The 458908-nt window shown below is 42.2% G+C and overlaps 7 protein-coding genes across 13 annotated transcripts; 3 read left to right on the top strand and 4 right to left on the bottom strand.

Annotated features, from left to right (window-relative positions):
* Positions 1-61569: 61569 nt before the first annotated feature.
* Positions 61570-90562, top strand: TNR (tenascin R). Of its 2 annotated transcripts, none has more exons than XM_074152662.1 (21): positions 61570-62065; positions 64852-65328; positions 65786-66049; positions 66857-66972; positions 69506-69656; positions 72338-72607; positions 74407-74592; positions 77398-77487; positions 77600-77863; positions 78520-78786; positions 78894-79013; positions 79551-79694; positions 80319-80438; positions 80993-81130; positions 81739-81869; positions 82848-82980; positions 86036-86187; positions 87162-87258; positions 88070-88231; positions 89840-90003; positions 90443-90562. In XM_074152662.1, the coding sequence occupies exons 1-21, from the start codon at positions 61570-61572 to the stop codon at positions 90560-90562; spliced, it is 4062 nt and encodes a 1353-aa protein (XP_074008763.1). The 2 variants fall into 2 exon arrangements, with proteins under 2 accessions (XP_074008763.1, XP_074008762.1); XM_074152661.1 differs by having other exon boundaries at positions 80987-81130.
* Positions 90563-110502: 19940 nt separating this feature from the next.
* On the top strand, positions 110503-110835 carry KIAA0040 (KIAA0040 ortholog). The gene has a single exon (XM_074152489.1). It carries the CDS (start codon positions 110503-110505, stop codon positions 110833-110835), a length of 333 nt encoding a protein of 110 aa, XP_074008590.1.
* Positions 110836-117280: 6445 nt separating this feature from the next.
* On the bottom strand, positions 117281-140515 carry TNN (tenascin N). The gene is made up of 16 exons (XM_074152081.1): positions 140104-140515; positions 138708-139085; positions 135931-136194; positions 134862-135047; positions 134239-134328; positions 131937-132200; positions 128715-128978; positions 127476-127739; positions 125776-126039; positions 123032-123162; positions 122370-122502; positions 121381-121532; positions 120266-120362; positions 119416-119583; positions 118406-118569; positions 117281-117828 (listed from the first exon to the last, which is right to left on the bottom strand). The coding sequence occupies exons 1-16, from the start codon at positions 140513-140515 to the stop codon at positions 117682-117684; spliced, it is 3378 nt and encodes a 1125-aa protein (XP_074008182.1). The 3' UTR covers positions 117281-117681.
* An 8947-nt stretch (positions 140516-149462) lies between these two features.
* Positions 149463-158097, top strand: MRPS14 (mitochondrial ribosomal protein S14). 2 transcript variants are annotated; one of them, XM_074151439.1, is made up of 5 exons: positions 149463-149512; positions 149936-150094; positions 152619-152683; positions 155095-155193; positions 155872-158097. In XM_074151439.1, the coding sequence occupies exons 1-4, from the start codon at positions 149468-149470 to the stop codon at positions 155159-155161; spliced, it is 336 nt and encodes a 111-aa protein (XP_074007540.1). In that variant the 5' UTR covers positions 149463-149467; the 3' UTR covers positions 155162-155193; positions 155872-158097. The 2 variants fall into 2 exon arrangements, with proteins under 2 accessions (XP_074007540.1, XP_074007539.1); XM_074151438.1 differs by lacking the exons at positions 155095-155193; positions 155872-158097 and having other exon boundaries at positions 152619-153122.
* On the bottom strand, positions 153129-160665 carry CACYBP (calcyclin binding protein). The gene is made up of 6 exons (XM_074151437.1): positions 160552-160665; positions 159767-159959; positions 158996-159092; positions 158310-158409; positions 156924-157018; positions 153129-154655 (listed from the first exon to the last, which is right to left on the bottom strand). The coding sequence occupies exons 1-6, from the start codon at positions 160570-160572 to the stop codon at positions 154496-154498; spliced, it is 666 nt and encodes a 221-aa protein (XP_074007538.1). The 5' UTR covers positions 160573-160665; the 3' UTR covers positions 153129-154495.
* Positions 160666-167140: 6475 nt separating this feature from the next.
* RABGAP1L (RAB GTPase activating protein 1 like) lies at positions 167141-424513 on the bottom strand. Of its 5 annotated transcripts, XM_074152246.1 has the most exons (25): positions 402678-402812; positions 400424-400616; positions 398495-398705; positions 397465-397639; positions 396508-396668; positions 395570-395680; positions 391239-391305; positions 389721-389823; positions 387179-387345; positions 382343-382490; positions 367565-367658; positions 362739-362889; positions 281073-281186; positions 271133-271207; positions 267547-267672; positions 266024-266167; positions 252556-252597; positions 231715-231843; positions 183018-183110; positions 175577-175687; positions 173021-173125; positions 171721-171804; positions 171148-171219; positions 169558-169755; positions 167141-169206 (listed from the first exon to the last, which is right to left on the bottom strand). In XM_074152246.1, exons 1-25 carry the CDS (start codon positions 402810-402812, stop codon positions 169051-169053), a joined length of 3165 nt encoding a protein of 1054 aa, XP_074008347.1. In that variant the 3' UTR covers positions 167141-169050. The 5 variants fall into 5 exon arrangements, with proteins under 5 accessions (XP_074008347.1, XP_074008350.1, XP_074008351.1 ...); XM_074152248.1 differs by lacking the exons at positions 167141-169206; positions 169558-169755; positions 171148-171219; ... (1 more) ...; positions 173021-173125; positions 175577-175687 and adding exons at positions 179615-182739; positions 424280-424513 and having other exon boundaries at positions 402678-402845; XM_074152249.1 differs by lacking the exons at positions 252556-252597; positions 266024-266167; positions 267547-267672; ... (12 more) ...; positions 400424-400616; positions 402678-402812 and adding an exon at positions 240145-240312.
* Positions 335416-336501, bottom strand: GPR52 (G protein-coupled receptor 52). Its single transcript, XM_074152510.1, has one exon. The coding sequence runs from the start codon at positions 336499-336501 to the stop codon at positions 335416-335418; it is 1086 nt and encodes a 361-aa protein (XP_074008611.1).
* Positions 424514-458908: the final 34395 nt, after the last annotated feature.

The raw sequence follows: 458908 nt of genomic DNA, 5'->3' as shown, positions 1-458908 counted from the left end.
CCCCAGAACAGTTTTGCCTCCAACATTCATGTCCCTGCAAGAGGTGTTGGGTGAGTCAGATTTTTCTTTGAGAAAGCAAATTTAAAACCCTGCCTGGCCAGCCAGCCTCTTTAATTAATTTTAAAGCATTTAATAGAAGAGTAGGAGGAACATGCCTCAGTACTAAAAAGAAGTTCAGTGCTGGAGGGAATCAAAAATGATGGTCAAGGGGAAATTTAAATTAATATCAGTATGTCAGGGCTCTTCAGCAGTGAGTGTGTATGGCTGCTAATGCCAGCATTCAACTCGAGCACTGGAGCTTTATTTATTTAGGGTAATTTTGTTTAACTATGGAAGGTCATAATGACAGCAGCAGATAATTGGAAAGGCAAATCTAACTCCTTCCTTGCTCAAAAGTCCTCTTTCCTTTCTCACTGCTTTTTGGAGGCCAGAAATACCCAGTGAGGACCTGTGCAGCCGTCCGAGGGCAAAGTAGAGAGTTCACTGCGACATTTGCCATGAAGAAATCATCTCATGTGTCAGCAGCACCCATGGGTGCAGGCAGCTGTGCTGATCCTGGCATCCAGCAGAGGTAATTGCATTCTGCCTCCTGTCAGTCCCCAGTGCTGCACACAAAAACTTTTACTTGAGGCCAACCTCACAAGATCCTCCTCACTTGCTCTCTGAGAGGGGTTTGCTTTCCTCTCAGCATTGCAGAGCCCTCGTGCTGTGCTCAGTCATGGGTATAGGGCTATTACGGAGCTTCTGTAGGAGCACAGGTACCGTCACCTCCTTTAAATGTTGAGGAGCCAAGGGGTTTGGCTAGTGGGAAGGTGGGTTTAAGACCATGGGAAGCCGTGAACTGTAGCAAGATTTTATCAGATAAGGACCAGAGCCTACATCTTCTGCCTTTCAGGAAAGCACTAGTAGCCCTACTTCCCACATAGTTTGCTTTAGTTTTGCTTTCAGAGTGAGCTGCAAATGGGTTCTTGAAGTGAAGGTCTCCTCATCCTTATCTCTGTTCAACAACAAAGCAGTATTTGGGTATTCTGGTCTTTAACATCTTCATAAGGGAATTAAAACATTTGGTTGGGTTAAAACAAGAACTTCTTCCTCTGCTCCACATCTTAATGAGCCATTTGAGTTGAGTAGGTTTTGCCAACAAGCTGTTTTAAATCTTTCCATCTTAACTTTCATACCTTAAATCTGGGCCTGGCTGATGGTTGGCCATCGTTACTCAGCAGGGGCAGGACAAGAATTCATCCCGTAACATGAAGCAGCACAAAAAATTCTTGGGAGAGGGAAAAAGCGATCTTTTTGACATCTCTTAGAAATAAATGATGAGAAAAAAAATAATAAGTATGAACCCTTTCTTGGCTGATCTGCAGTGCAAAGGGAGAAGGTGGTTCCAGGTCTTCCCAGGACCACAGCTTCTTACAGGGCTCCATGAACCTTTCAGGTGAGGGAGGGCTCCATGCACCCATCATAACCTCTTTTAATCTGCCTGGAATAGCAAGTGTGTGCAACATGCCTGTTACAGCCAGTGGTGGGAAACAGCTCATTGGGGAGTGGGAAGGAAGAACATCTCATCTGTGATAGTTGCTTGCCCAAAGCCTCTTATCCATGCACCGACCAAGGCAGAGGGGCAGGTTAATTTTTTCCTTTCCCACTTTTGCCTTCTCTTAAAAGTATTGCTGCCTCCGCAGTCCGTTGAGGCAGATGTATTAACCTTGATGCTCTTGTGTGACTCCCAAAATACGGTGGTGGGGACCAGTGGGACTGGCTTTTACCTGGAGACTTGCATGAGTAGCAGAGGGGTATGAGCTCTGTATCTTTAACCCTGTCATCCTCCACAAAATCCCTCCAGTGGCTCTGCCTCTCTGAGGGCTGGGGAGCATGCTGTCACTTAGTCTCTTAAAATCCTTTCAGGCAGCCAAGGAAAATAATTTGGAGACTTTCAGAGAAAAAAAAAACGTAAAGGCCATCCTTAGGAGGCATGAGTAATAGCATGTGACAGCTGAAACCAAGCCAGCAGCACGAGCTCGGCGTGAATCCCAAACCAGCGAGTGCCGATGCGCCCTTCCAGCCTGCCTTCCCATCGCTTCTCTCCGCACCAGGAGCCTTCCCGGGAAGGTGAGCAGCCCCAGGAGCTTATAATTCTGAACTTAAATGTGTTCATTTAAAGGTTACGTTGTCGTAACCCCATCAACATCATGAGCCTCCAGGAGGGGACTGACCAACACTGTGGTGCTGCAGGGAGCCACAAGCACAGTGTTGGGCTCTGATGGACTGAGCCCTGGAGGTGCAAAGGCACTGGACCATCCCATCTGTTCCCTTCTCCAGATCCTGTGGTGAGGATGGTGACCACCAGAGGATGAGCAACTGGTGTGCCCCCATCCCACCACCCAACCCTACACCTGTGAGATGTGTGGGGTTAAGTAGGGAAACCACTCAGCATCTCTGATTTGTCCTCAGGGGCCTTATTTAAACAACAAGTTTGTCTTGATTACAGTGCTTAATCAGACTTGTCAAAATCCCCATAAAACCACATAGGTGTTTAAGAAGGAAAATACACTCCTCTCATCCTCCTAAAGCTGAGCAGGAGCTGGTCTGAAGCCACCAGCCCAGCTGCTCCTGTCCTATTGCCCATGTCCCAAGTCAGAGGCAGCACCTCCAAGGACAAGCCCTCACTCCCCTAGCCCAGTGCCAGGGCTTAGCTACCTATAAAATAGAGAGAGTTATTTTATATAGAGTTTTTTATTGTATATATATTTTTTAATTGTTATTAAAACATTAAGAGCCAGCGGCTCTTCCCTGGTCCTGTGGTGACCGACAAACATCCTGAAGCTGGCATTGATCTGTGGAGTGCAGAGCAACCCGTGACTTAATGTGGTTGGGGGGTGCAGAGGGGAAGCAAAGTGGGGCTGACCCCTCAAAGTCATCAGAGCATCACGCTCCAACTGGCGCCAGACAGGCACCCGAGCTGGGGCGAAATGGGCCAAAGCCCAGCAGACCGCAATGGTGCTGCCCCAGGCACGGCCTTGGCAAGGGTGAGCGGTGGGCTGGGGGCTGCACATCCTGGGGGAGGGACATGGGGCAGCCCTATCCAGGGCTGAGGGGAAGGTATGGCTGCATCCCAACCCCCTCTCCTGCTCCACAGCTCTGCTCGAAGGAGGAGAGCTAATTTCAAAGCTCTTTAAATGTGATATGATGGGTTTACATTGCTGGCAAAGGGCAGTAGGACTGGAAAGAGCTGGGAGTGCTGCATCTATTTTATGAAATGTTAAGGAGCAGCTTATGTCTGGATGTTAGTGGAGAAGACATCCCTGTATGTCCCAGCTCACTCAAAACAAGGAGGAGGAGGAGAAGGCAGCACTGATTACAACCTGTCGTCGCCCCCCCCCCTTTTTTCTCCTGTTCAGTTTTTTCCCGTAGGAGATTAATGGGAACTCTTTGTCTCTTAACATGACTGTACCTTATGAATTCTCTGTCTCACCCTCATCCTTTAAATTATCCACATAATAAAATATGTATTCAGTGATTTCAGGTCATAATTTGATCTGCTTAGGGAAGAAAAGGAATGATGGAGAAGGATTGCCGGCATGTTCCTCTCTCCTCCATTTATCTTTATTTATCATCTTTTTTTCCTAGCAACCTGTGTGCAACCAAGTGATGGAAATGCTGGTACCTATGTGCTGGTTCCCTGCTGTCCCCTCCAGCTTGGCAGGACCAGGTGAGCTGCCCTGGCTGCCCACAGCCCCAGTCTGTTCACAAAGGTGATGTTCAGAGTGGTCAAAGGCCTGAGCCATCCCAGTAATTCCTGCCTTGCCCTTGCTACCTCTGAGCTCAGTTTTACCCAGCTGTAAAATGGGTGTGAATTTACCTCCAGGCAAATCCCAGGTATGCGGTGGTTCCTGCAGGAAAGCGGCTCTGCACAGGTAAGCTGGAGGGGCACATGAAGCACCTGAGATGTGCCAGACCTGCTGGCAAGGGTGGGATGGCACAGCCTTATCCCAAGGCAGACACATGGGGTTAAAGAGCCTTCCTTAGTCTTGTCTATGGGGCAGCCATAGACAGCACTGGAGCTGCTGGAGTTTCATTTTAATACCGTATTTTAAGTCTGAATGTGGGTTTTAATTCCTTCATTACGCTCCTGTGGCATGTAAAAGCCTTGCATGTGGCAATAGCAGTGCTAAAGGGGCGTTTTGCATTTTAAAAAGCCCTAGGAACCTGTAAGGCCTAATGTTGCTGGGGGATGCTGCAATTCCCACCACGAAGCTCCCTCTGCCCCCCGGGGCTGGGAGGAGGAAGGAGAGGGAGCCCAGCACCATGCAGCCAGCAAGGAGAATTCCCCAGCACTGTGTGGCCAGGCAGAGCCTGCCCACCCCCTTCAAGGCACCAGCCTCCCGCGGGAGTAGTAAGGAGACCATTTGGGGAGATTTTTGGCCTCTTCTGCATGGAGGGAAGGAGACTGTCCCCGCTTGGCTGCACTGCCCCAGCCATCATGCCGAGAGCCCATTACAATTGTTTGCAATAAAAATCAGGGTTTAAAATCCTTGCGTTTAGCACAGCCCTTGGACTGATGTCCCCCAGGTGCCTGTTTTCCCCGTGGCTGTTTACAGAGCTATTTGTCTGTCTGTGAGCCTGCAAAGCCTCTCCTTACAGGGATGCAAAGCCATGGGTTTCAGCAGCACTGGCTGGTGGGTCGGTGTGGCTGCCTGGGGAGGTGGGGGATTTGGGGGAGGGTTTCCAGAAAGGGGGATTTGGTGCCTTCTCCTCTGAGGCCCCCCGACCCCTCACAGATGCTCTGAGCCCCTGGAGGCTGTTTGGCTCTTGCCTCTGCTTTTAAGGACTATTTATTCCAGTGATGGAGATGCTCTCTGCGTGACCAGCGCTGCTGACAGATGAGAAAGCAAGGGCTTGTCGTGGCAACGATACTTTAATGATGATGAAGTGTTAGCATCAGCATCGCTTACCCCAGACAGGTGGAGAGAGGGAGAAAAACCAAATCGGTGGCACCCGCCTGGGGAGTGGAGCTAGCTGTCCCAGGGAATTCTGAGCAGCTAAGGGTGGCTTTGCTGCTGCACCTTCTGCTGTGAGCTGGGGGCACGGAGGGGGAGGAAAGAAGTGAAGGCAATGCCCTAAAGCACCCAGTGTGATTTGCAAACCTGGGAACCGTCATGCTTTGCCAGGAAAGAGAGCAGATAGGCTTAAATAAACCCTCTTTTTGCCCCCCACTGTGGGGAGCAAGGGGAGATTTCCAGCTTGCTTTGCATGGAAGAATTTCAGCACACCAAAGAGGTTGGGTTGTGTTTTGCCAGCAGAGGAGATGCTCAGACTCTGCCTGCCCTAATTTCCCTGCTGCTGCCTGCAACCTGCCTGCCGGGCAGGCTGGTGTCCCCGTCCCAGTGACCATGGGTGCCACTAGTTGCTTTCCAAGTTTGTAGTGTGTTTTGAACACTGCAGGGTGACAGCACCGTGGCAAATCCCCCTGCCATTGGGGTAATGTGCTGCCCCATCGCGCTGCCAGCCCAGCTCAGGTGCAAAGCCTCCCGCTGGGGTCCGAGCTCCAAGAGGGGCCCTCGGAGGAGCCCTTGCAGGGTGGCACCTCTCCCCTGGCTCACCCTATGGCACATGGGTCCAGGAACAGGCATCTCAAACAGGATGGAGAGGTATTTGGGGCTGGGTCTGAGCACAGGTCAGCAGCAAAACAACTCATCTACCTGTAGATGAGTGTGAAATGAAGAATGTGGCTTCTTCTGTAGCAGCACCACCTCCATCGGTGATGCTTTACTGTCTTTAGGGGCTGTTGAATGCACTGAGATGCAGCTCATGCTGGGGAAGATCAGGGAAATTACTGCCAGCAGCGCCCTGAAATCACAAGATGGGGCACGGCTTCGCAGCCTTTTCTCCCCAGCAACAGTGATCAAACTCGGAGCTTCCCTGTGGGCAACCATCTCTTCTGAGGCTCTCCCAGGGATGCTTGCCCAGTGGAGGGCATGGGGATGGAGAACATGGTGAGCCAGGAGGTGTCCCGTCCTTGGGACTTTCACAACAGGCAACAGATCTCCATGCTCTCAGCAGTGAACTGTGTCTTTGCTTAAAGTGTGAAATGAAAAAATCCATTTGGTTTCTCATGTGCTGCTGGTGATCTCTAAGCACAGATTTATCGGATGTTTTCCGAAAGCTGTCCTCTCTTTATAAGCATTGTATATATAGCCATCTCAGCTGCCACTCACCAGTTGCAGTAGTTGGACTTCACAGCAAGGTCAAAAGCAGAGACACCCCTGTGGGCACACGGGTTGTAGCTGCCAGCACATTTCCCACCCAAGCTAGCCTGCATTTCCCACTCCTGGAGCATCTCAAGGTGTTTCTCCTCTCCCTCAGAAACACAAAATCCTAGAATAAGGGAGTTCTTTGTGGCAAGTTGGGGACAGACTTTCCTTGCCCATCACCAGGAGGACTGAGGTCTTGGTGCTATGGACCAATGAAACACCTAGGCTGCCTTGCCAGAAGGCTCACATCTATTTTGCAGTGCTGTTTTCTGACTCCGCCACCATTCTCCATGCCCCTTCCAGTGCTCACCTTCATTCAGCTGTTGCATGATAGCAGATAATTTGGGGGCTTTGATTGTAGGGTATTAGACAGATTTAAAGATTTGGGTTTATTGCTTTCACAATTACAGTCAAACCTTTTTAATATCGCTCCTGGTTTATAGTAGGCTCCCTCTTACTACCCATGGCCCTGCAGCCCCGTGTGTGCTGCAAGTTCCTGGGGAAGAAGCTCAGGGTGCCGATAGTCCCCTGGGGCCCTGAGCATCCCTCTGGTGCTCTAAGCATCCACCCCAGGGCTCTGAGCATCCTCTCTGTGGCCCCGGGCATCCCCCCTCATGGCCTCAGGCAGACCCCTCATGACTCCAAACATCCCCCAATGGCCCTGAGCAGACCCCCCAGGGCCCTAAGCATTCCCACATGGCCCTGAACATCCCCCCAGGATCTGAAGCATCCTCCCACATCCATGAGCATCCTCCTGGGGTCCTAAGCATCCCCAGCCAAGGGTCTCACTGGAGCTGCAGCGCCCAGGGTGCTCTCCTACCCAGGAAAAGCACTGCAGGCTGGAGACCTCTCCAGGGTTATTCAGCCTTCCTGGGGTCTGCACAGGAAAGGCAGCGCCTGCCCTCAGCTGTAATTGAAGTAGATGGAATCAGGATGGATCAACGTCTAATTCCTCGCCTGGGTGAATGGGGACATATGTTTAATTTTCTGGTAATTCAGGCTGGGAGCCCCGGCTTGTTCCTCTGCGCACACGTAAGGATCACTGCTGCCAAGAGGTGGTTTTGCTTCATACACATAGGTTCTGAGTAAGAGCTTCTCCCCAGGGCTGCCATCCCCAACATCAGTGATGGAAGAAGAAACAAAAGCCATTTCCCAAACTTATTCTGCAAGGGCAGAGTTCCCATCACCCCACACATCCAGGGGAAATTGTAGGAATGCTCAAAGCCCAGGGATGCAGGTGGGCAATAGTGATTTGAGAGCTGTGCTGGGAGAGGAGCAGCAGGAGGAGAGGGATGGAAACAGCAGCAGCTCGCTGCTGGGTATCTCCCCAGACATGACTGTTTGCTAGAGGGTTCTTTTCCCTAATGCACCATATTATTGCAGAGATGGAAAACCCCAGGGTGTCCAGCTGCAGCTCAATTCCTGCTGGCATCAGCAAGGCAGGCTCAGGAAGCGTGCGGGTGCCCAGGCTACATTGGTGGTTATGGCCCAGAGCCCTCAAGAGCTGGAAACAGCATGGGGAAAACTGAGGTGGGGGGAAGAGATCTGAAATTATCTCCCCAAAGACTTCTTCTAAATTAAGATCTCTAGTTTTTCCTAGAGTGTTCCCCAAGGACCTCTTCAGACCATCCATGCTTTGTGCATGCCCCATGCTCTCCCCTCCAGATGTGTACCTTGGAAAACTTCTTGTGTTGGCTGCAAAACAAGCGAGTTTCCCATTTCAGGGGTGTATTTTGCTCTGACGAGCAAGAAACTTTGTGTGTTGCTCCTCAGCTTCACCACAGGTTCCATTAATGATCCTCTTAGGCAGGTGGTGACAGCTTTGGACACTGCTTTCTCCTTGCACCTTCACTACCACAGGAATTAAACTGTGCCAGTTTAATACCCAGCCACCCTGTCCCAAGGAGCTTGGGTAAGAAATCTCTCCTTCATGCATGGTCATGGTCAAAACGCCATGACTTTTGGGGATGTTGCCCTTGACTTTGACTTGCAAGCTTGTCATCATGGCTGGAAGGTGAAGGAGAGCAGTGACCTCTTCTCCACCTGTGATTTTAGCATCCAAGACAGAACCCAGCCAGATCCTTTTGCCCACCACAACAAAGAGCGTGGGTGGAGAAAGCCAGGAGGGATGCATCAGCTCTTTCAATCTATTGCTTGGGTGTTTTTTTCCATCAGTGTTGTCCAAGGAATGTAATTTTTCTCTTGCTGGTACATCTATAAAAACAAAGAGGGAGTCTTCTTGAAGCTGAAATACCTCATTTCCAACTCAGGCTTTTGCACTACAGTTGTGAAGGTTGCATGCTACCTCCCTGGTGGCACCCGTTGCGTGTAGGTCAACCAGGTTTAGTAAGCTCTGGTGTCTGAGGCCATCAAAAATCACTGCTTACTCCCTCGGAGCTCTGTGTTTCACTACATGTAGGATGTCTGTGTGCGTAGGTGTAGGTATATGACTCCCTATACGTCTAATGGGCACTTATCTACAGAGCTGAAGCATCTCATCATTATTAATGGGCTTTGCATCTCTCAATGAGCTTCCATTTTACAGAGGTAGGAGGTAGATTAGGCAATTTACCCAAAGCAACATGGGGAAATTGGGAAGTGAAATATCTCCGGAGTCACGGATACTTTTAGGGCCACCTCATGATCGTGACTAAGGGAGGTCTGGTTTAACTCCTCAGGATGGGAGTCTCTTAGCTAATGGGGCAGCTTGCTAGGAAAATGTTTCAGCCACCTGTGGAAACTGTGTCTAAAGTTGTATGCAGAACTAGACTGAATTGCTCTTTTCAACTTCAGTTCACCAGCTCAGCTGGAAAAAAAAAAACCTCTACCATCAACAATGCTACTTGTCGTTGAGCAAAAAAGCTTTTGCAGGCTTATTACTTTGAATATTCAGGTATGTTCCAATGTTAAAAAGAATTAGAGCGCTCTGAATATGTTAAAATATAACGTTACAGCCTCTTTGGCATCTTTCCCTCATTATTTTGGCTGAGGGATGGTAATTGGGTGAATTTGTCGAGAATTCACAAATGGCTTCAATGGCTCTCAACCTGTAAAGAGAGAATTTGATTGAAAATTTCTCCTGTCTGTATTTGAGGCAGCGAACACTGGGGACTGAGACTTCTTTCTCATGTTCTTGGTGAGGCTGGTCTCTGGCTGTCCAGGAGCAGTAGAGAGTGCTGAACTCAGGTCTTTTTAACCAAGTTGAGTAAGGATGGGTGTAAAAATACCTACTGCCAGCTTGACCATTTATCTTTCCACTTCCCCAAGGTCTGACAGCTGGTTGGAGGCAACATATAATGCCAGTGTGGCTCTCTTTCTCCATCCTGCTTGGAAAGGGAGCTGGGTGTGACCCTCAAAGAGGGACAAGAATGTGGAGGGTCCTCAGCCCCCATGTTGGGGCTGAGGCTGCTGCCCTCTCCTCCCCAAGCAGCTCCGTTCCCCAGTCCAGACAGTGATGTGTGATTTGATACCCCAACCTCCCAGCTGGGTAGGAAATCTCCCCCAGGCTGGTGACTGTTCATTAACCTTCAGAGGGGGTGCAAGACCCAAACTTTGTTGTCCGGGGTTATAGAATCATAGAATGGTTTGGGTTGGAAGGGGCCTTTAAAGGTCACATAGTCTAACCTTCCCCTCTGCAACAAGCAGGGACATCTTCAACTAGATCAGGTTGCTCAGAGCCCCGTCCAGTCTCACCTTGAATGTTTCCAGGGATGGGGCACCTACCACCTCTCTGGGCGATCTGTTCCAGCGTTTCACCAGCCTCATCACAAAAAATTTCTTCCTTATACCTAGCCTAAATCTATCTTCCTTTAGTTTAAAACCAGTACTCCTTGTCCTATCGCTGCAGGCTCTGCTAAACAGTATCTCCCCTTTTTTCTTACAAGCCCCCTTTAAGTACCGTTAAGTCCGCAATGAGGTCTCCCCGGAGCCTTCTCTTCTCCAGGCTGAACAACCTCAACTCTCTCAGCCTGTCCTCATAGCAGAGGTGTTACAGCCCTTTGGTCATTTTTGTGGCCAGGCTGGTTTGTACTCACAGCCCAGTAACGCTGAGGCCAAACTCAGTTGGCTCTCACTTTGTTTTGCATCCCATTTTGAAGCGTGGCCCTTTTCCCCTCCTTCTTTTCCAGTCGCTTCGCTCCTGCAGGAGGCGACACTCGGCGGCGGGAGGTGCGTGGCCGTGGCGGGGGCGCAGGGGGGGGCTCCGCGGGGCAGCCCGGGGGCGGCGGGGCCGGCCGGGGTGGGGGGGCGGTGGGAGGCGATGCGGCGGTGCCGCGTGGGTTTGCGGGTGGGATTTTCCTCCCGCCTCTGCCCACTAGGTGGCTGCGCGCTGGGAGAGCCCGGAGCGGGGAGCGGAGGGAGAAGAGGGGAGAGCAAGGAAGAGAAAAAAAAAAAACAAAAAAAAAAAAAAACAAAAAAAACACCACCAAGCTGCTGAAATTTAAGCAGGGGAGGGAGCGGCAGCGAAGCAGTCCGGGGGTCGCTCCTCTCCGCCGCAGCAGCCAGCGGGGCTGCCGGCGCCAGGCAGGGCTCCAGGCCGAGCCCGGGGACCCCGCCGGAGCGGGGCCGCCCCACTTTCCTCCCGGCGGCGGCAGGAGGCGCCGGCCCGGCCCGGCCCGGCCCGGTGAGTGTCCTCAGCACCGCGGACAGCTCCGCTTTTCCGCGCTCCGCGGGCGGCCGCGCTCCGGGCTCCGCGATTCCGGGCTCCGCGCTCCGCTGCTCCGGGTTCCGCGGGTGGCCGCGCTCCGCTGCTCCGCGCACTCCAGCTCCGCGGGCGGCCGCGCCCCGGCCCCCGGCTGTCTGTACTCTGTGTGTGTGTGTGTGTGTGTGTGTGTGTCCCTCTCCACCGCCGCGGCCGGGCAGCGAGGCGCGGAGTTGGGCGCGGAGGGAGGCGGCGGTGAGAAGGGACCCGCGGTTCCCCCGCCGCGGTGCGGCGTCTCTCTGGCCCGGCCACGGGGAAGTGTGTGGGGGAAGTGGGGGGGGGGGTGGTTGATTTTTTTTATGGGTGGGAGGTGGGGAGGGCAAAGGCTGCCTGTACTTTCTACAAGTTCCTTTTGTTGCTGGAATCAGGTTAAAGAAATTTGGCTCTTGGCACCTGCGTCATATGGAGAGAGGAGACAGTTCAGGGAGGGGAGGAGGTTTCTTGCTGCATACTCGCAGGCAGTGCCGGGGGTGGTGGGGGTTGTGTGTGTTAATTCACACCTTCTCCCCATCAAGCCCATGCTTCTTATCTCCTTCTCACCCTGTTCTCTCCCTCCTCCTCCCCACGGCTCCCCTCTGCTAAGGGCTGAGCACAGCCGGCTTCCCCGCAGGGCCGTACCGGCAGCCGCTGGGGAAGCAGCATCCCTAACTCCAGGCGGGGTGGAAACAACCCTGCGCAGCCTTTCCTCCTACACACGGCTGCCGTCTGCCCGTAGATGCTGCTGACGGACACGAAGACCACCCAGGCCCTCTGCTGAGCCTTAACCCCAGCTTTCTGCTTCAATTCACCAAAGTTTGAATGTGATTTTTGCCTCCTCTCCTGCCTGCTCAGGAATACCTTGCGGGCAGTGACGGTGCCTTGCTCCAGCAAAGCCGACCCCTTGGGCTGCCCTGGAAGGGGCCATCTGAGAGCTTTGGGCTGAAAGATGCTCCCTGAGCCTTTGCTGAGCTGCAACTTGTAAAGCCAGGGAGCAGAGTGCGTGTTTGGTGAGGTTACTGTGAAGTGGAGGGGTGGCTGAGCATCTGGAGGAAGGGGCGGCAAGGGTGTTTCCGAGGAGCACGTTAATTAGGCGTGCTTCATTAGCAGTTACCTGTTACGGCTTCTGGCAGAATCCATCTATCTGGAGAGGAGGAGGAGGAGGCTGAGCCCAGTGGGGGTGCTGCTTCCTGGAGAGGCAGGAGGTTTGCCAAGGTGCTGCAGAGCCCGGGGAGAAGAATCCCTGTATCCTGCTCTCCTGGCTGGAATCAGAGAGCACCTTAGCACTGTAAGCTCTCCTCTCTGTGTTGGCTGAGACTAGACATCCCTTCCTGCAGTGGCATTGGGGTCTTAAGGAAGGGTCAGATTTGGGGGTTGCTTTTTGCCGGCTGTATCCGTATCCCTGTGTCTTTCCCCCTATTGCACCCCCATGGGACTTGTGTCTGCAGGCAGGGAAACTGCGGTGCGGGGAACAGAGGGGAGGAGGAGGCCAGGCAGGCAGGCAGAGGGGTCAGAGGAGGGTTTTCCTGCACCTTTGGTAGAGCATGTGCCTGGCTGTTTATTTGACTCTCACATCCATGCTTGCAGTGGTGGGGTGTGAACAGGCAGAGGTGGGATGCCAGACAGGCAGGCTTGGTAGGAGAGAGGGAACACAGGAGGGCAGGTCTCCCCCAGGGTAGGGTACCTGGGCAGCAAGAGGTGGTGACTCCTCCTGGGCTGGGGTTTTTACTGGGGCCGTGGGGCAGATTCAGGCCCCAGGGTGTTATAGATCCATATGTAGATCCATACTGCCAAGACTGGAAGATACAGTGCCAGCTGCCAAGGGCTCATCATACTGGTGCTTGGGGGGAGAGGGGGGGGGATTTGGCTGCAAACCCTAGCAAACCAAGGCTGAGGAGGTCTGTTAACCAAGGCTGAGGAGAAGGTCTGTTTTGGGCAGAGGGGTTTCCTCTGAGCTCAGCTCCCGGTGAGTAGAGGTGGCTCTGCAGGCAGGGACAGGCTGTGCTCTGTTGTGTTTGGGGGGCTGCTTGTGAGGTACCAGGGGGTGGAGACCTCCCTGTCTGCCCTGCTCCCCAAACCCACTCAGAGGGGCTCAGCAGGTGCCTTTGAACATCACCAGGGGGAGGACAGAAAGCTGTGGGATGGTTTGTCACTGCAGGGCAGCAGCCACGGGGCAGGACACAGATATCTTGCTGTTCCTGATGCTCCAGGCTACCCAATCCCCCCTATAGCAGCTCAAGGACCACATTAGGAGGCAGAAATAAATCCTAGGGGAGCCCTTCCCTGACACAGCCACAGCTCTGGCTGCCAACAGCTTCATCGGCAGCTTGGAGGGGGCAGGGATGGGCACCCAAACTTTCTGGGCTGGCATGGGCTGGGGACTGCAGCTCCTGCCCCCAGTGCAGGGTCTCTATGGGGCTCACAGCCCTCTCCCTGCTCCCGTTCATCTTGCTGGAGTGCGTAGCGAATGCAATAAACGCGGAGAAAAATGCTAATTAGCGAGTACAAGCATGCAGGGTGTAAAGTAGATGTTTAACCATATTATATAAACAAACATAAAGGAGCCATAAATTAGGTGGGGAAGAAGTCGATCCATTGATGGAACTGCCCAGGCAGAAGAGATAAAGGCAGCGCACGGCGGCCGAGGGACAGGGACACAACGCAACCATTGCCTGTAATCCTCTCTCCTTTTAATTGTGCCTATAATGAGAAACAAAATGTCAATGTCATTGGATGCTGCTTCTCCTGTAGGATGGTCCCAGCCAAGGGACAGTGTCCTACAGCCAGGCCAGAATTAAAATCCTAGTGAGGGCAAAGCCTCTCAGATCTTCCCAGCTCTGGTGAACTTGTCTCTAACCACGGCCAGTTTGCTGGCTGGAGCTACTGGTGGCTACTAAATTTGATAGTGTTAAGTGCTTGAAGCTCAAGGTCTCTATGAGACATAGAGACATCTCCCCTGACCCGCATCATTGCTCTCTGCCAGGTGTCACCCTCGCTGTGCAAGAAATAAAATAAGGACATAAGAAGGGATAGGGACAGGAAATTAAAAAATAAAACAGAAAATATGGGGCGGGTTCAGCAGGTGCTGTTTGTCCATTCACTGTTCTGGAAGGGATTTTCCCCTCTGCCACTCTCCCAAGCCAGGTCAAGGCTTCCTTATTGATATGCCTGAAATAAATCCAGGGGTGCACAGCACGATTTTATCTGACCTTTAGTTAAAGATTGTCCCCATTGGCTGCCTCCGTTCCTGCAGCCCTTGAGGGGAGCAACTTCAGTTGGGTTTCATGGGGATTGAAAGGGCCTCTCTGCTCCATCCCTCCCCGCTATTTCCTCGCCGAAGGAGGGGGTCAGAGCGTGGGTGCTGGGGCAGCAGCATCCATACAGTAATTAATTGATGATGGCATTCCCTGAAATAGCCCCAAAGTTTGGAGTAGCTGGACTTCTCCAGCGTAGGGACAGGCAGCTGGAGCTGGCAGCTGGCTCAGTGCTGCCCATTGAGACATCGCATCCCCACCTGCTTCTTAGCCTCTGGACCTGCTCGGGGAGATTTCCAACTGAATGAATATGCAGAGGAAAATCCTTCCTCAAGAAAATCTTGTCAACAAACCTCCCACCCACAGCCTGCTGCAGGGTGCTGTGAGCCCCTCTCCTCTGCACCTTCCCAGTCCCCTCCAGCTTGTCATCCTCATCTTGGAGCTTGATTTTGTTTTCCCTTTATAATTACCCATCGCAATCTCTCCCGGCAGCTCCTTGATGAGGCCCAGGTAATTGTTTGGTTCCTTTTTTTCCCCCTCTCTGTTTTCCTTGAGGCTTTGCAATGTCAAAGCCTTGTATTTCCATAGACCGGCACGTTTCTCCCTGGCAAAGCATCCACAGGGCAGAGGGTGAGAAACGGGGAGCTGAAAAGCTCGAGCAGGCACTGGCAAGGTGCAGGCAGCTGCCTTGCTTGTGTCTCCCAGCTTCAACCAGCTGCCTTCAGTAAAACATGATGCTTTTAATAAACTGGCATGGTGAGCTCATCCTGCCAGCATGTAAGCATCCAGGTCAGCAGGGGTTGAAAAAACACAGGGTAGGTGGAGGTGTCACGGCTGCGGGTTGTCACATATCCTGTCTCTCCCTCCCTGTGCTGGGGACCCTCACTGGTGGCAATTCGATACCCCATGGCCAGTTGCTGCTAGATTTGCTTTTGGGGTGGGACACTAAATTCTCCCCCCGTGCTTCCTGGGGTGGCTGGTGGTAGGAAGGGGTCCGGGTCCTCCCCAAAATCCTCAGGAAAAGGACAGCAGAAGTAGTACGGGCTTGCAGAGGTCCTTGTCTCTAGGAGATCTGGTGAGCAGAGATCTTCATCATTTTTCTTCTAAATGCTCTTAGATTTTGGGGGCAGCATGTCTCAGAACAAGCTAAGACCAATCCCAGCTACCACCTCCCTGCAACTCTCTTGGCTTTTTTGCTAAGGAAGGGCATTTTGGCAGGCATTTCTGCTCCCTGTCTCTTTTCCCAGAGTGAGCAGAGCCTCAGCACTTATCAACCATGAGAGGATGATGTTTGAAGTCTCCTGCTGTTATGGTAATTATTCAGGGGTGTTTAATTGGTATCTGCGTGGCTGGTGCATCTGGGATGCTGATGACCCAACTCGCTTCCCTTGGCCTTGACTGAAGCTCCTTCTCCTTTTTGGGGAGACCTCAAGATCTCCTTCCTCTCCACTCACAAGAGGCACCATGGCAGGGGAAGAAGTTATTTCAGCTTTCTGTCCTTCATGCCCACGGCAACTACCTCCTCTTCCTCTCACTCGTTCAGGGAGAAAACCCTCCTTGGGATAGTGTGGGGCTGGGGGTTGTGGATGGGGCTGGAGAGGTGCCTGGGGAGCGGAGAAGCTCCAGTGGGTGCTGGCTCTCCCTCTGAAGGAGGAAGGAGAACAGCCTTAACTCTGGCCACCCAGCACCACCCTCTTTTTTCAGAGCCCCCCATCATGGGATGCGAGGCAATGTCCCAGGGGAAAGCTGATCTGTTTGCATTAGCTGGAGCACACGGCAGCCCAGCGTAATTACTCTTCCTTGGCCCGGCTGCCTGGGATTTGAAAATTGATTGCTGAGTCGATACCAATGTGTTTGGACCATGCCGAGCTGCCTGTGGCGGGAAGCAGGGGGACGGCTGGCCCCTCCAACAGCCGGCATGGGGAAAGGCTGGGCTTCGGCTTTCCGAGCTCATTGCTATCAGGGGAGGTGACCTCTGAGCCCTGCCTGCACCGAGCCCTGCCTGCACTGCGCTGGAGCGGGGCTGTGGGTGCAGGATGGGTGAGCCAGCAGGAGGAGCAGAGCACGGCCTGAGTCATGCAGCTCCTCATGGTCCCCACCCTTGGGGGTCAAGCCCCACCATTGCAGTCCTATAGCATTACCTCCAACAGGGAAATGCTTCCCAGCAAAGCTCTTGAGCTGTTCCCTGCTGGTTTCCTTCGTTACAGCTGAAATCACATTAGTCAGCAGAAATTGCTGAAAACGTGGATTCCTAAAGTGCATTTTTTTATTTTCCTTACTTTTTTTGGTGGATGAGCCTTCTAATCTCCATAGGGTTTTGCAGCCTCTCCCTGCTGAGTGCCGTGGCCAGGAATAGGTCCCATTGATGGAGTACATCCGTACCCCTGCTAAATAGCATGGGGAAACAGGAGCAGGGAGCCACACCGGAGGCGATTTTGGCTGCTAGCGGCCAAGCTGGCACCGCAGACGGCTCAGCATCCCCATGGCCAGTAATTAAAACATGGATTGATTTGGTTCGATCTGGTTGTTGTCCCCTGGGGGGGGCAAAGGGGCTCCCCTAGGGGACATGCTGGCACTAATGGGACCTGACGTTTCTCATGGGGGATCGGTAAACTGCGTGGCCCTGCCTGCAGCTGCAGCACAGGGTTCGGCCCCTCCTCGCATGATGCTCACATGCGTGTGTTTTTAGAAAGGATGCTTATACTTGCACGGAGACTTAAAAGAAAATCCCTCTGCAAAGCACCAGCATTAAACTTATCTTTAATTACACAGTTAATTTATTATGTAGCACTAGTAACAAAGTAAACTGGGCAAACGTCTCTGAGATAGCACTCTGAGAATTGCCTCATTTAGTAAATAATTTTTAACTTAAGTAATTATTTCCTGAAAGAGGGACGATGCGGGAGCACCCCAGGGAACTCTTCACTCCCAGCCGCAGGAGGGATGAACCCTCCGTGTAATTCTTCACTAATTACTCGATGCCATCATCACCTTCTCCCCACATCCGGCTGATGTGCACCCACTGGCGCCCCGTGCACCCCGGGACAGCTGACAGGGCCCCAGTGGGTGCTTTGGGTGCTGCCCACGGGTGCTGCTGGCCCTAGGCTGGCAGCATCCCCAGGTAGAGGTTGGTTGGTTTTCCTTTGGGTTGCTTTTTTTTTCCTCCCCAATTTTAACCTGTCTGCTTGTCATTTTGCTAAAGTGGCATCTCATTTTGTTAGTCTTGCATAATGAAGTCTAATTGCAGTGGGACATTGATTAACATGCGGGGCACTTTCCTGCTGGGTGGATGGCAGTGGGCAACGGCTGAGCTGGAGGCGGGCGATGTTACCAGCATACCTGGTACCTGGCACGCGTGGCACTGCCTCCTGCATCATAAGGTCCTCCAGCTGACCTGTTTTCGATAGGAAACACAGTTTATATAGAGCTACTTCATTTCTGTTTTCCTCCCTCATCTTCCTCTCCAGCTCATCCTTCACTTCCCCCTCCTCCCTGGCTCTGTCCCCGTCCCCATCTCTCTTCAGCTTCACTCGCTCACTCTTCCCTGCTCAGGCCTTTTGTTTCCCCTGGGGCTTCATTTAAAAGCGCTATTGATGCCGTTAGGCGCTAATATGAAGAGAGCCTCTCTCCGGCTGCCCGCCGCAGATGGGGACCTCGGCTCAATCCACGTCCTGTTCTCAGCTGGGGAATAACAATGAACTCCGGCGCTGCGGAGAGACGGAGAAAGAGCAGCTCTGTGCTCTAGGAGACAGCCCTGTCCCCGGGGCCAAAATAACTCCACTTGTTTTATTTATCAACTCTGGGGGGACGGGGATTGAGTGGCATACAGATGTTACCACAGCTGGCTTTGCTGGCCTGATGTGCCTGGGACCGACCCCACAGCAGGGTCCTGTGCAGAGGGGGATGCCCTGGGGTGTCCAGGTCTCGGCATCCCATCCAGAGCTGGAAAAGCAGCTGGAGGGTGTTTTATAATAAAAAGCAAGATTTGGGCTATGGGCATCCCTGGAGGGAAAGATGGATGTTGCCAACTGAGCCCCAAGCAGCCTTCAGCTGCCAGCATCTGACCTGTCACAAATTTCCACCCTGCCCTGGGCTGGTACCCCAGTGATGCTCACACAGAGCCTGAGACAGCTCAGCATTTACCCAAGGGCTCTGATGCTTGGAAGGGGGAAAGAAAATGGGGAAGAAAAGTCCTTCTTCATCGTTTATGCAAGCACACAAAATTAAATGAAGGGCGATAGCAGCTGAGCTTATTTTTCCCCATCCCCAGCTTCCTCCCCGCTGTTACTCCCTGCACACATGCAGGCTCCCTCCCTCTCGCTCCTCTCTTCCTGTGCTCCCACAAGTGAATTGGATTAGTCACCTTCTTAATTAACTGTGCCGGTGTGAGCTCTATTAGGTATTAAATGTTTGTCACAATCCAATTAAAAAAATCCATCCCAGCAGGGCAGGGGTTCGGAGGCACTTGGCGTTTGTAGCCCTCGCACCAGGGGCTCAGAGGCATGAAGCCATGTGGGACTGGGGGGGGCCTGGTGGAGCGTAACCCCATCTCAATTCCTTGATACTCCAGGGGTTTTTTTTGCCTTTGGGAAAGATCATCCTTGCCCTCTCAGCAAGGGGTAGATGCAAAGCTGGTGCTCTAAGGAGAGGCAAGGATGTCCCTACAGCACCTCCAGAACACCTCCTGAGCCAATGTGTGTTGAAACTCAGGATAGAGCTGGGTGAAAAATCCATGATGGAACTGTGGTACATGGTGGGCTCTGATGGGCAGCAGGGTGCCTGGCAGCATCGGTAAGGCTAAGCCAGGGTAAACAGCTTTTGGGGAGAATTTAAGAGCTGTGTTGTTAATGTGCAGTCTGGATGCTCTTGAGAGGGAGATGGCATCAGCATCTTCAGCATCAAAGGCAGCTTTCGTTTTGAATGAACGCCCACACCGGGAATGAATGAGGTTTAGCTTCTGCTTTAAAACCAGCCCAGCTCCTGAGAACGGGCATGGCACATCCTCCTGCAGCCCACTACATGGTCCAGCCAGTCCAGCTCCCTCTCTGGGACATGTGCCCCATAGGAGATATCCCAAGCTCTCCACCTCATCAGATATCCTTGTCACTGCTCATGTCTTTTAGCTTTTTCTCCGTCTTTTAGACCATTTCTGATCCGTAACAAACTTTCACCTCTCGTCTTAGTTCCCTTAATAGCCTCTGCAGAAGGACTTTATTAAAGCCTGGTGGAAAACTCTGAATTCATTACAGCTTCTTATGCTCTGCCACACAGCGCTTTGCTGGCTCCTTTGGGTCAGGGCTCTGGCAGTTTATAAGGACCATACAAAGCACGTGGGCTGGTTTCTTTCTAGCCCAAATTATTATTTATCATTTTTATGTATTTATTAATTATTTATCATTAATTATTTATTGTTGTAATTTAATTTGTTTTGTCCCCACACCAAATGGTGAGGCTCACTGGGCTGGGATGCTTCCCAGCATTGTCCTGTGTGTGTTTTGCTGTAGAGGAGGTGAACCACTCACCAGACAGGTGAGCGAAGCATCATTTTGCACCGTAGGTTACACGCCAGTTGGCATTTTTAGTCTAAAAAAAAAAAACACAAAAAATCACCTCTTGAGTGAACCCTGCAGGTACCCGAGGCGGGGGGAGGTCTTGGTGGGTACCCACAACCACACACCTCACCCATGAGGTCCCACAGCAGTTGGTGCGATCTGGGAGGGGAGACCCTGATGGGAAGCATCTCATTGGCAGCAGAGGCAGAAAGCTTAATCCCTTTAAATTTCTCTTTATCGATTGTGGCGTTACAGCTAAATCACTCGCTGTAGCGATGCATGAGCTTCCCCATCACAAGTGCATTAGCTGCCTGTGGGACTCCAGCCGTTTCACGGTGCCGCACAGTGGTGCCTCGCCTGCTGTCCCCGTCTGTGGGGCTCAGTGGAGGAGCTCTGGCAGTGCCCGAGCATCCCTGATTTAAACATTAAATGGGAACACTTGGGCAAGCCCAGGCAAGAGGAGTGGTATGCGATGGCTTGTGTGCATGGACATGGGTGCAGGTGCTGATGCTCTGGGGTGCTTGCCTGGGGAAGCAGCTGGAGGTGGTTAGTCACACATGGATGCAGCATGGAAGGGGTCAGCCCTTTGGACCTTGCTGTCAGTCTCCCAGTTGGATTTATAGGTGCATTATATCATATATCTACTTCAGGTGTCATATCTTACATCCCATGCCTGCAGGAGGGGGTCCCCCCTTGCCTCCCCTCTAAGGGGGTCCCCAAAACATATGCTCCTCACCAGGATGGAGGGCTAGGGGCAGGCTAAGAGGGATCTTGAGGTATTATCGATCCCTAGAGCAAAGAATATGCTGCTCTGGAGGATTTTTCTTTCCAGCAATCAATGGAAATGTGTTTATCAGGTAACTGTGTTTGACCTGGACAAGTGTTTTACTGATGTAAACAAAGCTGGCAAGAGGGACAGGGGGAGGAGAGATAAGGAGGGTTGCGAGAAGAGAGACAGCCACAGAAAGGACCAGGAGGGAGGAGAGGAGATGAAAGGGGCAGAAATAAGGAGGGATCCTGACCTTCCTTGCCCAAGCTGCCAGAGAGCAGAAATGAGGGTACGCACCCACCCCAAGCTTTGCACAGGCCCCCGTCAGTGGTGGGCAGGGGCTGACAGGGACCAGCAGGCAGGAGGACATCACTGCCAGCCCCAGTGGGATATCTCCGGTCCAGGTAACTCCTCTGGCAGCATAAAGCAACTGGTTTCCTTAAATTAGAGGGAGTGCAGGCAGGGGAAGGAGCGAGGAGGGCAGGTTTCCATGGAAATGGGAGCTGGCAGGAGAGATGGTGAAGGCAGAACCAGCAGCCGTGAGCCTTGGCAGGGGTGATGCTCTGCCTGCCTGCCCCTCACTGCCTGAGGGAGGGCTTCTTCCTGTAGTTTTAGGATATTAACTGGAGCAAAAATTAATCTCTTTGTGATGAATATGTGCTTATGCCTGATGCTTTGATAATGGGTCTTTTTTTCTTCCTCTGCAGCATCATTTATGCTAGAAGATCCTCAGGAAAGACAAGAAGCAAATGCCCAGCCTTGAAATGTTGGGTTGGGAAGTGAGAGTAGGCAGTGGGTTTGGAAAAAAGAGCAGTTTCAAATGTCAGGGGAATTTGTGTGATGAGGATGTGGTTAGCGGAGGGCGGCTGGGCCAGCAGGTTAATGTGCCTACCCTTTGCAGAATGAACCGGGGGACATTTAATGACTGTAAATAGCGAGGACTCGGGTTTTACATCTGGCCTTAAAAATACCTGTTAAATCCCAGGTGAATTCTCACTCAGCCATATTTCGCCTCAGTCCGTATTTTGGCTCCTTGGTAGGACTAGCGCTGTCTTTCGGTCCTGCCTTTGCACATCCCCTCCGGGTCCCAGCATAACCAGAGGAGAAATCCTCATATGGGATCCCATGAAGCTAATGGGAGAGGAAGATCCAGCCAGGAAAACTGGATTTCTTACAGCACTGAGGTGTTGTGCGTGTGGGTCCTGTGTAAGTAGCAGGATGAGCATCACTTGGGAGCTGGGGAAGGCATCTAACTCCCTTCAGCCAGGAGTGAACCTCTTCTCCTCTGCCCCAGGCTGGGTAAAGCAGAGCGGAGATGGGGCTGATCACACCACTGAGAAGAATAAGGCTTTATCTGGAGTTTAGATACAGCTGGAAGAGGGGACGTGTGTGCCATCACTGCATCCCACACATATACATGCCCATGGCAGACTTGCTCATACCTGGGTCCTGTGCAGCCCGGCTGGGCACAGGGGAAGTTTAGGAGCCTGTTCAGCAGCCCATGGGTTATGATCCTTGCTTGTGAAAGCCCCATCCCAGCACTGGCAAAATGGTCTTCTCCCAAATTCAGCAGGATTTGAGGCAGGGTGGTGATGCCCCTACCATGTGCTGTCAGAGCCCACTCTGCAGAGCAATGCTCTCTTACCACAGTGCTGGTCCTTACCACCTTCCTCCCAGTGCTGATTTAAAGACTGTCGCGACGGAGGGAAGACAGGGCCACTCAATATGAGTGATCAGCAAGCTTCGTTTATTGATTCACACAGTGCCCTTTTATGTTCTAACATAATTAGCTCATACATATTACAAAAGTTAAGCTCATGATTGGTTAGTTCTTAGAAAGATCAACTCCACCCTTGGTTCCTTCTTTACAGTTACTTTCATCCTCTTTTCCCATGCCTGAGCAGCTGCAACCTCTCTGTTATCTTACAACAATTATAGTCAAGGACGAGGTGTCTTTACCAGCCCAGTAGTTACGGGGGCTGAATCCGATGTTTCTCAAGCTTTTGCTCGGCCAGCTGGATCATGTCTACGTGACCCTTCTCAGCTAGCCATTCTCCCACAATTCCCCCGTTTTTATTTTGAATGACATAGGCTTGGTTAAACATCCGTAACACAAGGGTTTTCATACAAGACAACACACAACTCACACAAAGCAATGCTATTAGTACAATGATTAAGACTAGCAATCCCGTCTGTAAAAGGTTTCTCAGCCATCCGGACAGACCCAACCAGTCTCCAAGAGCACCCCTATAAGGCACGTAGTAAATGGGGAGCGGGGTGTTGCTAGGCTTGCACAAAAGCTGGTCGTGTTGAGTGACCGAGCTAAAGTTATCCACACATTTTCTCGTGGGTCAAACATCTCGCTATATGGGATGGCTCTTATGCTTACAACTAAGGCAACTACTATAAAGCTTTCTATACCTAAATTAACCATTTTCTCTGTTTCAACTTCTAAGCAAATAGCATGCACATAATACCTAGGGGTTACAGACCCCACAGACTGTACAATTAATTTCTGTCTTTGCGACCTCGTGGTTCACACTCAGGCGCAGCGGTCTCAGTCCGTTGGTTTACGGTGATTAGTCGGGTCACCTTCAGCGGCGACTTCAGGGTGGTCGATGGCGGGCCTTACCCAACGGCTGGGAACCCAGATGGTACCTTGTCCCCTATGGTCCATCGTAAAAGGGGTGATTTGCGAGCAAGGGTCAATCCTCCTACTCCCGCGACCGTGGCATTGCTCGCGTAGGTCGGCCATTGAGCCGGCCACTTATGCGTGCTGATTATGGAAATGTCAGCACCAGTGTCTAGAAGAGCAACAAGTGATATAGTTAGGTTGGCGTATTGCACAGCAACCGGGCGTTGTGGCCTTTGGCGCAAGCCGACAGTTAGTAAGGCCATTTGTCCTGTAGATCCAAAGGCTCCTTGCCCTCGTGGCTGCTCTTGCAGCGGTGGAAGGGCTCCCGCAAGATGTGGTAGGGGAATTAATTGCGCCACCTTGGTGCCTTTAGCGATGAAGAGCGGTGGAAATAACGTGTGGGCCATGATCTGGATCTCACCGTGGTAATCTTTATCAATCAGTCCCACCAACACATTAAGTCCCAGCATGGTGGCCGATGAACGGCCTATAAGTAGTGCTCCGACAGCTTGTCCATTGATACAGATTGGTCCCTGTGTGCCGGTAGCAATGCTGACAGGCTTTGAGTCCAACAGGGTACAATCTACTGCTGTTGCCAGGTCCAAGCCGAGGCTTCCGCTTGTGGCTGGTCTGAGCTGAAGGGATTGAGTGCTGCTGGATATGCAGCCGCTTTTTGTGTCGGCGCGGGGCGGCTCTTCCCGCTGAATCGTCCGTTTCCCGGTTTGGAAGCGCGACATGCAGTCTCATTGTGGTTGTCCGACCGGCAGTTTCTGCACCATACTGAGCCGGCGTCGCAGTTCCGTCTGATGTGTCCAGCAGCGCCGCAACGGTAGCATCGTGGGCGAGATGATTCACTAGCATTTAATCGTTGAACGGAGGCTTGCAAAGGAGCAAGGGCTGCAAGAACTTGACTCTGCGTAGCCTGCGCGTGTTCCTTTAAACTATTCCCTAGTTCCTTTACTGCCTCAACTAACATTGCCTGTGGCCCTACCGGTACCTGAGCCATCCTTTCTAGTCCTTCCTCGATAGTCCATGTCCCTGGCAATGTAGCCAAGATGTTGCGTGTGGCCGGATTACTATTTTGTATAGCACACTGCTTTAGTATAGTGCCTCTGAGATAATCGGGCACCCCGGCCGCCTGTATGGCGTCTGCTACTCGATCTATAAATAGGCCAAATGGTTCCTCCCTTCCCTGCTTAATACCCATATATGAAGGCACACCTCCAGGTTCCTTAAGACGATCAAAAGCCTGTCTTGCCAATGTCATTGATTCTTTTACTTTATCCGGTCCCATAAGTGCCTGTGCTTCTGGCCGCAGATACAGTCCCACCCCCAATAGCTCATCAAGGGTGACTCCGTGTAACGGATCTCCCGGTTGCCTTACTGTGGCAACTGATTGCTGACAAGCAGCTTGCCAATGCGCATTAAACAACAGCTGCTGGTGTTGTGTCAAAATCAACTTCATAATACTACGTACATCCCCCGGGAGTAATATATTGGTGCCCCAGATAAAGTCTAGCATTTGCCTTGTGGGCTCTCCTTTGATCCCTGAGTCACTCACCGTGGATCGCAACTGAGTTAATAACTTCCAATCTAGGTTCTGAATTGTGGCAGTTATTCGCCCTTGGTCATTTAGCTGGTAAGTTACCGGGAACGCCTCATGTACAATGCTCGAGGCAAATTCTCTATCTCCGGAGGCCATCGCCTCCTCTGCAATTTGCTGCCACATCCTCTGTCTTTCTGTGATAATACTCTGCCCCTCCGTGGAAGGATTATGGCTCATTCCTTTCCCTGCATAACTTTCTTCTGACTTCTCTCCTTTTTCTGTTTCCATCGGGGGGGCCGATGGGTCCTCACTATCTCCAGGTGACTCGGGAGGAGATGGAACAAAGACCGAGTGCTCCCACGTTCCCGCTACCCCTTCAGGGACGACTATAGTGCGAACCGAGGGAGGCAACGGGCAACCCGAGGGAGGGGGACCTGGCTTTTGTTGCGAGGCAGTTGCACCCGTCCCAGTTAATCCCCCTAACCTTTCAGACGCAGCAGCAGCAGCTCTCTGCTCTGCTTTATGCATCACCAGAGCGTTCATAACTGCACGCCAAGGCTTCATCAGTTTCTTGGCTAACTTCTCATCATTTATTACTTCATCAAATATTTTATCCCCATATCTCCGCCACTCCTCTTCCTCAAAAACTGTATCGGGATTGGCAAAGAATCCTCTAGCTGCCCCATAAGCTAATAACTCTGGTAATTCCTTTTTACAATGTAAACCTTCTATGCTCCGCTTTTCTAAAAAGCATTTGAGCAGATCATACGCCGCTTGTCTATTCATACCTTCGTCAGCGCGCTGTTGCAGCCTTCCAGACTTCGGCGGCGCGTAGCCGGCAGGACACTCTCTATAGGTGCTCCAGGGCGCGGGGACCTTTTCCTTTAATCCCTTTCGCTCTCGGGCGCGGGGACCTTTTCCTTTAATCCCTTTCGCTCTCGGGCGCGGGGACCTTTTCCTTTAATCCCTTTCGCCTCCTGCGCTGCTTACAGGACCAGCACTGAGACTCCGTTGACCGTGGCTCGCAGGTTCAGCCCTCTGTAGGGTCCCTGTTCGGGCGCCATTTGTCGCGACGGAGGGAAGACAGGGCCACTCAATATGAGTGATCAGCAAGCTTCGTTTATTGATTCACACAGTGCCCTTTTATGTTCTAACATAATTAGCTCATACATATTACAAAAGTTAAGCTCATGATTGGTTAGTTCTTAGAAAGATCAACTCCACCCTTGGTTCCTTCTTTACAGTTACTTTCATCCTCTTTTCCCATGCCTGAGCAGCTGCAACCTCTCTGTTATCTTACAACAATTATAGTCAAGGACGAGGTGTCTTTACCAGCCCAGTAGTTACGGGGGCTGAATCCGATGTTTCTCAAGCTTTTGCTCGGCCAGCTGGATCATGTCTACGTGACCCTTCTCAGCTAGCCATTCTCCCACAAAAGACATCTAGCCCTGTGCAGACCCCCAAGTGCCACCACCCCAGAGAAGGGTCCAACCCACACCACCAGTGGGACAGGCAGAGGGACCCCCCTGAACCATGCCTAGATAGTGCCAGCACAGACATCTGTCTGCTCCTCCGGCATATGGCAACCTGGCCACTGACAGCTTTTCAATAAGCCACTGCCTGACATGAGGCCACTGAGCAAAGCAGGTTGGCACCAGTGGCTTTTATTTCCACTCCTCCGAGGAGTTTGGGTTCCACTGTGCCTGGTGCAGACAGATGTCTCGTCACTTTGGGGCACGTGGTCCACCTCACTCACCCATGGGACAATCCTCCATCAGCTGCGACAAGGTGGGAGGGACCTCAAACTGCCTCCTGGAGGCAGAGGGAGCTGAGGTGGGTGGCAGATCCCTCTGCCCGTGTCTGAGATGCCTGCTCCTCCTGCCTGTCCCTGCTGGGAGGACGCACACAAGGGACCTGCAGGAGCCAGCTTGGATGATGTTGCTGAGATGCACTCCAGTGTGGCCTCTCCTACTCCTAAAATAAGTGTATTTGGAGAATGCCACTGTGGAAAACAGTGGGAATCATCAGTTACCTGGCCAATGCCAACGCTCAGAGACCTATTGAACAGGACACCAAGGAAATTAGAACACATCTAAGTCTTTGGGATATAACCAATGCTTAGCTGGAGATGTTTTCTTCAAACTTATTTTTACTCATGAGTATGTTTTCCACTTGAACATCCACACCTCACTACCCAAATTGGGGGAAATCTTGGCTTTGCTTCTAAGGAACAGCACTGGCTGCAGGATGTGGCCACACCAATGTGCTGACAGCATCCCACCTGCGGCCATAGATCACCCTCCTAGAGGCAAACTGCTTCCCTGACCCCAGGCAATTAGTATTTGCCTTGCGCCCCAATGCACTGGGGGCTTTTATCCCCTCTAAGCTTTTATCCTCTCTTGTTATCCCTTTCGGTGTCTAATCTTCCCTTGAATCCCACTAAGCCGCTGACGTGGCTGTGCCCAAACCCTGACAGCCATCCAGGGATAACTCCTGCATCTGAGGGTGGGATGCTTCAGGATGCTCTGGACCAAAATCAGAGCAGACTCAGGAGGGACCACTGGGTATCCTCATCAGGCTAAAAATTAAATTGGAGAGAAGTATTAGCGTGTGTGTGTGTGTGTTTTCTTCCCAAGTCCTGCAGACAACTACAGAAATAGATTTCCCACTGCTTGATCTTGATAAAAGCATTCACTCCAAATAAGATCAGAGGCACAAATGCAGTTAACTGCTGGCTCAGGCTCTGCTCCCGATTTGTGGGGATCCCTAGGGCTCGGTGGGTGATGGTGCATGGGACACCCCAATTACATGGCCAGTGCTGAGTTGTCCCTAGCGAGGGAGCTTTTTGCCTTCCTGCATCACCTCCAGGGCTTTGCAGAAGGCAAAGCTCTCAGCTCTTTGCTCTCCCCAGGAGCTGCAGCTGCTCCAGCCCTGGGCTCAGCCTGGCAGAGGTGCTGCAAACTCATGACACCTGTGGGTATCACCAGCCCTTCCCTGATCATCATCTCCAGGGAACAGGAGCTGCATCCCTTCTCCTCCCGTCCTTTTTTTCCTCACTGTCACTTGGAAAAAAATGTTTAAATGCACAGAAAGGGTGGGGGGTGGGAGGAAAATTCCTTCCATTTATGCCCTGGTATATTTGGTATGAAAAATTGCACTTGGGACAAGCCCAGAGCCAGATCTCCAGCTCCTGGCCTCCAGTGGGAGCTGGTTGCAGTAAATAGCTCCTGCTCACATCAGGAAAAGCTTTAACTGCTAGGATGAAGGCAGCCTGGCAGCTGCCCGCATTCTCCCATGCCATGCTCAGTCCCCAGGGTGGCCACGATGCTACCCTGTGGTGTCCCAAGCCCATGGATGCAAGTGCCTCCCCACCACATCACAGGCCAGGAGCGTTAATCGCCCCTCATTACTTTGTAACTACCCAGTAATTATGATATTCTCATTCTCCCGCCTGCCTCCCTGCACCCCGCAGCTTCATCCCAGTTAGGGGCACCTCTTGATTATCCCTAATGTTGGTGTTGCAGCTGAATGCAAAAATCCCAATTTCCCTGTAATTTGCACTGCAGCAGAGCAGCCAGAGTCAAAAGCCACCCTGACTTTTGACTGTGGCACTCGTTACTCACTAATTATCGTCTAGGCTTACCTGGATGATGGAGGAAAGGGGAGATGTCCCTTGAGATGGCCATGGGGAACCTCAGGGGACACAGAGCTGTGCTGGTCCCATCCTGTACTGAGCATGCAGGTGGGCAAAAGGCAGCATTTGCAGGAGAACAGCAGGGAAGCACACTGGTGTGGCTGAGACCTTCCAAACTCATTCCACCCCACGAGGGCTTCCTGCTTATGGGGGTGCACAATGCATGTCAGAGCCCCCACCCCCCAGCCAGGAGAGGGTTTATCCAGGGCAGTTGCGTGGGTTTCTCCGGTTGCTGTAGCAAATGGGAAGGCAAAGTGCCAAAGAGAAGAATTTCGTATTTTAGTCTATTTAGGGAATTCCTTATTTTGTTTATTACTCATCCTGCTTAGGGAAACTGAGACACGGGCACCGAGTCAGCGGCTTCGGCTGCAGGGATGTGTCACCATCCGAAGGCAAGGTGGGGATGGGCCGCATCCTGCCCTCCCCTGCCCAGGAGTGGGAGTCTGTGCACGGACTGCTCCCTCATCCCCATCCTGCCAGGAACCAGGTTCCCATCAGTCATTGCTCTGCGATACAGGATTTGGAGAGACATCCCCAAGGTGACTGCAGGGACGCTGCCTGAGCTGAGAGGGCAGTGGCACTCCTGATCTGATCACAAGGACCAGTGCATCCCTTTGCAGAGTGGGAATTGTTTGGTATTGCTTCCCGGGCAGCAAGGTCTTGAGTGGTCCTTCTATACCTCGCTGGTGGAAGGCAGGATTACTGCTAGGCACAGAGGGTTGGCAGGGATGCTGAAATTAATGGAGTTTGGGAAGGAGGTAGCTTGGGTCAGACGTTTTTTGAGCCTTTTTAACAGCAAAAAATAAATGGCAAAGTCTATCAAAAGTGCCCATAATGCTCTGCTTAGCCGAGCATCCTTGGGTCACTGGTGGTCCTACTGGGCAAGAGATCCCTCCACAGGGGATGGATCTGACTGGGGCCTGAAGAGGAGGGAAGAAGCAGAGGGGAGGGGGAAATCCCCAGCAATGACTATTGGGAGGAGGAATCAGCAGAGGTGAATGGCCAATCCAACTGTTGAACTCCCCAAAAAGGAGCCTGCCAGGGGATCTGGATGCTCCCCCTCCCAAAAACTCTTCCAGGGCTGCAAACAGCTCCAGTGCACCAGGGATGTAGGTGATGCCCGTGGGGCCGCTTCAGCTTTTTATTGCCACCTTAATGGCAGAAAGGAAAGAGCCAAGGGATTTTTATACTTTAAAAAAGGCTTTTTTTGAAGTTTGAGGTGTGCTGTTCCTAGCATGGTGACTTGGTTGGGAGCACAGAGTTCAGGATAGGGCAGTGGGGAGAAAACAAACCCCAAAAAATTTCCCTTATTTGACCCCAACGGTGGGAGAGGTTTGGGTTTGCTCAGCACAGGTGCAGGTTTTTGGCTGAGTCGGCAGCACGTGGCTGGCAGAAGGCCAGTCCCCGAAGCAGCAGCTTGGGGTTTTAGCCTTTCCCTGGGGTGAGCGCAGCCAGCGTCAGCGCTTAAAAAATATGACGCAACGGAGGCGTGAATCAGCAAGAGGAAAATTACCACCCTCTGGTGAGGGAGAGGAGGTGGAAAAATTACAGGCAGGGCTGTGCTGGACTCTGTGAGGTAACTTGGTGGAATACAGAGTGATGATGTGGGAATAGGGAGTCCAAGGAAAGGCATGGAGCTGTGGTGCCGGAGCAGCAAGTGGGGTGGAGCAACGGGGCAATGTATTGAGGACATTCAACTGATGGTCCTCCTGGCTTGAACTTTGGCTGCTGGGAAGCTTGGGAAAGCCGACCCGGGTACCAATCTCACGGAATCACTGAAATGTGAGCTTTCTCCCCAAACTACTGTCCTCTGTGGGGTGGCCAGGTCCCAAGCGTCCCGGGGTGAAGGGATGCAGGAGCTTGGGTACCCCTGCCTGTATTCACCAGCTGCAAATTTCTTGATGCCCATGTGCAGGGCAAAGCCTAACCCCCAAAATGGGGCAAAAAGTGTGTCAGGGAGGGGAAGCATCCCTGCAGTGGGATGTTGAGCTCCTGCACCTCATGCTCCTGTGTTGAAGGCTCTTCCTCCACCATGCTTTGTTGTGTGGAGGAGGTAGAGCTGAGGATGGCTAAGGAGAGAGGGCACAGATACGGGGCCATATTAGCTCGCCAGTAATGCGCCCGAGATGAGCTGCAATAAAGAGGATTGATGCGTGGATTAAAGAGACAGAGGAAACAGAGGCAAAGGTTAAGAAAATAAATAGGTAAAGCTCTAACCAGGAGTGCAATGTAGAGGCTGGGCAGGAGAGACAATGATTAAAGCAGGGACTGAGTGGCTGGAGGGCTAGATAAACATGCAAAGGATGGGGGAATTGAGAAAAAAGCACGGTGGATAAATAAGCAGCAAGATGAGAGCAGTACCAGAGAGCTGGGGGTTAGGGACAGCTGGGAGCATGGGGCAGGGGGACAGGGATGTGGTAACCACTGCGCTGGGGCGCTTGGCATCTCCAGAGGGGAAAGAAATACAATCCAAACCCAGCATCTCCCAAATGCAGCTCGCCTCAATTCCTCTGCCAAGCACCAAGTTACTTTATATGGCTTCCTATTTTCCCAGCTATCTGCTCAGACATTAACTTTATGGCCCGAGTCGAAAGAGCTATTTGAAACAAAGTGAGTGGCACCTCAGTGCTAATTCCCGGCAGCAACCAGGCACCGTAATCCAGCACCACGCTGCCTTCCTGTGACCCTTAATGAGCCTCTGACTCGGCTGCACTATTAATTGCATCACCTTGCACCCCAAAAGGATGCTGCAAAATATATAGGCTTACACGCATAGCACGCACACTGCTCCTATTAACACTCATAATGGGTCTTTCTGCTGTTTTAGGGTGCCAGTGTTTTGGGGAAGATGCAGGGATGCCCCAGTGTTGGAAAGCTGGAGAGGGGCAGAGGAAAAAGCGGAAAATCTTGCCCATACATGTAGGCATTTTTGACAGCTATACATCTTGTGGAGGAACAAGCCTCCCCTTAAGAGGATTAAATGCTCTTTTCATGGCATGGTTCTAAAAAAGAGCTGGGGTGGAGAAAAAGCCTGCCCTGGTGATGCTTCGCTCTCTGCTGCAGCCATCGGGTCCCTGTGTATCCAATGGGGTTGGATGCTGATGGGGACAAGGGACAGTCATCTTTTCCTGGAGACTGGAGGCAGCAAGCATGCTTGCACCCTGGGGCACCCCCCCAGCAATCATGCTCTCCTCATCGTTGGAGACAAGTTTTTACAACTGCTAGGACAGAGAGTAGTTTTTACAACAGTTTTTACAACTTCTGGAACTGCTGAGTTGCAGTTTTGGTGTCTCAAAATAGGCTGTCGTTAAACTGTCAGGATGGCAGGTCCCTTTGATTGTCAATTATTCTTCTTTATTATATCAAAGACACTCAGCAAAGGCCAAAAAAATAAAATAATCTCGGTGATTTACTCCTCTTTGTAATTAGAGTTAGTAATTAGACTCTCCTTTATAATATGGTGAGTTTGTGTCCAAGAAGTGCTGGCAACACGGATTTTTCAGTAGCCCTACCTCAAGATCCGAAACATTCATGTCAGGGGAACCATAGGGACATTGCAGCAGTGCCACCAATATGGCTTCAGTGGAGGATGGATCCCCCAGCCCCACAGATTTTGGGACCTTTCTCCTTCATTGCGCCAGCTCCAGACAACCATCTGTGTCTGGGACACCTCTTGTTCAATCCCAAGATGGGGAGATCCTCAGACCACCTCGGCTGATGAGACCCAACGGTTGCTACGCAATTATTGGGAAAATAATTGAGAAAATAGAAACAACTGAAAAATAAGTAGCATGAGAAGGAATATTTGAGGCCTTTCCATTAGTTGGAGGGTTTCCTCAGGAGCTCGCTCCGACGGGGAAGGAGAGTGCCTGTGCAGAGTACCAAATACAGGGTTTCCCCCCTGTTTCCCTCTCCTCAGTGCTCACCAGTGATGCTTCAGTGATGTTTTCTCTGGAAACACACTAGGATGGCGTTTCCTGCATGAAAGAGAGCATCTCCCATTGGCTTTCAATGCTCAAGCATGCTCCCATTGGGTTGGATTTATCCAGTTCCAGTTCCAGATCTGTGACTTCGCACTTTTCTTCCAGGTCTGCTGGTCTTCCTAAAAATAAAACAAAAATAAGAGAGATGTTAAAAAGTCACTTTTTCTGATTCCAGCCCTTCAAAAAAGGGGTCTGTTCAAGAGGCGAAGGACTGAGTAGCTCATTTGGGTTATTAATTAATCCATATCAGCATTCTCTTTATCCCTTATGACCCTTACACCTCGTCCTGCTGCCTCTCCATGGGGTGACTGTGGTCAAATCCCCTCATTCCATCCCATTCCATCACAGGTCCCCATCACCTGCTTCATCCTCAGGCTGGGGTGACTTAGGGCTGCGTTTGCTCTTGGGTCTTATAGAGTTTATTATTATTTTTATTTTGGCCTTGAATTGGAAAGGAGAGATGACGTTTTGGGAATTGTTTTCCGTTTGGTTTAATTCATTTTTAATCAGCTGACGGTAATGATTTGATACAGACAATTTTCCCCAACTGAGGTTAATCAGGACAGAGCAAGCCTTTCACTTGGCGTTATTTAGAGAGGCATTTTATAGAAATACTGTTAGAGAGGTTATTTAACCATGTATTTGTTTTCATTGTGTACACAGCTCTTTCATGGGCTTCCTGGCATTTAATGCTGAGAGATTTTATTTATTTTTGTCGTTTAGATGGAATTCAGGCCTGCCAAAGTGCCTGGGATGTATGGCCCTGGAGGCTGCAGTAATCTGTTCAGACCATCTGGGCTCCAGCTCCTGAAGCAGGCCCGGGGAGGGCTGGAAAGCTTTAACAGGTCCCATCCCCATCAGCCTGAAAGCTGGAATTTTTTGGAGATACAGTGAGGAAGAGATATCCCAATGGGGATGTGCCGGCTTCTGTCGGTCCCTGCAATGCAACACTGCTCCCAGTGCAGCATCTCCCCGGCGTGAGGAAGGTCTAGAACCTGAGGGGCTGAATTTTGCTCTGGTGGGTTGGTGATGGGTTGGGGGCAAAATTAGACCAGGAGATGGTACCAACCCCATGAAACTTGAAATTTAAACCGCGATACAGCTGAATGGTCCAGCAGCCAAGCTCCAGAGCAAAGCTTTCCAGCCGGCAGGGAGCAGCAAGCATCCATGCTGCCTTGAAAAACACCCTCCCTGGGGCAGCAGGGAGCAAACCCAAGCCCTAGATAGCAGCTGAGCTCTTGCAAATATTAATTTACTCCTACAGGTAGGGTTGTACATGGGTATTCCTAGGCCAGGCACACATAGAAACCTGCTTGCCAGCAAAGCCCCCGGGGCCAATGCTTTGCAAGGAAACACCAGTGCTATCCGCAGTGGTTCTTGACCTGTCAGAGATGCTCAGGGACCACAGAGTCCCCCGGCGCGGGCGGTGCCTGCATGGGACTACGCTCGCTTTTGTTTTTGTCTTGTTGCAATGAGTAAAGCATCTGTCTGGAGATGGTAAATTATCCCCTCAGCTGGTGTATAGCTAATGTAATTAAGCTGCATTTAAAGACTCCCCAAGGTGCTCCCTTCTCAGCCCGGCGGTTTGCAGCACGCGTGCTCCTAACTGCAGCTTGCCCAGCTCAGCGCATCCCTCTTGGGGGACTGGCATCCCCAGCTGCTGTTTCCATTTGCAACTGGTTTGCAATGGGAAGGGGCAGGGGGGAAAAAAGCCGTTCTGCCCTGTCCAGGTCCCAGCCAGGGGATGATGGATTATTTGCAGTCCACAGTTGTCCATGCATAGTGGAAATTGCCCGCCGTTACAGGATGTGGGCTGTCAAGCAGCAGGATCTCTGTGGAAAATGGGGCCACCCCAGTTCAACCCCAGAATTATTTACTGACCTCACTAAAAATTTCCAGCACCTCAAAGTTTGAAAAAACCTCAACACCCTACTGCCTATCATAATTCTGCATTTTACAGCAGGGAAAGCTATGTTTCCTTTTAATTTATAAAAACTCCCAGATATTCTGGCTCCAGCTGTTCAGTGAGCAGCCTGGGCATACAAAACCACTAGCAAGGGCTTACTGGGGGTGTTATTTTAATCCCAAAGATGTTTGCCACCACACTGCCCACTTTCTGCCAGCTCCTTGCTTTTATTTAGTAAAAAAAAACAAGGTATATGTTCAAGCTGGCAGCAGGTTGTGAGAGCAAGGCAGCTCTCTGGCCGCTTGCTCGGGGAATCCCAGTTTATCCTTTTTAAGAGGCAACCTATGGCTATAGATTAAAACCAAAAGTCAGGAGAGCCAGTCTCTGTCCTGGTACTGCTTTAAAAATATCTGTCTGTACCTTCCCAATTCTTCAGTCAAGTCCTTCCTCTTGACCCCAAAAGAGCTTAAACTGTCCTACCACCCTCTGTTATATTCAGCCTTCCCCACTTGATCGCTGGGGTGTGAGCAGAACATCGCTGGGTCCTTAAGTGCTCTCCCAAAATCGCCATGGGAAAGGCAGGCCAAGCAAAAGTGCCAGCTGTCTCCATACCCCTCAGGGAAGGCACTGCCCCGTGGTTTGCACCAAGCTCAGCTCCATCATGTACCTTTACAAGCAGAGAAGCAAAGAAATAATGGGAGTAAGACGCTAACTGCTTTGCCTCCCTTTCTCTAGTCTGCTTTAACCAAGCCAGATTTAGGAAAATCTCCCCCAAAGTCTGCAGCGTGGCCTTGGGGGCTGTTATCTGCCCTGTGTGCAGCATGGCTGGATAGTAGGTCACTCCCCCTTCGTTAGCTTTTAATCAGCTTTCCCCTCCCAGTGCTCCTCAGTGGCATCTCAGGGGGGTTGCAGTAGCACAGGGTCACCCCCGTCACCCCTTTACTTCTTTATATCTTTTATTATTCCCTCTGAGCAGTATTCCCTCTTAGCATTGCTAAACCAAACAGAGCACAAAATCTGATAAGCGCAAGGTAGCATTTTTTTTCCCCCTGCGGGATACATTATTTACAAAGCTTATCGATTGTGGGAAATAACCCAGGGGCATTCAAACATGAGCTACATCCTCTCTTACACCAGAGATGTTAATTACCTGCAAGCTGTTACCAGCTCATCCGCTGCCAAGCATCGCCTGCAGACTGATACGGTTTAGGGACGCGAGAAAATATCGCTCACGAGCGGCTGCATCGCACCCCTTTCCAGCAGCCTCCTGGTGCTGCTGGGAACGGGCATCGCTCTCACTTTAAACCCCATGTGCTGCGTCAGTCATCCAAATTTACCTGCCTTAGCTCCCAGCCGTCGCTCCCACTCTGCCTTTCCCTGCCGCTGTAAAGAGCTCTTTAGTACCTTCTTTAGTATTTCCCTGCCTTGACAGTTCTTATAGGAAGTCATGAAGTCACCTCTCAATCTTTGTGATAAACTGAGCAGGCTGAGCTCTCTAAATCTGGCAGTTTCCCCATCCTTGGGGAGTTTTGCAACTCTCTCTGTAACTGCTCCAATCGGTCAATGTCCTCTCGAGGAGGGTGGGCACAAGAGCCACCAGCACAGCACTTGTCCTCGGCTGCATCAGTGCTATATACGGGATGAAATGGTACCCTACTCCTCCATGGCACCCTAAATGAGACCCTGCTCCTCTGTGGTACCTTAAATGATGCCCTACTCCTCCCTATGTCCATCAAGGCTCTCCCTGTCCTTTTATCACCACGTTGCTGCCCCAGGGATGGAAGAGCCCATCTCAGCACCAGTTTTAGACGCACACTTTGTATCTTTAGTCCATGATATTTCAGGTACAGAGGAAGGACTGTGATTAGCTGATAAGACGTGGTCTACGATGCCCTGAGCATGCTGGATGAGCCAGGCGGGTTCCTTCAGGAACCACTCTGTACTCTGTATCGCTCCCACCAGATCGGGAGGGATGCAACACTGCCGGACCCCAATAACCACAGAATGTGGGGTACAGCGCTGGTGCAAACCACCCTGTGCTGGCCGAGAGGCTTTCTCCCTCCCTTTTTGTGCTGATGAAAGAGCTGCCAAACACCACTCCTGAGTTTCTCAGGGTGGTTTCTGGAAGATGAAGGTGTTTGGGGGGGAGTACAGACAGGTCTGGCAGCACAGCTGAAACCGTAACACAGCAGACAAGGGGAGAGCAATAGCAACGGGATACGGATCTTAGGGCTGGACCACGAGAATTTATGAAAGTCAGTACCTTTGCAACAAAACCAGTTCTTCCACTAATATCACACAGTTATTATTTTTAAAAGAACAAATGGTCCATAGAGCTGTTGTCTAGGAAAATCAGAGAGGGTCAGAGATGCTGCTCCATGCAGACAGGAGGAGAAGAGGCACCACTGGCTGGAGGAGTTGGTCGTGCCCATCAGGGAAGCTGCAACAGAGATGAGGTGAGCGATAACAGAAAGATAACATCAGTAATTAGGGCTGCAACAGAGAGTAAATGCTGGAATTGCAATAGAGGACAGCAATGGGGTGAAGGTACCTGCTCAGGGTTGGTTGGTGCAGATCAGCATACTATCACTGACCTGAATCTCAGCTCACACCCCGGTACCCATCCCAACTCCTCTCTTCAGGGAGAGGAGAATGGCCAATAAAGGAAGCAATAACAGCACAAGACTATAAAACCATAATGAAAAATAATTAAAACATGACTATTGGTATGGGGATAATTATGAATGCAGGGAAGGTGGCGGTAACTGCGCTAGATGATGAAGGCAATGAGTAGCACCAAGCGAGAAGGGCATGCTGCTGGTGATGGGACTGATGGAGACGGGACTGATGGAGACACTGACTTGTCTGGATGGAGACGCAGATCTCAAAATTGTAATGGGAATAATTATGACTGTAATGGGGTGGTAATAAAGATAATGGAATAGTAATTGAGGAGGGGATGGCTGTAAAGGAGGAGGTGCAGATAACAGCCGTATAAAGGAGATGATAAGAAAGATAATGGATGGTAATGGAGTTGTTGTTAAAGGTAATGGAGATATAATGAGGTGACAACTGCGGCAGGTACAAGGGATGGTTGGTCGAACGAGGACTATGATGCAGAGAGGACTCTATTTCTAATTCGTCGTGACAGGCAGTGCTGGAGGTGACCATGAGGCTAATAATAACTGAAGGGGTCAATCGTTAAGACAAATGCAGCCACACGATGAGCACAGCAGGACTACAGTCCCTGGAGATACAAGGTGGAGGTGCAGATCCCAGGAAGGAGAGACGCTGTGCTGCAGCACAAGATACAAGGCAGAGGAGACTATAAAAAGCACCGTGACAAATGACCTGTGCAAGTCCTGTGAGGTTTGCTTTAGGGCAGGGCTGCCCTTCAGGGTCTTGAACCCAGGAGACAGGGATGGGGCAGGGGAAAGCAGCTAGTGCTGGCCACATGTCCCCAGTCACGGCAGTCCATGGGCAGGCATGACGGTGGTGGGGACCAGCTGATGACCGTGGGGGAAATTAGCAACGGCAAGGTTAGTCCTTGCATCATTGGAAGAGACACAAGTGAGCAAACCAGCTTGCAGTGATATAGGCAGTACTGTAGGGGGACAATTCAGACCGCAATTGATGGCATCATGCACCGAGGTGCTCCTTTTCATTCCTCTGCAATGCATCTGCTCTTCACCTCCCCTTGAAGCTCAGCCCAAGGTCCCCAATACTTCCTTGCAGAGCAGGTCACCCTCCCACAGCTGCTTACCACACAACGCCAGCCAAGCCCTTTCCCGCCTGCCACTGCTCCCCTACCCACAAGCCCAGTTATCCTGTCAGACGAGAAGATTAAATTGGTTTCACGTGACTTGTTCTGAACACACTGGTGTCGGTTGTTACTTTCTGACCTCATTATCCTCCGGGTTCTTACAAATTCATTGCTTAATAACTACTCCTTACATCACTCCCTGTTTTGAAGCCTCTAACTCCTGGGGTTGCCCCGCTGCAGCTCTCAGTCTGCCCTGGGTTCCTGCAGCTCTTGGAGAAACCCTGAACACTCCCAAGGCTGGGTTAGCTCTGGAAGTATGCCCAGGGGGGATTTCGGCAGGCCCTGCCAACACAAGCACACCTGACTGATCTAAATACCCTGGAAGGTCTTCTCCCCACTGTCCAAGTTGGGCTCCTGCCCAGTATAATCATCCTGTCCTAACTGGCTGGGTGCGAGGGAAGGCTGAAGCAAAGCCCATGCTGAATCCCTCACCTTTCCTCTTCCATTGAAGCAACGTGCTCGGGCTTTCCTCAGCTCTCCTCCTCCTTCCTACATGTTTACAAAAGGGTTTTTTGCAGTTTTTAACTGGACAGCCCACTGGAGCTCATTCTGCACCTGCGCATCTCCAGTTTCATATCTATCTGCACAGCTGCTGCTCTGTTCTCCCCATCGCTGGGTCTCTGGCCTCAGTTCCCCTTTTCTGCAGCTCTTCTTTGGGTCTGAGGTCCATCGGGTCTCTGCACCGCCTTCCTCTTGTTCTTCTGCATTGGGATGGGTTGTTGTAGTGCTCCTAACATAGTTGCTTTAGGTAATTGGCAGCTTTCCTGCACTCCTTATCCCTTGGATTATCTTCCCTGGAGATGTTACCTACTGGTTCCCTGAGTATTTTGCAGCCCATTATCCTTACTCTGCTATTCTCACTCCATTTGTCTTGGCACTGTGGTCTCCACTATTTTGTCACTTGTTTCCTGAAATTACCCTTCTACTTTTTTCAGCCAGTTCTGCTCTATTAGCCCAAATCAAGGCCTAAATAGCAGCTGCTCCAGTAGCTTTTGCATCATTGGAAATGAGAAGCTGCACTTAACAGACCCAGAGAACCGAATGGCCTGTCCTGCTGTATCACTCTCCCAAGAGATGTCGTCATGCTTTGAGATGCTGTCACCACCGCTTTGTACCATGTGGAGGTAGCCTGGGTTTGAAGAGCCCCTCGCATCCACTCACCTTCTTCTCATAACTCACATGAGGTCTGTCCCACCACAGTTTCACTCTTCTTAAGTCACCCATGTCAAAGTAGCCTGTTTCCAGCCTCTTAACCTTCAGGACAAGCATACACAGTTCTTGGTGCACTCCTTTTCTTCATTGCCAGCTTGGTCTTCCCCAGGAAGCCACGCTGGGTTCGATTTATCCCTCCAAGTCCCTGTAATTCTACTTAAGCCCTAGACTGAGCAAGGTACTAAGATCATCAGCCTTTTTATTTGCCATGCTCAGCCACGGGCGTACAGACACATTCACTCTGTTATTTGCTTTCTCATCCCTTTTCTGATCTTACTGCCTACTTTTTTCCCGCCATTTGTTGGCGTTTCTTCTGTTTCTGCTGATATGTGGCACCTCCTCACTTTGATGGAAAGCTGGCATGACCAAGTGCCTTTCCTTATTAAGGAGATCCCAACCTTGAGGGCTCCCCATGCATGTCAAGGGCCTCTGGTTCTGCCAATCCCCAACTCAATGGCAGATAAGGGCATTTCTCAATTCCTCACCCAAAAGCCACCAAGATGATGAGCCTGCCTCTACCAGCCACCTCAGCTCATTTTACCCAGAGATTCCTGGAACCTTTGCAATTCTGCCCCTGCTTCCAGGAGACAGGTTTTAATGGGTTTAAAGTACCATCTGCACATGCCTGAGAAGAAGGGGAGAAGTGTCCCTCAAATGCTCAAGCACCTGTGAAATAAATAGAAAAACCAAACAACAACAAAAATATTAAGAATAAATAAAAAAAAAAAATGGAAAAAGAAGAATGCAAGAGATTGCACTAGCCTCAGAGATAACCTAGGAACATTTTTTATCACCAAAAGTCTATTTTCAGTCACAGATGGGACTTTTTCTTCTTAATCGCTTTCCCGACAGAAAACCATGAAGTCACAATAACCTAACCCACCAAAGGAAAAAGCAATTGAAAGCCCTTTCTCTCCTGGCCAGTCGCCAAACCAAACTCTGCTAGTTATAAGGGGTATAGGGGGGAAATACACTACAACAGGTCTCCCAGAGGGAAAAAAGAGAATGAGGGCAAAGAATAGGAGGGGAAATTGGAAGAAAAACTTGGCCCGACTTCAGGATGAACTTGTGCACAGCACCTTTAATGACTAACCAGCAGTGGCTGCCCGGGGAAGTTGGTAGAAAAACCTCCCCTTTTTGTCATCACCAGAGTCTCCAGCCCTGATAAATAACAAGTTGGAAAATATGTGAGCACTGTCATGTAATAGAAATCGAGGCAGGCACTAGAGCCTTGAAGATAAACTGTAATAGCTGGCTTTCGCATACCATTGCTTGGGAGGTTTGTTCTGGGAAGTTGTCCCTCATCTCCAGTATAGGGCTATCCAGGAAGCTCAGGAGGAGTTTGCATGAGGATTTCAGGGGCTTCAGATATTTGCTGGTCATTTTGAAACAGAGCTGCTTACAGTTGCCTGCTGTAGGAGGAAAACCTGAAAAAAAGCCAGAGCAGAAGAAAAAAAATGCAAAACCCACGCTAGTGCATGGGAAGACACCAGTGACACAGAGCTGGAAAGGATCAATGCCTTGTCCACCAGTCTTAATATAAAGCATTTAAGCCATTTGGAGCCTGCTTTCCCACAGAGCTCTCTGCTCAGACAGTCTTTAAATGCTGCAACGATATTATCCACGCTGAGAAATGCCTGGGGTTGAGGTCTCCCCCCAGCCCAGGCCCCCACGTTTGTGGATGAGTGGCTGTGATTTCCTTTGGGGATGGCAGGATAGAGGCAAAGAACAAAAGTAAAGGCTGAGGGAATAAAAAAAAAGGACTTCCCTTCTTAGTTAAGGGAAACCCCATGCAGTAAGAGCTGAACTCTCCTTTTGCTCTGTGCCACCTGCTTTTCAGTAAGTTCCCAATCTGGTGTCTTCAGAGTCCCTGGGCAGCAGCCAAAGCCCCTCCAGGCTCCATGGTAACCCAGGTGACTTTGGCCAGGGGGACAAATTTGAGTGCTGGGGCAAGCGCTATAGCAAGGCTTGGTGCTAGGGTGAAAGATGATGCTCCAGGACCCAGAGGCACCAGGGTTTCCGCAGCAATGGGACCCAGCTCCTGTTGCTAATGGCATCATCTACGTCCTTGTACCTCATCACAGGGACACATCCTGCTACCATCGAGGGATTAATCAGCCTTGAAATATGGTGGGAGGGTAAAAAACCGGTAATAGGCATGTGGTGATCCCCCAAGGAGCTGGCTACAGCCACAGCTGCCTGTCTCGAGCTTATACAGATTACACTAGCATGGAAAGGAACAGCAAAGAATAATAAAAATACTTTTAAAAGAAAATATAAGACCAACTTTTTCGGGCATTGTGTGCTTTCTTTGATCATGCCCTGTGCCCAGCAAGCAGTCTTAGCTCATGTAAGCCACCCACCCAGACGAGCAGCCCTGCTGCCAAAGGGGAAAGCCCACACACGCACCACGTGCCCTACGACATCTCTGCCCAGGCTTTTGAGGGTATCAGCATCTGGGCATAACCTCAGGACGTTTCTGAAATAGCTGGAGAGAGAAGTAAACAAAAAGGGAGATCAAAATCCCCATTATGCAAGAGAAGAAATGGTGTTATTTCAGCTATTGTAGATGCCCAACTGTCATTGTATGTGGCTCAAGCTCCCTGAGAAACCGTACCCTGTGGGAAAATCCTACAGGATGCAATAGCAATGCAGCTAATGGAGTTAACTTGAAACCTGCAGGATTTAATAGTTCAGGATACTCTTTCTAATAGTGGTTTTAACGGTGGTTGTTTTGTATGGCAGTGAGAATTATTTTTGCCTTTTCATAGAGCATGATCCACAAAAACCTGTAAGAGAGACATTTTTTATTAATCTCTGTATTGCTTTCAAGGGGGTAAAACCCTCAGGAAATGTAACACAATTTATGTTTCCCCAGAGTCATACTTTCTCTTTAATTCTTATTTTAAGTATTGCAAGGATTTGAGAGCTGGACTCTCCACTCCTGGCGTCCATGATCGTTTAGTTTGGAATTAAATTCAGATATGTCACAGCCAAGGAGTGGGAGCTCACAGATCTTGCCGGGACCCAACTTTGGGCTGAATCCAAACGTGCAGGTTCCAGTCCACGGTTTGCCAGACAAACTAACAGAGAGGGGTTTCATGGCTATTGCTGTGGTGTCCAAGTAGTGAGATCCTGAGTGGGTGTTTTAATATAAAAAGTCATGAGCAGTTGGCAAAATTGGGAGTCAAACCAGCTCCTATGGGAACGGGTTGCTGCAAGCCCTAATGTTCCTTTCCCCTCACCTTCAGGGATGATGGCATCAGTGGCAATGTCACCTCCCTGCCAATTTGTTGCTAATGCAGAAATTAAAGATTTGGTCTTTTGACCTGGAGGAGGTACGTCGACAACAGTAGAGTTTCCATAATGGGCATTGCTTAGTCTGCCTGTGCATGCATGTGTGTGTTCATTCCTCCCTCAGAACATAAGTTTTCAACTTCATTTATATGTCTGAAATGTTGAAGTTTGGTTTCTTGTGAACTGTTAGGCCATTCAGAGATACGGGATCTGCCTAGGAGAGCTGGGGTGAAGTGCTTGGAGGAGGAAGAGGAGAAAGGAGGCTCCTCTGATCCAAAGGAGGAATCCTGCAGAGATGGGGCTGCCTTGTCCAGGTTCTGCAGCATCACAGGTCCCCTCATGGGGGGTGGCATGGTGGCAGATGGGAGGAGGGAGGGAGGGATACAACACTTGGCTGTCACATTTGACACCTCTCACTTCAAACTACTCAGTCAGATTAGAACTGACTGAGCACACACACACCCCCCTCCAAGGGATGTTCCTTTGCAGCCTCCTCTCTTAGGAACATAAAACAGATGTCACAGCGAGGTCCTGGGGACCTCCCACCGTCCCACCAGCACCATGACCATCCTGCAGCACCAAGCACCCTGCCCACAGCTGGTATGAGCAGCGTAGAGACACCACAGAAGCTGGTTTTGGTGCAGTCAAGACATGCTTGCTGCCCTTGGCCACTTCTGCCTTCAGGGAACATGATTTTCCCCACCTGAATGGTGCAGAGCACCAGCAAGACACAGGGGTTGCATAGCACCCATCGCTGCCAGGAGGTACCCTACATGCAGCTGGGGGAAGAAGTTGTCTTCTCCAAACACTGCTTTTGAGCCTAGGACCATGACATCATCTCCCACAGCAGACTGGAACACCAGGACAGCACAGCCTTGGATTCATGAGCTGTTTCTCCTGGGCATAAGCCCAGTCTGAGTCAGTCTCTTCAGGCAAGCAGCAGGGTTGGGTCTAAAAATAAAACTAGAAAGAAAAAAAAAAAAACCATATAAGAATATTCTTATCCCAACCATGTCCCAGAGCCTCCTGGAGGATGCAGCTATCTCTTCTCCCCTCAATCCCAAAATCCAGAGGTTGGGAATGCAGCTCTGGATTGAACATGCTGGGCGTGCAGCATCAGCTGCTTCCCACAGCAGACCAGGAGCTTCCCGTGATGCTGTCTCTTTCCCTCATTTTTAGGGGGAAAAAGAAATTAAGCAAAGGAAGCATCCAAAAGAGCATGCTAAGTCCCAGGTAACTGGTGCACAGGGCTGTGACTGCCATGCTGTAAATCCTCACCCACATCGCTTGCTGCCTTCTTCACAGTCTCAGCCATGCTCTCTGGAGCAGTATATTTGGGTAATTTAATCCTCCCCTGGCAAGCTCAGCTCATGGGCAGCATCTGGCTCTGTGCAAAGGTCACTCTGCTTACTTAGCATCAGCCCTCCAGCCAGGTTTGGCAGCAGGACACCGAGACCCACCAAAACCCAGCTTTGCAGCAGTTTCTGCTCCTCCTGCTTAGTCAGTGTAAGGTTACCTGGAAAACAAGTTATCCTGAAACATTGCTTGAGAGATTTCCTTAAAAATAAACATTCAGGTTTGTGGAACATTTTCCAACTACAACCATATGAAGTTAACTTCAGACAGGTCTGCAAGCTGATCTGATATGCCCCAGTTTGTCTTTGCCAAACAGCACATTACTCCTGCAGCCAGACGCAGACCAAAGCCAGGAGCTGGAGCAGCGCCCACGAGATGCTCCGCTGCCCTCTACACAGCTCGCAAGCCTGCTGCTCACAAGCTCAGACTTGCTCCCTCACTGTCTTACCTTGTCCTGGGTCCCATTTTATCTGTGGATTTTGTAATATCAGATGGTCTCTTCCAGCAGCCACAGTACTGCCTCCCAGCCCCAGAAAGCAGAGACTTCCACAACCAATACACTTTTATGGGTATTTAGGATTTGATTTAAGCTCCTGCTGTCACAGCAAATAGAAAAAATATTTTTCAACATGCCAAGGAAGGCTGACATGAAATGCAGGCAAGCTTCCATCACCTATCCAAAAAAAAAACCACACCCATGCTAACAAGAACATAACTACAGATGTGAAGCAGACAGCCAGAGGTGAGCGAGCACAGTGGAGCCACCAGATAAGTGTCAGATGAACAGATGCCATCAGCATCCGCACTCTTTACTTAACTACTTCAAGCTTCCCAATCTAACAGAGACACTTCTTTTTAAACCCAGCTCAAGATGAACTTGCACTTTCTTACGATGGAAAGTGCCCAGGGAGACCATGAGTGGGTCTTCTGCAGGACAGGTGGACCCACTCCAGGTGCACACATGGTGATGGTCCAATGTTGAAGCATTTCCAGAGTCGGGTAACAAGTCATCATCTCTCCCATATCTCGTGAGCCTGCACGTGTCTCACACAGCCATAAATCAATTTCCAGGCTTTTTCAGAATTGGATTCATAACACTGAAGCCTCAGGTTGTGCTTACTCGAGTGCTCAACAGGAATCCAAATGTCGCTGAAGTGCTTTTAGAAAAATATTACTTAAGCTCCTCAGAAAGGCGGGTACTTCAGTGGGGGCTCTATCAGGTTTATAATCACGCAGCAGAAGCATTATCCCATGGTTTAAGTGTAGCAGAAAATGCAAAACATGACATTCAGCAAGGGAAAACAGTCTGTTGAGTTGCTGATGTGGTTTTAAGTTAATCCAGGGAGAGGAAGCATTGCAGGTCTTCAGGGGCAGGGAGGGAGAGGGAGGGCACGACAGTTCCCTATCTGGCAGCTTCTCCCCATCCCCATCCAGACGCACTTCGTCCAGCTGGAATGAGACCCCTCTTCCAGCACTAGCAGCCACTCTCACCACTCCCTAGGTCAATCATCCAGGCAAAGCACCCAGAAGAAGCCTGAGGGCACATGGATTATGTTTGCCTAATTTGCTCAGAGTGGAGGTTTCCAAAGTCTCCAGTAATCCCAACTGGGGACAGCCCTGCTGCACTGGGATCAGGGCAGCAGCAGGCACAGAGCACCAATTGAGTAGCCACTGCCTGTAGGACACCCATTGTCACCATCCCCACAGTTGCGCCACATCCCGAGATGCTTTTCAGAGGTGCTCCCACCCCAGCTGGCTCCCACCTTCACTGTCTGGCCAGCTCTTATGGGAGGAGTTTACACTCAAACCCAGCAAACACATAACAGAGAAGCTTTATCTAAAAATAAATAAAATAAAAAGCCTCAGAAGGCCATTATAAAAAGCTTATACCCACTGAATGACCTCAGCTGCAGTTGTGCCAGCTCAGGACTGTGCACTCTAGTGACTTTGGAAATCACTGATTCACCTGATAATTCTCAAAACCAGAACAAATTGATATTTTTTTTAATAAAAATGTAAATGTTTTGCCTCCTGGCTCTGGCAAACAAAGAGCATCTTACTGCATTCAGCTGTTCCTCTAAATTTTATTTATATCATGTCAAAGTCAGTATGCTCCAAAGCACCCCTGTTTAGTTGGACAGAAAGACTCTCGAGTCACCCAAGAAGTACAGAAAAGCCCGCAATAGGCACTGGCATGTTCAGAGCTGTGGAAGCAGCACAGAGGAGATATAAAAGCAGCTCTGAGAAACAGAGCATCAGGCAGGCACACAATGAAGTCCTTATGTGAACCAAGCCCCCCTCAAAACAACCAGTGGGAAACATGGGGTGGGAGATGGGTGAAGTGACAAGACCTTCCCACCCTATCTTCTCCCATCCTGTGCTTGACAGCCAGCTCTGAGGAGCGTAAGATTGGATGGTTTTCTTAAATGTCATCCTTCTCAGGGCGTGAAGACTTAAAGAAGATCCTTGAATCCCCTCCAAACACATGTCTTTCCTTAAGAATAACTGCTATACCCTTTTAGCATCCCGACTTTGCATAAGAGTCCACCACACATCAAAAAATGGAGTATATATGTGTATCTTTATATTTATCTATACATATGTAAGCGTTATATATTTTTATATATATAATCGTGAGAGATACAGAAGACAACACAGGACATAGCATTGTAGAGGAGGTGCAGCAGAAACCCAGCACAACAAACACAGCTGAACGCCAGAGCACAGGACACAGCAGATGGATGGGCTTCCTCCTCCAAGGCTCCCAGCAAGGCTGCGGTCACACTTCTTAGAGGCCATCAGATGGCAGACCAGCAGCATACTAATATATACACTGGAACAAGACAGAAGCAGCACTACGGGGTCCTCTGGCATTTCTTCTGCGCAATACCAAAAGCCAGCACTCCCCTAGTTACCCCACCAAACTTGAGATGTTCCCTTGGAAGCCCAGTCCTTACAAGAAAAAATTAACTCCTCCTTTCTTCTCCCTCTTACCCACATCTCCTATCTGTCCAGAGCATCACCAACCACAGACACTCGTTATCCTCCAAAAACCACAAAACCCCCCAGCGCCTACCTTTACCATAGATGCTCTACTCCTGACCTGATCTCAGTTGACACAAACAAGCACAGAAATCCGTAGATCAGCCAGCTTAATTACTTATGGCTGGTACCACCCCTTGCAATTAGCCATCTCACCTGTGAGACCTGCAGCAGCTCTAAAAAGGAGAAGCACAGGGTGAAGAAGATGGAATTTCAAAGTAACTGTTAGTAGTGATGCTTGACATGTCTTTAGTTTCTCTGGACCAGCCAGGGCAGGCGTGTATCTAGCACGCTAGATCTCCTGCAAGTAAATGTAATCATATATAAGAATGTTTATAATGACCTGCAATCAGAAAACCTTCCATCAGCGCATCTTGTGGCACTGTACAAGCAGTAACGAGTGAAAGCCCCTCTACGAGGCACACTGAGTTTCATGGCCAGGACACCATAAACACCAGCCGTGCCCTGGCTTTAGAGTGTCCATCTATTTGGGCAGAGCACTCCTGCAGGAGAGGGTCTGAGATGAGTATGGGCAGTCCTGGCTTGCTGCCTGGGCTCAGCCGCATGGTTTTGGCCTCGATGACTCCGTCTAGGGAAGCAATTCATGACAAAATCCCAGGACCTGACAGCAGAGCTTATCATGTCCATGTGCTGCGTGAAAAGCAACATATTTTTTTCCCAAAGCCCTACAAAACCAAATATTAGACAAAAATACATGTGAAGCTGCTATTGATCTTCCAGCCAAGCTTTGCATTAAAAGAACATTCTTTGCCACTCACTTCACTTATTAAAAAAAAAAAAAAAAAAAAAGATTAGGTATCAGAAACACCACAGCTCAGTTTTATCTCCTAAAGACCAGCCAAACTCCATGTTAGAGGTGGGCAAGGCCAGACAGGATACGAAGAGAACCCACCCAAATTTCAGACCAGATTGTAAAACTGATATTTTTCTGTAGTTTCGGCAGCAGCGTCATCTCTGTTAACCACCCAGCTAAACACATCTGAGGGGTCTGTTACAAGGCTTTCTGTTTTCCTTTCTCACATGCACTTTAGTAGAGTATTTTGGACTTTATCGAAGAAAAGTGTTCCATAGATAATCTCACTGGAGTAAGAGGACTTTGGGTTATTAAATATCTATCTAGAGTGGAAAATTAGATTGGCACCTCTGCACAGAAGTGAATTTCCACCAGCTTGTGGTACTATTCATTAGGCTGTCATCTCAGCATTTCATAGGGAGATAGCCCTATATTATTGCCATTTTTCAAACGGTTTAAGCAGCAGTGGCAGCAGCAAGAAGTATCCATGGAGAAAGAGCACAGCCAAGGTCAGGGTGGGAGTTAAATGCCTGACTGCTGTTGTCCACCCTACCCACTCAGGCACAACAAACAAATTAAATCCCCAAAGAGTCGATTGGAATTAAAATAAAGCATTCCAGAATTGAAATAGCTGTACCAGAGTATAAGCCTGCCTGAAAGCCCCACAGTGACCTCCTCCAGAAGGATCACCTATCCCACTGCAAAATCCAACTGGAGACATCGAACATGTGCGCAAGGGTTGGAATGCTACATTGTCATCATCACCCTCTCAAGGAGGACCACTCTGAAATGTCAGTGGGTCTGTCCCTTGCAGCGAAGAACCACCCAAGGCTGTTCCCAGGTGGGATCCTGCTTTGCCAGTTAAGTCAAACAGAGTTTCTTCTGCCATTTCCCACCCATTTTCCCACGCAGAACTTCTCGCACAAATCTCCCAGAGACTTCAGCCCCAGAGTCTTTCTCCTGCTGCAACACTTTGAACTCCAGCAGAACCATGGAGGGCCAACCAGTCCTATCATGATGCATCTCAAGCCTTCCCAGCTGGTGGCCTCACCAGCAGTTTTCCAGAGAGTCCCAGCTTCCAGACCTGGCAAAACAGCCCCATCTTCTGCAGTGCCATCCTCCCTGCCCCGCTTAGCAGTCACAGCTTAGTGTTACAGATAGCAGAGGCACCATAATGCCTGATGCTTCTGATTTTAAAGGGAAAATTGCAATTGTATAGCCCTCATTGCATGGCCCATTACAGGCTGGTGGTGGGTGGGAGAAGCCAGGGAGTGACCAGGTGCAGCTACATACCAAAACATCTCTCTGAGCACAATCTTATTCGCTCTATTTAAGGTGTGTGAGAAGCAGTACCTGTCCGTCTCAATTACCGGCTTGAATTTGCCTAACTTGACAGGGCCGTCCTGCTCCCAGCAGGCATCAAGGGGCATTTGCTCTTCACCTTCTGCAGGAATAGGATGCAGCCAATAATCCCTCACTTCCAAATTGCTGCACTCCAACTCCGCAAATATTTTTGGCTGTTTCCCATCTTCCCACAGTGCTGTAATTGCTGCCCAAGTGATCTTATTTCTTAGTTCAGCAAGCCCTACTTGGATGGCCACAGTCAGTTTGTTATTTATCATTATTTATCCATCAGTTTGATCAAAAGTGAAGGAGGGCAGAAAAGGCAGGCAAGAAAGTGTGTTTCGACTGACTGTGGTTAATTTTGGTTTAGAAATTATAAGAGTCTTGGACATACAAAGTGCTGAGCCAGTCTTCTGGGACACTGGGGACCGTGGGATTCAACCCAAAGATTAATTTTGACCCGTTCATGAAAGGGGTTATGTCACATCACTGTCTGTCACAGGACTGAAGGGCTCTCCTTCATCCTGAGTCTTGCATCTCCATGCAGCCCTTCAGCATAAAAAAATGGCCTTAAAATTGATTTTAAGCACTTGCTTGTGAACTGTCTAACCCCAACACTTACAATACTAGTGGGAGAACTAAAGTGAGCAAACCCAAGCTCTAGCTTAAAAAGCATCACAAAGTGGTGGCTTGCTTCCAAGCTTCCATGCCCTGCACCAGCTCCAGGCTCAATGAAATTACGTTACGCATTTATATCCACTCCTTAATGAGGTACTTACCTATTATAGGGCAGTAAAAACCCAACCTGACTCAGATCTTCAGCTGGTGCAAGCCCATGCTGACTACAGTTATCTTCCCTTCCCAAGGATCTTGTTTCTCCCTGCAATAAAAACACTGGGGCTATTTTCAGTTCTTACACAGAGGTGTAAAACGAGAAGAGATCACCTTCATTAATATGGTAGCCCAAGTCTTCCTCCGAAGTCCAAGAGAAGCTAATCTGTTTTTAACCAAATCACTCCAGCATTCCAAGCCTGCCATAAAAAAATTATTAAAGAGCATTATCTCTGGTTTGCCTTGATTAAAGCCATTTTATATACCTCCAGTGGCACTGGGGGGTCTGTGCAGGCACCCAGCCAGCTCCTCAGCCCCAGACATGTCCATGGCAGCTGGCCCACCAGGAAGGTATAAACTAAGGGAATCTGGGATTTTGACTGTAGCGTGACTTATTGTAGAGGAAACCATCCTAAAAGCCCAGGCTAGCTCTATCCTACCCCTGTGAGCCCCTCTTGCTACCTGGGGCCAGCAAGGTTCTTGCAAGTTAGGAGAGCCCTGAGCCAACCTATCCCCTCTCCCCTTCTTCGGGAGGCCAAGGCTGAGCCCCTGAAACATTAAAGGATCTGGAGCCTCAGCTTGTTCTTTGGGAAGGTGCATGTTTTTTCTTATTTGTTGTGAAAGCAGTTTTTAAGGGCATCAGGGCAGAGAGATGGGGGGGGGGAATTTCTTCCCCTTTTTTTTGGCTTCCTAAAGAGACCTACTTTCAGCCCCTGTTTTCCCACGTCCATGTCTTCAGATGTCAGAAGAGGAAGCATGAGGGCCAAACCCACCAGTTCGCTTGCCCCACTGCAATGGCTGTTAAGGTCAAAGGAACAGCAAATTGGGAGGGTAGGTGGTGTGACTGCCTCACTTCGCGCTGTTGTAACAGCAGCATGGGATTGCTCCCAACACTGTGCAGGGATAACCTGGGGTGATTTAGCTGGTCAACTCAGAGGTCTCATCTTTTCTGTGGGAGCCCACCCATAGGCAATGCCATGTGCTCCTTGGAAAGCATGCTTGAAACCAAAAATGAGATTTTAGAGGAGCACACCACCTTCCTTTTCCAGGAGAAGAAGGAGGGAGGTGGTCCTTGGGTGGGGAAGCCGTATCTCCAGCATCAGGCTGGGCTGGGTCTGACAGGCAGGTCAGGGTGCAGCATCCTGGTATTGCGGCAGCCGGTACCCACCTGCCCACCCAGGGCTATACGTCTCCTCTTGGCTGTATGTGGCATGCCTTAACCTGAGGAGATTTCCGAAATGCTGTGCCCTCAGTGCATCTCTTTCCTTGTGCAGCACCTGGAAACGCCACCTCCTCTCTGTACACACGTGCACGGCTCGTCAGAAGTGAGAAAAGCCCCAGATTAACCTATCTGACACAACAGAGCCTGTCACTGCCTACCCTGCCTTCCCCACCACGCGAGCGAGTGCACATCATCCCATTCACCACCTGGAAGGAGAATATGTCCAGGATGTGTCAAACCCAGCCCGGCTGCCTGGGTCAGAAAAAAGCAGTTATTACTGCAAACTCTATATACATTATTTATCAAATGAAGTCTCTGCAGCAGGTCTACAATTCATTTCTCTGCTCCAGCTTGCTCACGCTCTCTTTGGCTGTCTTTTTGAAGGGAGATGATAGAAAACTTTTGCAGGCTCTTTGCAGTCTCTGCCACAAGGCTGTCCCCTCCCAAGTAGACCCTGCAGGTCCCCAAAATGGACCCGAGACAAGCTTTGCTCAAAAAAAACCACCCTGTAGCAGGAGCTAGGTCCACCACGGCAGCTTTGCTCGAGCCCCAAATCTATTGCACAAGTGTCTGCTGCTGCTCTGAATATTCAGGGGAAATTACAATGGGAAGGCGAGTAGAAAATATCAATTATTGGAGGGTTCACTGCACGATCCCTGCTGCTACCTGCTAGGTTGCATATGTGTGTAAATCAGCCGTATCACACAGTTTAGCTTGAGCAATATATTAAAAAAAAGGAGAAAAAGTGAGAATTTTCCAGTACTGGGGTTATAATGCAGGTGGGGGAAAGCCACAGCGTGCACGACCTCACGATCACATCAGCTCTGCTTCATCTCAACACTGTAAAAATACACGTGGGGGGAAAACAAATGCAAAACCGCACCAGATGAGCACTTCTTTTCCATTCCCCTGACTTCAGGTCAGGGTGTGTATGACTAGGCAAACCAAAAAGCAAGTTAAAAAAAAAGTGCTCATTTGAATCCCACAGGTGGGTTTGCTTTTATGGAAAGCAAACTGAATTCCTGGGTGCCCCTGCTCAGGGTTCACAGGGAAAAAATGCTGCAATTCCCTAATTATGGCTAAAAAACCCCAATAGCAGGGATTTTCCTCTTCTGGTCCACACTGCTGTTACCCATTTCACAGTTGTGCTGGCATCAAGTGGTGATTATATGGGGTGGTGGAGGTCATGGCGCATCCAATTTCTTCAACGTGACTTTAGACTTTATCGTACCCTCCTTCATCTTCATCAAGACATACACTCGATCCATGCCAGGGGTAATGGGTGGCACCATTTTGGCAACAGAGCAACCCAAGCTGGGTCGTTTGCATCCACTTTAGCTAAGCCCAGAGAAGGTCTGGGTTGACTTGTAGACTATAATGCAACATGACAGCCAAGCATCAGCTACAAGAGCACAAGGACTTGCAGCTGGCACCCAAGCTGTGTGCTGGGAGCAAACGAGGGGGAAAAAAACTCATGCCTGTGGCCAAGAGTGATCCAAATCCCACCAGTTATGGACTGTGGATTCAGAGTGTAATTGAAGTGGGATGAATGTGAAGTGGAGGCTTTCACACTTGGTTTTCTCCATGCTGGAGGATAAGCGGGTACCCCACCACTCAGTCCTACCTTACCCTGACAACCGCAAGTCTCTGCCTGTGCATAGACAGACAGAAAGAGGGATGCCACCAAGGGGGCAGTGGGAAGGTATGGCAAAGCCATGGCTGTTGGAGAGGGAGATGGGAGTTTTGATTGTCCTGGGTGGCAGGACCTCTGCAGTGCTGTGCATGTGGGATCCACACCATGCTTATGTTCAGCTGGGTCATATGTTACCCTCCAAAATTAATTAACAGTGCCCCTGCTGAAGATAAAACTGAAATCATATTTATTTTTGCACTTACATTCCAGTTGCCATGTAATTAAGTACTACCACATAATTAAAGAGGATTTAGAGGGTGTTTACGCCCTGCAATGCTCCGTAATTATGGCTAATTCCTCCTTTACGGCTTCCGAGCACCTCCGGCAGAGCTCTGGGAGCCAGCAGGGCAGGCACTGGAGCTGTTATGGGGCTCAGAAACACAGCACATGGCTTTAGCACTGAAGGGTGGCCTCATCCCAAAATTTTTCTTTAGAAATACAGTCTCTCCCCACACTCGGGGCAGGAGCGCTGCCCCCAGGAACATTGTTATGGGCAAATAGCAAGGCAGGGGAGAGCAGCGGGAGCCATCCCAGCCTCTGCCTCCAGGCTCCCCCTGGTAAAACTGCTTTAATGCCCAGAGACGCTGCATAAGAATAAAATAAAACATAAGAATAAAATAAAACGTACAGGCCCGGTGCAGGGGGATTATTTCTTAACTGACCGTGAATAAATATATAGTATGAAGCGCTGGATGTGATGCACTTTCACGGGCAGGGAGTCCCGAGGGATGGGTCTGCCCCAGCAGCAAGGCAACAAGAGGCCATCTCCAACAGACATCAAATCGTAGTGCTTGAAGGGCCATGCTACCACATACTCACCTGTCACAATACAAATCACACGTCCAGGCCACTGCCCAAGTCCACTGCTAACAGATTCATTGCAAAATTTGGTGTCCACCTTGGCTTTCATTGCAAAATTAGGTGCCCACCTTTGCAAGCGGGTCACACAGGTGAATTTTGCACCAAGCAAGTGTTTTTTGCGGCATGTGGTTGAGCACAGTGGCTTTGAAGGGGGAGCTGAAAACATACCTGCTGCTGCCTGTAGATATATATAAATGAAGGCAGTCAAGACCACAATTTGCTCAGCAAAATGCTAGGATGTGCTTGGATTAGAGCTGGCACCCTTGCAAAAATGAGACTTACCCCAGCAACTCTCCAGTTTTTGCAGGGGAACAGGCAGGAGGCAGCAGTCAAATGAGGTGACGTGAAGTCAGACACACCGGATCCGGGCTTTACCTGGTAAGGGGAAAATGAAAGGAAATTCCCCTCGAAACCTTTGTGCTAAGCCACTGCCTGCTTTTCTGTGGGAGCTTATAGAGGCTATTGATATATGCTGTGGCAACTCAATAAAAGAATACGTAATGAAAGCAAGATATAACGTACCCTGCAATCACAGAGGTGTGCATGAATTATTAAGCCAGCAGAATTTACAGTCAGTTGGGGGAACTATAGATTTCTTCCTCCACGTATAGTTAGGGAACACTGGTAAAAGCATCCAAGTATTTCATCCTTAAATATGCAATTAGTCAGCGGGGCAAAAATCATTCCCTCTCCGAGGGCTGCTTGGTGGTGGAGTGAAATGTCTGAGTCAGGTTTCTCCAGCACGATGCAGGTATCAATGTTGGTCCTCTGCTCCAGCCCCATGAGTCCTCAGGGTCTGGTCTTTGACTAACCGGCCTCAGGCTGAAGCCCAGCAATACAGGGGATGTGATGCTTCGCTCCTCTAAGCTTTCCACGTCCTTTAACTCCCCCAAAAGCCTGCAGCAGGTTATGTTTAGAGGGGACATAAAGACTGCAATTAGGCAGAGGGTGCAGAAGGTGATCAGGGAGAGGACACGTTTGCTTGCACATAGCAAGGACCTTCATTCTGCCATGATGCCTAGGGAACTAATGAAATGAAAACCTTTTTAAACAGACAAATTGCACATCATTAGGTCAGTAACAATTGGGAGCCAGTGCCCTTCGCCCTCCTGGAAAACTGCCGGAGGGAATCAGGTCTGCAGGACACACTGCATCTCTACACCTGCTCATGAGGGTCCTACAGGTGCAAATCATCCTCATGACGCCAAAGTTTCAGCAGTTTCAGGCTGCCAAGAAGCTGACCTAATTTTTTCCACTAATTCTCAGTTAGCAGCTGATGTAACACAGGGGCTTTCTGGTGAGATGGGCAAATCACAAGAGTTTCTCACCAGATCGTGAAGCAAAGCATAAAGCAAGGCATGCTCCTTCCATACACACGTCCTCACCTGCCATGGCTGGAGGACTGTGGAACCCAGCAGCAATTTCAATGCAGAGCCAATAAGCGATGCTGATGCACGGGAGCAATGGGTTGCTCTAAACCAGCAAGTTCTGCAGCCTCTCTTGAGAGGTCTAAAAAAAACCTTGATCGGGCTTCAGAGCTTTCAGTCCATCTAATTTTCCCAGCTATGTGGTCATCTTGGAGCGGAAAGCATATGGCTGGGAAGCTGACCAGGGACTCCATGGAGCTCGATTTCCTTCCCTACAAGCCCAGCGAGTGGGAGGAAAGCTTGCATGGGCAACATCTCTCTGTAACATGGAGCAGGCATCATCTGTACTGGCGCTTGGGTATCTCCAGGGTGGTTTTGGGAGCCTTGAAAACCATCCAGTGGGTTTGTTGGGTTTTTTTGTTTATGGAAAACCTCCAACACACTTTTCAACATAAAAGCCCAAATAATACACTTGAAGGCTTCCTGCCTGCTTCATGCACCACGATGCACTGGGCTCGCTCCCACCATTAACAGCAGCCAGGAGCAAATCCATCGTGGCGGTCCGGCTCCTGCCAGCTGAGCTCCGGCAGGGAACACATCACAGCTCCAATCAGCCAGCTCCGACACAGCTCGGGGACCGCTGGGTGTTAGCTAATATCTGCCTGCTCCTGCCACGCCAAGGAAGCAGGCAGCAAATTCTGTTTCTTGATGGTTTGTTGGTCAGCATTAAGGTTGTGTCCCAGTCCAAACTCCAATTAAATCTCATTATTCCGGTTTGCCATCTGCACCAAAAAGCAGGGCTTGTGGTTTACCTGGTGTTCAGGAAAACAGAATGCAATAAATGCATATAAATGTGTATATATATTCACCTGCATATCTATGAGCTCTGGGTAGATTAAAGCGTTTCTCAACCAGAACAAAACATTCACTTCATTTTCACATCTTTAGCAATTTTAAAAACGTTTTAATACACAGTATCTAGCTGGAGAAACAAATACTATAATTCTTCAAGCATCTTTCCAGGCAGCATCGGTGGGTTGTTTTTTTTTAACCAAAGCAATTCACCAAAACTGGCATGAAAATAGAAATATTGTTGGACTATCCAAATATTAAATTTTCTCCAGCAAAATGCTGGAGATAAAACTGCTGGCATCATCCCCGCTGCGCAGATTTGTTGTCCCTGTGCACAGTTTGCATTTGCTATGTTCGTATTGCTAAGCGATAAAAAAGGGGGTGCGGATGCTGCTGGGGGACATGGCACTGCATTTCTGGGTGATGCTGCCCCCACAAAAACTGCTGCCACACTATCAATGACTTTCTCGGCACAGCTGCTCCAAGTATCACCACACACAGATTCCCTTTTGCATCCCCAGCACCATTTGCTCACACAAATACAGACCGTCAGCAAAATGTAAAAATAGCCCAAAATATATAATTAGGGTGGATGCACTGTGGATTTAATAGGGTTTTTCTATTTCTTCCTTTGCTGTCCCACAAGACACCAGCCCTGGATGGAGAGAGGCCATTCAGCAGGGAAAGAGAGTGCTTTGCTGTGGTATATGTTCAGCAAAAGCCCTCAAATATTTTTCCCAGTTTTATATTGTGTGGTTTTTTTATTGAGCACCACACATAAATTGCAGCAGATTGATTCTTTCACAGCTCCCCGAAGTTGAAATGCTTTGGAGCTGAGAGCTCAGTGCCTGCCAAACTTCATAATTAACTTTAATAACTCTTTAATTTGAACTTTCATTCAAACATCCATGTTTCTGAGGGACCATAAGGGGGAAAAAAAAAAAACCACACAAAACAAAATAAAAAACAAAAACCATCAAAAAAAACCCCAAACAAAACAAAGCAAACCAAGGGAAACCAGCTCTGGTTTTTGAAGCACAGGGAAAGCTGCTTCTCGACGAGCATGACTCCCACCCACCATCTATGAGCAGCTGGCGGGGGGAGGGGGGGCGCGGAAATAACATGGTATCAAAAATAAATCATCAGTCCCAAACTTGTGCTGTGCCAGAGGCAACTGGAGCTCAAACCCCTCATCATGGGTGAGAGCGGAAAGAGAGGCATTGCCCCAGCCTGGTGGAAAGTGAAGAAGACAGTGCCATCAGTTGCCAGGAAAGCACTGGGCTCAAAGCTGCCTTTGCTGCCCCAGCCAGGAAGTTTTCCAAGGCCACCTCTGCGGACAGAGGGACTGAAGCCACTGACAACACCGCCAGCTTGCAGTTTTAACAGAACTTGGTGGCAAAGAAGGAGAAAGAAAAAAAAAAAAAAAAAAAACGACTTAAAAGCGATCCAGATAAATTTGCTCTAGTGCAACTAATTTTACGCGTGAAACGACCACAGAAATTTGGTTCCTTTTCCTCATACAGGGAGAAGGGAAAAAAAATATAATCCTGGATCTGTTCACTCCGTCAATGGTTTCTAATGATTCTCTCGCTGCCCATGGGCAGTGTTAGTGGTCGCGAGGGCAGAAGGACAAGGAACCCGAAGGAGGAACATTAATGCAACTTCTCTTTCCAGGTCAACAAGCCTCAAGCTGTCAGACCCTTCGTGCAGTCCTGGAGCACTGCCAGCCAAATCCCCACATTAACCTACCTTGGCTGAGCTTATGGTGCTGGGGTCCTCCAGGGAAAAGCAAATCATTGAAAGGAGGAGCAGAACACAAGGAAGGACTAGATAGGGAAGGGAGTCGACAGACCCTGGGAACACATCCGCAAATTTGGCAAGGCTTTGAGAGGTGACAGCCTAAGCCTCCAGGCAGAAGTCAGGATTAATAGGAATTTATGTCTCAGATGGTCTGCTGAGGATTGGAGGACACCAAGAAGCATCCTCCTGCCCTGCAGGACCCTGGGGACAGCCTGAACCAACTTTTCACTGTTTTACAGCAAAGAGGTGGCATTAAGCCCGACCCAGCACCCAGATGAGGCAGGAATACTTTTTCTTATTTTTTTTTGCTTCCATGATCCTGTTTATAATAAGAATTAAAAAAAAAAAAGAGAAAGCTCCCCTAGCATCATGCCATGGGGATGCCACCACCTCTGCAGCATCACCCACTGCCCAAGGCCACCACATTGAGCAGAGCTGGAGGGGGATGCTGTGACTTGCCGCTCAGAAACGAGAGCTAGGCAGCATCCTGCCAGCATCCCCTGTGATGAATATACCGATAAAGAGATTCAGATCAATGAGCCTGGTGGTTTCTACCAGCAAACAAATGGCTTTGGGTCTATGGGTTAGAGAGTCGTTAACTACCCAACCCACTCGTTGTCATTAGCAAGCAGTCTCTGCCGTGCATCTGCTCGCCTCTCTTTATCCACTGACCCATCTCCTGCTCCCTTGTCCCTGCATCCACCTGGAGCCCTTCTCCCCCCATCCCTCATAAACAGGCTCTGGCATCTCTGCTGAGCCAGGCTGGATCTGAAAAGCAGGGAGGGGAGGATTTCATCTCCCCATGTCTAAGCTGCTCCTCTAATCCTGCAAGGAGACTTGCCTTGAAGCTCTGGCCCAGCTCGGCACAGCTGGCTCACAGCCACAATTACTTCCACTGTGAGCATACACAAAAAAAAAAAAGCTGAGCAAGAGGCCAAGGAGCAGGTAATTAGCCTCGAACACCAATGAGTCAATCAAAGGCAGCCAGCACTAATTAGTCCCTGTACCTCCCCCCCCATCATGGCTGCCCCATTACACAGGGACAAGAAGTCTCTGCATGGGTCAGACAGGGCCAACCAGGAGTTGCTGGAGAGCCCAGAAGGCAGAGGAGGATTTGGGGGGGGTTCAGGATCTGAGAGTACAGCCCCAGATCACCACTTAAAGAGCATCAATCCCACCACCTTGGTCCCGCCCATTGTCACCTCTGGTGCCCTCCTTTCCCTCTTCTCCAGGCATTGGTCAGAGCCACCACAGAAGCTAAGGGGAATGAGGAGGCCACCCCATTGCGGAGTTATTTCCATTTTTCTTGCTTTTCCCAAAACCAGGGGAAAAAAGAGAGAGCCTACCAAAGGAGTCGCAGGTGCTTGCTCATGAGAAGCAGGCATTAAGCAGGGAACTGAAAAGAAAAGTGCAGCAGAAACATTGCAGCAATATGGGATAATAACCCTGCGAACGCTGTGAGGCAGCTGAATAGTGATATTTTCTGGAGTAGCATGGTATTGTAGGAGAGAAACAAGTAAACAAATATTTTCATTCAGCAGCAGAGGAAGGGGGGAGGCACAGCCATTCCTCAGGGAGCTGGAGAGGAGCTCCAGAGTAGAATAGTCATTAGAAGTAAGGGAGGGCAATTCCTCAAGATTATGGCATTGGCAGATACCAGCAAAGTCAGATTCCATGAGCAGCCCTGAGTGCAGCTCAGCTGTGGATCGCAGCCAAGCATTGCACCACTATCCTCTCCCACCTCCTAAAAACCAAGCTGCCAAGGTATCACACCCACCCTGCCAGGTAAGCTCCCATTGCTTGGAGAAGACACCAGGTGGGTAGGTTGGATGCATCCACCAAAAGCCATCAGAGTATCTTCCCCACCTCGTGTTCACCATGGCCAGCATTCCCTATGGTGGACCAGTTGTGAAACCTCAAGCCCACACCCTACAGGGTCTGCACTAAACGCAGCTTGGGAGATTCAGCTTTAAGCAGCTTGTTGGAAACACTCAACATCCTACTTTTTCTCACCTCCATTTCCTAGTTATAGGAACCAGTATGAGAGCTACTGCAACAGGCAGCTGAGTCAGTCTAGGTTGATCTCCTTTTGCCACCAAATGTCCCAGAAGAAGGAGCACGTTGTAGGTGGCAAATGTGGCAATTTGCTCCTCTCCATGTAGTGGCCCTTCAAGGCAGGTCCCATCCAAGGGTGTCACCCCAGCACTTGGGGGTTTAAGTCCTCAAGGTTTAAAGTCCTTCTGAACCCATATAGTCCCATGTACTAGTTCATAGTCTTCAAACCTGTATGAATGGCTAAGACCTCTAAGAGTCTGAATACAAAGTTATTAATGGTACTAAATACAGAGTTATCAAAGTTAATTATGGATTAAGGTTGGAGACTGCAAGAGCTATATCCTGGCTTTAAATAAAACCCCATGACTTCTTGGATGTCATGAGAGAGAGGATGTCAGAGAGGATGTCTTCAGCTCTTCGTATCTTTTTACCAGCCCCGTAAAGAGCCTGTTGACCAGATTTAATGTGCCTGCTGCATCTTTTGCACTGCTGGTGCAGAAAGAACACAAAGCAAGCACATCTCCAGTGTTCATCAGTCCAGGTCCTACAAACTCAACACGGGTAGGGAGCCGCAAACACAGCAATTTACATTCCCTCCTATTTGCTGCAAGAAATTCAATCAGATGTTTCAAGGTATTAGCTGGAAATGTTAATTATAAATAATTGTATTTAATTAGCTGTTCTGACACTGAAGCAGTGCCAGGGCTCAGCTGAGAGCCTTTGACCACAGCACAACGAGCTCTCCAAGCAGCCACATGCCAACAATCCCACCTGGGCTGCACGTAAACTACCTCCTGCAAAGAAAACACAAGCCATATCTTTGGGTGCAATGACATTGCAGACACAGCCTCCCCTGCCCATTAGCCATATCCTCTGATGGACCAGGCTGCGATTCCTCATGGCAAACCAGTTGGCATTAAGTATTGGTCAGCACACAACAGTCCCGGCAAGAGTAACCGTGATTTTAGGCTGGAGATAAACGTAGTTCTCAGAGGCTGGATTACCGCCCAGGGGTTCGCGATCGATACGGGAACAAGAAGTTGTGTTGTTCCAAATCAAGGCAAGGTTAACCCATAATACAGAGCGTGGGCGGGGGGTGAAGCCACTTTAACGGGAGGGATTCGTCTGCTCAGAGCATCGACCTGAACACGCTGGAGCCTGCATGGTGTAATTTAACGGTGTTTAACAATGAGGCTGCCGTTCCTATAGCTACTGGAGGAAGCTTAGCAACCCCGGGTGCAGCTCCTGGGGCACGGGAGACAACCAAAGGAGAGCTAAGGGATGTGTTATTGTCACCCATGTGTTAACCCTTTGAACCCTACCTGCCGTACTGATATGACACTGAAAGTAGATCCCATACAGGGTGTTTCTCCTGAAAACATGTATTTGGTGGTTTGTTAGTACCAGATTAACTGTTTCCTTTTAAAAAAAAAAATAGTAACAGCAACAAGTATCTGCCTCTTTCACTGTTCAAGGGCTATGGCAGGGTCTCCATACCAACCATGGGCTCCGCTCGGGGCTGATTTGGGCTCCACCAAAGTCAGCAAGACTGTGCGTGGGTCAAATCAGCCCCACTTCTCTTTGGATGACTTTGCCCAGCAGGACTTGCCTCTCTAAGCTGAGCACAGTTTCAGGGCTAACACCAACCATGATCTTTTCCTTCTGTGTCCTCAGGTCCTCCCCGCGTGGCTGACCAACACTGGCTTAGGAGGCTCTTCCCTCTTCCAAGAAAATGGGGACTGACAGTGAAAACCCAGTCCTGAGGAATGTGCTCATCAGCTTCAACTTGCTTCTGCTGGGCGCCGTCCTCAAGCCTTTTGAGTGCCGGCTGGAGGTGACAACAGAGCCGGCCAAGAGGGCAGCAGTGGATGTGGAGGGTGGCCTTGCCAACTGCAGCCCACCCATCAAAGAGCAGCCCATGGTCTTCCACCACATCTACAACATCAACATCCCCCTGGACAGCTGCTGCTCATCCATGTTCAAGTCTTCGGCCGAGGAGGTGAGTTCAGAAGACGACCGGCTGGCGGAGTACGCAGAGCAGACCTCTGACAGCGAGAGCCAGGTCACCTTCACCCACAGGATAAACTTGCCCAAGCAGGCCTGCAAGTGCTCCACCTCCCTCCCGTCCCTGCAGGAGCTGCTGAGCAGGATTGAGATGCTGGAGAGGGAGGTCTCCATACTCCGGGACCAATGCAACTCCAATTGCTGCCAAGAAAATGCAGCCACAGGTAGTAATGCCATCCTGTTAGCTCTTGCTGGGGACTGAGGGCTTGATCAAAAGGCAGGAGAAATAAATCCAAAATCAGTGATGCCACTCAGAGTGGCAACAGAGGAACACCTGTGTTCACCCGTAGTGTTGCTGTGGCTTTAGGGAAAAGTCTGGCTTTGGTTCTCCCAGGCAGGACAACTGCTGGAAGGGATTTGGTCACTTAAGCCCCCATGTCCCGCTCACTGTAGAAATCCTGTAATGGCCAGAGCTAAAGCCCTGTGACAGATAAAAATACCACTTGTAAGGGGTGAGCAAGGTGATGTCCCAACCCTGCACTCCATGCAGTGCTGTTAGAGCTCTGCCACTGCATGTGGGACTGGGAAGAGGGACATAGCTGCTGCTCTCATAAGCTGTCCCTGGGCTGAAGGCAGCACCACAGGAGCCAGCAATAAACCCCTTCGTTTTCTCTGTAGGAGTGAATGTGTATGAAAAGCTGAGTTTAAAAGAAAAAGAATAAAAAATACAGGGAATAACTTCCATTGCCGTGAAAGATGCAAACAAAACCTATAACAAAGGCACAAAACCATCAACAGGATACTTCATCTGAATAGCAATAAGTGCAGTTTGTGAAGCTTTCTGAGAGCCCTCATTAGGGTTACCCCATCAAAGACGGCCCCTCATTTCACTGTGGCCATTCCTCAGAACCAGGGAAGCAGCATTAAGTTGAAATGAGATGGATTAAGAAAGGTTTGGGCTAGAGGCTGCAATTCAACAGCACAGGAGCTAGTACACTGGTGGTTTTCCTTATGCCTTGGGGAGGTTGGGAAGAGGTCCTGTCCCAAAGGGCATTTGTTCCTTGCGCAGCCTAGGCCATCTCAGGGCTCTGACACACCAGGGCTCCTGATGGAGAAAAGCCACCAGACAAGGACAGCTGTGCAGGGCATCTTTCCATGGGAAAACTGCTTTTCAGGCCAAGAACAGCAGAGAGGAAGAAAAATTAAAAGCAACCCTTTTGCCCCCAGTTCCTGCTGCCTTTTTTAAAGTTTTGCCACTATTAGTGTGATTTTTCCAGTGGTACCCCAACTCCTCTATATTGAGGACACATTAAAATGAAACGGGAGTGACCCACACTCAGGTCAACAGAGTTGGGCCAAGAGTCTGTAGGCTGGGGAGGGAGAAACCGGGATGGCACACACAGCAGGGTGACCCGGGCTGACACCTCCCACGCAGCCAGGGGTAATCAGTGTTTTCCAGCTGTGGGCTTAGCCTGCATCTCCCCAAGATGCGACAGTCATCAGCTGCATTAAAAAAAGACAAAATAGAAAACACCCACATGTGCCACTAGTTAGTGCAAAGCAAGGGTTAAAATCACGTAGGAAATGCAATGGGAAAAACCTGTTTTAAGTGAATTAATTTGAAACTCTGATGGGCCTATTTGGGTTACTTGCAACATATGCAGACGGTCCCATTAAACATTCATCGCTCAGTGGAGTCTCCACTCTGATCGCAGATGCACGCTGAGCTAAAACTGGAGTAATTTAATTTATTTTTACTGGAGTTGCTTTCAATTCACTGCACTGCAAAGGAGATCAGGATCCCTACCTGATCTCCTTTGCCCGAGGCATTTCCCCAAGGAAAGCCGCTCTCTTCTAGCATACTTACAAGCATCCTCTCTCCTCTTTTGATAACTTAACTACAGGCTGTAAGATCTGAAGAGAGCCTGATTGCCATTCCCAGTATTCACACTTTAGATGGGAAACATCCTGCAAAGTAATCCAAATGAGTCTGTCTGGTACAGCATGTAACTGAATCCCTTTTACACGAGCATCTGCCGCACCCACCTTGGGAAGAGCTGCTCAGATAGTTCATCTGGGATGGAAAGCTTAGTTCACAGCATTGTGGTCTTCATGGCACAGAGTCTTCCCAAGGGTCTGAGGAAGCAAGGAAAGGGGTTCTTCTCTTCATTGGTTCATATGAGGAAGAAAAGCAGTAAAAATTAGCAAGGAAAAATTAGCCTGGCTGTGATAAACCCTTAGCTGGATCAATCGGTCCTTGTTGAAGGGCAAAAGAGGGGAGTATTGGCCATGTCAAAGTAATTGCTGCCTTCGCCGTCATGCATCCCTTCTCACCCCAGTATGTTGTGCAAGACTGCCAGGTAAAGGGAGAACGTTGGAGGTGGTGGCCATGGCAGCATGTGCTTTCCCCACTTTCCCACTACCCCACCACCCAAATACTTTGTGCAAAGCCAATGGCTCTGTCTTAATCAGGCTCACCAGGACAGGAATGAAGATTATGTCTTTGGTCTGGTAGGAGAGACAGCAAGCAGACCAGGTTCCCTCACCTGTAAAAAAGAACAGTGGGTGGAGAGGAGACCCCAGGAGCCTGCTAATTCATGGCTGGTGCAGATGGCTTGGCTAGGGGAAGCTTTTTTCCAGTAAGAGGTCTAGGGAGGTTCCCATCAACTGAGCCCTGAGCTGAAGAGTAACCAAAGGGAGTGCTTGTACCCCAAGAAAGCTGATGGCACCCATAGCCATGGAAGCTAGCACTCACGAGAGGACAGACAAACTCCTGGGGACTCACCCAAGCCACACCATGAGTCTGTATCACCAATTCTGCCCCTGCCAGCTCTAAGCTCACCAGCTGCCCAAAGCTGGGCATGGTCAGCCTGAGGGAGGACCATCCCCTACTTGCCCCACATCTTGCCCCAATTCCCCACAACCCATCAATGGGTTGACCCAGGGCCAACGCTGCCCTTTTCCACCTCCCACCCAGTGGGGCTCTGACCCTCATCCCACATCCTTGCAGGGCAGCTGGATTACACCCCGCAGTGCAGCGGCCACGGGAACTTCAGCATGGAGTCGTGCAGCTGCGTGTGCATGGAGGGCTGGGCGGGCAGCAACTGCTCCGAGCCCCGCTGCCCTCGGGGCTGCTCCAGCCGCGGTGTCTGCCTGGAGGGCCAGTGCATCTGCGACAACGACTACGGGGGCGAGGACTGCTCCCAGCTCCGCTGCCCTGCTGGCTGCGGCTCCCGTGGGCTCTGCGTGGATGGCGAATGCGTCTGCGAGGAGGGTTTCGCCGGGGAGGATTGTTCCCAGCTGCGGTGTCCCCGCGACTGCTCGGGGAAGGGCTACTGTGCCAATGGCACGTGCATCTGCCAGGAGGGCTACGCCGGGGAGGACTGCGGGTGGCTGCACTGCCCCAACGCCTGCAGTGGCCGCGGGGTCTGCCAGGATGGTCTCTGCATCTGCGAGGACGGCTACGAAGGGCAGGACTGCTCAGCAGGTAGCAGGGGCATGCATGGGGAGAGACAGACCCTAATGTATGAATAAGGACTTCAAGGCACCCAGAGCCCTGTACAAGTACCAGAAAGCCTGTGAGAAACCCATACCTGGCAGAGCATGTCACATAGTACCTGCTCATGCCCTGCAATTTGACTGCCTCCCTGTTGTCCCTGTCCTAAGAGGCACCACGGGCAAAAGTTTGGGAGGCGAGCAAAAAGCCAGTGAGGTTTGTCCCCGACATTGGTAGTAAACCCTTGGAGCAACAGAAGCTGCAATCAGGTTCTCCTGAGCCTTTGTCTTGCTATAGCATTTAATGTAACCACAGACAGCACATAGCTCCCAGCCCAAAGCCCATACACAAGTCCCACCAGGAGACCCACACACCCTTCCCCCTGGCCAGGCAGGAGGATAAGCCACGCACCCCCTGACACTCTCCTTACCTCTGCCCTTCCCATCAGTGGCTCCTCCTGAAAACCTGCGAGTGACGGGGATCAGCGACAGCTCCATCGAGCTGACATGGGACAGCCCCGGGGCAGCCACCGAGTATGTCGTCTCGTACCAGCCAGCGGGGCCAGGAGGCACCCAGCTCCAGCAGCGGGTGCCTGGGGACTGGAGCAGCATCACCATCACAGAGCTGGAGCCAGGTGTTGCTTACAACATCAGCATCTACGCAGTCATCAGCGATGTCTTGAGCATCCCTGTTACCTCCAAGGTGATGACCAGTAAGTATCCTATTGCACTTGTCGCTTGGTACCCATATAACCAGAGGTGAAGCTCGAGCTGGCTCACATTTTCCATAAAAACCTTCTAGCAGCAGTTGAGCCTTCAAAAAAAAAAAAAAATATTTGGGATATTTTTATCCCCATTTATAGCTGTATGGGAATATAGGAAAGGGAAATGTGCCCACCCTCTGCAGAAAGACTCAGTATGGATGAAAACCCAAATGACTAAAAATCAAAGAAACTTTCAGTGTTTGGGTCAAGAATATGGCCCAAAATATTACACTTTTTCCCTCATAGGAAATATTGTGATATATCACAGAAGTCACAGGTTCTCCTCTCATTCCTGGATGGGTTTCCCCTGATGAATCTCCATGACATGGGTGATAGCACAGCAAGAGGGTATGATGCTGTGCATCAAGACATAGGTAGTCCTGTCCATGACCATGATGCACAGAGGAAAATGGGAGTATCAAGCTGTAATGGCAACATCCAGAAAGGAACCTTGGAAACTAAAGACACAGAGGACAGGACGGAAATGTAAACTATCCAGACACCCCTTTTGCAACCCCCTCAACTCACTCTGTTTGCATGGTAATGCAGTGGGATGCTTCAGCATCCAGCAGCCCAGGCATTTTCCTCTTCTTCCTCCAACCTGCCCAGAGTGGGGACAAAGGAACTCTGCTGACAGCTACCAAAAGGTTCCCCATTTTTGCTGCCCAGATAAAAAATAGCCACAGGGAGCAGCGTGGGGGCAGCAGCACCCACATACCCATCCTGCTCTGCTCATCACTCCCTGCTCCCTTCCAGACCTCGCCACGCCACAGGGGCTGAAGTTCAAGACAATCACAGAGACGACAGCAGAGGTGCAGTGGGAGCCCTTCTCCTTCCCCTTCGACGGCTGGGAGATCAGCTTTATCCCCAAGGTACCGCTGCCGCATGCATGGCATCATGGGGTACACCCGGTCACCCTAAAAAACACTGAGCAAGGAGGTCCCAAATTAGCTTCCTATCACCCTCAAAAAAAAAAACCCAAACAACCTCTGTTTGCAATTTATGTGCTTCACATCATACAACCCCAAACACCTCAACCTGCATTTCCCCAGTAGTCTTTGGTGTCAAGGCATACATGTTCTCAAAGGAATTTCCCCATAAAATCAAGAGACGAGCATATAAATAAATAAACCTTCCCGCCTCGCCGCCTCTTGCTGTCACCTCCTCTTTTTCTCTTCCATCTCTTTTGTTGCGACCCTTCCTCCTTCTCTTCTTCCTCACCGCTGCTCTCTGCACACTAAGCTACCCCAAGCAGCCTGGGTTGAACCGGGCAGCCACCAGCCCTCAGACAACAACCTTCAGCATCCCCAAGTCACATGCACAGCTAATTCCTGCCACAGAATTTTAATCGCAATGATGAACAGGTAGAATTTGTGCCAGAAAAGATGAAAGGATGAAAATGTTGCCCTAAATATCGCATATTTTCTATGCGCAGCAACAAAAATTGTACATCAAGTATTTAATCTATATTCATAATTTCTACACCATTTAGCCACAAGTATAGCTTCAATTGTATATGGAGCCTCTTTACAAGAACATTTAAGCCCCAGCAGTAAAAGAAATGCTGATTAAGGGCTCAATTATGCCATTTTCACTTGTACAAAACCCTCGCTGGAGTCGAAGGCAGCTCTGGGCAGTGAGGAACTGCAGAACTTGGACCCAATATTTTAAATGCTCTTAACTGTAAAGTATCATTATACAGCATAAAGCAAGGGCCCAATTGCTTTAAATAACTCATTCCCTCATTTCCAAAAAAGGCTGGAAGGATCTGGGTGCAATTCTGGGTACATCCACATGCAAATTGTGTCAGAAGTTGAAGTTCAGGTACCACAGGTATAAAGCCAAGGGCAATTTTCATTAACCATTGAGATAAAAATCAAAATGATAAGATGTCAGGGAAGAGCTTTCAGTCTAGTAGCAAAAACCCAGCTATCTTTCAAACATTTCACTGTCGCTCAGCAATTAAGCTCAACAGCATCCCCCTGAAACAGATAAATGGGGATATATCCATTTTAAGGTGAGGAATTGCTGGGATAGAAGCAAATGTCTCCCCACAGGGTCATCATCTCAAGCCATCGCATAAATACAAACTGTTGGTGCACCTTTCCATTTTTAAGCTTACAACTTAAAACCATACAGAAACATTTCAGGATTTAAAGGAAGAGATAAAGCGCCAAAGGATGGCTGGTTTTGGCTGCTAGTTTTGCAGGGTTGGCAAGGGATAGCTTGCCAGGCTTTGAAGTTATCACATCCATCAGTCAAGTGCACGGTCCTGTGTTGTAAAGACACAGTTGTGCTCCTGCCCATCGGCTTCCAAAATCAGACTCTCTCGAGTCTCCATCACCAGCTTTTCTCATAAAATAAGGCAGAGGGTGCTGTCTCCTTCACTGCCTGGAAGCTATGCTTGCTTAGGCAAACGCTAAACCATTGCCACACCCCAAATAAAGCCAAAACCTAGTCCCAGAGGCTAAAAAAACCCCAAAGTTCTAGCAGCAGCATGACAAATAACCTCTACGAGCAAAGTTGAACTCACTCTGTCTTCCTGGAAACTGGGCAAGAGGATGCTAGTTTGGTCCTCGGTCTCCCCACCAGGATGCTTGCACTTTTCCCACAGAGCAATCCTTCTTCTGTGGTCCCCCCCCACAATGCTCTCACCCCCAAAAGCCAGGTCAGGGGGTATTGCCCATCTGCTGCATGCACTGGGGACTGGGTAGGGGAAAAGTGAAGCAAAGACAGATTTAGGAAAGAAAATTAGGAAAGGTAAGCTGGCAATTTATGGCTACAATGGAAGATTTCCTGTTTAATGAGAAAAGAGATGAATATGAATTGAGGGCTATGTGCAAAGATTTGTTTAGCGTGTTATTAGTGAAGACAGCGGCAAGAAAAGATCCTTTGTCCAAACACTGGCAGGAAAGGTGACATTTGCATTTGCTTAAAGCCTTACAGTTTTTCAGAGCAAAACCACAAAGTATAATGAGTTTAATAAAGATACCTAAAAAGCAGGGGATGGCAAAATAAAGACCTTACACTTTCATACCTATATATGAACAACAGAAGGCTCCTGGCACATGAAAAGCACAGAAAAGAAGTCTAGCCCAGGCTTTGGTTTTATCATCTTTTCTGGAGAGCAGCAGACACACAGATGACAAAATACAGAAGTTGGTGGTGGGGAAGAAGGGATGGGGAGGACTTCTCAGCCCCACAAGGTGGGTGCTCCACACTTGGTGGGCGACTCCACCCTGGGTTTCTGCACCTCCACAGTGGGACATGCCTAGGTGAGCAGTTTGGGGGTGCAGGCCTGGGTGTGGAAGGATGCAATGTGGGGATCATCTCCTCTCCATGCATCAGTCCCCCCAAAACACCTTTTTTTGTTGGTTTTTAATGATTATTTCTGCTCCCTGGCAGAATAACGAGGGTGGTGTGATTGCCCAGCTCCCCAGCACCGTCACCACCTTCAACCAGACGGGGCTGAAGCCAGGGGAAGAGTACACCGTCACCGTGGTGGCCCTGAAGGAACAAGCCAGGAGCCCTCCCGCCTCCGACAGCGTTTCAACCCGTGAGTGAGCCTGACCCCTGGCAGCACGGCAGGGCTTGGTCCCCAAAATAAGGTCCCATCAGTGAGAGCAGCCCGGCACTGTATGGGCAGGGATAAAACTAGCACCACCCAGCTACCCCAGCTACAGATGCAGCACAGCAACAGCTTCTTCATGTGGTATTTTGTCCCTCTCTCTCCCGAACTGCTGCAAGCACAGAAACCAAGGTTTGGGAATGCAGGGGTAGGTCCACTTTTATTATTATATAGCTGGATAAATTCCTCTTTCTACTAATCTCACATTTCAGAGGCCCCCAACAAACATCTCTATAAATGTATTGCCAACTCATATATAACAGATTAAAACTCCCACTTGGTTTTGTGCCACTAAATACCCTCTACTCCCACCAATTCAGGCAAATCAGGCAGCGGGGCAGGGAGCCAGGAGCAACGGCACATCACCTCCTAACCAATTTATTTGGCCGGCCACTAGTCCATCCTGTAGGCTAGAGGAAATTCAGCAAGTGTGAAAGAACTGGGTCTTTTCCTCACTGAAGGAGAAGTGGCGATGGGCAGAGCTCACTGGGGAGCAGAGGCTCTCCATACCAGATCTGTTGCAGTCTGCCTTGGCAGCCAGGCAGATGTCTACCTCCATCCAAGCTGTTGCAAACGGAAACAGTATTTAAACAGCTGCCGGAGGGTTATAACGAGGTGATGCTCTCTCCAGGCTGCTAATTTGAGGCAAGAGTGAGAGTGAAGGGAGGCTCCCTCCCTCACTAGCATCTTGCTGCAGGTCTGAGTTTCCTTGCACAGTCCTCTCCTCCCGCTTTGCCTCCACGCTCAGCTCGACATGGCTTAACAGAGACATCTCCTGGTCAAGACCAAATCTTCCTTTACCTAGGAAGTCAGCAAAAAACAGAGAGAACCTGGTACTTACAGCTCAGTGGTTGACATTCGCAGGGGAGCGCAAACAGAGTGGTGGGGTCCCAGCTCTCTGCTCCATGAAGGCATCCCTGTGCTGGCACGTCTGTCTTCCTCTGCACCACCCCTGTAGCTTTGCCCCCATAATCCTCATGCCCCCATCAACCCCTGTTCTGCCTCAATACTTTGTGCCGATGTCGAGCAGCAAAGGCATGGGTTCATGCTGCACAGCTAAGGAGAACTTGATGTTGCCCAGCATCACCTGGATGACTGGACAACATAAGGTAGTTGGAGATTCAGGGTTTGGATAAGGACAACCTGGTCCTAGCCAAGCTGGACACCCAGCTTCTACCTAAACACCCTGCTTCCCAGCTGTCCTCCCTTCTCTGTTGCTGTTTGGCCCCCAGACCTCACCCCACTGCTCCCAGTTCCCCCAAGTCTTTTTCTAATCCTCTCTGGTCCTTCCCACCCCTGCCCACACGCATGTCCCCAAGAACTTCCTACCCTGGGGCGCAGCTTTCAGCACATCCTTATTATATAGTGTCATTTTCTAATATATACAGTATATTAGATGTACTTGCATGCAGTATAGCTTGAATTACAGAACCAGCATGGGGTGTTTCACCCACCTTATGATCATGTAAGTGATAAAATGGGCTGCCCAGCAAGCTCCATGCATCAATGCTGCCATAGCACAGGAGCAATGGCCAGGCTTGGCACATCCATCTATCCATGCAGCAACTGAACTCGAAGCATCCATCACTGAGGCTTGAACCCATGATTTCCAGAGGTTGAGTGCTGAGGGATGCAGAGGAGATCAGGGCCCAATTCTCTGCAAAAGAAAGCAGAAATGTACAAAATTGTCTCCTAGTAGACCCCTGGTATGAATTTAACTAAAGCCCCTTTATCTGAGGGGGTTTGGTGGACACCCACTGTAGACCCACACCCAGCTAGTTATGAAGACTCTTGAGAGCAGTTGCATTTTCTCCTCTCCCCCCACCGTTAAGACGTCAACAGCTTTAAAAGCTGATCCCTCAACAACAAACCAGGAGCTGGCACCAAAGCAGGAACATTTCTAGAGACGTTCCTCAGTTCTCAATGCTTGGATTAGTCCTTGGCCCCATGTTATTTAACACATTGTCAACGCCTTTCAAAAGACATAATATCATTGCTGATAAATTTTGCCAGTGATAGAAAGGCTCAGAAAAGAGTAAATTGAATGGAAGGAGATCATCGATAAAAGCAGTTTGAATGGCTCACAGAGTTGGGCACAAAGGAAAACTGGATGGTTTCCAATGCATCATGAAGTACGAGCAGCTATCTAGGAGCAAGGAAAGTGGACCACAATTAGATGTAGAAGGATTTATCCTGGGAGATGCCACCTGAAGAAGCCAGGGAGGAACTGGTGCCAATAACCAGCTCAAGAAAAGGGCATGAGTTGCATTATAGCTGTAATGGGCATCAATGGGAGAGCTGTTGGGTTCTGCTCTGCTATCCACAGCTTGGGAGAGACATTGGTGAAGTGGAGAGGGTTCAGAAAAGAGATGGGAGATTGGGACAAGGGACTGGGAACCCAACAGGATCAAACCCCCTGTGAGTACCCTGGGGCAGAGGATCATATCTCTTGCCCACAGAATCTCTCTGCCTTGTCCCCACCTGCTAATTTGGGCCACTCCGAAGGTTGGGTTGAAGAATCCCTGAAGCTTGATGTCCCCACAGCTGCCACCTTTCCCCATCCAACTCTCCCAAAATAACAGGTGCTTGTTTCCCCCCCTCCTCCGCAGTCATTGATGGCCCGACACAGATCCTGGTGCGGGACGTCTCCGACACAGTGGCCTTCGTGGAGTGGACGCCGCCACGTGCCAAGGTGGATGCCATCCTGCTGAAGTATGGGCTGGCGGATGGGGAAGGGGGGAAGACCACCTTCCGCCTGCAGCCCCCCCTCAGCCAGTACTCCCTGCAGGCCCTTCGCCCCGGCGCCCGCTACCACCTCGCTGTCAGTGCCCTCCGGGGTGCCAACGAGAGCCAGCCAGCCCTCACCCAGTTCACCACAGGTAGCTAGTTGGCTCTGCTGGGAGAACTGGCATGAATTTTTAAGCCTCCAGCAAGCATGGGGACATGGCTTGCTGCAATCTGCAGATGGGCTGTCCTGCAATGAGCATGGGGGTTTACAGATCCAGGGCCAAATCAAGGGGGTTTTTTTTGCATCTGGGATTTAGTGGTCCCGGTTTTCCCCTGGCACAAGTGAGCTGGAGTTTAATCTGGTCTACAGGGAGGAAGTGGCACGATGAGAACGTGATGCTTAAGATGCAGGTCTGAATGAAGATGCCTGAATGCAGGTGTCTCGCATCCTGTCATGGTCCTTGTGCAAAGCAAGGCAGAGCAAATGATTCAGATCACCCTAAAACACACATGCAGAGCTCACACCACCCTCTGAACCCCCCTCCACCAGTGCCTACATTTCACTTTAGTCCCTAAACCTCCAGTGCTCCGTGCCTCTTGCAGATGCTCACATGGTCCCCAGGGAACCCCAGGTGACCCCAGACACCAATGACCAGGCAGATGACTCAAAAACCCACATTCAGATGACAACCCCTGAGCAAACCCCACCTTGGCCACATCCTGCTGCAGCATCAAGGCTGAACCTGCTGCTGCCTGTGACACATGTCCCCACCACCTTCAACACCCATTCAGACCCACAGCTTAGCTTGAGCCCACGACTAAAACTTTAAAACCCCAGCAGTTTACACCCTTAATAGCACCCATAATTCAACATGCAATTCTCAAAAGCACCAAAGCAGCAAGCACAGGTCTGAATTTAAGATGATGCTCGCTCCCATTCAGCGTGAAGAGCCAAGGCAGATGCATTGCCCGAGGAATCAGCAGTCAAGCAGCTGAAAGCAGCCCAGTCAGAAATGTGGTTATCTTACTTTATATCTTCTCTGAATACCCTAACTGGTCGGTAAAACTTTAATTAATGTTAAGCCTGCAGATAGCTAACAGGTTTAATTTACTGTGCCATAAAGGAGGAGGTAGAGCGCGTATTTCAGTGCTGGTTTATGGTATATGAATTACTTGTCATGTACGTTACTGGTGGATACTAGGCTCCTATTACAATAACTGCAGTGTGTGAATTGTGTGTGTATATATCTCTATAGATATATATTTCAGATGAGATGTTCACCCCGACTGATTTGCTGCGCTGGCCTTCCTTGCTTTATTTCTAAAAGGCAACATAAAAAATCCCCCTCTAAACTCAGATCCATCAAGGAGCGGTAATTACCCCCCGTCTGCTGGTGCCCAGCCCCTGCCCAGCACCCACCCATCACTCACAGGAGAGGTTTATTGTGCAAATCAGAGCATATTTGGTGCACAGCCCCAGCAGCACTAATAAACAAACCTTTTGGGCAATGTCTAAGCATGAATGAGCCTGTAAAGATGCTCAAGGTTCTTCTAAGAGCAGTTCAGGCCAATGCGTGACTGCTACAGAGCCCTTTTTCTTTTATGCATGCTGCCTCAGTTTCCCTTACTGTAATATAAGGGGAAAATGCTTTTCTTTTTCAAATAACATGCAATTAGCTCCTGAAGCAACTTACGGAGGGATGCTGTGAATGCCCCAGCACTTGCATCAGTCTCATGGGTGGCATCTCCAGGTCTGTGCTGAGCAGGAGGTGAGAGCAGATGTCCCAGGTCCTGCTACGGGGATGTGCCCCAGGGAGGAGGGTCCGCATGCGGGACCTCACAGACATCACACCCGGGTACCCCTCCACTGCTGTTTAGGCATGCCAAGGCTACAGGGTGGATTCCCAGTGGCCGGTGGTGAGGCAGAGCCTCTCTTCCTTGTGTCACGCAGAGATTGATGCCCCCAAGAACCTACGGGTGGGCTCACGGACACCTGCCAGCCTCGAGCTCGCCTGGGACAACAGTGAGGCCGAGGCGCACAGCTACAGGGTGGTCTACAGCACCCTGGCAGGAGAGCACTACCACGAAGTCCTGGTGCCACGGGACACTGGTCCCACCACCCGGGCCACTCTTGCAGGTATGTGTGCAAACAAGTGGGGTGATGGAGATGCCAAATCAGCACCAATGCTCAGTTACCCTCATGCTGGCACATATTTGAGGCTGTTTTGGAGTTTACTAGTTACCAGAGAGAAGGGTATCCTCGGGATGAAGATCATTTTCCCCACTGTGGGTCTGGATTTGGGCACTGCTTATCCACGAGCTGAGCAATGCACCTCCTAATGATGCAGCTCCAGCAAGGGTCTCTCCAGGTCACAAATAGAGCTGGCAAAGAGCAAAGTGAGAAATGGGGAGAGGAAGGCTTTTTAGGCTGATCTAGAGGACAATATTGTTTCGCCGTTCTTATTTTCCTTGCTGGGAAAGAGCTGCAGATGCCAATGCCGTGTAGGCAGCAATGGGGGATCCAGGCTCCCCTAGTTCATTGCCTTTTCCCAAACTGGGCACAAAGCAGACGTGAATCCAGGGATCCTATTTTTGAGCAAGTCCCTCAAGTTGTACGTTATTCAGGCTAGTAAAGGGGCTGCCACCAGGGGCTACAAACACCACCCACCTCCCACTACCAGAAAAGTCCCAAACACCCTTTGCAGCAACACCACAAAGCACCATATGAGATCTGGTTTCCTTTTTTTCAACTACAACCACTTGTCTGACAGATTTGTGGCTCCGGTGGCATTTTTTTGAGCAAAGAAGAGACTTACCTACACACATACAAAAAAGATCACTCATTCAGCTTGAAGCTCTTCAGGACAGGCAGGGCACCAGGTTCTTCCACACTGACTGTCTTTGACCTCCTGGGACCTTCCCAGCCCAAAGAGAGCTCAAGCATCTCTGCTGTATGGATCTACAGGAATAAGTTCAGTGGGAAATTTGAATGTGAAGTTACAGGCAAAGTGGCACCAAGTCATGAGAAAGGTTGGAGGGCAGGAAAACAATTAGAGCAGTTAGCTTGAAAAATGTGGTATGCAGAAAAAAGAAATGTGAGGGATAGTTTCTGTTGCATTCATGATGAGGGTGCACATAGAGAAGCGGGATGAGATGGAGCAGGACAGCAAGGGATTGGGGACCTGGTGCTGGTCCCCTGCTAGCTTTCCTCTAGGCATTTACTGCCTTTCTAGGCATTAAAAATGGGCCAAATCCTCCTCCCTGGGGCAGAAGTGCAATACTACCCCAGTGACCTAAACTGCAACGACACCCATGGCACAGCCCAAGCTTGCCTCTGAGGAAGAGACAGCATGAAGTGTCTCTTTTCTCTCAGTAAAAATTAAAAAAGCTGCCAAGTCTCTACCTGGCAGCACCAGTGTATCCTGGCTCCTGCCAGGCTCAGGCAGAGCTACAAGAAACACCCGAGCGCAAGCTCCAGAGATAGAGGCTTAAGTCGATAGTAGTGAGCAATTTTTATATAGTGCCTCCATCATCACTTAAGTGCATTGCTTCTAGCTCCCAGGGTACTATGTAATAAACAAACAAATTAAAAAAAAAAAAATTATAGCAGAAAATAACCCAAAACATTCTGCTGGCAAAAAAAACCCCAAAAAAGTGCCAGGATAGCCATAGTGTGGATGGCACATGAGCTTCTCCCATAGCTCTGTTACATATATGGTACCGCTGTTGTCCAAGGTCTTGTTGCACATGGTGCAAAGCCCATGGGTTTCCAGCCACCCAGAACCTGGTGGGATCCACAGTGTGAATGCAACCAGTGATTCCTTCAGCTACCTTCATCTGCCTGCAGGAAAAGCAGTGAGGAATGCCGCTGAGCAGAGCTTATCAAAGATTTAAGCTTACAAATACAGCAAGCCTTGCCTTGCCCCATATGTATCTCTTCAAAATCAGCATTTGTACAGAAACATCCATAACTTTGCTCTACCCAAAAGAGCTGGGAGAGAAAAGACATTGTTTTATATGCTGCTGCTCATTTCTTCCTTCTCCTTCCCCTTTTCCCCAGGCTCTTCTCCTCCTTTCCAGGATGCTTCTGACACTTATTGGGCAGGGGTAAAGGGGGGTCCATCTCCCCCCTGGCACCAAGACTGCACCTTAGCAAGAGGAGAGGAGCAGGGGATGGGGGTTTCCCTCCCTTCTGGCCTCTTGGGGAAGGTTTTGGTGGCTTCAGGGGATGCTGCCCCTGGGCAAGGCAGGGTGAGGCCAGGCTGGAGGATTTATGGCTTTCTCTAACCTTGTGGGAAAGATCATGAAGCTCCAGGAGGAGGGGAATAAAGCAGCCAAGCAGAAGTGACAGGCAGAGGCAGGAGATGTCTCATGGAGATAAAACCATGATCAGCAGTAGGTGTGCGGGAAAGAAGACGGATGAGCTGGATTCCCGTGTCCCTTAAGAGAGGCACCGCAGGATACATCCATCCCAAGGAGCGGCGCTTGATTTGGCTCCCAGAAAGACTGCGCCTTTCCTAATTAATGTGCATTTCATTTACTCTGCATAATTTATTTCTCTTCGAGACACCAGCTCTGTGACAATATTTGATGTTAAATCACTTTGGAAACAAATATAGCTACTTTATCGTTCCCATCTCAGCTCACACACATGCAAATTCTGTCTCGATGCCAGCAATTACAGCAGACCTCAGCAACAACTTAAAAATTGCTTGTTTCTGAGCTAGAATAATCCAAATTCCCTGTCCAAAGTCATCCATGGGGCTTTATAAAAAAAAATATCAGCTCTTCTCTAACGCACGGAGGAACCACTGACCTGCAGGAGGGCTGCTCACCCCAGGGATGTTCAGGAGGGCCGTGGGAGCTGGGAGGGTCACACCCTGAGGCCACCCAGCCAGGCACCGCTCTCACGCTCCTTCGTGTCCTTTGCACCCTGTGGCAGATCTGGTGCCAGGGACAGAGTACGGCATTGGGATTTCAGCCGTGATGGACAGCCAGCAGAGTGTGCCAGCAACCATGAATGCCAGGACTGGTAAGTTTGGCCCCATTGCATGCTCCAAGCACGGCCAGTTTATATGGCTCAGACATCCCCATGGGACAGTCTGTGCATGGGGACAAAAGTCTGCACCAACCCTCTCCCACAGAGCTTGACAGCCCCCGGGACCTCCTGGTTACAGCCTCGACAGAGACGTCCATCTCGCTGACCTGGACCAAAGCCACAGGTCCCATTGACCACTACCGCATCACCTTTACCCCTGCCTCGGGGATGGCCTCCGAAGTGACGGTACCCTGGGACAAGTCACAGCTCACCTTGTCAGAGCTGGAGCCTGGGACAGAGTACACTATCTCCATCATTGCCGAGAGGGGACGCCAGCAGAGCCTGGAGGCCACCGTGGATGCCTTCACAGGTAGAGAAAGACAAGTTGAGATGGGGCCAAGGGCACAGACCACTGCCCCTCAATGGCACCTCTGCCAGCCCACCATGTCCCCGGTGCCAAAACTCTTGAGGCAGTGATGGAGATGACAGCTGGGCGCAATCCATCCATGTGGGAGGAGGTCTATAGACCTCAGAAGGAGGATGGCCCTACCAGCATGGGGATCCCATTTCCTGGCCAGCAGCACTCAACACACTTGCTTGGCTGGAGGCTCCCGTAAGGAAGAGGCAGGGTTGGGGGAACAGCCAGCTCATACTGTCCTCTGTGGTCAGGGTGGTCTATGTGCCCATAAGAGGGAAAAACAAAGCCTTAAGAGACCTCCCAAGCACCTCTGAGTGAAAATCATGCAGTCAGGAAGCCTAAACAGCACATACCGTCTGTAGTGGGACAGTCTCATCACCCACCATATGGGTCTGGGATTGAGTATGTTTGCAGGCAGAGGTAAGAAAAGCATCATTTTTTTCCTCCCAGTTCTGCCTCTCAATCCCAGCACAGCTGCAGATCAATGGAGAGCCCAGAGCTGCAGCTTTGCCACTTCTGTTGGGTATTTCCCATAAAAGCACTGGGAACAACACAGAGGCCAGGATCTGCAGGTGATGAGGGTTACATCTCCCTTCTCTGTCTTGCAGGGGTTCGGCCCATCACACAGCTCCACTTCTCCCAGCTGACATCCTCCAGCGTGAACATCACGTGGAGTGATCCATCCCCACCAGCAGACCGCCTCATCCTCACCTACAGCCCCCGGGATGAGGAAGAGGCACAGCAGCTCACGCTTGATGGCACCTGCAGGCATGCCAGCCTGACAGGCTTGCAGCCATCCACTGAGTACCTGGTGTCGCTGGTGGCCGTGCATGGCACCATCAGCTCTGAGCCTGTTGTGGGCTCCATCACGACAGGTACCATGGGATGTCCCTTCCAGGCATGGGATCCTGCCAGGAGCGCGAGTCGGGGACGGGGAGCAGACCTGCCTCCCACCGCTTTGCTTTCTGCTCTATCTTACCAGGGATCGATGCGCCAAAGGACCTCAGGGTGGGCAATGTCACCCAGGAGTCCATGATCATCTACTGGAGTCCTCCCATCACCACCTTTGACCACTATAGAATATCCTACCGCGCTGCTGAAGGTAATGGGTCAGACGTCTCTTGCTCATGCCCTGAACTCGCAGCTGCCAACCCTCTCTCCACCTGCGGGCATGAGCAAGTCACCAGGTTATTCTCTCCCTAGGCAGCATCCCATGCCTCAGGAGAAGTCACCAATAGCTGAGATGGACAAGAGGCTGTAGGGATGGAGGACGTGGTGACAAGGATGGGCAAGGGCCACTGTAGCCAAGGGCCAGCTCAGCACAGAGGGGCACAGGGAGTCACCCCTGCAGCGTGCCCTCCCCAGTGATGGTTAATTTAGGACCTGATCCTGAAATCCCATCTCCCTCACCTGCCTCTCCCCGGTTCATCTCCCTTAGCCCCAGTTTCACCTATGACTCTGAAAAGGTCGAGCCAGCAGAGTGATGGGCACACAGGTGTGAACCCACAGGCATAAAACCCAGTTACCCCCAGTATCAGCTCTGGAGAGGGCTTGTGACTTTGCCCCCCTCCTAAGCATCTCCTGTACCACAGGGACAGGGCCAACTGTGATGCCAAAGCTCTTGACTCTGTCCCTGCAGGGAGGACAGACAGCACCGCCATCGCCAGCGATGCCACTGAGTATGCCCTCCGCCGCCTGCAGCCTGCCACCAAGTACGATATCGGGGTGAAGAGCGTGCGGGGCCGGGAGGAGAGCGAGGTGGCCTCCATCACTGTGTACACAGGTGGGAAGGAGCTCTTGGTGGGCAGGTGGCCACCAAACAGTGCTAGACCTTACTTGCACTAGCAATCAGGCAGCTGAGAGAAAGCTGAACCTCACACCAGCCTGATGCAATCTTGAGATGATGAGCAAGGCTCACAAAGGCCCAGTGTGGACTTTTAAAGTATGTCTAAGCAAAGCTTTTCCTGTATATGCATGGGTAGTCATGGCAGGGAGTGATAAATCTGTGTACTGGGCATGGGGAAGCCAGAGCTATGATGTTGGGCAACCATAACAACCTTTCCTGAAGGGAGTACAGACTTCCAGAAATAATCCCTGGGGAAGCCTCGACACAAACAGCATCTGTTGCGAGAATGAAACTCTCTGCTATCCCCAGACTTGTCAAAACCTAAAAAACCCCTAACATTCCAGGCTGTGCATCAGAAAAACGGTGGAAGAGCAGCCCAAGTAGCAAAGTAGCACAACCAATGACATCTCTGCTCTCCAGCTAGGGCAGCAATAACTCTTCTGCAGGCACATGTTCCTGGGCAGCAAGGCAGGAACACAAGCAATGGGTCAGAAGAAGCCCTTCCACTTCATAGCCCAGTCTCTTAATGCCTCTGACTCTCCAAATCTGTTCCCCATGCAGCCATGGATGCCCCCTTGGGAGTCACAGCCACCAACATCACTCCCACAGAGGCGCTGCTGCAGTGGAACCCACCACTCTCAGAGGTGGAGAGCTACATCCTCGTCCTCACCCGCCACACAGGTAAACCAAAACCCTGAGCCCCTCTGCCATGAGCTTTGCTAGGGTTCCACCATTCAGCTCACCTCCACCTCTCCCTATCCAAAATCCCAGTGCTCAGCAGGTACCCTCCACGCAGGAAGTATGGAAGGAACCCTTGCTTTGGAAGGGCAGCAGCTGGCAGGTGGCAGGGCTGTACCCTGTCCCAGACTCCAGCTCCTCTCGCACAGGTCCCATGGCAGTGCCCCTCACCAAGCACAGCAGTCCGCACAGTAGGGGACTGCGATCCTCCTGATTTACTAACTAGCCCACCAGGCCAGGGCCAAACAAGTACCCATCCCACAAAAACTCAATGTGCGGCAAATTCCATGAAACCCACTACTGCATGGAAAGAAAGCATCAGGCAAATATGGGTACTGTGGCTTTCAGACCAAACAACATCACAACAGCTCAGCTAATAGCTGATGGTGCTTCAGCAGTATAAGTTCTTTTGATCATGAGGTCATATCCATAGACATGTTTTGGAGAACCACCTTGAGTATCTACCCTAAGTCATCTCTTTTGGCTTACAGCTACAGGAGAAACAATTCTTGTAGATGGAGTCAACCAGGAGTACCAGCTGACCAACCTCCTTCCCAGTACCACCTACACAGTCTCTATGTATGCCACCAATGGGCCTATCACCAGCCAAACCATCAGCACCAACTTTACGACGCGTACGTACAATCACCTCCCCCACTGCCTGTTGCACGCCCTTAGCCATACATCCACCCCAGGAAAAGCAGCCAGCAAGGCTGAGTCAAAGCTCTTTTCACATACATGTGGGTGTAGAAGTTGCCATGTGCCAAAAGGACACATAAATACCAGTGTTCAGCACAACACAAGAACAGAGGTTTAATCACAACAAGCATAAACCATCATTTTCACTTTTTCAACATCCACCCACCCCTTTCTTTGATTTCACCTGGATGTGGTTTCCAAAGACGACCCTTGACCAGGTCTTTTTCTTACCCAAGGCCACAGCCCAGAAGAGCACAACAACCCATTTTGCTTACAGGAAGCTGGACAGACCCCATAGCACATGCATTTCAGGAGCTGCTACCCTTCAGAAAGCATGCAGGCAGAGGAAGACTTTTAGAGGGTTTGCAGAGCTCTGTTCAAGGCTGGGGTTGGGTAATGAGGTCTGGAAATTGAGGGCAAGGATGGACTTTAGGCTGTAGCTCAAGGTTGCAAAGTTGAATCCCAGTGCACCGAGTTGGGAAGCGGGCTGGGGCAGTGGTCTGTGAGAACTTCTGCTTCATTGAGTCCCTATCCACCCTTGCAGTTTTGGATCCTCCAACAAATCTGACAGCCAGTGAAGTCACTCGACGGAGCGCCCTGCTCTCCTGGGTGCCTCCCCTGGGAGAGATCGAGAACTACGTAATGACCTACAGATCTACCGATGGCAGCCGGAAGGTGAGCAAGTCCTCACAGAGAAAGAGGCTCATTAAGTCAAGGAATAGCATGGCTGTGGAGAAATGAGCAGGAGAAACACAACAAAGCAAAAAAACCAACAATGCTCACTAGGTCAGGGGGACACCAGAAGGGCAGAAGCTACTTTCTGCGTAAGTCATATTTTAAATAAACAATTGGAAAAATCAGGAAAAGATTGCGTAGGGAAAAATCTTTATGCACACCTGCAGGTCTGGGCACAGAGGGCATGCCTGGAAATTTTGGAAGAACAGGGGAAATTCACAACTTGTGAAACACAAGCAAGTTAAGGCAGGAGAAAATTACCCCATGAAGAGACTCTAAAAATGCCACTTGCCCTTCTTGCAAAAAGGAAGATAGGTACAGACGGCTAATTAAGCCCACAGTACAATATATTTGATCATTTAATCAGTGTGTCCATATCTGCCTGTCTGGAAGAGCTGCTACAAGTGCTATCAGAAATACGTCACAGCAAATAGTCTTGTTTCCTTTGCCGGTGTGACTGTCTTGCAGCGATCAGAGGATAATAGCTTTGCAGGAGGAGTTCAATATACTGGGATGTAGCATTGGCTAATGACCAGAAAAATTAACATGACAGGAATTGACGGAGTCAAAACTGGTTGATAACCAGGTTTGGCCAGCTCTACTCCTTGCAATGCTTGGGCAATCTATCATGGTCTGTATCAAGGACACACAGATCCCAACAGAGTCGGTAAAAAGAGCACACAGACTGCAAACATTTAAATTTCCTGTGTCCAAACCAGCTAGCTTTCTCCCACCTGAACCATCCCAAAATGCTGAATACATTCATTGGCCTCACCTTGACGTAACACTGCTCAGCAAGGTACCAAGGGCTGCAGTAGTCTGTGGCTTCCCTTCCCTCCTCACTTGCTCTTTAGGCTCCCCATCGCTTTTCTTATCTGTTGCTCTTGGTGTCTACCTCCTTCTGGGACCCATGTACAGGAGCTGATTGTGGATGCCGAGGACACGTGGATCCGCCTGGAGGGCCTTTCTGAGACCACAGAGTACACTGTGCGCCTGCAAGCTGCCCAAAACACCATGCGGAGTGGCTTCATTTCCACCACCTTCACCACAGGTGAGGACTCACAACATGTCTGCTAAGCCAGGGGGAGCTTGGCCCACATATGCTGGTAGACATGGACTGCTTTTATTGACTTTCACTCCTCAGGCAGCATTTCACCATTATCCACAGAGAGGTACACTCATTTCCATGACCCACCGCGCTCCTCTGCTACAAAAAGTTAAAGGCTGAAGGACCTATAATACAAACACAAGGTCCAGCCCAGGGCAAGGGGATTTGAGCTTCAAACCAGGAACTATCTACCCTTTGCCTTGCCCTTGTCCCTCCTCAAATGTATTAACAGAGGAAAAAAACCACAAAAATCAACAACATGTTATGAACAGATAACGCTTTTGCAGTGAGCAGGGAGAGACCCAGTTGGCGTCTCCGTGCTGTAGACGTGGTCCAATCTCTCACAAATATCATAGAATCATAGAGTACTCTGGGTTACAAGGGACCTTTAAAGGTCATCTAGTCCAACCCTCCTGCAATGAGCAAGGACATCTTCAACTAGATCAGGTTGCTCAGAGCCCTGTCCAATCTGACCTTGAACATTTCCAGGGATGAGGCATCCTTGGAAATAACAAGCAGGTACATCTCCACCACCATCAGTGGAATCACAGACAGTAGTACCAGCACGTCCGCAGGACTGTGGTCCCATTGATTTTATCTAATTGTATTATTCCTCCCTCCTCTAATTCTAGAGAAGTCATGATCCACTAAGGCAACAAGAACAGTTTCCTTTCCAAATCAAACGGTGGGATCCACAGCCACCATAACCCTCACAGACAGAATACTTATGCTTGCAAGAATGAAGTTTGCATGAAAATGTCACCGTTTCCCCCACGCTTTGCAGCCATTCGCATTAGAAACAGTGCAAAGAATATAGTCCCTCACCGTCTTTGAAAAGCCTTGATAGGCCAGGGCACTTGACAGAGTACATTTTGTTCAGGGCTGAATCCAATTACATTTCTCCTGGGCTTCAAAAGCACCGAGAAGCCTGAAGATGAGGTGCGCTGAAATTCCTCCCATCTGCGCTGCCAGTTCGATTAGGAGAGTTTTTCTTTGAATCTGCTGTGGATACACTTCCCCATCCTGGTTACATGTGCAGGTCCCTCCACCTGCTTTTAAGAGATAATAGAAACTATTTATGTCAACAAAAAAAAAAAAAAAAAAAAAAGAAAAGACTCTTCTCTAATGCATCTATGGATCAGACTTTCCTGTTATTCTCGCCTCTTATGCGGGCACATAAAGCCAGTGCAATTCAGGCAGGTGATGGGAAAATGCATGTAATTTTTGAGGCTGTTCAGGAGTCAGGGAAAAAACTGCATGGGGCTGGCTTCTCAGCTGGGATAAAGAAGCAGAAACCCACTCAACGTCAGGCAAGGAGAGCACCATTTCCATTAGACACAAATGTCAGACCTCAGCAGTGTTAGACACCATTGTCAGCTGATACAGCATCCAAACACAAGTTTAATTTGCTTTTAAGATTAAGATAACCATCAGCAAGAAACCAGTTTCTCCCCACTTTCCTCATATATTGATGAGACAGAAGCACCCAGGAACCAACACCAAGGCAAGGCAATCCATGGGCATCATCCCTCAGCGAAGAATTAGGGTCTGGGAGTCAATTCGCGCTGGCAGCGTATCGGGGCACATTGCAGAGAACAAGGGCTTGTCTTTAAGGAAAAAAAAAAAACCAAAAAAAAACCAAAAAAAAAAAACCAAAAAAAAAAAGAAAAAAACAAACACCAGGCTTAATTTAAATTGTTTTGCTTTCTTCTGCTCACGGTACACATCCCAGGGTTCTGCGATTCCCTCTGACATATTAATAGCTCAGCCTCTTTGTTTCATGTTTGCATAAGGTTCTCGGGGAATTGTATACAGATGGGACAAAAGGAAGAAACAGATACAGTATTCATAATTTATAGTAGTTTGAAATGTCTTTCAAGGTCTCCTTGGCTTTTAAAGATATGAATATAAATTAAGAAACAAGTAATCTCCGCAGAACTCAGGGGAGCCTGAAGTGGTTGTTTTTGAAGCAGTTTTCATTGTTGGGTACTATAAAATGCAAACACTGTCTCACCAGACCTTGTGCTACAGACCACGGAGACAGGAAAAAATAGGGGATCTTCAACATTTGGAGTAAGCAACGACCACTGAGTCTTCAGGTCACAAGGTTGGGGGTTATACACCCAAATGGGAAATTATGGACAAGGGGTCTGTACCCTGGTCCTGCGGGGTATCACACAGTTGTGATGGGCACGCACAGCACATCCTTCACACCTTCTCAATACATAACCAAGACATCCTTGGAAGCCCCATCCACATTGTCAGCTCTGCACTCATTTACCCCATCATTCATACACACCAACAACAAAGAAAAAGATGTATTTCCCCCTTTTGTATTAAATGAGAAAAAAAAATGAATCCAGATTTGAGATCCAAATACTGCCGAGATCTCGTTGTTAAGACTTTCTTAAACTCTGACCTCCAAATGAGATTTTTCTTCATTAGAGGACACCTGAAGCACAGCCACACGGCCCATGCTTCCCATCTCTAGCACCTTGCACAGCCTTATTCCTGCTCAGTTTGCAAGTGATAATCAGCCCGGTATAAGTCCCCCATCATTTCCAAGGGCATGGATCAGGAGAATCTCCCTGGAATCAGTAAAGTCATAAAACTTATTTGGAGTTGGCAATCCTGAGAGGAGAACAGGTTTCGGTATTTTCACAGCTGCCTAAATATGCCTGTGACAGCTTAAATCCCAGGGTTCCAAACACAGTGCAGAAAGACGGTGCAAGAAGTGACATCCCTCATCATTCACAGTGATGTTACCATGCACCTTTCCAACATAAGTTGTATAGGAGATTAATTAATATATGCACACTTTTTTTTTTTTCCATTAAATCCTCTGATGTTGTTGGCAGATGTAAAGTCCCACTGCCTTGCAGAATAACTCAGGTCGCAGAAGCCAAGTTAGACTCTTCCTGGACTGAAAACAGCAGGACCTGAAGCATGTGGAAAGGGTGTCCCTCTGCTTAAACTTTGCTTTTTTTAAATTTTGCAGGTGGTCGTGTCTTTGCTAACCCTCAGGACTGCGCCCAGCACCTGATGAACGGAGACACACTGAGTGGTGTCTATACCATCTCCATCAACGGGGACCTCAGCCAGCGAGTGCAGGTGTACTGTGACATGACCACCGATGGAGGCGGCTGGATTGTGAGTAGCCATGCAGTTGTCCTATGCATTGTCCCCATCGTAAAGTAACCCAGCCTCATCCTACCAGGAAAGCCAAGCACCACGCTGCATGGGAACGACAGCAGGCTTAATACTGCACGCTTCATTTCCCACGCCATAGGGAATGGCCCACGCTCCAGTAATAATAGTTACACTTAGAGAAATGCCCTTTGATTTATTTGACATGTTTGCAGTGCTTCTGGAGAGCAAAATCTGAGAGTGAAGCTGATTTATTGTTCTAGAAATGAAATTAATGGCCAATAGCTTTCATGGGGAATGATTCACACTGCCTGCAGTAGGAGGGGGCCAGGCATCACCCCGATTGAGTCTGCACAGGATCATTTTAGAATCAAATGCCCGTTTGGCTTTTGAATTGCACAAACACTGCTTGTCTTGACATAGATGGATTGGCAGCTTAAGTAAATAATGCTCTGGTGCTTTGATTTTATTCGTGTCAAATGCTTACTAACACGCATAACACAAAACACTGCTAGATGCATAGTCAAAACAAAAAAAAACCAACAAAAAAAAGGACTTCCTCAAATGCTGATTTCTAGCATGGATGTTATTTTAGACAGGAAGCTTCCCTCCATCTCACTCTGCTTCAGAGCATCTGCTTAGATATCACAGAAAGATCAAGCCAAAAGCAGAATCACATGCTAGAAAACCAGAGACACCATGCGTTGGATAGAGCAGAAAGCTTGAAGGCTGATTCCTTCCTATTATAACATTGATTTGCCTTGGCCATCATCTAACATCTCTTCACTTACTCCATCTGCACATTAATTAATTGCATGACTGCAATTAACACTAACTGGATTGGCATTGCAATTTTCTCCCCTGAAAAGTGCAATGGAAAGACAAAGCATTGTCTTTATTTTGTGTATCCAAAGCCTTGCGAAGCCATCCCTCATCTCCTTCACACCAATTTTCCACCTGGTCTTCCTTCACCGTAGGTCTTCCAGAGGCGGCAGAATGGGCTGACTGATTTCTTCCGGAAATGGGCAGATTACCGGATTGGCTTCGGAAACTTGGAAGATGAGTTTTGGCTGGGTAAGAACTTCATCAGTTGTCTTTCATTGATGCATCAAACCCAAGCTTCCCGTGCACTATGCTGCTCGCCCATGCCAGCTGTTTGCTCCTGGCCTTTCACCCCACTCCTCTATGCTCTCCCTCGGACGGTTTTCCTTCCGTTCATTCCCTGCCCCTCACATTAGAAAGCCACTCATGGGCACACCACATAAGAGCACATTGCGAAGAACAGCAGCTCCCTCATTTGCTCCTCCTAGAAGAGAAGGGGGTACGCTGGGAGTTTTCAGGGACCAAAACCAATCATCCTTCTTTGGATGACTACAGGTTGCATTGGTGGCATCTATGGCGCATGGACCTCACCCAGCCTTGGCCAGTAGGCCAGTTGCCCAAAGAAAGTAGGAAAGGGGTGAGTGGGAGACCCAGCATGGCTCTGAACTGGAGTGCGCTCCCCCAAAACCTGAACATGAGGCAAGGCTGGCCCTGCAGCACAAACACACTCTGGCTTGTACGGGCGCTTAACAACAACATGAGAAACACCAGGGCTCCACAGCTGAACACACCCCAGCTTCAGTAGCATGGAAAAAGCTGAACCTTGGCCTTGAATCTACCTCTTATAGCCACAGGGAGATGAAGCTTGAGTGGGGACAGAGAGCTCAGACCCCCCCAGTTCCAGAAGAGACAAAGACTTAACCAGAAGTGCTGCTGCTCTCCGGTTCCTCTCCTCACTCTCATTTCCCACAGCCATTTTATTTGCCTAGAGCTTTTTTTGTTTGCTCACAGAGCGGATCCAGGCACCGGGTCTCACCGGATGTCTCGTTGCTTGCCTCACCAGGCTTGGACAACATCCACAAGATTACGTCCCAAGGGCGCTACGAGTTGCGAATAGACATGAGGGACGGACAGGAAGCAGCGTACGCCTATTATGACAAGTTCTCCATTGGTGACTCCCGGAGCTTGTACAAGCTGCGAATCGGGGACTATAACGGCACTTCAGGTACAACCTCAGTGCTAGCGAGTAGTAGAGAAATCCTGGGACTGGTGGTTCTGAAACCGTGAAGGAAATCCCAACATCACTGCTTACTTTTTTGGAGCAGTAAGACACAAACCCTTAGCCCTTTCTGCTTTCCCACAGTCCATCATGTAAACCAGGCTGATAAATCCCACTAAGAACAAAGGGAATTTTCCACTGGGGATTAGATATTTAATATCAGAGGCATTGCTGTTCAAATAAGCAGGTCAATCGTCAGAGGTGTCATCTCACTTGGCAATAACCACAGCTCGCTATTGATGCCGTGCTGGAGGCTGTATTTATCATCCTCCCACAGCAATGGAAAAATCTGAAATCCTGTGCACTGTTTCCTCACGCAGAGGCCAAACACAGTCCAGTTTTGCAAGGACACTGTCACACCTGCTTGCTCAGCTGACGCAGCATGGCTAGGCTTTGTCCACCAGAAAACAGTGGGCGATGGGAGACAGAGGGAGGACACGGGGGTCTCTTCCCCAAGAAGGGAGAGAAGAGTACAGCTGTAGCCCCTTTAGCTGGGATGCTCAGTGCAAGCCTCCACGATCCATACAAAACTTCACCACTAGGTACTTAGTGAGGAATTCCACACCATATCTAAGATGCAGGAACTTTCCTGTACAATATCTGGTAGTTGCCACTGGAAGAGAAGCAACAGGGATCTTGGTTGTGTGTAACACACCACTTGCTCTGACCTTACGTCCCAGGGCACGAGGCGCACAGCCTACTGCCAAAAATGCCAATATCAGTGCTGCAGACATGACTGCCTCCCCTTCCCCATGCAAGTTCTTCTCATCTGAACAAGGAGCCTCTGCTCCACCTTGAGCAGAGGGAGCTAAGACTCACCAAATGGTTCATTGCTGAGAGGTTTTCCGGCAAGCCTCTCAGTGGCTGGACTGCACACAGCTAGCACGGGCCCACTTCGTATTTTCTTAGGGACCACCAAGGGGCATATTAAGAATGTCTCCTGTAAGTCCATCCCTCAGTTGTAATAATGACCATATTTCTTCAGGCTCTTCTTTCACCCAGAAGCAACTCTCTTGTTCCTTAGTAAGGAGAGGAGATGAGGTTAGTGGGTTTGGTGGAATAAGACATCACATACCTTCCAAAAGCTTCTTCCCCCTATCCAAAGGGAGAAAAGGCAGCCAAGCATCCTGGTTCAAGAGATGAATGCTTGGCCTCGTCTTGGAGAAAAAGTTCCCTTTGGCTAACTAGGAAGGAAGGAGGCTGAAAGCATCCTGAAGTTACGTAGCAGATCCAGGCTTCAGGAAATCAGGGATGCCCAAATTTAGGATTTAATTAATTTCTGAAACACTGAAATTCAGATACAAAACCATATAGCATTTTATCTGCCAAACACAAGCAGCTGCTAAGATTTGCTATGGTCTGTACTCATCCTAAACCAACAGCAGAGGACCTCAGATGAACTAATTGTGACCAATCCCAGTTAACATTCCCAGACCTTCAGCTGCTTGAGCTCTTGATCGACAGGCTACCACATATAGCAGAATATCCTAATTTCCTTGTGAAAAGACCAGATGGTTCAGGCTCAGTCACCCCTAATGGCACCTCTTTCCGCAGGGGACTCCCTCACCTATCACCAGGGCCGCCCCTTCTCCACCAAGGACAGGGACAATGATGTTGCTGTGACCAACTGCGCCATGTCTTATAAAGGGGCCTGGTGGTATAAGAACTGCCACCGCACCAACCTCAATGGCAAGTACGGAGAGTCCCGGCACAGTCAGGTAAGGGCAGCACTGGGCTGAAAGCTTTAAGCATTTCTTCTAGCAGTGCAACCAAGCATGACAGCAAGCCCAAGCTAGGGCTGGGGCGGCATGGCTGGTGCACCAGGTCAGAAGCACTGCTGGGGTGACGCAACACAAGCTGGAGCAAAGTGAACCACCTTCAAGCCATTTGGGGTGGTACCTCATGCTGTCTGCCATAGTCATTCACTGTGGCACCTTATTAAGTTACATTTAAAAATTACATACATAAAATTTGATCAGGAGCCTTTGAGCAGTGGGAAAAACACATCAAGCCAGAGAAGCAGAGTTTCTTTCTCCTACTGTAGCAAGTTCTTCCTTCTGACATCTCTATGGTGGTCAACCTTTTTGCCTTCCTCTCCCACTCTAGTTTTGTGTTAGGGTCTTTCTTTACCCTGTGCTTTTCTCTCCCTTCTCCCAGGGGATTAACTGGTACCACTGGAAAGGCCACGAGTTCTCCATCCCCTTCGTAGAAATGAAGATGCGACCTTACAACCACCGTAATATCTCTGGGAGGAAGCGACGGTCCCTACAGCTCTGAGCCAGCTGAATCCCCTCCCATCTTCCGCCACCTGACCTTTTCTGTCATTTGTTTGTATTTTATAATATGAAAAGGGAAAAAAAAAAAATTACTACTCGTCTGAGATAGCAACCTGCCCCTCACGAGTGCTGGAGGGAACCATGGCACAATGAAAGGCCATGGGAAAGGAAAGACCTCATTGCTTTGCATCTGTCCCAGAGAAATACCAAATTTCCAGTCTCCCTACCCCAATACTCTTGCCCTTAACATGAGAAGAAAGAGAGAGAAAGAGATAGACAGATTTTTTGATATTTTTTTAAAATACTTACAAATCCCCAGCAAACCCTGTTAGAAATGTTTGTCACAAGGCTCGTGGCAGAAACCTTCCCCACAGGGACCTTGGTGCAGCCATTTCCACGCAGTCATGGCCAGGGACACCTGTCCTCTCCCTGTCTCCCTGTCCACTCCTGTCAGGGAGGTCTCAAGCTTCATACCATCCTGTAGACACCAACTCTTTCAGCAGGCAGAGCAGTTTCTCCTTCTGGCCAAGGGCACACAGCCTGGTCATCCCTCCCCTACATGCAGGCACCATACACATGGAGACAAAGTGAGGATGAGCAAACCCAAGGCTCATCCCACCTCCAGTTTTCACAGATGACACCAGGAGGGCTTGGTGAATATCTGCATATGTAGGCAAGCTCTAGATAACCCACAACTCACGTGTTAGCACCACCAAATGAGCTACCACAAAACCACAGCTCAGCCTGAAGCTGACAGCTGGCAGAGTTTCGGTGTTCTTGTTCAGAAACCTCCACGCACATGGGAAAGGATGAAGACGCAAAAGAGGGAAGACAAGTGCAGGCTGAGAAATGCCCCCTCTCTTCCTTGTCCTACACCATCCCTCTTCATTGTCATCACAAGAGGGATTCAAATCTCAGTGCCTTGGTATCACCATCTCTCTAATGGAAATTAAACTGTTTCCCCTCCTGGAGGAAGGCTTAGTCCACCCAGATTTTGGAACACTTCAAGAATCTTGGAAGAATAGATGAGTTTGCTCTTCCCATCCTTAACTTCTCCTATCTTAAGGAGGATGAACCCTTCAGATAGCTCTGGCTGAGCTCTGTTGTCGTTGACATCACCTCCACGTAGCGTAAACAGCCACCACGCTGGAGTCACTCCTTTTCTGAGGGCTGTGATCAATGCTGGGCATTGTCACTGGCCTGGTCTCAGAGAAGACACTTGTTCTCATATCCAAGGACAATGCAGCTCATCGCTGGGTTCGCAGCCAAGGGAGCATTACAAATGCTAAACACTGCTTTTTGATTTTATCACACTGAAGCAGCTTTGTCTCTAGAAACATCTTCCAGATGGCAACATAAAGCATTCTTTGCAGTAGCTTATCATTCAGGCCAGTGTCTCTTTCTCTCATGCTCCTGGATTTTCTGACGTTACTCACAACGGCTGCAGAGCTGAAGAAGGGCATTAAGCAGGAAGTGCAGCCTCCTTGTCTATACCACGTACTGGCACACGAAATCATAGCTAACCCCAAGGTCAGGAATAGATATAGGGTCCAGCTCTTCAAGCTTACAAGTTACAGTCTGTCCTGGAGGAAGCAACATCTCATATGTAGATGAGGCATCTCTTCTTACCTCCCATCAGCATCAAGCCAGGCAACAAGTCAACCGGTTGAGGAACAGGTCAGTCAGAGAGGCTGCAGATGATGGGATCTCTTGTAGGACATGGCCAGCGTCACTGATGGCAGCATGTCACACCTCCTGAGCAGCCTGCCCTGTTTTAGGTCCCAAATGCCAACAAGAAGCAGCAGATAGAACTGATTAAAATCTAAGAAGCTTCCTAGTAGACCAGCAGAGTAATATTTTTCCCAACATCACCAAGAGTTTATAGGTAAGAAGTGTCCGAACAAAAGCAGTACAGTGCAGCAGTTGTAACTAGGAACAATGATTGGCAGTGGATGGCATTCATCACCTGTCTCGGATGCTGTGGTTTGCTTATCTACCCAGGTGAAAGGAAGTGGAAAAACAGGACCTCATCATTTGCAATCAAGTGGAAGGCAAGAAACCTCTCTTTTCAAAAGTATGAGTCAATCAGAAAATCAAAACATGCCAAGCTTTTCAAGCAGGTTCAAAAGAGGATCCTCAAAAAGGCTGATTATTCTCTAAATAGATTTACTGACGTATATCTCTCCCTCCCTGCTCATGTCTGTCATCCTTTTTAAGTCCTGTAACCAGGATGAAAGGCCCCACTTGACACAACTCCATCATCAAGCCTGAAGGACGCCCTTGGAGATAATATCAGACCTTGCAGTGCCATTATATACCAATTCTAGTCCCTGATCTCACACATGGTACCAGGGTGTTGCCTTCCCATTATCTTGGTGAAATGCAGGTGCTAAAATCTTTCAAAGGAAAGACTTCTACACATCATGGTTTTCTCCTGGTGATAACCTAACTCAAGCCAAGGCAAACAATCAGCAGCGACAACCCAGTCATTTGGGCCATTGACCCTTGTTCACATTGTCCATATATAGATGAAATTTTCCAGAAATTTATTTTTCATCATTGCCTGATGATTTTCTTTGGACAAAGTTCCTGCCAGTGGTTTCAAGCAAATTTGTACTCAATATCAGTGCTACAAAAGAGCCAGGTGATTACGTGTCTCTTTATCCTCCATCACTGGTTGAGCAAACCCTTTTTCTGAATTCGTTCTCTAAGCAGAGCAAGTTTGTCCCTGTCTCCTATCAGTGTAGCACTGAGACTGACAGAAGTCTTGGCAACTGGCCTGAAATTCTGAGAAACCCAGCCTGGATCCTGCGCAGTGCTTATCTCAAGAGACTTTGGCTCCAGCACATGAACCATCGCTGGGTTCTGGTGGCTCCTCTGCCATTCAGCTCGTGCGGCTCAGGCTTGCCCCAGGCCCCCAAAGTAACATGAAGCTGTACCCAAACCACACTATCCACTGCAAGATGCCAACTCCCATAACATGAAGCAGGGAGAAACACATCAAGTCCTTCATCCAGCAGAGCACCGCACACACCCAGGACCTCTGCAGACCTTCAAAGCCACCTCTTGTTTTTAACTCCTGGAAGGAAACACCAAGGGACTTTCTTATCTCTTGCCCAATTTCTATTTCCCTCTGTTCCCGTTCCTGTCAGACCTCCAAGCCCACCTTTCCACCACAGACTGCACTAAAATGTAACCAAAGGAGAAAAAAAAAAAAAAAAGGCCTGAAAGGAAAAGCTGCTTTTAGTAAAGTGATCCTCAAGACAGCATTTATAAGTTAGTAATTTTGGGAAAGAAAGAGGCCAGGCCTTCCCCAAAGGTAGCTGGATTTTGGCAGAAGGATGCTGGAAGAGTGCCAGAGCCACACAAAGGTTGGGAAGAAGCCTTTGCTTCTACTGCTTATCTTTGCATTAATTTACCATGAGCATCTCAAAGCCTAGTACCAGCCTAAATGCCCTCTTGCCCTAATCTCTTACGTCCTTCCCAAAGTGATGCTTACCCCAGGTGAAGCATCAGGGTGCGAAAAGTACAGCTCAGCCACCTTTGTCCCCAGTGGCACGGCAGGTGAGGGCTCGGGCAGTGATGTCCCCAAGCTGGGGTCGCCCTGTGCCTGCAACAGGCTTAAAGTGACCTGCTGAAAAAGAGCAGGAGCCAAAATACCCACACGGTGCCAGTACACGCCCTTCATCCAGGTCCAGAGACGCCCTCATGGTATGTGCCCACCATTACACTCTGGGGAGATCACGCACTCCCTACCCTGTGCCCCCAAGCAATGCCCACAAGCTTTGACCTTACCAGACACTGCCAACAAAGAGCTCTCACCTCAAAAAAACCTTTAATTCATGCTTACACCCACTAACAAAGGGCTCTTTCCCGGGGCCAAGCAAGAAGTCCATCCCTGTTTCTGCCAACCAAGCACCTCAGGATGGCAATCAAACCCAACTGAGCCCCTTGGGGACCACCAGTACCTTCCAGGGTCACCTTCCCTCTTCCTTAAACCTGATGGTGCCCAGACGGTGGTGGCAGCTTCTTGCCCCTTCCAAGGGGGAGGTTTGGGGTAAGGGAGAGGGAAAGTCTCTTTCCTGGGGAGATGCTGATGCCCAGACCCATCTCGGTACCCAGCCTGCAGCTCTCCAAGTGTCAATGGTTTCTCAGAAGGATGGTAACAAACAAGCAGCCCCCTGTGTACAGGTGTTACCCTGGAATTGTGTTTATTACTTTAAAGACATTGAAAACCATAAATAAGAAGGGAGAATGGAGACAACAAAATCCCTTGGACAGGTTCTGATGAACTCAAACACAAACCAACGCAACCAAATGAGGGGGAAGATAAAAGCAAATAAATGCATAAATAAAATAAATAATATAAATAAATAATATATTAAACAACCCTCCCCACCCTGTAATGAAAACGTAGCTCAGAGAATGGGATCGACGCTTGTTAACCATTGTTAACTAGTATTTTTAGTCCTGACCGCTCTTAGGCTATGTATAGTTCCTTTTTTTAATGCATTTTCTATACATTAATAAAAGATACGGAAGGATTGAGCCGTGTGCCTGTCCAGAAGTGGGGTGGGAGCGGGGTCCTGGTGCATACAAGCCTGGGAGCATCACATCCCTGACCTCATGCCAAGTGAGGACATAACGTCCCCTGTCCCTAATCCTTGTTTATCCCATGGAAGAAAAAGCATGGAGGGCTCATCGGCAGGGATTCACGTGCTCTCACCCTCTTGCAAGGTCATGCCTTGCCCCACTGGAGCTCAGGTAATTTTGCATCCAAAGCAGTTGGCCACGGAGGTTTGGTTTTTCACTCCGTGGTTTCCAGCTGAGCTGCAAGGTGTCACGTAGCCAAGACAGCCACCCTGGCGAGCCCAGAAGAAGCTGGAAGGCAGCACATTCCCTATTTGCAAAGCACACCAAGAAACACGAACTGGGGGGAACAGAGCACCTGAGAGATAAAGGACATCCAGTGGGATAAAAAAAAAAATAGAGAGGGAGGAAATTTGGGGGGGGCGCTCCACCATTAGTGCAAGCTGTGGTGCCATCTCCATCCTTGGAGGTGTTCAAGACCAGGCTGGAGAAAGTCCTAAGCAACCTGGTCCACCCCCTGAGCTGCTTTGGCCAGCAGGTTGGACCAGAGGCTCCTGCAGTCCCCGCTGCTCAAGTTATCCCGTTAAAATAAATAACAATAAAGTGACTACAAAGTCAGGTTGGCCAGCAGGGTCCTTCAACTCTGGGAAGGCAGGGAGCTGCGCGTTGGCCTCAGTCCAACACAATATGTTTTGTTAATGAATGTAGCTGCTCCCATGAGCTAGAGAGGCCCTCAGCTCTGCAGTTTGCAGCCAGAGAAAGGAAAGCCATGGTGTAAATGCTTGGGAGCAGAGTGAAACAGCCCCGAAGCCTTCAGTTAAGGCCGTTCTCCCGATTTGAACGGCAATCTGTTCCCAGCATGAAGGAAACCCCACTGAAAACCTAATTGCAAGGCTATTTCCAGCAGAACATGCTCCCAGTTGGGGGGTGAGGAGGGGTGGGGGTGAGGGGTGGAAACAAAAAAACAACCAAACCAAAAAAAACCCACCCAACATTGATTTAGGGAGAATCTCCAGGACAAGTAGGGATTTCAGAGGATTTTTAAAGTCTCCTCTCATTTCACATGCAGACTTTATTTAGACCTCCTCATCTTAACTTTTCATGTTTGACACGTAGCCAGGCAGGATGAGAAAGCCCGAAAGAAGCTTTTCTGCCAAACTGCTTCAATATTTTCTAAATTTAATTTCAGAGAGACAAAACAGGGGAATTTGCTTTGCGGCAGCTTCTCAACTTCTCTTTCTTGCTCCGATTTGAGAGAAAAAAAAAAAGGAAGTTGTGAGCACGGGGATCCCCCGCCTTGGCCACTGCCATCAGCACAGCAAAAAGCCAAGCCTGAAGCCTGACAGACTCAAATGCCTGGATGAAATTACCATTTTCATGTCTGAAGGGAGTAAATGCCATGGAAAACCCTTCAGGCAAGCCTCAGGGTCTCCCCTGGGCATGGAGGACCTGAGAGATGGAGATGGGTTTGGGATGGGGAGCAAGGGTTGCCTGCACTAGTGTTTTGCATCCCAGTCTTGCGCAGCTTGGCCAATTAGTTGGTCCAATGCAGTGGCTTTCATTTATGGTCCCTTAAAGAAGGGCAGTGCCCTCCACTCTACCCTCCATTCAGCACATCTGGGGCCAAGTGGGGCCCCCAGGACCTCTGTTCCCTACAGAGCACCCCAAAAAAAACTCACTGAAGGAAACACGGACTCTCCAGTGCACTAACCAGATGCACGAGGTGGGCACGCACCACTCGGAGGTTGGTACCCAGAGAAGGCAGGAGCATGTAGAGCCAGAGCATCACTCCGGACCATAACCCATCTCCCAAAATCAGAGCCATGGCCCAGCTCCATGCTTCATACAGGATGAGAAGGGGGTGAGGGCTGGCACAAGCCCTTTCCTAAACTTTCCACACTTTCATTTAAGCCCAGGGAGATGTTTTGCCCCACCATACCAACCCCTGAGGAGCTTCTGCCCAGTCACCCATCACAGGCACCCGCTACCCTCATCACACAGTCCCCCTCTGCCCTTGCACAGCTCAAAGCCATCTGTATACTCTAGACAGTCCCACAGTATCACACATGATGATATCTCATGTTTCCAGCCTCTCCAAGGAGCACACCTCCGCAGGCAGCCCAGGCTTTGTGCAGGCATCACCTGCAGGCAGCATGGCCATACCGTGGGCAGCCATGCTCTTCTTTGGGCACTTTCAGCTGCCACAGAGCATCCCACCACCAGCTCCCCCCATCTGCACTTTGTACAGAGATATTTCATCACAGCCCTCTTACCAAAGTCCCCTTCTTGCATGAGCGATGCTCAGGAACTTTGTTCCACCAGCAAACATCAGGAGGGTGTACAAAGGTCCTCAGCAAGGGTGTTGGACTCTTTCCCAAACCTGGAGCTTGGGCAATGCATTCTCAGCAACACACCCTGCAATCTCAGCCCAAAAAAACACAAGGGAAATGCTTTCCCAGGAGCAAGCAGCACAACAGGAGGAGGTGTAATGCCTGAGAGCAGGGCTGGAGCAGGTCGATGAAGGGGCATCCTCATCCTGTGAATTCACAGCTGCTTTATGCCTTGCGGGATGTGATTTTTATAGCACCATCTTTAACATTCTTGGATTTTAATTCCCCCTCGTAAGCCTGGATGTGCTCATCATCCCTTTAAAACCCTCATTGCCATTTTTATATTTTCAACTCCTGTGGCTACAAGCTCTAAAGCTTAATTATGTAGAGTGTAAAAAAAAAAATATTATCTCTTTTAATCAAATCTAAATGCAGGGCTTTTAAATTTCATTGATTTGTCTCCTCTCCCTGGGATGAAGAGTGCTCTGAATAGAAGCCTTCCCTGCGCTACAGCCACAGCCTCAACATGCAGTGATCTTTCTGCTTCCAACCTGCTTATACAGTTTTCAAAAAAAAAAAAAAAAAAAAAAAAAAAAAAAAAAAAAGCCATATTCTATGCATTGTATTCAAGGCTCCTAGCCGTGACTGCAGACTTCCTTATAGCGGCATTTCTTTCCCTTGCAGTACTTTGGATTGCTTTCTGCTGGCAGTAGGGATGCTAGAGGCGTGCAGCCTTCCCATAGCATGCAACATGCAATGTATAAACACACTTATTCCCAGCAGCGTGGCTAATCCTCTCGCTCCCACCCAGGTTATCTCCCCGGTGGTACTCCTCTGCAGGCACCAGGGCCTGGTTCGGCTGCCAGACAAGCGGAGCGGAGCACACCGGGATGCTGGTGGGAACACAAGCCGCCTCTGTTCACCAAAACACTCCCTTGTCCCCACACCGTCCCTTGCATTTGGTGACATCGCCACAAAAAGAGGAGTTTGAAGGAAGCAACTCTGCAAACGTTTATGAGAAAAATCCTCTCCAAAAGCGAGAGAAGGAGGGGATGAAGTGGGAAGCCCTCCCTCTAAGGATTTCAGGAGAAGGCTTTGAAAATGGGCAGCCGGAAGAGGAGCAGCAAGGGGACAGGGCAGGAGGAACAGCATCGGCAGCCAGCGTCCCCCTTAACGCTTCTCAGCATGACGCTCCGCACGATGCTCCTCTGTATCATGGTCAAAAGCCAGTGCTTGACATAGACCTCTATCTAGCCTAGTTAAATCATATCCATGTGTCCTTTTTACAGGAGAAAATTATGTATTTTTTAAAAAAATTGATTGGGCTGAAATGTAACCCCCCTCAAACATTCTTGCTCAGAGCAGGTGTCATTTGTAAAAATATGCTATCAGCTTGCTTGCCCGAGACACAAATCTTCCTCCCTCCCTCTCAGACTCTTACCTCTGCTGTTTCTTAATCACCTGTTATAATAGTTTGAAACTCTAACCCAAAGTCCTCATTAATCTCCACCTAGCAGAAATACATCCACAAACCTTGTTCCCCCAGAGAGCTGATTTCCCCTGCTCCTGACCCTCCTCCCCATGCCACGTCCCCTGTTGTACTCGAGTCATGCCGAAAGCAGCCGGCATCCGCCCGCTCGTCGTCTCGTATCAGTTCCTCACTCGCCACCCAAGGCCACCTCTCCCCCCTGGCCGAGGGTGACTTTGCCCCTCCAAATAAAGGAACCTGCTCTCCCTTGTAGGGGGCAGAAAGAAGCAAAACACCCCCAGGAGAAACGTGTTTTTCCTCTTTCACCCACCACGATTTGCATTTCGCTCTCAGTTCCCTTCCGGGCGGTGGGTGAGGCCCCACCGAGCCACCCTGCCCAAGTCCCAGCACCCAGCTGCATCCTCCCCACCAACCACCATTAGCAAATGAGATGAGGAGGAGGAAGACTTTGAACTGTGAAGAGCAAGGGTCAAATAGTCCCCATCCCCAGGCAGGAGCTAAGCCCCAAGGGCAGCACAAAACACCCCAGCACAAGGGCACACCTTGGCCAACAACTCCTGTGCCGCTAACCAAAATCCTCAGGTGGTCCTGATCCAAGGCACATCAGCTCACTAGAGATCTCCAGGAACAGCTTCGCCCATGGAAGTGGTTTATGGAACAGAAGGGATAATAAAAACATTTTAAAAAATAAAATAAAATTTGGCAGCTGCATATTATTAAAGAAATGGGATTGGATCTCCCTGCCTGCCTCAGCTGGGCTCTAGGGAAAGCTGGCACCGAGGGACGGCCACTGATTGCTCCTCAGCATCACAGGGCTGAGCTGAAGGAAGGAAAGTGCTGGAGGCGACAGGCAGCACAACTGGTTTTTCACCTAAAAAGCAACCTTAGCAGATCAGATCTAACACCAATCCGGCATGGGAAACCCCCCTGGAAGCAGCCGCTTCCTACTACTGGGGGCACACCCTGGTCCTTGGGGGCACTGGGGCTATGCTCAAGCATCACTCACTCCTCTGCCTTTGGTTCACACCTTCCACAAATCCAGCCAGCAAAATGCTGCCAGTGACCCCATTGCCATGCCAAGGGAATTTCACTGAATTTTTAGAGTTGGAAGGGACCATAAAGATCATCTAGTCCAACTCCCCTGCCGAAGCAGGATTGCCCAGAGCATGTCAGAAAGAAGCAGTCTCGTTAACCAACAGGCTTTCATCCCCTGACCTTTCACATAACTAATCCTTGAGCTGTTCCTAAGTGGGAAGGCATCACGTCACACTGCTGGGACATGCCCAGCCCAGCACTTTCCCCACCTCCTGGCACGTCTCCTCTCTCCCTCACCCACCGCCAGCACTGCCCGTAGGATTTCCTCAGGAAGGAGTTCCTGAAGGCTCACACACACAAAACAATGATCAGCTCTAAACCAACAAAAAAAGCCCTACTGCTTTCCTCCCCAACCCTGCAGCACACACCCGAAACACATCCCAAGCAGAGACACGCACCCTCCCTCCTTCCCGCCCTCCCCACAAGTCCCCGTACCCCATCTTTGCTCAACACGAGCACCAAACAGGACTTGAGTGTGCACCCAAGGACCCCACCTTACTTCCCACCCCAGCCCTTTTATCCCCCTAAGCACCAGGGAAGGATGCTCCAGCAGACCCAGACCCCCGTCAGCAAGCCCAGCTGCACCCAGAGCCTCCCATGGGATGGGTGGGGAAGAGGCATACCCAAAAAAACTCACCAGTTTTGGGGCATTTCCCCTAACAGCAGTTTTTCTCCCATCACTACTAACATAGCACTGAGCCTCAGGCGCTTAAGAGTGGACCCAAACCAGTGCATCAGCACCAAAATAGGACCCAGGTGGACTGGGGCACCTGAGCCCAACCCACCCCCAGGGCTCCCCTCATCCCAGAGGGGACAGGGCCAGGCAGGCCCAAAACGAGGGAAATAAGGGCATGAAGCAGCTGCCATGGAGCCTGCCAGCCCCAAAACCACCAGCTCAGTGTTCATCCTCCACCTCCACAAGAGTCACCATCCCATCCCACTCCTGCCTCCCTGTTCTCCACCAAAGCCAGAAAGCCTACTGCTGCTGTTAAAGTAAATAGCAAGGGCTGCTATTTTTATCCAGCCCATGACCGGGCATGCTTTATTTTTGGTGTTTAAACTGCAGGCTTTTTTGTGGGAGGGGGAGAGGGAGGGGAAAGTCAGAAACATGGGGGAAAAAATGAGAGGAATGTTTCTCTGGGAGCAGAGTTTTCCATTGCTTACTTTAAGCCAGGCCAGCATCTGCAAACAGAAATCACAACCAGAGAGCAGAGCAAGCAGCCAAGGAGAAAGGTGTGCTCACATCTGCAGTCACTTCACATCTCCTCCCATCCCACCATGCCAAGCAAAACTCAAATATATCAGTCCTGGGTACCAGCTGGGTGTTATCAAGGCTGGAGTGAAGTTCCCAGCTGCGTAATGGGGCAAACTAGTAAATAAATCAGCTGAACCAAATGAAACAAGGGGGCAACAAGAGGGTGTTTTTATTTTCGGTGTAAAATTAGTAGTGTTTTCCAAATAAAATTAGGTGTTGAGAGGACCTTAGAGGAAATGGAAGTTATCGGGGGGGGAGGGGGAGGGCTTTTCAGCATGGGAAAGGCTTTGATCTTGCAGTGAAATACGGAGTTTAGGAGGGAGGGATGGAAAACGGGCTAGAGGAAGGATTTGATTTCCAGCTGGTCCCAGGCCTGGGCTCAGACCAACATCCCACAATGTGACAGGAGCTTGTCTTGTCCAGGCTTAATCAGTTCCTCAGCTTGAGGGGCACCAGTAAGCAGAGAGAGGCACAATCTGGAGCAGCAATGATTCATCGGCGGCTGAGTCATGGCTTCCTCTCACCCATTAAAGTTTCTCAAAAACAAAGCATAATCCCTTGGAGCCCAGATACGGTGGATGACAAACAAAACTAGGAGGTGGCAGATTCAAACTCCCCCTAAAATGTACTTTTTTCCACGCAGCATGTGAAGAAGCTGTGGAACTCCTCGCTGCAGGAGACATCTGCAGGTTTAGGCATCAAATGGCTTTTATATTTTTTCAAAGCATCTCCTGTGGACCACTTATGGGGAATAGGATGCCAGGCTAGACAGGGCTGTGGTGTGACTGATTATATTTGTATATTCTTGTGTTAATGCTAAGTTTCTTTAAGTCCATTTAATGCCTCCCAACTTGATTTAACGGTATTGCTACACTCAATGGCATCAAGACTCTCCTTTACAGGTAGCAGCATCACAAGAGGTTTAAATGCTGAGGTCAGTGTTATCGGTGCTACCAGCTCTGCCTCTTCCTAACAATGCTTCCGCTTGAAGCCAAGTGGGTGCCGAAGCACTGTGCTCGGAGGGGCCCCCAAAAAGCCAGGGAAGGTGCACAGACCGGCAGCTCCTCCCTCGGTGAGGGCTCTGCCAAACCAAATTAGCGACAAGAAAGAGCCGAGCCCCAGCAGGGCTGTTTGCCCAGGGAACAAAGCAAACCTCCCAGCCACCGCGGCGGCAGCGCTCCCAGGGACGGGCAAGGCTTTCATCCCCCTTAACCCTGGGGATGGGAACCCCCGAGCCTGATGCCTACAGCCATGCTCCCCCTTGGAGACCTCTAGTAAGTATTTCCAGGCGATCCTATTAGGGTGGTTTCAAAAGTGATGTTACACCTTCCGGTGCTGTGGAGTGGTTGGGTATCCCCCAGGTGACTGCCAGCACCCAGGTGGCTTCTTCTGAGTGCCCCGGGAAGGGTGTTTCCATAGGGGAATTTGGTACCTGCAGGCAAGGGAACTGCTACAGCCCAACGACGGAGGGGAGAGCTGGGATGTAGTGAGATGGGATGGGGTAATCTGGGGTGTAGTGAGCCATGAACATGGTGCAAAGCCCAGAGATCTCCATCCTGCAGCATAAAACCAAGGAAAAATCTCCTGGCATTAACAAGCATGAAATCTATAGGTAAAAAGTGTTTGGTACTTCCTGCAGCTCATAAACACCTTGCCAAAGGCTACTAGGAGGCACTTAGCACAAGCTGTATCCTGCAACATGTATTTCTTGGGGTCTCTCACCCTTCCAGCCCCAACGCTAGCATGAAGGCAGCAGGAGAGAGGGCCACAGAGGCAGACAGGGCTGGCAGGCAGCTTGCCTTCATGCCTCCACCCCTCCTCTCTGCCCCTCTTTCCTCGTATTCCCACTGCGGCTTTGCTCCTGGCACTGCCGGGGCACGGCACCAGGAGCACAGGGGCTGTTTTCCAGCAGCCTCGAAGGGTCAGGCAGCCCCGGCTGGGCCAGCTGGACAAGTTAGCACCAGGGCCAAAGTGGAAAAGCAAAGCCACCGGCTCTGGAGCATGAAGGCAGGCAAGCACAAAGGTTTTGCAATCCGAAAGGATTCAAGCTGGCCAGAAAAATTCCAGCAAAACATTTTTTCTAGTCACAACTTGCCCGGCTGTCAACATCGCAACACTGCACAGAGATCGCTCAGCCCTGGACTAGAAAGCAACCGGGATCCAGTAATTCCTGGATATGCCTCATATGGCAATAAAACAAGAAGTAAGACAGAGAGAAAACAGCAAGTGAAAGCTGGGGGTGGCCATCCAAATTGAACTGAAATCAAATTTTGAAAATATTAAAACCCTGCACAACCTTCAGTGCCTTCCTCAGGTCGAAACATCATTTATTATCTCCATGGGGACATAGCACCCACAATGCTGGTGGGTGCTGCCCGTGGAGGAGAGCAGCCCCGGGGCATCCCCTCCTGTGGGGATGCTCCGTCACCTCCTGCACCGGCTGCAGCATCCCCTTTTCAGGGACAGAGCGTGGGCATCAGGGCAGGGCGGTGGTGACAGGGTGAAGGGTGGCAGTCCTGGCGCTGCGGTTCAGGCGATGGAGGGCTTCTCCCAACCGCAGCAGCAGCAGCAGCAGCATCGCCGCCCCTGCAAACTCCAAAAAAAGTTTCTGGGGAAATCTCTGTTGCGCCGGAGCCCGGGCCTCCCTCCCGGCGAGAGAAACACTTCGTTCTCTCCTTCTTCCCAGCACTTTTTGGCATATTTCAGGCCTGGTTTGGTAGCCCCCCCCCTCCTCCCTGCGCCTCTTTCCTAGACTAAACAACTCCAACTTCTCCAGCCCTTCCCGAGTGCTCGGAGCCGGCAGCGCCCACGGACCCTGCGGCCGGCGAAGCACCGGGGTCCCCCCTTTATATCCTACCCACCCCCCCCTCCCGCCCCGCACAGTTTTGGGGTTGTGTAAGGGGAAGGGGGGGGGGCTGAAACACGGTGCCGGGGCTCCTCGGGGCGCCGCAGGTGGGGCAGGGAGGGCGGCGGGGCCGGGCCGGGCCGGGCCGGGGGCGGAGGCAGGCGAGGCGGGACGGGGCGTCCCATTTCCTCCGGCCGCCGGGAGCCTCCGCCGGGGCGGGCGGGAAGGACGAGAAGGACGAGCCGAGGGGCCGCGGAGGTAGGTAGATGGGTCGGTGGAGCTGAGGGGGGTGGTCCCCGGGAGAAGGGTCCCGGGGGGAGCCGCTCCCCGCAGCCGCCGGGCATCGGCCAGCCGGGTTGGGCTTCCCTGGGCGTTATCCTTGGCTTTGTGTTATCCAAACCCAGGGGTTTTCCCCCCCTTGTATTTGTTTTAAGGCCACATCATCTGCTTCCCGTACCCCTCCGGGTGGGCAGCCGCCCGTCCGCGGCGGGGTGGGTTTTGGGCAGGGACGGTGGGCACAGCCTGCGGGGCAGATGCTGGCAGAGCCGGGTGGGGACAGTGGGACTTGAGAAACGGTGACGAAGAGCAACCAGCTCTCAGGGGGACATTTGTCAGAAGAAGGCCTGCCTGGCACCAGGGGGTTTGGGTCGCAAAAGCTAGAGGTAAGGCTGCGCCAGCGATTCTTGCTGTTACTTCTCCCCTGGAGAACCGCAGGGCTGGCCCAGGTGGATCTGCAGCCCCCCCTGAGCTTCCCGTAACCAAAAATGCCTGCGATCCGCCCCAGGGAGGGCCGTGGGTGGGCTGGGGGGGGGGGGAGGCTGCCACCCATCCCCGAGGGGGGGAGGCAGCGTTGCCTGTGCCGTGCCCCACAGGGGAGACCGAGGTGGCCCAGAGGAGCCCGCGGTGCTGTCAGGGGTGACAGCGGTGCTTTTCTAAAAGCAAAACTGGTATTTTTTGTTCATGGGTTGAAGCCATCCCGGGGCCGATGGCAGCTGCGCCTGTGCAGACGGCGGTCGCAGAGCGGGCTCCAGGCAGCAGCTTGCAAAAATAGTTTCACTTTAACCCTGTTATCCAACGTTCATATCAGTAGTTTTCCAAATCGCTCCCTTTAGGGGATGAAAGCGTCTACGTGCGGCTTCTGGCTGGAAGGTTTGATGGCAGCGGGAATAAGATGAAGCTTTGGTTGGTTTTGTTTGCTGGGTGGTGGCTTTTGGTGTTTGTTTTTTAACGTTTGAGGAAGGTCTCGGGAGCCTGCTGTGAGTTCTGAGAGACCGGCGGCAAAACTCTTGATTATTCACCATTTCCAAAACAGTAACGTGCAATTCCAGCTGAGGAAACTGCTCAACCCCCGTGTCAGGTTTCATCCAGTTTTCCTACAAGTCTGCAGGTGCAAGTGGGAAAATAGATGTCACTCGTGTGTGAGTGTGTGTGTGTAGCTGTGTCTCTGCCAGCTCTATCGGAGAGTTCGCAGGCTCTGAGGGCAAAGTCAGCCTCTCCCAGCCTGACCCACAGCTATCGCTGCCAGCGGGAAGGGAGTATAAAGCTGATATAAAGCCAATACCAGAAGGAAATGGTCAAGATTAATACTGTGATTCCCGCTTTGCACCGCTTAGCATCAGTTGCCTGAGGTGAGGGCTCAACAGAAGTGAGGTCCCATCCGCATTAGGGAAACGGGGGTGGCTGCAGGTCAGACGCTTTCGTGTCATCTCTGCAAGTCCTGAGTTGCAGCTGGACACCGACTGTGGGGGACTTCAAAGAACCTAAAAAGTACTCAGGGCCAAACCCCACAGGCTGTAGGTCGGTTGTCCTCCAGAGCTGCCCCTGCTCTCAACATGGATGCAGGGGGAAGAAGCACCTTAGGGCAGCCCTGCTCCTGCCAGAGCCAGGCTGCGTGTCAGCCAAGAGGAGCGGGGTTGAGCTTTGTTAGGCTGGAGGAAACTTCACACAGACATAAGAGCCTGTTGAGGGTTGAGCCTAAAGGATTTAACTTGCAAAATCAGGTCCTAAAACATCTCCAGCTCTCTCCCCTTTGCCACGGTGACCCTGCATTGGCAGTTTCCAGCCCTTTGCCCCCTGTTTCCAGCCAACTGCAACTTTTCTGCAAACTGTACCTCCATCCCCAGCCACTGTGGTTGCTCTGCAGTGCACAGGATGTGGGCAAGCCAGCATTGCCAAGGCAACCCCTCTGTTTTGATTTCCCCACGCTCAGGCTGGCAAGCCTTTACCCCTCCAGCTCAGCCAGGCAAGCCGTGCACGCCGATGGTGTGTGGTGCCATCCCATGCTGGCCCTCAAAAGGAGCTTGTTTTCCACCCACGGCCACCCATAAACTTGGGAGGAGTGGCAGATGCTCCCCACCCTTGAAAAAACCAGCTCCTTCAGAGCCAACATGGATTAAAGAACCTCATGTTGGACGCCCAATTTCCATTAAGTTACACAAGCTACGCAAACCCAACCGAGCAGAGCTGCCCTACATCCCTGGCCGCAGGATTTCCTGAGCAAAGTTACCATGTCGGCTTTCCCCTGACTCGCTGCCAGCACTGGCTACCCAAAACCAAAGAGCTCATTTAGCAGGGTGTTTAGCATCCCCCCACCCCGAGACACTGCCCTGTCTCCCAGTGCCTCCCTGGCCCCATTTTTTGGTCCCATACCTTGACCCAAAGAAACAGCCGACCTCCCAGATGCAGCTCCACATGCATTGGGCACCCAGTTCACGCCCATGGTGGACCCCAGGACAGCTCTCCCCGTTCATCCCCTCTCTAAGGGGAGATGTTGCTGTTGCACCAAGTAATTGAGCAGCAGCACGGATTTTTCCTAAACGCAGCTCCTTGTTGCTCACACAGGCTTTCAGCCGGCGATGGGTGGCCTTGGGTAACCCCTCTGCCCTTGGAGTTGCTGCTTAAAAGGCACCACTTCTACTTTCCCCTCCCCCCCTCCTTTTTTTTTTTTTTTTTTATTAAACTGAAGAACCCCTTTATTTGGCGCACAGACATTCCTTCATCTACCAAACAAAAGGCGATGCACGCACCAGAAAGAAAAGGCATTTGAAAATCAGCTGCATAGCCATGTGAAAGGTGGCCCTAGGATTTCAGTGCTGCTTGCTCAGGGTGGTGGCAGGTACCTCTGCCCTTCCCCTTACAAGGGATGCTCGGCCACATCCCTGCTGCTCCGGGCTTGTCCAGGGCGGCCACATGTCCCCAGCTGGGCACTTCCCAGGAATAAGAGGCAAAGGCCTCTGCAGTGCATTCAGCTCCGGTTTAAAGTGGAAACATTTCAAAGGGCTCTGCCTTTTCTTTTTTTTTTTTTCCTCTGCAAACAATTAATTACAAGTTTAAAAGGAAGTTCCAGCCCTCCTACCCTCTGCAGAAGTCTAGAGGCAATAAATATAAAGCAGCTCAGCACAGGAATAAAATTGTACATCCTGTTTTGTCTGAAATTAAGGCGGTTGTTGTTTTGGGATTGGTGTTTTTTTTTTTTTTTTTTTACTTTTTTGGAGTGAAGTGTATCACAGGCGTCCAGTGTTCCTGCCTGGATAATGAGCTGCTAGGATATTTATGGATAAATGGCAAACCTGCTTCACACAGATGATTCAGGCTGAGGAAAAGCCGCTCTCTTTATTTGTGTTGCAGCTTATTACAGCTGTCCTAAAAAAAGGCCTGAGTGAGGATGAAGGTCAGGACCGGGAACAGTTTTGGAGAAGTGGTTTTCAACTCTTCCCCCCATACCCTTTGCTTCTAGTGCCTGTGGGCAGCAGATAGCAGAGACAAGCACCCAGAGAGCCCTTGCTTATCTCCCCTGTGAACAAAAGCAGATCTCTGACACTCACTGCTGGCTCCAGGCAGGGAGTAGGAAGGGGATGGATGGGATTTCAGCTTCCGAGTCTGCCTTGGTAGCCCGTGATTTCTCAGGTGGGGACAGCAGTGATATCGGTGTCCTCTGCCGGGTCGGTGAATGAGGCAATGCAGGGAGTGGCCCGTTTCCCAAGGCTGGGAAACTGCTCAGCAACGGAGATGGGGTGGAAAAGGCTCTCCTGCCTCTTGTAGCACCATCCCTCCCTCCTGGGTGCAGGCCTAGCATCCCCACCATCCGCCTTGTCTACCTCCAACAAAAACCCACCATATTTTTCATTTTTTAATTTCCCTTCAAGCAAGCAGAAACTGGAAGATGCAGCAGGCTGGACAAAAATCCAGATGAAATTTTAGCTGCAAAAGCTTTCGTTTAGCCAAAGCCCAAACCACTTCCCAGAACGCTGTGTTTTATTTGGTAAATCTCAAATGAGAGTTTTTTAGAAAGGCACCCACAGAAATTCATGTGTCCCTTTTCATCACATTTCCCGTGCGTGTTGTCAGAAGAGAAACCACCAGCTAATTGTGGCCAGCTCAGCTACGTTCTCGTGCAGATCGAAACAATAAATTCGCAGCGGTCAGTCTGTTTCTGCGGGGGGCGGGAGGATAAATCCTTCTCTTTTCATAGGATCCGAGTGCTTATGAAGTCTCAGATTGAAACCTCAGCATCGACACTGAAGGATTCGGCTCTTGGGATCCCAGCAATCGGGTGTGAAAGCCAGCGGCCGGGGGTGGCTGATGAAACAAGACCCCGTAACAGCATTGTAGGTGCCAGGACAGCGCTTCCGAAAGCAGGTTTTCCCTTGGGAGTCACTTTTTTGGGGGCTGCCTGCCAGCTCCCGCCTCAGCAGCAACACAACGGCTATGGTTAGGGTTGGGTGGGACTCGTGGTTTCTTTTTTGGGTGAGGCGGACAGCTTTGCTGTTCGTTAGGAGGTAGGCTGTCATTGCAAAGCGAGGGGGGAGACGCGCAGTGGCATCCCAGCTGGGTGAGCTGGAGCATCCCAAAATGTTTGGTACAAGGGAGCATCCTTGTAGCAGTTGCCACAACAGCAATAAATGCGATTCAAAGCAAGGAATGGTAGCGCTCCAGACATGGAGGCTTTAACCAAAACCAGCCTGGGTCCCCCTTCCCTCTCCTCCCTAGAGATGCCTGGGCTCTGCGAGAGCTGCTACAGGGAGAGCCAAGGAGTTGGTGGTCACAGGGGACAAGTGGAGCAACCCCTCCGGGACACCTTTGGAGTTCAGGCTGTACCTCTTTACTTTGCATTACATGAAAGTGTTGGTTTTTCTTTTACTGTGCCTCAGTTTCCCCTCCTGTGCCCATGGGGATTTCGGCATTCACTCAAGAGGTTGTGGGGCTTGAATCCCAAAGGCTGGCAAAGAGTAAAATACCGAGCAGGGGTGAAACATGGTATTAGAGCCTGATATTGTTCCTGCCGGCTCTTCATCTGCACAGCCCATAACTTAGTGACCCCAGTGTTGAACCAAAAACTGCAAACTCATGGCACAAAGCCCCCTGCCCTACTCAAAACCCTGGGAGCTTTGCCTGGCCCCAGGAGAGCAGCTCCCTGCCCCTGCAGGAGGGTTTCCCCAGGAACCCTGCCTGCCACTCAGCAGCACCTCTCCCTCCCCGAGGGAGAGGAAAACCTTACGTCAGGCCGCAGAAATGCTCCTCAGCCCTACCCAACCCTTGGAGCAATTCCCAGGTGAGGCACAGCGGAGGCTCCTCCGTCCCCAGCCAGCCCTTGTCTTCCCCCACCGCTGCCTTTGCGGCCAGCCCTTTGTGGCCATGGGTGCCTGACCACAGCCTGCAAGTCCCACTGACCATAGTCCCCATCAAAAATCCAGGTGGTTTAACTGTGCCCCCCCACCCCAAACCTCCCGGCTGTTCCCTGGGTGCCAGAGTGACAGGACTGGACCCCAGCACAGTGCCTGGGACAGGCACAGACCATGAGAAATGGTCTGTCCAAACCAGACACCCCATCCCAGGGTGGATCAGGGGTAAGGAGAGACTTGTGATGTTTACTCCTGGCAGCAGTACCACTCTCTGCAGTGGTCCCTTGCCTGGACCAGGCAAGTCCCTTCCTAGACAGGAAGTGAGGGTTGAGGTGTATGTCCAGGGGGACAGGATTTGTGCTCGGCTGTATGCCAAGGCAAGTAGCGATGCCCAAAGCCCTCCTCACCCATCCCCACTGCTAAGAATGAGCCCCAGGAGAGCTTTGGAGGCTGTGTTTCTCAGATGGGGACACCCAAAGGGATGTGGCTGCAGCATGGCCTAGCCCCCATGACCCTAGACCCCTCCAAGGCAGCAGACCTCTCACCCTTTTGAGGCTTTGCTGAGGGAGCAGGCATGTGATCCATGTTGTTTCCCATCTCTGCAGGCACCATCCAACGACGCTTGTGGAGCCCACTAGCAGCTTACAGGAGCTGAACATATCCCAAGGGGCCTTCAAGCAGAGGGAGCAGGACAGGCAGCCTGCCCAGGAGCCAACATGGAGCAGAGGATCAGCTCTTTCTTTAATTCCATCTTGGAGCTCATCCGTACCAAGCATGAGGAAGGTGTCTTCAACACTGTCTGCCTGGCCGTGCTGATGGGTCTGCCCTTTGTCGTCCTCATTGCGTTCGTTTTTATCTGCTGCCACTGCTGCTTCTGCAGCCGGAGGGGAGAAAGTAGGAAGAAAGGTGGCACCAGCAGCAATGGGCAGCTGCATGCCGAGAGGAACAAGAAGAAAAAGAAGAAGAAGAAGAAGGATGAAGAGGACCTGTGGATCTCAGCTCAGCCCAAGCTGCTCTTGCTGGACAAGAGACCCTCCTTGCCCATCTAGCAGACAGGAGGGCATTCAGGCCCTCCCCTCTGAGATGCCACCAGTCCTTTCAGCTGTGCACTACAGGAGGTGAGGAGATGCCAAGGCTGCTGCCACTTTATGGTGCCTTTCAAAAGACGTTGAGCCCAGCAGCTAACTAGCACATTGAAGGGCCAGCAGCGAGCAAGGCAGTTGGGCACAGGTTTATGCAAGCCCCTTCTCCCCCACCACAACAGTGTGCCCAAGGGCAGAAACCCCTGCAAAGGACAGGCATGCACACGGACACGTGCCCTGCCATCAGGCCGTACATACCTCCCACCACGAGCACATCGCCCACGCACCAAGCTGGCACACAGTGACTGGGCATGAGGCTCTCCTTCTCATGGACAAAGGTGCGCAGAACCACGTGCATGCAAAGACCGAGCCACTGGCACGCTCCCCCTGCACAAACGTAGATGGCTGCATGCAATGCAAGCACAGGCACACCTCGTTTGCTTGTCCTGCCACAGAGATGGCACAACTTGACTGTCTAGGCTCCATCCAAAGCCAGCTCATGTTGAAGATGCAAAGAAAGCCAAGCACAGAGTTACCCCACAGCTCAAAGATGTGCCATCTTCCTGGCCACCAAACCAAAGGCAACTGAGAGCATCTGAAGACAGATGGCCTCAGCCTAACCTTAGAGACCTCAAGACACCATCTTAAAGCAGCAAAGCAGAAGAACGCATTGCCACCCAGGCCAGAGGCAGGGAGGAGGCTGCAAGACTGGCCCTTTTGCACCAGCACTTAAAAAAAATCTTCCTTGAAAGACTGTTTTCTATAGACTTGCCTTTAGAGAGCCCACCGCGCTACTGCAAGAGCGGAAACACAAGCTGAGGCTGTGTAAAGGCTTAGCTATGGGCATTAGAGTTATTTATTGAATGACTACTAAAAAAGAGCAGGACCAAAGGCCCCTCTGTCGCGGGGCTAGGCACCCCAAAGCGGTATTGAAGCAGCAGACACACTTTCCCAACACACTTGGCCGTCCCTTCTCCATGCAGCCCTTGTGCAGATGCAGACCCATGAACACACGCTGCCACCAGCTGATGCCACGCAGGCAGCTCTGTAGGCCACACAGAGGTCTTCTGTATGGCTGTCAAGCCAGCTGGCTCTGGGATTTGGAATGTGCTGTAGGAGCAGAGGGCATTCAAGTTCATGCCCACAGTCGTCCCATACCCAGGGATGCATCATACAGCTGGACCCTGCATCCCTCTCCGTCCTCATCTCACGGACATGCAGTGGCTCGGCTGGACACAGCAGCTAATGAGACCACACACAGCTCTCACCCCTACTCTGGGTTTGACCCTCTGCTCCCCCCACATGTGCATGCCCAGCCTACCTCCTGAGGAGCTGGGGGTCTCCTCTGCCCCCCACTCTCTGCCTTCTCCAGCTTGTTCTGCCAGCGAGGGATGCACACGTGTGATAAGAAGCCCTGCCACATCTGGGTTTTTCCCTGTGACTGTACACTGGATGTTTTCCTCCCGCTTTCTTCCACTTCTTAAGCTGCTGGAGCAGTCTGGAGCTGCCAGCCAGAGCCAGACATCTTGGGGACAAGCAGCCAAACCCACGGAGCTGCTGGACACAACCGCTTCCAACCCAGGCGAGGGCAATGCTGCCTTCCCCCAGCATCCAGAGCACACACCAGCAGGGGGCAAAGCCACCAATTAGAAGCAGCTGCTTGTGCCACCCGGTCCCAGTGCAGCCTGTTTTGTCTGACTCGGACAGGGTGGTGATGTTCGCATCACATCACGGGTTTTGGCTGCATGCGGCTGTGCTGGTAACAGCCAGGAGGCCACGCTCCTCCTCAGACAGCCCTTTAAATTGACCCCATATGTGCCTTATTTTCCAGCTTGCTTTGTTAGCATTGAAATAAGCGTCCCTTCTCCTCCAAAACAGGAAGCAACATATAATGCTATAAAAAATTAGGATTTGCCACACCTAATCCTAGGGAGAAACATGCTGGAATAGCTCTGGGCTCTGTCCCAACCCCCCGCAGTCCAGCCAGGACCCTGGAGAACCAGTGCTACACTTGCATTATTCCTTCTTCCTTCCCTCCTTTCTCCTACCCAGGTACTTTTCCCAGCCCTCCTGCCTCTGCGCTCACCAGGTGGGCAAAGCAGCCTCCTCCTGCGAGCAGGAAAGCTGCCCACACAGGTGTTCTTGCTGTGATCCAGGGGCACCAGCAGCCTCAGAGGAAGGGCGGTGCTGCCTGGAGGAATGAAAAAAAAAAAAAAAAAAATCAGAGCGAAGGGAAACACCGTGGGAGGCCAGAGGCTTACCTGAACAAGCAGGGGCACGGACGCAGCCAGCTCTGGCAGAGTGCAGCCTACCTGGTGTGGAGCTGCCAGGCTTTGCATGGCTGGCTCCCAGCAAGAAAGTCCTTTTCCAGAAGGATTAGTGAGTAACGTTTCAGGTGAGAGCAATCAATTCCTACAAGAACCAGAGAACTGTCAAGAAAATGTCTGTGTTGTGTCACACACGACATCTCCAATCCAGGCTTTTGGGAGTTCAGAGCCAGGTCTGAATTTCAAGACCTCCCCAAAATCATCATTCAAACCACTCCAGGCTAGGCAGGGAAGGACCAGGATACAACCCTGCCCTGATCCATCTAACCAGTGGATGGCCTGATCCTCTGCACCCTGTAAAGCACAGGGGGCCGACATGCTCAGGGACAGCTGTTTGGGCCAAACTGTGCACTGAATCAGCTGTTTCTTGAGACAAAAGTGAAAAAAGCACCCGTCTGAAGCGCACCAGGACATCACCCATCGGCTGGGCAGCAGCAACCCTGCAGCACCCACACTAACAAAGTGGCAGGAGATGCATGGTACAGAAACTCCACTGCATGGGTCCCCACTCTTGCCCACCTCTGCACTGCCTCCCCACAACTGCATTTCGGTATCAACCTTTTATTTTCATAACCAGACCATACAACAGGGAGAAAAAAGAATAATATTCTTTGCAAGTTTTTTAACCAAAAATAAATGACTCTCAAACTGCAAACAAATGCTGCGTCTGTAGCTCTCAGTCATGTGTTTGTTTTCCTGGGGAAATCTTTCTTGTATCTGTGTCCTGGCCCTAGATAAGACACAGGGAATGCTCAGCAGGCAGAGGCTGTGCGTCTCTGCCTGCAGCCAGCTGTGCAGCTTGGAGAGACATTTTCTTAAAGAAACAGCTTAGCTTAATCAAGTTTAATGGCCTCACCTTGTGAGTGAACGCAGTCAGGCTCCTCTCCCCAAAGGCAAAAAGTAGCGCGAAGAAGAAAAGTAGTGGGAAGAAGAAAAGTAGCGCTTATGCACTGTGGGAGGTGGGCTGCAGAGGGTTTTTTTTCCTTGCAGAGGAACTAGTTAACCACAGTTGGTTTTGATCAGATAAGTATTTCATGGTGTCTGCGGCTTCTCGCAGCTGGCTGCGTTGGGCACGTCACAGGACCAGGCGCACACCTCTGCTGGGCAGAGCCTTTCCAAATCATGCACCACTGAGCTCTCCCTCTACGAGGACAGAAATGAATCTGCCTCTCACCCGGATGATGCACTGAGCTGGGCCTTGCCCACAGAGCTGAGGCTCTGGAGGACACTGGTGGCAAGAAGCGTGCAGGACCGCAGCAACAAGCGGCTAGAAATGGCAGAGAGACGCTTTTGGGGGAAAGGAATGAGCAGCGTGTAAGTTGCTTCTCTCCAGACAGCAGCTCTTGCCTGGCCCTCAATACGGTGTGCATTCTTGGCTAGCGTGGGCTGCAGAGGAGGTTCCTGGGTCTTAGGTTAGAAACAGACAGGGATTGAAGTCCAATTGAGCACCCTGGAGCAGTCCAAGGGTCAAGGAGGAACAAAAGTCACCCCCCCAGGTCCCTGGAGCCCTACTAGGAGGGGAAAATGGGATTGTCACTGACTATTCCTCTATTTATTCAGCCAACAAAGCCTAGAGCAGTGACCAGAAGTAACGTAACTGCTCAGTACAGTAGGACTCTCCTGCCTTCTGTGCAAATTACACCATTCAGAGTACAACATCTTTGGGCAGAGGCACACCTTCTCCCTTCTCCTCCTGGGACAGCGGGGAGGTGGTTGAAGAATCCATTTCACTGGGGGCTCCCACAGCAGCAGTGGCCCTGCTGCACCCCAGATAGGTCGTGGCTCCTGGGGCCCAGCAAGACAGTCCCCATCAACAGAGTGATGCCACAGCAGAGAGGATCCTTCTGGAATTCAAATTCTGCCCCTGGGCATGTTGCAAACCTCACTGGCTATAAAATTTAAGTAATCTCAGGGCAAGGCAGAGGTTTTGAGAAACTGGTTTGGCCATTTATGGCATCACCATTACAGGGCTGGGTATCACAGCAAAACAAGGGTGGTAAGGGGATGTGAAATTTTTATGGGACTACCCCAACCAGCCTGAGCCTTGAAACCAGAACTGCCAGTTCCTGAAGGCAAACAAACTGCATTATCTGAGCAGTCCCTGCTTCTAAAGCTGTAGCACAGACTCTGGTTAACCCCAAAAAGGTATTTCCACAGAGGCCACCTGGATACAGGGAAGTTTCTTCTAGTCTAGCATGAAGAGATGATGCCATCCTGTGGCTGTTCAGAAATACTGACTTACCACAATGGCTTTCCAGCTGCTGACACTTTTACTGTCCTTCCTCATGAAAGAGAGGCCCATAATTAGGAGGGTCAAGTCAATTGTCCTCAGAAACTGTAAATAAGGTGTCTTATTTGCCTTTACCTCTGAAATACAAAGTTCAAAGCTTAAGAGAATATTCCCTGTTCTCAGGTAAGATCAGCTTTTAGAAAGGGATCGTGTTTTGTTTCCACACAGGAAAAAAGCTGCTGGGCAGAATGACACCTGCTGTTTTTTAGAGCATACACTTACTTTTAGAGTGGCTGTGTGTGGACTCGGTGATCTCAGAGGTTCTTTCCAACTATGATGATTCTGTGATTCTGAGGCTAGTCCTCTGGTCCCCCTCCGTCACCTTCCTCATGTCTACATTGTGCCTTTCAACTGAACAACCTGTCCTCGCCTACAGATAAGCGGGCAGTGGGGAGAAATCACCACAGTAAAGAACCCTCATCATTTTCCTGTGTCCTTCTCTCATGCTCTTAGCGCAGAGCCTGCAAAACACTTGAAGTATCATTTTCTTTTCCCCTTCTCCCTCCATTACTCTCCTCCTTCCCCCATACCGCAGCTTGGATATCCTAACGCAGCCCAGATGAGTCTCTGCCTGCCCATCCACACAAGAGGCACAGCCTTAAAAGTACTATGAAGAATTTAGCACTCATCTTTGAGAGACAACCATCTAGCTAGCTCCCCCCATCCAGGTCCTAGCAGCCACAGACTGGTTAATTGCTTTGCAGTATTAAGTCATGAAGAAATCACATAGTCCCCATCCCTGTTTTGGAGCAGACTCCAAAGGCCTAATTTTCACAGCCCCAGTTGGGGCCTAGGTATCTCTGTAAAGAAGGATTAGTTTAAATGGGGAAAAAAAGAATTCTGCCACCCAAAGCAAAGATGACAGAAATATTTTAAGACCTCCTTTATTTGCAATTTTATTGCTTTGCCAAAGTCTGGGAAGGATTCTTTAAAATGTATTACTCAACTTAGCATTGGGATAAAAAAGGCCATTAAGACATAGGACAATCATGTTCCAATCTGCTCAGACAAGGAAGCCTTTGAGCAAGCATAATTTGGTGAGCTCATACTTCTTCCCCGGCTGTAGCTGGTGGTCCAGAATTTTAATATCTGCTCAGGGAAAGAAAACAAAACTCACCTTTATGGCTGTGAGGAAAAAAGCAGCCAAATGTGAAACCATTCACTGGCTCCCCCCTGAATCTGCAGACAGTTTGAAAGAGAAGCGTGATGGAGAGCGTGCAGGATCGGTTTAACTCAGAGATATTAATTTTAGAGGCGGATGACAAGCATTATAATTTCAGCATCACTACCTACCACACTGCGAATGAAAAAGCAGGAGGTGACAGATGGGACAGTCACATACAGATTTTTGTTCATGGTCTTAAGTGGCCTCTTAGGGAAGCAGTATGCAGAGACAGGCTTGGGATGGTGAGCAAAGCTTGGAAGAGTATAGCCCTTACACTCGCCCTGTCCTGGGCCTCACCCAGGAGTGTGAATATTAATTCACTGCATGTCTCCTCAGGCCTTTCTTTGGGCTGGGAGACAAGAAGAGACAAGCCAAACATAGAGCAAATCACCTGGAGAGATGCAACACTGGAGGCTGAAGAACCTAGACTACAGACCTCACCTGGGTTAATGAACCTTGCCAGCAGCCGGACAACATTTCCTAAAACCCAGCTCTTTGAATGGAGGAAGAGTAGGGAATGTGCCCCAAATTATGGGGGGAAAGGCTGAAGAGGACCGCAGACCAAGACAGGGAGAGAGGATGGTCTCAGGAAAGCTCTCTCTGATGTCAATCAAGAGATATTATCTTTCAGTGGGATCAAATTTATTTTTTTTTAAGTCTGAAGTGGATGGCACCAGAAAGGGACAGGATTCAGAAGTCAGCAGCCTGGGTTTTGAGAAACAACATCATGTGTTAAGACTTGTTTTATGTAAAGTTCATAGAAGTTGCATACATTGGATCGAGCAGGTCCTTGTCATGTTTAGTCAACCAGGGGAGCTACCAGTTGAATGCTCTCCACAAGCCCCCTCCCGGTCTCTGACAGATCACCCATCAGGAGCTCCAAACGCTGGAAGCAGGCTAGCAGGTTGCAAATCCAGTGGTCTCTCTGTGTATGTTGGTCAGCGATTGTCTCCAATGTATTGGAGAAAGCTGTCTGAATCTAACTTTGTTAAGAAATACCGAATCTTTGGGTACTCTGCACAGAGTTTGATTTAAGCCCTGATCTTCTTACTCTTCCCTGACAGAGACCTCTTCTTCCTCCCCAGAATTGGCTCATTACTGGAAGACTGAGGACGGATCTTCATCTCGGTAAAAGGGATGGAGAATTCATGGCCTTTCCATGGCTCCCAGTTCACCCCCTGGGAAAAGACCAAGGAATTTTTTTTATTAAAGCACCCACACTAGGTGTTGGGAGTCTACTGCTGCCCCCCTCCAATACACAGAGATGCTATTGTTCACCAGATTTTGACTGTAATTATAATCAGTCTTCCTGACACTCCTAATATAAATCAAATCTCTACCCAGTTTGGAACACAATAGGACTGAGCCATCTTCAAGCCCAAAGTAAGCCTGTGCAATGAGATGCACACCAAGACATGCACTGAAGGTCCAGGTATAGGCTACATGAGACAGTGAGCCAGCATCCCAGCATGGCTCCTAGTGAGTGTTCTCTTATGTGTTCCCCTCAGAAATCAAGACAGCTCCACCTCAAGTATCTCTGACCACAAGAATCAGGGGGCCATGAGCTCAAGTCCTCTGGATCCAAGGAGGACAGAGTAAGAGCTCTAAGTTTCCTTATGGATCATTTTCTTTTCAAATTAAATGAGTTAGGATAGCCTGGGCAATCTCTCCTGCTCCAAGGAGAGACATTTCCCCCATGTGTATTCTCAAGGCTGGCGAGAAGAGCTGACCACCAGACAGAGCTCTGCCACTCACCTCACTGTGCTTGCTCTCCCCGTATTTCCCATTGAGGTTGGCCAAGTGGCAGTTCTTGTACCACCATGCACCATGGTGTGTCAGAGCACAGTTGCTGAGAGCCACATCATTGTCTCTGTCCCATGTTGTGAACTTCCAGCCATTGTGGTAGGTCATTGCATCCCCTAAGGGAAGAAATGAAAGACAAGAATAGGAATAAGAGACCACAGTTGCTCAACCTACGGGCTTATACACCCTTCAGGCAGAACAGAGCAGGCTTGTCAGGGGAAAAGCAACAGCACAGAATGGGTCTGGACAATAATTTCTAAAAGGCTGCTGTTAGAGGGCATGTCCAAGGCTGGATCCCCCCAGTTGAAGGTCTAATGGCAAGAGGATAAGTGGAAGACTATGGACACAACGGCAGTGGTAAGGATTTGAGCCAACTCCCACACTGAGCAAAAGCTGCGTTCTTTGCACTTTCCAGCTGGGGAGCCCCAGAAGTTGCTCCCCCATCAGCACGTTGCCTCATGGAAATGCTTCGCAGTCTGCCTTTTCAGCTGATGTTTCACTGAGTTAGAGAGCCCTCTCTTCACCATGAAAAAGCAACTTTCTCCTGTCTTCAGCAGGAGACAGGCCTACGGGCTCACTCTCTTCAGTCTTCCCATTCTCTCCTCAAAGAGAACTACATCTGATCTAATCTGACATAATCATAAAATCATAGAATGGTTTGGGTTGGAAGGGACCTTAAAGATCATCTAATTCCAATCCCCCTACCATGGGCAGGGACACCTTCCATTAGACCAGGTTACTCAACACCCCTTCCAACCTGGCCTTGAACAGCTCCAGGGATGGGGTATCCTCAGCTTCCCTGGGCAACGTGTTCCAGTGCTTCACCACCTTCACAGTAAAGAATTTCTTCCTAATATCTAATGAGCCCCCATGCTACTGGCAAAAAAAAAAAAAATACACAGGTCCCAGCATTTGCTTCCCTGTGCAAAGCAGAGACAGCACAAGTATAAGGCACTCCTCACCAGCATTGCCTCTGTAATTCCCCACCGACAGCTTGTATCTGTCCTTGCCTGAGGCAACCTGGAAGAAGTCATAGACAGCATAGACGGATTCACTGGCTGTCCACAAATCCACCCGGAGCTCATAGCGGATGGGGCTGCTGCTTGTGAGATTGTGCAGCTTGTCAAGGCCTAGAACAAAAAAGAATTACTCTTAAAAGGGAAAAGTCTGTTCACCTTTGCAGTCCTAGACTCTCACCCTGCGACTATTTTGGTTAAATGAGCTATTTCCTGCCTCCCTCCTTCCCTGTTTGATGCTGTTGTGACATTTGCCAATTTTATTCTGTCTTATCTCATTTTCTGGCAAGAGACAGCAGTATCAGAAAAAACAAACAGCCTAAACCAGTGCAAGACTGGCTGTAGTGCAACTTTATTTTTCCCAGAACATTTAAAGACTCTTGCTCCAAAGACATTGACCTATTTAGTGCTGGACTCTCTGATCTACTCAGAGTTCTCTAACAGAACAAGACAGATAAAAATGACCTAACACACCAAGTTTTGTGTAGTATCCTGGACTTTGCATTTTCATAAATGCAATTTATTTCTTTTTCCTCTCATAGGAACACACAAGCCTGAAATAAACTGAAATAAGCAGACTTTGGCTTGCTCTGAGACTAGTCCAAAGCCCAAACATGCCAGTGGAAAGACTTAGCACGCCTTTAGAGATGCATCAGTGCTTCACCAGCACTTCTAGGGAAGACAAAAATGCTGACAGTTCTAGACTGCAGGCTCGGGGAGTTGGATATCTCAGCACTCCTGTGCTTCTGCAAAGCTGATCTTCAGCTCTTTACTTGGTCACACCCTTGTACTGTACCAAGCCAGAATTCCCCAGTGGGATCTCCAAAGCCTTCCACGTAATTTTTCCAGCGTTTGTAGAAGTCTAACTCGCCAGTGCTCCGCCTCTGAAACACCTGCAAAGCAAAAATTGCTGTGTGAGAGCTCATGACAGGCTGAGGAGTGACAGGGAAGATGGGGGTGAGAAACGCTCATCCTGATTCAAATGCAGACAAAAAGGGGAAGCATTCAACTCTAGCTGATGTTATGCTGCACCTGAGCAGGGTACACACGGGAATCCATTTCCATTTTCTGACTGCAGTGAATACTTACTTAGCTGTACAAATTTCACAGTTTAGTTTCCACAAATGCCTATGGACAGCACAAATCTAAGCATGATATAAACACTTAAACATAACAAGCTTAGGGACAAGATCCACAGGGACATGTGGATTTCTAAACTTCACTAAATTCAGAGGGACTTAGGCAGTAACATGCAGCAATTTATTTCAGTGAATAAAGTCACTTATCACTGAAAATTAAAGGTAAAAAGGGAATAAAGATATTTTTATTTGGTCGTTTAGGGAGGCAGCTATCAGAGAACCTCCGACTCACTCTTTTACGTTCATACGCATTCCTCACCTCAAAGCGTTTGTGCTTCTGCCTCCAGATTCCCTTGAGCCATTCAACAACTACTGTGTGGTCAGGGTCCAGGTGCATGCTCACAGCACTAGCATTTAAAATACTAACAGGCATCAGCTGAACTGCATTAACTGTCCATACATGCAACCTTATACTGTGGTCAGGATGAGATAATATAGCTTAGTTAACTCATTATTAAAGGCAGTTAAGCTAAGCTATACTACCTCATCTTAAGAAAGGGCTGAAGGCACCCTCTTATACATCAGCAATAATATAATCCTCTGTGGCATTCATGACCAAACAATGAAAAAGCCTTTGAGCCTCCCACAGCATTCCTACTGACAGTCTCAGGGGGTACATCAGCATCCACCACCCTTCCTAAAACATGCCCCTCCATCAAGGCAGGAGCTGAAACACAGTAGTGCAGTGGAGCAAAGACCAGTACCAGTACTGGGTCCACTTGATTACATTCATAAAAAAAACCCAAACAGTAAGGAGCAGAGAATCACTCACTATCCACCCGCCTCCATCAGTGGTCATGTCACAGTACACCTGCATCGGCCTGCTGCTATCCCCGTTCAGGTAAATGGTGTAAATGCCACTGGAGGTGTTTCCATTCTGCTGCGTCTGGCTGCAGTCCGCGGGATACGGGTAGAGGAAGCTAACTGTGAGAACAGAGGCGGCAAAAAACTTCACATCAGCAAAGCAGGCCATAGAGCTGGAGGAAGCATTTCACACCCTTAACAATCTCCTAACTATGGTACTGGAAGAAAAGTAAAGAAACCTGCTGTGCACTCACGCAGTGAGTTGCACGAGCAAGTTGCTGCCGGCAGCCTTCCCCACTGCCTGGGAGATGGCACATGGACAGGGTCCCCAGAAGCTGCAAGAGATGCAGCCCTGGGTTGCAGTGAGAGCAGGAAGTGGAGCCCTTTTTTGTGAAAGTGGGAGTGCCAGTAAACAGGGACTTTAATTTCTCTGCATTTCACAATTTGTCCACAACTGGCAATCCCTGTGGGCACTGGCACAGTACAAGAGGCTCCCACAGCAAGTTTTTGTTTGATTTGCTGCCATTCTGGTATACATTTCCTGACCTCTGAAAACAACCTGGGCAGCAAAGCAATCCCACAACAGTACTTAAACAGCTGTGCCTTACCATTACTAGGATGGTGCAGAAAGATCTCTAGCGTATCATCATCTCTCCTGCCCACTGGCAGCTCACCAGGAGGCTTTCTCCCGCGCTTGGATAGCAAGGTTTGCCAAGCAGCACTGACCAGTGTGGGCAATATCCATTCACACTATCCTGTTGTGTTTCCAAGCCTCCAGATGGTGTGGCTTAGAATGGACTCCCAGCCAGGAGACACATCATTGACTCACTAGATGGTTTGCTTATGATCACATAGTTTCCCAGTGCATCTGTAGCACAACTCTACCTCTGACCTCTACCATAAAGCACAACAGCTGCAGAGCACAAGGAAAGTGCAACAACCAAGGCCAACTCCTACCTGTTGAGAAGGTATTGCCTGTCTTTCTGCTCTGACGATCTCCCTTATGGGCCATCACAAAGATAGTATACCTCACTCCTTGTTCCAGTCCTTCCAGCACAAACCGTTGTTCACTAGGACTCAGCTGTAATTCCTGCCAAATAAAACACATCAAAGATCAATCCAATTCTGAATATTATTTAGCTTTTCTTGACCACAGTGCCTCATACTCCATATGTATTTAAGGGCTTTTCTTGTAGAGTTCAGACAGGCACATTCACTGTATATCCTTGAAACATGGAGTCCATCTCCTCAGAGGGAAGATTTGGCGCAAGGTCTCAAGATACACTGTTAGGACACTGAGGATACTCTATCCTAGTGAGTGCTGCCCTTCCAGGTAATATCAAGTTAGAAAAAGAAAAGTGAAGAAGCAAACGTGTTCTCTGCACATGGTAGTCTGTTGGGAAGAGGTTTTCCACTTTCACAAAGCTCCTCCATAGCTTCTACTCACAACAGTAGCACATCTCCTTCCTTAAGCTCTCCCTCCCTGGGCAGTGGATAGCATAAATTCCCCCTCAAAATTGTTTTTCTGTGAACCATATACCCACAAGATCCAACTGGCAGAACCCAAAATCATAGGGGTGATTTCAGTGGGGTCTGCGAGGCTGAGGAATTAGCTGTACCTTGCTCATGCCATCTTGACCCTGGTAGGTCAGAGTGTAGCCATCAATGTGTGCTGCAGGAGGGGTCCAGGTAACCACACCAGTAGAATGAGTCACATCTGATATACGGAGGTTCTTGGGAGGATCAATCTCTATTGAAAAAGAAAAGAAAAGTCAAGTCCCATTGCACAAACGAAAGATAGCAACTGCAGTGCAGGGCTCGGGCTGAGCTTTCAATGCCTGATCCTGTTAATTGGGAACTTCTGAAGTGACCCAGTGACCTTCACAGTTAGCAAGAAGCAGTGGAAGCCTAGAGCAAACATGGCAAGGTCTGCTACAGATGTGGTTTAGAATGTTTTGTGAGCCCTGCAATTGGCTCAACTGTACAGGGTAGAGGAGGTCCTGACACGACTCCCTGAGAAGCTTCCATCAGGCTCATCTCTGATGAGCATTCACAGACAGATCAGGTTTGACTCTATGTCCTAACCCTGGAGCATGGCCCATGTGTGGTCTGCTGAGAGCCCCTACCCCTCGTTTCCCTACTGCAGATGAAGAATGACTTTGCAGGCTTTATTGTTGTCATGTTTCAGCCTTCTTTAATAAATGCAGGAATACAAAGAAGCCCACAGCTTTATGGTTTAGACTGTGCTGTATGTGGGACACCAGCTCCTTCACTGACATCAAAGGCTAAGCCAGACTTCCTGTGCAGTCAAGACTGCCCAAGTTCAGCATGAGGAGAAGAACAGAATTATTTTTAAGCAATGCCAGTTCACAGCAGTTGTCAAAAAGCATCTGTCTTATGAGATACCCACAGCAGGGCTGCAGTACTTTCCTCAGGATAAAAGCAATTTCCAAAGCTTAGTTGGAAGTAACAAAAATCAAGAAGCCTCTCCCTAATTCTCATCCTGTGCTTGCTATATTCAGGTGTTTGGGGAACATCTTAAGGAAGACAATTTAAGGAGTAAGTTTGTCTGGCTTTCCAAGTTTTATAAAGAAGGATCTTGGTGAGTGGTACTAGCCTTCAGGGAATAATGCTCCAACCCTGAAGTACACCTGAGTTTACAGCAAACTATAACTGAATAATTCACTTAACTCCCCACTTTTCCATAGACCTCCCTAGGGGACTACGGCCATGTCATTTAACTTGTCCATTGATTCAGTTCTTCTCCATATAAACCAGGCAACAACACTTCCTGGACCTTGAAGAGTGCTATGAGGATAATCACAACAGTAATTATAATGCATCAGTGAAATATTACAGTTGTGAAAAGGCCACAGAAGATGACAAAGCCAAGCTATGTCTGTCTTAGATAATGAGAAGAGTGGAGCAGAGTGGTTTCTCCCAGGAAACACTGCTCTCGTGTATAAGGTTACCACTTAAAACAGATACAAAGGCAGAAAAGAATCAAAACACTGAATACAAGAACAACAGGGATAGCAACACCAGTGTTCACAGAGCATGTTGTTTAAAACACTGGCTATTCATTATAAAATTGTAGACCACCTATCACTAGGCTCCAAGTTAAGCGTTAGTTCATTATCTAATGAACTCATGCTTCGTTTGGAGACCACTAAACAATTGCCTTAAGAAAAACACCACAGCAATCTTCTCAAGCGTGGCTCATTACATGTATACCTCCCGCTGGACAGAAGAGGGAGCCAAAAGGTACCAAATCCATAACGAGAAGCAAGGGATGGGAAGAGCAGCCTTAGAGACTCCTACAGTTTCACAGCACTGCTTTTGAAGACCAGTCAGCGGTTTCCTTGGGTGCAGGAGACCACCAGAGAAAAGCTCCCTGCCACAGCCATTTTAAATGCTAGGGAATAATCACCTTGAGTAAGAAAATGTATTTTTCTCCCCCTCAGAAGTTGCATTATTTTTGCAGAGGTGCCATTACTCTTGGAAATATAATGCAAAAAAAAAAAAAAACCCACAAAACAACCACCTCATGGGTTTTTTTGTGCAGATGTTTCAGGAATATCCCTACTAATGCTAAATGCATTCCCTCTCACAGCAGTTTCCCTTCATGTAAAATCTCCAGGTGTCTCCACTTTCATTCCAGTTCAAAAAAACCCCAACATTTCAATTTGCTGAAAGTTTCCATGCATTTCCAATTCCACACAGGTTCAGTCTTTTGGCTTCAAGAGATCTCCATTTGTCTCCGTCAGCTGCCCTCGACCTCAAAGCACTGGGGAACTGCTTGGCGTCTTGCCCTAAATCCAAGCTTCAGTGTTTCTATCTCACACCAGCATGATTCGTAAACTAAGAAAAGGACATTAGCAAGGCCAATGGATATGGACCGACCCTGAAATGTTCCCAGTACACCGTAATCCTTATGGCTGACTGAACAGGACAGATTTAAGCCTGCTTGGCAGCCTCCTAGGACCAGTCTAAGGTCACAAGTCAAAGGGCAGGCCATTATTTTTAACTGTCCCCAATTCTAAAATGGTTTAACTATGGCTGTTAAACCTCTATTATTGGTAAACTTGATAGCAGTACACGAAGCACCGCTTGCTTTTGATTACAGACTAGTGAAATAAGCTGGGTACCATCCATTGCCATTACTCCTATATTACGCCATCTGTGTCTTCTTTAACAGTAGTCTCTATTATGGTAGCCTATACTCACACACTTGAATCTCCAGAACGGGTTTACTACTGTAGATCTTCATTACCCTCTAATACGAAGAAAGATGATTAAATGTAAAATAACAAAGGATTAGGGTCCTTCTACCCAGTTTCACTTCCCTCCTGCCCACAATTACCTGTCAGCAGGTCAATGCTCACTCTCTTGCTCTCCTTGCTTCCCAGCTCTGCCCAGAGATGGATGGTGTATTTCATGCCTGGTTTCAGTCCTGTCAGTGTGGTAACGCTCCTGTCTTTCCACACTTCTACTTCCTTGGTGTCCCCATCAGCAGAAGTGTAGCTCACCATATACCTGTCTATGGGAGCTTGGACACTATCCCAGGAGATGGTGGCTGTGTCCTCTGTCACTTGGTCAGTTACCAGATTCTTTGGGCTGTCCACTCCTAAAAAATAAAGTGCAAAGTAGAAAGCATGGGTAACTAAAAGACACATGTGTTCCCCTTAAAACTTTTGCTCTCTTAAGCCCCATGATCCTACCCTCAGGAAGCTAAGATTGACATGGACTAACTCATCTGTAGCTTTTTCTGGGTCTCAGTGGCTAATCACCACGTTTGCTATTGACAATACAGAACTGGAGTAAGACAAGGTAAGGCACTGAGGCACAGCCATCTTCATACAGAGGCCTCAGGAGTAAATTATCAAGCAGAGATTCAGGGAAGAGTGATTGTGCAGAAGAAGGTCCAACTGAAATTTAATGTTCATAAGAATTTAGGTCTGACAGCCTCAAGAGAGATCCATTATCCAGTTATTTGGGAGTGTGCACAGCCCTGGAGTCCTCGTCGACACTGGGTACACTGAGGCAGAGAAGAAGATGTGAGAGACTGAGGCAGCACCAACACTCTGCTCCCCTTTATTCACCTCCCCGACAAATACCTCTTTTTGACTTCTGAAGTGCCAGCAAGGCATAACACTTCTCTACAGCACAACTGAGGGAAGAAGGCCTTAGCAAAAGGGGTGGCCAAAGGTGAACATAATCATAGCTAATTCCATCCTTCCATAGCTGCAAAATCCCAACCCAAGATTTTCACAGGTCACCCATGGGAGTGTTTGTGCTTGCCCTCTTGCTCTGCTTGCTTCCTTTCCCTGCCCACACACAGATGATGTACAGCACATCTGCCTTCAAACTAATCAGGTCAGCAAGACCTGTATCCTACCCCACCTCTCCCTCATTCCCAGGAAATGCTAGCAGTGTCCTCTGCCAAACAGTCAGTCTTTAGTCTAACTAAGCAAGCAGCTTCAGTAAGCAAAAGCCTTGATTATACAAAGGAAATTACTTATAGTTAAGAGACTTTATCAGGTTCAAACCATCTTCTACCCTGTCGTGTTTTGGGAGAAGATTATTAACATAGGGATGTTTCCTTTTAAGTCTTGATTCATTGATAAATACCATTCTTATCAGCAACACTAGTTGAACCATCCAAAGTCTAGGCAGGATTCAACAGCAGTAGTGTCTACTGTGGGGCAGAGCTCAGCCACACCGGCAAAGCTTAGCATACCTGAAGACCAAAAAGAGCAGGAAAAGCTGATAAGTGAGGACCACAGTGCTTTAGCAGTGCTGTGAAGCTCACATTGGGCTGATAGTTTCTGAACTAACAGAGCAGGTAATAATTCCTAAAAGTTCTCTAGACTTGGCACCGACTCTATCTGAAGCTTGAAGGTGCCTGGAGCATGGATGTCCCCTCATCATAGGTGACCACAAGACAAACCAGTGTCTAGTATATGCTCTGCAAGAGGCCAGAAAAAAAAAAAAACAGGACAGAAATTGAGATCACCTCCACAACATAGTGCAACATAGAACCACAAAGATTCTCTGGAATACCTGTCACTGCCTCAGTGCTGATCTTCTTGCTCTGCTGGGCTCCCTTCTCTGCCCAGAGAAAGATGACATATTCAATGCCAGGCTTCAGTCCTGTCAGAGTCGTGGTAGTCTCATTCCTTCCCACTTCCATCTCCTCTGTGTCACCATCAACAGAAGTGTAGTTCACTATGTATCTATCTATGAGGGCCTGGACCCTGTCCCAGGAGATGGTGGCCGTGTCCTCTGTCACTTGGTCAGTCACCAGGTGAGCTGGGCTGTCAATTTCTGCAGAGACAGTTAAAAGTGAAGAACACAGACTGTCATAGTCAGGCTGAACTGTGACACTCTTTCCCCTCAAGGGCTTTGCTAGTTTCTTCCATTTTCAAGTCCTATTTCTGATTACACACTGATTGGACCCACAAAGCTGGTAGGTATCAAGGTCTGAAGTGATTTGACTGGGGTCTTTAATCCTTTAATTCATACAGAAGCATTCTGAGGGAACAGCACAGCCAGTCCTGACCTGGACAGAATAGAACCCTTGCAAAGCACGATATTGTTACTTTCTCTTTTTCTCACGGTCACAAGCCTCTAAAGCTCGCATAGATGTTATCTGTCCAGAAAGTGAGAGAACAATCAAAGATTTTTTTGTTAAGATACCAGGATGACCTGGGTACACATTTACTCATCTTCCTTCAGCAAGTCCCTGACCTAAAGCATGGGTCTTGTTAACGCTTGCAACAGCTTGCAATCGATTCAGACATTCAGCTTTACAGTGTTGTTACAAACCAGCACAGGACTGGCCATACAGGGGAAAGTAAGTCCTGGTAAGAACAACTGAGGAACAAGGATTAATCATCCCATTGCAAGAAAAAGCATCCTGCATGCTGTTAATCTCTCTGCACTTCAATTTCTTCATCTGCAAAAAGGAAGTGAGCCTTTCCCTATTCCACAATGAAGGACAAACAAACTAACCAACCAGAATAAAACAAGACTATACAAATACATGAGACACTGCTTCAAAGGCTTCATTTTCCCTAATCCCTATTAATAATTACAACACAGCCCATTTGTAGTACATACAGGTAATTAGAGTCTCTCTGTGATGAGCTGAATAAGTTTCACAGCAAGGTGCACTAACTTGAAGACTTGATGTCTTAAGCCTGAATCTCCCTCTGCCATGAAACTGCCTTGGGATGGACTTATTCAGTGTTAAGGCAAAGCTGGGCTGTAACTTATACTCTTAACCTATCGCCCTCTTACCTGTCACAGCCTCAGTGCTCGCCCTCTTGCTCTGTTGTTCTCCCTTTTCTGCCCAGATGTAAATGGTATACTCCATGCCTGGCTTCAGTCCTGCCAAGGTGGTGACATTCTTGTCTTTGTCCACTTCTCTCTCCTCTGTGTCGCTGTTAGCCGAGGCGTAGCTCACTCTGTATCTGTCTATTGAAGCCTGGACTTTGTTCCAGGAAACAGTAATTGTATCCTCTGTCACTTGGTCAGTCAACAGCTGAGTTGGGCTGTCAATTTCTGTAAGTAAAAGTCATAATGATCAGAAGTTTTAGTATATGGTAATCACAATGGTCTAAAAGACACAGACAACAAGATTTTATAAGGCAGAGGTAGTATGTTTTATTAGACTGTCAAATATATTTGGAAAAACAGATGAGCTTTGGGAAATGATTCTATGCACAAAGACCTAAAAAGGGCTTGGTTGTCCAAAAGCTTGCTTGTTTTAATTCTCCAGTTCAAACCAGTAAGCCTAATAGAAATTTCATCATTAGCTACAAACCATATTTTGATCATGCAGTATAAATAACTGACACTTAAGCGAGTCCCATTGGATATCATCATTTGTGGCCCCAAATCATTTTATACTGTTGGATACAGTGCAAGAGGGATAAAACAAGGGGGCTAACTGCCTGCAAATCCTACCATTCTTGATGCATTGTTATACACACTTATATGTCAGTGCCAGGGTGGCCAAGTCCTCTGCCCCTGCGCTGGGTGAGCTGGACTGTTGATTTCTGCAGGAACAGTTAGAAGCGAAGAACATGAGTTGTCCCGGTGAAGCTACACTCACTCCTTCCCCTCAAGAGTCCAGCCAATTTCTTCCACTTCTCATCTTTTATTTCTTATCAAGGATGGGCCTGAACTACAAAGCTGGGAGGTACCCAGTTCCGAGGTACTTCAGCTGGGGTCTAGGTCTCCTCCTCACAGCTGCAACAGCAGGGCTCTTTGTTGGCAACAAAAGCACAGCCGACCCTGCGCAGGCAGAAAGGAAAGCCCGTGCAGAATATGGGCGTTACTTTCTCTTGCTTTCTGAAGACCACAACCTCTTGTCCGGGGTGCTCTGGGAATTAACCCAAAAATAAAATTGCCTGCTCAGGATCTCTGTCTGAAATGCAGCTCTCTTGGGACAAGATTGTTTCATACTAAAGCAAAACTTCCTACTTGTCACAGCTGTGATGTCTGCTGGGCTCCCCTCTCTGCTCAAAGGCAGGTGACATACTTTTTGCTTGGCTTCAGTCCTGTCAGAGCAGTGACGCTCTTGTCCTTCCCCCACCTCCATGTTCTTTGTGTCCCCATCAGTCATGTTGTATGTCACCAAGTACCTGTCTATCAGAGGCCAGACCCTATCTCAGGAGCCTGTGACTGTGTCATCTGTCAGCCATCTGGCCACCATGTGGACACTACACTGGCAATTTCTTAAGAGAAGGTTTGAGGGTGAAGAACCAGGCAATGACAGCGAGAACTACTTTCACATTCTCCAACAGAAAAAAAGCCACTTTCAATCTCCTCCCATTACCACAATCCTTCCCTTGCCCTTTTCAGGGACAAAAACATGACGCTAGACTTCACAATCCTTAAGTCATTATCACAAAGCAGCCTGCAGGAATGTGGCCCTTCAAGGACAGCCCAACAGCCCATGACCTATACAGAGAGCATGGTTTTTTGTGTTGGGTTTGTTGGTTGTTTTTTTTCCACTGAACTGCTAAAGACAACTCAGCAGCCTGAGTAATGAAGGACTTGCAGATGCCTCCCGAATTATTGGAACAGCATTTCTTATTCTAGCTTATTCTGCTAAAGGCTCTAAACTCCATGGCACAAATGCAGAGCCATCTGACGGCTACACTGTAATTTACCACACACCAGCTTAGCTGCACTATGATTTACCGCACATTCGCTATGGTAAAAGTTGTGATTTTCCACCTGTGTGTGCTAATCTCACCTCTTTTGTGAGATGGAAATACATTAATTCTAATGTTAATGAAATATGCTGAGGCTCCTTTGAGTCACCCTAGAGCGGTGCAGACTGGGAACGTGTATTTGAATAATCACAGCTCAGCTACTTAGCAGTATAAGATTCTCACCTGTGGCAAGAAAAATCAAGTGAATTATTTTCTTGAGTGATATGAAAATCAAATGATATGAAAATCAAGCTTGTTCTTTAGCTATAATTGCATTGCAGCTGGCTATGGGCTGTGCCTGTATGCATTTGCAGTCCATTTAACTCCTGAACTCCCAGGGTGGTCCAGGAGCTCCCCAGCAAGTCACCCGTATCAGCAAGAACATGGGCTGGCTTGAGACAATGGAACAACTTAAAAGTAAGTGTTTGACTGATCTTCATGATTAAGCATTTCACTGATCCTTACCAATCCCCTCTGGGTGGGAACTTAAGACAGTTCTACAAATTCCCTGAGGCAGCTCCTGTTGTGTCTAGTCTGATTTATATGCTTAAATGTGTTGGTTAACATCCTGAAGTGGAGCATCCCAAATGCTCCTCTACGTAATTTCTGCTGCAGAAGTACAGATTGCACATAGATAAGACATTTGTAAATCAGCGCAGAAACTGCTCCTATACACAGAGCCACACTGGACCATGGCTGGCTGGATTATAAAAACTGAGCAAAACAGTAGTTCAAGGCATTTCCCAATCTGGCTGCAGACCCTGCTGCAAGCACGCTTCCAGTGGAAATTCCTGGCCACCAAAGGACAGCGACCAAATGTTCTGTTCAGAGACTTGATTCTCCACATGATCCTTACTTTATGATCCCACAATCCCAATAAATTTGTTTTACCTTTTTAACAAACTCTCTGTGCAAAATGTGTATGAGCTCCCTGTCCTGTTGGGAAAGGCCACAACAGTCAACCAAAGAAAAGCTTGGAGGTTGTTTATGGCATTTTAAAGACAAGGCATGAATTACACATGCCAGTTATGATGCTTCAGTTTTGAGACTGTTTCACTGTTCTCTGCATCAACAGTAACTGGTGCCTTGCCATAAGGCCTGTCCACAACAGGACTCAAAACAAAGAGCCTTGAAGCTGAGCTGGAGACCTGTTCAGACGCACTAGTAAGAATGACAGGAATTTTTTGCCTCACTAAAAACCGGTGCAAAGCAGGAGAAGCTTTACAAAAATAAATAAAATTAAATTTATGGAGTTTGAAACTCAAACTCAGCTCCCTCTGCTGCTGCTAAAACTTACCTGTCACAGCTCTGGTGCTTGCCTTCTTGCTCCGCTGGGGTCCCTTCTCTGCCCATATGTGGATGATATATTCCATGCCTGGCTTCAGATCCAGTAAGGTGACGATGTCATTTTCACTTCCCACCTCTATTTCCTTGGTGTCTCCATCAGCTGAGGCGTATCTCACCATGTACCTGTCTATGGGAGCCTCAACTTTATTCCATGAGACAGTGGCTGTGTCCTCTGTCACTTGGTCAGTTGCCACATTGGTTGGGCTATCAACTCCTGAGAGAACATTTCAAAGTGCAGGATTAGGAAATTCCAGCTGAATTAAACCACTGCGATACCTGTCACCACACACACACACACATTTCTTTCATTTTTGCCTTGCTGCTTTGGCCAGCTAAAACACAGAGTCACCCAGGTTCCCTCTACAGCCCCTCAAGAAAGGCATGCATCCAGGAGAAACAAGCATAGTCAGACTGGGGAGAAAGCAGGACTGTTCTACCATTTATTTGAAACTTTTCACTATTTTTTGCAGGAAGAGCTTGCAGGCCACCTGCCTCACCTTCCATGGCTACCGACTTGAGCGTTACCTTCTTGCTTGCCCTCCTCACAGCACCAAGTATGGGCCCCATCCTTTCTCTGCCTCCAGTCAGCCATTTGTTGCTCCTCCTTTTCTGCCTGTCCTGCAGACCTGTCTCTCAGACTCCCCCAAGGCTTCTGCTATTTTAGGCGATGAATCAGAGTTTAGTGGTAGCAATAGCTGCTATTTGTCTTAGTCAAAGCTCCTAAATTCCAGGGGTTACATACAAATATGAGCAGGATGACTCATTGTGGATTTGTTTTTCCTTTCTAAGAAGTTTTGCATCCCCCAAGTCTGTGAGGAACAGCTTGAAAACACAAGCTAAGGGCGTTCCAAATAATCAGTCTATGCGAGGAAGAAAAGCAGCCTTGCAATGGCAGTGCAGAGGTTATAGGTTTTGTTGGTTTAAAGCAATTTTCTTTTAATAGAATAATTTACAAGACAACCCCAGGAATACCAGGCCCGATTTGGAATTTTTCAGTCTTTGGACACAGCACGCCTACCCTTTTGTAAAGGGAGCTGGATTTCAGAGTTTGCAGAATCTTACAGGTAGAATGAGAGTTCAAAATTCTTGAAGGTCTTATTTTCAATATAATACTTCATATATTCTGCCATGTTTTTGAAGATCTTGAAGCATCAATGAACCAACAGGGTTTCCATATCTGCTTTAACATTCAGGTCTGGAATGCAAGCTGCCAGTTACAGGAAAAATAGCACTAAAGTAACAGTAGCATCTGCCAGGCCTTCTGAGCTGTGCTGGGCACACAATCAGAGCAGAAGACAGCTTAAAGATGCTTTTGTGCCCTCCCCATGCTGGAGATGACTATGACTGGGTCTCTGTTACAAGACAAAGCAGTCCAAAGCTTCAGCCTCTAAGGGCCAGCAAGTAGATGAAGGCTCTTCAGTCCCTTCACATGTAAGAGGTGAAGACTCAAGCTACCACAGAAATGCCAGGATTGTGCCACTGTGGAGCCCGCTGGACAAGCACAACTTCATCTCCATGGGGGGCAGGTGTATCAGACCACACTGGGACTATATCCCGCAGTGGAAATGCAGGCCTGGCAACACTCTGCTGATCTGCTCCTCAGTCCAACTGTTGTGCTCAGTCTGGTGAACAGAAAAATAATGCTGGAACCTGGCAATATAGGAAGGAAGAAGAACTTGTCCGCTTCTTTATTGCTTCTGGGCTTAGAGACCAAACAAAGCAGTAGCAGCTAATAGCTGTGAGGCAGCGAGTGGCAGCTGCCCAGAGAAACTACAAGGAAGGGCCATACCCAGAGAGCAAATCATATGTGCTAGGTTTAAGTGAGGTTATCCTGTCAATGATCGAGTTAGGGAAGTCAAAAACTGGCAAACTTTGAGTTACTGCTGGACCTGGCTCTGAGCTCGTTTGAGGGTTGTTATTCCATACAGAGGGCAGCTTACTACACTTACCCTGTGTCTGGCTGGAGCTGTTAGTCAAGCTAGGGGTGAAGTTACTGTAGGTTTAAAACCAAAGCAAGAGACTCAGCTAGGGCTAGGTTTAGTGTTTAATAGATGATGTAGACAAGCTTAAACAAGATATAAACAGACCTGGTTGCAGGTCATGCATGAAGAAGCAGCCAACTGTACACTTTTCGTGCTGTGATCTTGACAGATCTGTCTCCGAATGCTGTAGAAACGTCACTATCATAAAAAAAAAAAAAAACCAAAAAAAAACCAACCCAAACAAACCAAAAAAAACCTCTTTCCACGTACCAGTCCTACCACTCACTGAGGATGGTTTCCCCTCTGTATTGTCTTTCACAGGTATGACGGTGACCTCGTACTCTGTGCCAGGTTTCAGGCCTACAAAAAGTAAAAGGAAGCATTATAAACAATTAAGAAAGACAGTAATTTTTCTTAAATAAATCTGTTTTGTTCAGTCTACCCAGTTCTTGGTTTGTAGCAGAGAAGAACTTAAAGTTTAGATTTCTATCTAACTTCCTTTTGTCTTGGGAATGCCTCGCTAGCACTTTTGGTCCAGGCTTGCCATTAGGGCATACATTGACATAGACAGAAAGCGAGGATTTCCTTAACATGAGTGTTACCAGCTCTGAAATAGAATATACTTTATTCCTAACAAGGACAGAATTAAAGCTGAATGAATATACCTTGAAACTTGCTATCCACAGAGCACAGAAGCTTTGTCCTTGTGGAGACACTTATTATTATGGGATAGGAGAATGCCAATTGATCTCACCTTGTCTTACAGCAGGCACAAGCTGAAGGAGCACTAGCCACTCACACACAAGAGAAGAATTGTCTCTGGACTATGGTCTGACAATCAGTCACTCCTGCCAGTTGTTCCTGCCCTGTTTGGAATACCCACAAGTACTCACCGGTCATGATGTGTCTGCTCTTAGGGTCATTGCTTTTGGGCACCATGACCTGCTTCTCATCCATATCCACCAGGGACCTGAACTTCAGCTTGTAATAATCCACATCTGTTGATGGGTTCTCCCACTCCACTTCCAGGGAGTGCTCCATTTCCTCCATCATCCAGATGGCATTGAGTGCAGGCAGGACTGGGAAGGACAGCAGAGGGCCATGAGGAAGCAGGATGAGCACCAAAAGATGAATATAAGATAGGAAGTTGCTAAACAGCTCCCCTCCCTCCCCAGTTGCCTGCTGTGAGACCTGAGTTGCTTTCCTGAAGCCAAACTGTTAAACAAATACAGCACAATCATTATTTCAACAGGCTTAGTTTTATGCATGGTAACGCTCCAACTCAAGAGGTTTTTGGCTCTTAGCTCCCACCTGTTGTGCTAGAAGTAAGAAAAATGTCAAATAACCAAACTTTCCACCGCTTTTGCCAAGTGCAAGCAAACGGCATACCACCAGCTGCTAATAAACTAGCATTTCAGATCTGGAGAGAGAAAGAATGTGTCAAATATGCAGTCTTTGCATACCCAGCCTCCTAACCCCAGTAACACCAGGCTCATCCAGTCCTGGGAAGAGACTATGAAGAAAACTTGCTGTTGCAAGCATGTTTGGCAAATTAGTACCTAGGAATGACATCCCGCCTACTTTAATGTCCTTTCTGCATCCAGTTGAACAGTGTGTTATTAACAACATGCTGGCCTTATCTTATATGCTTCCATTCCTGCTTCTTGCAGTAGGCAACGTTATGGATTCCCTGGAATTCAGGAGTGTCAATGCAAGCAGGATTTGGACAAGATAAAGGGAGAAATAGGAAATTTGCAATATGTTCAGCCCCAACAATATGTATCTGTAAATAGATTCTCCAGAGAGAAAAATGGCAAAACTGACTGGGAGGAGAAAGTGCTCTCCCAAGCTCAGACAGGATGTTACAAACCTGCAAAGCCAAACAATTTGCTCCACTTGTTTGAATTTAACTTTAAGGATCTACAACTTCTGACTGGAAAGAAAAAGACTGCCTGCTCCTACCTGTACTTGCTTCTAGGTACTTGGGCTCACTGGCAAAGCCCTTCTTCACATGACGAAGCATGACATTATATGCAGTGCCAGGGTGGAGACCCACAATCTCATAGCTGAACTGCTCTTCAGGCACATGGACTTGTTTCACCAGTGTCTCATACCCTACTGGGTAATAGCTAAGGAGGTAATTATCTACATCAATTATTTGATCCCAGCTGACAGCCAGAGAGTTCTCTGTGGAGTTCAGTAGCTGCAGGTTCTGAGGAGCAAGCACTAGATGAGAAAAAAAGAAAAACATTGCAATGAGGATGATGTCTTAGCATTTGGTCCAGGGCTCACATGGCCATGCAGGAAATTTTTTCAAACTTATTTTGACTACAGAGATAATACAGAACTGGAACTCCCAGTCTGTGGTTATCTTGGATTTATCCATTTCTTTCTGCCCAACAGCATATCATTAAAAACAAATGAACATTTCAGTCAGTAACAAATACAATAATTTCCTGGACTCTTCTTTCCAACTTCTAAACCCACGCTGGCATGAGGAAAACTATCTCATAAAGCTGTCCCTTCTGATGCCTCCAGGAAGAGAAAGAAAAGGCAAAACCTTCTTTTTGTATCACTCAGTTATTTCAAAACATCAACTGGTCCCCAGAAGCGGGGAACATAGCTTCTCCATGGCAGAGGTAAAAAACTGAGCTTTTATGCTGATAGAAACTTACACTTGGTGCTTGCAGGAGATCTGGGCAAATCTGTGGCACATATTAAATTTCACGACACCAACAGTGCCTTAACCTTTTTGCCTCAAGACAGACAGATAATCATCAGTGTCTGGAAGCAGGCCTTGAAAGCAGTCCTGTAGAACATTTGTCAGAAAGTTTACCTAATTTTAATTACAAGCAAGCACATCATAAACTGATCAAACCTTTCAGAAGCCATATTTCATTAGCAGGCACTAACCAATAGCAAAACATACATAGGAAGTACCTGTAAAAAGGCACGCATCAGCAAGACTAGGTCAGACAACATCATGAGATTCTTCTCACTTGAAAGGCAGAATTCATTCCCTTAATTCACAGCTCTCACCGAGTTCCACCCTCAATTTGTGCATGCCATTGCTTTTGATGAAAACTTTGTACAAAATGTGAGAACATTCATCCTCCCTCTCCTTGTGATACAGAAGCTGGATTTGAATAACCCAGCTTTGCAATAAAATACTCAAGAACCTAAATACATATAGTGTAGTTTATCCCTTGTCTAAGCATAGTTCAGAAGAGGATGGTATCTGCCTCTCTGAAAAGCAGAGATGTGGCATAAGAAACTAATATCATCTGCTTAGGACAATGCCTAGGACAGCTCGTGTTTCCAAGCAAGAGGTTTTGAAGAGGGGTTGTTGCAAAGGCGGTGACTCTCTAACCCATGGAGATCTATTTTTAGAAGTTTTCTTGCTCTGTCCTGAGATATACCAGAGGCATCTTCTCCAGACAACATGATGAACGCAAGCACTTCAGAACTGGACAAAAACCAATCTGGTCAGAGCAGGGGGAAGAGGCCCTGTGAAGGTGTGAGGGGGAAGGAGGCGCTGCTTGGACTTGGTAACCCTTGAAAACCACCTCCCGTTGCTCCCTGACGGCAGAAGACCTCCTAGCCTGAAGTGAGCACAGACAGAGCACTAATTGGTGAGGTGAATTAGGAGGATGGGTGGTTGTGGGCTGTTCCAGAGTCCATCTTGCATTCTGCTCTGTCATCAATCTTTCTCCATCAGGCACTTTCTCATCCAGAAGCCAGCTGAGGTCCTAATGGCCAAAGCAAGCAGGAAATGAGCCGCACAATTATAGATCCAGCGCTGGGCTGAGAGCTCACATGGAGGCCTGTTGGGAACCCTGGCTCCCCTGGGAACAGCAAAAAGTCCCTCTTTGTTTTCCTTTCCAATTTCCTAATTACAGCACCAACACACAGACTTCCTGGTTAAACTAATATTGTGCTGAGATACCAAACAACTGTTTTTGTGGATACCCATGTTTTAAACTGTTGGTTTATTCATCTTCAAATATCCCACAGTGCTATTTTGGAATGCCAGTAAACAAAGTCCAGAAAAAGCACAGGCAGATACCTGCTGTTCAATGTGTCCTTATCCTCTAGTTTGAAACTTCACAAGGAATTGCAAGCCATTAATTATACTCTTGCATGCTGGACAGTAACATCTAGATGTTCAGACGTTCCTGTTACCTTGGCAATATACACCAAAATATGTAATTTCATGATCTGAGACACATAAAAACCATAGTAATAATAATAAATAAACAAAAACAGTGCTCAGTGTAAACCTCCCAGAATGCAGAAATCTAAAGCAAATTAGAACAGAAAAGGCAATTTCAGAGCTATGGGAGAGGAGTGCTTGGCTACAGACGCTGAGACAGGAACCATTTGCCTTTGGACCACTGCAAGCTTCCATTCTTCTGCATTATTGGCCCCCCTCCCTTCTGTGTGTACTGGTGGGGAAGGTTTTGGCTGTCTGGGTTGTCTTCTCCTTCAGCTGCTACACATAGGCTTGTGCTAGTGCTACCATTAACTGATTCCACCTTTCCTCAATTTAGAAACATTTTCCAGGCAATTCTTGAAAACAAGGACCAGTCAGCAATCCTTAGCACAACAGGAACTCAGAGAGGAACGTGGTAACCCCAGGCCTGGCTTACCTATGGGATTAACCAAATGTTTATGGGAGGTAGAGAGGGAAACTCAGAATGAAGGAAAGAAGGGAGAAATAACTCACAGGCATGTCTTACCCTGGGAGCAGTCGAGTCCAAAGAAGCCTTCATGGCAGTAGCACTCTCCTGTGTCACAGAACCCATTGCCACTGCAGTCCCCAGGACATCGTTTCTCGCTGCAGTCCTCTCCAATGAACTCCTTGTAGCACTGGCAGACCCCTTTAGCTGTGTCACAGATCCCATTGCCACTGCAGTTCTCAGGGCAGAGCTGCTGGCTGCAGTCCTCACCAAAGTAAGGCTCATCACAGATACACTTCTGACCATCGCAGCGCCCATGGCCACTGCACTGGCCAGGGCAGGCGGGGCGGGAGCAGTCGCTGCCCTCCCAGCCCTCGTCACACTTACAGCTGCAGGTCTCAAAGAGGAAAGTCCCATGGCCACTGCAATGGGACACACCTGGACAGAGCAGCAGCAGGATGCACAACAGCAAGTGTAACACACAGATGAGAGAAAATAAATTAAAAAAAAAAAAAAAGAAAGAAAAATTAGGAACATAGCAATAGACAGGTAGTACAAAACCGTGTTCAAGGTCATTAAAGGGAAAGCACAAATATTGCTGGAAAATATGGACTGAAAAAGACCTGAAGACGTCACTTTGTCCATCTGTCCCAGGTCCAAGAAGGGACCAGCTCTACCCTTGCTTTTCCCAACACATTTGTCCATTGTCAGCAGGAATACAGATTCCACAACTGCCCCAGAGAGTCAATGTGACAGGTTTTCACAGCCTCTAACCTGAATCTTCCTGGCTGTAATTTAAGCCCACCATTTGTCACCACAGGTATTATAAAAATGGAGAGCACATTATTCTCATCTGGTATACATCCTTTTTTTTTTTCATGTAAGCAAAGACTTCGCACTTATTCCTGTCACCATTCCCCTAACAACATCAGTTTGTTAAACCTTCTCTTAGAAACCATGCGGTATAAAACTCTGATCACAGGCAGAGCTAGCGGCCACCACAAAACATCATCACCAGAAACTCTGCTCTTCTTTGAGTCAGTTATCAACAAGGAAATAAAAAGACAAATTCTCAACAACTGCAAAATTCTAGAGACAAAAATAAGAAAGGAAGAGACAGCAACAAGAAGCGTCTCCCTCATCTCCCACTCTCCCCTCCCCCAGAAATTCCACCATTGAATCCTTCCACCTATGTGAAACTTGGGAACTGTTCCCTTCCACTTCTAGGACGTGCTTGGTGAGATTTCCCCTGCGCTGGTTCCAGAAATGGTATGTACTACCGCATTTTGGGACCTTCACATCATAGAAACCAGAGCACCACCCCATCTGTAGGACTCAATCCATTTCACTTGTGAAGAACCCCCATAACCTTGACAAACGGATTCCAGTCCCCAAATCTCTGCAGTAAATAAGCTGTATCTGGGAAGTAAGAGCAGATACTGCAATTGTTACTTACCTTGGCTTCCCCCACAGCACTTTTGAGGGCTACAAACTTCTCTCAGCTCTGCCACTTCTTTCTCAAGCTTCTCCATCCTTTCAAGCAGATCCTTAAAGTGGGCCAAAGTTTCACAGTCCCCTTTGGGTGCGTGCACATGGATGTTGTGTCTAAAGATTATATTCTGCTCTTCATTTTCCTCGGCCTCCCCAGGATCTAGCTGCACCCCACTGTTGTCTTCATGCTGTAATGGATCTGCTTCCACCTTAATCTGAGAGGATGTGGGCAGGTCAATCTTGTAGGAGTGGCTGAAGGATATTCTTTGACCATTGCTGGTGCAGTTGTGAGATGTAGGTTGTTGAATGGCAGATGTCCAGAAAGCACAGCACAGCAATACTCCCATTGGGAAAGCAAGCCAACTCTGGAAATCCATCTGGTAGGCTTTCAGAGGCAGCACTGACTCTTCAAACAGCACAGCTGCTTTCAAGAAGAGGAAGAACGTAAGTAGTGTGATTGTAAAGCTGGTTTTCATGCTTTTCTAAAATACAAATTTTGTTTTGCCCTGATTCAATACTAGGTTGGTCAGTACCTGGAAAAGAGTCACCCTAGATGAGTTAGATACAAAAGAGCTTCTAGACTGCCAGGCTAGGAGCTATAAATTTGCAACGTTCAAGTGAAACTTAGTATCACAGTCCATTGCAATTTTTAATTATGCCATAGCACTTCTCATTCCCCTGCAGTTACAACAGACATCATATCAGCCTCCCGGCTGTGATCTGGATTACCATCACCTTTTTGGCCATGGTTTTTGCATTGTTTTCAGCTAGAAGCTTGGTAACTGTGCTCATGCTGTGTGCATGAAAATTTCAGAGAGCTGACATTGATCTTTCAGTACAAGACATTTGGGAGATAGTTTTGCTCACTTTACGTGCATCATGGCAGGAGATATCTTTCCCAGGACAGCTGCATTCCAGGCATGGGCAGAAATATCTTCAGGAAGGTGTTGAAGGTGATGCCAAGATTCAGTTTCTACAGGGACTGTAAGTGCACCATGCTTTCTCAAGGAGGGAGATCAGCTAAGAGAAGTGGACCACAGAACCTGACCAAGTGTCAGCCCCAGCCTTAGAATCCCCGTCTCTTCCTCTGCCCACTGGAGAGGAGGGGAACTGAGTTTCTGTGGAGCTGAGGACATCTGCTCTGTCAAGGTGGGACTGAGATCCTCACCTGCTTCACATGTGGTGTTAATTACATCTCACAAAACCCTCACCTTGAGTACAACTGTCCTGACAGAGAGCTGAACCAGCTGTCTTCAGCTTCAGGGTCTTGTGTTGATGATTTCTCGATTTAGTCCACCACTTCAAAAAGGCCCTTTAGATTTAAATTATGAGGTTTTAGCCATGGGACTCAAATGATACATAAAATTAAACCCATCTGTTACTTCTAATATAGCACATAGCATACACTATTGTCTGGATTGGAGAGAATTAAAACATTTCCTCTGTTTGAAACTAACGTGTTGGCATTTTGTGTGCCTGAACACTGGCTTCACTTGAGGGATTTCAAGTTTATTTTGCTTTGACTCAATTATCTGATTTGTTATCTCAGCATTGGCAAGGTTCATTTAGAAGCTACTAGAGCAAATCTGTTAACAAATGGTGTGAGAGAATGCGTTGTAAACCCGTTTTCCTGTACTTTTATTTCAAAAATATTCCTTCTTTCCTACCCTGCATACATAAATAGGAAGAGCTTGTTTTCAGGCTGATTAAATCTCAGAACTAAGACTTTAAAATAAAGAAATAAAATATTACTGTTTATCTGCACTGATTGACATTAGAGGTCAAACCTGAAGTCCAAACATTTAGTTTAAAGTCTTCAGGTAAAGTCTTTAACAGAAACAAAACTGTTTGCTGTAAAAGATTTGTGCTGTCAACCAAGCAAGAATTTTGGACTTAAGAAATTAACACCTCATAAACAAGAATAACAAGAAGGAAGAAACTGAACACACACAGGTGGAAGGATAAAATGTAAAGTTAGATAGAAACCTAAATTTATCAGTTGGCTTATTCAATGTTACATACTGAATTTTGGCATTAACAGTAGACGTCAATCTGTACAGGAGGTGATAGATACTTGGTTAAATACTTAAAATTTCATACTGCAAATACAAAATGCCACCATATGTGACTTACTAAGCAGTCATGTTATTCATTGCACAAGCAGAAGAAAAAACATTATTTAAGTGCTAAATTAGGTAATGTGATAACTAGAAACCATTTGGCCAATATGTATCCATAGTAACAACACATCTGAACCCAGATAGTAGTGCTGCCTCAGATAATATTCCTTGACATAACAGAGGACTCCACTCTAAAGAATCATACTAAGTGTTCGGCTCCTCTACTATTCCCATTATAATCACATTTCTGAATGTCATACAGTCTTGAGTTATGATGAAAATTTACTGCTTCTGTGACACATCTCTATATCTGCCTTCTCGTGTCTCCCAAAACTCTGGAAAAATCCCTAACGTTAGATTCATGCCATACCGTCGGCAGCACAGCTAAAGGAAGGTGTCTTTCATGCTCAGAAACATGAGGCTTTGGTTGCTAAATAACAAAACCAAACCACACCACCATTGGAAATATGTATTATACATGCTTATACCTATGACAGGCCACTCTAGTGCTAGCTCATCTCTCTTCAAGGAAAATCATCACTGACATCAACCAAAATAGGGTAGGGATTTCAAGACTCAGTCTACAATTCTTTTATCTTATACAAATTAAATACAGTAAGGGAGTTACCTCTATTGCTCGTTCCCAAACAGTAATTTGGGTTGGTTTTTCTATCCATTCAGCACTTACCTATATTATTTATCTTACAGCAAGAAAAAGGAAGGGGGAAAAGTGTGTTGCTCTGCTGAGGCAGGGCTTCTTCCCTCTTTCTCTCTCCTGAGGCTTTGCAGATACCTGTTTGTGACCAAAGATGGAGCTTTTTCACCATGACCCAGCTGCTACTCCGTTTCCCAAGACTCCCCTCCCTCTAAGGACCACAGAAACTAACTACAACTTTCCGTTACAGTGGCTGTGCAGCCTTCTGAAACAGAGTCGTAAGAGATGGCTTTGAAGCTCTGAGCAAATTTAATGTCTAAATTCTACAGATTTTCACCATAGTCCACTGCAGGAAACCCCAAAAGCTTCATTTTGAGGGGTTCACTTCCAATCCCTGGGAAATGAGGACCCCAAACTACTACCACCACCCCCACCTCAACCACACACACTCACAAAAAATCCCTTCTCTCAGCACCAAGTGCTTAATAGCATTCCGTTGTAACATGATGTCATTACTAATTAGGGCTTCATGAGAACCACAAATTGATCTCAGATTATTTTCCTGGGCCTGGCGATCATTCAGGAGAAAAAAACCTGAACATAAGCATTTCTGTCAAGCGTAATGAAAGAGGAGGACAGCTTTTTTGGCCTCCTCATCATGTAATCAAGAGATTTTCCCCTGCTGCTAAAAAGAGTGGGTTTAACCGACTCTTCGTGGAGAGTATCACATCATTACATACGGCTGGCATTAATAGCAGATTAGGGAAATGACTAATTTAGGAAAGAATGGGTAACTGTCAGATCTGCTAGGCACGGAATATTCTCCTAAGAAAAGGGATGGAAGAAGCCCCGCTCACATCTTTTCAGTCTTAACAGAGTAAAGCACAGGATGATCAAAGCTGGAGACAACCTACAGTATTCATGTGAAAGACTCCAACGATCTAACTCTGTAAGTCTTTTTCCACCCTACAGGTCAGTGCTTGAAGCTCTGGTGTATAGGTCATTGCAGTATTATCTTCTGTTAGCACCCAGTGAGCCTTAGGAAATGCATAACTGGAAGCTGTTTCCATCTAGGCAAGAGCCGATAAAGACATGGATGTAGATACTTAGCAAGATGCCACCCAGGCAACGTGGAGATGGGACTGAAGAGAGAAAGGAGGACTTATAGTTACAGGAAAAAGGAAATGCAGGTCTAGGACAGCTCCAGGGTTGGGAAAAAAAAAAAAAAAAAAAAAAAAAAAAGGAAGAGAGAGAATTATAAGATCAAAGACTGAGAAATGAGGCAGAGTAGAATATGTACATATCCAGGTATTATTATACAAGTATTATACAACACCACACTAGAAGTTGAAGAAAAATAGCCAGAAAAGAAAATGCAGTGAATAGAGCCACAGGCTGAGACTTGAGCTTTCTAAGTACCAAAGGAAAAGTAGCTAGGGCTAGAACATCAACCACCAAGTTGTACCACAGTACAAGAGACATGAGAGTTGGCAGCTACCTAACTGCCAAGTTAGAAAATTGGCACGTTTAACCATTTTAAAGCCAGAGGAGGTTTCTCAAGGAACACAAGAGGAGTAACAAATATTAGAAGACATATCAGAAAGTCATTAGCAAGTTCACAGAAGTGCTGCTGATATCCAAACAACCATCACTTACTTGAATAACTCTCAAGAAGAGCAGCAACAGATCTGACCAACACTAGGAAGGTAGCATGTAGGGTCAAGAGAAACAAGCATTACCAGTGGCAGATATTTATGATGCCCTCAAATGGATATTGACTGTAGAATGCCATTCTGTTTAAAGCACGGACATGACAATGTGGGAGCAGTGGAGTGTGTAGCAACAGCCTGCAGAGAGAAACAAATGCACCTGCAGAGGCACAGGGCAAAATTGTGTTCTTAGATGTAAGAAGTTGTAGCAGCACATAAACTGGCTCATCTCTAAGTAAGTGGGAATAGAGTTGCACTCCTTTGGTCTTGCAACACTTCTAGCAATAAAGAATGACATAAGTCAGTAACACCAAAGAACAGAACTCATTCATAGGGGCTACTGTTTTTTGTTGGCAGCCTGACAAAAACGAAGGGATGGTCAAAATATGAACAAGCAGCCTAGACCATTTTCCTTCTGCTTTATTTATTTTTCTCAGTGAAGCATTCGGCTGAGACAAGCTACTAATTTTACAGACTTTCCATAAATGTAATTTAGCTTAACCAATTGGATTATTTGTCTTTATTTTCCATAGTGAAACTATTCTGCTGTTCCAAACCTCACCTGCTTTAGAAAGCTTTGCATCAGATTTTCTTTTCTTTTCTCTGGCACTGGTGGCATGTAAAATACATCTGAGGGCTTCCAAAGGAATCACTAAATCCAGCTGCTGTAATAAGCTTGCCAGTGTTCTGCTTTCAATATTATGCAATCTTTAACCATTAATTTAGCAAGATTGTTTCTTCTGCAAGTATCTACCTTTTTTTACCTCCAGACTGAATGAACCTTACCTAACACTACAGAAGTTTGAGATGACTTGAAATAATGGATAGAAAAACAGAATTATAAGCAGCCAGGTAGATATTGTGCTTCTAGATTCATCCTTACATTTACCTTTTCTTTCATGCAAATTCTTCTGCAATGTCTGATAAGCAAACTGCATTAACTGTTCGTATGTGAATGAGAGATTGCTTCAGAAATCCTACATACACATCAGAAAGTGCAGAGAGCCTTAATGGTATTTGCACATTTGCTAGTTAGTATAAATACGCATTTTGTAACAAATCATCTAGCTCCTTTCCGTGAAATCATTAGCTTCCAGTTTCAGTCGGTCAGTCTGAAGCAAATCTTTGCCCTGTTGCCTGCACCGCTCAAAAATTTTGTAACTTCTGCATTTGATCCATTTTACTTATCAAATGAATGACATTTTTGTTATAAATAACATAATCAATAAAGTACTTTTATTGTGGAAATAGTGATACACTGCATTTTATGTGGTAAAGAACTTCTACCGGCTTCCACCACTGAGTCTGTGAAAAGGCGCACTAGAAAGCGTAGGAAAAGCTTTTGGATGAGAAAACATTGAAAAATTACTAAGAGCGTTTGTTGCAGTTATAAGATGTAAGTATGATCAAATTCCAGCATGATCTCATGACAAAAGGGCTTTTAAAACAACTACTGTCACACAGAAATCAGAGTGTAAAATGGAAATTACTAGGAAAATCATGCTAAAGTCATTCCCTTTTAGTTAAACCCTAGCTTCATTAAAGCCAAAGGCAAACCTCCCATTTACTTTAGCAGATACATGGTTTCATATGGTTGGAGGAGACAACCTGGGAAATCTTAAGCCCTTCAAAATGGAGTGACATTAAATACTACTATACATTTTGCAATAATAATACATGCCTATAATAGAGGATTATTGATGTTTGTGCAAGGCTTTCAAAGCCTTGGAGGGCATCTGCTATAGGAAGTCATGAGAAAAAACGGCTGGGTTTTCCATTCAGAACACACAATAGGAATCTCAAAGGAAATAAAAATACTTTCCTCTTACCTTTCAAGTGCTTTCAGTTGTCTGGTTCAGAGCCCTTCCGATACAGCCACCATTTGGCAAAGGTAATTTGAGCAAGCTGAAAGGTCACCAAATCCTCTCCTCTTCCCAGTCCAGCTGCAAACCAGCACCAGTGTCTGCAGTGAATTTAAGTCCCCATGGAACAGATGAAAGGAACCAATGGAGGCCTTGGGGTGTTTCCCTCCCACAAACCATCTAAGGAGTACGCTGGGTTTGGGAGCAATTTCTCCACTCAGTATCAGTCTTGCACACCAGCAGAAAGAACCATTGTCTATTCGTTTTATCTTCCACTTCTAGTCAGAAGCCAGAAAGTCTTCCCAGCCCCATAAATCCAGCGGCAAACATCTCAGAATTATCACTAGGACCCACATATTGGCAAGCACATTTGAAGTATTAATGATGTGAGATGTGAAATTCAGGTGGAGTAACACAGAAGGTAAAAATAAAACACCTTTTAAAACCAGCAGCATTTAAACACAACACTACACTTATCCAGTATAATACTTAAAAAAAAACCCTTAAGAACTTAAAAGAAAGCAAATTGTATGTTGTAGGCATTGCTAAGGAACCCACAAGATTACTTTAACCATGTGCATTATTGAGCCCAGATTTTTAGCTAATAAACTGTCTCAGACTGTGACCAGTTGGTTTGCTTTACCACAACCAGAAGCTGTGCTGAGGGAACTGAAGACGGCAGCAGCCTAAGGGCTATCAACACGCTTCATTAGCCCTTGCCAATCTCAGTTGCTGCAACAGGGTAATGAAGTCAAATACAGCACGCTTCCCGCACTGAACACTGCAAACACCACTAACTCGCACGGGGGCTCCACACTTTCTCACTTAGTTTTTGTTTTTAAAGCTGTAAGCACCAAACACTCTGTCCTGGGCAACCCTGTTACAGAAAGGGAAAGATAATGCTGTAAGGCAACAGGCACGGTCCCACTTCCACAGCTAAGAAAGTGCTGATTGCACAGGTGATGCTATTGAGCAAGGGAGGGATTATATCCTGGCTGAAGAAATAGTTCTCCTTCCCATGTTCACTAGTTCCGCACTCATCTGGGCCACCTAACAAACACAGAGAGGCCAAAGGGAAGTGAAACAAAATATTGAAGAAATGAATGCATGCTCCAACATCCAAATCCCCTTTGATCACATCCGGCTCCCTACTTTATTTGCTTTGCTGGTGTTCTACAGATTGCTTTTGTCAGATGGAAAGCTGCAAAAATAGCAAGTTCTGGACAACAACACCAGGGAACAAACCTTAAAATTCTCTCCCTGCAAACACCTGAAACCTACTTCCAAGCCAGTCATGCATCAACATACCACATCACTGGGAAGAGAAGTGGCAAACAGCCTGAGTTTGGAAGACTGGCTACTCACAGCATGGTTACAGACCACAGGCTTTTGCAGGCTCAGCCCTTTCTGCTGCTGCAGTTTCCCTTCATAGACAGACCCTCACACAAGTTTAAGAGCAGCCTTATGGCTTCTCAGAGTGTGAAGGGAGCACAGAGAGATAGGAAACGAGGCTAGTGACAAGCATCTCACAAGATGGCTCACAAGACCCATCTAAAGCAAGGAGAAGTGAAAATAGCTATCCTTCAAATGCCATTTTAATGCTCTGTGTAACACCTGGGTTCACAAGGCAGCCAAAAACTGAACAGGTTGTGGAGAATTAATCACTTAACTAGCAACAAAAATGGTCTCTTTCCACCAATGACCATCACCTGCACCATTGGCCTAGGTGGGTAGCTTACTGTGGAAGCTGTTGCTGCTGACTGCAGAGTAGATAATCAAATTTGACTGCATTAGTCTGCCAATCTGGCCACTTCTTCCAGGTTACACCTAAGTCAGGACTGATGTAATGTATCTAAGGCATCTAAGTAAAACACCTGGCACACAGAAAACAAGCAGCATGACAAACTGAGAGAATTGAGCTTTTTGCATGACTTTTTGGATGTTGCTAACTGATATGAATGGAAAATTTAATCAAAATTATTAATTCAACATCAAAACCTTACTGGATGTTCTCCCTGAAATCAGGACATAGGCAGTGTTTAAAATAAGCCTAAGTGAAGTACCAGTTGGTAGAACAGGACCGTTTCTCTCACAAAACAGGGCAGCTAAGAACAGCAGAGGCAGAATTTCCCATATAATTTTCACTTTTCAGGGTTATGCTTATTCAATTTTGTCTCTAAAATGTGGTAACTGACCCAAAAATCAGAGTTGAAAAAAAAAAAAAAGCACAACACTTGTACAAACTTAGGAATAGCCCTAGGTGATAACTTTCCCAGGGAAATCGTGGATGCCCCATCCCTGGAGCTGTTCAAGGCCAGCCTGGATGGGGCTTTGAGCAACCTGGTCTAGTGGAGGTGTCCCTGCCCATGGCAGGGGGGTTGGAACTCGATGATCTTTAAAGTCCCTTCCAACCCAAACCATTCTATGATTCTAAATACGCAAGCAGACAAAGAAACTCTTAAGAAACAAAACTAAAGGCACATTTAGGAAAGCAACTGGCAGATAATCTAATGCACAGAGACAGGCAGACAGGACAAAGCTGCTCGTCTGGAGAGGGACCCCGCAATGCGGCGTGGTGTCTCTGCATCACATTTTCCTGGTGGGACTCTTTCCCCTGTCGTTTTCACAGACTTTCCTCTCTAACCTGGGATCCTTTCGGTCCACCCAAATTCGGGTCCTGAGGTTTCTGTGGGAGACGCCAGCTCCCTCTAATGACGGAGGTGCCGGCTCGGCTGACATCAGCACTGGGACATACAGCACAGCTCTCTAAAGTGGTTTGGGTTCTTTTTTTTTTTTTTTCTTTCCAGCCGCAAAGGCACTGGAAATACAGTTCCACTGCGAAAAGGATGGATGCAGAGGGTGAAGAGCTGCCCGGCCGGGCGGAAACCCACCGAGGCCGCTCCCAGCCCCACCATGTCCGCCCCCCTCGCCCCCAGCAGCCGGCCCAGGCGCATGCGCGGACCGGCCCCTGCGCACCGAGAAGATGGCGGCCTTCGTGCTGGCGTGGACGCTGCGGGCCGCTCGGCAGGTCAGCCGGCTCCTTCCCTCCCCTCATCCCTTTTGGGGCCGTATCCCGCCCGGCCGAGGCGCCGGGGAGCGGGTAGGGCCCGGCTGGGGGGGCTGCGGGGCTTGTCAGACCGCTGGGGGAGGCGGCGGAGGCGGCCTCAGCCCCGGGTCAGCCCAAACCTGAGCCCCGGGGTTCCCGCCGCCGGCGACGGGCGTGGGTGTCACCGTCGCGTCGGGTTGTTCGTGTCTCCCGTGTGGTAAATCCCTCGCTGGCTTCCGTGAACCCAGCTGGACAGCACGCCACGTTCCTTGGGCAGGAGCAGCACGGCAAGGAAGCCATTGGAAAAAGTCTGACAAAGACAGGTTTATGGGAATAATTCACACTTGAACTGGGCAACTGTACCTGCAACAGGCGGGCATCATAAACTTCGTTTTTCTTAATTAGGTGCTCCCCTCAGCATGCACGAGGCAAGTGCGGAGCTACTACGTGGACTGGAGGATGCTGCGGGACGTCAAGAGACGGAAGCTGGCATACGAGTACGCGGACGAGAGGCTGCGGATCAACGCCATCCGCAAGAACACCATCCTCCCCAAGGAGCTGCAGGTACCGGGCACGGGCCTGCCCGTGGCTCCCGCTACGGGCCCTGGGCCACAGCCACCGCTGTACGGACCCCAGCAGCCCTGCGGGGTCACGGACGCTTGGGTTTCTTCAACGAGCACAGAATCACAACACAACGCATAGTTATTGCTGGTGTCTTCAGGGCCTCTGCCTTGTGGGGGTGTTTAGAGCAACACCAGCGGTGTGTTCGCCTGACTAGAGGTTGTGTGTGTTGGGTTGTGGGGTTTTTGCCCCCCCCTTTTTTTTTTTAAACCAGTGCTTCTCACCTAAGCAGTATCTGTAACACTACGTATGATGAAGTCTCATTATTTCCCTCACAGCTGTCACTAACATACATTCAAGAAAGCTCTTTTCCTTATATTCCTATAGTATGGCATATTATATGGTTATGTTTATAGATTTCTATGTAAGCTTTAGATTCTTTGCTCTTACATTTATTTAAAAACCGGGAAGTCTCATCCAGCTAAACCCACCACTTTGTTTAATTAGAAATACTTAATTTTACTTCTTGCATGAGCTACAAGCATAAAAACTGCATCAGATCTGGGTGTTAGATACGTTTTTTTGAACTGTGCGTATTCGCTGCCCTGCTCTCAGCCTTCCTTACTAAGCATTAAAAATATTTGCACCTATCAGGAATATTCTTACAGCATTCCCATACGTATTCAATCTGACCATGCCTAGTTGCGGGGAGATCCTTTCATCCTTAAACATTTTGGGAGAGAAAATGTATGAATCTGCTTTTATGTATTGACTTCACCATTCTCTTGGCAAGTCTAGTCTCTGTTGGATGTCCTTACACAGGGGAAAAAAAAAAAAATGGATTGCAACTGGCTCTGCTTTTGGTATTCCTTAGCTGCTTTTATCACCTTTTGAAGCCACAAAGCATTGCAGCAGTTAGACTGAAGAAGAAGATTCCCAGAAAATAACTGTTTCCTCCCCTACAAAATTTTATTTGGGCTCCAAAATTAAAGTCTTAAAAATTAAGCTAAATGTTTTCTCTGAAAGTATAGGCTGCTTTCTGAATAAAACTCGTAGGAATTAAATAAGCCAAAACAATACTGCAAGTGTTTGGCTGTACTAGATGGTGTATGTATGAATACAGCTATATACACAGATTCGATGCACAACTGGACAAAACCAGTAACAGAAATATGTTCTGAAGACAGGAAGTCCTACTGACCTTGCTGTTACTGAAGTTGAAAGTCACATTACTGCTGTCTTGATGCCATCATCCTTTGAAGGGGAACATCCCTTCAGAAGTTACACAGCTGCTTTTCAGCACTCACACAACATAATGGGAGTTGTACTTGAACATCAGACCTTACTTTTACCTCCAATTGTGACTTCCTACCATGAGTGAACACAGGATTCATTGAGCCCTTCTGTCCTTCAGAAAATAGCATATTAAGAACGCTGCAGTCAGGGATGCTTACCTGGCCTCGAGCGACTTCTTTGAGGCTGCATTTCCCTGCTGAGCTCACTTGTTCTTCTGAAATGGCATTTGCTGCTACCTGGTGCTTCCTGACAACTGCTGAGCTCTCTTGTTGTACGTAGAAAGACCGTTCTTAAGACTTCTCATTAGAACAGAGACACTTTGACTCATCCTCCTCTGGCTGCAACTCCTTCAAAGTACACTTACATGTACTCACATCAAAGCATGTTATCTGGGAAGGCAGTTAATAAGGAACATATGTTTAAGTTCAGCTCATCTTAAAGGACTGGCCCACCCTGCAACAACGAGAAAGCCAAGTGGATTTCGACTAACTGTAATTACTGGCTTGAGGTTGCTCAGTCTGTAATAAGATTAAATGTTGGGTCTCTTAAAGGACAAGCCCACCCCGCAACATGGACAGTGACAAGCAGATTTTTACTCACTGCAATTACTGGCACGAGTTGTTTAGTCTGCATAATAAGGTTAAATTTGGGATCTCTGCCTGGGGAAGGCTCCATGGAGACCTTGTAACAGCCTTCCAGTACCTGAAGGGGGCAAGGAACTCTTTATCAGGGAGTGTAGCGATAGGATGACAGGTAATGGCTTTAAACTGAAAGAGGGGAGATTTAGATTAGATATTAGGAAGAAATTCTTTACTGTGGGGGTGGTGAGAACAGATTGCCCAGAGAAACTGTGGATGCCCCATCCCTGGGGGTGTTCAAGGCCAGGCTGGATGGGGTTTTGAGTAACCTGGTCAAGTGGGAGGTGTCTCTGCCCATGGCAGGGGGGTTGGAACTAGATGATCTTTAAGGTCCTTTCCAACTCTAATCATTCTATGATTTTGTGATCTTCATGTGGATTGTTTTACAGTCACTGTTAGGGTGCCCAGAAAGAAAGGGTCAAGTGAGGAAGACAGGGGCAAGTTCCCTATCAAATAGCAAAGCATACTTACGAGATGGTAGGGGAGCTTGCGGTGGTGCCTACACTACAGCTACATTTTGAGGTCTGGCAATAAGCCCCCCTCAAAGTCCTGGGGAGCACAGATAAACTCTATGGTGTGGTCTTCTGTTTTAGGAAGTGGCTGATAAAGAGATTGCTGCCTTGCCCCGGGACAGCTGCCCTGTGAGGATCCGGAATAGGTGTGTTCTGACATCCCGCCCTCGGGGGGTGAAGCGGCGTTGGAGGCTCAGCAGAATTGTTTTCCGCCATTTCGCTGACCACGCTCAGATGTCTGGGATCCAGAGGGCTATGTGGTAGATTACCACATGGATATACATTTGGGCAGAAAACACAGAACAGGCTCAGTTTGTGTGTCCCAGTAATTAAAGCAAGACCTTCCAGCAAGGACTCCAGAATCAATATCAAACTAATAAGGGAAAGTTTGAGAAGCCACGCCGATTCATTAAACTCACTTCCTGGATTGCAGTTGGTATCAGCTGACAAGCAGCAGCATAACTGCATTAAGCTGGTCTGTATGAGGGACAGTTTTACTTCGAGGAAAAAAAGTCACTACCTGATTGTTGCAGAGCTAAGCTGAGGTTTGTGATACGGGCAACATCAGAAATAAAGACATACAGCAAAAGGCTCGTTTAAGCAGTTTTTTTTTCACCATAGGGTAAGTTCACCATGGTAATTTGGGTAAAAGCATAAATGAAATTGCACAACAGGGCAAAGTAGTAGTCTGCCATGAACAAGGATGAGCACGAACTGGAAGTAAAACATGGCCTCAAGTTTAGATACTCTTGCTATGCAAACTTAATATACATCTATTAACAAGCAGAGAAAGTGGATAAAGGACCTATTAGAAACTACAGTGTGCTAGTATTTATCACCTGCTTGTAGTACAGCGCGCGGTCCAATGCGTAAAGAACAAGGTAGCAAGTAAGTCCTAGCTAATCCAGACCATAATAGGAGAGTAATGGCTTCCTTAATTCCTAAGGTAACATCAAACGAATCTGTCCTTGGGAGATACATGAGAAGGAAGCAGGAAGGAAAGAATAACAACAAGCCTGCTGCCAAGCTCACATTTGCTCTGTACTCTTCTTCAAAGCAGGGCAATAAAGGGGAAATGGCCACTCTGTCCCCCTCCCTGGCAGTGGGGCGGAGAGGCTGCAGTAAACAGGCCAACTAAAATGGTACTACCACCAGATGGAAGGCGCACAGCCCGCAAAGTGACAGCAACCCTCAGTTGAGTCAAATTTTGGACTATAAGCTATCTCAGTATACTTTTTGCTCTCTTACCTTAAAACCCTTGAAAGTTGAAGGAGAAAGCAGAGCTTGCCTCTTTTCCTCACTCCCTGTCCAGCATCAGCAGCTCACTTCCTGCCACTGATGCCACCTCAAAGACACCCTCAAGGTCTAGCATAGGCACCAAGGAGCTGTTTTCATTTTCAAAATTCAAAGAGGTTAAACAGCCAGTAATTAATTTCTGAAAGTAACCATTACATTTTAATACCACAGAGTTAACACCATATTATTTCTGCTCAGCTATCAAGTGCTTGAGATAGTGGTTCTACTTTCTGCAGCATTTCTCCCTTTGTGACATGCTTTACAGTTCAACATACTTTCCCACATTGAATCAAAAAAACCCACTCCTCATGTAGTAAGCATGGCGTTAGCCCCAACAACCAGATGGGTACAGCTGTCACTTGCAACAGAGAGGCCTTCACCCATCCTAGTTCAGGATTTCTTTTCTTTTTCACAACACTCTCCGCTCATCTGAGATGCTTTTTCAAGGAGGGGTAAGGATATACCTATGCTCCACTCTTCAGGAAATGGTGAGCCACTTGACTGAAGGAAATGCTTTGTAAGCTATTTTAATTAAATATTTTCTCCAACCTGAAATGGAAAATGACTGTCTTTGCTTGGAAGAAGGTTGTGTAAACAATGATCTTTGCAGCACAGCATGTCTCACATGGAAGATCAGTATTAAGGCGGCCCTAAGAGTACTTTCAAATATCCATCGGTATGTCCCCTTTGGATTGCTTTTCTCTGCTTTCAACCCAGGCCTTGTTGATGGTCCGCTTCATTTCATCATCCCCTTCTGCATACATCTTTTTTAAAAGGTTCATAAGCCCTTCACTAGGATCTGAGGTGTCATAGGCAGCCTTCCTGCAAGACAGATGCATATGAGAAGATCAAGTATATCCAACAATTCTGTGCAAAAAAACCATAAACACTAATATTTGTTTGTAACTGAGGATTTTGCTTTGGCAATGTCTTCAGATTCTGACAGTCTTCAGTCACGCCTCAGGTTCCAAGTAGGGAGAATCCTAAAGAGTACACCTAAACTTAACTGCAAGTTGAGTAGTATACCTACAGCTGTCCCACTAAGAATGATGGGAAGCATTTTGCAGAAACATGACCCTTGAAGCACCACCCAAAATTAATTGTAGGAAACAGGAGTGGAATATAACAGACACAGAAAGTGGTAATATCTGTCTATGCCATCATGTGAAAAGTGAATAAAAATAGAAAAATAACCACATTGAGCTATTTAAAGTGGCCACATTCGCAACCCAAAAGGCATTTTCTGCTTCTCATTTTTCAGATTATCTCCAGAGATGAACCAACTTCTTCTTAACACCTTGCGTTTCAAAGCAATTTTCTCAATTTAAGAAGGCAACTGACAAATGGTGCCACCCACATGGTAAGCACATTACCAGACTACACATAATGTCCTCTCTATCCTGTGTTCTCAAATCCTCTAGGTACTTACTAGTGCAGCTGCAGGCTTTCTGAAAAACATGCAGATCAAAATACATCAGCAGAGGGAGCAAGTTCCCCTAGCGTGGGGCTAACCAGCTGTCTCACAGACCCCAGCACAAGGTTTATTTCTGAAGTGACTCGTTTTGTCATACTGTAAATCCTCAACACTTGCAATAAGTTGCAATACTATATTGTGACAGGCTGGGCAGCCTGTGGGACTGCTCTGCGCAAGATACAGCTTTAACAAAATGACCCTGTCCTGCCAGCAACGTGCATTAATAGTTGAGTTGCCTTCTCTTAGTCTCCAGGAATGCCCTTTGAGAGTGGAAGGTACTTTTCTGGAATGGTTAGCAAGGACTAACCAGTTTTAGCAAATCATCCCATCAACACTCACAGAATAAATAGTTGTTGGTGGGCATAATTTTCTCAAAAGTGAGTGTTTCCATGCTTCAAGGTGGGCATATACATTCTCTTCTGGAAAACAACATATATATGTACTCTTAAAATAACAAAATTATTATGTAATATTATATATTTTATGTAATATTAGAAATATTATATATACATAATATATATTATGTAATATATATTTTTAATATCTAATTTCTCTTGTTCCCAGGTGCTTCTTGCTGTAATTTACCACCCTTATATATCCAGTGCCTAAGCTGCTTGTAGGATTGCTGCCAAGTACTGGAAGTGATACAAATGACCTTGAGACCTCTTTTGCCAAAAGGACAGTGGGATCAGAGGGATGGAGCACCTCTCCTACGAAGACAGGCTGAGAGAGCTGGGGTTGTTCAGCCTGGAGAAGAGAAGGCTCCGGGGAGACCTCATAGCAGCCTTCCAATATCTGAAGGGAGCCTACAGGAGAGCCGGAGGGGGACTCTTCGTCAGGAAATGTAGTGACAGGACAAGGGGTAATGGTTTTAAATTGGAAGAGGGGAGATTTAGATTAGATATTAGGAAGAAATTCTTTACTCTGAGGGTGGTGAAGCACTGGAACAGGTTGCCCAGGGAAGTTGTGGATGCCCCATCCCTGGAGGTGTTCAAGGCCAGCCTGGATGGGGCTTTGAGCAACCTGGTCTGGTGGGAGGTGTCCCTGCCCATGGCAGGGGGCTTGGAACTTGATGATCTTTAAGGTCCCTTCCAACTCTAACCATTCTACGATTTTTGTGCAGGCAATTCACACACAGTTAACAAAACAGTAATTGTTTCAACCAGCATAGCTGTAGGGAATATATATGTATTTCTAAATAAAATACACTTAACCTAAAAAAAAAACCCTCAACCTCACTAGAGCAGTTTTTGCAATGAGTGCAGCCATCAAAATATAAATGAATCTTTAATTGGTTGATTACCTTTAGCACTCTCACTGCAGGTCTTGCCTATCCTATTTCCTATGATGCAGCCTTCATCATTAGCAGTGAAATGGTAGAAGAGTGGCAAACAGCTACTCAAAGACTATCTCCTCCACTGCCAGTCCTACTAGCACCAAAAAAAATTTCCCAACCTACTGTTTCTCCAACATCTTAAGGGCTTGTTCCCCACAACAGCGATTCTCATAGCCTGACTGCGCAGTCAGTACAGTACAGATCTGCTCTCCTGGCAGGCCTCAAGCAATTGGGAGAACAAGAAATGGAAAATGACATGGAGGTTTGAAGAGATACTTACTCTTTCTCTTTGCTTTCTTTTTCTACTTGAGTGAGACACTCCCATTTTTCCTCCCGCTTCTTCCTACACATCACAAGGACCATGTCTGTCTTTATCTGTATGGTGAACAGCAAGACATGAAATTAGAATGCTTCATCAGGGGATGCTACTCACAGCCACAATGAGTAAGGTTAGATTAGAACATAAATCTCTTTCTATACTCACAAATTCCTGAAACCTTTATCTCAGCTATTGATTATTATGTAGCATAAAGAAATTACAGTATGTACTCATCTTCAGGGTACGGAGTATTAACCTCATTGTGGACAATTTAAATGGTGTGATTAATATAACAGTAGTACCGTACTGTAATACCAATACAGAAGAGGATACAGTGCTGCAGAAACACCATTCAGTGATTCTCAGGATGCTAGAAGTACCCAGGACTGTGGGGTAAAGGGTGGCTATATTTACTAGACTTCTCCAAGAACACCATGTTCAGGCAGAGGCTCTCCCAATTTATTTCTCCAAGGATAAGAAGCTAGCTTTAGGGCATTGCTTAATCTTGCAATAAGTTTGCAAGTTCCAAGCAAATACTGTTTAATTGCAACCCTGACCTAAATTTCACAAAGAACTCCTGCGTGTCACAGCAGAGGAGTCTGCTGGAGCTTTAGCTTAGCAAGTACGTGACCACTGCTTGCTTTTACGCCATGTTAAAATCACCAGAGCATCACCCTCATTTATTTCAGTTCTTTTAATTTTACACTGTCCCAGTTTTAGGGCAATTTCTATTGAACCATCATTTCTTCACGTTTGATGTCACTAAGTGCAGCACACAACGGCACAGAATGCACACAAGGTACCTGACATCCCTGAGCCCGGAAAGGTGCTCCAAATAGCACAGTAAGGATACTATCACCAGTCCCAGTCATCAGCAGTAAAACGTTACTAGTGTTCAATTCCGGAGCAACACACCCTTACAAAGGCAGAGCGGGTTTCAGACTTTGCTTTGGTATTAAGTCTATTTAAGCTTCCCAAGATTTCGGGCTGCTGACAAGTCTCTTAGACCTCAAAATTGCAAAGAATTTCTTAGAGGTATTTAAAAGCACAAGGATGTGAATGGATGCTTAGTGGAATATTCTGCTTAATTATTTCTGAAATTCCATTGGAGAGCTATTAAAAAAGTAAAATATCCAGATGTGATCTTTTGAAATAGGAGCCCATGGATTCCAGAGAATAATTCCACAGTTGTGACAATTACGGAAGAATCACATTCACAGTGAAGAGACTTTACAGACAGAAGGGAGGGACTGAAGGTTAGCGCTGGGTCTCTTGAACTAGAATCAGGGAATGAGCATGGTACTTTGTGAGGGACCTAAATATCTCTCACAGCTGAGGTGCACTGACCTTTTTAGAGCTGCCTTCCACAGAGATGGGTTTCAGGAGGTTGTTGAAGGTCATGGTGTAGTTCTTCCCATTCAGATTCTTCACTAGCAGATCAAACGACCTAGAACCAGAAGTGGGGGAAGAAGGGCACAAATATTCCAATCATTGTAAGACTACTGTGCCTTGCCGCCAAAAACAGTGTCTGAAAGCCCTTTAGCAGGCATATTTCTTTGGAAAGCATGTCAACAGGTTTAAATTACTTTCTTCCCAGGGTTTTAAAATCTTCAGTTGGAATTAATACTGAAGACTTAAAAGGACCTGTCCAGACCTCACAACAAACCAAGATCTTTAGGGTTCTTTCCACCTCATTGATGTGCTACAACCTTGGAAAGGCAGATTTACTTAACGTACACTCCACCTCTGTCACCATCAAAAAACAGGGCTAACACTAAATATCCTGTCAAGCATGATGAGGTGCAACAAGCACTTATAAAATGAAAATACCCTGATATCCTCTGAGAAGAGTTATACTTAAGAGTATGTGCTAAGCGGTACTAAAAGCTAATATCGCTCAAATTTAAAAAAAGAAAAAAGGAGTGCAGGGGGGAAGGGCTGATCCAGAACAGAGCTCAACACAACCCATTCCTGCAAACAGTGTTCTTCAACCATGCTCTCCCGTATGGCCTGGTGCAACAGGGTGAACTCACCTCTCTGTGAAATTCACTTGCACATTCTCAGCTGGAAGCTTCTGGACTCCATTTAAAGAGATGTAAATCTTAATAAACTTATCTGACTGATCCCAACCTACAAGTGAAAAGAGAGATTAAGCTTTCCTCTATAAATTTCATACATTCCATTCCAACTCCCCCTGCAAAGTTCCCTAGCAATGACTAGGATCTCTGCCTTACAGAAACAATCTTCAGAGGGATAAGGGAGAGACATGAATTATTCAGGAATAACTTGAGAGCAAAAGGAGGTTTTCACGTATTGCCCTATTCCCTAATTCCTGCAGATTCTGAGAAAAACCACGTATCAGCTCAGGTAAAAGGGCAGCAAGTCTGTGCAGAGGGAGTCAGAGGTAGCTGTCTGCTTTTGCTGCAGTTTCCTTGACCCATTTTTTCCCCTGCTCCCTGCATGACAAGGATCTTGAGCAATTCCCTCTCCTTTCACCTACATGGCGAGCAGAGAAGCCAAAGCTCACTCTTTCGTTCCTGCTAAGCACTCAGCAATGGAAAAATACTAGTTGGTACACCAGGGATCATTAATGCATTACACAAACAGAATTAATACACACTGTGGTTGGGACGGTACAGTGAGTGTGTAGTAGCTTTTAAAGCAGTCTCCAGCGTGAAATAAAAGAAGAATAAAAGAAGGCTTCTCTATAATGTCAAGTGGCAACTGTAACTCGCACTAATGCCACCCTGCCTTCTCTTCAGAGAGATGCCTTAGTTCAATAAGTATTCAGAAAAGTATCCTACCATAATTGTTTATTTTCACTGTGTACCCTCCCAGTGATGACTTTTCTTCCTCTGCCACATCTTTTGGCTTCGGTGGAGGCTGATTCTTGATCTCTAGCTCTAGCTTGTGTTTCTCTGTCATCAGGACATCACGAAGTCTCTTCCTCGTGGCTTTTGTGAGCAATTCTTTAACCTCTTCCAAATCTTTCTGTAACTGGTTTAAAAATAAAAGACAGCACGCATATACATTAGATATGGTTTCCTTTACTCAAGGTTTGCACCTGAGCTCTTCCACCTATAGCACTTTCAATTTCCCACATGTAGCAGCTGCAGATTTATTATGTCAGTAGTTTCCTTTCCCTGTACACCCCGTTAGCCATGAAGCAATCCGATCCTCTCCGCCTGACCAACAGTATTTTCGCTTCTCGACCAGCACGTATGTCAAGGTTTAAGCTTTCATCAGTTAAAAGACACGGGAAAACCGATAAAATTTAGGCACTTAGAACAGCTCCTCAACAGACCCTGGATTACGCTAAAAGCGCACAGCACCGCCTCAGGGACAGACACCCACAGCGCTCAGCAAACGCTCAGGCTGAAGGCTCCGGCTGCCACCCGGGAACGCGAGCTGTCCGACCCCACGCCTCCTAACCACGGCCAGGCCACTGCCCCTCGCACGGCCCGGTCCGGCCCGGCTCCGGCCGCGCCTCCCCCGGCCCGGGCCCGCGGCCTCCGCCGGCGCGGAGCGGAGCGTGGCTCGTCCCCGGTTCCAGTCAGAACTCCCAAAGGCCGCCCGCGCGCCCGCTCACCTCCTCGCGCGCTGTAGCCATGTCGCGTGCGGCTCCCCCCCCCGCCCCCGGCGTCAGCGGCTCCCGCGGCCCCTCTGGAACCTTCCGGCCTCTCGCCACGCCTACACACCGCGCGAGGACGCGCGCTGCGGAAGTGACGCGATACCGGCGATGCCGCAGCCACCGCCTCCCGGCGCCCGCCGCGAGCCTCGCCCATTCCGCTGGGCGAACGGAAGAGCTGGTCTCGTCCTTGCCCTCTCGCCCCGTCGCCCGCCGGCGTTGCCATGGCGACACGCAGCCAGCAGCCGCCTTGCCAGGCCGAGGGGCGGGGCCAAGGACCTTCCCGCCTCCGCCGCGGGCCTGAGGGGCGCGGCGCGCGACCTGGCGGCCGTTAGCGAGCTGTTAACTGCAGCCCTGAGGGAGCCGGGGCTCGGCCCGCCCGTGCTGGGTCCGGGGTGCGGCGCCTGAGGCGGTGACTGACAGGAACCCCGACCGGGCGGGTTTTCTCCCGCTGTCGACGGTGTCTGGCAGCCCGCCTGGAGCCGGCGGCCGAGGCGAAGGGCGGTGGCGGGGCCCGGGCGGGTCTCCTGTGTGACCGCGATCGTCACTCTTTGAGAGAAGAGTTCTAAACGGCCTTCCTGCCTACTGCAGCCTCGGTTGTAGTTGCCCACGAAAAAAAGTATAGTGAGGGGTTTCTCGGCACCGTTCCTGTCGTTGTACTGAACAACATCAAAAAAAGGTTCTATATCCCTGGCTGCCATTCGGGCATTAAAATTTCCCCGAGGGAAAAAAAAAAAATGGCAATGGCAATCCTTCTGAAAGCAAGTAAGTGGAAAAGTCAGGGTTTGCCTCCAGAGGGCTTTTATGAACAATGGAACCCAAGGCAGGATAGAGCCCTTCAGCGTTTAAAAAACAGGTTTCTCTAAAAGATGTTGGCAGTTATTAACATTTATTAGCATTTATTCCAAATTGAGGAATGCCAGCTCGTGCTGATTTATGTGCTTTTTTTTCTTCTCTCCTAAAGTGAACATTTGGGAATCAATCTGTAAAGAGGGTGGGTTTTGCAGAGGTGTGGAGGGAAGAATAGATCAGCTGAAGGTAACATTCATAGAAAATCTGAAGCCAAAGATTTATGTTCAGGTTTGCATTCCACAAAGCAGTTTTAACAGATATTGTACTGAAGTGTTTGTTATAATCCTCTGGCACGGTGCTTCAAGATCTGCAGTTGAGAAAGGGTCAGGAAATATCTGCATAACTAAATCTGTGGTTGTGTTTCATTTTCATAGGACTGAACTTCAGCTGGTCCATCTTCAGCAATAGCATTTGAAGCCAGGCTGATTTTATCTGGAAAATACAATACGGTCAACTGGAATTTGCTTCTGTGCCCTGGTTATTTAGTTTGTTAAGGGCGCTTGCGTATTTAGGAACTGTTTCCTTATGATCGCTCTGTTGAGCAGCCACTGAGACAAGAAAAAACTAACTGTTTTTTCTTTAGCTACTAGTCTGAGTTTCTCCACTCCTAGTTGTGGTCCTGTATTAGGAAGTGCTCATAGTTTTAGTATTTAAATTGGTGTTGCTTTATAATTTAATTTCTGGCTGGAGGAGAAAACACTAATATATACATGCATTTGTAAGTGAGCCTGTAGTTTTTTCTTTCTCTTGAGGTTTTTTTTTTAAACCTAGTGTTTATTTTGTTTCCTTCAATCATCAGGAGCACTTCGGAGCCCATGGCACTTCCACTTAAGTGGCAGCTTCCACGTGGAAGGGTTGCCATTCTTGTAGTGTATAAACACACAGAGCTCTCCTTTGCGTAAACCTGCAGTAGCATCTGGATGTTGCGCCCTCCGCTGGCTGGGAACAGAAAAGAGCCTGACAAAGCCAAGTTTTTTTCTTCTGCACATTGTCACAGGGAGTCAAGTGGCAGGCCACCTCTCGGAGGTAGAAGAATCAAAACAGTTCCTGCATCAGGAGGGCAAAAAGGAGGTAGGTTAGGATTAGTAGGAGTACTGAAACACGGCTGCAAGATCCCGGTCTAGTCTGACAGACAAAATGCAGTGCAGCATGATCTTCAGCGCTCACTGGCTCTGGGGACAGGGAAAAAAGCATCTGAGAAGCTTTGAAAGAATGAGGCATCTTTATCTAGCACGTAGTAGCCATTTCTTCTGTCTGCAGGCATTGGTAGCAACTGATGACAGTCTTTGGATAGTGATGTGGAGGTAAATCAATACAAAATGTTATGTCTGTTAAACTAACTGGTTGGAAGTATTTAATCTTCAGCTTTTCTACCTCTGTGCCTTCGTATCTTCCCCTGAAGTGCTGTGTGCTTTTGCAGTTATCTGGGAACAATGGCTGTTGTTCTCAATAAAAAATAAATCCTAGAGCAATTGCTCACACAGAAAAAAAGGGTTTACAGAGCATTTGAATACTTTTGACTGCTGTAAATCCTGCTTTGTCTGGTTCTTGCTGTCTTGCACAGTGCCTGTCACGCTCCTCCGGAACAGGTTACCCCTTGTGAACAAGTACCTTATCCTAACAAATGGGTTGGAATTAGCTACGTAGCATGTGCACGTTTGGGACAGCTAGTCTGCTGGGTCACTGCATCCTAGTGCAATAGCGCTGCTTGAAGATAACAATCTGGAGTGAATTGTTATCAGAAAACCTGGTACAGCAGCTGTTTATTATTGCAAACGGATTTAAGCTGTTTCTTAAGTGAATGGCTTGTGAAAATAAGCACCTTATTCCCATTTTGTTTGCATTTCCATTTATTTTACAAGGCATCATTCACACAATGATAACAAGGTACTGATCCAAACAATTCTGTAACAATTAAAAAAGTAAACATTTGTTGTGACCATGTACATTGAATTGCACTTTTAATAACAAGCATTACACTTATATTTCCATGTTATACTTTATATAATACATGGATTTGTTACACAAGAACTGGCAGTACTGAATTGTTCTCAGTTAAAAGTCTGATATCGCTATGATGCTCTTCTTTCCTAACTCTTTAGGAAAGTCTATTTTACGAACTTCGGACACACCCAGATAGCTAACACAACTCCAAACCTGGAAAACTCCATTGTAATAGAGTCAGAGCTTTGAAGCTGCTCTCTGTTTTCAACGTGCTGAAGTAAATCCACCTAGAATTGCAGACTTAGGGATCTAGATCCAGATCATGCTTGATTAGATTGTTTTCTGCATTCACATGCCATCTTTTCCCAGTTCAGAGAAGCCAGAGAATCTTCTTCCATGTGAAAGCACCAACAGTTCCCAAAGCTGGAGAGAGCTCCTCACCCAGCTTTTGAAGGTGGTGTCAGTAGCAGTGCAAGACCAGGGATTACTGGAAGGAGAGATTTGGGATGTGGAGAAAAATCCGAGAACATCTGCTCTTGGTTGCATTGGTATTACCATCCATGTATTATATAAAATACAAAAATAAGAGAAACTGAAAGGAAATTAGTACAGCCCAGGATTCTGGTGGTATCAAATCACAAATGAAAGTTACGATACCAAATCCTTTTGATGTATTTATCCCCTTGTGATTCAGTTTCCTATATATTATTCTATATATCAGATATAGTTTTCCAAAGATACATATATATTCCTTTACAGGTTAAATAAAAGCAAGTCCCACCGAATAAGAAAATAAGAGGAAGTAATGTCCTAATTCTCTACCCATATCTTTTTTTCTTTTTCAGGTAAAAATAGCATGAAATACATTCAGTAGCAAAGCAGTTGGAATCCAGGGGAAATGGAGAGCCCTGTATTCCTGGAGGATTAACCTCTATATGTTAAGTCACAATCCTGAAATAAATTACATAGACTTCTGACTTGGGAAAGATAGGATCTTGATCAATGCTGAGTATTATTTACCCAGCTGCAAATTCTTTGAATTTCCTGAAATCCATCTATGGATGAGCCCAGTTGTGAAGGCTGCTGACATGTATACCTAACCTAACTTGAAAGGTCCAGACTCGAGTGCTTCATTGTGTCACCCCTTAGTCTTATTACTTGGAAGAAGAGACACCTCCGAGTAGGATATTAGTGTAATAGATGGAAAAACAATTTAGTTCAAGCCTTTGCATTTGAAAGAACAATGTGATGCCTGGCGCTGTGTATACTCACAGCGTTACACGTCTTGTGCAGCCAGCTGTTTGCACAACGGCCCACAGGGGCATGCTTGTCAGCCAGAACAGGCCATCTCGATCCGGAGAGAAAAATCTCTCCCTGATCTTCACATTCCAACAGTAACATGTACTAAGGTTTTCTCTCTAGCAGTTGGAAGAAAACCAGCATTGTAAGATAAGAGAGTTTCTGTTTTCAGTGCCAAAGGTATTTAGGCTTATTAGATTATGCAGAAGTATGCCAATTATCCCTGAGTCTAACAGTAAATCAAAATAAGAGGTATAGTTCTCCCACACATACAAGTAGTTTCATGGATTTCACTGCAACTACTTAATAGAAGGAAGGGAACAGCCCTACCTTTATCCTGTGGAGAAAGCATGACTTATGTAGCTTCCAAGTTTTGATGCTTCAGTGCCAGTAAATTCAGATTTTTATTTACTCCTAAATTGCCATATTCAGCCAGTGAGTGACATCATGATTCTCAAGTCAATGGGATACTTCATGCTTTGTCAAGGGGCTGAATTCTTGCTGTTCTTGACTTTCTTTTTATCTTCCTCTCCCCTTGTAAATGGCTGGTTGTATTTTGCGTTGGTTTTAACACAATGGCACAAATGAAAGCATCTATCGTAGAAGAAATTTCAAGGGCCAACCAAGAGAAGTTCTTTAAAATGTCTAACAAGGAAAAAAAATTGCTTACCTATGTAAGCGATTTAACTTAGCTGTAACAAATTATATACTAATTAGTGAGCAAGACAGGGATGTTTGTCAGCTGGCAGTACTGATTACATGGCTGGCTACCTTTCCTGAGACTGGTTTTACCAAACGTTAATGCATATGGACCTCGGGGATTTTGCAGTTTCTTGGATTAACACCACACATGATATTCTCTATTTTATTGTTTTTATTTCTCTCTGGGCACATTTAGAATTTGTTAAACTAAGTGAAATAAGTCCTATTACTTTAGAATATTAAGTTTGATTCACAAAGAGAATACAAGACTAGTTCACAGAGGTACTATGTAACTAAATCAGCCTTGCTTCATTTATCCTGTAAAGTGTTACAGTCAAAGTAAAACCAACTTATTTTTAAAGTGAAAAAAGTACTTTTCTTTTTTCTTCCATATTCGGCATCTCAGGAACAGATTAGAATCCAACAAGATAAAACAGTTGTACTAAAAATATTCTTTGGAGGTTTGTCCCTAATCAAAGTAAAGGCTTTATTTCAGAACTGTGCATTCTCAATAAAATTAAAAAATAAGATTTAGTTCCACATACATATTTATAAAACTCAAATTACTTTTAATGTAAGTTTGATGTGGACATATAGTTTAATACTGACTCAAGAAAAAATTACTAATCACTCCAGAGTTAGGAGCTACGTTAGCTGTTCCAGTGCCACATGAAAACAATAGTTTCAGTGAGACTTTGATGATGTTTCCTGCTGAAAAGCTAAACAAAGAGCAAGCTATCCCTGACAGATCAGTCGGTCTGGGATATGTGTGCATGTAGCTATGTCACACACTGCTGAAAGGGCCAATTAAAACCCAGATGATGTTTTTTTTCTCACAGGAAGCCAAGTTTCCCAATAGCATGTACAGTCAGCAGGTAGAACTTCAGCTTGCCTGGTTTAATCCTGCAGTCTTGCTCCTTTCCTTGTTTCTGAATATAACTGCTTATTCATCAAGATAATGCTATTTTCTTATTCTTTCAGTAATTTTGAAAGGACACAGTTTCCATGTAAATATGACTCTTCCAAATGCCACTGCTACAAACGCTACCTTGGATCTACAGATAGAAGGTGAAAATTGTTTACTACCTTTATGTTATTGCCAAGAGTGATAATGCAGCCATTGCCTTGAAACCTTTCTTTTACTGATGTAAGTCAGCTTCCATCCTACAAGGTTTTGAAATCATCATGGCTAACAGGTAGCAAAAATGTTTTTGTCACAGAAATTCAATTTCCAAAGTCAGAGAGCTGCTACACTGAGAAAGAGGATGTTGTGTCAAAGCCAGTTCCATGAAACGTGGTGAGCTTGTTTAACAGTTCTTTTTTGATGAACTGCAGAAGTCCCACTCCCGTGATCCACGTGCACTCATTGGGCCTTTTGAGATGATTTAACTCATAACTTGGCAAAAGACCAATCGGGGTGGGGGCGGGGGGGAAATCCACCCACACCTTTTTTTATTTTATTTTTAATCATCTCCAGTAAGTGCTCTAACAAGGATGGGGACATGACTGTACAACAGGGTGCTGGAGGGGTGAGTTCTTTGAGCAGCAGTGAGTTGTCACGTTAACTCAGCTGCTCAGGGAATCAGTCTTAACTATATTTTTAATTATTATTACTGCATTTTTCCAATCAAGGTTTTAAATCCACTTCTAAGTATGATTTAAGATAAATGAGAAATTTGGACACTTGTCAAACAATCCATATCACTCATCAGCACAGTGCTCTCAAACGTGACAATCAAATGTACGCTTAAATGTCAGTTCAAATGTATTACGCAGTTTATTTGAAGTGAGAAGCAGTACTGGTGAATGACTAATGCTAGGTTCAGACAGTCAAGAGAATGGAAATATTTATGCAAATATTAGCAAGGAAGTGACCAGGGGAAAAGATCTTTGTTAACATTTGCAAAAGAAATTACTTCTGCTTTTTCTCCTCTTTTTTCTCATTGTATTAACATTTCCAGATAATCACTGTTCTTACAGGTACATTTTAAAATATTAACATTTTTAGACTCTTTAAAGTTAGAAGAGAGAATTTTGTTGCAGGATAGTTGTGTCAGGATAGTGATTATATTTTGATCTCTACTTCAAACAGCTGACTGCCTTTCAGAATCGTTTCTTTGGCACAGGTAGCATTCAATTTTTACTACCCTGTTTAAAATAATTCACAATTATGCTTGACAACAAAGCACAAGGATGGGTATCATTAAATTTTATTGTACAAAACTGACAAGGTATGGCATTCCTTAGAATTAAAAAAAAATAATAATCAAAACATAACTAATGTCCCTGGAACAATTTTGTAAATGGAACAATTAATACACAACCTTTAGTCCAGCAATGATATTTATCTGCAAGACCATCTTTAGACATGACAGGTACAATTAAAAAAATATTCCATCAGTTCAAGCAATAGTTTAATTTTGCATGAAATAAGTATTTCTATAAATACTTTATGTTCAATCAAAACAAATGCTTTTGAATATTCTTACCTTAAGAGATATAAAACAACCAGACAAGTTTGGGAATCATCAGAGAAGTCTACCCCAGGGGAAAGTCTAGGTTTTATATTCCACTTGAAAATGTTTGTTTTTATAAAAATAAGTAATACCAACGTGGCATTTCCTAACCAAATACTTCTAGCAAACAGATCTTGCTTCTGTGATGTTAATATTCATCAGTGCTGCACAAGCCTTTGGGTTTTTTTATTTGATACCTCATTTCTGTGTCAAATTCAGAATTTGAATATAGACCCAGGGAAAGGTTTTCATTAATTTTATTCATAAAACCCACCCTTTATTGCACAGGATTCACAAAAGGTCAACTCTGTGCAAGGTCTTCACTCAGCTTCTCAGAAATAACATCAAATAGAAGTTGAGATTTTCCCTTTATCCCAGTGGGAGAAATCATTTCTTGGAATTCTTAGTACAAACATGAAGTAAAAAAGGGAACTCGATAGCTTGATGGTAAATTCCAGTTCAGGTGTAAATAGCCTTTAAACAACAGTGCTACAAAGAACTGCACTACTTGCATTTCTGAAGAAAAAACAATCAAAACTAAGAAAATATCAGGGAAGCTCATAAACGATTGTGCCAAGACAGCACAAGACTATCTTTGCTATGGCCTAAGCTTTACAAAAAGTGCTTCTCTGCAGGACACAGTCACTGCGATAAACTTCTGAGATGGTCCCAGGGCGTAAGTTATCCTACACACACACACTAGTACTTATTAGACTGTGCTTTCTATGGGGAGATTAGGGTTCAGTACTTTACATTTTCCATTCTTTCTCTTCCTCCAGAAGAAGAAAAAACCTTCTATGCAAGATAAAAATAATTTTGAATAATTAGTCATGTATTAAAGACCTAGTTTTGAAGTATTTATTTAACATCTAGTCATATAAAATAAAGTGTAAAAGTATGAAGGTATCAGAAACGTGGCTTTCAGCAAGGCAGTTTGGGAAGTAAGAATTCAACAGAAAACAGGAATTATTTTTTTTCCCCCCTTTGGAAAGGGTCACATCAGAATGAATGAAAAACACCGAAGAATTTCACTTCAAGCCTGCACTCCTGCCTTTTGTCCTTTCCCCAAGAGGAGAGACCACTGGAAGAATCCTCCAGGGTTTCAGTTGTGTTGATCTTTGTGCTCTTGTATCGGGTCTGGCTGGAACTATGTGCTGCCCTCTTTGGGTGGCAGGGGCGGCTGAGGCTGCTGCGGTGGCTGAGTGCCTGTGGCCGTTTTGATAGAGTTCAGGGTTTTGCTAAACCAAGAGTTTTTGGCAGCTTGGATTTCATTCATAAGGGCTCCTCTCTGGTGCTCCAGCTCCTAAGAAAGCAGAATAGTCAGAATTGATCAAAACCCAATTAATTAACAAAAAAGCATCCTCAAACTCAGTCTCTGCAATCCAGAGCTTTCCTTGCAACCTCCCAGGCACTGGGGAGACAAGAGAGGTTGAAATTGCGGAAACACCAGAAGATATTTAAATATACAAATTAAAACCTTTTTTCTTTTTTTTCAAGACAAAAAATCGTTCTGGAAGTTCACAGCTATACAGTGGTACTGTATAGCTTGGTATATGCTTGTTTTTGGAACGATTTTTTACATGATTCAGAATTATTTTGAACTGAGCTCAGTGACGTTAAGGAGACTGCGCTGCTGCACTGGGGTAACACGTACCTGAATTTTGCACTTGGCTTCCACAAGCTGCAGTTTGGTCTGTGCAAGTTCCAGCTCCATCTCTCTCAGCTGCTTCTTCAGTGCATCCTTCTCATCATCTGTTTCTATGCCTTTATTCTCCGTGCTTACAGCAGGCAGCTTCAGTGCCCCCTCCTTACTGAAAATCTCACTGCAGTGTTTGCAGGCCATCACTTTACCCTGAAATACCCAGAAAGCTCATTTTAATCCAAGTAACAGGAGTTGCTCTGCCTCCTAGAAGAGCCATTTTTCTGTTAGATTGCCTTTCTGTCAGTAGTGCTCCCATTATCTAGTACTGTAGTTTTCATATTTGACATGAAAAGAATTTGAGAAGTTCACTAACAACTTCCAGGGTAATTAACCAGTATAAAATTTCCTAAAATTTACTTAGCAATCCTGTATAAGCACAGAGAGACTTTGCTCCTAGATTAGAATTACTCAAGCCTTCTTGCTACCAAGGCTTTGTAATATTTTGCAGTATTTATGCCAGCACAATTCAGAAGAGTAAATTACACTCTAGGGACTTTTCATCTTCCATATAAGCACTTGACCAACTTAATACAGATTTTTGTATTTTAAAGAATGTCAGGCAGCTTTTCCATATTTCCGGAAGTAAGCGAGCAGCCTGTGCCCCCTGCAGGGGCCAGTGCTGTCCTGTTGGTGCTTGTTTAGCATCGTAGGGGTTGTCCCTTTTTGCCAGCAATGTCTGACACACAACTGTAAGGTTCTCGTGCTACCTGGAGAGGTGAACCAGTTACTCATGGCTGAAGATGTAGCAGAGCTGGCCTGGCTCGCACAAATGAAAACGGGATATTGAGCTATTTCACCAGATTATAGGAACATCAATCCTAGAATTTTGGTGGGGTTTTTTTTTTTATCAAGAACACAAAAAAGTCACTAAAAAGCAACAAATCAGGTTCAGCTTGAGTACTAAAGAAACAACTAGAAGCTATAGCAGAGGGAAAACAATTCTGCCTAGTCAGTAGTGACAAAGCAGAGGGATGGAATTATTACCTGATCAGGAAATGTCTACCTCTAGTGCAGATGTTCCTGATTAAGGCAGTTTAGAGCAGGGACAGGAACTACTATGGAAATTCTGGGGATGGCCCAAGCTCTGCCAACTCTGCTTAAATTACAGAAACCCAAATAGAGATGTTGTCCAATTCAGCCAATTCTGACCCCTCCGCTTTGCACACTGGAGAAGCAACACATTTTCTCTTCTAGAGAGCATTTTATTATTTTTTTTCCCATTTAATTAAAACATTTAAGTAAATACTGCCTCTCTACATTTTTTGCCAAAAGTATACATTTCAACAGGAAAAAGAAAAGCCAAGTACTAGATGCACTTCAGTTTGACAGTTCCATCCTGTCTGGTACAAGATAAAGAACCTTGAAGGGAAATAAAACCTTTCATTGTTTACATCTGATGACAAATGCACATGAGGCTATCAGTGCAGCTGGGTGGACACCGCTGTTGTTACACTGAACTTCAATTCACTTTTTGTTCTGTATCCCTGGCATCTAGCAGTACTTGGATTAGAAACATCCCATATGTAGAGGCATTATTCTCACCTTCACAACTTCCAGTTCATCTTTACTGGCCGCTTGTTGTTTTTCCAGCCTGGTACTCAGCTGGGAACAAATCTGGAGCAAAGAAAGCAGTCTGTTAGCTAAATTTCACTATACTAAAATATGACCTTTTTAACAATTATTTTTGTTAGAGCCAACATTTCTTAAATTCTGCCTCACTCAGGTATATGCATTTCCCTCCCTTAACAAATCCACTGCTGCTGATAATGAGACTGAAAAAAAAATGGTTATATTCAATACAGAACCTGAACATGGAGACCAGAACATTTTATGGATTAATAGGTTTATAACGTTTATGCTGCATTAGGTCACACAGCAAAGAAGCATTCACCCTACAGTACTAAAAATTAGATGAAAGACAGGTTATTCCCGATTCCCTTAATTTAGAGACTATTTGGAAAACCACAAAAAGATTTATGACAAATTACGATGCTTGCTCTCTGAAAGACCAAAACATAGTGTATTTATATAAAGGATGAGACCTGCAACTCTGAAAATTCAGCTCGCAGAACACGTTGAAAGAAGAACTATGAGAAAGCGTCTCTAGAGCAGTACCTGTTTATACTCTGCAATAATGGCTGTAGTTTTCTTGATCTCAGATTCTGCCTTCTCTAGCTGCTTCCTGAAGACTTCCTTCAGCTAGGAATTCAAGGAGAGAAGTTGACAGTACACTGAAAGAAGTTCTCAAAATGCGTCATCAGATTGTTCTCTCGAAGTCTTGCTGTGTTTACAACAGTTCTACAGCTTCTTCTTACGCAATTGCAGTTCTTCAGACAGATGTCTGATTTACTCAGTATACAAATACTTATTATATTCAGTTATAACCAAAAAGTCTATACGGTGATACAGTGTAGCCCTGCTTAGAGAATTCTCCTGTAGCGTATTTATCTTCCTCTGCACTAAATGGTGGTACCAGTGTGGTCCACAGAACACGAAACAAGAGCATTACTATTAAGTAGGTGTTACTGATTTGGTTTTTCTGCACACGGTCCCACCAGGTATGGGCAGACAGGTTATTTGTTTGTTTGGAGATGGAACAGGGAGAAGAATCTCTCAGCACCATCACTCTCATCTCTGTAACAGGAGAAGAAAAGTCTCTTTTGGTCTGTGGTGCTGCATGAAAATACAGCTAACTCATTCCTTCACCGTTCAGAACCACTACATTTTGAGAGCCCTTTCAGTAGGAAAAAGGCCTTGTTTAAAGCGAACACAGAACTTGGCAACCTCCATTTTAGAGAGACACAAAGAATTACCATTTGATTGTTGTAGTCACAGCTGTCGAATGGCAAAAATAAAAATCAGGGTATCACTTTTGAAACATACTTTCGTGTGTGTCAGTTTTCAGCACGTTAGATACGTAGGATTAGAAAACTAAGACTAAATGTTTGCAAAGAAATATGAGGTCAGGTCTAGTCAGCAAAATTCTCCCAACCTTCAACTCTCTTCTGCTGTTGGTTCTAGCTTCAGACAGGAATATTCACAGCTTTATTTCAGTGAACCAGCAGCTGAATCCAGAATGGCCTCTTAGAAGGCAACAACTATTCGAGCTCCTTGTTTAGATAATTGCAAGAGTTCTGATCACGTCTCTTAGTTGTGATTGCTCACCACCAGTGAAAATGATTATTACAATACTGGGAAGAGGAAAAGGTATGGGAAACTTAACATTCAGAGCTCAAGGAAGACACTAAACCCCATACTTTTAAAGAAAAAAAATTACCCTGGCACTATAAATTTTTAATTGTGACTGCATTTTGACAACAAAATCCTTTCCACAATTGCAACACATTGATGCTTTTCTGCATGTCCTTTTGCTTGCATTTACTTGCTAAATGGGAAAAGTTGGAGAACGCCTTACCTGAGCAGTTTCCTCTTCCTGCTTCCGTTTCTCTTCTTCAGTCTCCACTAGCTTCTGTTTGGTCAGGAGAAGTTCCTTGTTCAAAACATCGGCTTTGTCTTCAGCCTAGAATTAGAAATGCTGCTGTAAATCAGATGTTATCTGTGCCAATACAAACATATTGGCACATACATCTCAGAACTATTGCAGGTTCAGGTTCTAGCATTGCCTTTTCCTGCCCTCCGACGGCTCACCTAACCTATTTTTAATATGAAATTCCCTATTTAAGTAGCTGTTTTCTAAGTCATTTCCACTGTGTTTCAACAACTGTGCAAAAGGACCCGTTTGCCACAGGTTTACCTATGCCCAGATGGCAAGTAAGCATAGATACTATGTCCTAATCAAACAATGATGTATAGAATACTTTTGTTGGGAACAATATTAATCTAAACGCAGGCAGCATGATTTAGCTCCTGTGTAACTTCAGATAACATTCCATTTTTTTATCTGTAAGAGGGGAAACCAGATATTGTAGAAAACATTAGGTGCCTGCACTGTACCGCCTTACGAATTGTCTGGGGGAAGACAAGTATAAAAGAGACAAACAGGACCACCCGATAAAACAGTTGTTTAGCAGTGCAAACCAGTATTACCTGGAGAAACTTGAAACTGTGTGTGTACTGGAGAATATGAACCTTCTCCTCTCATTGAAGGGCCAAGCTTATGGTGGAACGTACTGGGAACACTTTGTTTTTGCGAGCGCTATCCTCACCAATCGCCAGGAGAGAAATGTATTTCCCAGTGTCTGGCTATATTCTGTTGACCTCCCCAACTGGGAGATACACACTGCATCACACCACTCCTTTTGTTCAGTAACCAGGTGCCAGAACAGGCAAGGGTTGGAGTCAAGTAATACTTAGTTTGCTGAAAATACCAGAGGGAAAATGGCATTGTAAATAATGAATAACAGTACAGAACTTGTCTCCGACTTGCAGTTCATTTTTCTACCACTACTGGCAGAAAAATTAGATTAGCTTATCTATCTGCCACACTGGTAACTATTAATGAGGGTGTTAGTGGGATTGTGGGTAGCAGAAGCAGCTCTACCAGGGCCACGACTGAAGAGATGAATTGGGAGCTGCTGCATTGCTTAGTGTGTATGTGGCTGTATGGGAGAAAGGAAAACAAGCAGTGAAAGAATGGAAAATAAGATTGACATCTTGGAACAAAAGAACTTGGGGATGACAGGGACGTTTTTGATGAAAGTCCTGTTTAAGATACACTTTGAAGGAATTACAAATCTTTGTTCCTTTTATGTGCTCACGCCAGGTTCTCCAAGCAGCTGCGGTGGTGTACGGTATCACCCCTCCTTGCAGATGAGGAGTGCAGTAGCACAAAGCTTTTCTTTCAGTGCCAGTGTAGTGAGGCGGGGTGCGGGAAAACTTCATGGAGCCACTCCCATCTACAGAAAGACAGCTACAATGCAGCAGAGCGAGGAATAGGACTGGCAAAGGTATGTGCTCAGCAGCCTTGTCATGATACTCGAGAAAAAACAAGGGTGGGCAGCAGCAGACATAAAGCTACTTTATGTACAGCTATTCCTGGGGAAGACAGAGCGCCTCAACACATTGCTTTTGGCCTTCACATGAGACTGCCCACTCCATCATGCAAAGTGCATCTCTGCCTGCGTTTGCTCACCAAGACAGCTCCAATTTTTAGAACCACATGGACCCAAATCAGCAGAGCCTAACTGTCAAGGATCTGCCTAGACAGAAAGACAAATTGCACAACTGTGGTGAATGATGTTTACGATTCTGCAGTTAGATATAGCAAGCCAAGTAACTACGGGAAATCAAATTGAGAGGCCCTTGCAGGAAAAGATTTTACATTTACATAAAAGGCACTACAGCCCTCACTGAGCAAGGGACTAATCACGAGGTGTGGTGGAGTATGGCCCTCATGTATTCAGTACCTTAAGAATAGCTGTTAAAACACTCCAGAAAGAGGAGGGCTGGGTATGGAGTTCTCTGACAGTCATCTCTGAGGTAAAGGGCTCTGAATGCTGCTGCCCTCCACATTCCAGACTGCACAGGAAACAAAAAGTTATCAAAGGACACCGAGGAGCCTTTCTAATTTTTGGTGCCGTGCCACTTGGTTATCTCTGAATTTTGTTGGCTGTACTTAAACTGCTGTGAAAAACATGTCCACAAAAGGTGGTAGACATTCTGCAAGGCAACTTTCCTTGAAATTAGTCTTTTAAGGAGTATGTGATATCTTTTTCAAGTAAATGTTCATTCTTTGTTATCTGCCTGAAGGTTATGGCTTACATTTTCTGAAACAATCCACAACAGAGGAGGAGTGGTCAGTGTTGTTAAGACACCACTGTGAATGGCTACAGTTGCATGCATGTGGAAACCCGGCTTTCTGACTGGGACTAGAAGTGAGGTTGTCAGGAAAATAAAGGCACAAATAATTATACTTTTAATGTTGTGTTCATGCTTTCCCTTGAGCACAAAGCAGGGGTCCTAAAATTGGTGTTGCCAAGGCTGAGCTGGGACCTATCTCTGTTAGCATTACCTGGTCCAGGTCATTCCGTAAGGCAATTTTGCTTGTTACAAGCTCGTGGGCAAGGTCATCGTTCTCCTGCTCCAGCCGCATGCTTGCTTCTTGGAGCCTGCGATTTTCCCTCTGCACAAAGAAAGGAACAACCAGAAAAGGAAGTTAATCCTTATCAATATTTAAGAGCAATAAGTGAGTATATTGTGTGTGTAAAACACCAAGAAGGCAAGAGTGCACATTAAGACAGGACTGCTGCTCTGGGAAACAACAGTGAATTAAGCCAGCAGTGCAAATGCAGCGATTCCACTTACATCCCAATGGTTATGTTTGTGTCAGGTGACACGGCGATTGTAGGGTTTCTCTGTCAAAAGTAAACACAGTCCCCTCCACAAAAGCACTTGGTTTCTGCTTGCTCATCATCAAAAGAAATTAGGCAGATAAAATCCCACCCAGTAGCAGTGAACAAGGACCAATTAAGAGATACTCATAATAATGTTTCCAATCCAGAGCAGAAAGCTGTCCTGCTCCATTTTACAAAATTTTGTCCACAGGAATCCATAAAAATAGTCCATTTTGTAGATGACACAGTGCCAACTTCCTATCTTCTGTGGGACCAGTAAAGAAGAGTGTTTAGCATGGAATTCCCTACAGCTCATATAACGTGTATCGCCATTTAAGAACTTTCTCTGTAACTTGCACCAGTGACAACAGTGCACGTTTTACAGGATACCTGCTGAGAAAAAGTGCCAGATGGAGAAGGAACCTCACTCCCTGAGCACAGGCCCAGAACCTGCTCAGTGGCCAACACGAAATGCCGAACTTCAGGACTGCAGGCCCTGGTCCTCACTGCACTGCACTCCCTACCCACTCCACACAGGCAGAAACGACTACAAAGAGCGCTAACTAGAGACGGTAAATACACTGGAGAAGAACGAACAGTAGCAATTCATGTTTTTGAAAAATCAGTTTCAGTGATTGTTCTTCTAAGGCTGAGAAACAAAATCATATTCAAAAGATGTCCACGTCAAATACCATCTTCATCTTCAGAAGAACACAGCCAGGTGGGACAGACTGAGGTGCCCTCCTCTAACGGATTATAAGAGAGTAAAAAATATGCTGGCCTTCAGATACACAATGATGTGCATCTTTCATACCAAAGGAGACTGCAAAGGGAATCTGTGCGCTATGGAAACTCAAGGAAAAATATCAAGTTCATATTGAAACTCATAGGTTGAGGAACAATAACCTACATGCTGAGATTTCAAAAAAGATCTGTGCTCACTTGAAAGGTAAGTTATGTTCTCCAAGAAAAACAGTGAAAGTGAATAAATATCAACACTTAAGACAGTAAAAAATTTCTAAGAGTTGTTCAGGGAACACCTTCCAACAAAATGTGGTTTCTTTGCATAAGCGCATTATTCACCTGGCTTCACTTCCTCCTGCTCACCAGCTACGCTCAGATATTTTTTTCTTACCAAACTCGCCACCATGAAACTGCAATTTTCATTTCTGTCGCAAGAAGATTTTGCATGCTTGTCTTAAACAAAAAAAGACAACTACAGCTCTAAGAGGATGCTAAAAAAGGTCTCTTCTGTGTGGGAGCTTCCTCTGTGGCAGGAAGCAGAACCTCTGCAAATACTCTCTCCTTAATGTGACCCCATTGTGCAACAAGAGTATGCACTGCCCTGTACAGGAAAGTAAGTTTGTTTCCTTTCAAAAAAAAAATTGTACTTTTAATAACTTGTTTTGTTACAGAAACCGTAAGAAAGATACTTTTGTTTTAACACAGTTAACCACTGCTAAAAGATGCGTAACTTTGGACATCTTTTTTATTTTAATTGCAGTGTAATTTGTTCGGGACAAGGCATTTTTAAAAGTGAAATTCTTCTGTAAGGATAATATAAACTTTAAGGTGTAAAACCATATTGCAGTCTTTAATAATAATCATTATCATTTTTAAAGGCTCTAATGTGTCTTTATTTCTGTATTTTTTCAGACCATCTTGGAAATGTTGATTTCTATAGACACAGCTCTGCCAGCGAGCAGTTGTCAGAAAGCGACTTGAGTTCACCTAAAAACTGGGACCAGATCAGAAGGGTATCGCTGCCAGGTACTGCAGCACCAATACCTTTTCAGAGGGATGTTGCTTAGAGGGAGAAATCAGCAAATTCTTAAGACTTGCACATAATAACCCAGAAAGAAGTTTGCTTTAGCATTTTTGCTATGCTTTTGCCAAAAGCTTCAGTGTCTGCAAAGCAAGCCGCACAACGTGAAGTTCGAAGTTCCTGCTTTGCATTCGCAGACAAGTGGGTAAGCAAGCTATGTGGTTGGAAATGCGCTATCCTCCTCTTAAACTAGAATTTACATGACACGTTTTTAGTAAGTTAAAGATCTCTTACCTTGGGCATCCAGTCAATAGCTAAGAGATGTTTTTATCTCGTTCACCATACTTTTAATTTCCAGCTGAAAGTCTCTTAAAGGGCCACCTTTACTCTTCCTCCACACAGGGCAGTATGCGCGATTAGATGGTTTGTCTTTTCCAGCTCCTCCCCCCAGATCTAGCAGTGAAAAACTGCCTCCTTCCTCAGGAAGAAACTCTTAATCTGCTTAAGTCTAAATAAAACCTAACATTACACAGTAAAGACAAAAATAGAAAATAGCTCTTTTCGTATGTAGCAAACTATTTCCAGTGGCTCTGAAATATTTACAGGGTTTTATAAAGTACCATTCACAATGGCATGAAGTTCAACAGATGGAGCTGGTTCGTTACAGCAGGACTCGCATCACAGACAGCATTTTGTAACCTGGCATAAGCCAACTTGTCAGACCTGCTAGTTGTCCCTGGTGTAAACAGACAGCTTCCTGCCTTTTCTCTACACACCACTAACAATTTACTGACTACGAAAATGATCTCCTTCACTTCAGCATCGCTCAGTTTCTACACTCAGGAAAACAAGAGATTCCTCCTTCTGAAATTCCTCATTCCTGTTACAAAAGGCAGCTGGTGAACCCTGGTTAGCTTTTAAAAGGAGGATACTGCATTTCCAAGAGGGACAAACACCACTGATACATACAAACACAAATAAACTTACCTCCTGTAAAGTCACAGACCAAATACTGCTTTCAACCATTGGTGTAAAGACAGTGAAAACAGGATATAAAATAATTTTTAATACCAAAAAGACAGCCAAAAAAAAGAAAGTTGCTGATTCTTCAGTGGGTTTTTAGTTCTGAGTTTTAAAGAGGATATACTCCAGCTTCCATCACACACTGGACGGAAAGAAGAAGGCAAATTTGAAAGCAGTACACAAGCCTCAGGAAGACTGAAAGGCTGAACTCCACCCTCTGCTCCCTTCCGGCCAGCCCCAAGGAGCAATTCCTGACAAGATCAGTGGCGATGATGCATCCTCTCTGTGCTGCTACTCAAGTGGGGTGTAACGAGTCACAAACCTTGTTAGGCAATTCAGTGTCACATTTTCTGATGAGCGAACACCCAAGCCCCAGATCTTTAGGCATGAACAGAACCTCAGTGGTGGTAAAATGCACTTTTTTAGATGTGGGCAAACCGAAGTCTTCGTAAGCCCATTGGAAAGGACTCTTGATTGTGGAGGAGGTCTGAAGGAAAACCCTGTGAACCTCCATCTAGAAACCTAAAAGGCTTTTACAGCAAACTATCCAGGAAAACCTCTCATGGGAAGCAACACGGAGGCTCCTGGAGGTGTTTTCTGTTTGTTGACTCTGAAGAAGCACTCCCAGAAGTGCCCCAGCACACTTTTTCTAAAAACCACAAACAAACAACGATCCACATCAAGAGTTATCTTACGTTTTTCCTCATGACAGTTACCATGACTCTGAATAAAAATTACTAGTGTATTAATTTTTGCTTCCTCTTCAAACACCCAAATGACTATTATGTCCAAATTACACATTTATTCAGACAGACAGCAACTTCTCCGTTGCACAGCAAGGTCTACAGAGAAAAAGGCATTTCTACTCTCAGAACAGAATTTTGTGCATAAGCAGGGTCTGCTTGAAAAACTCCAGCCCTCCTTTTATGGTTACATCCTCTTTATTTTAAATCAAAAAATCCCAAGCCCAACTCTGTCAGTTTCTCATCAAGTCAACAAAAACGCTGTTACATGAGATGTTCTCAAACACAGAAAAAACCCATAATAGATAGAAAAATATCAATCTCAACTATATTGCTATTTTTTTCTGAATGTGTAACTCACTTTTATTCCTGGCTTCTATAGGCAATTTGTAATTTATTTTAACCAAAAGTCATGAAATTCTGTGACAAACAGCAATTTAGAATATAGTTGCTTTTGCACCTTTTAAAAATCTATCCGACAAAAATGTGAGTGATAATTTGTTATAAGCAATAGAAAATAAAGTGAAAGGCTGTCCATAAAAAAATTACACTTTTCCTAAATAATACTTGTAAACACAGAAGGAAACAAACACCAAAAATAATGGCACTTTTTAATACTGCTCTTTTGTCAAATCACAGTCAACATGTAAAATACAAGCTGGGCAGGAAGGTCTGTGGCACATAACACAGCTTATTGTAGCACGTGAATTTAACCTGTCAAGAAAATGCAACTGGTTAACGCAGCCTATGGAGAGTTTGGGGTCAGTGGGACTGGGGGAGCCTATGTCCCTGCCTGGATGTACCCACCTGCCCTCAGGCAGGAAGCATCTCTTCCCTGGCATTTCACAGGGGGCTGTTCAGCCCTACCATTCCCATGCTCGGGAACACCTCTGGGACCTGAGTGGTGGGAAGGAGTGGAAGAAGCATGCCGTGCTCTCACACTGCTCTGCTTTGGTCCTGGTCTCCCCGGACGCCTGGCTGAAAGTCAGACCCACATGTAAGAGCTGTGTCAGCTCCCATGAGTTCCTTCTGCACCGCCGACAGTGTAGCGGGGATGGACCAGGAGGAGGAGATGGCAGTTGAGATGGCAGTTGAGCACGGGCCCCACTGCCGTTGAGGTGGCTGCTCCCATCCCAGCGCTGTGCACAGCCCATCTCCTACTCTCTCAACAGTCCATCATGCTGTTTCCACTAGGGACCAGGTTACAGGGAGGTGTCTTACTCAAGACATCCTTCTTGTTGGCAATTCAGAAGTGCCAACGTCTCTGTGGTCCTGACAAATCTCTACTGGCAATAAAAACTGTAACACGCTGCAAACAACAAAAACTCTATCAACCATAACTAAAAATTATCAACAGACTGAAAGCCTGTTTCCTTCTTGACCTGTAAGAGGAATATGCTGCAGGGATCTCCACTCCAGTGATCCCATTCATGAAACATCCCCTTCCTGGGCAGTAAACCAAAAACTCGTTTTGCTCTGGGAAGAGGAACTGTAGAAGTTACAATGATGTCAGCCTTCAGGGCACAGCCACACAGAGAGCACAGGAGGCCAGAGGGAGCTAACAGCAGCGCTGCACTCAGAGGCAATACTGGCTTTTCAGCAGCGTAGACTCAGTCCTTTCCCAAACCAAGCCTGGCTGGGCAAAGTCTAGCCCTGATGCTGCCAAACTGAAATGCATTTCTAAACACACAGGCTGCAAAGTGATCACTTAAGGGACAAGAAAAGTTGGCTCTCCATTTTCTGCCTGCAAGGATCCACACAGCCTGTGTTTCTTGCTGCTCTTAAAATGTAGATTCCTACCAACCTCAGCTTGACACATAAATAAAATCAAAGAAAAAGACAAGGAACAGAGAGCACTTACAACCATTTCTCCATGACACTCATCAGCTTAAGAATGCGTCTGAACTTTGAACTTAATGTGCAACTAACCAGTTACAGGGGCTCTCTCTAATCACAGCATCACTAAGAGGATCAGACCCAATCCAGCTTAATTAAAAAAAGAAAATCACACAGCGAGTTTCAAAAGTGCAAGCCAAAACCCCAGGCTGTGCTCTTGACTGTGACAGTGACTCACATACACAGTGGCCAAACAGTCACCTTCTATATCCTCATTTGCAGCTTGGGGATAATGTTCTTCACCGTCCAGAGCCCAAGATTAACTTGTTAATATGCTTCCACAGAGGTTTAACGAAGCCTTATTTGTTTTCTAAGTATTATTTAAATTCCACAGTACTGAACCACTGGAAAAATACCTAGTCAGCAGAAGTTGTGTTTTTTTCTAAATAGGTCATACTCACTTGGCTCTTGGCTGTTACAGCAATCCCATTTCTTACAAAGAATAAAATCTACACACTTTGACATCAAAAGAACTACACTCAAAACATAGTTTTTTCACAGGTAAATACTTAAAAAAAGGTCAGTTTTACTTTCTCTGTACCTGTAACTTTATCTTGTCACATTTATGAATTATGGCATAGTCTTTCACTACAGATTTTCACACTGTGGTTTTCTGAACATGGTGTGCTTTCCTTACGTTCACAGATGACGTAAACCTGTTGCACCCTGTGTGATCATTTACTACTCCACACTCCTTGTAGACTCCGTACCAACTGCAATGTCACTTAACATATTAAGGCACAATAAAGAACAGCAGGAAAACAGTACAGGCATATATAAGCAATGACAGTTCCCAGCTAACCTGGGCAATGGGCAGTAAAGTGCTTCATCTCTGGCAGCTTCACCTAAAGAAAACTGAATTTTTCAAAGCAGGGTAAGCAATAAATGGATCCTGAGCACTAATTGAAGTATATGCCTAGAGGCAGAGCCTCCATCACCCAAAAATCGATGGCAACAGAATGTAGCTGTGACAATAAAAGGAAATACATTGGAAAGATAAGCAATGCTGATCCAAAATTAAAGAACTATTCTTTTTTGGTGAACTAGCAAGCCATCATATTAATAACTGAACTTTTCTCTGCCGCTTTAAAGCAGGATATTTATTACTATTACTTCTATTGCAGTAGTACCTTGGGACCCCAGGAGAGCTCTGGCTCCCACTGTACTAGACATTATATTAACAAAAAATTACTAACGCTTGGTATAAACAGAGATGAATAGCAAGGATCATATCAGTCAAGGAAGAGTTCATCTTCCAAAAGTCTCTGTGGATGCCACTGCACACAGCTTGTGCTAGAACAATGTGTATTTTCTCCTTTTGTGTCTGTAGCTGAGAATCACCCTTTGTTTCTGCGTCTCATGAAGATCTCCCGTAAAAGTGCAACAGCAGGAGAGTTACCTACAAACATATAAACTGAAAGAAGAAAAATATTATATGTGGCTACTTGCAGATGTCTGGAGAGTTATAAATTGTGATTGAAATATTCCTGGAAAAACACTATGTCCAAGTGTTCAAAGTGCTTGTTCAAGTAAGGGGATAAACTTCGCCTGCCACTTAAATTCCCTAAGATCCACAACGGCATATCCCAGAGAGGTGAGCGTAGTACACGCGCTCTGCTTAACTGCTGGAACTGCCTCACTCCCCACGGGATTCAGCCAATGAAACAGGTTCCCACAGAGCATGTCCCGTACCTTGTATCTGTCCATAGGATCTTCCTGCTGCAGCTGACTCTCTCGCATTGTTTGGTACTCTCTCTCATATTTCTTCAGCTTCTTTGTTGGCACCTGTGGAACACATTTGGAAAACATGCATTTAAAGATTAAAGAAACACCGGAAAGGCTGTCTGAAAGCTCTCCTTGCAAACAGGAAGCCAAGGAAGTGCTGGAAAGCTGCTGATGATGATTAAAGTCACTCCCCGTCGCCCCCCCCTTCCCTACTCAGCAAGCCATGTCAAACACTAACCAATACACTTCACATCCACAGAAATCTTTCTGTGCCTACTATTGTTAATTATTCAAATATTTAAAGGAAAACAAGAGTGAAGTAGAGACACTTTAGTAAGACTAACAACAAGAAAAAAAAAGCATGAACAACAGGAGTGAGAGGACAGGGAAGAGGAAAATAAGCTTTGATAGGTATAATTCAACAAAACAATACCTTAGCGAGAAAACTGTTAAAAGTAAGATTAGAAGAAAGGAGCGTGCATGCAAAAGGACTCGACAATTCCCCAGGAGAGATCAGAGTAGTGTTTTTTACTGCTGAAAGAGTATTAGTATCTAAATTACAGATTGTGACCAATGCCCTCATGAAGTTTGGCATCAGACTCCTCCGAGGCAAAGGTGGAGACGCTGCAGTGCTCGCTTCCAGCCACAGCAGGGAAACAGTGAGGCGACTTCATAGAAATCACAAGCAAATTCGGTAAACAACCACGCAGAAAGGTCAAGTCCCAGACCCCTTGATTTCTGGGAAACCACAGCTTCAACTTAAAACAAGGTACACAAAGAACACTTGTGTTTTTTTAAAAAAGGTATGGAGATCTTCTGCTTTAGTTTCACCTTTTAATTGGGTACACTGTGCTATATAAGCAATCCCATCTTTCTCTGGAGACCTTTGATAGCATTACCCTGTTTCCAACATACAACAACAAGAAGCCGGCCCTGCTAAGTGTTGGATCATCTCCTGGCAGCCAGAGAGATCCCTAACATGATGTACCATCATGACTTGTAAGCATACGCTTTTCCTGGATCTGTTATATATACAGTCTGTTCCTCTTGCCTATATTGATCATGTCTCTCTGACTCCTGGTGTGAGGACATGCCACTGTCACCTTGCCTTAGGGCAAAACATTACTGCCACTGATCAGAGACAGGAGTTTACATGTAGTTTTGGTGCTGTTTATCCCTTTATTAGTTTTCAGCCTAATACCTCCTTCCTCTACAATACAGGAAGGGACCAAGCAAGTTCTCAGTGTCATTGCAGAAGCCTCTGGGAGGTACAGGTAGAAAAAGTGAAACCCATGTGAAGTCCACAGGGAGCACTAATAAAGCAGCACTAGTGCCCACAATTACTGATGAAATCTTAAACACAACGCAACCAGCAGAAAATAAAGATGAGGGAGACGTTGCAGCACTGTATAGCAAAAAGGTGCAATATAAGTGTAACTTAGAAGATGATCTGTTCAACCAAAGATTTTCCTAATTCTTGATGCTTTTCATTAAAGTCTTTGAAGTCCACATAAGGATTAAGTCTTAATACACAGAGAGACAGACAAGCCTCCCATTCACGCAGTTGCACAAATACTTCAGTAAGAATCCCATCGTCTGAAGGAACAGGAGATGTAAGATAGATTTTTTTTTGGTGTGTGTAAATAGGGAGAAAAGAGTGGAAAGCGAAGGTAAAAATTGCACAATCAAAATCCTTTCTCCCCCCAGCAGTTCCCCCATGCACAGGGGAGCCCCCCACATTTATGTGAGAGGTGCCGTACGCACCCCAGCCCAGAGCTGGGTGTCGGGGGCTGCCTCCGCTGACCACTGCAGCGACCCACCAATGGCTTCACCTTTGCAGCTGCCTGGAGCAGCAGCATCATCTTCCCTTTAACCACAAGATTTTCTTAAATTACTTGTGAATGAAAATTGTAGTTCTCTCTATAATCCAGAAGACACAGGCAAAATACAGCATAAAGGTAATGATGTGAGTAAGTAACTCTTACCGAGAGAGGAAGTGGGATATAAAGCACTGTTGTGACCTAAATGCCTCTGCTGAGCGCTGTGCCACAGCTGTCCATGTGGGTCTGCTGAGCCTGTGCATGAAGAGATGACTGCTGCCTTCTTGGTAACACAGCCTCACATGCAGCAGCAGCTCTCCTTGCTCATTTTTTAAATGTTAATTTTTTAAGCTGCCTGAGAGGAGCCTTATTTCTCTGGTTTCACCTTGCATTCTCTATTGAGATGAAGCAGAATTTAACTTGCACAGAGTCTACATGACACTTATCACCTACCTCAACAACACCAGAAACTAGTGTGAACACCTCACATCAAAAAACCTTATGAGAGCAGGGAAGAACAAGAGTCAGCTGCTTCATTAAACTCTGCTCTCCATCATCTTCACAGTTCCTCTTTCTACTCGCTGACAATTAAACATTTCTTAATGCCTGGTAACTCTTCTCACCAACTATTCTCACCTGTATGTTCTCCTTTGTGTTCTTCAATTTTAATTTACAGCTGTGAGTAGGACCACACATAGGTCCTCTGTGGCTGCATGAGGGATAAGGCCCTGCTTTCACCACTACAAGAGCTCCCCATGAACGCTGCGGCCGTGGCCTGGGGTAAGGGACATGCCTGGTCTGTGCTCCAGCAAGCAAACAGTGTGACAGCACTTTTTTACCAACGTTAACAGTAAGTAATACCTGAAACAGGGATCAAATCACAGAAGGTGTAAGCATCAGGGTGTAAGGGAGTACCTCATGGCACAGAAAATGGCTTCTGTGCTTGCTGAAAGAAAATTGTGACTTATGCATGTTATTATCTATTTATGCTACAACTTTTAATTGCAAAGTACATAAATTCAGTGAAAGTCTATCTTAAGGGTTGGGCAGGGAGGGGGGAATTCCTATTAGAAAACCAGTCCACACTAATCCACTTATCCCATAAAATATAAACTTGAGCAGGTGCTTAATAACTTTGGCAGGGACTATGCTTCACTGTTATTGTCTATTCAGCCACATTACTCAAAGGAGTTTGATAATTTATTACAGCACTTTCTTCTGGGTATACACTAATAAACGAAAAAAAAAAAAATTTAAAAGCCCATTTCCATATTCCCCAATTTAATTCCCTGAAACAGTTTGTGAATTCAACAAGGGACTTCTCTGTAAGCCCTTTCATAAGTAAGTGCATAGTACTAGCTATGCTTCAGTCTTCATGGATTGCTCTTGAACAAAGTGTGCTCATAAATTTTCTGTAAAAGCTTCTGCAATATTGATTTCTTCTTTCTTTAGCACCATGGGGTATATTGGCTAGAACTGATGGTTATCAAATTTAGGAGACTCATATGGTTTATAAACATTGCTCATCTGTTTATCTTGGTATCTTATCTCCTTGACTCATTTTATTTTATTGTGTTCAAGCATAAAATCATGTCACAACTGGTCGCACGTTGGGAAAAAGCCATGCGGAGCATCTTAATAAAACATCCACACAGAAGAAATGAACAAGCAAAACCTCTTTCTGAAAAAAACCAGCAGACTGGTGCACTGAACGCTTGAAGGACTCGCTACAGTAATGTGATACGTGGCAGGTGAGAAACAAAAACACTTTGTTTTTACCTGCTCCCCTGTTCAGACAGTGCTGGAAAGATCCGCTTCACCTTCTCTGGCAATCCTGCGCACTGGCAGCATGCCGAGCATCGGCATCCACACTGCTCCAGGAGACCTTTCCCTCATTCTGCAATTTCTTTAGCTGTTTACAGACAGTTCAGCCTGACCTTGCTGGACTAATAAATCACACATCTATGACTCCTTCCTCCAAAATGTTTTATTGCTCTAATGAAGCACGAGCACTCAGAGGAGGTAGTTATCATTATGTTCATTTGACAGCCAAGGAAATGGAAGGAGAGATGTAAAATGATTTCCTGAACATATTGAAGACAGCCAGAGGCTGATCCAGACAGAAAAATCCTATTACCTTATTTCTAATTTCCAGCACTGCCACAGTGCTAGACTGAGCAGTCTCACTTTCCCAGATTCCCACTTCTTTTCTCTATCTAGCACTGCATAAACACTCCAAAAATATATTGTCTCATCACACTAAGAATGTAACCAATATTCTGTGATCTCTGCACTCTTAATTTTTCCTCTCTAGTTCTCAGCTCAGTGTGGAAGGGAAAAACAAAAAGAAAACAAAAAACAACAACAAAAAAAACCCCAAACAAACAAACAAACAAAAAAAAAAAAGAAAAAAGCCAATTAACAAAATGTGCAATACTTTCCCATTTTTGAAGCAGGTGACTTACTTTCTGTTTCACTGGCGATGGATTTGCTTGGTATTTCAAGATTGAGGCAGGGGACTCGCATCCCTCCACAGACAGGGTTACACTGTGTGCTGATGACTGATGCGGGAGACCCCGAGCTTGCTTTGGGCAAGCACCGATAGCAATCACAGACACTGGCTGCAGCCCAGCTTCCCTTTTATCCACCCATCCATCATGCACGTCTCGGGCTGCAATCCCCATGGTAAGACCAGACTCTTCCCAGTGCTGCAAAGCAGGACCATTTCCAAGCACAGGTGACGCCTGGGAGCCCGGCTCAGCCCTTGCACACAGCCAGGAGTACCGGCTGCAAGAGGCTCTCACAAACCACTGCTGCGTGTGCCCCTCTTGAGGAGATCTGAGTTACGCTTGTGTGTATTTGATTTTCTTCACATTATGATTTAAAACAATATTAAAAACAAGTTAATTTCAAAATGACACTTGGTTCTGCAAAGCTTGTCATGTGAAGGCTGTAAACTTTGAACAGAACCTCAGACAGCAGATTAGCAACAACAAATTTCAGATCACAAGCATTGTTAGTTCACTCTCAAAGTTGTTGTATCAATTTGTTCTAGTTAATACTTCATATTTAAAAGAACTAAATCAGGTTTCAAGGAAGGATAATATAGCTCTATTTAAACTCTCTACTAGGCAAAATTGAGGCTTTAACAAAACAAAAACATACAAAGAAACTAACTCAGTGCTCTACTGGTGTGTGCAGCCACCGCTATGGGTAACTGTATCATCCTTTTCTTAAAATGCAGATGCCAAAAGGCACAAAGAAGTATCTTGCAATGTCTTTCACTGGGAGTAGGATTCAGAAGTAGATACGAAATTCAGTTTTCTTTTGGGAGGATGCAGTGATGAAAAAGAAAGAACAAACCCCACAGCAACATGTTGACACAACAGACTTGTCTCTTGGATTAGACTTTAAAGGAGGTGAGTGGGATTTCATATTTAGATATTATGGAATACAATCTGAACAACTGTATCTCCAATGAGATGCCACAAGCATGAAATCTGAGAGGAAAAAGGGCAAATTAAAATTTCTCACAAAACTCTGTTTGTGCTGCGTAGTCTGTAGAGAAGAAAATCTGCAGCATTCATTTGCAGAAAAAATGTAGGGATTAAAATCAGCTGCTACCTAAAGAAAATTCACAAACTGCAACACAGCTTGAAGAATTCCCATTTCTCCCTTTATCACCGTGTAGTGAAGGGCTCGCTGATAACAAGCTGTTTCACCGCAGGTTGGAAATCAAGTGGAACAGCCCTCATCAGTGATTCACCCAGCTACAGCATCCCATTCAGGACCCAGACATCCCCCACTCTAAAACACACCACCAATCTCATTAAACATTGTCTAACCCCTGGGGTTGGGGCAACACGATCAAAAAAGTTTTTGTGAAGCAGCCTCTCAGACATAATCTGATTCCAGCATTATCCTCATCGCAGCCTGGCTTTGGGCAAGCTTGCAGCACAAAGCCTGTGGTGCTTGGGCTGACTGCCCACTTCTCATTGCAGGGGATAAAGGTGGGTCCACGGTGCTGTTATTCCGCTCGAGCTCGCGTGTTGCATGCAGCACAATAAAAGCACCCAATATTGGTCAGATGCTGTTTTACCATCTACGCCGGCAGGAAGGAGATGTTCCCTGAAACTCCTTGGAAACGTACATTGTGTTGGAGAGATCGTCTGCTTAACGGATGCCCATCTGAACGCCTGCTGCAGAACAGCATCTCTCTCTACCTCATGTTTCAAAAAAAGAACCGACAGAAATGCTCTTTTTATATCAGGAAAGCAGCTTGCTCCACACCAGCACACTTAAGTATCCCTTCCTTGCAGGGGGAGGGTTTTCTTCCTTCTGCAAGTCACCTCCTTGCCAGCTTTGTAGGTGTAAGACCTCCTGAAGACAGTCTTCAGGATAACACAGATCTAATTTGAAAGCTGGCTGGAGGCAAAGGAAACCAGCTTTGCCATGAGCTTTTATTTTTATTTAATTCTTCCACATCCATTCATTATCAAAATATCTCAATTGCAACTGAGACACCCACAGGACTTTATAGAAAGATGGGAAAGGCAGGTTGCAAAATTTACAGAGTACCTGCACAATTTGCTGTGATTCAAAATGGCAGTGGCCCCAGCCAGTGATGCCGGATGATTTCTAACACCTTTTGTCAGATTTTAATCTCTCCAATGTATTTCCATTCATCTAAACCTGCTGAACCTGGCATAACACATTATTCTTCCATAGCCCTGCTGTTTTAGAGATCCGCTTAGTTAGGCTCAGTTAGCAATACAGTTAACCAAGTTAAAAAGAGTAAGCTCAGACTGAGAGATAGTCAATAAGCCTCATTGTACAGCAATCCAGTGGCAACCCAGGAAAAGAGAACGAAATTCAGATTCCCTGAACTGTAGCTCTAAACACTGGCGTATACTTTTGCACTTACCACAGTGTTTGTGTTTGAGAAGCACATATATTGACTGCAGGGGAATCTGCATTTTTCAAAAAAGCGCTCAAGGAAAGCACGTTCTGCCTTGTGTCAGAGATTCTTCAAAACACATCTCCACATCACCAAATTGGTTCTCAGCATTCAAAAATTCATTTTCACTTTGAGATATGGAGGGCTTATTGCCCACTTCAACTCTATTTGTTTTAGTGAAAAAGAGACACCCTGAGTGGCTTAAAAGCAGTGCTTGGAAATGGCTGATTATTTTATATATTCGCAGCTGATGTCTAGCAGCTCACCCAGACAAAAAGTGCTTCCTCTTGCGTACAGATAAGGGCTTTAGCATTGAGATGCACGCCGTGAAAGGAAACAGCTATATCCACTTTGTCACCAAGCACCTATTATGCATTTAAATTGGCTGTGGTCAACAGGAATGCCGTGGTTAAGGATACCAATATTTGAAACATTCTAGATGGAAAATATCTGGGTACAGGTCATTTTTATTATCTGGCATAACTTAAAGAATGTCTGAACAATGAGATCTCTGCTGCAACAGACTATATAGGCTAAATTAAACTAGCTATATATCCTGAGGACACAGATTAGGATCAGATAACTGGGGGAACGGACACTGACCAGCCATCTGGGACAAGGCCCTGCTCTGTAAAACACAGTTATTATAAAGAGCAGCAGTTTTTCCATTGCAGAATTTATTCTTTGGTTTGTACCTTATAGCATAACAGTTCCAAGTGACTTTGTGTGCCTTACATACACACACCTTTTGATACACAGCATGTGGTGCTACAGGTTTTATACACATCCTCGGTGACTATGGAAAATCAGACCCTCAGCTCTCTCCCATTTTGAGGTACATCATTCATTCTGATTTAGATCTGCCCACAACAACTTTAGAGCTTAGGTTGTAATTCTTGGCACATCACAGCAACAGAAGAGAAGGGCAAGCAGAAAGACAAGTGAAGCCTTCACCACTAACCCTGAGAGAAGAGAATCAGAAATTCAGGAAAAAGTCCCCAGTGATTTTCTTGCATCACTCAGCAAAGAAACAACCTGTTCCCAACTACACAAAGTAGCTAAGCTGTGTTAGGGTTCTCTTTCCAACCTTGTTTATACGATGCTGACACTAACACAGACCTATCTCACTACCATGCATAAGGGAAAATTGCCAGCACAAGGCTTGCAACTGCCCAGTAACCAGTTTCAAAATATTGTATTATCAAGGTTGTAAAACCTGTCCCACTGAACATATTTAGTCCACAGATTCCACAGCTTTTGGCTAATAAACCCCTGGCTGAATACATCTGAAACCTGCCACAAGACTGGTGAAACCAGTTGCCTGTCCTGACTCTGCTGAGTTACCAAGCCACGTCTTGTCTCCTGTCACACTCCGTGCCCAGCACAAGATGAAAAAAAAATTATACTTCCTGAGAAGGAGGATGGATGCTAGATCACAGCTCTCAATCACATACTCAGGTAAGCCATATTCACCAGTAAAGAACCTCACAGTATTCTTTGAACACACATTCTATATGTCAATATTATTCATGATCAATTCTTTGTAGCAGTATGAAGAAAACTGTAATGCTGTCAAGCTTTAAATTTGTAAGTCTGTTTAAATTCACAGTCAGGCTTCTCTGATGTGTGGTGAGGTGCTTGATGCTAAAACACTTTTCATTACTTTTACAAATATTTCAAACCCACAAGTTACTAAGAGCAATTACTTTTTAGTGTGTTACTCCACTAGCAGAAAATAGATACCTTTTCTATATTAAAGCTGAACCACTATACACTTAGATTCAGGACTCTACGATCACTTCTGCTATGTGAAATAGTTTTATCTATATTTCAGCAACTAACGCAACTTTTACCACACCATCTCAAAAGTCTTGCCTTTTTTCTGCTTGCCCAGCTCCATAAACACTACTGCTAAAACTCTAAAATAAAAAATATGTTCTTTAATGCCACACATTAAATAATCAGCATTTTGAAAATACAAGTGGGACAGTGTCCAACTTCCAAGAAATAAGAAACGCTCACTGAAGCATTTTACTGCAATAACTAATCCTGGCCCTGCTCTGTTATCTCTGTAATCCTTCATCTGCTGAGGTTTTCTCAAGAACTTTAAATAAGGCTTCAGGTTTTGCCATATTTGCACCTTTCAGCCTCTGTGGTACCTGCAAAAACGCCTTGACATGGAGCTGGCAGGTACCCGGAGGAAGGGCAGGCCCAGAGAGTTTAAAAGTGCTAGTCAGCCATTAATGCAGTGCATGTCAGCAGCTGCTGGAGAGCATCCCCAGGGACAGGAACGCACAGCAGCACTGCACATCAGCCCCAAGAGATACAAAGCAAATGTACCAATTCACAAACCTGTAAATACAAGGCTGCTTTTTGGTTTTTAAACCTTCTGCTGTTTCACTGCCCCAGCTCTGGTTCCACCACCACCACTAGCACTACCAGCTGAGTTTGCCACTTCACCTGTACAGAGACTTGGACTCATCCATTATGTCCAGCTGAGACCCTGTCAGGCTAATCAATTATCAATGAACTCAAAACCTTCTACTTTATGATCTAGCAGGGAAAACCCCAAGAGCATCTCAAGCACTGACAAAAGCAAGAAGTTTGCATCAGGCAGGAGGGGCTGAAGGCAGAAGATGCCAACTTTAGGTGGAAAACCAAGCTGCTCCTGACACTGAAAGGCGCACCCTACAAGAGAAAGGGCTCCAACAAAGGGAAAAAAAACACTTTTTGCAGGAAAGGAAGCTAGTTAATATTAGCAGCAATATCTAGCTCCCACTATTTTCACCCTCTGGTACCAACAGCTGCAAAGAAGCACCAAACCCAATTTTCTTTCCAAGCTCTGTCCCATTCCTCTTGCCATGGAAAGGAGGAGATCCTCAGTTTTGAGACAACAGAATTCAGTGTGCCTGACCTGCTACGGAAGTTCAGCCTGAGTCTGGGCATTCTCGGTGTGCTTTTTCTTCCTTACGCACTTAGCTTCTGCCATCTTCAAGGTACAGGACAAACGCACACCACGATTTCTTAACTTTTACTTTGGTGACTCTACCTTGTAGCAAAACCACAACACTTTGTATCTACACTGAGCTTTGTCTTGGCATAACTAAGATGCTACTCTGAAACCAAACCATCTGGATTTTCCTTAGCGCAAAGGACAAGCCTACAGCTTTAAAACATCAGCGACCAGCGTAACCAACACTCCAGTCAATGTATTTATTTTTTCTTCCAAGTTCATGTTGACAGAACTAGAAGGAAGCAATAAAGTGTGCATATTGAATGGTGCATGAAAGCACAAATCAAACAAGACAAAACACACTGAAATACGTTTTCCAACTTGGGCAGTGTATTTATGCCAAATTCTTCTCAGAACTGAGTTTAGAAAGAGTGAAAATTGTTGTAGACAATGAAGACAGAATATTTTTAACTAACACACTCACCTACACAAACTTTCTATTCCATCTTCTAGTAATTAAGAAATGAGGCTTCTATAAAGAGATTAACTGCCTTTTCATCTAGTCTTAGCACTCCTTTCAAGGTTGATGAACGTACTGATCATGGAGACACTGACAAAACACTGATAAATACGTGTACTTTGCATTTGCTATGATTACATGGAAAGCTTTTGGGTTTTTATGTAGCCCTCCTAAGGTGTAATGTATTACATTAACAGCAATCTACAAGATACGACAAGTGAGGTAAGAAAGCTGAAGGCTTAGAATTTAGGAGCTTCAAGTCTTTCATTTTCACTTCACTTTCTCATCTTACTACGATGACTACTGAATTTAACAGACTTGAGGTTGCTGTAGCAATCTTACCTCACCTGTGCGGAGAGAAATAAGTTAAATCCTATTTTATTCTAATATAACCATTTCTGCATTTAAACATTGAAATACGGTCTTACGAAATAACTCATCAACTGCTCTTCTTTAATTGCAAAGGTTCATGCTGACACCCAACACATTCAAGGTCATTAAAACTAAAGATCTAATGAACCAATAATGACTAGAAACTTATTTCAAATGGGTTTGAACTGACAGAAACAGAAGCAGAGTCTCTCGAGTGCCCAGAAAAACTTGCATAAATTTTCCTGGAATTCTTTTTAAGAAGAAAATGAGGAAGCTCCAGAATACTGAAATGTCCTGCTTTTGAATGCTTAATCTCAAAGATTCTGTTCTTATTTGTAAAATGTCTATTTGCATTAATAATTACAGCTTGAAAATAATTACAATTCAGACGAGTCATAATTGTCCAGAAAACAGCTCTGCTCTGTTGGAAACCAGGCTTCTCATGCAGAGCAGAAGTACTGACAGAACTGGCAGATGAGATCTCTGGTCCACTGATGTTCATTTTTAGTAAATCCTCGAACACAGTGGAGATTCACTTAGACCAGAAAAAAATCCTGAATTACCAATATTTAAGAGCCAAAAATCAAACCACCTGGATGATTTTGGTTGGTTTGCTGAAACCCAGAAACCCACACAAAAACTCTGCAGAGCTGGTAAGGATCCAGCCAATAACTAGCGTAGGAATGTAAGTGGTTCCACACCAACATAATTTTAAAAATGTAGGTCTCATTTTATTCTTTATCTACAGGTTTGATTGATAAAAGTAACTTCACAGTTGTAATATTCTTCTCTAGCACTGGATTCGCTACCACGATAGATTTATTTAAAAAAAAAAAAAAAACAAACCACACAACAAAATCCCAGAAGAGTATCCAATAGCCATAAAGCATGAATTAAAAAGCTTAGGAAATGGGTCAAAAAGCCACTGTCAAAGGGAATCATTATTCAATGACATTTTTCATTTGGGGTTAATGACATCCTAAAGGGTGTCTCCTGGGACTCATAAAGGATCCAGCACTATCAAACATTACATCAGTGGACTGGAAGTGAAAAATACAGTCCCATGAATAAAATTTTCAGATGACGCATGGATAGAAAGAGTGATAAAGAACAAGGACCAGAAAATTGCACGGATATATCTCAATTCCCGGAAACAGCTTACTCAAATGCAACACATCACTGTACTGACCAAATGTATGCGGGGCTTAACTGCAGCATGGACCAGTAGGCCTCCAGCTGGGGTTGAATCCCATGAAGAGATGGGATCAGTCCCAAGAAAGCACTGTTTGGACTTTTGCAAAAGTTTGGAAACTTTTCTGCTCTCTGGAAAGAACAGGGGCTGGGGGAATGGGAGGCACGTGCTGTGAAAGCAGCCTGCCATTGGCTGGGCAAGCCCTAGCTCTTCCTCCACAGCCCTCTCCCTCCCGCCTCACTGCCTGATGGCAAGCTGACCAAAAGAATCCTTCAAAAATATGCTAATTTAATTTTTTAAAAAATTTTTAATTGTAACACTACCATTCATAACACAGCCCCACAAGTAGCTGCACTGGCACCGTTCAGGAGGCCATGCGTTGTGATGTGGGACCGGGAACAAACTGGTGTAGAGAGAAGGGCAGGAAATAACAGACCACCTTTGCAGCGTTACTGTTGTCAGAGTCAGGCTGCGGCAGAAAGTCTAATGGGAGCCCCAGGATGCACAGGCACAGGAAAAAGCAAGATGACTAAGGAAGTTTTAACCCTGGATCATCACTGAAACCAATACTGGAATACCGCATCTAAGTCCTGGGAGATTCAGTTGGGGAAAAAAAAAAGAGGAGGATGCGGAGCAGAGCCACTGAACTGTTTTGTGCAGGGTGTAAATGCCTCGCAGCAGGAGGTTTAAGAGCTCAAGCTCCTCAGTTTGTACAAGAGACCACAGACAGCCGAGTTGGTCACAGCATGTAAGTACCTTCACAGGGATAAAATAAGTAATGGTACAGAAGGCTGTACTCTGTCACAAAAGTGTATGCCAGATCCAAGAGGGGAAGCTGAAACCAGAATGAATCTAAATGAGAAGTCAGAAACATTTTTAACAGCAAGAGATGAACAGATTACCAGAGAAAATGATACCTTTCCCACCTCCTGTTACACTCAAATGAGAGCTGGATGCTTTTCCAGAAGAGCATTTAATAGGGTTTTTAATTTTCAAAAAATGCTACTGGAATGAAGTTGGATGAGAGAGATGAAGCTTAAATAATTAAAAGATGAAGATCTGCCTAGCCTTAACCTCTGTGAATCAGTGGGCAGGATGAACCACCTCTCTCATTTCCATGCAGTTGAACCTCGATGCCAAACACGGGCTACACAGTGACACAATCAGATGCAGATTGCACCAAAGAGGGTTTAACAGAAACGGGAAAACCATTAGACTGATGTGCGCTGATGCAATATCAAAGACCAGGGTTGGGTGCAACCCAGCAGCAGCTGACGGCTTGTCAGGACAGAGTTCACTCCCGTGTCCTCCCCGCCTGCCATAGGCCGTGACTGTCATCTGCCCTGATACCAAAGGCTGCGGCTTCACCTCTGACAGTTTCTACCCTGCATTAATAACATAAACCAGCAAAAATGTACTGCACATTGAAGGTTTAAGACAGCAGAAAACAAACGGGATGCAATATAAAAATAAATAGCCCAAGGTATTTTAGTACCAATTATTCATTTTCATATTTAATAACAAAGGAGTGATGAAGGTCATATAAGCCTGAGTAAAAATAAAATTATATGCCAGCTACACATTACCATAATATAAAACATACGATTCTTGACCATTTACAAGTTCCACATTTAGGGCTAGATTTGTGTATGTTAAAGAAGCACCCTGTGAGTTTTGTCAGACAAGCATCTGCTCCGTTATCGAGTCTGGTTTTTGTAGCAGGAGGGACCAGGATCTTACTCATCGCAGGTAAACGACCTCCTCTCTGGCCTACAGGGATCTGTGTATGACAGCGGATGTACGGTTGTTTCACACTGCAGAAGCTGTGCCCATTTTCCTAAATATGCTGGAACTTCAAGACTTTAAAACATGGGAAATCCAAGGAAGGAAAAGATTTTATTTTAATGTGTTTAGCTTTAACATCCAAAGGTGCCAACCAAGTCTTAATGAGAAAAAAATTTCAGCGAAAATAATATTCATATACATTATATGCACTCTGAAATCTAAAATAAGTTAGTAAGAAAACTAGAGTCTGATATGATGATCTATTTAATTAGCTTTATATGAGCAGTTTCCTTCACTAACTTCAAATCTTGATGAATTTCAGGGAAAGAAAATAACATTGTGGGGCTGACTCCTTAAAACAGAATAAGAAGATAGAATTTTTATAAACAAAAACGAAACTGGAAAGATGACAGGTATGAGTGGAACACACAAAATAGTTAATAATCAAAACAGTTAAAAGAGTGGCTGGGTCCTGGAATCACAAAAGACAAGGGACTTGAGCAATCAAGGGAAAGGAAAGACAAGAACTATTAGAGCTTTTGTTTTTCTGGATCACCTGTTTAACAAATAGAATTTGTTACTTTATTTATTATACACATATATAAGAAAATTTTTGCTGCTCCAAGAGGGAGGGATCCTGCTCTTCTATTGGGAAGGGAAAGGTGCAGCTGAGGATTATATCTGTTGGGAAGAGCTAGTTCTCATAAGAGCAGCCACCCAAACTCCCTTATTCCTCTTTTGGCAGTAGCAACAGCAGCAGCGTGCCAGCGGTAATGCCACCCAGGAAAAGATGGTCTTCAGAAGCTCAAATGCTGCCACCTCCTCACTGCAAGACTCTACCTACATGAGGCAGAATTAGAGACTCATAGAAAAAGTTAGGTTGGAAGTGCTCTCCAGTGGGCATATAGACCAACCTCCTGCTCAGGTAGGTAGAGCTTCAAAGTCAGAGCATGCTGCTCATGAAGGTCTCTCCAAGGATGGAGACGCCAGGGCCTCCCTGGGCAGAACAGCCTTCTTTCCCTTATGCTGAGCCACGGTTTGCTTTGCTGTAAATCGTGACCATTTCTTATTGTCCTGTTACTGCATGTTTCCGAGAAGAGCTTGGCTCTGTCCTCTCTAGGACATTCTTTTAGGTGGCAGGAGAGTGCAGTTAGATCCCTCCTGCACTTTCTCTTCTACCGGTTAAGCTGCCTCATGCACAGCTAAGCCTTCATCACTGCTGGGGCACGCTCCTCACTCATGTTGTCAGCCACCATGACTTCCAGCACTCTTGTTGCATTGATGCTATCCAGACTATCGGTCCCCAGTCTGCACAGATGATGGAGTTACTCCCCCCAAGGAGGAACCCAGAGTTCTGCATTAGCCTTTTCTGAACCTCAGGTGGTTCCTTTCAACTCACCCCTGCTGAGGTTCCTCTGAACAGCACACCTGCCTTCCTGCGTGTCCACCACACACCCTCAAGCTTTTATGACTCAAAACCCCAAGTTTTTTCCATCTGAGAAGCAGGGTGCATCCTGAAGATGTTAAACAGTATCATCCCTCAAAAACAATGTTTAGCCAACTGCCAGTTAGACTTCAACCTACTGACCACTATGACCTGTGCTCCTGCCAGGCCAGTCAGCTTTTTTACCCCCTTTGCAGTTCACCCATTCGCTTTGAACCTCCTCAGTTTGGCTTTAGTGGGAAATTGAGAGCCTAGAAATCATCATGGCAGAGTCTGCTGGTGTGTAACCACGAATTACTTCTATGAAATGGCTGATATTTCCCTGAACAGAGCGCTAAACACAGCAAGGCAGGCAGGCAAATGAAAATACAATGAAGCTTTCCAGAAGAATGTCCCTCAACTTTGAATTAAGAGGATTATACCACTTAGTATACCATTTTTATAACCCCTTGAGGTCCAAGTTTTCTGCAGATAAGTTCAGAATTGAAATTTCTTAGAGTAAAGCTACTCAATTCTTGCACGAACTACACACAAGTCCATTTTTACAGGCTGCTTTGCCTGTCTGTGTGAAGTAGTTCCAGAATAACTTGAAATCTCGAAAGCAAGACCACACAAGAAAACAACCGTGTGTCATGGTCACACTGCAATATGACTAATTTTATTATAATATATGTTGGAGGATTGCTATCGTACAGTGTTGCTTTGGAGCACATTTAACAAAAACCTACCTCAGATCATCTACATCTTGGTTAACTGCCTGGTGTTTATGTGCAACAAAGCAAGGCTACAAAACTACTGCTACGCTTTCCACTGAAAACATTCTTGTTTTCCACGGACTGATGTTCCCATTGATGGGACCTGGAGAATAGCAGGTAATTCTGGTTATCCTCATGAAGTTCATTACGTGCGTGGCACTGGACATGTCAGAAGGTTACGCAGGGCTGGCATTAAGCACAAGCCACCCACAAGAGCTATTGTCTGGGTCTGGTTTGGTTTCGGTATTAACCCTTTGCCATCTCACACTGTAACACGTGGCTCTCCCCTCTGTGCAAGAGAGACTCCTGTGCGCCCTGACCTATTGCACAACCCAAACGAACTATAACGAGTTACTAGTTGCAAGAGTTTTGGTACGACAACAATACCATCCTGGCATCCAAACTGTGGAACAGGATGAAAGCCTTTAAAGAACCTTTTTTTTTTTTTTTTTCTTACATTTGTCTCTTCAACCAGAGCAGCATACTAGGAACTCCTTTAAAAATAAATGAAACCTGGATTTTGCAAACAAACAGATGAATCCCAGATTGCAAAAATACCCGTGCTATTAACATGAACTCTCAGAACAAACAAAAACTCTGCAAATTCTTTCTGCAGAGTATTACTTTATGTACAGTACATACCTTTGTGCAATCTGGTAAAATGACCAGGACAGAGTCAACAGTATTTGCCCCAACTTATCCCAATTGGCAGCTTGTCCCATGATTAAACACAGCAGCAGAGAACCGAAAGAAACTTTCTGAGTCATCAGGTCTTGTCCCTTAGCAGTGCAGGCTCCCACACACTGTCTAATCCTATCATAATCCCAACGAGCTTCATCTTAAACGTCCTCAGGTTGTTCGCACCATTATTTGCTTAGTTAATATACTTCAAAACCATTTAAAAGAGTAGTTAAGTATTTCCTATGTAAACCCTACAAAAAACATATTTCTTAAATTATTTACTAGTACATAATGCACTGAAACATGTTAACACTCTGATTAAGGACAGAAAAGAGTTGATAAGAACATGTGCTTACACTAAAGACAATCATTCAGATCTTAAAAATAATAGTAACAATGATACTGTTCCCTCCCATGGTTGTTCCACAGATACTTATGTTCCACATAAGTATCTCTGTTTACTAGGAGACAAGTAGTTAATTCATAGAGATTTTTTTTTTTAAAAAAGAAGCTATTTCATCATATTTTCAGAGTGGCAAAAATCAGGTGGGGCTGTAAGGTGGTGGTCTTAACACCAGTTACTCTCTCCTCCAGTCACTCGCGGTTGATCTGAAGGAATCTAGAGATCCATAACACAATGTCCGTTACTTTTCCTCCGAAGCTATACAAAACTTAGGAGGCCATCACCGAGCCCATTTAAGCAGCACTTTTCAAAGACTTAAATTACAGGGCAAGCCATCCATGAAATGTTTTCTTACCACAAGGGTTTTAATTTAAACAGCTGCAGTACTGGCTCTGGAACATGCAAGCAGTTCAGGACAGGAAGCATCCAGGAAACCCCACTCTCATCATCATTTGCTCTGAGAAACTCATCAGAAGGGCCTCTCTGAGCCCCCCGGCAGGTACCTTCTCCATGGCACCTGGCTCCTGTTAGTCCTATTGCAACACAGGCACCTGTCTGAAGGAAAGATACTACACTGGGCTCCCAGTCAAAATAACAAATGCTTCCATAGCAATCAGCTAAGGCAAAAAAAAAGAGAAAAGATTGTGGCTGGACTGTGAATTAAGGTATGCTATGTATTTAAAAATATCCAGCATTGATTAAGTATGCAACTCCTAATATGCTGGTTAAGTTAAAGCCTACTTGGAGCCCAGTTTCCAACCAGATCATATTAAAGCGTACAGTTTTGTGTATACTGGACTCCCAGATTTATTAGCTAAACATTCTAAAAGACATATTTCCAATAATGGAAAAGAGATAATAGAAAAAGGCATGGTAATAAAAGAGATTGGGCAGAACTCTGGTTTAGATCCGGAGGTCTATAGGAGATGCGAGAGGAGTTCATGCACCCGAGATTTCCTGAGCATGGACAGGCAGAAAAACCCAAGCAGGAAATATGTATAGAGAGGTTTTACACAAGGCAGCAACAAAGCAAATTTTCCCTCTTCTGAGACCACTTCCCTTTGTCACAGCTTAATGACCTGCCTGGATACAAACATATATACAGACCAAAATCTGCAAACACAAATGCTTAATTGGGTTGCTAAATAATTAGCCTGACTTGTATTTAGACTGAAATTTTAACTGTATCTGCTCAACGCATATACACACATTTTTATTTTCAAAGACTTCTTTTGACTGCTCCTAGATGCAGTGGCTCACACATGGGCTCATCTGTAGAATTTGAGACCGAAGATGAATTCTGGCACCAGACTTCAGAGTCAAAACTAGTGCCTTCAAGTTCCCTACAAGTGCTGGGATCTCCATGAGGGAGGAAGATGCCCACACTGTACGTGTTGTTTACATAAAGATAGACGCTACTTATGAAAAAAGGAGGTGGATGTTTAACTAAAAAGTTTTTACAGATATTTATATATTTATACAGATATTTATTTCATAAGAACATATAAAAGTGTTAAATCATCATTCCCATGCAAGGGACAGACTCTCTCAGATTTACACAGTGATGACAATGACCTACATCCCAGACCCTGGGTGTACATTGAGCATCTGACCCAAATCTTTAACTGACATGCTAAAACACATCACTGTGTTTAAATCATTTAGTCCTGATTCCACGGTTAGATAAGTTCAGTCATTTGCCAGTGAAATGATTATTTCAATTATTTCAAAAATATTATTTTAACTATTATATTACTGAGCAAATCACCTTCTTCTAGATTTAGTAGCCCAGAAAGATATTGTTTTAATAATCTTATCTCTACTGAAGTAAAAGGTTATTTTAATCTTGTTGATGCACCAAAGCAAATTTCTGAAAAAGTAATAAAAAGAGAAAGTAAATAATAGATAGCTTTCAGCAGAAGGAAAGAGTATAACCTAAGCATTATTGGCAAAGGAGCAAGAGTAACACCTACCACAGATTTGGGTTTGCTGACTGCCACCAGATTGGCCAGAAAGTCTTCATCGTACAGCTGGCTAAAAACATGGGCATCATAAGCCACCATTATGGAGATTTCTTCCATCATTTTGCCGGCAATCTGCCGTTAGCGTTAGTTGACAATCCAAGGCTGAACCTTGGCTCAGTTCTGTGTCAGCTGCACACACCCACCTGAAGAGGCTAATGAGGAAGGAGTGTCACGAGAGAAAATATGACCCAGCAAATCAGCTCCCGTATGGGTTTTCCTCTGGAGGGTGCCTTTTATTGCCAGGGGAAGCACATATGAAACACCTGCTCACATTCCCATCACTCAACTTGCAAAAGGCATTTGCTGAAGTTTGGCAAACGCTGGGGAAGTAGCTTTAATTGCAGTATGAAGCTGAAGATGGAAAAGCAGTAGCCAAACCAGATGAGCGTTAAGCAAGAAAAGATGCGTCAGTGCTTGACAGCAGGATTGGAATCGCTTCTGTTCTTCTCAAACTTTGTAGCAATTGTTTATTCTTTATATCCAGTTTTCTCCCACGGAAAGCTGATATTCTTGTTAGCAGAGCCTCACCTTCCAATGAATTGCCTCTTTTGCCTTATTTGTAAATTCACAAAGACTGGTGTACTGGTGTCACAACAATTTATTTCAGACATTCCTTGAAATTTTCCACAAGTTTCAAATCTGTCCTTTAGACTCTTGAAAAACACTCACTATCTCTTTTACGCAGATCCAAATTGCATCTTGTCCCATGTAGATGCCTTATGATTTCAGCAGGAAGATGACGGCATCAAGTCACAGCCTTCCAAAAAGAGTCCTTCAGTTACCTATTTGTAACACAGGGTAAAACAGTCATGCAGTGAAGGCTGTTAGCTCTTCCTTGAATAAACTCGCACCTCCACAAGTGAAATAAAACCAATTTATGTAATTGAAAGTTTCCACAGGAGAAGGTTTTTAACCTGAATCTGGAACTGGTTTGCTTTTAATCAAGAAGTGACGTGGTATCTCTTGTCTGAGTCCTAAATAGCGTTGCTGCCTTCTAAATTGCTCCTGACTTTCCAATTCATTTACTGTAACATCTATCCAACACAGAAAAAAACAGCACAAGGAAAAAATTCTGAAAAAAACACATTAATATTCTTAAAACTAAAATCTAGAAAATAGTAAGTGATTTGAAGAAACAAACAAAATGTCCTAAAAAGAAGCTCCTTTCAGGAGTCAGGCAAGATAAAACTCCTAACCAAATCAGCACTTCTGCTTAGACTCATCCACTACATTTTTATCTTCTCTGGAAGCCTTTTGTTCTTCCTGGTGAAACATCAAACCTGCTCAAAAAAGGGAAATCATTTCAGCTGTCTCCAAAAAGAGTATGTGCTGGATGCTGCAAATCTGGTAGAAATTTCCAGTTCAGGTTGCTGGTAGCATGTGTTTGCACTCTCGCTTTCCAGAATAAACAGGGTCAGACCCACCTTGCTTTTCTCTTTTTCCTGTGCTCCTGGAGTATCTTTATCAAAGATTACTCAGGTATCTAAATAGCACCAGGTGCTATTTGCATTTGAATAGGAAACTTGATCAACAGCTGTAGCGTACAGGATTAAAAACCCGTCTCTTTCACTTAAATAGGGGGGGAAATTACATGTTATTGCTAGGAAACAGAGAGAGTTCTAATAGGCTTATGGCAAACAAAAAATGCAGCACTTGAGGTTAAATCCCTGAGACTAAAGCAGATTCTGATCATGCTTAACCCTTGCAGGAGGAAGAAAGGTATTTTTCCCTTGAAATGCACCTATAGTGCATTTTAAAAAAAATTTCTTCGAAGGCTTGGAAATTTCTTCCGATTAATTCCCACGGCAGAGATACTTTAGATTCCGATCCTGAAGATATATCCAGCTCACGAGATTGCTCTCCCTGTCACCCATACAAAAACCATACCTGCTATGCTAAATTCTGCTCACTGTTTTCCGACGCGCTTTAAGTGACCGCTTCCTCTTCGCTTTCATTGCCTTGTGGGGTGGGTTTTTTTTCCTTGCAGCAAAAGTTGAAAGGGTAGGGCTAAGAGTGGCTCCTCCTTGGCTGCCTCCGAGGTGTGCTGACAAAGGCACCTGTTGTAAGAGGTAAAGAAAAGTCCCTTCCCACAACCCCTCCCGCCGCCCTGGCACCCGCTCGGAGGCTCCCAACAGGGACTGACATTACATCGGAACAGTCATGTAGGCGCAGGGGAGAGAGCAGGCGGTGTAACAACAAACATTCCCATGTTAATGAGAGACCAATTTAATTCTGCAATAAGGGCAGGAGGTGGAGAATGCAAATTATCAGACGTACTCTGCAGCTGCAGCGACTCGAATCCCTCCCCTGATTTAGCCAACAGGCATTTCTATTTATAAGGAATTATGGACCAGAACCTATATTCCCTTTTTTTTTTCCACATCTTAAACAGAGAGGGTACGATGATTTAACAGCACTAAACCTACACGTTACTATTGTATTATTGGCCAAATAATTCTTCTCATATCTGTTCTTAACAGAGTGCTTGCAATTTTGGCATGTTCTAACTAGCAATCGTAACAACTGATTTTTGATGTTAGCTAATGCATATCTTGACTTTAAAAAGGATGTTTTTCAGCTGTTGTTTCAAGCTAATGGAGCTGAGCTGCCCACAAACCCCTAAGAACCTGCATTTTACATCTGTGTTAACAGTCTGTGCTACACTGAATCAACACACAAAATTACAAGTATCAAGCTAGTTAAAATAAATCTTTTGAATTAAACTGACTGAAGCAAATATGTCCCCCAGACACAGGTGGTGGCACGGTCACACCAGAGGAACTGGAAAGGAAAAGGCAAGCAGAGAGATGCCCTTGACCACCTCCTCAGGCCACACTACACACTCCTCCCAGCACTTCGATACAGAGCCTTCCCCTCAGCCAGGGTTTCTGAGCACTGAAGTGATGAATAATCTATCAAAAGACAATAAAAACCACATAGTGCAGCTTCATATTTCTTTAGATCGAACAGCGCTTCTCTGTATAGCACCACGTCTACCTTGCAGCAGCCTTCCTCAAGGAACAGGAACGCAGTCCCCTCCATGACATAGGTTTGAAAGCATACCTCCAAAGCAGGAATTTTTGGAGAAGCGGTTCAACCAAGCAGACAGTATGACAGAAGAAAGCCAGCAGAAGGACAGGAGAGCCACGGAAAACTGTTAACTAATTAAGGTAAGTAGCCCTAATTACAGTTGTTGGGATTTATATGCTGCTGGATAATAGAGATGAATGGAAAATTCCTGAATTGAGCAAACCAGCTAGCTTAGCAAAGCAAAATCCTGCTCACTCCCAAGATAAATTCGCTCTCACTCCACCCCCAGGAATGTCTTGCTGCTATCTGCCAGGGATAGGATCTTCTGATAGACGGGAAAGCGTTACGTATGTGAGGTATGTGCAGCTTCTTGCTAAGCGCTCCCTTCCTGCCACCGAGTTTCTGACACATAAAAGCATTTTCTGCGATTTGCTTTTCATGTATTAATGAATCTGGAAAGATCACAGCAGTCTTCAGATAAGGAAACATGAAACTCCTTTCAGAGCACTTGGAATGGCATTTGGCAGCCTTCAAGATAAGTTTACAGGATTTTTTCCCCCCAAATGGGAAGGAATAACGGTAGTATCACACTCTTTTCACAATTCCATTATCCATTAATGACCTGTAAGAACTGTTTCAAACACAACCAGGAAGTGAAAAACACTTGGTTAAGAGTCGACCGTCGTGAATCCCAAGGCACAGTTACATTCTCTCCTCACCCACAAAGAACAGCAGATAGCCCAGATCCTCCGTCCACACACTCAGTCACCTGCAGTGCCACCTAAAGCCCCTGCAGACATCCTCGCTGCCCTCGGGAAGCCGCCCTGCTGTGCCGAACCCTCAGCCAAGCCAAACGTCCGTGCTGGAGTGAAAGGCAGGGAACGGCAGCCTATCCTTCTCACAGGGGGTTATCCCCGTGAAGTAAGCAGCAAAGCATTTACTGCTGTGCTGGTGCAGCTTTCGAGAAGGCTGTGATTTTCTTCATAACTCTGTTCCAGTTTCACAGATCAGAAGGTAAATACCTTTAGACATGTTTCTGGATTCCAAGTGAGCGCTGAACGCTAAGCCGTTCCTCACAGGAGTGCCCCACACCATTCAATAAAAACAGTTGCCAGGCTCAGGCTGATCTATAGTTTGGCAATTGCTTCTCCAAGTTTTATTTTTGTTATTTAAAATGTCAAATAACATGGCCTTTTTTACCCCCCCCCCCAAAGCAGTGGGTGTATGCACCTGTGTTTCTCCTAAAATAACCCTCCAAATGTGTGGAAAAATCTGGGCTTGATGTGCTTTAGCATATGTACTTACATGGGTAAATCCTCCCAATTTGCAGCTACACCACATTCTCCTGATTTGAAAGCAGGCAAGATTGTAAACTCATTTTCGCAGATTAAAGCCAGCAAAGCCATCCCGCTGGAGAGAGCCAATGTTTCTCTCCCAGGGGTGGCAGAGGTCAGCGTGGCTGGAATTGCTGAGGCAGAGGCGTTCCTGACAAACCGGTGACGCTGGCGTGTGCCCCCACTCCATGTAAATGTGTAGCCCACCGTAGGGAAAAAGCTGAGGACTTCTGAGTCTTCTTTTTATATTGCCAGCTCTGCCTCTTGAATTATTTACTGTCAGCACAAATAATGGAGGAGGGCAGAACTATTGCCCTGGTCTCCTTTAGTCTTACGGGAAAGCACTAACAGCAAAGTCACTGTAAAAGCAGGAGGAACCTTTACAAATTTATTCAGTGCTTTGTTATGGATTAAAACGAACGTAGCAGAAAATACTCAAACGTCCCTCTCCCATCCTTCCCAGCCTCCCCAAATCAGCTGTATTCCACACAAAAAGCTAATCCCGCTCCCATGCAACAGTTGCTGCATTAGGAGTTTCTTCCACAAAGTTCCTAGATGATCTTTACAGCTTGTGAGAAGTACAACTATTTATTAGCCTCATCTCTAAGACTACAGAGGGTGGAAGAGCAGGCCAGCCGATAGATCCCCAACCTGTTGGAGGTCACTCCCTGTATTTTTAAAAGTATATTCTCAATTAGTTCTGCTCTGTGTATTCATTCTGTGTCTCAAAGAGAAGGTTAATGCCTGCAATTTTAAAGGGTTTGGGTGAAGTTTGCACTTCATTTCAGGTTTTACATTAACTTGAAACTACAGCTAAACAAGGGCATGAAGCTGCCTAAAACGAATCCGCCCATTTGGATTTCTAAAAACTATACAAACCTGAAAAAGATTAAACAGCAGCATAGCTGGTGTGCCAGCCTACAGGTACATACTCATTATTATTCAGCTCAGTCCCTGCCAGATTATGTTGCAGCCTTTTAAATTAACTCATGACTCGCTTTTGATTTTTAATTAATTGAATTTCACATTTTTAATTTTGGTTTTCATATTTCTTTTCCGTACCACCTCTTTCACTTTCTAAAGGCACTAGAAGTTACTTCCTCTCTTCAGGTAAATTTCCTTCTGGTGTCAACTGTCTGGCAGAAATATCTCACTTCGTGAACTCCTTCTTGTCTGCTGAGAATCTGCCTTAGAGCTGGGATGACTTTTTGCTTGTTTGTCTTCTTCCAGAGGTGAGGGAAGCCCAGGGCTCTGACCGGTCCCAGCTGGCCCCACAAAGAGCTGCGGTGTGACGGGTGATGGAGGCAGGCGGGCAGAGGAACAAGGAAAGACCCAGACACCCACGAGCCAGCGTTGCTACCAAGTAAAAGGAATATTGAATCTTATTGCAAGATTTTGAAAATCCTAGCCTTTGGCTGTTGAAAAAATAGATTTAACATCATATTCAGGACATACATTGTACGTAGATCCCAATATAATCGACTGAGGTTTAAAACAGAGCTGAGCTTATTTCTTCCTTACCCATCCTTTTCTTCTAGCAAAACAGAGGATTTTCCTTCCTATTTGCAAAGGCAAGGAGTGGTAGCAGTGAGCTCCATGACGCCTGAATGGCTGCTCCAGCCTAATCCACTCTGAGTGGGGCCACGTTAGTTTGCACCACAGACTTCCCTATAGAAACTGCTCAGAAGGAAATGGCAGAAATTCCTAAACTGATTTAGAGCATCATTTCCTGAAGAGCAGCAGGCTTCTGCCACTTGCTTGGTGTTTCACCCCTTCTCTTTGGGGAACCAGTTTTTATCTCCTCCCAGTTGAGTGACAGCAGATGCCCATCAACAGCTCAACACCACAAATGAGGGAGGTGACAGCAGCTCAAGAGCAGGGCCACGGACCAGGGACCTTCCTACATCTGCCCCAGGGCTACAGCCAGTCTCTCCTGAATCTATGCCCTCAGAGACAAATCAATACAAACAGGTCCCTCCAGCTGCCGAAGGGACAAACACTACCAATCAGTTTGCCACTGTAAATGTCTCTGATATATATTCCCTGGGGCTATTAATACAACGACTGAATAGCGTTTGTATGGCATTTAGACCATGCAAATGCCATTGAGAGCGAAGTTCCATAATAAACTGATCCTAACCCAACACTACCTGTGAAATTTATTTTAAATTTGTTGCGTTTATCACTTCAACTGGTATTTAAAAGAAGAAAAAAAATGGTGTCAAGCATATTTTTCAATAAAATTAGCATAGAAGTTGTAGTAAGAGTGCTTTGCACTTACAATTATTTCTATGGATTTCTGGCCTGATTTCAGTAAAGCTTGATCCAGGGATTTCACCCAAATAGCCCACAAGCTAATGCAAGCGGAGCCAAATATTATCAAGAAAAAGCTTCATCAGAGGAACAGAGTTAGTTCAGGCTTCATACAAACAATAATCATACAGCAAGTATATATCTCTATTGCTCCCTTCACCCATGGCCTACTGGCTTTTCATTTAGACCATATGATCAGCAAACAAAAGATACTAATTAACATCAAGCAGCACATTAAATAGTGGTATCTGTCACATGAAAAGACTCAAACTGGGTCCCAGGACTTGGGGCTTCTCATTCTAAACCCACACCTGTCTTTCTTTCTCAAGGTAGACACATCTCTCCATATTTATCTTTCCCTCCCCAAAGAGGGATTGACAGTCCTTATCTACCTCCCAGAGAAATATTAGTAACGGTAAAATTAATGAAAAACACAAAACTGTAAGTAGTATTATTATTGTTTTTGTTGTTATGATGATGATGTCTGCCAAGTTTTCTGCATAGCGGATGAACTAGCCATGCTGCATGGAGAAGTCAGACCCTGCAGGAGAGCGCAAGGACATGTTTACCTGGATGACCTGTCTGAAGTGCCCTATATCACATCAGATTTTAGTTATCTTTACTGACGGTCACTTTGCACCCGACTTTTAGCCTGGGCTAAGAAAAAAAGCAGAAAGAACAAAAGGCTGGAGAGCCAGGCGCCAGAAGAAGTTCTTGTAGTTAGAGAAAGAAAAAGGCAGGACCGCAGCACATGGTCTGTCCATGAAAATCACTGGAGCTGGCCAGGCACAAACCCTCCATAATGTACCCTGCTCTGCAACGATTAGGCAGAGGCTGCTGCGCCGGTACCCCTGGAGCACCACGGCAGAGCCCCAGAAAGGTCTGTGACAATGTTTTCCACGTGGAACCCCTGACAGAGGCCTAATGGAAGGGCGAGACATTTCTATGTGTAAATAGCACAACCGTAATGGCATATTCCCAAAACAAAAAAAAAAATCTGCAGTGTGATTGCTCAGAAGATGAGATAAAGAGTAATTAAGACTGAAATGATGTGGGTGAGCAGGAAATGGCACACAGCATCAGCTAAACTGGACTAAACCAGACAGACTAGTCCAAGTATCTCGGCGGTTGAGGTACAGAAGTCAGACAGCGTGATTGTGAGACACAGTCTAGACTGAGGCAGGCTTGAAGACTCTGAAATGAGATTATTTCATGCATTATACATTAAAAGTACAAACTACTGATGCTTTCCAGGAGAGCAGCATGTCCCACAATGCTGCAGTTAAAAATGAAAGCATTAACTTGGAGGTCAAAGGACTGAACGTAGCCAAAAAAGCCCAGAAAACAGCAGTTGCTAGTATATATTTATACCAAAGATGAGTAACAGGGATCTGATACAGAAAGCATTTGACATGAGATCCATTTGCTGGGAAAGATGGAAGGCAGCCAAGTCTCAGCGCTCCTCTGGAAAAATTTCCCTGAAATTTGTACAGGTCAGCTCCAGAGAAGAAAGCAGCTCAGGACCATGCAAGCTGATCAGCCGTGTAAGACTACCAGCAGCATCCACTAATCTAAGCTTTACATTATCCTTTGCCACTAAATCCCTACTCATTATCACACAGTACGGTGAAAGGGAAATTCTCAGAAGACGATTTGGGAGACCAACTATTTCAGTGCTTAACTGTGCTGATCTAGTTTCCTCCTGTGAAAATCTGCATCTACGTTTAATGCTTCAATATACCACAATGAGAAAAGCTTCTGTATTTATGTATGATTTAAAAATTAACCTGTCTTGATTTGACTGCCAATAAGCTTATTTTAAGAGCTGAAATGGTATGTATGGAGGGGGAGAGAAGGCAGGTTCTGACATAAGTTATCGAAGAGCTTTCTACGTGATATGAGCTATTTCTTCAGACATCAGAGAACTGAGATATTTCTATGTACTCTTCTACCCTCCTCATTTCTCTTATTCCAAGTTTGTCTTTTATTTTTATTTTTATTTTAAAATCTGGACTACAGGTCTTTTACTACTGCTACTATTGTATCTGTGCAACTAAAAGAAATGAGACACTCTCTCTCTCCCCCCCCCCCAAATAATCAGGAATTGGTCCAGCTTAGCACAGATGTCCACAGGGCAAGAGAACATTTTCTCCTTGTTTCCATGTGTTCAGGCTGGGCACAATGTACTGCTCAAGCTGAGGTCAGTATTTCTGCCGTGCTCCCTTGGAAGCTCCCTCCCTCCTTCCCAGTGTTCCTCTTGACTCCCCCTCAACATCCAAATAAAGGGCTATTTTCAGAGAGAAAATTGAGCCATAACTTCTAATCTGTTCTTGATTTTTAACATGCTTTTTATATAGAGGAAGTAGCTTAAGCAAAATTCCTTCTGCCAGGAATGCAAGGGAAGTGCCTGGATTGATTTGAAGAAAAAAAATCCCACAACAGCAAACAAACAAAAATGGAGGATACAATAAAATTTAGGATGATTTTCAAAAAAAGATTTAAAAAAGAGATTTCTACCATAAAATTTTCAATATATTTCCAAATAATATTTTTATATATGCTTAAGCAAAACAGGAAAAGTGTGCTAAAAAATGGGAAAGTCAGGTATATAACCATGAAAAAATAAGAAGTACCATTATTTTGCTTCTCTCAGTTTTGATGTTGGTTATGAATGATAAGGCAGCAGTTTCAGCCTACCATCCACTGGTATTCAGAAAGGATATCATCTATCAAATTTCAGCCCTCTATTTACAGTTCAAATTAATAGGGGGAAAATGAGCATCGGCATTTGTTCACTCATTTGGTGACTGCAAGAATAAACCCTAAGGGTTTGTTCTTCTGCCTACAACAATAGTGAACCGCGACATTTAATCTGATGGTATAAACATGATGCTGATCTGAAAACAAAGGAAAATAAACCAATTTATAATAAACTAATAACTAATATGAGAAAGAAAAGCTATAAGAAAAGCTATATTGCTGTCTCCATATGGATATTACATGTAATTGAAATCCAAGTGACCTATGTAATGGTTTGAAAGACGTCCCTCCCTGACGCGTTTGTGGGAGAATAACTCAGTTTCTAATTACTGTTTAAAACTAGTTGCTCTTTAAAAGAGGTGAAGGATTTGATCACCTTTCTCAGCCGTATAATGGCTGTCTCTTAGAATGCCACACCATTTTTTTTCTTCTCTAGATATGTTTCACCACAGAATTCACAGTAACCTGGAGAACTAAATATGGACTTAGCAACAATCCTGGGCTCCCCCCAGTTTTAAGGAGAGTGAAATGAATGAGTCACACCGGTAGTTCTTGTAATGCAGCGTATCGCTGACGTTGCACGGTATTGACATTGCTGAGATGGACAGTACCTCTATTGAGCCGTCTCGGGGAAAAAATAAAAACCAAAGGATAGTTTCCTTAACACTACTCAGGACTGCGAAATCGAGAAAGCCCAGAAATATCCAAGTCAGATTTTTCTTCTCTCTCATAATGGAGCATAACAGCAGCAGGGAAAAAAGCGTACTGTGAGCTAAAGATGGAGCTCCCTAACTTGGCCATCTGTTATCAGTACTACACTGCAAAACATTCAGGTTATTTTGTTGGGCAATACTGTATCTTTATTTTCACTTATTTTTTAAATTTTTCTATCAGGAATTACAAACTGTCCTCCCTTTATCAGTTTTGTTTGCATTCTTGTGCTCTTCTTGGATCTTTCAGAGTTATGGGACTTCAAGGTGGCTTGAAGCTGGCTGGGCGCAGCGAACCACTAAGATAGGGCAAGAGGCAGCAGTACAAACACGTGGGTGGACGTAGCCACAGGGCAGCTATGTCTCCTGTAATGTCCTTAGCAGCTCAGATATACTTTATCCTTTCTCAGCATTGCAGCCCACCCTACATTTTGCCAGACCTTTGAAAGATCAAGACCGAAAGCCAAGTACTTCAGGTGGGAAGAGCCATGACAAGAAGCGCAGACAACCCCGCCAACCCCAGCCACTTGCCTGCTTTTGGGTGTACTTCAAGGTGTTAATCATCATCTTCTGCTCCCTAAAACACCTGACATCTGCCCATAGGAAAGATCCTTTTCTTTAGAGTACCAGGTTAGAAGGGACCTTCAAGGATCATCTGGTCCAAGCTTTCTTGGCAAAACGCATGGTCTAGACAGGATGGCCCAGCTCCCTGTCCAGCTGAATCTTCGGTTAATGAAGTTATGATCTGTTGACTCAACCTTTTTAAATGCACCTGAAACAACTTCTCAGGGCCATAAAAGTTCTCCCAGGGCATTTCAGCTGGTTATAAGCCTCCTCTGTTTTGTTCACAACTCAGCTCAGAGAATACCTGAGACGATAACTTAAATATTTGCCCAAGCACCTAGCAGGTTTCTGAGCTCCATGTGAAGCACCAAAATGTACACGCTAACACAAATAGCACAGCTTGGCTTGTGAAATCTCAACCATATTAAAAAAAAAAACACATGGAGCCGCAGGTCCGCAAACGTTTCACACTCAGCACTCCTCTGGATTACATAAAAAGTGGACATCGCAGTGACAGATGTGTATTAAAGGACAAAAAAGACCAAGAGTTCATTTTGAAAAATTCAGAATACAGCATGAGCACGCCAAAACCACTCTCAAAAGTATTTTACTTTTCTAAATGGGTAATTGAATGCTTAAAGCAAATAAGGGGAAAATTCAATTTGGACTTAAAGCATCACCTTCCTCATCTCGCTTTGATGTAAAATTTACATTCGGCCTTACGCACAACCTCTGTTCTGCAGGACGGCACGTACAAAAGCAAGCGCTCACGTGCTTCTCTTTGTTCTTCTCCAGAGAGGGCCAGGTAATGGATGGATCATCAAAGCAGAAAAATTATTTTTCTACCAAAAAGAAGTCTATGATGAAAACTACAAGAGAGAGACAAAGAAGCTGTCAGTCAGTAGCAGCCAAAGGCAGCAAGGAGAGGACCAAAAGGCAACAGCTGTCAAAGAAGTACAGTTTGGAGACTCAGCTCAGGAATATTGTGTCTGCTTGCTGAAACAAAAAGGAAAAAAAATACAAAAGGAAAAAGGGGGAAAAACCAGTTTGGTACTTGTTTGTTCCAAATAAATCTCTACAGGGTTCATCCTTCCCTTTCTCAAGCTACAGTATTGTGCTGGAGTCAAGGAGCAAAGTACTGGAGCTTGTGAGAGCATCTGAATTATTTCTGAAGCCTTTATGGATGAGCACGGCAATTCTTTCATCAAAGCTATCACTGCAGTCTAGCGCTGATGCTGACGTGACCAACGCTACCACAACAAACCCAGCCAGGCTCTGTTACAGTATAAACACTTAGTGCTTTCCTGGTTGTGAAAAGTGATTTAAATCAGATTTTTTGCCTGGCAAGGAGGTTCTCTGGGCGACAGGCTGTAACAGTGCTCACAAACCACTTCCACTTTCCCCCCTCCTTGGGAGCACGTCTAGAACAAATGGCAGGGTAGCAGCTTCATTACTTGTCTGCTATCCACGTGCAGCCACCACACATGCTCTGCCAGTTTATCTATACACCAGATACTCCACCAGCAACCTGCGCCTCTTAACTAAACCAATTTAAGGCAAATCTGTGCCCTGGCGGGGATCCCAACCCCACCCCACAAAAATGCAGTTGTTCCTGTAGAACCGCCTCTACGGCAGGGCTTTTCCCAGCATTGCTGGGCAGGTGAAGGATAACCGACTTTTCACTCTTTGCAGATCTAGTTAGGCTACAAGAAGCCTGGAACACAGGCACAGCTGAAGTTAAAGCAGCCAGAAATAAAGTAAGCAGAAAAATGGCTTAAAGCCATCTTTGTTCTGACCCTGTTTTTGCCTTCCATCAAGGGCTGTTGGGACCAAACGGATTCCCAGCTGCTCTCTCACACTGAGGACAGGAGTCCACAGCCAGCTACGCCTTTAAAATACACTTTCGGTGCACTCCTTGATGCCACTCCAGCTCGACAAATATCATGAGGAGTTTGCTCAGCTGAGGAACAGGAACACAAGCGAAAATAGGGTAGGGGATGATGTTGCAGAGAAGACAAACAGATATGCAAGTAAAGGCACCCTGCTGAAACTCGGAGGCTTACGGCTCTGCTTCCATGTTATGGAAGAAATCTATCTATCTAAATAAATAAATGAGATGTATAAGTAAATAAATACGAATAAGGGTTGGCTGCAGGAAAGCAGCTAGACTGTGGCCCCTTTCAGTATTTTGGAGGTTGCTTAGCAACAGGCTGGCTGCTGCAGGGCTAAACTGGCATGAAATTAGCAGCTTTTCAGCAAAAGACAAATCGAATGCAAAACTGGGGAGGTGGCCTTTGAGTGGCAGCAAGGGGAAAAGCATTAACGGGTGAATCTGATATGGTGGGCATCTTTTAGGGGCATTATCCTGAGTGTGGGAGATCTTTAATTAATGTGGCCAAGGGGCTTTGTCCTGCCTGGGTACTGACAAATTCCAAAGCACGGCTGGTGAGTTAATAATTCAATCTTGGTTAAAATTATGTCTGTTACAGTCACTTCACAGGTTACCTACTTATTAACGATCTTTAATAGCTCAAACCCAACCATATCAGACTACCCTTGCTATATTGGTGCCTACAGTGACTATACACTTTTTTTCAGTTGCAGAGTTATCTAATATATTTCCCCATGATTTCAGGTCTAGGTTATCTTAACGCCATCTCTGCATTTGCTTATGGAATTCGGTCCCTATGCATCCCTCAATTAACTGAATCTCAATAGCAAAGATCCACTTGTTCTGGCCAAATAATTCCTCTAAATCATATTGCTTCTCTAGCCTTCTGGAACAACCCCGCACGGACACAGAGAATCATTCTATAGACAGCAGCTATTAGAGGGAACAGAGTAATGAGAACAGCAAGAACAACATGTGTACACTTTTCATGGAAGACTTAAACGGGAGTTTTGAATGAAAGATCTTTCTGGGTCACTTAACCTCGGGCCAGGTTGCACCAGTTAATTGTTTTTCACTGTTAAAGGGGCAGGAAGCTGGTCCCAAGCAGCAAGACACAACCAGGGACCCGTATGGCACACGATCCATGGGAAGGTGGTGTCAGAAGGTGGTCACTCAGGTCAGGAAAGATGCTAAGTGGCTTGTCCAGGCATTAAACTGAAAGAGGAAAGGGAAAGCACAGCAGCCCTTTCCCCTGCTTTTTACACACACGCAGAGCAGCGATAACTTATTTTACTCCTTATTTACAGAGTAACTTCTATTTGTGTGACACTTCAGAAATAGAGTGAGACCTATCTGGGGGCCTATGTGTGAACCCTATTTGCTTGGAGCAGGGACATCTCACCTGCATTTCATCCCCCTTAGTGACCCAACGCAGCACTTAATCACTCCTGTGAATGGGGCAGAACGTGTACAAGCCATAACCTGTTCCACAGGCAGTAAATTATGTATTGTACAAAAGGTTGGCAGTTTACAATCCTTATAATTTTGGGAATGATTTCTGGGTCCCTGGGGGCTGCACACAGAGATACCTTTGATGATGTTTTGTTTTCCTGTTTGTTGGGAGTTGAAAAGAAAGCAGCTGAGACTCACTGATGTGACAAACACTTAGGCAAGATGCCCTCCATTTCCTTAACGAGCCTATTAACTGAATCTATCAAAGGCATAACTGCGAGTCTCAGAGGAAAGAAATACAGAGAGGTAACCGACTGTCCTGAGATATTCCTGGTACATGTACACGAGACAACAACCTCTAAGCCACAACAGTTAATTGAGAACAATGTGACACTTTTCCTTTTTGCACGGCCAGAGTTAGTTGTGCCTGAGCTTACAGCTTCACCGTCTGCTTCAGCTTCCCCTCCTCCGAACAGGAGATGATAAAATCCTATTTCATCGAGTTACCGTTGACACATTCATCTCTGGGGTATTTGGAGAGTCAAGCGCCTGGTGAAACTGTTAGTGCTCCCTGAACTTGAGCAAAATCACAGAATCACATGGGGTTGGAAGGGACCTCTGGAGATCATCTAGTCTGACACCCCTGCCAAAGCAGGTCCACCTAGAGCAGGTTGCACAGGAACGTGTCCAGGTGGGTTTTGAATGTCTCCAGAGAAGGAGACTCCACCACCCGCCCTGGGCAGCACGTTCCAGGGCCCTGCCACCCTCACAGGAAAGAAGTTCCTCCTCAGGGTTAGGTGGAACTTCTTATATTCAAGTTTGTGCCCATTTCCTCTTGTCCTATCCCTGGGCACCACTGAAAAAAAGACCAGCCACGTCCTCTTGACACCCACCCTTTAAGTATTTATAGGCATTGATCAGATCCCCCCTCAGTCTTCTCTTCTCTAGACTAAAAAGGCCCAAGTCCCTCAGCCTTTCCTCATCAGAGAGATGCTCCAGGCCCCTCATCATCTTTGCAGCCCTCTGCTGTACCCTCTCCAGCACTCTCCCAAATGAGTGACTGAAGGGAGATAGTCTTGTTTTACGTCACAAGAACCAAAGACTGTACCAAAACCCAAAAGGAATTTTATTCTCCACTTTCCTAAGTGAGTCCTTGCATGGGTGCATCCCAAGATTTAATCTCCCCAAGGAGATTAAAAACTACTGCTATATTAATGCAAAGACACAGTTACCAAGCATACAGCAACTGGCCCACATCAGTCTCCCCAAAAAAGGATTTTTTTTAAAGGGTTAACTATGACCCAATACCGCACGTTTTCCAGTGCTTAGCCCCGTTTTATGGGGAAGTGGTATTGCTGGTATTGCTTACAGTGGCAGTAGCTGTGTGCATCGCCTGCTGAAGCTGGCTCACAGGTACACGCCAGGCTAAGGTACAGCCGGGCTGCAGGCTCCCTCGCCCTGCTACTGCAGGTACCAGCAACAGGCCAGAAAGAGAAGTTACAGCAGGGGGGAGCACAAAAGTGCTTCCCTTCCTTGGCAGGACGGACAGATGGGGCAGCTGCTCGGCTGAAACACCAACAGAGCACAGAAGTAAAACCAGGGGAGAACGTAAGTACTGGAAATTAGCAGGGAGAAGAGATTTAATAAGTGAAGGTGCAGACAAATCTGAATCTTGCATTCTGATCATCTGTTAGAAGTGGAACAGAAGGAGGAGGAGGAAGAGTAAATAGCATCAACAATGCTTAGGAGCCGGAAAGAGATGTATTAAAACAAATGCTTATTTCTCTCAAAATATCACTCTCTGTCAACTGTCATGGCTTCCAGACTTTCAGAATTGAATTATCTTGTAATTACTTCCTATTTGGACAAGGTCACAAAAATAAAAGCTCAGTAGCTTCCTACATTATGGTCTACTGTATGTTCTTTACACTCCTATAGCAGCCAAGCCTCCTTTTCTGATGTCAACAAATTTGCCTTCAGAATAAAATGCTGGTTTAGGTCCATTAGCGTAGCGTAAGGCACACTTAAAAGTTAAAAGCCGTCATTACTGATCTTTCCGAGAAGCCTTCCAGAGCACAGACGTCTTCATCCTCTTGCTAATCCTTGCAATTCACTCGATATCACAAAAGCCACAAAAAGGAAACAAATACAAAACCCAGATGCATGTATCCTTGCTCTACACATGCCCTCATCGCTGAGTCAGGATGTGTGAGATCCCTCACAGCAGGGACTCAAAAACTTTTCTCAGTTTTTTCCACCTCTCCCCTTGCCCCCAAATTCCTGTGACAGTCCATAAGCTTGTATAACATTCCTGTACGATGGATCAAAGGTTGAAAATCCTCAAGCCATATAGGTAAACAGTTCCCTTGTTTAAACAGGCAGCCTGTAAACACTGCTTGTGACAAAGTCCTTCTACAAGACATTCCCGATACTGACATTTTGTGGTTGTTACAAAAAAGAAAAATGGAAGGAAAATAAAGAGGGACTCTTTGCTGTTCCCAGGGGAGCCAGGGTTCCCAACAGGCCTCCATGTCAGCTCTCAGACCAGCTCCGGATCTATAATCATGCGGCTCGTTTCCTGCTTGCTTTGGCCATTAGGGCCTCAGCTGGCTTCTGGATAAGAAGATGCCTGATGGAGAGAGATTGATGACAGAGCAGAATGCAAGATGGACTCTGGAACAGCCCACAACCACCCATCCTTCTAATTCACCTCACCAATTAGTGCTCTGTCTGTGCTTGCTCCAGGCCAGGAGGTCTTCTGCTGTCAGAGAGCAAGAGGAGGCGGTTTTCAAAGGCAACCAAGTCCAGGCAGTCACACCTTGACCTCTGGCACTGACCAGATTGGTTTTTGTCCAGTTCTGAAGTGCTTGTGTTTGTCACGTTGTCTGGAGAAGATGCCTCTGGTGCATCTCAGGGCACCAAAAAACTGGTTGTAAAAATAGATCTCCCTGGGCTAGAGAGTCAGTGCCTTTGCAAGAACCCCTCTTCAAAACCTCCTGCACAGAAACACAAACTCTCCCAAGCACGATGCTGCTTTCTTACCCCATGTTTTTCCTCCTCTGAAAGGAACACACCCTCCTTCATGCTGTGCTTAAAAAGTGAAAAAGCAAATTAGGCACTCTTAGAGGAAGTTCATTACAACACAAACCTAAATTTCCCTTTGTATTACAAGATAAACAAGGGCCAAATTTGCCTCTGAGCTTCCTGCTGCTATTAAAAGCAATGGCATTTGTGTCCGTACAGGCCTATGTGAGGACAAGGGTCCAGACAAACAGCTGCAATGAAGAAAACTGCGTGCTGGGATCTGTATTCTGCAGGCACCAAACTGCAGCTCCTTTCAGTGCGGGAGCCCCCTGTCATTTCTACCTCACGCAGAAAGAAATAGCACTTACTGTTTTCAGGACTATGTAAAATTTGGAAGTAATGCAGCGGTGACAAGGTGAGGAAACTTTTTTTCTCTCATTTCTGACAGGTCGGGTAGATTGCAAAGTCATCAAAACTAACAGCCTGACAATAAATTTTTCATATTTCATTGACAGTGGGTAAAGAAAAGAGCCCAAAGTGGGGAAACCAGTTAATCAGAAGGTGCAGGCATTACTGGATAGAACATCTTGCAATAGGCTACCTTCGGGGAGAGCGGGAGTGCGTGAGCAAGCAGAACAAAGTATTCTCATTAGGCAGTTAGGAATCAAAGCCCTGATCCGTTTCCAATTTCTTCCACTGCTCTTGACTAGCTGAAGTATAATCAATATTCCCCGGTGTGTAAAGACGGAGCATCCCAGGTGGCACAATCAGGTGGCTTACTCAGCCTGCCATGAAATTGTTCCTCATGAGGACGTACGATAAGGTCATTGATCTTGCGCTCTAAGCTACGGGTTAACAAAAGGATTTCTGAGATTAAAAAAGAGCTGTTCAGACGATCACTTGACTCTGCTAAGAACTTTAACCAGTTTCATTTTTTCTTCTCGGAGGTCAAGGCCTTAACCTCTGAGCCTCTCCAAGCTATGTCAACCACAGCATATTTATATTAGCGAAAGTACACCTGCATTTGTTATTTAGGAGAGGAGTGACGAGGACCCCATCCAGGTGGGTGCAATGTGCAGACGCAGTTGGGCTGGAGGTCTGCTGAAGAGTTTGCAGCTCTGTTGTCACAGTAACTGGGTGACTCACTCTGAGGTGCCATCTTTGGGCGTGAGCCGTGCACACACACTGAATTTGTGCCTATAATTCCAGATTTAAGAGATTATTTATTATGCTGATTAATTACTCGGAGATGAGATTTTCTGTTTTTTCATGGCTTTTGACTGACTTCACTTGCAGAATCCAATTTTCGTTAAGAATTATTGTCAAGGAAATTGCATTAATTAAGCAAAGGAAGTTGAAAGACTAGTAAACAGATACGGTAACATAATGAGGACTCGCTCTTCATCTGCTCTTTGAACAACTGAATAGAAAAATGAGGCACATGGTCAAGGCTTCCCAGGGAACAGACCCACAATAATGCTTTTTAACTTTTTCCTATCCTTTAAATTTTTGTTGCAGAGATATGGAATGCAGGGAAATGAGAGCAAAGAGGAGAAGGAACATGTCATCCCCCCATGGCTTCCACAACTCATCAGTAGAACTGTATGGCTGTAGGTGCACATCTGAAACAGCAACGAGTGTAACAGTAATGAACTCCTGCAGACAGAGGCCGGCTGATGTGGCAGTAGGTTGACACCTCTCTGCCCAGGTGTTCACAGCATTGCATGAAAAATAATTGTTTACAGAGGAATTATTTCAGACTTAGGGTATATGAAACAGCCAAACACCATAACGCTATTTAAAAATTTCTGAAAGAGTAAACCGGCACATTGTCATTCTTAAACAAAATTAAACACCTCCACAAATGAAGATAAATATACTAGGACATTTCTAAATAGCACTTTAACTGGATTCTCCAAAGCCTCTGGCGTATAGCTCTTCACCTCCCTTTACCAGCCTGCTGTAATTTATTTATGCTCAAACACAAGCAAATTAAACAACACAAACAATTTAACCCTACGTTTACTACACTACTTACTCTCCACAAGAGAAACAAGGCTATTATGCAGTAAAAATAAAAGCCATTAACTGCAGGAAACCAGAGACTCCTGATCAAAGCAATAAGGAGATCCTAAAAATGGGAATATTTCCCTTATGAAGTACCCAGCTAAACTTCTACTTTAGTAACTACATATTGCTTAAATAACGGTCAAGTAACCACTCACTGAACTGTAACTTCAAACAGTATCAATAACGGCAAAAATAATGCCTGGGGTTTGTAATGCAAAGTTATTAATAGGGACTTCAGATCTAAAAGCTACTGTCACTGCAGAGCTCTGCATTTATAAAATGCATACGGCCATCTTTCTATACTTAGTTTTGTTTGTTTGCATATTTTCAAAGCAGAGAAATTCAACTGCAGGTGCCTGAGAAATCAAACACCAGCAAAAACGCATATAAAGACACTGTCCCTGATGTCTTCTCCTTGTTTTTGCAGAAGCTCTGGGGGGAAAAAAAGGGAACATTGTTAACCTTTGCCTTTCCCTGCCCGACTCACTCCCATTAGTTTTAAAAGTTTAGCTTCAGGTCTCGGTATAGCGTGGTGCTTCAGAATTTATCACCTCATTTCATTTGTCAAAAAACAACTGAAATGAAACAAATGTCTGGTCCCAACTATTCTCTGTTCTACACTGAGAATGAATCACTGGTTTTTCCCCTAAGCCACTGCATACGATTGCCATTGGCTCCAGATTACCTGAGCTTTCTGTAACAGTCATGACTTGTTTCCGATAACTTAAGTTTTTAATTCTGTAACATCTGCAGAAATAAAACAACCACAGCATTTCTGAGAAAAACACGTATCAGAAAGGCTGATCAAACATGACACAAGGCAGGCTGAAATTTATTGCCCAAATTCAATCTCTTACAAATGCATGTATTCTAAGATTTCTAGGCTTAGAAATAAAAGATAATTCTCCTTGTGTGCACTGAACTCCCAGTAGACAACAGAGCTTCTTCCTCCACTGTTCACAGGGGAAAATACAAAGTTTCATTCGTCACAGGAATTGAGTTCTAAAAAAATAAAGACATAATATACTTTAGGGTCCAGCAGTTTAAAAACAAGTTGCCACACGCTCAAAGACTTAGGCTAGCAAGGGTTACAGCATCGTGGTCCCAGGGTCTTTTTTATGTGAAGAAATAGATTTCCTCTGAATTACCACTATGCTACTTACTGCTGAGATGCTACCTCTTTCCTCATATCTGGCTGCTTGAAAGAGGTCCAAGAGAAGCATAGATGAATTTTCACCTCCAGGGAGATTTCTCCTTCTTAAGCCTGAACAGTTTTGTTGATGCTGAAGACAAAATCAAGGAACGCTTCTTGGCCAACCTAAATACAGGGCTCAGAGCTTATTTCTAGGCATTTCTGCACCTATATTTTTACCTACATTTCTTTCTCCATGAAATGTGAAAGCCTCTGGTTTTGTTCTTTTTAATTATGGTCATAAGTGCTGACCCTGGTATACATTTTTTCTTCCTCTACAGCCTCTTTTGCATCACAGAAGTGTCTTCAAAACAGCTATTATCTCACTGTGAGAAGTGGTACTGCAAACCTGCCAGGCACCACCATCACAGTCTTTCTCCATATTCAAAAACTCACGGCATCCCTCAGAAAAATCAATTACAAGTTACTGGGCTTGTTTCCTTCAAAGGAAGAGAGAGTTTAGACTTTCCCTTCTAAGGAACAACTAAGATGACTACTATGCTGACAACAGTAACTCTGTATACTCTGCTACCGCTTGACATACAGAACACTGGAGGTAGAAAACTTTATATACAACATTTCAATGTGTCACCTTAGAAGAGGGTTAGTGAATCCTCCAGCCAAGCTGCATCTAAGGTTCAAATGTGTCCAATTCAGCTTGGGAAAAATTTTCATTTCCTCTTACTCACAGAGCTGAGTTATTTCAGAGAAATCCTGGCAAAGATGGCAGAAGACAGAACTGTCAAACACTGCAACTTCCTGCGACCTTCATCTCCACTATTTTCAGAATTGAGGATGGAAAGGAGCTGTTATTCATTCGGAAGGAAAGAGCCAAATTGAAAAAGCTTAAGCCAAAAGACCTTCTGAGTACACTTTCCTTCTGTGGTTCTGAAAGGGAAAACATCTATCATCCTGGAAAGCCGTGACTCCTCAACAAAATTGAGAATATTTCCCCTCTGTGGCCTGTTGGACCATGGTTTCAGACATCCCCCTCACCTGACTGAATTAAACTGCTAATACTTTGGACAACTTTCTTCATGATATACACTGCGATACAATTGCTGGGGATACACACGGTGAATGTTTCTATACACTTTCCCACCTCAAACTTTTATAGATCCTTAAAGATCCTTACCTTCAACACTATTCTTGTTGCTGCCATTACTCACAGAAGCACAACCACACATGCCAACAAACGACTGCTACATGGACACAAAAATATTTGTACTCAGGTTGCAAAGCTACTGGTTAAAATGTGATTATATTTCATTATTAATAATACAATCATATTCCTTCCCTGTTAATAAACTAACGATATACCTGATTTCACTTACAATGGTGACTCAGTGCAAATGAAAAAAAAAATAAACAAAACCAAAAACCAAACCAACTGAAAAGTTTTACTAATGTTTAAACACCATGAAAATATAACCTCAGTACCAGACAACGGGTCTACTCACTAGAAAGCCGGATATGCAGAGTTCAAATAAGTAAGTACTTCCTAGCCGAAACTGCTTTTTTAAAATGCATGACACCGTCTACGATGTTAAGACTTTTTTCCCAAGATGACAATAACATTAAATGTCCCATTTCCCTGTAGGCACTTTAATCTGATCCTCAGGTGCCAGTTCATTGTGCCGTACCATACCACAAAGCCAAGCGAAAGAAGGAAGCTGAAGCTGAAAACAGAACAGGCAGTAAAAAACATGACCCTCCTTACGACGACAACAGGATCCTGCACTTCGGAGATAACCGTGCAGACATGGTAAGTGGAATCGATCATTGGCTTTTGAAAAGAAATTGCATACAGGCACAGCAGGGTTTTCTATAGATCTAAACCCAATTCTTTTCAATTTGGTTTGGCCTTTTCTTGAGAAGTTGATAAATGAGCAATTTTTTTCCTGTCATTTATATTGGAAGATTAATTAGATACATCACTGGCAGAACTAAAGGAATAAAAAGCTTTTGCAGTTTCATGCCCTTTCCGCAGTTATCTCCTTTGCTTTTCTGCTGCATTTGTGTTGTTTTACTACCTCTCACAATAGCAGAAAACCCCGAGTATCTAGATATATACACATATATGTATATAAACACAGGACAGAGAGAATGCACTGGAAAAGGAGAGATCAAGTGAGCTATTTTTACTTCTTTGCATTGAAAAATCACATAAATCAATATATAATTCCCTGTTAAACCATGCCTGCAGAAAATTGCTTCCAGACAAAACACCAACAGAGGTGTGAATAAATTAATTCACCCACATCACTAAGGTGTGAGCTTCAAAACACTGATGTGAATTCAAAAGATTTAGATAGCACCATTACTAAAGTAAATCTGTTTTAAAACTACACAAAGAACAATTTTGAAATGAGAAAAAAGTTTAGCACAGGTCCTGCCACCTTAGCCTTTTCTTTACGATTCTGCTAGTAAAGCTGTTCTCCATGAGCCAAACAAGGATCCCAGTGCAAGTCACAACTGTGGGTGTGCCCAGGAGCTATCAATAACCTTGTCAGTACAGTGACAAGTGACAAAAATGTGTGTGTTGGCTTTGCATTGAACATGGTACACTTTTTCAAGGCCATTTTCCTAAGGTGCTCGGCACAGCAACCCTGTAACACTGCTGGGTCTGCTGAGGAGCGTTATCTCAGAGGGCTGCGCTGCCATCCAGCGTGACCTGGACAGGCTGGAGAGCTGGGCAGAGAAGAATCTAATGAGGTTTTATTAGATTCCTGCACCTGGGCAGGAAGAACCCCAGGCACCAATATAGGTTAGGGGTGGATCTTCTGGAAAGCACTACTGAGGAGAAGGATCTGGGAGTCCTGGTGGATAGCAAACTTTCCATGAGCCAGCAATGTGCCCTTGTCGCCAAGAGGGCCAATGGGATCCTGGGCTGCGTAGGGAAGAGTGTGGCCAGTAGGTTGAGGGAGGTCATTCTCCCCCTCTACTCTGCACTGGTGAGGCCACAACTGGAATACTGTGTCCAGTTCTGGGCTCCCCAGTTCAAGAGAGACAGGGAACTACTGGAGAGAGTCCAACGTAGGGGAACTAAGATGATTAAGGGATTGGAACATCTCCCTGATGAGGAAAGGCTCAAAGAGCTGGGGCTCTTTAGCCTGGAGAAGAGAAGGCTGAGGGGAGACCTTATCTATGTTTACAAGTACCTAAAGGGTGGGTTGAAGGATGATGGAGCTGGACTCTTTTCAGTGGTTTCCAGTGATAGGACAAGGGGCAACGGGCACAAGCTGGAACATAGGAAGTTCCATTTAAATACGAGACAACATTAATGTACAATAGGCTCTTTCTTCATTCTTTCATTTATCAAAATGGGTTTCCAGAGACAGAAAAACCTCTGAAATCCCTCATAAAGAGATAAAAAGTGGGAAAAAAGTCCCCCCCTCAAAAGCATGAGTACAAAAACCATTGGTAATTGTCCTCCAAAGTAGGAAATTAGGCTAATTCCTTATTCTAGAGACATTACATTCAGCCTGCTCTGGTCAGGTAGAAAATTATCATTCCCAAACCCATTTTCGCAACCGAAATTGTTACTGAGTACTCCAGGAGAAACATGCCCCCCTCTCTGTAAAAGCCACCGCAAAATGAAAGGTCTGGTCATTATAAATTAGAAAACTAAGAGGAAACAAAGGAGAACAATCCCCCATTCATTAACTCTAAATTCTCATCTTTTATTACATTTCTTTAACCCTTAAAATAGCATCTGAAACCCTACTCAGAATTTATGTCTTTCTTTCTCTGTTTGACTGTTTCTGAGCAGGGAAATGGAGGTGCAAGATTGGGCTCTATCTGCCCTGAGAGTCTCAGCAGATGCCTTCATAGATGCATATGACAAAACCAAAGGGAAGTTTCTCCAGCCGTATTATTTCAAAATATGAATTAGTTCAAAATATTCCTAAACCATGGAATACTACCCAACCATCACTTTCACTTGCTGGAAAATACTGCTATTATTTCTAATTCCACTGCGTTTGTTCAGAGTGATTTCCTTACTGGTAAATGACTGAAATTCAGACCTGGTGAGTAATCAACATGGATAGTCCTTAACTGAATGTGACATTCTTTACCACATTTTACATACAATTTTCAATAAACAGGAGCTTTTTTCTTCATATTTGCTGAGATGTTCTTAAGAGAGAGATTGACGCTAATTCTTTTTGTTTTAAAAACAGGAAGATAAAACTATTTCCAGTGCGGCACCTTCAAAATTCAAGGTTAGGTCCCGAAGTCATGAGTTAAACTTAAGAAGTTGTGCAATTATGAAGAAAAAACACCAAGTATTTTTTCATTTGCCTTCTCTAGCACAACGTCAGCTAGAGCTCAAGAAAGGAGAGGTGCACTATTATTATTACATTAAATTTCTGCTTTGTTTTGCAGCAATGTGGGAACAAAATAAAAAGAAACTCTGGAAAAGACATAGGCAGACTATGAAACCTGGCCATACCATAATTCCTTTTTCACATTTTTATGCCTCAGTAATTAGTTTGGAAGCCTAAAGAAAACACTCCCTGGCACTTACTGTGTGATACTTACTCTAAAAACATCTGGTGTTTAGTCTACAAATACTAATACAGGAGTGAGAAGACACACAGTGCCTCATTCACACAGCAGAAAAAAAAACATGCTTAAGGGTCTTGTTTGGGTTTTTGAACAGAACACGTTTTGCTGCATTCAACAAGACAGACAACTACTCTTCATATAGCTTCTGCATTCCCTGGGACCTCTTCTAGTGATGATTATCAAGACTTGTCCTGGTTTCACCTGGGAAAGAGTTAATTTTCTTTCTAGTGATTGCTGTGAAAGGAATGTCAATAATACCTATTGGGTCTAGTTGTTGCTAAGTGATATTTACACTATTCAAGGACTTTTTTCAGCTTCCCATAGAAGAATAGAGAGAATGATGGAATAGTCAATGAAATATTCCATACCATAGATGTCACACTCAGTACATAAATGGGGAATAGCCGGGCGAGGGTGAGAATCTGTGATCACTACTTGGGGACAGTGCCAGTTCACCAGGTGGTGAGAGAGTGACCTGTGCCATTATCGTTGTTATTATTATTATTGTTATTTTTCCTTTTCTGTTACTGTTTCTATTAAACTGTCTTTATCTCAGCCCACAATATTTTTTTCTTCCCTTTCCCTCCTTTTTTCCCTCTTCTCCCCCTGTTTCTTGAGGGGGCAAAAAGAGAGGGTGGAGTGGGTGTGTTAGTGAGCGGCTGCATGGTTCTAGTTGCTGGCTGGAGTTAAACCACAACAATACTATAATTTCCTATTTGAGCATGTCAACTCCTGCAATTATTAGCTCCTGTTTGTAAAGAAATATGAATATCTAATTATAAAATCACAGAATAGTTGAGGTTGGAAGGGACCTTTGGAGAACATATTGTCTAAACTACCCTCTTAACTATAGCAGGTTGCTCAGAGCCAGTTGCATTTGAGTATCTCCACAGATGGTGATTCCAAAACCTCCTTGGGCAACCTGTTCCTGTGTCTCATCATCCCTGAAATAAATAAATAAATAGCTTTTAAACATAAATTATTTTATTTCATTTCGTGCCCATTGCCTCTTGTCTTTTCACTGGACACCACTGAGAAAAGCCTGGCTCCCTATTCTTTAGTCCCTTCCACCACGTATTTACATACATTGATAAGATCCCCCTGAGCCTTCTCTGCTCCAGGCTGAACAGCCCCAGCTCGCTCAGCCTTTCTTCACAGGAGAGATGCTCCAGCCCCTTCATCTTCACGGCCCTTTGCTAGACTCTCACCATTGCGGCTATATCTCTCTTGTCCTGGAGAGACCAGGCCTGGACACAGTACTCCAGATGTGTCCCACCAGCACTGAGTAGAGGTCAAGGATGACTTCCTTGACCTGTCGGAAACACTCCTCCCAGTGCAGCCCAGGATACCACTGGTTGTCTTTGCAGAAAGGGCTCACTGGTGGCTCGTGTTCAACTTGGTGTCCCCCAGGACTCCCAGATCCTTTTCTGCCAAGCTGACTGCTAGCCAACTGGCCCCAGCAGGTACTGGTATACGCAGTTGTTCCTCCCAGGACCTTGCACTTCCCTTTGTTGAACTTCGCAAGATTCCTGCCGGCCCATTTCTCCAGCTTGTCAAGGTCCCTCTGGATGGCAGCATACCCATCCGGTCTATCAGCACCTTTTCCCAGCTTTGTGTCATCTGCCAACTTGCTGAAGGTGCTCCTGATCCATCATTCCGGTCATTAACGAAGAGGCTAAACAGTATTAGTCACAATATCAACCTCTGAGGTACAACACTAATGACTGGCCTCCAACTGAACATCCTGCTGCTGATCACAACCACTTGAACCTAGCAATTCAGCCAGATTTCAGTCCACCTCACTGTCCCCTAATCTAGTCCATACTTCATCCCTTTGTCTATAAGGGTGTTATGGGAGGCATTGTCTATACTTGTTATATATATATTGTACATACTTGTCTATACTTGCTGTACTCAAGATAAACAATATCCTCAGCTCTCACCGCATCCACCAAAGCAGTCATTTCATCCTAGAAGACTATCAGGTTGGTTAAGCATGATTTACCCTTCACAAAACCATACTGTTTACTCCCAATCACGTTCTTCATTATGAGCTGATTCTCTTTTCTGCCTATCAAATAGTTAATGTGCCATCTCCAGTCAGAGGTTATGTTCCTGTGATTCAGATTTGGCTCTCTAAGGACGTTCTAGCCGGCAAAAGTGAGAAAAGTTGATTCAAATAAATAGAAACTGCAAATGTGAAGTCAGTTCAACCCTTGTGTGTTTTAATTGAACGTGGGACATGGAGTTAACAGAGTCAAGGCATCGCATAATCACCGAGTAGGGATGCATAACAGCAATACTATGATCAGTATGAAAGAAGTATGAATGGAAGTGTCTGCACCCAAAAGCACCAGAAGAAATGATACAGAGAACGTTATGAGAATGGCATGCATTGATACGCAAGGACTCGAGTGACAGCAGTCAAACTGGCAAATGATGAGAAATGTATTGCTACACCTGGACCAGAAGACCACCACTCTGGTGAGGCCATACTAGAGATGACTAGCCAGTCGGAGACCCACAGCAAAGCTACAACATGTCACCTCTGCCAACAGGAAACCAGGCTGGAAGCCGCATACCCGCCCACAATGAGGAAACAGAGACAAAGGATAGCAATGACAGGCTGAAGCAAGCAAGCTTCTGAGGAAGAGATCACACCATGAGAACTGTTTGACTCCTAAAGAGTACAAAAACTTTGTCTAGAAGCCAGTTTATTGTCATCAATCAAGAGGAACCCAAGAGACATAGTGCAGACTTCATAGACACTGTCCCTCATTCTCATCACACACAAGTGACCCTGGCACACAGACGCCTTGGTGTTGGTGAGCATGCAGCTATCAGTATGAGTGGCATCTATGACAGGAGGACAAGCGAGTGAAAACAGATTAATTTGAAATAAGTATCACCCTCCCCTCCAATAAGATCCTGAACTTAATATGAGGAAATGCAGTGCTTGAGGTCTGTCACATTTTCACTGTTTTAAACAGACCACCTTAGGTCCAGAGTTTTCCCTATTTAGATTAACTTTCCCGACTAAGCCATTAATCCTGACAACAACCTTAACCAAAAGGCTCTGAGATTCAGAACACTCCTCTCCATGGGCTGAGTTGTTCCTAGCTTAACTATCAAAAGATGGTTCAGAGGACAGTTTAGAGCCCCTCCTATGTCTTATATCTGAATGAAGGAATGAGTTCACAGAAGCCAACTACGCTCCTTACAAGGGTGGAGCGTTACTAATACAGCAGAAGGTAACTTAGATCTACTTTTCCCCATCCCTGATAACCCCAGGTCTCAGCCCTGAAGTCTCCCTCTGTTCCAATAATTCCTACTAGTCCTCGTGTACTTCTGTAACACGCAGGAGAGCGCCTTGACTCCGTGTCTGCTGTTCTCATCTGTGCTTTTCTCTTAAGGGCCAGAACACAGAATGTGGGAAATCCTGCAAAGGCAGTGGATTCACTGAACCCTTACTATGCATTGAACATCTGCCTCAAACGCATTTCAAAATACTTTCCCACTAAAACACATCATATACATACATACCCAATACAAATTAAAAAAATAACGAAAAATTTCATGTAACACACAATGTATTGCAAAAGGAAATGAGAAAAGTAAGCCCAAGAAAATCAGTAACTATTTCTTCCAAAAAGTACCATGAGGACTTCTATTTTAACCTCCCATCAGAAAAATATACACTGAGTAAACAACATAATTCTACTGTACTTGGTCAGTCCTTAAATGACTCATTTTCAAGAACTGAGCAAAGGACTAAATACTAAGCATCGGACTATAGTCTTTTACTCCCAAATACTGTCTTTCAGCAGCAGAGTTGAAATCCAAATCCAATTTTAATAAAACCTTTGCACAGATCTTTTTTTCTGGCTGGAACAAACATTACTGTGGCAAGTCCCACTCTTGCACAAGACCAGAGTTTTACCGAGTATGGAAAAAGCCCTAGCTTAATAAACCATTTCATTAAGCAGCACAAAAGGAAATGAATAAATATAATGAGAGAGGTAAAAAAAGGTAGGATGTCAGAGGAGCTTTCTTTCTGATGGGATGTTGGGCCACACCAAACACACATTTCCCATCAGCACTCCCACTCCAAGAAATAACAAAAGCACTTTTTTTCAAGATCAAATGTTAAGCCCATCCATAGCTATACATATTCCAACAAAAAAATCCCAGAAAAAATAGCAGATCTTTCAAATGACAGCTTTATGAACCTCTGTGGCTATTTTTAACAGAAGATTTCCATCCTCAAAAATGTAAGGCTCCTCTAATTTGCCATCATGTATTACAATCCTAATACTTGTGCTCCAGACGCTCAAAGAAGCCTACCTTCTGACAGCACGGTCTTGGATAGGGTAGAATGTAAAAAGATATTCTGTCATGGTAAGCTTGATATACAAACAAAACTAAGTTTCTACCCCGATACAATTGTATGGTACAGCAGTATTCTGCAAAGAAATAGCTTCTGGGCAAAATAAGTAATATCTGACCTTTGGTTGCATGATTAACATACATTTGATTCATTGGTTTACTGTAACCATTGTTTATTAATGAATTAGCGAGTTCTGATAATTCCAGTTTTTGATCATGCACCAGTATTTTAATTATTAGCTTGTACCTAAGCAGACAAAGAGGGAAAAGGTTAGCGTTTTACTTTCTTTAAATATAAAAAGTGTGTGTGCATGTATAAATATACAAACGTATATAAAAAGCAATAAATTAATGATTTCATTACTTCACTTTCCACATGCTACTGCCATTCTTAATGTTACACCTTACTTTTTCTGTAAAAACCCCAGGTGAATGAGAAGAAATTAAGACCATCCCTTACCTTAATGTTGCAAGCTTGTTCCATCAGTCTTCTGGCGTTCTCTTCAGCTCTGTACCTCTTGGGCAACTGAACCCTGAAGAATTTCAAAGCTCCTTCAAAATCAGCTTGTAGAAGGTCCTCTTTTGAGGTCTGCAATTCAACACAGGGATCTACTGTAAACACTGAGAACATGCAGTCGTGCTCTTTTACTGGGTTTGTCATTTACTGAATGTATTCCAAACGACCAATATTCACATTAGCTCAGAAACATCCTCCTTGCAATCAGCTCTCTAACCACTATCTCATCAAACAAAACAGAGGCTAAAGCATATCCAAGGAATCTCAGGCAGAGCAGCACAATCAGAGGACTGTAACACATTAATGTATTTTATCCTTCTATACCTGCAGGGTAAGAAAGGCATTCTGGCTCAGCCTGTCAAGATGTCACTCAGTGAGGAGAAAAACAAAAACCAAGCAAACAACAAAAACCTAGGAGAATTTATAATATTTTCTAGAGAGCTTATGCATTAGACCATTGCTCATTCTCATAATGCTGCCCTAAAAAGACAATGTATATATAGATATATATGGTTATAGACATGAACAGCAGAAGCAGAAATGCATATGACTCATAAGAGGCATCAGCAAGTCAATGTGCAGAAGTCTGTGACACAATTTTTCAAAGACCGCTGTGCCAGAAAATGTTTTACATGCTTATTTCTGCATCTCTCATAATGCTGTACCTCTCAGTGTGGTATCAAGCCGAACGGGTCAGAGAATGTTAAACAGTCAACATTCATCCTGTTCCGCCACTGACAGAGTAATATGATTCACAGGGACAAATGTATTCATCTTCAGATTTACCAAGAACTACACCAAGAGATTTCGCAGATATGAAATACCAAGCTTGGGATCGCTCCTGTAAAAGGTTCACAGAAACTGAATGTCACAGAATCACAGAATCACATGGGGTTGGAAGGGACCTCTGGAGATCATCTAGTCTGACACCCCTGCCAAAGCAGGTCCACCCAGAGCAGGTTGCACAGGAACGTGTCCAGGCGGGTTTTGAATGTCTCCAGAGAAGGAGACTCCACCACCCGCCCTGGGCAGCACATTCCAGGGCCCTGCCACCCTCACAGGAAAGAAGTTCCTCCTCATGGTTAGGTGGAACTTCTTATATTCAAGTTTGTGCCCATTTCCTCTTGTCCTATCCCTGGGCACCACTGAAAAAAAGACCAGCCACGTCCTCTTGACACCCACCCTTTAAGTATTTATAAGCATGGATCAGATCCCCCCTCAGCCTTCTGTTTTCTAGACTAAGAAGGCCCAAGTCCCTCAGCCTTTCCTCATAAGGGAGATGCTCCAGGCCCCTAATGAAGTTTGTAGCCCCTGCTGTACCCTCTCCAGCAGTTAAGTCCAGACAAGACATTTAGGATGTCATCTCAAAAATGCGAATTTCAAGATCTTTAACCCAGAAAGAGTAAACAAAAATGTGTCAATGTACAGATTAGTACCATGGAGACCAGTGCGGTGTATCACACTATTACTACAAATACCTCAGGAGCAGCACAGGTACCTTTGGTTAAGGTTAATTGCTGAACTAATTGCTCAAGTACCACCTCCAGCATTTTCACGTGTTGATCCTCTGCTTGCTCATGAGTGACACCGTTTGTCTTTCTTTGCCTTGTTATACACAATAGGTATATTACGTACACATAGTTTCAAAGTTTGATTCTTAACTGTATTGTCATCTGCTCAAAACCCTTCGCTGTCTCCTATTTCAGACTACTTTTTTTCCAGGAAACACACTTGAGCCAAACACCAGAGATCTGGCTCTACACTGAGAGAACTGGCAGAAACTGTGCAGCCTTTGACATACAAGACGTGAAGCTTGATGGTATTATTATTTCTCTTGGGTGTTAAATTTGTTTTAAAGAAATAAAAATAAATGTAATTACCACTACAATGCAGAGAAAATTTTACTTTTATTTACAAATCCTCCTTACGCAACCTACAAACTAGCATCACCAGCTCATTTACATGAAAAAAAATTACGTGTGCTATATAAAAGCCCTTCTTAGAAGTCCAAAAATTTTGTTTCCCACAGCAAACTGAAGTTCAGCATGGCGCTGTGGATACATAACAGTGATACTCAAACCTAGCTCAACATATCCCACATTTCTGCCAAAAATGCTAGAGCTGCCTACCCAGAGAGTCTACCAAAAATAGCAATTTATCCAAACTTTTGTTTGGTGGGGGAATGAAGAAGGGTTTTTAAAGGGATTTTAAATTATGATTACCAAACTTGGAACTACCAAACAAGCAACAGAAGTTAAGGGGGTATTTTCATGGTTATCCAGTATCTCTGATAGCGGAGAGGATGCGGTGACATCAGAGGCGTGCCACCCAAACACTGATAAAAATCCCTGCTCCGTGCCCAATCTTTCACTTTGGAAAGGGGAATAGCAATATGCACTTTGATTTCCTCAATCAAGAGCCTACAAGGACAAAAACTACACTGTACATGTTTACCTATAAGCCTATGTATTTTTGGAGGTTAGTATACTGTATACCATAATGGGCATTCTATTAGTTTTTGCCACATTAATCACAAGGAAAGAGTGAGAAAACTCCAAATACAACTAGAGTAGCTTCGGCAGATCTGTTTCCTCATGACTGCAGCATTTTTAAGGTAGACAACCCTCTGTCATCAAAATCTCTAGAGTTCCCTCAACATCTATTTGATCCTCCCTTCATTCACAGCCAAGGAAGCTGCTGGGTCATCACTGCAGGGACACGAGAAAAGCTGCCTTCAGGATGCTGATGAGAAATGCTCAGCTTTACAAACTATCACATCTGATTCCGTCCACAAAAATTTGGCAGGAGGACTATTTGGCTGAGACTCAATCAGACAAGACCGATGTAGTGTTGACAGAAAGCTGGTGCAGTTGGGTATCTAATGAATCTGACCAACTCCTGAATGCAGCTATGGCCAAAGCATCCATTTCCTCCTTCTAATGTCGTATTTCTCCTGGATGAGTTTTACTGAGGTTATATATGCTTTAGCCACACTTGAGACTAGATGGCCATTTCAAATCCACATGGGCTCTATTGAAGGTAACCTGGAAGTTGTAGAGCCTGGTAGGAGCAGCCTGTCACACAGCATCACTGCCAAAACCCACACTGGCAACCAAGCTGCTTCTGGGCAAAGTTCAGCAGGGTAATGTTGATCGAAAAGCAGTAAATGGTTTGAAAACCAGCTTACTTGAAAGCAATTTCTCTCCTTTCCTCTCAGCGATGTTGACAGCTGTGATAACTATACAATTCAAATAGATTTCCCCATTCCATTGCAAATTTGCCTTCTTTGGAGACAAGCTCTCCTGCATTTCCAGTCCCCTACTCCTCTTCCTCATGCCGTGGCAGCCTCTCCCATCCTCCCAAACCCAATGCCAAACACAACTCTGACCCCGGGCGTAAAGGCTTGGCACCAGCCAATCTGTAAAACCCATCTTGCTGCCGTTCTTGGTTTTACACAGCAGTGCCGAAAGACGGGGCAACCTCCAAGACAGGCTGACTGGTATGTGCTTCCAACAGAGTAGGAGGGTGTTTTCAATTAAGACTTCTGGGCAGTTGCTCCCAGCATAAAACAAACACCAAACACACTTTTTGCCAAAATTTAAACATTTTATTAGGAGCTGAGCTACCCCAATTTGAAGCATGTGTTGTTCTTAGAGGTCCTGACTAGACTTTTTTTTCTTAATTTTGTATTGAATTGTATTTTTTGTAATTAATAATTTAATAATAATCTGTAATTTAATTGGATATTTTGTAATTAATTGTATTTAAATTTTTTTTAAAATTAACCTAATGCATTGAGAGTTTTGGAAATTTTTTTTAGCAATCAGAGGAGAAAAAAAACCTAAAAAAAGGTGATAATCAACAATGAAATTACCCTGCCAAACAGATGTAAACAGAAAAGCAGATGCACCTACCTTCATAGCACTTCATTTAAAAATAAATAAAATAAATAAAATAAATAAAAATAAATACCAAAAAAAAGAGGCAAATACTTTAGAAAAACAGCAATTGCATGTAAAACATTTAAAGTCAGATTTAACTCTCCTAGGCTTCTGCTTGAATCACTGTTATAATACTATTTTAACAGCCCCCAAACAAATCACTCTCATAAAATTGTAACTATTGACAATTTTGAAGGTCTCAACACTGAAAAACCCATAAGAACCCATGACAAGCCCGTAAGAATAATGGTGGCTCATGGAAATAACTCATGTGACAGAGTTTGCTGAACTAAGATTATAATTATGAAAAATTATAAACCATCACGTTGTATAGTTTGATATAATGCGTGGTAGAGCCTGAACTGCTCAGGTTCCTTCTACTTTGCTGAATATTTTAATTTCATTAAAATAATTTGTTGATCAAAAAATCAGCTTCACATTAAAAATCACAAGAAATCAAAGCATCATTTTGAAAGCAACGATAACTTGTTTGTGTACTTTGTGTATTTTCTGCAAACTAACCTCTTCAGGTACGGATTAAAAATGGGAAGCAACACAAAACCAGCGTGTGTGTATATATATATACAGTACAAAAAAGTTTAAAAATAGCAATGTTAGCATCCTAAGATTCACATTTCATGACATTTTGTGATTTTAATCAATAAATCATAAAGACATTTCAGGAACCTGTTTGACAGACAGAGATTTGTAAATTCACTGGTTCATGTCACTCGGCTTGTGGAACTCATGAACAACTTATTTCACTACGCCATCTGCAATTTTAATGAACCAATAATTAAAGTTTGGCAGGTACACTGCATTTTTGTGCACCCAGGGAGCTCAGGGCATTTTTTATTATTGTAGATGTAACTTTCAAATAATCATATTTTAGGTTAAAATATATTTTTTAAACCATTCAAAAGAAGAAATTGACTAAGAACTCATAACATTAACTTTAAAAGTCTCAGCTTGCCTTTTAGGGTTTGGCTAAATATGCCCTCAAATGTCCTTTCCCTATTGCTTTAGTATTTCAATATATTCATAAAATCATCTTCCATGGATTAGTTGAAACTAAGGGAAAGCCCTTTCCTAGAAGTACTAAGGAAGCTTTCAAATCTAAAGGTAAAGTTCTGGAAAACTGCAAATGTTAAAAACATAGGAATGGAATTTGAGAGACTTAAGTGATGTTAATTTTCATTATTTTTTTTTTAAATAGTTAATGTTACTACTTTCACCAAGATATTTAGGAAAATGTGACTAAGATAAAGGACAAAGCCTTGTCTTTAATTGAATTTCTCTGTCTTCAGTTATTAATTCTGCAGTCTTATTTATTACTGACTAGATCAACTAAAACTCCTATTCCCACTTGGGAACTAATACAGCAGAAGAAATTTTAGATCAACCATACTACACTTCCTTAATTTAATTCTTCTTCCTTCATACAAACAGATAAAAATTACTAATTTCCATAGAATTCTATGTATACATCATACATATTTAGAATTTCTACAGAATGTCAGTGAGCACAAATCGCCTATTTTACACCTTAATGAATATGTGTCAGGAACAAGACCATGTTAAAGGCTGAAAAGAATCTGGCCACGCTGTACCCCACTGCTTAATTTGCTATTGGTAAATTCAAAATGTTCACAAATATCCTTGCACTAATTTTTCAGAACATAAGATTTAATCTATAACACACAGAGATATGGTTTTAAGTTCTTTTAAGAAGATATGCAACGTAAAAATCAAGATATATGAGGTATTTTTTCTAACCTAACAGCTCCTCTTCCACTGGTAGCACCAAGACTGCGGAGCTGCACGTTGCATGACTGTGCACTGTGCTGCCCTTAAACACAAACCACAGACCTGACCTGTTCAATGACTCCTAGAGGATGAAGTTGACCTTCTGTGCTGCCAAAGAGCACGAGGGTGGGTAAAACTCGGGATCCAGGCCTGGGAAAGTTTGATGGGTAAAGCTACGCTGCTACAGTTACACTGGCACACACTTCTAGCACAGTACATCAAGACTCCTTTTACTGGCATCGCTTATGTCCATTTCCTTACTGTGAAAGCTATACTGGCAAAATCATTTTTTCCTAAATAAAATCTGTGCTCTCTGTAAAACACTGTTTGGTACAAAGGTATTATGGAAAAAAAAGAAAAAAAGCTTTGGTTTTGTGCGCAATGAGCTGGCATCCATAAATATGGCGATAATCTTGTGTACACCCAGTAGTATCCCTCTATCCAAAATGTCACCACCGTGTTTACATAGAGCTCCAGACTTACACAGCTAATGTTCGTTCTGCCACATAAAATACTGATGAATATGGATCAGCAGCAAACACAAAATCTACTAGCTTCATCCACCCATAGTCATCCCAAAGGAGATAAACCCACACAGAATTAGTGCTGTTTCACTTGCTCGTCATCACGGTTAGCTCATGCAGTGAGTAGGTGATTTGAATTTTTCTAAAGCTGGCATAAAGGTTATAGATTGTATTTCTCACACACCACTACAATAGCATATATTCTGCCTGTCCTAGGCATTTATTCCCAAAACAACAGCAGAGGGAGAAACTTATGCAAGCAAAAAAGAATATAGTTCTTAATATTATGAAACACCGAGGTTTTGAAGTATCTTCAGTTCTGCTTAAAGTACAAATTCTTGTCCCCAGAGATTTCTAATTTTTTAAAAAAATCAGAAACATAGTCTCTCTGGCTCTATGGAAGGGGTATATGTCAAAAGGGATATATGTCAGAAGAGGTATATTTAGCTAATAAAATCTGACAGGAAATCACATTGACTCCACAAGTCAAGACTGTCTAATAAGACAAGCATTATTTATATTGTTTTACCTTTCCCCCCTCTATATTTTTCTTTTTTAATAAAGAATATTACGTCATTCAGCAAAGCTAAGTTCCCTGGGTGGTGAAGTACACTAAATTTCTTCGTATTCTCCATCTGGAGGGCCAGATACAAAGCTTGATTAAGTCAAGTGAAAAAGAGCTTAGTGGTTTTGTCTCTGCTTTCCTTAGAGCTCATCACAAAACATCTCAGAATGATTTGGCAGTCCTTGCCCGAGAGACAATCAGCACTGAGGCAGCAGGATGGGCTGGATGAGGGTTGAGGTACACTTGGAGTTAAACTGGCAAAATGCTTACACATACAACAGATTTAACCATGCATTATTAGTCCCTGTGACAGGCAGTATATCCAATTCTACAAGTGACTGTAGGTATCCAGAATCATCTGCACTTTACTAGCAACCAGAGAGTTTGTGGTTTTTTTTTTATTTTTATCTAACATCTCACAGCACAGGGACACCCTGGTTCAACTACCCACTGCATTTTTACACTGAATATTTACACTGAATAACTTATAATACACAGACCACAATAATTTATGTAAGTGTGCTGCAGAACACGGAGATAGGTTTCAGTAGCACAACAAAAATGCTAGACAGGTCACCGTATATAACCACAATACAGGAGTGCAGGGGTTATAGAAATAAAGGAAAGGCACCATTCCATTAGAAAACAGGATGGGATCAGTAAAGAACTGTCTTCACGTGCATCACATAAAAATGACATCTTGGTGTTCAACACCATCGACCAAGTGTACTTCTGAGCTGCAGCCAGGTTTAATTACAATACCCCAGAGCAGACTCAGCTAGAACTAGGTACTGACTGCTGGATTGGTCACTATTTTGTGGTTTGGAGTCTGCTTTGTACTCTGCTAGAAACGACAAAAGCGTACTTCTCTGTACCGTAACATGCCACACCAATTTCAGGCATCACATACAGACATCATTTGCTATGACAGATAAAAACACCTTTAACAATTTATTTCCCAGATAATTCTACACACATATTTTAAACTTTTTTACGTAGTGTCAACTGCCTTTTCAAAAACAAACACAGGAACAGCAGAAAACCAAAATACATCAACATACCTTGAATTTTTATGAACGCTTAAAACTAACCTTTGATGTCACAAGTATAAAATTTGAAATGATGAGCATTAATGCACTTTCCATCAGTATCTAGAAGTAGACTGGGCATGCTGCTTATTTGGAATCATTACAGGACTGAGAACAAAAGCATCCGTGGCTTTAGGAAGATTTATTTGTTTGTTTTTGGTTTTTTTTTTTTTTTTTTTACAATGCAGCCCTGGTTGTGAACCGGTCAAGTCAGTTAAGGAGTGGCACCAATCCCCATTCGCAGGACTAGCGTCCAGCCCTTCCAAGCTAACATGAAAAAGAAGGACTCAGTGCTTAGGAGATGGATTATGAGAAGCCGAGAGGAAAAAAATAAGAGACCTCTCACATCTCCATCCAGTGTCAAGAATCCTGGGGAGGGGGGAGAGACGGGATTGGGAGGGAAGATGGCAAATTCGCAATGAATTAATTTCAAGAAAATGTGATCTCACCGCAAGCAGCCGAGGCACAAATAGGCGATGCCCCATTCCCAGAAGTTCCAGCACTCGACATGCATACTCATTCACCAGCTTGCTTCTCTCGTCATGCATGTCCTGGGACTTTTTGACAGGTGGTGTGAGCTTGGCAGCTGGGGTTTTGCAAGGTACCCCTTCTTCCATGAGCAGTAAGTAGTAAGTATCCAGAGTGAGAACAGTAATTTCAAAAAGTGCAAGGTTAGGAGAGCCAGCCTCAGATCTCTGAAACGGGCTCAGATGGCTGCCTACAGCAACGCCCGGTGGTCGCTCAGAAAGAGAAAAGCATCTTTGCTAAGAATCAAGGAAAAATATGATCCGCTGTGCTGGCTCAGCCAGAGTCCAAAGTAGATTTGAAAAACAAACCAAAGAAAACATGGATCTAAAAATGTACCTATAGAGCAGGAAAATGGCAGAAAACGAGCGCAGGAAAGCTCGGACAGGAGAAAAGCAACGGAGAGCTTTCAGGGCTCAGTGTCTGCGGATGTGTGTGCCAGCAGCAGCAATAAGAGCAATAAAGCCAGGGCAGTTCTGAAGCTGCAAAGAGAAAAGGATGAGCTCATTGCAATCTCTGATTCGTGACAAGCGTGTGGCGGCTGCCGCTGCTGCCTCTCGCTGTGCATCAGTAATGAAGGGGTAGGCAAGGAGGGGGCTGGGAGGAGGAGGGGGTGAATGAGCATGCAGAGAGCGTCTCGGGGGAGAATGCCGTAATAAGAAGCCAATAGTGAGCGGCTGGACAGCTGAGCTCCCCTCCCCGTCTACCTTAAATCAATTCAGCTGTGAGGGGTTTTGCTGTCGAATCCCAGGCTTACAGTGTCTGAACTGCATCTTCTAACATTTGATGGGAAAACGGCCTGCCCGCTGATATAACGAATTGTGCTCGATCTGCTTCCGAATAATGCAACCCGGAGATGGGGCAGGTAGGGCAGGAGACCCTCATCCCTCCTGGATGACGAATGGGAGAGGGGCAAGGACATGGTGATGGACTGCTGGTGAGGAGAGAGCAGCAGGCAGCTCCTGAGAAGCTGAGAAGCCATAGCCCATCTTTGCACAGCTTGTGCAGGACTGAATTAAATAATTTAAATAACGATAATTTCCAGCACTGTGTTCTCAGGAGGCATTTCTAAATCTGGCGACGATGGGGCAGAGAAGGAATGATGTCAGTACAGGCATCTGAATTGATTCTAGAAATTAACCGCACATTTGTAAGGAAAATGCTATGATGTCACACCTTAAATTGCCTCGCATCACCCCTATGCAGGGAACAGGCAGGTGCCTCTGCCATCTGGTTACGGACAGCCTGGCAGGTATTACTTCATTTCATAGGTCTGGATTCTAGAAAGCATGTTTTTATGCTGCTTCATTTTTGCATTGCCTAATTATAAAACAGGCTACGTAGCAGAACAATACACACTTCCGATCAGAGCAGACAGTAACATTCCATACGTATCGAACATATAGAAAGGCGGTAATTTAAAATATTGTGAGGAACTCTACGGATCTAGAACACATTAATTGCAAACACTTCTGCAAGTGCACATTTGAGCTCTAAACATAATTTAACATGTCCAGAAAAAACCATCAAAAGTATTTAGTTAAAATACCAAAGCCAAGTAAAAATCCGTAGCGTGGGGTCACTGAATTGAAATAATAAACATGTTCATGAGTAGTTAAAATATGAAACTAATTTTAATTTACTGTGAACAAGCCTAGATAAGTACTACTAAAAGAGAAAACTGGAAAAATAAATCAATTGCATTCAGTCTGCTATAACACCCATAATGGGTGGACTCCTTCCAAATACAAGTAAATTTTCTTGAATTAGATTTACTTTTTTTTAAAAGGACATTATTACCAAAAAATAGCCCCATCCACACAGAGATCACCTTGGCTCACAGTGACACATGAAGCAGGTAGGAAAATGGTTAAAGCAGAAACAGCAGAAGTCACAGGTCAAAGATGGTAGATGATGACGAGGATTCAACGCTTTATCCTCTGATGATATGGGATTTAAATAATCTAAAGCGCCTGAAAATTTTGTGCAGTATTGAATAAGCTGTTTAATACAGGTGGTCTTCTGCAAGCTGATTTAAGTATCTCAGGTTGTCAAACACTATTTTGCAGATGAAAATCTTTGGTGTGGACTAGTCAACAGAGCAGGGTTCTAAAGAGGTGGAGGCTACAGCATTTTTGCCTAGAATGAGATTAGGGGTATTTACTGAAATCCTTTTCAAGAGAAGCTATGCACGACTCTTAAGAAAAGGGAAACCATAACCAACGCACATTTCATTCCAGTTTATAATAAAGACTGTGACTGGACCTCTCCTATAGTTTCCCAACTCCCCCCTTAGCATGCAGTTTCAGAGATTCTGGTTTATTATCTAGTTTGTTATTATGTGTATAGGCAAACACCACAACGCCAATTAATTATCCATCACAGGTTAAACTATCAGTTTACCAGAACGTATATTTGCAGGGTGAAAGGGTTCAAAAGAAAGAAACTAGCTTTTCTTACTTTTTTTCTGAATTTTTAAAGTGTTTCCACCTAATTTAAACACACACCGGTAAGCATGATATTCCACAAACATTAGGTTCTACCTTCAACATGCAAATGAAAACATTGCTCAAAACATTAAAAAGGAAGAAATAAGAACACTGTACTGTGTGTACTGGGAAGCAAGCTACAGAACTCTCTAGAAGCATAGAGGTGAATGGGCAGAGTCACTGGTGATTTGTGGGTGAAACAGGCAAGAGGACAGACAATTCAGAGCACCATCCATGTAAAAAGCCTTGAATTATTTCTTGCATAAATCATATTTTAATAAGCTAATAGCTAACTCTCACCCTTATAGAAATTCAGGTTTGGTTCATTTTGGGTAAGGTCTGGGCTTATGAAAAATGGAATGAAGTGATTATTAAATAAAGTCTTTAATTCTAGAAAGTTATAATAGGATCTCACAGTTAGAGGCTAAACCCAGATGAATTCAGGTTAGAAATAAGGTGCAAATTTTTAGGAATGAGGAAAATTAACTACAGGATTAGCTTCCCGAGAGATGTGGTCTACTACCATCATTACAATTTGTACATCAGGTCTGGATTTCTTGTTTAAAAAGAGGTCTCTAAGATGCAAAAAATGCCAACGCTTGACAAAAGCCCCCTTAATTATCAGCTCCATGTTTTTCAGGAACTCCTTTCATATAGCGTAACGGTGAACTTGAGACTTTTTACATTCCCTACCATTCTTAAATATGTCTACATCCTTATTGAACACTAAATACTATTTTTAGCCCTGTCTGACCAGGAATTGTGATTTTTCCTCCCTGTAACTTCACTACTCTTAACTGTGCCATTAGATTACTGCCCTGCATTCTTCAGAAGGGCCTGAAGTCAACTTAAAAATAAAAATGGCCCAAAAGGCAGTAACTTGCACACTAACTAGAATGTCTTCAGGTAAACACGTGTTACTCGTGGTTTGATTTACATGTCGTAGACTATCTGATCTTTAAGTACAGTTAAATTCTGTTTCTGGCATTCCCATCCATGAAATGTCTTTTTGCTCACGTGGTACTGTTGCAGTAAAGATCTGCTCAGATCTGAGCACCAGTGAACTCAGAAGCAGCTAATGGCAAAATATTAGCTTAGCAAATAAAATCGTACAGAATATGACTTGAAATTATCCGTTTTCTGAATTCTCTAGCAAGATACCAAGGATCTTAATGGGGATTCCTTCATAAATCTCCGAACTTTAAAATACACCAAATTAGAAGAACATATGGAACGGTATAGAACATAAATGAGTGCACAAAGCCTGAACGTAAATGTGTTAGTTTTAGGAGTTCGTACTGGTTTAGCTCCCAGATAACAGTGTTCTCACTTGCATGTTTAACAAGGCATGACAACTCGCTGTAAAAACTGGCAACCTGCCCAACTGGTGTAATTTTAAAATTACGACCCTACGTGAGCACTACAGATTTCTCTCTCCCTCTCTGCATCCCCTGACTGCCCACACTCTCCCTGCACGAGCAGCCCAGGCTTCGGTGTCCTCCCTCTGCCACGGTCTTCCCTGCAAAAGCACCACTTGTCTCGTCTCCTATCCTGCGCTTTGCGTTGACAAGAATATCAAATTTTTACGATAATGGGGCACGTACTGAAAGGTCAGTACTGAGATAAACTAAACATTTTCATAATTGCTATATCAATTGCTAACTGATCAATGCTGATGTATGACAGTGTCTCTCTAAAAAAAAAAAAAAAGGAATTGGATTGCATTTAACATTTTAGTGTCAAAAATTACTGGCTTTGAAAAGCTAAATGGACTCTAAAACTGTAACAAAAGGGAAAGTTCTCTTTCAAGTTTATTCCTATAAAAGGATAACACAAATTCTGCACCAGAACAGCTCTGAAAATCCATATGAATTACATCATGCCCACAATAAGAGCTTCACCTCTTACCTTATCAGAAATTACTTTGTCCTTTCTGTTCTTTAGGTCTAATCACAACTGTGTAATCTGGATTTAGTGAAGTTTATATCTTTATCATTATTAAAGAGAACATGATAAAACAATTTATTTTCACAGTAGATTCCATCAGAGCTCTGTGCTGGGGTTGTGCTGGTTGACCTACTCTTAAATGGCTTGGAAAAGAGGGCGAATCATGAGGTGACCGTGTTTGCAAATGCTACTAAATTATTCAGGCTTTTAAAGACAAGGGCTTACAGTAAAGAATTGCAGAAGGACTGTAAGAGACTGAATGACTGGGCAAAAGTACAGTAAATGAAAGTCAATGTAGAGAAATGTAAATTGATGCATATGGGGAACAATATTAATTTTACATATACATGATAGACTTTGAGTGGACAATTGCTGCTCAGGAATGAATCTTGGAGTCACTGTGGGCAGTTCTATGAAAATACCAGCTCAGTGCACTGCAGAGGTCAACAAAATAAATCAAATGGTAGGAATCAATAGGAAAGGAATAGAGACCTAAACAGAGAATGTCATTATTCTACAGTGTAACTCCATGATGTGTTTTCATCTTTGCTATTATGCATTACTCTGGTCCCTCCAACAGAGCCAGAAAAGTATGCAGAGAGGGAATAAGGTTCATCAGAGTCTTTCAAACGAGGAAACAAAAAATAGGCTAAGATTATAAAGCCTGGAAAACTGATGGGGAATATGATAGACCTATAAAATCATGAGTGGCATGGAGAAAATGAAGAGGCACCAATGGTCCAAAATGCCTTCCAACACAGGAATGAGGAACCTCACACGAAACTCACACGTGACAGTTTGAAAGCAAACAAAATGATAATTAAGCTGAGAAAATCTCTGTGGGTACTAGTTTACATGTGTTCAAAAAGTCACAGGACAAACCCACGGAATAAGACTCCGTATGGAGTTATCAAACACGAGACTACTTCTTTTTCAGAGAGTCCCTGAGACATAAATTGCGGGAGGAAAAAAGGAGTATTATTGCCCTGTTCCTGCAGTCTTTCCTGTGTGTCCACTGTTGGCAACAAGATACTGGGGTAGGCAGTCTTACAAGTCTGATCTGGAATGACTGTTCTCATGTTTTCATGTTTTATTTACTTCAATTACATTCTTAAGAAAAAATTTCCTACAGTATCACAAGACTTGCTAGGTACATGAGCCATACGCAGGATATTGGGGAAAAAAAAATAACATATGTATGTATCTCAGAACTCTATGTAGTCCTGAAAACACCACTTCCAGTTTCCAACAACTAGAAATTATTCTCCCAGTATAACGGGGAAGTGCCATTAATACATAAATCAGGGTTCAGTGCTGCTAAAGAAATGCAGTCCAACAAATTTCATGCTTTCTCTGCTTTCAGTCTTAAAAAGAGAATGCCTCTTCTCCCTCAAAGTTAAAAATTTATGGTGAACATTCGCCTAATAGAAATTGAACTGATTTTAGGTGTGAGAAGGAGATCAAATGGGCTAAGAAACTAACGGAACAGGATGGATTTTTAACACACAAATAAAGGTGAACATTTAAAAATAGAAAACTGATTATATTGGGGCTAGAAAATCAAAAGCCTGGAAGCTGACTGATTCTGGACATTTTCAGGTGCAGATTTCTCTTTCTAAAGATATAACTCCAACAAGTCATGAAGTACGGTCTTTTGTGGTAGGAGGAATGGGTTTGGGGGATGGGAGCTCTGGAACCCCAGCAAAACCTACAGTTTAAGGACCTCCTTGATTTAGGAACTAGAAATATAAAAGCAGTGATCTGAGAGCCTCTTAAAAAGCAAACTCCTTGTCCTGTGCCTAATGGAGAAGACCTTGAAAAGAGAACAGATGGTTCTGATCTCTAGCATCAAAGAGTTAGGATCCACTTCTGTACCAGAAGCTTCAGCGCTGATCCTGGGATCGGCTACATAAAGAAGCTATAAAAAAAATTGGTATAAAAGGCAACATCTATTTTGTCTTAGATTCTAAGGTGGACACTTCTTTTTTTACCTTGAAAAGAATTTTTTGAGGATTGAATGCACTTACAGAGTGGACTAAGCTGGATCAGCTAGAATCAAAACCAGTTTAGGTTGGAAAGGAACCTGTAAGTCACTTCATCCAGCCTCCGGCTTAAAGCAGTGCTAATTTTAAAATCAGTCCAGGCTCCTCAAGTCACTGCAAATGAGAAATAAGAGTGATGGTATGCAGAGAGAATGAAATAGCTGTTTTATGTCTTGGAGACGTGGCCTAAGCTCCACTGCCTACACATTCAGAGCACTTTTCCTATGACACCTCTAAAAAAGTCACAATAATTGTCACAATTTCATCACCAACTGAAAGACAATTCACATTTTTTAACTATCTGTATTGACAATATGCAAGTTTTACCTAAAATAAGCACTTTTTCAGTCTTCATTGGCATCCTCGGATGTTTAGCTAGTAAGATTATACAAAATATCAGTATCTTATTTCAGTAGGACATGGAAGAATTCCATTGTTCAACTTAACTATTCCTCTTATACTCCTTGTTTTCATCTGAGTGATAAAACTCATTTCATTACTTGCTGTTATGACTTGAACTTTTTGGCTTATTCCTTGTTTGTTTTCTTAAAAGACTTCACTACTTTTTAAACACTAATGCCCTGGGCTAGATAGTGGTAAGTGATAATTTCAGAATCAGGTGATAAAAGAAGTATATTATCACTTTTATATAAAAAGAAGATATTAAGAGATGTCACAGTGGCCACTTCGATTTACACTGCAAGCCACACAGCTCCCTGGAGAATCAGGTGTAACTTACCCATGAAGAGCAGGATTGAAGGTGCACAAAAATGGATGACTACTCTGGCTATCTTTGGGTATGTCCACTTTTCATGAGCATAAACTTTTGAGCTCTGCCTTTAACACAGAACAAAATTTCAAATCTGATTTTAAAGTTCCGGGTTGACACAAGTGATAATTCAGGGGATAAATGACGGACAAAATCTGAGATAGGTTAGGTCAGAAGTTTATCTAAAGAAGACAACATCTTGAAAGTGAAAAAGGAAAACCTACAATTCAGTATATGTTCATTAAGAAGGGAAATGTAAATGTAGACAGAAGTACAGCATCATTTTATTCAAAATTTGTGCTTTTACACAAATCCACATCTAAGGTGGTGAAACAGTATTTGTGGAACTCTCTGGTTAGTCATGAATACTATTTCATACAAATGTAAGAGAATAATACAATCCTCATGGTTATCAGATAAAGCAGATTTTTTTGAAATAAAGAAATACAACATTAACACGGAAAACATAGTGTGACCTCTCTCCAACATCCAGTCATTCATCTCTAAAAATATTAACACAGAATTGAGATGATGCAGAAGATAACTACTAGAGTCCAAGAGCACTAAGAATATTGGTTTCTTTAGCAAACGATATGAATGATATCTATAAATACTTCAAAGTGAAAAACACCAGTGTGAGTGTCACTGGAAGGGGACTACTTAAGATAAAGGACAATGCCTATATAAAAGTAGAGGACTGTAAAATGATCAGTGATAAATTTAAACCGGAACAAGGGAAATGGCCTTCCACCAGCACTACTGCTGCTGTTGCTAGTTTATGAAATGGATGCCACGTCACATAACGGCATAATACAGCAGCGAAACATTGCTTTGGCCCAGGAGGTCCTTTTCAGTCCAGAGACAGAATGACATAAAGATAACAAATAACCCTCCTTATCCAAGGTAATTTTGACACTTTTTTTTTTTTTTTTTTAAAATCTAGGGACCCTCTCTATCAACTACTTGAATTAATAGCATCATCTGCTGTCCCTGCCATTGTACCCGATATTCTTCTTCCTATAATCTGTTGGGCACGGACTGACACAAACAGCATTGAGACTGAAAGGTGGAAAGAGAAATAACCAAGAAATACAACTGTCTTGTTTGTGTAATACACAGTTATCACTTGATAACAAGCAGTGAGGAGGAGTGGAAGAACTCATAACCACTGTCTGAAATGCTGCTCGCATTCGCTTGAGTTCAAGGAATGATACATAAGAGTACTGGTTTTAAGATAATATATACTGAAGTGCATGTCTATAAGGTAATAATGCATTGGCTGTAACAAATACACAAGCAGTAACAAATATATTATTGTATCTTGCTATTTTCTACCCATTTCAGTTTGAATACTGTACACCTTCCTGATCAAAACCAGGGCTTTCCTCCGGCATTAAGCAACACATTTTTAATGGTCACCCAGACAACAACAACAACTGAAGTGTTGACGTTAAGTGCTGTTATGAATCACACTCCATGAGTAGACGAATTGTCAAAAACAGAGTTTGAATGTGGACCTGTTTTAAAACCCTGCGGTTCATTCCTGCATTTCCAGTTAACCTGTACTCTTCCCTGCCCTTTCAGTAGTTAGCAACTTAATCCAGAGCCTGATTTCTCCACAATCATATATTTAATACTTGCCTCATTTTGCTAATTCCAAAATAAAGCATGCATTTAGCTGGTTTTGCTAAGGTAGCAAGATCAGAAACAGAAGATTAAGGAAATAATTACTGAAATATCCAAATATGAAACAACATTTATTGCTAGTTTGGTTTTTTTCTATTTCACATATGTGAAGATTTTCATGTTTACTTTATAATTTCCAACAAAAAAATGAACTAGTTGATGACAAAAGGGGATCTGACAGTATGCTGGTACTGGAATGGTACATTTTCCTCTGTCATTCTCAATTAATGGTCTTAACTGAGATTTTTTAAATTAAAACACTGATGATGTTTGTTGAGTTGTTTTAAACCACAGTTTTCTACACTGCCTTTTTCAACACTGCGGTCGTTTCACACCCCAGGGCTTCACTATGTTTCCTGATGCTCAGAAAATGAAAGGAGAGGGATTTGATTTTCTATCAGATCAGCTTACTAAATGTTAACTCAGGTGCAGTCTCTACATGACATAACTAAATGATTAATGTCAAACTGTAAAATACTGCCACCAGCTGGAGAGCCTGACAGATGAACATACTGTGGAGTATACAAAAAGCAGTGACAGGCATTAGAAAGCACAACATTTGGATGCTACAGAAAAAAAGACTGCTTTTCCTTCGACAAGAAATCAGATTAATGCCCTATTACAAATCATGGCTCTATAGCTAAAGAGCTTTAATCCTCTAGCTGTTCGTTGCTACAATCATACTCAGAATGTGGGAGATGGAAAGGGAAAGGATTATTCCCCTCATGTCTTAAATACATGTTTATTTTCCAAGGATTACTGCATTAGGATGTCTTGGGTAATTGGTCACAGAAGTAGTACTGTCATTTCAAAACTAACAAGCATTCACCTAGAATACTAGCAGCTGGTTCTAACACTGAGAAACTGCATGAGGAAAAGGGACTTCAAGATAAAAGCTATTCTGTTGCTATTTAACGAGGGATCATGAGGCACACAGTTCACAAAGTGAGGAAAACGGCATTTACAAGTAAGACTCAGGTATTCCACTGATGAAGGACTCCCTCATCCAAATTAAAAATAATCCAAAAGATTGTGGATGAGAGAATAATCACTCTGTTTTAACAAGGAACAAATCCTTAGGAGTTATTTTCATTCGCTTCACAATCGGAGAGAAACAAGACCTTAGAAACACACAGTTTTTTAAGTGGTTGGTCTGCAGCATGCACATTCGGTTTCTGTAACTTAAAAGGACCGGTGCGCTAAACCACATTGTTCCTAATGATTAGGAAAGATTATGAACACGTCTTAACAGGAAAAAAAATACTTCAGGTCTGAGAGTACAAAATTATTTTCTTGCCTAACAGAACAGCAATTCCTGATGAAAGCAAATCATATGTTAATCCAGTTGTGTATAATCACCAGCTCCATCTTGGTACTTTAATGAACTGTGCTCTTACATGAGTGTTTCTAACTTAGAATCTTATCTTATTTACCTGTATTTTCTTGGTACTTGTTTTTGGCTGCAATATAGAAATACTCTCTCAGGATAACACCTCCCTTACCATTTAGAGTCTATTACTGCCAGAACAGGCAGATACAGCATATTGCATATATATATCAGCTCTTTAAACTCTTAAACTTAGAAAATGGTTATAACAAGACTGACAAAATACTTTCTTGAATTTTCCTCTTCTGGTACAGCCAAAGAGAAATGTTCAATCGGATAAGCTGCATGTCGTGGAATATATATAAAATGAAAAGACTGAGCACTTTCTGTTAAAAGAAATTGGCTTAATCAATCAACACACACACAAAATCCTTACTTGCAGTATGACATCCATGAGTTAAGGATTTTAGTCCTTTCCAACCCTTATCGTATTTTCTAAACAGTTGTTCTACTGCTAACCTCAGTTCAACTGTTCCCATTAGCAGCAGGAAACCTAAGGAAAACAGACTTCTGGGTGTAAACCCATGGTCTCAAAGCCATCCTTCATAACCAAAATGACCTTCTTTCCTGAAAACCTTGCCAGCCATTTTCAGCTCAGTGCAAGTACTCCTTTCTTCTCCTTCAGTTTAAGATCCATAAGCTGGTGTCTCTACCTCTTTCCAGAACCAATTCCTACTACTATGGCAGCAAACCTGTTGGGTGTTGTTGGATGCTTGCTTTCACTTCTTTACTATCTATCATGCCATAACCTACTAGATTTCCCTTTATCCATACTGACCTTAAAAACCAGAAAATTAACAAGCCCCCATAGTCGCAAATAAAACATGAAACAGGAAGAAAAGAGCACACGCTTCCCTTCCCCTTTTTTACAAATTCAGATTTGTGTAGGAGCACTTTCCTAGAAATGTGCATTAAATACATTTCCTGTTTATAGGTGACTTCATTTAATACATTTCTAGTCCTGTAGAAAGTCACACCACCATTTGACACAATAACTGCGTTAGTGTAAAACACAAGTTCTTTTGGACATTTTCTTACTTTCATGGTCATACGGTCTCATACCTACACTGCAGTACTTCACCGAAGTTACCCTACCTCAAGTGAAAATATATGTGTTTTGAAATTTCCAATTGCTCTGTTCACAGCAGCAGCAGCATATATATGTTCCCGGTGTGGAGCACTTTTGCTGTAGGATTTTGTGCTGCAGAAGTCGAATCTCTGAGAATTACTCCTCACTGAGTAACTCGACTAGTAGCTGTTTGCCTTTTCTGGGTAAATGATAAGGAGAACACACTGGAGGACTAGTAGCAGCCAAATGATACTTGTCTGTGTCCACATTACAGGGTTGTTGTATTAGGAATGACAGGCTGTTCTATCCTAAGCTTTTAGCCTAAAGTATTTGATGGGAATATTATTTGAATTCAAAGGTGGCATTTCAAATTCCGTATTGCATGCCGGTATGCGGACTGGATTTGAACTAGAGCCAACTTGTGAAGGTCAATGTAAGTTAACTTTGAACTATCTCACTGGCATCAAAAGGGCCAATGCTTTACCTAAAGGTTTAGTTGTTCATTTGTTTCTTTAGGCAAATTCTGTGTCAAAGTCACAGACAGAAGTCTTCCATTCCTCTCTTAACATTACAAATATATTTGATACCAAATAATTTAATATGTTCTTGAATATTTATATGAAAGAACATGGCCACAAAATAAATACACTCTGAAATGAATCAGAATTGTTTTCTTAACAGTAATTACATGAGACATTTAAATCCTTAGACTGCACTCCTTGTTCTGGGAACTTTATGACATGATTAAGTTTAATAAAAACAGATCTACCGTAAGTACAATTTTGAAGACAGCTCTACCCAAATGGATGATATTTCTCCTCTGTTGCCTCCTCCAGAAGTCCCACTATTATTGTCCCTTTAGTCATGGTATCTTAAGATAGAAAATATTCCATACAGTTTAATAAAATAAAAAAAAAAAAAAACCACATTCTAATCGATTACTTACCTTTAGGAGAGCCAAGGCTACGTGGAAGATTATGTTCATACCCTGAAAAAAAGAAGAAAAAGACTTCAATGAGTCCCAGCATACAAATCTCTCTTCCCTGCTACATATCACTATGTAGCATCATAACTAGATGCTGCAAATCTCTAGGGAACGCCACTTCAAAGTTGATCATTAAAGCCCAAGGCACAGTTTCCAAACTCCCAGCTGGGGAAGATGACAGCTCTTTGGAGCTTTTGGAACTCACTGTTCAATTCGTCAGGTGCTACGGATGTGACAGGATACCCCTCCATCATTTCAGTACCTGTCAACGCTGGTTTTCATAAACAGTGTCTGCACTGTTTAGAATATTATAACAAGCAGGGCATAAAGAAAATGTGATAAATATTCTAGTTGATAGGATTTTTGCCAACTAACTGAGCTTAGCTATGATTAATCACGTACAATCTTTTGTGCTCCAACTGTAAAAAGACTAAAATAAAGCAAAAAAGATCCTACAAGAACACAACAAACCTTTTTTCTGCTATTACCCAAAAGTCAAAACTATTTCAAAGGTAAGGATACTGATGTCTGCATCAAATAGTTGCTTTCTGGTTTGCAAAAGCTGGAAATACAAGTATACAGAAACATACTCAGTGAAAAATATAATGACAATATCCAATTATTTAAAAATCAAAGAAAGTAAAAACTATGCCACTGACTCCAGAGGTGTGAAAAAGGCTACACTTTCACTTATATTGTATATAAAAATAAGAAATATCACTCCTCCACTGTTGTTCAACATCTTTTTGTTTTGACAATGAAGACCTTTAGATTTTCGCAAGGGGCCGGGGAACACTTACCCTGAATGAGGCTCCTTCGGAGCAGCCTAACTGAAACCACTCTTGGAGTCCTGCTTGGAAAACTATCCAGGGGCTACTCAGGCCAGAAGACAAGGCAACAGCCTCACTGGCAGCGCACACATTGCCTCTGCTGTTGGAAGAGACTCTCCTGTCTGTAGCCTATGTATCTTGATTTAATATTTAAGATTATAAATAGCTTTGTGTTCATCCACATGAAAAATACCACATGCACTTCTCGTCTGCACTTTGTGTTCAGACTTTTCCTAGATTATATTTTACAAATCTTCTTGCCTGCTTGTTAATGGCATAATAAATCTTTTCTTATAATGTCTTTCAGAGCCGGTATCTAAAAATGTCTCAACAGACTTGCACACAAGTAATACTGTTACTGCAATACATACTGTTATGGGATAACAACAGGACTTCTTACAAGGGAACCTCCTCCAAGAAATATCTGCTTCTGCAACTGAGTATTTTTCCGAGCCTCTCCCTGAAAGACTGAGACCATATTTCTGTGAAAATCAGCTTTTATGAAAATCTGCAGAGACTTTTCAGAGGCATTCTTGGAAAGAAATTCTATTTTTTTTATATGGCTATTATAGTGCCTTGAAGGGATTTTACCATTAATGAGTCTTGAAAATGCTACGACATTAGATGTAATGAATATTGCAACACTCCACAAATTACTTCGCGACTCGATACGTAATCATTATGGCAACAAACTAATTTTCCACTAGAGGTCACAATTGCAGCAGGACTGAACCTTGCTTCATTGATAGGAAACCCTTCTTCCACATGGGATAACAAATATTTTAAATACAATGAAAGTTATTTTGCTTTTTATACTTTAATTTAATAGAAAAAATGTCTGGCTGTGAATTTCAGTTACGACACTGGTAATACTAGAGCACCAGCAGCAGTAAATTAAGTTCATAGTACTCTCAGTTTTATTCCAAGTATAAATCTGAAGGCAGCAATTCATTCCACACAGTCATGACATTAACGACTTTTATTTCCTAACAGAGAGGATTTGGGATGAACATACACGCTAAAAATGAGAGAGAACTACAAGCCATCACAAACATTGTGTTTTCTTTTTAACTAACTGGTTGACTATTAAATGCAACTGTGGGATTACTGAGCAATTAATATCCTCTGTATTTTCTGGCACTACCACAAAATCCCAAAAGAAAACTAAACCAGTTTTCATTTTTTTTCTAAATACTTTTTTTCTGACTTGCCTGAAACTCACATTGTTCCTGAATTCAAATTAATCAAACTCCCTCCTGATACTCCTCGTACATGATCACTCTTCACATGGATAGCAAACACAGTAGAAATAGGTCTCCTCCTGCCTTGAGGATCCCCAGCTCTTCTTCTAGCTCCACCAGGCAAGGGGCAGCTCAGAGACTCCCTAATGTTACATAAGATCACCTGCTCAACATGCAAGCACCCTAAAATCAGAATACCAAAAGTACTTAAAACCTTCGTTTACAGCTGTCTGAGCGGCACTCCATGATTAGTAACAGAAAACAGCCTGCACCTTCTTTTCCTCAAAGGGAGAGAGAGGTAACTCCAAAACCAAGGCAATATTTTAGACCTGAGGCATCAATTGCTGCAGTTTCCTGCTGACCAGCTTGGGCTTTCTGAACTTGAAGGACTAATATACCCCTTTACAGCTGAGTGAATTGGAGGTGGCATCTGGCAATCTACAGTAAGGCTTCTACTCACGTTTGGATTTACAGCCAGATGCTTCAGATTTCAAATGCAGTGCCTTACCCACGCCTTTTAACAACACATTTTATAACCACTGATCTACATACTTGAGTTATTTTCTCTAATGCGTGCAAGACTATTCTGACATAGCCAAGTTTAATGATTATGAAAAAGGAGGCTCAGCTCATTTTTCCACAATCTCTTATTTAAAATCCTACTTCATTTACCACACACTGATTTATAAGATATAGCTTAAACTTCTCCATCTATTTTAGAAGAAGGACCAAAAATACCCATGTGCACCAGACATATAAATCATTGCTAGTGCTATCCCTCCAGCAATTTTATAACGGAAACATGAAAGTACCTACAAATCATCCACAGGGGAAAAGAGAAGGAAGCCCATGTTAAATAAGCTTTGGATAATTACTTTTTAAAACCAAAGGTCATATGTTTAACTAGGCACTTGGAAATAAATGCTTTAATATCATGCAGATCTCATGTTAATATTAAAAGAAATTGCAAACATGAAAGTTGTCCATAATCACCTAAACACTCGCTTGTTTAACATACAACAGTCAAAACTAAAAACACACACTATTACTAAACAAGAACTGTTATAGGAGCACTAGAACGATTAGGGGCTTATCATCGTGTCATATTACTTCTCGATTATGTGGCCATTCTCTTGTTTCTCAACCTGAGAGGCTTTGCTGGGAGCAGGTAAATGAAGGAGTGTGCAGCCTGCGCAACTTGCAGATGTTAAGCCCACAGGCGAAGATCCCAGAAATGAGGCAAGTGGATATCCTCTTCCAAGGAACTTTTACCTAGGCTTTTACAGAAGGCCAGCAGTTTCTATGAGAGCCTGTCTTAGAGGCTTATCTGCCTAGTTAAGCATCTGAACAGTATCTTCTTTTTTCCGACATGTTATTTAAGAACCCTCTTAAACTTGTGTAGAGGCCTAGAGCATTTTAACAGATCTCATTAAGCTCAAGAGTTTTGGAGAAGGAGCAAGATCATCTCAAACCAGACAACTCTTGACTATTCCGCAGTCAAGATGGTAAGATAAAGGTCCAGAAAGGGAAACTTTTAGAGTTTTAAAGTTTAGAGTAGAGGAGCAGGAGCCTCCTTATGGCTCCTACTGACTGCCACGTTGACCATTCTCTGCTTTACAAAGACTTCCATAGGGCAGCAGTTACTCAAAAAGAAGAGCATAGTTTTGTAGAAGAATTTTTCATACCTACTGAGATGATAGTGCTGGGATGAACACTCACCATCCAGTAGGCCACCATTTAACTCATTAAGATTGTGCTCCATAGAAGCATTTGCTTATTTGAATTAGATGGCAAAAGACTGTAGTTTCCAACAGAGATCGTAGCTAACATTCTCATGGGCAAAATAAGGAAACTGTATCTCGTAAGACTGAACCGTAAAAATTAAACACTTCAACTGCAAATGATACATGTGCACTGAAATTAAGGTTGGCTTAAAATCAGTGGAAATCGTGTTATGTTAACTCTCTTCTAGTGAAAGATTTTCACAGTTCCTTAAAAGCATCCAAAGTTCCTTAAACCCCCTGAAGCCAAGATTCCTTCTGCAGACAGAAGAAATCTTTGAGGTGTCCTCTGCACTTTGAAACAAGACGATTTACAAAAACGGCCTGAAAAGAAGATTGGAAACAAAGAACAACAGAAGATGGTAAAATGATTTTGTAGGACTCACTTTGTATTCAATGAGATCTCTGAGACAGAAAGGATGCTCGTGGCTTCCTCTAGAAGTCAGGAGGTATATCTACCCATTTGACCCAACAAATCCACCCAGAGACCAGAAAAAAGGGAGTTAAGGGGGCAGAAAACTAACACATGCTACTGGCAAAGCTCAACAGCCAAACATGGAGCTCACAGAAGAGTTAAGCCAAACAATTTAATCATGTAGTATGTGGACAACATTTGCATAGGGGACAACTTTGGAATTTATCTCCTGTTTTAAAGCTTCTCTTCAATGACAGAAGCCTTGGGAGAAAGTAGGTTATATTAAATACTAGTATCTCTCCCTCTCCAACCCAGATCATCTGACAAGACCTTCCTCTGGTTACACGGCAATACCCTCTGTATCGTTTTCACAAACAAAAGGAAGTGAATATCTCAAAAAATATACAGAAAATTCATTTAATATTATTGTCCTTATCTGTGGTTTTGTTCCTAGGTACGTATGACATATAGGAGGAAACAGTGAAGATACTGATACAATATTCTCTGAAGTTCAGCACCAGGTAAAGAAGATATATGTGAAAGTCAACTGAGCACCTCCTTAAGGTCGGAGAAGGCTCAAGGTTCACACGACATGTCAATAAGGACAAGCAGTTAACCCGTTCCAGCTATCTAATAATTGAATTTTCCTTTTTTTTAAGAGAGATTAGCTATTCAACTGAAGTTAATTTGACACTGTTTCGTAATTCAAAAGTGTTTCATAATTATGTGTTTGATTGCACACTCTTTCAAAGGAGCTAGAGAGGGTAATTGGGGTTACAAACTCCTAAGGAGAATTAAAATTCTATCTATGTTTTGGATTGCTTCCAGCAAAACATTTGTTTGGCAACTCTGATATGTTGAAAGCACACAATAAACTTTAGGAATGTCACAAATGTATTTATTTTGCTGACAACATAATATGATGTGAAGCTCAAATTTCTCTTTGTAAGTAGTGAAGACTTGGAGCACACTCCATGGGGTTATGTATGTTAATTAACATCTTTTACTCCAATGTAGTTTGTATAGCTTGTACATTTATTGTAGTTCAATGATAAGACAACTAAGGAAAAGAAAGGTTAACTCATTCAAATAAGGCACAACATAAAATAGCAAGCTTTGTATAAGCAACGGGTACAGCTTTCTTACTCAACAGTTATATTGGAAAGAAAAGAAAAATAAAATACAAATTGTAGAGAGATCTTACTGCTTACGTATGAGGTATAGTCAACTTCTTAGACTGGGCTTCCCCCAGTGACTCTATATACATTGCCTACAATAACAACAGGAAATGCTGTAACACAAGAAAGAAGAGAAGAAAATACGGAAATCTCCATCCTGATACTCTGATGCTGTGAATAATACACAAACCCAATTAAAATCAGTTGACTGAATTATTAGATAAGCAGGTACCAGGGAGATGGTAAAAATAGCACCATGGGATTCTGTACTTATTGTGCCACTTCTCTGCGTTTTGCAGCATGAAAAGGAACACAGTAAACACTACCACACAACCATGAATCTGTATTAGTATGATTTCACATGAAATTTTGTTTGGTTGGTTGCTTTTAACAGAAATGAGTGGGATTCAGGAATGTTGGTGAATATTTACATGCTTTGGGTGATTTTCATATAATTTGTTGCTGAGATGTTGCTATGGCTGATTGAAGGTAGAGTGCTGTGAGATTAGCACGTTTTCCTCTCCAGCTTCTGTAACTCTTCTCAAAGAATAAAAATTACAGCCATAGAATTTTAAGTCATTTCCATGTATGAAATTGCTCCCTGACATCTGGTATTTCCATGGTGTCATGTTCCTAATTCACAGGCAGCTGATTATGGGCTGGCAGCATGCTTTCTCCATTTGCTTGACCAAGTCACATACTAACATTACTTTTCTGGTTTTCAGAGGTTTAAATTACAAAGGTTTTAGACATTCCTTTCCCTCTTTCCAAATGTGACTAATATGAGGACAAAGAAGGGGGCCTGAATCCACACTAGACACCAACGGCCTTCTCACATCCATACAATGAAGACAGAAGAAGAGGCCTCTGTAGATAAGATAGGTCCTCCAGCACTCACACAGAAACAGGGAATGGCTGTCAAAAATGCTCAGAGGAGCAGTGATCTGCCAGATCCCAACCTTCTTGAGAGGAGATGAGATGAGGGGTCCAGAACATCTCTTGACAGAGAGACTTATCTCCTTCCCCCTCTACACGTGGTCACGTAACACAAAGAAAAATGCATGCCCATGTTGAATCAATGTCCTGCTTCCCTGCACTCTATCTGATCTCCTTCCCAGTCTTCTCCCTTTCACTGCCACAACAGAGCCCTGGCCCTTGCCTCTCGGCACCTTGACATTCATTATCGCTTCCCAACAATCAATTGAATGTTAAGTTCACATTTTGATTTTATGTACTTAGAAAATTCAGTACAGCCTCAGATTCCAACCACGAAGAACTGGAAAGTGTTTTGGCAGAGGCAGACTGCACCACCCTCTTTTTTTAAAAACAGTCTCCAAATTAGCTTAGCTTCCTGGATTTGTTCATGGAATATCATTCTCCCATTTGTGATACTTCAGTTATTTCTGAAGCATTTTTGAGGACTGCCAAGACTGCACAGAATATGCTGCTATTCAAATACAGCAGATGGCACTGGTGTTAAGTAAGCATTATGGAAATTTACTGTATTCCTAGAAAAATCAACCAAGTGAACATCAACTAGTAAGTGGCTAAAATATTTCAGTCGCAATGGGGAAAGTAATTCAGAGACATACTGTGACACCGTATTAGATGTCTCTTCCTTCTAAGGCACAAACTAGGTGATTCAAATAGGTCCCTCATCTTCAGTAACTTTTCACCCGTATCTTAGAATATTTTCCAAAACAGAAGTAGTCTCAACATTTTAGGACCACATCATTTATCAACATCACCAAAAAGGTACCTTCTATTCACATAAGTTATCTTGAATTGCAGATTGTTGTGAGACTGTTTTTCCTTTGCTCATGCTGAGTATTTATCACCAGCCCTGTTATTTTTGGGATAAACAAGCTGCAGCTATGAATGGAAGATACATAAATTATGGATGCTCACAGGAACAGCTGGACAACATAGTGTAAAGGGTTATGCTAAAATCTGTGGCTCTCCAAGAACCTCTTATATGTACTGTATTAAAATACTCTTCTCACCAGTCCAAGCTTGAATTCTCATAACTTCTGTATAGCTTTAGAAGTGAACAGAACTTTTTGTGTCCCCCTGTACCTGTGGCTATACAGAACACTGTATTACATACCTCAAATATTTCTGCTGTTAATGAAATTTTATATCAAAACACCTAAAACATCTTGCGACTTTCAATTTGAAAATAAATTAAAATGCTTTAGCATTATAATTTGAATGTTTTAAACAGATGTATACAAAAACTTTTAAAAGTTCCTCATCCATAAGACACACAATTAAATACTACATCCCTTTTCCTTTCTTTTTCCTTTAATTTCTCTTCTAGGACTGAAAAAACCCATAGTAGAATACAGCTCTAGTCATCAGACACATTACACTAAAATCACTTTTAGCGTGGATTTAAATAACTCATCTAAATACATAAAAGCAAAACATCTGGGGCCAGAAAACCTGAGATAACTCCATTGCAGACCTCAAGTTTTCGCAACAAAAAAGATTATAATGGCTGACATGTCAACAGCTGCTTGAATGTAGCAAACCAGCATTACCATTGGATGTGTATGTTCAAATTCTAGTCTTCCATCTGCAGTCTGAGAGACAACCTATTCTCTTTCTTCTTAAATTAATTAAAAGCTAGTTGTAGTAGTCTCGGAAAGAAATTCTTTCTAGTCTCTACATGAAAGAGCAGTGGCTGATAAAGACTTCAGAAAGGAGACGTAGCTCTCTAGCAGGCATAACGCAAAGAGCAATGGACAGGAGAAAAGGCACAGTCAAAATGCCAAAGTCTAACCACCTATATTCATAAGAAGGAAAACAAACACACACATCCCCCAGCCTTTTCCAACTCACACATACGACGCTGACTTTACTTTTCTAAATAGTACTGAAATAATGCAGTCAGTTTCAGCACAGATTTATACGTACTTAGAATTTAAGCCTAGCTTTTAATATGCTGTTACTAAAAGAGATTTTGTTTCTAGCAAGCCCTGTCTGCTGTTTTGTAAGATTTATTAAAACATTCATAACTGGAAGGGTTAACAAATGAAGATAACGCGTCAACAACAGGTAATTCCAAAAAGTTCAATTTTTCTTCCCCTATAGATCTACAGAAGATAAACAACTGTACACAATATTTTATTTAACTCACATTCCACGAGTGCAGATTTACAGAGGAAGTGGGCTTGTTCCTGACTCAGTTCCTGAGGAAGTTTAATAAATTAAAATGTTAATCTGTTCTTTCTCAACTCCGTTGAAGGCATCACAGAAGTATCTGACAGCGACAGATAAAAAATAGCAGGCTATTATGGTATCTACTACTCAGTATTAACACGCAGAGACGACTGGTCTTATCGTCTGAGTGATACCATACGGCGTAGTGTTTCCTGGCACATCCATTCTTCAGCAAGACATGCGTAAGACAGAAATCAAACCTGCAGTGCCAATAGTTATAATTCTTCTAAGATTTTCATTATTTCATTATGAAGCAGCATTCCCAGGAAGCACATCTACACAACATGGTGCCACTTTTTTCTATCACTAGGTGCTCATTTACCAGCACCAAGTCACTCATGTTTCGAAAGATGTTTAAGACCACCCATTCGCCTCCATTATCACAGATAGAATCTCAAAACTGATTGTAAAAGTTGTTTTATACAAAGTTCTGAATGCAATAGTTGATAAATAACGACCAAAGAATGATGGTATCTGGCTTTCAGTTGCCACTTTCACCATGCGGCTGTGTGGTCCTATGAAAGGTATTTTACTTCTCCGTTATTAGCTACATTAGAAAACATTAAATTATTTCATACTCAGAATTGATAGATAACCAGTTGCATCCCTTTCTATTCAGTCTTGATCACAGAACGGCAGCTTAGTAGTCAAACTATTAATTTTTGTAACAATACTATGTAATTACTGACACTAAAATATAGAAATATCTGTACCAGCCCAGAAAAGGAAGCATGTAGTAGGGTTTTTTATATACTCCTTAAAAGGAGAGAAGCACAATCCTTAAGAATTTTATATGCCCAAGAACTGCACACAAAAATAGCTAGACTGACTTAAAAAGGAGGTTACCAATAGTGTCTCAAAACCCTAGGTTAATAATGGAATCACAGCTTTAGCTTTGAACCTCCTTTAGTTTTGGAAGTACTGTATATATCACAACCACTTAAAGTCTTTTCTATTTTAAGCAGAAAAATTCATGAAAAATTACAAAATGCTTATAAATTTTCTGCCAACTGGATTGGTTTTTTTTCTCTTCTAAGTGCCTAATTAAGGTCACCTATTTATTCCTTTTAAAACTCATATTTTAATTCTAAATTGTAAATTTTGAAACACAAAATGAAACTAAATGTCAACACCCGGGTGCAGTCGTTGCATTACGGACAGCTCTATCTGAGCGACATGCGCTTTACCTAAATGAGTCGCTATTTCTGAGCATGACTTTAAATAAATAATTTAAAATAGAACAAAACCAGAAAGCAAAACAGAGCCAGCTCACAAAGTGTTCAATAGCATAATGTCATATTGATAGATAAGACTGACAAGTCCAAATACTACTCTGAATTTCATCAACAAAGTTGTTCTTCAATGCAAACAGAAATAGCAAAAGAAGAGACAAATGAAGCAGCGGAAACAAGCAGCTAAAAGGAATATTACAGAAAGATCTTCAGCTGATGCTGACATGTTAAAATTTATCTACGTAGCCAGGCTCAAAACCATGCAGTTTGCTGTAAATACCTGAAAGCTTTCAACTGTTTTGTGTTTTTATTACAGGCAGGCAAAGTATTAAGCCTTATAATATGTACCACAGCACTGCAATAATAATATGTACCTGCCTGCAAGCCCAAAATTTTCTTCAAGCTTCTCATTTACGAAATACAAAGAATTCAAATACATTTCATTTCTAGGTGAGGATGGGTGATGGATTCTCTCCTACAGTTACTGAGGCAATATTCTAAGGCTACTAGAAATTTGGGTAATTTCAGTGTTGAATCACATCCTCAACAGCCTGAAGACAGCTTAAAAATAAAAAAGGTCAGAGGAAGACAACAGGAAAAGAGAAACACATAGAGGCCACAGCGAGTCCCAAATTCATATAAATTTAAATAAAATAGTTCTCTCTATCAAGTCATCTCTAATGTGAGAATGATGAAAAGACCTCAGCTGTAAAGGCACATACTTTGATGGGATTTTTTAAATGTCTCAATAAAACTTAATTCCCACCATAAATTTAATTCATTTTTCATAGGCTTTCACATCCCTGCATATGGTCCTGCCCAGAAGGTCCACTCCCCAGCTTGAGCACTACTATTCCACCAGGCATGCAAGGGAAGGAAACGTGCTTCCCTGGCTAGCTGTTAAACTACAGGATTTCCAACAGGTATTTTTCCTCTCTCGACTGAGAATTAAAGAATATCTATAAGGACCAATTTCACTCTCCCAGTCACAGTCAAAAACTAAAAAGACAAATCCCATCTAAAAAACTCTTGGTTGACACAAATTTTTCTTCCATAATTCAAATATTTTCATGGGGACCAGCGAAGCTCCCTTGGAATGACTAGTTGGCAGCACCCATTCAGCAATGGTTTTAACTGTTTTTCTTCTCCTAATATTTTTCTTTCAAAAAAGAGTTGCATAGGATGTAAACATTTTGTCAACCACAGACAGGACAGGGACGTGGAGAAAGCACAGTCAGGAAGGAAGTTGGAGGCTATTTAAAATTCATCTGTATCTATGACAAATTAATGAGAAGGCTGGAAGCTTGTTTTTAAAAACACAAGACAGTTCACTTCAAAGGCTTCTTGATATTTTGAGGAATTTTTTTTGCAGAAGAATATGTTCCACTGTTAGCAGCTGCAACTGCTTTTTCTCCTTCCAGTTGCTGGAATTACAGGTATGCTGTTTGTTCAGAGATAAAGTAAAGAACAATTTAATGCAGACAAAATTTTTTTTTGACTGCTCCGTTACACCTTCTGGAGGCTGACTGGACAGACAGCTTCACAATATGGTTTCAGTCTTCCATTAAGGAATAGTTTCTTTCTTATTCTGTCTATGGCCATCTGCCTTCAGATTTTATTTTCTATGATGAGGGCCAACAAGATTTTTATTTTAATATGATTTTAATCTACGCTCCTTCCCACAAATTCTTAGAAGTGCCTGTTACTTAGGTTTGGTTGAGTCATGAATCTTAGGAGCAGTTTTCTGATAGTTTTCACTGTTGCCTCAGTATGCTGTCTACATGCTGCCCCACTGTTTCTCAAGATGTCTGTATATATCTTCTCACTTGAAATAAATTTTCTTACAATTTCTAGTTTATTTTTAGCTGCTGTAAAAGAGGCTCCTTTAGCTTTACGCAATTACCCTCCACAAATGCTAACAAGTTTCCCTTTCTCTAGCAGAATCCAGTGTTGCGCGGTCTCATTTTCTCCTTGTATTCTTTCACCTTCTTTCCCAGAGTAATTCCTTCAGACACGCTGAGATAAACACTGCCAGATGTGAGATGAATGCAAATGTTAAGAGTTGTTTCTTTCTTCATTCTAAATATTCAATCTATATTACTCATGACTTAAAGACTTCTTCAGCATATTTTATCATCAAGCTTAATATAATACAAAGCGCAGGAGCTTCAGACAATGTATCTATGCTGCTATCACAATAATCACCACTATGAAATGACGTTCTGTACTTCTTGACAAACAATCTCCTAAAATGGTCGTTTCTGTGTGCAGCTCCACATCAAGATCAGAATGAAGTGACAAAACAGAACTGATAAGGAATGATCAAATCCACACCGGAAGCTCATTCTGAAAATTGCCTCGCTAACAGTTCAAAAGTAATCAAGGGATTGTCAACTGCATGACCAAAGAAGAGGGCCAAGACCAGAAAAAACAGCAACCTTTCTGCTTTTTCTATTTGCTTACTTAAAATAATCAAGACACTGTGAAAGAAATAGAGCTCAGGTATTTATACGGAAATCTGAAATCACTTCACCATTACCACCTTTCACACTCCCTTGGATACCTGGCTGTATTAATCTACCTCTTTTTTGATAACTGAGCACTAATATGTAGAAGAAGTGATGCTCTTAAGGAAAAAAAATATTGATTTATGAGTGGTGGACAATATTTGTTTAACAATGAATGCTATCAAGGTATGTACAGCAAGCCTGAAAATTCACAAGTAAAACACTCCATAATAAAGATTAACAGAATGAACCAGACTCAACAGTGTTTCATACTCATGATGCCCTTTGCATTTAAAATTCTCAATTTTTTTTATTTTTATTTTTTTTTTATGCTGGTGACCCATTTAAATCAAAGAGAAAATCAGTGGCACGTTCAAAAACAGGTTTAATTCCACAGGTGCCCTGACTTCCCAGTGACAAAAGGAAACACTAGTATTTTACAAAAATAAACATTCCAGACTATCGACCTGTTCTGTCTGGTTTTTTTTAAAGGAGGTGCAGATATATCTACAATACAGAAACATACCATTTTGTATCTGGAGTAATGTGTTCCTTAGTTGGAATAGTAGGGTAAAAAACAAAAGGAAAAGAGCTTCATTCAATTGTGCTGTTTGGCAGTTCTCACTATTTATTTAATATCAGGCTGTCTTTGGGCAATCTGAATCAGACAATTTGGAGAGCTTTCCCTCTAAAACCCTGCCAGACTATTACTACTAGGTATCTTCAATAAATTAGAATTCCTAACTTTGAATAAATTATTTAACAAATTAAATGAAGAACAGATGTGTGCATCAGATATTCTTAATTAGATCCCTTAGCAAAAAATGAGGCAATCCACAATTCTAATTTTAAAACCAAACCAGCATTTTACTGAACATCTTCTCTTCAATATAACCACGGTTTCTACATAATTTAGTTAGATGTATTTTGAAATTAAACAGTAAATGATTCCAACGAAATGAAACACAAAAAGAAGAAACATTCGTGGACGAATGGCTTTCTGATTCAAGGTTTTTTTACCTCACAAAGTAGTAAGTCAATGATGTGGAAGACCATGCAGAGTGGAAACTTGGCAGTAAAAAGAGTGAGGAACCACTGGGATGCATACATATGAGCTTCCAAGTTGAGGTCTGAGAAATGGCTATACAAGTCTGGTAACTGCTCCTAGAGTCAAGGAAAAAATAAATGCTTCAGTATTACTCATTAATCCCAGTTCTTCATCTACACTGCCAGTAAGTACCAGGTTGCTAAACACTGAAAAACACAACAAAATGAAATCCTGGCTTCTTTTGAGTGATGGAAATATGTTTCTCCATAAATTTCAGTGTCCATGGTTACAGCTTTTAGTAAAATATCCACTGTGGCTTCTATCACAGTGGTCTCAAATAATGTACTGAGATTATACTGAGAAATTATAAAATCTTCAACAGTTGAAAGTCAGAGCAGTTGTGAAATCTGTGTCTTGCATACTGTATATTTTTAAGTTATTCCTTTGCTGTGTCTTGCTATAAATGATTCTGCTACAAAACCCAATGGATACTAGAACAAGGATATCCCCTTGCAGAGCATGAAAGCAACAAAGTGCACAACAGACGATTTCTCTAACCAGGAGCATATATAAGCAACACAAAATAAGCACTGATAATTCTACTGTATGCTGATGATGTATTCCTATTCAGTTAATCAAGTAAAAATCTTTGTTAACATATGTAAATATTGAGAAGACCATATGCTGAAGTTAAGTATCAAATTCATTAGTATGCAATTCTACTCCATCTAGTAGAAAACACACACAATTTGACATCTGATAAAAAAGATCATTAAATTAACTGTGATCTGTTTTGTTTGGTTTTAATATATTTCTCAGAGGTATATACGGTCATCTATGGTAACTGACTCCAGCAACTAGCTTTCACTACGCTAACAGAGGCACAGGTCAAGGCTTAATGGACTGCTAGTAATTCCTCATTAGTCAGAACAAATATGTTCAAAACTTGTTTATTTATGTTAAATTGCTCTGTGAAATAATTCCATCTGAAAAAAAAAGAGCAATGTACTGAAAACACAGTAAAATCTACAACATGACCTACACTCAATTCGTATTTCATAAGCATCAGGTTGTCCTGATTTGCCTGACCTCTTAACCACCAACATAATTCATAGAAAGTAGGACACTGATGGTGGCAGTCCAAAAGACATTTTGGTCTTAATAGAATAGAGATCCTCTCTCTAAGCAACATCACGACATAGGGAAGCGCGAGAGAGCAAGGAAACAGAGAGAGGAAAAAAACCCCAGATATCTACTCTGCTTGGATACAAAGATTAGCAGCAAGATTGGTATATGAAAGACAAAAGAAATTAGAAAAAAATCTGACTCACAATGTTTGGACCCAGATATTGAACTTCCCTGCCTTGGGTCTACCCCACCTCTAAAAGGAGAGGGTTTTTATTGTCCAGTAGTTTATGGAAGCAAAGCATTAATCTCTTCTTCATGCCAATGTTTCCATTTATGAAAGTAGAAGAATTTGTTACCCTGGCCCCACCTGCATTAACTTCTCCAGCTGGAAAAATTTGCAATGGAGATCTTCAAAGTTATTTCTGTAGAGTTCCCTCAAGCCATAGTCATACATTATTTTCACAAATACACAGAACGCCTGCTCCTCCGGCATCTGTTTGGAAAAATACACAAACATAATTTTAAAAACTGAGCTAAGGCTGGAAATGCATTATACAAATACACACACTTAAATATCTTATGCATGATGAATTCAAAACCAGAGATATATTAAAATTTTCAGCAAAGCACTCTGAATGTAGAATTAAGCAACTAAAATCTCAAGGGGACTATTCTCCTTAATGAGCACCTTGATTTGGCTCTGTAAGACCTTCTTTGAAGAAAATGTGGGATGACATCATAGGTTCATGTAAGTATACATCCCTACAGCAGCACAACTGTCATCAGTATTCTTTCTACCAAACAGATATGAGAACAACCAGTACACAACTCGCAGCTACAAAACAACAATTTTTTAAAAGAAAAAAAGAGAGCAACTTGGTTAAAAGGGAAAAAATCAGGAGAACTAAGGTATAACCAACCCTTAGTAAGAATAATGCTTATCTACTTTCATCCAAACCCCAGAACATCAAACTCTCTGAAGTCAGGTTTCCCATGATGAATAAGGAAATAACAAATTTTGCCTTCAGAACCTACTTGTGAGCTCAGGAGGGCTGATCCCATCTATGAACATCATGGCTTTTACAGAAGCCCTATCTCCATAATCTCTCTTTCATTTTGACCAAGATTTCTCATCCAACAGAGTTTTAGAAGGCTGTACTAAAGGATAAGCTGTGTGAGCCACTCTACAGCTACATTTTTTGGCTTGAGTCCACTGAACATCAAATTTGTGGGAAGCCCTGTGTCATCAAACCTCCACGGATAAGACACATATCCCCCCTCTCCCATGCCTTCAGGTATCACAATAATAAGAAAGGCAAAAGCGGAGTCACCGCAGACCCTGAATCAGGTTTTCAATCACATTTAAAAACAACCTTTCTTTTGCAGGCACCTGATTGTAACAAATGAAAACAATTATTGAGTATCAAGAATGACAACTCTTGACCTTTTAGTATATTCACTCATTCAGCCTCTTGCCAACCCCTTATCAAATATCAGCAATAGATAAAAGCTCAGTATTTTCTTCAAAGAGAATTTTAGTCTCTTGGTATTTACCTCCAGGTTTTCATCTTTTATGGTTCTGCCTATGATTGTGGCCTGTCTCCAGGGCCATGGGCAGACACTTTCATTTTCAGACAGCACATATGAAAGTAACTAGTTAGCATAAAGAACTGCCAGATCAGCTGCTAGCTACCTGTCCAGGCTAGATCTGCCTGGGACAACCTCTTAGGAATCTCAAAGCTCTTTATCACAATTTTATCTGGATGGAATGATCCCCACTGACAGTGGATAAAAGCTGCAGACAAAGGAAAGGGAAAAAATAATTTCACCCTGACCAAAAGCCTTGAATCTGCTCTATAGTAAGATGAACGCAAATTTCTTTTTTTTTTTTTTTTTTTCTTCAAGGTAACAATTATTTCTAATAAAATGACAGATGCTCATGCACAAGCACACCTACCTTGCATGCTCAGACACACGTGCATTGACAATCGTTCCTCCTCCAAGACAGGGAGAGGGAACAGAGGTGAATAATAGGCTAAAGTCATTTACAGGCAGAGGCCACTAAGTCCTCGCTCTCAGTGGATGGAAGTTCCCCAGTATTACCAACCCCAAGAATTCAAAATCATAAAAATCAAGTTTTCATTTTTGTATTTATTTTAAACAAACTATCTTTTTGGTGCTTCCGTTCTGATTTTTAGCACTTAGATATTTGCCCTGTTCTGTCTTTTCTTTGGAATCACAAAAGCCAGAAATTTACCATTTTTTAAAATTTTAGTTTTTCACAGAGCAATGCCTCTGAGAAGTAGACAACAAGAAAAAAAAAGTCAAATACTGCGAGACTTACAGTAAAATGATTAGAGTTGGCAACACCGTCCCCCCATGATTAGGAGTTACCTGCTCACCTTTGATGGGAATTTCACCAAAGCAGCAAAATCACAAAAAGCCAGGATGGAGGTTCAGGCTACTCAACCATCCCTGAAATGTATCTACACTGAAGATAAAGGATATCCTGTCCCAGAAAAAAGGGAAAGGAAGGGGTCTGGAAATCCATGCACAGATAGAAGAGTTAGAGAGGTTCTTACAAGCATCCACAGCATACAGATTGGTTGGAGAATTTGAGAAAAACAAGAGCTTGAGGACATCCTGGGAAGCTCCCAACTTACATGAGCTCATTGAGACTGCTTCCCTTCCCCCCTTTCTTTGATTATTTCAGTTTAATATCCTATTATGAGAGCAAATGTTATAAAGGGCACATTAAAATGAGGGTAATTGCCATTTAGTATTCCCTGTGTACAGTGCAATTTCTTCTAACTCCAAAAACATTAGAAACAGAGGTGGTTCTCTATAGTAATGACAGCACACAACCGAGAGGAGCTGAAGTATTAATCAAATGTTAAGAATGTGACACCCACTCATTTCTAAACAACTCTGGTATTGAAAATGGCTTATTATTCAGTGGAACTTAAAAGTCCTTCTTTGGGTAAAAAGTTAATTGCAAAATAACTGTTAGATAAGATAATATGTGGGATTGCAATAGTGTGACTAATTCAGGTTTATCCTTAAAGAATCTAAAGCTTCTCTCTAACACCGTCACTGTGTATCATTCTCCTTAAGTCCTCAAGGTGTCACAGATCTCACTAGGAATTACAACTTGAAATAATCTGAATTTGAGTTCTAGATGCTTTAGGAGGTGTATGTGTAACATATATATCACCAACAGCTGACTCAAAATCACAATCTGAAATGTATTTCAACCATGATTAATAAATTATTAATTAAGCCTGACAGAAAAAGCAGGCAAGAGCCTGAGTTGTCATTAGGGTTTTGGGTGGCTCATTCAGATATTCTTTACGATATCCACACTACTTGAATCTGCTGCTTTTCCACTGATACATCAAAGTTAAAGCATCTTGCAAATATAAAAGTTGTTTATTTATCTATCTTTATACATACACACGTGTATATATAGGAAGCAACAGATCAAAGTTTGTATAGTTTTTGGTTACAGGCTAAAACGTCAAGGTTAAAATTCAGCTTTCACTCAAAAGATATTATAAAATGTCCCTAGGAGAAAAAGTCTCACTGAAAATTAATGAGATTGCTTGCTCGGGTTAGCTACTCTGAGAATATCTACCAAAATTAAATTCCCCATAAACACAAAGGGAGTTCACCTACACGACAACTAAATTAAAAGAAAAGATTAACATGTAACAACTCAGTTTCAGGTTTTGACATGGAAGTACTTGACAATTTAACGGATTTCTCCAAGATAAAGGAGATCTGCATTCATAAAAATAGAAACCATTAGTCACTATTTGCCAAAACGTAACAAGAGGAAAATGAATACAGACAAATAAACAACAGTAAATATCTGTCAAATAGCATGTTACAGTACTGATTTTAAAGCTGCTTTGGTTTCAAATATCAAAGCTTTCATTTTGCAATTAACTCACATGAAGAAGAAGCACAGCTGCAAGGAAAGACTGTCCCTGGCAATAGCCAATGTCTTCATCATAGACGGAGTATGCCTAGAAAAAAACAAAAGTCAACATATATTTAAAATGCATGTGGGCATTATCAAAATGTATTATAATCACTGAGCTATGCAGAATAAGTAATACTACGCAGGCTAAAATAATAAAGGGAGCGAAACTGTAACCATTCTTGCATAGGCTTTCAGGGCACTTAAGAAAACATCTACAGGTCACCCTCCATTTTCCATAGGTGCCATATTTGTAAATTTTTATTTTTCAAACAGCATGAAAAGAGTTGGATGCAATTTCCTTCTTCTAAATCAAGGACAATTCTGCTGAGGTCAGTAATGTTGTAATTTTAATGACATAACTAATATGATATGAAGACCAGGTTAGTTTGTGTAGTGTGGAAAGTGCTTGTTTGTTTTTGGAAAAACAAGTCTGACATCATACAAGTATAGGACCTACGGCTGATTGTTGGAAAACCACCGAGAACCACTCTAGCCTGAAAATTTCATCAGAAACAGTTCTTCCATGTCCTTATTATGCTGAAGAATGAACAAGACTCATTTTCCTATGGTATGACTGACATACTATATTTTTTTTTCACTCTTAAAAAAACAAAACAAAAATAACCAACCTTTCCTTCCCTCTTACTTTCCCGAGAGAAGACGCCAGATACTGTTTTTAAAGAGATGCCAGAAGATGTTAAGAATTTGAGGAAACTTGAGAAAGTATAAGCAGCACCAGGACTGACATCGGAGAGAGACACATCCTGAGAGAATATGCAAGGTACTAAGGTTACAGCCAGGGAAAACAAAAGCGCAAGGTCAGAGCTACGGGGAGGAACAAGTCACATGAATCAGAAGATCCACTTTGCTCCCACACCACTTCCAAGACTGTTTACAGATGAGAACGTTTTGAACTGGAACACTCTGCTTATCTTCTTCTTTTTAAGTCTTGAAGGAAATCAAGATTGCAAGTTCACAGGCACGAAGCACAGAGAGACTGCAAATAAACAATGTCAGGTATGCTGGGGAAACCAAGCCCATGGGGATCTACTGTGCAATATTTCAAAGGTGACTCAAAAGGTGAGAACTGTGACTCAAAAAGAGACGTGACTCTCTTCCGGCCAACAGTATTAACATAATTGCAAATAGTTTCTGCCAGAAATGTTGAAATCGAGGCCAAAATATATTTAAAGTCTTTAAACCCCCTTTCCTTTCTCATTCCGATGAGCAAAGCCTAAGAAAGAAATATTTACAAGGAATTCTGCAATGATTCTATAAGAGATTTCTGTAAGGAATATAGCCTGAGTATTCCTTTAAAGGTCACTGTTTATAATCAAGTCATCCATACATTTCCTAATACGTTTGTAGCTTTGTGAAAAACTGAATTTACAGCTCTTTACCATTTGTCTATATTATTTGTCATTCTTTTGAAGTATGTTAGATGGGATTAGTTAGAATCCGAGTGAAAATAATCCCAATCCATTGCTCAGTTTCAGTGGTCAAGCAAATACAAGACTAGTCATATAAATTATTGGGAAAAAAAAAATTAATGAGCCATTACAATCTGCTTAGTAGCTTAAACCAGCTCTACCCACAAAATCAACTCCAGAAGTGTACAACAGCAGACAAAAAACTTCGAACTGGAAAAAAAGGAAAAAGCTAATTTAAAATTACTCTTTAGCTACTAAGTACTGAATTAAGAGAAATTACTTTCGACACTCAAATTAATATTGCATATGACTAATGAGAATCATCTACTGGTTAATCATCATCATCATCTTTATCTATTTGTTCCCAAAATCCATCAGTTTATAGATGCCTAATACTTATTTCTGTAGCATTCTTAAAAGAAGTATTATTTCTGCTTTTGAAAGGCCAACTCTACTTAGAAACAAATATGCAGAATTACAAATTACAAATCTGATCTGTGATTTCTTCGTATTATAGTAAAACACTTCTATTTTCCTATAAAAAACTCCAGGATGAAAAATTAATAGTGAATTATTAACGCATGGGTGTATTCTCCGTTGTAAAAAGCCTTATTAGCACAATAGCTAATAATTTGCTGAAAACAACAATAAATTAATTCAAACAAGTTTTAAAATAACTATTGAGAAATCAACACACTTGAGCAAATAAACTGCCTTCAAAACTGACATAGATTAAAAAGTTAAGAAATTTTCCAGAAATAAAAAAATACTCCATTTGAGATTGTGAAAGAAGTTAAAATTATGGCAAAAGAGGGAAAATGGGGAGGGTGCAAAAAAAAGCCTCACTCTGCATATTGAACATAAAAATATGAAGGAAGGCCAAGAAATGTTCTCATAATCAACTTCCTAAACACATTAAAACCATCAATAAATCCATTTCAAACACATCCAGAGCAGGAAGGCAAAGCCTCTACTTGGAAAATACATGATCAAGGTAGAAAAGTTTAAGTACAACTACAGCAGAAAATCCTCATGAACTTTCCTTGTGTCTGTTTTATTACAGAAGAATCACAGGGGTTGTCATCCTGCTGGAACCATTTCTAAGAGGGGATGTGTTGAAGGATCTGTCTCCAACTGAGTATCAGAAGAGATGCTAAATTAAAAGGAATAAAAATAATAAAAATTTATTAAGAACAGACAGTATTCGCTCAAAACCTTGGGTGGGGTTGGAGGGGTGGGAATCACTAAACTGGTAAACCATTAATTCGCTTACTAAATTTTGTAAAATTTGTAAAATTTATTTTAAAAATCTGTAAAAAGAGGTGATACGTAGAACTAAAAATCAATGAGTACTGGACAATTTGGTCTAAAAAAAATATTTCAAATTACTTAGTAGACACAGATATACATAGTATATAAGAGAGAAAAATGTCTGAGGGCCCCATTAAAAGAACATCACCATTAACAAATCTTTGAAGCAACTAACAACTAGGAAGAAAATATTAACTGCTTCATCTGTTTGCTTTTTGAAATTAATTTCCACTAGGTCCATCACCAAAACCAGATCTTCACAAGCAGCTGTTATTAGATACATAGATACTAACTTCAGTTTGGCTTGAGAATTAGATCAAACCGAGAAAGATTCTGCTGTTAAGTCAAAGCATCATAATCCTGGCAACTAAAGATTTATTTTTTAATGAAGTCTCTAAATCTACATGATTTCATTGTATTTGCCCAAAGCAAAGAGATTTTTGAAGCTTTATGCATGTTACATTTCCAAATACACTTTTTTAGTTTTAAGTAACCTATGGGACTTGATATTACTGAAATATAATGTAATTAACCAAAACAGCCTCAAAAATAAGGGTGCTGCCTACAGATATCACCACAATATCATATTATTAAGAAAAGATCTAAGATTAATTATTTAAGAGTTATGCTTTTAAGGGACTGAGGAGCATTAACTTTGTCTTTCCACATGAAATACGAAAACAAAGCAAAATCCCAAAATCCCTATTGCCATTGCAGTCACTGTAACTTTGTAATTTCAAGAGAATGGGATTTTTCCCCATGACAACCTTCAACAATTTTGCAGTCTTTCAAGTTATTATTTTCTTAAGCTCTTGGGGAACCTCCAATCACAATTCTCCAGTTAACTGAGATTTTAAATATTCTCCGTCTCATAAATGGGACTTAATGAAGATTCTGCCTTGAAGCCTACTTTCATTCATTTTAACTAAATGAAGATCTCACCTAGAGAATTAAAACATCTTTTTAATAGTTATCTGTCTTCTGAAGAGAAGAACTACTGTGCAGTTATAAGTACAACATCATTAGAAAGTGAATACTTTGGAAGCAACAGAGTCTCCTCAAATAAAGTTGATGACAGAGAACCACCTGCTTCCTGGGAAAGTGAATGAAGAGTCTAAAGATGGACAGAAATTCTCCTCTAAAATAATTACTGCAGGAAAATCTCCTGAGATCAGGATCTTCTGCAGATATAAAAATTCCAAGTAGCACTTGAAAGATGAATGGAAAGGTTGCTGATTTGAATTTAAAACCTCAGATTTGAGATTTCTGCTACTACTATGTGTAAGTCCCGACAGTTTCTAAAAAGCAGGAGTAGGGAGTATACGTCTCAAATTCCAGAATGAAATGGTTTTCATCATTTTGCATCATCATAAGCATGAAAATGCCTGCTTATATTTGCCAAAGGTTCAAATGTGCTTAAAGCAACAAGATGTGAAAAACTAATTAGCAAATAATGAGCTTACAATCACATTGCCAACTTGCCTTTACAGAGTAACTCACTGACATTAGAAACGAAGCATTACAATTATATTAGAAACTAAAAAGAGCTCATAAATAGTATTTCTTTCATGTCTGCCTCATACAAAGGTCTTACATTTGCCAGAGCTTTCATTCCTCTCCCTGCCTGCCCCCCTACACTTCAGAGCAGTGCAGAGGGAAAGGCATGAGCAGAGGCTCTACAGATCTCCATCTCTCGTCCGCAGTAACGGTATCTCTCTTGTCAGTAATAATGTCTCCTGGCACAGGCAACGCTCACTTCTCCCAACAAGCGACAGGCACACACTGGCACAATGCTTGTTGACAGCTATAAGAGAGATCCAGCATCTGTGCCCCAGGAAAAAGGAAAACGTTACAGGAATTGAATGCAACTTTTTGGGGGGAGAATTACAAGCTTGATCTGCTCTCGTTACTTTGTGTCGCTAACAAAATGATAAGAGACTATGCAGGGAATCTACTCAATATTTGATACAGGCACAGCTCTGTGCTGAAGTCTGTTTTAGTAGAGTTAAAAGACTTACATGGTGTCTGAAAAACAGACTGTCTCAAGAAAACATCTATACTTTGATGCAGACTTCTCAGGCAACAAGGTATTTTATGACACACTTGGTCGATGAATAATTTTAGTGATAGTAAAATTTAAAACCCTGTATCTAAATTTATTATAAGGCTAACAGTCTGAAAGTAACAATACTCCTGTGACTGCAGCATTTAGGATGTATCATATTATACAAGGAATCTCTGTGTTAACTGAAAACTGTATTTTTAGAAATTAGTTACTCATTTATTGAGTATCAGGGAGAGGCACATGTGTGTTATACAATATGCCTCCCCCAGAGCTATAAGGGCTGAGAGAATGAAGAAATCTTCACATTTATTCAGGCAGGCCTCTGAGCATACTGAAGACTTCACTCTCTTTCTAGCATTCAAGATTCAAAATCCTGACCTTTTCACTAGTACAGTCTCAGCAGAAACCCCATATGCAAGAGCAGTACTACTGCTTCCTTGCTGAGCACAGATGCACAGAGAAGGAACCTTATTAATATGCAAATGGGAGAAGATAAGATAACATTAAAAATCCTTTGCATGAAACAAGACAACAATATTTACTAAAATTACTCTTCAACCCAGGAGCAAAGAAAATAAACAACTAAAAATAGATGAAAAACAATTCTTAACTGATTCTGTTTATGCTCCTATGTTTACTCTAAAATTGGCAAATAGACTCCTATAGGAAAGAAAAAGATCTGCTCACTGACAAATAATTAAACCAAAGTGGACACATACTGAAACTTCCCATTTGTACATCTGAGGAGATACTAAGGATTCAAAGGTGTGGAAGAATATGCGGATGCTGAGAAGAGGTGATCATCTGAAAAAAGATGATGCAATGAAATGGAAATGAAAATGTGAAAAAAGGTTGAAAGTTAGACAATCAGTTTATAGGACAGCACTAAGGAGCAGTTCTGCCATGCTGAAGGATGAGCAGAAGAATAACCCATCATTCGCAGCTTATCGCAGTATAGAAGCTACTGGTCACAGAAGAGCAACTCAAAGACATTTTCACATTTCAATTATACAGCAAAGAAAGCCAAAAAACCCCATATTGGAGCCCATTCAGTATTAGCTTTGATAGGAAAACAGTTTATTATTCCTTCTACTAATGTGGGTACCAACAAACAGACAGACGTTGGAACGATGACTAAAACGGAGTGTTTTGTTTCACAGTAAACCAGCTATAACTGATCCTGCGCGTAAAACATTCAGGCGATTATGACTGAGATTAGGAAAAAATTACAAATTTGATCAACCAAGGATATAAGTGTTAAATAAATAAATATGTCATGATACAAATGATACATATCCTTCCGTAATGCCCTTGTTTACAGCAAAATACTAACATCAACTTAGAATCTCTGAAAAGCAATACAACCATTTTCAGAAAAACAGGGAAACGTTGTGTCTATTTTTCCAGTGTGTCCTGTAAGAACACTCACTGAGCTAACCTGATTGATTTCCCCACAACATACTACCTTTCTCCTATTAAAGTCACAGTGGTTGGTTGTCGAATAGGAGTTACTTTAATCAAAAAAATTAGAGAAAACACATCTCACGTTAAATTCTGCACTGCATACGCTCCAAACAGTTGAGAGGACTATTTCTGCCAAGTGCTTTGATTCCCTGGAGCATTGAGCTGTTAACTACATATGCACGCATGGAAGTAGGTCGAGAGTACTATTCTGTTATGCATTGTAACGCAGAGAATGAGCTTTTTAAATACAGCTAGAATTCACATGGTATTTAAACAGAAAGAGTGCAAGAAACAGAACTATCTTCCCAAAGATGTTTGCTCTGTGCAAATCTAGCTTATGCAGTGTCCCCCAAGTGAAATCTCCAATCTAGAATCTGAAACTCTTTCATTCCTTATTACCATTGTCAGCCTTAAGGTTTATTTTTAGATACTTTGCCACATAGATGTTCTGCAACCAAAAAAGTTTCCATCTTTCCTGATTTCCTACTGTTCTGAAGAAGAGATTAAGAGAGAGAACTAAAACTGACAGACCCGTTAAAATGAGGCAGAGAGCTTTTAATGGTTTTCCTTTTTATCTGACAGCTCAGATCATCTCTCATTTCAGTGGGGCATGAAGAAAATGCTCGTCAGCTTTCTACCCTCAAACTTGAGGACAGACCTTTTCTAGCCTTATTCAATAATCCCATTCTTCAAATATCTTGCTTTCATATTAGAAGAAGGGCATGAGTGCACAGCACCTCTGATAAAAGTTATTCTAGTAATATAAAACAGCCATGATAGTACTCTCAACACTGATTTTTATTTTTTTTTAACTTATGGAATGACAAGTTTAAAACCAAATTAGTTAGATTTTAACAGTTTTTCTCTAAAACTCACCACATCAATCATAAACTCAAGGTCCAGTTAGACCCGGCCATAGACAGGTCATTTGAAGAACAGAGCCACAGCCACTTAAGAAAACAGTGCAAGGATGAAGAAAAAGGAGCTGCCTAAAAATCCACACAGCAGTTGGATCTAATCTTCATACTGGCAAGTAGGTATAAACTGTCAAGAATAAAATCAGTAAACTTATGAATAATTCAATGTTAAAGATTGGATATGGCTGTTCTTCCAGGAAGCAATGCTTCCCAAATCCTTCTTTGAACCAATGAGCACATAAAAGAATAAAGCAGTCAACAGAGTCTAGCAGGATTTTTAGAAAGCCTTCAACAAGACCCCTTCCCAATGGCTTTTTAGGGAACTAAGCTGCCATAGAAGGTCCTCTTATGCACTCAAATAATTGATTAAAGGACAGAAAGCAAAAGGCAGGAATAAACAGTCAGTTCTCACCTACAGAATGAGGGTGAGGTCACTCACACCACCTTACAGCAAGACGTGCTAGGGCTGATGCTGTTGAACATATTCACAAATCATATAGAACACATAAAAATAGCATAGTAAGAAAGGCTGCTGATGAGACAAAGCTGTTTGAAGCAGTAAATTAAAAGCTGACTGCAAAGATGCTACGCAGAATGTGTTCGTATCAAGAGAAAGTGGCAAAGTGGCAGAGGTCATTCAACTGCAGATAAATAGAAAATGCTTCAAGGGACAAGCAGTCCTCAACTTGATGTACACACCAACAGGCCTCTGATCTAGATACTTCAAGAAACCTGAGGAATGAGAGGAGCAATATCTGCAGCAACCACCTCTGCAGAAGCAGTAGAGGCCCTGAGAGCATAGAAGGCTCCCAGCTTTGGAAGACAAGTGGAATTCTCCACTTGTACTACAGAAAACCTGGGAAGGTCTGAAATCTCTGTCTGTGAAGCTGCCTGCTGGGCAGCTAATTCCTCTAAGTCACTTCCACTTCAGACAGATTCATTCCTTTATCTTCTCTTTACTAAACAAAATAGACTGAGATACTCATTCATGAGAAAGAGTTTTTCTTTCCCAAATCCTTTCATCATCCTCACAGAACTTCTACAGGTTCTTTCCAGTGCAGAAGTAGTCACCTTTAATTCTGGACACAGTAAGCAAAAGCAGCTGCAGCAGCTGTAAAATACTGAGTTACTCAAGTCAATCTATTCCTACACAAGATTCATCTGTCTATACATCCTTTAACACCTCATTATTTACCACTCCATTTTTCTCTGTGTCATCAAGATATATTTATCAGAAGTGATTTTTCTGTTTTCTTTTAGGTGACTAATCAGAGTACATCGAACAAGTGATCTTTGTGACGCCTTGTTTGAAATACACTTATTCAGTGCTGATGTTTAGTAACCTGCCAGCTAGCCAGTTTTTAATTCTTTAATGTGTACCTTGTTCATGTTCTAACTTATCCAGCAATTACACTTTTTTTTTTTTGCATTACAAACTACACGATCTACAGAATTTTGATAAAATCACCTTCACCAATGAAACCTGTATTTCCTTTTTTTTTTGGTATTAGCTTGTCAAGATCTATTTTCAGTAAACTCATAGGCTTTCATTATAACATACTTCTCACATTTAATTCTTGATAAGCTGAATGCTACTCCATCATTTTTCACTTCACTGATATCAAACTGACAAGTCCATAATTACCTGCATTGTCCTAGTTATTCTTTTCAAAGATTGGCACAGGAACTGTTTTCTTATAGCCCTCCAAGATTCATGAGAAATCTATGTAATTGGTTCAAAGTTCTCTCTGCTCCTTCATTTTTAATTTTTTTTTTTTAATTGAACTTCAATATATGTAACCTGAACAGCTATATTTAACAGTTGTCCAAATTATTGTTTGAATAGGATTCTGTATCACCACAGAATTTATCCAGAGAACAGGAATACGTATCATTATAACCCGAAGGCAGGACACTCTTTTCTGCTTGTTATGACAACTCCATCATTTCTGTCTATTAATGAACTGGAGGTGGAAACAGAGTAACAAGGAAAAGGAAGGGAAGTGGAAATGGCTATGTCTAAGGCAATCATTCATTCAACATGTAGAAAAAAATGTAAAATGAAAACTGTCTTCCAGAAACACAATAAAATGTGCAACTGACAGCCAGAGAACTGTCTATCTACCTGCAATATTCTACCTTCTGGATCTCCCCTGAGCAACCAGTCTGTCTGTACAAGCTGTAGAAATCTGTTCATTTAGTACATCAACTTTCCCATGTGCAAATTGGAAAAAAATAGATTATTCTTTGATCATACACAATCTGAGAGCTATGAGTGAAACACTATATACACAAATTGCTTGTGGAAAGGTAAGTTAACATTCTCTAAGTAATGATCTAGAGACATTCTTGCTAAACCTCATAGCAGAGCTTGCTCTGAAGGTTTCTCTTCCTCTGCAAACCTCTCTACCAGCAGAGCAAAAAAAGTTCTATTACATCACACGTCTACTGAAGCAGATCTCTGATATCCAACTGCCCATTAGCAAAGCTAGCTTGACCCTTGCTCTTCTCATATGCATCTCAGGAGATACAAAATGCGAGGTTATAAAAAGTACTTCAGGATATTCAGCACTGCAGAAACACTACACTCTCCACATGCAATCTAAATAAAGCTTTAAAATCTTATTGATTAGTGACTTGGATCAGAACAGGGTTAGTAGGGCAAAATACAGTCACAGCAAAATATGGAACACACTTTAAAATTCAGAGTACTGACTGTACCTTACAGATTTTGTATAGAGATTCCTGACCGTCTCCTTCTGTATCTTTGAAATAATCATGTGCTGGAAATGTACGATGAATATCTCGTGTAATGACACTCTCTTGAGCAGAATCCTGTGAAAAAGAGATAAAAATCCCAAAGTATTAGCCTGGTAACAGTTTAATTAAACGTAACAGAATATAAAACTCTATGTGCAGTTAACATGGACCCATTAGATAACTGCTTTACTGACTCATCCCCTAAATATGCTTTGAGAAGAAACTGAAAATCCTCTAGTCTCATATGCAGTAATAATTTGACAGTTTAACAAGAGCAACGTGGCATGTTTTCTGTCCTTCAGGCTTGCAGTTCAACTTTAAAACTCACAGGAAATGACTAGTTATTTAATTGTAGGTGCATTTTTACCACTGAACGTATGCTTACTGCATTCCTCCGGGAGTAAAGAAAAAAAAAAAAAGAAAATTAGACTGTCTCTCTCTTGCAAGCTCAGAGGTATTAATTTAATATGTGTATCAATTTACCATAAAACCTGTGCTAATTACAAATTAGAACTATTACTTAAAAATGTTCCAAGTTTACCATTGAGTGGTCTTTAAAAGAACAAAAACAGAAGTACCTGAAAATGTTATACTTTCAGACAAATCCCATACCTTTGCCTGCTACCATCTCCAATTCAATTACATTTTTACAACTAGGGATGAGTTCAGGTGCCAAAACCTTGTTGTCCAATGCCATTTTAGAAGACCAAAGATAATCCTGCCTGGTGAAGCAGCTGCTACCACAGAAGGATAAAAGTCTGCTGTAAGTGCTGCATCATCTCTGTAAGATCCATGTGGATAATCTGTATATCCAAAGACAGCTAAAATGACACCAAATGCCCACGTTTAGGCAACTGAGTTGTTCCCTAGACATACCCAGCTCTGTAGATAAAGAAGCAATTGCTTACGATGCTGCATTTCTATAAAAAGATGGAAATCATTGCAATCAGACCTGAAAAATATGTGTATGAGCTGGAATGTCAGAGCTGGAACTACAACAGCTAATCAACTATCTTTGGGTTCCACTTGCCCTCAGTGAGAGATAATACCTTTAAGTCGGTAAGTATCAAATGGTGCTTTTCTTTATTACCTTTGTAACCCCCTACAGGAGAAACCAACAGAATCCTTACCTCCAACTTAGATCCTTATAAATATTTTTACCTTGAAAACAAAATACCTGTGTTATAGAAAAACTTCTAAACCCTCAGATTGCAGTTTGTAATCCAGGACTCTCCATTAAAAAGCTTCTTTGTGCTTGCTGGAGTCAGCAACCAGGTAATCTCCCAAATTTAGGATGTCTCCTAACCCCATAAAGGCTCTATGGTGAGCCTATACCATACCATAATGCAGCTGCCTGTGAGGGCTTAGCTAGAAGACCACAGCAATTCCCAACTATGGTTTCCTTTTGGACCCATCCATGACTAATACACATAAAGACATCACCCTGGGCTCTATCAGACTACCTCAGAGATGGAAAGTTCCTGTCACTTCAGTGGCAGGTAAGAAAACAGCTATAGACGCAAGCAGCATAAACGTCACTTTAAATTTAAATGCTTTCGAACAGCACTCAGTTAAGTAAAAAACCAAGATTGTGGTGTTTATTTCTTTAATCTAATTTTCTTCTGTTCTCGTCTGTCTTCTCATTCCCTTTGATTCTCTCAATACTCCATGTTAAACTATGGCTTCATCTTGCCCCACCATCCCTCTCCGCACTTAGCCCAATCTTCCAGTTTTTTGCACATAGAAGTCTTACCCCACCTTCTCTCTCAAATCTCTCCCTGAAGTTCTCCGAATCTTTGCCATCATCAATTTATTCACTTATGATGTCCTAATTTTCTGTGATCTCAACTGTTGCTTTCCCTTTGCTTGACAATAACATCTTTAGTACAAGACAGTAACATGATCTGTATTTTGTAAAATGCCAGGCATATTGTTATGTGCTAAGAAAAGGAAAGCTTACAAAAAGAGGTGATGTTTTTATTATGCTAACCGGTACTGCTGGAGAAAATAAACACGCTTTTGTGTGTTCACCAGGTTACCATCATGTTTTTCAGGATATGTAAGCATTATGCAACCATTAGCGATCGAAAGTAACCACACAGTCTAAATCACATGCAATAAAACACAGAATAATAATAAAAATTTAATAATAAGCAGTTCTCTAATTAGACTGCTTTAATGAGTATTTTCATTTACATGGCTTTCCAACACAAGAGAGGCTAAATAATTGCAGTCTTCCTCCCAGATTGATCTGATGATTTCGTTACATTGTGAGGAAATGCCTTAAACAAGATCTACCAGTACAGCACAGTTACCAAGTCCATCATACAAATCTGTTACGTTAATTCTTCAGCACAAATTTGAAAAGATCCAGGCATTTAAAAGACAGTTATGGGAAGGTCACCACATCCAGAACATACATCGCTTTTCTGTCAAGCAGGGAGATTGTGTTTGACTTTCCTCTATTTCTGTCTTTTCTTGAACTGAGAGGCCAACATAGAGCACATAGAAGTCAACAAGATAGATGTCTCCGGTAGGACCAAAAATATTTGTCTAAAGACCCAAACGCAAATTCACTTTTACCGAGTTAAAAGGAGCCTGAAGCAGAGTCTTCATTCAGCATTATTAACAACAGACGCTTCTAAAAAACTAGAGGAAAACAATTAAATTGACCCAAAATAAAATTTAAACTGAAAGACAGGATAATTAACTCCTTCTCAAAAGACAACATCCATCTGAAATAGAATAAACCCATAATCTAAGAGAAGCAAGAAATGAGACTAGAGTGAAGATCAGTGTAGAATTACTTCTTAAAATATATTGAAAACATTTTGGTAAGTTTCTATCTTTTTTCCAGATAGAATTTGTTGATAGCACTGTTCTCGGGAGCACCAAAGCAGATGAGTTTACGGTTATCCTAATTCACATTTTCAGAGGATTTTTATTCTTCTGAAAGTCATGATTAGTTAATTTCTTATGAAAAAAAGCTGAGGTGAGATGGCTATCAAAGCACTCAGTTTTAATGATCTTTCTTGATTCTAATAATCATTTCTGCGCTGCCAACTCAGAGAAACAATATTCTACTGAGGAAAGGAATTATCTTCACATGTCAACTACATGACAGCTGACATCCTACTGAACAAGCTCTCTACTTTGAGTCGTCTCACTTTTAAAACAGCTAAACTTCTGCAACTGTGAAGCAACTCTACTGGATACTGACTCCTTGACACTGCTGCCATTTTAAACTATTAGGACACTGCTGAATGTGGACATTTGATGCCAGAAGGCAGACTGACACAGAAATACAGAAGAGAACTGAAAACTGTTTATATTAAATCAATGTTAAAAGAAAATCAAGGGTACATAGGCACTCAAAATTAAGAAACATAGGGCAACCTCTATGCATGTACATCAGGAATCATTTTTTAATTAAGAACATTTCACAGACTCTCCAAAAAGAACCTCTGCTCATTTGTCGGCCCGAGTGTACCCACTCTGGTGATGAATTACGTATGGTCAGGGAGTAGAAGAGATGCCTGTAGGTAGATCCTTGCTTCCTTTGTCACAGGAATTGGAGGATAAGTACGGTATGAGTCAGAAAAAATGTAATAAAGAAAAATCTCTTGGGTCATAACATCTCAGTGCTGTGCTAAGACTCAGATCCTTTCCCCAACTTCTGCTCAAAAGTTTTTACATGAAACCAGACACATCACTTATGCAAAAAATTCCAAGAGTGGTCACCTGAGTTCTCCTTACTATACAGCTGCCTCTATTACAGCTGTTGACTCAATACGGAGAAATGCGAAATTATTTACAGTTGCAATTAAAGAAATTCAAGAGTTTTCTGTGAATATTAAAAAAAAAAAAAAAAAAAAGCGGGTCACAGGTGCCTCAAACCCAGCTTTCAAATTGAGCAGTACTTCTGACCTCAATCTCCTTGTGCTCTATTTCCCTGGTTAATAATAATTCCCCATCTCAGTGGGGTGTTATGAAAATCAATTAACATCTGAAGCACTGAAATACTGTAGTGATAGAGTCCTACAGAAATGCCAAAGAGGAAAATAATAACTTCATCCTCAAATCCTGTTCTGAATGGTATACAGTAAGGCACAAGGTTACACAATGAAAAATAATAAAGGGGAAGAGAACAAAAAACAACAACAACAAAAAAAGCTCTGCTCATTAGATACGTACTATTCCTTCTGTACACAAGAAGGCAGAGATCCTGGGAAGAAGACAAACAAAAACCACAGAACGATGTGTGATCAAGAATATATCATTATGCATACGAGTAGGCAATTTTCATACTGTACTTCTTGACTTCCAAAAGCGTATCTCTAATCATATTTAAACTCCTTCAAGTTTGGTTTTATCACATACATTTACATGCGAAAAAAATATGATTTGTATGTGCCGGAGACTCAGTACAAGTTCACCTGACTGGACCGATCTAAAAGGTCTGCATCTCTGGTGAGGTTCAAACAGCTGATTTTGCATGAAGTTGTCCTGTCCATGCTTCATCTGCTCACTAGCTAAAAATAGCCAGAATCCAAAGTACCAAGAAAAGTTAGAAAAGAAGAAAAAAATTGAAATGGGCTTTCAACATCTAAAATTACCATGCTCTGGAAACCTAGTGTGTCATGCTCCTTCAGGATTAGATACTTAAATTTTTCTACATGCTGTATGGAAAGCAAAAACTCCCTGGCTGCCACAGGTGTTTGACACTCTTGTTTAGCCGGAGATGTATGATGTGGAAACACACCAGCTACTGAGAGAGCAGGAGTCAGAGGTAGCCTCAATAAATCCATGCCTCTGAAAAGCTGTAAATTTAAATATTGACTTGCCAAGTGCACATTATTACATCGTTTCAGCATCCTGAACCAATCAGTATTTGGGGAGGTGGGGGGAAATAATCAATATTTCTTCCTTTTAAAAATACTGAATAAAAGATACTTGGCTTATACTCACTTCTTCTGTAGCATTTTTCTAATACATACCTTGTAGTTCAGCTCTTTTCTAAAAATAGGTTTTCTTTCAATCATCATCAGCTTTTATTCAGCTGAGAGCATATAAAACTCAGAGTCCTAATTAACAGAGATACAGAAACTGAGAAAAAGCTGGAGATGATTCTTGAGAGACTTTTTTTTTTTTCTTAATGGTTATATATCAAGATATTTAAAGTGAACATAATATTTAGGTTAGTTCAGTAAACACACTGGTCAACTGAACTTTGCAAATTCTGGCTCACTATCAGCTGTATTTATTGCTGCTTGGGCAAAACTAGAAAAAAACCTGCAAAAGCAGGAAAAAACCAACAGTCCTATTGGACATGGGGCCAAATCAATAGTTCAAATGTGTGCAGTCCTGGGCTTCTGGCAGGTCAAGCCTGGATCTAAATTTAGTGTCCAAGTCTCTCATCAGCATAATATTTTGGATTACTAACATAGCTCTGCCCAAGAAAGCAGATATCTTCTTTTATCAAATTATCTCCCATTCTTCTCAAGCTGTGTTTGTCAAGGTAGTGGGCAGCTGCTCATGCCTCAAGATTTTGAGAATTCCCAGGACTGGATCCTCAAAAGAGCATCTACAACATGCCCCTTTTTAGACTAGGAACACACAATTACCAATCACTTCTAAATACCCAATTCTCTAATTGTTAAAAAGCTTATGGGCAGGGACCCTAATCCTTTTAGATACAGTGCCAGTGGGATTGGACTGGTCATTAGCTCAGCATGAATTTATTCTATTATTTATATGATCATCCATGAGTGCCACGGAAATGGCGAACGATGCTCATTTTGAAAGGCTGTCACTGTCTTTCTTTCAACACTTAAGTCAATCTTAAAACTTCTTGGGAGCAGAAGATGATCTGATGAGGACACACCGACCAACTGCTCAGCATGAGGTTTTTAATCCTCCCAGAAGCTGGTGCTGGTATTTTTCAGCTACGAGATGCTGGACAAGGTAGAATTAGACCACAGAGAATGACAACTCCAAGATTCTTAAAGGCTGCACAGAAGAAAAAAGGCAGTACTAAAGATACCTATGTAAATATTATTCTGTATGTTGCTATAAAAAAAGAAAGTTATATTGTAGAAGTCACAGAGGTAAGGCAGAAACAGCTCAGATCTTAACAGGGTTGAGCCATCAATCAGCAACAGACTGGTTGACATTTTTCTTTAACAAATCACAGCAAAACTATATCAGACACAAAACAATCAATTCCGTATACACTCTCTTGTTCTGAAAAACAAAGAATATCCATGACCTTTGTGTTTTGTTTTCCTCCTCCCTCTCCTATTCTGTACACCCTCCCTCCCTTGGATGCTACTGATACATAATTTATTCTCCTTACTCTGCCATATCCTTTCTGAAATATATTGTCAAAAGGAAAATGCTGTTTGTGCTGCCGGGCAAGAGATCAACTTTTGAATGCACCAGGCTCAATTCTTTGCCACTGGCATGGTACGCTGCGAATTCAGAGTTACTCTGAAACACTTATCTTGAAAGCTCCCTGATCTCCCACAAGAGAGAAGGCGCTCTGTACACTAGCAGATGGAGTTTGAGGGTTTTTTCCCATATGATGTATAGCTGGCATGAAGAGAGACATACATCTGTTTGTAGATATCACAGTACTTCAATTTCCATTTTATTATGTTTGGGGCTTTATTTGGGTCACATGATCTTTAGCAGATATGATATCCAGCATTCTTTTGTTAAAGCCTGGAGAGAATTTTTTAAATACTGAAGGAAGGACATTGAGTTGCTGGAGTATCTCTAGAGGAGAGCCACCAAGCTGGTGAGGGGTCTAGAGAACAAGTCATATGAGGAGAGGCTGAGGGAACTGGGCATGTTTAGTTTGTAGAAGAGGAGGCTGAGGGCAGACCTCATTGCCCTCTACAAATACCTGAAAGGAGGTTGTAGAGAGGTGGGTGTTGGCCTCTTCTCCCAAGTGAATAATGACAGGACCAGAGGAAATGGTCTGAAGTTGCGGCAGGGGAGGTTTAGATTAGATATCAGGAAGAATTACTTTACTGAGAGAGTGGTCAAGCACTGGAACAGCCTGCCCAGGGAGGTGGTGGAGTCGCCGTCCCTGGAGGTACTTAAGGAACGTGTAGACATGGCACTTCAGGGCATGCTCTAATGCCCGAGACTGTTGGTTTGCATCTGTTTGTGGGTGGGTGTGGTGTGGGGTTGTGGGTGCTTGTTCTGGTTTGGTTTTGGTGTTGTGTGGTTTTTTGGGTTTTGTTTTTTTTTGTTTTGTTTTGGGTTTGTTTTTTTTTTTGTTGGTTGGACTCAATGATCTCAAAGGTCCCTTCCAACCAAGAAGATTCTGTGATTCTGTGATTTTGTCTTAAGTTTGCTCTTGTTTTTGATAGCTATTATTTAGGAGGGTTGGCCTCTCCAGAGACGAAGATATATCAGACCAAGTAAAAGGCACGTTATCCAGTTTACTCATCATCATTTCACGTTTTTTTCTCTGAAATGTGTATAGGCACTATCTTGTTAACAAACAAGTAAAAAGTTAACCCACAGAGTTATCCATGTAGCAAGTTAATTTTGTCCAAGTTCCTTCTGGTTTCCTAATTTTTAGATCAGGCTTCTGATTATGTCTCCACTTTAGAGACACAACTGCATTTGTAAAGGTTGGAAAAAACGTTCTTGTGATTAATCTCTGATTTGAAATTCAAATATTTCTGAATACCACCAACTCATTGGGTAATTTGCAGAAGCAACTGAAAAGTTATGGCCTGCTTCTAACAAACAAAAAATGGAAGAGGTGGCATATTTGAATCCTTGACTCCTATTTATTTACCTTAATTGATGGTGCTACAAATGTTACTTCAATTTTAAACAAATGCCTAGAAATCTTCACTACAAGCATAAAAAAGAAAAATAGTTACTGCTTAAAAAGAATTTCAAAAAGCAAACTTTTCTAAATCCTAGGTCTTAGAAGTTTCCTGCAGCGTGACTGACCAAGTAGACATCTGTCTAGTCACTGTTTCTTTCAACATATTTTTACAAATTCTGAAAAGAAAACTACTTTTGGCAAACAAAAGATGACATGATCAATGTAACTGGTCCATTTAAGATTGTAAAGAAAGTTTTGCTTTCCAGAGCTGCTTGACTCTTCCTTTACAAGCCGAGTGACTCCAGGTCCAAGAAAGAATTCTAACTAAAATTCATAGCTACATAGGGCCTCCTAGCACACCTAACCTTTAGCATCTGTATTGCTCGCTGCCAGCAAAATGTTAATAAAAAGAGAAAATGAAGGAAGTTTATCTGATTCAGTGATGCTGATTTTTAACAAGGAGGAAATGCCTTGCCGCACTATGTAGATAAAGATTTGCCAATACATTGACTTTAAAAAGCTTCTTAATCTTGTAGTTGTTGAAGTGCGTAGACTATTTCTTCAAAACGGAAACGTCTGTCCCCATTTTCTTAAACAATGGAGTTATTCCAATAATCCAGACAGAGACACTTCAGCAAGACCTATGGTCAGCTCTACTGTTTACAGTAAGTAAAAAAACACCAACTCGGCTACCTCCCAGAGCCACTCCCTGACAACAGCTATGTAATTCAAGCAAACATTTGATATCCTGGATGTTTTCATTTTAATACTTGCTGTGACAACACCACCTTGACATTTTCTTTACTGCAAAGGCACTCTGTTATTTGGAAGTATGTACTTTTTTTTTTTATCACTCATCTTCCACAGCTATTAAGATCAACAAGCCCATTATAGACTAATCTTCTCTATTCTTTATATAAGAAATCCAACATCTGGTGATTTTGTTGACTTGACAGCCCTTTGTATCACTCAGCATTGACATGAGACTATAAAACCAAAGGCTCTCGTTCTTTTGGAGCATATACAATCAAAATCACTTTTTGACAAGAGCTTAAAGCCTTTACTCCAGCCTCAGGAAACAGCTCATTGAAGAAGATGAAGGCTAGCCAGACAGCTAGGGAAAAGGTCAGAAATACAAGCACATGGTTTACATGCCTGCTTCTGTCAGAACCCGATTCAGTTGTGGATATACTGAATAGCGTACATAATTTCTGAGCATCAAGTCCTTCATTGGTAAATCTAGAGTGATAATATTCACAAATAAGCAATTAATGTGTGTCAAGCACTTTTATACCTAAGAAAGAAGTAATTATGGAGATGCCACAACATTGTACTAAAAGGAAAAGGCTAGTATATCATTGCCCATAATGTTTTATTCTATTTTGTTGCTGGTTTTTAAATAAATTTACGAAATAAAGTCCTATTCATCTACAATTTGGACAAAACTCGACGTATATTTCCTCACTGGATCCTTCTGAGTGTATGAGACACTGAAGACAGCTGCTGAAACTGCAGTCATCTAGGTCTCTGCTGAGCAACCACCACTGCCACTACAGGTGGCACGCGCTGCGAATGCAGCTCTGAAATTTGCTGCAAGATGAACTGTAGGCATAAACAATTTAGAGATGCTGATATGGTGAGATTACAGAGCTCCCTTAACACTCCTCAAACCTCTTAGTTACAAGGAGAGGAAATGAAGCACAAAGGGACTTTTCACCTCCTAACGGTACTACATATAGCTAAAAGTAGGTTTAAGCAGATGCTGCCTGGGCTCATAATGAGTTGTCAATATCTGAGCATATTACTGTAAGTTTTTAATACAATTTAAAATGAACTAATGAGGAAAAATACTGGAAGGAGCAGAATCACAAATGTTTGAGGTGGGAAGGGACCTCTGGAAGTCATCTGGTCCAATCTGCCTGTTCAAGCAGGGCTACTTAGAGCTGAGTGCCTAGGACCATGTCCAGGCAGCTTCTGAATGCCATTACCATGAAGACTCCACAACCTCCTTGGTCAACCTGTGCCAGTACTTGCCTACCCTCACAGTAAAAAGAAGTTTCTTTCTATGTTCAGATGGAGCCTCCTCTGTGGCTGTTGCCTCTGCTTCTCTCACTGGACGTCACTGAGAAATGCCTAGCTCTGTTTCTTTACAGTGTCCCTTCAAGTATTTATACATATTGATAAGACTCCCCTGAGCTTTCTCCGCTTCAGACTGAAGAGTCCCAGCTCTCAGCCTTTCCTCATATGAGAGATGCTCCAGTCGCTTCACCTTCTCATTGGCCCTTTGCTGGACCTCTTTAGTATGTCCGTGTCTCTCTCATACTGGGAAGCCCAGAACTAGACCCAGTACTCCAGGTGTGGCCTCATCAGTGCTAAGCAGAGGGGATGGATCCCCTCCCCCAATCTGCTGGCAACCCTCCTCCTAATGCAGGAGGATGATACTATTGGCCTTCTATGCAGCAAGGGCCCAAGGCTGTCTCATGTTCCACTTGGTGTCCTCCAGGCCCCCAGGTCCTTTTCTGCAAAGCTACATTCCAGCCAGTCAGTTTTTAGGCTTCTAGATACCAGCATGTTAAGTAGCTCATTCTAAATGTGTGTCCCATTCTCAAGCAAAACCAGCATCTCAGGCTAGAGAGACTCCTGAATTCTGCATAAGCCCTGAGGTCCTCTTCTTCCCAGCTGAGACGCATCAGTGTAACTGCTGCATATGACAAAGGAAGGGCCAAGCTACAGAGCTCTGCGTGTAATTGGGGCCTATGGGGCTGTGTGTGAATCATCAAAAGAAGCTCAGTTTTTGCCTTGTATACTGATCTAGTTTATTCCTATTGTTTGAAAACTGAAATTCATTTTAGATTAAGTGCCTCCTAAAATTTGGATCGATACAGTACTGACATTAGAAAGTATTTATCTGGTCATATACTGGTCATAACAAAGACCAGACAGCATAAAGACAGCACACTGCACAAAAATATTCCTACCTTTGAAATGTTACCAGTTTTCTATATACTACTTTTTAGTGTACCTGAAAATTTCTCAAGCACTTTCTATAGGCACTGTATAGGAATAATCAGTTTTCGGGGAATCTTCAGCTGTTCAATCTCCTTGCAAGAAACCAAGGGAGCGTATGTCCACCTCTTATTTAATGATTAACTTCAGTTACTCTATTTATTCTGATTATGATGGGGAGGTTATCTGAGTTTACAGATAATACTGTTACTTCACAATGATCTCTTACTGAATCCCTTCATTTTCAGAAGTAATACACAAACAAAATTTCTGTCAATGTCTATGCATACACTCTCTGTGACAAAACAAAAGTGAATCCGTTTGTATTCTAAGTAAACCAACACTGTTCCTCTTGGCACCTCTGACATTTATGCTAATGAGCAATACAAATAGGAAAATCTATGATCTCCCACCCTATAAGAAACAAGGAATAACCATGAGACACATGAAAACAGCTACTTTCATGTGTCTGGAATGTGTACGATAATTGCATCTTTATCATAAGATGCAATTAACTCAGTTCAGCATGAAACCTCAGGCATGAAAGAATAAAACAAGGTTATAATGATAAAATGAAAACAAACCAGAGAGATGTTAATCCCTTCATATAAAAGATATTACTGTAAAAGTACCATGAGACAGCACTTCTTTTCACTCTACAGAAGCACCTTCTACACATTTGCAGTCATAACATGGATTGCTTATATTACTCAGTTATGTTAAGGTCTACATTAAAAGCCAGCAACCACATAACATTTAAGTAAAGCTAAACTGGTGAAGTTTGAACACCACTGGCCCCAAGAAAAACACCACAGCTGGACTGAAGTCAAGTGTATTTTCTTACAACACTTTCCAAGGGTCACCATCGATTAAACACAATTTTATGATGTGGAGGGTTTGTTTACCATGCTACTAGATCATTACATTTAACACAAAGAACATCACTTCTCCATTTTTTAAATAAGGTTGCTTTCAAAGACAGTTAATTCTCACACAAGTTCTACTGAAAAGTCTGTCAAAACCCAAAACACACATACAAAAAACCCAGAAAATTAAATTTACTAAGTAACTTCCTTGTCACCATATCCTTTTCACCTCCAAGAACATCTAAAAAGATATTGGCAGAAGAAGTAGCAAAACGGGCATCCTGTAATCAGGTATGACAGAAAACTGGAAAGACGCGAGAGGTACCTCCCACAGGGCTCAGCAGGTCTGGCTGAAAAGGAAGTTACTTGAGGCCTCTGAGGCCTTCTCAAAACTGCCAACAAAAATGACTCCTCATAAATCAAGACAGATAAAGTTAAGCTGCTATCTGCAAAGGCATCCCCCAGAGATGTGCAACTGCGAGCACTTTTTCGCTCTATAATAAAGGATAACATATTGAGACAAGGTTGCAGCGAAGGGGCAACCTTGATGTAGCTTCTCCTCCTCTGTTTTTTACCTCTTGGCTTTCCAGACAAAATACTTCTCATGAAATTTTGTTACTTCATTATATGTTGTTATGGTTTGAGAAAACCCATAACAATCTATTGTCGTTAGACAATTATTCTATCACCCGATGACCCCTCCCCACCCGGAAAGGGGAATCGGGGAACACAAATAAACACAAGGGTTGAAATATAAATAGATTTAAAAGACTAAGACTAAATAATTAACAATAATACTAAAGAACCAGTATTAATCCTGGCACTGATAAAAGATATACAGGAATTATACTAAGCCAATTCTCTCAGCAGAAGCTGTGCGCTCCCAGCAGGGACAGCAAATGGCGGACACTGGGAGTGCAATGGCTTCAGGAGGAAGGGAAGGCCTCAGGGCTCCGGCACCGGGGCAAGGAGTTGTCTGGACCCGCCGCCATCAAGGGAGAGAGAGAGCTACGCAGCAAACTTTTCTAATTTATACTGAATGTGATGTTCATAGTATGAAATAATCCTGTTGGCCAGCCTGGGTCAAATGCCCAGGCCTTGCTCCTCCTTGTCCCTGCACCTGGCAAGGCTCGAAAACACTAACCTTGAATCCCACAGAGCCTGGCTGGCTATAAAGCAAATATTTTCACAAATTCAGACACTAGAGTCTTCTAAAAGTGCAATTTTCTCCAGCATTAGAAGAAAACTTAGTCCTGTGTCTCTCAACCCAGGACATAAGTGTATTTACCTGAGATGAAGAAGAGGCTCCAACCTGTGGTTAAATGACATCAAGTACTTTATAAATGCGATTACAACCAGCTGGTGAACAGCAGAACGGGAAAAAAGTTCTGTCAGCCCCTCACTGTGCAAAAGAGTCAACGGACAATGAGCAGCAAGCAGGGACTGAAATACAGGACAGAGAAAAATCCAAAGCAGGAGAGAGAGAAGCAGAATTAAACAGAAGGGATAGAAATGAAGATAAGAAGAGGCGGTGAAATGAAGAGGACCAAGAAAAAATAAAACAAGATAACGGATGGGAGACAACAGAGAAGTACCAGATAGATTACATTTAGTTCTCAATGACTCATAAAAGGAAGCTATAAATCAAATCTCTTATCTTCATTTAAATAGATGAAAATCGGTTTGAAAGAAAATTCAAATTAGTTTTATACTATGCAGGCTATGGAACTTTTTTAAATGTAGCTATAAGATAGGTGAAAAGGGTATTTTCCTTTTTGAGAATTATAAACATATCCTAGACTTAAAATAATCCTACTGTTTCAAGAATTTTTGAACTCCTATAATATACAGCTGATGTAGATGTAAATTTAAACTTCTTAAAGTTGCTTATCTACTTTGGACTTATTTAAGTGGTTATTGGCTTTTTCGGATACTACTGCTCACTTCTTGTACTTAATTATCACAGCTAGAAAGCACGACAAGAAAATATTGCACGCACTGCAATACTGTCTGTAATCTGGATACTTACAGGTATTACTGAAAAGAATACAGATAAATGCTCAGTCTTGTTTCCATTACTCTTTCCAACAAGCGTTACTGTATCCTGTATTATACTTCACCATCGTGTTTCTTAACAGACAGTTTCAGATCTCATTTGATTATAACGTGCAACTCCTTATCTATTTGACTTCTGCTCACTTACGCTTAACCTACGGTGTTGTAATAGTGTACTTGTCACTTTTACCACTGTGTATAATTGGCAACTTGCAAACTGAAGGAAAGATTAATCCAAAGAGCTACCTGAAAGTGTGTAAATGTGTACCAGAGAATACTGCAAATAATGATACCTTCTTACTACTTCTGAATCTACATTTCTATAACATCACACGTTCATTTATACATCCATTTCCATCCATTTATGAGTAGCATCCATATTTCCATATATGTAATATTTATGGGCTGCATACTGTTTATATTTCTTCTATTTTCAGAGGGTGTTCTTAGGAGCCTTTAGGAATCTATGGGTTTACAGACAAATAGCCTATATTACTTCAGATCATTTGGCTCATAAAAATGAGATCCGTCCAAGTTTTAAAGCGTTCAACATGCGAAGTTCAATCTAGAAGGTAAAAAGCAATTTATTACGCTCTTTTTTCATAAATTGGTATTTACTACTGTTTTACAACTAAATGCCAGGTAGGTTTATAAGAATGTGTATATCATCACTTTCAAGGACCATATAGCATGGTCAAAGGATTAAATAAATCCTGAAGAACATCCCATGCTTCTCAAATACATTATTTTCCCAACAGCAAGGTAAGGACTAAACTATAAGCACAAATTGTTTTACAAAAGTTATTCTTATTGCTGATAAATATAAATAAGTTAATGTCAAAAAAGAAGTACCAGCAAACAGGACAGCTGATACCTTTTCCTTAAAATATTATATGCATCTACATTTAGACACAAACAACCCTACTTATGAAATTTGTGAATATGGTCTCTTCTCACATAGATTATGGCAGAGTGGCTAAACCTTACTTCGGAAGTGCCTTCACTTCAGGTCGGGCAAAACCTGCAGAGCAGTTCAGTGGAGGACAAAATCTTTCCTTAGTCAAGGAAAGTCTCATATTTAGTCAAGTCTTAGTCAAGTCTCATATTTAATACTGGCTTACTAAAGACTGCATGTGCTGCTGGCAGTTGGTGAAACTTTAGTTCATGTATAAGAAACAGTGGGAAAAAATCAGAAAAAAAACCCCAAACAACTGTAATAAGCCATCATAAGAACTGTAACACAACTATGGCACTACATTATGGTAATAAAATCTGATCTTTGGAGCGGAAGGATGATAAAGCTGCACAACCCATTCTGAATGGCATCTCATTTTACCGCCTCACACAGGTATCTAATGCTTTTGGTGGTAAAAAGGGCATTTGGACAATGCCCGTAATAATATGTTTTAACTTTTGGTCAACCCTGAAGTATTCAGGCAGTTGGACTAGATGATTGTTGTAGATCCAACAGAACTACTCTATTCCATTCTATTCTAAAACTTCAAAGATAGGACCCTCACCTCCACTTACCCCTCCGATCTTACAATTCCTGCCTAATATCTTTAGTACAGCACAGAGCCTTCCAAATCACAGAAAACTATTTGAGGGCGCATAGCCTGTACAAGCTCAGAGCACAGTCAGAAGGACATTTCTACCAGCTTAAGGACCAGCTTAGTGGAACACAAACACACCCCCATGTAGAAAAAAGAAAACAGCACATTTCTTTTGGGACATGCTGACAAGCACAGGGCAGCATTATGGTGAACATTCTCAATGTGGATTTTGGCATAGTAAAACTCCCCAAACTGCTTTGTAACTACGATGCAAAAGGCAGGTGTACCTGATCTAGCAATCCATTTAAATGACTTTATTCTTACAAAAACCAGACTAATTATCTTAACACACTAAACAAACGTTCATCAGGGCATTAGCAATATTGAGTCTTACCAGCACTTTCACCTTCTCAAGATCAAGACAGAAAACTAAATTTGCTGTTCAGAAAACTGGGTTACAGGCTCTCAAGGAGAGATTAAGCAGAGGGAAAAGATTAACATCCCACTATATAAATGTCTGTCAAGATAGAATACAAAAGATGGAAAACATGGAAAATATATAAAACCAGATATGATTCTAAACAGAATATGGTCCAAAGTTTTCCATTAAGTACCCGCAGCTTTTCCTGCAAAGAATCAGTAAGTGTAAACACAGATTGCTATTTATAGGCAAAACAAAAATGTGTGTCCAGCAAACACCTGGAGTCTCTCACTCTTCGATTCTGCTTAGTACTTTTCTACGTGACAGCTACCATTTTCCCTAGTTTTCTCTTAATCAGAAAATATTTTATCTCCAAAGACTGCAAAAGTATTTGACTTGAAATGTAATTTCTTGCAAAGCTATCAGAAAAGTATGGTAACCTATTAATAATGAAAACTTAAATAAACAAATTACAATATATGTCTCAGAGTAAGGTAGGGAGCTATTCATTTAACAGATAACGCTAGTTTTATAATCAAAAAAGCTTTTATCTAACTTTTTTTAACCCCATTAAATCTCTCTGCACATTGTTGGTCTTAGGAACACGCAGTGCGACAGTGGCTCAATCAGCAGTTAACAACATTAAAGTTCACAGCCTGCTATTTTTAGTTCAGCCTTGCTTTGTGTCATAGGAAAAAAGAGAAAATATAGATGTTCAGCCTGAAGACAGATTTTAAAATTATCTCTACAGTTTTCCTGCAGCTAAATTTGCTATTTCAAAGCAAGCAGTAGAAAAAATGATCTAAAAGTTCTGCCCAGTCTGAGAAGCAGTGTCAGTCACAAACAAAACAAAAAAAAGCGAAAACTAAATTATACGAGAATTTAAAAAACAAATAAACAAACAAACAAAAAACCCCCACAAAACCACAACACGTGTGGGGAAGGTACGGTTCCAGTTTTAAAACTCTAGGGATCTATCCAACCTAATATATCATGATTGCAATTTTTAAGTTACCTTATGTTACTTTGAATACTCTACTGTTTAAAGAGCTCATCACAAATCAGAAGTGGCGGGGAGAAAAAGAAAGGGCACGCCATACATTTAGTAGTCCTGATTTCAGCCTCAAAGACAATTCAAAGCCAGAAGAGGTCAGGTGGTGTTTCCACCTTTCCTCTGACAACATACGCAAAAATTGCAGGTTCATGATGACCAGGACGACATCTTAACTCAGCGTATTTCCCAGCTGAGCTTATGATTATCCTGCCTCCATGAAGCACATTTCAGGTTGGACTACAAAGAAGAAAAAAACAACCCATCATGATACAGCCATGAATAAAAACTTTATTTTAATAAGAAAAGGATTGCAATCTGATAGCACTGGTTGTCCCAAATTCTCAGGCCCATCATATAATTAATCAATCCACTTTTTAGACTGTAATTATATTCATGAGAAAATATTACTCTTTGCAGTGAAAATAAGTCAATCATAATTTAAAAAGTAAAAAAGGTACGTTATCAAAATAAAGTATTTCCTTTCCAGACTATTTGTTGAACTAGGTTTTTTTACTTCTGAGCATAAAATTTCCTGTAATTCTTCCTGATCTACCCTCTCTTGCTTGTATGTCCTTTAACATATAAAACCAAAATACTAATATATAAAATAGTAACTTAGAAGAAGTATTTGTCGTTCCATTTGCAAATCACACAATTGCCTATCATTCTTAGTCATCCTAGATATGTCATGTATTCTAGCTTCATAGAAAAAATATACATAATGCATAAAACTTCAAACAAAATAGCTTTTGCTTTGGATTGTTTTTCCCAGTGCACCATTCCAAGAAAGCAATATAATACACTACAAAAGGGCAATACATTAAATTTGCAGAGGGGTCTTTTATTTGTCTTTGAAATTATTCATTATGAACAAATGCTCCAAGAGCAGAGCTCATCAATAATTGACAGAATAATAGGAGGAACCTTGCAAGAGAGAAATAAACTCTACTGGGAAACCTCTGAAGAAAAATAAGGAAGAAAATGCTCACAGACTACACTGGTTTGGGTTAAGGTAACATTCCCACTCATCACTGACACTGTGATTATCCCCAGGTGAAGCAGTAAACCAGGCTCAGTCTTTTGGGTTGGTAGAGGTCTCTGTCTTCATGAAATAATACAAAACTGATAACTGACACAAGAATGTTACATTCAAAGCACACTCAACACACACTTTAAATACAGACTGAAGTGCGTTATTCCCATCGCAGGAACAAAGTAAATGCATTTTCCAAAGGTATTTTTCACACTTATTTCCTAGTGGATTACCTAGAAACGCATCAATGATGTCACAGAGGTTTTTTTTGAGAAGACAAGCATGTATTTCTGGATCTTTGGGGAAGGGAGGGAAATACAAAAAACAAACCCTGAAGTACTTAACAGTTAATTTGTAGACCAATAATTCTTTATGCTTCGTTAGGCTTACTACTTATTTTACAGCTGGCTCCCAGAGAGAGAAGGAGAGAATCTTTTTACAAACAGACAGGCAACAATTACAGCTTGAGCACTGTGAACACATGAGGCTGCAATGGCAGTTATCACCCATCAGCTCAAAGAGAAAGGGAGAAAGGCAAGTAAGGGATTTATTCCAGCTAGCCAAAAAAATTAAAAAAGGAATAGCATTCTTTGAATCCAGGAATTGTCCAGAACTCACATTTTAAGAAGTTTTTAGAAGCTTAGTGTTCTCTCTAGAGAACACTAAAGGGATGACTGAAGTCACTTAAGATACTGTCTGGGGGTTCTGTTGTTACTTTTTGTCAGCAAAACTACTGAATTTTTTCAAGACCTCAAGGGGTGTGTGCAACATGAATGATGAAAAGTAATCTTTTCACTGATAATGATATAATTGCCATTACAGAAAAATGCGCATCTCCAACCTGCATAGCCATTCACAAAGATTAGGGTCAACAACTTGTAGGAGCATGTTTTATACTTCAGAACTAATTTTGTGAGGCCAAGTGATGGCAGCTTAACCTTAGAAAGAAATCATAATCCTATCTGAAATTAAGGGGATCAAACATACTGAGCATCACTTCAAGTCAAAGGGCAAGTTAACCTCTGCCTCAATTAGCCACCCACTTCTACAATACTGTATCACATTATTACAGCACACAGTAATCACACTGTACATGGCTTCAGGCTGCCACAGCCTTGTGTTGCTCCTCCCTTTGGCTATGCATCCCCACACACTCCCTTAAGCCAGTACCAGCACTTATCTGATCATACGCTGAACTAATCTAGGCCACAGCTACCCCAGAGGAAAATATATCATTAATTTCCATCCAGGTCAGCTCCCTGATGTCTCTTCCTGGCTGCTCACACAAGCTGCGGTGGCAGTGGAAAAGCAGAGGAAGTAGGAATGGTCAGACGGGGCAGGCGAGGGGTCAGGGCTGCAGCCGCCCCAATTTAGATCAGCTTAAGCTATCAAGGAACTCTACCCATCAGCTTTTCAAAAAGCAGCAGTTCCGTGCCACATAATAATTCATGTAGGACGAACTTTAAAGTACCTTTGCAATTGAAAGTACAGGAAAGAACACTTAGCACAGAAGCTGCTTCCCAAAATGAGAGCTCAGGCAGGACCTGGCAGGATTCATCAGTAGGTTTGACACAAAATCTCCCAGGTTACCCGTGTACTTGTTACATTCACTCCTATCACTTAAAAAAACAAAGAAAAAATAATTCCATCTTATGAAGTTAAGAAGCACAGTACAGTCATCTGTAAACAATGAAGAGATCAGGTTTGCCTGACTCTAGGCAGCTGATTACATCTATTAACAGTCGGTAAATGAGTTCTACGTGCCTCCTACCTTCACCCAGTGCTCGCCGTAACAACTCTTCTTTCACTCGTCAGCTCTCTACCCAAGCAAGTTGTCTGTATCTCTAGCAATCAACACTGTTTTATTTTCTTCCTTTAAATAGTTTTAGAAGTATTTCAATATTATCTCAGACGACGGTATTTTTAATGTATTTCTAAGCATAGAATAACACACTGCGATATTTCTTAGTTTTGAAAATGCATTGAAACCAACACGCTTGAAGCTTTAAAAAAAAAAAAAAATAAAAAAAAAAAATGTACATGGTAGCCAGTCAGGCACACGAGAACAGAACTTGGCCCAAAGACTCCACTGCCAGGTAACTGAAGCCAGAAATAAAAAGCTCAGCTACAAAGAGATGGAACCCAGCCAAGTTAATTTTGTTCGAAACCACACAAAATAAGAGGGCAATACACCGTGAGAGAACTGGATTTCAAATCTCTCATCTTTTCTGTGAAAGATGTACAATACTGACAGCACAGATGGCACCGACTCAGTCCTAATCAAAACTAATGAAGTTGAACTTGATACACAACCCTTTAATGAGCAGAATGTATTTTTGTTTTCCCATCCATTTGAAAGCTATCGCACAGCAATGAAATCATTAAGCCACACATTAAATGCACGATGTATCATAATAAAGGTAGTATTTTGTGAACACCTGAGAAAGTCAGTAGCAAATGATGATATATATATAAATGACTTGTAGGTGGCTTTCTTGTCCCAATATAATGTTTAATTGGTATCACATACTATTAATCTTTAAATCTTGTTCAGTTTTGTTATTTTTAAAAGGAACTTTACAAGGCACGCTTAAAAAAGTAATAAATTCCACTCATTAGCATTTAAATTTGAATATTGTACATACCCAGCAAAAATCATGGTAATGAGTTAGATGACATTTCACTTTACTAGCAGCTACAGCATTAAAAATCTTCATCCTTGAGGGTCAGAGAGAAATGAGGAAAACACGTGGAATAACTAAACAGACTTACCACGTCTAAATCACTGTGTCAGTGCTGCACTCAATTCAAAACTAAAAAGCCTATATTTTTACTGTGTTGCCTTTAATTCTTTTTAAAATAAAAATATAAAATACTTCATAACAAACAATATTAACTACTCACAAGAAGACAGAATTAGTGCACGGCTTACAGTCAAAAAAAAAAAAAAATCAATAACAAAACCATACAACAGACTGTAATTGTGAAATCAGATGAAATAAGAAAATTCACCTCCAGCACAGATTACGTACAGTGCATTATGCCTCCATTTCGAGTTATCGACAGCACTGTGTCTCCAACTCTATGTTATTCTATGAAAAGATGGCTGGTCCTGCACGGTGCACTGAGGGGAGAAGAGGGAGTCTCTGTCACACGCTGCACTGGCACAGCAGCCCAGGGGCCGGGCTGAGCACCTGCCAAACCACTTGGCACAAAACAAAAAAATCAACGGTAACTGGAAGGTAAGAGAAACGTGCTTGGATAATACAAAACTCCAAATAATCTCTGTTTATTCTTCCTTTTCACTGATTCCTATCAGCCTGAAGCCTGGGTTTTCAGGACTGCATACATCTGATTGCACAAGTTCCACCGCTTTGGTATAAAATATCATTTACAGTTTTTGATACAAATGCCATCAAAACCAAAATCACCCACACATATCTAGCTTAAACACTGAAAAAAACCGAATGTTTCATCTGATCTGATTTTAAAAAAAAACACCAAACTAAAAAAAAACCCCAAACTTCACAATGTAAACAGTAAAATTAGTAATTTTAAAAACCCCTGCCCCACGGAATTCCTTTTGCGCAAAAATGCAAGAGTGAGAAACACAGTACAAAAGACACCGCTAATACAATAAAAACATCCCTGTTAGCATTTTTATTAATTATTGTCATAAACATACATTGTGCCTTGCAATTAAAATGCTGTGTGCCTGAGTTGCCATGACAGCACAACTTCCACAGAACAATAAATTCTTTCAGCTCAGCCACGACCGGAGCTATAAAGCTGCGAGGAAGGCTGGATTTGGAAGGTTTACGGGGCGACCGGTGGAGATAGGGCAGAAATCGGGGGGGGGGGGGGGGCGGAAAGAAATAGCTTCCGCTGTTTAGAAAATACAGAAATCGATACTAAGCGAGACTTTCGCATTTCCAGGGCGGCTTCTGAGGAATGAAAATTCCGACTTCCCACCCCGAAATTGTCTCTTCGGTCCCCCTAATTGCTGAAAACAAACCTGATAGACTATTTCAGCAGTGCTCACCTCGGGCAGCTTGGCCGAAGCTATAAATAGTATAAATAGTGGCTGCTGCCATCTGCCATTCTATTCCTGTGCCGGCGGCGCTGCTGGCGCGGGGCTGGCACTGGGCTGCCCAGCAATCACACTGCACGGCAGAGATAATGAGGTGAGGAACAAAAATGGTACCGCTGTAATTAACTGCTGGTGTGGTATTCATTACTAAAAAGAGATCGGCTGAATGCTAAGAGAACCTTAAAAAGTATAATTAATAATATTGCGTACGGTTCTGCAGGCACTTTTCTTACTGTAGCGTTCAGACACGGTTCCTCATGATGACACCATTCTTGCTTTCAGTTTCACAGAAATTAGTAATAGATAAAAATAAACCTCAAATATCAACTGCAGTAGCCAAAAATAATCCCTTTGGGGAGCCAATTCAAACTTTCTGAATGAGTCAGCATCAAGAATCCGGAGCGAGTTAAGAGACCCCCCCAGACCCACAGTTCTGCCTCCACCATCACCAGAGCGGTGCACAGACACTGGGGACAGACCCCCTTAGTGCTGTTTCAAGAGCGAAGAATGACAAGAAAGCATCTTTTCACTTCCAAAGCAATCCAGATGGCTCCGATTTTCAGAAGCAAACCATCGTACTGTCAGCGTGTCTGTAGTTTAACATCCGTCGTGCAACACCCAACACATGGAAGGATGTGACCCCCTGTGAGCGCACGTGACCACCACGCGGCCAATAAACACCTGATTTCACCACAAAATAGATTGCAATGAAGTTGACTACAAAATTACTGCCTGGCACTGCCAAATAATGTTGCTAATTTGGGAAAAAGACAGGATATTTGATTTTTTTTCTCCCCTGATTAAATACTTTGGGGCTGGACTCTGCTTCCACTGTGGTCAGAAAGAGAACTGCTACTGATTTAGCAGTGCTATGGCTTCAGTGTTCCAAGACAAAAGCTACCTCTACATACAGATTTTGTCATCACTATTCAGAAGTTATATAAAATTCAGCAATGTTTCTCTTATATTTATAAATCTACGCTTCTAGACTTATATATATAAATCTACACTTCTAGAGCTGTTATCAATAGATTGAGCAAACACATTTTGCTTATTCTTTTTAAAAAAAAAAACAACAGTACAGTTTGGAGTACATTTGTTACATCCCACATATTAGGTCCCCCAATACTCTTAATGCTTTCAAAACAGATCTCTCCTTTCCCTGCTCGTTCACGTATACACCCTATACAGTGCAGGTCAAGGGAAGCAGAACTTCTTCTGTACCCGGCACTTGTGATACCGCATGTCCTCTGACAAGCCCCTCACTACAAGCAACGTATCAACAAAGTGGAGAGAGTGCAGCGGAGGTCCACCAAGACAGCTCGAGGGCTGAAGCACGTGACATGAGGAAAGGCCAGGGCTGCCTGGCTTAACGGGATAAAGAGAAGGCTAAAGTGCAAGCTAATTGGAGTCTACCGAGAGGGGGGTTACAGGGAAGATGGAGGCAGACGCCTACATTTTTCTATGATTCTCTATGTTCTATACTTATAAAATCTCCAAGTCATTTAAGCCAAGAATTTTTTCCCCACGGTTAGGACATAGACTGTTCATATTGGTACGCTGGTATTTCCTTTAATACAGGAATTTTTATTTTTCTATCATTTTTGTACAAAAAATGGTTTGACATAAACCGTAACTGCCTAAAGCCTTTTCATTTAGGAAAAAATAACATAAAGTGCTAACTTTGTTTTCTTTACTGTATCAAGATCTTTGAAGAGTTGAGTAATTTTATAGCCTGTACATAAATGTCTCCAGCATCGCCCAAAACTACTTTTTAAGTGTTCCGCCATCAAATTAAGCAAAATTGTTCCTAATATTTTCCTAAAAAATCGTGCTAATTGCATCATTCTGTGATAAGGCATGATAAGCTCAATTTAGCCTGCAGTCTTCCAGCTTTTTGGAATCTCTCTAGTTCTAAAGAAAACACATATTTACACTGTGTATAAAATCTAACAGATGCAGAGTGATATCAGAGTGATACCGGGAAGTGGTGCTTCAGACCTCTCTATGCAGGGACTTCAGTGCCAGGTAAGCTACAGGGAATTGCCTGCTCAGTCCTGGTTACTCTAACAGCATTGCTGCTCATCTTCATGAAAGAGACGTAAGAATAATGAAAGCTTACTTACCTCTAACTATTTTTCTTTGAGATGTGTTCTACACACATACGTTCATGCTGTGCATTGATGGGACACCAGGAAGGCAGTGCACCAGCACAACATGTCACCCAGAGCAGATTCAGAAACGCCCCTTGGAGGTCTGTAAGACTTTGCTAGATGAAGCTGTAGCTGCCTTGATTTAGTGGTTGTGACAGTTCTGCTCCAAGAGAAAGGCTTGACTGGGTGACCTCTAGACATCCCTTCCCCATGTCTGGCTGGTGCCTTCTGGATGGACCCTTCAGACATGCAGTGTAGCTTGTCCTGTCTCTGCTTCTATTTAGGACCTCTGCTATAAGGATTAAGGTTCTCCAAGAAGACTCGGAGAAGGGAAGAAGAAAATGGTAAACAAAGATCCCACTCAGAAATCAGGCTCTTAACTTTGGTTGCAAGTTGCCTGCTGTGGTGAGAATTTGTCACAGCTCAGCTGCCTGGTTCAGAAGGATGGCACCTGGTGATCGGGTTTTTTTTTTTTTTTTTCCCTGACAGCAGCCAGGATCTTCCAAAGCTTTTGCACTTCCATCGCGTGAGCATACACAAAGCCTGCCTCCACGCAACGGAGCTTAGTTTGCGAGTAGAGTGAGGCACCTAGCAAGTAGCAGTCACTTCAGTATCTACAGAGCAAGTCAGTAGGAGGAGATAGCAAATTTTCACATTCACTTTTTACAAGGTAATCTTTCTGACAAGGTAATCTCTAATGTACTTTAACCCACGTTAACTTGCACACTCTTGACACTTTAAATATCCACTTTTCCTTCACATGGGAATTCGCCTCAGCAGCGGAGCCAGTGAAAACAGGAGCATTCATTCCCTCTTTCTAGGCAGCTAGCAGAATTCTAGTTTCTTCTAAGTGACTCCATCAATGATTTTGTTTCAATTATGTGTTCAGACTGCCAAATTGGATAAAACGCATCCTTTGTAAAACTTTCATCTCATCCCTGAAAAGATAAATTCACCTGTCTGAATAAGCAAAAAAAGCACAGAAGAGGTTTCTTCTAAGCACAGAGAAATACCAATCCATGGAAAACTCGAGATATAATCAACGTAGCTTAAAAAATTATTATGAGTACAGAAATATACAGTCAAATTCCAGCAATTTTAGAGTCCTTTGACTGAAATAGAATCACAGAGTTGTTGAGGTTGGAAGGGACCTCTGGAGATCGTCTAGTTCAACCCCCTGCTCACATAAGGGGCAGCTACAGCAGGTTGCTCAGGACCACATTCAGTCAGTGTTTGAGTACCTCCAGGGATGGAGACTCAGCAGCCTCTGTAGGCAGTCTGTTCCAGTGTTTCACAACGCTCACAGTAAAAACGTTTTTCTTATTATTAAACAGAATAGCCTGAATTTCAATTTGAGCCCGCTGTCCTGTCACTGGATAACACTGTGTCTGCCTCTGTCTTCCATAACCCTCTCGGCTACCAGGTATCCACTTTGTATGGATAAAGTTCCCCCCGAGCCTTCTCTTCTCCAGGCTAAATAATCCCAGGTCTCAACCTCTCCTTGGATGATGGATGCTCCAAGCCCTTAATCATGTTCATGACCCTGTGCTGGACTCACTTCAACATGCCCATGTTTCTCTTGTCCTGGGAAGCCAGCACGGGATGCTGTGCCTCACCAGGGCTGAGCAGAGGGGAAAGATCACCTCCCTTGACCGGCCAGCAGTATTCCGCCTTTGCACCAAGGAGGATGTATCTGCTTACAGAACCACTTGCAGACCTTCATGGCAACAGCTGGTTACCAACGCTTTCACAAAAAAATATCCATCCAGCGAGCTATGGTAACCAGCATCACATTCCTTTTCTATTTATTTGCCACCAATATTAAAACTATATACATGAGCGTTTAATAAAGGGTCATTTTTTATTAACATGTCATTCTGCCTGGATGGTGCTTCTTCCAAAAAAGCAAAGTGGCTATGAAAGGTTAAAATATATCAAGCTCACGAACCAATACCTTCTGAAAGAGTGTATTTCTTTATTAATGTATATATTTAGAGGAGACTGGCAACATTTTTTTCCATTTCTGCAGCGGACAAGAAATTTCCATCACAGTGAGGTTTCTAGGCCAGAAACCAGTGTTTTGATTGTAAAACATTAAGCATGAAGCACTACAGGAGAGCAGCAGAACAAAAGGCTTTTATCATTACTCTTCATGCTTTAATTACCTTTATCAAATACCATCTGAGACCAGCTATTTTTAAACCCCTCCACTGATTCTGTAATTATATTAACACACAGAGATTTTAGTCTTCCCTATGTATACAGCTCTATCCTAAATAAAACTTAATACATTTGTGTAGAAAGTATGGTAGGATATTTACACACCAATTAATCTGAAACCAGCAACTTCCAGACAATTCTGGGTTGAAGTTGTCGGTTAAACACAAACAAATTCTATAAAAGGGAAACAGAAGTGATAGACTGAAATGATTTAGCTCCACAAAACACTTCAGTAGCAGAGGCAAGTGGTCATTAAAAGATTCACTTTTATGCGGTAGAAATACAATTTGTTATAATTTAAATCCAAATTGACATGGTGTAATTTATTATTACTTATGCAGTATCATTTTTTATGCATCCATTGGGCAAATGAAAACCAAAATGTCCGTTTCTTTTTTATGTATCATACTTTCAGTCACTTGCATGGCAGAGTTAATATCTGTCACTAAAAACTGTAACAGTTGCCAAAAAGAACTATTATTAAATACTTTTATTGGATTATAATTATTAATACTAAAAACTTTCACTTCTACTTATCATCCATTTCTTAAGTAGGTTTCTTTACCTTAGCTAAGTCTAAATTCTGAGTTTGACAGAAGACAAGCCTTTCTAGAGGCCTTAGATAAAAGGTGTCCAGCATTGAAACCATCCTCATCTCTGAAATGTTGAAATTTAGAATAAAAAAGCCACACACACACCCCCCACCTCCCCGCAAAAAAAGCAGGATAGACAGGCAAACTGTATGTATGGAAACTGAGAAAAGGCAGGAGAACAGTTCACTGAAAAGAAGGAAAAAGTTGCCCAGCGACACCCGTAAGGAGATGCAGCCCAGCAAGACCTGACAGATCAATTACATCAAACACTTCAAAAATTAAAGCTGAGTAACTAGGCATACAGGGGAAAAAAAAAATAAGTAAACTGTCATGGGACTAAGACTCACAAGCAGCACTCTGAATTGGAACTGGAGTCAAAAAATTTCCTAACAAAAATTTCCTTTTCTGGAAAGGTCTTAAATGACACGGCTTGAGAGTCACATTCAGGCTGGCTTTTCTGCCCAAACAAACCTTAATTTTTTTTAATACGCAATGGCAGACCATACCAGGAGAGGCAGAGCACACCCATCTCACATCTGCTGTTTACCTCAAAGCTGGGACCTTGAGACATGAGAAACATCTATTTAAATCCTTCTTAAACGAAGGACAAAATTTAATCCAATTCTTCCATATCCTCCCCTGCGAGCATTCAAAGGGAGCTCTCTATAAGCTCTTTCTCAAACATTCAAAGAAAGAAGACTATCAGCACAAGAGGGGTCAAATGATTGACAAAGCAGGGAGCTCTCCTCCAACAGAGGGGAAAAAAAAAAAAAAAAATCAATATATGAAAACCTATTTGTAATAAATCAAAATCTTGGTAGAGAGTCTATTAACACAAGTTTAAAAGGTGAGGAATAGAAAGGAGGAGCAAAGATCCCAAAACATAAAAAATTCATGCTGTTTGATTTAAAAGGCTTTTCTCTTTTACACATTTTGAGCTGGATCAATAAATGCTTTTTAGGAATATTCTTAGTATTGTGTAACTTGCACATGTGCGTTAACTCAAAATATAATGCAGCTCTCCATTGTTCTGGAAAGCTAAAGGAGTGCTAAGTATAGCTCAAATCCTGACAATATTTTTAAAAATACCTAATTTGTTCATTCTGTGTTCTTCTGCTTTGATAATTATTTCTTTTCATCTCTCCCTGACTCACACACTGAGGCGACCAAAGGAGAATGAACAAATAGAGGTGGGAGGAGAGTTGAGAAGTGGCATGGACTTGAAAAGCTTTGAATGCCTTCAATCATCTGGAAAATCACAAGTACCAACCTTTTAACTTCTTTAATTAAAGACCCATGATACGTAGTACTGAGCAGCTTTTAGTAATTCACTACTAGGTTCAATTACATTTTAAAGGCTTTTCCTCATTTTTATGCCACTTTCCGTTTCTAGCACAATATGTAAACAACTGCACTTTAAATTTCATACTAGAAAACAGCACCTGACGCTGTTGTGAAGGACAAGAGAAAACTGAAGGGGAGGCACTAGAGGGGAGCCAGAGCTCTGCCATTCCTCAGCCATGCTGGCTTGAGACACTACTACTTAGCTGCTGATGGAAACTACACCTTGATTTCATGGGAGAAAGAAACGACAAAAAAAAGCGACGCTGAAACTTTTAACCAGAAGAGAGTAGAAGTCGCATTTTACCCACAGTGAAGCGTGATGCACCAGCGGCACTGCATCCTTCTTCTACACCGCTGCTAGGGCTACCAATTCTCCTTCCACAAAAGGATTTTGAAAATACTGCGGCATTCGTAAGGAAATTATTCACCTTGAATACATCTTTGAAGGCAGCACCAGAAAACATCAGACTTCCTATTTTTGTTTATACTTTAGAAATTAAGTCTTAAATAAAAAACAAAAATAAGTGCATAGAGCATTTTAAAATATTGCTAGAATGATATAAACCCAGGACAGATACACAGTCTCAAAAATGGGGAAAAAGAATCTGCATGATCGTGTCCACCATATTAAGATTTTAATTGATACTGATTTACAAATCTGTGGTAAGTAAGATTTTAAGTTCTTGCTTCGAATATCTTCTTACTCTCAATTTTCCATCTAATTTTGGCAGCTATTGTCAGCAGGTATTTTAGAAGTACAGTACATATTCCTCAAAAGGGAGATTACACATCACCACTCGCTGTGCCATATTCCATGCAAACCCACAAAGAATTGTATTAGATAATTGGTCACATTTCAAGAATAAGAACCTGATTTTGTATGCACTAAAAATTGTTCAGCACTCCCTACAATTAAAAGACAATGGCATGTACAATATGCTGAATTTCAACCCTAAATTTAGATAAATATAAATCAGTATCTCCAAATCCGACACAGAAAGTCTTAAAGAAATTATATTCATCAAACATACAAATACCAATTTATTTTTAAGAGAAAGAAGTACAATCCAAATTGCAAAAAACAAAAATGCATTTTAAATCAAGCTGAAATGCATGAAAATAACATCATGTAGACAGAACGCAAGGCTGTAAAATATGGAGCTTGCAGGCTCCTTTTCTTCAAGGTTCTTTTTCTTCAAGGAAAAAGAGCAGTAATTATACCACTGCTCGGGCCCAGGAGATGGGAATCAGGACAAAGAGAATGCATTTGAAAGTAATCTATGTCAGACCTGTTAATACCACAACATACATCTCTTTGACATTAACAGAGACCAACAGACACAAACAAAGTGCAGACAGTAGATAATCTGTTTATATTTCTACTCTGCTTTTTAGTTAAGAATGGATTTTGTGAAATGAAAGGGTTTACTGAAAGCTATATGCAAAGTTCTTCTGCTATTTTTCACTAATTATTTAAGAATTGTTGCAAATAAAGAGACAAAAATAGTGACTGATTATTTCTCCTGAACAAGACAGCATCCCTGTTGCTATGAGCAAGGTCCTCCATCACTGTTTAATCCTGTTTATTCTATGCAGATGTGTTTAAGAAAAATCAAATAACTATTCATTTTTAATTCCAATAACACAAATTTTATCAAGGCCTTATAAATAAAAGCGTTCTTAAATGCTCAGACCTTGTGGATTCCAATTCCTGTTTTTTAATAATACAATCATATCCAGAATTGATTTAGCATGTAGATATAGCAAAACAACATGTTCAGAGTCAGTTTGTACCTACTGAAATGGGTATGTAAATAAATTTAACTTTTTTTCCCCCCCAGTATTTTTCAGCAGTGAGAATGCTTCTAAATCCTGCAAATAAAAAAAAACCCACCACATTTCCATCTAAATATTTAACAGCAGAAACAGCAAATTACACCATCCAAAGGACTGTGGACATGAAATTGGAACTAGTAAATCCTACCAAAACAGACTTTTCCCCCTCCCACTGAAGACAGGGCAGGTAAGTGGGTTGAATTAATTTTTCACAACAGTGAAGAGAAGGATAAAGTTATCTTTAGAAGAGCAAAGACAGAAAACCAAGATTAGTTTTTAACCTTAAATCTCACCTGAAACCTTCCCCTTCTCCCTCCCACCCCCTTTCTTTTTTTTTAACTGGTGTGATTGCCTGGAGGTTTATAAACTTTAAGTTTCAAGAGTCTCTACCAATACTTCCTCTCAGCAAATACACATCTAAGAAAATCTAAACCCCAAATATAGGAATAGGATTAACGCAAGAGCCTGTGCTGGTAAGGAACCTGCACAAAGTAAATTAATTACCTTTATTAGTACCTGTACAGGTAAGTGCAGTACGATATATATACTCAACCGGCAGAGTTTAAGTATGCAATGTCTCGTACAGATGTAACTCAATTTATCTTTCACAGAAAATCACAGAATGGTAGGGGTTTGAAGGGATCTTCGGAGATCATCTAGTCCAACCCCCTACCAAACCAGATTCACCTAGAGCAGGCTGGACAGGACTGCATCCAGGCAGGTTTTGAGTATTATCTCCAGAGAAGGAGACTCCACACCCTCTCTGGGCAGCCTGTTCCAGTGCTCTGCCACCCTCAAAGTAAAGAAGTTTTTCCTCATGTTGAGATGGAGTTTCCTCTGTTCCAGTTTGTGCACGTTGCCGCTTGATAGAGCAAATGGTTAGGACTAAACGTAAATATCTAAATTTGAATGGCAACACTACAGCCCATGTTGGGTACTGTAACTGAGCAGGTTAATGGCCAATAAAGTATCAGCCTACATTTAGAAAACTGAAAAAACTATCTGAAATTTTCCTGAACAAACTACTCAATCACATTAGTCATTATTTAAAGCTGGGGGATTTTTGCATATACTTCTGCAAAGGGTCAAAATATCCCTTACATTAAACAGTAACCAAAGGAAAACCTTTTTGTAATTTACTATAAAATGTGATAACATCATTTGCCTGTTTCTATGCAACTACTGAAAAACACTCAATTTTAGGGAGCACATTACTCAAAACACACTTGTTTTTCTTGTCTACTGAGCAGGCTCACTGAAATCTCCTCCTTTTCATAGAATCATAGAATGGTTCGGGTTGGAAGAGACCTTAAAGATCATCGAGTTCCAAGCCCCCTGCCATGGGCAGGGACACATCCCACGAGACCAGGTTGCTCAAAGTCCCATCCAGCCTGGCCTTGAACACCTCCAGGGATGGGCCACAACTTCCCTGGGCAACCTGTTCCAGTGCTTCACCACCCTCACAGTAAAGAATCTCTTCCCAATATCTGATCTAAACCTCCCCTCTTTCAGTTTAAAACCGGTATCCCTTGTCCTAACACTCCACTCCCCATCTTTCTTACAAAAACTTACAAAGAGTCCCTCTCCATCTCCCCTGTAGGTAGGTACTAGAAGGCTGCTATAAGGTCTCCTTGGAGCCTTCTCCAGGATAAACAACCCCAACTCTCTCAGCCTGTCTTCATAGGAGAGGTGCTCCAGCCTCTCTGATCATCTTCATGACCCTCCTCTGGACTTGCTCCAACAGGTCCAATGTCCTTCTTATGCTGGGAACCTGAGAGCTGGACACACTACTCCCGGTGGGGTCTCACCAGAGCGGAGTAGAGAGGCAGAGTCACCTCCCTCACCCTGCTGGCCACACTTCTTTAGATGCAGCCCAGGATGTGGTTGGCTTTCTGGGCTGCAAGCACGTTACTCGCTCATGCTGAGCTTCTCATCCACCAACACCCCCAAGTCCTTCTCCTCAGGGCTGCTCTCAACCCACTCTCCGCCCAACCTGTATTTGTGCTTACAATTGCCCTGACCCATGTGCTGGACCTTGCACTTGGCCTGGTTGAACTTCATGAGGTTTGCACAGCCCCACCTCTCCAGCCTGCCTAGGTCCCTCGGGATGGCATCCCTGCCCTCCAGCGTGTCGACCTCATCACACAGCTTGGTGCCATCAGCAAACTTACTGAGGATGCCCTCAATCCCACTGTCCATGTCACCAACAAAGATGTTAAACAGCACATTTTGTTTGCAAATCCTCTATGTCGGTAATAAGAGAACTCTGACATCAGTAAATACTATCTAGATCCCATCTTATTCACATTACTAACACACATACAACATCAAGTGCACAAAACTTAAGAAAAAAACACCACCAGAATTTGCCATATAAGCAACCCCTCGTTCATTCCTCCATCACACCATTCCTAGTTCAGTACAAAGAACTAATTCCTGCTCACTAAGCGACTAATTCAAAAGTTTCCTGTCCTCATTGTTCCATATGAAAATAACACTGCGAAATACTAGTCCCCTCTGAGTAACGCAAACTCACTTCAAACTGAGCCGTGCCCCTTGGCAGGGCAGACAGGATGCTGCGGAGGGTGGCTGCAAGGGCAAGAAGGAAGGTCAGAAGAGGCAGGGACAAGGAAGGGAGCACTGTTCTTCCCAAAGCTGTTGGAAACAGCCCAGCAATGGGTTTTCTGTCTCAGGGTACCTGGCTCCATGTGAGTAGCACGACTCCAACTGAAGCTCTGACTCATACATCCCTGGTTTAGTGTCAGTATTCTCACCACCGTCAGATTGAGAAGTGTTCTAAATCATTGTTACTCTTGGTTTTTACTTTTAGGGTTTGATTTTAACACAAAATATGATTACTTTGCTAAGAGAAAATACTGATTTTCCATGCATCCATCACAAAATATTTTTCTAGCTTCTTAGCATGATAGGAAACCAAAACTATAAAAAGATTCATATATTATAGAATAAGATTGGGGAACAACTTCATGAACATAATAAGAAAAAAATTTAACATAAATGGGAAATACGATGATAATTATTAAGATACATGCAACAGTTGTAACATTTAATTTAAATTGTGTAAGTGTATATATATAATGTGTTAGACACTAAAGGAATCTGTACAACATAAAAATTAAAAAGCAAGCTATATTAGCATTTCAATCCTAAGAAGAGAATGACTGACTATAATTAAGACAAATGACTACACTACATACCCATTTAGCATACAGAACATTATACATTGTCACTGAATTTGGAACATTTTATGCTAAAACCTTTCTTAAAGCAGACAGGTGTCATTTCCACTTAACTGTCGCTATATCTCTTTGCAATAAGTACATGCATTAAATATGACCAATGTTAACTAAATTTTTTTTTTTTTTTTTAGACAGTGGCATTCAGAAGTAGTTAATTTCTCTAATTTGCTTTTTACCTACTAGCACCTACACTGTTGAAAATTACAGAGCCAGAGAACCACTGCTGCCACACAGTACACTGGCAACGGAGATGGTTTATAACAAGAAATGAAGACAACAGACATTTCAGAGGCTACTGACACTCTTACAGTGTAAATTGTAAACCATTTCTGAGAAAAATGGAAGTTACTTTAAACAATTACTAAAGTCAGAAAATTAAGTAAGAAAAATTGAAATTGACAAATTTTATTTTCCTGCACCCCCTTAAGAAAAATAACTCTATACTAAATTTAAATATTTCAATATGAAAACTACTCAGCATACTTCAAAATAAAGGAACATTCTCTGGTTTCACCAAGCACACAGCCTCTCTTTCCCTTGGGCTTCTTAATAGTAAACTGCTAGTATCGCAAGTGACACCAACTCTGCAAGCTTTTCTTTGTATTTTCTTGGCCAAACTAAACAATCTTCTCAGATAAAGGACAGCCATTTATAGCCATCATCATCCTCGTCAAACCCACTCTCTCCACAGCAGTGGCCAGGGACGCACTGGAGCAGAGCACCCTGCACAGCTCAGCAGTCTCCATCATTTGCTGTCCTGGTAAAAACGGACAAGTATGTGACAAGCATGGCACAGGAGGCAAGATCAACCGAACGATCTCACCGCCTCCTTCAGACTTGCAGTCTGTCAAATATTTCCCCTTAGTAGAATGACAAAACGAGGCTTTGGCAACACAAGGAACTCTCAGACGATTCAGGCTGTGCCTGTGCCTTCTCTTTTGCCTTCAGTCCTCTGCTTTTTTAAAACTGCGAATGAAGTGAATAATATCACCTATATTTCCGTTCTGTACGCTGTAAACCATTGCACCCAAAGTTAAGAAAGTCATGTCCAGAGAGCAAGAAACCCTTCACATACTGCTTCAGACAACAGCAGTCTATTACACGCTCTACTTCTGATATATTTATTATCCATTCTCTTTTATTTTCTCAAGTATTATGTTGTTGTATCAGTTGAGCAGGCTTTGCAAACTTTGCCTACCTACTGAAAACATGTTCTGTTTCAATAACTTTAATACCTCTGACTAAACGATAGCACCGATACCATTCATATAGCATCTTGTCATTAAAAGTGTTCAAAGTGCATTGTTTCTGTTTTAAATCTGTTTTTAAAAGCTTCATCACCATTCTGCGACCCCTTCTTTATCTTGTCATTTCTCCAGTATTTGTTGCAACAAATAACAAGGCCTGCTTTCAGTACCCAATTACAGGAACAATGTTATCCTGTAACTGCATAAGACAGCTTTTCATTAAACTTGCGCTCACCAATACATCACTATTAGCGATGCATTAAAACGTATTTTTAATCTCATTTCTTATGGAAATGAATCTTCCCCAACTACTCCCTGGGTTCCAGCTTTCCCTCATTTGTATATCCTTTCAGTATCCACGGTGAGGGGCAGCAGGAGGGGATTTTCATTGATATATAAAGGAAAGGCACTTGACACTTTTAATTGTTACCCACTTTATTATTTGTAGGTGAACTGTATGTGACCACTAGGTCAGAAACAGAAAATAAATTACTTCAAAACTAGTATTTTCACTAAATTGAGTTCTTCCTTGCCTCTACAAATCTATACTGCCCAGCAGCAACCGCAAAGGCATTAATTTGTTGTATCTGTGAATAACTAGCCGGTCACTTAAGAAAAAACACCTTCATGTTTCTTAAAGGCTAGAACACTACATTGCGGAGGGGTGGGAGGCAGTCCTGAGGGCTTGAGTAAGGGAAGATTGGGAGACTGATGTCCTTCACAAAAATCTCTCTTCACTTCTTTTAAATTTTGGCCAAAACATTCTTCTTTTTTTTTTTTTTTATATTTAGGTAACTCTGAACAAGTTGTTACTCAGATCGATTTCTTCTATGTTGTCCACTTTGAAAAAAAGGATTTTTTTTAGAATCACAGAATCATCTAGGTTAGAAAGGACCTTTCAGAGCATCAAGTCCACCCATCAACCTAACACTGTCAAAACCACCACTAAACCATGTCCCTCAGCATCATCTCTACCTGTCTTTTAAATACCTCCAGGGACGATGACTCAACCACTTCCCTGGGCAGCCTGTTCCAATGCTTGATAACCTTTTCGGTGAAGAAATTTTTCCTAATATCCAATCTAAACCTACCCTGGTGCAACTTGAGGCCAGTTTCTAACATCCAAATTAGTTACTCACAAAGAGAACATCTCAATCGCTTCCACAAAGACGACTACAATTGCACTTGCTCACCTGTCCTAAGATTTGCACTTTTTTTTTACTTTCAGGGTTGGCTGTGTTTCATCATTATTAAAACAAATGCATTCTGATGACATCAAGCATCCTTTTGGGGAGGGCAGAGGGGCTGAAACCTTTGCTTCTACACAGACATAGAGGACAGTAAGAGGCATGTGATAACCAACTGTAATCAGCATCATCTGCAAAACGAAGAGCCTGAGGAACATCACTATAGTACTTACAGAGACATATTTATTTTCTTAGCTGCCTATTTTGAATAAAGCATAATGACTTACAGTACAAACACCAGCACTTCAAAACAGTATATTTATTTACACATCCCCAACCACACTGTCCATAAATATACCATCAGTACAATTTATCACTCATACAACCTTCCCATAAATAATGCTACAACAATCCTACAATCTAGTGCTTTAAGACTCCACACATAGTCGCATACACGTATTAGAATTATCCCGCTATTTTATTCAGGCTTTAGAAAGCCAAATATAGTGGAGAACCATTATTTCCTATGCATGGGGTTTTCTGTGCTAACAGCCTAGACTCTTACTAGAATTTTAACACTTTATGCATGTGCTTGAGTACTATTCATATCCACATAGGAATACCATAAGCATGAATAACTAACTGTACTTGGAAGCACAGAAAGCATGGTAAGGTTGGTATTAAAAAGTTGTTAATTTTTCACTGTACAATATTTCTTATATAATAGCAATAGAATTAAACTTGGTACAAACAGTGTATACAGTTTCCTCTGCAAAAGGATACAGCATCCATCAGATTTTAGAATACTGGCTGTAGCAGAAGTAACTGCTAAACACTTTTCTACTTCACACAAAAATTAGAGGCACGTGCTGAAGAGTGCGGACTCTCTGGGGTAAAGTTTTCTAAAACAGTACACCACTCCTCTTGATTCTTCGAATTATTTTTAACAGACAAACTTGCCACTAATGTCAGTAATAAGATTTTTCTAACTTTTCTTTGTAAGGCATATTTGGTTTTGATTTCTAGAAAACACAATCTCAGCAGAAGCAGAACTTTTTTTCACACTTTAACAAGGAAAATTTCTACACTCTCGAAACTGTCCTGTCTAGCTGTCCTAAGAAGCACACTTACAGCTTTCCTGAAAAAGCCTTCACTAAGCTCTCAGTTCCAGCTCCATAAGGGCTAGGACAATACTAATAGCAATATAGCAATAGCAATTCTGGCAGAGCCTTGCTTTACCTAGTGTCCATGAAAGGAGGCACACAACTCAGAGTTCACGTACAAGTTTTGAAAATGGGTAGCTGGTGGGGACAATTATAAGAACTGCAGTTGTAAACTTGACTTTCTCAAATGCATCATTCACCTCAACAAAATCACATCACTAGCCCACTAAAGACATTAATTTATTCCTTAGACAACGGATGTTGCTCATCACTCTGGTGCAATTTTGCCTCACACCAAGAACTACTGGGGGCAAACCAGCAAGGCATTGCCAAACAACTGTTTCAGTTGTCACTTTTCTAATCCTATTTTACAGTTATTAATGCTCAAATCAAGATAGCACATACAAATGTAACAGTGCCAACTTTTAAGAAACCTCTTACTTATAACTATTTTGTTACACAAACTGTGGAGAAGGAATGGATGTTGTCTATTTCTTGGCGCTAATAAGAAGTTAAAAAAAAATCTCTACTGGAGAGTGGAAAGAGAGAGAAAAAAAAACGCTGTTGGTTCCAGCAGAGCAAAAATGTGATTTATTCTTACCCGCCTGCTACCACCTAGCAATATTTTAAAACAACCTCATATATTAGACGAGGAACAGCGTAAGTCACCCATCCCGGATACTGGACAAAAAATGTGACTTTTGAGTTTAAGAAAGCAGCCCACTTCAAAAATAAATTTCACTAAAATGTAGCCCAGCAAGATCAAGCTCTCCAGTAAGCATGCACTGGATGCTACCCACTGTGAAAGCAATGGAAAACACAAATTGAAGCAAGTCATTGTTTCATTTGATTTCATTTTTCCATATGCTGTCCAACCTCACCCCTAAGTCATTTATCCAGTTAAAATATCCCTTTTGGAATACAACTCTGAATCTTTGAAATATGTTTTCATCAACAAAAACTTATTTGGTTTTCAACTGTTCTCTATTAATTTTTCATGCCCTGGAGATTTCCAGTTCCCTCTTCAAACTGAAAAAAATCATGTAAAATGTACTATTTTACATCAATATCATAACTCTAACCCACATTCAGAAAGGTTGCTTAACTTTTCTGCTCCCTCCTGATCACAACCAAATTGTAAACAAGCACCAGCTATGAAAGGCAAGGTCATAGTACGCGTGAGCTGCTGCCCCCATCAGTCAGGGGGACTGGATTTGAAAAAGTATTCAGAACGTCCCCTCTTGCTCTTCTTCTCCAGTCACATGGCTTCCATTCACGATGCTCTCGGGACAACACAGAGCACCACTTGTTAGAAAAGACTGAAAGCACTTGACTGCAACTACATGGAAAAAGGAGGAGACTTGACAAAATACGTGGAATTAAAAACATATAAACAAATGAAAAATAGAACAAATGGAAACAATCCATTATGTTGATTAATGGATTATTTTAATAGTCTTTACATCAGTAACTTTCAATTTCAGGAAGGCAACTCAACAATCAGAAATAAAGAAGATCTACACTAAATATCCGTAATCCCTAACCTGGCTAAAAAAAACAATCACCATGTAAAATGAGTTAGAAGAAAATTATCACAGTTCAAATCTCAGTATTTTTATAGATTATCTGTGGAGATTATTATTTGTTTTAGTATTAAAGCCACAGTTGTTGAGTTACTTGACTGGGATTCTGGAACTTTCACGTCTACTTAGTAGCCTCACAGGAGTATTTAGGAACTTTAAGTCCCTGGGGTTTCTAAGTGCTGTTCTGTTTCTTTCTGTTATGCTTTTAAAAAAGATCACAATATGCAAAGCTCTAAAAGCTATGCGATATAATTTTTGCCTCAAAAAGTCCTATCTATCTTTGATTATTTATTGCCTCTCTAATAGCCATTTGAGAATGACCTTTAAATTTTAAGATCTTACCCTGTGGGTATCTACCATATAATGCTGAGGTCAGGAAGACGGAACAGACGCAAAGAAACCCTGACTGATTTGTGGCTGGGTGGGAGCCTGAGAGTTTCCATTCAGAACACCATGGCTCCCTCTAACATCTTCTTGAAGCAGGTACAACCTTTTAAACTTAAAGAACTCAAGTAGAGACCTGAATTAGTTTTGGACATGGTATGTTAGAAACAGAGAGAACTAAGGTTATCGATCAGCCAGGAAAAGGAAACCTCAGAGAGACCAAGATAAACAAGGACAATCAAAATTAGTCAGAACCCATCTGATCAGCTCTTGGTTATATCTTCATAACTTGGGGGTTTGGTTTTGTTTTAAACAGAATATATTACAGGGTAGAGAATTTACCTCTAGGATTGAAATAATGTTATCTGAAGTTTAGGTAATATAAACAGAACATAAATTTGGAGACTGAGAATGAACCGGAACAGATCAAATTCGGACATTCATGTATTTCTTGACATAAAAAAATGATGTGCAACCACGAGAAAAAGTAGCTGTTTAAAACCATCCCAAAAAAAAGAACAGAAAAATGGTTCTTGCTTTTCTACCTAATCTTCCACTTCACAGGTCTAAGAAAATGACTTTTTACAAGAAAAAAAATAAATCAAAACGATAGAAATCAAAACTAGCAAAGGTAAGCATGGCTAAGCTGCTTCTCTTTTCTTTCACGTTCAGTCTTACTGAGAGAAATAAATTAACTAATCAGAAGTGTAAAAAAACATTGCTCCAGAAACCAATATTTGACAACACCACAAGAAGAAATATCCTCAAAAATAAGGCATAGGGTTTCAGGCAAAACATTCTTAAAACACTTAAAACTTACACCTTTCCAAAAGTTCCCACACTGACTGGAGGAAACTAATGCTTTGTGGTATCACACACATTAAAAAATCATTATGTCATTGAACGCATCACCGTTGATGAAAGGCTTTGTTTGGTTATGTTTTGTTCTGTTTGCTTCAAGGTTTCTGTAACATTTACTGGATTAGTTCCAAGTCCAATCTGGAGTTCATCCCATACACCCAGATGGTATCTCTGCATGTGACAGGGTGGGGAGGAAGGACGTCCTCCTTCAACCTCAGCTCAGGAGCAAGCAGCTCAGATTTTATATAAATCCTAAGAACAACCCTACACAGAATACTTCTTCCAAACAAACAAAATAAATTGCAGCAGCATTGCAGTGCCTTCAGGTCAATTCTCTGACAGGAATAGAGCATTAAAGGCCTATTTACAATCGCACATCATAGCACCAAAACATGTTTGGACTATAACGCGTCGTTTCTGCCTTGCTGGTATGAAACTTAGTGTATGTGCTCAAGCACTTGAGCATTCTCTGAGGGAATGTAACTCATAAGCATACGGAGCCTAAAAAAGTCATGACTTCAGGCATTAATTTTGTGAATTCTGGATGAGTTTCAGATTTGAAATCTTTAAAACCAGCACTGCAGAATGTCAAAAAGACCTCAGAATGGATTCATGCCTTTTCCTATACATAATTATATCTCCTGTGAACTACCAAACAATGAAATGAGGGTGAATTGAAAGTTGCCCATTTTACAGCTTATAACTATACATTTGATCAAGATCCAGATCTTTAAAATCAAGAGACCAAAATAAAAACAGAAAGAAAAAAAAAAAAATCTTTTCTATTCACTGTTGAAAGGGAGATTACAATCAAGCTTGTTATCAAAACTTCTGATCCATTATCAGAAGCAAAAAACTGGGTCTAAATTTAATGTTAGAGTTACATTTCTCTAAGTGTTAACACTAAAGTAATTATAAATGTCTCTTTTTATTAGGGTTCAGAGCCAAGATTTTGCTATCAGTCTTCTGAATCACTTCTATGAGGTTGCAAGAGTTACCAAGACAGGATACCAACCCACTGGCGCAAAATACTAAATTCACATTCTAAATCTAATTGTAAATTCATAGAGCTCCAAGAACAATGAAATCTAAATATAACACAATGTATGCTAATATTGCCCTAATTTTGAAAGAAAATGATTAATAAGAAAGCAGGTCAACTCAAACGCAGCTAGAGATGCTGTTGCAAAGAACCAGAAAGAACTGAAGAGACCGAACTGAGATAAATCCGTTTGTCCAGTTATAACAGCACAAGACATAACCTGAACTTGATTTATCTGCACGAGATTATTTTGTTGTGGACAATAAAGGCAGCCTGAATAATAAACTGAACTGTGAACAACAGCCTTCTGTTAAGCAGAAAGCTTCTACAGGACTTCTTGTAGCCATAGTCAAGGAACGATGTTAATTATCTAACAGAAGTTCTGTGCCACAGTAAACAGCTACAGAGCTTTTTTTTTTTTTTTTTTAAGTCTTGCATAAATAGAAAAATGTGTTTTTCATTAAAAAAAACCCAAACGCTAACAACAAAAGCACACATTCCCTACAGCATTTGAGATTTCAATTCTAATTTTGAACATTCAAATATTCCACCAGGCAAACTGGACAGTAACAGATGACAGCAACAAAACAAAACAAAAGATTTAATCTTGATTCAATCTCAATCTTTAACCTAGTCATAGCATATCTTAATGCCTTTTATGTTCATATGGTCAGATTTCACTTTAAGGAAAAATGGCCAATATCCTGTTAAATTAAAAAAATAAGAGCAAACGGGGAATGAAGGGCAGTGCTCAACAAAGAAATTATAACAAAATTTAGGCAAAATCTTTGGAGTTCAGATATAGAAATTCTAAAATAATATCGCACAGTTATATTTTTTTAAACCATCATGTGTTCACCATAACAATCTATAATTAAAGTTTTTTAATAATGTGAAATAATATAGCATAATTTTGTTACAACTAGCATTTTCACATACATGTAAAAATAATATTGTTTTTAAATCCTGCCAGTCAATTTGCTTATTTGGAAAATAGACTGAAAATGCAGCAAACTGGAGCTAAGCATTCTCTCCCTTTTCTCTTTCATGTTATATGCTTTTCAGCAGTATTTCTTAATAGAGAAATGTGATTTTTTTGAACATATGTTAACATATTGTCTTCAGTTCAGCACACAAACACAGATGCACACTTGCTTCATGTGAGACTTCTGTCCTCATTAGTAATGCTTCTGCTGCATTCCCTTCTACTGTAATGGAGATACTCATGAGTCATGTTGAGTACTTGCCGAAAAATCAGAAGTTTAGGGCTTTCCATATCACTGCTAGGCTGCATAATGAAAACCGAGCCATACTGCCTTAAAATTCCAAGGTTCCCCCAAAGCCAATGGGAATTCTGCTTGCAGCAGTGATGAAGGGTTGGACCAAGATGTATATAATTAATAATACTAATGAGCTATAACATTTAAAAGCTGCAAAAACCTTTTTTTGATTAAAAAATCGCGAAGTTCTTTGACTGCTATACTGCAAACGTTGTTAGAAGGCATGTTAGAAATGCCTGCTAGTGCCCACACCTTCATTTTTCAACACTTTAAATTACCCATAACAAGAATGTTTCCAATAAGATAACAGAAAAAAAAACCAAACTAGCAGTATAAACTAAATATCCACCTGAAATTTCAAAATTTTCTGTAGAAGCACACTTTATTTTCAAATAATAATTACTTTATAAGGAAGAAAAACAAAAATAACCATGATCTTGCTGTTTTATGCAAGTTCACTTAAATACCACTATATGAAAATGAACAAGACATACTCAGTGTTGAAAATAATTTAAACACTGACATTCAAAGCTATAATTTTGCCTGACATTTTCCCATCTTTTCCACATCTGGAATCCATGAACAAGAGGAAGAGGGGTAACGGTTTTAAAATGAAAGAGGGGAGATTTAAGTCAGATATGGGGAAGAAATTCTTTCCTGTGAGGGTGGTGAGGCACTGGAACAGGTTGCCCAGGGAAGCTGTGGCTGCCCCATCCCTGGAGGTGTTCAAGGCCAGGCTGGATGGGGCTTTGAGCAACTGGTCTAGTGGGAGGTGCCTCTGCCCATGGTAGGGGGGTTAGAACTTGATGATCTTTAAGGTCTCTTCCAACCCAAACTGTTCTATGACTATGATTCTATGACTCAAGCTAGTCTGAAGATGCAGTAGTGCACGGAACTGCAACACAGGAAAACAAATTTGAGCACAGAGAATCTACTGCATGATTTAGCCGTTTAAATACAAGGCACAAGCACCTAGGAAAGAAAGGACCAGAATGCACCTTAAAAATCATGTTTTATTCACAGAACATTACTAGTGATACTTGTTTTAAAAGAGAAAATGTTATTAGGGGCAAACCAGGGTTATCTGATCTAATTGCGAAATGAAAGGAGGAGGACATAACAGCTTTCCTCTATATAAAAAAAACCTAATGAGAATATATAGTTGTGGAGATACATTGACAGCCAGAGCAAACTACATGCTGTTTCCAACTCTATAAATACATCAGCTGCAGTTACACGGAGATCTAGTTTGAATTCTGATTTTACTTCTCCGTGGATAACGCATTATTTCAGAAAACAGATGACGCTGCTGCTGAGTAGTGGAGCAACGTGGCCATACTCAGTCCTCATCATGGCTCATTAAGATATTGCCTTGTTCACTACGGGACTTTGCTGTTAGCTTCACTGTTAACCTTGGGGATTGCAGAAATACTTGAGAAAATACCAATTAGTTGTTGGGAACTGCTAACAAACTACATGTCATCAGCCACAATATGCTGTCAGGAAAGTTTTCTCAAGGATTTATTCCCTCCTTGAATACAACATTGCAGCCTTTGCACTTTTAGTGACCTCCGTATCGCTTTTCTTATCTGTATGATACCGCCCATTTTCTAATGGCATCGTAAAGTAGAAGACTTGCTAGACTTCTGCTGAACCAGCTTGGGAGAGGTATCCGACAGCCACGTGTAACGCAGACATCACTATTTTTAAAAATCATAGTATTTAGATGGGGCTAAGAAGTGCTTTTAGCTGTAGTCTAAAATAATAGCTTGGCTCCTAACTACCTATAGTTATTGAAAAGAGAGTTTATCCCCTAATACTTGGTATCAGAACTAGCAATATGGTCCCCTTCACCACTGCTTTGCTGATACCCTTCCAGAAGGTTTTTTGCTTCAGCAGCATGAAAAGGTGAGGACATTGATCACACTGACACTTCTACTCTCACAGCCACCTTACACACACACACAAAGACACACAACCACAGATGTTCATTTTTCACTCGCAATTTTATTCAGAAAAAACAGCCGAAGTAAATTGTGCATTCTTTTCCTGACAGACCAAATATGAAAAGAAATACCCAGAGTTAGTATATGAAAAGTAATGAAGACATAACAACGCAACAGAGCAGGAAGGTAAGAGCAGAGGCTTTAGGTCGGCCCTTAGTTCCTCCAGCATCAATACTGTCTGCAACAGCAACTAGTACCAGACGCCTAAGGACAAGGATAGGACAAACCTACTGTGACAATTCCCCTGTCATAGTCTCCCAGCCTCTGGTAATCTGCGGCATATGGACTCCCAAGCCAGAAGCATGATGACAGCATTTAACACACTATTCCTCTTTGAATTTCTCTGAATTTTGAACCCATGTCAGCTTTGGACATCCAGAGTGTCTTTTGTCAATGTATTCCACAATTCACTATATATAGTTTGTTTTCATAGTGCCACCTTGATTTTAACATTTTTACACTAGAAAATAAGCAATGAGTAATTATATTCGGCTCATTCATGACCTCACAGACCTCTCATACTGCCCTGTATATTAATCCTTTCTTTTCTAGGTAAGAAAATCCTAGAGACTTTAATTCTCCCTTAGTGGAGTTCCTTTATCATTCCTCAGAACTCCTTCCAAATGTGCTACCATGGACCAGTTACACTCAGTGTTCAACATCCAAGCACACTATGGAGATGGTAGCGATGATTTCTAATAGTTTTCTTTATTATTTTTATAATTACTAATAAGTCAATACTTTTTGGTAAGCCATGGCTCATTAAACTACCATTTCCATAGGTTACTTCTAGTAACCCAAAATCCTCTTCCTGATAGGAAACAGATACAATTAATATTGTTATTGTATGAAAACTGAGTTGCTTTTCTTCAGAATCAATATTTACTCTTAATCTCTTGAATTTCATCTGCCACTTGAAATCCAAATCTTTCCCCAAACATATTATCAAAAGGTATTCCTCACATACATCACATTTCAAATCTTTTTACCAATGTAAAAAAAAATTCTCTTGCTATAAATTTATTTTTAAACAAAATCAATACCATTATTACAAGAGCACTTTGCTATGATTTTTATTTTTAAAATACAGGCATTATAATTCATAAATTAAGATGATCACGGAAGCACAATTGTATCAACGACCAACCATCACAGACGTACTTTTCCCCCCAAGAAGCTTCTCAAACTAGGATAAACCAGAAGAAAGGAGCTACAGATGCACAGGGACAACATGGACAAAACTTCCAGCTGCACTTAAGCAATAACCCTCATATACTGCCATCAGAATCAAAGGAAATGCAACAGAGAGATAAAGTATCTCCATAAATCCCATCAAAAATGCTGATTCACCACCAAAACAAAGTTTCTTTAGTTAGCAACATTTACAAATAAAATCAGTGGCAAATAACATTTCAGCCCAAAAGAAGAGGCTGGAGAACTTGTCATCTGTTGATGAGGCTTGTTGCCAAGACATCTGAAATCTAGTGAACAAAGTACAGCAAAACACAGCAATATCTTCCTTTAGATACAATGAAATGCAGCCTAAATAGATTTAAGACTAGACATAGTTCCCTTCAAGGACATGATCTTTCTAATATTCTCATAAAGGCTTTTACATGAGTCAAGTGAAGAACACATCTATGTAACAGCAAAATTGAATTTAAAATTCAAATCTAAAATGGAACTCTAAAAAAAACCCCAAAAAACAAACAAACAAAAAAAACCCACAAAAACAAAACCAAACCAAAAGCCAGAGATTAAGTAAAGCACAGCCAGAAAAGGAAAATAATTAATTGGTTGTGAGTTCCCAAGCACACAGAAATACGGTCTCTGAAAGTCCCAAGTTAAAAAAATTTAAAAAAATCTTTAAAATAATTTAATTATGATAGCATGTATTTATGCTCATGCTTATTAGATTTCTTGCTTTTCTATATGTCATCTTCATAAACCAACATGAGGTACTGCCTGGACAATATTAAGTAGCCAATATTACAGTGCAAGTAGTTTTGGGTAAAGGTCTTTCATTTATAGCCTGTGTTTGCTGTTTTGGCTTTGGTAATTTTAGTATACACTTAGCACTTAAACAACTCTAGCCACAAAGTGGTCCCCAAAGCCCTTGAAATGAAGAAAAAACTGTCACTGAAACCTTGACATTACATCACTCTTTAAAACCCTTATGTAAGTATAGTTGCATTAAAATTCGTTATAAAAATTGTAGTGTCCAAAATCTACCCGATTGTAATAAAATTCACTTATGAAGATCCTGTTAACCTATTGAGGGCAGAGATGAAAAACAGACTAATCTGTTCATGACCTGACAACAATTCATTACTCATAGTAAACGGAGCTCTCTTTTTTCATGACAACAAAATTTCCTTACCATTAAAAACCCTAATAAATAAAGCTCTGCAAAAACCCTGTTGAGGAAGTTTAAGGCATTACTGCCTTCAGCTGTCTATCCCACCCCTTCTGTGGAATCATAGAATCATAGAATGGTTAGAGTTGGAAGGGACCTTAAATATCATCAAGTTCCAAGCCCCCTGCCATGGGCAGGGACACCTCCACCAGACCAGGTTGCTCAAAGCCCCATCCAGTCTGGCCTTGAACACCTCCAGGGATGGGGCAGCCACAACTTCCCTGGGCAACCTGTTCCAGTGTCTCACCACTCTCACGGTGAAGAATTTCTTCCCCATATCTGATCTAAATCTCCCCTCTTTCAGTTTAAAACCATTACCCCTCGTCCTATCACTACATTCCCTTATAAAGAGTTCCTCCCCACCTCTCCTGTAGGACCCCCTTTAGGTATTGGAAGGCTGCTATAAGGTCTCCCCGGAGCCTTCTCTTCTCCAGGCTGAACAACCCCAACTCTCTCAGCCTGTCTTCATAGGAGAGGTGCTCCAACCCCTCTGATCATCTTCGTGGCCCTCTGCTGAACCCATTCCAACTGGTCCATATCCTATGTTGGGGACTCCAAAGCTGGACACAGTACTCCAGGTGGGGTCTCACCAGAGCGGAACGGAGCAGTAGAATCACATCACTCGCCCTGGAATCTTCCTCCTACTCAGAAAATTAACTCCACGTAGTACGAGTATAAGCAGAGGACATGCATAGGCTTCAGCCATGCTAGCGTTCTCTGCCATACAGCCCTACCCACTGCCAAAAATGGGTTTGCGCTAAGCTGCCAGACTGACCTGAAAGAACCACGGGAAGAGGAGGCAAGGCGAGGCGCAGGCATGTTTCATTCTGCTGCCGGAACGGTACCAATTCAAACCACCACCGGTTTAGTCAGCGAACATGAATCAGAGGTTTAAATGGCACGCCATACCAAGAGGCCTACACGAATCTTAGCAGGAAACAGGGAAGTATCCCTATTCCAAAATGACACAAGTGTTTTGTATTTGATGGTCCTCATTTACACACAGTAGTGAACACAGAGGTAGAGCAACACAGTGGCATTAAGGTACTGAAATAAATAAAGGTCACTCGCTCTCTGTGCTTGGCCCCGCAAGGCCACAACCTCACCCGGGCTCATCTGATGTAATAATTTCATGCAACAGATGAGGAGCAGTCCCTCTGAGGAACAGTCAGCTCTTCTGCCTCAATACACGGTTCCTGTATCTGTTTCCCCACAATAAAACAGCTAATGTGAACCCGTATGCTATAATCACTTAATAAACACCAAAAACCCGCGGGTTCAGCAAGTGTCTTTCCTAGGTCAGAATAAATTTGCCTGATCATGGAAAATGTCATTTGTCCATTGACAATTCTAAAATTAGATGTCGCACAAGAAGAATTTTTAAATAATACATGCGCAAGCATCAATAACACTGGAGATACAATACAAGGATTAGAAACCCTCACCTGGTACAGGTATTTGAAGACTTTCCTGACTAAAGCGTATGAAATTCAAAGCAGTGTATGTTCCACAACTAATATACTTTGTTCTCTTCTGGGGACACTCTATTATACTTTGCCAAAACACTATCATATTCTTCACTTAAATATCTCATAAAATTGACTTCTTCCATTATGAAAAGAATTTGCTCTTATTCAAATCATTTAAAGAAAAAGGGGAAAAAAAAAAAAAAAGACAGCAAACATTATTTCATTTAAGGAAAACGAAGAAACAAAAAGCAATGCTGTCAAGACACAGAAATGCCCTGGCATGATTAACGCTGACATCTCTGAGTTTCCCCTTCTCAAAACCTTTGTGTCTTGTCACTTCTTCTAATACTTCTGGTTGCAAAATTTAGACTGAGAGCTTTGAAAGCAAGGATGAACACCGCATACAAAAAGTGAAACTCTTTTCCCTGGTCATCACTGCACTTAAAAAAGTTTCATTTTGATCTGAATCACCTTTTCTTCGTTCAGAGTCACACAGTGATTAAAACGAAAAGCCTTCAGCTCTGCTGTAACGTTCTTCTCAAGAGGGTTAAGTTTGGCAGCAGTCGGCATAAGACTGTGATAAAATCCCGAAGATCTCCAGGCACTTCTACTGCCTGAAATTGCTTTTCCTAGCCTCCTGTCAGTGCAGCTGAAAGCACTAAGGTTTCTTTATGTTCATCCTACCTTTCACAGTACTTGAACAATGGAAAAGTCCACGGAAATTATGGATGTAAAAGTGAGCGGTTTTTAGTATTTTCTGGAGGCTGTGCTGGGGCACAGAGCCATTAACAGCTGCTTCTCCATGCACATACTGTTCCTTTAGCACTTAAAGCTCATGAAGCTCAGAGGATTTTCCTAATATCAGATCGAAAAAGGAGTCATTTCATTTAAGAATAACTAGAAAAATCTGTGAGTAGGAAGCTACTCAAATATCCTTCTAAATTGCTTTCACCCCACAAAACTACAGTAATGGCACAGACATTTCTTAACAATTAAAAATGCTTAATGACTGCAGAGATCTATGTATAAATTCAGTACCTACTTTAAAAAAAATTAAACATGTCTATGTTAAATTGGGGAGGGGGAAATCAGATTTTACTTGAACTTTGTATTTAGTTTAGCAAAATCATGCAATCTTTGGAAAATACTGTCTTTAAGCAATGTTCCAGGTAACGCTGCAAGTGACAGGAAAACACTACCTCAGTGATGCTTCCATTTCTGGAAAGGCCTAAAAATTAATCAGCATCTTGTTAACAAAGGAAGGTTTGGTTTTGCCATTCAAATGACATTCGTAAAATATTTTAATCAAGAAAACCCCAATAAAATAAATCTAATTCAGTTCTTTAGTAGAATGATGCACCGCTCCATCCATAAAACACCCTCAAGAAAGACAGATGTTACGGGGCAAGGATGAAGGAAAAGGCTTAAACTTATCCTTTCGGTGACAGGGACAATAAAACTGAAAGATCTGCAAATGAACTGATCCTGGAGGATGGCTGGGGAGGCCACTGCCACCTTCATTGACATTCTTCCCCCACAGCAATGTTGGCCTCCTGAACATCCGGCACTGCTCCTTGGCAAAGTCAGCTCCAGGACCATCGTGTTGCTAGGCACGCTGCAACTGAGTTTAGGAGCTGTTAAAGGGGCATTCCCTCCACAAGCAGCGGCCTGGATCAAGAGATATAGATCCTCAGCAGTGAAGCAGCAGCATTAAAAAAAACAAAACAAAAACAAACAAAAAAAAAAAAAAAAAAAAACACAAACCCAAAACCCACAAACCAAACCCCGATACATGAATTTGCTTGGCTACAACTGTTATACGGAAAGATGAAATAGTTTCACGTTGAGAACCAACTGTGAAAAAACTGTATTAAATCTGATGCATTTCCCATCAAATCGATATCCTGTTGCAACAACTATTTTTTGTTTATAGTGAAACTTAATTCATCATACGGAAGATGAAACAGCTAATGAAACAGTTAATCATTACATCGATACACTTTTCTCAACAGCCGATACCTAATATTGACCAGTAAGTTATTTTACCAAAAAAAAAGACGTTACTAGTTTTGCTGAGTGTAAAGAGTGTGATTATGGATATTCAGTTATCAGACACTAATGAATTAAAAATATTATAAAAACAATATAAATGCTTTTTTTACAAAGGTCTTCATAAACTGTATCTCTGAAAGGTGGCTCAGCAAAACAAAACACTCCAATCTTTTCAGCAGAGGAAGCACAAAGATTCTGCACAAAAATAAACCTAGCATGATACCTCATGTTTTACCAAGTACAACTACAACATGGATTCTTAAGCAGAAATAGGGAAAAAAAAAAAATCTTACAATAAAACAATAAATAAACTTTTACAAGACAGCATTGTGTTTCTCATTACCACAGTTTTTCTTTCCTTCCTTTCAAAGGATAGCATTTTAAGGAGAAATTCACTTAGCCATTCCAGAAAATAAGGAAAGGGATACAATTTGTTGAAGAAAATATTCTTTTTCTGGTAGCCCTTTTGCTGCCATTACACAGGGTTTATTTTTTACTTTTCCTCAGGCTGAAGACATCAGGTTCCAAAAATGGTAAGGCAATTGACCTTGACATAGCCCCTGTTACGCTACAAGCATAAGTATTCAAGAGAAATGTAATGGCACAACATAATCTACCTCCACAAAGAGCTTTATGTATATATGTTTGTTTTGCTTACCTTTTAGACATATCTCTTAATTTTAATTTTATTTTTCATTCAATATTTTACATATGTTTTCTTCTCATGACTACTGTTTTTTTATTTACTTTTTTTTTTTTTTTAAAGGAAGCTAAAGTTTTAGCAACTCTCTCAATGTATCTGTATAACGAGAGATTTCATTTTTACCTATATTATCAACTCCGATTTTATAAGGTCAACTTCTTTGGTCAGTGTCTAATCATCTATTTACCAGGCTTTTCATGAGTGGTAAAGATCTTTAGGCAAATGAAAGCGGGATATGTATTTCAGATGCCAGCTTTAAAAATCTCATTCTTTAATCAGATTTTCATACAAGAACACGAGACTTATATAATGACAGAATGAAAATCAAAAGTGACAGACTGGGTGAGTGGAATTCCTATTGGACTTCTTTTGTTCATCAAAACGTCCAGCCTTATAATTTTGGAAGAGAATTTAGCACCAGCTGGAATCCTCAGACAGCATTAGTAAAACAGTAACAAACCTCCCTCAAATAAAATTTTAAATCATGAGTTCAGAATGCACTTTCAGAAAATGAAACAAATTTGCTAAATTTAAAAATTCACGTGCCTGACCATCACGTCAAACCCTGTCATCATGGAAACAGCACAAAGAAACACAGAATTTAACTCTGCTGAAGATGTTTAATTTTACAGATTCAGAAGACTCAGGTTTAGAGAGTGAAGTGTGTCTTTACAGCAACTGAAATTCAGGGTCCAGATAAGCAAATTGGCGTTCTTGCTCCAATAACATTAAGCCAACGTTTAAGAAACAACCCCCCCCCAAAAAAGGGCAAAGAACTTAGGAACCTACAATTTGTTTGCAGGGTACTGGATTTCTACCATATTCTCTCCCTCCAAGGACAGCCTGAGGAAAAAGGAAATCTTCAGTCCCAGCTGACAACTCCACGAGCACAACACAACGGTAGAGAGAAAAGTATTGCTAACTCTGCCCTTTAGGGCAAGGAGCCGGTGGGCTGGTGAGTAAACCTTGTGCCGCAGCCTCTGAAGTGAAGCTCCCTTTCTGACCTACCATTCGCTGGCAATAAAGCTTCAAGTTGCTGCACACCAGCTCCGTTCGGTGAGGTTATAAAAGCAGGGTTCAACTAAGGCACTACCGATACACAAATGAGTTAGGCTTGTGTATTTCTAGATATTTGTGGTTCCAGGACCACGCTAACAATACATCTACTGCCTCCAGGCTGCGTTGCTTGATTTTAATAAAAGGTTAGTTTGACTTCAAGCATTTTCTAGAACTTTTCTTGAATTTCAGGAGGTCCCATAGAAACTTATTACCAGGAATGCCAGTGAAAAAACAAAAGCAGTAAGCGGCCAGCTCTGGAGTGCAGATATAAAACTACTTTATTGGTATGAAACCAGCCCCATGAGCTGTGAGAAATGAGATATTTCATTGTTCCTTGTCTAATTCTAGCACGCTGAGGACCTACTAAGCAGGAAACAATGACAAAATAATGACAAAACGAAACGAATCCAAGTGTGTTTGTAAGAAGAGATGGGGTTACACAACCTTATAGAGCAGCAGTCAGCCAAAAAGAGCCTTCCGAAATAAACAGCAACTTTTCAAAAGAAGGCAGCAGACACATTCCTGTAGACACAGAGCGTTATGAGATACATGCAAAGAATACTACTCATTTTTCCATAATATCTATCAGGGCTAATTGCCAGCAACAGCTCAGCTTCGCTAGAGGAACGTTTCAAGTCATATTTCAATCTGCTTTACAGATTGTGCAATGCTAGAAACCAGTATATAAACGTTTAAGACAGCAAATAAGCAGCTTTTGAGGTCCGCGTTTTAAATCATTCACTCTTGAGTCCTAACCCAAAAAAAAAAAACTTTCACAGAGAACAGAACGTAACATCAGGGAACTAAAGCCAAGGCTGGTTTTGATATACATAATACTACTTTATTCCATTGTTTCAACTTTCTTACAGGTTTAAAAAAATGTACAGGGGTTCAGAACCACCTCAAAAGAACAAAGAATACATAATTAAGGGAGATCTAGAGTCAAACCACAAGTGTGCAAGCGTGGTTAGCTTCCATTACAAAAAGTAATAGGCACGATCTTTACATATGCATTTTGGTGAAAGAAGGAATAATAGTGCAGTGTTAAAAGGCACCAATAATCAATAATTGGGCCTTTTTTAAAAGCCAATAACCATCTAAGAAAATTACATTTGGTTCAAAATAATAATTTAAATATTGTATTGACTGGCATGCATCTGAACCCCTGGCAATTTATTACACAAACCTAATGTGCGCCCTTGCAAAATAAAAAAGATTTCATCAGTGGACCTGAAAATCAGTTCAGTACAAAAGGAAATACTGAAGCTCTTTGCCTGTATTTAATACTAAACTGTCTTGTTCACCTCCTCCAAGAACACTTGTCTAACAAACAGCTATTCAACAACTGCACAGAAGTATTTCTCTTAAAGCAAGTGTAATTTTTTTAATCCTGTAGCACTGACCTATTCCATGTGCTATGAAAACATTAGGCACAGACCACAATTTACATTTTCTCTAAAAAAAATACAGTATGTGCAAGCTAGGTTCACAGAACGGATTGACAGCTACAACAATAAGCTATTTAGACTTTCCAGAGAAAAGGGTTAGTTAGTTTTAATTTTCTAAGCAGTGATGCACACTGCTGTGTGCAATTATCATATTTGTGTTAGGATTATCTGTGTAGCCAATAAAGGTAAAGCTTTAGTACACCCTAAAGGACACTACATCGATAGTGTGTGCTAATTTAACAGGATCAAGAGAATGAAAGATTGAAGAAGTCATTGTACATGGGCGGCTGCAGTCAGCCAGCCAGGAAGAGCTATTGTTTTTCTGCAGGAAGAATGGTTTGAAACTCAGTTTACCTCGTAGGTGCCCTCAAACTAAACCACTTGGACACGATGGGATCTGGGGATGCACAGTATGGGGAGGGGGGAGAAAAGAAAAAAAAAAGGGGGGGGGAAATGCGAGGGAGAGCTTCTCTGACAGTTGTACCAAAATGTGCCATTTTATCCAAAAGCGTCATGCCCAGTGTAGGTTTTATGATTGCGGACTGTTTGTACAACTGAAAATTGTACAAGATGTGTGCAGAGATAGAGCTGATTATTAATCTGCAATATCTACTATAGTCCTCAGGTACATAATTTACGGATAGCCACTTACTGTGTTGTTGATTGTTTCCTCTTAAATATATTTAAATTCAGAAGGCTACAGTATATTCTGACACAAAGATAGTAAGACAACTTTTCTACAAGGGGGAAAATGTACGGTAGTAACTAACTAATGTATTTTATGAGGAACCTCCTCTGACGTGGTAGTTATTTCATGCCCTTTGGAAGATTTTTAGTTCTGACTTTCTTCATCGTCTCCGTCGAATTGCTCTCCTCACAATTTCATAAGAGCTATATTCAAGTTCAGCGACCCCTCTTACAGCAGCCTTTTCCTTTATCCACAATTACTTTTAAACTCACTCTGACATCATAGCAAACTATTCAAGTAAACATTTCTCTTCTGGCAAGCTTCCAGATACAAGCAAGTATTACCAAAACTCCACATTTGATTACATGCGCCAGTTTTCTTTAAATGGAGCAGGAATTTGCCCGTTTTCTTGGTTTAGGGTCCCGTACATCCCTGTCTTTTAAACACATACAAGATGAACATATTGTCTCTGACAGTCTCCGCAGTCCCAGCCTGAAAACGCTGTTGGAGAGGCTATATATCACACAGTTGCAGAAACTATTGCTTATAGCAAGCCATGTCGTTAAGAAGGAAAGTGCTGGGTTTTCCAACACCCTAGAGCTCTCCAGCAGAAAGTATATGATATAAGGGAGCCACAGCATGTAGAACACACTGGTTATCCGAAACAAAACCATGGCATAGCGGCGATCGGGGCTGTGCCCAGTCTCCCCAGCAGCATCCACTTCATGGCTAGGAAATCGAGCTCTCCGATCATTTATCTCTTTGGTGTGCTGCCGGCAAATTTTAAAGATGTGGAAATACGTGAAACATATGACAAAGGCAGCAGGAGCGTATAGTAAGCACACGATAAAGCCAGTAAAATAGGCATTAGTTAGCCAAGAGGTAGCACACCATTCAAAAATATCTCCATGGTAACCAGGTTTCCCCCAACCAAAAAAGGAAGGCAAGAAGATCAGACAAGAGTATATCCAGATCAAAATGATGCAGATTCTCAAGCGACAAGGTGTGACCAGTTGATTATAGGAGAGAGGCTTTGTTATAGCGAGATAGCGATCCACACTGATGCAAGCAAGACATGCCATAGATACGCTTTTGAGCACAGAGATGATATATCCAAAAACTTGACAAGTCAAGGACTCGTGGACACCTGTCGAGTAGTGGAGCAGTGACAAAGTAGGAACCAAGCAGCTAACTCCAACAAAAAGATCAGCATAGGCCATGGTCTGAATAAAATAGCTGGTGGTATAATGATGCAGAAGTGGAGCACAGTGAAAAACAAATATCACAGTTAAGTTACCCGCAATAATTAAAAATGTTAGCAACACAATAACAACTGTCTCAAGGATACAGATGTCAACTGCATTGTAGTGACCAAATCCAAGAGGGCAGGAGAGATGCTCAGATCTGTTCATAACACTACTGCTCATATTCAGAGTCCTCCATTCAATCCATCGGGACTGGTTCATGTTTTGTGATTAGGGAACACTGCAATCTGAGCCTTAGCGAGCAGATGACCTGCTTAACAGCAGCTAAACTCTGCTTCAGCGTCTCACGATCTCTCTTTGTAGACACTGCCAGTGCTTACATTTGAGAGGATTATAGTCCCATAGCTGTTGATGCCTCCTCAGCATCAGTGCATCACCTCTGGCACACCTTAGCTTTAAGGAAAGAAAGAAATAAAGAAAGAAAAAGAAAAGAGAAAAAAAAAAAAAAGCCAGAAAGAGAAAGGCCACTGATCAGCTCCTCCAGTGCTCTTGACCAATCTTTAACAAACACAAGGCACTTCTAAAACAAACAGGTACTGTGAAATACGGAAATAAAAACTGACAAAAGAAAGACACATTCCTTTTGCAGGGAAGGAGGGGAGGAATCTCTGACTGCTTATTTTCCTGAGAAAGTCATTTACTTTGGAATATAATGGGTTGAGGAAGGGAAGGAGGAACCTCAGTACAGCTCAGGTTTCCTGGACCAGCAGTTATGGGAGACAATCTTTTTAACGTCTCAATTTAAATCACAGACTGACTGGAGAGTAAAGGAAAAAGTTCATCATCTAATGCTGTCTTTTCTGGCTCCATTCAGGAGATGGTACTCCATCTTATCCATGCTATCCATTGGAAAGGTAAGGAAAACATTTTTGTCAAGGTTAATTCCAATAGACTCACCACTGTTTGGGTATGAATAATGAATTTTATTTGGAGGGTGTCAGGCGGGGGACAAGGCAGATTTGTCCTCTGACTCCCAAGAAAGAAAACATACATCTCACATACAATGAGGAAGATCGTGTCTATTCATTTAAAAATGAAAATAATTTAAGAATAGAATTTGGAGACTTATGTCAATATTCACAATTCCTTCAAACAGTTATAGTCCATTACAATTATTAATGCCAGAAGCATAATTCAGGGTCCCCACAGACAAAATAAATTCTCTTGAATTTAATTTCAGCAAAGGTAATTTAAAATAATCATCTTTGGAAACTCTGCCATATCTGCTACAGTGGATCAGTACACAGGAGTTCATAGGTATATCCCTGATATTGCTCACCTCTGTAGCAACACCTGAATCATTTCACAAACCCCCATACAACGAGAACAGAAACTTCCATCTGCATTCTGCTGTGAAGCTAATGAAATGCTGATTTGACTAGAAAAGCTGCCATTGTTTACTACTCCATCATTCTGTTATTCAGCTTCATCTTCTACGTAGTCTTAGGGCTTCTATATTTATTAGACGATCAGCATAATAAATAGTTGCTTTAAAAAAAAAAATGTTCTTCTAATTGCAGGACATTACCTTATTCATTTTATTTGCAGTTATGGAGAAAGCAAACGTTAAAAGAAAGCTTCTTCTGTGTTCGGTTTTAAGTAAATGCTTGATTAGTTCAGGAATCATTAGGCAGGTAATTAATTGTATACAATCATGTTTTTTGAAAGGCCCCTAAAATGTTAAAACCATCTTTAGTCCTAGAGTTCCTGAGACTAGAAGGCTGGCAGTGAAAATTAATGAATCCACACAAAACGATCTCCAAGGTCATTCAGATATTACGCTGGCATTTGCTTTAAGTCTCTTTAAAAGTACTAGAATCGCTCTGATGTTTCTGATAGTCCTTTCTGTGTCTTCAGGAAGAATTTCAGATACTAGAAAAGAGAAATTCTCAATTCTGTTGCAGCAGTTTGAGAGAAAGCATTCTTTTTGGAGTTAATTTCCTGTCATGCATCGCCACGCTGTACAGAAAGTCCTTTTGATTTTATAACATCCCAGAATATTTCCGGCTATTCATTCCCTTCGTCTACAAGCAACAGAGCCCGTATAAAATTACTACTTTCTCTAATTCTTCGTTAAAGCAATATAGCAATCTCTCACCTACACGCATCCTTATCAGCCGCTATGATGAACTGCTTGACAGGGGAGTCCTAGTTACTGTGGTGCGGCTAGAGCTTCTGTCGCTATTTCTCTCCTTCCCCCTTGAAATTATTGCTTGCACCTGAGTCCGCTCCTCCTCCTCCTCCTTCTCCTCCTCCTCCTCCTCCCCAGCCGATGCAGACGAGCCGGGCGCTGGAAAGGTGACTGGCTCCCCCGCCCCCCCCTCTCCGGCGCGCAGCCAATGGCCGGGCCGCGCCGCTGTCACTAGGTAACGGCGGCCGGGCCGGGCCGGGCCGGCGGCGCCCCCCGCAGCGCGACGGGGGAACCGAACGGCACCGAACGGCTGCTCCGGCGGGGAAGGGCTGCGGGTACGGCCAGGAGCGGGTCCGTACCCCGCAGCCCCCCGCGTTAACCTCGGTACGGGAGGGAGACGGCTCCGGAGTCAAAGCAGCCGGGGCGGTGGGAGTCTTGAAGTCTTGGCGACCCGCTCCTTCGAACTGGGGACCCGAGTGGGTGGCAAAGCCCACTGAACGCCAAAGGAACGATGTCCGAAGTCCACAGGACACGCAGCCCGCCCCCCTCCTCCCCCCAAATAATTTAATCGAACGTTTAAATCGTGTCCACCCAACTACGTTGGGTGGACACGATTTAAACGTTCGATTAAATTATATAGGTTGTATAGTTGTGTAGGTTATCCAACTGAAAAGGTTTATTAAGCCTTATTCTCAGATCACTAACTTCACGTGCATCTCTCCTTTTAGGAAGCTAAACATTTACAATGTATACCTGCCACGGTTTGACACAAATTTTGTCCTGCTTAAAAGACAAAATTACTGTCCCTTAAAAGTTCATTGTTTTCATACGTAAGGCAGATTTATTTTAAAACTCATTATTTTCATACTTAAGGCAGGTTTATTTTACTACTCATCTGCAACTGGTTTCAATACTGTACCAATTTCTAATTGCTCCAACTGATCGCAAACATCGGTTTTAATACTTGTGAGTAACACCTTATTTTCCAAAGCACAGACTTTTAAACCCAATTATCTGATCTCTCTATTCGTGCAAATGGATGCTGTTATTCCCTGATTAAGGACTCAGGACTTTTGTTTACTTTGTGCTTCCTAAAAATAAAACCAGTAACAGAAGTACAATCATCAAAGTTATCCTACATAGACACTCCATACGTCCTTAGACACAGAGAGAAAAAGCAAATTTAGATACCAAAATACCAACCAAGAAAGGCTTATTTCGGGCTACAGATCAGTAAAATACATGTGTCAAGAACGGTATCCGAGGCTTTAACAAACTAAGTCATTAGAAACTATAGCAATTTAAATTCTTCTAGTTCCAAGGCAAACCACAGGCAAAATTTTAATAAGCTGCTCCTGGGTTAACATCTTGTATTTCGAGTATAGCCTGGAGCAAATATCTAAGGCTGAATGACAAGTCTGTGGAAACGTGAAGCAGCATAAAATGCAGAAGTGTGAGAGTGTTTTGCCATAATGGCATGTGATAATTCCAAAATCTTCCATCGAAGGATTTAAGAAAATATTAAAATCACTCCAATATCTCAGAACTGTAAGTGTCTGCAACAACAGATTACAGCTTTAAGCCACAGCTCTCCATACCACGGGCGGAACAATAGGAAGCAATTTTTATTCCTCCTCTTCCCACTCCTCCTATGGGGGAGGAGGAAGAGAATAAACAACGGTGTGCACAGGCATGGCAGCAACCAGTACTTCTCCTTCCCCTCCCTGGGCCTGCTCGTGGTGGGCACTAGAGACACAAAGGGCCAAAACATCTTAAAATGTACATTAGAACGTCTCAAAGACAGAAGGGCACGTTAGAGACGCAAAGGCAAAGCCTAAAACTAAGTGGACCACAGAAACGACATGCTCAGTTGCATCCTGCTCGATACAAGATTTGAATATTGGTATCTGCTAAAGCTTCCAAATGTTACGGTCACCACCGAGTCACCTTGCTCACAGGTCAGATCCAGCTGCTGTACAAACCTGCAGCGCCTATTACTCTGTGCTCAGAGCACCGAACTCTGATAACAAGCACTTGTGTCAGCCAAACGTTTCAGGGTCTCGCGCAAGAAATCCGCCTGCTGCTAAGCGGGTAAGAAAGAGGTAACAGAAAAATCAATGGCAACCTCTGCTGGTTGGTTTTCAATGCAGGTAAAATGCTTCCCTTCCATGAATTATAATTAAAGGGACAAAGTGATACAAAAGTAAGGAAGTTTGATTTCTTTGTGGAAATATGAGCAGGCTGCAAATATGCTGCAAGCTGCCAATGGCTTTATCACCTCGGCTACTCCCGCAGCCCGCCTCCCAGAGGCATTTCCTAATAAGAAATGCAAACTGCAACAGACTGACTGCACTAACTGGTACTGTATTTCATGGAAATTTGGAGGCAAGTTAAAATTAAAGCAGAAATGAGCTAGTCCTGACAAAAACTATGCAATTACAGACAGAATTTTACAAGATGTGGCAATACCGAAATGTTATATCAGAGACAGCACACTAAAAAGCTATATGGAAAAAGTTTTCTATCTGTAGATTAGAGTCACAGTAGTGACTCTAGCACAGTTTTAAATACAACTTGCTTTGGGATTTTTTTTTTTTTAATTTGCATATAAAGAAAAGGAAGTGAGAAAGAGAAAACAGTTATGCTGGAACAATTAATGGCTGTCACCAAGGCAGTATTTTACATGGTGCATAAATTCCATAGTTGGTTATGTCCAGCAGAAGGACTAAGCACTCTTTCCAGCTGAATAGAAGGAGCAACTCCACACCTTCTTTATGAATTACATCAGCTAGAAACAACAGAACTACCACCCAAAACAGAAGACTCACACCATCTGATCCTGCTGAAAACAGAGGAGATGTGGTAGGAGGTCGAGTTTGGTGTATGAAAAGAAAGCCTTTGGAAGCAGTGGTGATGCGTGTGACCCTGGAAGGAAGTGAGATAAAGCTTCTCAGGCAGAAAAAAAATCCATACAGAGGTAGATCTAGAAGCTCCAAGCATGGAAACAATCTATTACTCATTTCTGTTCATAAAGGAATAGGAGTATTTGTTTGCTAAATCCTTTTCTTGTAAGGCAACAGGACTGATAGAAGTAATTCCTGCAATGCAGAAAGCAGCATCTCAGTTGCACCACTCATTACTAGTTTGAAGTCTTTCAGGACTCTCCATGTTAAAATACTGGATGGTCAGCTGCATTAAACGGGTAACAATAATTTCTGTAAAAATCTTTTAAAAAGACATTGATTAGAGCAGGGAGATGCAGCTGAGAGCGTGGGAGAAGGAACATCATAGTTATTTACTTAGATGCGGCCCTGAATGACAATGTTGATATACATACCAGCTCCTTATTTTCCACCCAAGTCCCTTTTTTTTTTTTTTTTGAAAGTATTATTTTCTTTTATCCGCTTTTTCCTTAGCTTATAGAACAACAGTGTTTCCTCAGTTTGCTCTATATTTATCTTAACTACCTCTGGCATTTGCTTGTTCACCACATCCTATGGACACTCTGGTTTTGTTTTTAATGCCTCCAGAAAAATTCTGTTCTATAGAGCTTGCAGCTTAAAGAGTGAGAGGAGGAAGAAAAATTAGTAGTTGCCTTAAAAATGGTGTGTGTGTATGTGGTTGTTTTTTTTTTTTACATCAGACTAGTGTTTGAAGTTGTTCTCTGAATTCATATTGGTGCTATATATAAGCAGAAATCAGTTTAATTTGTTATTTGGAATGTAAAGTCTCTTCCCAAAACCCATCCACTACAGCTCTCTATTTAAAAACTGCCATGGAGAGCTCTAGCTTACACAGAATACACAGAAATATTCACCTGAGTGAATGAGATAATATCAGATATATAATGCATATAATATGAGATATGAGGGGTGTGTGTGTATATATATACGTATAACTTATTTTTTATCAAAATAATCTTAGGCTTTTTAAACACTTTATGTTGGAAGGCACCTCTGGATATCATCTGGTGCAATGCCCTGCTCAAAGCAAGGCCAACTTCAAAGTCAGGTCCAAGGTCAAATTTAAGTCAGGTTGCACTTGGTCCTATATCCAGCTGAGCTGTGAACATCTCCAAGCATGGAGTTTTCACAGCTTGCCTGGGCCCCTGTTCCAATATTTGACCACTCCCACCGTGACTGCCAGTATCTGCTCTGAATTTTTGTTGTTGCAGTTTGTCCTGATCATCACCAAGACTAAACACACTTGGGCCAGTGGTTAAAGCCCCAAAGTGTTAGTTCTCAAGCAAACTACAGCATCTTGTACAAAGTTTAAACCCATGAAATATCTCATCACCTGATAGTCTCTCATTTATCAGTTTTGCTATCACAGACCAGTTTCCTTTCCTTCTCTCTCCCACCCCATGATGATAAAGAATGCCATAAATCATTTAACAATGCTATGGCCCTCATACTCCAGTGACTGCAAAAAAGATCAACTGACACAAGTTGCACAGCTACGTTTTTGAAATGCAGATGCTCTTTGTGGAGCACTTACCTCATTGCCACAGGAAAAAAATAATCCCCAAAGCCTATATAAGCCTTTCCCACATTAAAGGGGAAACTGAATTTGATGGCAGCAACAGAGTAGACTCTATAAGGTGGGGAAGAAGGAAGGGGCCGGTATAATGTGGAATAATGGGTGGGGGGAGTTCAGGTAACAGGCTGGAAGGGGACAGTAGCTTTCTAAAAGGTCAAGGTATGTGAAGGACGTGGAAGGGAGCTAACAATTCCTTTTCATTTTACTATTACTCCAGCAGGCTCTGCTTCAGCCTGCTCCTCTGCTGGACTCACAGCCCCAGTCCTTTTCCAACACTGTTTCTAATGAGGCAAATATTAGGCAGAATCATGTAAGTGTTAGGTAATTAGGATGCTGTGACACAGAAAAGAAATTGGCAAAAATATATCTTTTTCTGTGTTGTGGTGGATCAGTAGGGAAAAATGGGCACTCACATTTGCAGGTTTATTGTGCCATCCTTTCATACTGTTATTGCCTCAAACACTTCTAAACATGGAAACTTTTAAATTAGCCACTAACATTATTCATGTATTTAATAATTATTAAGCAACTTTTTGGCGTAAATTGCTACAATTTCCCTTTAAACATTACTACTGTGATCTCATGGATTAGATGGTTACTTTTCTGAATTTTACATTAAATAACATTCTTCTTCAGGAGGAGCTTCCCTCAAGATTATATTGATGCTCCTATGACAAATGGAATTCACTTTACAAGCTCAATTTGGAACACAAAATACCACCAAACTTCTGTGTCTCAGATTAACGGAAATAAAACATTGCAATAAACTATCTATCAATTTACTGTATTTACTTCGGGGAAATGCTGTGAAGTTTAATGAATGGTGATAATTTGCATTTTTCAGGAATTAAACATAGCATTTGCTTTAAACAAACAGCACATAAAAACAGGATGCTATTTACTAGCTGACCACATAGGGTAATAAAAGCTCCAAAATGAATTAAAATGGACAATGGAAAAAACAAGAAAACAAGATGGTATGAAAAGCAAAAAATTAAGATACCTGCCCTCAGACAGTTTCATGTGTCTGCCACTAAAACAAATCCACCTGCCCTTAAACTAGCAGTAATTAAAAAAAGAAAAAAAAGAGTATACTGGCAAAAGAATCCAGGCTTACTACCTACCACCGTTCCAGGCATCCCGATGGAGGGCCCTGTTATTTGCATTGCTTTTCCTTTTGCTCCTGCTTTTGACTGCGTGACTAACGTTTAGTTAGTGGTTTGTGACAGCGTACTGACAGACTAAAAGAACGCGCATTTCATTCAGAATTGTCCCTCTGCACTTCAAGTACTATAACAAACCATGTCCTATCCGTGCAGCTGCCCTAACACAAAACACAGCCTCTATGCATGGAAGTACATGAGAGTGAACGGAAATGAACTAGCTATTAATTACACTGCTGTCAAGAGACAAATCAAATTTTCACCTGTTAAATTGCAGGACAAAAGATAGCAATTAAGAGAACTGTAAATGAAGAAATACTGAAATGTAGAGAATAGTCTGAACAGTGCAGGTAGTATTACCCTTCCTTTTCCTGCAGGAATAATTTCTCATATTTTAAAATAATACTTAGAAGATCCTTTTAATATTGCATTCATTTAAACTTTTTAGAGGCATGTTTTGACATAGTTGTGTTTTTCCTAATAATTTTGTCTACGTCAAGCCAGGAATTACGTTCCGTAGCTACTGGTATTCTAAAAGCATATCACAACTGGGCAACCAGAAAGTATATGTTCATAAGGATTCCCACTGGCTTGGCAGAAGAATAAGCTCAGTCTGTATTATTAGTAACTCCATTTTAGCAGAGCTAGAATAAAAGATTTTAAGGCTATCAAAAAAAAAATAATCCCAAAGACTATGATCACCTACTTTGTTTTTTTCACATACTGCAAGCCAAAGAGTTCTCTTAAACTACAGCATGACCTTTTAAAAGGCAACAAATTTTGATTTAATGAGTTCAAATGATGAATATTTTATTGTAGCCTTGACTCAGAAGCCAAGTTCTAAGGCCTGTGCAAAAGCAACCACTAAGACAGAGACACAAGGATCAAAATTGTACACGCCTGTCAGTCTTTCAAAATCACAAGTTTGGATGCAGCAAAGAATAAAGTTGTAGTACACACAAATGTGACTTTCACTCTTCATTGCCTTTTAAAAACAAATGAACAAGAACAGGTGCACCCGGTATTATTGCTTTAAGTTCTCCCAAGAGCACAATTTCTATTTCATCCTCAAACTATTCCTCAGAACTCAAAGCCAAGGCCACACATTCATATGCCATAGTGTGATCAACACTGCATGCGCTTCCTTCTCCATCTCAATACCATACTTCGGCACGGCACAACAGCAACCCTGTATGACAAAAACCTCCCCACCGTAACGTTTGGCAACTTACTTTTAATTTGTGCTGAAAGCTACAACACAGAGAACATTCCCGTGTGTAATTTTTCTTCTCAAAAATAGTTTAAAACCCCTTCAGAATCATCCACTTCACTCCAATTGTCTTTTCTAAAAATTGTTAACTGGCAGCTAACATTATGTGACAAATTCACAGACACGTGTCAGAAACAGATTCAAATCCACTTTTCATGGACGCGGCGTAGGGTAAATGGTCACGGTACCTTCTCCCAGAGCAACTCGTCTAATCTAGATGGGCTGGCTGGAAGCACGTGCTTAGTCACATGGACAATTTACGTTTTGATTTGCGTACATAATTGGCACATTCCACCCTAAACTTTTCCTTTAATAGATTTTTAAAAATAGTGCTTCCTTCAAGGAGAGAAGAGGTGGCCCAGAAAAACACTGAACAACTGGGATCATTCAGGAGAAAAAGTCATAGCTTTGAATGTCGGTGTAGGCAAAAATCATTGAAGAACTAAAGATTCACTATTTGAATTAGTGCAAGATCTACTGAGGAGCACATGGTACTGACCCCAAATCTGGACTAGCAAATCCAATTCCACTGTTTCTTGAGAACAATAAAGCTGAAAACAATCAAAGTAAATTGTCAATTTTAGAAGACTATCTTTAAACAAAGTGTTACTCAGTATTACTATTCCACCACTTTTGCGAAGAAATGGAAAAGAGGAACATGGGAAGGATATAGCATGAAAACTATTTATAAATTGAAGCGTGGCACAATTTCTTTTTATGGATTTTAAGCTCAGCTTCATTTAGACCAAATTTTCCTCCCAGCTGGAACTGCTGAAGAGGTATCACTTGTATTCTTTTACAGCATGGAGTCTGTATCAGCACACACTTGCATCAGTAACCATATATGAGAAAGAATCAGGAATAGCTTTCTACCACGAGGAGTCTAGAGGGAAAATTTGCAAATGGTAGCAGTTGAATTAGACTCCTGGGTAACTCAAGAGACATGGAACCCAGCAATGATAGATATGTTTGGAAAATGCCGCTGAAACCAAGACTTATTTTTTTTCCAGAGTTAAAAATTAGCTAATTAAAATTTAGAAAATCATCTCACCTCTCCTGTTTCAAGATTAATAACATCTAAATACATTCAACTTCCAATAACTAGCAAATTTTGTCTTAGTTTGATTGTATTAGATAATGAGGACATTTATATTTATAGATAGAAATTGGCACATGTAAAATGTTATGAACTGAGAAATTAATATTTTTTTAAAAAAAGAAATACCAAACCTGACATAATTTGCCATCTATAAGAAAGAAAAAATGAAATTAAACATATACTTTATCAGTACTAAAAATAAGTTACATATAAAGACAGCATTTTTGAGAGAAAATATGAGTCCTTTTGGAAAGGACACTATCGGGGAATATAGAAGTCAAGTCTGTAGGTTAAATCCAACTTCTTTCACCAATATTAAATTCACACATAAACCTTTCCCTCTTCTCAAAACTATAGTTGGAAGCTAAATGTCAATTCTCTTTATTCATATATTTTTAGGATATATGACATATAACTTCCCAAAATTCAAATCAACACACTGAACTAAATACTGGCCTCTAAATAACTAACAATATGCCTGGGAAGAGCCATACAGGAATAAATGGAAGCACTGGGTCCTACCTGCTATGTTTGTGTAGGATGCTAGTGGCCATCATTTTTTTATGGCCACTAGAATTAACTTGCCTTCAAAAGACACGCAGCATGTTTTCTGAACACCCTTCTTCCCAGCATGTCTGTAATGGCTGCTGCAGGAACAAACTGAGCATAATTTGTTCTCATACTTTTAATGAAAGATGAGATAAAGAATAACATGACAGAAATGGAGTTACTTGCTGCAAAACTTAAATAGTAATCTTTAAAGCAATCTTACAGTAAAGAACAAGAAAACAACCAAACAGAATTTTTCTTTATGCTTTCAACAGCATAAAGAAAAATGCTTCCCGTTATCAGTAGCAGTTGCCTATATCTTATTTATAACCATTCCATATAATGAAATAAAGATATTGGAAATGACTCTAACAGTTATGGTTTTCTAATATATTAACTACAACACAAAAATGAAATCCCAACAGCAATTTTCTACAAAGGCTTTATATAGTGACTTGCATTAATTTTTCTGCATAAGTTATGAAAATACTCAGTAGTCAAAAAATTGCCATAGAAATGGAATAAGGTTAGATTTAAAAAACTAAAAAAAAATAAATTTCAGCTTAAGTTCTAACCAAAGTGCTCACAGGGGAAAAGCTTTGCTACATTTCCTTTCCCCCCAAAAGAAGGTTCTTTATAAAACAAAGCAAAAATGTGAGGAAAAAATGGTTACATTCAAAAAGCTATATTTTATTGTTATGGCAACTGATGTGCTAAAAATAAAGAAATAAAGTTGTTATGGCAACTAGAATTTTAAAGGCAGTCAAAAGTAGAATAATCAAACATTCTGCTGGCTTAAAATATAACGTCTATGACTCAATTTTCAGCAAGAGCTTCAGAGACACGTAGTGGTTGGGTTTTTTTGGATTCTGCTTTGGAGATCACAATTAGTACAAGTTTCAGAGAACTCTACAGAGTACAAAAGAGGAAATCAAGGTGAACAGAAAATTAGTCATTTGAAGTTCTCATGGTCAGTACGAAGAAACACACACTTTATGCCATTTAATTAATGTCCTGGCAACCTTACCTAGATCCATAAAATGTATCAGCTTATTCTTAAAATAAACAGCAATAGGACAGTATTTATGTCATCACAATGATAGAAAGGCGCTACATAATCTAAAATCATTAAGTAACTTTTAGTTAAGTACTGAAAAGTTAGGGAGTACCAAAATTCACTTGCCTGAAGCAGCAGAGTTCTGCCCCTTCATATGTATGGAATCAAAGACAACTATAATTACAAGATCATAACATATTTAAATTTCTGACACATGCTCGATTGTCATTACAGGGCTCCTAGCTACACAAGCTCTTCCAGATCTTAGAGAACTCACTGTCTCCCATCCAACACTTGTCGCATTGTCAAAATTGCTACTTTTATTAAAAAATTAACAGAACTGTACACTCTGAAATGTTCCAAAGCCCATACTCAGATAAGCCTTAATTAATATAAAGTGATGTGTTCAACAGATACATCAGAGAATTATGACTAGAAACAGTAGCTTATACTGGAAATATTTGCACTGGAACCATGTACGTAGCATGTGCTAGGATCCCAGTTGTAAGCTAATATTGTAACACAGTTATGTGCCTTGTGTTTTGTCTTCACTGCAGTTAATCAAGGTTTCTACCAGTGTTACTCCTAATTCTTTTCTGACCCATACAAAAAGTCTCTCAGCCCAGTCCATGAGAGCTTTCAGCATGCAGGAGTAGCATGGCCAAGAATACAAAGTCAGGTTTGTCCTTCACTTGTGCTAAAGGGAAAAGAATCAGATTAACTCCTTATTGCAGCACAAAAATCAAGAGATGAACACTGGAAATTCAAACAACACACAAGGGAGTGCAGCAAGGATAACACAGACAAATTTAAGCATATTTCTGTAGTTTTGCTTCCCTGGCCTCAATATTAATCCTTGAGGCTAGATACACAGTTAACTCATTCCATCTTAAGCATCACCTGAAGCCACAGGTATTTCAGAGATATAAATAATAATAATAATAATAATGTAGTGAAATACATTAACTAATCAATCTGTGGCAAAGTCAACAGCTTTCACAAAGGAAACTCCATGTACACAGTCACTATACATAACTTTTCATCAGTCAGGATAAATCTTAGACATATGAATATCAGGGCTTAAAATCAAAGTTTTACAAGTTTTCCATCTAATGCTTAGCCTAAAGGAGCTAGATGCATATTTTCAAGGTTTGTTGCTGACTCAACCAGCTACTGAAGACAAAAGACATGGTGTTCTGAGCTTTCTATGAAATCAGTTTCCTCATTGTATAATATTCTAAACTTAATCAAGTGCATGGTTGCCTGAAATGTAAGTCTTTGAGTTCCAAGAAAACGCGCAGTAGTCTAAATATCACTCCACTTAAGTGACAGCTCTGTAAATCCATTGTTTGCATTCAGCATCCGGGGTCCCATTTCTTTTTATATCAGGTATAACCATTCTGCACTGATAATATATATATGTATAAAAGCATCCCAAAAGAATATTTATACTAACATTTTCAGGCACATTTTTATCCCTAACATACGTTTCTGTATTTTCCATTCTCCATAAAAGAAGAATTTAAGAGCAAGCATTTTTATAGAAAGGCAAAGGAAATCCTGGAAGGTGTGACAACAAAGACCAAAAGTGCTTTCTGAAATTACATATACAAATTCACTAAAGAAAGGTGGCATCATTCCAAAAGGTACCCCTAATTCCTTTGCCAAATAGGCAATAAGAAGCATAGTTAATTAGACTGCAATGTGACATTAATGCTGCTAAGACTATTTGAAGGGTAGCTACAAAATGGCCCTCACCTGCCCCTTCTTGCCCTGCCCCAGCTAGTGACACCACAGCTACACAGCAAATCAATCTCATTCCTGTAACAGAGAAATGGGGGGAAAGAAGCTTTCTAAATAAAAATGTAGAAATTACTGTGATGTACCAGCCTTGCAATCGCTAGACAGAGTGTACAGAAGAGACAGAACACGCAGCAAAAGAAATGTCTTCTGGCAAGCACACAGCCTGGATGAGGCACAGCCTGAAACTGCACCCCCTGTATACGACAATTTAGTTTTAGATTCAGGTTGCATATTCTATTATCTAGTCAAAAAAGACTGTATTTTGAAACTGGATTGCTTTTGAGACAAACCAGCCACATGAAGATGGCTTTGTCATATGCAGCATATGATTAAAAAAAGTGAAGCTCCGTATCATCAATATTCAGTTGTCAGTTCAAAAAACAACTGATGAAAATTCACACAGAAAAAATTCTTAGCTGCCAAAATATTTGGGTATGTCCCCAGAAACACACATAAAAGATTATTAGAAAGACTATATGCACTAGCAGACTGCAATTGATCTCCTTTTGGTTAGTTTACCTCAGCAGCTGCAAATCTGCTTGCTGATAGGGGAAATTACTCTTAATTGGTATGAGCATACTCATCACTACAAAGGGAAAAAAAAAATGTTTTAACAGATCAGGCTGTAATGAAGATCTATATGTCTCTCATCTCTTCTGAAGTGATTACTGTAAAATGTAATACTAGCTCAGTCCCTTAGAAGAATATCCTAAAGAACATATGAATAATGCTGTCGGTTTGTGGTTTTATCATAAAGAAGTCATATATATATTAAGGTAGAAAATGGTATCAGAATTCACCCCTATATTAAATTCCAGTTTGAATTTAAGTGATGTATTCACCACTCATATGTGCTTTAATTTCTCTACACATGCAGCTCAAGCCTGTCTGGTTTCTGTCACTATTTCAATTGCTGTGAATTGCCAACTGCTAGGGTAAAAGATGCTTTCATAAAATGATGACCACCAGTACTGATGTTAATAAGGACATTTTAAGAGACTTTCAACACCATCAGTGATTCTCTGGAGAAATAAAAAAAAGCTAGATATAAAGCATACTTGATTCTTAGTGTTTCTCTCTAAGCATTTAGAGCTCTCTGTTTAATTCTTACAGCATCAAATATTAAGATATTGAAACCAGCAATTAATAGTCAGGGAAATGTGGTTTGCTCTCTTAAATAAATGTATTGAAGATTTTTGAAACATTAACTTTCATAAAAGAGTCACAGGAAATATCGCTTATTTTAAAGACTGACTTTGCATCTTTTTCTGTGTAAGCAAGTACAGCACCCCAGGTTGGGCTTTTAGAGAAAGCAGCTCCTGATGGGCTGAAACAACCTTTCAAAAAATAAAAATCACGCAACACAGAATCTACACGGAAGTTGCCCCCTGCTTTAGCCCTGACAGAAACCATTCCAAATACAAACTACAGCTAGTAATTCAGATTATCAAAAGACATAGTAATTTTTCGATAGAGTCACTGCATTTGCATATGCAAGCCACGTGCACATGCCAATGTGGCAGTTCAGCAACCCAGTGACACACAAATGGCCTTCTTATTTCAAGATCAGACTGAGGCTGGTCTGAAATTCTCTTGCAGAATAACATTACTCGTTATTTACACGTGCAATAGCAGAAATCTGTTAGCCTTACAAACAGGACATTTAAAAATCCAATTACTCTGATTTTCAGTGCGGTCTTCTGATTTCCAGTATGTAGGTATTATATGGATAACATCAGCTAATTCCTCTCATTTTAACTGCTCCATTATGGTAACATAAAAAAAACCCTATGTTTTGTCTCTTCCTCTCATCTTCAACAGCTCCAGCCCTTGAGTAATGCAGCCTCCTGAATGCCAGTTATGCAACCTTTGTTTGAAAGCAGGGGATGGTTAGGAAGAAGTAAGTTAAATGAAAGAGTATTACGAAGAGAAGCTTGATTGTTTAAAAAAAAAAAGACTAAAGAAATAATAATTACGCTCTCAGGAATTGCAGCTCTCTTGCAATGTTAATACATACATAACAATTTGCTTCATCTAAGCTATGCCCCACGATGTAACAGATAGATGCATGCACACAGAATGAATATGCATTGCATAATGACAACACACGCTGCAGACAACTTCAGAAATGATCCAATTTTACCCAGTGGTGTAGAACACCATTGTTTAAAATGCCTTCTTACTATGGCTGTTGTTTCAGCATCAGCATCATTACTGCTACAGGAAAACTGAAGACCTATTAACAAACCAATATTCAAATTACACTAGGATACCTATTAATATTTCATCTAGGAAAGAGTATCATGGATTTTTAAAATGAGCTTCGAGGTGCCAAGCATTTGCCAGAACTACCAGTTATTACCGCACACTCCACTGTAAAGCAATAGCGAGACACTGAGACATCCCTGCTCCACCCTACCCAAGAAAACACTTTTATCTGCATCAATGTATATATATCCGCTGTCTATGAGATGTATCAATTTTAATATCAATTGTTCCAGTAACCATCATTTAAACCTATTCAGGCCGTAATACTGATATTACCCAAAGTTTTATCATTCCGTTTGAAATGATGGGCAGCTATGTTCCCCTGTATTTGTAGATAATGGATTATAAATTCACACAGACAAAACAGAATGCAGTCTCCAAGAGGGAAAACGTAAATCTCATTTGCACTCCACCCATCAGAACACGTGTCAATTCATGTGACTTTCAGAGCCAGCAGGACACACAGGGACCCAAGAGCCAGAAATTGTGAGTGTCATTTCAGTGCTGTCATAACTAGCTATGTATGGAAAAGAAATCCAGGAAAATTCTTAATGTGGCAGAACTTTTTATAATTTTATGCAGGCCCTGAAAAAAATATTATTAGCGTCATTTTCCACTTCAAATATTATACCTAAAAGTTAAAATTAAGATGACATAAAAATAAAAATTACTAATGGATGCTACTTCTTTCTTTCCCTGACAAGAGCTGTCATTAAATTGAAGAATTTCTTTGAAGATGAAGAGCGAGTACAAGATTTTCCCTTTTGTGCACACAAAATTGAAAGATTTTCTCCAGGTGAGCTCTAAATGAATCAAAACTTGGCAAATTAAATTCACTTTAGGGACACTTTATTCCTCAGTTTGTAAAAGTAATATTAACATTTACTATGAAACTAGGTACTCCGGTATATTCATAATAAACTAAACCTTTTATCTGAATTTAAATGAAGCTATTTAAAAATTAAACTTCTGTCAACTTCTGGTCTACAGAGGCAATATTTTTTCACTAATTTCTAATAAGGTATTTTCAGTTCATATATACTTTATTATTCCACAGTATGCAGTTCTAAAATAATTCAAACTAGTGGAAGACTGCCAATACTAACAGCTCAACTTACACCAAAAATGAGGCAACCTATCAATCCAACCAGCATATAATCTGATTTTTCTCTGCAAACACATTACATTATAAAAATATCAAGAATCTACTTGCCATTAAATGAATGATCTCAGTTTAAGAGAAGAGTTTAGTAGCCATCCCATCCTTAGCCTTTCAGAAAAGGGGGAGAAAAGTAAAACTTAAGAAACTGCCTATAGATACTGAATTTAAAAGAAACATGAAACTCGAGAAGTTGCACATACATCTCGAAGCGATCAGTTTAATATCTAAGGATCTCATTCAAAAAGCAATAAAACAGGTATTAGTTATCTCTCTTTTTAGTGAACTGAAAATAATCACAATTTTTTTATAATGATAATTGATCCTTATATACTAGGATCTTTTATAATTGATAAGCATATAGCTATGCCATTTTTGATAACTAATCTCTCTAGAAGTTAAAGGAGATGATTCCTACTTAGTAGGGAGAAGAAATAAAGATGCAAATAGAAAACTAGAACAACAAATATATAATAGATCAACGTTTTCAAAACACTTCAACTTTTACTTCTGGGAAATTTGTTTCTAATATTTGTAATCACAAACCAGGCAAGGTACCATCTTCTAAGATTTCAGGATGCTTTCTTGCAAGAGGGGGGACCTCTATCATTTGCAGCAGGCTATTTGCTACAAGCACGTGTCAAAAGAAAAGATGGTAGCCATACCGGTTTTGGCTGTAGTCCTGGACAGCAGTCTATTTAGGAATATGACAGTGCTTCACTTCATAAACACATTTTTGAAAAACTGCTGCAAGAAGAAACCCACAGGTTACGTGCTACTCTTGATGCTCTCGCATCATTTGCGACCAGTCTGCTTAACCGACACAGCTCTGATGAAATGGGTCACTCCCCACCGCACTGGGCAGAGAACATACAAGTTACTCCTCGCTACGCAGATGCATAAACTCCCCCATTTTCAATTAGGACAAACAGATGAAGCATTCTGAACACAAATATTTGCTACAAAAATACTCTAATGTTTCACTCCATTAACCAACCTGCTGTGGCAGCTGGTGAACAGTCATCTTTTTAATTAGACACCCTTACTGATTAATTAGTCTCAGAACACTGAGCAGTGGAACCCTGCACGATGCCATTGGGACAAAAAAAAAAAATTGCTCTTCCCAGTGCTAACAATATCCTTTGGTATTGCTGCAAATAACAAGCTTGATTAATTTTCTACTCAAATTAAAATAGCCTTCCTATGTAAGTAATTCTCTCAAGCCAGAGCTAAACTGTTCGCTTCTCGGCCTTTTGGCTAAGATCATGTGTAGTGTAGTGTAGTAACTGTTTCAACCCAACAGTTTCACACAAATAAATAAATAAACCAACCAACCACAAACAAGGCATCAAGGTGCCAGTTTCAAAGTTAAATGCATTTAATCCTATTTGCATAGACACAGTGGCCCATTTGTAATCTCCACTTTCCATTTCCAACTATGTGAGCAAGCTAGCAATAAAAATTAAAAAGCCAAGTAAATATCAAGTATGAAGCAAAGATACAAATACTTTTTCTTGTTTCAAGAGTTTTGGTAATTCCCAAGTGTAAAAAGTAAATACATTTCTACATTAGATTTACATCACAGTTGATCTTTACTTCAGTCCTTTGAGATGAGTTTGCAGATACATGCACTAAGGAAAATAGATGATTAAAGTTAATTCAATACATGGAAGACTGTACTTAAGCAGATGATGAAACTTCAACAATGATACTTGCTATTTTTAGCCATCCTATTTCTAACTTTTCATTTTAGACAAAAGACCACTATTACACCTTTTGGAGAAGGGATGATACAGACATCCATCTGTAGGACTTCTCATAGTCCTAACACTATGAAAAAGTTTCTGTTCTCAGAAAGCGCTTATAATAATGAAATACAGCTGTTAAAGAATTTCAAAGATTTTTCTCTACTGTAGCTCTTCCTTTTCTATAGAGGTTTGTAACAGAAGTGTTAAGATTGATCTGACGACCAGCCAGTTTGAGAACCACAGCAAAGCTACAGCACGTCACCTCTACCAAAGCAGGCTGGAAGGCACAAAACCACCCGCAACAAGGAAAGAGACACAGGGCAGCAACACCATCTAAGATTAAGACTTACACGAGTCGAAGCCAGCAAGCTTCTAAGGGAAAAGACCACACCATGAGAATTGTTTGGCTAATAAAAAGTACCATCAGCTTGTCAAAAAGCCAGTTTGTTGGCACTAACCAAGAGAAAGCCAAGAAGTGTAGGGATGACTTTATAGCCAGCATCCTTTGTCCTCCATATCACACACAATGGATCCTGGCCAAGGCAGCTGAACACATGCACCGCAGGGCTTGTGACTACATGGATATGAGAAAATTAATGTGAAATGTGTAATTCCATCAGTGTATGTTGACTGCTTCCATTTGCCATCAATTACTGTTCTTTTCAGCAAACAAGTGCTAAAGTTTAATTTAGTATCTGGGCCTGGAAAACTGCTTAACCTGAGAGGTAGCCAGAAATCTGAAAACTTAACTTTCATTTTTTTCTTTTTGCTTTATAATAAAAGGATTTGTCTTGTAGGAATCAGAAATAATAGAAGTGTTTCAAACAGAACAGATGAACTACATCTATTAGCTCCATATTGATTAGATTTCCTTTGCTTCCGTCTTCTGCAGCAATGGAATGTACTTTCATATAACTGGTCCTTACTGCATGAGAATTATACCTCTATGTGATTAGTGCCAATTTCAAACTATTATATTACCTAGGTAAATTGTTTTTTATGATATGGCAATGTTTAATCGCCAAATCAACGCCTCTAATATTTGCTTCAGACTTTGGATTTTCTTAGGATTTTCACTCTTCTGTTAAGTGGCTTGAAACATTATTGGCCCAGATGCAAAACACCATTACACAATCAGCAGAAAAAGCTATTTTTTGGCCAACTCTTCTGAAGTCTGACCCTTTAATTAGTTATTAACTCTGTTCTGGGCACATGCTCGTATTACCAAAGGAAATTATGACAATAAAAAAATAATCTTATTTTTGGTTCTCATGTAAGTCATTTGGAAAGACAGCCATTCAGTCTTTCTTCACGACCTTCAACTCAAAGTCATCAGCCATTTCAAAAATGGGCTTTCACACTCATGCAAACTTTCATTGTTTTTGAGTAACATAATACTATCCACATCTACTTTATCTGAAACCAGGTTTCTTTTCCTGATTGTACTTTAAAAAAAAAAATAATAAATCTAAAACAAGTTTTGTTTTCTTAAACCAGAGCAGCAGCACCATTTAAAAGTAGTTTTCATATGCTGTTAGATGAACTTTATACACACAGTTCATTTCTTAATGGAAATCAGATTGTAAACTGAAAGTTTTTAACACAGAAATGATACATTTAACAATCATAAATCCTACCTTAAAATGGTCCATCCAAAAGTTTTCATAGATTCATAGATTCATAGATTGGTCCAGGCCGGAAGGGACCTCCAAAGGTCATCTAGTCCGACCTCCCCGCAGTCAGCAGGGACACCTCCTACTAGACCAGGTTGCCCAGGGCCTCGCCATTTCAAACTACAGAATGTGAATGACAGCCTTCTTTTTCTGCTTTCACTATTTTACTTATGCAATTACATACAACCCTGACAGGTATTATTTTCTAAACTTAGGAAAAAGGGCTTCAGGGTAGGTAATTTCAACAGTAATCAATGACAACACTACAAAACAGGCACCCAGTCCATAACACTGAAAAGGATGGGAAGAAGTCTTGCCCTACAAATTCAGCAGCAAGAACACATACAAGAATGAAACCACCTCAAACACAAAAGCAGAAGGTTAATAATAGGCGGTATAAGATGTAATGAATAAAACCTCCATCCCAATTCAGATGCAACAAGTCTTTTACAGTAAGCTTCCGTATGTCTGCCATCAAGCGACAGGAGATTTCTAATGATTTACACAGTGACAGTGCCTGACGCCTCTTCTGAAAGGGACAGTGTGGATTAAGGGCAGCAGAGTGGGGCAAAGCGGAGTGTAACTATTGCTGAAGACAATTACCAGGCTTGGCTTGCCACCGGTCAGTTTATCTGAGCTCAAAATGTATCTCGTCATGGGAAAAAATCATCCGAGCCCCTTGAGAAGAACCAGTGAAGCTGAACATGAAATAATGTCAAGTAGTCAGGAGAAAAAAACTCTATCAATGAAGTGACCCTAGCTTATGCATGGTTTTCTACTTATCTTCTTTTAACAAATGGATCTGACACTTTTACAGAAGCTCTATATACACATATAACAGTATTGCCCTTTAATTATCATCACACAAGCAGATTTTTTTCACTCTGATTTCCATTTGCACTTTCCTTAAAAATATGTAAATATATAAAAATATGTACTTATCTCTGCTGGTGCATCTTTTATTTTCCCCTTTCTTTACTGTGTCACGTGCAGCAGGGTCAAAAGCCTACGGCACACATGCCAGAAAGGTAACTAAGGCAGATTTTAATTGTCATACAGTACAGATTTACATATATGTCAGAAATGAAGCAGTTGCCAAATCACAACTCCTACTCTCTAAAATTGTATGCAAGACCTACTATTGTGCTCCAGTCAAAATTTCTGAGAGGCTCATGGTAATCACCAAGCTGGAACTCAGCAGGAGACGTGAGATACAGCAAGATAGTGCTTGTCAGGAAGAAAGGATTTGTGAGAGCAGAAGTATTTCTTTCTCCCTTCCCTCGTGGAACGCCGAACTCAGCTAGAGATGGGAAACGTATCAGTGTGTGAACGCTCGGATACAGGCAAGGAAACACAGTTCACTAGATTGGTTCACAACAGTTCACAACTGGTTGGTTGGATGAGGGGAGGGCAGCAGATGTCATCTACCTTGGCTTCAGCAAGGCTTTTGACAGTCTCCCATAGCATCCTCATTGGGAAACTAAGGAAGTGTGGGCTGGATGAGGGGACAGTGAGGTGGATTGAGAACTGGCTGTGTGACAGGACCCAAAGGGTAATGATTAATGGAGCAGGTTCAAGCTGGAGGCCTGTAACCAGTGGTGTCCCCCAGGGGTCAATACTTGGTCCAGTCCTGTTCAACATATTCATCAGCGACCTGGACGAGGGGACCGAGTGTATCCTCAGCAAGTTTGCTGATGATACTAAACTGGGAGGGGTGGCTGACACCCCGGAGGGCCATCCAGCGAGACCTGGACAGGCTGGAGAGTTGGGCAAGGAAGAACCTCATGAGGTTCAACAGGGAAGAGTGTAGGGTCCTGCACCTGGGGAAGAAGAATGTTAGGCACCAATGCAGGTTAGATGTGGACCTGCTGGAGTCAAGTTCTGAAGAGAAAGATCTGGGGGTCCTGGTAGACAGCAAAATGACAATGAGCAAGCAGTGTGCTCTTGTGGCCAGGAAGGCCAATGGAATCCTGGGCTGCATAGGGAAGAGTGTGGCTAGTAGGTCAAGGGAAGTCATTCTCCCCCTCTACTCTGCACTGGTGAGGCCACAACTGGAATACTGCGTCCAGTTCTGGGCTCCCCAATTCAAGAGGGACAGGGAACTACTGGAGAGAGTCCAGCGAAGGGCAACGAGGATGATTCAAGGATTGGAGCATCTCCCTTATGAAGAAAGGCTGAGAGAGCTGGGACTCTTTAGCCTGGAGAAGAGAAGGCTGAGGGGAGACCTTATCAATGCTTATAAGTATCTGGAGGGTGGGTTGAAGGAGGAGGGAGCCAGACTCTTTTCAGTGGTTGCCAGTGAGAGGACGAGGGGCAACAGGCACAAGCTGGAACATAGGAGGTTCCACTCAAATATGAGAAGAAACTTCTTTACGGTGAGGGTGTCAAAGCCCTGGAACAGGCTGCCCAGGGAGGTTGTGGAGTCCCCTTCTTTGGAGATTTTCAAGACCCGCCTGGATGCAGTCCTGCGTAACATGCTCTGGGCAATCCTGCTTCGGCAGGGGAGTTGGACTAGATGATCTTTATGGTCCCTTCCAACTCTAAAAAATTCAGTGAAATTCAGTGAAATTCAGATCACTCTTGACAGCCTGTTGACCTCCAGTGTGGAGGACTAGAAGACATGCGTTTTGGAGAAAATAAGTACGGCATTGATTTTTCTAAATAAGACAGATTTTATTGTGCTTTCTGTGCTGAACTGAAACCCTAAAACAAGCCTCAAATTACTCTCTCCTACAGAACACATTGAACAAAACACTCCTCTAAGAAATACTGCGGTAGATTTCAGAGCTCTGAATAATATAGTATAAAGATGGATATATATCTAGAATAACATGCATACCAGATCTGTTAAGTGACGTGCATGATAGTTGGCCAATCTAGAATACTATTTCTGCACCAACTGCATGCGACTGGAGCAGAACAACAAATGTGCCTGTATCAAGGTCTCTAAAGTACATGTGAATATTGAGAGTCTGCTATCATTCAGTTCTTCACAAGGAACACGTTTTTGATGTGCCAACAATTCTTGTCCTCCACGAGTGAGCACAGTTTCACCAAGAGTTAACCAGCAACACTGTAGTAAAGTTCCAATTTTTACCAGATTTCTCCCGCGTAAGAGGTAGTCATATATTAGCTATCGTACGTTCAATACTAATAATTCCAGCAATCAGGTTCATCTTTTCAGCTATGATAGTAAAATGACAGTTTTCAAGATTTCTTCCTCAAGTTAACCCTCTGAAATTTTCTTTAGGAAAAAATTTGATTATGAGAACTGAAGTAATCAAAATGCTTTTAAAGTCAAGGCTCATTCAAGAAAACTGACTGCTAAGCACTCACAAACACTACTCTATAGTACACAGTTCAGCCTGGTTGTTTTGATCACTGGACAAAACACCAACTGCATCTATATAAACTTACTTTCTTACAAATCCCTGGATGTAGAGATTTTTCTAGTGATTGCCAGATACCCTCTTTCTCACTGAGGTACTGCAACTGGGAATTTAGTCAAACGGTGCAGGTAAGGCTGGATGGCCAGAAAGGGGAAAGGGCTGGGGTGTTGGGAGAGCAGGCTCTTTTGAAAGAGCTGTTACCATGAGCTAGGAGATAGAGCAGCATGGTGCCATGAAAGGTTCGAGGGAACTAGGCAGTAACGGGGAGCTGTTTGATGTCTACCATGTATGAGGAGGTAAATAGGTAGTTTGCAGATGTGAATACCACCTCCTACTTCTTGAATCTCAGCACACTTTATTCTCAGGACTGCAAGTGCAGAATACTGCCACCTCTAACCACCTAGGAACGTCTTACAGAAATACACTCAGGAATGCACAGACTCACAGAATGTACTACTAAAGTGGTCAATACACCAACAAAAATATCCAGCTTCCAGAAGTAAGCCTAAACAAGAGAGAAACGTTAAGCAGAATGACCAAAATAGGAGGAGACAATGAATCTGTGTAAATGTATGCATAAACTGAAAGAATCAAGATGAAAGCTATTTGATGGGAAGAATAAATAATAATGGAAAAAATAATGTATGTGTTGTTGGTATATTGGGATGGTAGCATACAAACCATAGAGAAAAAATAAATCAGTTCTGCTGAACAATCATTAGTACCCAAATAACTCTGAAGTTTAACATGCATATTATTATTGATCACATAAGATAACAGTACAGCAAAGATTTTAGTAGGATTCAAAGAATAATAAATACATGCCTCTCACTCTCTCCAAAATAGCTTAATTCACATTACCAACACACCAAAATGAATCTGAGAGAAGTTCTGTTCACAGACATAAATATCAAATAATAATTCATTAAAAAAAAAAAAAATCAGCTGACAAGTTTTTCTGGAGCATCCAATATTAACTATTCCTAAAAACAGGCTTGAGCTTTGGTTTGGCAGATTCTTTCCTGTTCATTTCTTTTCATGAATCCTTTCATGCGATGTATGCCAAATGATGTTAGCACCAGCAGTTATATACAGTCAGACTATAGAAAAAAATTTGTGATTTCAGATAAAAGTTATTTACTTCAGAAAAAAAACCCTGAGTTTGAATAAATACTTTAGTTCCGAGTAGGATTTAATTTTCTAATCCATAACAGTATAATATTTCATATTAAATACTGTATGCAATATCATCTTCCAAAATATACATCACTGAAATATTTCTATCATGAAAAGGACAAGTGTAGAAAGGTATTTTTAAGGCATGAGGCCCTAGCGTCAAGCTAAGGCTTGCATTTTAGAAGTTTTCCACTCCCTCCTCCGCTGTGAAACAAACATCTTCCCCACTTTTGGAAAGCAAGAGCAAAATAACGGAGGTGGTTTTGATGCAACATACAGCTGACAGATGTCCTGTGAATGGTTTCTGAGGAAAATATAGCCCAACTACAACGTCAAAAAGAAAAATTTACACTACCAAAACATCCTTCTTTATTGGTAAAGGAAAAAGAAGTCATGAAGACAGCTTTCACTCTGGGTACGCTTTTAAACTTTACAAATATAGCAGGTAGTTCAAATTAAGAGGATAAGTATCAAAAAGATAGGGCATTATGAAAGGAAACTTTTACTAACAACGTCTACCCTAGAACTTTTGTATGGACAGATGATTCATTCCTGAGATAACAAATCCAACACTTTCTGTGAGCAACATATAACATTATCTTAATCCATTTCTGCTGTTATGATCATTTTTGAGACAACAAAAACAGCAGCAACATTTCTGCTGGTTTTCCTCAGAGTGCATAGCTACCCTGCAGTGGCAAGAATTTTACAACCCCAAACGGTGAGTTTACTTCCTGATACTGCACAGGGGTTTTGCTACTACTACACAGTGATTCTCAGTCTTTCAATCACAGCTACAGCACTCTGGAACATCCATGCAGACAACTTCTTACAATATTTCCTGACTGTACTGGTGGCATTAGGATACAGAAGAGATTCTCAAAAGGATTCTCCTCTCAAATTGCCCATACAGCAAGGAGACTGGTTTCCTGGTAGGTAAAAATGTGGGTTTTTAAAATTCTTTTTTAAAATAAACAACAAAACAAGAAATACCCAACTTGTTGAGGTTGGTTGGGTTTGTTTTGGTTTTAAACTAAAAAATAGAAAATTAAGGCATACAGAGAACAGAAACTGTTGAAAAAACAAAGCAATGAACTTGAGTTTATAAAAAAAGAAAAAAACAACAAACACCTGAAACAACAAGCTGATGTGCTTATTATCATCACAGCAAGTGAATAGAAAGCTAAATGTCAAGCATTACTACAGATATAGGTCAGCAATTTCTATTGTTAATGCCATTCAGCAGGTACCCATGGCAGGAGGTAAAGTCACCTAATCACAATTTCAGTTGCTTAAAACACATCAAACTGTTTCACTCCTTTGCTACTTTTCCACAGAAAAAAAAAAAACAAAACCATACCTGCTGCTCAGCGGAATTCATTTTGACCAAAAGAAAAAGAAAATAATCACTTACCATAGTGATGAGAACTCTATATTTATCCAGCATTGCCTGGCTGTCATGGCATCCTGCCAGCAACTGCCAAACCTCTGCCCTTAGTGCTTCTGGAACACCTCTTTTCACCAGGGTAGATAATCCATTTGGCCTCACAACAAGATTATTGTGCCTGAGAAACAGACAATCATTTGCCCATTATACTTCAACTACGGGAGTAGAAATCAAGATAAAACATATAAAAAGTTTTTAAACTTTCTGTTATTCTGAAAAGTAGAGTCAGCAACTGGCAACATAAACTTTTCTTCCACTTGTTATGCTAATTAGTAATTGTCAGATAGAAAACAAAAATTCTGCAAGGATTTACAGTAAGACCCACTTGCAAAATGTAGCGATATACAAATTCTCTAGGTGTAGAGAACTTAATGAAAATTTAAAAAATAAAGAGTTGCAGAAATTGAACTAAACTGGCTAATTTGAATTGAAAGAGAAACCTATGCCATCTGTGCAGACAATTCAATTTAAATATTTGTTCAACATTTATGTTAGCTTAAGTTAAGAAAAGGAAATTAAAAATAACCTAAACTGTATAGAGAAATAAATTTTGGAAAACAAATCTAAGTTAGTCTTAAGAGTACTAACATGAAGGTTGAAGTTCCAGTTTTACACTTCATGCCAAGACCATGTTGCAAGCCCCACAAAGCAGTGACGCTTATATATACTCTGGTAAAATTCCACCATTCCAAATAAATCTGCCTATTAGTTTGAGCTGGTGTTTTACTATCTGTTTGTACACAGACCAAGAAATGTAGGAAGACAACTGCAGGATGACTTTTCTTATTTTCCAACACTGCGTAATTAATCCTACAAAAGTTAGTATATAGAACTATGAAAAGGCCGTATTCAGAGAGATTGAATAAAGAAGATGTGTTTTTTCAAAAATAATCCAGTCACCGAGTCCATATATTTAGGATAAAATCACTGCACATGCACAATGTTGCAGAGCTTTCAGTCACAGATGTTTAAAAATCCTTTTTGAGATAATAGTGTTTACTGATCTAGATTAAACCTCGCTTTGACTCATTATGGCAATTTTCATAGCAATGCAGCAGGAAGATTGCGTGAATTGACTCTTTATTCTTTCTAATGTAGGAAGTGCTTTGCTCTGTTATTGTTTTGACCAGTTATGTTTTTCAACTCCGCTGGTAAGAGAATAGTGAGAGTGGCAGTTCAGCCCAAATGTTAGCAAGCTGTGATTAAATTAAATAACCTGCAATTTGACCCCCAATTTTAAGTAAATGTTTAAAGTACTCATTTTTTGAAACAGGTCATTAAGATGTGAACAGTTTACCACTACTGTTTACATTTAAAAGGCGCTCTAAAAAAAGATTTCTTTTTCCTATACTTGAGGATGATATACCCATCTTTCCAAATGACTTGAGAATGAAAAAGTAGAGTGTGACTATATAATGCCCTATTTCTTTTAAACACAATAATTATTTTAAATACTAAAATATTTTAAATATTTTAAATAGGTAGTGAAATACAAGTAATTTCAAACTTTGTAATTCATTAGTCAAATTAAAACCCAACTAGTCCCTTTTCTCTTTTTCCGTACTTTTTACAGAGTCACATTTTACTAATGGTCTTGTGATGGGAAAAAGTTAGAAAGAAAAATCAATATTCACAGAAATATTAAAAGGACTAGACAGTGGTTAAGTGGTTACAAAATTATGAGATGTACATTCAGGAATAAATAAAATACATCAGAAACTTAAAGCACAAGTTGTGTGAAAATGAAGCATTCATAGCATACTTCAAATCAGGTTAGTTTGATTATTACAAAACAATACAAACAGCTTATGGCAATGACTAACAGAGATGCACATTCCATGCTCTAATGCCATCTTTACTACTGAACATATTCGCAGTTGAGAATTAAGCATGCCACAGTACACCAGATTTTACTGGGTGTGTCACACATTTAGACAGTTTTATGGTACAGGTAATACTTTAGCAAGTGTAGTATACTTTAATACTAAAGTAATACTTTAGTCCATGCAGTAAAGCATAACTCTGTAACTTTAACAGAAGTTCTCAGTTTCATTTGGGAAACAGCTTGATCATTAATAATCCTTGCTCTGTATTCTACAATAATGAACAAACACACAATTTTCCCTCCTTTGTGTAGAGGCCCGGGCACCTTGCATTCCTAGACACTTTCTGACACCTGCTTGGCCAGACTATAACAGAAACAAGCATAAAATAAAAGTATGTCCTATTCTAGTCTTATCCTTTAGCATGGGGGAAAAAAATGGGTCATTCATGGATGCTGGCATCTTTAATTTGTTACAAAGTGCTGTAATTCTCCTGCACAAAATTCAAAGACATAATTTTAAAACATCGAAGAGCGAGGATATATAACAGCAATGCATAGATGGCCCAACTTGACAAATATTTCTGATCAAAGACTGATGTTGACCATTACTACTTTTTCTTTTTAAAAAAAAAACCAAACAACACATCAGAAATAGTTAAATACTCAGCTAAACTAGCTCAGCTCGCAAGAACAACTTTAATGCTGAGGATGCAGTAAACAGTAAAATAAATTAAAATATATTAATTACTTTCCAACTGTTTACTGTGTGGTTTTGGTAAATTATCCTATTCTTATTCCTGTTTGTATGTTTGAAGGAGACTCTTGGAGCAATGTTTCTGCTGAGTCAGTCCGTTAGGTTACAGTGACATTTTAATGAAATGACAAGAAGCAATTAAAGTGCAAGAAATTTTTCATCTGAAGGACAAATCAGCACACCAGTTCTCCAAGTGGAAATGTTAATTTTTGTTTACTTAATTTTTTTACAAGTGCACAGATATTCCACTAGCATATGCTGCAGTTTTCGAATCACTAGAAGGTTTTATTTCAATCTATTTTTAGTTTTCAATTTGTTAACATTTTTCATCTGTTCCTCTTTCCAAGTTTTGCTCTTAAAATGTAACAAAACACTATTCAAGAAATCAAGTATTTTATACACTTTATCTCAAAAGGTAATATTGCTTGAGACACTCCTAAAGAAAATGTTTGCTACTGCTAGTCTTCTAGCTGGTTGGGATCTCCCATTTCTCATCCCATTTTTAACTCATTTTAACTGAAGTGTTTTAACTACTAAATGATTGTCTGAGTTAAGTTTATAAGCTATGTGAGGACTTCAAAACAGTTTACTCCAAAAGTCTTAAATGCTTTTTGTCTCATTGAATAGGATACTTGAGTAACTTGTAGAACTAGCTGGTTATGTGAAACTTAAAAGAATGAGCTGTGGGCAGTTCTTTACTTCAGCAGGCTGGACAGGAGCCTAGGTATTTCTCAATGGCAAAAGTTAAAACTAAAAGCACCAATTGATAGATGAATTTAAAAAAAAATGTTAAAAAATTAGCATCTTCCAATGCAAATGCAATGCAGATTGAAACAAACCTGCCACACAGTTCTTTAAGGACTCAAGATGGCCTGCCTCATTGGCCTTGGGGTGCCAGATATAAAATTGCAAACAATTTATTAACACTCTCTTGGTATGTCCTTTAGAACAGGCTTTGGAAAGTTCTAAACAGCTCCAGAGCGCATCTGTTTACGGCCTTTTCAAGTGAGAAAAACCACTCATCTATAGGGATCAACTGACTTCCACACTTTTCCTCAGTATTTTCTTAATCATTCACAGGGTCCATAGTCACCATATTTGTACAATCATTCCATTAAAGATTTGTGATCTTTCATTAAGGCCAGAAGCTTCGATGACAAAATAGTTAAAAACAAGCAGGAGGGAAGGGTTCTGCAAGGAAGGGTCCCATTAAGCTCAATAAAATCTTGTGATGTCTCCTTTAGTAACCTCTGCATGAGATCTCCATTAAAGATCAGGTCAGGAGCAAAAGGCTGTGGTTCTCCAAAGCTACGAAGTAGCCAAGTAAAGGAGAGAATTGCCCAAATAGATCCTTAAAATGCTTTTCAGCTCTCTTTTTGGAGTTAGGAAAAGGAACCTTTGCCAATTCCAGATTAAGGGCCTCTGATTATTGTTGTCTCGGGCAGCAGGAGCTATTACTTACAAAGGGAAAAGCAAATAAGTGGTTCTGGCATTTGCTAATAGTATAAGGTCTCTCAGAGGCAGCAAATACACAGACTTTTTCCTCTCTTGGCAAAGTATATGCTGCTACTGAAGTACTTAATTAAACCACAGAAATAACACTGTTGAGAACACACTCTAGGCTTACAAATACTCTTCATTTTACTCTCCAACAGAAACAGTTTCAGTGAGGATAACAGTCTTTCTAGAATTCCTTTTCAAGTGCTTACATACAGCACATTAAAAAAAAGGGGAAAAAAAAGAGAGCTTCTAAACCAATCAATTAAATGTACATCAGCTAGCACAAATGGCTTTGATAGGACAGACTGGAGTTGCTCTGTCTTTTCTAAGTGCACTAAGAGGCACTGAGTTTCATAAAACCTTAACATCCAGCCCCAAGGACCAAAGGTGGCCAGAAAGTTGTGCATCTGAAGAGTGACACGTGCAGTGTGAGCATACATGGACATATTCTCAAACACTGAACAAAATAAGACTTTGTCAGACGCTGTGGAGACACGTCAAATAACTGCAAGTTAAAATAAAGAGGATTTACCAGCCCCTTTTAAACTAGGTTTAAAAAAAAAAACAAACCAACACACTTCAATGTGGCTTGCATTTTAGTTTTTAAACCGTGTAAGCTAGAGAATTTAAAACGTCCTGCTCAAGAGCATATAGTCTCATAAAACAAAGAAAAGGTTACTATTTAAAATCTAAATTTAAGAAATGAAGCATTACCATCTGCCCAGTAATTCTCCCCAGGAATACAAAATCTTCTCAGGACAATCCTTTGACACATCACCAGTGCCACTGGAGAGTTCATTATCACTCTCTGCAAAAAAAAAAAAAAAAAAAAAAAAAGAGAGAGAGAAAAAAAAGAAAAGAAAAAAGAAAAAAAAAAAGACAAACAAGAAAACAAAAGCATGCACAGATTTACCAAAGAGAACAGACATTAGAGATGCATACATATAGGTCTCAGACAAATTCTTCTCACATACCAGTTTTAAAACTGCAAAAAGGCATAGAAAGTGTTAGTGGAACCGTAAAGAAATTTTAGCAGACTTGACAAAACAGGTGCATTAATAAAGTTTCCATAAAGTTTAAGAAAACAAGACTAGGCAATAATTCACAGCTCTTTTACAGGAAAAGGGGCTGGGACCTAGAAAAGCATTATGTGAGAAACTACCCATTTAATGAAATTTCACAATGCAGTATTATCTAAAAGTCGCATCCACTCCAGACTTCACACAAGAGAACTCTCTTTTAAAACACAGTAGATAACACTACTTCATTACACTGCATCCCTTACATGCCATTCTGCTCTCGTGTGGTACTCTGATCTCAAGAATCATACTCAGAGCCATAAAATAATTCGGTTTTTTTATGAAACGAGGTCATGGATGAGCAGTAGAAACACCACTATGACATTAGAAGTCATATTGCATGAAACAGAAAAGAATGCTTCAAAAGGAAAAGAAACCTTGTAACTATTAAAAATAAATCACTTATGGAGGGTATATGTCATTACACGACTAATACACAAAACCAGAAGGGATGATGTGAGCCAGAGATGCTGTGCTCAAATAACCATCCAACCCAAGTAACCATTCAATTTACAAGTGTCTTACGGGTCTTTGCAGCTGTCCACAGTAAGTTGGTAAGTCTAACTCTTTAGAGTAGCTCCTCACGTGAACGTGGTTTTGCAGTTATTTGGACTTCTACAAGTTTTATCTGAATAAAATACTGCTAAAAATTAAACACGAGTACAATTTCAACACCACCAAACACTGACAGGGCTCCAGTTTCTCAGCATCTTTCCTACAAAACACCACAACGGCCCCATTATCCTCAGAGGCCTCTGAAGCTATGGACAGTTTAGATGTTAGAGGGTCTCCAAGGTCGCTCCTTTCTATGAGCTGGACCGTCTCAAGAAGCTAAAATAAAACAAAAAAGGAGGACTAAAGCTACATCTGCTCCCAAAATCCTTTCGATCCCTTAGATATTCTCTTCAACACAGCTAAATCACATCCAGTTGCTGACCTAGCGTCTTTAGTTCCTCAGGTACATTAAACACTTCACCTCCAATTTTATGTACACAACAGTAGTAGTTAAGCTAGAGGAGGATCTTCAATACTTGTACAATTATCCTCTTAAGTCTTCATCCTTGTCATTCTCACTTCAATTATACGTTCCTAATTTATAGTCTCAGCAATTGTCAAATACAAGTCATCACTAAAAATATCATCAGTGCTTGAATTTGACAATGAACTGAGGACAAAGACAGCATATACTGTATTTCAAGGACAACTAACAGCAAAAATGTTGTCCTAAGAGAGAAGCGTATCAGAAATCTCTTTGTACTTCAAATTGAACATTAGATTAGAGAAACCCTTTAGCTTGGAACTTGTTTGTACAGCTTTACAGGCCCCAAAGTATAAGACCAACCTGCATTTAAATACTTCCTCTCAGAATTTAAAAAAAAAAAACAAAAAAAAAAAAAAAAAAAAAAACAAAAAACAAAACACCCTGAAAGAAAACCAAACCCACCCACACTCATCTCATCATACATCTACAGGAAACATGGTTTTAAGGTTTCCCAATCTTGTGCATGCATTCACTAGATCTAAAGATGGAAATATGAAGATCCAAAAACCCCAAATGTATCATTTTAACTAAAATTTGATATCAGTATAAAAAGTTTCATAGTAACCAAAGAAACCCATTAACTTCCAGTGGAAGAAGTCTATTTGAAGAATCAACTTTCCTTTCATTTTAAAACTACCAAAAATGTTGTAAAGGCAAATCTCCCAGCTTACCACCTAGACTTTGTAATATTTTTTAAAAAGTTAAAGCAATTAAACGCATTCTTTAAATTCTCTCCTCTCCCGATTTGCCTAACTGGATTCAAAGAGATCAATTACAAATGCAGCCCTTATGCTTCCCATGGAAACAAGGAAAAAAACATTTGAGGAAACCTTCTCGAGTACATTGGCCATTCAGAGACACGAGGTACATGTTAATGATAGTGGCACATATTAAGAATCTCAAGAAACCTGGCTTACACCAGAAGTTTATTGTAAACCACAATTTCAGAGAGGTTTCACACATTCTACGTTAAAGGAAGACAATTTGGCACAAAATTCTGAAAGGAGAGATTTGAATTACTTTGGAGAGACTGAAGAACTACAGTGCATCTCTATAAGAGCTACTGCTGAAAATATACACAAACAAATCTTGCAGTCTGGAACAAAATCTGATTAATAAAATCCCCAACTGGTCCAAAACGTTTAAAAGTGAAGCTACACTGAATACTTTCAGGAAAAAAGCACACCAGTTGTTACCTGATCCAAACCTGAGCTTGGATGCCAAGGAATCCTAAACATCAGACAAAAGAAACAAACCCCTTTCTTTTCTCACTACACTGGTATTCTATGCAAAATTCTTCAAAGTTCTTAAGGAGATCAGTGTTACATAGCATACATATTCCAGCAAGATATATCACAAAGCTACAGTGCTTCATCCCTGAAAATTGTTTCATCTGGAAGGCTTAACACTATTTTGAATGTATTATTCAGTTATATGTCAGAAAATCACAGGCCTTAATTAGAAATGCCATATGCTCCCTTTCAAAAGATGCTAACGTCAAACTTCAAAATAGAAAAGGGCAAAGGATAGAGAATAAACAGCTTTAAAAATCTCTACTTTGTTTCCACTCTAAAGACTATTTACATATTCTAACCTGTGCAAGCACTTAGGTATAAATTAAGGAGAAAAAAAAAAAAAGGCTTTGGGAGGGATATTCAACTGTAGATGTTCTTCTCTGAGGTGTACTTGTATTCATTTTTCTCCACATTCCATAGCATCTATAAACCAGCAGCATTAACCAGAGCATGATTTTTATCCACCCTTATTCTGCTGGGAATGCCACAGTTCCCTTCCTCTAAATGCATTCTATACTTCTCCCTTGCTCCTTTATTTGCCCCTGACCTCTCAGAGCCACTCAACTGGACAATAAAGCTTATGCCTCATCACAATGAGAGAAGGATAAGAGATGTCTCAAGGGAGCAAACCTGAGGGGCTGGGTTGTAAACGTGCGTACACACAAATAGCCCGTAAGAATACTGAGAGAATACAGTAAGTCTCAGGATTTTTGGTTGGTTGGTTTACATTGCAATGAAATTCACAAAATTCACCTCCCCCCCCAAAAAAAACACTTTGTGGATGCCTCATGAACCAGTTCTCTAAATTCAGAGTCTCTGTTTAAATCAAGCCTGAAGGATCGCACTTCCACAGTGAGCATCGCTCTGCATGACATCAGCATAGAATCACAGAATTCCTTGGGCTGGAAGAGACCTCTGGAGATCATCTAGTCCAACCTCCTACTCCAAGCAGCTCCAGCTAGATCAGGTCACTCAGGGACCTGAGCGGGAGGGTAGTCTTGCACACCTTCAAGAAAGGAGATTGTCGAATCTCTCCAGACAACCTGTTCCACTACTTAACAATGCCCATGGCTTACAAACAAACAAACCCACTAAAAACATCCTTTTTATCTAAACACAATTTCCAAGGTTCCAAAGTGTGTTTGCTGCCTCTCAACCTGTTGTTACGCACCTCTGAGAGGAGTCTGGCTCCATCTCCAAGTCCTCTGATATAATAGCAGTTGTAGAGAGCAGTAAGATTCTCCTCTGCGTTTTCTTCTCCAGCCTGAATCAAACCTAGGTCCCTTAACCCCTCATTGTACATCATGTGCTACTGCCATCTCACCAGCTCAGTGGCCTCCACCGGACTTGCTCCAGCGTGTCAATGTCTGCCTTGTATTGGAGAGTCCAAAACTGGACACCTCCAGTACTCCAAACACAGTCTCACAGACGCTGAAGAGAAGGGATGGATCACTTCCCAGCACCTGCTGCTTGGACTCCTGCTAATAGAGCCCAGGGTGTGCTTGGCCTTCTTTGCTGTGAGGGTACGCTGCTGACTCAGTTTCAACTTTGCCTGCATTCAACAACGTCTTCAGGTACTTTTCCACAAAAGTTGCTTTTTATCTGGTTAGTGTCCAGGCTGTCTTGTCACACGGGGTTATTCTGTTGCTGATACAGGATTTTGCACTTGCCTTTGTTGAACTTCATGAGGTTCCTGCCAGTGCCTTCCTCCAGCTTGTCCAGGTCCCTTTGAGTAGGAGTCCTGCCCTGCACCATTATTCACCACTCCCCCCAATTTGCTGTTGTCCACAAACCTCCTGAGGATGCACTCAGTTCCATCACACAGATGATTAATAAAGACATTAGCACTGATCCCAATACTGATCCCTGAAAGATACCACTACTTACTCGCTGCCAGATGGACTTTGCACCATTGCTTGATTCTTTCATCCCAGCAGCCCAGCCAACCTTCCAATCACATTATTTTTCACTTATCCAGTCCCTATGTCATTGATTTAATGATAAGGACACTATGGGACAGAGTGTTGGAGTCCTTGCTAAAATCAAGGTGTACAGCATCCACTGTCCATCCCTTGTCAACAGCACTGGTCACCTTGTCACAGAAAGTAATGAGGTTATTCACAATTACTTGCCCTTCATAAATCCATGTTGGCTTTTCCAATGGCCTTGTTTGTCCTTCACGTGCTTAGAAACTACTTTTGGGAGTATTTGCTCCGTAACCAGTCCCATGGACTGAGGTTAGACTGACCTGGAACTTCCTTCTGGCCCAATGACATTTGCTTTTCTTCTTTTGGACATTTTCCATTTGCATGAGATTAATATGGAAGTGTGTACCGGTATCACTCAGGCTGGGGGAGAATCTCGGGATGGTAAGATTTGGCATATAGTCTGTTTTTGTTAGTATACCTATAGACAAACATAAACATGTATAAAAAGTGGACTCCCAAAAATCTGTAGGGACACACAAGAACAAACTAAAAAAAGAATCTAACTAAAAAGAAGATTGGCAGCCTATTGGATATACATAATTTTGTGCTTGCTCCATTTAGAAACACTCATTACTTCAATTATTTATTATTTGAGCAGACTCTTCCGAATAGGGCACAGAGAGTTGTATTTTAAGTGGTCCAGCACTAACATTTATTATGTAACAATACTCTATTGACTAGGTTCAATTACAACTCCCCCCCCCTCCCCCGTCCCTTAAAAAAAAACAGACTGCAACTTGCAGAAGTATCACTGTTGGTACAAAAGTCCTCTTGGCACTTTAGTAGCACCTTTAGCAAAATAAACTATGGTTTATTATTCTTGGTAACCAATAATTTGGAAAATGCTCCCGAAGTGGCCCATCTTCCACATAGCAGAGGCACCTGTTTGCATTTAGTTTGCATAATAGCCCAAAAGACTGTTTTTAGTGGAAAATAAATAAACTTTCAGAATTACAACAATTTCCTTGATATGAAATGGCAACAAGGTTGTTTTGGGTTGGGCAACACACATTTGGGGTTCTTGTTTGGTTTTTATAATAAGCTATTTGTAACTGATGAAGTACCACAGAAGACCACCCTATGCAGCAAAATGGCTGTACACATGAAAGGCTTTGACTATCTCTCACGATAGCAAGAGTGATTAAGACGAGCCTTATGAGACAGCTCCACTAGGTTATCCAAGGTCTTACTTTTTAACTTGACTAAAGAGAACACAGGTCTTGATCATATAGTTCCCTGCAGATATTCGTCTAACCCAACGCTGCAAACCTCCAGTTACCTCCCTAAGCAGTTCACTCCAAGGACTTCATTACTCTTACTCTATGAACTATACCTCTGCTTTCAAACCTAATTCTTTCTACCTGCAATTTATGCCAATTACCTTTTTCTCCTAAACAATTTCAGCACATCTCACTTCCAAAAAAAAAAAATCTTTTTTTTTTTTTCTCAAAGGACACGTTCTCCAGACTTCCACTTGTTTCCGATATTTTCCTCCTGTATTTTTTTCTTAATGAGAGGTGTTCAAACAAAATACTGAGGCAGCAAGTTCAAAACAGAAGAATTATGCACACGGTAACTTTTTATTAGATGCAAATACCCCACAGAAAAAAAACATACACACAGAAACACAAAATCTTGGCCTCTTCTTCCCCCTCAGTTATTTTGGTAGTGCAAGGCTTTTGAGCCCACAAGCACGGAACATGGAGCGCCCTTAGAGGGTAACTCTAGTATTCACAGCAGCTCTGACAATTTGTGGAAAGACTGTAACAAAATACTGTGAGAAACCAACTCAGAAAAAAGTCAAATAGCACAGATGTTCCTCTCTGATCAGGTGCTTAACAGACTCTTTCGAACAAAAGTAATCAGCTGCGTTTATTGGTATTTTCCATTTTGGGCTTGAGGAAATAGATTCTGTTTAAGAACTCTTACGTCAACAACAACTGTGGTATTAAATACACTTGAATGTTTTTAATCTTCCTGTTTTTACAGTGAAAGAGCATTTTGGTTTTTTGTTTGGGGCTGGTTGGTTGGGTTTTTTTTGAATGGGCTTTTTTTTGCACCTTTCTTCAAAAGTTTTCCTTTACACAATACTCCCCTTATCCACATTTAACACTGATTATATAGGTACAGAGCTACTTTTCCAATAGATTTGGCTCCCTTTAAAGAAATCGACTAGATCGCTTGAAATATGACAATGCCTTAGAAGTCAAACTCATTTGTCAGTTAACAAAAAAAGGCAGAAAACTATACTGTCGTTTCAGAGAGTTCAAGCATAAAAGTAAATAAGTGAAGTACATCCTAAAATGAGTAGAAACGCACGAATATAGCAGATAAAAATCAACAGGTGGGATTTGAGTACTGATGTGAAGAAGAAAAAAGGATTTTTAATGAGTTTTAATTGAGAAGCTGTTACAAATGAAATAAAAGAGTAGGTGGAACAGAAAAATAATATAGTTGGAGCAGCCTGAAGGAGAAGGAAATCAGGTCATGAAGATAGGTGGGAACAGAATTTGAATACTTCAAAAATCAGAAGTTTGATTTTTATGTAGGAGAAGAACAAAAATGAAGGGGGAGCTGAAGTTGGCAGCATATTATCAGGGCAACAAGATATAGACGTTACTGACATGGAATCATTCCATACGTACTAGATAAAAGAAGATCGTGAGAAAGGCCGCAAAAAAAGCAAGTTTCCATTTATAAGGTAACAGGAAATTATAGAGCATGAACTACAGTTTTGCCAAGAAAGACAAGTGTGAAAAAAAGTTTAAGTCATAAAATTCATTCTAATATTAAATAAGGTAGATTTTCAGAAAGGTCCAACTTTTCGGTGCATTACAAAACATTTTGATGAAGACAAAAAGATTTCAAAATGCCTTCCAAATGATATATTTATGAAATTACAATCCTCAGTATATTTTCTAATTTAGAGGGAAGAGCAATAATCAGGAGCAGAAAAATATGGATTTATGAATATGAACAAAGAAGACTTGCAGTGAATTCTCCTCACAAGAGCCTTCTGTTTATATATAAGTTACATAATTAACTTGAAGAAAAATCAATTTGGCAGCTACTGAAGTACGTATAAAGAGAGTAAAAAAAAAAAAAAAAGATACCTGAACTCTTCACTAAAAGCCGGTAATAGAAAAAAATAGTATTTTTATTCTTATTCTTTTTTATGAATTATAAGATACACATTTTTCACTTAGAATCATTCAAGCAAAACCTAATGCTGTCAAATCTCAAAATTTTGATTACCTTGCAAACTTAATTAACTTCTCTATGTAACCAAAAATCTGGATCCCAAGAAAACCCTACATTTGATAAAACACTGAAAGAAGGTGGAAAATAATGGGATCGGATGATACCTGTCTTCCAGCCACTGCACACAATAATGGTTTTCACAGGTTATACAGAAGTTTGTGCAAAATCTCTCAAGGGAACCACACTTCTACTTTTAAGCAATCCTGTTGGTTGTGTGAACTGGCTAGCTAAGCCGACTTCTTTTTTTTCAATCAAAATTTCTGCATCTAAAAACATAACTTAGTTCTGTGCCATATAGTTTCTACTCAGGCCCTGCATTACTGTTATATTAAACAAGAATCATTTAAAAACAACAGCAGACCACAAAAACACGCCTTAACTGTTGCATCCAAATCTGAGTGTAGAAACATGTGCAAAGAGATGAGTCTACCCTCATGTACTGAACATACCAGTGTGCCACCGTGACATATCTAAATTTGATGTACAACTACCTAAAGCTGAATAAAACAGTGGAGAAAAACTATGACTTCAGTAGTTTTGCTCCCACACAGATGACAAAGCCAACTAAATGCTGCACAGTGGAGGTATTCTTGTAAATACAAACATCTTCCACATGTACTCTGCTGTTTGAAAGCTGACAGCTTTGAGAACACGCAAGAAAAATCAAATTTGTGATGCTGTCACAATTCTAAGGCAATGCAATTCTTTACTCCATATTAGTAATTTACAAATTTGTAGATTAGTATCTACTGCCATATTTGATAATATCAAATGCAAAACAAAAAATCAACATTATAAACACATAAAAATTATATATTGCCTAGCATTTACTTAAAGTGCCAAGGCAGTATTCAAAGCACTTTGAATATAAAATACTTAACAAAATAGTAGAGAGCTAATGACAAAAACTAAAAATACAAGAATCTCACTCTGAGGTTAATTATTAGTAAAAAGTAGGGGGGAACTGTTTGTTGAGAAAAGTCTTTTTCATCATCTTTATATAAAGGTGGTTAAATAAGGTATTCTTTAAAGTGATATGCAAAATCATACGGGCATAGTAGTGGCAGCTTGAGGCCACACAAAACCATGGCACTTATAACTGAAACCTGAGAAGATCCTCTAGCAATAGGAAGATCTCAATCTTAATAAGCCAAGAGGATTGCAAATCCTTTTTAAAATTACTTTCAAACTACCATACTGTTTATAGGCAGACAAGGAAGATAACCACTACCAAAATAAACCATCCGAAACATTCAAAATAATCTGCAATTGCTTCCAGACAAGATGCAAACAACAATTTATGCTAATTTATTACTGAAAAATGACTATTTTGCACCACAATCTGAAGTGATTTTATGTAAGCTAGAAAAAAAGGACTGAAATCAAAGAAACAGATTTCACCTATGTATCCAAGGAACTGAAAACTCCCTGAATTTGAAATAATTTTTTCCTATCATTCTGCAAGAATAAACCCAAGTTGTCAATGGATTTCCCTGGAGTATCAGGCCAGAATTATGGAACTGTATTTTGCCTTGAACTTCACAAAGTCAGCATGAGCTACAGATTTTATCAAAGAAAGAATCCCCACCTACAGTGTGTTCCCAGATGCAGCTTGCAGGAGTGTCTTGTGGATGCTGGAGAGGAAGAGGGGAATATAACAGCTCAGAGTAAGTTGCACTCATTTCTTGAGGGCCCAGCCTGCAAACCCAGCTTACACCTGAACTCCAACAGCAATCTGGGTTACAGGACAGGAAAGAACCTGAGCCCCAGGAGTCAGGTGGCCTTCCCTCTACTTCCATCTCCCTATTAACCTGCAACACAAACAACCTTAAAATTCTCCAGTTTTCCATTTCTTTTACAAGTCTGCAATTCCATTAAATACTTCTGTAACCCACAGAAGTGCTTCAAATTCAAAACATTTCAAATACTTGCCCTTTAACAGAAAGGCCATACTTGCATGAAAAAATTTAAATACAACTGTAACTATTAACAAGAACTGCCACTATTCAGGGCACATTGAAAAAAAATACAGCCATCTACACTCGGGTGGGTTTTTTATATACTAAGGAAGGGTTCATATTCTTTCTGGAAGCACAATAATAGCTGCAGAAGTCAACTGAGTGCATTTTTAATAACAAAAGTTAACTTGTAAGGCATGAAAATAATCCAATGCAAAAGAATGGATAGTGGAGTCCATAAAATGACATCAGGCTCATCAAGAATATTTTCATTTTGAAGCTATAGAACAGCATTCTTCGGAAGTACTTGTATTTTAAAACTCATCTCTTATGGAACTACAGCAAAGGGTTCTTGTCTGAAGATAGCCACTAGCCAAATGACCTCATGAATTTAGGATTTACAAAGTTTTAGTTAATTTTTATGGAGATAGCTGAAAGGCTCCAATACGGATTTAATTGATCTTGTTTAGGACTCACCAGCATTACTCTGTGTTGCATTAATATAACAAACAGTTGCTATGAATTACATAAAGCTATTTTTAATTTCGATAAAAATGCAGAGTTGACTATTTCCACACTATTAATGTCACTCTTCTCATTCACACAACTATCCTCATTGTAAACTTCTATTTTATCACAAAATACTCTCAATAGCTCTATTGACTCTTAAAACACCACCTCCTCTAATCCTTTGCTTTTTGAATCCTGACAACAGCCTCCACCCACCCACAACATTTGACAGTGTATCCTAATTTAGTTTGGCTGATCATTTCCGATCAGTTAGTATTGCCCACTCCTTATCTACTCTGCGCACCATCTTTTTGTGCTGTGCAATACATCACACTCAGATTTCTTTGAAGCTTTCAGGGTCCTCTATCCTTTCATTTCTATCTTCATTGTCAAATTTCACCATCTCCACACTGAATTTCCACACCTCTTCCCTTAATTTTCCTATTGTATAATACCTCTTTTTGTTCTGAGAGTTAAGACAGCTAGAGAGAACACAGAGAGAAAGTTCTACTCTCTGAAGTTTGTTATTTCTTCTCTTTTGCTGCCCTTTCTTACTTGTACAGCTTCCTACTTGTATATAATTTCTTCTTATTAAAGGCCAATAACTAAACACCAAAGACATTTCAAATAGGATTCTTCTTGGTTTAAGTGCACTGTTCATGGATCAGTATCCACTATGCTGTCAACTGCATTCCTGCTTAGTTCTCAGCTGTCAGAAAAGTAATATATAAACTATCAAGAAAACCATTGCTGCGGTAAATAAAAAACCCAAACAGAACTGCATTCCTGGAATTTATCTGAGAGTGCTTTAGAGGCAATCTAAAACTCATGCTCAGAAACTTCATTTTGAAGACTTGGTAGGCATGTTATCTTTTACCTATCATGAATTACCTGTTTCAGGATGCCTGCGAAACATGCCATATTTACTCGGCATGCAATTTATGGATTGGAACAAGAGCTAGTAACCAGACACTTGGTACCGCATAAAACTTCAGGAAAAAAAAGATCTTCCAAGTCAGTCACAATCAGTTTAAAGACTATTTTCTGTTTTTAAACAGAATTGCTCCCACTTACAGTGATCCTCAATCTTCTAACATTATTCTGATTCAAGAAGAAACTCAAATGGAGTTATCTAGAATTCTCCTGAAATGTTATATTATAGTTAAGGAAAAAAAAAAAATTAAAATATTAGAGCAAAAGGAAGGCCATCATTTCATGTATATAGTCTGAGCAAGAACTGCTGCTAAAAGAAGCCAACGTATTCTTCCCCTTCTCCTTTGTTACTTGTTTCTAGGACTACATTCTCCTTGCGAATGCTTCTGCTGGAAAGCAATTTTCTCCAATCTTTAGGTTTACACATGCAGCCAGCCACTTCATCCTGCCACACAAATGACACTACAATAAAAATGCTCTGTGCAGCTTTGTCTTTTTAAATAATGCAATATACAAACCACCACTTCCGTACACGTTCTCACTTATTCTTAATGCTCCAAAAAGGAAAAAGATTAGTTCAAACAATTGTGCTCTTCACCTTGTTACAAGGTTCTACTCAAAATTAAATATTAACAGTGTACTTTTCTGCTTATTGAAAAAAATAGATACTTAAATTGGTTTTATTTAAAACCTTTCCAGAAAGAGTAAGAATTTCCTCATTATGCATTTGACTCTCTTAAAATTATATTCTGAATTTAATAGAAAATTTCTTATCAAGCAGTATACATTCTAGGTTTTGACAAGAAATCATTAATATTAATTATATTTTAAAAATTATTATTGCCAAAGCAAGGAACCTTAGATGACTGGGTTGCCAGAAATATCTATTATAATATTAATAATTTAAAAAAAAGTGAGGTTGATCTGAAAGATCTCTAAGTAGCTATTGCCCAATCTTTGCAAAGATCTTAATATTTTTATATAGCTGTTCAGATGAAAAATAAAGCTAAAATGGGAAAAGAATATTAAAAGCTATGAATGTTATTTAGGGAATATATGATCTCAATTTTCTATATGCAGTTGCTGCGCATTTGAAAGAGACTATGCCTAACACTAGTACAGTAATTATTTTAAATCATTATTGGGGAGGGGGGGAATCATATTTGGCCTTTCATTAAAACAAAAAGAATGAAAATATTGAAAAAAAAATGCCTTTTTCTTATGAACATCTTTATTCATATACTCATGACATAAGACATCCCACTGAGCTGTGTGTATGCACACACACACACAGAGTACATAGAAATCAGGTAAACTGCAAATGAGGCATGCATTCTTACGGCATTATACAAATAAAACTGCAATGTGTAGTGCTTCTGAAGTAAATTAGGTAATATTCTCTGGGCATGTAGGATATATATGAGGATATAGCAAAAAAACCCACAAACCAACAACAGATAATAATCCTCAATATCTGTAATAGGAACACCAGCCTCTGACCTATGAAATAATAAAGTCCTTATAATGCACACCTGCCCTAGTCAGGTTGCAAGCAGAAAAAAACCCAACTATATGGCCAGGTAGCTACCATCCTTAATATTAAAAGAAAAAGCCTTCTTCCAAGGCTAAGACAAGACATTGTAAACTCAAGGGTTTTTTTTTTTCCATCATCATAATTAGTACCCTGAAAAGAAAAAGAAAGAAAAAGAATGAAGAGATTTATTTAGAACAACTGCAAATGACTCATTTAACCTGCATATCCACTAGGATAGATAACTTCTAGGCAGACAACTCTAAATGCAGTTTCCATGAGAACAGAGTCGCATCATGATATTTTTAATGTCTTCTCTTAGGAAGTAATCTACATTTAAAATATGGAAACTAGCATTAGGAAGCTAAACCAAAGTTTAACTTGGGTTCATACCCCAGTGGAACACTTTTACTCTATAAAAAAATAAAGCCATTCTATAATAGCACCAAGAGGATGATACCCACATTATTACTAATTGTGCTACATTCATCAAATTCTGGAACAGTACTTTACTCTTCCCAGTAAGAAGCGTATTAAAAAAAAAGTATTCAAGTAATTACTTAAACTCTATCCTATCAAACAAACTCCAGAAAACATTTTGACTATACAACTCAAACATCCAGCAAGGGAAAGAACACCCGCAGATGTTCAACTACACTACACTGAACCACAAGACCCAAAGGTCAAATCTGAAATAATTCTTGCTATGAACAGTCAAGCAACCACAAGTACCAATTAAATATAAAAGCTACTTTAGAGAAAATAATATTTTTACAATTCAGAAGTGGTACTTGATACAAAATAGGGAATAACAGTGATAGTCAATGGCCATCCCACTCCCTCCAGGAATCAGTAGAGGGTTTTCAATTCACCAAAGAGCACTTGGCCATGGGCTTTGTAAGCCTGGTGTCACCTGGGATACGTGGGCCTTTTTGTTTGTAACTGGAACAGAGTAACCATACCCATCTGCTCCTGACTCTGTTAATCAGAGGGTTCCGCTTTGCATTGCATAAACTAATATCCAGCTACTTACCTATAAGTAAGAATCAAGAAGGAATTTTTCTGCTGTAGTAAGTGAGACTTTTTATAGTATTGTCAGAACAGTGCCAGTAATCTGAAGAATAACTTCGTAAAATTATCACAAGTTCTAGTAGGTCAGATATCCAGATCAAAAATGGCACATAGAAAGCCTATTCTGAATGCTGTGGGCTAACCCTCAGAGACAAAGGGAGGACAGTAGGCCAAGGGCCTTCAAAAAACCAACCAACCAAACAGAAAACTAACAAAAAAAACCACCAGTGGGAAAGACACTGAGGTGCTGTAAGGGGGCAGGCAAATACACTTGGTTCATGAACAGCAGCAATCCCCAACGTGATCCCCAAGTGAACCAGCAGATATTTTGGTAAGCCCTAGTTATAAACGAGGGGAAAGGAATCACATGCTAAGCAGACAGTTTGGGGATGGGGGAATTCCCTGTATGAGTCCATTTGGGTTTTGGGGTTTTTTTTGCTTTCCTTTACAAATAAGCATTTAAAGCCCATTTCAGTGCTGTCCTTCAGCAGCACATTCAAGGCCAATGGCTTCTGATGAGAAGAAAATCCATCTAGAAAAGGTTTTCTATCTTGTAAGCTGAGCACAAGCACATCAGGAATACATTTTGAAGCACACAGAAACACGGACATGCGCTTTCTGCTGCTGCTACTGGAAGAACTCCAAATAATGGGTTGGTAAAAAGCCCATTACTAAAGAACTGCTGCTAGCAGAAAATCACGTGTGATAGTTTTGTCCAAAACCGTTGTATTTCTAATAGACACAAATAGGAAGAATTAAATGAGTACATTGACAGCAGAAATCTAATAGTACTGAGGGAACTGTAAGTGCTCATTTATTCTTACCTTCTTCTGCCTCATCCTCTTGGGATGATGACATAGGCCCTCCTCCACTTGTCGGGCTGACCAGTTCTTCCTCTCTTGCAGATTCTCTTTGTAGACTGACAACTTCATAAATTGCATCCCCAGCACTTGTGTGACTTTTCCCTTCAGACTAAAACAAAATATGGGTATGTCTTAGGTCCCCACTGTTGACAAATACAGTTCTAATAGTATGCCAAAACCAACCCCAAACACACAAACAAATCTCATATGAAGGCTAAACAACAGTTTGGGCAAGACCCCCTCAGATTTCTTTGCAATGGCACACGCAGACTGGCAGTAATCGACAGCTCTATTTAAGTTTTATAGGTAGAAACTATAAATAAAAGTGCATTGTTTCCAAAGTTGCCTCTTAACCATTTTAAGTATTGTTCAGAACAATGATAAAAAAATCTTTCCAATTTAAATAGCTAAATGAGATGAGGTCAAAGACAAAACACAGCAAAAGAGAAGAGGAGAGAACAAACAGGAAAAATACTGGAGTAACTGACATCACAGAAATCGAATGGGAGGGGTGTAATGGTAAGAGTTTTTAGTAGATGAAGACAAGACTAAAGAAGAAACAAAACCTCATGCTTTTGGAAAGCCGTAAATTATTAAAAGCTCCTTGTATTGTTTTACTCATTAGAAAAACAGAAAAAGTCATCTTCTTTCCAGTGAGTGTAATATACTCCTTTCAATGGGGAAATATGTCTGCCTGTGCACACGTGTACAAATCATGAATATCTGCAACCGAAGTTAAATTAACTTGGATATTTGAGTGTGGTATCTGTAACTATATATATTTGAGGTCAGAATATTTTCAGCGGAAATAATTTTGTTCTGTAAAAGCAGTTTTTCTTCCAAATCTATCTCTTTAGGAATTTGATAACTTTCAAGGCAAACTACCTCAAAGGTTGGGGGGCAGGGGGAAGTTGTTTGGTTTCTTTTTACTTCAAGTTTGAAAAGTTCAGAGTTTAATCTAAGTCTTTCACGTTCAGTGGACATTCACGTGAAAAAAGAAGTTACCTATACTTTAAGCACTGGATACAAGGTTGCAAGATTTAAAATAAAAGGAGTATTAATTTCTCCTCCGACTTACAGTTCTGAACACAGTTATTATTCAGTGACGTGCAATGATTAATATATTTGCAGAGAATTGTATGAAACTGCAAACTAATGATTGTATTAAATGAACCAGCCCAAAATGTTGTGCCGTTTAGTTCTCTGTGCATCTTGCATAATCAGTTAAAATTAGGTAATTTCTTGAACATATTAAAAAACTCAACCATGAAAGAGAAAAGAACACTATTTCAGTATTTCAGATACAGAAAACTCAATTCGCCTAAAAAAAAAAAATCAAAATTATTATAAAGTTGGAAGACTCCACAACACCTTTGCTGGAGAGGCACATCAACAGCTGACCAGCACTTACAATTTCAACAAGCTGGTGAAATTATGCAGATGAGTAGCTTAAATAGGGACTGCTTGGACTGACACAACATAAATGTTTTTATACTGAGAAAACTTTCTTAGTGTATTTTAGATTCATCATTCAGATCTGCTTACTTTAAAGCTGATACTCCCTGGAAGCAGTGGCACCAATTATAAGCCAGTTTTGCTGACTGAACTTCTCATAAAGTCAGCTTAATGAACTTTGGGGTGCAGACATAAATACCCGGCATTTTGTAGCATTTAGCAGGATGATATTAGAGACATTATCCCTATTTTTTTCTCACAAAATACCATTATTAAGTAATTACAAAGTACTTGTTTAAATCAATCAAGTATTGATGCTCTTAATAGTATTAACCATCGCTATCTATAGCTTTTACTTTCGAGGGAGTAAGGCACAAGGTACTATGGATTTTGTTGTATATTACAAGTATTACAAGTCTTCACCTCCTTGAACATGTTCTGGTTAACTGCAAGACCCATCTCTATAAAATGCAAATAATTTGGTTATTTGTTTTTTCTGAAGCACGCATTTGGTAAAGGAATCCACCTTTACAAGGATCATGTTCTAAGTATGAAAACGTGCATGAGTACACAGTGAGAAAAAGAAAAGAAGAATGAATGAAAGAAAGGACAACCCTAAATCACACAGCAACCTGCATTTATGTCATCCCTCATATCTGACTGCACCTCACCGATCTTGGTTCAGACTATTAAATCTGTCTGAATTCTTCCTCAGAAGTGTTCTGATTTTTTTTTTGCCAATAAAGACAGGTCCCATTTACCCCTTACAGGAAAATGCCATTTCATTGCTTGATTCACTTTGGAACACCAATAATGGATGCTTCCTTACGGGAATGGGCACCTTGCTGAGACAGCCCAAGTCTAAAGGTTCCTCCCAAGGATTCTGCATGCTAGAACTGAGAACTGGACAGACTGCATGAACGAATTTCTCACCCACAAACACGGTACATTTGTACAATGACCGATAGTATTATGGTCATGATTTTACATCAGCAGGAAATTATACCACAGGATTCATTGTCCTGTGTTTGGAGCTGAGGCTTTTGATATTACTCCACTGTTACATTCCCTGGAATCTACTTAAGCTCAACTGCTCTCCCTAAAAGTTCATAAATGGATGATTCCAATGCCATCTAAAAAGTTATATCCCAAGGAGTAAGTACTGCCCTGAGGTACAGAGTCCTTCAGAGGTATCTGCAAGAACAACTATTACAATACAAACTGTCCAACTGATAATTGCTTAAAAAAAGACTCGCTACAGGTCAAGCAGGGAGATCCCGTCATCCATAATCAGGACCTAATCTTGTAGAAAGATTTAAAAGATTAGAAGTGTTCCTCTCCTAAAAATTCTGCAGAACAGCTCCTCAGAATTTTACAGCAGGAAGAAATGAATGTGTTTCTGCTGGGAGGGGAGGCACGTGTATGTTGTCACATTATAAGGGGTGAGAAAGAAAAAAAGAAAGCGTCCATATTACTCAATTAAAAAAGTTACAGTTGTAAAGTGATTTAAAAGGAAAGCTTAACTGATTATAGATAAATATCAAACAGCTGAGAATGTAAGATTTTCAAATGTGTTTTCTTTAAATGTAAAATGTAGATATTGTCAACATTTGCATATAACAGTTGGGTTTCTCAGATTTTCTTGGATTCTAAGTTGCTATGCTAATCTCTGGAAGACATGCAGAAACAGCATTCAACGTGATTTATTTACTCACTAAGTGTTAAACACAGCTGCACTTTTGCCATGTAATATCAACAGAGCTTGTTTTTTTAGACCTATTACTGTGCCCTATTCCTATCCCCTGTCCTTCCTATTACAGGAAGACGACAACTCAAATATTCACATAAAGCTCAGTAAAATTAACTGCTATGAGGAGAAACTTCTTTCCGGTGAGGGTGACAGAGCCCTGGAACAGGCTGCCCAGGGAGGTGGTGGAGTCCCCTTCTCTGGAGATTTTCAAGACCCGCCTGGATGCAGTCTTGAGTAATGTGCTCTGGGCAATCCTGCTTTGGCAGGGGAGTTGGACTAGATGATCTCTAGAGGTCCCTTCCAACTCTGAGAATTCCATGATTCTGTGACTACTATTCCAATGCAAGTGATACAGTTAGCCTTTGCTGTTCACTTTTTGAACCGATACCACAACATAAGTCTCTGGAGAAAGAAGGTCAGTAGTTGCTGGAGGAAGATGCAATTGTGCATCATCCTACAATGATAAAGGGCAGACATATATACTTATGTATAATCATGTACCTCACCCAATGCCAAAACCAGAAGACACTTTAGCATTCTACTCAATAGATAACTATTCAACAAACATTACTAGATGAGATGGATATATCATCTCTTACTGCTTGAGAAAGAAGTAAATGCACACTAATCACACAAGCACAGGACTGGGAAAGCTAACATAGAGGGAATACACAGCTATGCATTAAGATTCATCTTAACCACTTCCCCCCTCTGTAGAATCAAGCAGTGTTTGTATAACGTGACTTAAAAGCCAAACTCGAAGGGACTGACAAACTGAAATACTTCAGAGAGAAGTTTGCTAAAAATCCTGATTTCTTTTCTGCTATTTGAACATTTCATAAGGTTACAGTCACCATCATGAAATCACACAAAGAATGCTAATTTAATAAACCATTGCAACAATAATGCCCGTACCTCACCTTTCACAAAGCCCTGAGGGAGTGAAGGACAATAATGTAGATAATTTTCTATCCTTGTCAGCAACCACAAGGGTGAAAACATGGCAGCTTCTCCATGAATCAGAACTTACTTTTCCAGATAATCTTCCAAACTTATCTTTTTGAAAACATGGAGAGACCTATCTTCTCAAATACTTTGAGTAAACGAGTAATAATCTAACTCTTTTAAACCTCTGCATAAGGTTCCTTTGCCTTTAATTTATTATATTCTTACAGCCACCTACCTTCACATTTTGAACCTCAGTAGCCAGGATTTCCCTTTAATAAATATTTCTTGATTTTACAGTGAAAAATTAAAGAGTCATTTCCCAATTTTACCAGTCAAATGGACTTGCTTTAGACGTCTGCACACAGGTCAGATTATATGAAATTACAGAGAATTCAATAAGTAGGTTCAAAATTATTCAAGCCCACAAAGCCAATGACTTATGCATCATTATAGTTCAGTTTACAAAGGCATTGAACGTTTATCTATGCTGCTTAACCATTACGCCTTTAAGGATCTTGGCAATAAACAGTTAAAAAAAACTACTGAGGTGCAAGTGCCATGCTAACCTTTAGAAAGACCAAGTTAAGACAGACAAAACGAACGCTCCCAGCATCAAATTTTCTTCAAAAAAACCCATGCAATACCTGCTTTAGCTTCATATAAAAAGTTTCTGTGAAGGTTTTTCTGCTGAAGTACCAGAAGCGTTCATTGGCAGGGTACACACGCACAACGGTCTCCAGCAAAAACCGGACTGGCTCTACTACTTCAGTAACAACCATATCCACTGCCACAGTCATGAATACACGCTTATCTAAAACAGAAAAGTAAGCCACATATAGAAAAATTAGTCAAAGTTCAAATTTCTCAAAACAATAAATGGCAGAAGTAAACTGTTGTTTAAATCAAAAAAAAAAATCTTTCTTTGTAATTATTGATTCAATTGCACCCATTTTATTTATCTGCATTCTACACTCTACATGCCTGCTGCACAGAATGAGCGTATCTGTTAGTGTACCAAGCAAATAACTTTTCAAAACAAAGACACTCTGTTTTAAAGACAGGAGCAAAATGTCATGCAAAGAAAAGAGCATTAAGATACACCATCCATACGAGACAAAAGGAATGCGCACAGGATAAGGTCACATTTTAAAGTGTAAACTTACTGCTGAGGGAATATATATGTGTGTATAGCAAACCAGTGTCAAGGGTCTCCTACAGCATTGTTTGTCCTAAATCCTCTCATAACACTAAGAAATACCTCAGATAATTTTTTTATGTCCGTGCCCATACTCTGTCAGTTACAAGAACCCAAAACATTGTACCCCTCCTTGTCCCACTCTCTGGGTCAGACAGTCCTCTTAGCAGCAAACATATTTTTAATGCAAAGCATGGATCAGTAATCTTAATCTATAGTAGCTCCATCTTCCTAGTGCTGAAACATAAGAAGAGGGGAATGCAGGATCAACGAACCAGCGGATGAGACTGAAAGAGTCCAAGTGTATCTTGCAGGTTTACAGTGCAAGAAAAGGATTGCTGCTTCTGGAAACATTCACCACAGAGAGAGGCAGTAATTATTTGCCATCAGAACTGGTATCTTTTTTGCAGGAAGCACAGATTTTTAAAACAAGCATTTAGAATCAGACATTAAGGATCCAGAGATTCTCTTGTCTTATCAGACCAAAGAGGCATTAAAAATAAATAAATAAATAACCCCCGCCACAAAACCAACCACCACCACACACACACAAAGTCCTATCATAAACCAGAAACTGCGTCAAGCTGCACGGCGAGAGTTTTGCCTACATGGTTGTCCTGGTTTGAGGTAAAACAGAACTAATTTTCTGTTCAGTAATTTTTCCTTTTTAGCTGGGCCTCTTCTAACTAACTAAACTCTGAAATTAACGGCATATTGTTCAGAAACTGCTCGCTCTCATAGTGATAAGACCTGATAATACCAAGGAATGGTATGCAGAGAGGCCCTTGCTTATACTTATTGCTATAACAACCAAGGTCAGGTAAATTTGTTATTTGCCCCGTTGGAGGGTCGGAAGCGGAAAAGCGTAGAGGGGTCACACCTGTAGGGAGGAGCGGACAGGACAGGTGACCCAAAACTGACCAACAGGGTATTCCATCCCATCTGCATCATGCTCAGTATAAAAGCTGAGGGATCAAAGGGTCATCTCTCTTCCTTCAATGGCCGACATCTGAGGAGGACCCTGTCTGTTCATCTGCCTTTGATCCCGATCCGAGCAATCCTGACTCCAGATCCGGAATCCAGCTCCTGTCCATCACCGAGTCCAGCCTGGGACTTTTCCCTTGTGCCTGCCAGTGATGTGATCATCACCCTGGGAGCTTGATACGGTTTTGTATATACTGTATATATTTTTTTTTTCCTTTTCTTTTTTTTTTTATTATTTATTATTTCATTATTTATTAATATTTTCATTAAAGTAGTTTAGTTTTTTTCTAAACTCATAAATCTCTTTTATCTCTTCCTCTCCTCTCTTTCCCTTAGAGGGGGGGGAGGGGCCATCTGTCGCTCTGATTGGTTAATCTGGTCAAAACCACGACAATGGTACAAGAAGTAGTGTGGTTTGAAAATCCAACAGCAAGAACAGTGACACTGGTTGTGTATACTTTAAGCAACTGACGTGAGCTCTGCCGTGGGATAGGAAACAAACTCCAGATTTGCATTCAAACCTTTTGCACCACATCAGAGAACATCAATTCTAGCGGTAAGAAACTGTGCTACATAATCAAGCACTCCAGTGTTTCACTTCCAGCTGCCCCAAGATGAAGGGATTGTAATGCTATTTGTAATCAACTCACCTCAAAACTAAAAGAATGAAAATAGCAATGCCTTGGATTTATGATGCTTTGGTGAGTACAGCAGGTGAAAAACAACTTCTGCATGCTCAGGACCAAAAAATTCCGGTAACCAGGGAACAGGCAAATAAGCCTCAAACACTAAGTTAAAACATCTCTATATCAGCAACACACAGCTCTCTGAACAATTATGCACATTTCCATTTTACGTATGTTTATACAGTAAAGTTCCTAGCCATGGACTCTTGGAACACAATGATGTGTGTACTTAGACATATGCAGCATGATTTCCAGGAGAAAATACATACATACAGCAAGTCCATGTCAGGCAAAACAAATTTACAAATTATATTAAATTACCTTTAGGAGTTTCCTCATTAAGTACTAGAAACATGGGTGCATTAGGATTCCACATTCCAGTAATTACATAAGCCTTCCCATCAGAGCTCTTCCCCATGGATTCCTAAAAATAAAAACATACAGGATTCTATTAAGAGTCATGGTTTGAGACCAAAGAGATTGAGCATAGGGAGGCAAAATAGTTCTAGGAACTCAGAGTAAGATTGTGTTGGCTCTAGAGAACACAGTCTAAATAAAGAATATGAAATAATGGATTGAGAAAGGTTATAGGGAAATGGGAGAGAAAGAAGAAACATTAGAAGAGAAACATTGTATAAGAAACTGTAGACAAGACAGTTTATCAACTTTTTTTTTCAATATTTATAAACATGAAAGCATGGTGGGATGTCTGCCACTCTACCTTCTGAACAGCTGAGATGGTTGTTAGGAGAGGATGAGTAGAGACTCCATAAAATTAAACTAGCCCCACAGTATACACAGAAATAGTCCAGAAAAAGAAAAAAAATCTTAGCAGAGTAAGACCTTAACAACACCAACTCAAAGGTCAGGCTGATTTTTTCCCATTCGGTAACTATACCTCTGCCAGATTCTTCCCTGAGTTGCTCAGGCATGGACTTAGATTTGTAAGTATGTCAATGGACTGGAATTCCAGTTCATAGCAACTTGAGATTTAAAGAGTCAAATTTCAGGACAGTATGCAAATAAAGTCAAAACAGCCACATACAATAAAGTTACTATTAACAGCAACGCCTTTGTATCTAAGAAACTAATGTTAGCAAATAACAGAAAAAAATGAGCTAGTAGATGCAAACAGGCAAATAAAACAGTATTTGTATATCTTGTTAGACAAGAGAACTAAATACTGATAGCTAGAATCATCAACATGAGTATAGAAATGTAGTAGGTAAAACTGGGATAATTGTACAGACACAAAATGCCTGATTGGTTTAACTCAAGCACTTCTTGACTTGAAAATGGTTGTATTCTTATCCACAGCATGAAAATAAATTGATATTATTACAGAAAGTATCATTATTTTGCAGTTCTCTTAGAAGTAACTCATAAGAAATTAAGATTGTGGAAGACAAGCGAATACTTCAAACTCTGAGCAAGAATTTCAATTCAAATGAAGCAAATAAAGGTAAAGTTTTCAGCATCTTGGAAGAATAAGGCCACTCACTGATATAACAATTTGCTCTAAATTTTAAGGCAAGACAGTTAACATAATACAGAAAGCTTAGTTATTTGTAATAACCAGCTGTCAGCTGACCTAATCAGTGCCTTCAACAATTAAACAAAAAACAGAAGCCACAGGTTTTGACTTTAACTGAAATGTTTTACCCATCCTATGTAATGAGTTTGGTTCTAGTTCTGAGATATAAACCCCAGGATTTAAGAAACCAAAAACAAACAAACAAACAAAAAAACAAACAGATGAGAGCTTTGGTTGGTTGGGTTTTGTTTGCTTTTTTAAATCACCTCTATCCTACTACATGGATTATTAGAGTTAAGTATTACCATGTCTAGTAAATGCATGTCACTGTTCTTCACATTTCGTCCAGGGCTTAGTAGCATCCCAAAGCACCTGTGAAGTTTATTTAAAAAAAAAAAATTTAAAAGATAATTAGGTTTTTAAACTACAACAGTATTTTCTTGAACATAATGGCACAACCACCTACTGCTTCTAAGTTAAAGAAAACCTTTCTTCGTAGTTTTCTGTTAGTGTTATGGCAACGCTCAAGAAACATCACAATATATATTTTAGCAGTGACAATGAAATTATTTTCCAGAATGAAGATGACATAAATTAGTGCCTGACCTGCGAACAATTATTCTTAAAGACAACTTCGAATATTGAGCTTAAAGATACCAACAATTCCTATACATTAGAGACTGGCAAGAAGAAATTCACTCTCTCCCCAGTCCACTTTAAAAATTGTTTTTCATACAATCATATTAAAAGTTACAAATTCATGCATTTTATAGCTCCTAACATCACTGGTATAAAACATCATGTAGCATCATGGGCCCTTAAAAAAAAACCAATGTGCTGAATTTTTAGACTTTCATTCTTTATTTTTTAAAAATGAACTTCTGTATTATACAGGGCCTTGAATTGCAGAATTCCAGTCCAGCTGCTTAACAAGAAAGCATTCTTGATATTTTCAAGAGTAAAAAAAATAAGAATTCCAAAACATCCTTAAAACATTCACACTTTCAAACTTTCTGAATATCAAAGGCACCGCTCAAAAGAGGACCAACTTGAACTGCGTTGCCCAGGGCCTTCCCAAGTCACGTTCTGAACATTTCCAGGAAGTTCTGAACTTCCAGGAGAGTGAACGATCTCTTTCGGCAACCTGTTTCAATGCACAACTCTCTTTGTATTGACAGGGTAATTTCCAGGGAAGTAACTTGTGCCCATTGACTCTAATCCTGCCACTCCGCACCTCCAAGAAGAGTCTGGTTTCATCTCCTCCATACCCTCCCACCAGGTACTCAAATGCACCACAAATGGCCCCCCATCCCCAACCTTCTCCAAGCCTGAACAAAGGCAGTTCTGTCGTATGGGCAACCCACTTATTATTTATATTTTTGAGCAAACGTAAATTGTAAGAGATTATTTGAACATTCATAGGTTAGCAATGAAGACAGAATAGTTTCACAGCTTTCAGGCAAGCGCACTGTATCATGAACAGAGTTATAATAGCAACTATCATTTCAATAATGCTATTAACTGTAAAAGTCTTAAGATATGCAATTACTGCACCACATAGTAAGTTCACCCCCATTACATTTGGGTATATGGTTTTCATTTTCCACCTCATTACACTTAAACAGTAACTTCCACCCACAATTATATTTTTCCTTCTCTATACTCTTGCACTACTAGAAATCAGAGTGGTAAATAGAACAATAGACAATAATTTTGATTTATCTATATAGCATAATGCAGTGCCATGTAAAGCAACCAAGGCAGCTAGAATGCTAGGACTTACATTTGACCACAAAAGCAGGCTTCTCTGTGAGACATATTAGACCAGGGAGAATGTTACAGCAGACTGACTGCTTTTTGTTTCCGAGGTAGAAATAGCTCTGAAAGGGCTATGATTTATTATAGTGGGGGGTGGTCACTAGCTTCTGGTACATCTGCTAAAGAAAACCATAAGGCTAAAATTCCGACGCAGGCAAAATATGTGTGCTTTCCAAAGCCAACAGCTCACAGATCCTAACTCCTCCTGTGCTTCTCTCAGATGTACACGAGTTCTGATGTGTGCCGCCAAAATTTTTGGGAAGTATGCTTCCAAAAGCGTGGGAGTCAGGCATGAGTAACCCCTGCCTGTCACAGAAGCAGAAACCTCTGATGACCAGCAGCCTCCTCCTACTAGAAGAGTCAGGGCTTCTATTCCCACTAAGTTCAAAGAGCAAAATGAGTTCATGTGAGTTCAGGACCTTCACTTGCAGTGGAGCCAGATTTTACGTAAACAGTTGCCAACATGTTCAGCCTCTGATTTGAGGAGGCTGAACCACACACCCAAAATTCAAAATGACCTGCACAGACTGTGGGCCTCAGTCTTGCCACTTCTGACATGTTGGGTTTTCTGCACTTACAGCTGGATACCAACTGGCTATGTGCAGGTGCAATACTGTGTTTAAATTCAGTTAGTTTCTAGACCTGCAAAAAAAGAACTGAAATTATTCTTCACTAATATGTAATTCTCTTTATATAAATACAAATGCTACCCACAGATAAGACTGATGGTATTAAGTTAACATGATAACATGACCTTTAGGAGTCCCTAGTACTGCTGAGCAACCAGCCAATATTCTGTACATCAGTTCTAAGGATACCAGTCCAGTCTTTAACCTAAGCTATACCTACAAAACTTGGTATTAACTCTCCCGTATGACTAGTAGCATACTTTCAGAATGAAAGCCTATTTTACTCTTCAGAACAACTTTCTTAAAGCCCCCTGATTATTAACCAGAATTTTCTTCTTTAATCCTGTACACAACTAAGACCTGATATTCTACATTGTGGGACTGAACCTATGTAGTGACTCCCATGACTCAAACCTGGGAGACAGGAACAAACGTAAATTTCTTTACCTGCTTTGACCTAGATATAAACAGGTAAAACCCGGGTCAAACAGGCCACAGAGGTAGGAAGGGCCAAAGTAACTCAATCGAGAGTAACTACTCTACCAACCTAACCCAGCCACAGGCCCTGCCTGAACACCAGGAGGAAGCAAGTTTCTCTGAGTGATACCAGGTTTACTCTTTCAGGACCACGAAGAAAGATTCTTCAACTCTTTAGACCAGAGACCAAATTTGTTTAACAACATTTTTTCACATTGCAATTTCCACTCAGAAATACTTTTAAAGACACATTAAATTGCTTAGAAGCTCACTGTCTGATGTAACCTGAATTCATCTTTGATACTGGTTTTGAATTTTAATGTTATGCAGTGTAAGTACATAAAATGACTTACAAGCCTGTGTATGTCATGTCAATTAAATAACTTTTTATTGGCAAAGCTTGTGGTGATAAAAAAATCCAACCTAACTGAATATTCTGAACAAAATCAATATTAAAGCTAATTTCCAAGGAAGTTAGCTTTTCTTTTTGGGGAAAAAAAAAAAAAATCAACAATCAAATGCTATTCAGAAATGCTTAAAAGAGCTCATCATTCATTAACTGAATTCTGAAGCCAAAATTATTTAACTAAAAATACATTGAAAATAAGATGTAGATTTTTTTTAAAGCTAATTAGTAGCAAAAGCACAATTTTACAACACACAACAATGATGATAAAAAATTCTGCTGTATATTACTTGTCTAAAATTTTAGTCTTATTTTCTAAATACGAGCTTGAAAGCTAGTGAAGAAATCAATCTTAGGTTCTGGGAGGACTGTGGGGCTTTTTTCTTGATTCTCCTGTTATCTTGGATTCCCTTGTCACTAAAATTGAATTCTCCTATTGTTACTTTTTTGATAAGATTGCCATCTGGTGGCACTTGATATTGTTAAAAATTGAGCTATTGAGAAGGAATTTCCTAATTGAAATTAATATAATACTTACTACTACTGCAATAACAAGAGTCTAGTGTTAATGAACACATTAACTAAGTTATTCTTCACATGCATGATCCACTTCTTGTGCAAATGCTTTGCACAGAAGGTGAGATTATTCTGTCCAAAAGGGATCCCTCTCATGTAATTTCCAGGAGATACAGCATAAGTCATCAACCATTCCAGAGCTCTTCATCACTTGAAGATAAACATTAGAATCATTATAACAAAACTACTAAGGAAACCTCCTCATCTTGAAGACTCCACCAAAAAATTGCTTGTTCTAACCAGCAGGTTAAGTCCAAGCTTGTAGTGTTCCAGTACATAGATCTAACAGATTAATATGCTCCAAGGTTTCACATAGCTCAGACAACCTACCTTGGTTACTTTTACTAAACCTTGAGCTGCTGGTAATGCAGGATTACAATAAACGCATGGGTTTGCACTACTTAAAAACAAGAGAAAGCAAAATCAAAAGCATTTGAATGTCATAGGTATCCTAACACCACACTCAAAAGGACAATTAAAAGGAAAAAAGCTAAGAATGTTTTGAGTGTTACAGGATATACGTCTTGTTTTCACCTAAAAGTCACACAAATACTTCAAAAGAAATTTAAAACTGAACGGCACATCTAAAAATTAATTATATTGTGCAATACTACTTTCTGTGTTATCCTTGTATTTTTTTTCTGTCACATAAATTGGAAAGCCTGGGAAAAGTACCTTAAATACTGTTCTCTCAAAAACTTAACCTGCATTATTTTTACAAGAATCTTACCTTTCAATGGCCAGTTCTTTGTTTGAGAGTTGCTGAACTGTAATCACCACTTTCTTCTCAATTCCCTGTTTAAGCTTGAAATATAATTTCTCTCTATCCTTTGGCACAGGGCTAAAAGAATAAAGAAGTTTCTTTAGTACCAGTATAAAAGATTAACTGTTAAATACAGAAAAGAGAGTAGCAGCCCACTTAAACTGCTAATGGCTCAATTCATTTGAGGGACCTTCTCTTCCTTTTTTCACAAGTTAATAAACCAGCACTGAAGAAAACCAGACTATACGCTCACAGTTAGTAAACTAACTGTCTGGGGGATTTATCAGACAAACGTATCCAAAAATGCATGGGATATTTTGAGGTTTTAAATTATAGAAAATATGTTACATACTGACTATGAAGCAAAAAATAAATAGGAAACTTTCACAGAATTGACTCTTATTATCAGCTCTCCCATTCAAAAAAAATCTTGCAATTAACTGTTAGGCAAAGAATACTTGCTCCCATGCCCCATGTAATGCTTATTGAAGATTTAGAGAATGTGAACTTCTCTAAGTTTGTAATTTAATAGCCTATTAAAAAAAAAAAAAAAAAAAAAAAAGAGAGAGAGACCACTAGACTGTATTTACTCAAGAAAACTGATTTGTGTAAAGTTTGTGACAGACTTCCTACTGTCTTTGTCAGGCCTTCCTTGAGCATCCCTACCGGAAATCATGTATTTAAAAGAAACTGACTTGAAAAAGGTATCCTGATTTTTAATCTTTTTACAGAAGAGATCCAGAGAAGAAAACTGTAATAGCAAAGCAACAGCTTCCTCATTGTAACAAGTCAATTTCTGAAGAGACCCAAATCTATTTTACTGCAACACAGTAGCAGTGCCTTCTGCAAGTAGCTATATACTTTTTTCAAAGAGACTTCTACTTTTCTCTTTCCATTCACATTACCTAAAATTCCCTTTTCCATCATCTTCTTTGACTTCTAAGGAAACACTGAAAGTGTACACATCACTGTCTGGAGTAGGAAGAACAAAGTCCTTAACATGATCAGATGCTTGTTTGGAAGACCGTTTGAATGCTGTTGAGAAACTATATAAAATCCGGCTGACCTGAAGCAAAGCAAAAAAAAAATAACAGTTTTCTCAAAAATAAAAGAGTATTTTTAACAGGGTACTGTGATGTGGTTTTGAGGGACATAAAATTACTGTCACTTGCCTCTTATACTGAACACAAAGCATGCCTCACATAACACAAAACATTCAGGGCAGATGTTTAATAACCAAGCAAATTCAGTAACAACATCTCCTATTTCTATTCATGTCACATTCGCTGCTCGTGTAATGCTCAGTAAGTTAACGTACATTACAAAATTAGGAATGCAACTCATCAGAGGACCTGAATAATGTACTTTTCAGGTTGTATATTTAACAACACAACTTACAGCTTGCTCTCTCAGTTGTCAAAAAACAAGGAGATTTCTTTTTCCAACCTCTTATTTTTCCACCCTAGAAAATTCTTTTCTCCCAAACTATCACATACTTCTTCCTAAGTATCTAGGGCAGAGTACTGTAAAATGATTCTTTGTAACTAACAAGGTCCACACTGCAACTTTAGTCTGAAACCTAAGCAAATGTGGCCTGAAAATCAAAATATTTGTTTTAAACTAGGACTTTCTAAATCTTCCCATTACAGTGCACTTTGGCATTTTATTGAAATGCTAAAAGAAAAAGAAAATAATTAAATTATATTAATATTCATGTTTGACTAACTGCACGTTCTGTGAAATTCATTATACGCGTTCACGTATTTTTCAAGGCAATACACACCATTTCCATATCTTGAATAACCTCTTAAAATACCACTTGTATCCTTTTTACAAGTCACCATACAACACTTAATACTTACTGCCTCTTTAATCTCACAGGAGAAAACATGAATCTGGAACTCTTCAGTTCCACAGCTGCTTTCAGTAAATGCAAAACAGTCACTCTCTGAAGTCCCATTTTGTCCACGCACACAAAACAACACCTTATAGATTGGAAAAGAGGCAATCTCCACATTGTTTGATCGATCTATTATTCTGTCACGGGAAGATCAAAGAAAAAGGTCAGTAAAACAAACAGGCCTACCTAAAAGGCTTTTCTGCAATTAGATAAACAAATACCTAAACCGTAATTACTACTAAATTCAAGTACACAAGATGGGCAGCAGGAACAGAAATGTCAGGCTTTCCAAATTGAAGATGTAAATTTTTCTGGTTGTAACATTGGCTTAATTTCTTTTATACTCCATAATATAGACAAGTGCAGTATCTCTATATCATGCAATAACAACGATCCTTATTGCTCTGCAATTGTTCATGAAAAACATGGGAGTACAAATGTAGAAACCACAGCAATTGTGAAAATGCAATTTGCATACAAAGATCAAAGAAAATGCAACATTACAAAGGAATTAAATTCTGTTTAAGAAAACATTATTTATTCTGTTTGGTTTTATTATTTATACAGGACTATATAGCTGAGCAAATGCCTGCTGCCATGTTCAGCTCAATATTAATCACTGATCTAAGGGCTCAGACAAAATTTTAAACTCCTCTCAAACTCAGAACTCAAAGAATATTTCAGAAACTTCAGAGAGAGAACAGGGGTAACATACTTTCCAGTGTATCTCTTATTATCGTATTTGAACAGAGACACACATAGAAAGATACGATTTTGTTGACACTGTATGGCAACTGCCACCACCAACTATGTAATGCATATTTGATTTGAGCATGTATTTTGTTGCCTCAGAGGAATTTCTCAAAAATAACTGTCTTCAGCAAGGACTTTAGGCACAAATCCAGCAATTCTACTTCTCTGTGTGAGCAACAAAGTCAAAATCCACCTTTTACGTGTCTGTGCAAGAAACAAAAGAAACATTTGTGTGTTACCTTACAGAGCCTTCTGGAATGTTTGGAACATAAAGTGTTACAGGTAAAGGGGCCCGACTTGAGGACTTCATGTTTGCCATGGCATGTAGAGCTTCTGGTTCATTTCGAGGGGCAGACACCTTTGTGCTACCTAAATAAGTCAGTTTGTTAAACAATACGCTGTCCTCTTCCAGCGGTTCACTAGGAGAAGATGGCCTTGGTGCAGAGATTTCTGAAAATGAAGAAACCACTTCTTTAACCATTTGTTTTTATTTTTACACATTGTTTCCTGAAAGAGTTCCATAGCAAAATCTCCCGCGTTTTTTAAGAAAGGACCAGCTCCAATAGTAAGAAATCCATTCAGTATCTTAACATTAGTGTTAAGTCTATTCTGATCCATGTTTCCAAGTGCTGCATAAGGTCAAATTGCCTTTTGATTTTTGGCATTGCTAGAACACAATTTTTCCTTAAGCTCTATTCCCCAGATGTTTTTTAATTTGCTTATACCTCCTTCTAACTCCTACTCATTATTTTGCATAACGATGCCTCTTTAATTCTCTTCTTTCGCATGTCTTGTGTAGAATTAAATGTGTGTGGTTCGCGCTTCTGGATAGCTACATTAACTGCATGAAACCATCATGGAGATGGAGAAAGGAAAAGGGATATCTGTTTGCTCCTCCACTCAGCAGAAAAGAAGCATTCTTTTTCCACTATCACACTACTATGGACAGGGGCAACCCTGAGGGAGCTTTTGGGGGTTTTTTTTGGTCTTGTTTTCTGGTGGGTTTTCTTAAGGCATTTTGACATTTGAGAAACAAGAGAAGAGGTGGAAGAAAAATTGGTAAGTATGGAATCAGAATAATCTAGGTTGCAAAAGACCTGTAGAGGTCATCTAGCTTTAACTCCTCCTCAAAGAAAGATCAGGTTAGATTAGGGGTAGTTTCAAACTGGATCGGGTTACTCCAGCTGAGTGTGGTATCTCTGAAGATGGACACTCCAAACCTCTCTAAGCCATCTGCCCTCTGTTATTTCTATTTCTTATTACTATAGCTAATATTTCCGTAATACCAGGATTACAGTAAAGGTTAGAAATTGGATTACTTCTATTGGAGAGCGGAAAAAAAAAAGTACTTACAAGTATTTTTTGTTCATTCATGCTAAGGGTTGTGTTCTGTTTGAAGCACATCAGCCTAAAAATCTTGTCAAACAGGAAGCCAATAGACTGGTTGTATTTTAGAACAGACTGTTCTAAAGTACAGCATACATGTAATTAAGAGAAGGGTGTTTCCATAATGCATAAGCCGTATATCTTATTCCACCACAAACTTTTTTTTTTTTACTTCCCAAACAGATGCTATGGAAATTACCTGATACAATGCCACAGAAATGCTCTGCATACTACTGAGGGAAAAAGAATTCAAGGCCCACAGAGATGGCCACAGCCTTGCATTCCTAATATTTAGGGGGGAGTCAGGGTACTACAATCATTCCTAGCAAATATCAAAACTAAAGCTGTCCTTACTGATAACTGGTCACAAAACCAGGGCTGATAAGTTTACCAGTTTGCTCAGGGTATATTTCATTTGTAGGTAGTACTGTCAATGATCACCACTCTGAAATTTCTCATAGTCCATCACCAGTACCTCCACCTCGTCTGTAGTCTATTTAGCAAGTTACCTGATACCAACTCTTAATTCATCTAGGGATGAAAACAAAATGAAAATTATCTTGACCAGAACAGAATAGCACAGAATATCAATCTGAAATAATAATCTAGTTCTGTCTAAAATCCTCAACAAATCAGAACAGGAGAGGAGGCTCCAGTGTATTCTTCAGTGCAATTTTGGAATGAAGTTCAAGAAAGCTTTATGTTCATTTTAAGGTTAACTTGAAATTGCATAAAGGAAAAAACTGCCATATATGATTGAGGGGGAAGCACTTTAGCAATACCTGTAGTAGAAGGGTCTAAAACAAGGTGCAAAGACGGCTGATATGTTTGACCTGCTGACCTATCTCCAGCTGCCTGGCTGCAGGCATCACTGGAACCTTCTTGAAAAGCAGTGAAATCGTTCTGGTCTTTTTCAGAATCCCGCAGTATCTCTTCCATTGCCTTCTCCAGCTGATCATCTCCACTTGCAAATACCTGTAAGGAGGAGGAAACGACATTTTTTTTAAAGCTACTTGTAGCTTTACTTTCACTATTATTTTTCAAACATACAGTCTTACTAATAACAAAAGTTAAGAAACTTTGCAAAAGAAGACAACACACTAAGCACCTATAAGACTGTATAATATATAAAAGACATCCATTTTACTAAATAGAACTGATCACACCAAGCTTCTGATACCCACTAAGCATTCACGGAACATTGTCTCTTTTCCTTTTTAATATTTAATACTACAAAAGTTAGACATTTTTGTATTAACAACCAATAACCAGTAAGAAAAATGTGTATTTTTATAAATTACCAACTTGAAGTACAAACAAAAAAAGCCTAACATTTAGTTTAATGTCAACTTTTCAGGTGTGCAGTATTAAAAAATAACCTCAACACAAATGAAGAGCCGTGCTTTGTGGGCAGTTTAAATTATCAAAATAGTTACATTTCTTTTTCTAAAGATTACTGAGAACACGAGAAACTCAGCATTGTCCAAGAAATCCAATTTTTTTTAAAGATGTCCCGAATAAAGCATCTTTTCCCTTGTTAATTAGCTCATTTTAACTAGTCACTCATGCCTTTGTGCCTAAACCTTGTATTTCCCCTTCCTCAAGGTCCGCTCACTGATCTATATGTGTCTATGGAAAATGACAGACAGCAGAACTGATTAGTCAGAAGAATGTCAAAGGACATTATAGACATTTATCTATTTCTTACACAATTTTTCATCTGTAGAATCAGTGTTTCACAAGGTGATTAGTTTAATTTTCCAGAAGGAAAGACACAGGGAGGACAAGCCCAAGTAGGACAAGTAACCTGGCCACAGCTGCATTCTTCCTCCAGAGTCACCATAGTATGTCAGCAATTTTCTTGTGTTGTACAGGACACCAATATCTACCTCAAAGCTTAGCAAGAAAGCACACTGGAGCCAAAGATCTCAGAATCAACAAAATTAAATCAAATATAATCCAATGTCTCGTCCCGTTACATATAATACATGTGTTGTCGCTGCTAGTCCAACAACCATCCATCTAAATATTATAGACCTCTCTTAAAATAGCAGGTTTGTATGTTTAGATCCTCCATTCAGAACAAAGATCAGACTTTGTTACAGGTTTCTCTTAAAGAAAATTTTACTTTCTTAGTCATATCCAATCCATTTCAATTGTCCCACACATGGGAGGGGTGCAAGTGTAAGAAAAAGGCAAGAAAATTGTAAGACACATTCCCTAGGGAAAAAAAAAATATAATAAAATACAGCCTTTCACAAGTACTATTTTTTCAGATCAAAAAAACCCCCATGGCCAATAATAGATTTTCATCATGGATTCTACCTTCAGTTCACCTGCCTCTTTCCAGACATAGTTACTAAAGAAGCAGCTAGTGTTTAGTACAGATAGAAATACTCGGTTGTAAATAACTGCAGAACAGTTATGCAAAGACAGACTAAGTACTTATTGTCATTTCACGGGGAACAAATTCCTATTGTTACAAGTGGACCAAAACCAGTAAACAAGCTAGTGCAACCAAAGTGGGGAATTTTGTAATTAACCAATCAACTGTCACCAAAATGTAAAAATATTCTGCTTTTTAGAGGCAGAAAGCTTTTGGGAAGGGTCTTAGTCATGCCTAAAGTAGTACTAAGCAAGAAAACTAAATTAAAAACTTAAAAAAACCCCCGACTCTCTGTGGCCTATTGCTATGCAGCCTAATTACATGCTTGTAAGATAACACTCAGTCTCTGGTCCTTAACTAAAGAATATTTCCCAAGCTTTTATTGGAAGCTCATTTGAAAACCATTTTTTATTAACGTATAAATTCACAAAATAATAATAAATCTGACCCCTGAAGAAATTATTTAAAGAAAAACTGAACTGCATTTTTGGACAGATTTGCTTAATCTGAGCTGTTAATTTCACCGGTAATTACAGTCCAAGAGTTTTCTCAAACCCACAAAATTATTTTTAATTAATTATTCAAAAGAAGTTGAAACCTTTTTATCAATATAAATCTTACTACACATTTAAAATAAAGTAATAATAAACCTTTAGCCGAGGTTTTTCATCTTTTCCACAGGTGTCTTCAGATTGCTGATGAACCAGGACAAATTCTTCATTAATTAATGTGGATACAGTTTCAGAAGTCCTACTGTTTTTGCTAAATGATGTTTTGACTTCCATCTCAGGTCAATAGCCTCCTCCTGCCACAAGAGCCTAACAAAGAAGCAAAAATATTAAATAATTTGTTTTGAAGCTATAAACAATATGTTAATAGGTATAATATGAAGTTATTGTTAAATAATATAATACTTAAAGTTATATTAATATATTATACGATATTCTTCAAACTGATTTCATTGGTGTAAGGAATTTTTTTTCAATAGTAGGAATGATTTTTAGTGGGTATGTTTAAAAATCCTGTAATTTCATAGCAGTGGCTGTTTTCTATGCATCGGTAACACGAGGAAGTTTACCTCAGAGCTTCCACTTCCCCTGTTTTTAATCTTCCAGAGTTTGCTCCCTCTTCCTGAATTCCTTCCCTTTGTTCTCCCTCATACAGCTATATTTCCTACCCAGAGTATCACACAGGTTGTGTGAAGATACAGGTTAACTGAAGACCAATTTTCCAACAACTGCATATCAAAGTGTGTGCTCACCACATGAAAACATATTTAGCAATGGATTATGTTAGAATTGTTTTTATTGCTTTTTGTATCTATTGGTGATGAAGTCAAAGGTGATACTAAACCACAATCACATCCTTCTCAGCAAATTTATCTGAAACCACCTACAACAGAGCTAAAATTAACCACAATACTCTAAAAAAAAAATAAACAACAAGAAAACCCCCAAAACCAAACAACAAACAAACTGTAAATATTATGGAAACTGAGAACAAGTAGTTCTCTCCTGTCTACACCGCAAAAAATAAATCTAGAAACAAAAAAGAAGGGCAAAATAATGGTCAACCTATACTTTACAAGCTCACAGAAAAATACAGAATCAAAACCATTCCTAGCACTTCAGAATGAGGACAGGTACTGCAGGTATCCACCAAATAAAGACAGTATTGCTTATGTTAAATTCAGAATGTCTTCCCTCATTCCTTAGGGAATGAAAAGCTAGAATGAAGAACACTGTATGACTTTTCATATTTTAAATGGATGTAGGTTTTTATATTTTTTGTGTTAAAAAAAGTAAAAACATTTTCAGACAGACTTGACAAATAGCATGCACTTCCAGATACGGTCTATTTCCCTATCAGTTTCTTGAAAAAGACTACTCTGGCTGAGTGCTGGGAGTTAGTGTGCTTAAGACTCATGTATTCGAAATAGTCACGTATAGCACGGGGGAAACAAACTGCTATTGTCACCTTTGCAAGGCTTGAAAGCACCCGAAAAGGGGCTCAACCAAATGCCTGTTGTGACTGGTGGACAAGGACAGGATTAGCTATACACTGCTTTTCACGGTAGTCCCAAGATGCAGAACTGTGCCAGGCTCACTTGTCAGTTACAGCTCCAAAACATCAAGTGATGAAGAAAAAAAAAATATAGGTCTAGGTATCGGGAACCACAAAAACGCACTTAAAAGATGACATGCAAGTTCTCCGCTATTCTTAAGTATTCTTGAGTAACAGGCGTTACTTAATGCGCTAGCCACAAGAGGTAGTTTAGCAACTTCAGACCAAAAAACAAGTGTGAGAACTAGACTACTTTCAATACAAAAAATATTTCGTATCACTTTTGACACTACAGCCAACATGCTTTTGCTTTTTCACAGAAATAGACTTGCATTTCATAGACTTGCCTTGTCATAACCATTTATACATGCAAATCTACAAAAAGATATTCCCTCTCCCTAACCTAGCTGACTTGTAGAGCACAAAAACTTCTTAGAAGATTCACATTATAAAACCATCACTAAACAAAAGCTATAATATTCAGAGAGCGATTACAAATTTGGATTAGCAGTTTAGCATGCTCTGTTGTCTTCCGTATCTCCAGACTAAGCATGAACTCACAAGCATGAATATTTTTCAGACAGATGACGTAAAGTGAGCTCCACCCAAGCCTAAGTAATGGATTGACCACTGAATTAAGCTTTGTTTCAGTGTTTTAAAAAATCTTTGCTTTAAAGATATTTGTGGCAAAAGAAAGACACAGTTTTAATACATAAGATTTTAAGTATGTTATAGACAGTTTATTAAGTCAATGTATTTTTTAAACAAATTGTCACATTGTAAAAATGTTACTGAAGAGCTTGTGTATTACTTGCAACAAACAGCAAGTCTCGCTCAAAAATATTAATTTCAAAGTAAATTCTCAATATAAAAGTGAAGATCCACTACAATAGAACTCTTCGAAGGTAATGAAAGGACATAAAATTTTTTTCCCCAAATACAGCATATCCTGAGTAATCATTAGCTCTGCAGTTACACTACCATTGGAGAAAACAGCAGAGGATGACTGTCAGCCACACCAGGAGCAAAGCTCTGGTCTATCAGCATCCTCTCTCCCTCCCACCCCATACCCACTACTGCTGAACTTCCTGAAGATGACGAAGTCTCACCACTACTTCTAGCACATTTGCAGAAAGGAGACATCACAAGATAAGCTACTTTGGCATTTTTTTTGTGTTTGACTGTATTTAAGTTTATTTTTTGTGCTTACTTACAGGAGAATAACACAGGAACTCCACTATAAGACCATTCTATATTAATTATCAAAACACAAATGCAAACTGTTAACATTAGCATATCACCAGTTCTTTCTGCAGTAAAGTAGAAGTTTTTGATAGCAATATTTTAATAATAAAACCAGGGAAAATGTAACATTTGTAAAGCCAGAGAAAATTATGGTAATGCAAGTAGAGAAGCATACTGATGTACAAAATATTTGTTCTTGCCCTATGTGGATAAAGGCAGCTTAAGAGAATTCCTAATTTCTAAATTTTAATCAGAAAGACAAAGGAAATATTATAAACATTAGATGACTGCAAGCAGTTTCTCATTCAGATCAGATACTTAAAAGCACACCATACACATTCCTGCAATTACATTTGAGTTGCGAGGCCTTTAATGTCCTTAAGAGTGTACTCCATGCTCGTCTTTACAATCAGCTTCAACCACCACATCCAGTGCAGAGACATACCTTTTTCCATATGCAACTACGTTAGCTGAAAAAAATCACCACCCCAGAGCCCCTAATTCCAGCCTTTCATTACAGCCTACTCGAACCTGCCATCAGAATTATTCACGTAAATGCCCTCTACCTCATTTCAGTCAAAACAAAGCCAAATTAGTTTCAGTTTAGTAGTAAAACATGAACACAAACAGGTTAGACACTCAGGAAGCAAATGCCTCAACCAGAAGAATGGAGTTCTACACTCTAGCTCACACAAGCACAGCTACAAGAACAAGTCTACAAACCACTCAGGTCTTCTGCTAAGACAACCTCTCGATGTCCATGCTAGAGAACTTGCCATGTGACAAATTAATAGCAGTACTCTATAGCATTCATGGAAAACGTGTCTATCAAAAATGAAAATCTCAGAGTGAATACTGTTCATTTCCTACCCTATTCTAATCACATGCTATTTAGAAAGCAAAAGTGTATTTTATAATCAGTCTTTGATCAAAAATAGCTTTTAATGCCAGAGACAAACTAAGTCCCAAAAATTATGATCAAGTAATTTTTCAAATTAAACAACTTGAGTGAAGTTCATGTCAGAGTTTAAGAATATAACTGAGTCTCATGAAGATTACTGAGATTTCCACTATCTTAAATAGTAAGCTAGAGGGGAAAAGTTTCTCTTTTTACATTATAAAGGCACATGATCTAATACTTCAACTAAGCACTTCTGACTCCCTGAAAGAACCATGCAGTAAGGTTAATCGGGGAAGGGAAGGAGTAGAACATCTGAAGGGTTTTTTTTATTCTTCAGTAACAAGAAAAGTGACACGTGCATTCTGGACTTTCCAGTCACCTCCAGTCAGTAGACAGTTATGTCATTTCCCTTTTCTTGTTAGCTTTAGCCCTATAAAGGACTTACTCCTTTTTTACTCATTACTGGGTTGTGCACTTGAATTCCCACAAAAGGTACAAATTTGAATTCCTACAAAATTGAATTCCTACAAAAGGTAAGGAACAAACAACAATGTCACCTATTAGACACATACAAAATCTAAGAACAGACATCTACTACTAAATTCATAAATTATAAGTCTCTCTTTTTTTGATGAAAGGCTGAAAGTTAAGAATGTAAGAATTTATTCTTGATTGCATTAGTCAGAACATACAGGCAGCCTACAATCATGTTAAGTTTATTCTCTGAAGTTAGCAGCAGACAATCATGGAGCGGAATACTGTCTCATAATACTGATGAAAGACATTTTGCATTTGCTTTATGAGTTTAAAGTTACCGGGAGGGCAGTAAGCAGCAGAGAGGGGTTGACAGTCAAGGACAGGGAAGTCAGCAAACATAACGCACCTCAGCTACTTTTGCACCAAGTCCAGCAGCTTAGTTTGAGCTGATAGTGCAGTTTAGTTCCAAATAAACAAATGTGGCCAAGGTGTGAATACACACACCTTCTGTTCTGCCAACCCTGCTCCAAAAATTAAAACCTCAGACCAGATGGTAGCTTCCCAAACCATCAGAGCCAAGAGTCAGTACTGCTCTTCCAACAATGCTTCAGAAAGATGACAACAAATTGCGCTCTGAAAGTTCTCTTCACAGTAAGAAATACTGGGAAGTATGTACTACTACCGCAAGGAAGTAATTTCAACAAAAGAAGCATCTTGAATAGTCATGCTCATTCCTATAGAGAAGATAATTTTTTCTCCACACTTTGATGAACAATAGCACACAGAAAAATAAATTCAGAAACCCAGCAACAAATACACAGGAGAAAATTCTCCTAAACTCAGCTAAATAAACACAAGTATGATAAAAGGATTAAAAGTTTTAAAAGTAACAATTTCAGAAAAGTCTTTAGTCAAACAGACTTTAAGACCAAAGGATTTTAGAGATACAAAGTAGACTTAACTACTTTTAAAAGGAGGCAGGGGGAGGGGTGGATCTTGTTCTAAAAAATATCTGAAGTTATAGCAGTACTACAATGACTGAAGAAAAGCTGTTGCTTTTCTCCGAGAGCTTCATTGTGTAGTTCTGGTCAATTCACTTCATCTCTCTGCTGCACCTCAGTTCCCAGTGGCGGATAAAAGCTAGTTAAGTGATACTACTTGGAATATAAGTGTTTTGGCGCCAGAGACCGGAACTTACTACACAGATGTACAGTACTAAGCTATAGGAGGCCCAAACCCAGCAGCTTCCAGAAGGCATTCCAGGTTCACTGCAGCTCCCTTTATAAAGTAGCTTAAGCGGCTGAAGAGCAAGAGAAGCTGAAGAACAGCAATCCTGGAAGACCCAGGTGGATTCAGCACTGTGTCGGAGTAAGGAACACAGGACAGAAAAGCTCCTAATTCCTTCCCTCCCTTACTCTTCCATATGTTTCATATTGAATCTAGACTTGGAAAAACACATCACATACAGAAAGACAAATACCTAGGTAGTGATGTATGTCCACGGGATTGTTGGGCAGAGTTGCTCAAGACAGGGCACTGCTGGCAACACACAGCCACTGTAACAGGAGAAAAAGAACCAAAGGTAGGGCCATTGACTTTCCAGAAGGGAGCTGCTTTGCAGACATGATTAGATTCAAGAACTTCCTCATCAAACTGGTCCCCAAAAGTAAATACCAATTTTTACATGAACCAGTCTTCTGAAGCAGTTACCAGACATTTTTCGGTTTACTTTCAGTTTGCACTCAACTAAGTATTTCAAGAAGTTACTGCGTAAGTTCAGTGTTGGTTCAGGAAAAAAAAAAATAAATTTTTTTCTCCTAATTTTGTTTCAGCATTACAACCAACAAAAAACAAACAAACAAAAAACTGATAAAATATAGAGCTATGAAATAAAAGGGAAAGATAAATGTTGATCTATTTATTTTCAGTAAGCAACAAGAAACATTTTAAAAGGAAGCTTCCTGCTTTCTTGAAAGAAGGCAGTCAAGAGCATGCTAATTCCTACTTTCTTTTATCAAACAAACAAAATTGGGTCCTGTATTAAAGGCAGGCTTTCAAAGCCACACAGTTTGCCTCATGATCTCAAACCTCAAATAAGATACTGGTAAATAAGTTCTACCTATTTCAGTACTAAGGTTCCTCAAGGGCATCCCTAAGAACTTTCTGAAGAGGAAGACCCAATACAGCTATGCAGAGATTCATCTTCTGCTAACAGATGTCTGAAGCACAGATGTACATTGAAAAGCATAGTTTATTCCCTTTTTGTGAACCACACAATACAACGCACGACAGCAAAAAGCGCATTAAGCTAACTGAACCTGAAATCACAGATGCTACGTGACTCACATTTCTAGCTTACTGAAGTGATGTGGTTACATTCTAACTTGCCACTTAGGGAACTGGAAGCTGGACAGACACTGACAGTTACAAACCAACACACGTATAACTGAGTGTCTCGGTCACAGCATCTTACTTTTAAGAAATGTGTCAAAACTATGTGTTAGCTGTCACCCTATGAGTTTTCTAACATTAATGAGCAGCATACAGAGCTCACACCCCTACGTGCTTGCTAACATTAATGAGAGGCATACCTTCCCCAGAAAGCTAACGAATGCTTCAAATACACAGAGCTTTACCTTTTCAATGCCTTCTCACTCACACTAAGCAACTTTATAAAATTCCTTATCATATTTTATGTTGAACTATCTTCCCCAAACTCCTTTTCTTCTCTATTGATTAAGTGAACTCATAGACGTAAGAAAATCCTAGATTTCAAATAATTATTTTAAATCTCACCAAGAACAGCAGCACTGTAATTTTATCCTTAATCTCAATTTCTCTTTGTGTAATCTTTATGTAAGAAGCTAAGTCTCTATGTTCACACCAACTACTGGTTTATTATCCATAAATTGTTTCCCAATGTCTTATCTCTGCCAGTGAAAAACTACGTAAAGCACATAGAGGAAAACCAACCAAACAAGCAAGCATTTACTTGACTTACTGATACCGTTTACCAAGATTAAATCAAGCTAATAGAGAGAGATGACTGCTGTGTCACAATATTTTAAGATAAGTATACATATATGTGTATAAAAATTCTCTGATTTCCATGAAAGCAATGTTAAGAGCAAAAAAAAGAAAACCCAAATAAAATAAAAAAAACCAACACACCAAATTCCCCCAACTAAAAAGTAACCACACAGCTTATTTTGGCAACACTCTCTCCTCTGTGAAAGCAAACAACTACTATGTAGGCAACAGTAAATAATTAGTCTGCTCATGGACGGCAAACTGTTTTTAATTGTTGTACTGGGTGCCTAGATACAGAGGTTTTGCAGACTGCTTTCACATGTCAATTTTATAGCTAAGGAATAACAATTTAAGGAAAACAGAATCAAGAGAACTACACAACCAAAAAAACGTCTACCCTGCTTCAAAAACATACTCTATCCACATCTCATCAAAGGAATTGTAATTGGCACTTTTTGAACAGATCGCATTATGAATACTGAGACATTTATTATAAAGGACAGAAATAGCTTTCCTGACTTGAATCTCTAGATTATGCATTAGTACTGAACCACTTAAACTTTATAAAGATGCATAGTTTGGAGTCTCTTGGGGAAAAATACTGGTTTTATTCATCTTAAAGCTAAGATCATCAGGGTGAACAACCCTTCTAGAGAAATGGTAGGTATGTGGTTGGTACTTAAGAGTAACATGACTCAGGCAAGGAAGCAGCTGGCATTTACAGCCAGAGAAGCACCATCTCTCCTCTTCAGCAGAGATCATCAATCACCGCAAGTCGCAAAGGAAGATGTGAAACAAATTTTAAAAAACAAAACAAAAACAAAAACACACAAACCCACTGATCTGAATACCTAAAATTTACGTATTGGGGGGAAGAAGTATTATGAACACTAGATGAAATATCAGTCCGGATAAGTGAAAGAATATCAGGTAAACTGCTAGCTACAAAGGTAACCTGACATCAGGGTGGGTACTTCCTTTTTTGTTTTTATTTGTGCAGTTTGAGCAAATAAGAGTCATGGAAGACAAGCTAGACCCTAGACAAAACAGAGTTAAAAATAAAGTTCGGGAGACTCTTTTTAAAATTAAACAAGCAATTATTCAGGCCTAAGATTTGTCCACACACAGAAGTCAGTGGCATAACTAGCATACATGCCTCCTACTTACACAAATTAATTTATGCTGCTTACAAGTATAACCAGTGCTAGCTAATCCAATTAGTGCTTAATGAATTTAAGGAAATACATTTGATTTTCTGCCAATTAAAAGGAAAAAATAAATAAATAAATAATCATCTTTCTCCTCCCTTCCAAAAAGTACAACTTAGAAGTGTAAGTAAGATGGCTTCTGCTACCCTAGAGGTGTTAGTGGTCTTCATGTATACCTTACAAAAAAAAAAAAAAAAATCATATGTATATGTCAAGTTCTGGCAAACAGGTTTACTCAGTAGCCTACCGGAATGTCAAACAACTAACTTAAGCACAGTAGCTGATTCTGCCTCAAGGATAAAGCAAACAATTCAAATAAAGCAACCCTGGTACACCTTCACACTGTTTCCCTGTCATCAACTAAGTGCTAACACTTCAGCTTGTTAAGCCAGTAATAAATTTTTAACTTTGGAAAATATGAAGTAACAACTTCATATTTTCATAGCTGGAGTTTGACAAACTTGGAATTCTTTTTTTTTTTTTTTCATTGCTATGTGATGCTTGAAAGCAGCATTCAAATTAAAACTAAGCACCAGCTGATTTACTGAACTGTACTCGCTCAAAAATGTAATGACCTATATGCCAGAGGAAAGTACTAGCGCAAGACAATCATTGTTTTAAAGACTTTATTCCATGATTAATTCCTTAATAGTAAAAAAAATAGTGTTGCTCTGATTGAGCGAATGGAACAACCTCTCTCCATTAAATATACCGGATATTTCAACCAGGTATTTTCTCTACAAGCTATTATTTCCAATAAGAATTACATGATGTCAAGCAAAAGAGACCATACGGAACAGCAGTATGATACAATGCAGCAGTGATTCTGGGTGCCAATCTTTCTCCTTGCCAAACAAGTGCCTTATAAAGTATCACTTCCGACATCAGTGAGACACACAAGAAACCTTGATTCATCGCCTGGCACCAACCACCTTCAGAGTTGGTAAAATCCTTGTTCCTCAAAGCCAGAATTTTTTAAGTTACAACAATCGTTATCTGGAGATTTGCAACATGCATTTTGGGAATATTAGGCATTGCAGATTTAACTTGAAATCACAAAGTTTTGTTTTTAATTGGTCTTAAACACAGAAGCTACCTCTATAGTACCAACCACAGGCAATGAGATTTATACTTCTCATCATACTTCTCAAAAACCATTCAACTGCAGTCAGTCCAGCACTGCACTTTGGGATGGACTAGCCGATGTCTCACGCTCTCTTCTAAACTCATTTTCTTTAGTTATTTTTCTTAATTTTACATCTTTCATTCTAGTAGTTGTGGAAGGCAATCATGAGTTGCAAACGAATAACCACACCAGCCCTTTTTTTGCATTATTCAGTTAGATTTTCCAAAATCATAAGGACTATGAGTTTTGATTTGACAGCCATCTAGACCTCTACTGCTTTTGTATCAAAACTATACAGTTTCTACACTGCACCTAAGACTTTATAAGGAAAAAAACCCAACACATTTCCTTTATAACATGAAACAAAACCAAGCTTCTTGTTAAAAATAAGTACTTCCACACGTCATGCACTTAAAATCGTTTAGGATCCAAGCTAGGATCTTAAATTGTCACCTGAAAATTTAAATACTTAGATATAACATGAAAAAATGGAGAGAGAAACTACAGCTATTTCAAAGACCAAAATTAACTGAAAGTGAAACCTGAAAGTTAAGGTAACTGCTTGAAATTGAGAAATACAGGAAGGTATACCTGGCAATTAAAAGCCACGCTAAATGACTCTGCTTGTAACTACAGTCTTTCTTAGTCCTATGCGTGATGCAGTGCAGTGGTACAACTAGCATTCTAATTTTTATTTGACCAGTAAATTCTTAACACCCTCTGCATGCCAGAACTAATCTGCTGGCATTCCACATTCCTCGAGCAAGTTTTCATAACCATATTCTGCAATGCAGCTCTATTGCTGATTTCAAAGGCCTTGATGGGTTTTAGAAAATGGAGAATAGAAATTGATGAAGGAGAATAAAATTGTTTCCTTAATAGAAAAATGATCTTCCATTGCTAAGAACAGGTCAGTATGTAATTGGATATACCTGGTACTAATACACCACTCTTTTTTCCTGATGTGATTAGGTGGTATAAAAAAAGGCTTTCCTTCACTTTCTGCTTTTTCAATTTAAGGTCTGAAGAATCAAAACAATTTGCTCATGTCATTGATCACGAGGAGAAAACCAAGGTTTGGCCTCAACACGCAGATCACTGTTAAAGTTTTCCAAAGTACCTAAACTCTTCTAGGACCTGGTATGAAACATGCCTATGAAAGTTTCTGAAAGACACTTACCAAGGAATTGAAACAGAACTTTTTTTTTTAATGACAGTGCGTTTTTTTGAGATTTATCTGTGTAATCAACTTCTCTAATCTCCAAATCCATTCTGTAATTCAAGGAAGAACTACTGCTTGGAAAGGTAGTATAAAAAAAAAAAATAATCAACTAACTCCTATAGAAAAGTCTGCTAATTCAGTTAATAAACTATTAAGAATATTTTATAATTCCAACAAAAAAATTACTTGACCTAAAGAAAGAATGCTTCAAAGCTGTGTGATCAAGTACCTGAAAAATCACACAAAGAAAGATGTTTCTGTTGCATTACCTGAAGTTACCTTCAAATTCTAACCCAAGAATGGTATGTGCATGGTTATGTGTATATCTACATTCACACTGGCAGATGGTATATGACCTTGATTTTCAGAAGATGGTACGTGCAATGTTCCCTTCCAAAACATTTTTCATACTAAGCCCTGGAAACCTTAAGAATTTCTTAAGCACAATATTTCCTCCACAGACTGCCTGAAAAGACAAATAGGAAAGAGAAAGAACATGTGTGCTCTTTTTCCAAGACACAATTTCTATTCTTTTTACCCCAGACTTCCATAACGATCGGAATTTATTTTGCCTCCTGAAGGATTAAAGAAAAAACTACCTTTAAAAAAAAAAACAATAAAACAACCCATGTAATCAAAAGGCAGGTATGATCTTTTGATGATTCTATTTTACATTCTTGTTTAAACATTCCTTGTAACAGCTAACAAGTACATCTCAAGGTATTAAAGTCTCATAAAAAGCCACCTTTAACCAATGACTACAAGGAAGAATGGTTTTCAATAGACAAATTAATCTGGGGCTGCCAAAGTAAGTTTATGGTTTGTTTCTGCAGCTTTTTTCCAGTAATCAAATCTGGTAAGTAGAATTGCTTTAAAGGATAAATTCTATCTTAAAAACATGACAAAAAGGCTTTTTAGATACTTCTCATGGTGAAACTATCACTGTGCTCAAAGAAAAAGAGCTCGGAAAAATTTATTTCCTTTTATAAATAAACTTAGCCTCAGCCATATCACCATTATCTAGCTCTTATGCACCTTGTTTATTAAATGGAATGACTCTCATTCATTATATTTGGTGTAAGCCTCAGGGTAATCTACACTAGCCTATAAAAATCACAGAATAAGCTCTTGCTGGGGAAAAGGTATTTAAAATAATACAATATAGTTCCTCATATCATCACAGAGTGTAACTGGAAGAATCTTGCAAAAAGCTATGACAGAACTCTCATCAATTTTCTTGATGCAATCATCTTGTCTAACATTACCCAACAACCACGAATAAAACCAGTATGTCTGTTGAGATAGGCTATCCAGAGTAGCTTCAGTGGTACATCACATTTCTATTTTGATAAATTCACCTGCTTGCATAAAACAAGAAATCCTGAGAAGCCAAAAAGCTGCAGAGCAATGGCAGGTAACTTTTTTATTTTTTCAAATCACAGTCTCTCTCTCACTCAAAGTTTAAGATAGCTTCCCAAATATAAACACGCTCTACTATTGGTTTCAACACAATTGATACATGGTTGTCACTAAATGCAGACATGAAAGCTTACTATCAATTTTTACATACTAAATACTTCCACAGAACATTTTTACTTCTGGAAACAAAGGGAGGAAGTTATAGGCAACTAATTTAAAACATAAAATTCACAGAGATGTGAAAAAGTATGAACAGTCATGTTTTATTAAGTAGTTATTTAGGCATACCCTTTCCACAACAGTATTTTCAGCACAGTACCTTGGTCTCCATTAAGGCACAGTGTTAATTTATAAAGTCCCTAAACACAGCACAAGCTAGTAAAATGAGAAAAACACAGTTGGGTGATTGCAACTAACGAAGGTGGGCTACTCAAAACAACCTCAGAGCCAAAGTGTTAGAATCGGTACAGCTTAAACCACCAGAGAAAAACCCATGGAAGAAGTAAACCGTTGACAATACAAGGAATCCAAACTCAAAATATGAAATGCAACCTAGATGAGCACCAGCATTCCACCACACATCCAAGTCAAAGTTGAATTTCAACAAGCCCAAGAAAGCATCCAAGCTTTACCCATGCGAAATTAAAAGTTAGCTGTTCAGAAGCCCCAGCAAAACAGATGATACTAACTGCACATCTCACAGTGTAATCTTACCGCGGCACCTCACATGAATTTTCTGTGAAATGTACAGAATAATGCAACTACTTTTTCCATACTCCACAATAAGATGCCAGGAGTTCACTTATTAGTAGAAAGAACAAAAAGCAGAATCGCTGAGTCCAAGCGAGAAACTGGGAGAGTATGCTGGAAGAAGAATGACTTGTATTTGTCGTCTTATAACCTCTGATTTCTCTGGCTACTATCAAAAGCTAGGTAATAAACTACACTTCAGCCTGACCCCTTTATAACCGGTCTCGCTTTCTGATGTCTTGTTATGATGAAAGAAAAGAAGAATCAGAAAAGGGAAGCTATAAGGGTCAAAGACAAATATAGCAGTCACAACAACTATGAGGAACTTCCAACTTTACATTAGTCTTCTGGGGCTTGACAAAGTATTTTCTTGGACATTTTGATCAACTCTTTCCCCTCTCCTCTCATAGTTTTTATACATCCCTATAGCAATAAACTGTAATAATTAACCTTCAAAACAATGTAAAAATCAGCTACTGACTTTTCTACAGTGTCCTTAGTCATTTTCACTCCTTGCTCTTGTTTCCTCAAAATCATTAGACAGTTCTCCCCAGAAGAATTTTATCTAGCAGTTCCCAATTTCTTGGAAGTTTATACTACCAACACTATTAACAATTAGGATCAAGTATAACAGGAATAAAAATACCTTTTTATGTTAGAACTGCACATCTATGAGCAAACTCAAACTCTGTTTACATGAACAGAAAGAACTAATATCTCCATGGGCTAATATCTTCACTGCACCATCTGATCTGAGTTCCAATTCAAGTTTTACTCCCAGACCAACTGCTGGCACATACAAAAAGTTCTCTTTCAACTCCATGGCTGTTTCACAGTCCAATACTCACAAACACTTAAATCCAAGCTGAAAACGTTGATACTTACAAGCCATAGAGATTTCAGTAATATCTTGAAGATGCACGATGTGAAGAACTGCCTAAAAAAGCTGCAACTCTTCCCACCTTCTCTACTAAGACTGCACAAGTATCCAGGAGGTCACATACTGAAAGAGACTGGACAGCTTCAGTGACTGACAACTAATCCCAGAGAAAAAAAGGAGGATTAGAGCATTTCTTCAGCCAGTTCAACACTTGGCTACACAAGCATCTATGTTAGCACAATAAATGCACAGAACACAGCCAAAAACAATCTGCTAGGACTGGGGAAAGCTACTGCTACTGCAGCTCTGCCACCAAGATGTTACTTAGAATCATAGAATGGTTAGAGTTGGAAGGGACCTTAAAGATCATCGAGTTCCAAGTTATTTGTGCGAGTTCTCTTCAAAATAACAGGAAATAATGAAAGTATACACCAGTGGAATAAAATAAAACAAAGCATTCACAGAATGGGAAAAAAAAAAAAAAAAAAAAAAAATCCTTTTTCTGCCACATACATGTCAGATGGCTCAATCTAAAGCATATAATTTGTTATCCAGTAACATCTAAAAAAAAAAAAAAAATAAGCAGGCTCCTATGAAAAAAGTATGTTTGCAGCATTCAAACTCTTATTAAAGGGAAATACACCAGTACCTTATTTACATACAAAGATAAAAACTCCAAATTATTTTTGCAAGCTTATTTTAAAAGTTTAGCCAGTTATTGAATTTCTCCACCTAATTCTGAATTGAAATTCTGGATCTTGTATTTTGTACCTGAATACACACACATAAAGACCATGCATTAGATTATTTGCATTTTATTTTCACACTGTTGCCTGCAAAGGCCTGAGAACTGAAAAGGGATAGCAAAGCCTTCATCCTAAACTAAAGAGGGACATAAAGAGTTAAACAGTGAAGAGAAAAAACTAACAAACATACCTTTTTTTTATTGTAACGCATTTGTTGGAAATACAAATATGCATATACAATGTGTACATAATACACAAATACATGTATTGAAACAAATCGTGGAACCCAGCAAAATAATTTCATAATTTCAGAAAATACACAATAATAGCTTGCACACACAATAGAAGCACAAATTAGAACCATCTTACTTATTATGCTGAAATAATAGATAACAAGACTCTAGATCTCTGAAGTGCACTAAGCAAGTCAATATATCTAAACTGAATTACTACAAGCTGTTTTCCACTGTAGAAGTTTCAGTAAGCGCTTATCACTATAGAATTTATAATCAAAACATTCAAAAATACCTGGAGACATGCCACTATTATACCACTGTAAAGCCATAAGACTACATGAGTAATTGTACTAAATGGAAAAGCAGTGTATTTCAATGTAACTACTTTTTAAATGAAACATTGCTGGGGAGGGAGTGACTGCATTTCTAGTTAGATAGAGACCTTACAATAAAAGGGTCTTTTTCCTTAAATAGCAGTGAAGATTATGAAAATTAACTAAACAATTACTTTCACACTACAAGTCAATCCTTGGAATAAGATTCTCAGACAAAGCCTTAACTCTCACTCTTCTCCTTTCCAAAAGGAAAAATAATGTTAGCCTATCAAACACAGGGACAACTGCAACAGATCAGCGTCTGGAATATGCCTCCTACACACCATCAGATTTTTGGGGGTACATCCAACAGACATGACCTGGTCAACAGACAGAAGGGTCAGCTACACTTGAATTGAAAGTACAGCTACTTAACTTCATTCAGCATCCTCAAAGTACAGAGGTTCAAGAATCACTTATCACTGACAATAAGTGTAACTTCAAGACTATTTCATAACTACTAAGTAAATAACCTCTGGAAACTTCTACCTTTGCATCTTCCAATACAAAACTTGCTATACAGAAGTTTTGGTAAGGAAAGGATAAAATAAAAAATTAAAATAGAATGCAAGAGACATTTCTGACAATTTTATTTGCCTGCAAGTAAAGACCAGGGATCGGTCATAAATGATAAATTACTCAAAACTGTTTCCCTATGTTAAAAGGATTACTACTACATGAGTTTTATAGCAACTACCAAAAAGGACTTTGTTGTCACTTACATTCACATCCATGCCACTCCTCACCCACGTTACTGACTTACTACATGACATTGAGCAAGTTACTTCACTTCTAAGCCCAACAGTAACATGAAATCATACTCGGCCACTTCGCAAATGGCCTTCAAGACCTATTCTTAGATTCAGTCACTGACTGAAATCCTCTTCTAACTGACAATTTACTGGTTCTTAAAAATGCCTTTCACTTTTCTTTTCCTGCCCTTTGACAATGTCTTTCTTAATCAGAAACCGTATGGAGATGCTAAGAATTTGAGCAATTAAACCAGGGAGTTGCTCACCATCATCCGTAATGAACTTCACCATTTAAGAGTTTGCCAGCAGCCTAATGTAAAATGAAAGATACTATTCAAAAGGCAAATGTGTAGACTGCAATTTCACCATTAACTACAGTGGTTACTGAGCATTGTTTTGCACAGAAATCTAACTCCACTTGAATACCTTTCTACTATATTAGAAATTAACTCAGAACTCCCAACCATGCTAAAAAGCTTATTTCTAGACAAAATGGATATTCAGACAGAAAAGCTAGACCAGTAACTGACATAGCAGTACCTAGATAAAGCCTTGGTTATGGGCTCAGGTAAGTCAACAAAGGTACATCAGCACAAATCACAACACTTAAACCAGGCGAGAAACAGAACTATCTTGCTGTTAAATATCAACATCTCCTTTTCATCTACAATGCACAAATAAAGGAAGAGCATACACTGAAGCTGTAAATTTCTACCTGGCATTGCTGGCACTAATAATTTTAGCTGGCAGGGATGGGGGAGGAAGAGATGTGGTTCATTTTTCTCATTGTTTTGGCTCCTTGGCACCACAGTACAAGTTGGACTCTACATTTTAGACAGGACCCCGTCCCTTATCACAAGAGTTTGGTAATGCTTACTGCTTGCTTAGGAGGAACCATCATCTTTCATTCAAACATTTCATGCTGAGGTTAGAATCATTTATTAACCAAAACTTAAAAAAAAAAAAAAAAATTTCTCAAAGTTTTACACGTTTCTTGTTATGAAAGGGTAAAATGAAACAGTTTTGATCTCTGCTTCAGAAGCACACAGAAGGTAAAAGCAAGGAGAGGCTACCAAAGGACACAGAGACACAGCCTGTGCATGCAAGGACGACATTAGGAAAAAAAATCAACATCCAGGTGGAGCTGAAACTGACAAGGGATGAAGAGCAACAAGGACAGGCTCCTGTGTCAGCAGCAAATGGAAGGTTAAAGAAGAAGTGCTCCTTCTGCTCAGTGGGACAGGGACGTAGCAACAAAGGTTATGGAAAAGGTTGACAAACTCCATGTCTTTTTTACCCCAGTTTTCATTGGTAAGGTCTGCCCTTCAAACCTCCCAGGCCCCTGAACCTAGTAGCAGAGTCTGCTGGAGTAAAGAATTACCTCCAAATAAGAAAGAGTTTGGAAGTACTTAAGGAAATTGGAAACACACAAGTCCACAGGACCAGATGGGATGCATCTGAGATACTTGAGGGACCCAGCCAATACCACTGATAGGCCACACTCTACCAGTTTTTGAAAGGCCATGAGATTGAGGAAGGTTCCTTATTATGAGAAAAAAGGCAAACATCACACCCAACTTCAAGAAGAGCAAGAAGGAGGATGCAGGTACAGATCAGCCAGCCTAACATGAGGAGCAAATCCTCATTGAAGACATTCCTCTGCCCAAGAAGGTGATCAGGAATAGCTAGCATAGCTTTACCAAGGGAAAATGATGCCTGACAAACACAGTACCTTACTGCAAGGAAACACCCGTCTTAGAAGTTGATGGAAGAGCACTGAATAGAAGGCCATTAACGACACCCTCCCGCAGTATCGTTACAGCCAAACTGGTGAGACAGGCACTGGTTAAGCAAGCAATAAGGTGTCTGGGAAACTGACTGGACAGCTGGCCTGAAAGAACAGCAACCAGCAGTACAAAGTCTGGTAACAAGTGGTTACAGTCACATCCCTTGGGGATTACCACTGAAACCAGTACCACTTGATGTCTTCACTAATAACCCAGGTGACAAGACAGGGTGTATCCTCAGCAAGTTTGCCAAAGAGACCAAACTGGGAGAAGTGGTCAACGTTCTGCAGGGCAGGACTCCTACTCAGAGGGACCTGGACAAGCTGGAGAAAGGCACTGGCAGGAACCTCATGAAGCTCAACAAAGGCAAGTGCAAAGTCCTGTATCAGCAACAGAATAACCCTGTGTGACAAGACAGCCTGGACACTAACCAGATAAAATGCGACTTTTGCAGAAAAGTACCTGAAGATCCCAGCAGTCAAAGCTGAAACCGAGTCAGCAGCGTACCCTCACAGCAAAGAAGGCCAAGCACACCCTGGGCTCTATTAGCAGGAGTCCAAGCAGCAGGTGCGGGGAAGTGACCCATCCCGTCCCTTCCTTCAGCACCTGTGAGACTGTCTGAAGTACTTTGTGGCAAAAACTATTTTTCCTCTGTCTACTTAAAAACATTAGAAAGACCTTTGTCCCTGCTATTCTTTCCAAAGAGACAAGAAACATTCCACCAAAAACCAGAGGTTCTCCACGAGGGCCTTACTCATCTTTCAGAGTAATCTATTTAACTAAGCAGGTTTTGGAAACCTATTTATTTACTTATTTATTTACTTTTTACAAACAGTCACATGCAACAAACTACTTTTTCTCCTTCAGTTTCATGAAGTCCCTCTTGGAACATTTCTGATATCAAAATCAAATAAACAACTTAAAAACCACAGAAGTATTTTCTAATAATCTCCACACTGATTTTGTTTCTTTTTAAAGTTAAGAATACAGGAAAAGGTGAAATAAAACAATTTCAAACTCTTTTCAAATACATCAGGCTTTTGCTTATGCCTTATAGACAGGACTCTATCAAAGAAAGAATCCCCTCAGCAATCTGGGTTATAATAATGGCTCCTTTAATAGCTGTACCAGTATAACAGAGTAAGACTTAGGCTGGGACAAACTGCCAAACGTCTGAATTTCAAAAAACGCATTTTATGAAAATATACTTAAAAACATCCTAATCTCCATTAAAAGGACACCTCTATGAAGCTCAGTGTGAACACCTGAAATGAGCATTTTAATTTTCTCTTAGAAGGTAGGGATTAAAATTCATGGGGAGAAACTGAGAGTTATTACAGAAAGATTAGTATGGCTAGTGGTCAAAAGAGAAAACAAACATTCAGTGTTGCACCGCGACACACTTCCGCATCCATTTGTTTAAGAGCGATGCTGCTTTTGATACCAAGATCAAAAGTGCCAATATAACGTATCAGTCCATTGGGTACATAAAATGGGTATAATCCAATGACAGATTAATCCAGTCTGGAAATCAGAAGGTGTGTAATCACTAAGATCAGTCAAGTTTGAAATAGCCTTCCTATTATAGTAGAGGTAATAACAATATACAACTGATCATTTTTAAATTAGAGCTGAATACAAAAGCCCCTATCTAACAATGCCCAGACTGTTCCTTGAAATTAATGAATCAACAAAAAGTTTACAGAGAAGAAAGGATATGCAAAGGCGAGAGCAGAAGAAAACCACAGCTACTTCTGTGGACACATGGAAGAAAAATATAGACACAGAGGTGGCTCTTAAAAAGCAATAGCCTGTTTAATATAACCAACAAAAACCAAATGATACCGTGACTTCATAATCAATGTAAGCGAGTACTGACAGAAAAAGAAGAGCTCCTACCACCCTTACTATCATTTGCTATCTTCACCACAAGTGACATAAGCCAATGAAAAACACAGGATAGCTTCTTTCAACAGTTGTGCCTTCTTACGTTAACTTACTGACCATAAAACCATGACCCAGATAAATGCATCACCCATCACAACTTACGTGACTGTATTAAGAGTTCAGTTGTCCCCTCCTCCCTATCAACACACTTCTTCCTCCTCTGGTCTGAGACAATGTCCATATGACCAGGCAAGTGAGCTGGTTCAGGAGGTTGTTCTAACCAAAAAAGTAACTTGGGGAGGAAAAAAAAAAAAAAAAAAAGAAGTACTGCTTTTTGACCAGATTTGTTCTCTTAACTCACTTCCTGGCTGTGGAAGTCCCATTGACAACACAAGGTAAGGAGCATCCACCGCTCACATTGTCTTCAAATGCTAGGGAGTACGCACCTGGAACTTGGTTTCCACAGAAAGCCACATCATGCCCTGGCCCTTTTTTGCAATCCCCTTACTAACATTACCGAATCTTAATCCATGAATCACTTTTTAAAAGACTGAATGCTATTTTTAACCAAGCAATACCTTTCACTGTAGCCATCTTAAAGAAAATAGTGCTGAGTACTTCCAATAACGCTCCAATTTAGTTTCAATTCTTGTAACACCGGAGTCAATTTTTGCCTACTGTGTGTAACTATATTTGTAGTCCCTTCGAGTTTAAACTGCAAACTAACCTCTTAATTACTATCATTAATACCATATAACCCACATAAACAAACAGAATTAGCTACAATCCTACTTAAAACCAAGACACAGGCATAACTTGCAGAATTAATTTTATACCCCCAGTAAGCCTTCCTGAGATCTGGAGCATGAGCCAATCTTACAGGCACTCAGGTTTTTGGCCTGTATTACAGAGATTCAGCCAAATAAAGCCTCAGTACCTTTCCTAAATTTAAAGGGATAAGCAAACATTGCTTGTAACATCACCAACATTTCTCTTTGGAGCCAGAAAGGACAGCTGCCCTTCTCCAAAGTTTTGTTTGAAAAGTCACCGACATGGTTGTGAGACTACAGCTCCACAGCGAGAGAGAAAAGCAACACTTAACTAGGCAAGCTATTTCTTATTTGTTGCTGGATTTGTTTCTGTTTTGAAGAAGAGCTGACGCTTTAAATGTGCTTTTTTTTTTTCCCCCCTTACACAGAAGAACGGATGCATACATGCACGCAGCTACGAAACATGGTTAAGTTATGATTTATTTACAACGCGACCAAAAACAAGCAATCTTAACAGCATGGCTTTGAAAAAGTTGACAGCAAGGAGCAAAGTACATGCCACGCTTCAGAAGCTCAGAAATGAGCAGAGCTGCCAAGTCAATTTCATTCAGAGTTCCGTACCCACTTCAGATGGTTTCAGCAAGTTTTGAAGTACCCCGTCTAAAGACAAGGATTTTTGTACCAGATCACAGTTAGGGAGGGCCTAACTGTGGAAGCAGACTTAAAAAAAAAAAAAAAAAACCAAAAAGAGGAAAAAAAAAATCCACAAAAAACCAAAACGTGGATGAATCTGAGCTATGTAAACGGCACAGATTTAGGACAGTAGTTTGCTAGTTTTGGCTCTTGGGAAGTGACTTCACTTTTCCTACGGAGGAGGAGGAAGGGAGATGAGCATTTACACAACCCTCTCCCTTCCCTCACCGAGAAAACAACTTTTTTAAAAAAAAATTCCCCACTTTCCTCCAGCTCCGCGCCCGCCGAAGCGGCATTACCCCGGTTCCCGGCCGCGTACAGGGAACTCCCCCCACAACACAAACACAAGAAAACACGAAGAAGCGACACCATCCCCCGAACGGCCACGCACCTCCTGTCTCCTCCTTCCTCCGCTGCCGCCGTGAGGAGAGCCGGGGCAGGAGGCCGGCAGCTCCGGGGCCCGCGCAGCCGGCCCGGGCCCACCGACGGAGGAAGCCACCTCGGGTCACTGGGCACTGTCACCCCGTGACACGGGGCGGGTGGGCCGGACCCGCGCCTTTCTCCCTCCCCGCAGGTTCTCCTGAGGGAGCGACGACGTTTCCCGCCCCCACCCCTCAGGAGACCCCCCCCACACCCTCCCCTCATCGCGGCGAAGGAGGCCCGGGGCAGCGTCCCCCTCTCTCACCGCTAGCAGCCAAGCCGACCTCTCCGCTCTGCCGCCGCCTACCAACCCGTCCTCCTCTCAGCCTCCGCCACCGGCTCTCTGCGCAGGGGAGCGGGGAGGGGGAGGCCGGGCGAGAAGGTCTCGGCGGGCCGCGCAGCCGCCTCAGGGCCGGGCCGGCGCCGTCCACATTCCGGCGGCGGGTGGATGGCGGAGCGGGCGGGGGCGCGCGCGCGCGCGCCCGCGCAACCCTTCCTCTCCCTCTCTCCCCACCCCCGCTGACAGGGCGCGAGCGCCGGCACCGGGGGCGGCCGGGCGGCGCGCGAGCTGCCGTTAACCGCCGCCACAACCGCTGCCGTCGGGGGGAAGGCGGCGGCCGCCGGGATGGGGGCGCGGGTGAATCTGGAGGCTGAGAGAAACTTGCCGGGTGCGAGCTGCCCCGGGTTAGGCCTCCCGGCCTGGGGCCGGCGGCTCCAGCGTCGCTCCGTTGGGAAGCCTTTCTCCTCGGCCCTCTAAAAAACCATGGAGGCTCGCAGAGAGGCTGACGCTTTTACGCGTATCAAAACCCTTGACCGCAACCGAAGAACAGCGGAAGAAACCTGCAAGTCATGGTATTCTTTACAAAAAAAATTAGTAACTTTTTTAAAGTTTGCCTTTTGGTTTTGGACCCCAGCTTCCCTACACGGTAGATCGCGTTTGCTTATCAGCAGAGGGTTTCTATGGTTAAACAAATATTTAAATAGTAATTACATGTGTATGTTCAAATAAATATCAGCATTGTTTATGTTTAAATAAAATATGTTTAAATAATGAAAGATTGTCCTGTTGGTTGCTTTTCTCTCTTTTTTTTGCCTTGTGAAATAAATTACATTTAAATTAACCACATAATTTATACAGCTTGCCTGTGTTCCTCCATCTCAGGTGGGGATCAGCAAAACCCTAGAGAACGTCAGACCCCAGCCGTAAACAGAATAACGTTGTTGTGTGAAAGACGGGGGGCTGCGTCCAGGCATCCTGGGGTGGCCGGATTCCCCCGGGTGGGCCCTGCTTGTACATCATTTCCTCGTCACTGGGGCTGAAAGCTGGGGATGCTGCGCTCCTAATGAGGACAGCAGGCCTGCTCCCACAGCTTCCAAGTGACACAGGTGTTGAAACGCAAGGAGTCTGTCGGGAGCACTTCCAGCCTCCCCTCCCGTCCCGGCTCCCTGCGGCAGAGGCGCGCTGCTGGGAGACTTCGGTGTAAAGGTTGAAACGCAACTACCGGTAGCAGCAATAACACCCAAGCCCGATTCTGGAGATCTTCTTAACGCACTGTAAGAGTACAGCTACTGAAAGTTGGTACGTCCAAGTGTTTCATTCTCCTTCATGCTCATTTGTGGTCTTTTTGCGTTGCTGTGCTGTCACGAAGCAGTCTCAAAGCTGGCAAGGTGAGCAAAGGAGAGCACTTCCCAGAGAAAAGCAAAGCAGGACTACTTGGCCAGTGGTATGCTATGCCAGTCCCCCACTTCGTTGTTGTTACGTATCTTTCCTAGTTGTCTGCAGCTGGTGTAAATTAAATTATCTTCAGATTATTTTTATCACACCACAGGGTTCAGATAAACCACACCAGCGTAGGGAAAGAAGAAAAATGAAGGAGGAGGAGACGACGAATGATTTTACTGAGTATTTCAACAGAGGAACAATAAGAAGAGAGTTTTCGTGGCATTGTACTCAGATACTGCATGCTTATGCAAGAATATGGGTAATAAGCAGGAGGAACTGAAAGTCATTACATTCATAACCAAAAATATGAATAAATGGTGTGAGGTGTCCCTGCCCCTGGCAGGGGGGTTGGAACTCAATGATCTTTAAGGTCCCTTCCAACTCTAACCATTCTATGATTCTTAATTGTAATAACTTGTTGTTGTTATGGAAGGGTAGAGTTTGTTCAGGAAGCATAGGTAGGAGAAAAGGAACATAAGGTACTGAAAATACTTGGATAATGGCAAAAAGGAAAGGTAAAGAACAATGTCACAGCAAAGACCCATTAGCAACCCACAAACGAAAACGATTGAGTGCTCAGTACTTTAATTTGAATAAAATCATCCAAAGCACAGGAACTGGTGATAATGAGACTTGAAACAACAAGATACCTACTCAGAAAGGAATCTGAAAGACTATATGAGTGACGGTGGTAAGTTAATGACTCTTCAAAAGGGACGGGAAGGAAAAATCAAACCAACGCACTTGAAGAAAGTAAGTTTCCGTGAATTCACAGTTTGAATGCCAAATCCCACTGTAGGAAATCTAACGAAAAGTACGCTCTGGAAAGTTTTCTGTTTCCTATAGAATGAACATGAAGGCTACAAACAGGCCATAGGAATGAGAAAGCAAGCTAGTAACAGAAGAGTCTGGCTAAATCTAAACCATTTCAATGGCTTGCAGCTTTTGAAAAAAAGCAGAATCTATGGTAAGTTATTAAAACTGACAACAAAGTGTTTATTGTAATAGTAGGGAAAATCCAGAAAGGTTAACATGCAAAAGGGCTAAAACTATCAAAGGGCCATAGAGCATAACAACACAAAGCTTACATGTAAGATAACCGGGGAAGAACTGACTTGCTCTCAGGTGGGTGAGGAAACTATTACCAAGTCATGTGAGGAAGACCAAAGCCTCATTTTTTTTGCTTTGTTCTTCTCCAAAACGTCAGCTGTAATCGGATGGCTTACACGGTTAACATTAACAACATAAAAAACAAATGATCAAGCTAAACTAAGGAAAGAAATAGAATCTATTCAAGTAAGATGCTTACAGAAGTCATGTGCCAGAGAAGTTTCAGCCAACATATTTAGCGAAATGGCTAAGCAATCTCAAAGCTATTTGCAATTACCTTCAAGAACTCAGAAAAGACAGCTGAGGTTCCATGAGATCAGGAAAAAGAAAATGGTGCTTACCTTAAAAAAGAAAGAAAAGGATGGGAGTCAGAAGCCAGTCAGATTTACTGTCTATCAGGCAAAATACTGGAACAAATTATTAAGCAAATTATTTTGTAAAGCCTTGGATGATAAGATTAATAATAATCAACAATAACATCTCAAAAAGAAATCATGGAATCTTGACTTCAGCAAGGCTTCTGATGATGTATCATCTAATACTCCCCTAAGAAAGACAGAGGAACATTAGCTACACCAAACCTAGACAAAATCATTAGAAAATGGCACTCAGTAGTAGCGTCAAGTGATTCACAATCAAATAAGGAGTTTGTAGCAAGTGAGATCTCCAGATACTTACATCCCGAGTCCTGAACTGCTTCTGTGATACAACAGGATAGAGAATATTTCTATCGTATTTGTGGAGGATATCCTGTTCGGGTGAGAGCTGCAAGCATTTTGGAAAATATAATTAGAATTGAACAAATCATGACAAGTTGGAACAAAGATGTGAAGTGAATAGGATGTAATTCAGTAAGGCGAGAAACTGTTACGTATAGCTGGGAATAACCGACTCCAAAAAAGTAAGATGGAGACAAAGTGGCTAAGCAGTTACTTTACAGAAAGACGTCTTGGTTCATAGCAGTTCACAAATAGAAAATGAATCAACAGTGATTTGGTGTCATAAAAAATGTAACTGCTTTATTGAAACGTAGAAATTGACTGGCAAACACAAGAAGAGCACAATAATTCTTCCACGCCACTGAGCTCAAAAAGGCTTTCAGTGAAGAACAGTTCTCGGTTTGGGGCACCTTCTTTCAACTAGAGAGATCTCTGTGGAGAACATAAAGAACTACCAGAAGTCTGGACAACTTGACCTTGAGTAATATTCAAGTACAACTGAAGGAAGTACAGTTGGACATCTGAAAAATCAGACATTAATGTACAGTCTAGAAAAATATGGAAATTTGATGTAAAGAAAGCATCTGTATGTATACGAGAAAAGTGAATGCACTGTTTGATAATGGAAATATTTTTTTTGCTGTATAATGAACTCTCAAGCTAAAACACTTAATGAAACTTTCTTTTTTAGCATACTTAAATCCTTATGTCCTTAATATCCTGTAAGGCACGATAAAAATCCTGAACATGTAGAGCATCCATATATTGGGGAAAAAAAAAAAAAAAAATCACTACTTCTAAAATCCACCAAGAAAAAAAAAATCAATGCCAGGCCTCTCTTGCGTTATCCACTACGGGGAGCTGAAGTGTAATATTGCTGGACAGATGGTGATAAAGGAATCCAGTTGCACATTTAATCGGAGCTATAAAGTACACATGTATTAATTTCCACAACCTGACCTCTACAGAGCTCACATATAAATATTTGTCTTGATAGAGGGAGTTCCATTTAACCATCTCTGAAGGATAATGGAAAGCCAAGGTCGTCCAGCCTGTGCTCTGAACAGGCATCTCCCACAACCAGTCCTGCCACTGCCAGAGACCTGCCTGTGTCAGAAACCAGAGAACCACTGGGCCTGTCCGGAGAGGTCTGAAAACAGGCTTGAAGAAGAATTCCTATTTAGGAGATAATTGAGCCTTCGTCCATAACTAATAGGAAGAAAGTATAGAGTTCAGAATAAAACCACCAAACTTGGGGGCAGGAATGCTAGGAAAACGTATTTACAGATCTATTATGGAATATACTAGCGTGCAACTTGTATGGATGACATGGTCCCAGCAACTTTTTTTATGTTTGTATCATTCTTATTAAATCAGAATTTCTGAAATAAAAATGAAACTTTAAAGAGAGTTTGTAACTGATCCCGCTGTGGTCTTTTTCTCCCACAGCTCAGGCACTAGCATTATCCCAGGGATCTTGCCTCAGGTCTTTACAGTATGTTTGAGCACACTAGCCTAATAAGATTGATCTTACTGCTGGAGTAAGCTTTAAAACCCAGAAAAGTGAGTGACTTCTTACAGCTTTAGAACTACTAGCACTGGAAGGAAATACTTAGGAATAGCTCATGCAGTGACTTTTCTCTAGGGAGGTTTTGATACCCTTAATCATAGGGCTGATGCCAAACATCATATGCCAGAGGTAAAATGGAGTCAAATTCCCTTCAACAGGTAATTAATCAATACTTGAACTTTATGGGAAGCATTTCTCTTTTTGAGTGATTAGATACAAACTGTGGAGAAGTTAAGTTCGATGCATTAAAGATGTTCAGCACATTTCAAATATTCTAATTAAACAGTGACACAGCCCTAAATAAACACACTGTCCACATAACCAAGAACAGAATATAGAGAATCTATTTTATAATGTGGTTATTATTTTCCCGTATTTGGTAGTTCAATAGTACAGAAATGAGTTTATAAGTCATTTCTGACAGAACAAATCGATAAGCATCTGACAATGGTTGCAAATGAAGCAATAGCTTATTTTCAGCTGTATTAAGTGGGAGAAAACACAAAGAAATGTTGTTTCTAGAATTTTAAGAAGAAAATGTGGCCGTGGCCTTTTTCTTAAGTTACAGTTATAGACGGAATTTTCAAATTCTTTCACCTTTAGCTGCCTCAAAAAAACAGTATTACTCTATTTTACAGAGAATTAATTGAGATCTACACTACCCATAGTCACTGAGAACAGAGACAGAATGGAATTTAGTCCTGGATTCCTCATGAACAACTATAAAGTATTTTGACGTTTTAATAAGCTAGTGTATAAATGCATAACCATACAAATACATTTTAATTAAAAGTGAGATCCTGTCTACTGAGATTTTTAAAATTACCAACGTTCTTTTTGTAGAAATCAAACAATTATTTGTTATTCTTACATATTAGTGCTATATTTTAATAAGATTTGGTATGATCTTTTTGTAAGTTACAGATTTACAAATTTAGGGCTTAATTTCCTTGTTACTTTTGCAGGATTTATTTATGAATGTGGCTACTCTTTAGAACATTTATACCTTATTGAATTAAGATATCATAATAACAGAAATACAAAGACTTATGAGGAATTAGTGACAAAAGAAGACTTGTGTAACTTTCCTAAAATATGCATCCAGAGAAGCAACAGAAGGGAATGAGACAGCTTGAATGATAAAGAGCATTGTAACAATTTTGTGAATTAGACACAATTCAGTAGTTGAGAACCATTTGAAAACAACACCCTGAAGGACTCCTGTGGTATATAAATGCATAACTCCGTAATATAATTACAAGCGAAAAATCCTTTCTGCTGAGATTCTAAATGTTTAAAAAGAGCAGCAATCCTTGTGTGGCTACACACTTTTAAGAGCTGTGATCTCTAGTTTGCAAGACATAGCTGAAGACATCTGCGTAACACCATCGACATATAAAATCCTTTTGCTACCTGTCAACATGTCCTGTGCCTGTGTGATGAGAAACAATGTCCCTGTCTCTCACTTGGCTCCGACTTTTCTAGCTGTTAGGTTCCTGATGGGAATAAGATTTCCTTTCATGCTTAAACTTCTCATAATAAATTTAAATTTTTGCTGTCTTTCAGCCAAGTATAACTATGTATGACTACATATAGACTGCAAGCATGCAAAGGCATTGTGCTGGTTCTTTCTGTGTATTCAGAAAGAGTGACTGGGCTGTTTGTGGCATTCTTGGCCCTGTCCTGTAACAACTGAATCAAGTGTCAGGCTTCAAATAGCATTGCTAAATCGGTGGGCTCAGCTCAGTAAATGGTCAGTAAAATGACAGGAGCATCCCTTCCTTTTTGAAGTGAAGGGTGCAACAGGATAGGTATCAAGGATGCCGCTTCCTTCTGAGAAATGTGGATTTGATGATTTAATTGGCTCAGATTTGATGAAAGAATATGAGAGAAGGGGCCAATTTTACACTTCTAAGTATCTCAGGGTAGAATTTTAAATGAAATGGGGCTGGAAAAAATAAGTCATTTTTATGCAAAAGCTGATAAGGATTACATTGATCTTCTGAAGACCTGCGGAGACCTAGAAGTAGAGGTAATACCATTTCACATAAGCTATCACTTCACTGTGTACATAATATAAATTTGCTTGACAACGTATGTTTTACAGAGCTCTTATCACCAAGACTTTTATCCTTACTCTCTTTTTCTTGTGCAAGGCATTATGAAAAAGCAACAGACTCTAAATCTGTATCAAAATTGCCAAACCATTAAACAGAGTGTGGGGAAGTCAGATCGACTTTCCTTATATATTTTGTGTAACTGTTTTATGTGTTATATATAGTCCACAACTTAACATCAGAGGCACTCACTCACATGCTTTAGTCAATTAAGTATCAGTCAATTAATGAAGAGTATAATTGCACTTTCCTTGGGTTGCTCAGATGATTATAGCTATCAAAAAAAAAATAAGTAAAATCTTTTATAGGGTCAACAATAGGTTTTTTTGCTGGTACTTACACAGTTCCAATGCTTACATTTCATGCTGCTGAGTTAGAAGATCTTTATCTTGTTTTAGCTATAAGAAACAAAATCAGGTAAGTGCAAAAATCTAAGTCAGGAAATGTTACCCTCCCATCACCAAGTGCTTTGATGTTCATATACATACACTAAGTATATCTATACATATTCGTATATATACATAAACATACAGTCATACCTACATAAACACAAATGTGTATTGCACACATTCTCTGATCTGGGTATCTAGAACTGTTCTGTTGCTACATCTATACACTTCTGCCTTTAAAACCCAGTGTCCATAAATCCAACTGTGTTGACCTCCTTCAAAAATGAGAGATTTGCCTAAAAGAAAAAAAAAAACCCACAAAACATTTGGCCCTCCAGAGCCCAATCTGCCCTACAGCCCCCATCTGCCCCCAGCCTCACTTGCCCCAGCCCAGGCACCGTGGGCAGGCACCCATGGGGACACTGGTCCCACAGGGCCCAGTCAGAACTGCACTGCCAACCACTGCTACCCCTTCAGGAGGATTTATTGCCCCCGGAGGGGGCGGTGGGGGTGTCATTTCTCCCCTCATAGCCAGGAGGGGGACACAGACCCAGCACAGATCCCCAACACCCACAGCCCTGGAGGAGTGTCTGCCCCAAACCATGGTTCTCCCCCCGCCAGTGCCACAATTACCACCCCAGGCCCACTGTTAACTCCTGCCTCCCCTGAGGCTGTGGCTGCCAGGAAGGCAGCTTCAGCTCTGGGTGACCCTTATGGCCGCTGAAGGGCTGACTCCCTCCCGCAATAGGGGAGAAATCTCTTCTCCTTCAGCCAAGTCATGGCGCACTCTTTCGGAGGAAGTTGCCAAGAGTTGGGAGGAGGCGGCAAACAGACAGTTGGAAAAGAAGCTGAAGATCACACCGAAGGAAAGCAGAAGGTCAAAATCTCCTCCTAAACTGCCAATCGTGATTCAGGATGCCAGTCTTCCTTCAAGTCCTCCCCCACAGATCCAGATCTTAGAGAGGCTGACAATGAACAGCAAACTGCATGCTTAGTAATCCCAACTCCACCAGCATCCCAGCCTTGCCCTTGAAATCCTTGGTGCAAAGGGAGGCAGAGTACACGGAGGCCAGGAAACAAATACTGGGCAGCATGGGCCCCAAAGAAGAGCAGAAGAAACCCATTCTAGATAGACCAACAAGGATCTCCCAGACAGAGGACACCAGACAGCCCAATAATGTGATTAGGCAGACTCAATTTTAAGGTCTTTTCCAACCTAAATGATTGTACAATAATTTGTATCTCTGTTGTTGGTTTTTTTTTTTCTTTTTGCAGCTAACACTGAAAGGTAGACTGAGGGTCAGCATTTTAGAATTTTAATATTGCATTCCCAGGAGTCTCCGTTAAATTTGTGAGCTTGAGTAGTGCAAGACAAAGCCAGTTTGTTTACTCTCTGCCTGCTAACACTTGTGAATTGTAGCTGTTACACCTGAGAGATCAGTGAATGAGTATGTTTGCTCTCAGCTGGTTTTCAATGCTTGACTCACCTAAGTAGGACAGAAAGAGTTTTATCTTGTCTACTTAATATGCAAATAAGTGTATATATGGATATGTGCTTCCTGTGGAAGGAAATCTAAGGAGCGGATGTTTTTTTGTGTATGAAAATAGAGGACACTCCTTTTTTTGCTCTTTTTTTTGTAGAGCACTGTGTGTTAATGGAAACATTGATAAGAAAAGCTGCTGCCTGGGAGAGACAGTGATAAACTGCAACATAAACAACCTTTCCATATCAAATTGCTGAACTGAAGTTCAGTCAAGTTGTAAAGACCAAGGACTTTAGAAGGAAGATGAATAACTTACTTTCTGACTCCTGTTTTTACATGCAGGTAGCATGTGTCTGCCTACCAGAGCCACCAGAACACCAAAAGCATTAGAGAGAAATAGACTGGAGAAATGCACGTGGCCTTATGTACGAGAGTGAGAAACTTCCCTAACAGAACAGAAAGCGTGCGTCTCAAAATATTTTGGATTTATCAGCAGGCTAAAACTCTTGCCCATACCGTAGCCTGCCACGTGCCTCAATGAGTTTGTAATAAATATCCATTAATCTCTGAGAAACTGATGTCACTCTTGTTCAAGTGAAATTAACTAAATGTCTTAAAAATGTATATACAATGTAAGCTCCACCTGTGCTCACAGTATGTTCTGATCCTTTCACTGTTGATTCTTTAGCAATTATATCAGTAGCTTATGTTGAAAAATAACACCAAAAGTAGTTAACTAGCCAAACCACAATTACTATCTCTTCCTGTCTGGTAATGAGAGCTAATTCCACTATTAGTTACTATTTTTAATTCAACTTACTGATTCCTTTTGGTGAATTTCCTTTTTCTTCTTCTGTAAATGCTGCCTCATTTACCTGCTGGAATCAAAGACGAGTAAGCAGCGTCACGTGGCATGTCACATCTCTATAGCCCTCAACCAAAAAATCGAGTTTGAAAAAATATTATTTTATTAACAATAAAAGATACCAACTTCTTTTTATGAAACCGGTGTTCTTTTCAACCAAACTAAAAAATAAATTTAATAGTTAGAACATTAAATTAAAAAAAAAATATCTTTCAAGGTTAGGATTAATGATGTGGTTCTTGTTTATAGGTCTTTTCTTAAAAATCACCAAGGGATGAAACGTAAAAAATGTCCCTCTGCAACTACTGGAACAATAAGCTCTTTAAAAACTGCTAGAATTGAGATCTGAATAAGCAGCAGCTACTTGAAATCCACACTAATATAAAAACACCTAAACTTACTTTATGCAGTTATTCATACGCTAGGATTAGCTAAGGCTTACTTGGTCCTTTACTTTTATTTTCCTGTGGGAACTGATAGTCCCATTTGTTGGAAGATACACTGAGAAAGTCTTATATCAGATGTTCTCAAACCAAACCAAAACTTTGAGTCTTTACGCATGATACTGAGCAAGAGTAACTCCTGGAAATCATCAGCATGTTTTCTTTTACTGTAGAAATGTGATGTGACTGCAGAAAAGTAAGACAGTCCCACTTTTTACTTGTAGAATGAGTGCTCTACCTGGGAAATTTGATTGGAAAAATTACTCAGATAGCAGTTTAGTCATAATGGAATTACTGTAACTTGCACAAGTGTGGAGGATGCAGAAGTTGTACTGGTTGGAACAGAAGACCAGACCATGGGGTTTATTCCTTATCTTGCCACTGCTTGCTATACGAATCCGAAAAGTTGATTAACCTCTACAGTTTAGCTTCCCCTGCAAAGTGAGAGTAAGGTTGTGGTTTTACATGCAGCTAAACAAGGGTACTGACTTGCTGTAGAAAACCCATGCTGACTGCGCTGCTCTACCTGCCTTTCATCTTCCCCCAGCTTTACATGAGGAAATTTGCCAGAAAGGACCAAACTACATTGCTAATTTAGGCTGATCTCGGTTTTATATGCATACCCAAGCTGGAATTCTGATAAAATGTAATTTTCAGAATTCTTTATCATCTCAACTCATATGTTACTTTGCTAAGCTCAATTAAAGGCTGCTGTAAAACGTGATGCAACAATACTATGAAGGAAGAAAAAAGAACAAATGTCAACATAAGTACCACTGAAGGAAGGAAAGAAAATAAAGGGTCATACTTCTGCTTTTGGTTGAGACAGAATAGAAAAGGAAATAAATCAAGGAACTAAGGTGCAAGATAAAGAGGTGGCAGCATATGGCGCTTGGCAGATGCTCTAGACCCTACCGGGGGGGGGAGCGGATTCAGAAGCCAAACAGATGGTTATTTCAGCAGAGGGCACCAGAACAACAAGTATACGATAGTGACTTTGACTTCCTCTGCCCAGTGAATATTAAATCTCTAATATCCTGGCAGCCTCCAAGTGGGTCTGCATTCTTGTTATGCTGCGAATCCTTCGTACTTCAGAACGCTTCAAAAATTTTGTCATGCGTAGAGATGTTGCTGAATGACACTGGAAGCTCTGGGATGAAAGCAAACAAGGCAATTACATGTAAGCAGAAAGGCAGCAATCAGTACCATGAGAATCTGTGGGACATACTACTACGTCAGCATATTGCATCCCTAAATGCCACCGGGAGAAGGAGGATAATGAGATGGGACATTTAAGTGAAACATCTCATCAAAGGGAATTTTCTTACCTTCCTTATCATTTCTTCCTTTTTCACAGCAGCTGAAGCCACAGGGTATCTTTGTATAAATTTTTGCATTCGTAGCAGCCTGAAAACACAAATGTTAAAAACTGACTGATATTCTGCAAATCTATTATGCATAGCATCAAAAAACTGCAAAAAGTTTTACAAGTTTTTAAACAAATCTGATAATGTTTCGTGGGTTATACAGCATTATTTGCTTCTGCAAACTGAATGGTTGAGAGAGAAGCAGTCATGGAGGAATATTAATGCTATATTTATGCACTTCACATTCCTTTACATCAGTCAAGCGTCTGTTGTATAAAGGAAATCTAAACCTTATAGGTTATGGTCAAGATACTGAGCATGTCCTTCCACAGTGGAATGCTTTATTTTGCTTTCATCTTATTATTATTTTAAAACAAGCATATCTAACTAGTTATAAAAGTTGCATCTGAATTACATGGGCTTAGATGATATTCAGCATAGTCTTTAACGAGTATTTGGGGGTTTTTGCAACAATTACATTGGGCGGATGTGTTTCAATCTTCTGCTCGTCAGTGGAATTTTATAAAAGTGCAGGAAATTTAGGTTTTGCTAACGTTATAGTCAAGCACACAAAAGCGCTAAAGATTTTTTTGTTATCTTTTATTTCATGTGATATATGCAAGAGTGGGAAATAACAAGGACATTTTTTTAAATGAGTGCAGCCAGATGGAAAAATATTTAATTCTTGCCTTTCATTCTGATATCACAGGTTTCAAAATGAGAAATTTTCCATTATTATCCGCTTTACAGGTCACACAGATAACTAGAATAGCAAACTGAAACATTGCCAAGACTTTACAAAAAAACATTTCTTTTTACGAAGACAGCTATTCTGTTACCACAGTTTTATATCAGTTTTGTATGGAAAGAGTAATATAAAAGTTTCATCATGAGATTATATGATTTGACAGTTACACTGGTATTTTACCTATTTCTGTCAGTCATACAGGCTAATATGGGGATTCATTTCTACTGTATAAGCTGAAGAACATTACTAGGGTGACCACAAATGTAAAATCCTAGAACCATGCCATGTTAGCCCTTTTTGGAAGGAAAAAAAGAAAAAGAAGCACTGGAAAATTGAGACAATATGTTGTAGAATCAAAACTAATTCCTGTGTGTCTTTAAGGACATAAAAGAATAATGTGAATAACGAGAGCTAAATTACACCAGATTTAATAAGATGAAATGAGATATGAATACAGTAATCCCAAAAGCAAATACTGTTTTGTGTTTCGTATGCTAAAGTGGTGTGTCATGCAGGAAGAAATGCTGCATAACTGGAGAAAGTAGACATGAAAAATAATCTAGGTATCTAGCGAGATCAATTCCCAAAGAGAGAACAAGCTCATCTAGAAACCTGAATTTTTAAAATCCAGAATAATCATTAGAAAAGTGTTCCTCTGAATGAGGTCTAAAATGGGTTTTTAGATTTCAAGTACTCATCCTTGCAATGTTACTTAATAAGAACCATAGGTCCTTTCAGATCCCACTTCTTTAAATTTAAACAATGCAGTACTGTGGCAAACTATGTTGTAATACCGAAAATTGTTAGCGAGTAAATACCGGTAACGCAATTTACTAAGTGGTAACAGAATGAATTGCTGAGGTGTAACACAAGCAACCTGAAAATGAAAACTTTTCAGCAATACAGGAACCGTATACAGGAACCAAGTATAGGAAGTGGTAGAAGTCTCCAGAATGGAATATTAAAAATGAGACTGAAAACACCACCAGAATTATGTACTGTGTCCAATCACCTGCTATAAACCAGGAAGTAAGAGGATGTCCTTGGGCCTTGACCGTTTCTAGTTTCTATGACTTTAAACAAAGGTTGCAGAGACCACTTAGCATTTTATCTCCTAGTGCTGGCTTCTGTGTCCAAACAGGATACTAATAACTTCAATAAGGTTCACCTTTCTAGCATAACATTTAGGAGAAGAATCTGCAAAAGATGGCAATTGCTGATTGAAAAATTTCTGTGCTATGTACAGTTTTAAATCAGAATAGTAAGATGAAGACGATAATTAATTGATGTAGAATAACATGCAGAGATACTACCTAGTAGTTCATTTCTAAGAGGGAGGACTAATTAGATAGGAGTATAATGATTCAGGTTTGTGGGTTTTTTAACAAACTATGCTGCAGTTTGCCAACTGGTTATATGAAAGACTGAGCTTCAGGACAAGGACTCTTACATAATTTATACAGTCATTAAGAACAAGTGGTATTAATGTTTCATTGGGGCATTGTAGGAACTATTACAATGCCAATACAATGATAAAAATGTAATAATGTACTAATCTGTGATCATTCCTGACTTCTGAATCTGGACAACTGTGATATTCTTTATTAAATCATTCGTTTAGATATTTTATTGTGTAAGGATTCTTCTGATGCTTATAAACATTGATTGGTTTAGATTTCTGTTTGTAGACTAATAAATCTTTCCTGTTAATCTCCTTGAAATAACAATAAAACATCCATAATGCTTAAGATTCACACTTCTTTGTTAAACTTCCCAATTTACACTTATTTTGTAACTCACAGTAAGTTAAATGTGGTCTTTATAAAGATCTTAGCCTTCTATGTTCCTAAGATCCCAAATGCCTGTGAATATGGCAAGAAAACCCTGTTTTCAGAAATTAATTTATTAGCTGCTCTTAGTATTATTTTATTCAAGCACTAATCCTTGGTAAGGATTAAGCTTAATTGTTTTGGTGGAAAAGACTAAACAATAGAGACAATTTCTTTAGTAAAACTGAGAGCTTTTAGCTACTATCACCACTTTAGTTGTAAAGTTAACAAGAAAATCTGTCTGCAATCAATACAAGAGTCAGAAATGGGAGCTGAAGATTAAACTTTCCCTACGTCAACTTTCCCTCACTTCCAGGAGTTCAACTTTACTATCTGTTTCCGTATTTCTGTCTGCATGTCATGACCCAGCTTCCTTTTGCAGGTGGTGTCTCAAGCCCTTGGTTCTGGGCCTGATTACTTCTGACTTGACATTGCACTATTGTAATGGTATCTCAAGGTCATGTAGCCCTCTGCAGTTCAGATGTTGAACTGATAATGCTGGAGTATTATCAGTGCACACTCCTTAACAGTGTTATAAAGTGTTTAGAAGTGCAGTGATTCCATATACAGCATCCCGCCCAATGGCCTCACGTCAGCATTGCTCCTGCAGAGCTCCAGCTGGGCATACACATGACAAAATACCTCAGCAATAGAATGGGACCACCAGACCCCATGTTTTGTTGTTAAATTTGGAAACAAATTGGGAAAATTCCTTAGCATTTGACACCACAGTTCACGTTCTCATAAAACGGGAACCAATTTAATGCTACTTTGAACTATCCTGATGTTAAATAATTAGCTCTCAAAGCATTTTAAAACTATTAGTATGTGCTAACTAAATGCAGCGAATCATCACCAATACTTGTAACACATTTTATAACTTCACTTTAAAATTTTTTCTGTAGCCCAACCGTAGCTCAGATACTGCACGATACAGGAAGGTTTGGTGGGGCCCCAACACATCTTACCTGTGGTGTTGATTAATCGAGTCTGAATTAAATGTGTCCTGCAGCAAACAAATCTATGGGGGACCTTCTCCAGCAGCAAGCTCAGCTCTGTGCCTTCCCGTGGTGGGCATAACAGGGTCTGTGACCTGCGCAGCCACCTAAAGCGCACCTGGATGAGGAACAGCGCTAAGTAAAAAAATAAACCAACGCCCAAGCTCTTAATGTTTGATAACGTGAGGCAATCATAGTGGGAAAAAAGAGGGGAAGCGCGGTGTACCCCAACCAAAGGAAGCCCCCCTGCTGTGTGGGCGCTGAGGGAGGGAAAATGGCGGGCTTGGGCGTCTGGGAGGCCCCGAACAGGCAGAGAGCTCCTCAGGCTACGCTTAGGAGTGTGAGCGGCCTCGCCGCGCCCGCCGTGATCGAGGGCGACGAGAAGATGAGGTAGAAGAGTGAAAGAGCCACCCAAAGGGCGAGGGAAGGCAATGGGGAACCCGCACCGACCCTGACAGGAACTAACAACACCCCCGCCCGGCGGCAGCACCACTCCTCACCCCGCCGAGCCCTCCCGACGCTTCAGCCCGTGACTCGGCTCTTTCTCTCGGTCCCGCCCCGCCTGCTCGGGGGCCGGGCGCAGGAAGGGGCGGGCGGCAGCGGCGAGGCGGTGCAGGGAGGGAGGGAGGCAGGCAGGCAGGCGGGCGGGCAGCGAGGGGAGGCAGGCGACGCACAAGATGGCCGCTGCTGCAGCGGCGGCGGCGGAGGGGCGGCAGCAGGCGACGGCGCTGGGGGTGCCCCGGGGTCTGCGGGTACTGGAGGAGCAGGGCGCTGCGGCCGCCCCCGTATGCCGCAGCTGAGGGGGGCGGTGGCCGCTGCGGGGAGCCCGGCCCGTGTGGTGAGTGCGCTCTCTCCTCTGCCCCCCGCTGCCGAGCTGGGCTGCGGGGAGCGGAGAGCCTGGGGTGCGGGGAAAAAATGGGGTTGGCCTAGGGGGAGCGCTGACGGGAGGGCTCTGCTCCCCTTCCCGGGGAAGGGAGGCGGAGGGGCGGGCGCTGCACTTGCCTGTCGGGCCTGTTGCCGCTGCCTGCCTCGCTAGGCCTCTGGCTCCTGCCGGGCTCGATTTCTAAGCGCCCCAGGCAGGGAGGGTGCTGCGGAGGCCGCCGTCCCCGGTGCGGGGGAGGCGGAGGGGGGTTGGGAGAGCCTGGCGCTTGGGTCCGGCCTAGGGGGAGAGGGGTGTGTGGGAAGAGGCGGCATCGCCTCGGGCCACGGCAGAGGAAGGGACCAGGCGGCTTTTGTGCGGGGCCTGCGTCTGCTGTTGTTTTTCCAGGGGCTCTGTGTGCCCGGGAAGAAGAGAAAACGCATCCCCGTGTCGCAGTCCGTACAGTGAACCGAACAATAGTGAGGGGAGAGGAGGGAATAAGGCCAGAGCTCCCCTCTTCCCGCGGTCGGGGAGGGGGGGCACCCCTCTCCTCACCCCCCCTCCCCGGGTTGTCGCTCTTTTGTCTGTGGTGCCTGAGGGAAGAGCGAGGTGGCCCCCGGCCTCCCTCTGCCTGGGGAGAAACCGTGGTAGAACAAAACAGAAACTCCGCTTACTTTCACTAGTTTTTCACCCTGGTGTTTGTTGTTTTAGCTGTTGGATTAAGAGGGCAAAGATGGGTGAGGTTTCTGGCCGGAGTGCGGTGTTGGTGTAGCTGTGTTTTGGCGTGCTTTGCTGGTTGGGAAGGTCCTGGTGTCAGTTTTTGTCCTCAAAAGCCATTATGAGGTCTGTGCCATTTTAAAACAGGGAACCGATGCGGTTTGGTTTGTTTTTTTTTTCCCTAGAAACTGGGAATATTTTATTTTCTCCACATGCATGTATGCTTTTTTCCTTGGAGTAGCTTTCTTGTTTTTCTAATTTCAGTCGAGTATGGATGAAAAATCTTCTGTCCCTCCGGTGGCAGCTGCTGTTTTCTGTGTGTCTTTACACTATTGAAAATGGCCGAAGTAAAAAAAATAATAAAAAAAAATCTTTCAAAAATTATTAAAAGGTCCAAGGTAACCTGGACTGTTGCAGAGCTGCTTTAATCATTGTAACTGATGTAGCAACACTAGCTTCTAATCGCTCTGCTTGGAAAAGAAATGCAGTTGTTAAATTTATGTCATACAGCTGTAGAGTTGTTAGATAACACAGCAATACTATGAAGCAGAAGTAACATGTTCCTAAACTTACCTTTTTTTACCCCCTTCCAGCTCATAAGGATGTGGTGGGCATTAGTTTTTATCAACTAAGAATGTCTGTATTTCTGTGTTTGAAGTCAGTGAAGCTAATAGGAGACTTCATAGTTGTATAAGTAACTCAGTGTTCCTGAGAGGAGTGTGTGTCTGATGGTTTCTAAGCTTCACCAGTAGCACCATGGCTTTCTTCAGTCCGTTAATACACAATGTTGGTACGAAATTATCGTTTCCGCTAACATAAATAGAAGCAGACGTTATCAGCTAGGCACCTTTTCCTTTCCCTGTAATAGCTTATCGCTTTACTTTCTTGTCCTAGAAAAGCTTTCTGTCAAAGCAGACAGCTAGACAGGATGCTTTGAGGGAAATTTAGAAATGCAGGTACCATTGGTGCAGTCTGTTTTGACAACCAGAGACTTGAGTGGTGTGCTTGTCAATCGCTTTTGAACAGCGGTAACCTTAATGGAGATGAGTGGGAAGTTACTTGTATGTTTTCTGGTGTTGGGTTTGTGGTTGGGTTTTTTTGTCGGCTTTGTATCCAAACTAGCTTAGTTTAAAGCAAAATATTTTAGAAATTTATGATGAGACTAGTATGTGATTTTAAAAACCGATGTTCCAATGAACAGATGAATGTATGAATCCAGAGATCGCATACATTAATATGTCAGAGTTTAATTTATGGGTATCTTAGGACAAGTATATTATTATATAAAAGTGGTCATGCTAAAACAGATGAACAGAAATTAACAGGATTGCTTTTGGAAACTTCTGCCATGTTGCCAGTGACTCACCAGCAATCTGTGTGGAAATCATTATCGATCTTGTTGAATTAACCATTGCAGAAGCTGAGATTCAGTGAGCGTGTGTGTTAAAATACTGACTTAATTTCTTTATATGTGGTTCACAGGTGTTGGGTGAATGCTGACAATGTACACCTCTGATGATGGCAAAGACTGACATCCCATTTTATTTAAGGTCTATGTCTCATAACTAACCAGTGCCATAAAAGGCTGTTTCATGATACTTAGGGAATTGACCTTTCCCGTTCTGTAATATGTAATAATATGAAGGATAATTACTTTTCTTTTTATTGCACCCAAGAAATCATATGGTTTACATGCTGGATACCTGGAAAAAATGTTTCATCCATTTGAAAGAACTTGTGGAATTGTAGCTTTCAAACAGTGTGAAGTGTAAAGCTGAACTAGAAGGACTGAACTGGACTAGAAGCTGAACTCACCTGCATTTGGTCTCCCAAACATCCTGAGCATCTCAAAATAGTTACGCAGCAGTCATTATAAGATATCTTTTATGCAGACGACCCATTAGAAAACTCTTTAATTTTTTGCAAAGCCTGCTCATTGTTTAAAATTATTTTCCCCAGTGAATATACAGAATTATTTTGCAGATAAAACTCTGTGTTTTTTCTTCCTGCACCCAGTAAATCAGGTGGGTGGTTGCTGGAGCATCCCAAGTAATGCGGGCTTTTAGGCCAAAAAAAAAAAATCTGACTCAAAGTTTACACAGAGAAGCCATAGGGGAATTTGTAGCTTGAAGTTAATGCTTTGGACTGCGCTTGGTAATGAATATGAAACCATTGTCATAGAGGAATAAAGATATGCTTCTGTTGTGAAAGACCATTATATAAACATCCTGCACCAGCTGAAATTTCAGTGTGACCTTCAAGATTATTTGTAGGCTATATTACAGTAATGCAGTCTGAAGTCTATGGGCTCGTGATAACTGAGAAACACAACGTAAGTAAATATTTGTGGTTTTCTTACTTTCCTTTCTGTACAGAGATATTCCACAGTGCATGCTGAATTAGGTGCAGTTCCCATCTCTTAGTTTGACCACTTGTTTTTCTCAAGAAGTGTGTCTCTTGACTGTTATCTTTTGCATCAGCATCAGTTTCGTTTTCTTGGTTAGCAGTACGGTAAAAGTTGAAATGGTATTAGATTTCAAAGGGCTAACTGTTTTCTGATGAGTTTTTTTATTTGTGGAAATGCGTAACGGGCAAGAAGGCGCAAAAGTCCTATCATCTTATTGTAAATAGATTTTTCTGCTATAAAAAGACTTTCTGGTTAGAGTGAGGAAATAGCTTTCCTGTTACTGCGTGGTAATAACACGTTGTGTGCTACGAGCTGGAGAAGGAAGGGATTTTTGTGATAGAAATACCAAGATTTCTAAATGATTTGTTGCAAACTTATGTTGTGAGAAGCAGTACCGGTTGTGCACTGCTCTCTGTTGGAATTTGTAGAGGAATGTGTTTCATGAAAGTGTGATGGCTGTCCCCTCATCCCTCCCCCCCCCGCTTTGAGATTTCTTTCTAACACAGTGAGAAGAAAGACAGCTACATGTGGTGTAGGGCAGCTTTTGGCAGGTAGAGATGGCTTATTATATACATCAGCAACATATTGCAGAAATCTCATGCAGGCAGACTATTAATAGATTGCAGTAAGACTGGCAGAATAGCCACGAGTAGGTACTTCTGTTACCTTTGAGAAGGTAGCTCTTGGCTCTGGCTCAAGCTTGAACTTGGTGTGAGTGAAACGCAGTTGCTTTATGTAGATGAAAGATGTTATGTCATCTTATTAGCAGCATCTCCTGAGTATCAGCCATTGACATTTAGAAAACTGAAAGACTTTAACAATAATTCACACAGGAAAAAGGACCTGGACATCCTTTGCAGACTTTACATGAAAGCTGCTGCTCAGCATGCTTTGATTTTTTTTTTTTTTTATTTTTTTTTATTTTAAAAAGTATCTTGAGAAACGTAAGGGCCACGTGTAGAGTAATACAGCAAATCTCACTTCATTTTATTGTGTGCCTTCACCTAGAGTATTTTGTACAATGTTAGCTAGCTGCACTATTAAAAAAGAGGATTTATTAGGAATGTGGAGAAAAATCTTACTATGAGAGATGGTTGGGAGGAGGAGAGAAGAGGCAACAGAAGAGGGTTGTTTTGACAGACAAAAGAATTCAATTTTTCCAGTTTTGCAACGTAAGAAGTAGAGTATATGCAGTTAAACTGAAAAGCAGTGCAAGTGTGGCTGAGGGAAAGAATCTTTCATTTGCTTCACGTAGATTGTGGCACAGGTTGCTGTGTAATTTGAGACAGAGAACACAGAAGAGTGTGTCAGAGGGGTAATACTGTCCTAAGGTGAGTCGAGTTGAGCATTATGAAGCTGGAAGGTTATTGACAATTATTCATTCCAACCTTGAAGTCACCAAAAGAGCTGTAAGTGACATGTTCTTGCTGTACAGATCCCTCTCACTACTGATTTCTTGAAAAAAAGTCTTGCAAAACCACTTTTTAAAATAATTCACATAAAGCATTATTTCTCAATCGCACAAATATTTGGAGTTTGAAGGGTGCATGTTCTGTTAATCTGAGACTTCTGTAGTAGGAACTGTGCTTCAGCTGCAAGACAACTGAAGAAACAAAGCATGTGGGTTAGCTGAAATAACCAAAATGTGCTGGTCTGGGACAATCTAGATCTTGCAAGTGGTTCCTGATTTCTTTTGGTTTGTTTTTTGTTTTAACAAGGTATTTCTGGTTTGTCTCATCCCTCTACTATGCCAATTTAATAGGTGTTTTTACAATGAGCTATTTAACTACTGTTTAAAAGCAGGCTGTTAATCTTAACATACAATCTGGGCATTCCAAATGTCATTATTTTTCAGGATGCTCCTGTGTTTATCAGACCCTGTCAGGATAACCTTTGAAGGTTTAGGTATGGTTGTTTTTAAACCTGATGTTCATAATAAAATTGTGGTTGATCAGCTGATGGAGCATTAGTGCTTGTAGTCTGGTGCTAAAGGTCTTCTCAGAACTTCCTCCTGAAATAATTTCTAGCAATTATTTCAGCTCAAATGGTGAGCACGTTGGAAGGTTTTTCAGTTACATCTTTTAACTTCCCTACTGCTTTGAAAGGAGACTTCTACTAGAGTAGCAGGAATTTTGTGTCTTTATTATGCATTGAAGGTCTTCAGGGACCTGCAAGCTAATTATTTTTGGTAAGTCGTAGGCAGCGTTGGTCTCCAACTCAAATTTAAGAGCAATTCTTGGACAAAGGGAGTGAGGTTCAGTGGAGGTATTACAAAGTGAATGAATTGAAATCCATGCCGAGGGGGTGGTTTTAATTACCTATTTATTAATAAACCAGCTTCTATAGAACACTCCCAGTGTTCACTAGCATTTAACTTTCTCTGTGCTTTGTTTTTAGAGTAAACATTATTCATACTGACTTAGCACTCTTGACGTTTTGTAGCAGTTGCACTTGAATGAGTAGCTCTTCCGTGTTTTACTACTGTGACTGCGTAATATAAATGCCCTTCAGAAGTGAGTGAAATAAAACTCTTTACTTGACTTACTTTTCTTGAAAGTCATAATCTTTCAGCTTCCTCCCTCTCCCCTCTTGTTACCAGTTTAGAATGGAAGTCCTTCAGGTACTATTTGATGTTAGGAACTGTACAAGCAAATGGAAGTGTTAAGACTTCCTTATCCAGTGTTTGTATCTGATGAATATGGTACTCCCCTTGTGGCAAGACAAAGCGGTTTGTGACCTTTATTTGTTTTTAAATTCTATGCCCAGATGGAAGAACCAAACGAGAGACCTTGGAAATTAGTAACTTAGAAAGTTACTCTGATTAGTTTACATGGCGTTCTGAAATTGTGACATGCCGCATAAACATTGTTTTATGACCATTAATAATTCTGGCAGTTATGCAGGCCTAATGATAATTAGATCTCATGTTTCTGAGTGTAAGATGTTCTCTGGGACGCTCAGTAGAAAATTTTCCCCTGCATTTATTAGTGAATGTTGTACTAATGAAATCTTGAACAATCTGCTCATGAGTCCAGTGAAGCAATCATCTCTGTTCATGATGTTTCACAATTTTAAATTCTTATTTTGGTTCTTTTTACAAAAGTCAAGCCTGGGTTTTGTGCCACAGTGAAGTGCTCTGAGTGGTTTGAGGAGACACGAAATAGCAAAATGCTGTCCTGCTTCAGATAGGAGTTACGGAAGAAGGAGTAGGAGTGTATGCATACTGTGAAGGAAGTCTCAGCCTCCCCACTCTATAAATGAAAAGTCTTCCCAGTAATGTATGTTGTATTTTCTAGGTTAGTTAGGTAAGTGTTTCTTGAGCTCTTCTAGAGCAATTAAGTCTGTTTTACATGGCATTTGGGCAGTTGTTCTTAGATATGTCTGAGGAGCTTAGGTGTTTACGTGTACCGTACCAGGTTGACAAAGTACCCTGTTGTAAACAACAGAACCAATTAATCAAATTCAAAAGATCTTGATAAATAGTTGTTAATTATAATACTGAAATTGTCATTGGTCACCTGCATTGTTACTAATTATTGTGTGGGAAGATATTAAAATGAAAAAAAATTTTGGAAGCTGGAAAATTACTACTTCTTATTTAGCAGCTCCAGAAGGACCGTAATTCTTAGTCTTACTCACTTTGTAAAGAGAATGTGGATTTTGTCTCAAAAATAGATCAGAAATTACTAAAGCAATTACATACAAAATACTACTCTCCCATGTATCGTTTCAGACTTGAAATTACTTTTCTGCAAGGAGCCTTTATTTCCTTGCTTGCTGAAACGCTCTGTTCTCTTGTAAGATTATTTTTCCATACTCCCAGCCCCTGGTTCCATGGGTGTCTTCACCTCTCTTGTTCTCTTTAATGATCTTTCATTCTCTGGTATTAGCTACTTTCCCTCTAAGTGATTTCTTCCCTTTTTTTTTTTTAAATTTAACTTTGTTCTGATATGAGCCAGTATTCAATTCAGTTAGTTAATGCAGGTAACAGAGATGGCATATTGCCTATTAATTTTGTTGCTTTGACGATTCAGATTTGCAGGATGGGCCGTTTGGGTAATGGAGCAACCGTGGGACTCTTTGTTCTTGGACTTTACTGAGGACTATCAAAATGTCACTGCTTCCTCTGGAACTGGTGAGAAGTTAGGAAGCATTGTTCATGGCGTGCTCCCTCGTGACTACTTTGGCTGTTGCTCTAAACTGGAAAGGAGAAAGATAAAAATAAGTTAGGCTAAACTGGCTTGATGGAATGGACTGGGTAGGTTAAACCAGAGGCTACGATTCAGGCTGTCCTTCCTGTTTATGAGTCATTCTCCTATTGAATTGCGTGAAAAGGTCTCCTGTAGAATTAATTAAAAGAGAGGTCTTAGTAGTGCTGCAAAAAAACTTTAGTTAAAAAGGTAAATTGTAATTTTAAGTCTTTCTTGTTTAATCAGGCTTCAAGGATGGAAGCCTGGACGCTGTAACTTCTTTGTAGGTGATTCATACAACAAGTGGAAAGAAAATGTTGTTCAGGAAAGTGAGGATTAATTAAACTTTAGTTGCTTGGAGTAGTCCATACTATTTTAAATGTGACTGTTTTGCCAGTTGTTGCTGGATTCTACAGAAAAGGTGTAAGCTCTCAGGGTTGCCTTCTGGACTTGCTAATGCTTGTGTACATTGTTAATCTCTTGTATTTGTGATCTGTATTAAATCATGTGTGGCTGCTATCTGAAGACATTGCTTCTGTGGTACCTTTTTATGCCATTTATCTGCTGTATTGTACTTTATACAGAGTCTTTTCCTGCCTTGAAGACTGTTTACTTCATGATGCCCTCTCTCTTTCTCTTCTGAATCGTCTATTCTGTTTGTCAAGTTTAAGGATGTATTTGTGTTAAGGATCTCCAGGGAGATTAATAATTTGGTTTGCATTGATTTAGTGCACAGAAAAGGTGCTCAAAGTAAGGGTTGGTGGTGTGTTTGGAAACCCTCTAAATCATCCTATCTCTTTGCTTTTTTGTAAGAGTAAGAGGCTGCCTATCAAGAACAGAAGATAACTGGAGGTATTGGGAATGACCTTGTTCTGATTTGTGTCAGAATGCATTGGGAAACAAAGCTTTTCAGTTTCCCCTTCAGTGATGCCGCTTAGCATTTTACTGGTGACTCTGAACGTAGTCATAAAAGTTCTATTGGAGTGCAAGATATTTCTTATTTTTATTATTAAAATAATAAAGTGAAAGGCTGTGGACAAAGCTCTCCCAAGGATTTTACCAGAAAGCAAAAAGGCACAGCCCAGTGATACTTTCCAAGCTAAGGACCTGAATTGTGGTAAGTCACCTTTGATGGTCTGCTTGGATTTGGAGAATAGCATTTCTGTTTCAGCCTCCTGTTCTGAGGGCTACTGGTAGAAAAGGGCAGACTTGCTCTGCATAGAGCAGGAGAGATGTGGTAGTAGCAGAGACTTGATAGCTTTGTGGCTGCAAAGCAAAATAAATTCCGTAGGTTATACTTGACTAAACTTATTCCTTTTTCCTAATTATTACCAGAGTTAAGAAGACTTATCTTCTCACTGAGCACTGTAATTTTTGCAGAATATGTTCCAGGGGGAACACTTGGGAAAATTTTTCTCTCTCCTTAATGTGTGATGTTCTGTCTCCTTTCTGTAGCATTTGTGAAAATGAAGGAATAAAAATAGGACTAATAAGGTGACAGAAAAACTAGCAAGTTGCTTTCAGGCTTTTTTTTTTTTTAATCATTTATTCCTGTACCAAGTGTATTGGAAATTAATCAATTGGGTTATTCTATATTAAGTGTCAAAGTCTCTGTAGTCTAGTTCATAGGAATGAACTATTTCCCCCCGGTTTTGTAAGCCAGAGGATTTACATGGCTTCAGCAAGCAGAGAGATCAGTAGTTAGCTTTTCTGGTCACTCCTTTTGCAGTGGAACTTCAGAGTCAAATGTTTCTAACAAAATTGCACACAAGGACTGGGTGGGGATGTCTCTGGGTGTGTTTCTGAGAAGGAATTACATGATTACAGCTGTTCTTACTGGGTTCTCAGCTTTGCTGTACCAGTTCAGCTTGACAGAGCTCAAGTTGTTCTTGAGCTAAAGCTTGGGCATGATGTAGATGATTTTAGGACATACCAAGAAGAAAGGCGTCCACAGAAATATTTGGTATCGGCAAGGTAAATTAGACATTGGTATTTGAGGATGTAACGATGTGGCTATGACATTAGGCACTGCACGATGAGAACGGGGTGTGGTGTCGGTATTACTCACCAGGTATTAAAACGATCACAGGCGTATTTTCTTCTATGGAAAATCTGAAGGGAAAAAAGTATTCCACTGTTTCTTCCTGTGAGTAATACATGAATTCACCTGATAAATAAAATGTTAGGTGTCCTCCCCCTATCCCCTTCTCCAGGATGGGGGAAAAAGAAAGCCTTAGAACGGTTCATTTGCCAGGTCATGTGACAGTAATTGGGAGCCTTCAGGAAGAGGAAGTGAGTGACAGCAATCCTTTCCTTCAAGCACATCTGATAATTCATTAATGTAATTTCAGAACTTAGCATAGCTTTTGAGAAGTGGGAATAGAATCAGTCATGTTGATGTGACAAGCTGGTATGTGAGCTGTCATTACAGAATCAAAATTGACAGCAAGCCTGTGAAAATCCAGTAACTGCAGTATGCTAATAAATGCATTTAAATACTTTGTTCCTGTTGGGTTTTGTATGTTAAAAAAAGTAATTCCCAGTGCAATTATGAGGGCTTCAGTAGTGCTATTACAGGTGGCTTTGGCTTTCAGATTTTGAGAATTTTCTTGAGTACTTTGTCATTCACTTCTATCTTACTGTCATTGCTTTATTCCCAAAACAGTTAGTGGCTAGATACAGGAATGTGTAAAGCGATGCTGACTGCATGGGTGGTAAGATGATTTCAATGCCTAGTTTTCCCTTCCTATGCCTTATTATATATTTGGATACCTACTGTTTAATAAGGGTCTTACAAAAGACAGAGGGAATTTAAGTGATCGTCGTGCAAATAGTACCTGTGCAAGGCTTACTTGTCGCTTATCCAGGCTTGATCTGCAGCAGTAGAGGTGTGATTGACAGCTAAGTACATTCATTCTACTTTAAGACTCTAAAAGAAGGAAATATTAAAAATAGAAGTAGCCCATGTGTGCAGTAACTGTAAAACATCAGATTTACTCTCAAGATACTGTAATAGGTAATACTGCAGTCAGGGTGTGTGAAGACTCAAACACTTGTAGTCTTACAGCAGCCTGTGATGGTGTGTCTGTTGAAACCTCTTGGTGGGCTGTAACCATTTCAAGGAGGAGATTGTTAATGGAAGTTGAAACACCCAGATTAAGTAAAAAAAAAAAAGATGCTTGGCTGTGCAGCTACTCTTGTTTTCCTTCTGAGTATCTTCCAGTCTTTAGTTTTCCATGAGTGAGGTCTAATCTTCTGTGAATAAGATTCATTAACAGAAGTTTATCCTTGGCTTTTGAAGAGCTAGACTAGTTCAGCATGCTATGGAGAATGATATACATTTTACTAACAGAACTCTGGCAATAGAGTCTGTGAGATTGTCCCCTACACGTTTTTTATTTAATGTCATTCGAGTTGCTGATGCTGCTGTAATACAGTTTTAATATGTTTTCCAAGATGAATACATCTCTTAAGACTTAGCATTATAAACTGAGAATGAGAAAATTGTTCTTCATGGACCGGTCCACTTAAAACAAGTTTCATGGAAGTAAGCAGTAAATAAGAAAACTTTCTTCAGAAAGACAAAATCACGTCTGGAGTAGAACTGTTTTTACAAGTCCAGAGCAGCAAAATTCAAGTTGGCAGTGGATTTTTAATTAACTTCTTAGGACTATTGTATTTTGCCCTCTTGCTTGGATGCTTTTCAAGTTTTGTAACTTTAAACTTCTGTATCTAGGGCTATAATTCAAAAGTCTTTTAAGAGGATGTACTACGCTCTTTCTCCCATTTGAATTCAGGCTCCTGCCAAAAATCTAACTTTTATCCATTACTGATAGGAGGATCAATGGGATGTTGGAGATCTGGATTTTTTTCTCTTATACACGACTGTCTTGCATTGCTTGCTATATTTAAAAAATAAAAAATTTAAAAAAAGCAGCAGCTTTCATTTTTGTGGTTAAGCTCTGAGATGTTTGTTATTGGTTAAGAGTAGGTGTTTAATGGAAACCCTGAGACTTGAGCCTTTTGTTTCCACTCACTAAAACCACAAGTACTGTTTTTAATGATCTTGTAAAGTTGTAAAGAAAAGGTGCTATTTTTATAAATCTGGAAGGTAAGTGAGACTAACACCGAAGCAGCAAAATATTTAAGTTGGGGGTGGGTTTTTTTTTCCTTATAATTGACGGTTACATGAAGAGTCTCATTCAAAAGGAGTACCTTGCCCCAGGCTATTTCTGGCCTCTGGGACTGCTCTTTTTAGCAGAGCTACAAATTGAATCACTGGCTGCCAGTAGCATTTAAAGCAAATGAGGCTCAATTACATTCTGAGTCAGAAGTACCTGAATTAACCTGCTTTTCAGCAACAGTTGTGTGACCTCTCCTACTGATATTTAAAGACTTTAAGCCCTGTGTGAATGGTAATTTAATACTACTTAAAAGTGCCGAGCAGGTTTGTCCGTGCTGAATAGTGTTTGGATTTTTACCACAAAACTATGCTCAGAGGTGTGGAGAAAATCTTGAATAGTATGTTGACTAGCTAATTTTTTATTTTTACTTTTTTTATGCAACTGTTACAACACTCCAGGCTCAGTGCCATTTCTGCAACAAGCTGCCTCTTAACCTTGGATGACTCCAGAGCTTTAGTGTAGACTAGGTTACGTTATTAAAACACAATTGCAGCCGGTGTCATGGAAACAAGCAGAATAGTCATCTGTGAAACTTATGTTCTTTATCTTAATATTCCTGCTATTATTACCAGTGAAGCTACTACAGGGCTAGCCAAAGGAGGAGATCTGGCTTCGTTTGGTCCCTGTAAGCTATTTTTATATCAGCTATTGCAGCATTTGCATGATTGCTTCTTTGTTTGCAACTCTTGGTTTTAGGAGCAGTGAGAAAACTTGGGAGTTAAAGACTGCTGCAGGATTCTTTCATCTTCATCTTTGCTTAGTGCAAATGATGAGGTAAAATGATGGTTTTGACTGTATTTGTGTGACTTGCACTGTCAATAAACATTGGTTAAATCTTGCTGTGAAGCATTATTTTTGAAGCATAGATAATTAAGTGGATTTAGTATAAAGTAACAATTCCACAGTTTGTTATCACTTGACTTCCTTATTCCATTTCACCTACTCTCATCATGCCAAAGTGTTAAGGCTAGTCATCCTCATTGTTAGGATTGACTAATAGCATTTAAATATGTAGTTAAAACTTAGCCAGTTTGGCTAATGGAGATGGCCTCCATTAATGAAGACATACTTAAAAATCTGTGTTGCCCTGGTTGTGGCAAAATATGCTGCTCGTGAAACTCTTTACCTAAAAACTTAAGCTGTGATCTCGGAGAGAAATGGGGAAAACCTAGATTATCTTCTGTTAGCAGCTCCTCAGTCTGCTTACCTCCATTTGTTGGCGGCGGTTGTTACGACTGCGGTGTTGTGGTAAGCGGAACAGTGTTCTGACAACAGTTTTCAAACGTGCATCTTTTCTCTGAAGTTGATAGTGCCGTTCAGTTTCTTACTAACGTAGAAATGATATCCCATGGTTGACTGAACAGGTGCCTGAAATACAGGAGCTGAATTCTTGAAGCTGATATAGTTTAATAATTCTGTCTCAAAACCTTTGAGAGGAGGGTGTAACAGATTATAGAATTATAATAAGGCTCACGAGGTGAAAAGATTTTTTCATTGTGAATGGTGGTGAAATGTATGTGCCAGCAAGCTAGGTGCTCCGTTGCCTTTTGAAATAACATCACAGTAGTCTAGAGATTGTTTTTGTATACAAAATAATAAGAGAACCTTTCTTGTGATTATAATATGTTTAAAAGGAACTCATGAATTAAAAAACAGGCAGACAAGCAACTACATCGGTGGTTTTGTTTAAAAATTCATTAGTTTTTACTGCTCTTAGATGACTTTGTGCTTTTATTAAAAGATCTTTTTGATGTTTAAGTGTCGTCTTGCAAAATAAATTGCTTTGAAGGTAAATAGAACAACAGAAGCTTTATTAGAGACTACTGTTATGTAAACAGTTATTAACATGAAGTTGTTTCGCCTGTATTTTTAAAATGGGGGTAGCATCTACTAAATGACATGAAAAGCCACCTCCAAATCAAAGACATTAAAAGGGAGAGGGGAAAAAACCACTAAAGAATAAGTTCTGAATCAAAGTTGTCAAATGGATGCTTAAAATATTTGTTTTTCTGAATACCTGTGAAGTTCTGTGTAAAACTGGATTTTATATTTACATCTTACACTTTGAGTGACTCATTGACATAGAAGCCTCTTCTTTCCTGTGCTTGGCAGTAGCATTTATATTCACTTACCACTGCTCTTACAGATGTTTCAGCATTTCCTTACTATCGCACATGGAATTTTGGACATACAAGGTTTGGTTGGGTTTTAATTCTACTAGGTAGTTTGAAAACAAAAATTACACTCTATTCACTCTCCCCAATTTTTCGGGAGAGTGAATAGAGTGTAATGCTAGCCCTTGAACATAAGGGGAAGGGGGCAGGAAGGAAGTTCAGGCTATTACTCGATTCTTGCCTTGTAACTCTATCAAAGAAATATTTTCAGTAATATTTTCACAGTACACTACGAAAAGCATGCACACACAGAGAACACTCAAAAAAACCCCAGTTTTGGCAATTTCTGGATTTTTTTGTTTGTTTGTTTGTTTCAGAGAGAGTATGTCTTTACAAAAGTTTGCTGGGGAGTAGGGGGTGGGGGAGAATTACTAAAGGTTGCATTACTGAAGGTTGGAGAGCTTTTTTGGGCAGTTTTTGACCAGTGTCTCCAGCCAGACTTTAATTCTCCCCTTCTCTGTCTCATTGTTTCACACCGCAATGATAATGTTATTGTAGCTGTAGTGTCACTGACATCAAAGCAGAATTACTGCTGCTGAATCAAGTCAGGAGAGAAGCTCGTACTGGAGAGTGGGTGGCAAGCAACACTTTCTCCTTTTTTGTTAGGTTGTTTTTTTAATGCTTTCCCTTTCATTGAATTGTGCTGGGTCTTAACTAAATGATTCATGTCTACTTATCTCAGCCTAAGAAATGATAAGGGAATTGTAGTGGCAACAAGATCTTCCCCCCCCTTCCTAAATTTACTTTTCATCTACCGAATGGCTATAGTAGTAGTAGTCAGGTAACTGTAGATTATTCCTGCATAGAAAAGAATGATATTGGCCTTAGTGATTTTGATTTTTAATACAGTTTCTCCTTAACAGATCCCAGTCTTATTACTGTTGTGATATTTTCAATACTTCAGATCACTAAAAGGTGTCTAGAAAAAAACATATGTTTGTTTCAGCAGTTCAGTTCAGGACTCAAAATATGCCTATTCTTTCACCTGTGCCTGTGCAGCTGAAGTGTTTGCAGTCTCAAGAACGCTACCCACTTCCCATTGCTTTCACTTCCTGAAGTTTCCTACTTAGATTTTTATTTTAGATGAGCTGTTTGTGTGGCTGATTTATTGCTCTGTTTCAGGTAAAATGAGGTACTGGTTGTGTAATTGCTGTCCACCCACATTTCTGCCTACCTGTGTTTATTAACAAAGATCTACATTTAAAACTGGTAGCTTCAACCGGGGAACAACTATGCAAACAGTTCAGCTGGAATATCTTAGTAAGGAAGAGTAAGGACTTCTCTAACTGACACCAAGAGGTAATGTGTGTCTGCACCTTGAATCTGAAGACTTTTACAAGCTTGTGCTGTTTATCTTCACTGTGGCTTCTTTTGTGGGTGATCTGATGGCAGGCACTAGCAAATCTAGGAGAGATTAGTGAGGTTGGTTTGGTTTTAAATCAACCAGACAAAACTTTTTTGAAGTAAAGACTCTTATATAAAACTCTGAAAAACTGTCACAGGAGAGATTAGTCCTCCTGGACACACAAACTTCAACCTGATTTTTCTGGTTTTCTGGTATGGATAAGGAATTGTCCTCTCTTTAACTTCCCTAATTCATTGGAAAAGGCCTCGGTAATGTCAGACTGTAATTCTTCAGGGGCACATTAATTGCTTGATCATTAGCTCTAGTTCTCAAATTTGTCATTGTTGCAATACTTTTGGTTAGTTGGGTGTTCAGAAAGCAACTGTTCAAACATGTATCTGCCACTGGGAAAAGCAAATGGTTGGCTTGCCTCCTCAACAGCAGGATCCATAGCTCTTGAGCATTTGACCAGTTGAACCAAAGTCTCTCTTCTGAAAGCCGTTGTGGATATTTTAAGTGCCTTCTGCCTTTCTTCTGTTAATCTGTTTGGTTCTTCCTTGATTTTTAATCCTAGTTTAATCATTGTGTTACTGTTATAGCCATTTGCATTGACAAATGCAAGAATTCTTAATTTGAAATGGAAGGAACGTGTCCTAGACATGCTTGTCTACTATTAACTCCCTAGACTTAATCATCTGTGGGCTTGGGACTCCTTATGATTGGTAGAAAAATTTTCGTAGGTAATAGATCATGAAACCATTTACTATTAAGTGTTGGTCACTTCCCCTTTCTTTTAAATAAGCTGTTAAGTGATGTATAATATCATCCAGAAATTATTTCAGTCATGTGTATCTCCCCTGAAAATTTACTATTTGAGTCACATGCAGGTTGTATGTTTTGGTGGGTATGAGCAGGGAGGTTTAAGCTTCCTCTACGCGTGTGTTGTCTTCTAATGTTCATTGCCCTCATGGTGTAAGTGGTTGAATAGTGAGAATAAGACGTCAAGAAAATGTTATATTAGGTTTCATACCTTTTTTTTTTTTTTTTTTTTTGTTCCCCTGTAAAATGCTGGATAAATATCTTTATTCAACAGTATTCCATTCTGCAGAATAGAAAGACGTTAGCTCTTGCCTCACAGGATGTTGTGAAGCTTAAATAATTGTTAATTGCTTTTAGATCCTCTGTTGGGGAGGTACTGTGGTAGAATTGTGATATTGGTGGGATTTTTTTGTTTCCCTTGTGTTGCTGCAAGCCAGGAAGTTTCAAATGAGGGATAACATCTTGACCTTAGCTGGCCCCTGTTTCCTAAGGTGCTTCAGAGGCTACCAAATAGGAGACTTTTATGAAAGTAGATAAACTTCTTCCTTTGTTTTCACAGTCAAAATATAAATTATTGAGGATAAAAGAAAGCAAATCTTGAATCTGATCTAACTGAGCTTCGGTGAGTTTGGGACAGAATTGTGATGCCGTTCATAGTCTTCTCTCCTTTTCCCTTTTTTTTTTTTCTTTTTTTTAAAAAAAAAAAAAAAAAGAAGGAAAAGACTTATATGGCCACTGAAGCCCATTGGTGTTTACGTAGCTTTAAAAGAAGGGTGGGAATTTCTTTTGTTGCCGAGCTCAGTCTTCTGGGCAGGCGTTCAGCGGTGCCGGGGCGCGTGCATGCGAGCAGGCCTGCGCGCAGCCCAGGAATGAGGAAGTGGAGCCCTTGCCGTCAGTTGACAGCGTACAGCGAAGTTTCAGGGAGCAAACAGGAGGCGGGGGGGGAAGAATATCAGTCTATCAGAAACACTATTCTGGACTTACTGTATTAGTGTTGTTCATGGAGCTCCTCAGGTGGAGGTAAGAAGCTTTTTCTTCTACCTGCTCTTCTCTGATCAGGCATGGGCTTTCTTTCTCTCTTCAGTTTTTTCAGAGGTTGTTCTGTGGAACTAGATATGGAAAACACAGCTAGCACGATTAATCTTTTTCTGTGAACCGTGAAGTTGGCAGCACTGGCTGTTTGTGTGTGTGACTTCAGCATGCTTTTTGAGAACGAAGCGTCAAGTTCTCTATAAACAACCTATTAGTTTTGGCTGGTCAGGGTTTCCCATGGGTTGTCAGGTCAGTTTTTTGCTAAAATGAAACTTAGGGCTTTTTAAAGTATTAGATTCTGCACTTCTCCTCAGGAAAGAGAGGAAAGGTACTTCAGTGTTCTCAGAAATGCTGTTTATTACATGGAGCACACTGGAATGAAGAACTTATTTACTTGAATAGGTCCTGTGAAGCACTGGTGAAAATTGGTGGTATCTGTTTGGCGTTAGGAAAGTATGGAGGGGTCCAGTTGTTGGGTTGGATTGCACTGTGGGTATCTGGTAATCCTGATTAGTTAGGAATTGTTTTACTGTTATCTGTTAATTTCATTTAGGTTGTTGATTTATTTTTAATCTCGAGTGCGAGAGAGGTTTTGAAGTAGTTAATGTATCCTAGAACCAGTCTCACGAGAGAGAGAGAACGGCATCTTTGGCTAGGTGTTACTTTTTTCTCAGAAATGTGTGTGTTACTACTAAGGAATAACAGTCGTTACAAAAATTAATAAATTGGTATTTTCTTTATTAGGTTAAATTATAGATTAGCCAAGAGCTGTATTTGCGTGAGCAGGTCGGTTGGCGAGGCCGAGTTTGTTTTGGCAGTGAGGAGCTGCTTTAGCGTTAAGCTTTGCACTCAATAGGCTTACTTGTATGTTCACTGTTAACTGCTACAGGAAGTTCTGCTTGTTTTATTTCTGAGTAAGACTCAGCAAAAATGAAACAGCTTCAGGACTAAAATACAAGCAGACAATAAAAATTGCTGTTATTCAGAATTTCGATCTTCAAATGTCAAGAAGGTGATGAATCAATGATCTTTAAGGTCCCTTCCAACTCTAAACATTCTATGATTCTATGATATTGTTTGGGTGAGAAGAGCTTGGTGAAATGCCGTGGGGAGTTAGGGAAAAACAGGGGAGCAGGTTAATGCTCTTAGGAGCTGTATATAGTGAAACGGCGGAAACTGAGCAGAGGGTGCCCTGTAGGTGTGCTGAGTCATCTGCCTTAAACTGTAACATGACTTACTTGTGGACTGCTGCTGGGAAAGATCAGCGCTAACTTGTGCATGACGAAGTGGCACATGATACGTCTGTGCTAGCCTGGTACACGTTAGGTCCAAATAACATGTTTGTGAGGGAGGTCAGTATATACTTGGTACCTGTACCGAAGGACTCAGAGAGTGCGATTAATCTAAAGGGAGTTAAATTTTAACCGAAAGCAGAAGAGAGTTTTCCTGTATGTCATCGTGTACAAAACTTGATGCCAGTGGATGTTGGCACAAAGCATTCTGCATTTTAAAAGTGTTTTATTCCTGAAGGTTGAGTCTGCAAAGCTTTCTAGCTACGTGTGGAAGGCTCTGGTCATCACAGACGTAACACCTTGCTTGGACAGGAGAATGTGTTTCCCCTCTGCGTTGTAGTATGGCAGAGTAAGGACTGTGATAAAGCATTGAGCGGTTGTACTGGTGGTTTATAGAATGATCCTATCTTTCTCTGAAGCACTGGCAGGGTCCCAGAGGAGACAGGTCACTGATCTGATTACAGCATGACATTTCCAGTCTGGGTTGAAGGATGGAATTTCAAGGGGTTTTGC

Source organism: Numenius arquata, chromosome 8, assembly GCF_964106895.1.
Source record: "Numenius arquata chromosome 8, bNumArq3.hap1.1, whole genome shotgun sequence".
Lineage (NCBI taxonomy): Eukaryota > Metazoa > Chordata > Aves > Charadriiformes > Scolopacidae > Numenius > Numenius arquata.
This window is presented reverse-complemented; position numbering and strand designations above follow the sequence as displayed.

What these genes read in the sequence shown, in the direction of transcription:
- RABGAP1L (XM_074152246.1), bottom strand. Translation starts at nt 402,812, where the DNA reads ATGGAAGTCAAAACATCATTTAGCAAAAACAGTAGGACTTCTGAAACT. An exon ending in AAAGAACTGGCCATTGAAAG is followed by an intron (nt 391,306 to 395,569) that starts GTAAGATTCTTG and finishes TAAACTTCACAG; the next exon opens with GTGCTTTGGGATGCTACTAA. An exon ending in CTCTATACAAAATCTGTAAG is followed by an intron (nt 271,208 to 281,072) that starts GTACAGTCAGTA and finishes GTTTTTTTCTAG; the next exon opens with GCATACTCCGTCTATGATGA.
- TNN (XM_074152081.1), bottom strand. Translation starts at nt 140,515, where the DNA reads ATGGATTTCCAGAGTTGGCTTGCTTTCCCAATGGGAGTATTGCTGTGC. An exon ending in AAGCACCAGAGCTGTGACAG is followed by an intron (nt 128,979 to 131,936) that starts GTAAGTTTTAGC and finishes TTTTACTTACAG; the next exon opens with AAATTGACAGCCCAACTCAG. An exon ending in CAGCACTGAGGCAGTGACAG is followed by an intron (nt 126,040 to 127,475) that starts GTATTCCAGAGA and finishes TTTATTTTTTAG; the next exon opens with GAGTGGACAGCCCAAAGAAT.
- MRPS14 (XM_074151438.1), top strand. Translation starts at nt 149,468, where the DNA reads ATGGCGGCCTTCGTGCTGGCGTGGACGCTGCGGGCCGCTCGGCAG. An exon ending in CGCTGCGGGCCGCTCGGCAG is followed by an intron (nt 149,513 to 149,935) that starts GTCAGCCGGCTC and finishes TTTCTTAATTAG; the next exon opens with GTGCTCCCCTCAGCATGCAC. An exon ending in TCCTCCCCAAGGAGCTGCAG is followed by an intron (nt 150,095 to 152,618) that starts GTACCGGGCACG and finishes CTTCTGTTTTAG; the next exon opens with GAAGTGGCTGATAAAGAGAT.
- GPR52 (XM_074152510.1), bottom strand. Translation starts at nt 336,501, where the DNA reads ATGAACCAGTCCCGATGGATTGAATGGAGGACTCTGAATATGAGCAGT.
- TNR (XM_074152661.1), top strand. Translation starts at nt 61,570, where the DNA reads ATGGGGACTGACAGTGAAAACCCAGTCCTGAGGAATGTGCTCATCAGC. An exon ending in AGGGCAGGACTGCTCAGCAG is followed by an intron (nt 65,329 to 65,785) that starts GTAGCAGGGGCA and finishes CCTTCCCATCAG; the next exon opens with TGGCTCCTCCTGAAAACCTG. An exon ending in CACCCGGGCCACTCTTGCAG is followed by an intron (nt 74,593 to 77,397) that starts GTATGTGTGCAA and finishes ACCCTGTGGCAG; the next exon opens with ATCTGGTGCCAGGGACAGAG.
- CACYBP (XM_074151437.1), bottom strand. Translation starts at nt 160,572, where the DNA reads ATGGCTACAGCGCGCGAGGAG. An exon ending in AGTGAAAATAAACAATTATG is followed by an intron (nt 159,093 to 159,766) that starts GTAGGATACTTT and finishes TTTCACTTGTAG; the next exon opens with GTTGGGATCAGTCAGATAAG. An exon ending in AAAGAAAGCAAAGAGAAAGA is followed by an intron (nt 154,656 to 156,923) that starts GTAAGTATCTCT and finishes TCTGTCTTGCAG; the next exon opens with GAAGGCTGCCTATGACACCT.
- KIAA0040 (XM_074152489.1), top strand. Translation starts at nt 110,503, where the DNA reads ATGGAGCAGAGGATCAGCTCTTTCTTTAATTCCATCTTGGAGCTCATC.